General features: G+C 40.0%; 2 protein-coding genes, 2 long non-coding RNA genes and 1 pseudogene across 10 annotated transcripts; 4 read left to right on the forward strand and 1 right to left on the reverse strand.

Annotated features, from left to right (window-relative positions):
• Positions 1-28,615: 28,615 nt before the first annotated feature.
• On the reverse strand, positions 28,616-413,141 carry ITPR1 (inositol 1,4,5-trisphosphate receptor type 1). 5 transcript variants are annotated; one of them, XM_072598618.1, is made up of 62 exons: positions 412,962-413,141; positions 412,045-412,120; positions 388,042-388,149; positions 378,950-379,020; positions 259,906-260,021; positions 252,792-252,878; positions 251,751-251,909; positions 249,091-249,189; positions 246,587-246,670; positions 246,344-246,490; positions 244,406-244,501; positions 242,884-242,928; positions 235,959-236,113; positions 232,236-232,335; positions 231,613-231,773; positions 230,443-230,584; positions 229,487-229,645; positions 226,608-226,780; positions 225,476-225,595; positions 224,425-224,619; positions 221,664-221,915; positions 220,418-220,559; positions 219,473-219,626; positions 218,487-218,674; positions 214,306-214,444; positions 212,721-212,775; positions 211,012-211,177; positions 210,751-210,921; positions 209,973-210,038; positions 208,198-208,335; positions 205,249-205,374; positions 203,424-203,624; positions 202,541-202,792; positions 201,716-201,841; positions 199,690-199,818; positions 195,765-195,885; positions 192,292-192,476; positions 189,781-189,929; positions 188,356-188,467; positions 184,106-184,138; positions 173,588-173,623; positions 172,342-172,392; positions 163,710-163,842; positions 162,001-162,191; positions 121,614-121,794; positions 118,423-118,679; positions 112,161-112,361; positions 109,905-110,015; positions 107,540-107,635; positions 104,804-104,926; positions 103,471-103,575; positions 101,066-101,258; positions 92,420-92,542; positions 88,705-88,880; positions 81,950-82,114; positions 73,639-73,834; positions 72,644-72,736; positions 71,647-71,786; positions 70,907-71,072; positions 69,106-69,266; positions 42,234-42,395; positions 28,616-30,032 (listed from the first exon to the last, which is right to left on the reverse strand). In XM_072598618.1, exons 3-62 carry the CDS (start codon positions 388,131-388,133, stop codon positions 29,946-29,948), a joined length of 8,253 nt encoding a protein of 2,750 aa, XP_072454719.1. In that variant the 5' UTR covers positions 388,134-388,149; positions 412,045-412,120; positions 412,962-413,141; the 3' UTR covers positions 28,616-29,945. The 5 variants fall into 5 exon arrangements, with proteins under 5 accessions (XP_072454719.1, XP_072454715.1, XP_072454717.1 ...); XM_072598614.1 differs by lacking the exons at positions 173,588-173,623; positions 184,106-184,138; XM_072598616.1 differs by lacking the exons at positions 173,588-173,623; positions 184,106-184,138; positions 242,884-242,928.
• Positions 390,082-393,654, forward strand: LOC140497538 (uncharacterized). Its single transcript, XR_011964721.1, has 3 exons — positions 390,082-390,170; positions 391,162-391,194; positions 393,576-393,654. It is a non-coding gene; the product is annotated as an uncharacterized lncRNA (long non-coding RNA).
• Positions 413,142-438,292: 25,151 nt separating the features above from the next.
• On the forward strand, positions 438,293-442,293 carry LOC140532275 (cyclin-dependent kinase 1-like; annotated as a pseudogene).
• A 7-nt stretch (positions 442,294-442,300) lies between these two features.
• SUMF1 (sulfatase modifying factor 1) lies at positions 442,301-556,374 on the forward strand. Of its 3 annotated transcripts, XM_072598620.1 has the most exons (9): positions 442,301-442,591; positions 450,669-450,842; positions 452,553-452,627; positions 489,167-489,249; positions 494,787-494,909; positions 495,689-495,803; positions 499,114-499,227; positions 535,120-535,179; positions 555,412-556,374. In XM_072598620.1, the coding sequence occupies exons 1-9, from the start codon at positions 442,325-442,327 to the stop codon at positions 555,517-555,519; spliced, it is 1,119 nt and encodes a 372-aa protein (XP_072454721.1). In that variant the 5' UTR covers positions 442,301-442,324; the 3' UTR covers positions 555,520-556,374. The 3 variants fall into 3 exon arrangements, with proteins under 3 accessions (XP_072454721.1, XP_072454723.1, XP_072454722.1); XM_072598622.1 differs by lacking the exon at positions 494,787-494,909 and having other exon boundaries at positions 442,302-442,591; XM_072598621.1 differs by lacking the exon at positions 452,553-452,627 and having other exon boundaries at positions 442,303-442,591.
• LOC140497540 (uncharacterized) lies at positions 470,054-470,937 on the forward strand. The gene is made up of 2 exons (XR_011964722.1): positions 470,054-470,375; positions 470,814-470,937. It is a non-coding gene; the product is annotated as an uncharacterized lncRNA (long non-coding RNA).
• Positions 556,375-576,716: the final 20,342 nt, after the last annotated feature.

The following is a 576,716-nucleotide window of genomic DNA, read 5'->3' on the forward strand; positions in this document are numbered from 1 at the left end:
ATCTTGGGCATCCCTGCCTCATAATAGATGGGATAACAGCAACAACATCAAGGATGATGATGATGATGATGATGATGATGATGATGATGATGATGATGATGATGATAGTTTTTTTGGTTTGTTTACTCATTTTTTCAGTCTTCCCAAATTGCTCCTTTATGTCAGTGTTAAGTTCTCCATATTTCTGGAGGTAAAACCTGGGCCTGATTTGGTCTTGGTTTGTATTTTTTAGGGTCTTGCTATTATATCTTCAGATACAGTGCCATGCTCTTTCCTCGACTCCAGGGTAATTCAACTCTAGGATCTGCAAATTTTCAGTGTACTCAAAGCAGCCTCATTTAGAGTGCTCTGGCCACTGATCTCTTGGTCTGAGCTTTTTGAGCTCCTGCTCTAGGTTTGGGTCTGGGTGACACAGTTGTACACTTGCCCCTAGTTAGAGCTCTAGTAGGCAGCTTCTTTTTCCAGTTCTTGTCAGCTGGCTGGAAGGCTCTGTAGATTTAGAACTGCAGGTTTCCTCTTGATCTGAGCTTTTTGCCCTTCTTACTCAATAGAGACTTCAGACTGAGCTGGAAACTAAACACACAGTCCTGCTCTGAGGCACCTAGCTGTTGCTCTGTTCTGTTTCTGTTATTTGCTCAGTATACAGCCTCAGAACCACAACTGCTCCAGTTTCTAGGTGCAAGTCTCTTCCCCAAGCCACACTGGATCTGCAGCCCAGTTCTGGGTCAGAGCAACAAGGCTGCCAGGTGGCCCCTATTCCTGTTCCTTGAACAGTCACATGTCTATCCCTGCTGGATCCAGGACTATTTCTTCCCCTAGTATTTCGTTGTAGGGCTCAATTCAGTCCCATTGATGTAAAGTTTTGTGTAGCTGTTTTCCTAGCAAGACCATGTCCCTAGAACTCTATTTCCATTTGCTGCCCTAGGCTGAAAAAATAACCTACTCTGAATTTTCCTTGAGTTTTCCAGTTACAACTTAGTCTGGCACTCTTTCTGGGTCTTTGTTGGAGTAGTTGTTATTCAGAGCAAAGCTCCATTACTTTTTCCTACTCTGCCATCTTTACTGGTCTTGCATGCAGGTTTTGGAAAAGTCACTTAATATTTCAAAAGAGGCATTCGAATTTATGTGGGTTTTTTGTTTTGTTTTATTTTTAATTGCTCTAATGACTTCTTCCCCTTTGGGGCAGTGTTTGAGACAGCCAGGAAAGAGAGGGTATCAGCACAGAGGAAGGTAGAGGACAGAATTAGGTAAGAAACAAATAGTGTTATAAAGGATAGACCAGCTACCAATTCAGAGAAAAGTTGTCAGTGTAAAACAGGGGACTGGGAGGGAATAATCTATCAAAGGAAATGAAGGAAAAGTGATATGGTGGAATGGCATATCATATGGTGACATGATAAAGAAAAGGAGGATATGGTGGAATAGCAGTTCAGTATATTTGAAAGGAAAATAAAGCCTAGCAGTAGTGTGATGGGACCACAATCCTTTACCAGCCGTATGCCTGTTGTAACTTACTTTAATCAATGTACCTTTGTGTAGAGCAGTTTATCTTAATGTATAAAGGATATAATGAATATATACTTGAAGTGGCCCTGAGAACCTTTGATTAGATTCTTTCTATAACCAGACTTCTTTAAAGATTTCTGCCTTCACTACATTTACGCCTTTTGCATCTTGTGATTGTGATTTCTCATCTTAGTTCTTGCCTTTGTAGCCAACAATCAAGAGAATTATATAATTCAAAACATAGTAACATATGCTCTGGACTGTCAGCTTCCAATGACAGTCTTTTCAATTAAAAAAAATTCTTATTCCACACATTTAAAGTTCAACCTTATGCTTTCTACTAACATTTCTACCTTTATTTAAACAGTCCATCTAAAGTCCAAGGTACACATGTGTCAAGGAATATATTGACCATTTACTCCAGCCCCAGAATGGAAATTTGCCTGAATTAATACACAATTTATTCCTCACAAATAAATCTTCCATAAAGTCACTCTATGCAACTACTGAACTCCCCCCTTCCCCTTCTACATCTGGGTCTTCTAAGAATAAGTGGCTTTAGGATGTTAGAAAATGTCGCATCTCAGGATGGCTGCCAAGTCTTACCTGTCTCAAGTTTTCATTGCTCACAACCCATTTTATTTGATTTTTATCTAGTGGGGGGGTCTGTGAACATGTGACAACTCATCCACTGTAACAAATGCCTATGTAGTATGTAAATGGTATAAAGATGTGTCACTCTTCCTTCCAAGAAACTCCTCATTCCCTTTCTTCTTTTGCCTTCCTTACTTCCATCTTTGCTTTGGTTACAGTGGCTAGAATAATTATAATTCAGAAAGACACCAGAAAATCAAACTAGGTCTTAAATTAAGACTGGGTCTAAAACTGGTAGCAGAACTGTACAATATAGTCAAGTCAGTTCACCACAATCTTTCTCTGGGGTGGAGCCATCTAACAGGGAACATGAAACACTTGTTTCACCACTCCCATGTGGTTGAGTGAACTTCTAGAGAACTGAATACCCCATTTGGATTATCCAGTTATGTAGCCCAATTTGAGGTCAATCTTAATAGGTCACCATTCGAATATTCCTTCACTGTTTGGCCACAAGTCAATCTTACTAATTAATCCCAGTTCCTGTGGTATTTCTAGAAGAAAACTAGTTACTTCTTATTATTCTTGTTACTTTGGAGTCATTACAGACCCTTCTTAGGGCCCACTTCCCTTGTATTCACTGGCTTTGTCACAAATAGATACATATACAGGGCACAATGTACCATGGGATAATGCACTTCCTTTATTTGTCCCATACAATAGTCTGCATATTTGGACACAGAACTCCTTTTAAAAAGCTGTTCTAAAAGCAAGTCCCTCTTCTGTGACACAGACCTACTTCATGATATGAAGTTTGATATGTTCTGATAGACTAAAGGTTGTAATTGCTCCTCCTCCTCAGCATTTTCAGTTCGCTCTTAAAATTTAGCAAATTATTTTAAAATAAATCACTTATTTTCTATATTAAATTAGTACAACACCCCAGGATCATGGCTCTAAAGCTAAAAGAAACCCTAAAGAAAATCTAGTCCAACTTGTTCATTTTACAGATTAGAAAGGTGAGGCTCCAAAAGATTAAATGCTTTACCCAAAGTCTCACAGCAAGTAAATGGCAAAGTTGGGCTATAAACCCAGGTCAATGGCTCCAATTCTGGCACCTTATTCTATAACTATATATTTACAGGTGTTTCCTTGTCTTGATACAGAATGTAAAAATCAAAATTAGATGTCCTAAACAGGTAAATGAAAAGGCAATCATTTTTATCATGATATGATTCTTTCCACTTATTTAGAGGTTCCTTTAAAGAGTGGTTCCTCTTGCACATTCAGGTATTTGGCTTACAGGCAAAACATGTTAGGAGACATTGGCCAACCAATCAATCAAAACTTTGTGTTAATTAGGAAAAGGAATAGACATATAAAAATTTAACTTACAAAATATGGTAGAAACGTGTAAATTCGAGTACTCTTATAGGAAGAAGCTACACTGTAGCTTTCAGAAAGGCAATGTAGGGTAGCAAGAAAGAAGATAACTGTACATTCAAAATGAGAAGACCCAGGTTCTAATCCTGTCTTTTACTAAACAGCTGTGTAAACTTGGACAAGTCACTTAACTGCTGAAGACCTCAGTTTCCTCATCTGAAAATTAGGAGGATAGGACTAAAAACTTCAGTGGTGCCTTTCAGATCTAAAATTGTATGAATCCCTAAGATTGTTAGTAATGATCTAAAAAGTTAACAATACAGAATTAAAATCATCAGTTCTAGATCATGATGAATGAAGATGCAAGTAAAGGGAAAGGTCTTAAAAACTTAAAAGGAAAAAGGCATCAAATGGAAAATTATTGAACAGTGACAACTAACCAATAAAGCACTTTGTATATTTCTTACGGATTTCAGGCCTGTTTTCTTCTGGCCCTGATCTGTAATTTCAATGGCCTCTACTGATTTGGTTCAGTAGCTCAGTCTCTGTTTTTAAGTCTTGGAGTGTTTCTTGGGAGTACTGAGGGGTTAACTGATTTGTCCACAGTCACACCACTAGTATCTGAGATAACTTGATAACTTTAACAGTGAACCTTAGTAAATGAGAACAAAAACTTACCAAAAACCAAACTCACAGAGGTAAAGAAGTTATTCCCCAATCATTACATGTCCTGGGGCACGTTTTCAAGAACAGAAAATGTTTGCCTTCCTATTCTCACTAAACTGCAATATGACTAATTATATTCTCTCTACATAATATAATTCCTGTTAGGATTAAGATTACACACAACATAAATTTGACTTCTTGTCCTCCAACATACTATCTTAATTGAAGGGAGATCTGTATCTACACGGATATGGAGCTATATGTAAGTTTTCTTGGAGTAAAAGTTATGAATAAGAGATTGTTAAAAACTTATCCTAGAAAATACTCAGTTAATTTCTTTTTTAAAAATTATTTTATTTGTTTTTAGTGTTCTACAATCACTTCCATATATATTAGATTTTTTTCCCTCCCTCCCCTCCTTCCCTCCTGCTTCCCTACTCCCTCCCTGAGACAGCATAAAATTTTATAGGTTCTACATATACATTCCTATTAAATACATTTTCACCTTAGTCATGTCACATAGAAGAATTAAAATGATAAGAGAAATCATAAAACAAAACAAAACATAATACAAAAGAAAATGGTCTGCTTCATTCTGTGATTGAATTCCATAGTTCTTTCTCTGGATGTGGAAGACATTTTGCCTCAAGAGATCATTGGGAATTTTTTAAGTCCTTGCATTGCAATGAAGTACTAAGTCTACCAGAAAAATTTCTCGCACTCTGTGGTTGTTGCTGTGTACAAAGTTCTTCTGGTTCTGCTCCTTTCACTCAACATCAGTTCATATAAGTCTTTCCAGGCCTCTCTGAAGTCTTTCTCTTCATCATTTCTTACAGTACAATAGTATTCCATTATATTCATATACCACAATTTTTTCAGCCATTCCCCAAGTGATGGGCATCCCCTTGATTTCCAGTTTTTGGCCACCATAAAGAGAGCTGCTGTAAATATTTTTGAACATGTGGGACCCTTTCCCATTTTTATGATCTCTTGGGGATACAATCTGAGAAGCAGTATTGCAAGGTCAAAGGGTATGCACATTTCTGTAACCCTTTGAATATAGTTCCAAATTGCTCTCCAGAATGGTTGGATTAGCTCACAGCTCCACCAACAATGAATTAGTGTTCCAACTCTCCCACATCTTCTTGCACATCTATCATCTTCCTGTTTTGTCATGTTAGCCAATCTGATAGGTGTGATGGGGTATCTCAGAGTTGTTTTGATTTGCGTCTCTCTAATCAATAGTGATCTAGAGCATTTTTTTATTTGACTATATATAGTTTTAATTTCTTCCTTTGAAAACTGCCAGTTCATATCCTTTGACCATTTATCAATTGGGAAATGACTTGTATTCTTGTACATTTGACTCAATTCTCTATATATTTTAGAAATGAGGTCTTTATCTCAAACGCTAGTTGCAAACATTCTTTCCCAGTTTTCTGCTTCCCTCCTAATGTTGGTTGCATTAGGTTTGTTTGTGCAAAAACTTTTCAATTTAATGTAATCAAAATTATCTGTTTTGCACTTCATAATGTTTTCTATCTCGTTTAGTCAAAAAATTTTCCATTCTCCATAAATCTGACAAATACACTATTCCTTGCTCCACTAATTTGTTTATAGTATCAATCTTTATACTTAGATCATGTACCCATTTGGACTTTATTCTTATGTATGGTGTCAGGCATTGGCCTTTGCCCAGTTTCCACCACATTGTTGTCCAGTTTTCTCAGCAATTTTTGTCAGTGAGTTCTTATCCCAGAAGCTGGGGTCCTTGGGTTTATCAAACAGTAGATCGTTATATTCATTGACTACTGTGTCTTGAGTACCTAACCTATTCCACTGGTCTAGCCCTCTGTTTCTTAGCCAGTACCAAGTGGTTTTGATAATTGCTGCTTTATAATACAATTTGAGATCTGGTAGAGATAGACCACCTTCTCTAGCATTTCTTTTCATTAGTTTCCTTGATATTCTGGACTTTTTGTTCTTCCAGATGAATTTTGATGTTATTTTTTTCTAGCTCTAGAGAATAATTATCTGATAGTTTGATTGCTATGGCACTGAATAAGTAAATTAATTTAGGTAGAATTGTCATTATATTGACTCGGCCTACCCATGAACAATTGATGTTCTCCCACTTACTTAGATTTTATTTGTGCAAAAAGTGTTTTGTAATTGTGTTCATATAGTCCCTGGGTTTGTTTTGGCAGGTAGACTCCCAAATATTTTATAGTGTCTACCGTAGCTTTAAATTGGATTTCTCTATTTCTTGCTATTAGTAACATATAGAAATGCAGAAGATTTGTGTGGGTTTATTTTGTAACCTGCAACTTTGCCAAAGTTGTTTATTATTTCAAGTAGTTTTTTACTTACCTCTCTGGGATTTTCTAAGTATATCATCATATCATCTGCAAAGAGTGAAAACTTAGTTTCTCCTTTTTTTCTAATTTATTCTAATTCCTTCAATTTCTTTTTCTTCTCTTATTGTTACATCTAACATTTCTAGTACCATATTGAATAATAGTGGTGATAATGGACATCCTTGTTTCACCCCTGATCTTATTGGAAGTGCATCTAGCTTATCCCCATTGCATATAATGCTTGCTGAAGGTTTTAGGTAGATACTGCTTATTACTTTTATGGAAAGTTCCATTTATTCCTATGCTTTCCAGCGTTTTCAATAGGAATGGGTGTTACACAGTTAATTTCTTTTAAAAGATGTTATTGCCAGAACCAGGTTAAATACATAACTCCTCTAGTATAGTGTGAATACTATATTTGTTTAAACTGTAACCTGCAAGACTTTTATTAAGTATAAAGTGTTGCACAACTTCAACAATGGTAGGTTATTCATGGTCTTTTTTCTATTTCCAATTCAGTTCCCCAGGGGATAAATTGTAACCTGAAAGGCTAAGTGATTGATCATAAGGGAATTACATTTCTGCTTAGAAAAAGTGTTGCAATTAGAAATAATACAAGCATCAAAAGATAAAATCTAAGCAGTTTCATAATAATTTATTTTTCCATCAAATACCTATCACCTAATATTAATTATATATGCAGCATTTGGGAGGTGGGATTTCAAAGGGAAATAATTTAATACCTAATAACAAGAATAGGTCAATATTCTTAACATGGAGAGGTAGCCTGATGCAGTGATCAAAGTATCAGGCTTTGAGTCAAGGGACATAGTTTTGACTCTGGGCTCTGACATGGACTATCCATATGAATCTGAGTAAGTCACTTAACTGCTATGTGTATCAGTTTCCTCAGATTGTAAAAAGGGGATAATAATGATCTGTACTTTATAAGAGATGAGAAAAACATGATGTAAACTATCATTATTATTGCAGAATGGGAAGTAAGCACATTAATAACCTATGTTCCTATTTACACATCTATTTCCAAAGCTAATTATTTATTTGAACAAAAGGTCTTGCCTTGATTGAAGTTGTTAAAAAGTAGAAGTGTTGGATGTTAACAAAATGAAGTACAGGTTCTAAATGTGAAGAATGATCTGATGAACTGAAATACAGTTTAATTCTCTGATTAAAAATACAAAGTAGCCTACAATCCTGTACATCCTTCTTCAGCTTTCCAAGTGATGACAATAAGAATTACAACTTTTAGATAATATATAAATATTAATTCATTTGCTGATTGTGTGAATCAAAATTTGATGGTAATCATCAAATAAGAATTCACAACCACCCTAGAGATTGCCCAGACAATTCATACAGGTAGATCCAAATGTACCCAAAAATGTCTGTCATCCAGACTATGACACAAGTTGGGCTGTTTATTGAGTTTATTCATCAGTACCTATACTTTGGACAGATACTGCAATTAAGTAATTAGCTGTCCCTGTAATAAGAAAATAGGAAGATAGTAGGCTGCATTGCATGTGAAAACCTGCTTAACACTTTTCAATAATCCCAAACTGTCCCTGTAATAAAACATCATGTTTTTTATCTCAGTATTTTCCCAGTGATTCTGGGACACCACCAGCATCATAGACTACCACACATTCCAAAAAAAATCAAATTATAGTTGGCCCAAAGGACAATGGAGAAACACATGGTGAACAGGTTGCTGCATAAAATAAATGATGACTTATGTACAAGAAAGAATATAAGGGAGAAGATTTGGTAAAATGTATGAACTAAAAAGAGTAAGCTGGTCATATTGTAAGAGCAAGGGAAACGAAGAGGAAGTTTAAATGACACACTCATTGCTGCCCCCAAAATGTTAAAAGACCAAAGAAAGTCCTCTAGTGATTTCAATGGATGCTTTTTGGAGGGCATTGACAAGAATCACAAACAATGCTGGATTCTGTGTATTTATTTTGAGCTTTCTTTTTCAATTGTTCAATAGGAATGCAGTGGGAAGGAGAAATGATGATGATTAAAAAGGGAGGAAGGTCTGAGTATGTTGTGTGGATGTCCTTGGAAATTATGGAAGGACATGGACAAGGTGTGGATAGGGTAGGCAGGCCTGGATGGGTTGTTGCCTTTATTATTGGAGGGCACACCCACATTCATGAGATCTCAGACCCAATGGAGAGCTAGACTATTTAAACACTAGTGCTATACACAAGGTTCAAAGAGCTCAGCTGATCCGGATCCATTCCCTAGTTGATAGAAGAGGAGATGGCAAAGGTTTATAGTCATAATTTGTGATTTTTAAAAATCTTCACAACAAAAGATGAAGATTATTATGATAATATTACATAAATCAAGATTGGTTACTTTCTTTTTAAAAGGAAAAATTTTATTGATATCTTTATCTTCCCTCCTCACTCCCAGAGCCATCCCATGTAACAATGAATAATATTTTTAAAAAGAGAAAAAACAATCAGCAAAAGCAATCTATACACCAAAAAAAAAAACCACTCTGAAAGTATACATACATACATATATATATAAAATGTTCACACCTATGGACCTTCCACCTGATTATTTTACAGCTGTTTCCATGTACTTTGCTGTTGTCTGACCACCTTCTTTCATCCTTCAGGGGCTGCTCTTCTTTTCCTAATATTTTAGTTAGTTGACTCCACAATTTTAAGCCCTTTCTCCTAATTATTCTTCTTTCCTCCTGTCTTCCCAAACCTTCATTTTAGTTTTACCTTGTCTTTCCTTTTCAGTTCTTCATTCTCTGTTGCTTCTGCCAAAGTCCTATTTTAGACAAATTGGGGCCAATTTCTTGCAAGGCTATTATCTGCAATGTCAAACAAGTCAATGCATGACTTAATCAGGCTGCTAGCACAGTGTATCTCACCTAACCATGTTTCAGAAACCCTCCACTGACTGCTGGGGCTGAGATAAAGCATCATCAAGGTACAAATAAAGTGTCTAGAAACTAAAAAAGCAACTGTTCATTTCAGGTGTTAAGTGAGCACTGCCCCTCCCTCTCCCTTCCATATCCATTAGTCTAGGACCTTGGGACCCTGGCATTACATTCAATGAAGAAAGCTTCAGAATTTTAAATGGGGTATTTTAATCAGACTTCAGAGACTGGCTCTGCCAGTCATTGTGTGAAGCAGGTCACTCCTCTGGGCTTCTTTTTTCCCATCTGCAAAATGAGAAAGGTGGCTTAGATGACCTCTAGGAGTGCTTATAGCTCTATGCTCTATATTTCTAGGCCTTCAGGTTCTTTAGCCATCGATTTGAAGGGCAGTCATGTGCACGTAAAGGATGAGAAAGAGCTAGAGGAGTGGTTTTTCTCTTAGAACATTTCATCACCCATCTCCCATCTCCATGCCTTTGCCAGGCTGCCTGGAATGTACTACCCCTTAAATTTCCTTTTAGAGTCCCTAGTTTTCTTCAAAGCTCAGCTCATGAGCCAGTGTTCTACAGGAAGCTTTTCCTGCTGGTGCCTCCCCAAGGAACTCATAATTTAATTGTGACAGTTAAGCAAACAAATATGTACAAAAAGAAACACAACAATCAAACAAATACGTACAAAAAAGCTATAAACAGAATAAACAGGAAATAATTAACAGCACAAGGCACAAGAATTAGGAGGGAGTGCAAAAGGTTTCCTGTAGAAATGGGCTTTCTGCTGGAACTTAAAAGAAGCTAGTTGACAGAGATGGGGAGGGAGAACATTCTAAGCACGGGGACAGTCAGAAAAAATGTCTGGAGCCCAGAGATGGAGCGTCTTGTTCCTGGCACAGCCAGGAGGCCAGCTGCACTGGATTGAGGGGTACCTGTCAGAGAGTAAGGAGTCCGAGGACTGAGATGGAAAGAACTAGGCTATGAAGGGCTTTGAAGGCCAAAGGGAGCATTTTATATTTGTTCCTGGAGACAATAGGGAACCACTGTAGTTTACTGAGTGGGGGGTGATGACAGTCATCTGCACTTTTAGAAAAATCACTTTAGTGGCTGGAGGATCAATTGGAGTGGGAGACTACAGGGATTCAATTAGAAATAATTATTAAGTGCCTACTGTATGGTAGATAGAAGTGAGGTTGGTGACCTTGCACAGCCCTCCCTCCCTCCAATCAAAGTCAACTGCAAGTCACGTCATCATCTTGACGTCACCGTCCTCTTCCAGAACTAAGGACAAACACAACAAGGTACTGTGCTAAGCACCTGGAGACACAAAGAAAAAAATTAAAATTCCTTTCAATCCTCTCCCCCTCAAGGACCTTACATTCTATAAATGAAGCCAGTATGTACACAGATACATCCAAACTACCCCAAAGACACACAAGTTTCCTGGCGGGGAGGAGGGACCAGGAGAGCCCTCGTGCAGGAGGAGGCCCTTGAACCATCCACCTTTGTCATGGCCTTCCTAACATTTCCTGCCGATCTAGGGGTTCTTCCTTCAGCAGGGTCTCGTGAAGCCAGTGGACGCCTCTGCAGTGTTTCTAAAAGCACCAAACAAAATCCATAGGACCCGAAAGAAACAAACTATTTGGAATCAGTTATTTTGAAATAATTGTTACAAAGTGACAAAAGTCCGGGTCCTGGAGGGCGGGCGCTTAGCGGTGCCTGGTAACATTGTAACCACCTCACATGCTCCGTGGCTGCCACGACTTGCCCAAAGTTACAGCAAAAGAACAGCGTTTGTTTCCCCAGGGCAGCTCCGCCGCGCGCAGCTCTGCACGGGGTGGGCGCTTCCTAACTGCCTGCATCAGGTGCGAACCCAGGCCTTCGGCCTCCCACTCCGCCCGGCGCCTCGTGCCCCGGCTCTCTGGAGCTGCAATTCCAGCGGCAGCCCTGGACCCCTAGCAATCCCTTCCCCCCTTTCCCGGGCCGGTTCCCGGAGAGCACGCGCACAACCGCCCCAGCCTAGCCCAGACTCCAACGTGGAGAACCACGTGCAGCCCGAGGTGCCGAGGTGGGAGGGGGAGAAGAGGACCGGGAGCTCACCCGAAGAGTTTGCTGCGCGAGGCCCGGGAGGAGAGGGGGGCGGGGCGGATGCGAGGCGAAGGGGTAGCGGAGCGGGGCGGGGACACACGGAGGGAGAGGAGGCGGAGCCTCCAGGAGACCCCTCCTCGCCATTGGCTGAGACCCTCCAAGCGGAGGCCAACGTGACCGTGGTGGGGGGCCGCGGCGGTGCGGCCTCCCCCGCTTCTCCATCCCTCCTGCTGGGAAGTAGGCCGAAGGACCCCAACATCCCTGACACTCACAGCCGGAGGGGCCTCACAGGCCCCTTAGTCCAACCCCTCATTTTACAGACCCGGTGAGCCAAAGCGACTCGCCCAGGGTCACCCAGATCCTAAGTGGGTCCGAGGCGCAGAGCCGGGAGGGCCCCGGCATCCATGGAGGCTCACCCTCTTTGCGTGATGAGGATATCGAGGCCCGGGTCGCCGAGCCGGCCGCGGGGGGCGGCCAGGGAGGGCATCCTCATCCTGGCCTTGGAAGCCTCGGGCTTCCCAGCCCATTCCCAGCACTCCCTCTGCCCCTGCTTTGCAAAGGGCCAGAGAAAGACCGACAGGGACGCTGATCCGCACCCCCCGCCCTATTGTCTTGTAGGTTTTCTTCCAAAGCCCAGAAGGAAGGCCCGATGGGGTTCGAAGTGCCCTGTCCATTCCTTAGTCTCATCCATGGCCAGACTTCTCCTTAAATAAGCTCAGGACAAGGATGTACTTCACTGAAGGAGACGCCTCATTGAGACATGTAGGTAATAACTTCGGACCCCAAGGTGCCCCCCACGAAGCATCCCTGCCGCCCCTCTATTTTCGACCCCATGTCTCCTGGCCCCCCCAGTCTTCCCCCTACAGAGTTGAGAGAGGACTTTTCACACGAATCTAATTTGACCTCAGTCTCACCTTTTTCCTACCAGTAACTACTTTAAGATCCTGTTGCTACAGGAGTTCAGGGAAAAAAAATCCATTTGTAATATTAGTTAGAAGTGCCTGACCACACCCTGACTCCCACAGTGTTGTGTAAATCAGATTACTGTTCTGTCTGGGGAAAAAAAAAAACCAAAACCCTGCGACTAAAACTGGGAAAGAGGAAGGGGGGGGAGACACCAGCTGGGCTCTTTTTAGGAGTGCAAGTGACAGTTCTGTTTATGATCTGTTTATTAAACAACATTTATATTACTAGGATGTGATTAGCTTTTGTAATGATATCACTGTTTTACAGTGTCTGTGCTGTCTTGCATCTGTAATAGGTACACATAATTAAATTCGGGCCCCTAGGATAAAGTGGCAGATTTATAAACTCAGGAATATTTTCTTGAAGAATGATGAGATTAAAGCAAAATGATGGGGTGTTTTTTTTTTTTAATTCACTGTTATTTTAAATTGTTTAAAATTTGTAAAGAGGAATACCCGGGTATGATGTTTTATAGGGACACCTTTTAATTTTAAGGGTAGATGTATTATTATAATATAAGCATATATATATGTATGTGTAATAGTTAGACTTAATATAGCATTAAAATTCCAGTTTCTTGAATAAGGATCCAACAAAGTAGAGAGGGTCAGGATGTCATTAAGCGCACTATTTCAAACTCAACAACTATGTGTCAGTCACTATTATGTGTCCTAACTTTTTTTCTCTAGAGGCGTAAGCCTTACAGCATGTGTTCCCCCTGAAATATGTAAATCCACTAGTTCATTTTTTAAATTCTATTTTTATTTTATTTTTCTCTATTACCTGTAAACAAAAACTTTTTAACATTCATTTTTAAAATTTTTGAGTTCCAGATTCTCTCCCTTTCAATCCTCCCCCACTCCTTGAGAAGGCAAGCAATTTGATACAGGTCATGCATGTGTAGACATGCCAACATCCTTTGTAATTTCTAATATTCTAATTTCTAATATTTATTTCAAATGATAGAACCAATTTTTAGGATGTTTTGAGTAGTGGCCAAAACTGATGGTTCCTTAAAATGTGCTGTCATAAGTAAGAGAAAGAAAGAAAAGTTCAAAGATAATAGATATTCTTGAGTCTTTTCTTATAAAGTTGATGTTGTGTAATGAGTACTTTTAAAATTCCACAATAGACATTAGGAAAATAAAATCAAATGTGTGTGTATAGATAAATATATATTTGTATACATATTGCATATATATCTATATTGGACATATATTCTCATATATATGGATATATATGTATATACATAAACATATATATGTGTATATATATATATATATATATACACATAACTTGTTTTAAGTAAAAGTCATCTAATAATAGTGAAGTAAGTAATTATGGGAAAAAGAATGGACCAGTGATTTCAGGTAACACTTGAACCCCAGGCTCTGAGACCAGCTCAAGTCACCATGCCATAGTCTAAGGAAATCATTCCTGGACAAAAACAAAATCCTAATACTGTGCTTCAGGTAAAGTGACTCTATGTCCTTTGCCTTGCATAATGATTGCATGATAAATATCCTTTGTTTCCTATGGACGTTAAATATGAGCAGGTGATTTGAGTTTTGTGATATAAAAATAGAATTTGTAGGTCTATCCTTGGGAAGTCACTTAACTTTTAGAACTCAGTTTCCTCATTTACAAAGTGAAAGAAAATGGATGCTCTCTAAAGATGATCTTCTGGGCATAAAACTCTAACTTGAAATTCAGTTAAATTTGACCACTTTCTATTTTGTCAAATGATGTAATTTCCAATTGACTGACATGAACATCAATGGATCATTGGCATCCTGGAAGGAAGTCTTTACTGGAGTACTACACAGCTTTATCCTGGATCTTATTCTGTTAAGCATCTTTATCAGTAACTTGGGTAAAAGTATAGTTGGAATGCTAATCAGATTTGCAGATGACATGAAGCTGTGAGGGATAGCGTGTTGGATGGTAAAATTGGCTTCCCAAAAGACTTCACCAGCTTAGGAAGATGAGCCAAAAATAATGTGAAATTTAATTGAAATATATGTAAACTTGTATGCAGTTTTTTTTTTAAATAGCATATACAAATACAGAATGGAGGAGATAAGGCTAGAAGTTTTGTGCAAAAAAGACCTGGGGGTTTTAGTGTGTTGCAGACACGGCATGAGTTAGTAGTATATCACGGCAGCTCAGAAATCTCATGTGATCTTAGGCTGCCTTGAAGCCTTCACTAACCATTTATGGGCTTAGGGCTGGAGACCTTGAGGCTGCTCCTGGAGAAGGTTGGCCAGAGCCAACAGGACCTCACCTGGGCTATTGCCAAGGAGGTGAAGAAGAAAGCTATTTTCCCGTTTTAATTATTTTTCCTAACAAGGTTCCAGGTTGTTTCAATTGTTAATAACCACTGAAAAACAAATATTGTTAGTGCCTTCTAAATTATAGTGTCTAGGGGAGAGCTCTGGATGTCCTACCACAGATACTGCTTTACCATTAGGAGCTGTTTAGGGGCCACATCAGGAGACCTTCTGGACCCTCTTCCATTCTGACTTCATCAGATCTTACCAGGAGTATTGTATCCAGTTCTGGGCATCACATTTTAGAAAGTGCATTGACAAGCTGGATCACTTAGAGAAAGGTAATCAGAGTAGTGAGGGAACTTTACAGCAAACCAAAGATGGAGAAGAGTTTTAAAAATGTAGGGTTGTCATATGGAAGATGGATCAGATTTCATCTTGCCCAAAGGGCAGAACTAGGACTCACTTATTATGGAATTGTTACTGGTAGAGGTTACGTGGAGGCAGACTTTAGCAGCATAAAAAAAAAACCCAACAGATTTCAAAACAATTAGGATTATAGAGTCATAGATTTCAAACTAGAAAGAACTTTGGAGCCACTGCTTCTTTCATTTTACAGATGAAGAACCTGAATCTGAGCCTAGTCCAGAGTCATCCAGCTTGCGGTTGTATACAAAATGGGATGGATTACCTTAGGGGGTATTGAGTTTCCTGTTGTTGGAGATGAGAGGTTGGAAATGGTTGTTTATTGGAGATACTATAGATGACAAAGCATATAACCAGGTGACAATTTATTTTGAAATATATACATCAGAGACAGAATATGGGAAAGGTTATAATCATAACAAACCCTAAGCTTTTTGCCTTAATTTTACCTTGATGAATCAATCAAGTATGTAAGTGCCTGGCATTGTGCTAGGCCCAGGGGATTCACATACAAAGAATGAAACAGTCCCCACTCATAAAGACTCATTTTTAACACATTAACCCTAATTCCTGAGAGGTCACCCCTTTATTTTCATTCCTTTGATTCTCAGATATTCATTTCATTTGTATTTTTTTACATGCTGCTTTCTAAGTGCATTTTAATTAAGATGTGTATGATACATATCAACAAAAATAAATTCTGAAGAGACGAGTGACTTCATGTCTTTATGATTTTCCCGTATTGCATGAACAGTACAGAACGGAGTGGATATCACTATTTTGAAGTGACATCACAGTCTTGTGATTAAAGGACTGAGAGTCAGGAGATCTGGGTCCTAGCCCCTATTCTAGCACTGACTCAGTTAATAAAATGGGGATATTATTACTTGAATCTACTTGGCTGTCTAGGGATGATATGAAGAAAGGTGAAATATGTAAAAATATTGATTTTCTTTTGGAGAAAGGTGTTACTGTATTGTAATTTTATATTAATTCATGGAAATACTACAGTATTTAAATGAGTCTCCAAAGATTGCCCAGTATATAAATGTACCAGTAATGATAGTCAGAAATTTTGAGTAGATAGGGTCTGGAGATCACTTTTGCCAGCATCCACAGTTTTCAGAGAAGGAAATAGGCCCCAGAGAATTTGTGACTTGCTTCGGGTGGCACTGCTAGTTAGTGGAAAAACTGGAACTAGAACTTTGGTCTCTTGACTTGAGTATTCCAGCATGGGACTCTTAGCAAGTCTGATGCTTAAATACTACTTGAGAGTTGCTTAGACACTGAGAGAATCTGCTTATTTATTTAAAGTACACACCTAAACTCTTAAAGTGCTCACAGTCAAGTTTTAGTTACTTCTCTCATGGTAACAGGAACAGATCTGGGAAGTATGAAGTCTCTTTGTTACATTCAGTCTGAGACCATTATTATAAGACAGTGATTTATGGTGTTAATTCCCTTGTCTGTAGGAATTGGAAAAAGTTTTAAAATTATGGTTATCTAATAAGGCTTCATATCAATGTTAGGTATTGTAAAGACTTTAGTATGATAAATGACTGGGGCAGGGGAAAGACTTTGTTGAAAACTAGTGTAGTTTACATGGATGTTTTCCATCTTTGTTATAAAAATTAGGAGAGGCATCATGGTGTGTGTATATGTATGTGTGTCTGTGTGTCTGTGTCTGTGTCTGTGTCTCTGTGTGTGTGTCCTTCGTTGCTGAAGATCATGCCATCAGAGAAATAATGAGATGACTTGCAGTTAATACTAAGATGGAACAGTGGAAAACTGTTGAATTTGGAGTCAGAAAACCTTGCTTTAAATCCTAGTTTTAGTCAAATCATTTATAGAACCCAGGGCATGTCACTTATCCTTTAAGGCTCAGTTTACTCACGTACAAAATAAAGGGAGTGAACTGCATTACTTATGGGGTTCCATCCGTCCATAAAGCTGTGATCCTATGGCCCAAGGTATTTTTGGAATCTGTTTTCTATTCTCTGGCACATAAAAATGTGGGATGCAAACTAGATCTACACGTTGTTAATAAAGTTCTGGCAGAATCAGGAAATTATTTTTATATTTTAGGCTAAAAGAATGCTCTGGAAGAAGAAAAAGGTTTTGCTAACCTCTCTCCCCACCTTAAAAATTTTTATGTTGTACAGCTCAGGTTTATGGGATAGGTACTCAACTCCGTATCCCCAGCTTCAGAAACAAGGCCAGGAGCTCACACTTTGAGTAAGATTTGAAAACCGCACCTGTCCTCTGCACCTTTCCATTACTGTCCAATGTAAAATGGACATATAGCTTTACACATAGCACCTACCTCTGTCGTGGGCCATGGCAAGCAGGATTTCTAAGCATTAAAAATGAGAATTTAAAAACATTAAAATCAAGAACGATTTTTCACCCTTGTGGGTTGTACTCCAGGCAATTGCCTACCTTGTCTATCCCAAGTCCTATCTCTAGTTAACTTACTGGACTACTAGTTAGAAAAATGTTGACTACATTTTAAAGAACTCTGTCAGTTATGTTTACCAGTGTTGAATCAGCGATATATTTAAAACAACAATCTGAATAGAAAATTCAGAATGGTTTAAACATGCAAACATGTTGCAGCGTTTCTGTGTTGTATGTATCTCACCTAAGTAACAGAAAATTGAAAGAGAAAAAGGACCTTTAGAAGATGTAAAGATTGGGATTGGGAGCTGGCAGATGGAGCAATCCTTAGAGACGAAGAATGTTTGGAGCAGAGTTGTCCAAGCATGATCTAAGCAGGGGCTTAACTCTTGAAAGGAAAAAAAAAGTAATGTCATTAAACTATGCTATTGCATATCTGATTTGAATGGGAAGAGAGGGAGGTCACATTCTCTCAAGCTCCAAAAAAACCGGGCTGAACAGGTCAGGGCATCAACATGATTAGAGAATAATAAGACTAGGAAAAATTTCTGACAAACTAATTCCTCCCCCTTAATTTAAGCCAAATCATTTTCATCATTAAATAGAAACAACAAAAAAGTAATGTGCTGCCTTTTGACAAATGCATGTTGGGTATGCTTCGGATTAAAGGGATCCTTTCAGGTGTTACCAAGGAGAATCGGCGTCTTCTCAAGAAATAGATGTGTCAAACCCTGTTTTGAAAAGTGTGACTATAAGTTAAGCTTTATGTTCAGTTGACATTGACATGCTTATCTGTTTTTATCACAGTACTTATTGTACATTTTACTTTTTCTGGGATGGTCTGTAAATTATCACAGTGCCTAAAGGCAGCCAGGGTAGATGAGCACATACCTGTAACTGTAAATCAATCAAGTATTTGTTGAGCCTACATTATTTGCTTAGCACATGTTGTCCTTAGGAAGGGGGAGAAGGACAAGAGAAAGTGGTAGAGAAATATGGGTAGACTCTACCTTTAGAGAACTTTTGATTCTTTCATGGAGGCACAATTAATATTCAAAATAATTGGAGAACAATTAAGGTATATTAAATTATAAAGACCATAAATGCAATTGGAGTTCACATTAGTGTCAGTAGAGAAGTATGGGCTGGAGAAGCTGGTGCTGTCATTTAAAAACAGGCTGGACATCTCTTAGAGAAGGAGAGGCCTGAGTCTTACTCATTTTCTCCCTATTACTCTTGGCTGGTCACCTGACCTTCACCTAGTGTTTGCAGCTCATTAGAGAGAAATTAGGAGAATGGCTGTCCATTAAAACTGCATTAAGATTTTTGGGACCCCTGTGTTACCTCCAACTGGAAAGAACATGTGTTTGTCAGGGCTGTCCTCCCTCTGGGAATCCTTGACAGTCTTTTGAAAGTTGAGAAAGTCTTTGTTCATTAATTTATTCATTAAACATGTATTAAAGGCACAGTATATGAAGTGTTAGCAGTTAGGTGGTACAGTGGATAGAACACCAAGTCTGGAATCCGAAAGATCTGAGCTGGAATCTGGCCTCAGACATTTGGTAGCTGTATCACCCTGAGTGAGTCATTTAATGCCTATTTGCCTCAGTTCCTCATCTGTAAAATGGAGATACACTGGAGAAAGATATGGCAAACTACTGCAGTAACTTTGACAAGAAAATCCCATGGACTTGGTCAGAGTTGAGAACAACTGTGAATGACTGAACGAGAAATATAAAACTCACTGGGTTAGGTACTGAAGTGCAAGGCAAAACAAGCCCTGCTCCCTACTTTCACTGAGGAAAGGCTTAAATAATGATGGTAAAATGTCAGAAGTTGAAAGCAAAACTCTTTACGAGTAAGTAGCCTTTGAGTCCATTATATTTTATACTTCAGATTTTATCAACAATTTTACTTCGCTGTGAACTGTAAGAGTAAGTATGTGAACTGTGACTTTCTACACTGTTACTGTGTGAACCATTGTACTTACTGGAAAGCCCACAGAGTTTTTCAAAGTAGGATCAAAGGATCCTATATTTAGAGCAGAAAGGAACCATTCCTCTTATTCTACAGATGAGAGAACTGAGGCACGGAGAAGTGTTGAGATGTGCCTAAGATTACACAGGTGCCAAATAGAGAAGCCATGGGTCAAATTCAGGTGTCTTCTGACTCAAGACTGAGCATTCTTTCTATTTCCCTATGCTGAATGGAAACAAGCCTTTTCAAAAACCAGGATTTCCCTAAGCACAGTAGTAACAGGGACAGAGGAAGTAGCCTTCAGAAGCAAGGGCATTGTCTGTGTGGAGCTTCAATATAGGGACCTGATTTGATTTGCTACTGTTTTTCTGTTCTAATCTAGTTCTTTACAGTAAATGTTTCAAAGCTTTTCTTTCTTACCTCCCCTGCCTCCAACCACATCTCTTTGACATACACTTAAGAGAGGATGGCCTGAGGCTAGCTGAGGTAGGCTCCATCAGCTCCCTGCCTGCATTTTTCATAACACCTTAGCATCATCACCTACTTTTACTTTTCTTTTGATCAGAGGTCTCTCTAATTTCTGATCTATAGTCCTTTATTAAGCATCTGACATATGCCAGGCACTGTGGTAGGTATTGAGAATACATAGACAAAAGTGAGTCTCTGCTTACAACATAATCAAAGGAAAGAACATTGACATGTGTATGTTATGCCTGGCATTCAGTAAGTGCTTAATAAATGCTCATTGACATGCATGTGTGTGTATGTGTATAAAATAGAGACAAGGTGATTTGTAGGAGGGAGAGGCGCTAATAGCTAGGGAGATCAGAAAAGGCTTCATGTGGAGTGGTGCTTGAGCTGAACCTTGATGGAAATTAGGAATTCTGACAGTCAGAGGAAAGGAAGGAGGGAGCACATTCCAGGCAAGAGGGTCTGCTTTGGGATTAGGAATCAGATGAGTCCAATGGAGCACTGTATATGAAGAGAAGGAAGGTCAGTTTGGCTAAACTGTAGTGTGCTAGGAGGAGAATAGTTCGGGTCTGGAAAGGTAAGTTGGCACCAGGTGGTGAAGGGCTTCCAGTTCTCCAGAGAGGACTTTACATTTGATTTTCAAGGAGTATATTGAATGAATAGATGAGTAATATGGTTAAGCTTGCATTTTGGGACAATCACTTTAGCTGCTGCATAGAAGAGGGATTGGAATGAAGCTAAATTTAGGCAGGGAGGACAGCCTGGAAGTTACTGCAGTAGTCACGAGAGAGGTGAGGAGCTCCTAAACGTAGGGTGGCTATGTGAATGGAGAGAAGGGGCCTGAGGTGAGAGTTATTGTGTATGTGGAAGTGATAAGATTTGGCAGCGGGTTGTGTGGGGTGAGAGAAGAGGCACAGATGATTCAGAGGTCTGATCCCTCCTGTTGTGTTCTTGATGTCATTCTGATCATCCACTGTGACTGACTGTCCAGTCCTTTTTGGTCTTTGCATTTCTGATACTATTGACCATCCACTCCGACTGGACATTCTCCATCCCCCTTGGATCCAGAGACAGCACGTTTAGTCCCCTTCTCTTGTTCAATCAACCCTCTCCCTGCTAGACACTATCTCTTCTCTGATTCTCCTTCTACCTGACTGTTCCTTCTCAGTTCCCTTTATTGGATCATGATCTTCCTGACCACTAATTGGTACTGTTCCCCAAGATTCTGTCTTGGGTCATCACTTCTCTCTCTGCACTGTCTCCCTTGATGATTTCATGATTTCCTAGAGGCTCATTTTTCATCTTTATGTACATAACTTCCAAATCCATCTATCCAGACCTATTTTCTCACAGGAACGTTAGCCATGCATTATAATAACAAATGCTTGCAGAACATCTCCCCTTGGAGGTTCCATAGGAGTCTCAAACTCAACATGTCCAAAATAGAATTTCTATTGCCCCATTCCCAAAGAAACTCATCCTGCAAATTACCTGTTGAGGATACCACCATCCTTCAAATCACCCAGGTTTCCAACCTCAGAGTTATCCTTGATTTCTGTTTTCTCTTTCAACCTCTCATGCCCTAACACTTGCCAAGTCTTATCCATTCTAAGTCTACAACATCCTTCAGGGCAGTCTCCATCTCTCCAATAATATAGAGTCTACCCTAGTTCAAGGACTTCATCTTTTCCACTATCAATCAGCCCTTTTCCAATAACTTTCTAATTGATTAAGCCTAGCTGAGTCTACTTGTTTTTAAAAAAATTTTGATAACTGTATTCGAATAAAATTGCTTTCCTTGGTAATCCTATGTATTTTATGCATGTAAAAGCATTATTCCGAGAAGAGCTTTTTAGGTTTCACCGTAACACACGCCAAAAGGCTAATCAATTACTTCTCTCCTAAACCGAACTACTTCCTTTTCACTCTCCTAAATTTGCTGCTTTTCTGACTATGACTTACTGCCTGGCTGCTTATGATTGCAACTTTGGAATTACCCTTGATTCTTTCCTCTCCCTCCCTCTCAGTTAGAGTTTATTCAGTAGTCTTCATCTTACCTGGAAAATATCCTTTAATTTTATCTCCTCTCTATTCCTAGTGCCACCAGCCTAGTTCAGACCATTATTTTCATCCATTTGAACTACTGTGAAGGCTTTCTTTTGTTTTTTTCTCTCTACTTTTTGACTTTTTTGCATTTTTCATCATTTTTCTAGAATAATTTTCATTATGTGTAGTCAGTGAATCAAAAAACACAGACTGAGTCATGTCATTCTGTGCTCAGACTCTTCAGTGGCTCCCTATTATCCACAAAAATAAAGTTTAAATTCCTGTGTTGGGAATCCAGGCACTTTAACTGACTATAGCACCATCTTACCCTTCCAGTCTAATTTCATATTGTTCTTTCAATGAAGTACTGTATGCTGTAGCTAGACTAGAGGTGCAATGAATAGAGTGACAGGTTTGGAGTTAGGAAAACTCATCTTCCTGAGTTCAATTCTGGCCTCAGACACTTAATAGTTGTGTGACCCTGGGCAAGTCACTGTCTGCCTCAGTTTGGAAATGAAGATGTTGCTCATTTCTGAGATACGCTAATGACAAGCATCTGGAAAATGAGCAGGAGAAGGAAATGGCAAACCACTCCAGGTGCTGAGGTCAGGGAGAGCCAGACCAGACTGAACAATGGCAGTAGAGGGCTAAATCTGCTCCGAGCTCTCCTCTCTCCATGTCTTTGCTCACGCTCTTCCCTATTTCTCCTCACTTTTCATCTGTTGAATTCCTAGCCATTCTTTGAATGTAACTCAAATGTCATTTCTCCTACGAAGTCTTCCTTGATTCTTTGGGTCCATAGTAGTCATCGCCATCAGACTTCATGAAGCCCTTTGTTTTTGAACTTAATAATAATGGATAACACAGATATGTTGGAGTCTTATATCCCTGATGTACTGTATGTTCCATGAGAGCAGTACTCAGGTCTTTTGTAAACTATATTCCCTCACCCCTGCAAACCCTGCCCCCCACCTAGCATAGTAATCTGTATGTAATAAATGACTGTTCCTTTATTTTAACCTAATAGATATAAAGAATTGGGGGAGGGGCGGATGTGTTTGAGAGACAGACATGAATTGTATGGTTTCTTCTCTAAATGCAATTGATAATTATCTAAATGTAATTTGGATGTTTTAATTTAAAATAGAGTATTTGGGATATAGCCCTTAACATTTTATGTTCACATAAAAGGACTTCAGCTAAACTGAGAAATTTGTTAGGCCTTGATCCTATTGGTAAAAACCTTCTCCTATCACCCTATTTTTTTAAACTATGAAGGTTTAGTAGAATATAAGCTTTAGGAGGACAGGGACTGTTTTATTTGCCTTTGTAGCTTCAGAACCTTGCAAATAGGTGCTTTACAAATTTCCATAAATTTTTATAAAATGCTTTGATATAGTGCAATTGAAAAAATAGTGAAAGATCTCTCTAGACATTTGCTTGATGTGAGGGGCAGTGGACTGAGCAACATCTTCAGACCTCCCTTTAAAGGCACAGAGATTTGAGGTTGTAAGTCATTCCTGTCTCCAGCCTTTTTAGAAGGTGGTCTCTTCCAAGTGAGAAGAGTGCTGTCTTCTCCATCTTCCTTCTTTCTGGGTCTGGGTGAGGGGGAGGTGGGTCCTGCATAAACATTCACCTGCCTTTCAGCTCTCTGTCACTCAGGTCGGAGCCCCTTCCCTGTCACTGGAATCAAGCTGGACTTCCTATCTATTGTTCATCCATATAAACATTACATTTTGGCCCCTACCCTGTGTTTATTCCTGAGAAAACTAAATCTTAAAGACATGAAGTTATTTAAGTTGTTCCACTAGTAGACAGAAAAACTAAGATACTCAGTTGATGAAAAATTAAAAGATAGAAACCTAAGGGGGTTTGAAGGCAAGACAGTGAGGGAGGAAAGTGTTGAGAGCTCTGGTTTCAATTTAAGAATGTGGCATGGTCACAGCAAGCTTGTCATTAACATATCTGAGAACTTGTCACCTAGACAGTCTCATTTTGTTCACATCCAGTGTTCCATTCTGAGTTTTTTCCCCCTCCCAGAGAACCGTCATAAAAAGTGCCTTGTAAGTCTTCAACATTCATTCCAAGTTGATCTGGTTTTCATATCCATCTTATCGACTTGGAAGTTAACGTATAACACAGTTTAAATGGTTGTATGAAAAGTGGCCAGGCCAGAGCTGTAGTATCTCTTTTAGTGCCAAATAATGCCCACAGGATCACTTGTAATATTTTCAGTGTAAAATGTGGGGAGCTATTTACAAGCTCTGAACCCTCATTTCCGCATACTGTATGCATAGCCTGTGTTTGGGGACTCTTCTCCAAAATCATCATAGGGGTTTTCTTAACCTTTACATTATTTTTGAGTGGCTTTTATCTTGTTTTCCTTCCAGCCAGCAGAGATGAGGCAGTTTCACTTCTGGGTGTTAGAATCCTCTTGTTCATGCTAGTTTGTCATGACCTTAAAACAAACAACTTGCAATTTCAGTGCTCAATCTCTGGTAATGATTTTAAATACAACAATGAGTAAAACCTTTGTCTTGGGAGGTAAAGCTCATGTAGATACTGCTGAAGAATTTACCTGATTACTTTCCTTGGCCATATTTGGAAACCTAGTGGGAACAGCTTCTCTGTTTTTTTCTGACTTCATCCCTAGCATATAGTCGCAGTCTCGAAACTTTGAGAATGTTTTTAGGCACCTGTGGCCCAATGCATGGTGAGCTGATCATATGGCGAGAATGCCAGGGGTGGAAAGATATTTGTTACACTTGTTATATTTATAGATGTCATTCTAGATCTCCCCTGTCAGATAACTGGTGAGTCCTAATAGTCATTCTGAGAGATAACCACCCACAAAAACCACATTCATGGCACTTTACTCAAACCTTTACTTTAACCACTACTTTGTGATGCAAAACTAGTGGAATTTTGGGTACTTTTTGTAAAATCGAAATCTTCACAGGGGTTTTCCATCATTCTTGTTGGTTGCTGACAAATTACCATTATAAAGAGCAACAGCAAAGTCAAGTTTACTAATAAAAACATCTGACTGCTCAAGATAAAGTCTGAGTCTCAGCATATGCATATTTTCACTATAGAAAACCACATTATATGAAGTTGAAAAGGGACTAATTCCTTTCTGAAAAGTATTAGGTGACAAATGCTTATTGGGTCGTTAGAGATGACAGAGATTCCATCTCTTGCTGAGATCATTGACTACTGGCCACATGAAAGTCCCATCAGCATCTCAAACTCATGTCCCAAAAGGAACTCCTTATCATTTCCCCTGAATCTGTCCCTCTGTTGAGGGTACCACCATTCTTTCACCTTCCTGAATGCACAACCTCTAAGTCACCTTCCATCTTCCCTCACCTGTACCACCAATACTAGAGGCATGCTCATCCCTTCTCATCTGGATGATTCCAGTAGTTTTTAAACTCGTCTTCCTTCTCTCAGTCTCCCCTCAGTATATCTTCCAAGAGTATATCTCACAAAACAGCATAAAGCACAGGTATAACCACATCACTCCTTTACTCAAGAATCTTTTCTAGCTTTCCTATTTCCTTTGGACAAAAACACTAACTGCTCTTTGGCTCCAGTCTACTCTTCCTGACATTCCAAATTACTCCCTTTCACATAGTCTTTCATCCAAACTGACCTTGCCGTTTTCTAAAATCAGCATTCCATCTTCCTCAGAATCCTTGTTTCTTTCCAGGCTTAGCTCAGAGGTCACCTTCTATGGGAACCCTTTCATGTTGATAACTTTAAGTACCTAGAGTAGTGCCTTGCACATAACAGTCCCTTAATAAATGCTTGATATTTTGCATAGAACTTAACCAGTCTTAAATGCTAGAACTGAAAATAGCTCAGTGCCTTATAATTTGCAGATCCCCTTGAATGCTTGAAAAGAAAACACGGCATAAATAAGCAAAATATTAACTAACTAAACTAACAAAAATGTTAAATATCTTTCCTATTTCTATAAGAAGATGGGTGGGATTATAAGATTGAACCACATGATTTCGTTATCATTTAGACCCTGCTCTGGCAAGGAGGCCACATAGCACAGTGAAGCAAGTTGTATTCTGGGATTCAGGACACTTAGATTCTTAACTTGGTACTTAAAGCAATGGGCTAGCTAGGCCTCAGTTCCCTGTCTATTAAATGAAGGGACTAGATTATACGATTGTTAAAAAGAGCTCCTAATTCCAGCTCCTAATTGACCTTTGGATGACTTGAATTGTGTTATTGTTCAGTGTACTCTATGGGATTTGATGTCCTTATGTTGACTGCTGATCTAAACCATTCATAATAGAAGGCTGTGGAAATCTAGAATTCTGAGTTTAAAGTGTACATTTCCTTACATTTTGGATAGATTATGAAAATTTCCCCACTGGTTCAGGAACATGGTTTTGTTCAGTTTGCTACAGTGAGGAGTAACTTGTTGGCTGATTTCCACAAATAAAGAATGCTTCTTTTCTGCTTTAGCAAATGTGTTAATGTTCACTTGAGCAGAGTAAAATGTCCAAGCCTTACATGTGTCGTGGGAGTCAAATTCATCAGCAGCCCATTTTCAGAAAGTACAACTAAAAGAAGCAACATGTTGAAAGGAACCATGAGAACAATGAATGAGGAACAGGAACCTGGAAGCCAACCAAACCAGTTGAATCAAATTGTGAAAGAATGGGAATAAAGGAAGTTAACCGGGGGAAAAGCACAGTTCTAGGAAAAAGTGAAGTGTCCCTAAAACAGGATGGAATATCAATGAGTGCAGCAGGATTTGAACAAATGGATGGAAACTTTATTGGCAGGAAGAAGGAAAAGGCTAAGTAAGTAACTCAAGAGGCAGTGTTAGGGAAAAATTAGAAAAGCAGTGGTATCTAACATGGATATTAGGAAAATATAAATGGATTTCCAGAGGTGAATGAGAGTTATCAGGAAACCTACGTGAGTTCTCAGGGATTTGTGCTAGTGAAAGATTGATGGCTGTTACCAGTAGTAACTAGTCTACTAGGATAGTACGGTATACTATTTGGTAATATACTATAAATAGTAATAGTATATTGTATACACTGTATACTTCAAGTAGCTAATAGTAACTAATGGTTAAGTTGTATTCATCTAAAATTAAGCAAGAAGCTGAAAAATGGAAAAATACTGGCCTGGCTCACAGGCTAAGAAAATGTTATCTTAAAAGTACTGAAATATAAGTTTAGTTCTAGAATATAGCCCTTGGAGATTAATCCACTTTACAGCACTACTTTTTGACCTGGTGAGCTGGCTCTGATTGTGACCTGGCCTCTGACCTGTGAAGAAGCAGCAGTGCTGAGCTCTCAGATGGTTGGTGGGTCCGTATAAGCCTTTGGTAATCAGCTATACCCCAAAAGGTTACAGTGTGTTTTTCAGACTTGTTTGCCAGATACATATTGGGCTTCAGTGTTCACTCCCAAGCTGAACCACTGCACATAGGGTGGAGGGACATTCCTATTCCGTGTCAGTTTTGCTGAGGCTGGCAAACTGAACCAAGATCTGTATCTTAAGTGACAGGATTCAGATGAAACATGACAAACCCATAGGTGCTATAACCCGAACATGTCAATGCAGAACTTTCCAGTGAACACGATGGAACTTGGGAAAGGAGCTGCACATGCCACAGATTTATATTGTACTGGACAACCTGAGAGAGAAAGGGGAAAAACTGGCCAAAGGTTGCAAAGATTGTGTTTGCTTGTCTCAGAGGTTTTAGCAATAATGTCATTTATTTCTTTGTTTCTAGATACACACCTTCAAATATCTTGGTTGACTTAATGTGGAAAGAATACTTTAACAATGGACTTACTGGTGAACTAATAATAATTTATTACCATGCGCTCCCCCCCAATGTATTAAATATTACAAAAAAGCAATTGCAATGAAAACTGCTGATTTAATTGGGAATGTTTTATATGACCTATTTCTCAACTTTAGGTGACAATTATTCTTATTTATCAGAGCATACAGGAAAGCGGGGTCAGAAGGGCACTTGGCAAAAGTCTCCTTTCTCTGCAGGAGAGTGAGTGGGTTCTCTGGCCATATTTCAGTCAAAACTCTGCCTACTAAAAAACTCTTGCCACAGCTCTGTCATCTGGAGTTTACCACTGCTGTCAGGGACACTCCTGGATTACAGATAGCAAGCCAGATTGATTGCCCAATGAATCCAAGGCAGAGAAACAGGCAAACACGCCTAGCTTTGTGTTGTGACACATAACAGGTTGTCATGACAGCCTACTTGACAATCACTGTGGTGGAAGAATGAATGAATATTGTATTAAATATGAACCAGTATTGGTTCTCAGAGGTAGCATGTTCTCAGCCGAATTAGGGGGAGCAGAGTATTCCTTTATACTCCACACTCAGTCAGGCAATCAGTGTTTCAGTTTATCTGTATCCAAACTCTTTGGATTTCTGCTTATTGAAATGTAGTTTAATAGAAAATTTATATGGAGTGCCTAACTGTGGAAAAAGAAACAGTGAATTCTGCCAAACAAACACCATCAGTCTATGACCAGGTAGTAGTATTCTGCATCATTTATTTAAATATCTATTTTTATTTATGCATTTACAAAGTTTAGTAGTACTCATTTTGTAACTCTGCTTTCAGTACATTTTAAAACTATTTGCAGAGAAATCATCTTTTTTAAAATGAGGTCCATGTACAAAACTAGGCAACAGATATAAAAAATGTTTCCTTTCATTCTTTTTCAGCCTTCAAGAAAAATAAATCAAGTGACGACAACAAAACCAAAATACTGTGGCTCGTTCACAAGTATTACATGTCAGTGCTCAGCTACAAGTTCTAATGGGATATAGTTTATATTTCAGTTGGTATAATGCATGTCTGTTTAAAACTTCTAATTGGTACAGCATGTTGCACGTGATGAAATAAGAAAACTCAATCCTGCATTTGGATTGGTGAATCTAGAAACCATCATTTATTCATTCCTTTACAGCATAGTACAACCCCACCCCAGGAGAAGACACTGATTGGCCAGCAGTGTGCATTCATCCTCAACTTGGCACAAAAAGTTCCCTTTAAGAAATTCATTAACTTCTTCACAAGTTTTTGCCTTAGCCTCTACTTTGGCCCTTTGCTTTTAAACAAATCATCAGTCTGATCAATAATAATTTAGAAGCGTAAACCAAAATGACTTTTTTAAAGAATTTTTTTTCTGTTGATACCAATTCAAGAGCACATAGCTTTCCAGCAACATCCCTGAAAGATGGAGGCACTGATGCCACCAGCAACAAGAAAGTGGCATCGTCACAGGATCGTTATGTAGTACAAAATGCCCAGGGGCCTGAAACTTGCTACGAATACAATTTGGCAGCTGCCTTCTTTGCCTGATATTTAACCATTCATTAGAGAGTATTAACACACCAGCTTCAAAGATGTGTACTCCTTTTTGGACACTCAGGAGTTACAAACATGTTGTGATTGCATAATTCATATTGCACAATTGTATAAAAACATAAATACTGGCTATTCTAGTTTTTTTTAAATACAAAATACAGGTCACATACTTTTAAATCTATAATCCTGTTCAAGTGCAATTCAGGTGCTTTCTTTAGTCCTTCCAAAAAAAGGCATTTTTGATAAGTTTTTTGGCACAAATGAAACCTCACTGTGCCAACACTTCTAATTACAATACATATACCCAAACCTTTGTAGTAGCAATCATATACATACAGTATAAAACTGGGTATTTACAAATGTACTAAACACACAGACGTAGCCTTAGTGGTTGAATCTGAACCTCTGGTTAGCATTATTCACGCTAATAATAATAATAACATTAATAATGATAATAATCGTGGTTAAATACGACCCCTCCATGTCACTGACTTATGCCGGCTGCTGTGGGTTGGCGTTCATGTGAGGAGGATGTCCTAGAAGGCCGATTCTCTGTTTCTGCTTCCTTTGTTCTGTCATCTGGAAAGTTAAAAAGTTTTCTCATTAGACCCAGACACTTCCTGTGCATCAAATCTTATAATGAACCAGAGATGTACCTCTGTGGTTATGGTTTACACTGAAAGCCACTTTCTACAAATAATGCACTTCCACTCCACTCAACACACAGAACATCAAAAAGAGCATCTCCCCGGGGCACAATGGGGAATTCCGTGAACCTCCTCATGCACCATGACATTCAAGTATGCTGCCTCATTCCTGTTTCACAAGGAAAAAAAAAACAGCCCCAGAGCGTAGGGAAGAGCATAGGCAGTAAATGTCTGCTGAACGAACAGGCCCCTGCATGATTTTACCCAAACTAAGCCCTTTTCAAAATGAGTGAAGACCACTGGAAAAATGGCTCTTATGTAGCATGTCTCTAAGGACAATACTTAGAGAAATCTTGTCCACTACAGGACTAATTAGATAACATTTCTTTAGGGGACAATTAGAGGGTCACAAACCCAGAGAACCACAGATTTATACCTAAAGGAATCTTAGAGGACAAAGACTCCAACCTCCTCATTTTTCAGACATGGAAACTAAGGAAACTGAGATGGGTTAAGTGACTTTCCCAGGATGCTATGACTATAAAACATCTGAGGCAGGGTTTGAACTCAGGTCCTCCTACCTCCAATCCTCACATTTTATCCATGAAGCTATATAACTGCCATTTTCTTCCAAGACTCACCTGGATAGTGCTCAAGGAAATTGAACCCCTGTCCATAAAAGTACAGACATTTCAAAACAGCTGTGTTTTCACTGGCGATGGCATTCCCTCCATCAGCAAATCTCAAAGCCCATCTATGTCTTAGTTGACAGTTTTTACTATCTGCCATGGCTAGATCAGTCATCATAGCCAACAAGCTATACATCCCTATACTGTTAGGTATTTTCTATGTGTTATATGGGGAAGGGGACAGAGTAAGATTGAAAAATCATTTTTTGCTCAGAATCAATAACAAAGTCACAGATATTGAAGGGAATATTGCAGACATGGACAGGGGGCTTGGTATAGTGGAAAGAGTTATGGACTGGGAGTTTGAATTCTACCTTCATGCACCTGACCATGTCATTCTCCTGCTCAATAAGCAGCTGTGGCTCCCTGCTGCATCTGGGATAAAATACAAATGCTTCAGGTTTGTCATTTAAAGCCCTTTTCAGTCTGGCTTCAACCTCTCTTTCCAGACTATCTCCAAATCTCTCTCTCACATACTTGACATTTCAGCCTAAATGGCTGACTTGATCTCTTCCTGCACATGTACCCCTTTGTCTGGAATATGCCCCCTTCCCCCTTCTGCCTCATGGAATTCCTGGCCACCTTTAAGGCTTGGCCCAGTGGCTGCTTTATCCATGATATCTTCCCTGATCCCCCAGTTGGCGGTGCTTCCCCCTGAAATTGCTTTCCATTTTATACTGATTTATGTGGATACATGCTCTTTCCTCATAGCAGAATATCACCTTTTTCAGAGTAGGGGGCAAGGCTGTTTTCCTAAGTCTGTATCCCCAGCACCTAGCCCAGTGTCTGGCATGAAGTATGTACTCAACATAAGTGGAACTGAAGTGACTTGAAAGGGAGATCTATGCTCATCCTAGGCTATCTGACTTTTTTTTTTTTATCACCGGCTTGTATGAAGGCAGAAGCAGCATGTTCATCAAATCTGCAGGTGACCCCAAGTTGGCAAAGTTGGAGGAAGGGAGGGCTAATACACTGGGTAATCAAGGCAGGATCCCAAAACAACTTGACAGATCACAACATGGGACTGAGTTGAGAAAGATTAAATGTAATTGGGGTAAATGTAAAGTTATACTTGGGCTCAAGAAATCAACATCACAGCACCAGTTGTGGGAGATTTTAATGGATTACAAATTCCACTGGAGTTAACAGTGGGGGACACAGAAGCTAAGAATATGAATGTGACCTTGGGCTACATTAAGAAAAGCAGAGCTTCCAGGAAGGAGGAGGTAAGAGACCAGCTGTTCTCTTTCCTCCTTAGAATACACCTGGAGTGTCGTGTCTTATTCTGATCTTATCCTTGGAAGGACACCGATAAACAGCAAATTGTCCAGAGAAGGGTCAACCAGGATGGGTAAGGGCCTTAAGCCAGCACCCCATGAATCCTGTCTGAACCACATGTTGGGGTGTTACATGACAACTGTCTTAAAGTACTTAAAAGGATATTCTGTGGAAGGATAGATTAGTTTTAGCCTCAAGAGCAGGGAGAAGTTCCAAAGTAGCAAATTTAGTCTTGATACAAGGAAAAACTTCCTTTTAATTCAAGCTTTTAAGTGGAGTGGGCTCTTGGTAGGCAGTGGGTTCCTCTTCACTGGAGCTCTCTAAGCAAGGGCTGCATAGCCACTTGTCTGGTATGGCCTAATGTCAGCTGCCACTGAGGACCCTTCCACCACTTGACATTTTATGATTCCAAGAAGACTTCAAGTGCTACAGAAATGTCAACTTCCTATAAAACATCACCTGGACAGTTTATAGCATATAGCATCCCATGCAAAAAATACTGACATGCACAAAGTCCTAGTCAAGGAAGAAGTGGGCTTCTACTAATGTGGAAAAATTATAGAATGCCTAGGAAAAAGAAATTAACTCTATTTTTTTTTTACCTAACCATGATTCAGAACCTTTGAATCACCTGTGCTCCAGACACTAATAAGTAGCAAGTATTAGGTATATGGATACAAAGAGTGAAACCAACCTTACAAAACCATTCCCTTACCCAGTAGCTCCCGTGGAGGCGGGGGGTCACTTTCCTAACTCTTTACGGTTTAGAATCCAGTTGTCTAGAAGTCTGGTTTGACTGAAAAATTTCTCTAAGAAGTTTTCAATTCAACATTTATTTAGCACCTGCTATATTCTGGATCTGTGTTATATGCTAGAAATATAAAGCTAAACAAGTCCTTCAAAGAGCTTATAACCTATAAAAGAGTTTAAGCAGCTAACACAAATATAACTGAAATAGAGCGTCAAACTGCCTGAGAAAGGTATAGGGTGTCATGATCAGAAAGAGACTGATACTGTCATCCTGTTATATTTACTGGTAGCTGAACCATATGGCCTGGATGTGGCAGACTGACTTTATACTTTGCTTAACAAATCGCTGATTAACAAATCATATTCTTATAGAACCTATATGTGTTTTGTTTGTCAGTGGCCTACATAAAATAAAGTTGCATCAAATTTTCACCGTATTAGAGAAAATCTTAAAGTCATACTTATGGATTTTGGCCTAAGGTGTACTGATTTAATGTTTCCTAAAATGTCAAGTGTTCTAGGGGACTTAAAAATTGTATATCTAAGTGTGATTTTTTTTAAAAAGCATGTAAAACATCTCCACTATCACGAAACATAGTTAAGAGTTCCTTTTAGCCTTTGTTGGAGCAAGATGCCATTTCTTGACTATTCCATAAGCAATGTGAATTCTTCCTTTCTAGGAAGAATTTCAGAAAGTCTTCAATTTTAATGAAGACCTAGTACAGCCCTGTTAACCTACTTAACAGCCTCAGCTGGAGTTGGGAACCCTAAGGTGAGAAATGCAGGGAAACACCAAGCTCCAGAAAGTACATGTTTTTCAAGGAAGGCTTGAACCAACACTCTTAGTTACAGAATAAATCCTCATTTACAGTGAACATGGCACTCTCGTCCCTTGTTTGATCTCCTCATCCAGCACTGAGCTTGGATCTATTACCTTTCTCTGTGGCTGGTGGCCTTCCATGGAATTCAGAATCCTGCTGTTCTTATTCACTTCTTGCAGTCTAATGGACTCTGATTCAGTGCTTTGTGGTAAATTTATCTGGATGAGTCTCAAAAGATAATTCTAATGAATTGAGGATTTCCAGGGCTTTCAATTCCATCCAGTAAAGGATATCTTAAATTATCCAAGAGTAATCAGACTTTTTTAATGAGAGTTCCCTAATATTGCTCATCTTTCAAAGTCTTTTAATTCTCTGCACTTTGCCTTCAGGGATAACCCCCTCTGTATCTGAGAGCCTTTTAAACTTGTTTATGCTGACCAATGTACTTCAAACCACTCAGCCACTCTTTCTGTCAATGAAACCATGATTTTTCTAGTTATCTAGGTGCAAAGCCTTAGAGTCATCTTTAGCTCATCCAATTAGTTTCCAAGTCTACCAGTTGTTCCTTCTATGTATCTCAAACCCATTTATTCCTTTCCATTTAAACTACTCTTGTATTATAGGTCTTCTGCAAAACTTCCCAGAGCAGCTTTCCTAACACTAGTTTCTCTTCTTTATAACCCTCCTGACAGAAGAAATCATCAGTCTTTCTAAAAACACCATTTTCATCACTGCCCTATCTTGTTCCTGCCTTTCACTGTCAAACTTCTAGAAATAGTAGTCAATAGTCATCTTATCATCCAGTACCTTACCACCTACTCACCTTTCAGCCTTTGTAATCTGGCTTCTGACTTCCTCACTTGACTGAAATTACTTTCTTAGGTTGCAAACAGTTAAAAAAAAACCTTTGTAAACCTTGTGCCCTTTACTATGTATGTCTCCATTCTCCTTGACCTCTCTGGAGCTTTTGACATAAATGGGTTGCTCTACCGCTCATTTTTCTTCTCGACTTCCATGACACTTTCTTCTGCCTCATTATCTTCTCAAAATATGAGTGTCTCCCAAAGGCTCTGTTTTTCTATCTCATGTTTAGCACAATGCTTGGTACACAGTAGGCACTTAATAAATGCATACTGACTGACTCTTCTGTTTGCTCTATTTTCCCATGGTGATCTCACTCATCCTTGGGTTGAATTATGATCTCTGTACCAATGACTACCAAATTTACTAAAGTATTAAAATATGCAGCCTCAATTTTTCTCCTGAACTGTCCTACTTCTTGAATTGTCTGCTGGGTATCTCCACTTGGATGTGGCCTTGATATCTCAAAACCAGCATGTCCACGATGGAATTGATTTTCCTGCCTCCAAACTTCTCTATTTCTTTTGAAGCTAACTCCATCTTCTCAGTCACTCAGCTTATAACCTCAGAACCACTTCAGCTTTTCCTTCTCATCTCCCTGCTTCTTTCCTCTATCCAAATCACACACCAAATTCTGCTGGTTCTACTTTCATAACATCTTTCACATTCATCCCCTTCTTCCTCTTCAAATAGCCACCATTCTGGTGTAGTCTACTGTAGTGACTTGCTAAGTGATATATCCTTGACCCTAGGTTCTCTCATCTCCATTTCTAAAACAAAACAAAACAAAAAAAAAACCCCAAAAAACACAAACCCTAAAATAAAGAATAAAAACAAAAGATACAAAACAATTTTTTTAAAGCACAGATCTATTTATGTTCCTCTCCTCAGGAATACCCACCACCTTTGGTATCTCCCTATTGTCTCTAGAATCAAATACAGACTAGTAGTCTGGCATTCAAGGTGTACAGTCTGATCCCAACCTGCCTTTTTACCTGCATTCACCTCACTTTCCCATTCTTGTTATGGCTGGGTTGACACAATAGTTGTTACCCAACCCTCCACCTCTCTTCACACTGTAGTGCTGCCTACCTGTATCGTCTCCTGCTCCTTCCATGGAGCCTTCCTTGATTCACTTCACTGACTAGTGTCCTCTCCCTCCTCCAAGTACCTTGTCTGTATACATCTTTGTTCATTTTCTTTATTCCTATGTCTTACATCCTTGTGTATCTTCATTGCTACCCACCCTATTCATGCACATCCTCCCCCCTAAAAGAGTATGATTGTCTACAACATTCAAATGGAAAGAGCTTTGATATCAGTCTGTGTTGGAATTCTAGCTTTCCTATCTATGGAATCTTAACTTGGTCATGACTCAGTCATAGCTTTAGTTTCCTCCAGAAAGCTAGCTGGAGGCAGCCAGATAGCTCAGTGGCTAGAGCACTGGACATGGAGTCAGGAAGACTTGAGTACCATCTCACCTCAGGCACTTACTTAAGGGTGGCTTAAGATAGGGAAGATATCATGTATGAATTCATATTTTGTGTTTGAGTATGGATTATGTATGTAGCTGTATGATCCTGGATGACTCATTTCACCCCTATCTTCCTCAGTTTCTTTGACTGTAGAATGGGGATGCTCATAGGACCTACTTCCCAAGGTGGTTGTGAGAATGAAATGAGGTAACATTTGTAAATTGGTTGGCACATAGTAGGCACTTAGTAAATGTTTGTTCCCATCCATTCTTGCTTCTTTCCTTTATCCTTTCTCCCTTCTTCTATAAAATGGAGATGGACTAGATGAGGTCTCTTCCTACACTAAATCTATGAGGGCACAGGCTGTTATTTTCATCTTTGTGATATGAAGGTGTGCTGGTAAATGTTTAACAGTTGACTCTGAAAAACATTTTCTGATTTCTGTAAATGCTCACCCTGAAAATTTAACAAGGGGCTTTCCCAAGTCAGATTAGAGTTGGCTCCAGTAAACCCCTGCATATCCTTAGTGCCCAGTATGGTACTTTACTTTTAATACATTTGTAAAATTAACTGAATCATTTCACTCTTCTGTTATAAAACACTGGGGCAAGTTCTAAACTCCTTAACTTTGGTTTACAAGGTCCTGAGCTCTTCATCACTGACAACTGTTCATTTTCCTCTTATTCTTGTCCGAAGTGAATGCTCTCATTTTATCTGTCTCTCTTTGCTCTCAGATGAATCATGGCGGCCCCAGTCTTCATGCCTGAAATAACCCACCTCATCTTCCCTATTCATCTAAATGCTAGTCATTCTTCAGAGTCCCCTGTGAAGCCTTCCTTGACCACTACTCTTATCCCATGTTGATCTTCCTTCACAGAGTACGCAAAGCAGAAGTCATTACAGAATGTAAACTCAAGGGCTAACAAGGCCTAACTGGTAATATTGCCCCTACCTGCTTTGGGTTGCTTAAGATAGGGAAGATATTATGTATAAATTCATATTTTGTGTCTGAGTATGGATTATGTATCATAAGTCACTATTAAATGTTTTAGATGTGTATGTAGAGCTGTAACTAGGATAAGGCAGTCAGGACATTGCCCCAGGATACCAAATTGTCAGCAAGAAGAAAAATAAAACTGAGTTTAGCACTTAATTAAAAGAATAACTATTCTGAATGGACACACCTCCAAGGGAGCAGAGTGGTTTGGGTACTCTATCTCCTCTGAATAAAGTCTTGTTTCTGGAGGACTGAGGTCTCTTTTAGAGGTTATCCTTTTACAACTCAGTATGTTCTTGTTCTGCTGTATTTTGTGGTGCTAGGCATGGTGTGATATACAGATCTTGTCTTCCCATTTAGTTTGTAAGGTACTAGATAGCAAAGGCCATGCCTTTTATTTCTTTTGTGACCCCTCAAACTGAGCACATAGTATGTACTCAAAATATGTCAAATCAGTGAATATCCAGCTTAGGGACTTCCTTAAAAAAAAAAAAAACAAACAACCAACAACAAACATATAGATAATTTCTCAAGGTTCTGAATGACTGGTTTGTAGACTGGTATTTAAGTGGCTACCATAAATGAAGAGAATTAAGGCAGTTGCCTAGAGAGCTTAATACTCAGCCCTCCTGGCAAATCGTCATCAATTATTTCAATTAAAAGGAAACTTTGGGGGTGGGGAGAAGCAGCAGCAATAAAAACAAAAACAGACCAATATGATTCACAGAGAAGCAAGTCTGGCCCTGGAAGAGCCAGGGGTCAAGATTTATGTATGACAGTATATTATACATAGGAGGTGTCAATGGCCAGAAACAGGCCTGCTAGATTCTAGTCTATATTCTCAAATTATTTTCCCTGCCTGCTAGCCTAATTTCATGCCTCATACATAATCCAATAACCATGAGCATGTTCCACAGCATAATTACCAAAACCAGGATCCAAGCTTACTCTGCCCCTCCAAGGTTATTTCTTTCCTTGGCTCTGGATATCTGAACTATTATTGACCTTTGTTTATTAAAAAGAAGACTGAGGTCAAGCCCTTAGTATTGAAAAATACATGAAGAGGATTGTTCAGTCAGAAAGTTTAAAGAAAGTAAAAGGATGAATGTCAATAAAAGTTTCCCACTTAAAAAAAAAAGACCGAAAAGGACATTCCAGTATCTTAATGGCAGCATCGTATTCCCAGCTCTGCAAAAAGAGAGATATTTTACTTGCAGGAATAAGAAAACCCCACTCACAAGCTGCAAGTGTTTTCTATTTCAATACCCTTGTGATTGTGGCAGCGTAAACTCCCTCCATCAATGCAGATCACGGTAAATCCTGGGGAGTTGGATAAGGCACATGGAGGTTAAAGGACCTGTCCAAGGTTACACAGTTAATCACGGCCTTGAACTCAGGTTACCCTAACTCCAAGCTTTACACTCTGTCCACTATTTTGTATGATTTCTGTCTAAACAGTTTTTATGTCTTGACACTTATTTTTCTCCTTCTGAACTGAGGACAAACATTCTGAAGTGATGTTTTTTCTATCTGTCTACTTTTATCACTCAGTGTGTTCTGACATCATTGACCCAGACAAGAAGTAACAACAGGACAAGAAAGTATATTGTGGCTTTTAAAATCAGAGACAGCAAAGTGTCTGAAAATATCTTCATAAAAATCCATACGATGGAGACAAAGAGTAAATTCCAGTTTTCTAATATCAAGCACTAAATAGTTTATAAGGGGAAATGGAGGCTGCACAGGAAGGAAGAAGTGTCATAACCCCGCTGAGATGCCACAGTTTGCCCATAATGGGACTCTACAGTTTTACTTTCTAAGGAGGCTTTCCTGATGTAGGAAACGCTTGCTTATTCAGAAAACAAAAAACCCCTGAAAACTCAACTCAACTTATAGCCCTGTGCAATAATTCCTATAATGACCGTGAAGTACTGAAAGGTTCTGAAGAGCCTTCTAAATAAAAGATTACAGTTCCATATATTTGAATTCTTTGAGGAATAGGTAGAGAGTAAATCTGTTAACTCTTTATTATGCAGAATATTCAATAAACTAGAATGTCCATTTAGTAACCATTCTGGGTCCCTGCTTGTTGACTCTACTGTTTTTGCAGTATTTTCCAACCAATATTAACTTTGGTAAGAAAGAATTTCTCAAATGCTCTAAGCTTTTAGTACAGTCTAGGTTCTCAGACCCTGCTAGAATGCCCAGTATGGCACTATAACAAATGAGGGCTATGATTCTACATGAAAGATGGGAGCAAACTTAGAATAAAGACCTTGGCATCAAAAATACACATTCTTACAGTAACTCCTTAAACACTACTTTGAAGAGAAACTCAAATGATCTTTTTTAGTTCTTAGAAAAAAACTCAAAACAGTCAGTTTTAACTAAAGCACTGGACCATTTGTTTTGAAATTGGAACTTTAAAGTTAGAGTGTCAAAATATTGTATAAAGGCCAACACCAAAATCACACAAATTTAAAGTGATTTGTTGCCCCATGATAATAGTCGGGGGACCACCACACATCTAAAAGACAATGAAGCCCAGTTGTCCACTGCAGGATCCATACCCCTGAAATTGCAGCCTTTTAAAGCTTGTGGCTTTAATAACTATCACATGTGTTTCCTGCTCACTATTTTCCAGCAATTTTTAAAAATTCAAAGTTTTTTTTCAAAGTGATAAAACTGCAAGAATTCTCAACAATTAATATTTCAGAAAATGTGTATTGTGCTAAATCCCCAGATTTAAGTATAATTTTTTTTAAAAAGTAGATTTGAGAGACTCTTTAAAATTGATTTCTTAAATCTGACATCATCATTGCCTAAGACTCATGCAACAAGTTTTGATTTCCAAACCAAGTACAGAAAAAGGTTTATCAGTTGCATACTCAAAAGCATCTTTGTGCTAATACCAAGTTAGAAGAAAATCTAATTCCATAAGAGAGGAGATATGCTGTGTTTACCACATAACTGCACTATCTTACCACTTAAGGAGAGTCATCAAGTGTGTGTGCAAGGGATCTTGTAAGAGCAGTCCCATGAATAAACCTGGCTTCTCATCTGCCTTTGGAGATCAGGTTTCTAAGAACAGTTAGTGTAGTTTCTTCCCTCATTCACAGCGAGAGAATCTTTTATCTCCTGCATCCAGTTACCATAAAGCAAATACTTTATGGAAAGGTTAATACGTGGCCAGAACGAAAGAGTTAGTCATTTAATGACGATGAAAGCCTGTCTACAATTACAACTTTTGCTTTGTTCAGGGCAGGGATATATTTGCTGCATTTAAAGCTCTAGTTTTAGGAAGAAAATGTTAACTTGGATTAACATTTACCAATAATACTAACTTAGGAATGATAAAATTTACTAATAAAAAAATGAAAGATAATACATCTACCAGACTCCTTCTTCAAGTGAACGTGATTTTCTTATTCTTCAACAACAAAGGGGGAGCTAGTCTGAGGACAACCAGCACACACCACTATCAAGCTCACTTCTCCAAGAGTAAAATGTATTTGGCATAGGCTGGCTGTCCAGTTGTGAAATGTAAATTCTACAGAACAGGTTTTGCTCAATGATATGCCATGGACCAACTAACAAGTACAACATGAGCTAAGCACCTGAGGACAATGTGATCCCACAGAAATGCACTGAACTCTCCTCTGAATAGAAAAAGTGCTTGGATTGGCAGACGCATGCTCCAGAGGGCCTCCAGTTGTGCTGCTGAGAAATTACAATGAATGGGCTGGGTTTTGGTCAGACTAACCACTGATTGCTAGAATAGTAGAGAAGCTGCCTTTCTGGAACTTCTGTCACGGGCATAGACAGAAGTCTGGTTGGCCAGGATTTGCATATTTTGAAAATGGTATTAGGCCTCAACAAGGGATGAAGGATTCTTATGCTTGGCCATTCTGGACTGAAACGTTACCCACAGGATTTTTAATACCTTTTTAAAAAATCTAAGTAAACTGAACTTTCTCTAGGAATAGATCACTCAAAAGGGAGAAGGTAACTGCATCATCAGTAGATGTTACATGAAGTTTGCTTCTCTCTTCATGGAGCAGAAGAGAAGCAGTTGCAACAGACCTGCCTTCATAACCTGGCGAAGCAGATGTGTCATATGGGAGCAAAGGTTGGGAGCAAAGGTTGATAAAACAATAAGCACAGTAATCTCATTACATCTTCATTAGTTTTCCTTATCTAGTTATTTCCCATTTTAGGTGGCTATCAAGCTCTGAGCTTAGGACAGACTTCCTAAATAAGGATTTCTCCCTTTCTCAATAGACTTTATTTTCATCTTAGTAAATTAGACCTCATGCTGTCCAGGGTGAGGGCTTGGCTTAATTTTGTTGTAAAATAGAGAAATCCAGAATAGGGTCAATAATACATTGTCATCTGTGTCCAAAAAGGATCTTGGAGACACTTCAGGTGTGTGTATGTGTGTGTGCGTATGTGTGCGTGTGCAATGATATATGCATATGTGGGTATATATACACATTTATATATGTAGTAAATCGCTGTGGTTACATCTTGCATGGTACCTGCATATAGAAACATTTCTTATGCAAAATGAGTAATCTTGCTAGGAAGTGGATTAAAGTGATTTTAGTTGTATATCTGAGACATGCCAAGACAAATGTCTCAGGCTGTTGGAGTGAGGTGCTAAAAGTCACAAGCTCTGTCAGCCCAGGTCCCTGATTGCTTTCTCCATCTATCCCATCGCACACAATTCCACCACAACCTCACTCTTCATTAGCACACTGTTTGTAAACCACATGCTCTTGGCATCAAGGGGGATCTGTGTAAACCTGTGCCCACTAGTGCCTAAGGCAGTATATGTCCTACTAATGATGGGGAAGGAGCATCATCTTTGCATTCAGAGGTCAGACAGGGGTGGTACTGAAAGAGTGATGCTGGTCTGTCATTGGATACATGTGTTCTGTATAGACCTGGTAGGTCCTATGTTTCCCATCTCTGGTATTGCAACCTGGAGCCACAGGAGTTTTCATTTTTACATTCATATTCCTCACTTTTGTGCTGCATGTGGCAGTGGCTGTGACCACTGAGATCCACAGTGAGGGAGACTGACAAGCCGTGTGGTTTGCTAACTTGGCATCTGAAGCCTAGTCTGTTGTTCTGATATTGTGAAATTGCTGAAGACTTTTAAATATCTGAATTTATTTATCTTAGAGCACTGAGTCTTTCTCATAAAATTCTGGGGACTGGGGTAGATCATGGGGAAAGTGAAGGGACGTCTTCTCTTACCTGGTCCTTTAATTCTGACAGCTGACCGGAGAGGTTGGTAACGAGCTTCATGGTGGACTCCAGCTTCTCCTGCAGGTTCCTCAGCTCATTCTGCTCTCCTTCAGAATCACTGCTGACCAGGGACATGGCTCGCATCCTAGGGAACCAGTCCAGATTTCTTTCCTGGAATTCACATTAGGAGGGAAGAAAAAGAAAACATTTTTCGAGGGTGACATAAGAAACAGCAGTAAGCAAATCAAGCAAGTGAAGAGTTGGATGGCCTGCGTTCAAATCCTGACAGTGACACTTCTAACCTCCCTTGGTCTCCATTTCATCATCAGTTAAATGACAAGTTTAGAGGAGGTGGTCTTTAAGAAGCCTTCTGTCTCTAAAGCTATGTTTGTTTTAATAGTCCTGAAACCTTAGAAGTAATGAGATTTTAAAGGCACAAGCATTGATCATACTTGAGATGATTGAGCTTGTGTTATGGAGAGAAAAGAAGTTGTTCATGTTTATAGAACACTTTAAGAATTACAGTTTAAAAAAAACAAAACAGTCTTATGAAGTTGGTGGTGCAACTATTATCCCCATTTTTCAACAAGGAAACAGAGGCTTGGAAAGGTCACACTGGTAGGTCATGCCAGAGCTGGAATTCAAATTGAGGTCTCGTGATTCCCGGACCAGAGTTTCTTCTTCATCTCCCCTAGGGCATCTTAGTAGGACAGCTGGGTGGAGCAGCCGGTAGAGCACCTGGCCTGGAGCCAGGAAGACCTGAGTTCAAATTCAACTTCAGACACTTACTAGCTGTGTGACCCTGGGCAGATCGTGTAACTGTGTGTGCCTGAGCTTCCTAATCTGTCAGATGAACTGGAGAAGAAAATGACAAAACACCCCAGGATCTTTGCCAAGGAAACCTCAAATGGGGTCATGAAGAACTGGACGTGACCAAACAATAAGATCATCTTAGGAGTGCTGCCTGCTGTTGTCTTACACATCTTTCATTCCCCTTTCCCCAATTCTTCAGTTTTATGAAGCTGTGAAACAGAACACCACAAAGGAAGAAAAGAGAGGACATCCACAGCAGGCGGTATTGGAGTCCCTCTCAAGGTAAGCTTCCCTCCCTCCACAGAGTGCCCAACAGCTGCTCAGACTAGAGGTGAGAGGACAAGATGGCGATGCTGACTTCATCCACTTCCTTCCTCCTCTTCGCCTCACCCCTCACTACAGACCCTGAGTTCTGTGGCCTCTTCTTGATTACCGGTGAATAAAAAGGGACAGGTCTTCATACTTGCGTCTCCCAATTCCCCTTTCCTGTTGCTCTTCTGCCAGACAGCAGGCAAAGCTTTAGTAAACAAGCTGTGTACAAGGGGTCAAGAGTAAACATTCTGACAGGATTTAATCAATTGTAGAAATGAGCTAAAAAACCAAGGCATCCGAAGTTCATTTATCTTCCATCTTCCCCTGACTATCTTGACCTCTAAGGGATGAATTCTAACAGCCTCTAAATCCAGAAGAGCTTTTTTGAATCCCAATGTGCTCTTCTAAAGAAACCAGGAACTCTTTACTCTTGCCATTGCTGGTTTCTTCCAAAAGATATACATGAGCAAGTATATATATACCATATCTTGAATGAAAGCAGGCAGCTACTACAGAAACTGCAAAAAATTTCAAAGCGACCCAAGTGACAGTTTGAATCCCTGAGATCCTCATGAGCATAAATGCTTAGTTCAGGGGATGGGAATAAACCATAGCCAGAGCAATCTGTTGTGCAGTCAAACCTGATCCTTAGTTTTACTAGTGCTTGGATGGCGATGGTGGCTCAGGCCTACCCTGGAACGTTTGCAGTAAGGTCATGATTAAAAAAAATGTGAAAACTGCAGCTGTCTTGATTTACATGCATCAAACCCCCTGAGACAAAGGGCTAAAATTGTTATCCCATCTTCATCTTTGTCAAATGTAACATCAGTTCACCACCAGTTACTAGGAATTCAACAGAACCATATTTCAGAATAGTCTGTTGGTTTTCAAAAGGTAGATACAGACTAAGTGTTAAGAAGTGGTCTTTCTTCATTTGTCACCTGGGTTTTCTGCGACAAAATGCCCCAAACCGAGGACTGTGGGTGGACTGTGGAAGCATCTACATATAATAGATACACAGTTTTCAAGTTAACATATAACCTGTCACTACCAAGCGTTTTGAGTATATAAACTCTACCTGAGAAGAATTTGTCCAAGCCCCAGCACTTCCAATTCTCTCTCTCTCTCTCTCTCTCATTTGGCTTCTTCCCTAAAGTCTTAATCCTCCCTCTCTCAATCATCCCACCTCCTTTAAACCCTTGGCAATCACTCTATTCTACTCACAGCTGTTATTGACTGGCAATCTCTCTAGTTGGTAGAATTCAGTGGTCTGAAAAGTAAATATTCATTAGTCTTGAAGGAAGCATGGTACAGGGGAGGGAGAGCATGGCATGAGGGGAAGGGAGCACAGTATGGGGAGAGGGAGTATGGCATGGGGGGGGCATTGATTTTGGACTTAGAGGATCTTAATTAAAATTCTACCTCTTTGATGCTCACCTGTGTGACACTGGCAAAGTAATTTAATCACCCTGGACCTTCATTCCACACCATGGAATGAGGGAGTTGGACTGGCTGTCACTTCTACCTCCAGAACTATGATTCTGTGACTCCCCTGGATGAAATCTACCTTACATAGATTCTTATCTCCCCATTGAGGAAATATATAGGATTAGGGTTTCATTGCCTTGTTCTGAAAAATGGGAATTATTCTTCTCTTACAAAGGGCACTTGGAAGAATCCAGGATTGTTAAGTGTTCTCAATCATAAGTAAGCAAAATTTAGGTGGCTGACAATTTACATGATGCTTGAGGGTTATAAATGAGGATAACCACTCCCTACATTTCTGTAGCATTTTGTGGCTCACAAAGTGTTTTCCTCACCCCAATCCTCTAAGGTTGGCAGAGCAAGTATTATTATCCCCATCTTAGAGATGAAGAAACTGAGAGATTAAATGCCTTGTCTGAGGTCACGGCAAATAAATGGCACATTCAGTATTCAAAACCCAGGTCTTCCAAGTGCAAAGTCAGGGTTCTTTTCTCTTGGCCACAGTGCCTTCAAAATCAATATTCCTTTTGATGTTAATCTAAAACAATTTAATATTTTCATATTAAGAAGAAAGACACTTGAAAAGTTTAATCAAATAACAGAAATGCCCAGTGGAAAAAAGCTTAAACATAAAGGGAAGAGAGGTGATATAAGTATTCAAGGAACAATGAGAGGCAGTCAACTCAAATGCACACATTACAAAATATTTTTTTAAAATGCAGTTTGAGGACTTAAAAATAAACAGTAATTCCATTGCTACATGTACAACCATTGTCAATTAATACATATTAACTGTCTTATGTGTAGAACAGACATTCAGCAAAGTAGTACATTCGAGGAGGAAAAAAATGGAACTTAACCAATGTTTCTGATGCGCATTTGTGCCAGACCCTAGACTGAGTTTTGGGGGTCCAGAATTTGGAATGATGCCTCTCTCTCCCCAAACTTAGCTCTTTTCCAGCCTCCCTGTTTATTCTGAAGGTAAGATAATTCTTTCATTTTCCTAGTCTCAGGTCCTTCATCATGTCATTATCCTCACTCTCCCTCATCCTACAGGGGAGGGGCAGGGAGAGAGGAGGTGACAGCTGGACCATCAGCTCAAACCCCAGCTGATTGATTGTTAAATTTTCACTCTAAGCATTTCCACCTCAGAAACTGGCTTACCACAAATCAGGGCTTGATTATTGCTTTGTTGATTGTCTAGATTTAAGAATGCTTTGGAGAAAATGTTAATGATACAGATTAAACTTATAAGTGTGGCTTGCTTATTGGCTGCCCCCCCGCCCTGGGAACTGGTTTTTAACCATTGCCTAGCACCCCACTACCCCATATCTCACCATTTCTACCTCCGAAACATCCCTCATATCCACTTTCTTCTCCACTTCCAGGGCCAACTCCTTCGTCCAAGACCTCATCACCTCTCACCTAAGTTGTGGTGATAGCCTCCTAATTAGCTTCCTCACCTCAACTCTCCTTCTCTACAATCCATCCTACACACTGCTATCAAAGTCATTTTCCTTAAGCACAGATCTGACCGTGTCACTGTCTATTAGACCAACTTCACTCATTTTCTCTTGCTTCTAGGATCAAATAGAAACTTTTTGTCTAGTTGAATGCCCTTCACAACCTGCCCCCAAGTTGTTTTTCAGTCTCATTGGCCATTCCTTCTCTCCTGGCAGCCTCCACATACGCTGATCCTGGTTCTATTCCGTGATCCAGTCAAGCTGACCTCTCTGTTCCTCACCTGTAACCCCCTGCTGGGGGGCCTGCTCCCATGCACTAGCCTTTCCTCATACCTGGAATGTACTCCCTTCTTCTCTTTGCTTCATAGAAGCCCTTTCTTCCCTCTCAATGCAACTCAAGCATCAGCTTCTGTATGAAGCCTTTTCCAAACTCCCTTAACTGCTTTTACCCTCGTTGTTTCCCTTGTATTGGTTGTATTGTGTATTATTGATTTGTAGTTATTACTATTGATTTGTATTAATTATTTATCTTTTAATTTATTTCATCTATACTTATATATGTACATGGGGCAGCTAGGTGGTGCTGCAGTGGATAGAATGCCAGGCCTGGAGTCAGGAAGACTCATCTTCCTGAGTTCAAATTTGGCCACAGACAACTTACTAGCTGTGTGACCCTGGGCATGTCAATTCGCCCTGTTTGCCTCAGTTTTCTCATTTGTAAAAATGAGTTGGAGAAGGAAATGGCAAACCACTCCAATAGCTTTACCAAGAAAATCCCAAATGGAGTCATAAAGAGTTGGACACAACAGAAAAATGACTAAACAACATATATGTACTTGCTGTCTTCTCTTTTAGAAGACTGTTGAGAGGAGGAACTGTTTTTCTATTTGTTTTTGTATCCCAGCCTCTTTTAACCTAATTCCCTTGGAAAAACCCCCTAACTATGGGATGGGAAGAAGCAGATCTACACAATTCATCTAGAGGCAGGAGAATTTGGACATTTTCACTAAACAAAGTACAAGAAAATGTGAGGGAGGAGTTGCTCTCGTGTGTGTGTGTGTGTGTGTGTGTGTGTGTGCGTGTGTGTGTGTGTGTGTGTGTGTGTGTGTGTGTGTGTGTGTGTGTGTGTGTAGAGGGAGATATCAAGGAAGGCTTCCTGGAAGCATGGAGAGATTGGATGCTTGAGCTGGGTGTAAAAGAGAAGAGTTTCTATGAGAAGAGAGTGCATTCTAGAGACTGGAGGAGGGAGGGGTGGGTTTATGCTAAAAATTGAGAGAATGCAGGATAAGATCAGGGAAGAGTTCAATTTAGTTGATAAAATTAGCCTAAGGTCTGATTGTGGAAAGCCTAAAATGCCAGGCTAAAAAATTTAATTCAAACCATCAAGGTTTCTGAGCAAGAGAATGGCCTGGTCAGGTCAGTGACTTAGGGAGATGATTTGGGGAACCATGTAAAGGTTGGATTTGAGAAGGTGGAAGGTAGGTTATTCCAATAGAAAAGTAGTTCAAGACATGTCCTTGAAGGTCTGGTAATCTAACTGGAGACACAAGTCACCCCAATATATAAAAACAAAAGCACCATAAAATGGGATGAATTAAGTATCAAATGAGTGGTATGAATAGCAAGTGCTAAAATGATTGAGAAGAGAGAATGATCCAAAGGATGAGAAAGGCGAGGAAGGCCTTATTGTGGAAGTGGATCTTAAGGGAAGGACAAAAATCCAACAGCTAATGGGGGTGGGGGAGTTGGAGGGAGGAGGAAGCACAGTCGAGGCATAGGGAACAGCTTGAGCAAAAGGTCCGTAGGCAGAGATGGGCATGGTCCGTTTAAGGAACAGTAAGTGGGTCAATTTGACGAGAGGTCAAGATTTGTCAGGAATTTGAACTTTACAGGCAAGAGGGAGCCACTGAAGGTTACAGATCTGTGTTTCAAGGAAGATGACTCTTGTAATTGTATGTAGGACTGACTGGATCACAGACAGCCTCACCGAAGAGACCTCTGAGGTTACATGTATTTTTTTGCAGAACCTTTAGTGATAAGAAACCTACTACAGTTTCTTAGGTAGAACATTCTACTTTTGGACAACTGTAATTATTACAAAAAAGAACCTGAGAACAAATTAAGATCTGCATCCTAGGCAACATCTATCCATTGTTTTCAATTCTGATTTCTAAAGCCAAGCAAAACAAGCTTCTCCCTTCTTCTGCATCACAGTTCCTCAGATGCTAAAGTTGGCTATCATGTTTTCCCTCTAAGCCTTTTCACCATTCAGGATAAATGCCCCTAGTTTCTTCACAATTGATCCTTATACAGGTTGATCTCAAGACCATTCATCATCCTTTCCACTTTCCTAAAGTTTGGTGTCTGGAACCGAACACAGCAGTTTCTGTGTGGTCTGATCAGGGCAAAGTCCAGTGGGCCCATCACCGGATAGTGTTCTGGACACTATGCCTGCATTAACGGATCATGAGGGGGTTTTTTTGGGGGGGGGAGGGGGTTGCCATATCACACCATTGACTCATACTGAATTTTTGTCCACCAAAATGCCCTGATCTTTTTCACATACCTCCCCCATCTTGTCCTTGTAAAGCTTACTACTGTAACTCAAGAGGAAGGCTTAATCAGTTGTGGTCTTCTAGGGAATGGAAAGAAAGGGATGAACACGGAAATCACTAGAAAGTAGTAAGTGATGGGACTTTTTTGTAACTGAATTGGGGAAAGGGAGGGATCAAGCATGACTAGACTGATCCAACTCATCTGTAATTGTCTTATTAACTGTTGGTATGCAAACAATTTGAAACTAAATTGCTTGAAAAAACTTTTATCTTTTACACTGGTTACCACAGTTTCCATGTAGTCTTTAATTTTGTTAGTTTGCCTAACGAACTCAGTCTTTATCAACTAGACAAATTTCCACTTAATAGAATACAAAAATGAAAGGATACTGCTGAAAGGTTCCAAATAAATGTATAAACCCAGCAACATTTAGGTCAACACACACCTTAATGCACAAGGAAAGGGCATTCTCAGGGCAGCTGGTTAAATGGCCACAGACAGAAGGGATTTAATAGCCCTGTGCCTCCACAGGCAACTTTCTCCTCTTTCCCAGGGGCCCCAAAGCAAAGATAGCAGAGAGAGTTTTCTTGTCTTTGGTTAACTGCGAAACAAACATGTCCAGCCCAGGGGGTTCTGTCCAATGATGGTTGCCTCTGTAATATGGTGGTGGTTTGGATGGCATTGATATTGATGCCACCCACCAAAAGAGCAGTTCGGAAAAGATAACTGGGATATCTTTTATAATCCTAACATCCTTTGTGCTATACATTTCACTTTCCTGACAACTATAAATATTCCTTCTCTCCTCTCTTACGTTTACTCCCCACCACTTTTCCTTCTCTGGCTCTTAATCTAAAAAAAATACCCAGAGTGTCCAGGATCAAAGTAAGGTCTATAAAACATGCCATGAAACATAACATCCAGCTTGTTTTTCTACGGGCAGTTGAGACCCCATGATCTGAGAGCATGAATGCTATGGGCCCTCTCATTTACTTTGATCAAGTCTGTGAGGAGAACTGAGTGATCAGGCCTTACTCTTGCATTTATGGCCAGATTGATTTTTTGGTTTACACAGTGAATTTCCACTCTAGTGCTGGAGGACTGAATCTTCCATGGATGTGAATCCCTTTGAAATAATTTCTCTCTACCTAGGGAGAGAGAAGAGTTTTTTTGTTTTGATCATCAACCCAAAGAGTACGTTGTCTCCATTTCTGTTTAGCCCAGCCTGTCCAACAGAACTTTACTGCAGACTTCCCAGGAACAGACAACTGCTGCATTACTGTGTCACCTGACCTGCTCACACACAGATCTCTAGCCAGTTACAGATTCCAAAGCTCTATCAATTTGCTAGAAATCTACTTTTAATGTCTCTTCAAGGTCAAATACCATGTGTCTGTGGCTCAGCTTCAACTCAACTTTTTGTGTGAAAATCATTTTAATTAGAGGAGGTTTGATTTCAAAGTTGAGTTCATCATTTGGTGTGTGTGAGGCTTACAGATGCACTAAGTGGCTGCCAGCTTTATGTGCTCCTCTGGGAGTCTGCCTTTCTCCTTCCCCCTCCCCTCGCTGCTGGCATCTCACATACCAATGGCATTATGCACTGTCTGCCCTGGTCCTCCTACAAGCTGAGGCATCATGATCCAGCCTGTGCAGTTAACTCCCTCTTCCCGTCACAGTGAGAGCTTCCTCTGTCAGAGCAGACAAACGGACCAAAGCCACAGGCGGAAACAGGCTAACCACAGGGGCTGGGGTTCTGGTGAGTTCTTTTCTAGGTAAAGTTGGAAAAGTCCCTGTAAACGCCAACACTGAAGTTGCAGACATGGGGGCGGCACTGACCAGCCTCTCAAAATGTCCATGATTGGAAGGGGGGGAGGAGAAAGGGTGGAGAAAAAAGGAAGTTGTATTGTGTGATGCAAATATTATTCATTCTGAGAAGTGTTCACTCTCCCTGGGTTCAACTGAAGAGGCTATTCTGAGAAAGAACCATGACTGAGGTAACCTCCTCCTTAGAAAAACTCACGCTTTAGTGTAGGAATTTATTTACAATCTTAAGAGTATAGAAAAATAAGAGAAAATTTTAAATGCTGCACCCACGGCTACAGGACTGTGCAGATAAGGCTGGGATGTTTAGGTTAGGAAGGTGTTTTGTTTGTTTGTTTACTTCGGTTTTTAGTAGTTCAGGGGAACCCAAGAGGTCATGAAATGAAGACTTGCTAGGGGGTGGGAGGAGAAACAGATGATTTGTTTCTCTGTCTCTCCTTTTTTCTTTCTCTCTGTCTCTGTGTCTCTGTGTCTCGCCATCTTTCTTTCTCTGCCTCTGTCTCTCTCTTCTCTCTACCCTGTCCTTTCCTCTCACCCTTTCCTGGAAGATTCCACTGAAGCTAAACTAAGAGTGGCCTTTCATCCAAGTGCCAAATGCCACTTCTGCATTTAAGTTACTTCAAGCTAAAAACACATATTTTGTATACCAAGTGAGAAGACCATCCACATTCTCCATTTGGATTTTTACTGTGGCCCAGTTAATATTTTAGTTTATAGGAAGGACTAAAGAAGCCCCAGTGAACAAATCCTACCTTCTCTCAATTAACAGATATCTTCAGAAGGTGCCCAGAGGTTAAGCAGGTTTTAAGTTTAAATATTACTATGGTGGCATTTATCCTGGTTAGTGGGGAAATCACAAAACACCTACAGATTTACAGCCCTCATCCTTCACTGCAAGCTGGTGAAGTAAGCAGTTCCTAGGGCTGAGGAAAAGTAATCAATTCTGGAGCTCACTTCTTTAAAACTGTAGCTAGCATTTGCTTCGCTAGGTAGGGGATATTAATAAGTATCCAAAAAATGCTAAATGACTCAGAAATGACCATTTACAATAATGCTGCCAAACACTGATTGGTATTCATGTAACAGGGTTGTAGGGTCAGCCTTCCTTATTTGTAGCCTAGGTGGGGTGATAACCACTATGTGCTACTGGTTCATTTTCCTTATTCTCGTCCCTAGGTCAATCAAGGAATAAGTATTTTTCTTTATTAATTACTAAAACTGATTAGTTTTAGATCAATTAGTTCTGTGTCCTCTATCCCAGGTTACTAAATATTATTTATTTGATAAACTAGAGAAAACTTTTCCAATAAGTTTTACTCACCTTTCTTTTCATATAAACCCCAGACTTAAATAAACATCAAAATTTCTGGCTATGCTATCTATTAGCAGTGTGATCAACAATAAAACAAAGACAGAGATACATTATCAGCTATGAGAAAGAACTCAGTCAAAGTCACCTTTACCTGTTACTAAAAGGGTGGACTTCTCAATTCTAGAGGCACAGTCCCACCATTCAATTCCCTCAGGGTAAACATGCAGTCTTTTCTGAATTTTTTTTGTGTGTTTCTTTGTAAGACAATGGTTAAACTTTTATTTTTCAGCAAATAAGCGTCCTTATTCCTTTTCCCTTTTCCCTCTCCTCAAATGCCGAAGTTTTCAGTTTCTCCAGAATGACAGTTAAAACTATTCTCACAGATTTCTCAAAGAATGACAGTTAAATGGTGGCTATCCAACATTTTACTGCCTAAACATACAATAACTTTAGCTACAGTCTCTGTGGAGAAGACCACTGAAACTGGGGTTACATTAGCATTCTGTGCTCCAGACAAACAGGCCTACTTTCTGTTAATGACAAATATCCCATCTCTCATCTCTGTGCATGTACACAGGCAGGGCCCTATTCCAGGCATGCAATCCCCTCATCAATTCCAATTCTTAGAATCTTTGTCTTTCTTCAAGGATTAGCTCAGGTATTACCTTCTACACAACAGGCCTTTCTCATCCTCACTTCTGGTTGTCTAGGGTAGCTAGGTGGTGCAGTGGATAGAGCACCAGTGCAGGAGTCAGGAGGACCTGAGTTCAGATCTGACCTCAGACACTTGACACTCACTAGTTGTGTGACCTTGGGCACACTTAACCCCAGTTGTCTCATCCTGGGTCATCTCCAGTCATCCTGATGAATATCTGGTCACTGGATCCAGATGGCTCTGGAGGAGAAGTGAGGCTGGTGACCTGCACAGCCCTCCCTCATTCAAAAACAAAGTTAAGTGCAAGTCGTGTCATTATTTCTCTGATAGCATGGTCTTCTTTGACAACGAAGGACGAACACACACATCTAGTTGTCAGCCACCTTTTCCCTCTGATATTATCTTCTATGTACACATGAGGACATTATCCCCTCACATGTATGTATAGGCATGCACGCACATATCTCTATGCATATATGTGTTTATGTATATAAATATAAAATCTGTGTATATTTTGTTTTTCCCCTATAGGAATATGAACTCCCTGAAGGTAGAGGCAATTCCATTTTCGTCCTTATATCCTTAGTACCCCAAACAGGGCCTGACACAGGTGTTGGCACCTAATCAGATGCCTGTTGAATGGACAGTGCTTAATATTTTCAAAACTGCTTTCACATATATACTCACTGATTTCCTTCCTTTACCTTAGTCTAGGCAGTAGAAATATAGGGATTATTTCCAATTTACAAATGAAAAAATTGAAGCATACACAAGTGGCTTGGTCCAAGTCAAGTTAGGTAGGACCTGGAGCTAGTGACAGAAGCTAGAAGGAGAATCTAGTGATCTTCACTCCCAGCATAATGTTCAATCTACTACTGGTACGTTTATTTACTTTTTGGGAAGGGGGACGGTGAAAATTTAAGTTTCACAAAATAAGCAGATATGTAAAGGTTGCTGGCTCTCTTCACAAATTTAGGTGTCAATCTGTTTCTATTTCTTCAGCTCTGAGTGGCACTACTAAAACAGGACATGTTATATAATCAACAGCTGGGCTGCAGTTCCTAATTACCAGCCCCCAATTTGGTTAATGGTTCTTCTTGGAACAGCTAGTGTGGTACAGATAGGGCAGTGACTGTCAACAGTAATGAACCACACCCATCTCTTACGAAATCCTGAGGAAAATGAAACACCATTGTTTTCCGCAGTTGTTTCAGGGTCACAGGTGAAGGAAGGGGCTGGCCCCTGTGTCAGATTGCTGGAGAGGAAGTAGGTACCAAAGGAGAAAAGCTGGGGTGGACTAATGTCTTGGCCCGGAGGCCCCGGCCAGTCAGGACCTTCAGTCACACAGTATCTGCTCACCGAACAACCACCGCCCCAAGAGTTTGTCCACCCACCACGGGGAAGTGAGCTTTTTAAACCAGGCCAGTTCCAAGCCATGTAAATTATATTCTGCTCATATAATTTGGTGTGTAGTTTCAATGAGGTGTTCTCTTCTCCTCTTCTTCCTAGTTCAACTATCATGCTGCCTTTACTAGTCGGTAGCAGCCCTTAAATGAAGGGCTTTGCAAACCTCATGGAACTATACTTGGACCATATGTCCTGGAGCTGCTGCATAATTTAGATGGATTAATTTAGGGAATGGAGAGTTTGACAAGGTGCTTTAAGATCCTTCAAGAGAAAGGAATTTGTATGTCTTAGAGATGTGCGTACATACATACATACATACATACAGGGTGTCTCACAATGTGATACTGTTTGATAGAGAACAGAAAGAAGGCAGGGTAATTTTAGACCTAAGAAGTAGATTTCAGGCTCTATGAGGGAAATGATCATGACATTTTAATGGGTATCCTCCCATGGTGAGAGTGTACCCTAGTGGAGAGAGCCAAGCCACTTAGTCAAGATGACCTGGGTTCAGTTCGCCTCAGATTCCTGCTGGTTGTACTGCCTTGGAGAAGATATTTAATTTTTCACTAACTCCAGAAATTCTCTTGGAAGACTTCAAGATACAGAACACCACACCAGTGACATTATAGATCCTGACCCTCTCAAAAAAAAAATTCCCCAATCCCTCTATGCCCTTGAACAGAATTCTTTCACCATAAAAGATGCTCTGTAAATGCAGAATTAATTACAGGGTGGGCCTGCAGGAGGTATCTAGAAGAAAGTGTGGTAGTGCCACGTTAATGACTTCTGCAGGTCATAGACCCCTTCTGGAATCTAGTAAACATTCTATCCAGCTACTCAGAATCATGTTTTTAAATGCATAAAATAAAATACTTAAGACTACAACAGGAACCAATCATTTGGAAACAGAGTCAAAATACTTTGGGTTAAGAACTTCTGCTCTACACCATCAAAAAATGATTTAAGATTGGACTATGGAAGAATTCTGGAGAAAGGTACCGTAAACTCTTTTACTCTCAAGCTTGCAGATCAATTTGCCAAACTCTTTACCTCCAGGAGCATGCCTTCACTGCTTCCTATCTCCCATTCACTCAACTTTGTGCCTGCTCCTTACACTGTCCCTACCTAAGCCCCTGGTCATCTAGTTGGTGACCTTCTCATGCCCAGAGTCTACCTCTCTCCTTTCAAGATTCCATGAAATATATGACCTGTTCTTTGCCTTAACTCCTCCTTAGAATTTGAGGGTTGAAAAGTAGCTTTTGTATCATCACAGATGTGGACCCACCCTAATGTCTCAAAAAAAAAAAAAAATTGTATTTTGTGTCTCATTTTAAAAGTTTGGCCTTTAAGCAAGGTTTAGCTGTTAATTTAAAAGTTAGGTTTAGATTTAGGTTCAGTTAGTCTGATGAGTAAAACTTATGTCCTCTATGACTGAGTATTCAATAATCATCTTTCAAAAGTAAAAACTAAAATTGCTTGGGAGCACAGTGATAAAATGTGCTGGGCACATATAACAATCAGCTAATTCAATCTGCTATCTTTAAAGATGAGTAAATAGGCCCAAAGAGGTGGCAACTCACCCCATCACCAAGGGGCAAAGCCTGGGCTAACATCTCCATCTGCTGCTTTTCCAACACAGGTGGCTATGACTGCCATGCAGACCCCAACATATCCACATGTCTTTTTGGAAGCAGGAAGAACAGTGCTGATTTGGGGTCTTAGTTTTCTAGCACTTCATGCCTTGCACAGAGATGGCATTGTAACCAATGTTAGTTACACTTTGAATTTGGGAGATTGATATTGGAAATAAAAATTAATTTTAAAATGTTCTTGGTCATTCTAACAAACTTTCTCATGCATGCACACACATACAAACATATATATATGTATACACATACATATATATTCTTTATTTTAAGCTAATTCATTTAACAAAATTTTGAATACTACAGATTCACAAAGGAGGTTAGTGATGCCTCCTGTGGAAGGCATTTTCAGGCTGGCAAACTTGCCAGTAAATTTAATGCCCAGAGAATAGCACAGTCCAACTTCCTTAGTAGTTGTAGTTCCCCAGGGGAAGATCAAAGGACCAAAGACCTCTGGATTGGAAGAGACCTCAGAAGCCACCTAGTCTTAACCCTCTCATTTTTTAGATAAAACTGAGATCTAGGAGTTATGTGATCTATCCAGGGTCACACAGATTGCATCACTGGGGTTGAGATTGAGGTCCTCTGGCTTCAAATTCAGGATTCTCCCCTCGGACTCTGTTACCTCTTTATTGCAAGAAGATGGGCAGCACAGACAAATTACACATGATGAAATGGAATCTCAGAGAAGTGAAATAATTTGCCCAGTGTCACATGGCTAGTAAGGGGCAGAGATAAAACAAATCCTGGTCTTCCAGGATTGTGGATTGTCTTCCCCCTGCTCCCATCTCTTTCCCTAGCGGATATTTCTCTGTACACCTGACTCACCCCATTTTAGCACATGGGTTCTTCCAGGGCAGCTGATGGGTGTAACCTATGGACAACAAATGCCTGGCAACCCTCCACATGGGTTAGGATGAAAGGGCTGAGAAGAAGGGCGGGGAATCTATGGGAGAGGATGAGTGGGGGAAGGTGCTGGGGATGGAAGCTCAATTCCATGTGGACAGTCTCGGGCGGGTAAAGGTGGGAACTTCTAAATCTTAGAGTTCTCACGAGGACCCCCCAGGAAACGACTGGGAATCGAGGTGAACCGAGCTATCTCGTGTATTTCCGCCTCTTCCTGTGAGAAATGTGATGGGAGAGAGCTCTCCCCGCCCTCGAGATTGTCCCGGATCTGGGCACACCTAACAGCACGGTATTCAGATGCAAACTATGCGGCTGGAGAGCTTAAGTAGGATCAGGAAAGCCTGAAAGTTCTCTTGGGCGGAGGGGCCACGTGTGAGGACAACAAGGCTCCGCTTTTTCTCTCTCCTCTCTCCCCTCCCCCTCTCTCCCCACTTATACTTCTACTTCCAATCTCTTATTGTAAGATCTTTGCCTCCTTGGGAGATTCTTCGCTCCCTCCTAAGGAAGAATTCCCCTGCACTTGTAACTAGACCCTGAAATAAAGCTCAACCCTTGTTCGACTCTGGAACGTCCTTTCTCTCATACGAGCATCCGGTTTGGCCAGCCGAAGACCTCCGATAGAGGTAAGGGAAGATTCGGGTAGCCCACAGGCCTCTAGGCCTGGCAGGAAGGGCCATGCACTCTAATGAAGGAAAGGGAAGGGTTTCGGCACATGGCAGTGAGGCATGGCGATGACATCATACCTTCTGGAGGACAGAATGGATTCTAAATCTGGGTGGGGAAGCTTCAACTCTGCCACCTCTGATAGGAGCCCAGCCTCGAGCTTGCTGCCCCGCTCCCCACCTCCTTACAAAGCAGCGGCCAATGATGCTGACACTGTTTCCAGCAGCCAAGAAGCTGATGCCAGATCCTTCTCCCTCTGATATTAACTTGGCTATGGTGCCATCTCATTTCAGAAAACTTTCTGGGACTGGGAGTTCTATGGAAGCATATGCCACACTCTCACACACAGTAAGGTACTTTTATATGGAAGAAGAAGAAGATGGTATTTTAGCTAGCCCAGGTCTCAAGCTGTCAAATGCAGCAACCACCCACCCTCAAATAGCAGCTTCTCAGGAATCTCACACAAGGCACTCCCTCCCTCCCGGATCGTCAGAGGAATTCCAGGGTAAAAGTTTCAACACTATTCTACATCTGCACATAAGCACAAGAATTGACAATTTCCTGGATCCTTTCCCCACTGCCAGGATTCTCTTTCCCTTTTCCTGAACAACTAAGTATACTCATCGTGCTCTTCATCCATAACCTAATGAAAGCAAACACACCTTCCCATGTAAGGCCACAGGGCAGTCCCACAGTTCAGTTTAAACTTTGATGAAAACTTATCCCGTAGGGCTGTTGCCAGTTTTGTTTTGGTTTTTTTTTTTTGGGGGGGGGGGAAAGGTCAGGGATCCTCACGAGAGATGAAATGATTTGTCTTGTTTCCTTCTCCTCTCGTACTCTCTAGACGATACTACTGCTCTTTGCGCAGTTCTATCAGCTGCAATCTCCAGAGGCCTGCTTTTCATCTCACATTACATAAATCAACCAGACATCTGTCTCTGTTTCGGCCACCTCGGCTCATCTACCCACCTTCGCCTCTTGCCTCTTCTTATCTCTACCAAAGAGCTCAATCATTCTTTCTTACACTGAAAACAGCTGGGTGGCACAATAGAAGGATGCTGGGCTTGGTGACCTGAGTTCAAATCCTGCCTCAGAGACTGTGTGACCTTAGGCAAGTCATTTAAACTGTCCAGGTCTTCGTTTCTCCTCCTCTATGAGGTGAAATGCTTGGACCGGGGATGTGTTGGGGCCAGCTTGTACCAGCTTGTGAGAACCGATTGTTAAACTTTCAACGTGAGCGTTTATACCTCAGAAATTGGCAAATGCTACAGATCCGGGCTAGATTTATTGTTTTGTTGATTGTTGAGGCTTAAGAAAGTGGGTGGAGAAAATGTTGAAAATGCAGAGTAAACATAAAAATGTGTCTAGTTCACACGTTTTTGTTTGTAGAGCTGGCTGTTAGACATTGACCAGTGCACCAGATTGACTCCTCTTCCACTTCCACCTACTGCTCCTTGTTATCTTCTCTGGGGCCAAGAAAAAACCAAATCCCTCTTGCATGGCACAGCCCTGCAAATATTTGCGGACAGGTATCATGCATAGTTCCCCACCCATCCTCCCTTTCTCCAGCGTTTTCTATTCCTCTCCACTCTTCCCATTCACTAGCTATAGTCCTCTGCACCTGGAAGATGTCCACTCTTGGTTAGAAGATGCTGAAATATGCTCACTCCTCCCTCCCTCCCCTACCACCCTGAGTTTCTTTCAAGGCTGAAGTCCAGACAATGCCAATGCTATCTGTGATTACTCTATGCATGTTATCTAGGATTGCATGAATGGGTATTTCTACACTCTTAGAACTATCCCGATTATACAGGTGCAATGCAAAGACCCTGCTACCATATTTGAGCCTTGCATTCCCTGCCCCACCCCTATGGTTACACTATTTTTCCTTTTTCAAGCCTGTTGGTTTGGTTATTTATCTGTAGAATATTTTTGACCTAAGTGAATTCAGTGTATCATGAATAAATTCCCCATGGAGGGGAAATGCTAAAGAAGGTAGGTGCCCAAAGCAGCAGCAGAAGTACCTAAGGGAAAGGCCATCCTGTGAGAAAAAGCTGCACTGGCTTGGAAGGGTCACAGATCAGCCATTCTAATGTTTTAATTATTAGGGAGTTGTACCCAATTCCGATTAGTCATCTGGGTGTGGGAGTCGGTGTCTGGCTGTGGTTTAAGTGAATCCATCCTTCCCCTTTTATTTACTTAAGACACATACACCCCTGTCACCTGATTTTTCCGGGTGACTATCAAGCAATTCAAGTCGACCATTAAATTCTGTTAGAGGAAAAGGTAAGAACAATTCAGCTCTCAAATGTTTAAAGCTTATAATTAATGCACTTCCCAGAAAACACTGGAAGAGAGAGCCCCGGTCTTTGCTAAACTTGGGCCGTCTGAATGAGCATCTGCAATTGCACATGAGTAGCAACCTTGGCAGCAACTCTGAGAATTAAAACCCATTGAATACATTAAGTTTCTTTCTTGCTGATTTACGGCCACTTCTAGATTAGACAGTGACTGTCTCTCAAGAGATTCCTTCAACCACCCACCCCCTCTACCCGCAGTCTTTTTTTCCCTCCCTTTTGGGGAGTTGCTGCTTTCTTTGCAATGGCTAACCCAGCACTGCTGAGGAGGTGAAAAAGCCAGGGAGGAACAGGAGCCTGGGAGATGTGCCAACCTGAATCTGGGAAACCAGATGTGGCCAGAAGAAGAGCAAAGTCAACAGACTGAGTCCAGCCATGGAAGTTCTCAGCGTGCACGTGTGTCTGAGGGCATGCCTACGTCTGTTTGCCTTGCCCTATCTGTCTTCTTTACAGGCACAGGTCATGTTTCCTATATGCCCACCCCGAGCACTCCATACCCTATTGCTCTTTTAACAATTCTGATGTATTCATGGAAATTCCAATCAACTTGGGGAGGCAGCACTGCAGATGTATTATTGCCACATGAACTACATCAAGCTAGGACAAAATGGAGAGATAATTAATTTACTATGCCGGAGGAAAGGACAAAGGTTTCCAAGGAGAAGAGCAGACCCTCTGGGTCATTAACAGCTTGGGAGGATAAGATTTTCCACTGAAAAAAATGAGTGGACAACATTATGTCTAACTTTGTCCTTCAATACACAAGTCCCCCACTTCCCCAAAAAATTCCTCAAAAATCAAAGCTTTAGCAAATAAATAAGAATCTCAATCTCAAGAGCGAGTAGAAGGCTAGAATCCATATTAAATAAACAATTATGTTAGATTTCAGTTTCTATCCTGTCTTCCTCAAAAACAGAAAAACTCTGGAATAGTAGCAAAACATTGGATCCAAAGGTCCAAAATTTGAGTCTTTGGGTCTGGGGCCTGAGCCATACTACATACCAACTGTATGACCATAAGCAAACCTTTTAACCATTTTGAGCCTCAGTTTCCTTATCTGTAAAAAGAAATAGTAATACTTGCTATATACTTCACAAGATTGGGAAGAGGTAGGCATTTTTAAAACCATATAGCTGTGTATGTCAGCTTGTATTATTCACCATATGACCTCTTGAACTTCTAGCTGACTGAGGGAATGTGGTAACTGAAGGTAGGCTTATCTCTTACATTTGCCTGACAGGCAGTCACTTAAATATGGAGAAACCTGATGGACTGAGTCTTTGTTACACTTCACAGATTTGATCTTAAGGCTACAATGCTACAGTGCTACTAGTGACTTGGAAAAATTTGAGAAGATGCTCCTTCCTTCCTCCTTTGAGAGGTGGAGGATCATGGGTGTGGAACATGCCATCTGCTGTCTGATGTAGCTGATAGCTATTGTTTAACAGGTTTCTTTTCTTTCTTTTTCAATTTTACTACAAGGGATGATTCATTAGATATGGTTATAAATATATATATGTAAAATATATACACATATAAAATGTATGATGCATAATATACATATATAATATATAGTTATAAATGAAGGTGATATTAAAACAAGAAAAGGCCATCATTTAAAAATAAGACAAAATAAGAAAATGGGAAAATGTTAAAATAATTGCTTCAGGCTCTATTCAATGTGTTACCCTGAGAGGGAAGTAAAATATAGTGGAGCATGGACTTTTGAAATCATTCTCATAGTAGTTGATGCAAACCTCCTTACAATTAGCAATAACTATGGCAATGGATCTGTAATCTTATCAAATGTGAGGATCAAATGAGATAAAACTTACATAAAGTGCTGTGTAAATATGCATGACATGTTTATATACATATTAACTATTATTATTTGGAAAATGGTTTCATGACGCAGACTGCAGTCCATTCATGCCATTGTCCTCAGCAAATCTTTGCCCATGTCTTCCCATAAATCTCCCAAAGGGAACCTACCCATTTTCTGGGGGCCTTCTAGTTCTCTTAATCAGTTTTTACCCTTTTTGGGGGTGGGAGGTAACATTTGGTACCTGAACTATTTTAAAAGTAAATGTTTAATATTAATGAATAAAGCTATACTTAAGTTTCATACTCTTCTAAGACAGTTCACTGAAAAGCATCTAAATAGTGGGAGAGGAAATGCTAGGGTTTTTTTCCACCTTCTGCTCACAGAGAACTCTAAGAAGTCATTCTTCAGTCACATGGTGCCACGCACAAAGTGAACCTTTCTTTCTTCACAGAATGAAGCTGTGGATGGATGCACACTACAATGGGATGATCCACTGCAAACACTGAAAGGGAAAATGTCCCTGCCCTGGCTGGTGAAAGTTCTACCTCTAGACCATTTGGAAGGGAAAAAAAGCAAGCAGAATCTGCCAGTAAGTTAGTGGGGTTCCTGTAGATTGTAATCTAAAGTGTACCCCAACATATAACCTCATGGTAACTACCAAATCCATTTCTGCTTTGAAAGGAATGGTGATATATCACAATGTGCAGGGTACTAAAGAAGGCTAGTGATAGGAACTTTGCCATTGTCTCAGAGAATTCTTTCTTTTGAGTTCGATTTCATGTACCTACCCTTTGCGCATTTGACTTGATAGCCAAACAGAACTCCTTTCCACCCCACACTATTGTCCCGATCTCTCCCACCTCCATGTTGAGCTGGCTTAAAGACCTGCCTTTCTCCCACCCCTATGCCTCCCTCAAGTTTCCTTCTTCCTTCAAGGACCAGTTTACATCTTCTCATGGCTGAAAATGATCTCTCTCTCCCCTCAAATATTCTAGACCATTTTATCTAGACCTCTCCATAACACTTGCCCTAATCTCTCTTTTCTGTCATCATTATTTCTTTATCTGCTACATTCCAGCTAGGTGGCCCAGTGACTAGAACATTGGTCATGGAATCTGGAAGACCTGAGCTCAACTCTGGCCTCATAAATGTACTAGCTGTGTGACCTTGGGCAAGGCATTTAACTTTATCCTGCCTCAGGCAAAGTAAAGTAAGGATGATAATAGTGCCTACCCACCAGGGTTGTAGTCAGGACCAAATGAGATCATATTTGTAGAGCGCTTAGTGCAGTGCCTGGCACACAGTAAGTGCTTAATAAATGCTTGTTCCCTTTCTCTTGTGTCCCAGCTGTTAGACTGTAAGCTCTTTGAGGCTTCTTCTGCCCTCTCTCTGTTTGCATCTGCAGAATTGTACACAGGAGGTGCTTAATAAAATGTTCACTGAATTTAATTGATTGAATGAGCACAATCACATCCATTTTTCTGCTGGGAGGACTTCTAAATTGCCATTGGCTTAGATTCCAACATTTGGTCAAGTGAGCTGTCCCTTTGGAAGAGGGTAATCTAGAGTAGCACAGTCCAGAATAGCCCTGGAACCAGAAACCACATTTCCTACCAGTCTTCCCTCCCATTCTACTTCCTAGATGGCTATACTATGCAGTCCGCACATTAGTGGATCTCTGCCCTCCCTGTATGGGCATTCCCTCCAGTGATGCAAACCCCACCAATGCATGCTGGTACATCCTGAGGGATTTTCCTCTATGTGCTCCTGGAAATCCATCACAGGAGGTCCAACCACTTCTAGAGACCTTCCTGGCATTTTCCTGACATTTGATAGATACCAGTAGAACATGGAGGCTGTTTACTGGTTATCACTTACACCTACCACATGACTATCCCATAATTTCCTCCTGCTACTGTTGATTTCTCAAGTGATCTCCTTGATGCTGTTTCTCTCATGTTTCCCTCCTCATTTGTCACATGAAACAGCCTGGCTGTACCCACTCTTCACTCTTGTTCTTCATCCTTCTGAGACTAGTATGACAAGGTATGACATGACTTGGAGTCACACCTCACCACTAGAAAGAATACTGGTGTTAAAATATGGACCTGTGTTTCCATAAGAAGCTGGATGTGTGTGTATGTGTGTGTGTGTGTGTGTGGGGGGGGTATCATCCTCCAAACCGCAGTTACTCAAAGGCAATCAGCCTTCTCTTCTCCTGTTCACCTTTATGCCCATCTCATCATCCATTTTCTGTGTCCCAAGTTGTTTATACAACTACACATTATAACACGGAGGCAGCAAGGGAGTTGGGGGTAGTGGGCTGACCCCACTAGTCAAAAGACCTGAGTTCAAATCCTGTCTCAAATACTTATATGTGTGATCCTGGGCAAATCCCTCAACCTTTCTCAGTCTCTTATTCCTCATCTGTAAAATAAGGATAATAATAGAATAATGTCTACCACAGTGTTGTTGTGAGGATCAGATAAGAGATAGGATGTATGGAAAGCAATTTGCAAACCATGAAGAGCTATCTCAGTGTCAGATCATTATCTGAAGCACTGTGATTCTGTTAGGACCCTAGGCACCAGTGGTCAAGCTCAGTATAACCCTGGCTTGGCAACTCCAGCCCAGTGCCCTCAGGGCAGAGAAGAGTGAGAGATCAGCCAAAAGGAGGGGAGAGTGGAACACATATGACAAATCCTCTCCTACACTGAAACCAGGATCAGGACTTGGCATAATCGAACTGTCAGCATTGCCAGGACACATGATTTCTTCCAATGCTGCCTCTCCTCTACTGGGCCCTCAGGAAGTGGTCAGAGCCCTTCTAGCACCATTAAACTCTGGGGCTTCCATGGACACTGACCACTTCACAATATACAGCTGTGCCAAACTGGAACAGTGCACACCAAGAGCCAATTAACAAAGAAACGCTGCAGAGCTCTGGGCAGGCTTATAGCACAGCTGCGAAAGGAACCCTGAACATAAGGAAAAACTAGTGAAGAAGCCCAGAGAGGAAGAGATTTGGTTTACTGGATTTAGCCTCAATCAAAGATTCTTACCTGGGGTCTAGGAACTTGAAAAAAAAAACAAAACAAACACCACTTGATAACTACATTAGAATAGAATTGATTTCCCTGGTAATCCTGTTTTATTTTATGCATTTAAGTACATTATTCTGAGAAGGGGTCTTCAGGCATCATCAGACTGCTGAAGGGACTCAAGACCCCCCCCAGAACGTCAAGAACCCCTACTCTGTGCCATCCTTTCCACAAATGTAGTATGTACTTGCAGTGTTTCCTTAGTGCATCTCTACTACTACAAAGAATTATTAACTATGATGTCAGTCCATTAACTGGGTGATTTTTCTCATGCAGAACTGGTTTTGAAGATGTTTGGCAGACATAGATATTCTCATATGTTCAGAGGCATCTGGACTCCAGTCTTTACAACAATCCTATTAACCACCAGACAGAAGTAGGCCAACACAGGATGGGGCACTTCCTAGCACTCTGCCTTAAAAGTCACTTTCTGTAGAGAGATAAGAGGTCAGTCAGTTCCTGTGAAGTGGCTTGGAGGGCTTATGGGGACCATTTTTCTTTAAAGAGCAGAGGTAGGGATGCTAACAGTAGGTCTTCAATCACAGCAGTTCTTTAAAAGATCTTCTTTCCATCCTTGGGATCACTCATTTGCCCACCCTTTGTCACCAAACCAACATTAAAATAGTTCTGGCCTAGCTGGGGGCTAGCGGGGCTTTCTGAAAATTTATCTGGCTTTCCTCTGGGTGGTGAGAGGTATCTTGTTTGCTCAACCTCTTCCAAAGACTCATGGGGTATAGCTCATGGTATTTTTGTTACAGCTGCTCTCCACACCCTTACCCCCCAGCATTTTGTGACTAAGGCTTAACAGCCCTGAAATGGCTCCAGGGAACTGGTGCTCAGTTCTCTTCTCCTTTAGCTGGCTTCCTTTACTTCCCTTCCAGGTGACCCAGGGTAGCACTGAGAGCTTTGTTAGCAGCCTCCACCTGAGTTGGGTGGTTGGCATGAGCTTTCCATGCTTTGTGTTAAGAGATCCACTACATTTTAGCTTCCCCTTGTAACCCCCACCTGCTGCACAACACACAGTTTCCGTAAATTCATGTTTAAGATCTTTCTGATGCTATGTTTTTATGATGTGGAGATTTCTTCAGTCAAAGAATGGCAGAAATAGTGAAAGCAAATCTGCCCAGAAGCTGGCATTCTCAGAGCACTGTCAGTGTGGCAGGCTATAAAAACCATGCAGTCCATTTGAGTCATTCTGGAGCCAGGGGTGGTGGTGGTGTTCTCAGGCCACTAATCCCCTATCAGGTGATAGCTCACAAGACTCCTGTGAGTCCTCATTACTGAGGCAGAAAGCCGGCACTCAGCCAGAGGTTTCAGTGACCCCAAAGTAATATGGTTAGCAGTTAACTTCACAATCAACTTCCAGAAGATTTGTAGACTAAGATATGGGGAGTGAATATTGTCTTAGAGAGGAAAATGAAAAGAACTTTTCATAACATACCGTAAACACCTATGACAAAGATGAAAAACCAAGGATTCTTCTTCCATGTGCTATAACATAGATCAAGAAACATATAATACCCCTATATGACAGGCAGAGAGGACTTGAGCTAGCCTTGGAGTCAGCTGGAGTCACCCACAGCCTCCTGGCTGACCACCCTGCTACTTGATCTCTTTCTGTTACAAATCTACCATGTTAACGTGTGCCTACATGACTTCCATTTTCTAAAGTAGTTTCTTTTTATAATGAGGTTGTCATTGTACAAAATGTTCTCTTGGTTTTGCTCACTTCACACAAATTTTCTCATGTTTCCCATTTCCCTTTTGGTCATTTCTTATGGCACAATAATCTTACATTCATATATTATAATTTGTTCAGCCATTCAGCAGTAGATGACCATCTCCTTTAGTTTTCATTTGTTTGCCATCATAAAAAAAGCTGCCATAAAAGTTGTTTGTACATATCACTTTTTTCTATTTCATGGGTGTAGGCCTCAATGGTAGTATTACTGGATCAAAGGGTACACACAGTTTAGTAACTTTGGGGGCATAGTTCTAAATTGCTTTCCAGAATGGTTTGATCAGTTTATAGCTTTACTAGCAGAACATTAATGAGCCTGTTTTCCTCTTGCCCCTCTAACATAGACAATTTTCCTTTTTTTGTCATCCTTACCAATCTGATAAGTATGATTTTGAGGCTGAACCTCAGAGCTGCTTTAATGTGCACTGACAAATTATTAATGGTTTGAAGCATATTTTTATATGCAGTTGACAGTTTGGATTTCTTTTTCCTTTTGAAAACTACTTATTCATGTTTGGTGACCATTTGTTAATTTGGGAATGGCTCTTACATCTAAAATATGGAATCATTTTCTTATGTCTGGAAAATGAGAATTTCATCACAGAAACTTGATGCAAAGATTTTTCCCCAGTTAATTGTTCCTCTCCTCATTTTAGCTGCAATGGTTTTCTTTGTGCAAAACATTTTAAATTTATAATCAGAATCTTTTGTAATTCTCCTTATCCTTTGTTTGTTCATGAACGCTTGTCCTGTCCACAGATTTGAAAGGTAATTTTTTTCCTTGTTCCTTTAATTTGTTTATGATATAACTTTTTATATCTAGTTCATGTATTTATAGCTTATCTTGGCATATAGTATAATATGTTGGTCTAAATCTATTTTTTGGGTGAGGCAGTCAGGGTTAAGTGACTTGCCCAGGCTCACAAGGCTAGTGTCAAGTGTCAGAGGCTGGATTTGAAAACAGGTCCTCCTGACTCCAGAGCCAGTGCTCTCTCCAGTTCACCACCTAACTGCCATGAGATGATCTAAATCAAATTTCTGCTAGATTGACCTTGCAGCAGTTTTCATCAAATAGCCAGCCAGTTTTTACCCAGTCGCTGGGGTAATCCCATATTTCAAGGTCAATTTTCATCTGCTTTATAGATCTTTTGCTATTGGTCTCTAAATCACTTAGTTTACACCACATAATTAAATAATTACCATCTCCTGCCATGCTCTGGTCTTCAATCATTTCCTATTTATCTTAACTCCCCAGTAAAATCGTAAACTCCTCAAGGATAGGGCTGCTTCATTCTTCTTGGCTGGCCTACGCACTGCTCAGCACAGTATGAACACACCATGATGTACACTTGTTTCTTTGATCCTAACGCTTCCTGTGACAATGATGAAAATCATCTCTTTCACAAATCATTGGCACTGCTTATGCTTAGAAACCTACAATGCTTTCCCATCACCTAGCATGACCAAGCCTCCTCCTGGCCTTCTAGGCCTTCACTTGGCTGCTGTCCAGCTTCTTTCTGCCCAAGAGAGATTCCCTAAGTCAGTCAAACAATCCTGCTTGCCAGTCACCTGGGCCTTTGTGTTCTCCCTTCTCTCTACTAATCCATGCCTTCCTTTGGCAGGAAGTCGCTCCGAGCTGCCTTCAGGAATCCTTCCCTGACTTAAGAGTTTCTGCTGTTGTTCAGTCATGTCTGACTCTGGGACCCCATCTGGGGTTTTCTTGGCACAGATACTGAACTGGTTTGCCATTGCCTTCTCCAGCTCATTTCACTGATGAGGAAACTGAGGCAAACAGTTAAGCAGCCTGCCGAAGATCACACAGCTAGTAAATGTCTGAGGCCAGATTCAAACTCAGGTCTTTCTGACTCCATGCCTGGCACTCTATCCACTTTGCTACCTAACTGCCTGATTTAAGAGTACCCAAATGATTTATTCCTTTACTCTCCTCTACACTTAACATTTGGTTTGCATTATAATAACTTGGACTGCTTTGTACAACACTCGAAATTTGACAGTTTTTTTTATGACTTTTATGCTCCATATCCTAAACCAAGTTGTAAGCCACTTATGGACAAGCAATGACTTCTTGTTCTTCTTGGGGCTAGGGTAGCTCTCTGAGGCACTCAACACAGGAGTGCTCCAAATCTGTTGCCAATAAACAGCCAGGAAGCAAATGTATCTGAACTGAAAGCCTGCCACCTACAAAAGAAGAGCTGACTCTGAGCTTGTTTATATATGTTTTTATAATCACAGATTAAAAAGGGGGAGGTAGGGTCATTTAGAATAATGCATTCTCAGTCAACATGTATAAGTCTCCAGTACCCTGAGGGGAAGCTACCCTGTCCCTTCTCAGAACAGATGAGTTTAAACCACAAAGAATATCTAAGTTTTATAGCTTGTGCCTACTCCTTCTGCCATCTTCCCTCCTGCTCCCAAGCATCTTAATGAGGTTTAGACCACAGGTATGAAAGAGCATCTGGCTTGGTGACTTCCATAGCACAAATTCCGATCCCCCCCCAAGGCTCTGCAAAAGCTTTGTTCACTGAAGACTCAAAAAGCCTGCCTCCTTTTCTAAGTATCTATCAATGTTTCCAATCACTGAGAAAAGTAATATGGGATTCAAATACCTCTCTTCACGTAACCCTATCTGTTAGCACATCTACCTGAAAGGCTCTCCACAGGCCAGTTGAAAATGTTATCAGGCTAAATGGTTCTATTCTATTCAGACGCTAATTCATGGGAGGCAGACCTAACCATGCATGCCTCAAGAGCTAGAACCAAAAGGCAAATATGTCTTGAAGTGCTTTTCTGTACTCACCTTGATCATTTCCGCCACGTAACTTTCTGGCCCTGTGTACTCAGTAGAATCCTTCACCTTGACCAAGACAATGAAGCACAAATAATGCCACATGTTGTGTTCCTCTTTAATATGCTCTTCAAAAGTGACCGTCTTGTTATCAAACTTGTCTCTTTCTAAGCCTAAAAGAAGAGAAAACGAAACCTCTCTTTAGCACCCAAATAAGTTCTGTTTGCCCTATAAATTCCATCTAAAAATGTGGATCTACTGGGCTTTCCAGTGAACCAGTTATATATTTGTACATACAGCTAAACATAAGAATATCCCAGACATGCAGATTAAAGGACCTTTGAGATCAGTTTGGTTTAATCACTTTTTTTTTTTAAAGATGAAGAAACTGAGAAGTTATGTGTTTTGTCCCAAATGACAAAAGAAATAAATAATAGAACTAGGATATGAATTGATAGTCTCTGCCTCCCAAACCAGTGGCCTGCTCACTTTCCTGCTGACCAAAGACTGAACCCGTTAAGTGAAAACTGCTCATGCCATACTAATTATAGCACACAAACCACCCGTAGATTTTGTAAAAGCATGTCTCATCTTGAAATTCATTAACTGAAGCCTTTATGAAGCATCCACTACATATAACTCACTGCGCTAGGAAATGGAGAGACAAAACTAGCTCTTAGGACATGGCCCTTGTCAGACAGCTTACAGTCTGGCAGCCATGATGACATCTCAGAAGATCAACCTACAATACATCTAACTAGATTGTCCTGATTCAGTTCCAATTCCCTTATGAATCTGAATCATGTTCTGTGTTCTTGTATCTTCCCCACTCCTCCCTCTCTGTGCTAACCACAATAGTGGGCAGATACTTCATAAATGGTGTTCGATTCGACACTCCATCTCTCGGCTTCTGGCATGTTCTTCTGACTGTCCCTTGTGTCTGGAATGCCCTCCTTCCTCCACTCTGCCTTCTGACTTCTCTGGCTTCCTTTAAATCCTAATGAAAAGTCCTTCTTTTACTAGAAGCCTCCTCCATCCCCTCTCTTAATTTGAGGACCTTCCCTCTGTGAATTATTTTCCTACTTATCTTGTACATAGCTCACTCTGTCTATGTTTCTTTCCTTTTTGTTGCCTCCGTTAGATGGTAAACTCTTTGAGGCCAGGGGCTGGTTTTTTGGCCACTTTTTGTATCCCCAGTGTTCAGCACAGGGCTTGGCACATAGTTGGCATTTAATAAATGCTTACTGATTGACTGATTGATGGTGGAGGGGAATGATCCATACTTTTCCTGAGGATCTCTTTTGTGAAATAATTATTTTGCTATTACATAACAAAATATAGGTTAAGGTCTGAATACTTTCTTCCAGAAAATTTCTGAGAGGTTAGACCTACATGCATGTCTTCTTCCCTTTGAATCTGTTTAAGAGGAAGAGCATGAAAACAGAAGGTCTGAGTTCAGGGAACAACCACAAGGTTGGGGCACATGATGCCAGGGCAGAACCCTCAATCTTTGCTCCTTAGAACCAGTCTGCTCTAAGAAATGTAGTGGTGTTGAAAGCACTGCTCAGGGTAAGTTAGAAAAGGCACTGGGTTTCATCCAAGAATAGTCTTTCCTCCGAGGACAGATAGTAAAGAAATAAAGAGTACAATCAGAGCATTCCATGCCTAGGGAATGCAGGCCTCACCGCCTAGCATGTCTTCAAGGTTCAGATTTCCCCAGGGCTCCTCCATCTTAGCATATGGGGCTCCAGGCTGAGCTGGGCCTTCCCTCTCTTGGTGGCTTGAAGGGAGACCTTCCCAAATAAAGACCTACCACAAATAAAGCAGGTGGTCTTTAAGATCTCTTCTTTCTTCTGCTTTTCACTCCTCAGGTCGGCAAAGGTATCAATGATGACCCCAAAAATCAGGTTAAGAACAATGATGATCACCATGAAGAAGAACAAGAGGTCATAAATCACTCGAGCAGCAAAGAGAGGTTCCTGGGAGAAAACACCATCCTCATTAACTCCAGCCATCAGCTTCATCGTTCTAGTCTGGACAGCGCTGGCAAAACAGCATTAAGAAACCTCTAACAGGCTTAAGCCAGCCACTTCTACCATCAGCTGTCAGGGCGAAGGGAAACTTCTAGAGCTAGAAATAAGTGAAAGCTGAGGAGACTGGGCTGAGTTCTACAACCGTTTCTTTTTTGATCTATCTTTATTACAAATCATTAGCTCTTCTTTGTACTACTTGATAGGCTATAAACCAACTTTTGGGAGCCAAGATCTTTGGGAAATGAACCTCAGGCCTGTGAACCTGATGACCAGCATAAATGTTACAACTGTTTATACATACATACATACATGTACAGACACACACACACATAAATAACAAAAGTCATCCCTCTAGAAATTGCAAACTTCCAGCTATGACTTTAACAGGATATACTAGAACAGGTGTTTTTTGGAGAGAGCCACTGGCTCCCTCCTCTTCTCTTCAGTATACATTAATCTCATTTACTGTGCAATATCACCCACCCACACCTCTCTTCCTTCCCCTTCCACATGAATTTACCTCTTTGGAAGGCTTCCTGAGCACATCTCCTACTCCACCCCCACTTCTCAGTCCATGACTCAGCACAGTAACAATACACATCAGTAATGTCTCACACGTATGTTCCTTATCTTCTTCAATTTGTTCTGCTGGAGTCAGCTCTGTTAACATAGAAAGTAATAATAGGTTTAAAGTGTAAGAAAACATATACCGTGATTTTGATATTATATTTCTTGAATGTCATTTCACTAGCTGACAGGCATGAAAGGAAAATAAATTCAGAAACCAAGGGCAAAAGATCCAAACATTTCCGTTCAAAATGCGTAGCTATCAATAGCAGCATTTCATATTTTCAGCGACTGTGGCATTAACCATGAGTAACTTTCTTTGTTCTGTACCAATGATATCCTTTATTTGGTGACACTTAAAAATATTCCCCACCTTTTGAAATCTATAGGATTCTCATCTCAGTCCCAATATTGCCTCACTGTTCAACCTTAGGCAAGCTGCTTAATGCCTCGGAACCCATGTGTCCACTGAGCGTGTACTACTTATTATTGCGAAGTTGAAATGGGACATCTATGAAAGCATATACTGTTAAGGTGTCTGTAAATATAACATGGGCCTTCTGATATTAAGAGATCATTTTCATCCTTATTTTCCTAATGAACAAAGAGACAGTATTATATCGATAGATCACCTGACACCCTCACAATATTCCTGCCCTTTCCTCAGCTCTCCTCTCTAAAACACTGCCCACCCCCCTACTAACATTTGTGACATTTGCTAGCATTTTCTTTTTTAAGCCGAGAATCTACTCTAATCTGAACCTATCTGGGCCTCAATTTCCTTACATGTAAAAGGGGGAAGGGGGAGTAAGCTGGTCTCGATGGTTCCTTCCAGCTCTACCATTTTATGAGCCTGTAAGTCTTACCTAGCCTTAGATGTGGGATCAAAGCCTTTGAAGAAAATCAGATTCAAGATGAGGTTTAGAAGCTAATCAGTTCAAAGTGCCTACCTTCGGTGGGTACAGGAGAAGAACAGTTTTCCCCAGCCCCCAAACGACACACATCAGAATACAGGAACTCTCCCGCCAAACTTTCACTAGCGTCTGTAAAGACAAGGTTTATAGTGAACAGTCTGAACACATCTTGCCAAAATGCTTCAAGTCATTAATTCATACCCCATTAAATAATACTCTACAAAGAAAAGCCATGTAACTGAACTATAATTAAAACGTAAGAATTGTAACATACATACTCCTTTGAAAAATGCTGTCTCTCGATGAAATACACAAGCCAGAGGATGTGAATTTCTGTATAGCTCTTGAGAAATACTGTACTCAGTAGCCCGCCTATTCTGCTTTCAAGAAGCTCCCAGATGAACATGCATTGTGCCAAGCAAGAACTATCAAAATTCTGCACCTTGAAGTAACTGATGTTCTAAGCTATCTCAATCCCAGAACGACTGACTTCAGATTTTCATGTTGGTCAAGAGGCGAAATGAAGTTAGCTTCAACTGATGTGATGAGAGTGTGTACCCACAGATGAATAATCTTTAAGATGTTAAAGTTTAAAGAGAGGAAACCAAAACTGTATGCAAAAGTGGGCCAAAACATTGTGTGCATTTCTTGTGTCGGGGGCTACTGTAAAATCTACAAAAAATATTAGTATTTCACCAAGCACTGTGGTGTAAGCAAATTGTGGCAGTAAAGAACTTGACCCTCACTTACATCCATGAGCTCTGTGAACCTGCTAAATGAAGGTTCAAAATCATAATCAGCCTTGGAACGTGAGTTCCAACATGCTAAAAGATTTACTTTTAAATTCTATTCTCTAGGTCTTCAGAAGGCATGGTAACCTTAATTGTGTCACAATTTTGTTGAAAATAAAACCCCATAATTTATATTTACATAGTAACATAATTTACACTTTTATCCTTCTCCCCCGCCCCTCTTTCTTTATCCCACTCTCTCCCAGGCTAGATAAAAGGATTGAAGCATTTAAAACAGACCTGGAAGTGAAGTTTCATTGGGCAGCCTATCTACTTCTAAGATAAAATCATCTTTGAAGAAAAGGTAGCCCACAATGGAGAACAGGTAAACCAGGATGAGGGCAAGAACAGCAGTCAGGATGATGGAGCGTCCATTGCGAGTAACACTCTTAATGACATTAAGCAGAGTCTCTTCTCTGTACACTAAGTCAAAAAGCTTTAAAAAAAAAAAAAAGGTATATTTTCAGAAATTTGTCTCAAATTTTTATCAGCAATTCTGTAAGGATTTACATGATTCCAATCCAGTGAGGTCTCCCCCAGATCCCTGCTCCCCTTACCTGCTAGTGCCTTCCTTTTTGAGACTGTCTTCCATCTACTTTTCATATATTACCTGGTTATTTACATTTCCACACCCACTGAATACGGACTTCTTGAGGGGAAAGGCTGTTTTTGCCTTTCTTTTCATTCTCAGTGTGCAGCCCATAGTAAGTGATTAATAAATGCTTGTTGATTGCCAACCGACTGATATGATAGTTAACACTTGCATAGCACTTTAAGGTTGGCAAAATATTTGCATATATTAGTTGATTTGACCCTCCCAACATGCCTAGTGGTGGGAAAGACCATCTGACATTCATTGTTTCTTACCACAACTAGATCCAAGCTTTCTCACTGTTTGGAGGGTTGGGGTGAAGGGAGACTTCTCTTTAAGTGGAGTTGGCTCTTTGGAAAATGAACGATTCATTTGAATGAGCATTTATTAAGAGCCTACTACCTTCCTGACATGCTAAAGTTCTGGGTTAAAAACACAAAACCAAAAGTCCTTGTCCTCATTGAGCTTACGTTCTTGATACCATGTACAAAGCTAAGGAAATACAGAACTTGCATAATGTTACTCAGGGGAGGGAATGCACTTGGAACTGTGCAGATGAGGACAGACCTCCTGAAGAAGGCATTTGAACTAAACTTTAAAGGAAACTGAAGAAAGTAAGAAGTGAAGATGAGGGGGGAGTGGGTTTCAGGCATAGGGAGTAATCTGTGTAAAAAGATGGAAACAGGAGATGGAATGTCATCTATTAAGGATAATTCACATAAATGGCCCAGAGCCCCTTTAGCCTGGGTGTATACTGCAATCTTGGGATGGGAAGAAGGGGCAAGGTATGACCTTGCACAAATCACTTTACTTTGAGGGGCCTTAGTATTGAATGAATCAGTTGGACTTGACTAATAAGATCTCTTTCAGCTGTAATAATCTAAGCCAGGATGCTCTGACAGCCTACAGTCATTTGGACACTCTTGGATCATATAACTTGGTTTTAGAGGGCCCTTATTTTGACTCAGTGTGGGTCTCTTACTCCACACACCTCCATTTGATGTGTGACCTTTAAGTGGCATACTAGACAAAAGTAGTAATCCAAGTGTCTGGAGCCTAAAGCTCTGGTCTCAACTCTATATTAATAAGCTGCGCAATCTTGGACAAATTCTGAACCTCTGCTTCTTCATCCATACAATCAGGGGGCTGGCCTAGCTGAACTTGAATGTCTTTTATCCCTTTCTGTTATTTCTGTTCATTTTATGGCCTGTCAGAGAGGTCCAACTGGCTTGTCCACCTCCAGTTAGTGTCCTGAGACTGACCGTGAGTGAGACACAATGCTTAGGCTAAAAACATTAAAGGTACTAGGGAAATTAAACATCACCCCATTCACACTCAAAGTTCTGTGATCTGTGATTTGGAAGCTTCCTCCAAGGAGACAGATTGGAAGTTAATGCAAGCCCTTCTTGAGGAACTCTCATCTATCTATCTCCTAAAAGCTTGGCACATGAGGGCTGCCCAGTACTCTGGAAATGTACCTCACTTCTCAGTGTTATGATGGTACTAGTGAAACAAGCACTTTGGCCATCCAACTGTCATTCCCTCACTCTCCCAATGGGACCTGCCTATCTTCTTTTTCTGTCATATAATTCTTCAATGACTGCCTTTATTCTTATTTTTCTTTGGGATGGCTTGTTGGTTATAACTTGCAGCCTGTTCATACCCACTATGGACCCTTCCATCCCTCTCTGTAGGATGCTGATCTTTAGTTCTTCAATGATAGTGGTGTTCCAGGTCTCTCTGTCACACAACTTTATTGCCAAACAGCAAATATCTGTATTGAAAAAATGATCCTTTGCTACTAGGGGAATCGCAGGGTCTATAAAAATGCTTTGCAGTTTTCCAAACTAGCCCACTCTCTTCCTCCTCTCAAACTGAACCTAAACCATTATCTGTCTGCGTTTTGTCCTTTTGGGCATTCATTGGCCAAGCTGTAATAGGGTGACCATTTAGATGCATGTTGACATTTGGGCAATAGTCTTCATTCATTTGGTCTTTGCTGCATGTATGGACAGGTCAAATACCTTTGAGTGATTACGAATTACACACACTTGTCTTGGGGCTTGGTGAAATCAGTGCAATGTTATCTATACATGAGAGCATCTGGAGAACCGTGCTGTACACAGGGAATAGCTTCTCAATTTGGACTCTACACTGGGTCCCCCATCACTCCTCTTAACAACTTTTGTCAAGCATACATCTCCCTGTTTTCTGCCTCATTTGATGCTTGTTATCAGTTCATTGGACAATGGCATTTCTGTTGTTATATCTTACAAGGAATCTTAAATAATATCTCTCTGTGGGTATATATATGTAGACATAATATACATATGTAGAAATAATATATTTACATGTAGACATATGTACATTTGGGAGACAATCTGTTGTATATAAGGTGGCACTTTTGTTCAACCCATTCAAATGCTTCTTCATAATCAACAAACAATGAACGCAAATGAGGTCTTATGTTGTCTACATCAGTCAACTGTAAGATGGTAAGGTGTTTTTCATGACTGAATATTATTTGAGAAAACCAACTTATTCCCTACTAATATCTTTACTGAAGATATTTTCAGTTCATGTATGGAATACTCTCATAGAGATTTTGTATAGATGGGAAAGGAGATATAGAGGTCAGTGGTGGTTTTCTTAGTCACTTTTTAAAAAAGATCAATAAGGTTTTAGATTTTTTCTATTCGTTTGACAACAAACTTCCCCTCTTTCCTCTTCCTTTGAATGAAGCCCTCAATGCTAACACAACTGTATCATCTCTAGTGTGGATCTCCTCTAGGTATGCTGATCCAATACAGATGCTTTTCTTGTCTTTGTTCTCTTTAGAATATTTTTTACTTCCTGCTTAAGCATGCCAGGCACTCTGTTATTAGGTCCAATTGTGGTGGTTCCACTATCCTTGATGAAGAAAATAGTTTTGTTGTAACAACTTCTGGAAGTCTTTTCCATTTTTAACTCTGCAGTCCTCTTTAGGTTTTTATCCTTGAATGCCCTTGAGATGACTGCTTAGTTGAGTATCTTGCCAAGCTTTCTTTAAACTGGGTTCACCCTCTACTGCTTCTCTCTGATTTGTGGATGACACTGCTCATAATCATCCATCATCCTTCTTTGTAAGATTTTACAGATGAGTTTATATTCTAACATAGTTTTGCCTTTGGCAGCCATCTCTTCATTCTGAAGAGTAAGTCACAATGTTTGCTAACTAAGGGGCTTTCTAGGCTCTTTTCAGTCTCCTTGTCATAGGAAGAAATTTATGCTGGTTTAATTTCTTAGTGAATTATAATAGTTGATATCAATGTCATTTTTGTTGTCCACTTCCCATTTTTTATTTTCAAAAGTTTCTTTAATAATTCAGAATTAAATCTTAATTACACTCCATCTGTTTTTTTCTTTACTATTATTTGTTAATCTTTTTTTTTCTACATACTCTTATGTGACAGAGTATATAATATACTCCGCCAGTCTGATCACCTGACTGCCTTGGGACTAACTCCCACATCATAATAAGGCTCTTATTTCCCGTTAAAATATAGCCAGTGTCATTGTCTGTGATGGTGCCTGATGTTTACGTGTCCAGCAGAAAGTAATTCCTTTTTGAAGAAATGGTATCATCTATACATTTGGGCCTCTGTCATTCATTTCTCCTAAGCCTCACTTTTCAATACAGTTCTCATTCTCATTCTCCCCTTTTATGTTCGTTTGATTTGAAGGGTCTTATCAATTGCTTTGTGCTGGGGCATAAACCGCACTAATTTTCATGGTGATCTTCTTCTAAAGGCTTAAGTATTGCAATATGTGATGGCCAAATGTCACATGAAATAACATTTGTGTAGCTTTGGGGCATATGAGAAAACCCAGTCAGTCAGCTCTGCTCTTTGTGAGCCACCCTTTCTTCTGCAACTTCCTTCTTTTTCCTAGTTTTGTTTGTAGCAAAAATGTTGAGACTGAGATGGTTCCATTCTCACAGTGACAGGTCCATTCACTGGGTCACTGGACAAGGATTTCACCCATAAAGTATCACCAGGCAAACTAAACCTGTTGATGGTTTTACAACTGTGTGATTCTAAACACCTTCTGCTGCCTTTCCCATCCCTCTGGCATCTTCCCTGCAGATGCAGTAAAGGGGCCACCCAGGACTGAAAGTCATTTTGAAATTTTCTGTGTTTCATGGGTTGCCACAGTCAAAAAAGTTTCATCACTAGGCTACCTATCTCATAGGTAGGTAGGCTCCTCTCAGCAATCAGCTAGGCTGATCCTTGGAAAGTAGACATCCTTTGTCCCCAGCATGGCTGACCCTTCCAGAGATTGTCTGTCATTCACTGTTGTAGCCTCTGAGATCCAGGGACCACCTCCATATTATGTTGAGGCATTCGAGTAGGAATTTATAGAGGAGTTCATCTAGGCAGCTGGTAGCACATTAGACAGAAGGCCAGGCCTGGAGTCAGAAAGGCCTGAGTTGGAAATTTGATTTCAGATGCTAGCTGTATGTCCCTGGCAGAGCAAGTGTCTGAAATCTGTCTGCCTCAGTTTCTTCAACTGGAAAATGGGAACAATAATAGCACCAGACTCAGAGGATTATTGTGAGAATAAATGAGGTAACAGTTGTGAAAAGCACTTCGCACAGTGCCTGCCTGGCACACAGTAGGCACAACATAAATGCTTATTCCCTTCCTTCCTTCCCCATTCATAAAGTGTGAAATTTAGCACTGCTCAAATTGACCAAACATTTTTTTCATTACTATAGAATACATGGTAGAGAGTAGCAGCACCTTTTTATAATTAACCTACCAAATCCTTATTTCACTGCAGGCATTCTTAACCTAGGGTCTACTAACTCATATTTTTAAATGTTTTGATAACTATATTTCAATCTAATTGGTTTCCTTTGTAATTTGATATATTTTACTTTATTACTATAATAATAGCTAGCATTTATATGGCTCCTTAAGGTTTGCAAAGAGCCATGTGTATGTTATCTCAGTTGATCATCACAACAGCCCTGGGAGGTAGGTGCTAATATTATCTCTATTTTAGAGATGAGGGAAATTAAGCCTGAGAGAAGTAAAGTGACTTGTCTCGAATCACACAACTAGTGCATGTCTGAGGCAGAACTTGAAGTCAGGTCTTCCTGACTTAGCAGCTATGCCACACACAGTATATACTTAAAAGCATTATTAACACTGAGAGGGTCCACAGGCTTCACCAGATTGCCCCTGGACCAAGACATGAAAAGGTTAAGCACCCCTGTGTTACTGTATCAAGCTAGGTTTCCTTATAATCCTAATTTCAAAAGCATTTTTACATTTTCACTAAATTTCTACCAGCTGCTGCCCTAGCCATCAGTGTCCCAGCAATGAAGCATTCGACAGCACTGTGATTTCATATCCTGAAAAAGGACAATCCTCAGTAGTGTGTGTCAGGGTCACTTATTAGCTGTGTGATCCTGCACAAGTCACTGAATCTCTCTCAGCCTGTTTCCTCATCTATAAAATGGGAATAATTGTACCCATCTTCCAGGATTCTTGGATCAAGGGAGATAAAATATGAGCAACACTTCATAAACTTTAAAGCACTTTATAAAAGCTAATTACTGTTATTATTATGTGGTATGACGAGTATTTATTAATAACCTTGTTACCAGTCTGGAACGGTATTTTCTGGTGACTTCTAGGACCAACTCAAGTTCTTACAGGCTTGGATCCTATGCTACTGTGTGTGTCTTAAAACTTGATTTCAGTATGTGGCTGCAGTTCCTGAATACATAAATATTGCCCTGCCACTAAAATGTTTCAATCTATGGAGATCACAGACCCAGAAAATACTTAGGACAGTGTGAGAGTCAGACTACAAGCAAGCCATAGTCCTGTTAAACTCTCTTGAGAGAGAACCAAACTTGGGTAAAGTTTCTCCAAGTTGTGAGCTGCTCTTAGATTATAGATTGGAAAAATTTAAAAGCAAGTTGTATTATGAGTTACAAGGTTCACTGAAGCAATGAGCCTTTCACATCTGCTAATGAAAGGGGTAATGGGAACTGATAAAGAAGAACCTGCTGTCCTTGGCTAGGGGCAAGGCCAAGATCCCATGCATGCCACATGCATGTCAGGACCCCTCATTTTCAGAAAGGACTCTTTACAGTGTTTTGATCTGGACTCCTCTACACAGGGAGGAGAGGACCACAAGACCTTGTGCAGTTATATGACATAACCATGATCTAAAGCAGAGGCCCAAATACAAGCCAGCATCCTGGCTAATCACAAAACTGAGGCCACTTCCCAAAGTCTAGCCTCTTGCCAATTCAAACGACACCTGCATGCAAAACATACTCTGTGCTACAGATCAATGTTTCCTGGGTGACAGTGGCCTTTTCACCCCCACAGTCAGGTCAAAGGTCTGAAGTCTTCCTGCCCACAAACAACCATCACCCAAGGGGAAAGAAAAAGAGCTAATCTTAGTAATGTGTCACCTCTGAAGTATGGTAACATGCAAAAAATTGGATGTATCTCAAAACTACTTTGTCAATAAGGGATTCTGGGAGTGGACACGTCACAGCCCTTGTTAGTCTAACCTGTCAGGCTAACCCTTTTGATCTTAAGGAGTTTATACTTTCATATCCTAAGGCCAGTAATCAGTTCTCTGTCAAAATACTCACAGATTAGTAAAACTTTATACTTTCTCTAATTTTATGCAGGAGAAAAGAAGAAATTCAATTTTTATGCCAAGGGTTTGTATTTCTGTATAAAAAAAAAAAGGAGTGAACAGTTAATTGATTCTGTAATTCAAAACTCAACTATAAGGAAAGGGGGCTGAACAAACTCAATTCACATAGACTACAATGACATTAACTGCTTGAAGTAGATCAGAATTAAATGACTTGTTTTGAAAGATGTTCTATCTCAGTAGCTACACCAAGCTCATCACCCAAACTTTTCGATGCAGAAATAATTCCTAGTCACATGTCTGGACTGAGCAACACTTTACCCTAGACAGTCTGGGTCCTGACAATCAGATATAGCTTTCTGGGCAACGGAGGGCCAGATTAGAAAGGACAGGGCTCTCGGGGAGGATGGGAACCTTTCTTTCAAGTGTTAAGATCATTGTTTTATGAATGAGAAGCAGAAAAGTTAACTTGCAGAAAGTTACACAGAAGACTGTATATAATTAAGTATCCTCAGACCTTTTAACATCAGGCCTGCTTTCTGTGTACTTCTCTGCCTATTCCCCAATTACTGTACACAGATGAGGTGCTGCCTAATTATTATCACAATATGTATAATTTCCTTTATCATAATTAAAAACAACAGTCTCATCTTGCAAATGAGATGTTTTATCAGATGGAGACTTTCAGAGGCAACACTGTCAAGAGAGATGGAGTATAATGTGGTAGCTGGAGCTCTCAGGTTTGGATCCAGTCACTTCACTACTCTAAGGCTCAGTTTCTTCGTTTGCAAAATAGGAATAAAGCCATCTGCCTGGACTACTTTTCACTGGCCATCCCCATGCCTGGAGGACTTGCCTTCTCTACCTTCTGGCTTAGTTCAAACAAAGCTGACTTTGTGCAGGAGACAGTCCTTCAGGGCCTCCCCTCTGACACTGCCTTTCTTCTATTCCTCCTCCTCCTTGTGTAAACACACAGAGTTGTGGAATTATTGGTATGTGGTCCCCCCCTTCCCCTTAAAATGGGACCTTTGTGAGGGCAGAGACTGTGCTCTTGCTTTTCTCTATATTCTCCATGCTTAGCACAATGCCTAGCACTTTATTGGTGCTTAATAAATGCTTGCTGCTCACAAGGAGGTTGGCAGGAGCAAAGGACATACACTAAGCAAAATCCTTTTCAAAGTGATAAAGTATTTATGTCAGGTATCATCAGCTCCTAGCCCAGAGTCTTAGAGAAAATGGTCAAGAAGCATTTTTGACGTGAATGACTGAACTTGAGAGTCAATTACCTACCAAGAGACTGTAGAAGAATTCATGAACGAAGAGTCCCATGGCACAGATAAGGAGATATAACAGATGATAAAGGAATTCTACATCCAGGATCATTGCTCGGTATCCTCTTGTGAAGGTCCCACAGTTACCAACAAAGCTCATCAGGAAGATGATTTTATTACAGACCTAAGCACAGTGACAGGAAAGGTTAGACAGCAAACCGTCCTCAAATTAGAGAGAACTGTAAGAGCTAATGGTAACCTGCGTCTCTCTCCCCCCTAATCCCAACCACCCTCTTCTCCCACCATTCCAATGACCATTGTTTAAAACATGGACCCAAATCCAAGCTGGAATACTGGACTACTTTTGGCCCAGGAGTACATGCTCCAATAATAAAACAGGGAATATCCTAAAGGAAGTTTTGCTGACCTAGTCAACTGATTACTTTGCTTTTCAGGTGTAATACAAATTGTATAAGAAATAGGAGAATGCTTCACGTTCGTCAGATCTGTTGTTTCTCACCAAAACACACACCCGTGCACATGCATACAATACAGATAAGGATTTTCAAAATGAATCATTTCTAACCTCCTTGCTTGAGTATGCCAGAAAAAGAATTTATCTTAAGTCAATAACCTTAAACTAATCATGATTAAAAACATGTTAATTTCTACTCCACCCTAAGAGCTATGAAGGCACAGGTCAGTGAGATTCTCCAGCTATGTCTCTGAGGAGTTGACAGTCCTTTTATTAAATTGCTTTTATTGTTTTTTAAATTAAATTCTATTTTCATGAAGAACAACCTTTTCTACCTTCTACTTTCTGAAAAATAGAAAAACTAAAAGTCTGTTGCAAACGTATATAATCAAGAAAAACAAATGTCCACATTGACCATATTTTTTAAATGCCTCAGTATGCATCCAGAGTCCATTGCCTCTCTGTTGTAAAGTAGGTAAGCACATTTCATCATGAGTGTTCTGGAATTGCAGTTGGTCGTTATGTCACTAAGTTTCTAAATTTTCCAAGTTGTTTGTCTTTATGATTTGTTCTTATTGTATATATTGTTCTGGTTCTGCTTGCTTCATTCTGCATCAGTTCATACAAGTCTCCCAGGGTTTCTCTGAAACCATTCTTTTCATAATTTCTTATGGCATAGTGGGTATTTTATCTCATTCATACACCATAACTTGTTCAGCCATTCCTCAATTGATGGGCACCCCACTCCCCATCCCCTGGTTCTAATACTATGCAACTATAAAAAAAAGGTGCCATCTATATTTTTGTTTATACGGATCCTTTCCTCTTAGATACATAGATCTAGTAGAGGTATTACTGGGTCAAAGGGCAGATACAATTCAGTAGCTTTTGAGGCATCGTTCCAAATTGCTTTCCAAAATGGCTGGACCAGTTCATGAATCTACCAACAGTTCATTGATGTACCCGTTTTCCCATAATCCCTATAGCAGTTACTGATTCCCTCCATTTTTGTTAGTTTTGTCAATCTGATGAGTATGGATTATTTTAATTTGCATTTCTCTTGTTACTAGTGATTTAGAGAATTTTTTAGTATGGCTATTGAGAACCTGCATTTCTTCTTCTGAACCTGCCTATTCATATCTTTTGATATTAATTTATCAAATGGGAAATAGCTTTTAGTCTTATAAATCTGAATCAGTTCTCCATTAATCTGAGAATGAGACCTTTATCAAAGAAACTGGCTACAGTTTCCCATATGCCTGTTTCTTTTCTAACTTTACTTGCACTGGTTTTGCTTGTGCAAAAACTTGTTAATTTTGTGTAATCAAAATTCTCCATTTTACCTTCTGTGATCCTTTCTATTTCATTTGGTCATCAACTCTTCCTCTATAACCACAGATCTGACAAGCAACTTTTTCCTTGCTCCTCTCATTTATGATTTCACCAATTATGTCTAAATCATGTTACCTATTTGGAGCTTATCTTGGTATGCAGGATGAGATGTTGGTTGATATTTCTGTCAGATTAATTTCCAAGTTTTCCCAACAGTTTTTGTCAAATAGCGAGTTCTTGCCTCAATACCTGGGATGTTTGGGCTTATCGAACACTAGTCTACTGTGCTATGCTCCTTTGCTTCTGTATATTGTACAGCTAAATCTGCTTCACTGATCAACCTCTCTATTTCTTATCCAGTACCAAATTTTGCTTCATTGATTGCTGCTTTATAATATGGCTTGATATCTTGATTCTTGACCTTTTCTTCATCCAGATGAATTTTGTTATTGTTTCTTCCAGCTTTAAAAAAATAATCTTTTTGTAGTTTGATGGAATGATACTGAATTTTTATTCAATTGACTTGATCTACCCATGAGCAATTAATATTTCTCCATTTAGATCTGGAATTACTTATGTAAAGAGTTTTTTGTAATTGTGTTCATATATAGTTCCTGTGTGTATCTTCGGTAGGTAGAACTTTATGCTTTCTGTAGTTATTTTAAATGGAATTTCTTCCTGTCTCTTCATGGATTTGTTATAAACAGATAAAAATGCTGATGATTTATGTGGCTTTAATTTATATCTTGCAATGCTGCTCAGATTAACAGTTTTAATTAGTTTTTTAGTTGACTTTCTAGGATGAGGAGCTGATACTCTAAATAAGGGATGAGAATCTTTCTTTGGAAGAGATAACTCAGGAGTTTCCATGGGGTTACCCTCATGTCAACTTGCCCACTCCTTCAAGAGAAAATTCAGCTCTAGCTTTGAAATTCAGCTCTAGCAAAGCACATTGAGGAGAAATGGGCATCCGCTAAATCCTGGAGAGGAATCAAATGAGTTGAACGACTCCTCTACTGTCGTTATTGACATCTTGGCCCTGGGTACTGGCAACGTGCTGCCCTTTCACCTGGTTGGTAAGAGCAACTGAACTTCTCAAGAATCAGATAAGCACGAGAGCACAGGCATCTAGCCCTTCAAAATGCCCTAGGCTTGCTCAGAATAGGAATGCTCTAACATCTAAATGGGGACTTTCCAATATACTACCTGATGGCATAGCAGAACCTTCACATGGTGGAAAAATGCTCATTCTAGCTTTAGCTTGTCGGTGACAACAGTGGAGCAGCTTAGGTTCAATACAATCCAAGAAGGACTTTATTTGTTGTTGTTCAGTCATTTTGTTTTTTTCATTTTTGTCGGACTCTTTGTGATCCCACTTGGGATTTTTTTTTTGAGGCAGCTGAGGTTAAGTGATTTGCCCAAGGTCACATAGCTAGTAAATGTCTGAGTCCAGATTTAACCTCAGGTCCTTCTGACTCAAGGGGCAGAGCTCTAGCCACTGTGCCACTTAGCTGGTCCCATTTGGGATTTTCTTGGCAAAAATAGTGGAGTGCTTTGCCATTTCCTTATACAGCTCATTCTGCAGATGAGGAAACTGAGGCAAACAGGGTTAAGTGACTTGCCCAGAGTTACTCATCTAGTAAGTGTCTGAGGCCAGATTTGAACTCAGGAGATGAGTCTTCCTGACTCCAGGCCCAGAACTCTTTGCACCGCCTAGCTGTTCCTGAACTCAATTAAGTCCAATGAACTGTGTGAGAAGCTTGGGATACAAAGACAAAACTGAAACAATTCCTGATCTCCAGAAATTTATATTTTGTTGGGACAAAAAGCATATCCATTCCTTCCCTAGCTGAAATGACAGTGTTTTTAGAGGCTATAAATCTTTCCATAGTTAGCAAACAACAACCAAACTCCACTCTTTGGATCCTCTTGCTATCATTCCATTTCTACCCCTTTTCTGTAGCCAGTCTTCATAGTGAAGTTGTTCTTAACCTTGTAGCTCTGGCTTCTGCCCTTTCTACTCATTTTAGGCTACTCTTTCAAAACTCACCAATCAGCCTTCCTTTTTCTTCACCTATGGCCTGCCTTTGGCAATACTGAGTGCTGCCTTGAAATGACTTCTTCCTGTGGCTTCTAGGCTGTGAAACTATCTTAATTTTCCTGCTAGCTCTGACTCTTCCTCTTTCGTTTCCTAGGAATCTTTCCTTCCTTTTCCCATTCCCCCAGGTTTAGTCTTCAGCTCTTCTTTCTATATTCCTGGCCTTCCCCATTAACTCCTTCCGTAGGAATGGAGGATGTTCCAGGCTCTTAACTATGCCTGCCTCCTATGCCCCAGAGTGGAGTGAGTGCCCTGTATCACCTCAAACTTGGTATGTATGAAGCTCAGTTTCTATCCTTCCCAAAGCATCTTCTATGGTCTTTCTGAATTTCACTAGCCATTCTTCTAATCACTCAAGGTTCAAAAGCTGAGCCATTGTTTAAAAATCCAGTGAGAAGAGTAACGTGTTGCTTTCTTAATAATAGCTGGTCGTATCCAATGAAATATCAGAGAGGTTGGAGGTTTTATTTTTACAGCTGATGAAACAAGCCCAGAGCACTGATTACACTTGAGCAGTCACACCCTGAAGAATCAGAGACAGAATCGGAACACAAAGCTGCCTCTGAGTCTTGTTCCCTATCCACTGCTTGAGACTCCTTCCAGATCTAAGATCTATGAGTCAAATTCTCCTTTTCTCAATACTCATCAGTCAGAAATGCCCTTTCCAATCCATTTTCACTGTTCTCACTTGGGCCTTTACCATCTCATTCCAGGACTCCTCCAACAAACAGCCTTCAAACTTATTAATAGTATTTATAAAGCACTTAGCACATAGTACCCAACACAAGTAGGCACCTAATGAAGTTTGTTCCCACCATTCCTCCCCTCCTTCTTCCAGCCTCTCTGTTCTCTAATACTTCCAAGCATACCACTGACAGATTAATCTTCATCAAATTATCCTATACACATTATTCCTCCTGCTGAAAAATCATCAAGGGCTCCCTAGTGCCTATGGAAAGAAAAAAAATATAGTTTTCTTGCATTCAAACCCCCTGTAATCTGGCTATAAGCCTTATCTCTCACCACACCTTTCCATGATACTTCATTTTAGCCAAAGTGATCTATTTATCATCTCCAGGATATACTTTGCAATTTCCCACTTTCTTGCTTTTTTTCACCTTCTTCTAGCTGACTAGGATTTCATCCCCTTCTTTTCCTCTTGCTTAACGGCTACCCAGTTGACCTCCTCCATGAAACCTTTCTGACCATAATACCCTTTACCATTTACTCTGCGGCTCTACCCTCCCAACCACTGGACCTCTAGAGGCCACTCCCTGGGGAGTACTTGGGAACTCCTATCCTTGGGTCACACTCTCCTGATTTGTGAGTGAATAAGTAAAAATTCCCAAAGGCCAGTAGATCTGATCCAGCCTGAGTCCATGCTTCACAACCCTTTATACCATGTATCCCAGTATTTCTCTTGAAGTCCATCCAGCCCAACTGCCTTTCCCTCCCTCTCGCTTGAGGTGGGAATTGTAATCCAACCCATATTACCACTGCTCCTTTGAAAAGGCTGTCAGTCAATTCCTCTAGCTCTCCATTCCCTTCTGAGGCCACCATTCTGCTATGTTCACCTTCCCTTATTAAAATATAAGCTCCTTTAGAGCAGGGATTGTCTCCCTTTTGTATCTGTATCCCTATTGCTTTGCACAGGGCCTGGCACATAGGAAGTACTTAATAAAGAAAGCTCTTCACTCACTCACTCAAGTGACCTCTCTCCACTATGAGCTTGTCATCATTGTTCACTCATGTCTCAATTAATTACGTTCTGCCTCATGACACCTCTAGTTGTCGTCCCCAATTACTAGTGAAATCTTGTGCTATTTTATGGGTGTGTCTGATAATATTAACTAGGACATAAGCTTCTCGTACCTTGGAAATATTTGTTGGTTTGATACAGCTATGAAATATTATCGGATTTGCATTTTACTCCTTCCTCCAGTCCTCCCCCCATCCATCCCTGACTGGTTTCTGAGGAAGATGCTGAACAACAGTGAAATGGCTCAGAATTGACATGGAGAAGAGGAGAAACAAAGCCTAGGAATTATCAAGGGATATTTCATAAATGCAAACATCAGTCCCTGAAATGCTCAGTTCAGTAGACTATCTGCTTACCCTGCACAGAGCACCATGCTAGGAGCCGAGGGAGTCACAAAAGTTTGATCAGGTCAGGGTCCCCACTCTCACGGAGCTTACATTCCTTCTAATAGGATACAGGGAATATAACCAGGAACTATGGTACAAAATCCATGGGTAGGAAAGGTATCAATCCATGTATAATCCATGAGGAACAGCTATTACTAACTAGGAGGGGCTCAGGGGAAACCTCCTGGAAGGAAGAGTGTTTGAGGTCAGTGTTAAAGGAGGCATGGAATCCAAAAGGCCCAGAGTATTCAGAAACAAAAGCAAAGAGATAGGAATGCATGATGTTGGCCAGCAGTCCAGTGTGGCTGCAGAGCAGAGGACAGGAAGACACTGAAGGGGTTTTTTGTGGAGGGGGGCTGACATGAACAGTTCAGAGCATAAGGAGGCTGTATGAAGCAGGGGAGAGAGTGGAGGTGAAAAATTCTATTAAGAGGCTATCAGAATTGTCCAGCCAAGTGATAATGGCAGCCTGTGTTAGGGTGGTGGCAGTGAAACTAGAGAGGAGGGGAGGGAGAAATAATCATGGGCTGACTATACTGGGAGAGTCACTCCACTGGTCACAGGGCTGATACCATCTGAAAGGGACTGGACTTTCCACTACAACGACACCTCATCCACGGTTTTCTGCTTTTCAGATTCAGAGAGAAAACATGCCTAGGGGACAGAAAGGCAGTTCTACTGCAAGGTGAAGTGCTAGAAAACAATGAAATCATTTCATACTTACATTGAAAGCACCCAGAAGGAACAACGTGGGCTGCAAGCCGACTGAGAAGATCAGGCGGAGAATGGTGGAAGCAATTAGTGCTCGGATCCCATGGGGCTTAGGGAGAGCAATGACTATGGCCAAGGAGATCAGCATGGCCGTCCACAGCAGTCCTGACAAGTGGGGCTCCAGGGTACCTGGGAGAACAAAGGAGGGGCCAGGCCTTTTTCACATCAATGTTTTCCGATTCATGCTGGTGACAGACAGATTCTGGGAGCTGTTTTCCTTAATTACATCTCTCCACACATGTGCAGCTGAAATATCTCCACTTCACACTTTGAGCAGGTGGAGTGGAAGGCTAAACTTCTAAATGAGCCTTTAATTTAATTAAGAGAATGAAATGGAGAAAAAAAAAGTGAAGAGGAACAGTTCATTCCCTCATTGCGCAGATCAGATTTCTCAAAGGGAAGGAGGTCGACAACACTGGTATCTTTAGAACCTTACTCTGGTTATGCTGCTCTCTCCATCAAAGAACTTCCACTAGCTTTTGTCATCTTTGGCTATTTCAAGTCCTATTTCAGGTGTCCCACGAGATGGTCTGCTTATATAATATGAACTGCCATGGCTAAAAATATTCCTCTCTTAACCTCCCCTCACAACAAGAGTGCTTTAAATGTTGTCTAATTTTGAGGTTCCTTCCAATGCAAACAAGCAGTATCACAAAGTAAAGGCTGCTTATATAAAAAGGAGATTTGCATCTTTACAACTGAGATTCTCGTTGCGGCATAATCCACGGGATACTGAGAAGAATGCTTGACAGCCTAGGTGGTGGATCATCATCCACTGGCACCAAGCATCCCAATTCACTGAACATGTGACCACAAAGAGACAGAGTGTCTTTTTAAGTTATTTGTTCTCCCCCCACACCTACCACAGATCTTTCTTTCAAGGCCTAGAAAAAGCCAACTTGTTTGGGGCTGAACACGAGAAAGCACTCCCAACTAGCAGAGAGATGTGTTTTGAGAATTGCAACGAGGTCCAGGGTGAATATCCCTGATGGCTGACGTCATGTAAACTCCCCCATGCATACCACAGCCCAAAGAAACAAGTGAAGGTAGAATGGATGCACCCAAATTCTCAAGAAAGAGATATACAATTACTTAACATGTACAGGAGGAAAGAATTTAGTGAGTTGCCTTCTGATCACCTCTTTAATGATGTTTTAACCTGCTGCCTTTCTACTTGGGGAGGGGGAACCCTGTAAAAAATAGGACTACACTTTCTTTAATCATCACAGCAGGCCCACAAGTTCAGCTGAAAATCAAAAGAAATCTGTAGTCACCTAAGGTTCGTGCTTTTGAAAGATCACGCTGTAGGTTACTCATCAGCATTCAAATAAACGGAAAGAAATGCCACTTTAGAAAGGAGCTTTTAAGGCCAACTCAGCAGTCGAGCTGGGTCTTGTTCCATTGCCCAACAGGGGTGGGAAACCAAACAACATCAGGGCAGGTAACAAGGTCACTTTATATGCCCTGGACAGAGTGGAGCACTTGGGAAGCTATGTATGGAGGCAATGGAGTGAGAGCCTAGAGCCTAAAGGAATGACTTGTAGGCCAGGCTACCAAGGAAACTTCATTTTAGGCAGCATTCATTTACCTGAGTCTGGAGGAGAGCTAACAGTCATGCAGCTCCTAAGAAATAGGTATGAGAGAATACCTTTAAGACTCTCACAAAAGAGGGAATGAATGGTTGTTGCTGTTTTCAAACAATCTATTTTGCATAACCCCTGCTGAAATCTTGATACTGCACACCCTTAGTGGGTTATTACTCCCTGATGTCAGATCACGTGTTCCCTCAAAGACAGTCTCATCACATCTTGCAGTTGAGTCAGTCCAAGAGAAAACCTCTAAAAAGTCAGACTTTTAGAAACAACAGAGCTGTTCCTTAAAGTCTTTTATTCTCACAAATCAAAATATTAAATATATATTTTTAAAAAATTTAAACTGTGGCTACCCAAAGGTCAAGTCATGGCATTGTTTCTCATCCTGACTACCACAGCGAGCTCTTCACTAATTAACTGACAAAATGGACCATCCCTTCATCCCATTAACAGGTAAGCTGATTAGTCCTTTTAGAGGAAATTTTGGAGCTGTATGTTCTTGCCAAGATTTGTGACTGGGACTTTGCTATTCCTACAGTATAACTTTAGAAAAATGATTTGCCTGTGTACTGATAATTAAGCAGTCATTTTAAAAAATGGAGTTTTCTATGCAATTTAAGCTCAAATTCCTAAGTTGTTTTTAATTTTTAATTCCTGAAGAAAGCATCAGCTCCTTAACTATAGGAAATAATGTTTTCTCATCGCCTTTAACTCACATCTATCAGGCACATAAGATATTATGATTAAATGCCCTCATATGTGAAGCTGCCAAGCTTAAGGGATGGTTCTGTCAACAAGATAAGATGGGTTTCCAGCCTTTTCCTATGTTTGTTGTGCCATCTGTTTGGGCCTTTACTGCATAATACACAACATAAATGGGTAGACTGACATTATTCCTGAGGGTCTTCATCACCATACCTGGGTGCAAGTTAAACTGAAAAGAACACATCCCTATAAGCTGTAGTTGATATGGAAAAGAGGGAGCTGAAATATCTCTACTTACAATATTAGCCACCTGAAATCCACAAATGTAAAGCATTAAGCAAATTAAGGAGCCCCAAAGTGAAGACTGAAATGTAAAAGGGCCAAATGTATTGCTTGCCTTTTTTCTAATGAGTACTGTTCGGGAGAGGCAGTGAGACATAATGAATAGAGAGCTGGACTAAGGATTAGGTAGATCTGAGTTCAAGTCATGCTTTGGCCACATTGGCAGTATATGCTGAGGCAAGTCATTAAACCCCTCAGCAACGTTCTGAGACTATAAGCTGCAGATCCAATGCCAATCTGCATTAGTAGATGGAGTTTCTCCCTGGGATCTCCTTACACTGCTGAGATAACAGATTCAGAGAAAAAGGCATAAAGAATTTGGAGGTATAAATTCATTAAAAATGGGCAGGTCTACATCACTCACGGACTGAGCCAAAGACAAAATATTCTAGATGTCTTCAACTCTTCAGCCTCAAGTGACTAACATCTCTGGGGTGGCAGTAAGAATGCTGGAGGGAGAACCTTGGGGACTTCAGTACTGGTCCTGGTCCTATGGCTGCCATTAACCAGGGGGATGGCCTTCACCAAGTAACTTCTTCTCTGATCATGGCATCCTCTGTAAATTGAGGTATTGGAGCTGAACGTCCCTGCGTGCTCTCACCTTCTATCTTCCCTTCTCTCTAAACAAGGGCTCTGCTCTGTGGACTTCTTTTTTCATTATTTTGATAACTATGTTTCAGTACAGTTCCCTTTGTAATCCTATGTATTTTATTCTGTGCATTTATAATCATTATTCTGAGAAAGAGTCCACAGGCTTCACCAGACAAAAGGGTCCAGGGAACACAAAAATAGTCGAGAACCCCCTGCTCTTGCTAATGAATAATCATGTAAATCTCCTCCCCCCCATCCCAACCTACAAATTACAACTGTACTTTACACTAAGGTACATTTTAATAAATGTTGCTAATAAAATTCCTAATTTCATCTGCCCAAAGATGATCAAAGCATGGGAAAATTGAATTCAAACCCCAGGTTATGTGCTTTCTAGCTGGTTCCAATGTTTTGCTTCCCAGTAAAAAAGGTTGCTACCTCCTCGGACTCCTTTAAATGGGTAGAAAAATGCAACCAGCAGATTCATCAGGACGGCCAGGTTAAAGGAAATGCTGCTCCAGAAGGACATATTCCGAGAACACCAGTACAGCACTGGCTGGGCTGTGGAGACAAAAAGAAGGCTGCCATCAGGTGTGAATGTTCCCTCAGAAAGCCAGGTGCTCCGTGAAAGCCCTTCACCTCCTGCTATCCCTCACATAGATGAGACCTTTTTTGGTTTTCATCTTTGACCCTGGAAAATGATCACTTGTTTTTTATTTCTTAACTTGACTCAGGAAAATAAACTAATCATATATTGCTATCTAAAACCTTATGAGAATGGGGAAGGTGTTATATGTGTGGTTGGAAGGTGAGGTGGGGTGAGATGAGTGGAGGGGGTGGGAGGAGGGGATGAAAAGAAGCAGAGTTTGAGTGTCCAAAAAGGTACTGGATTCTCTTCAGCAGGAAGATCTGAGAAGCCTTCAGTTGAAATCGAGGGCTGCTTAGTGTACTGGGATGTAGGTGGAACCCAATCAAACCAAACCAACCCAAGAAATAAACTAATCTAGCAACCTGGGAGCCCAGAGATGGGCTTGGCTAGTCTAGTCTCAGACTGAGAAGCTGAGCTTTTAGACACTCCCTTGTCTGGAACTCATGCATGACTAGGCCCTATGGTTTTCTTGAAGGGGAGCATTATACTTTAAAGTATGTTCACTTGGCCAATTTTTTTAACTATGTTTAACAAAGAAACCTCATATGGACTACTTAAACATTTGATAATCAACCCTAACTAAAGTAGCTAGTTAGTAGCAGAAGAAGGAGCATCTTATTCTGGTGGGGTTTTTTTCCTCCCTTGAAAAGGGTAGGTTCTAGAAACCACAGACCACTAAACTTTACACCTGTCTTTGGACAATTTTGAGAATAGATTAATCAACATTTCCTGAGAATTTAGAAAACATCAATTTGTTAAGCTAAGTTCAATTTGTTAACAAATAAGTCATTCCCAAATTAACTTCATTTCCTATTCTGGGAGAGTTAACTATATTGATAGGCTGGTAAAATGGTAAACATAGACTGTATCTGGATTTTAGCAAAACACTGTACAGTCTTTTGTGCCATCTTTGTTACTCAGGAGACAGTGAAAAGTGGACTGGATAGCAGTGTGACACACACTGGCTGTTAGCTGAATAATTGTGATAAGAAATAATACTAGAACTCAGGGTCAACAGAAGAGGTCTTTAGTGGAGCGCCAGTGATCTCAGTATTTGGCTCTATCCTGTTTAAAGTTGATATCCATTACCTGAATGAAGCTACAGAAGGGATGTCAATGGATTAGATATTCATCCTGGATGACAGAATCCAGATTCAAAATAGGCAAAAGGCTGGAATTATGGGCCCAAATCAACAAAGTGAAATTGAACTGAGATAACCCGAAATGTATATTTTTTAAAAGTTCCACAAGTTTAGAGTAAGGGAAGCCTTATCTGGCAGAAATTAACCTGAAAAATTATGTGGGGGGGAGGGGGGTCACAGCTTAGTAGAGTATAATGAACAATATGAAACAACTGTTTTAACAATGGAAAAAAAATCCAAATGTCTCTAGCCATATTAACAGAAATACACTGCCTATAATAAATAACCAGCATTTACAAAGAACTTGAAGATTTGTGAAGCACTTTGCACAAATTATCCCATTTAATCCTCACAAGCACCTGGGGAGGTAGGTACTACTATTTTCCCCCTTTTACAGAAGAGGAAACTAAGGCTGAGAGATGAAATGACCTGCCAAAGGTCACACAGCTAGTAAGCATTTGAGGCAGGACTGGAATCCAGGTCGCCAATAAGTTCAGCCCTCTATCCACAATGTCACCTCACTGCCATGACCACTGCTGTACTATATCCTAAGCTGCTTAGACCATTTCTAGAATAGCTGTTGAATCTCAGCGGCTTCTTTTCAAGGGGCAAACCTGAATAAGTCCAATGGAGGGAGAACAAAGGGGTGAGGTACTTCAGACATGTGAAGGCTGTCATGTTGATAGATGAAGGAAAAGATTTGTTCTGTGTTGCTTCCAAAAGAAGTCCATGACTAATGGACATTATAGAGAGATGGATTTCAATTCAATGCAAGAAAGAGTTTTCATGTAACCAGTTGCTGTTCATGAATGGAACAGACTGTCATGAGAAGGGATGAGTTCCCTACATCACTAGAAGTATCCAAGCAGAAGATAGATGATTGTTTGTCTGGGTGGCTGTAGAAACAATTCCCACCTGAGGAGAAAGTGCTGAACATTGACAACCTAAAGTCCTAAGACTCAGAGTTTCTCAAATGCCCAGCCAATTGAGGAGTCACTCCATTGCCCTGTGATTATCTTGTAACCTGGATTGGTCCATGGAAGATAGAGTGAGATGTAGTGTTTTCTTCCACATGGCATACAAAGGCAGATTGTGGGTTTGGGATGAATTTCATTATGTATGGCTCCTAATGAAAAAAAGCTTGATTTTTTTTCAAGTTAAGCTCTGAGACACTGATTTGCTGCCTGCAAAATAAGCTGTATTGAGGGAAAATCTGACTATTTCAGAAGATGTTTCCTGCTCCCTTCAGCACTTTAATTAAGAAACCATGAGGCACAAGGGATAAAAGGTTGGATTTGGAGCCAGGAGACCTGGGGAAGCATACCACTTCAGCTTAGCTGGGTGCTCCTGGGGCAAGTCTCATAACCTTATAGAGCCTCAGTTTTCTCATTTGAAAAAAATGTGCCTAATGATAATTTGTGCTGCCTATCTCACAAGGCTGTATTTTTTTTTTATTAGTGATCGACAGACCTTGATATCCTAGAGAAATGTGAGCCAGCCCAGAACTGTAATTGCATCCATGGAGAGAACTTTTCAAGCAGAAAGCCTCTACTCAGGCGGCAACAGGGTTAAGGCCAAAACAGACCTAACAGGTTACCTGATCCAAGCTACTTATTTTAAAGATGAGGAAATTGAGGCACAGTACAGTCAGCACCAGAACCCAGGTCTTTGGCCTCTAAACCTAGTGCTTCTTCCATTTTCTTTTGCTGCTTTTCTGAATACATCTTTAATCACAATACCCTCACCTATTTTCTTTAGGGATATTCCATTTAAATGGTGTTAAATGGTGCTTTGTTTAGATTGTTACATAAAAACTTGGTAGGAAGAACTTCAGTCTCTCTGGTGATGCCAGAAGCAAAATTTCCAAAATACATTCCTATTCATTTTCCCTCTCCTCTGTATATGGGTGTAAGATATATGGAAGCAGATCTCACTCATATTTTTCTTCAATGGAATGATCGTTTAGTTTAGAATAGCAGCCAGGAACAAATCAAATGGCCTGCTAATCAGCCCAGAGTAAAAAGGCCATGTCTTCCAAGCTTCCTCCCAATAATGAAGTTATATCATAATTAAACACAGTCAGAGGCAGTTTAAAAATCTGCTGGCTTTTTCACTTGTGCTGAAAAATGTTCAGGGCCTTCCAAAGGAGGGGCAGATCACATTTTCTACGAAGGCCAAGAGTTCAGATGAGACCAGTGCTTGGAGATAGTGACAAGCTATTAGTCACCATCAAACATAAAGAGCGGACGTGCTAGACAGGCATCCTTCCCTTAACTATGCCAAGCTCAAGTTAAAGATTGACTCTATCAATTCTGTTCAAGATGTTTAAATTTACTGCTGCTGGGGCATGAGGGTAAGGGAAGATTTTAAAAGAAGGCATTATTTGCCCTGGCATTGCTGATGGCACTTTGCCCTAGAACAAGAAAACATATCTCATCCAGCCACAACCGCAGTGGCAGGGAGAGAGAAGGGAAGGTGTAAAGTGTTAAATCAGAATCTGTTTTTTGTTTTTGCTTCTAAAGTACAACATGAGATTTTCTGCTTCTCTCAAATGCTAATCTACCACTGATTTCTTAGCAGGTTTTCAGCCTCAGACGATGATGGAAGTACAGGTAACAAATTGTGCTTGTGGGGTACTGGACAACTGATAAACCTGGTAACAAATGTCATTATTTCAGATGATCAGCAATAGGTTGTTGGTTTTGGGGGGTTTATTTTTGCTCTGGCATTTCAGTTGTGATTTAGCTATCTCCTGGGCACTTAGTGAACTTGGAAGAGTTGGTTTGTGTTTCTAGAACCTGCTGCTGTGAGCCTAAAAGACACAATGATTTTAGGGTTATGGATTAACTGTTTAAAATGGAAAATGTGGTCAAATGTATCTCCTCCATAGCAAGTTAGGGTTATTTATCTTATGCATTTAATAATTTTCTAGCTAGTATAATTGTTCTGTACAAACGTCTCATCCCCTGTTCGACCATAAACTCAATGAGGACACTGTCATATTTGTCTTTATCTCTCTTATAATAATAGCAGCCCACGTTTCTCTGGTGTTTACCATGTGCCAGGTACCAAGCTAACTGCTTTACAAACATGATCTCATTTGATCCTCATAATAACCCTGGGAGGTAGGTGTTATTATAATCCCCATCTACATTGCTTTGTACAGAGCAGTCACTTAATAAATTCAAACCAACAAATATTTATCAATGTTTGCTAAGCTGAATACAACTCATAAATAAAATTACCCTATCTCTATTTCAAATTGTGCAATAATTCTGGACTCAGAGTTGGTGGCAGGAGGTATTGATAATAGTAGGATCAAAAAGGGATGAAGGGGGAGATTTTTCAAAATTCCAAGAGAAACTATTGCATGATTCTGTATTTTTAAGGATCTATTATATGCAAGGACATGTCAGATGCTGGGGATACAAAGATAAGGAATGCTCATGGAGTTGATAAGCACATAGGGAGATGAGATTGAAGGCAGCCTGCGACAGCAGAAAGAATACTGGGATTGGAGGAAGTGGCTAGGCTACATTTCAATCCCAGCTCTGCCTCTTCATACCTATATGACCTGCCCCCTAACCCCTCCATACCTCCATTTCCTCATCTGTAAAATAAAGAGGTTGGACTAATTCCCCTCTAAGGTCTCTTCCAGCCCTAACACTATGAGCCTATGAAATAAGCATGATGCAAGTTAGAAGACTCTAAAGTGTATGTATGAGAGTGGTCAAAATAGCCAGGGAAAACTTCCACCAGGCAGTCTCCTGCATCTGAGTCCAACAGTTATAATCAGCAAGCCAAATCCAGTGCCAGTCTGGTGTCACCTTCAGGAAAACTGTTACATAAATGAGCCAGGAGTAAGTTTTCCACAAGTTTATTATTAGGAAAAGTGGCTACTGATGGAAATACAATTATAATGAAAAGATTTTTTTCCCAATGAATAGATTTCTTCCCTCCCCACACAAACATGCAAATTCATGTTTAATTCAAAGTCATTAATCATAATTTTCCTTTTTCTCACCAGGGTATAGTCTTGAAGCCAATTAAAATCATGCAGTTGGCAACCAGTAGCTGTGCTGAAGTACAAAGGAAACTCGCTTTTTTTTTCTTCTCCAAAAAAAACTGAAAAAGGACAATGTCAGGAGCAAGCATTTGGCCAGAGTGCGGTGGGAGACACAGGACCACAAGATTTCAAATGGCCAAGGAGCACCAACAGACAGACTCCTTTCCTTTCCTTTCCCGGGAAGGTAACTGAGGCTGAGGGCAGGTAAGCCCAGAGTTACCACGCAAGTATATGAGACAGGATTTGAACTCCCAATCTAGCACTCTCTCCACTGACACTGAGCTGCCACATTCAGAAATATTTCATGAATGACTGATGAAGACACCAGTATTTGCAGCGATTACCTCATAAGATTGTTGTGACAATCAAAAGAGATGATGTACAACCATGGTAACTCACAAATGACTTAATAAGCAAATAGGTGATCAAATCATAATAGGTTATTAGAGGAAAGAGACATTTATTAGTAATAGTAACAATAGCTAGCATTTATATAGCATGGTAAGGTTTGCATACTCTTTTTACAAATATCTCATTTGATCTCCATAACAATGCTGATAGATGGGTGCTATTACTATCCCCATTTTACAGATGAGGAAGCTGAGGCAGAGGTCAAGTGATTGGCCCAGGGTGACACAACCAGTGTGTGTGGTGGGGCCAAGCTTAGGTTTTCCTGACTCCCAATCCAAGGCTCTAACCCTCACTCCCCACCTGCCTCTTTTTGCAGGACATTCCTGTCCTACTGAGGCTGACATCACAGAGGACAACCATGACTCCTCAAAAAGGAATTTTGATGCCTTCATTAGAGACAGAATATACCGATAATAAAAAACTATTAGGTCAAAGAGATTTTAAGGTTACAAAGTACTTTATCTCATGTGAGCTTCACAGCAGCCCTATGAAATAGGTACCATAGGGACATATCTATAGGACCACAGGAGGAAACAGAGATTTGTAGCAGACCTGACTCAGGCTAACATTTAATGAGATGGAATGTTATGTGATGGAAAGGGAGCTGGATCTGGAATCATTAGAAATGGCACTAGATTGGTGACAACGGGCAAGTCATTGAACTTCCCTGTGCTTCAGTTTCCTCACCTGAAAAATGGAATAATAATCCTCCTCCTCCCTACCTACCACAGGATTGTTGTGAACCTTAAAGACCCATGTAAGTGTCTGCTATTACTACCAGGTTCTTGGGATGAGTCGAGGGTCACTGGAGGGATACACAGTGGGCATAAGTAGGCCTCAGCATAAGGTGGATGATGACTTGTGGTCAAGAAGTGGTATAAGTGGTCGGGGGGAGGCAGGGCAGCCATAGAGAGAGGATGAGACATAACTCATATCCAGAAGATGTTAATAGACCTGGAGGCAGGCATTCAAAGCATCTGACACATCCTCTGGAGAAGACATAGAGGAGACTGCAGAGGGTGAAAAGGCTGGGATGGGATGTAATTTGAAACCCTGGAAGGAACATGGATGTTAATTGGGCCACAGATCTCTTCAAGTATTACGTTAATATACTATAAGAGACAAAGGCCAGTAATGAGGCAGGAAGATGAGTCTAATGGTTCTGCCTCATCTATCTGTTGCTCAGGGGAAGGAGGAAGGAATTGAATGACGGAAGGAGGTAGAAAGAGGGACCCTGATACACAAGAAAGAGCACTGAACTTGAAGTTATCAGGTTCAAATCCCAGCTCTGCCACTTAAACCTCTGTGACCCTGGGACTGACACTTTATCTCTGAGCCTCAGTTCCCTCATCTGTAAAATGAGGGGACTGGACTAAATAAGAGAGGGTTGGACTAAAACCTCTAGTTCCAGCCCTAAATCTATGATCCAAGGACAGGTATTTGGGGATGAATATGGTGGGACAGTAGATGTCCCACCTCAGACTTGAGGAGATTCAGTTCAGTATTGAGTTGAATATTTTGAATGAATGATTATTGAATGAATATTCATATTCATGTAAATAAGAAATTTCTGCCATGTGCCAGGTACTATGACTACAATAACAAAGGTTGTGCCCTTAAAGAGCTTACGTGGGGTGGACCACACACGTAGAGAGAAGTAAATATAAACTGTCTACAAACTGAATACAAAGGAGGGGAGGGTGAAGGGTGAGGCCTAACATGGGAACACTGGGAAAGGCCCCTTGCAGGAGGAGGTGGCATGTGAACTGAGCTTAGAAGAGAGCCCAAACCAAAAAACATGGCTCTCTCTTTCACGCAAATTCTCCCCTGGACCAGTAGAAAGGAGCAAAACCAGAAGAACCTAAAGACAAAAAACCAAAGCAAACCAAAAATCTCAAACTGAGTTTTCCAATAAAAACTCAGTTGTAGACTAAGAGATACAAACACAGACTAATCCTTTCAAGTCTGTCGCATCAGTTGGTGCCAAGTGCTCAGTCAATGCTCAAGGTCCACATTAAAAAACTAATGAAAACCACGAGCTGAGCAGCCCTCTGGGAAAGCCCTTATAAAAGTGTTTTAAACATGTAATTTTCATCTGATAGTCAGGCGTTTCAAACGGGACTCACTCATTAGCTCTGACACATCTAATGTGGCAAACAATTCCACGGCCTATAAAACGACACAATTAAGGAGTCCAACAGCCCAGGAGGCCTGCGAGGGGGAGATGCCCAAATCTCCTTAGCAGGTGTGCTAGGGAATGAGAAATGAAAGCGTCTAACTTTCTTGTCTTGTGAATCCAAGGGCCTAGTTTCTGTTTGTACCTGGTGGCTGCTTTAATTTTCAAAAGCAAGATATTCATGCCCCAACAGGGACTGTTCAACCAAATTTCACCAAACAGAAGGTAATGATGATGACTCCAGAACATTCTGACCAGGATTCTGGACACAGAGTTCTCAGTGAGGGAACTCCAAGGTAAGTATGAACGTGCTCACAGGTGAACCACAAACCTTCTGCCCTAGGGAATAAACATGCTTTCAAGTCTAGCTTCACCCTCTGGAACATCAAAACTAAATGCACCGGGTGACCTCTCTGACTACTAAAGCAGCCCACTAGAGGCAAGAGGACTGGACCTGGGATTCGGGAGACCTGGGTCCGAATTCTGTCTCTGACATTTCCATGTCTGTGGGTAAGTCATGCTACTACTGGGATGGTTTGCTTCCTCATCAGTAAAATGGGCATGATACTATATTAATGACCCCACAGGACTATTGTTGGTTATTAGTGTAAACACATTTGTATAAATGTTTCTAACCCACCTCTCAGCTTCTTCTGCCAATTCATTTCATTGAAGAGGTCTTCAGATCTCAAGAAAAAGTCATTTATTTTACTCCCCTGCTCATCCCTCTCGGTGGTGTAATATATCCGTAGTTTGGACTCCTTGGTAAGGAATTCACATATACTGGGCACAGGGAAGACTATTTGCTCCATTGTACGATCTAACCTGACAATCTGGAAGAGATGCATGAGATCAAATGATTAACTTGGTATCATAAGAAGGCATTTGTCAAGCACTCCTTTATTTCTAACCTTGGATTAAGTGCTATGGAAGGCAGAGAGAAAGGATCCTAATGCTTAAAGGGTTTAATACCTAAGGCCATTCTGAGTCCTAGAAGGGTTGAAATAAAGATATTTCTGGATAATCCATAAGATTATTATTATATAAATCTCAAACCTTCAGACTTGATAACTAGTATTTTATCCTGATTTAATTTAAGAGGTTCCTTTTGCATTCATATTCAAATGAGCCTGATAAACCAAAAGTTCAAGAGGCATAATACCTGAAGTCAAAGAATCCTAGAAGCTCAGAGATGAAAGGCACTTTAGCACTATGGAGTTCAAATTATATCTGAATCACAGATGCTCCTCCAGACTCCATTTGAAGACTGCAAGTGATGGAGAACTCACTATGTTCCAAAGGAGTTTATTCCATTTTTGGAAAGTATTGATAACTAGGATATTTTCTTTATATTAAGTCAAAAATCTGATCCTGCAACTTCCACTCACAGTTCTTTCCTAGAACACAAACCAAGGAAATCTAATTGCCTTTAGATATTTGAAGACAGTTATAACTTCCTGCCACCCGACCAAATCTTTTCTAGGCTAAAAAGCTCCACTTCCTTATCCATCATTGTTTCTAGTCTTTTCACCATCCTAGGCGCCTACAACCAGACATTCTTCATCAATGTCCTTCCTAAAATGTGAGGGGCAGAACAGTCTAACCAGGAGAAAGTGCCAAGGGATTGTCATCAGGCCAACAACTCTGTGCCAGGCCCTGTGCAGGGTGCTGGGGATACAAAGAAAAAAAGGAAATAATCCTGCCCTCAGGGAGCTCGCATTCACCTCCTTTGTGGAAACCTCACCAAGGATCAAATTCTTTCAGAGAGAAATAGAGCATTTATTAAGTGCTTACTGTGTGCCATGGACTGGGCTTAATGCTGGTGATACAAATACAAGCAACCAAAACCATCCCTGCCCTCAGAGAGGTTATGACCTAAAATAGGCTGAGGGGTAGAAAGGAGCAATATATAAAGGGAAGACAGAAAGGGAGGTTGGGATACACCAAAGGAGGTGCAGTATGGCGGTAGTCAACCTGGGCAAGATAATAGCAGAAACTCACTTAGGAGAGCCCAGGTGGTTCTACAATCAGAGTCCAAGGATACCTTGTAATACCTTATGGATTTCATGTGTGAAATATCACATGGATAATTTATGTAATATTCCTAGCTCTGATCCTTAATACTAGATCAACCACTGTAGTTTAAAATGTATTTTCAAATTCAAGCACATATACTTAGAAGTCAGAAGAACACAATGAACAAAATGCCTGCCCATTTTGACTCTCTATAATAATGCATTTCTTCAACTGGGGTTTCTGTGACAGAGTGGTTCAGTGGCAAGAGTACATGCATCTTGGGCGAGTCCTTTTTCTTGTTAGGGTCTTGGCATTTTCATCTCTGAAAGGAAGGGGCTGGGCAGGATGATCTGTCTCTAAGGTCCTTTCGAACTCAAACAGCTGAGGACTCTATTGTGTTCCAGAGGATTAGGCCCAATGAAGACAGCTTCCAGGCACAGGCTCATATGATCATCATTCTAAAGATAATTTAACAGCCATTTAACACAGGATTGATTTGACCAGTCAACATGGCTACAAGGGACTGGTGAGTCAACAGAATTAGTCAATTTGAGAAGATGGCCCAGAGATTTAAAATATCACCTAAGGATATTTTTGACATTGGCTTTGACCATTGGCTGGTTCAATATTTGCTCCAACAGTGAGAGGGTATTTTTTCTAAGTTCTCTGGTTCTCTTCTCTCATGCTCAAAGACTGACTAATAATTCTTTGACTTGATAGGGAAGCAGTTGGCTTTTAAAAGACCCCTGAGATGAATGGTACAGTGAGGGGAAGACCACATGGCCAAGATTCAGAAGACCTGGGTTTGATTCCTATTAACAAGTTGTCTGACTCTGACTTTAGTTTCCTCATCTATAAAAAATAAAGGGAGGGACCATCTGATCTCTAGATCTCTTTCTAGCACAATCTATGGTTTAACAATGAATGGATTTTCAGGTTTCTCTGAAGGAATGCCTCTGAAATTAAAGGTTCCTCCTTTAATTAAAACCACTTTGAGCTCACTATCCTTTTTTTTTTTTTTAAATTTACCTCAATTTGTGCTGTGTGTTTGGCATAGAATTCTAGAGCTTCATCTCCTTCTACTTGACCTCCGGGTTTCAACATGTTCTGAAGTTCTTTGTTATGCCGAGCCAACTGGAATACAAGAATGGGGGTGAGGGGAAGGAACAGGAAAGACCCAATTTCTCTTTATAACAAGAACACACATACTCATTTCAAATCTTGGTATGAAGAATACATAATAACCAGCAAATTTGTTAGCAGGAGGGCAAAGGTGATGGGAGACTTGTTATATTCCAAGTAGGTGCTATGTACACAAAGTTTATTTTGGGAATCAATCAGAACAGAGTACAGAACACTTTTGCCCACACTGAGGCCTGCTTTGCCCTGGTCTTATTTCGCCAGGCAGAGGAGAGAATTTTCAGCACAATCTCTTGGATTTTCTTCTAATCTAAACATTTTGAAAGCTCCCTTGGATGGCTAGATGCTGGTAAACAAGGAGGTGGGGGAGAAATGGTGTTAAAGAAATGCCATTTTATAATGGTGGTGACACCGTCTGGCTCCCTGAGGGATACCCATATTTTCAATTCCATTTAAAAAGCAGAATACTGATTATCTGTTATTCACCTCCAGCAATATGCAAAAAAAAAAATTCCCACTGTAAATATTCCTATCACTTAAGGGGCTGGCAGCAGCCTGCACAATGCCGTTATCTTATATACTAGGAACAACAAGTAGTGCCAATACCTAGGGATAACAAGTCTAATTGGATTACTCAGGTGAAAGGGAAGGGAAAAGTAATCATCCAACAGGCACACTTGTGGGTGATGCTCACCAGAGATGGAGAAAGTGCTTCAGAACAAAACACAGATATGCCAACACTTGGGAAGGCTGTCTTAAAATCAAAACAAACCTGGGAGCACAGCTGGGAAATTGACCTCCTTGTTGCTGAGGCATAGAGTACTATATACTACTAAAACCTCTGCAGAGTCAAAAGTCTGAAGGCCAAGGAGCTCCAAAGACAAACAATTAGAGTTTATTTCTTTAGATAATTAAGAAATGATCACTTCAGTACTTTTATAAAACCTTTCAACTCTCAAGCTAAAAGATCACTGAGAATAAAGGGGAAAAGGAGGCCTCTTGGTGTTAAATGTCTTTAAGAAGGGGATGCCATACTACAGTTGAAAAGGGGAAGGAGAATTCTAAATCTCAGAAGTCAGCAAGTTTAGTCAACTTGCAACTTGCTAAAATGGATTCAAAGGACAGGCTCCCAGCAATACAGTGAAGCAAAACAGGGCCTCTTCACAGCCATTTTAATGGAGAGTTGCCCTTGCAAACAAGAAATGCACATGATCCATCCTACCTGATGGGCTAAAATGTAGATGTTGTGGCCCACGTTCCTGGGAGATGCAGCAACATCCTCACCATTTTCTCCATCTTCAAATTCCACTTCACCTTGCATGTATGCTTTCTTAATGACTTCCACCTACAGGTCAGGGCAAAGAAATCAAATTTCTGCTTAGAGGAAATGTGGACCTACCTCACATTGACTATAATGGTAAGTAGACCTTTTGCTACGGTCCGTATTTTAGTCAATTCAATTCAACAAACATTGTCAATCAAATAGCTCCATTTTCAGATGTTCTAGGGGAAAATAAAGTAAATGTCCATTTTCTCCAGCATGTTAAAAAATAGATGTTTTGGTTAAATGAATATGTCACAGGTGTAGTCTTCATGTTCAAATAACTGGAACACAACACAACTAAAACAAAAACTATGCTGAATTATTAATCTTTAATGATTCAGAAGACAGAAGTGCCCTGGTGTCACCACTGTAAGAAAATAATTTCTCTACCCAAACACAGAAGACTGGATATAGAGCATGGAGAATGGGCTGAATTTCTACTGGTCTCAGGACACAGCCTGGGAACCAATTTTTTAAAAATAAATTCACATTATCAACTTGTTTATTAGTTAACTCTGTTTTTCAGTTGTAGTTAGGAGAACATACCCCCAAGGGTTATAAATACTTGAGTCGTCTGGTTACCTGAGTTCTAGATAACTGAGAGTTTAATACAAGGGCCAGATATTCCTTATCTACTATATTCTAGGGACTGGCACTCTCCAACCACAAGGGGGCAACTGGCAACCAGGGGCTCACATACCATACTTTCCACTACGGCATTTTCCTTTCATGATATAACAAATTGGGCGACAACTGCTAGAAGTTCATATGGATGTTCTTTTGGCCCAATGGGAGGCAGGGGTGGGGCAGGCTCCTCTTCTTAAGATGACAAATCTTGTGCTCTGTGCCTTGCCCCATCCCCTCCATCTTGCCATGATAATAGCATTTATATAAATCTCAAGAGCACTTCCTTCAGAGGGTTTATGACATTACACTCTGACCTTAGAGAGCTGGGAGTGATATGGACAGTGGTGGGATATAACTAAAAAAACTGAGCCACACTTTCCAAGATACGGTTTGGTAAGCATGAAGAATAAAGTTCGGGGATGTTGTCATTGGTGTCTTATCAATGTAGACGCAGACGACTTGAGTTTATATCCTGACTCTGCTACTTACTACCTATGTAATCTTGGACATGTCCTTCACTCCTCTGTGGCCTTAGTTTCTTTGTAATTAAATGAGCAGGCTGGCCTAGAGGACACCTCGGAGGTATCTTTCATCTCTGAACCTATTATCTTAGTTTCCGTTTGTAGTTTATTAAGAGATTAGGGCAGGGTTGGGGTGGCAGAAGGCATGTGCAGGTCAGTGAAGATCCAAATCAAAATTCTGTCCTCAACTCAATCCACTGTTCTCTCTGTTGCTAGCCTTACAGTTTCCTACATTAACTCCAAATCTGGGTGAGACCTTTTTTCTCCTTAGAAATCATAGCAAGTAGTTTGCATCACTCCTCAAAATATACCTGTGAACCACGTTCTCTCTATATTAAAGATAACTTATTACTGGCACCAGAGAACTGATGGAGATCACCTCCAATTATATAAACAGTCTGGTATCAGGAGGCTGGAATTTTCAGCACTGTGCAAGGATACGACTACATGTAGTCACAGGCCTAGCTAAGGAAATAGGGAATTATAAAGAAAATGCTTTTAGAGTAGGACTTCCTGAAGAGGACCTAAAGAGAGGTGGCAGACTGCCATCACTACAATGAGAGAGTTTATATTCTTTGCCCAAGACAGTGGACTAAAATATTTCCTCATTTATTTTTTGTGTATGATTCTGATGGCTTCCCTGAAAGTCCAAGGATTTGGATATTTCCACTTAACCTCTTAATGGTATCTTTCCTTAATCAAATTCAAATTCAACACTTACTAAGTGCCTAGGATGTACAAAGCACTGTGCTATAGTAGATACAAAGACTGATGAGACAGAATTTGCAATTAGAAGGGAAGATGAGACACATACACAAATAGATATCATGCCAAATGGAACTATGATGAATGTTTGAGAGAGGAAGAAAGTGCTATGAGACCTCAAAGGAAGGGTCATGTCTGGTTTGGGGATGAGGGGAATCACAGAAGGCTTCATGGAGAAGGGGAGATTGGAATTGGATCTTAAATGATGTGTAGGACCTTTCAAGGTAAAGATTATCCAAAGGGACATTAAGAAGCCTGAATGGGCATGAACAAGCTGTTCTGGGGAACAAGCTTCTCCAGACAGGAGAGCGTAAGGATATCAGCAGAGAAATGTATGATCATGAAAAGATGGGTGCTAAGAACAATTGATGAACTGGGAGTAGGTGCTACTGGTATCCATGCAATGTTATGAATCCTAGAGAAAGTCCCTCAGCATACTGGGTGGTCCACCAGAAAAACACTTCCATGGACACACAGGACAGGCCAGCATGAACAGGTTGCCATCTGCATCATTGGAGGCAGTGCCTATGGATGAGATTTCAGCTCAATCCAAACACTGGAATAAGGCTCTCAGCAGACAGGGAAATGAGCAAAGGTGCAGAGATGGGGAAATGCAAAGCACGTTGAGGTGACAGTGAGTAGACCACCACCAGGGGTTTAAAGGATGAGTGAAGTCAATAGGTAGTATGTGTAGCTCAAGAATAACATGAGCAACGCTTACCAGTTCCTTTGGTCTCATGTTGTACAATATCCTTTCAGCATTTTCACTGTCGTGCCTGCTTTCCATGATGGCCAGGAGCAGTTTAGATGCATTGTTCTAGTTGAAGAAAAAGAAAGAAAATAGGTCAATGGCAGCAGAAAAGGCCACCCTTGGATTTGCATCCCAGGTAAATGGACAGGCATGACACTTTTTTTATCACTCCCCTGAGATGATGCCATGGGCTGAACTTTCTACTACAGGGTTGACCTCTGGGTAAAGATGCTATTCCCCCAGGTTCACATGACTTCTAGTTCACAGGAACACAAGGAGAGCACATACAGGTCAGAACTTTGGGGCCTCATTTCTCACTACCCTGATGTAAGAGTTCCATCTAAGAAGATAATTTTAAAAGTGGATGTGAAGATTACATATCCCTGCTACCACACACTGGGGCACACCACGTATGGAGAACTCCAGCATACCCTTTCCTGTGGGAGCGCTCTCAAGATAGTCCACAAACATTATTCACTTCCTTAAAGCGTTGTCATTAACTCTTCCCGGACCGCCATGCCTGCAGCACCATCCATCCCACAGCATTCCCAGAGGGCTCAAATTTGACAGTGCTTCAAGCCCTATGTAAATAGCTATCATTCTCATTTGTTAATAATCACTAATATTCTGATGATCATCCTACAGTCAGTATCAGCAGGGGAAAGGAGCAGCAGCTGAATCAAGTTTTCCAGTGGCTTTAAAACCATTATTTGCCCACATACTAGATTTCTTATGCCTTGGCCTAATTTCAGAGCCTGGTCCTGCACTAATTTTCATAACTGGTTTTAGCCTCTTAGAATACAGGACCAAAAGCTGTTCTAGTTCAGCAAAAAGTCATTCAAGTTAAACCAATCTGCTATCTTGACAAATGTGACTTTTCTCTTTTGGGGCGGGGGGGGGGGGGAAGGGGGGGGAGAATGTCCCCAGTGTTCTTTAATAAGTAAATTTACTTTGTTATAAGCAAAACCCACTGAAACCTGGCTGGTGGTGCTTTGAATCCTCAATTAATTTTAACTACTAGCAGTTCACACTGCTGATAAATGGCAAACTGGAAGCTGAAGAGTAATAACCTGCTGCTTAATTCAGGCTCATTTTTTTTAATACAATTTGTCTAATTAGGAAGACCAAAAAGCAAAAAGAAAAGTCATTCTAAAATTATATTTTAAAAATTGTCAACTACTTCTTCCAATTATTCTTTTTTAAACACTGAAGGAGAAACAGGCAGGACCTTACCACTCCTAAGGAGTTATCTCAGTGTCAAACCCTTTACTAATGACCTGTCTTTCCTGTGACATATGTCTACGAGACAGGCAGGCCCGTTTCTCTGCTGTGTGTTTCACATGAGTTTCAGAGCTGCTCAAGATAATTAAAAAGTCCTGGGAACCAATGAGGGGAAAACAGGAACAAATTACAACATGCCCTGCATATGGACAAGAATTAAATAGGAAATGTGCCCAAGGAGGATTTTTTTTTAATCCCTAAGATTAAAAAAAAAAACGTCCATTATAAACATCAAGTTGATTTGCAGGTTCGGTTCTTAGAGACACAAAGACATCGCTGGAACACTTCCCCTTTCCTCAGAAAGTCTGACGAGCTACTCAGTATAATATAGAGTCCACTGCTCCTTTCTTAGATACCTAAGAGGTGAGGTGTTAATGCCAACCCTCTAGAGGCATGCCCTCAGCTCACTGGGATCACTTTGCTATATTAGGTGACCAAAATGTTGCTTATAGTCTAAGATCTGCCATTAGTGAAAGCCATTTGTGGCAACTCTAGTGAAGTTGCTTCACAGACCCAAAGGCACATTCCTGGTTATTGTGCTATGACTGCCATGATTTAAGACAACATTTACTAAACACCCACTGTGTGCTCAGGTTTCTGTAAAGTGTTAAAAAAAAAAAAAAAATCCAGATGATTCAGAGCATGTCTTTGCTAACCTGAAGAACCTGCCTCCTCCCCATCCCCCAATAGCCTGATGTAGATTACCCCTCCACTGACCAAGCAAGGGGAAAAATATCAGATACCATCACAAGAATGGAATTTCCATTGTTTTAGATTGATGCTCTCAGAAGCAATGTTTTTGGTTCTGGAATGACATGTAAAATGGGTGTTCTGCTTTACACGGTGAGGCCACATCATGGCACTAAGCAAGGGGTCCAGGAAGAAGATCTTTATGCAGAAGAGAGGGATGGAAATGTTGCATTTTACTGAGAACTCCCATTTTGGTCTCTAATTTAATTCATCCATTTGTTTTCATGGGAGATGACTTCCTTAGTTGAGGCAGAACACAGCATCTTCCCAGCCCTCTCTCTTTAACTGTGCAATTATAACTTGCCTTCAGCTCCAATACAAGATCCATCCTCTTCTTTCCCAAAGGGTTGATGTCATTCAGGATTAAAGCTGTGATTATATCAATGCCATTGGATTCATGAGTAGCTATGCAGTTCTGAGAACACAAGCACACAAAAAGATTATAAATCGAATATAAAAAAGTCAACAAACTTAACTGCTATTTTGACACAATGTTTATTACCACCCCTAACCAAAATGGACAGTCATCATTCCCCCTCCGCCAATAATGTTTCTGGGGGGAGAGTTGCAAATTTTCCGTGAGAAAGTGGTAAAAAAAAAATAAGACAGATGAAAATCTCTAGTTTCAGAATTAACAGTAAACAGTTAAATGATGTACAAAGGAGTCTCAGGAAAGTCCCTTAGTGCTGTAACGATAGAATGGTCATGTCCAACTTCAACAGTTCAGAAAATATTCTTTGTTACTGAAACTGGATTATTGGTCCTTCTCTTTCTTCTACACCTCACCCCCAAAGTATGCTTTAATCTCTCATGAGAACTCGCTTTTCATATATGATAGTTTCTCTTGCTGTTTGTCATTCATTCTTGAAGAGGACCATGACATCAGGGAGGTGATGCCATGACAAGCAAGTGAATTAGATTTAAGTGAGGCAGGGCTGTGCAGAGATACCAGCCTCGTTTCTCTAGAGCCATCTGGGTCCAGTGGTCAGATATGGATCAGAATTGGAGATGGCCCAGGATGCAGTGGGGGATCTTGACCTTTTCAAGCTAAGGTCTTTAACAGGTCTCAGTCTGACTGAGGCAGCCTAGTTTCTCTTAGAGTCTGAAGGAGGTACCAAACATAAACATAAGCCTGCTTTCCAATGACAATATAACATGATTAATAATCTGCTACCAAAAGACTGCTTTCATCCCCTTAGGTAGGCTTTTGCTCTGTTCTGTGCTGTAGAAATGTAATTCTGAAATGACAGTAAAATTCCCTTGGTAGTAGACACATCTCCTTCCTGATCCCAAACCTATACCACTCTGTTTTACTGCATGTTCATTTTAAGTATGTCTCAAAAAGTACTCAGGAATGGAAACCCTTTTTAAACTTTTCCCTTCATTTTCACATTTAATAAAATATACTCTCAAACATAGCAATGAGTGGTTTGGCCTTTGAGTGTTTCCACCCATGTAACTCCATGGAATTCAACTCCCTACTCCATTCCATGTCCAGATTTTCGATTGAGTTTTCGTTTGGCCACTGAGTAGAATTCTTTATAAAAACTTTTTCCTCTTTCCTTTGTGACGGTAATACGGCTATTGTGGCTAGAATCTTGTTAGTCTCTCAAAGAGACCTGAATACTCAGCACAGGGCAGAATCATACAGATTCCTAAGTCTTAAATGGTGCATAACACAGTGAGTTACTACCAGGAAAAGAGCATACTGGGAAAAATGATCAAGGATCCTAACCTAAATTCCATCTTGATACAGAATTCTGCCATGATCTCTGCCTCAGTTCATTTCAAACTGCAGTAATCTTATCCTTTTCAGAATTTTGATAGTACTTTAGTTTATACCATACAACTTCACAGATGACCAGAAGTAATAAGAACAACTGTGTTAAGGGACTGTGTTAAATGTTTTGTAATCATTATCTCTGTTGATTCTTACAACACTGGGAGACAGGTGCTGTTATGATCCTCATTTTATAGATGAGGAAACTGAGGCAGTGGTTAAGTGATTTGCTCAGGGTCCCCCACACTTGAACACGGTTCTTCCTGATTTCAGGTAGACGCTTTATCCACTGTGCCACCCAGCTGCTTCTGAACTCATTCTATTTCATGGGTTTATAAGCACCTCCTAACTCTTCTATGGGATCTGCAGCATCTTTGGGGAGAGGCCACCTTCTGATAGCAATACCACCAATCATAGGACTAGGCCCAGCACAGTTACTTTGAGATCACTGGTACATTGTAAGTTGTTCTGATTTGAATAGCACTTATTTTTACTTACACTTAGGTAAAGGGTCCTTATACTAGCAAAGAGTAGGAAAATTTTTACCAAGTACACTGAGTAAGTTTCCACAGCCTCAGGCTGTCAAAATTTCCAGGAGCAATAGGTCACTGATAATATTTCTCAATTCCTGGAAAAAGGCAGGTTACTCCTCAAGCCAAAAGAGAGATGCCTGTTGGAGTTCTTGCTTGGCCTCTGGAGCAACGTCTGACTCAGTATTAATGCTGCCATTCCTGATTCAAGATGGCCTCATTTTTCTTCTGAGGACAAACACTAGATTACCTGGTTTTCATGGCAAGGTCCCTGACAGTATTCAGTCAGACTTTCCAGGGTCTGGTTGATGAGTGCGACATTCTTCTCATTTATATACAGACCAAGAAGTCCAAGTCCTCCAGTTGTGCTCCCACAAATGCAATCCAGAAACTGCAGCGTCTCACACACCAAGTTGTAGTTGGTCTTATTGTTTTGACAACGAAGGAAGTTCTGGAATTGGATGTTTTCAGTGGAATAGAGAGAGGTGGGGCAAAGGAGGGGGAGAAGAAAGTGGAGACAGGGTATTAAAAAGTTATTATGGTGCCATCTCATTAGGCTCTCTGATATGGTGGTATTCTAGTTGGGACAATCAACCATTCTGAACAATGACTCAGCATGGCGCTAAACAGAGGCCTCCAATAAGTGGCCTATTACGGGTAGTGGCTGTTATGTAATATGAATAGCTTTCAGAAGAGACACTGTTCTCTCAGATGAGGGGGAGAGTAACCTCTCTGGGAGCATTCACTTCACACCCCTACCGCCTCCTTGCATTATCTCATTTCCCAGCCCACTTCTTACCCTCTTGCTTCTGCACCGACACAAACACACACGCTTGCGCGCGTGCACGCACGCGCACACACACACACACACACACACACACACACACACACACACACACACAGAGGATCTACTGATCAAGCTCAGAGGGAGGTGGATTTGATGAGCCAAGTGATGATATAAGCTTAGCTGCTAAGTGACTATTAAGGTCCACTCCCCTTCTAGGGAAGCAGCCCAGGCTCAGTGCTACCCCACACTTACAGAAAAAGCCCAGGAATCTGGCTCCATCTTCTCCTGCTCATGGGAGGTCAGAAAGTGTTGAATTGGGGCAAATTTCCTAGGCTGTGGCTACATGGGAGGCAAGGATCTCCATGTGAGGGGTCTGCTGGCAGACTGTGAATCCCTTCTCAAAATACTGTTGTTGTTGTTGTTGTTTTTAAGTATAAAAGCTTACAAAGGAAACCAATTACAGTGAAATAGTAATGTGATTCTTTTTTCCTCCCTAAGTCTCCTGAAACCTATATATGGATCCTTTGGGGGTCCTTGGATCCTGGGTTAAGAACCCTGCTCTATAATAAGATACTACTGATGGAGAGATCATATTTAATCATAGAAGAAAGAAGAGAATGCCCTTCCTGGGTAACCCACTGCAATGTTCTGCGCTTCACATTAAGCACATTATTTCCCCAATCCCTTGTGCTTCAGCTTTTATACATGACTGAGCAAATCAATCAGAAACAAAATTAAACACTGCCTTCCTTTGTGCCAGGAATTGGTACATAAAGACAGAAATGAAAGAATCCCTGCTCTCAAGGAGATTATATTTTATTAGGGGAGACTTTATGAGAAATCATGAATAAGAAACCTCTCTCTACAGTTGGAGAAAGGTCCCTGGAAGAGTTCTCCAAAGGACTCGAGAGGGTCACAGAGCCAATATGTGTCAGAGGGAGGGTTGAAGCCTAAGTTCCTGGCTTCATGGTCAACGTTCTCTCGACTCAGTCACGATGCCTCTCATAAAGTTCTATACAAAATATAAACATAATAAATACAAGGGAAATCTGGAGGAAAGGCTTCAGGAAAGGTTCCATGTAGCTTGAGCCAAATCTGGAAGGAGATGAAAGATTCTTAGAGGTGGGGGTGAGAGGAATTACACTTCAGGGATAGGAGACGGTGGGTGGAAAGGCAAGGACAGAGAGAGCTGTGTATACATGAAGGGAAGTAATATGTAAGCAGGCTGGAAAGGCAGACTGGGAGGAAACCTGTAAATGCCACAGGAGTTTAATGGAACTGTGATTTCATTACTTTGTGGGAAATGCTAATATAACAATTCCCTTTACCAATGCATATCACCATCCATCTAGGACTTGAAAGGCTTGGAGTATACAAAGGTCAAGTGACTTTTTTCCCCTCACTGACACATGTCAGAAGGAGGATTTGAACCTAGGGTTTCCTGATTACAAGCTCAGTACTCTATGAACCATATGGTATCTTGATAGATTTTACTGCTAGCTACAAAATTGCTACTTTCTGGAAGCATGGCTGTCAATAAGTCATTTGAAAGAATGCAAAATCAGTAATATTAGTCAAAGTCTGATTTTACAAGGGAAACAAATAATTTTATTGTTATGAAAAATTATGAAAATGACAGAAACTCAATTTATAACTGCAATCCCCATAGAATGAATTCTAAAGACTATTTGCTCCTATACTTCCAAAGCTTGTGTCATTTGGCTCCTTCTAAAGAGATTCCTAGCACTTGACTGCTGAACCAACCACAACAAAACAAACTCATATAAAAGAAACCAAAACTGGGTTTCTATAACACTCTGAATCCCTTTTCAAATCCCCAAGTGCCTTGCATGGCTAACTGATTACCTCAAGTGGCTACTTTTTTCCTTTGTGTACAGAGAAAGAGATGCTGCCTCTTATTAAATTTCAACTTGAAGAAAATCACCACTGAGGAGGAGTCTTTGCTTGCAGATCAGTTTCCCTGCATTGACGTATGTTAGATGATTTTCACAAGTATTAACTGAATATAAGAGACGTTCATGGTAAGGAGGGAGATTCCTGGTCCAAAAGAAGCACTATTCAAAGTTCCTGGAATCTCAAGGCTGTTAAGGACTCTGGGAAGTCACCTTGGGTAGTTTTGGAATATCCCTTAATCAACACTAGGAAGTGAGAGGTTATCTATACCACCTTAGAGTTTAATTGTGTTTCCCAGTGTCTAACTTCCATCTTTCCTGCTAAACTGAGGCTTCCACTTCCCTCTCACTTTTTGGCCTTCTTTTCTTAGTCTCAAGTTAATAAGCACAGGCTCTGCCTACTGAACCTCTGATAGCACTTTTGCTTATACTTCCCTAAGATTTGTCATAGGCCATAGGCATACATTGGTTAACTTCAATGAAAAACAATCCATCAGGTATAATTATTAACCTAGAGGAGGGAAAGGGGAAACTGACTTCACAGATGAAGACTCAAAAGAAGTGAAAAATATACCAAGTAATGCAGTTAAATAAAAGTCCTTCCCAAGGAATTCCTGAATATTTCAGGTCAAAGGTGACAAAAGTATTAACAGTTTGGCAAAGTCAGAATTTTTCATTTTGACTGATCCATATCTAAGAAGAATATTCATTACAGAAAAAAAATTGAGAATTAGCCTAATTAAAGTGACAGGGGAAAACTATTTCAAAGATACCACTGTTTTCCTAAGCTAACTGGTAATTTCCTAATGAGCTATCCCGAAGTGAAGTGGGTTGCCGCATTCCATGCTGGAAACCTTCAGGCAAAGGCTAGACCGCTATCTGCCCACATGTATGTAGGGAGAAGTTATTTATTCTCTGAGGATCCATTCAATTTTGAGATATTGTGACACATTTTATTTCTCATGGTAAGTTACATCTCCCAGAATATCTCTTTCTAACAAACTCTAACCCAACAACCAAACTTGTAGTCAGGAATTCCCAAGACAGATCAAAGGGTAGAAGAGTTTTTTTGATCAACAAATATAATCTCACGTTAAAAAAAATTAAGTTCTTAGGGGAAAAAACAAACTGAGTTGGGAAGGAGATGCATATAATGGTACATGCTGTATACCCCTTCAAAGAATAACTTGTATACACCATTTGAACCCTAAATATGAAGGCTCCTCAAAATTCTATGGAAGATACAAACCTCATTCAGACCTTGAAAAGTAAGCTTTTTGGGGATGCCTTCTCAATTCAAGACTTCAGATTCATTCACTTGAGAGCCCTGTGCCAATGTTTAAGCAATTCAAACAGGCTCAGGTGGTAGATAAGCACATTTTCTGCCCCTGCTTAGTTACACACATAAATGAGGATGACATCTAGACAAAGAGAGCTTAGGTTCCAAACTGCAAATAAATCTTTTATTATACCACAACAAAAATTTTTTTTCTAACTAGAACTGTTAATACCACCTTCTGTAGAAGGTCTTCCTGATCCCCCAGCTACGAGTCCCCTTCCTTCTAAGGTTGCCTTCCATCGAGGCTGTATGTATCTGGTATGTAGCTATTTATATACCAGTCTCCTCCATCAAAATGGAAACTCCCTGAGGTCAGTGATTGCTTTTTATTTTCCTTTGTATCCCCAGGATTTGGTGTAATGTCTGGCCCATAGTAAACACTTAATTAAGGCTTGTTGACTGATTGCTTTGTTAGTAATGAGTTCCACATCATTCATGCAATTCAGGGCGAGGCTGATGACCATCTGCTGGGGACAGAGGAAGGGATTCTTGTATTTAGTGGGAGAATGGTCTGAACGTACTTCCTAACTCTAAGATACATGGACTCTTTGATTGAGCTGCAGTGGAACCTTATAAGATGAATATCAATCATAGACAGAAATTTAGAATTCAGTGGTTCCTCCACAGAGCTCACGCAAAACAGGTTAGTTACAGAAGTACCCAACATAAGACAATTTCACCTAAGAGGTAAATTTACTGTAAGGGAAATTTGACTATAAAGACTGACATAATAGTCAAGTTGGCCAAAAATGCCTTATTGAACTTAAAACTTCTTCTTTTAGATATGGCTAGGCTGACATTTGGAGGAAGGTGGGAGGAAGAGAAGAAACAAGGAATGAGAAAACGACAGGGCAAATCAATGAGAGGGACGTCAAGAAGGAACCACAATTAAATGTGCTACTGATTTTAGCCTTTCAGGCTTTCACAGAAAAAGTAAACCACAGGAACTACAGAAAGGCTTTGGTCATCAGCTGAGAATGGGGCTGTCATCATTTCAGTATTATTGCTCTGGGGAACCTGAGGTCAGGGTACAAATGGGAGACCTTGAACAAGGCAGCTAAGTACCTGTTTACTGCTTAGAGCGAACTCAGTTCCAATCAGCCATTAAAATAATGAATCCCATCACTCCATGAAGATGGAACCAAGTGATTAATAATCAAGAGTGCTCGCTCTGGTTTCCCAGTAGAGGGGCAGAGGTGTATTTGCATCCACCATCCTTCCTTTGCACCATTTCCCTTGTGACCAATGGTATTAACACTGTCCTATAACCAACTATCCTAACCAATCACAGGCCACACCTCTCAAAATGAAAAAAAAAACCCCACGTCATTCTGCTGTGCCCCAAAGCCAACCCACATGGAGGCTACAGTTATGTTACTGACCAGAAAAAAGAAGTCTTTTAGGTGCTTTTTAAAAAAGACTTTTTAAGTAACTGCCACTGGCACAAATGTCAAAATTCCAAAGTGGTCTTTCTAATTTACAAATCTGATTTCAAACAATCAATCAGTAATCATTTCTTAAATGTCTTCTATGTACCAGGTATGGTACCAACTGCTGAATGCAGCCTCCTCCCAGCGGCAATCTTCTGTCAATTCCATGTCATTCAAGCAAGATTTCATCGACTGGCTCACAAGTGAACAAGTTACAAGTGGGATGATGGCTTCTTTCCCACCATCATCCCAATGTTGTAATAGAGTGTGCAGATTAGCTAGAAGCAGTTCATGGGCCATTACAATCACGTCAAAAACAGCCACAGAACAATAGATAATATAGCACTGTAAGGTTTGCTAAGTGATGCGCAGATAGTATCTCATCCGTCCTGACAACTCTGTAAGGTAGGCGCTATTATTATCCCTACTCTACAGATGAAAAAACTGAGGTTGAAAGAAGTTAGCTAACTTGTCCAGGGTTTCATAGCTCATAAGTATCATGTCTTCCTGACTCCAAGCCCAGCCTTCTACTCACTGTGCCACCAAGGACAGCACATACGAGAGAAAATCATTAATGCAAAGATTCTAAAAGGATTCTTTTAGGTATTAGAGAAAGGGGCTATGAGGGAATCCCACTGGTCAGGCTGCTTCTCTCTTAAGGAATGATTCACACACACACACACACACACACGCACGCACACACACACGTACACACACTTCACACACACACGCACACACATACTTCACACACATTTCATGCACACGCACACATGCACATGCATACATACACACCACACACACTACACACACACATACACACACCACACAGGCACACAAGCACACACACACACACACACACACACGTTAAGCCTACCTAACAAGGCCTGAAGCCTTCACTTTAGAGAGCTGCTCATGTCCCTAGCTTCTTGGCAAAAGTGACACCAATGGCTGAACCAAGAAGAACCAAAATGAGTCCTAAGAGTTTTAGAGAAAAAGTCCAGATCAGGAATACCAGTGTCATCAGTTACTCACTGCCCTCCTACCTGAAGGTCCCGGTTGTGATTTTCACAGAGGAGCTGTAAGAAACGGAGAATGGGCTGCATGATTGTGATCACGGCACTCATCTCCAAGTCATCTTTGGGCTTGTCGGGTGTTGCCTGGGTTCCACCTTCTCCAGATGGGAAATGGTCTTCAGGATCAGCCTCTCTCCTGTAGGTAGTGAAAGCTTTCCTGGTGGCAGCAGAGGCCTCCAATAACTGGTCTCGGACCTCTTCTGTTATCTGGGTTGAAGGCTCTTTTGCTAGAACACATTTTAAATGACAAATGATATGATCTTAAAAGAGGAACTTCTGGGTTCTAAACTTAACATTTATTGAGCATTGACTATATGTTGGGCCCTAGACTAGATGCTAAGGAAGCGAAGATGAAACAAGGGAGTTTCTCTTCTTAAGAAATTGATGATCCAGGAGGGGAACCCAAACATACGTACATACATACGTACATACATACATACGTGTGTGTGTGTGTGTGTGTGTGTGTAGAAGAGGAGGAGGAAGAGAACTGGAAAGGATAGAAGTATAATTCAAATAAGAAACAAAAACAAACATAAGCTGAGAATTTTGTTCTAATTAATGTAGCAAACCAATATTCAAATGAGAAAGTCACGGGTGGGTCTGAACTCATGTCTTCTTGGTTCCAAATACAGTATTCTATATACTACATCTCCTAAGAGAGGTCGTGTATAGCTTGAAAAATCATGAGGTTTTTATCATCAAAGTCCTCAGAGGAAGAAATACCTGAAAAGGATTTATGTATGTGAAGATTAGAGGGGAAATTTCATTCTAGGGATAACAAATGAATGGAGATGGAAGAGGGAAAGACGAAATTGGGCAATGGGTGGTCGGGTCTTGGCTAGAATATAAACTACATGAAGGGGGAAAACCTGTAGGTTGGCTAGGGGAGTAGGGGGAGTGTTGAATGCCAGGTCAAGGTCATTCAATCACAGAGGTGGAAAGCACCCAAGAGGTCATTATTGCCCAAGTCATAGCTAAACAGGAATTTTCCAGTACTACATTTCCTTAATAAGTGGTCATCCAGTAACCAATTCATAACCTTTTGTGACTGGAAACCCATCAGTTGCCAAAGTAGTCCATTTCAGGTTTAGACAGCTTTAATCGTTAGGAAGTTTATTTCCATCTAGCCAATCTGCCTATCAGTAATTTCTACCCAAGATGCTTAGCTTTTTCTTCTGGGGCAAATAAGATAAGTCTAATTCTTCCTTATACATGTGAATCCTTCAAATACTTGAAGATAGTTATCATGTCTCTTTTCCAAGCTAATCATCTCCAGGTTTCTTTAAATTCTTTTTCTAGGACATTATCTCTTGGCCTTTCACCACCATAGCTGCCCTCTTCAGGACATGCTCTAATTTGCTAATGTGCTTCTTAAAATATAGCTCCTAGCATTAAAATGTCTTTGGAAAGAAATGGGGAGCCCAACATGACAAAACATAAAAATGATAAATGTTGGAAAAGATGTGGAAAACCACTAAACATTGCTGGTGGAGTTGTGAACTGATCTAACTATTCTGGAGAGCAATTTGGAACTATGCCCAAAGGGCTATAAAAATGTGCATTGCTTTTGACCCAGCAAATACCACTTCTAGGTCTCTATCCCAAAGAGATCAAAAAAAGGAAAAAGGACCTATTTGTACAAAAAGTAATTATAGCAGCTCTTTTCACGTTGACCCAGAATTGGAAATTGAGGGGATGCCCATCAACTGGGGAATGACTGAACAAGTTGTAGTATATGAATGTAATGGAATACGATTATTCCATAAGAAATGATGAGCTGGCAGACTTCAGAAAAACCTAGAAAGACCTACATGAACTGATGCTAAGTGAAGTGAGCAGAACCAGAACATTGTAAACAGTAACAGCAACACCGTGTGATGACTGACTTTGATGGCCTTAGCTCTTCTCAGCAATTCAAGGATCTAAGACAACTCCAAAAGACTCATGATGGAAAATACTATGCAAATCCAAAAAAAGAACTGTGGAATCTGAATGCAGATTGAAGCAGATTATTTGCTGTCCCTCTTTTTTTGTTTCTTCTTTCTCGGGTTTCTCCCATTGGTTCTAATTCTTCTATGCGAAAATATGTTTAATATGAATAAATATATACAGCCTATATCAGACTGCATGCCATCTTGGGGAGGAGGCAGGGGTGGGAATGAGAGAAAATTTAGAACTCAAAATCTTATAGAAGTAAATGTTGAAAATTAAATATAAATAAATACATTTTTTTAAAGAAAAGAAATGGGGAGCCCCTGGAAATTTGGAGCTGGAGATTGATATGATTAGAGTTGTGCCTTCAGAAGAAGAGTCTAATAATCACCCAAGTTTGTGTCCTTCCTAGAGAATCATAGAGCTGGAGAAGGGACTGACATTTCCTGATAACTTTAGCTTGGACTGAACCTAAACCCTTTACTTAAATTTAGCAGCTTACAATGAGGTTTCAGAATAGATTTCTTCTCTGTTTCCATCAAAAGATGGCCAAGATACAGAAAAGGTAAATTCTCCAAATCTCCTGTTACTACCAGCCAGGTCCTAACTTTGATCAAGAAATGACTCTTCAAAACTATTCTTTAAATATGTATGACAGAAGCAAAGACGAGTGTTTCAGCAGTGTTGTGTGGGGGAAGTAACAGTGGCTGAGGGGGAAAAAATCTGTCGATAAGGAATTTGAGCAGTTTGGGCTCTGTGGCTGACTAGTAAGTAAGACTTGAGGATTTTTTCATCTGGAATTGGAGGCTGTTGGACTAAATCAAAGGTCCCTTCCAGCATAAATCAATTCAGCAAATATATTAAATCTCTATTATGTGCTCTTAAAGTACTGTACTAATTATTCAAGATATAAAGATGAAAATCAAAATAATCTGGCCTCCCAGCTTAACATTTTATGAATGGTTCTAATCTACTCAATCCAAGGAGGGGAAGTTCCTCAAAACAGCAGGATTTAGCTCAGGTTCCTTTCTTAATTGTTTCTACAAAATAACTAAGGAGCACTAGAAAACTCAAACTACAAAGACATCACTTTCCTAACTTTCCTGTCTGATCACGTCGGATCTTAGAAGCAGTGAAAGCTCATAAAATAAAGAAACTTACTAACATGGAACTTTAGCTCCAAGCCAACAGAATTAAAAGACATACATGCAAAGACATCTTGGCCTTACCTCTTTTACGGGATGGGGCATCTCTGTCTGGGTCATCATCTTTCTTCTTATTCCCCAAATCACTGGTGTTGACAGTGACTGTTGCCTTGATTTCTTGCTGGGCCACTTTCATCCGGTCATAGAAAACCTTAAAGAATTTTTCTGACTTTTTATCCTCGGTCAAACGGCAGAAAAAGGAGTGCTACCAGGGAAGGAAAGCACAGGCTTTTAGTGCAGTGCTCTCAGTCAGATCAGTTAATTTCATCCCTTTCATCATTTCAACAAGGAAAAATGTAATCACCAGTTAAATCAGGAAGAACCTCTTGGAAATTTAGAAATGGCTCCAATAATAACTCCTAAGTTGGAACATCCATTATACATACACTAGACTTAGGAATTCTTTAAGGAAGCAAATACTCTCAACTTTGTGTATTATTATTAATTTAATTTTCAATTCCAAATTCTTTTCTCTTCCATCTCTCCCATCCATTGAGAAAGCAAGAAAAACAAAATTTGTTACAAATATATATAAAATTAAGCAAAACATATTCCCATATTGGTCATATAAAAAATCTGCTTCAAATTGCACTGAGTCCATCAATTCTCTGTCTGGAAATGGACAGAATGTTTCAACACGACTCCTCTGGTACTATGGTTGGTTCCATTGGGTTGATCAAAGTTCCTAAGTCTTTCAAAGCTGTTGGTCTCAGCAATATTGTTGTTATTGTATGCATTGTTTTCGTGGTTCTTTTCACTTCATTCTGTATTAGTTCATAAAAGTCTTCCCTGGCTTCTCTGAAACCATCCCCTTCATAATTTCTTACAGTACAATAGCATTCTATCACATATAGAAGCTATAACTTATTTAGTTATTCTCCAATTGATGGGTACGCCCCAAATTTCCAGCTATTTCTCACACCACAAAAAGCTACCATAGGCATTTCTGTACATATGGGTCCTTTCCCACTTTCTTGGCTTTCTTTAGGGATATATACCTAGTAGTGGTATTCCTAGGTCAAAGGGTATACAGAGTTTAGTAACTTTGGGGACATCTCTCAAATTTATAGGAGTTTATTCATTCCCCAGAAATGTCCTTCCTGGGGTTACCATTTCTCTGTCATACATATTCTAGCAAATACATGTGTATATATACCTCATACATGTATATATAATGTGTATGTGTACAGGAGGAAGGAGAGATGTATAATCCCAATAAGAAACAAAAACATAAATGAAATATTTTGTTCTAAATAGTGTAGCCAAAAGTTTAAAAAGCATCTCCCAAGTATCTAAGAGCTCCTCGGAAGGGCTGAGGGATATATGCATATGGCTAAGGCTGGCCCTACTCTCTGGGAATTTATAATATGGTATTCAATGATTAAAACAAAAGAAAGTACATCTTAAAAATGATGAAGGGGATGATGACAGCTAATAATGATAGTTCATTATCTCATTTATTCCTAGAAAAAAACACAACAACCCAGGAGGTAGGTGCTATTATCTCGATTTTACAGATGAAAAAATTGAAGCTAAGAAAGGTTAAGTGTCTTTTCCAAAGTCACATAGCTACTAAGCATCTGAGGCAGGATTTGAACTCAGGTCTTCTGAAATCCAATCTAGCCCTTTATCCACTCTACTACCTGTATATCTCAGGATAATAAGCACCAGGCATGGCAGAGATTATATAACTTAAATGCTAGAAAACTTCCAAGGATAACAAACTCACTGAGATTGGGGGCGATGAAGGAAGGCCCTGCAGAAGGGATGACGTCAGAATTGGGTTTGAAGTTTGGGGAGGGGTGATATGTGAACAAGTACACAATTTAACTGGCAGCAAAGTCTTGTTTTTAGAAACAGGCAAACCCTGCACAATGATGCTCCAGCTGCCATCATTTCCGTACCCAAGATAATATATTTTAACTCCATAACACTGTGAAACCTGGTGGCTGTTTGGAAACAAATTGGCTGCTTCGTAATGGTGGAATGAAAGTTCCCTTTAGCAATATGTCACCTAATATCATGTTTCTGCAGAACCAATGAATGGCATTAGGTGAGATTTACTTGTATTTGCTTCTGAAAGTACTGCAAACATACAAGTAAAAATCTGTTACATCATGAGAGTAGCGAAAACACTAACTTTCATTTGTATTTGCTTTGGGCTCTTTTATAAGCATATTTTCTTCTAGATTTTTTTTCCCCAAAAATGTATGTGATCATCACATCTAGAGAAATAAAAAAGCTTGAATAACAGATCTACAGCTCTCAATCTGGAATGTCAATTTCAACAATATCACACATTCCTTATCTCGGAGAATGAAGCATCTTTACCAAAAAAGGAAGCTAGAATTGTCATTGTGGGCTTAGAAATGAGCTGAGGTTAGGGCAACTTGTGTGTTATAAATAATATTCTTCTACGAGTCTTGAGTTATAATCTCAGTTTAGTCACTAACTGTGTGATCTTTGGCAAGTCATATCAACTCTCTGAGCCTCAGTCTTCCCACATGTAAGATAAAGTATAGGCTTTGATTGATTATTCCTAACCTGGGGTTCACGGAGCCGAGGGATCTTATGAACTTGGATGGGAAAAAATACATCTTTATTTCAATATCATTGATTTCATCTGTAATCTCCTGTCTTATTTATATAAAAACATTATTCTGGGAAGAGGTCCACAGGCTTTACCAGACTGCTCCCAAAGGGGTTCCAGACACAAAATAGGTTAAAGAAGCACTGGCTTAGAAAACCATTGGGTCATAAGTTTTAGAGCTGAAAGATACTTCACGTATTTAGTCAGACCCTCTTCACCTCACAGGTAAAAACTAAGGTCCAGAGAGATGGAATTTCTTTGCCAAGGCCATGGAAGGAGAGGAGTTTCAGAGACAAGTACACCTGCTCTAATCTCAGAGAACCTGGGCTCAATTTCTGCCTCTGAGAACTCCCAGTACTGTGTGACCTTGGACAAGTCAGTTAACCTCCATGGACCTTTGTTTTCTTATCTGTAAAATCAGGGGTGTTGGCCTAGCGGCCTCTGAACTTTCCAGTTCTAGGTCTATGATCTTATGATCTTGAAGATTATATCTGATTCTGTGGCCCAATGACTTTCTCCAAAGGCCTTCCTTTTATCTCCTATAATCACATGTATCAAGGGCCTTCTATGTACCAGGCAGTGTGCCAAGTGCTAAGGATACAAAGAAAAGCAAAGGACAGTCCCTGCCTTCAAGAAGTTCACAATCTAATGGAGTAGACAACAGGAAACAGTAAACTGAGGGAAGACACTGGAAGGCTTCCTGAAACAGCTGGGCCTTCAAGGAAGCGCCTCTGTAAATAGTGCCATTATCCTTCCTCTGGCTAACCCCAGCTCTGGGTTTTCATGTACCTTCTGGCTAACCTTCAGGACGCATATTCAGGTGACAAAATCTGGTACATCTTCCTACAAAGTCCCTTGGATGATCACTGTCACTATGCTACATGTAGGCAATAAGCCACATGCTGTAGAGACCACAGTGGAACAACAATTCTTTTCCTAGACCTAAAATCTGCTTTACATGCTTTCCCATTTGCTTTATTGTTTTTTGCTGACCACTGTCTAACTCAAGGCCCGAAGAAGTTTCTTTCCTGCATTAGAAACAAGAGCGAGCCTATTTGTTCTATTTTATGCTAAAGGAAAAAGAATCTTAGGGACCATTCTAGTTGTCCTTTATTGGACAGTGTCCAGAGGACAACAACCAGAAGGATGAAAGGCCTTAAATACATGCCATACAAGGCTGGTATGAATTCAAGGAATTGGAAATACTTGACCTGAAGAAGAGATGATTTAAGATTCATGTGATAACTGTCTTCAAGTATCTGAATGATTGCTGTAGTGGCAGATGGATAAAACTGGATCTACTTGGTCCCAGAGGGCAGTGCTAGAAGTTATAAAGAGTAAACTTGTGGAAAACCTTCCCAACGATGACAGAAGTCCTTAAGTGGAATATGCCTCAGGCATGTGCCTCAGGATGTGGTGAGCTCATCTTCTTTAGAGATATTCAGGCTGAGACTAGAAGACCTTTTATCTCCCGTTCTCTCTTATTTCAATTCTTTTCCAGAACTGGGTTGAACTAGATGTCTCTCCCAATTCTCCAGTTCTGGGATTGTGAGATAACAAAAGTCAAGACAGAATCAAAACAAATCTACAGCAATTTGGGGAGGCTGACAAAATAAATGCAAAGAGCCAAAGCTGGAGATTTTAGTGCCTAGCTACTTAATGATCTTTCTCCAGAAAAACAAAGATGGGTACATGCGGAATAGGAAAGAAACTCATATTCACTCAGTTACAGTGAACTAATCTACCACAAAGACAGAACAATATAAGCCTCATTGTAGATAGAGCACTTGGGGAGACTGGTAACTGAACTTGAAGACCCAATCAGAAAACAATTGCTTCACACATTTAACCTGAACAACCCACAAAAGTCTTTTTTTTTTCTTTTTGGACAGAGGAATTTTAAAAAGCATACCGGGGCCAGTCACTGAAGAAAATCAAAGCATTTTAAAAAAAGACTGCCATCAGTCATCTATAAACACATATGAGGCATGCAAATATAATTCGGAAAAACACTACCACTAAAGTATTGCATGAAATATATTATTAAAATGCCCAGGCCAGAGCCTGAGTAGACCATCTACAAAATTTAAAAAAAGCAGGCGTTAGGGAACCTCTAACATTCTCCATCACCTGAAGTTAGGTATTTCCAAAGTGATGCAGACACCACAAGGTAACAGGACAGGATAAACTCTGTTCATCTTTAGAATACTCAGTGTTATCTAGTTTCAGAAAGTCAATCAGACAGAAAGGACCCAAATGTCATTCAAGTAAACTCCAAACCACAGCCCACATTTTTTTCTAGGTTCTTGGGCAGAAAGGTCAGAAGAGGTGATGGTAGAGAAAATTGGCTTCTATAATTCAAGTATCTGGCCACCTCACCTCCTAGCTTTCAGGTACTGTAATATATCTGAGCAGTTCTCAGTTTTGTCATGTTAGAGGGCACAGGAGTTGCCTTTTCTCAACTTCTTCTAAGCAGAGGATTCCCTGGAAAGGAGAGGATTCCAGGTCTAGAGTGGTCAGGAAAAGTACTATGGGAAATTCCCTGAAGAACAGTTCCCTATCACTAGCTCTCAAGTTTACACAGCTCATTTCTTGGCTTCCTGATTTCCTTCCAAGGGAGGGGGTTGGGAAAAATGGATCAGAGACTTTGAACAAGGTCTTTAAGCAGGCTTGCAAGATGGAGCCATGAGAGTCAGGGTTCAAGGCACACTCATTTGACAAGAAGTTGGCCCTATAGCTGACTCAATGACTCAGTTCATTTCAACATAATCACTTCTTCAGCTCAATAGCTCTAAGTCCTCTGGGGTGGGGGGTGGGGGAGAGAGAAACAGACAGATTACACATTCTTGATGAGCTGGCAAGTTTTACCAGCCCTGGGAAAACAGCTGGCTTTGCAAAGAGGTAGGCTGACTAAGTGCCATCCAGCTGATGTGAGTGGGGGGAAAAGGCTAAGACCAGCAAAAGTCATGCTTGGATCTTGTTACAGTAATTAAAGCTTCAAATTTATTTCTGAGAATTCCAGAGGGAAGATAGGCCATAAAACACAGCACAAGCACATATGATGGAAGGCAGTGGAGAGCACTGGATAGCGCTATGTTTCATGTCATGTTAGATTCTGTCCTTTGATACCTACTGACTGTATGATCATGGGCTGTCTCAGTCTCCTTATCTAAATAACAGGAATAATAAAATCATTTGTACCCAACCTCATGGCGGTGCTTCAATGTTTAAGCAAACCTTAGAAAGCGCTAGCAAACAGTAGTGATTTGGTACAACTGAAGATCTCTAGTAACAACGGCCAAAGAGCAAATATACTCGTTCCAGAGGACATCCAAGGGTCATTGCTTTTTTCCCTTGATCTTTTTCAAGATCCACCCTGTGTTTCAGGTTCATATTCCACAGACTAAACCTGGCAAATTCCCATGATGCCAAGCAACAAAACAGGGTTACTTACCAGAGGTAAGAGGTCAGTTTGGATTCACTCACCCCACCAAGAAATCCCCGAGATGAAATGCAAGATGATTATTTGCAATGATGAGCTAGCCTCAACAATCTGTATTTCGCCTTTTCATGGGCATTTTTTGGTTTAATTTTGGGGCTGGTCTCCAGGTTTACCAGCTTAGAAATGAGGAAACAGACTTAGAGAGACAAGTGAGCAGAACTTCAGGGGTTCAGCAGACAAGTGGCGACATTAGAAGTAGAACCTAGGGATCCTTTGTCCAAGGCTCTTCAGAGGTGTCAGACAACAGGGAATCACTACACTGTATGCAGCGATCCTTGGGGGCCACATATTGACTTAAAAAGTCACATCTTAACATCATCTAGGTCTAATGATATGTTTTCTTTTTGTTAAATATTTCCCAGTTACATTTGATTCTGGTTCAGGCTGCACTGGGGAGTGTTGTGTTCATCATGCCTGTCTGATGCTTCTGTACTAGGGCACTGGTTCTTTTGTTCAAGAGGAGAGAGTTAAACTTTCTTTACTTTTATTCAATTAACAAGCTCTCTCTTTCTTCTCCTCATTCCTCACTCCCACTAGGAACAAAAGAAGGAAATTTTGTAAGAAATATTCATAGGTAATCAAAACAAATGCTCATGTTGTCCGTGCCTAAAAGGATTTGTCTCATTTTTGCACGAGTCTTACCATCTCTTTGTCAGGATAACTAAAAACAAAAAAAGAAGTGAAGGAAATGCTCATTTTCATTTAGAAGTTAGTGAAATAAGATATTATTTTTCCCCATCTAAGTTCATGGATCCCAGGTTAAGAAATCCTGTAGTACAGTGTGGCTCCAAAAGTTACGGAAAGGTTTCAGGAGACCCATGACCTCTAGGTAACAGTTTAAAAGACCACATAAGGCGTAGCAAGGCTAAGCGTACACACAGAGAAAAGGACAGGAGCCAATTTTAGGTGGAGCAGGAGAATAAGGTGGGGAAAGAGGAGGAAATGAAAAACGGCTTCAAGGCAGAGAGAGTAATAATCCCAGAGAGGGAAGCGATCAGGTTTGAACTTGGAGGTGAATGTGGTCACAGACAAGGTGAGAAAGTTCCATTTGGCAGTGACCGTCCTGAGCTAGCTGTGGCAGCTGCTAGCAGCCTATGGGCACCCTGGAGAGGAGGTGGCAATGGGGACCTGAGACAATCAGGAAGCAAGGACAGAAATCACGGAAAGCCTCAGCCATGAGAGACTGGTCATGATCAAAATTAAGTCCATTTTACAAAGGAGGAAACTGAGGCCCCTCTATGGAATGGAAGTGACTTGTCTAAGGTCACAGAGGATATTAAGCAGCTGTGCTAGGATAAGAACTCACTCAGGTCTCTTGACTGAAGTCAGTGCTATTTCTACCACACAACCCTGCCTTAAGATCAGCTAGACAGAAAAATGGCCCCCTCAACCTAGTAACAGCAAAAAATAAAAACAAAACCAACAGAGTCCAGATCTCCAATGCAGAAAGGTCCCCTCCTTTCACACCTGGCCCCCTGCAATGCCCAGGCATAGTATGAGCTAATGAGCTTGGGACCTAGAGCTTAAAGTCAGTATTGCAAAGAAATGGCAGAAGCACGCTTATTTGGCTTTAGAAATCCTGCCCCACATTCAAGTCCTACAGAACGCAGGGAGATGATTCATGGCAAACCTTCCTGGCTTGGAAGGGAGTGGAAGACACACCTAAATGTAAGAAAGCTAAATTCGGCTACAGCTTTGCCCACCGAGGCTGGAAGTATGGGCGATCAGTTCTTCATTCACACTGGAGGCAGTTTGGTTTACTATAAGAGGAGCTGGATTCAAATTAGACTGGCTTTGCTATTAAGAGGAGCTGATATTTCTACCACACTTTAATCACTACAATTAATAAGAATAAGCTAGCGTTTAAGTTGCACTTTAAAGTTTACAAAGACTATCCTCACAACAACCTTGTAAAGTATGGGCTACTGTTAACTTCCTATTCAGCGTTAAATGAGTTGCCCACCCATCTGAAGGTGGGAATTGATCCCAGGTCTTTTGGACGTCAGTTCCTGCCTTCTAGACCCAGCACCATGGTGACTCAATACACACTAGCTTACTGATCTTGGGTAAGTTCTTTCTTCACATCTTTGGAATTTATTTCATCAATAAAATGAGATGATCAGTCAAGCATTTATTAAGTGCCTATTGTGTACAAGGCATTCTGCTAAGTGGGGGAAAGAAAAAATGAGACAGCCCCTGCCCTCAAGTAGCTCAGTCTAATGTGTGAGACAATATGTAAATAACTCTGCAACAAGATATATACAGAATAGAAAAGAAATGATCAAAAGAGGGAAGACAGTAGCATTAAGGATGACCGAGAAAGGTTTCATGGAGAAGGTAAGATGTTAGCTGGGACTTGAAGAAAGCCTCAAGTCAGAAATAAGGAAGGAGAGGATTCCAGCCATGGGAGACAGCCCAGTCCAGAGACTCTAGTGTCATCTGTAAGGAGTAACAGCATGGGCCACTGTCACTGGATAGCAGAGTGGGGTGGGAGGGGCGAGGTGAGTAAGGTAGGAGTGGTCCAGGTTCTAAAGGCCTTTGAACATCAAACAGGACTTTATATTTGATCCAGGAGGTGACAAGTTGCCTCTGCAGTTGACTTAATGGAGAGTAACATAGCCATACCTGTGCTTTGGAAAGATTAATTTGATAATTGAGCAGAGGACAAATCAGATTGCAGAGAGACTGGGAAGGAAGAATTATGAAGTGACATATTCCAAGAGTGGAACTGACATAGTCAATTGACATTGGGCTATTGACTGGGCTATTGACATAGTCCAGGAGTGAGGTAATAAAGGCCTACATAAGGATGGCAGCAGTGTCAGAGGTGAGAAAGAGACATATAAAAGAGATGTCATGCAGGCAAAATCTTCAGGACTTGACAATAGACTAGATACAGGGGTTGAGAGGAGGGACGAGCCGAGGATGCCACCTAGGCTGCAAGTCTTGGTGACTGGGAGGATGGTGGAATCTTATATAGTAATAGGAAAGTCTGAAAGAGGAAGAGTTTTGGGGAAACAATAATGAGCTAAGTTTTGGAACAGGCTGAGTTTAAGATGTCTATGGGGCATCCAGTTTTGAGATATAATAAGCATTTAAGGTGTGAGTCTGAAAGTCAGGAGAGCTTAGGGTTGGATAATAGATCTGAGAATCATCAGGCATAGATATAATAGCTGACTCAAAAGGGCAGATGAAATCATCACATGATATAGCATAGATGGAGAAAGTACAAAGCCTGAGGGACCACCAACCATTAGCAGGAGTGATCTGGATGAAGATCTCACAAAGGAGACTGACAAGGAGTGGTCAGCTAGGTAGAAAGAGAAGTAGGAGAGAATGACGTCAAGGAAACCTAGGGAGAAGAAGCATCAAGGAAAAGAGGATGACCAACTATATCAAAGACCGAAGAGAAATCAAGAAGGAAGAGGAATGAGAAAAGGCCATTGGATGTGGGAATGAAAAGATCACTGGTAGAGAGAATTCTGGAGAGAGTGATTTCAGTTGAATGATGAGGTTGGAAGCCAGAATGTAAAAAGTTAAGGAGATGAAAGGAAAGGGAAGTGCTGAGTGTAGATGGCCCTCTTAAGCAGTTTAACTATGAAAGGGAGGAGAGATATGGGACAATAGCTAGTGGGGATGAATGGATCAAGTGAGTTTTTCTGAGGATGGGGAAGACCCATAGGCATGTCTGTGGATAGAAGCTAGTAGATAGGGAGTGGATGAAGATAAGTTAGAGAGGAGGGGATTATAGAAGGAATAATCTGCTAGAGAAGACAGATAGAATGAGATCACTTAAGTATGTAGAGGGAATTGACTTTGTGAGGTAATTCATGTAAGAAAGGTGAAGGAGGGTGATCTCCAAGATCCTCTTCAGCTTAAAAATCCAACCACAATTGTCCAAGGTAAGTGAGAAAAAAGAGAAAAAGGAAAAAGAAAAGAGATGATTCACCCAAAGCTAGTGCACATGTTTTAAAAGTCCTTGGCTGGTAGAGTGAGCAGGGAATCACCCCCCACAAGAGAAGAAAGAGCTGGATCACAGGGTTGCCTCTTAAGAGTTACATAAGAAGTATTCTACCTGGAGTTCAGGTACCTGAGAGATAGAAAAGTACCTTTGTGTTCATAATAGCTTAAACTAACAAATGCCCTTTGATATAGAGAACTAGTCTGAAAGTCACTTCCATATAGACTTTTCCCTGACAAAGACATGGAAGACAATTCTTAAGTAGTTACAACAGGAAGGGAAGGGGAAGTTAGAGAGTGGAGATTCTGCACAGGTTGGAACCTGACAAGGGTGGAGGCAGTATGGGGAGGCAGAAAGACAAGGAAGAAATAGGGCTGGAGCCCTGGGAAAATTCTACACCACGAATCCTACCATGATTCTTTCCAACAGGAAAGAATTTTCATCATAGGGACTTTTCATAACTGCCCCGGGCTCTTATTGGAATATTTACAAGAATACAGTCTATTACTCATAGTTAGAGAATTTTAGACTTAGGAATCCCCTCTATAACATCCCAGACAATGTCAGAAGAAAAAGGACTGTGGTTTTAGAGGAGGAGGATTTGAATTTCAATCCTGGTTTTGCTACATATTATTTGCATGACTTTCAGCAAATAACTTGATATCTTTGGGATTAAATTTCCTTATCTGGAAAATTAAGAGACTGACTCTAAATCAAATCTTAACCTGGGGACCACAGACAACCAAGGAATTCATAAACTTGGGGGGAAATTTTACATCTTTATTTTTTACCAACCCCGATTTGAGATTTAGCATTTCTTTCATTTATGAAAAAATGATCCTGAGATGGGGGGAGGGGCCCATCACCCTCACCAGACTTCCAAAGAAGTCTGTGAAACGTTAAAGGTAAAGAACTTCCACTCTAAATCTGATGAACCTATAAAGGGATAGCCAGCCTCTGCCTGAACCCTTCAAACACGGGACCTCATGAGCCTTCCTCCTCAGGTGGCACCAAAATTTTCTCTGTTGAACTTGACCCCACTGGTCCTACTTGTGTTCTCTGGAGTTGAAGACCAAATCTAACCCCTTCAGACACGTGAAGGCATATGTAATCATGCCCATTAGCCTTCTCTTCTCCAGGATTAATGTCCACATTTCCTCCAACCATTTCTCAGTAAATATGATTTCAAGTCATATTCACATCCTGGCCAAGCTCTTATGAATATAGTTAAGTTGTTTTGATGTTCCTCTTAAAAGGTGACTGGAATGGAATACACAATTCCAGGTATGACTTGACTGGTTCAGGGCAAAATTTTCATGTTATAGACCATTAGTAGGGAACCTGTGGCCTTCAGGTCATATGTGGCTTGAGAGATCCTTAAGTGCGGCCTTTTGACTGAATCCAAATTTTACAGAACAAATCCTTTTTTTAATTTGTTTTCGTCTCTAAAATTCTGTTTTATAAAATTTGCATTCAGTCAAAAGGATACACTTAAAGTTCTAGAAATTCTCAAGGCTGCAGATTCCCCACCCCTGTTCTAGACACTGTACCTTTGGTAATATAATCTAAGGTTACACTTGAGAGATAGTGTGGTATATTGGATATAGAGACAGCCAGAGTCAGCAAGATTTCAATTCAAATCCCAACTCTCTCTCTCTCTCTCTCTCTCTCTCACACACACACACACACATACACATACACACACACACACACACACACACACACACACACACACACACACACCCACCCCTCTGTACCTGGAAGCTAAAGTCTCTTAGATGCAGGGCAAGTGCCAATCACTAAGAACAAATGGCGTTTCCTGAATCAATAAGATCATAGGTCATGAGAAATAACCAATCCTTCAAAAGAATTATGATGTCTTTTTCAAATGTCTTCTCTAACTTGTACATATGCTGTTGATTTTTTTTATGATTTAAGTCCAGAATTCCAAACTCATCCCCATTAACTTTCATCTCCTTCAACAGAGTCCACTGTTACAAGCCTGTATTTGTTTCTATCAGGTTCTGACATCAAAAGTATTCTCCACTAACTTCATGCTCTCCACAAATTTCATAAGCGTGCTAGCTATATCTTAAACCAAAGTGCTGATAAAGGCATTGAACTGGACAGAGGCTGAGGTCAGCCCGTTGCAGGTCACTAATGACTTACCTTCCAGGATAACATGGACCTATTAATCAACATTATGGTAGTATCGTTGTTTAACCAGTTCTAAGTTCTCTGGGTCAGCAATGTATGGGTTGTCATACTATGGTTTCATGGCCAAATTAGTTAAGAAAATTCTGCCTTAAGCCTTCAGGAACCCAAAGCTCATTTTTGATAGTTTACATAGTTGGCTCTACTGAGGGGGCCAGCTCCGGTCATTCTGATACAATTCACTTGCAAGTCATGGCTTTATCTTCTTGGTGTCAGGTCCTCTCCGAGACTGAAGAACAAACAGCAAGTTAGCTGTACTTTCTGCTTCCTTCTTTCTCTGAAGATCGTGATTTAGAATGAGAAGAAGAGATGACACTACCCTGTGTCCCCATATCCTACAATTTCTTGCCAAGGATTTCACAGACTCTGGAGATAGTTTCCAACTTTTCTTCTGATTTGTTCCCAGGAATGAGTAGTCAGTAAGGATAAAGCAGTGATGGCATTTCCTAAGTCTAGTGTAGGCTTTCAGTGCTACCCTGCATGTGCAGGCTGTACACTTCTCTAGTTATGGCAGATGTGTCTTTGGTTATCTTAGTGACCCTCAAATGCATCATCAAAGTCACAAATATCAGGGTCAAAAGAAACTTCAGAATATCATTCAGGCAAATTTATATCCAAAAATGAATCTCTCCTATAACCTTCCTGATATTATTCTGTCTTTGCCCTTCGTTCTCAAAGAGGGCCACGACATCAAGATGATGACATGACTTGCAGTTCACTTTGATTGGAGTGAGGAAGGGCTGTGCGAGGTCACCAACCTCACTTTCTCCTCCTGGGTCCAATGGCCAGATAGTCATCAGGACAATCTTCCTGATATACTTTTACAAGGAGCAGTGACAGTGGTTAGCCAGACTCTACCTGAAGATGCCCACTGAGTAAAAGCACCCGTCATTTAGAATCATTTCTTTGCTGCTCTTATTCTGTCATTTCAGTTGTGCCAGTCTCTTTGTACCTTCGCCTAGGGAGTGGTTAGCCATTCCTCCTTCACTGCCATTTCCTCCTCCAGAGGAGGAAAATGAGGCAAACAGGGTTAAGTGACTTGCTCAGGGTCATCCAGCTAGTGCATGTCTGAGGTGAGATTTGAACTCAGGATGAGTCTCCTTGACTCCAGGTTAGGTATTCTATCTGCCACATCACCTAGCTGCCTGCTTCCTTACTACCCATCTTAATTCTTCCTATTTATATCTTCCACCCACTGCTCCATATTCTATTTCCTGGAGTCAAGTAGGCTAAATCCAAATCCTATTCCATATGACAGAGTTATTCAAATCCTGGAACGTGCACTCATATCTCCAGGCTACATATCCCTAATTCCTTCAATCTATCATTTGATGGTTTGGTTTTGAGTCCTTTCACTACCTTGCTCATCCTTTTGTAGGTGTGCTTCTTATCCATGCCCTTTCTAAACTCCAGCACCCAGGCCTGGTCTCAGTGGGGCACAGGATCAATGCTTTGGATACTCTGATTCTCCAGTCAGTCTAAGAACTCTCATGCCAAAACTACTCATTAAACCATTCACTCTGTTTATTTTTCCATTTATCCACAGTAAAATGAATTTAAAATTATGAATGTTAGACCAAGAACTTGAACACTCCAATATTCAAGGGGATCATTAAATTTGTAAATTTCCTAAATTCCTTGCTTTTTCTCTTCCCTGCTGCCTGACTGTAGGCCATCTCACTACTCAACAGTCCCTCAAAGACCAGACGGCAAGCAGAGGCAGGAGGTGAAATCTCTAGCTAGACAAATCTACTTATTAGCAGCTCTGGTAAAATGCTTGCTGATGTTGGGAGGATAAAATCAGTGGCTCAAAAGATATTCAGCTTATCTTTGCTCTGTTCCCATCAGCACAGATAATTAAGAGCTGACTACAGTTCACAGGAACACTGCCTCCTGGGTGTTAAAACATTGGAGTTTTACATAAATTGAAAAACTTTTTGGTCCTTGATGGTTCCATCTTCCCAAGTCTCTCAGAAGCAAAATTTGGACTTTTCAGTGTATTCTCAGAAGATGTTTGACAGATATTTGGTATGGATGCCCAAAAGCTAATATAACCTTAGGCTTTGTTAATCAGAAGACAATGTCCAGCATAAGGCGAAGCAATGGCATCATTGTTGTTGGCCCTGCTGCACAACAGAAATCTAGAATATTCAGTTCTAAGAGACACAATCTAAAAGAGATGTCAGTGGTGTGGTTGGTACATGCTTGGAGTAGGAACTCCAAAGATGGTGAATAATTTAAATGAATGCTATACAAGAAAGAGTTGAATGAACAAGGGATGATGAATCTGGAAAAGAGAAGAAGGTAGGGGATGTGAACTACCTTCAAATACCTGAAGTGATCATTGTGCTGCCAAGTAGAAGAGACAAACTGTAGAACTTTGGGATTAGTTGGTACAAATCGTTTGATTAATTTAAGAATAAAGGTTTCTAATAAGCCAAATCATTCAATACTATCTTATAATGTCCCTGACACCAGAAATGCTCCAACATAGCCTGGTGTTCTTGTATTGGCTGGGAGCTGAATGACATGATATTGGATGGCCTTCCAACTCTAAGATTTTATATTTCAAAGAAATGATTTCACTTTAAGAAAGTTAAATCAGTAGTTACATGAGATCATTTCTAAGCATGTGCTCTGACATAACTCATTTTCTAGTATTCTTCTGCAATTAGTTTGGTTTACATACCTAAGAAGTCTGTAAGGCTAAAGTTCATAAGTACTGATGACCTGTTTTACTCTTTTTCTTTTTTTAGGACAATCAGTTACTTTAAAATAATAAATACTTGCTAACCAAACCAGCCATGATCCAGATTATAAATACCACCTTCTCGCCTGACCTATTTTTCTGTCCTCATCCTCCTAGAGCCCTTTGTATTATCTGACATTACTGACCACGTTCTCTGATAACCTGTTTTCCTTTGGCTTCTGTAAACCCTATAATTGTCTGGTTCTCTCCTCCTTCCTTTCTGACTCTGCCTTTTCTATCTCTTTTGGTTGCCAATCATTCTCCAATTACTTTCATATGGAAATCATCTAAGGTTCTGTCCTTGGTCCTCTTCTCTCTGTCTGATGGGCTCATCTGGTTCCATTTCTTCAATGATCATCTTTATTCAGTTACCTAAAAAATCTAGACTTCCCCACTGCCAAACTCTTCCAGGGGTTTTGGTGAATATTCTGGTAATTTTCATCTGGATATCTGCTAGCATTCTAAACTCAACATACAATTTCATTAGGCCTCAGTTTCCTCATCTGAAAAATGAGGAAGAGCTGGACAAAATGGCCTCTGAGGTATCTTTTAGTAAAGCGCAGTAAACATGTAATTATTAAACACTTATCACGCACCAAGCAGTGGAATTGCGATGCTATGATCCCATATCCAAAACTGAATTATTCAACTCTACCCTAAAATTTATCCTGTTCCTTAGTCTTCTATTTCTATCCCCTTACCTTTTCACAACAACATGAGCCCAGATAGACTAATTGCTCTCTATGTCTGTTCTCCTGCCCACTGATCATACAGCTTTCTAACAGATCAAACTATTCTGCCATTGAAAGCTTTCATTGGCTTTCCATTACTTAGCAAATAAATCAGAAATTCTAGATCTAGACATTCAGTCTTCTTTATAATCTGGCTCCAACTGGCCTCTCCAGCTTTGCCTTATCCTACTCCCGCACTATGTTTCAGTCAAACAGCGCTAGTCCGCACACTCCATTCATGATGGACTCTCTTCCATCACTATGCCTTTGCTTATATCATCCTTCCATGGCAAGGAGTCCTGCCCCCACAAAAGCCATCTCTCCTCCAGATGTTGCATAGGATTTTACTTGGATGGACCTCTTCACTGCATTTATTCCTCAACCCACTCCCTTATATCACAGCTATTTGTATACATATTCCTTCCCCTTTTCCTACACCAATATTAGAAAGTAAACTCTTTAAGAAAAAATTCTTTGTCTTCTCTGTCTTTGCCAACCCAAGACCAGAATAAATGTTAGTTGAACTGGTATAAGGGAAAGAGTGCAGGACTATGAGTGAGGAGACTTGATGATTCTTTTACCATCCAGTTGTGTAACCTTGAATGAGGCATGCCCTCTACCATTTCAGTTTCTGTATTTGTGTAATGTGAATAATACTACTTGTCCTACCAATACAACAGAGTTACTGAGATCAAATAATCATATGTAAGAGTAGAAAGGTAACATAGTGTGTTCTGAGAGAGAGCCTGTGGTGCACACAGAAGGGCCCTTGATGCAAATCTTTCTTTGAAGACACTTATTCCTTGCTCTGCCCTCCTCTCCTTTTCCAGTCTGAGATGGCTTGTGCATTTGCCTACCTGATGAGAGAGGACTGGGCTCCATGTTCTCTCAGATGCCTCCCAATTCTGATTCTGTAATTCAGTTACAGAGCAGTCCAAATCCGAATAGCAAGTACCACTCCCAGCTTTTCCACAGGCTCACTGCAGGACCTTCTGTGTCCAAACTCTCTCCTTTTAGCTAGGAAGTGAAGACAGGAAGCCTTTTCCACTCAAAAAATAGGGGCTATTACCAGGCTTTAATAAAGTATTTGAAAATGCTCAGGGGAACAAAAGTACTTCCACGAAGGAGTCATCTCTTGCATTCAAGAGCCCCAAAATTTCAGGGAATACAGAAAAAATAACTCCCCATAACAAAGGTACTGATACCATTACAAGGGATGCCAAAACTCAACTATATTCTCATGTTTTTAGTGCTTCCAAAGACCCCTAGAAAGCCAGAAGTGAAGCTTTCTGGGGAAGTATGGGAAGGGGGACAGGGAGAACTGGAGGGCAAAGATTTTATCTGATTTTTACAGAAGACCAAGTTCTCTGCATAGGTGTGTGTATCCTGTGGTCTTAAAAACAAGACTTAGGGACTGAGTATTTCGGTATCAAGCAAACCTTGATGCTCCAATGATCCCACATCTGTCCCCAAAATTTACCTGGCATGAGATTCGTACCATGATGTGAGAAAACTGCCTAAGTACCCACACAGTTCCTGCATTCATGGAAAGAGGGCCAGATGCTCAAATGTACTCACTTCCCAGTGCACACCATAGGGAGCCAGAGGGAAAAAGAGACAAATCTCTGGCAAGGCTATTACCAGGTCCATGAAATGAAACTGGTTCAGCAACTACCTTGCAGCCAGACTGTATTTTATTTCATAATCAAGTTTACTATAAAACCCAAAGAAAAATAATCATGTGCCCCCTACCCCACCTCCTCACTCCCAGCCAGGATACTGGTGTCTCAAATAGGAAAGTCAGGAAAAACAAACAAAAAGGGGAGTCTTCTGACCCCATGAGAAAGCAATGCTTTTCTGAACCAGGACTTGAGGCCCTTTCATTCCTCTAACTCAATTAAGTTGGCTTCTGGGGCCAGAGCCAAGGTCCAGGCCTGAACTTAGCTGTTCTCAGGGCAAAGAAGGCTGCTTAAACCATTTCAAACCTATTGTTTGATATGAGCACAAACCCTGTACCCAAGATCTACAAGGACTTTCTGTCCAGCTCTGTGCAGAGCCTCAGCAGGGAATCTGATGGTGAAAAAGGATGGAGCCAAGTGGGTGAAGATCAGTGGGGTGGCATTACCCAGTGCCCATTTGTGTGGGTGCTTCTCAATGTACCATGACTCAGACATCAGAGGTGGGCTTCTAAGTAATGTAGTCAACTACTAAATCCAACTTTGGGCCCTTTAAAATCAGAGAAACTGGGAGTTGTAAGAGACTTTAGAGTTCTGACCTAAGAGATATCATAGAGCATGGGGTAGAAAGAGACCTAGGTTTGAGACCCAAACTTGTCACTCGTTAACAATTCAATCTCCCATTTTTTCCTTTATCTGTGACTTGGAGATATCTGCACTAATTATCTCACAGGGCTGTAGAGTAGAAAATAGTTTCTAAGGTATTGTATAAACATTAATTATGATTGTTGGTTAGTCCAGCCTCTTCCTTACTCAGTTTGGTAGGTTTTAAACTAATTTACTGAGATAATTTGTACAGATGTCATGAAAAACCTAATACTGAAGAGGGTAAAATTTCAAAAGTTGAAGACAAAGTAGCACATGTTTTAAGAACACGGCACAGTAGGTACAGAGTAAGCCTCAGTCTGAAGTCCTAGGTTTGAATCTCAACTCCGATGTATATCACAGTATATAGTGTATCCATGGGCTAATTATTTAATTTCTCAAAGACTGGGCAACTCTCTTATTTTTGTGATGTGATCACAGACTGTTAACACAATTACTTGCCAATCTGCATCAGATGAGTTTTCACATTTAGAGTTCGCTAGAGCGACAAAATCACAAGTCTGCCTTCCCACCCGATATATGTTTATGTAAGAGTGTGTATGCATACATACATACATATAAAATATATACATGTGTACATATATACACACATAACAAAAGGATGTAGTCACACATTTATATAGGGTAGCTAGGAGGCACAGTAGATAGAGAGGGTTTGGAATTAGGAAGACTTGTCTTCATGAGGTCAAATCTGTCCTCAGACACTGACTAGCTGTATGACCCTGGACAAGTCACTTTACCCTGTTTGCCTAAGTTCCTCATCTGTTAAATGAGCTGGAGAAGGAAATGGCAAATCATTCTCAGACAAGAAATCCTGAATGGAATCTTGAAGAGTCAGACATGACTAAACAAAACATACTTATAAATACATATGTGAGCCTGTGTGCGTATACATATCTCTCTCTCTCTCTCTCTCTATATATATATATGTATACATACACACATATATACACACACAATCTGCATAAACTCAATCCACTTCTTTTAAAATGCCTCTGCTATGGAGGGAACAAGACTGCTGGGACCATCCCAGAGATCTCTGTGGCAACTACCAAAGAAAGAGAGATGCAGTTTGGGAGCCCTTCTGAGGCAGCCCCCATCCCAGAATTCTCAGTGCTGGAATTACTGTTTCCTTACTATGGACCTGATCATAGATCAGATCCATGCACACAGAATGACAGATAATGTGCTATATACACACACTTATCTATCTACATGTATAGTTATATGGAGGGATATAATAATAACAGCTAACATTTATATACCACTTACTACGTGTCAGACACTTTCCAATTACTGTCATTAGACCCTTGCAACAACCCTGGGAGATAGGTGCTGTTATTATCCATTTTACAGTTGAAGAAACTGATGCTGAAGGAGATTAAGTGACTTGCCCAGGGTATCATACAGCTGGTAATTATTAGAGGTCAAATCTGAATTCTGGTCTACCTGGCTAGGTCCAGAGTTCTATATATACCACCATCTAGCTGCCTCTGTGTGTGTGTGCACGTGTGTGTGTAAGTATGTGGGGAAAAAGAGATAGTGGAAGACGAAGAGGGGTGAGAGGAGGCCCTATCCTGGTATGGTGATTAGAGAGCCAGACTGAGGCCAGGACCTGGATTCAGGTACTACCCCTGGGACCCAGGGTCACAGAGCTCCATAAGGCTCTAAAGTGGCTGATTTTCTCAATGCACTAGGCAAGCCTCTAAAAACGAGTTGCGGAGAAAATGCTGACCCACACTGGGAGAGGGAGTTTCCTTATCCTGCAAGTTTTTGGTGAATAAAATCACAAGTTGTGTGTGTGTGTGTGTGTGTGTGTGTGTGTGTGTGTGTGTGTGGGAGGGAGAGGGGGAGAGGGAGAGAGGGGGGGGAGGGAGGGGGAGAGAGAGAGAGAGAGAGAGAGAGAGAGAGAGAGAGAGAGAGAGAGAGAGAGAGAGAGAGAGATTCAATAAACATTTAATAAGCACCTACTAAGTGCCTAAGCTAGGCACCATGCTGAGCACTGGGGAGCAAAGAAAAGCAAAAGGCAGTTCCTGCTTTCAAGGCAGAAATAACAGCAGGTAACATTTTCAAAAGCGTCTTAAAGTCTTTATGTTTCTTGAGGTCACTTTCGGATATTATGATCATCCCCATGTGAAGGTGAGGCACAGAAAGGTATGTAACACGCTCAGACCACACAGATCCTCAGCGTCCAAGGCCACTTCTGAGGCAGCTCTCTCTGCTCTCCAAACTCAGAACTCTTCCCACTGTCCCGTCCTGCTCCCCTGGGAGGTTAAAGAACCTAAAAGGTGGCAGCATCTCTGTGCCAAAGCTTGAGTTGCTGCCAAGCGGGAAACCAGCCCTCCTCCTAGGACGAGCCGGCTTATCAGCCTCTGCTCATGTCTTGGTCTGTGTGGCTCTCGTGGGGCAGTGTCTGTCACTCTAGGAGCTGGGGACACGTCAGTCTAGCCAGTTAGCTGTGCCCTAACCCTGGCCCTACTTGCATTGTTAACCAAGAAACAGGCGAGCTGATCATTCTGTATTTCCCATCCAACAGCTTGGCTTCTTTTCCCAGACTGGCTAATGACAGGCTTCTGGCTTGTAGTCTTGTGTGGAGAGCAGGGTAATAAAAACAGATTTCACAAAAAATTGTCTGGGAGGTCAGCTGAAGCTAACTCTAGTTTTTGAAGGGTGAAAGAAAAGAAAAAGATTTTTAGCTTGACTCCAGAGGAAGGGAGGGATCTGGTATGAGGAATTGTGATCACTTTGGGAACCACACCCCTCTCAGCTTCTTAGACAGCTGGATGAAAAGTTTATAACCCCTTCACTTTAGGGAGGTGGTGGAAACTTCAAGGACTCGCCCGTTACTTTGAATGGAGCAGAAAAATGTGAACCCTGGTCTGGACATTTCTCTGTAAAAAAGCTGCATGAGATAATGTCCAGTGGAAAAAGCCCAGCTCTGGGCACTGACTTTTCTTTAATATGGGAGAATCTGATCCCTCCCTCCTCCCCTCAAAACCCCCACTACTCTGATTTAGTAAGTAACAGCAGCTAGCTCCTAACCAGAAAATATTCTTCACTATGGAGTTGACAATGTTGGAATGTTTCCAAAGGGAAAGTCCCTTAGTTATTCAGAGGGGAAAAAAAAAAGATTACATACTGGGTCTGGAATCTGGGGATATTTTACCCAGATGTCTCCAACAGAAGTTAATAAGGGGAAGTCAGTGGTCTTTGCCTTCGATTATTCCAACAGGCTACTGCTACTAACTAGTGTTTAACTCCTGGGCAAGCATGCCCTTTTCTTTTTCTTTTTTAAGGCCTCTCTAGACTTACCCTTCCCCACAGTTTGACTCCAAGAATATTTCATTACAACTACTACCTACCTACTCGTTTTCAGATGCCTCTGTTGAGGTGAGAACAGGATTGTTGGCACCATCCCAGAGGTCTCTGTGGCAACCACCCAAGCAGCAGGGATGCAGGTGAGCCCTTCTGATGCAGCCCCCCATGTCAGGATTCTCAACGTTGGTATTACAGTTTTTACAGCTTTCCCCTCTGTGGACTTGATCCACACGTCACTTTAGGACCAGCCCCCTGCCCAGAAGCCTTTGGGAAGTGCCAAGAAGGAGCCCTACCTCAATTTTGGAATTACCCTCATGGGTCAAATATGATGGACCTACTCATTGCCCCCACCAACAAGTCTATGGATCTGGAGATTATACAGGATGATTATCAATTCAGAGGGCAATTCAAATAAAGAACTGTTAGCTTCTATCTGCCCACAAGAAAGATGCTAAGAAGAAAAAAAACAAAAGAACATTCCTAACACAGCTAGAAACATACATCTTGTTTTGTGAGAAGGGAGATATTTTGGTTGGGAGCTAGATGGTTTGAATTCTGGACAGACGACATCTCTTTCGTAATGATGAATTAGTAGTATCATTCTAGGGAAAGGGGAAGGCTGTGCTTTAAGACCATCCCTAGGGGTGGGTGGTGGTGTGTGTGTATGTTGGGGGGGGGGGGGAAATGATGCCTTGTAAAACCGTCCTGAGGTCACAATTCCAAGCTGGGATCGGAAGGAACAAACATTCGGCTTCCCTGAAACAACTCAAGAGCCATGAGGAGGTGTGAGAAAGAAGGAAGTTTACAGACTCCAAGAAAAGGGGGGGAGGAAGGGGGGAGAAAAAGGGGGAGACGGAAGGAGAAGGAAAAGAAAAAAAACCAAGTGAGATCTTGGAGAGACAGGGGAATTAAAGAAAACCATAGCAACCACCCAGTCCACCTACCCCTAAGCACCCACCCACAGGCAGATTCATTTGCTGACGCACTTCAGAAGGAGCTGGCTCTTACCAGCTCAGGAAGGTGAGCAAACCCTGAGAGCTCATTAAATCCCCTTCTCAGCTACTCCTGTATGCCTGCAGCTAGTGAGCAAGGAGGATATAAATAGAAGTTATATAACATCTCTGTTGATTCCTGTGCTTACAAAAAAGAAAAAAAATGCAGCATGACCCTGTTTCTTGTGAATAGCCAGCCTCTGCCTGCCTGTTGATGACTTTAATCCAGTTAGGGAGCATCTTAAAAGTTTAAACAGCAGGCTATAGATTTCGAAGCTAAGGGCAGAGATGGTGAGTGGCCAGGCTGAACACTCCCAGGTTCCAGTCTCTCTCCTATAGGGTAAAGCCAAGAGCTGAGGCATGCTAGCTGGCTGCTTTGAAGACATTGGTGGATGTTGGCAAGTCTCACGCTAATCTTTCTTAATGATATCTGAATCGGCAATAGCAATATTTGATAGAAAAAGATGAATATTCATAATCATGCCGCCTTATGCCTTTCGAAAGTTTATTCAAAGAACATACTTAAAGGCAACATGGTACAGCTGACAAGAGGCCTGGATTTGGAGTCAGATAACCTGGGTTCAAATTCTGCCTTGGACACTTCCTACGTGACCACAGCCAACTCCCTTTCATCTCTTCTAGACTCAGTTTCCTGAGTGGATCCTCAGTTTCCTGTAAAATGAGTTGATCAGACTACAAGGCTGCTAAGGCCTCATCCTGCTCTAAGTCTATGACTGTTAGGCACTAAAAAGTGCCTAACATGGATATTTAAATATACAAAGTCATTTCTCAACATCTCTTCTGTTGTTCAGTCATTTTAGTCACGTCCCAACTCTTCCTGACCTTGCTTGGGGTTTTCTTGGCAAAGATACTGGAGTGGTTTGCCATTTCCTTCTCCAGCTCATTTTACAGATGAGGAAACTGAGGCAAATGGGGTTAAGTGACTCACTCAGGGTCACACAGCTAGTAAGTATCTGAGGCCAGATTTGAACTTAGGTCTTCCAGACTCAGGACCAGCATCTCTAGTATATATTTATCAAGGACTTTTTTTTTTAAAAAATCATTTTCAGAATACCTTCTACCTACCCAAACCCTGTGAGGCTGGTAATATAAATAACATTATTACTCCCATTGTGCAGATGAGGACACTAAAGTTAGAGTGACTTACCCAAGGCCACACATCCAGTCAGTGGTAGAGTCAGGATTTGTTTTTTTCCTTCAAAGCTAAGGTTCTTTCCATTGGATCCCACTGCTTCTCTAGAACTAGCCCTTTATTCTTTTCTTATTTTTACAGACAGGGAAGTCAGTTAATAAGCATTTATTAAGCACCTACTCTGTTCTGGGCACTGTGATAAGTGCTAAAGATTCAAGGAAAAGCAAAAGAGGCACAGTGCGAATTAAGGAGCCTCCTCCAAGACCTGTGTCACACCCACAGTACAGAAGAAACGACAGATCATATTCTGATGCTGGTCCAACACCTTATTACACCACCAAGTTCCAGTCCTCCCTGGAACAATGGAGAAGGATTTCCTCCCCTTACTTCCCAGATGCTTTGGCATTGGGACAGGTCAGGGGAGGGGGAAAACAGTGTACTAGGTTACGGGAAGGACTACTAAGCACTTTTGCCTCCCCGTTTTCATGATTAATTTGTATATGCTGAGTTTCTTGTAAACTAGAAAAATACCTTAAACATCCTTTCTGACTTGGCAACATGTATCCCCTGAATGTCAAGGGAATGGTACCCTTTGGGAAATGTTATCAGGGCAGGAAAGACTACAGCTTCAGTTTTGACAGGCCTTCTTGGTGTCTCAGAAAGTCTCCTCCTAAGTGGCCTCCTGCATCCACAAAGGATGCTATAGATGGTATGCCTCAATTGTGCTTTTTCTAGGAGCACCACTTGATGGAAAATGATTAAATCACAAGGGGAGCAGTTTGCAGGTCATTCTTCTCACTTCTTCATGTAATACAGCTGGGTTTGAATTAAGGCAGGGATGCATCTCACAGCATGGAAGAAAGTCTCAGAACCCCAGAATCTCAGTATTCAAAGGGAAAAGGTCAACCTGGTCAACTTAGGACTGAAAAATAATCCTTCCTATGGAACATCTCCAACAACTAATCACCTAACCTCTGACTGAATGGCCCACTCCACTATGAGACAGTACAAGTTCCCAGACCAGGATCTTTCTTCACTGCTTCATCTTAGGATCTCTAGTTTCCTTCAAGGCTAAGCTTCAAGGGCACATTTTACAAGAAGCCTTTCCTGACTCCATGGCTGCTAGTACCTTTGCAGACCCCTCTTCCACTCACAAGTCATCTCCTCATTATTTTGAAAATGCCCCTATATGTAAATGTTGTCTCCCTGGTTAAACTGTGAGTTCCTCAAGGGTAGAAACTCTTTCACTTTTGTCCAGCACCATCTCTGGCAAACAGCAGGAGCTTAATAAATGTGGGCTAATGGATGATGAAGCTTATCCTGACAGGAAATCTAACTTTACCTCTTTTCACCTTCTACTTTCTGCCCTCTGGAGTTCCTGGGTTTTATGCATACAAACCATTATTAGAGACCTGAATGCTTCAGTTATCAAAATATCTTCTATCAAAATAAATGAGGTCTTCCATGTAGTGAGAGCTTCTCAATAGAATGGGAGGTTCTTGAGCATAGAGACTTTCATTTTTAGCTTCATATGACCAGCACCAGGCACACAATAGGCACTTAATAAATTCTGGTTAACTGATTGTCTTACTTTGGGGTTTCACAACATCATGGCATGTTACAGCTTGAAAGAACTGTATTGATGACCTAGTTCAACATATCTCCATTTTACACGAGAGAAAAGTGAAATCCTGAAAAGTTCAAGTGAGTTGCCTAAGGTCATATAGTTGATCCATGGCAGAGCCAGAACTACAGAAAGCCAGGTCTTCTGACTCTCCATCTTGTAGCCCTGTATCTAAACTTTGGTTCTTTATGTCTTTCACATTCCAGTCTCTTAACTCTGAATCCCTTTATAGAGAAAGTAAGAACTATTTTCTATAACTCTGAACAGTGAAGATCTAGTAGGAGTTAATAATTCCCTGTGTCCCAATGCAACCATGTTGCCAGGTAACAAATGTAGAAATATACTCAGAAAACTGTATGTGAAAATATACAACCTCCGCTCCCTAGCTGATGACTGAGGGAGTGTTGAAACATCATGTTCTCTTAACACTTGGACTTTGAGTGTGAAAATAAAATTAAACTAGATACTTCCTCTTGTAAATAGAAGACATACATACAACCCATACAACAATCTACTAACCGGAATTCATAGCAGGGTTCACAGATACCTTGGCGGGGAGGGGAGGGGGGTCAAGGCAAGCCTAACATCTCCTTCCCTTTCTAGCCATAGTTTTAAGGAATCCAAATAAAATTCTAAGACGGGGATGGTTCCTGAGGAAAACAATGCCCAAGAATCTCAGGGCAGAGGTGTGTTGTTTACTATCAGTTTTATAGACTCATGGAAGGTTTTGTCTTACCTGAAAGGATCAGATAAAGCTATGAATTTTTAAAAATAACGTTTACATAGTGATCTAAAGCAAGGGTGTCAAACTCATTTTGCAAAACTCCCTAGTACCCAGTATGGGCCAAACCAGATTAAAATGTAATTGGGAAATGTGTAATAAGATAAATAAAAACATAATACCACCAAAAAAATAATAATAATGTTAATTTGTGGTTTTATTAGTCCATACAGGGCTGCCCTGTTTCCAGCTGACATTACTGCTTGAGTGACATTACTGCAAAGTGCTGAGCATGCGCTATTTCACTTGGTCCTCAATAATCATCCTGTGAGCTAGGTGCTATTATTATCCCCACTTCACAGATGAGGAAACTGAACACCAAAAGTTCAAGCGTCTTGCCCAAGGTCACATAACTAATAAGGATCTGAGGCATTTTCTTTTATTATAAGGATCTGTGATATGGGCACTACTGATGATAAGGCATTTTCTTTCCTTTCAAGGAAGGGGCTGTGTCGGCCTGTTTGTGTGTTATAGACTGGGTGGGAACTCCCTCCATCAAAGAGATGAATATGGAAAGGGCTTTGTAACATTAAATTGCTAGGTAAATATTAGCTGCTGTGACTACTAGAGAAGCAACAGACTGCAGGACTTGGAGCCATGACACCCTGCCTATAAGATTGCATGTTGCAGAGAAGGTGCCAACGTACATTGCACAAGAGATTTTCCTCACTTAAGAGTTCCCCATATTAACGAAATCATGTCTAGTCCCAATCCATCATCATCATCTCCATCTCCAGCACCATCATCATCATCGTCAGCACCAGCATCATCACCATTACCACCACCATTGTTGTCGTCGTCATTGTCATCATCATCTATGACTTAGATAAACTGAGGCACAGTTTTATCAACACGCACTGAACTAAGGTCTTCCTGACTCCAAGCACTGTTATCTGTACCCTGCACTGCTTTTCTTCTAACATGATGGGAACATTATTACGGTGGCTTAACAAGTCTGCCCTAAAAAAACAAAAACAAAATTAAAAGATAATGAAGCACAGTCTTGACCAGAGTGGGAACATGTGCCCACCAAAAGCATCTGTGCCCCCTCTCTTCCCTTATATAAATAAATGAATAACTAAGCAATGTTTGGATTCACTGGACACAGGTACATAAAATGGTGTCCTCCTTTGACCAATAACAAACCCCTTCACCTAACCTGGGACCAGCATGAAGAAGAATGAGGCTTCAGCAGCTAAGCTCTGGGTGAGAAACTGGGAGCAGCCAGGACTTTGAAAGATGCCAACATAAGAACATTTTTATGCCTCTTTACAATCCATAATACACTACGCAACAGAACATATGTTTCTCTTAACTGAAGAGAAAAACTGTTAGTAGTATAATCTAACTTTTTATAAAAGCCCTAATTAAAGGAACTGACCTCTGTCTCCATGGAGAGATAGTTATGTAAGGGAGTTGACTCTCCATTAACTTTTCCCAGACATGGGAAACCTGAAACTCTGGAGATATGAAACAGTATATATGGGCCCATGTAATTTTTACTTAACAAATAAGACTCCAGGACTAAAGGAAGAGTTTTTTATGACTTTCTCCTGTCACTCACTGATTGTGGTGACAAGGAGCCAATGCAAACACAGAACAATGAGGTCTGTACACTCCAAACAAACACATTGCCTTCTCCTCCTTGTAGAAAGAAGAATGTCCTCAGATATAAGGTCATCTATCAAACGTCTGAAAAATGAGATAAAATGACACACTCAAAAGACCCTCACCCCAAACCACTATAAGAATCACATTCTGTGCAATAAGGGAAGAAAACCAGGAACAGATTTAACAAACATTAAGGCAAGGTCTTTGAAGGACATAAGCGAAGCATTTTCTAAGCAAGAGCCTAGACTGAGAGCTGAAAGAGCCCCTGAAGGTCATTTAGTCCAAAACCCATCACTTTTCACATAAGGAAACCAAGGCCTAGAAAGATTAAGTGCCTTACCCAAGGTTCTACATCTAGTCAAGACAGAGCCAAGTTAAAATCCAGGTTTTGGGGATCCAAATCCAACACTTTCCCCAATACACTACACTTCCTATTCCTCTGTGGTACCTGCGGTCGTTACAATATTAGATACGATTCTGACCTTTTCTCCTGCTCACATTCTATTGAAGTAGAATACTGATAAGGTATTGATAAAGTGTTTTATCAGATCGAGGACTGAAATAGTAATAAAAAAATCCCCAAACTAGGAGGGTAAGCCCTGAATTTTTACATAATTCCTGCCCTGTGTTATATATAAAAAGGCCATTTCTTAAAAACCCTCATTCTCTAGTGAGTCTTTAACGTCTCATACTGCTAAATAATTAAGAATGCTGTATCATCCAATCGTAGCATTGGAAGAGAACTCCTCAGCCCCTGAACCATTGTGTTGCCTTGCCTACTGCATGGCCATGAGGCAAAATAGAATGAGTGTTGGACTTGGCATGGGGTAGATGAGTTCGGATTCCAGATCCATGCTTTACTCTTGTACCCTGGAAAGTTCACTCTCTGGCCCCCAGTTTCCTCACATTAGAGGTCAGAATACTGAGGTCCAAGAAGCTTAACTGACCTGCCCAAGGTCACACATCACAAGCATCAGAGGTGAGATTTGAGCTCAGAGGCTCAGAGGCATTTACTGCTGTTCCACTCAGGAAGACCAATGCCACCGTTCTGAGCCAGTCATTTAGTACTAACCCCAAGGTTCTGGTTTTCAAGGTTTACCTCCCTGCTCTGAGATGTCTATCTCACTCAAACGAAATGTATCTAAAACCATTTCTTCTCTGGGGCCTTAGTTTCCTCACTCACAGAATGAAGAGTTCTCTTCCAACGCTATGAATGGATAATAAAGTGTTCTCAGTTATTTAGTAGTTTGGGACATTAAAGCACAACTCATCACAGAATGGCTATGTAGCTCAATGAATAGTGTTGGGCTTGGCTTTAGGAAGATCTGAGGTCAAATTTCTGTTTCAGACATTTATATGACCCTGGGCAAGACATTTAAACCCTTAGTGCCTCCAGGCAAGAGTTCCATAGCTTCTTTAGGTTAGAGAAGATTATAAGTCTTCTTACAAAAGATTTGTTCATTTGCATCAGGGGAGGAAATGTCCACATTGGGAGTCCTCTACAGATTCAGGACCAGCCCCCTCTTCCCCCCAAAAAAGATTAACTGTCCACATCTTGAGAATCTTACACTTATCCTAGGAAATCCTGCTTTATAGGAGACACAGAAATAGCACAAGGTTCAGCCCCTAGCAAAGATTGGAATATAACAGTTCACAATGCCCCTGGGTACGGCTGCCTGAAATATGCTTTCAGACCAGAAGCCTGGAGTGGAATGCCTACACTCCCCTGGAGTTGAAGGTGTGAGCCAGAGAGGTATAACTCCTAAGAAAAGAGTGACTATCTTACTCATCCTTCCAAATTAGACAAATAGAGCACTTGGAACTTTGGAGGGGGAGTGGAATTGGAGGGGATCATGAAGGAAAACGACGAAATGAAGAAAAAAGCCTCTGGGAAGACAGAGACCTTCTCAGAACTGGGCGCACATATTTAAAAATAATCACACATTCTCTTTTCCTTAGTCCCTAATCTCCCAGCTAAGGAAGATGGTTCACATCTGGCTAAAACTTCTGGGGACTAATAAAATCCTCTAACTGGCAATTAACTTTCTCTCTTCCATCCGTCAAGTACCTGCATCCAACTCTCCCTTTCTCTAGCTTTGTCCTCTCTCCCCCACCCTACCTCCTCCAATCCTAACACTGTCAGGTGCTAGGGGGAATTTTAAAAGTTTCATCCCTGTCCTCAAGGAGCTTACAATCAAGTAGAAGGATAATAGAAGACAAATATCCAGCAAAGGAGAATAAAGCAACATGACCAGCTGCCAATAAGGACAATTAGGAATTCAGAAAAGAAAGGTGTGTGAACTGGAGCAGTTTGGCAACATTTTATGGAAGAGTCATGACTTGTGCAGGATCCTGAAAGTTGGGGTGGTAATAATGGAAATCTGAAACTGCATCTTAAGATGGAAAGAAACGATAACGAAGGTTTAATCTGCACATAATTTCAAGTCACTCGTAGAACTTTGGTATTTTCCCCAAAGGCCTCCAGTCATCTATGGAAAACCAAGTTCTGCTTTATAGGTAGCTCACTTACTCAAAATGCATATTGTTCCCTCCAGTGGAATACAGGCTCCTTGAGGTCAGGGATTGTTCTGTTTGGCCTTTGTGCTCCCAGCAGAGTTCCTTACACAAAAGAAGCCCTAAATGAATGCTTGTTGCACTGGGTTGAACCCCTTCAAAATGCCTTTCTCATGGCACTCCATACTGAAATATAGAAAACTAGACATGGGGAGTTCACAGAGTTCTGTTTAAATGGGTATGCTTTGATGCTCAGAAAAGCAAAAGGAAAACTGGGGGTAGGGTGTGGAGGGGGAAAGACTGTAACATAAACTTCCCCATCTTCTCACCTTCTAGGACCTCACATTTCTTGATCTGATTTAGATTACCTTGGTTACCAAATATTTTCTCAGTGCTAACAGCTTGGATTTCATGTGCGACCATTCACACCTTTCCTTCTAGGCCCTCGGAACAAATATTCAAATCATCTGGGTAGAAACTGTAATCATATGGAGGAAAAAAATTGCCAAGAAAATTAGCGACCTCTAGCTCACCTGACATTTCTTACTACGATTCCCTGACATTAAGTCCTCAACTGAGGGCTGAGGGCCCATCCTTCCCACCACTAGAAGATGCTCAGAACATGCCAGTGTGAGCTACGTCATCTCCCCTTGAGAGGGGAATGAAGAAGGGAGGTGATTCCCCAATTCCTGGCTTTCACCCAACAGTACTCCATGGTCATGAGGGCATAGGAGATCCATCCTTGAAGACACTCATATAAACTCATGGGCAAGATCTAAATATCTAATAATATAACAATTATTATACAATAATATAACAATATCTAAAATGAATAAGTTATTGACCTGAACTTTTGTTCTTTAACTTATCTGTAATGAGTGTTAGTGCCTCCTGGTTTCCTTCAAGTGGCAGCTAAAATCCCAACTTCTATGACAAACCTTTCCTGATCCCCCTTAATGCTAGAATTTTCTTTCTGAGACTATCCCCATTTTTTAACATAGGTCGTTTGTACATAGTTGTTTGCAAGCTGTCTCCCCCAATTTTGTATTAGCACATGGTAGGTACTAAAGAAATGTTTACTGACTGACTCGCTGATGGCACCAGGAATCAGAAACAAGTAGCGAATCCAATTTCTTGTTCTGTTTTAGTTCTGAACTCACTTCAAGGATACACAGAAGTAGAGGAGTTTGGGTCAATAAACACTGGCAAGAATGAATGAGGAAAAAGGCAAACAACATGGTCCCTTTGATGGGAGGAAGAAAGAAAGAAGTTTATATCAGTTTTAAGAATGAAAACTATTCTTTTTCACCTTAAGATATTTTATTATAACACATTGTCTGAATAAATTTCGTGCACAAGAGGATCAGGACAACTGAAATCAGGCTATATATGATTAAGATCTATAAAACAAGGGACTAGAATCCAGAATTAGAGTTCTGAACCTCTTTGTGAAATAAGCCTATTTGACCTAGCCTGGTGAAGCTTAGGAACCTCTTTTCAGAATAATGTTTTAAAATGTGTAAAATAAAATATATAGGATCACAAGGTAACCAATTATAATGAAATAGCTATCAAAATGGTTTTGAAACTAAGTTTACAGATCCTCCATTAAACACCCTTGGACTAGATGCTCTCTGTCAGTTCCTTTGAGGTCTAACATTCTGGGCTTCCAACAAAAGCTGCCTGCCAAAGAAGACTTGCTTTCTAAATCTCTACCAGAACTAAACCGGAACTACGGGGTTCCAGCTATTGTTGCCTGAACATATGGATCTAGTCTCCAGCTAATATGCTTGGGTGTTGCCCAGGAGATTCGAAATTATTCTAATGGGAGCTTCTCAAACAAATCCCGGCAATGTCAACAAGAAAAATGGACTTCTTAGTTCACCGCTGGCTAAATTCATTTCCCACATGGATGAAACCTGAGGTTAGAAAACACCACTCAGAGATGACTCATTTCAGGATCCTCTGCCAACAAAATAAAACAAAACAAATCAAAACCAAAAACCCCATCCCTTGGTGTCATGTGCCCCCGCACCACTCGTTCACCCATTCTGGAGGTGACTGCCACATCGACTGAAGGTTGATCGTCCACACAAGCTGTTCTTGTCTCTGCTGCCAAGTCAAATTCAACTTTCCGTTAAGACCTACACCTATGGGCCAAATGGCACCATAATTCCCTCTGGTCATTTATTCAGTGGTTTAGTTTACAAGTCCGAGAGGGAGAGGTGGGATAGGCAAGAAACCAATCCCCTTCATTTCTCATCTGATTTCCTTAAGCAGTTTTCAGAAGTAAGAGGGCTCTGGGGCAAGGATCCTTAAGTTAGGAATCTTCCCAAATGAGCTAGCTGGACTTGTAAGTCAGTTTTTTTTTCTTCCTTCTATTTTCCATTTCTAGATATGTATGTGAGGGAAAGACTTTGTTCTTGGGTGTGTCTACAGCCCTGTGGTCAGCATAATACTAGTTTTAGAAAGCAGAGAACCATTTCATATATAAGACCTCGGTGTACTCCTGGAACTAGAAACAATTAGTCAGAACTTAAAAAAAAAAATCCACCCCCTTAAGTTGATAAATGAAGTTATGTTAACACACACATATACATCTAACATCCGTTGAAAATACTGGGTCCCTTCAAGTTGTCTGTCCCCCCCATCCCCAGGTAAGGGCTCCTCTGATACTACCCTCTGAGAAAGGAAAAAATGGGGAATGAAAGGATCTATTCCAGTTTGTTGGAAGCACCAACTTAAAAGGGAAAGAACACAAGAAGTTGGCTACGATGCATGGGACGGATATGAAAGTGCCATGAGGTTTGCTAAACTAGCTGTATGCCAGAAATTAATTCATAAGCAAATGCTTATTTTACAGTTTCCCACTCACTGCAAAACGTCAAATGGAAACTAAAGATTTCTTTTGGGGGTTGGCAGGAGGGGGCAGGGAGGAGTTGGCTGGAGGAAGTTTTATATTTCAAGAAAACAAAGGAAAGAAACTTAAGCTCCATTTAGGGATCAGATAATTTGTCAAGTTCCTACCTAACCTGGAGATCAGTAAGAGCCATAACCACCACCCCCTTTTGTGTTTTGGGGGATGAATCACAGTACCAACAACTGTTCAGATCCAGAGAGCACCCAAATCTACAAGGTCACATGGGTGTGCAATCCACTCTCATTTATTGTGACGATTTTGAAAGCTAGGGTTGGGCCAGAGTAGCCAGGAACATCGTTAAGGTGAGTGAGAAAGCACACATTGCCAATGAGGAAAAGTAATCCAAATTCCCCTAGATCGTCAGGCATGATCTGAGAGCTGAGACATTATGAAAATGAGTGGGTACATTCCCTTTGTCAAGCTTCTTGGGTTGCCAAATTCTATGTTGCATCACATATGCATTTCCATAAATGGAAGACTTCATGGCCAGGCAGTGGAATCTTAGTGAGAAGCCTGGCTCGGATGACCACATCCTTGTTTAAATGATTCAGTGGAGAGAGAAAAAGGATGTGATCCAAACCTCTGGTAGGAAAGCATCCCCCTTTAAGAAAAGAGGCACCCGATACTTACTCTGCCCATCTTTCATCTCCTCCGTGGACCTGTTCTGACCTGAACATTCCCTTCAGAGACTATACTTTTCTGTTCAAGAACACAATCACACCTAGCCCATTTACAAAGAATTGCTTGATTTTCCACCCCTTCTTCCAGAGCTCTCCCTATGCTTTCTCAAATCTTTTTAACCTCCCACATAACTGACCTGACTACTAGCTAAGGAAAAACCTGGGAGTGTGACGATGGAAGAATTACTCCAACTATTATTGCCTCTTAAGTAACTGAAGATATGCAACATGTTGTCTAGTCTGGAGACTCCTAGAAGGCCTGGAGTGGGTCAGTTTTTATCTTTGTATCTCCCAGGCATTCCATAATGTTCCTGGAAAGCAAGGATTGGCTTTCATTTTCTTCATACTGTATCCCTGGCACACAGTACGTGCTTAATAAATGCCTGTTTATTGAAATGGAGTGCCCAAAGTAGGTGGTTAATAATTGTGAACTGAATGAATGTCTTAAACTCTGTGGGGTAAGACTCGACTGTAGCATAAATATGATTTGAAAAGGGATCTCCTTAAATAAGAAGAGCTCTCCATTCAGAGACAACATGTAGGTCAGCAGTCTTTGGACTTGTGTGCTTTTTTTTATCATTTATTATATAAGCAACCTGCAACTCCACGAAGGTCCACGTGGCCACAAATAGATCTCCCTTCCTGTGGCAGTAATGTGTGTCATGTTGATGGGAAAGAGATAATGGGGTAGTGAGTTATTGATAAAACTCATGCTTACCTGCTGGTCTGAATGAATTGCAGAACTGAAGTCCTCAGCACTTGTCACAATTGTGGTTTTTAACCCAAGTCAAACAGCAACTTTGCTGTGTTCAATTCACACGTGGTGTTCTCTTACTTACAGTGAGGAAACCAGGTTAATCCCAGAAAGCTACACTACCATCCTGGTGCTCCTAGTTCTTCTCTTACCTGTGGGAACATTCCTTCTCAGCATCCCTTGCAAGATCATCATCCCTATCATGTTCCCTTTTCCCATCCATCCCTTTATTTTCTTGCCATATTTGCTCTTAATATGCACATTAACTTTTACAAGTTCAGTGATCATTTTGATGCAGATGACTTAGAAATAAATCTATATACTGAGCTGAATCTCTCCTGATTTCCAGTCCCACATAACCAATAGCCTGCTATGTATCTCTACAATATTGCCTAATGGCATCTCAAACCCAACATACCCAAATGGTATGTCTTTTCCTCCAAGACACCCCTCTTCATAACTACCCTATTGCTTTCCAAGGCACCACTCTCCTTGGAGTTACCTAGATTCATAAGCCTGGAATCATCCTTGATTTCACTTTTGCTTACCTCCCATTCTAACCAGTTGCTAAGTCTTGTAGACTCTACCTCCAGAAACACCACTCACATCAACCCCCTCCTATCCATTCATGTGGCTGCCATTACCACCTCTCTTCTGGACTACTGCAAAAGCCTTTAAGTAGGCCCCCCACCCAATGCCTGCTTCTCCCCCCTCTAATTTATGAGTGCCATGCTGATATTCCCAAGCACATATCTGACTAGGTCACCACCTCCATAAAGAAACTGAAGAGGCTTTCTATCCCTTCCTCCACTCAGCATTTAAAAGTGCTTTGTAATTTGGCGCCAACCTATCCTTCTGGTCTGATTCTACCTTCCTCCCCCTCACATGTTCTATGTTCTAGTCAGACCAGCCTTCTTGGACATAATATTCTCTCTCCTGCCTTCATGCCTTTGCACAGGTCACCTCTTGCTCATTCTCTACCTCTTAAAACACCTAGCTTCCCTCAATGATCAGCTCAAGCATTCCCTTCCACATTAGCCCAATAGGACTTTCTAGATCACCCTAGGGATTAGTTTTCTCCATCCTGCCTCACTGTATCTACCTTACATAGTAATTATGTATATATTGATCTGTGAATGTGTTGTTTTCCCTAGTGGAGTTTAAGCTCCTTGAGGGCAGAGGCTGTTTTATTTTTGCTTGCACAGTGCCAGATGTATTGTAGGTGTTTAAAAAATGCTTGTTGAACTGAACTAATGGGGAATGAATAGAAGGAAGACCATTCCAGGCCTTAGTGAACAAAGTGAGGTAGCACATGGCAGGTGAGTTTAGGGAATACCAGTAGTTCGGTTTAGCTCCTGGAATATGGAGTGTGTGAAGGGGAGGATTACACTGAAAGGGCTGAAGCCAGATTAAAGTGCTTTAAGTATCAGGTTGAAGAGATAGTGCTCTATCTTACAGGCAGCAAGGAGTGGGAAGTGGAACCCAAGTGCCAATGGTATGGCTTCAGGGTCCCAAAAAACCAGATGGATTTCAGTGATGTCTGGACCTGTGCACATCTGGTGATTCAACAGCCTACCCTGAAGAGCCTGGCCCATGAAACAGAATACTTTCATCTTCTCTAAGAATAATAATTGATGTAAATCAAACCTGGCATTTTGTTTCAAACTGAAGCATGTGGATATGAGTAAGAAATGTGTGAAAACATGAAGCTAATATTCATAATTACTTAAAATGATAAAAAAAAAAAAACTTGGGGGAAAAAAACAGCTTTAGTACGCCACATGATCACCAACCAACTGTGAAAAAACATACTCCAAATCATTATTTGTACAGTGCCTAATGTACCCAGAGTGAAAGCATGTGGCTCATTAGTTATGAAGTAGTCTATATCCTACATGTGTTCCATGAAACACATGAATCAAGGCTTCCTGAGCACAACAGTCACGTGATACTTTTTAATATGTACTGATGATCACCAGGCATCACACATCAAGTTAGTTACTCTTTGGTAAAGGCTCCTTCCTGGCCACATTCATCATTAGACTTCACACACCTTGGCAATATGAATGTGCATTTCATAAAATTGTGTTTTTATCTAGAAGAGACCTCAGGGTCTCTTATTTTAAAGAAATTTAAAAAGAAAACTGAGGCTCCAGAGAGGTACAGGGACAAGTCCACACAGGGAATAAGGGAGCAGGGACTCCAACCCAAGTCCAACTTTCTTACAACAAATAACAATAATCTTACCACTGCACCATCCTTGGTTCTTCATGATAATTCCCACAAGTACCATACTTGAGAGAATGTGATCTCAGAGGCTAATTACCACAACTCCCACCCAATCTGTGAGTGCTTCAATATTGAGATTTTTTTTTTTTTAAAACCACAGTGCCTAGCTCTGTATGGTGGGGAAATGTCCTTCAAAAGTGGCAAACTGTAGCAAACCTTGTTAATTCACACTGTACACTTAGGAATTTGTAATAACGTGAACAGGGCCTTAGAACAGATTCCTGATCTAAGTCAATTTTCTCTAAATTAAATAGTGGCAAGATTATGGGGAGGTGGCAATATTCAAAACACTTGAAAATAAAGTACCATTTATATGCAAATAATTGACATGCTAATTAGATCTCACATCTACACAACTATTCATTAAAATAGGTTGACTGGGGACCAGCCAAGAAGTCAGCTAACAAGTAACCTCTGCTCCCTCCACTGCTCTGTATTCTCTCAGGCTATCAGCCAGGTTTTGGCTTTCCTGGATTTGCTTGCCTTTTTGCCCCTACAGTTAGCCATTCTCATTTCTGAATCCACTGTCCTCCCCCATCCTGCAATCCTCAGCTCTGGGTCACCCCCATCAGCCATCTCTGCTTCTACTCCTAAGCCGCACTAGGAAGTCATGACACCGCAATGACTCAGTCTACAACAAGCCCATGCCAACCTTCACCGGGTCCTCACTGTTGAGAGCCGTCCTTGCATTCATCTTGATCCACTCTGGCTCATACTTTCCCCCACAGTGGTTCCAAATTCTTTCCCTTCAAATTCCCTCCTCCCTGCTCATCCTTTCCCTGTTCCCCTAGCCCCACCAAAGACAAGGACTTTATGTCCTGCCACCACCTCAGACTCTGCAGGTCAAAGTGGAACTCCTCATTCTACTTTCCTGGAAAGACTGAGATCACCACCTCCTCCACACTCCAATAATTCCTTGCCCTCACCCACCCATTCACTCTTTCCCTCTGGTCTCAAAGGACACCAGAGCCCTCATTTTTTTGTAGTTTTCATCCTATTCCCTCCTACCTCATCTGGCATTTGCCATATTAATCACACCTTCTGCCCCCCTTATCTTTAATCCCGATTTACTGACTTAAGTATTCTCTTGCCACTGGACCCCAATGATTGCAGGAAAGACCCCTTTGCAAAGCTTTGCTTCCTTCGATCCAATTGACCAGCAAGTCAAGTCATCGCCCTAGTGATGCCACTGGTCTTCGACAAAGAAGGACGAACAACATCTGCATGCCAGCATGCTCAGGTCTCTCCTAACCTTAAAACAGCAGCTAGCATTTATATAAATATTTACGTATTTATACAGGTTTGCATTGCTTTAAGGTTTTCAAAATGCTACATATAGATTATTAGAGGAAATTTGGTGTCATAGTAGGCAAAGAGCTGTATTCCGGGGCAGAAAGACCAGAGTTCAAATCTCACCTCAGAACTTACTAGTTGTGTGATCCTGGTCAAATCACTAAACCTCTGTCAGTCTCAATTTCTTCATCTGTAAAATGGGGATAATAATAGCACCTCCTTACCAGGGCTCTTGTGACCATCAGCTGAGGTAAGACATAGAGTGCTTTGAAAACTTTAAAGGGCAATATAAATTCTAGCTATCATAATTTAATAGTCATTATTCTTAAGCTTCACAACAACCCTGTGAGGTAGGTGCCATTATTCTCTCCATTTTACAGATGAGGCCACTGTGGCTGAGGAAGGTTAAATACTTGCCCAGGGTCATACAGCTAGGAAGTATCTGAGGCAGGATTTGTATTCAGTTCTTCCTGATTCCAAAACCAAAACTTTACCTACTGAGTCAGAGTTCTTTTATGCCTACCACCCCCTTAAGTTATCATCTATTTCTCCTTTACATTTCTACTAAATTTCCTTTTCTTTTAGCCCTTTTTTTAAAGCATATCTTTATTTACTTTGTGAACTATTTCTCAATTGCATGCAAAAAGTCTTTTTAATACTCGTTACTATTAAATTTCTAGAAAGAGAATTCTGTAGTCACTGCCTCCAATTAATCACCCGGCTGAAAGCTAGTTTCATCCCTGTCATTATACTAAAATGGCTTTCTCAAAGGCTTAAGGTCACCCCTTTTCTCAGTATTCCTTGACCATTTTTCCCCATCACGTGCCAGTGCTGACCAGCCCTGCTTGGCTCCTGCCTTCATCTCTCAGCATCTATTCTCCTCCTAATTATCTGACCCTCCTTCTCAATTTTATTTATCCTTTCTTCCATTCTCTGGCCTCCCAGAAAACTTGATTTTTCTGCTCTCTCCTCTATTTTTCCTTGGCAAACACATCCATTCCCATACCCTCTATAAAGATGACTTTCAAATCTACCTATGGAAGCCCAACCTTTACCCTCCCAGTCAAGTCCATGTTTCCAGTGCCTGCTAGATGCCTCTGTGGGCCCAGTCATCTTTTCAGGGGGACTCCTCACCCCTCTCAAAGCTGCCTCTCCTCACAACTTCTCAGTCTCTTGATAGCTCCATCAGTCTCCCAATTACTTTATTTTCAAATTTTATTCAGAACTTAAGAAATAAAACAAGCATTTCTATAACATAGTAGAATAGGGAGGAAAAAAAAGCCTGGTATTTAGGAACCTCTATAACTTGGATCCATCTACCGCTCCAGCCTTGTTTCAGACAACTCCCCTCCTCAAATTTGACATTCCATCCACTCCAGACTGTTATTGACACAGTCTCCTTCTGTGGTGCTGCTCTGTACCTGGAAGGGTCTTTCTCCTCATCTCTGAGAATCCTTATTTTCCTGCAAGGGAAAAATTCAATGCCCTTCCCTCTAGGAAGCTTTCCCTGATACTTCTACATGTTTCTGCTCTCTCTTCTTCCTGGATTTTCCTTCTAATATGTATGTGTGTGCACATGCACATATACATGCATGTATATTATGCACATATGTGATATACACACACATATACATGTATGCATATGTCTATAATGTACTATACATGTTCTCCTTAGTAAAACATGTATGTTCCTTGGGTGCAAGTGACTATTTAGTTTTGGCCTTTAGCACAGGGCTTTGCATACAACAGGCACTTAAATTCTTGTTGACTTGAATCCTCAATTAGTCCAAACTGGTAAAGTTTCATTCATTTTGAAATTAAAAGGATCTGCATTAATTTCAGCAACAACCCCAGGAAATGAAGCTAATCTGGTATATATATACACACACATACTCACACACACACATACATATAGGATGATCTTTTTTAAATGAGGAAAAAAAAGAAACCTAAATTACAAAGACTTTTTTTGGTTCCTGACTTTTTTTGGTCACTTAGCGATGAGTTCATCTGAATGCCAGGGACATTTTCTTTCAGAACAAATTTCCTTTTCAAATCAGATTAACATCTATTTTCTAACGCCATCCTTGTTTCAGAGCAAATTCTGAAATACAAAAGTATCAATTATAGGAAAGCAGTGCACATGAAAGAGAAGAGTGTGAAATAACACCGGAAAAGTAGATGCCAGGTAGAATGTAGGGGTGGGCAACCGAGTATTGCCCAAACTGTCCTGAATCGGATCTTTTTTTAAAGATTACACAATTTTATACCCAAAATAAGCTGGGTATGATGAGCACTACACTTTCAGAATGACACATCTGTTGTTTAAGCAGAGTTATTAATACACTTGATCAAGTGCCTTACCAGCCCCACTGCTGAACGCCTTCTCCTACCTGTATGGTGGTGTTGCCGCCTTCCAGGAGTGCGATGGCAAGCAGAATACTTTCGTGAAAAACTCGGTCACTGGATGCATTCATGATGAGATCGATGACGAGATTGGAAGCCCCTTCTTTGTCCAGATGGCACTGAACATCTGCCAAACTCATCTCGCCTCTGCTCATGGTACTAGATCCTGAACTTCCCCCTGGAAAGGTGGAGCACAATGGGGGTACTGAGGCACTGAACCAGTGCCCAAATCCATTCAACAAAAAATCAGTTTCTTAATATTTGGGACATTTGCTGATATAACAACTACATAAGTGAACTAGACATGAGCTTTTGCAGCAGAAGGGAGCTTTAGAGATCATCTCGATCTAGAGGTCAACCTCTTCTTGTTTCTTTTGTTTTGTTTTGTTTTTTTACAGAGGAGGAAACAGAGGCTTGCCCAAAAAGCTGCCTAGGCATTAGTAGCAGAGTAGGATTTAAAATCACGTGTTCTGACTCCCAAACAAGTATATTTTTCACTGAACCTCTTGTCCCAGGTGACAAAGCATATCTTATAGAGGCATTTACCTGTCAATTGTTTTAATAAGGGGTGTGCTGGAGCTAGCTCCCCACCAGCTGAACAGACTAGATTGTTAAATTTTCAATGTGAGCATTTACACCTTGGACATCAGCAAATGTTACTCTGAGCGTGTCACTTAATCTCTCAGTTTCCCCATCTGTAAAAAGAGGATAATAGTAATGCCTACTAAGGGGATCAAATGAGATCACATATGTACGATGCTATGTAAAATTTAAAAGACAATATATATATGCAAGCTGTCATCATCATCTCAAAGGAACAAGTCATTTTCCTTCTCTGGGCCCCGGTTTCTTCATCTGTAGAATGGGGAGGTTAGACTAGATGATTATGCTTACTTTTATACATATATATTTAATTTTATATGCTATAATACATACATAACTATAAGACATAATTTTATGTGTTATATATATTTACTAATACAAATACACATATTGTTTCACTTAATATGCCAATGTTAGCTCTTTGAGGGCAGGGACTCTTCCTTTTTTGTTACATCCCCAGTGTCTATTATCATGTCTGGCATGCAGTACAGCTTAATAAACGTTGGTCAGATGAGTGATTTCTGAGATCAGGTATAGCTCCAAAATCTGTGATTCAAAAGTGACTCAAGGTCACCATAAAATACTTAAAAATTATTTCTTCTTAAGGAAAGCAAGTGTGTGTGTATAGGTCTGAGTATTGTAGATCCCATGATAATTCTTCATAGATAATTATTTGTTTAATTCTACTGGGTAACAGGAAGGCTTCTTGATGGTGACTGAGAATGTAGTCAAGTCAAGTTGACCAGATTATTCAAATGTCACATGGGAAAGGAACGTAATCGATTAAAGTAAAAGCAATAAACATTTAGTAAATTTTGTTGAACTTATGAGTTTTCTCATTCCATTAGAGAAGAAAAGAGGGCCTTCTTTTGCATGAAGATATTTATAGGCTTTTTTCTTTCTTGACAGGATGTATGCTAAGGAAATAATGAGCTGCTTTAAAAACAAAAAAACAAAAAAACAACCCTTCCCCATATCCCCACACAGCCCAAATTCACCTGTTAAATATTCAATTTGTTATGCAGAAACATGCAGATACAACATGGCAATCCAGAGTCACACATAGCACTAATTAGCCTACCGAACAGCCTACCTCCTCCCCCAGCTTTGCTAGGTCCTCCTGGAGATAGCGGGCCATTGCCAAAGCTTGTAAGGCTCTCTCTTCTTCCTGCAGGTCTGATGTTTCCATAGTAACGGTTGACCAAAATTTGCCTGAGTGCCTCACCCTTAATTCAAACAGGATAATGAAATCAGGTCCTGAATTTAATGTATCACTGAGCAACTAATATTCAAAAGACACAGAGGTACTCAGTCATAACTGGCCTAGTTTTACCAGGCGAAAACATCTCAGGAGCACTTGCAAACTTTCAGGTTAGCTTGTTCGAGATTTTCCAAGCGACAAGACCATATAACCTAAGCAGCAACTTCGGACATTTCCTTTTCCTAATGCTCTTATCAAATAGTACAAAAGACAAAGGCTAAAATTAAAGGTTCATTTACATATAACATTTTTTGGTATGTAGAATGTCATCATTCTTACGTGCTTAAGTGACTTTTAAAGAAAATCTAATGAACATTAAACATCGTTGACATCACTCTAAATTCTCCTCTAATCTTTACCAGCGTACAGAGATATTTCACACCGACATATGCAATGGCTTCCAGAGGTATCGCTATCAGTACACGTCATCAGCATAGGCCACACCTGAGTCCTTTGTCATGGTTTAGGAGGATTCCATCACTTCAACCTACCATAATTTATTTAGCCGTTCTCCTCCTGTTGTGGGCATTCAGGCTGCCTCCAATTTCACACTATTATAAATAGTGCTGTGAACATCATGGTACAAATTATTCTCTCCTGTGGGTTATTTCCTTGGAACATATTCCCCAAAGTGGAAATACCAGGTCAAAGGGTATGAACAATTTTATAGCTTGTTACGTATTGCACAATTGCTTTCCAAAAAGACTGAACCAATTTACTGGGCCACCAGCATTGTAACACAGTGCCTGTTTTAGAGTTCCATCTAACCGCAACTAGAAAAAAATCCCATTTTTAAAGCTGTTCATGCGGTATATTTTCCTGGGGCGGGTGTGTGTGTGTGTGTGTGTGTGTGTGTGTGTGTGTGTGTGTGTGTGTGTGTGTGTGTGTGAATTGAGGTCTCCGATTTCACTGGTATAGGGTACCAATGAGGAAACTCTCTCTACCAAATGTAGATTGACAACTGCTCTGCATCTGGCTCATAGGATAAGTCACTGACATTTAGATAGGTCCAAAATGCAACAAATTGGCTTCCATGTGGAACATGTAAAAATATTGCTCTAGCCAAAGTGGATATTCTCAATGTGTTAACAAGAAGACAGACTATTAAAAAAATGGGGGTTCATGCCTAAACATGTTGGAAGGTGGACACTACATCTTTCTTACAATAGTCTTGTCTTTCAAATATAAGGGAATTACAAACAAAAAACCCCACAACTATAATGAAGTTCTTTGGACGTAAGAATGCCAAAGACACTCCAATCATGGAACATTAACTCTTGCCTCCATCCCTAGTTTAGTAGAGACTTCTTGATTGCCCACTGCTGTTGGCTAAGCCTCCTACTTTAAGCTTACTGACTCCCTACCTCATTTTCCCTATTTCTCTCTTTCCTCCAGTTGCCAATGGTATCCATCGAACTTAAAGTTGGTGAGTTAGCCCGTATTTCAGAGAAGACCGAATCAGTGCCCTCTCCAGAACCTCACAGCCATCTTTTCCAAATATATCAGCAACATTCCCCTCCTTCTTACTCTTTTTACTCAGGGCAAGAAATTTGTTCCACTATTCTACTTATGACCTGTAACCTAAAACTCCATTTCTCTCATGCATCTTCATTATCCCATCTCCACTGGTTCCTTTGCAACTACTGAGGTGTATCTAATCCTAATAAAGACTTCTCTTTACCCTATCCAGCTACTACTCCCTATTCCATCTTTCCCCTCTCCCTTACCGCCAGAGTTCTTGAAAAACACATCAACACATGAATGGCACCATAATCTTATCTTTTTCAAGCCCTTGCAATCTAGTTTATATCCATATCACTCTGAAAAATTTTTAAAAGTTCACCAATATATAATATTCACCAATTATAATAAATATCCAATCCAATAGTCCTTTTTTGACCCTTTCCTTTTCTGAATTGCATATAGGAGGCATTTAGTAACTGTCCACTGCATTGAGTCAACTCAGCAGCATTTGATAAAGCTGACTTCTAAAGATGCCCCTCATCCTAACCTCCATGCCTCTATCAAAAGTGCGAACATCCTCCTAGCCACCCAGAGTTCTGATCTTGACAACCTCTTTGACTCTTTCCTATCCCTATTAATCTAACAAGTTACTGGTGGTTTCTACTTCTTGGGGGGTGGGTGTCAAACTCCACTCTCTCTTCTCCATTCCCAATGTAACCATCTCAGTTTGGGTTCTTGTCTTCTCTCACCTGAAGTCTTTCCTTTACTTCAAATCCCAAATCACGTGCCACTTTCTCTATGATGCCTTCCCCGATCCCCAAGGTGACATTTCTTCCTTCTCAAATGTAAGTATTTTGCCTTGCTCTCCTTTGAGCCAATCAATCCTAGCCTACCACATACCATAATTATGTGTGCTTAATGTCATAATCTCTCTTCCTCTCCCCCTGCCTAAATATACTCCTTGAGGCAAGGAATGGACCCTTTTTTTCATTTTTGCATCTTTACTGCCTAGGAGACACAGCATCTTAAATATTATCGTACCTAATACATGTCTGTTGAATTGGCTGGCCCCTCTTTTTGTGTATTTTCTTCCTCACTGACTTTGAAGGCTTCACATTTTCTAGGTTCTCCCTTGGCTGGCTTCTCATTCTATCCAGACTCTGCAATGTGGATCTCCCCTGAGGTTTTGCCCTTGACCCTCTTTTCTCCTTTGTACACTGATAACCTCCTGCCCCCTTACTGTTTCAACTATCAAGCCTTTATACAGATAACATCTAACTTTTTATTTCCTGCACTGTTTTATTCCCTTAGCTTAAAACTTACATCTCCAACTTTCTATAAGGTTTGAAAAACACAGCAGTACTTTAAGCCTATGTCCAAATGGTGTTTATCATTGTTATCTCTAAATCTGCTTCTCTTTTCTCCGTTTCTTATTTGTTAGTAGGGCTGCATGGAGTATTCGGGGGACTAGCATCTGTGGAGTGAGGGCTTACTGAATCCTTTGTAGGATGCCTCATCCATCGTTAACGTGCAGCTTCACCCAGCTCTCACCTGCGGCTCCGAGAAGTTGCATGTGCAGTAGCTATACCCTGGTAAACCATCTTGACAGAATGGGCTAAACCAGGTTGAGGGTAACTGACACGCTTCAAACCCAAGGGTGAGTTAGGGGAAGGTCTACCCCAAACATGTGACGACTTTCCCTGGCAGAATGACTGGCTTAGAACAATCTGTTCCAATGGCCATGAAGGCAGTGGAAACAGGTATTGTGGAGGCTTAGAGCTCATGGAGGCATCGAAAAGGCCAAGGTCATCCACTTCATCCTTGGCCATTGACAGTCCTCTTGACATTTGTTCTGCCACTGGACTTTGATGACTCAGGAAGAGAAAGTGCGACTGACGACTTTGTGCAACTGTCTCACTTAAATCCAGTTTAGAAGCAAGTCAAGGCAGCGCCCATGATGTCAGAGATACTCTTCAAAAATTAAAGACCAACGTAACCAACTCCCAAGTCCTGTCAAAAGATCTCTGTTTTTATCCTTCCTTTTCTTTTTCCTCACTACCTCTACCCTAACACTGGCACCTCATTACCATTTCACTGTAATATTGCAATACCTTCCTAATAAGTTTTCCAGGCTGCCCTCTCCTCCCTTACCCCCAAACCGTCTTTTACCCAGCTGCCAGACTTCCTGGTGTTCACTGCTTTCTTTGCTCAAAAACCTAATTGGTTCTTCACTAACTACACCATCTTTGCTGTTCTAATGATTTCCCCAACTCTTCTGCCTGGTATTTAGAACTTGCCACAAGTTGGCAGCACCCCATGTTCTCAACCTTGTCTCCTTGCCTCATCCTCTGCCCTCTAGCCAACCAAACCACTGGCCATTTTGTCTCCTGCTGCACTCTTATTCATACTAGGTCTAGGTCTATTGATCTGCATTTTGAAATTCCATCCATATTTTAAAGCCCAGCTTACAACACTTCCTTCCAGGGGCCTTCCTTCACCTCCCAACCAAGCAAGTAAGGATTTTTCCATCCCTTAAACTTCATAAGCCATTTTTTCTTTCTCACCTATAATGCAGTTATTTGGTACTAGAATTGGCTGCATCACATCCCCGCTCCTACATTTCACTCCATGAGGATAGGGTTGTGTCTCATGTACACTGTTCATCTCCCTAGACTCTAGTACAGTGTGCTGCTGTGTATACCCAATAAGAGAAATATTTCTTGAATCACTGTTTTGACAAATCAGCGTGGGATAAGATGCCAGATATCCTTGCATCACACTTTCAATAATGCTGGGCCCTCCAACACTTCTTGCATGTGTCAGGCCCCCCAATCTAAGGGCCATAGTGTATTGTACAGAACTATTTTGGGGCAAGGGAGTAGTATGGCATGAAGTTACCTCTGACAGATCATCAAGAGAGCTAAGTGAGAAGTCTAGCAAGGCAGGAGAGGTGCTGGAAACAGAGTAGGGCCAGAAATAGAACCCCAAGAGTTCTTCTGAAGAGACCTGCAACTGTAACATGACTCAGTAGAATTTCAAGTGACATGTTAACAAGCCCTGAGAAGAAGCCTGGAGATGTGAAGGCAAATATTTGGGAAAATAAAGGGGGTGGACCTGACTTGCCAAGGTTTTCTTAAGCCTTAGGGCTACTTGTGAAAAGTTCACCTGCTGCGCGATTACATGTTGTTATGGCAGAAACTCCACAGGGACGGGCAGGATTTGGAGAGGGGAAAGGAGGTTAGTTTGAATATTTCTGGATCTGTTAAATAAAAGTAAATTCAAGGACTTAAGTCCCCACCTCTCCCCTCCTTCAAAGAAAACTTTCAAGAGTCTGCTAAGAAGCAGCAGACTCCTCTGGGCGGTAAGCAGTGGGGATCAGTAAGCGCATTGTTCTCTAGGAACAAAGAGGCAGCTGCACACTTGCCACCAACACAACGTGTTTCCGGAGTTGTTTTCACAGAAGTGGTGATAGGCAGCATCGATCCATTCTGGCATCTAACTTGGGGACCTAATAGTACTCATTGGTGAGATTACTGGCAAAGTTAGGGATTCCGCCTTTGGCTATGGAACAGGGCTAGGCTTACTTGTCCACATGAGGAATCAATCTATGATCTGGAACTCATTAAGAATTCTCAACTACCCTCTTACCTTCTAAATTAATCGGCTACAAACAACACAAGGAGATTACAAAGGAAGGAAGGAAGGAAGGAAGGAAGGAAGGAAGGAAGGAAGGAAGGAAGGAAGGAAGGAAGGAAGGAAGGAAGGAAGGAAGGGAGGGAGGGAGGGAGGGAGGGAGGAAGGAAGGGAGGGAGGGAGGGAGGGAGGGAGGGAGGGAAGGAGGGAGAGAAGAAGTGTGGGAGACAGATAGACACCAGAACCAGGCCCATGACTACTCAAAAAGAAATACCACATCTTTCTAGTAAATTAGTGCATTAAAGAGAAAGAAAAGGTTTGTTTGTTTGTTTGTTTTTTAGCAACAAAGCACCACTAGGAACCTGAGTTCTAATTCTGTTCTGTGACTACTTGGTTGTATGACCTTGGATAAATCACTTTTTTTTCCTTGGACTCAACTCACCTGAGAAATAAGAGGGATGGGATTAATGATCTCTTAGATCTCTCCCAGGTTTGATTTTCTCTGCTATCTAGGGGACAGTAACCTGAGTTTCAGCTACTCTCAGTTTTGGGGGTAAATGATATATCATGCAAATAGCCTCAAATGAGGTAAAAGGTGGAGAAGGGGGGAGCACATGCCATCTTTCAATACATGTACTCATTAAATGCCAACTTAACATTTATGCATCCTGTATGCCAAACTTAAGTTATAGTGGGATTTCACATTACCATTTTCCCTTCTCTTTTACCGAAAAACCTAGCTAGCTGTTACCATAGCAACTGACGCATCAAATGGTATGTTTTTCCCCCCTATATGAGAATAACGTGAAATGCACTCATTATGAAAACATGTTCCCCCACAACTTTTATTTTCTCCTGGGCTCTTTTTAATTAATGCTCTCTGGCTCCTTCGTGGGTTTTTGTTTTTTCTCTTCCAACTCTGAATGTGAAAGTTGAATTGTCACAATCTGCTGGGGGGAAAAGTATAAGTGGGATGTTGAGATGGGGGACAAGGCCCAGAGCCTTCAAGGAGTAAGGAACAAGTTGTAGAAATTTTCCTTAAAAGGTGATAGCAATAAAAAGCAGCTCCCACACTCTCCTGTACCCCACAGGTCAGGTGAATTCCTATTGTAAGAACTTGGGCCCAGTGAGAGACACTGGTTCTTCAGAGTTCTTTGTTTCCACAGTCAACAGTTTACCTCGAGGGTCTTTAAATGCTTCATAATTGCTTTGATATGAATTACTCAACAACCCTGAGTTGCTCACAGTACACTAGACTGAGCCATCTGATGGCAGAGCAGGAAAAAAAATGACTCCCCAAATAACGTCATTTCTTCAGCTTTAACAGTTGGCTGTGAAACACTTCTTTAAAAATAATGCTAGTATTTTCCAGCAGTTTAACACCTACAGTATGCAAACAAATATCAGATGTTTCACTGCAGTGAGGAATACAACACACATTACCTAGAAGAAAGAAAGTTCGACAACAGTCAGTTTCATTTGTATTAAGTGTCAAGTAAGAATATGGGTAAAGAGTAATCAGTGTCATGAGGAAAAACATTCAGGTATAGTCATGTATCTGTCAAGAATAGAGATTCTTCCACTTATCCCTACTCAAGTGGCATCCATCCAACCTCGAGGGTCATCTGTACAGGCAGAGAAATGGCACTAGGAGATGAACAGAACCCCTAAGAGCCCAGCCAGCCAATGCCTACTTTGCCTCTTTGACCTACGAGCTTCTATGGAAGTCCTAATCAATGAATACCAACCAAGAAACATTTATTAATCATCTACTAAGTGTTAGGCACTGTGCTTAGCTTTTCCTAATTAAAGAAAGAAACAACAGGCTTTGAGTATTCTCAGGAATAGCATTTCTCTCTCAGGATGTACTTGCCAGGGGACCTTGGGCAATAGTTTTGTCTCCAAAATTCCCAAATTTTGCCCCTTCCACCAGAGGCAAGGGATACTTTCTAATCTATGGGAATGAGAAGGATAAGGGCATGATCTTAAAGAAAAAATGGGATAAGAGAGACCTGTTCAAATCCCAGCTAACAACTACCTATATGACCATGGGCCATTAGTCACATTTTCTTAACTCAGAAATGGGGAGTTTGGAGCAGATGGTTTCTGTCTAAAGTTCCTCCCAGCTCTAAATCCTAGGAGTACACATTAAGGAGGGAAAGGATGAATGCCAAAACCCAATTTCTAAAATATAAGAATACTTATTGAAAGGGAAAGCAAAGTGTGGGAAAGGGTGTGAATATATGGGAAGCCTGGACAATGAAACAACTTAGAATCCTGATAGAGCAACTGACTGTTGTTTGAGAAGCAGCACTGAGGTACACTGGGAAGTACACTAGTTTTAGAGGTTCTAGGACCAGAGCTCAAATCCCAATTTGATTGCTTACTACTGGTATCACCCTGGACAAGTGATGTAACTTCCCTAGGTCTCAGTTTCTTTATCTGTAGAATGAGAGGACTGGACTAGATAGCTTCTGAGGATTCTTTCAGCTCTAGTTCCATGATCCTATGATGCTAGGACTGTTGGAAGGGGAATGGCTGTACCTTATTCTCATTTTCTTGGGGCTCTCCTCCCTATCATGGAAGCTTTTCTGTGGAGATAAAGGAATCAGTCTAGTCCACTCCTTCCTGGCTCCCCATTGCTAACAGAGGACACAAGTCACCCCCCACTCCTCTGATGATGGGATGGTTTTAGGGGAGGTGGGTGATGGCAGTGGTGAGTTGGGAGGGTCTTAGCTGGATAGGAGAAACAACTGTACATGCATTCCCTGTTCCAATGCCATACCCATATTCTCTACAGTCAGCAGCTCGTACCCCACATAGTTGGCATTTGAAGATGTCTGAAAATTCTGCTAAGGATAAAGCTTTACACAGACTAATTACAACCAAAAGATTTTGGATTTAGAGCTTGGAGAGACCACAGAGTTCCTCTTGTCCAACTCCTTCATTTTATAGTTGAGGAAACCAAGGGATAGATGACTCTCCCAGAGTCACACAGGTAATTAGCAAAAGAGCTAAAATTCGAACCCTGGTCCTCTGGCTCCACGTTCAGCTCTCTTTCCATGGCAATGCACTTCATGTTGCTTCTCAAAAACAAATCATCTCATTGGAAGAGTTAAACAGAAAGAAATAGTGAGTGCTAGCATCTTCTTGTCATTCTTATGAGATGGCTTTGTTAGAAATGTTTTCCAGTGTGCTAAATCAAAGGTGATTTTCCAGTTAATCTGTCTCACTGACATTAGCGCTACGAATAGCTGTCATCAAATAAATACTTAATAATACTTTTTATTCTTACTTTCAATTACAGTGAAAGATGGACAGAGACATTACAAGGATTAGCTCCAAATATTTGGGACCACATACATACCCTTTTATGGTCCTCCAGTTGCCTCAGTGGTAGACTTTGATCAACCTCCTGCTGAGCATGCAGAAATGCCATTTTAAGTATGATACTAAAGAAACACTTAACCTTTAGCATCAATAAGTAATAAAATCATCTAGAGCAAATCATACAGCCAAGACAAGGGCAAGGCAAAAGATACAGAAACCACCAGATCAAACAAGAGGAGCACTCATTTACTTTGGACAATGCTTAACTAGGTTAGCCTGCTCAGATAGCATCTTTAAAATAAGTGGTGAACCATGTGCTTGGTTGGTTGGTTGGTTTTGCCAGAGTTCAAAGGGAACTTCTACATGGGTTCCTCATATAATGTAATAGTCATTTCTAATGAAAAATTGAAAAAAGAAGAGGGGGCGGATCCTTGGTGATTTGTACATGCGTTATTTGATAATACATGCATAAAGACACACGCACGTGCATACAGACACGCGTGCACACCCACAGATGTCATAATGAGCAAAGTGCAGTTATTTAATTATAATTCATCCTCATTAACAGGGCTTGCTCTGAAATGAAAAAAAACCAATTAACATTAAATACACAAACTAGAAGGACCTTCATGCTTTTAACTTTTTTTAAAACAAGGTCTTTGGTAAGTTGCAAACTCCTTAGTTGCATTATTAGCAGATTTGGGAAAAAAATTCTAAATCTACTAATAAGGGAAGAAAAATGTTTTCTGAAGACCTCAAGTACTTAAATGACTTCTAAGTCCTTATTCAATACATTTCTTTAGATACAGGAAGAAGAGAGAGCACAAAGCCAGTGGGGTTAGTTTGCATGTGTAACTGTTTCCATCAACTGTTTCTATGCTGTACCATTGATACACTTAGGAACTGCACTTTTCTCCACATGCACCCAGAATTCTCTTAAAACAAGGGAGAATTTCCATAACACATCTATGGAAAACAATTTCTAGGTTAAAAACATTGTGACGCTACATTACATCAGAGACAAAGAGTTTTATATTAAAGTCCTAGAAGTCACATGCCCCCTGCTAGGACTGAAGGGATTCTTTGGCCAAGGAAGCCATCTCTACACCAAGAGATCAATGGGATTTACAGGAACCATCAACTCCTCCAACCAAACTACAGATTTCCCTCAAGTTCACAAAATACAGGGACACAGATTTTGCTAAAACGAGTAAGACACTCAACCAAGAAAACTTAGAAACACCCATATTTGTCGGCATAACAAGCATAGGTGAGCAACACACCTCTACCGAGTTCTCCGTTTCTGGAGGCTGTGGCAGCTAGTTGAAAATAAAATGTATAATGTTAGTTTAGAGTACCATGTCTCTAACATTCACAAAGAAGGCTTAATACTCAACCCTTAATGCACAGCAGTGGCAGTGAGATCATAGATTCTGTGGATTAGCTCTATTTTCCTCACCAAAGTAGAGAGCAGAGAGACCAAGATGGGAACACTTTGCATTATAATTATAAATTTATCTAACTATAACTGCCCCAGATAACACTGCATACGAAGTGAGAGGCTCTGCATAAAACAAGGAGCCTATAGGACAAGATATTGTAAGATTACTTAGGGAAAAAGTCAATAATACATTCCCACTCTAAAAGGATTTTTTAAAAAAGCCTACCTCTAGCAGGAACCAATGCCTTCTGCGTACCTAGCAGACACTTAATTCAACTCAGCAAACATACAGCATGTTCCAAAGGGGGGTAGAACATAAGCTCCTTGGTGGCAGAGACTGTTTTTAATCTAAACTTTGTATCCATAGTGCCAGGCACATAGTAGGTGCTTAACAAATACTTGGTGGATTAGAAAAGAATGGAAAGCTCCAGTGAAGGAACATCCATCTAACATCTCTTGAGCAGTTAACACTCAAAGGTAACAAAAAGGAAACCAGGGTATGCAGAGATACACAGAGTATGATCAGAACATACAATGAGTCTGTCAACAAACATGTGTTAAATACTTACTACATGCCAGGCACTGTGCTAAGCCCAAGGGATACAAAGAAAGGCAAAAACAACCCTTATCCTCAAGGAGCTCATACTCTAGGTGAGATAACATGCAAGCAATGAGAATGATAACATAAGTATACACACACATGCACACATATATACATAAATCTAGAAAATACAGGTAGACATAGATGATATAGATATATAGAGAAAATATAGGTAGATATAAATGTAAATGGATGGTAATCTCAGAGGAAAGGTTCTAGTTTCTAGGGAATGGGGGTGGGGCAGGAAAGGCCTCCCATAGGAACTGAAATCTGAGTTCAGTCTTGAAGCAAGGAGTGAAACTAGGAGTTGGAGGTATAGCAAACACATAGAACAGTTAGAAGACACAATGTCTTGAATGAGGAAGAGAAAGTAGTACAGCATAACTGAATCATAGAATCTGTAGAGGGGAAAATTACCAAGGGGTCAGGCTGTGAAGGACTTTTAGATGCCAAATGGATAATTTTAGCAATAATAAGTGGGAACCACTGGAGTTTTTTTAAGTACAGAGTGAGAGGGAAGGGGTGCTACATGGTCAGATTTGACCTTTGGGAAAACCATGTTAGCAGCTGAGTAGAGGAAAGGTTAAAATGAGGAGAGACTTGAGGGAGGGAGACTGATTAGAAAGCTACTATGATAGCTCTGCCAAAAAGTGAGGAGGCCCTGTGCTGAGGTAATCTGTGACAGTGAAGAGAAGGGGACATATTCGAAAAGAGAGCTTTTTATATTTTAGACCATATAGGTTCTTATCCTTTTCTCCTAATCATCTCTGGAAACAAACCTAGTCACAGTATTGCTGGGTCAAAGGTGGGGAACCCGCAGCCTCCAGGCTACAAGTAGCCTTCTAGGTCCTTGGGAGTGACCTTTTGACTGAGTACAAGTTTTACAAAACAAAGCCTTTTATTAAGGGGATTTCTTCTGTGAAGTTTGGATTCAATCAAAGGGCTGCCCTTGAGGACCTAGAGGACCACATGTGACCCAAAAGCTACAGGTTCCCTACTCTTGGTACAGACAGGTTAATAACTCTTTGGGTATGATTCCAGATTATATTCAAGAGGGTGTAAGAAAGGGCAAGGTTTGACAACAGATATGAAATGTGGATAAGTGTGAGGCATCAAGGATGTAACTAGAGCTGATTGGGAAACTGGTCTACGTTATTTAGAATGTCTGGCTCCTAAACTTTTGACAAGCTCCAAAGACTTTTGAAAATCCACTAACTCGTGGCATCCCCTCCCACTGTCCCCATGAAAGAGGAAGATTTTCCAAGCTACTGACCACTTTTTAACCAGCTTCAGAAATGATCAGATCACTACCTCAGGTTGGAGTTCTGTAGAGAAGAAAGGTGACAGAAGAGGTAAAAGAAGATGTCTGAGATGAGTATGAAGAAGGGATGCTAGTGTTGACGAGAACTGTCAGCATGTAAATGAAGATGCTGATTAATTAACTGAATATTCATTTTGTTATTTTTCCAGGAGCATCAGATTACAGTTGACCCAATCATCGGTACATCTCACCCTATCTCCTTCTGACCAAAGTCATGCAACTATGACTTGGCTGTTTGTGTGCTCAGGGGCACAGTCTACAACTGGGGCACAATGCCAAGGCAGATGACCCACATTAGAACTAGACTCATGACCTTGGCCTCATTAGCATAGTGCATCAACAACTAAGCTAACTTGGAATGGCCTTTTTTTCCCCTGAAACCAGGATACACACTTGTAACTTGGTCTACCAAAGCAATACTCCCCCATTTTGGTCTGCCATGGAATGTAGTTCATGAAAAGTGGTTGTACAATGAGGATGTCCTCTGAGACAACCATCCACTCCCATAAATATTTAGAGCTAAAAGAGACTGTAGAGAGCATCTGGTTCAATGCTTTTAATTGACAGATGAGGTAACAGACTTTCAGAAAAGGTGGGTCACTTGCCCAAGGTCATGCAAGGCAGTAAATGGCCCAGCTCAGATTTGCCAGGACCAAAAACCCTTTTTTTGTTAAAAGATGCACTTTTAAAAATTTAAGTTATTTGCATTATATGTGTATATTTGGAGGGGTTTCCTTTGTTTTTGTTGAGACTGCTAGACTTCACTACAAATTCTAAAAACAAAATTAAACGAAAACCACATTTGTGTGGTTTTCAGAGAGGAAAAGCTAATTTCTGAACTATCTGTTGACAACTAATTTGTTAATTATAGGTCTACCTTGGTTAAGGGCGTAATGACTTGACTTTCAATTTGCAGATGGCTTTAGATTTCATAGGCTGGACAGGTCACATAGATTCAAAGTCAAATATCTGTTGATCTCAGCATTCAAGATCTAGAACTAGCCAAAATAATTTTCCTAAAGCACAAGTTTATCCATGGTACTTCCTTGCTATATAGAAGTTTGAGTAGATCTTCATTCATTCATTACCTTAGGACAAAATAAAAACTCCTGTTTTCTAGACTCCAACACCCACCAAACTCTCCTGATACTTTCTACCTCTTCCTAAGAGGCAAACAGATCTACTTGCTATCCCAGAAATCCCATTTTTGTGCCTTTGTACAAGCTACCATCATCTACACCTAGCATTCTTTCCTCACTTCCACTTTTTTGGGACCTTTAGCTCCCTTTTAGGTTCAACTCAGGGACCATCTCATCCAAGAAGTCTTAGCTGATACCCTAGTTATTACGTTCTCTTTCCTTAATGTTATTACACCAGTAAAAAGTGAACTCCATGAAGTTAAAGATAGTTTTATTTGTCTTTGTTTTCTCAGTACCTAGGACAACCTTGTAAATTTCTAGTGCTTAATAATGTTTGTTGAATTGAAATCAACTCTAAAATGTGACACTTAATTTCTTCTGTTTTGATCTCCAGAGTCTATATGACAACTCAACTTCTACCTACTCTTTGGAACAGAAATCTAGCAGTGATCTTTGACCAAAAGCAATAAAATCTGTCATTTAGATGAAGAAAAAAAACATAAGCCATTAACTTTAAAAAAGAAGTGCAAGGAGAATTGTAATTCATTAAATTAAGGCCCCTTAATGATGGCTAGAAGGCACAGCAGATAGAGCTCGGGGACAGGAATTAAGATTTCCATTCAAATCCATCCTCAGACATTAGACTGCATGATCCTTAAGGACAGCAATTATATTTTGCTTCTGTTTGTATTTTAGCACAATGCCTGGCACACAATAGGCTCTTAATAAATGCTTAGTGGTTGACACAACTAATAGTGTGAATCTGATAAGTCACCTAAATGCAATTTGCCTCAGTTTCCTTAACTATAGAATGGAGATCATAATGCTACCTACCTCCTAGGGTCATTGTGAAGATCAAATGAGATATTTTTAAAGATAATGCCTGGCACATAGTAGACATTATATAGAGACGGATTCCTTTCCCCTTTCAAATCTAATATTCTGAATCTAAATTGCTATATGTATTATCTGTAGTGATAGCATAATTTATGCTGGACCTGTGATTACGCAGCTTAAGTGAATGTTCTATGAAGGAACTCCCTCCCTCTATGAATTCAAATCAGTACCTTCTTTGCAATCTAGAATCTTAGTTGCCTGTCATGTTGAGTGGCTAAGTGACTTGCCCAAGATCTCAGCATCAGTATGTGTCAGGAGCATGGACTTGAGTACAGGTCTTCCCATCTCCTTGTCTTCTAGACCATCTCTCCATCCACTAGAGAGGCAACTAGGTGACCAAGTTGGACCTTAAGTCAGAAGGACCTGCGTTAAAATCCTGTGTGAGACTGGGCAAATCGCTTAAGCTCTGTCTGCCTCCATTTCCTCATCTGTAAAATGGGGCTAATAATAGCACCTATTTCCTAGCGTAGTGGTGAGGATTATATGAGATAATATATGTAAAGTGCTACATAAATGTTAACCAGTATTAGCTATCATGAAGAACTACAGTGCTAACACATCCTGATGCATTACTATCTCCATGCATTCCCATAGGCATACAAGTAGAATGCAGAAAAAACACTGTCAAGATAGTTATTCTGACCACCAAGTGGGCAAGTTGGTAGTCCTTCTTTAAGAAAAACTAAATAGGAGGCCACAGATTTTGTAGAATTTCTGCTTCCAGTCCTAGCATAGCAGCAATGAGAAGCTTGAATTTTCTCCTCTTGTTGCCAATCAACCTCTGTCTTCACCTCCCTAGGATTTTCCTGACAGACAACCACAATCCCCAAAGAGCCCTAAATTCCATTGAGTTAGGGCAATGCCATTTTTCTAGCTGCTCATCATGAACGTGTCACTAAAGGAGTTCACTGTGCCAATCCCTTTGAATCCATTTTTCAGTTCCTCTTTCACCCACTCATAACTTCAAATAGAAGGCTGGAGGGGTGGTGGTGGGTGGGGGGAGATACTGAATGGTTTTGCAGATACCTTTTCCTGTGTCTTGCTATTCATCAGCCATGGAAAGCCCACATAAATGGAACAGAAAGCTTATTCTTTTTCTTTAAAAAAAAATGGACTAAAATTGATGTAGTATGGCATTTCACTGAAAACAGACTGAGATCTCCCTGTCTACTAACAGAATTGTTTGCTAACTACGTTCTGGTTAGGGCAGAAGGTAAGACACATAAGCATTAATGACAGGAAAAAAAGAGAAAGGGGAGAGCCTCAAACTACTCAGAAACAACTCTGGAGAAAATTAGCGATGCCTTCAATAGAATAAAGAGCACTGCTTTGCCGGATTGTCTTCTGTTTTATAGATCAGCAATAGTTTCACTGGAATTCAGTTATGAAGTGCAGAATCAACAAAACCTTAACTTCACTAAATTATATGCATTCAGTCACTGTGGAACACTCTCAGCCTTCTAAAGCAACCAACCAACCAATCAACAATCTCCACCAGGCAACTATTCCCATGCCCTCTTAGTGCCATCTTCTCTGTGGCTGTCGGTATCTAACAGTAAACAGCTCTACTCCATTTATTGGCAATTATTGCTGAAGGTCACACATCAGCAGTGAGCCTAAATTCCAGGAAAAAAAGGCAGCTCTTATGTAAGACCTGCCTGAATGTTGGCAAATGCCCAAGAGAACAGTCCGCTGCAACGTAAAAAAGTAGGACATCTCTGCCTTATGTTGAGCGTCCTGAGAACTCCCCCTGAAGGAGAAGGCGTTTAATGCTTCTTTCTCTTTCCTTCTGACCCTCCTTGAGCAACATTCCTTCCCAACTCTGGATGGCTCCCTCTCATTTCTTTTTCTGGGATTTACAAACCTCACCTTCAGTCTCATGACTTTCCCTGCAGCACAGACAGGATGCTGGGAATTCAGAATCTCTCAGCACCAGAAACAGGCAGGGGGGAATCAGGGTCGGTTACAGGCCAAGAGCAGCTGTGGATGGTGATGGATTTAGTTTTCCTTCTCTAACATGAGGAGCTAATTTAGCTGCTAGTTCAGGGCTAGGGAGCCAGAGAGATGATACCACGCTAACTGAGAACAAATGATGATTCATCACGTTTTAGGGTGGACACTGATAAATTGGAAAAAAGGATCCATAGGAAGGCTGCTAGGAGCGGGCAATTCCTCCTTCAATTCATACCATCTGAAGATAAGATGAAGGAACTGGAAATATCAAGCTGACAGATGAGAAGTTTTATGGGGGTATGATTGCTCTCTGCAAGTACAGAAAGGGGCATTTCATGGAAGAGAGAAGAGACTTAATGCCCTCTAAGGTCCCTCACAGCTTGAACTGATTCTATGATCCCAAGACTTGTACTAATTGGTCCCAGGGGAAGAACTAGGAACACTGAGGGGAAATTGCAGAGAAGCAAATTTTGGCTGGATGGAAGGAAAATCTTCCCCATGATCTGAACTCTCCCAAAGTGGGATGGGCTACCTCCAAAGCTGGATTGGCTACTTTTCAGTAGATCACATAGAAAAGATGCTTGTTCAGGTATGGTTGGAGTGGATGGTGTCAGATGGCCCTTCAAATGAGAAAATTCGATGATTCTGTGGCTCTGGAAAAGTCCTCCTTTTTCCCATCTGCCTCTTGGAACCTTGAGCTCTCTTCCAGGCTCAGGTCAAGTATCATTTCCTAGAAGAGGCCTTCCCTGATTTCCCCCTCTCCATACACACTCACTGTTTGCTCTACCATGATCCTCTATATATTTTGCATTTATTTATCTGTATAGATGCTGTTTTCCTGCATTAGAACATAAGCTCCTTGAGGGTGGGTTCTAATTCATCATCTTTATCTTTTCATTTCTGGCACTAAGCATAGTCCTTATTGTTGAACGGAACTACATTATTTCCAAGACAGATGAATGGATGCATAGTGTGATAACATATATATATATATACTTGGAATACATCACTCATCTACTTCCTACACACCCTTTTGCTTGGTTTCCAAGCAAAGGAACAATACATGGAAACCAGGCTTGAGTTAAAGGAGCTTTTATTTCCCCTTGCGCTCACCTGAAGTCACCTATCAGTTCATACTATCAATATGACCATAACTTACTGCTTTACAGATGACAAAGTACTTTCACGCTTATTTGCTAAAGATTTCTATTTATTGCTCTGGAATGGGCTCCAATGCCAGAAAATGATTTTTTTCAGGTAAAGAATACTGAAATAAGTTCACTTTAAAAAATAAAACAACCCCCCCCATCTTCTCCCCAAGAAATATTTTTTGAGTTAAATGTCCTTAGTGACAAAAACATGGTACAACAAAAAAGGGAAACACTGAAAAAAAATTTATTATTTCCCAAGTTTCCTAATGATGCTTTTGGCCAGACTCTAGGGGCCATAGTTCTGTCCCATTTTCCAGTATTTCACTGGGTCACAGGAGGTTAACTCTAGTCCAAAATGTGATGGCTCCAGCTGAGGCCATAAAGGCCAAGGAATTTTCCTTCTGAAGAGAAAACTGCATGAACTTTTCAGCTGAAGCTTGGAAGAACACTTCAAATGAGTTACCCATCTCTCTACTGACACAACAGGCTCCACAGAAAAGTCATGTTCAGTGGTTTTCTCTTTCTCTTCTTTTCTTTTGAAGGTGACAGTAAGAATAGGGGAGATACACCCATCCCTTCTTTTATTTGAGAAACCTATTTTGGTTGGGTTTAAAAGAAGCTTTATTCTGGTACACAGTTGAAAAGGCCCTCCAACATGCACTTTTGTTGTAGAAAATCTATTACCCTGTCCTCAGTTCACCTTGTTATTGCAAAAGCACTCAAAATTGCTTGGAATGGAATATGATTTTCCAAGTCATTCAGGGCCTCTCTATCTCTTCTAGCTATCCCAGCTTGAGACAAGGGGATGGTAGTGCTTACTCAGACAATTTCTAATGGCAATTATTTTGGTCACCAGCAAGAAGAATACACTCACTGTTGTCGAAGAGTTGTTATCCTTGTTGATTTTTTCCCTTTTATTATTTAATCTGAGTTTGGCACATTTCTTTACAATTCAAGGTTGGGTCATTGATTCCATCCCATGACAGGATGAACTCAACACAAACCTCAGCTCGGTCAGGTGAACCCAGCACTGTATGCCTGGCCCTCTTCTTCCTCTCTAAAGGAGGAGGAAGAAACCCACAGATACTATGATCATCTTCAAAACAGACAAAGATGGTCAATGCCAACCAGACACGTTGATGCATAGCCAACAGACATTGCAAAGGCCTAAAGAAGGGACCTTGTTTTCTATGCCTTACCAGGCTCTGACAGTTGCTAGTGGTAACAATGAAAAGGGAACCACCACTGCTTCCTCTGGGAATTTACAAAGAATTCAAAGCCTTGCCAGATTATGCTCTTTTCATAAACAGACAGTATTCCATTTCCTACTGTGTATTTATAGACACACCTGCTACAGCCATGGAATTGTTCCATGAAGGAGTCATAAAGTCCCAGCCGCAGACCATGTTCTATATTGAGTGATCCCATACTTCAGCTGATCTGCTCTGGTCCACAGCAGGGCATTACAGGCTAAGACTGGTGAAAGTTCTCATTTTATGGACTCATTTGCAATTCAAAACAGAGCCTGAACTTTCAAGAGATAAATTAAACTCACCAAGGTTCTTATACTCTTTAGACAAAGATGGAACCAAAGGTCACCAACATTTCAGATTACCAGTGCTGGATTTGGTTGCTGTTGGAGACCATTCTCCACCCTCACTGTAACACCCCCCCCCCCCCCCCAAAAGGGAAGGTAAACTAGAAAAATGCCAACAAATTCAAGGAAATAAACTGAAATCACTTCAGGACTCTTTCCCTCCCCACTCTGAATTTTCCATGTCTCTCCATGCTCAGAAGATGTGACGCCTGGATCAAATTTACATAAAATTAGAAATTAAGGCTATTAATGAATATTGTACAGCAGAAAGAGAAATGGATTTGGAATATGGAGACCTTGACTCTGCTACTAATAAGATATATGACCTAGGGTAAATCATGATCCATCTCTGGCCCTTGATTTTCTCACATGCAATACAAAAGGAGGAGATTGGCTTTTATCCTAAAACTCAGTCTAACTCGAAAATTCTGTAATCCTAAATGTCATTCTCCTTAAAATGGCCTGGTCATTTCTTATCACTTCTGATTTCTGAGGAAGTAGATATTAGAGCACCAGTGAAGAAAATATCCCAATCTATTTTGGGGCAGGGGTGAGAGGAGTAGATCCTAATTCAAATTATATTTTAATTATTTTCTAATTAAAAGAGACAGCTATCTTTCTATAACTTTCTATTAGTTTTCTGGACCACTAAAAAATTTCCAGTAAAAATCCATTTTTAGCTTTTCCAATCTCACTCTTTGCAAATATATACTAATTTTAAAATAACCCAGAAGACATTTTTTCTGGGATAAATAACATACATTTGTACCATCTGATTAATCTAAAAAATAATATTCCCCCAAATATTCAAAAGATTTTTTTTGTTTTTTTAAGTGTTGGTCCATGAATCCAATCCATATTCAAAATTCTGTCCAAAATTAACTACCTTTCTCCAATATCGCTCTGCCATGACAATGTGAGTTAATTCAAATCTTCAGGAATTTGGGAGGAATTTCAGGAATCTATGTCTAGAAATCTGTAGATAATGTGTTTTCTAAGAACTGAGGCCATTTCAGTTCCATGGAAAAAGCCTCAACTATAAACCATCTACTTCTAAACCTCACACCGAGATTTGTGTTCCACTATTTAGAGACAAAGCAGGAGTAACTCTCAGCTAATGTCTGTTCCTTCAGTGCCCTTTTCCATACAATGTTGTAATACCACTCCTCTCTCTTGGTTAATTATTCTTTCTCAAGAAAGTGAGGATCAAATGATATAAGAATTGTAAAATGCTTAGCATAGTGCCGAATGCTATCCATCCTTATTATTATTGCTTTCACTCTGAACCTCAGACTAAGTCCAAGAACATTTACAGAATTTTATGTTTATTGTTTTACATAAACATAAAGTCATTTCATTTCAATGTTGTTCTCAAAATTGAAGATTTTCTTCTGCAAGTGCATGGCCAGTATCACAAAGAAATTTAGCCTCGAGTTTGAGCAGTAAAGAAAACAATGGCCCAACTTCACAAAGCTTTCTCCATACTGAAACAAACACTATTTTCCTACAGATGGCACACAAGCCGGGCATGAGAAATGCCAATGAAGAAGACACGTGATACACTAGGACTCACTCCCATGGGAAAAGCAGACAAAATAAAATGTTAAACACAAGAGAGACTGCAAGACAGACAGGTCATGGGGCAACTTGGAAAAGGGCATGGAAACACCACTACGGGACATTTAAAAGAGAAAAGAGGACCTCAGTATTATCCGATTCATCAATGGAAATCAGCTGAAAAAGAAAAAAAAAGAGAGGGGGAGGAAAATAAACATTAGGAATATTAAGTATAAGCCAATTCAAGTTCTAGGCACTATTAGAGATTGTCATAGATTAAAACACAGTGCTGTAAAATTGTTATAATTGTCATGAAAGCCCCAACCAGGTTCACAATACTGTCACCCTACTCGATGACATCAGCTCTGCCAGAAACATTCTACCAGGGAACAAAACAGACAGGATGCAGTCATGCTTTGTTCACATGCCGAGTGTCAAACCACATCGATAGCCCAACCAAGTTCTAAGAACTCCACCCTGTGGCTTTCGAGTTGGCTAAAATGTGTACAAACTGTGGGCCAGGGAGAATTCCCCAATTAATAACGTCATCTTTTCAGATGGCAGTGGGAAAGAACGGGAGCCGAAAGGCAGACCATGCACGTCAACTTTGGAGGAGGAGAACCTCTCAGTTTCAATCCTAACAAGACCCAGAGATTCCAAATTCAACTCAATTACCGTGTTTAAGAGGAAAAGATTGTTCAAGTTAAAATCTAATGATACTGTTGAGATAGTAAAGAGTTAAGGGGATTAAAAAAATAAAAAGGAAGTAGATTCCTTCCATTCATCAGCTCTTACACCAGTGAATTCTGTTTAAAGAATAAATGGAAGAGACCTGACAGCAGTGGTCTTCATTAAAAATTCTAAAAAGATTTTATGTCAACAGTTTCCATGTTAACTTTTGACACATGAAGTAAACTTTTAAGTTCCTAACAGAGACCTGGGAAGCTAGAAATACAAATGTCTTATTCAAAGGGGGGAATAAATGGAAGATTTAGTAATCACTGTAATTTGGGCACATGGGAACCCCACAGCTTCCTGTATACAACAGCTAAAGCTATTCAGGGAAAAAATGTACTTTACATGAATTCCATAATACTCAGATACACTGATTTTTCTTTCAATTTTTTTTTAGCACCAATTTAGGCACCTGCTATCATGTAACTTTTACAATACTGGCTATGTTAAATAGGATCATACTTTATAACAACTAGGTTGCCTCTTAGGATGCTGTTATCAGCCCTGAACGTTCCCTATTGATTACAAAGATAGAAATTGTCTCCAGCAGAATGTAGGCTCCTTGAGGTCAGGGAAGGTTCTCATTTTTTGTTTTTGTATCCCCAGCACCCAGGACGGTGTCAGACGCATACCAGGCAATTAAGAAATGTGTGCTGAATTGACCTTACTTGGAGACATTTGGTTATAAAAGATTCTTTTCTTTCAGGCATCATTTTAAATCATGGACATGGTGAGGCATAATCCATATCAGGGGGAGGTCACACGACAGGAAGTGAAGCAGCCCAGCCTTTCTGCCTTGTTCCCTTAATAAAGTGAATATGATGGGAAAAGTAAAATTTTCCAACTGCTAAAATGTCTCTGTTACCTTTATAGGGGACAAGAAATGCTATTATCTGTTTGTTATTGGTATTAGAGGTAATAGCTGCCATTACCTCCTAGAATGTCTTCCGTGGCACTGAGGTCTTTTCATCTACTTCTCTGAGATGATTTAATTTCAATAAAAAAGATGTCTTAGCAATGGTGACCCCACCAGCATCAAAGAGAATGCAATTTCTACTCTTATGGAAGCCAAGAAAAATCAGGTGGGCACAATAATTCCTTTTCTACTGTCCCTAAATTGTACTAGATGATCTTTTATCTCATAAGATCACCCCTTTTGGCACTGAACTTCAGTACATGGAAGCAATGTGGGCCAAGAGCCTCTCCTTTTTCAGTTAGCTGTGCCTTTTCTACCTCCTCCTCTGTCAGGCATGAAAATGGGCAAGATCTTTTCACATAGCATATTTGTCACCTATTTCTGGATGGATACAAATGGCAACCCTTTCTAATTAATGGAATTAGTGGGAAAAGAGAGTAAGTTGCCATCTTCTACATGAGCACAAAAGCCTTGTATTAATGCTGATGGAGAGAAAGAGATATGGAATCCAGGAGTTCTACTTTCCAGGTTCTAAAAAATTCAGTCATTTAATAAATACAATGTTGTATTAATAAGCTATTTTGCAAAATGCAGAACGATGGACTTGGAAGTCAGGAAGAATTAAGTGCTAATGCTGCCTCAGCCACCAGCTGTGTGAACCTGGGCAAATCACTTAACTTTTCTCAGACTCAGTTTCCTGCTCATATATAAAATGGGGATATTAATAACATTCAAGGTCATCTTCAAAGAACTTCCCATCAGGAAGTTTACTTTAAATGAGGTTGCTCAGCCATGTTCTGACTCTCCTGGACCCCATTTGGGATTAGAGGCCACCGATGCCTACCCTCTCCTTTCAAATGTTGAGGAGCCTGAGAGTAAAGAAAGGGAGAACCTTTCCAAAGGTCACACAGGTAGTGAGGACCAGAGGGAAGATGGGAACCTGGGTCATCTGATTCCAAAGGCTGTCCTCTAGCTATCAAAGCACGTTGCCTCTCTAGTAATCTGACTGATTTGCCAGTTGACAGAAACAATCTATAATGTAAAGGACTCAATGTCTGACATACATTAAGCATTTAATAAATGCCTGTTGATTGACTGAAACGCAGAAAATGGCCCTTTATTCTAAAACAGACTCCTCTGATAGGTTCAATTTTAAAGAGCATAAGGGTCATTTATTATTAAATGTACGTATTAATATGAACATCCTAGATTCCTCACTTTATAAGGTAGGTCCATTCCTGAGAAATTTCCTGTAAAATTCATCAGATCTTAAATTCATTGGAGCAGCTTGAATTAAAAAAAAAAAACTTTTGAATTTTTAGGTAAGGCATGCAATTATTAATGAATGTGAACTCCATATTTTCTTAGGTCAGCCTATCTTAAGTAAAGGCAAATCTGTGTTGTATGCATGTATGCTCACGAACTGGTTAGATATCCTTTCTCACAAGGGTGTTAAATGTTTCTTAAAAGGCTCCTGTGTGACTAAGCATTTCAAAGGGCCTTCCATGAGTTCCCTTTCATGATACTAGTTTTCATCTTGCCACTTTATTTGTATTCTTTTTGTCATTTTGTGTGAAATATTTAAAAATCTTCTTTTGGCTCTGGTAGTCCTAAACTATGCAAAGTTATAAAGGGTAAAAGTGTCAATGAATTCCCCTGTCCTTCTATAAACTTAGGGAATATTTCTGAAAGTTGCTTGGCTTTTCTGTTCATCTGAGGCCTCCCTTTCAATAACAATAAGCACTGAAACTTTAAAAAAAGTGCAGTAAAAGTTCAGTTGTATCTGATGCCATTTATTTTGACAAGCACACCTCAGATTCAAGTCTTATGACATCAGGACTCCACTAAATAAATGAGTTGTAGGATATTTTGGTAAAGTATAATGATCCCTATTAATTTGTCAAAATGGGGCTGAAACAATGAATAAGAACTGCAGTTCCCAGGGAGGACAAGGAGTGAAGTTTTAGTCCTGTTCTGTTATTGTACCAAGAATTTTTTTTCGGGGGGGGGGGGGGGGGAGGAAGGTGTGGGGTGGGAGAATACAAGCCTCACTTGGTTTTGTTTTCTGTGGAGATGGGCAGGAGGTGAACAGTTCCCAGGATACTCAGGGTATTTAGTCAATATCAAGGACTCTGGATGGTCTTGTTGCACTTACAGTCAGACTAAATGGTCAAGGTGTCTTTAAAATCAGTTTTTAAATCAGAGGCTTTTTGATAATCAGAAATACATGTAGCAACTCACCAATAAGAAATAGAAGTTCTCTATCTGGAAACTAACATGCATGCATACACACACATGCATATATACACATATACATTTCTCATGTCTCTCCCACCTTCATACACACACACACACTCACTTTTTCATTTGGAATTTAACTATAAGCTAAAAGCAAGGCATGCAACGTTTTGATAATTTACCCTGAAAAGAACAAGATATGACGTGAACAGCCTATGAGAAGAGGGGTCTGAGTGTAATTAGGTTATTAAAGGCTCACACAAGATAAAATCATATTCTGGAAAGCATACTGGCAAGCTGGTGGTTTAGTTCAAACCAAAAATTAGAGACTTGGAAAGTTATTTCCCCTAATACATTTTAGGGGAAAATTCTGTTTATTTTTTTTTAAACAGTCAATAATTGCAATCTAGGATAAGGTGGAATTCCCTTTCTCCCTCCCCTCCCCCTTTCACGTTCCCTTAATTTAATGCTTAAATGCTACTGAATGAAAATAAATGGCAAGTACCTTTTCTCCATAACCTCTGTCTTTGGTCATCATTTCCCTGAGTGTTTGTAACACTTTGATACAAAGTTTCTCTTCATTCTCCTCGAGCAGCTGTTTAGTATGTTTAATTAATCTGAAAAGGGCAAGAAAAGTAATGCTGTGATTTGCTGACACAGTCTTTCAAGTACAATGACTTCTCAGCATCTCAGGAAAACTGGACCCAGGGCCAGGCAGCCTGGACCAATCGCCTGCACTCAGCAGGAGGTCCCAGAAGCCAGCTGACTGGCTGGCCCACCAGCTCATCTGCATCTCAAAAGTGACACCTGCTGGTGGATGGGGAGAAACACTAGCTAAGGCTCCAGGGGCATCCTAAGCCAAGTCTGAATGTTTACATTCTCTAGTGTTTATGATGTGCCTGCTGTATACAGTACTGCTCCAGGTGCTGATCGTTTTCTCTACAATGGTAAAGAAGGTCTTTTTGCTTAAAGCAGTTAACAATATACATTTTATAAGCAGGAAACTCAATCTGCTAAAATCATTTAAACAAGATGATTTAGAGGACATGACTAGCCAAATGCTGCGGAGTGCTGTTTGAATTAAACAAGTAAAGTAAGGAATCACACGAAGAGGATCTGTGTACTTATTGAGGTGCTCTTCCATTTCTGTCTTTGTATTTCCAGAGCCCAAGATCCGGGAGGCGATGTGGAATGGTGGATCTTGCCTTAGAGTTAAGAAAATATGGTCATTCAGGTGTGGTTTGTGACCTTGGACCTTGGACAAGTCACTTAAGTCCTGAGTACCCCAGGCAACTCTCCTCTAAGACTATGACTTGCAGTGGCCAATCTGGAAATGATGAAGAAAGTTTTTCACCAATAACTCCCTATACCACTGAAATCCACTGAAATCATGGTTCCAGTACAAAAAAAAGTTCCCAGAGTCTAGCCCAATGCCTGGTACACATATGGCAGATGATAAATGTTTGTTGCTTGACTGACTGTGGAGAACGTACACTTGTCCCTCATCCAAAATCTTATCTTCCTTTTAAGGAGGTGGAAATGAGTTGGAGGAGAAGCATTTAGTGAGCACAAAGATCTCGATATTAGTGTTCACATTCCTAGGATTCTCCTACAGCTTACGTCTGTGACAAATAGATACTAAAAAATAACATGAGAACAGGGAGGTACAATGAGCAAGCAAAAGTTTGCCACTAAAATTAGGAGCAAATTGCCCCACATGATTTCAACCAATAGGGCTTTCCTTAACTCCCCATTCAGTTCTCCCAATCTTGTTTTAAGGTGACCACAGTTAAAAGCTGTCACCTTCTTTCCATGGTATGTTTCTAGGGCTCTTGAATTAGACTCTCTCCACACCAGGCCCCCGTGGCATTCTTGACGGGTCTCACAGGAGACTAGCACTCACACTGTCCCTGAAACACAAGCAACTTACTTGCAGATAAAGCCTCCACTTTCACATTTTCTTCGGGCGTCTGTGTTCTCTGGGAAAAGCAGTTCTGGTCGATGGAGCACGTCCACGAGCACAGATAATTCTGCCTGGACAAGGGGCCGCAAACGGTCTTCTAATGCGGACACTATATCCTGAAAGGTACCGGCAAGTCGTGTTAATGGTAGAAGGTGGTGGCTAAGCTTTGGCATCCTCAGAAGGTGGGTCCATCCATAAGCAGTGTGGCATACTATGACTCTGCACCATCAACTCACTCATGGATCACACTTCTAAAGTGACCGTTTCTTCCCCACCCTCCATTCTCATGGGAAGCGCTAGTCTTGGAGTGCAAACTTCCCACCACCCATCCTTTCAAGGACACGGAGTCTTTTAGGCCAACAAAGCATTCCATGTTACAGTTACATGAAAACACAAACGAATGAACATGCTGTATCAACATGCTAAATAGATGTACCCTGATAGCATGATGGTCTTCAAATACAAAACACACTGCTGTAGGAAAGGAAAACAGAGAAAAATGTGAAAGGGCAGCTAAGTCAAACACTGCAAAGAATATGTGAAAGGCAAATAGCAGAGAACAGATGAAGGGATGCGCTCCACCAGTGGGCGTGTCTCTTACAGGATGGCGACTTAGGACCAACCTAAAGCCAGGATGGCTAAGACGAGTACACACTGTACTGAACAGAAAACAGACTCTAGGCTTAGTCTTTGTAAGAGAGGAAAACCCTTAGGCATCCCTTCCTGAGGAAAACACACACATAGAGTTTTCTATGTATTTAATCCAAAGTCATATCAAATCTGTTTACTTAGCTATGAAGTTTTTCCAGAGGCTACGAGGCATGGTGTTTAGACTGTAGTACTTGGAACTCAGGAAGACCTGAAGTCAAATCCTACCTTTGACCTGAGCTTAGGTGGCACCATAGTACACAGACCACTGGGCCTGGAGTCAGGAAGACTAATCATCCTGAGTTCAAATCTGGCCTCAGACCCTTAGGAGCTGTGTGACCCTGGGCAAGTCACTTAACCCTGTTTGCCTCAGTTTCCTTATGAGCTGGAGAAGGAAATGGCAAACCACTCCAGTATCTCTGCCAAGAAAACCCCAAACTGGGATCACAAAGAGTCAGACAAGACTGAACAGCAATAGCAAAAGGTGTGATGTAATCTCTCTGAGCCTGTTTTATTCAATGGAAAAATGAGTAGAACAGTCTTTGCCATACCTACCCTCATGAGGCTGTTGTGAAGCCTAATCAGGTACTGCATGTAAAGGGCTTTACAAACTTTAAGGAATAATATTATTATTTCATTTGGACAAGCCAAACAACCTATGTGGTCACTCAATTGTAACAGAAAGTCAGTTCAGTGACTACACAGACACTGTCTAATGATGCTCAACAGAACCCAGTGACTTCCATCCAGAATTCCTCCAGACCTCTGCGGATCTAGGAGAATCCTTGAAGGAACCCAGATGATGTTGACCCCAACAGCACATCCTCCAAAACATAATAATGGAGAGCAAATACCTTATAAAACAATTTGAAATCTACTTCTCAACATACATAATATTAAATAGTACTTCCTAACCCAACCAGATCCATGGAGGACTTCTATCTCATTGTCAATGGAGATTCCTCAAGAAGTTGCTATGATAATCTACTGAGTAATGTACCCAATCATAGTTTAGGAGCTGAAAGCTAGTCTGACCAACTGCCATTTAATCCATGATGAAATTGAGAATGGAAAGGGGACGTGACTTGTTCAAAGCAACCCAAGTAGTGAAGAGCTTGGCCACCCTAAAGATGCCATCTGGAGTCCCAAAAGGTAAGTTTCTTATATGAGAGCCTCAGGTTGGGAAGGAGTTAACAGATCTTCTGAAAGAGCCTAGTTAACAACCCAGGAGTTAGCAAATCACTAGGAGCATCTGTCTCCTCTCAATGCCAGACTCACTCATGATGCACATGTGGGTACTGCTGGGAAAATAAGACAGCCTTCTCAGGGTGACAAAAGCAAGAGCCCCATACCCTGGTTACTAGCACTACGCTTCCTGACAAGAAGTGGTTCATACTCTCCACAAGGCTAACTAATCCTCTGAAACAAGGATTCTTCATCTGGACTCCTCTAGAAGCCTGATAAAGCTTATGAACCCCTTCTCGGATCATGTTTATGGCCTACTTTCATAATGGAGGGAAATGCTGATTTTCAGTTAGAGGTTAGTCAAAATAAAGATGTTATATTTTCCCCATCCAGGTTCGTGGAGTCCCCTGAAATCTATCTATGGATTACTCTAATTTGCAGTTAAGAACCTTTAAAGCAATCAGTACCTTCACATGACTTCCTCAAGTCAAGGTTGTCTTTTCCTAAATAAATGATTTCCTACTCTTCTCTCAATATGCTACTTTATCTCCAAAGCCCACAAGTTTGAAATTCCTTTATTTTAGTTTGGATTGATCCCACATGCTTGGTCAAACCCAGAGTGCAAATTTGGGACAAGACCATCACCTGCAATCTTTCGATGATGTTCCTGTAATCACGGGAAGCGGCGAGCACGGAGTCCCGGCGAGCGGCATTTCTTGCCGACAGCCGCCAGTTCATGGCAGTTTTCTGCACAATGTTGTGTGACTTCAGGAACAGGTTGTTGACCTGGCTGTCCAAGTCCACAGGTATGGCGATTGCTCGGCTTTTAGCTGGAAAAGAAGAAGGTAGGTTCAGAGCGTTGCATTACTTGGTGAGTTGTCTATCCGTCTGCTATCTGTCTATCCATCTATCCTTATCCATCCATCTAGGTAGCTATCATCTATTTTTCTACAACCTATGATCTATAAATTTTCTATGATCTATAAAAATAATTTTTCTGTCATCTACCACAAGAAAGATTGAAGATAGTCTCTCACATAAATATATTTATAGATATAGATATATACACACATCTATATATATATCTACATATCTCTCTGTCTATACACATACACATATATGCATATAAACATTTGCTGCAGCTAGGTTCTGATTATTATGAATAATGAATTCCTCTGAAGTGACTGCATTATTTGAAGTCAACTTGCAAATTTTCATTGGGCTGGAACCAATGACCATATTTTACATCATTGTAACTTCAAAAAGTGAAAATAAAGAAATCAATGAATAAATGAATCTCAAATAAGTGAGATCACGTCACAGTGTTCCTCATTTGCACTAATTAGAACTTGGCGTAGACGTTAGAGTGAGTTAGGAACACCTGAGTTTAAATCTGACCTCAGACGCTAGCTGGTCTTAATCTGTTTCCTCAGACTGACTTCATCTCTTTGCCTCGGTTTTCTCAACTATAAAATGAAGATAATAACGCACCCAGCTCCCAGGGTTATTGTGAGGATCAAATGAGATAATATTTATAAAACACTTAGCACATCTTAAAGAGCTATATAAATGCTAGCTTTATCTATTTTTCTATTTTATATGTATGTAAAGGTAAAGAAACTCCATTATTGATGGCAGATATTTAATATCATGTTTTCTTGTCCATTATTCTGTTATCAAGTCATGTGTAGCAGTCAGAAGATGCTACAGGGGCAGAAAGGAACCTTCGAGGGCCCCTAATCTAATCTCATTTTACTGAAAAAAAAAAGGCAGAATAGAGGTGACTTGCCCAAGTTCACAAAGATAGGTGAATGATAATTATAAAAACTGACATTCATATGAGATTTTAAGTTTTGCAAAGCACTTCCTGTGTTATCTCATTTAATCCTCAAAACAACCCTCTGAGATACATACTACAGGTATTACTATGCCCATCTTAAAGAAAAAGACTCAGAGAGGTTAAGGTTCAAAAAGCTAAAAAAAAATTAGAGGCAAGATTCCAACCTACATCTCTCTCACCTGCCTCAGAACTAGGATTTGAACCCAAGACTTCTGATGCTAGATCCAGAGTTCCTTCCACTACATTATCCTGATTCTCAAAGGCCCAAACAAATCATAACTGGGAAGGTAAACCTTTGGTGAACTAAAAATAATCATTTCCTTTTACTCTCTGAAAGGGCAGATTATTTTTAGATGGCATGCTATTCTGCATCCTCTCATCAGCATGGATAATTGAGACTGCACATGGATTAAGAAAAAGAAAAGAAATCCTTACAAACTCTGGGCTTTCCATAGTGTAAAACTGTTAGACTAAAACTACAAAGACCAAAGGTGAACAAGATCTCTGTAAGCACATAGTGCCCGAAATGTTTACAGACCCTCTAAGTCTCTAAGGAAGTTAGAGAGGTCCATGTACAGTTACTTCCAAAGCTGGATTTCTCACTTTAAAAGAGAACAGACAAGAAAAATTTAGCCTTCTGATGGCATGGGTCAATGGATAGAATAGGATTAGCAGCCATTTCACATTGCTCTGAAAAAGTTAATGCAAAAAAATAGATTTGGGATATAGGCGGGGGGAGGACAGAGGGGAAAAAAAACAGGAGTCCCTCAACCCCAGAGGGTTCTCTTTCAACATGTGCTTGTTCCACTTTGCTGCCCAGGCCAACACAGACAGTATGTGTCAGACTTGAGGCTTGAGCTGATGTCTTCCTGATTCTGAGACTAGTACACACTCCATTTACATTACATACATATTACACACATACACACACACACTCACATGAAGCCTTCATCATCTTTTGCTACGTTTAAAAACGTATTTTGGAAGCGGAGGCAAGCTTTCACCTTCTAAAGTACTTGCAGAGTATACTCATTAGACAACTGGCTTAATTCAAAACCGACTTGAAAATGATTCATTAAACATCAACTACTGAGTTTCACAGAGTCACAGAATTCCAACACTGGAAAGGACCTCAATAGCCATCCAATCCAGTCTCCAGTATATAACTGATAAGTAGTCACCCACACTCTGCTTGAAAACCTCCAACAAGGTGGAAGCCACCATGTTCTAAAACAGCCCTTTCCAATTAACCAAATGGCTAAGAAGTTTTTCTGAACATTAAGACTTAAATTTCCTTCTCTGTCACTTCTACAGTACAACTAAATCTGGACCGTTGGGTTAAAACAGAGTAAGTCTAATGTCTGTTCCTGGAGAGAGTCATCAAGTACTTAAAGACAGTTAACATGTCTCACACTTCTTATAGAGGCTGCTTATGTCTCAGCAAATATGTCTTTTTATGAGAGGATATTAGCAATATTATCGAGGCCTCGCCCAGAGGGACTCTGCAAGTCAGGGGGTTCTTTTCTCTCTTTGTAAGTATGTTTCTGCAGGTACTTTCCAAGTTGGATTTCTTGCTTTTAAAGGAGATGAAAATCAAGATGCACAGATCTAGGCCCAAAGGAAAAAGAACCATCTAGTAAAAAGAAAAAAAAGCATAGAGGCAGCAGATTCAAATGAAGATTTCATGGATTCTCCCCTAGCACTGTCAAAAAGGACCCACCTACCTTCCTTGCTAATCTTTCCTGACTAGACTTGCATGAGGTACTTTGACTGTGGGTAGATTATCAATTTCTCTTAGCCTGGACAGGGAGTACAAGCAGAAAGCTGATATATATGCAGCACTTGGGACAAAATAAGTGAGGCTCCTATAAATTTTACAGGCAAATGGAGGAAGAGGGACAGAGATTTCTGTGATCTGTTTTAAAGAGCACAATACTGGGGGGGTTGAGAAAAGAAGAGAAGAAGTAATTCAATCACAACAGTTCCACGTTATGGTCTGCAAAGTACTTTCTCACGGTAGACAGCATAGTTACTATTTTTTTAAACCAATGAAGAAATTCAGGATCGGTGAGATGAAATGATTTATTTGCCCATGTTCACACAGCTAGTAAACGTTTAAAGCAGGATTCCAACCTAGATTAACTATTTGCACTTCTGATACTTTACAGACTAGGCTATAGGGGCTTTCCACCCATTCATGTCACCCATCCATGCCTTTTTTCTACATAAAACACACTTTGATTACATTAGAAACAAAGTCAACTGTCAGGTTTCTTACCTACATCAGAGAGCACCCTTATACAACTCTCCACGGAGGCTTTCTGGCTCGGCATCAGCCAGTTGCAGTGATAAACCCTGAACACTCCCTGTAGCAGCTGTACAAAGACTGGCTGACGAGTCTAAAAGGGAAAAAAAGAGGAAAAAGATCATGGAAAGCTGTGTTTCACTCCCTCAAACAAAGAGGCCCAGTTGGGTTTTCAAGAAGAGAGCTCTTCATTCGCAGTCCAAATAATTAGTATTCCGGGGCAAAAGTGGGGAGAGATCAGATAAAAAGGGAGATCAGCAAACATTTTTAGGAATCATTTGAAACAGTAAGGAAGAAAAGCAAATAATTATCTTAATCCAAAGCACAAAACTGAAGTTATCTGCCTAGGGTTGCCCACAAGAACACCCTCTGGGAAATGAAAGAGAAGCAAGGTTTAGTTGGGAGACTGGGCAGTGTTAAAAAAACAAAACAAAACCTGGGTCTTAGATGATTTTCTAGAAATGCCCTAGCTCCCAACCCCTCGCCATCCAATCCCAAGAAATATACTATAATATAGTATGCAAAGACAGCAGAGGTAATGAACCGATGTTTCAATATTGTCTACTAATGATACTGATTTCCCCTAACAAGTTGGCAAAAGACCAATCACATCCTACACTAGAAAAGTGCAAGCCTTCACTTGAACAATTCACCTCTAAGGATATGGGGATCTTACATCTTCAAAGGGCAAATCTACTTTAGGTCTTGAAATCTGTACTAGAACGCTTCACTTCATCGGAGGAGGGATATACGCTCAACTGAATGTTCTCTGTTCACACGATTAAAAAGCTAATCAGCTTAATAAAAATTACCAACCAAATGATCTGTAAGGCATTTGGAAGGGGAAAAGAGCCGAATCAGGCAACTGAGCAAATACCCTATAAAAATTATAATAAAATACCGACTAAAATAATATCCATTTATTTATTTATAAAATAAATACTTAAAAAAACAATACCTATTTATTTTTTTATAAGATAAAATACCTAAAAAAATGATGTCTGTTGAAAGAAAACAGAAGTTAGTCTCTTCATAAAGCACTTATCATATAATTAAATTCTTCTTGTTTGCCCTCATCATTGTCAGGGACATAAGTGACGGGAGTCCAAGGATTTGAAGAAATCTCCAATGAGAATCAACAGCAGCGACAAGAGGCACCATTTATTCAGTGCTCTTTTCTCATCTGATCCTCACAACTGCACTAAGAGGTAGTCACTATGATTATCGTCCTTTTCTTGGATGAGAAAACTCAGGAAGACAGAGAAGTTAAGTGACCTGCCCAGGGTCACACAGCTCATAAGTATCTAAAGCTGGATTTGAACTGGAGTCTTCCAGACACAAGGTCCTATGCTCTATCCACTGTGCCACCAGCTGCTCCCTTAGCGTCTTTCAACTGCTCAGAAGCTAAATACTTAATATAAAAAGAAATGTGTATCAAGTGCCTTCTAGGTAGCTCTCTGGAGGAGATAGCTCTTGCTCTCCTGGGATTTAAAATTCAGTAGGGGAGATTAGTCATATACACAAAACATAATACATAAAGTAAGACTGTACTGGCTTAAGTAACAGACCAGAAGTACTATACAAATTGCAGAGATCACCATTTTCAAAAATGCTATGTTTATACACCTGCATATAAAATTCATCTTCACAGCTTTTGAGGTATTTGTAAAGCACTAAGCAAAATGCCTGCAGACATTCAGAGCTATATAAATGCATATTCCCTTTCCTTTACTATAGTTTTTCAGTTACATTTTTCAGATGAGAAAACTAAGTCTCTGAGAGGTTAAAGATAATTAAAACATAATACAAGTGATGGATAAAACACTGATTAAACATTAAAGGCCTTGACAGAAAGATCTGCTAAAGGTTCACTCATTTAGCTAGTAAATATAAGAGTTGGGATTTGAACCCAGTTCCTGTTGACCCCAAGACCAGGCCTCTTTTCATGATTCCATTTGGCCCAGGTCTATTCCTTTCCTGTTAAAAGAGCTACTTTTATAGGATGCTCCATCTGCCTGACTAAAGGGCTGTACTGGAGGACCTAGAGGGCCACATGTGGCCTCAAGCCTGCAGGTTCCCCACCCCTGTCTAGTACATTCTAAGGTTTCTACAAAGTAGAGATAGACAGACTGGTGACTAAGAGGTAAGAATGCCCAAACAAATGTAATAAAGCAGTCATGTATGTTGATAGTTTTCTAAAAGAGTCCAATAGAATGATCTGTTTTACAATACATTCCACAGTTTACATGGATACTGGCACTGCCATGGTGAACTGTCCCTTTCAATCACAAGCAAAACACCCGAAACATTTCTGCTAAAAAGTAATTTTTAGAGTTGGCCACTCAGGAGAATAGTCCTTTATTGGGTGGGACAAGTCTGGCCTTTAACGGCATGTACAATCCTAGCCTTGGAGGTTGCTTTCGTCAAGTTACCACTTTCATTAGAGACTTGTAAATCATGTTGCTGACCTGCTGCATTTCCCAAGCATTCCTGAGCTAAATCAAAAGCTATGTCTATTTCTTTGAAATAAGCAAGCTGCTTAAAATTTCCAGAAAAAAGTGACAGGAAACATTTTTGCCACATGTTGGGTCTGATTCTCACTACCAGAGGGAAAATGGTATAAACTCATCCCACTGAAGGTGGTCCTAAGAGTCATTTCTCCTGTTCAGGATTTCTGGGCTGCTGCCTTTATTAAAGGAAGGTAACACTTGAACTCATCCTCTTTTCCCCAATAATTGCTGTCTTTTCTGTGAGCACAGAGTCTAGCACAAAGTTATAAGTTTGTCCTTCCTTTTCAAAGGGGTCCAGTGACATCATGGGGTGACGTCTTGACTTGCATCTGAACTGAATTTAAGATAGAGTTGAACAAAGTCACCAGTCTCATTTTTTATTCCTGAGTTTCTGAAGTCCAGTGGCAAGAAAAAAGTTAGGATGACTGGGGATGCCTGGAATGCAGTGGATGACCTTGGCGTCTTTGGTACCTGACCAAGCTCTAAGCACTCCATAGAGCCTGGAACTAATTGTTCTCATCTCCCCATTCTGCTGGGAGGAAGTCTGCTCATGCTTGAACGTAGACACCCTCTAACTTACCAAGGCATCTGAGGCCTATCTGTTGAGATGGTTTGGTGGGGTGTGGCCACTGAACATGCTACAGCTTCTTGGAGCTACAGGTGAGAGTTGAGGGCCAGGCAGACACCAAAGGTGGACAGGCAGCCCTGAAGCCGCAGTAAACATCCAATAAATGCTCACTGTTTGACTTGCTGTAACTCCCAGATAATGTAAAGCTAACTGTACCTTTTTAATCCCCACAGTGGAATGCAAACTCCTTGATGTCAGACTTCCATTTTTATTTGTGCATTCTCAGAGCAGAACCTCCAACATTCTCTCTCACACACACACACACACACACACACACACACACATACACACACACATATACACACACACACACACACACACACACACACACACACACACACTCTGCTGATTTCACTGTGGCCAAGAATGTACACTGAGGTACCGCTCTAAAAAAGGCAGATCTGCAACTTCTGCTCTTAATGAGTCGCTCCAAGTCATGATTATAAGCTGCTCTGCACAGCTTGGTAGGTACTTAAGAAAACCCTGCCGAACTGGATTGAATGGCAGATCCAAGGGAAAGATGAATAAAAGGCTACAAGCCACACCAAAAGGGAGGAAATGTTCCCCAGTCACGATTTGGATTACAAGGCTCTGGATGTTCCCTGTGTACCCTGGCAACTCAGCAGGGTTTCATCTTCACCCTTTTCCCTGGGGCTATTCTAGTCCTACCTCCTGCTAGCCTGCCAGGTGCCCTTAGTTAGGGTCACCCTCTCCTCTCTGAGGACATTAAGAGCCAACTCTATTTGGGCACTTTTCTTACCTGCAAAGTTGTGCTTTGGTCGGAGAAGGGGGAGCTAAAGAAAGTCGTCACAATGCTCATGACGATCTCAGTCACATATTTCTCCAAGATCGAGTCGGCGTGTTTCCTGTCACTGGTGTTGTTACACGCCTAAGAAAAGAATTTGAGAGCTTTAGAGACAGTATTAAAGCCTGAAAATTAATTGTAAAGCTGAGGACTCACTACTACTTCTCTCCTGATGATTTTCAGGACTGATCATAATAACATTTAGGTAAATAATTTACCTATAAAATGACAACTGACTGGGGCCAACCTGCTTCTAGTTCTAGAAATTCTATAACTTGCTTCTGTTCTTGTTGTCACGGTGGACCTCAAGGGGGTGTCCAAATTCTCTCATTAAGCTGAAATCTCATTTTGTCAAATACAGCTCAAAAGAAAAGCCTTGACTTAGAAATCTTTCTGCACATATAGGCAACATGATGCGGTAGAGAAGATGGTGGCTTTGGAGTCAGAAGTCCTAGGTTTGAATCCTGTCTCTCAACACTGGGCATCTCAAAACAGGTCTGTGGGCCTCAGTTTCCTCATCGAGACCTGGAAGGAAACCTCATCCCTCTGAAATTTTACAGATAACGAAGCTATGACCCAGAGAGACTAAACAATTTTACCAAGGTCACAGCAGTAAGCATCAAATCTGGGATGTGACTCCAGGACCTCTGATGCCACATCTAGAGCTCCTTCCACAACACCATTTTCATTCTTTTGCCTCTTAGTATCTCCAGTGCTTAGCACAGTGCCTGGCACATAGCAGGCCCTTAATAAATGTTTATTGGATTGAATTGACACCACGCTGCCTCCAATCTTTAAGGCTCCTTCTAAATCCATGACATGCCATCTCCTTAAGGAAATTTACCTTGTATTTAATTTGGTTATTTTGAGGACAGCCAAAGTGAGGCTATAATCACAAGCGTAGGACAGAACTGAGTCAAGGTAGTAGTGATTGGTGTACGTGCTAGGTTTTTGGCACTGTGAGGGCTATAAAGGGTTTGAGAGGGAACTAATTAAATACGAACAGCTGATAGTGATGGGCTCACCATCTCTCCAATTCTCACAACCACCCTGTGAAGATGTCAGTCTAAGTATCCTGGTGTCAGCTGCATGGAGGGGACTCAGGGAGGCAAGTGACTTGAGTAAGAAGCCAAATCTTCAAAGTACAGGACTCTCCACACTACCCTATCCTTCCTCTGAACAATTCAGGAATTGAACTGTTCCACCCTGAAGGCCCTAGGCTAGTTTGGGAAAAGGCCAAGGGGAACTGGTAGGAGTTGAAAAGTCAAAGCCTGAAAGGTTTCTGACATTTGCTGCCGAGTGCTATTAAATGAAGGTCTCTGGCACATGGCAAAGTAAGCTAGTACTCTAAGTGCTTTCCAGGCTCTGGCCCTAATATTTCTGTCTGCACATCTGACACCAGACAGTAAATATTCTCGGCATTTGACATGCTTACTACACCTGATGCACAAAACCAAAAAGGATATAGGAAAATCTATTATGTGCTGAGTTAGAAAAGAAACATTAAAAGATGAGATATGCCACAGGTTCCCACACAAAGAAAAGTCACAAAAATAAATGGCCAAGTCCAGGAACATTTTCCTATAGGGCTGAATTTTGTGACTATTAATGAGGTGGGGAGATCCCCACAAACCTTGCCTACATCATCATGACAGATACTATCTTAGAAAACAAGTCGTGGCTAAAAAAAGAAAATAGACAAATTTCTTTCCAGAATATAACTAGTAAAATCCACAATCAGCAAAAAGCAAAAGGTAAGAGGGCAAAAGTAAACAGACAAGGAGACTTCCATGCACAGGCTCACAGATTTAGCCATGGGAGGGACTCTCGAGATGTAGCTCTCTTTTTACAGAGGCCAAAAGAAGTCTGACCTCAAAGGCCTGGGTGTTTTCTCTGATAACAGGCTGTTAAAGAATATGGTCAGCAACCAAAGCCAGAATCACCAGGACAGACTTCATCTTCGATTTCGAAATGTTCTTACCCTGCAGATGTCTACAAGAAAATTCTCAAACAACTTCCACATATGGTTACTGGTGTAAATCTCCTTCATTTCTACCTCAGTGTCCACATAGCAATGGTTCAGGAAGTTGATGTAGGCAATTTTAACCTGGAAGGATAAAAAAAAGGTGGTAAGAAGACAAATTGTTGTGCAGGCTAGAAGCTAACGCCCACGTCATAAAATGTGTAAAACAAAAGGATTGCACTAGACAATTTCTAAGTTACTTTCTAATTCTAAGTAAGAACCTGTGAGTTAATAATAACAACAGTTCATTTTACATAGCATTGTGAGGCTTTAAAAGTGTTCTACACATAGTAATTCACCGATGTTATAACAATTCTATGAGGCAGGCGCTGTGACTATCTGTATTTTATAAATGTGGTAACTGTCTTAGGAGTCAGAGGGCCAGGGTTCAAATCCTACCTCCAACACTTAGTACATGTATGACCTTGGGCAATTTACAATAACCTCTCTTGGCTGGAGTTTCCACATCTGTAGACTAAGAGGGTTGGACTGCATGGCCTCCACCTCATACCCTTCCAGCTTCAAGTCTATGATCCTAATGACTACAAAAGTCCATCTACTTCTCTTATGAAGGCAAGACTGAAGACTAATTCTTCCTGGCACAGGATGATAAGCCTATTTTTGATACTTAAGTTAAAAAAAAGGATATGATAGAATTTTTTTCTGGGCTAGGAAGGTATAACTCTTCATTCCAAGAAACCAGAATTAAAAACTGTGAATCTCAACTCCAAACACACTGAGAAGATTAGACGTTACACTGCAGCCCTGCTGAACCTCACTCACCTCAGGGATGCAATCCTCATGGGTCACTACTCGGACAATGTCATCTAAGGGAAGGAGGGAGTTACACTTGATCTCTGTGTAGACATTTTTACCCTCCGTGCAGACTGCTAAGAGTTCTACCAAGTGGATATGGTACATCAGAGGGCTGTTTTCATCCATTCGGTCCCTCTCTGATCTCATCATCTGGATGAGCGTCTGGAAGGAGGCCCTGTCATTGTAGAACACAAGGACGTCTTCTCCTGAATTGACCAACTACAAAAAGGAAGAAAAACCATGTTTATCAAAAGCTTGAAAGGAAATAAAACGCTACAGAAATCTTTTTATTGAGATAAAAAAAAGAAAGGTTCTATCACTGGCCTTCCAGTGCTAAACTTCCAAATGATAACACAGAAGATATAACAGCTCATTTATACTCTGCTGGTTTTATCCCCTTTCCCAAATTAAGCATTGTTTATACCCCACTTCTATCCCAAGGATATAGAAAATACATATGACCTGAGTGCAAAACTAATTGCAAGAAAATAACTGGCTTTGGAGGGAAATCCTCTACAAAAGAGGAACTTCATACTGTGTTAGGTTTGACAATTATAATCAGGATAAGGATAGGACCTGTGATTTTCTTTGTCACATGGAGATCCTGGATATGGAAATTCTCTCTACCAGATAGGCAACTGCTCCAGCGACCATTTGTACTGAGAAGGTAAGGGACCTGCCCAGGGTGACATAGCCAGGGTAGAGGCCCGACTCAGACCAAGGGCTTCCTAAGTCTGTGGCCAACTCTCTAGCCCCTACACTCAAAGGCTTTTTCAGCTGACAATGTCCAATGGAAAATTCCTACCTCACCCCGGCAGTGACTATACAGAAGCTAGCAGCTCTCGCTCACCTCAGCCATGACCATATCTTGGCACTTCTTAATAAATTTCCCTTCGGCCTTGACAATTGTTTGCAGGAATTTGATGTACTGAACATTCCTGCCGTGTGTTTCAATACAGTGAACAAAGTGCTGGACGACTCTCTCGTTGATCTCACTGCAAAGCTGGAAGTTATTCATGAAAATGTGTTGCATTGTCACTGCCTCCAGGATCTAACATGGGAAGGAAAGTCTCAGTTTAAGGAAACTGAATAAAAAGGATGTCTAAGTATTCAGGAAGTGTGAGGATGAGTAACATGTATAGCTCATGCAAATGATTTGTGACTTCATTAGCTTGGGAAATTGCTGGGACGGTAAGAGATGGCTGCCACCATCCCCAAACTATCACATGTTGCTGACTTGGTTTTCACACACATGTGAAGTGACAGTAGCAGAGATGTACAGGCATGAACCAGACCTGGGTCATTATTCAGATAGCAATTCCCAGGTGAAAAAAGTCCTTTCCACTACAAACCAGTCCTTTCTCTGCACAGGAGTAATCAACAGAGAGAAGGGACTGAGGCTCAGGAAAGGCTTTTTGTAGAATGTAGAAGGTGGGGTTTGATCTGGGACTTGAAAGAAGACTGGGGAGCCAGAAGACACAGATGAGAAGGGAGGGCATTCCAGCTGTGGGTAACGGCCAGTTAAAATTCTAAGAGTGGGGAGACAAAGTCACACAAGGGAAGGAGTGGGCAGCTTTAGAGTGGGATGCTTGGGCTGGGGGAGGAGTGAAAAGTGTGAAATTGAGAACTGGGTTTGAATAATGAGAGAGTGACCTCAAGAGGGATGGGGTAACCAGGTGGGAGTTTGTTTGTTAATCACTAAGCAATGAATTCAGGTGGGTTGACAGCCACTCTGCCAAAATGCAAAGACTGATGGCTTTGTAAATAAATTCTGAGACACACAGGCTAAGTGACTTGTCCAGGATTACAGAGTTAGCAGGTATCACAGGCAGGGTTTGATCCAGGCCTTTTTTCAGCCTGGCTCTCTATTTACTACCTCATCCTACCCTGCAGAGTGACCTAGTAGAGAAGTTCTGAGATACTGAGATTAACTGACTTGACTCAGGTTACATAGCTTATAAAAACCAAGGGTAGGATTTGAACCTAGGCCTTTTCCTTTGTTACAAGTATAGACTTGATTCCAGGTGGGTGTTGTTCAATTTAAAAATAACTAATTAGAAAAGAAGAGATTAATAATAATAATATTTATATATTGCCTGCTATGTGCCAAGCACTGTGCTATGTGTTTTATAATTATTATCTCAATTCATCCTCATAACAACCCTGGGAAGCAGATGCTATTATTATCCCCATTTTATTTTTATTTTTTTTACAGATGAGAAAACTGAGGCAAATAGGGATGCAGTGACTTGTGCAGGGTCACACAACTAGTACGTGTCTGGCTGCATCTGAGTTCAGGTCTTTGTGACTTCAGATCCAGCATATCCACCATGCCACCTCACTGCCCTGACTCAATTAAAACCTTTTTTTTTAGGGTGGAAGGAGAAGGGGGAGGGTGGGAGGCAGGTGATACTTTAGAAAAATCAAAACTAGTGTCTTTAATCAAACCCCACCCCCCATACTTCTCAACTCATCCTGCCCTTTATACATTTTTGGTTACCATTCTCCTTTTGTGGTACACCAGGCAACATTCACAGCTTCTGAACGGGATTCCAGGGTACCCATCTGGACCAGTCTGGTTCCAGACCCAAGAAGAACAAAATTTCACAAGACAAGCCATCCTTCTTGCCTCATGCCCTTTTTCTCTACGGCTCCAAGTGGTCACTGATCCTTACCCCAGGATTCAGAAAGAGGTTTATGTGCTTGTGGAGGAGAGCCTGGTTCTGCTGATTACCAGCGCAGAAGTTCTGTAAAAACTCATGAGCCAGCTTCATGATCTCCTGCATCCGTGTATCTTCAGCCTGGGTGGAATAATTAGGAAGATCCAGGGTTAAGAGGGTGAACAGGAATGGGGGAGTGGAAAGGAAAGAATACTGAACTGCAAGGTGGAAGATGTGGACTCCTATGACATCTATTTCACTAGCTAGCTGTGTGAGGCAGTCACTCCGTATTTATTGGGTGTAAGACACTGAGACGGTGTGCATGATCTTTGTCAAGTCACTATCTGAGCCTCAATTCACTCACTTATAAAATAAGGGTATTGGGTTAGATGCTCTCTAAATAACCTTCCAGCTCTGTAATCTATACATAGTAGAATTCAAAGGTCTTTATGAACTAAGCCTTTTGGACAAACTGAAAACTTTGATGATGAAATGGTGTTCTGCAGATATGCCACTTTGGCATCCATTGGTCCAGAGGAAACCATTTGTTTTTAGGAACAGAGAGATGTGGCATGGCCAAATAGAGAGACTGGCTAGCCTCAGAACTAGGAAGATAAGCGTTCATGTCCTGACTCCAAAATAGACTTTCTCATGAAGAGCACATGGGGAAGTCATTTAAAATCTCAGTGTCCCAAGCAATCCTCTAATGCTTAAATGAGTTAATTTTCACACCCAGAGGATCTCCACACCAATGATCTCAGGTCTGGTCCCCAAAAATAAATAAATAAAGCAACATACATCCCAACAAAATGGTTTAACTACTTGAATCAAAACATTTTAATTCCTGATTTTATGCTACAAGTTGGCACAGAGAAAATGACAACTTATAAAAAGTCTTCCCCAATTCAAATTCATTCATTCATGTGGATTATGGATACAAGGCCACTCGAGCCCCCTGAAGGTAAGTCACTGTCATTTTTTTCTCTGTTATTGAAAATACACTGTCATGCACCCATCTCTTAGGTTTGCCTTTCAAGTTATCTCTGCCAAGTCAACCACCTGCATAGTAAAATGGTATGGGTGGTATCTTTTGATTCATGTATAAAGTAGATTTTAGTGAGGCAGAGGAAGTCATCGAGCCTCACTGTCTCTTCTAGAGTTGTCACAGTCCTGTTGGCAGGACAGAGTCAAGATGACTGATGATGACTCAAGATGTAGTAGATAACCTTGGTGTCTCTTTTAGCTAAGCTCTAAAAGCTCTCCACAACTTCAGCTGTAGTAGCCTCTATGTTGGAACAAATTGTTCCTACCCATTCCACCAAGAGAAGTTGGCATATGCTTGAGGTAGACACACCCTCTCCCCCAATCACCAAAGGTTACCCTTGACCTAGTTTAGCCCATCTGCGCAGACTACACCAGATTCAGAGAATCTCAGGGTGGGAAGTGATCTGAGAGGCCATCCCAGTCGATGTACCTGAACAACAAACCTATCTGCATTGTATCTGAAAAAGTGGTTCCTGGAGACCTAGAATGAGGGGAAACCAGCTCCTTTCCAAGGCAACTCATTCGACTTTTGTATTTCTCTAACTGGTAAGAAGTTTATTCTAACTATCATGCTCAAATTTACCTTTTAGTAACTTCTACCCAAGTATTCTAGGTCTGCCTTTTGGGGCAACTGAAACATCCAAATCCCTCCCCATCATGTTCCACATCTGTTTGGAGAAATTTTACCCAATTTTGAGTAAGGAAAGAGGAATCTGATAGGGAAAGTAATGAGCATCCCTTGAAACAGAGTAAAACACAATTCCATCATATTCATACAGGACTTCTTTTGCTCCCAAGGCACTTTTATAGATCTCATCCCAAAGGATTCTCAAAACCCCCCTTTGAGGGAGAGGAAGCAGAGGCCTCATGTTTGCTTTATGAAAGAATCTTAGCTATGTGTTTTGACAATAGATAGAGGGCAGTGGAAGGTTTAAAGAATTTTCAAAGTCTAAGCATGATCTGGCAAGGCCATGAATTGAGGGGAACACAGTATACTTTTTCGCATTTCTTTGTAAACCTAGCCCTTAGCATCATTCCTAGAATATAACAAGCACTTGGGAAATGCTTGTTGCCTGAAAGCTTCACCATGAGGGTGTTCCTTAACAAAGACACATCTCTGGCTCATGGCCATCATTTTAAATGCTTCTACACAATTTTATCCTTACCTAAAAATTTCTACCAGATAGACTGTGAGTTAGTTGAATATCTTTTCCTTATGAAAAGGAATCCAAAAAGGTAACCAGCATTAATAGTAATCTGTCATTGAGATGACCCATTTTCAGATCAATCCTGGACCACAGGTTCTTAACCTAGGATCCATAATTAGAGTTTGGGGTCTGTTAACTTGGATGAGAAAAATGAAATCTTTACTTTCACTTATCTTTGGTTACTTCTATAATCCTCTCTATGCCCTCAGCTGGGCCAGGTCTCTGACTTGGCATTCTTGGTTAAGACTGACCAGAATGTGTGTTCCATTGATACAATCTTTGACAACTGAGCATAGCCATTATATCACAGGAAGGAAGCACCTGACAGAGAATGTTCTACCTTCTGTCTATAAGTCATGTTTACAAACTATATCTAAAAGATGACATTTTCCATTTCCAGGTAACTCAACTTCTGGTATCTTTAGTTAAGAAAAAAGGTCCTTGGCCTAAAGCATTACCCAATGGGTCTGAAAATCGAGCCTATTAACATCTGCTTCCAAAGGCTTCTCAGTGACTAACTGCTCCCCCCAACTCCACCCCACACCACATACTTTCCCCCTCCATCATTTTGGTAAGCTCTCTTTTTTGTGCTCAAAATGTTCAAACATTAACAGTATCTTCATTCATGAGAGTCTGAGAAGAGGAGGAAATCAAGGGATAAGAATGCAAGACTGATTCTGTGATAGATGTCTTTGCTGTGTGCCTCACTTACCTTCTCATAGGGGATTTGTAGGAGCTCCAGGACCACAGCATGGGCTCCCATGTTTCGCAATAGTCGCTGTTGCTGTTTTCTGCTCTTCCGGACAGAGGCACTCTCTTGGACACACAGTTTGCTAAGTCTAATTAAAATCTGGAAGAAAGCAATAGGTCTGCTTAATCGGTCTTCTCAGAAGTACTAGAGTTCTCTGAATATGAATTGTATTAAGAAGAGAGGGGAAGATAGCTAAGTGGCAAAAATAGGTGGGAAGCACCTCCATTGCTAATAACCCTACTGAACAGAAAGTAGGTTCCAGAGAGAACCAGACAAGGCTTGTTTATAAACAGGTGCTGAAGACAGTTATTGTAAAAGTCAAACGTATTGGTTATTGGTTGCTATACAGACAGCCTGGTTGGAGGCTCCAGTCTTCAGAATGGTGGGTTTTTTGATATTCAATTCAATTCAAAATATTTATACTACAACACTGTAAATAGGGGGGAACCAATCCCAAAACAGCTGAAGATAAATGTTACCAAATTACACAAAACAAGCCTGCCCCCAAAGAAGAGATGTAAGAAGACACTTCTCCATCTCTCCATTCTGCAGAGATGACAAGTTCCCCATGTGAAATACTACGTAGGATGTCAATTTCTTTTTGATGCAATGATCAACATTGTGGATTGTCTGATTTCTCTTAATCCTCTTTCTTTGTTGTTGTTGTTAAGAAATATTCTGTATTATATAATATGGCTCTTGGGGAGGGGAAGGGAAAGGGAAATGGGGAAAATTTAGGCACTAGGAAAACAAAAATATCCATAAAAATCATTTTAAAATATTTATTAAATGCTCAGGGCAAATAAAAACCAAAACACAAGTCCTTTCTCTCAAATCTCTAAGCTAGAGTACACAGGCAGGCAAATGCAAAATAACGTCAAGTGGAAGAGAATGCTGCAACTGTGGGGATTAGGAAAATGCTTCCCATAGCAGAGAGCACCAAAGCCTAGAAAGAAGGGAACCATTCTAAGGGAAAGGGAAAGATGCAATGTATTCCAGCCACAGACTACTGTATGTGTAAATGCATGGAGGCAAGAGATGAAAGGCTGATTTGGGAGAATGGGCCAACTGGGGGGAATCTGAATTGTATAAAAGGAAGTAATGAGAGATAAGGTTAGAATGGTGACCTGGAGCCAGGTTGTGAAGGGCTTAAAATTGCAGACTGGGAAATCTAAATCCAAGAGGCAATGGGGAGTTAAAGAAAATTTTTGAAAAGATGAATTCTTCGGATACATAGCCATAGACCGCAAAGCCTGAGAAAGATAAATTCTTGTGGAAAATATCGCTGTTGCTAAAGCCTTCTCATTTTGGATGGCCCAAAGCTAGGGGTCTTAACCTGGGATCTATGAACTTTTTTTAAAAAATATTTTGATAACACTATTACAATATAATTGTTTTCCTTTGTCTGTGTGTTACTTACTGCATTTAATAATATTCTGAATTTGGAACTCAAAGTTTTAAAAATCAGTGTTAAAAATTGTTTGTATATGTAATTGGAAAAAAAGAAAAAGAAAATACTAAAAAAAATCATTCTGAGAAGAGGTCCATAAGTTTCATGAGAATGCCAAAAGGTCCCTAGATACACAAAAAGCTAAGAACCCATGCTCTAAAGCTAAGGGCTGATTTCTACAGAGAAAGAAGCTAAGATATTCAGGGTGCCAGTTGACCTAGAGCACTGGTGTAGTTTACCATGAGAAAGGAAAAAAGAAAAAGGGGAGGGGGGGTTGGAATCTTACCTCTTTTACCACTCGGTAGTTGTAGCTGCTGGTACTTTCATGCTTTTGCGACTTGTTGCTCCCTTCCTAGTAAACAAAACATACATATTTCCTGTTACTGCATAATTCAGATGTGACTATACATTTTTTAGTATCATATGTAAAGTGGATGACTAAATCAGCATAAAGCCTGGAAATCATTTTCTAGTAGCAGAGACGGGGACTGTGTCAGATCGGCACCATGTTTCTGTCCGATACCAGGCTGGAGCTAGCAGTGCAGTCTCAGCGTATTTAGCAGCTATTGTCAGTGAAGTTAGCTAATCCATTCTGTGAGTCTGGATTCCATGTCTAACCAATGTAATTAATTAATGCATTCAAACAAAAGCTAATACGCTGGCGAAAGAGAATGGTTGGAGGCAAAATGAGGGGACTGTGGCTGCTTTTCACACTTTGAGAAGCAAATTATATTTTGGACTTGTAGTTAAAAGTTTAGTCCCTTTAGGGAGAAATTATTTACCTAGATTATGAGGGAGCACATAGTATAAGGGATAGAGGAACAGAGTTGGAAAGACCTCGGTTCTAGTCTATACATACTAGCTACGTGATGACAGGCAAATCCTTTACCCTCACCATGCCCCCAGGCAGTTCTCTAAGATGACAATGTCAAGACCACAACTGGTCTTTAACAGCAGTAACAGATTCTACACTGGGACATTCTGATGCCACTGACATGACAAGTTTGAATGATTTACCTGGATTTGCAATATAGCTTCATCAGGAATGACTTAAGATTCCTCACCTCTGTTTTCTTGTGTTCATTTTCACCAGATACTCCATCCATTGTCTCATCGGGTCCCTGCCCTTTATACACCCAAAGTTCTGACTTTTCCACTATGGATCTCAGTTGGTCTAAGTCTTGTTTGATCTGTTTGTAGTTGTCAACATCTTGGCTGGTAACAAGCAGTTGAACCTTACATAAATATAATCCATTAGTTGAACACAACACATTTCTGAAGGACAAAAACTACAGTGGAAACAGCTGAGACCCACAAAAAGCTACCTGTTTGAATGCTTGAAGAACTTCTTGCCTCTGACTGAAGTGTCTAAAGAGAAGCTGAAGAGCCCCTGACACAAGGGGTGGATAGTCATGCATGGTCAAATGGAGCAAGACTCGGAGAAATGTTCTGCCTCCATGATCGTCCAAGTCCAATGGTGTGTTCTCTTCACTACAAACGTGGGGAAGGGGAGAAAAGGGTAAATTTACTGTAAACTTTCCCACCTCGCCCATGAAGCACCACTTGGCAGAAAGGGCCCAGAGCCCTGGGTTTGGGTCTCAAGTCTGATACTAACAAGGTGTGTCTAACTGTGGACAAAGGACTTCAGCTCTCTGAACCTTGTTCCCTAATCTATCAAACAGAGAGAATACATGTTATATCATGTATTTTATCATGTATGTTTGCCATTAGAACTCCATCTTGGTGAGTCTGGATTCCTCTGTCATTTTCTTTTAATATCTAAAGAACATCTGAAGTCTGTATCCTTCAGACTGAAAAAAAATCAGTAATTCAGTAGTTAGCACACCCATATATACAACTCTCTCTTTCTCTGTTCCTCTTTCAATTTTCATCAGTTCTCTCTAAGACACACATATTCATAAACAAACACATATTAATCAGACCTGGGATGTCATTCAGGTAGGTGGCTCACAGAAAGGACTTTCCATTCCTAAAATAGAGGCACCTGCTCTGTAACTTATAATCTTAGAGAGTTGTCTGGGACCCTGAGAAGAGATACTAGGTAACTTGTCCAGAGTCACAGAGCTAGTTATGTGTCAGAAGGATGATATGATTAAAATTTAATAATAATGGTATTGATAACATTGATATCATCCCCTTTTTCTCCTTCAATAAAACCAAAAAAGATAGGGATTAGGGATGATAAGGATGTCACAATAATCATCGTTTATTTTAGAGAACCATTGAGTGACTTGCCTAAGGTTAAATAGCTAGTAACAGACAAGACTGAGCTGTGAGGTCTCAACAGCTCTAAAGATTCTAGCTGATGTGGTGACCAATCAGAACTTCAGATGGATGGTGCTGAAAGTAGGTCACCCCTTCCCAGCAGAGCAGTTATGGATGCCCAGTGGGGTCATGCTGACTGGACAGAGCTGATTCTATCTAGCTGGCCCTTGCCACCTGACCAAGTGTTCCTTTTTCCACGCTCTTAAATTCAGTCCCCCTCACCTTCATTTTTCACCTCTTACTCTGAGAACAGGAATCATATCAATATTACCATTATTTTTAGAAAGTGCATTCATCTGCCCCATAGCTCTGCTGATCATCCCTATGATTTCACCCTTCCCTGTCAATTATCTCCCTATCTGTGTCTATACTAGAAAGGAAGCCTTTCAGTAGATACAGAAGGACTACTTGTCGGGCATATTATGGTGGAGATCACTGGTGTATGTGTGGGACTAGGTGGCTGTTTCCAGCTCTCAAATTCTGTGACTCTGTGACGCTTGCAGGCAGAAACTCTCTTTTGTATATGTATCCCCAGTGCTTAGCACAGACAACAGCACTTAATAAATACTTTGTCATTCATTCATTAATTCATGTAGACATCTCTTCTAGCTACCTTGAGTATTCAGAATTCCAAGGAACCAACTAAGTAAATTTAGCCTGAAAAAAGCCTGTATTTCCTTTGACTGCAAGAAATAAAGGCCAAGGGACAGACAGAAACAGATGCCATATAATATTGAAATATACTTTCCTTCCTCCAAAGATTCCCTCAGCTTGCTCCTCAATATGTTCAAAGTCAAGAGCTCCTGAAAAATGAGGAATATATACATTCATTTCATTTGAGAACACTAACATACATGACCTCAGCATTTGGAAATGTTTTGCCAGAAAACGCTAACTGAAATTTATCATCAAAAAACAGTTTAGATTTAAGTCCCCTGACATTTTCTAATGGTGTTCCATTCTCCTTTAATAAAATTATCATCACTTTTAAGAGAAAAAAGAAAACAAATTATGACCACACATCATCCCTAGGCTCCTACTCCCCCCCTCCATTCATTCCTAAGTTATAACACAGATAGCTGCCTCACTGAGTGGGTGTTTCCTGGGGAGTGAGGGATTCATTAATCTTCAGGAAATACCCGGGGCCCTCAACTGCTAAAGAAGTATTAGGCAGCTAACCAACTCCTTGATGTCCGGAATCATTTGCTCTTATCCCCGAGCACTTACCAAAAATACCTGTGCCCTTACCACATGGGAGCCAGAATTAGAAATAGTAAGTTAGGAAGCAAGCTTTCTCTTACCCATGTCATGAAATGCTTGTGTTGAGGTTTATGTGACTGCTGTTCTCCATATCACTTTCCCCTTGAAATCTAACCCTTCCTTAAGATAAAGTCATTGCCTTCACCATGCCTGGTTTCAGGAGGTTTAGGGCTAAAAGGAAGCATCTTTTTATCCACGGATGCCTTTTACTTTGGGCAGGCATATCTACCCTAATAGTCCATTCCTAGGGAAGTGAACACAATTTCTCTATGACCAGAAGTTCCTCTGAGTGGATCCTGGTTTCGGGAGCTACACGGAACACTGTCCAAGTGCAGTAACCCCAAAGAGCACTGACTGCAACCTTTAGGGCAACTGCTGCCCATTCTGTTCCAATGGAGGCCAGGAAAATGCCCCATGTATCTGTAGAGGAACTCTAGCTGGTGGGTACAAAGCTCATGGACACAAACACAAAGGTCAAAGAGGCCACTGTTACTGGTCATGCAGTAGGAGGACAGAGGGAGAGTCTAAATGTTTCTGGAAGGCTAATGGGGAGAGTTCACAAAGAAGTCTGATCAGGAGTGTGGCACTCTGAATTTTCTGGTAATGAAAAGGCCTGCTTTGCAAAAAATGTCAGTTGCCAGGAAGCCCCCAGGACTTGTGGTAGAGCTGCTGACTGATTCTGAAGAAACCACTAAAATAAATATACTTATCTTACTATCTAAAAGCAAAAAAAAAAAAAAGAAAAGAATGAAGGAAACCTAATCTTCCTCATAATGGAACATGGGCTTTTCCCTGCGGGATTGGGCATAGAAACACAATGAAAATACTTGAGATCAAAGTCAGAGCAGATCTTCAGTAGGAAAAGAAAAAGGAAATGGAAAAAAGGACAGAAGAAAAATAGCGATACATTTTTTCATCCTATTTTCAAGTACAGATGCAAACATTTTATGTTAAAAACCCAATAAGGTTCACCACATCTAAAAACATGAAAACCAAGGTAGTACACATCTGACTTTCTCTATCCACTGCGGACCCCACTCCATCTTTGCAGACCCATTGTTGGAATAACTGACCTGGTACGTTACTTGGTCCCTCTTGACTGCTGCTTCCTGAGGATGTCTCAGAAGTCTGTGAATTGCTTTCATCAAACTCCCGTTTAAATATACACAGGAGGCATGAGATCCTATAATCCAATCTCACATTCAAAATAAACTGGAGATTCAAGTGGAAATGGAAACAGATAGGTTACATTCACTTACTGCCTTTAATACATCTCCCCCACCCACCCTAACTGTGGCACTTGACCTGGGTCTGGTTTCAGCCATACCAGATGCTCTGAAAACTTAGTAAATCAAATATTTAGCTGATTTGTAAACAGTCAGGTTAAATAGAAATGTGCTTGGATACAGAGTATTAAATCATCCCTTATCCCCTTAACTTCTTATGGAGTCTTCATTACTATAGCCACAGGTATAAATGGTTAATGGTAAATCAATACTAAAAATGCTATTTTGAAATTCAATCATATTCAATAGTTGTTAAGGGCCTTTCAGTAGAAAGGATAAAATGGGATGCTGAGAAAAACTAGGAGAACAGAGAAAAAAAATCCATTTTTTATTAATAAACCATTAGTAAGGTATGGTACTGTTAAAATATAATTGTTCCTTCTCCTTCTATGTACTGTTTAGCCAGTTTTTTTCTCCTTTTTCCTCTCTTTCTTAAAAAACAATCCCCTGATATAAAGGATGGTACTTTTAGACATGGAAGGAGGAAGGATATGAAGTAAAATCTAAGTGATATAAAAACAATAGATGTAAATTTTTTAAAAATCTATTTTTCACAAAATGATATATATTCATAGAATTTGACTCATCCTCCCTCCCTCTCTCCATCCACCTGTTTCATCTAAGATCATATCTTCTCACAAAGCTATCCTTACCCTACTCCTAACTAGCCTTCCTGCCTATAATCTCTCCCCTTTTGAGTATATCTTTTACATAGCTTCCAAAATAATCTTCCAAAGGCACAAGCCTGATGATTTGTTACTCCTTTCCCTGGTTAGCCTAAAACCTTCAGTGGGTCTTTTACTGACTATAGTTTAGAATATAAATTCCCTAGCCAGGCATTCGAAGTCTACAGTTTTGCTGCTTGTGAACATCTAGACCTATTTCCCATCATTCCTTTGCCCATCCTCTACATTCTAAATGTTTCCTAGTCTCATGACCATGCATTCACAAAGGCCAGCTCATCCAAACATTCTTCTTTCTCCTTAAAAGTGAAACTCAAATGCTACCTCCCCCATTTCTTAATCCTTCATCATAGGATCACAAATTTAGAACTGGAAGTGACCTTAGGGTCATTTATTAGAGAATCACAGGGAGAGAGCTAGAAGAGACCTCAGAGACCTTTTATTCCAGACCCCCCATCTCAGAGATGAGGAATGTGTAGTCAAGTGACTTGCCTACACTCATTTTGGGCAGTAAGTCAGAAAGTTGGTATCTGACTCCAGGTCTTTTGGCTCTAAATTCAGAACTTTTCCCACGAGACAACCAGCTTAAAAAAAAAGTTTTCCCTTCCTCCTTGTATTTTCCTTGAGCATTTGCTCTGTATTTCTCTTTTATCTTTAACATACTCTCCCTTTTCTTATATTTATTTGTTTACATGTTATATTCCTCCTCTGAGTCCCATACTCCTACCATCAACAGACTGAAGACAGGAATTCAACCAGTTTTCATTTTAATATCCCTTACTGCTGAGCACAGGGTCTCACACACATCGCTTCCATACTTGAGGATCTGTGCCGCTGTCAGTTGAGGCACTCTCCTCCCTGTTGCCAAGTATAATCTTTTCTCTCATTTATTACATATTCCTTGAGAGCTGATGTGCTCAAAAAGTTCATCCTGCAATCAACCTACACATACTGTTCTTTGAATGAAAGATATCTTATCCATCACTACGTCCATACACAAAGTCACTGCAACTAGGATTTTTCTAAGTAATCCCATCATCCTATCTCTAAGTAGAGATAGCCACCTCATACTTGCCAACGTTTACACCTTTCTGTTCTCATTTTACTGCAGCAGCTAGCACTTTTAGAGTGATGTCAAATAATAGTGGAGAGAGAGGGCATTCGTGCTTTATATCCAATTTTGTACTAGTGTTTCTCCAAAGCAAAAAAAAAAGTTAGTTCCTTGGTTTAAAATATATTCTTTTGACCATATTAAATAAAGAAGAGTCCTTTTAAGCTTATGCTTTTTAGGATTTTTAACATAAATCAGTGCTCTGTTTTCTTAAAAGCTTCTTCAGCATCTGTTGTGGTTGTGTTAGGATTCTCTCTTATGTTCCAATTTTTGGTTCCTATCAAAAAAAAAAACCCTACTTCCATAATTTTTTGGACATATAAGTCCTCTTTCTTTGATCTCTTTGGGGTATGGGTCCAGTAGTGGTATAGCCAGGTCAAAGAGTAAAGTACAGTTGAGGAATTTGGGGCGGAGCATGCTTTCCAGAATGGCTGCATTAATTCACCACCCCACTGACCTGCACAGTCCTTGAACCCTCCAACATTTGTCATTTTCCTCTGCTGCCATCTTTGTCAGTCTGATGGGTATGAGGGGGAACTTTAAACTTAATTACATTTCTCTAATTATTAGGAATTTAAAACATTTAAAAAATATAATTGTTGATTGGCTTTCTGCCTTTGAAAACTGTTGGTTAATATCCTTTGGCCATCTATGTATTAGGGAATGACTCTTAGTTTTAGAAATTTGAATCCGTTCCTTTTTATCTTCAATATGAGAGCTTTATCAGAGTAACTGGCTGCAAAGCTTTTTCCCCCCATTTGTCTGTTTCTATTCTAATTTTAAATATAGCAAATGGAGAATCCAAAAATGAAAAAAGGTTCATCTAATGTTTGGTCCCCAAACTTTTTAGAAAGACTCTGAAAAAAAGGAGCTAATAAAAAAAGTATGGTTAAAAGTACACTGTATCATGCTTTCAGTCGACTGATGGTAAAGCAGACTTCCTGTCTTGGCAGAAAAAGTGGTGAAATACAGGAGCAGAAAGCAGCATATGTTGTCAGCCATGGACAATGTGTTGATGTTTTATTTAACTCAATTTTTTTTGTTACAAGGGAGGGTTCTATTGGGTGGCAGTGGAGAAGCCACCCAGGGATGATAGTAAGGGGAGAGAATGCACAAAAATTCTTAAACAAAGTGAAACTTTGTTTAAGTATTTTACTTTAAAAATAAATCTGAAAATAGAAGAATTCTTCACTCTTTTTGGAGAAATTTTGAACCAGAAAACTCAAAGGGATTTTCCATGAGGAAAGTAGTTGCTGAAGTGGGCCAATAATATCCCCTCCATATTTTCCTAACGTATAAATAAAGATCTAACAAAGCCAAGGGGACACCTCAGCAGAGACCACGGAAGTACTAGCGAGGTTAGAACTCCAGGTTAGGGTCATGTTCTGAAACTGCTTCTCATAAAAGAAGCTGTGGGATGAAGCAGATGGAGCACCGCATTTGCAGTCAGGAAACCTTGGTTCAAATTCCTCCTTGGACACTTACTAATTACATAATACCTCTCTTGACTCCAGTTTCCTCATCTGTAAAACAGAGATAATAATAGGCTTCACCTTCATTGGGTTGTTATGAGGATCCAATGAGATACTGTATGTAGAGCCCTCAGCAAACCTTAAAGTGCTATATGTTAACTATTATTATTATGAAAAATAATGATAATGATAAAGCAGAGGAGAAAATACAACTGAAGAGGTTTTTATTGAAAAGAAAGCATAATTTGAGGATAATCTGGATTTAGATCCTAGTTCTGTTGCCTACGTGAGCTTGGGCAATAACAATGGACACAAAGCACTTAGAATAGAAGCAACTGGAGGGCAGGGACTCTTCCACTTCTTTGTGTCCCTAGCACTTGTCACAGCACCAGGCACTAGTAATTAAAAATGCTTACGAGTTGAATAACTACATTATCCCCTTTGACCATGAACAAAGTCGCTTAAATCTTCTGAATTTGAACTTCCTCATTTGTAAAATGAGAGAAGTGAACAAGATGCTCTCTAAGTTAACTTTTGGCTCTTAATCAATGATCTCATCAATTATCATTCAAGGAAACATCAGATTAACTCTAAGCCCTTTGACCCTACCCAAGCAAGAGTACTACAGCTCCCCATGATGGAAGAGATGCCATTTTTAAAATGCTCTTCTGCCCCTGGGGTCACCCATTGACTAGAAGGTACCTGAAGAATTTCAATGATCTTCAATTTGGTATCCATGACCATGATATCTTCTTTCTCAGGCTCTGTCTGTTTCACATTTCCTTCAGGGGCAGCTGCCATAGGAGTCATGGGCAAAAACCCTCCTCCTCTAAGAACAACCTGAGTCATCAGTTCTCCAACTCCATGGATGGACCTCATCACATTACTCCCTAGGAAATGGAAAGGACAATCTTAAAGTTATGACCTCATCTCTACAGGTTATCCCTCAGAGGGCTGAGGTTGGGCATCTGCCTTTACAAGTGGGAACCCAACTTTATCTTTTAACTGTTTTCTCTCTATGTTGGCAAGTTTCATATTGAAAAAGAGGGTCCCTGGCTCTGAGATCATCAATATACAACTGCTCTAGGATACTAACTAAATCCAAGTAACATGAAAGGTAGTCATCCTGAGCCCCACAGAGTTGATTTACTTTAATGACAGCAGGATTCCAAATAGAAATACTTCCCTTCAAACTACAGAGTGCCAACCCTGGAGAGACACCATAGGACCCACCTTTCCTCCTACCTCCCATGCCCCACCTCCTCCAGTCCAAATGCAGTATAATACATGACATTAGACTACAAGGATTTTATAATCTAATCTAGTTGAGGAAACAAGACATAATTTGAATAAGATAGTATCATGTATAATGTCATTATATATTCATATGATAAAGTAAAAGCTAACACTTGTACAATATATACAGTTTGAGAGAAGTATATGATAAAAGGCAGCTAAGACTGAAGTTCAGAAGGAATAGGAATTTTTTATGATGACAATACCATAATCAAATAATCTTCTTCCTCATTTTTTAACATTCATTTTTTAGAAATTTTGAGTTTTGAATTCTTTCCCTCCCTTCAATCCTTCCCCCAACATTGTGAAAGTAAGCAGTCTGGTATTAATTATATTATTGCAATCATTGCAAAACACACTCCCATATTAGCCATCCAACACTTATTTCTAACCTTTATTTTCTTCTCCTTTCGCCATTTTGCTAATAGGGAATATGGTGGTCACATGTACACAATCTAAGATAGCCAGTAGGATCTTGGTTAATCGTAAGAGGTCAGAGAAGTTGTAGAAACCAAAATAGATAAGATTTCTGGCCAAGTTTACAACCTATATTTTAAAAAAAGAATTAAATACTCTTAGAAAGAATATAAAACAGAGTTCTTCTTCCTGCCTTACTTTAAGTCTGACTTCTGGTTCATAATGACAAGTTTGCAAAAATTCTCGATGTTGTGATAACAGAAGAAACTCTATTCAATTTACTTTATACAAACTTTTATGAAATGAATAAGCTGGTTAGAAATCTCTAATGAAGAAAACTGCCAAGTTATTCATTTTATTTTACTCTGTTATATTTGATAAGAGGAGGAAAAATGCTGACTTATTCATTTGACCTACATGATTCCCTTAATATAGTTTGACACAGTACCTTTTGATTCCAAATTTTCTAGAATCTTCTCACACAGATGCTTTCCAAAAAGCTAAAGATCAACACTAGACCTGGAAACATAGCTTTAAATACCAAATAAACTACTGACTAATCTAATGGTAAGTTCACAAGAAGAAAGAAAAACGTAATATAAAAGGTAACCTTCTTGAAGTGATTAAGGAAGAATATTTCACTTACTGTTAAGGCCAGGGTACATTTTCATCTCTGCCATTTTGTATGCTTCAATTCAGAATCTACATTTGGCTCTTTTATTATACTATTGGACAAAGCTGTGCTTTTTTTTTTAAAGACTGCTCTCTGTTTTGATTCAGGAGCAAATCTAAACTAGCATCTCTATACTACAAAGACTAGGGCTTCAATGTAAAAGCACACATACAAATGTGTATATTTTCCAATTCACCTATTACTAAAATGTCCATTTAAGATCTAGTATTTTAAATTTTCACCTTACCTCAAATGTGAGCTTATTTTTCTCTTTATCAGAAAAAGGAAATCTCTGACAAACCACATCTCTTAAATATTCCTCCACAAATTCCATAGTCTGAGCAAACCTCTCTTTAATTTCATCTTTGGAAGTTCCACTGCTATCATAGCTGGAAGAAGAAATAAAATTTAAGACTTTGGGCTGAAACTCAACAGATATATATATAAATATATACATATTATCGTGCCTCTTTTTAAATAACTGAGATGAGGAATAGAATTTTACCCAACTCTGCAAAACATTTCACAAATACAATTTTTCAAAAACTAACATTCTTTAAATTACATATTTCAAGAAGGTTGAACATGGAAATCAGACAGTACTTTGAGGAACCATTACAATGAAAAGTGACATGTCAAGACGACAAAGTTAAATATTCTTTTAAAACTTAAATAACATTTAACCTCCACCATAATAGGCACCTTAGAGCAATGACAGGTATAACGTAGTAGGGGAAGATGGCAATCCTAAAATTTACTAGTTTGGTTTCCATAATCTCACTTACAGACTCTAGTTTATTATAACCAGCATTAAAGTTAGTTTTCAAATGATTCCTTTTTTAAAAATATATATGCCAAGTTCTGACAAACATTTAAAAATAAAAACCAACTACAAATCCTAATTTATGAATATTTTCTGGAATTACATGTTTAGAAACCTTCAAAAATGGCATTTGAAAAATATAGTCTTTCAGTGACTGCCTGCAAAATGTTAATGGTACCTATTAAAAATGTTCTAATGTAAATATGAGAATGTTATTCTAATGATGGTACAAAATTTGCTTTGATTTATTTCCCAGTTTAGATCTAAAAGTCCTATACACTTGCAACAAAAATTTTTATGGAATGATGAAATTTTGCAGGCTCACCATTTAAAGCCAAACTACCTTGTATTTAACTTTTATGCATTTTCTTCCTTCATATTTATTCTCTATGTAGCTATATATGTATATGTTGTCTCCCTCTTTAGAAAATAAGCTACTTGTGAATTGGGATTATTACATTTTACGAACTTATATCTCCAGCACCTAGGATAGTGTCTGCCTGAAATACAACAGGTCATTGATAAATGCTAATTGACAAACTGCTTTTTAAATTTAAAGCCTTCTTCCCACAAATGATCTGAACTTGTAAAGCGTGCCTGTCATTTCTGCTCAGAATATAAGAGAATAAAAACATGCAATGGGTTTGATGGGAAAAGAAAGTCAGCTTACTCATCAATTGCTATTTCCGAGGGAATCTCTGACCACAAGCGGGCATACTTCACAGGAGTAACCTGTTCTTGAGGGTCTCTGTCAACATGCATATGGAGCATAAGTCTACAGAACGATGCTCTCAGATCATAGGGCAAGTTCTCATCAGACATGCATCGAAGAATGAGGTCTACATCAAGTTGGCCAGATATTTCATTGATGGCCAGATACTGCCGATCCAAACACATTCTAGCAAACAGGTTCAGCTGATACCTAGTGAAAAAGAGAAGAACTTTCTTAAAAGCCCTACAAGCCAATGACCCATCGAAATGTAGTAAGTATGGCACCAGACGGCACAGTGGATAGAGTGTTGGGCCTGGTGTCAGGAAGACCTAAGTTCACATTTGGCCTCAGACACTTACTAGATGTTTGTGACCTTGGGCAAGTCATTTAACCTCTGCCTAGCAGGCAGGTAGGAGACTCATTAGATACAGGGCAGAGCTTGGCGTCAGAAAGACCTGAGTTCCTCAGACACTTCCTAAGCGTGTGACTCTGGATGAGTAACTTAATCTGTCTGCCTCAGCTTCTTCAACTGTAAAATGGGAATAATTATAGCACCTATCTCACAGGATTGTGAGGATCACATAAGATATTTGTAAAAAGCACTTGACCCAGAGCCTGGCACACAGCAGGTACTATGGAAATATCATTAGCAATTATCATTTTTAAAAAAGATACAGAATTATATGTATTCATACCTTCATGCACAAGTTTTTACATCTCACACCTTCTTTTCAAACAACTTAAAATCCATTTCATGGCTCCCCTCCCCAACAAAGATGCTCTCACCTGAGCTGTCATTTATTAGGAAGGCCCTTTCTTATTATCTTTGGAGTAAATTAACTCATCAGATGATGGCTGCAACTTGAGAAAACCATAAGCTTCAAAGATCATTGGCAGAGATCTTCCAAATGAGAAAATCATTTTATTTCACAAAACCCATTTTCTCATCAACTCTACCCTCCTTGTCTTCTTTTGCAGCACTAGATGGAAGTAATTTCAACCTCCAATCCTTCGCACATATCTCCATTGTCTACGTTCTCCAGTGTGGATTTATGGACTAAGTTTTATGTTCTTTTTTGTTGTTTGTGTTGGACTCTGGGGCTTTTGTTAATTCCCCAAATTTGAAAAATATTCAATTGCTACTAATATCCTGTACTAAATTTCTGTCCTAAAGTTTCACTGAGATGTACAAGTGAGCTTGGAGTGCTGAAAGCTAGGCCAGAGGAATGAAAACTCTGACGGTCCTCTGTCAAGTTGTAAAGGACTTCTGCTATGAGACCAATGATGGATTCCATAACAATAACTACCGTATATATACAGTGCCTACTATATGCCAGACATCGTGCTAAGTGCTTTACAGTTATTCTCTCATTTGATCCTCACAACTCTGGGAGGGGGGGCTATTAATTATTATTAAGCACAGTTATAATAACTAGTCTTACATTCTATTTCTATCATCTCCAGACCTACTTAGTTGATCTGTAGATGATACAGATCAGAGCAGAGAAGCTTATTCCCAGATAGTCCCCAAGAATCTCTTGTCCTATCCAACTCTAGAAGACTATTTACTAAAATTGACTATCCAGTTCTAGAAGGGGTGGTGATCTGTATTACTAGAGGGAGTAAAAGTGCACGAAGACCTTGTTAAGTTCTTGAGTAGGACTAGCCTAGCTCTTACATCTTGAGTGATGGTCTGAGGTTGGTGGAAATTTCTAGTTGACCTGAGAGGCATGTATTGACTAGAACTGTTACGATCTAGCTAAGTCTAACTCAACAATAATCCAAATCTGTGACCATACTGCTAGTGAGTACCACAGGTGGAATGTGGAACCAAGTACTCTGAATCTGAACAAATGCTCCACTCGAGCCAGGCTAAGCTGCTATCCCTGGGATGATGATAATATCAGACATTTATAGAGCTAGCACATTAAGGCTTACGAAATGCCTTACGCATATCTTCCACACATCGCCTAGAAGGCAGTATAATTCAAATGAAAACAAAATCTGGCCCTAGGCCAAGGGTTTTTAACATTTCTTTTGTGTCACAATCTCCTCCTCAGAATACCATTTTCAAACAGTTGAAAGAAAAGATTAGTTCCAGTTAGAAGTTAGTGAAAATAAAGATTTCATTTTTCCTACCCAGGTTCAAAGGGCCTCTGAAATAAATTCGTGGACCATCTATGGAGCCCAGGTCAAGGACCTCTGCTCTAGGGGTGATGCTTACTATCTATGTGAACTTGGGCAACACATGTGACTGAGCTCTGCTCAGTTTCCTCATCTGTGAAATGACCAGATTTGGATGGGGTAGATGGACTCAGGGGTCCCTTCTAGCCCATGACTACTTTTCTCCAAACAACTGCATGAAGGTGGCAGAAAAGGTATTATTATCTCTTTGGAAGAGAGGGGGACACAGACTCAGAGAGATATAATATCTTCTCCATTGTCACAGGTAGTAAGTATGAAGGATGCAAGTCCAACCTGGGTCTCACCTGACTGCAAGGCCAAAGCTCTTTCCCCTATGCTCCATTGCCTCTCCTATACTGAATTGATTCCTAAGCCCTGAGATAATCAACACCACACTTGCTTTGTTATTCATCATATGACTGGCAGATAACTTTGTGCCTTGACAGCAAGTGAAACCAGTGAGCACGTGAGCATTCCTGATTCCCTAGCACCTGGGATTCCCATGTCAGAGTCAAACCCCAGGTGTTCTGATCACCTGTAGTAGCTGAGGACATCCCGGTCTTCTTTCTGCCCTTCTTTAGCATCCTGGGCCAGCTCCCGGACACTCTTACTACGGATCTCCTTGTTGCTGTCTCTCCAAAATAACCAGACCTCCTCCTCATCTTCTCCAGCTTCCAGAGCATTTTCACCAGAGGACACTCCTTCAAACTCAAAACGAGAAAGAACCAACCTGGATAATGAGGAGATGAAGAACCAGTATCATTCATTTGAGTTCTTATGGAAGCCACTTGGGCTCTGGAGATATTACAAACCCCACACCTGGTGATAAAACAGGCCTGTGGCTCTAGGAGTTCAGCCCAGTAGATGATCTAGGCACTTGAAACTCAGATATAACTTCACACTACAAATGCCCAGGGCCTATAACAAATTAGGCCTAGAAACATGTGAATAACCTAGAGCCAATGACAAATTAGATTGTGCTTGGTAGATATAAACATCCCACAAACAAAGATCTCAACAGCATGTTTAGAGTTAAAAGTTAAGAATATAACCCCTATCCTATCTATGATGAAATGCTTTTTTCAGAACAGACCTCTTTCATATAGAGCAGCTATCACTATTGCTGTCAGTTTTTTCCACCCAAATAAAAAAATGTCAGGATGACATTTCAGGAATCTCTCAGTATAGTACAGTCACAGCAAATAAAAATTACTTCCTTCCAGACCTAAAGATGCTTAACATTTTTGCACAATTGTAAATATTTCACATTACGTTGAGTGGCTAAAAAGAAACGCTCACATTTTAATTGGTATCTCAGCTAAGCCTAGCCAAATGAAAGCAGTGGAACCATCTTGAAGAAGAGATTAACATGAATGCTCTGCATGCAAATTAATAAGATAGCACTTTCCAAAAGAAATACATAATACCATCCTATTTTGGATAATTATACCTCCTACCAACTATGATTCCTTCGGTGGTTTGGATTCACCTGGCAACATACATTGGCTGGAATCTTCTAGCACTTTCAATGCCTAAACAAACTCCCATCTCTCCAATAGCCTTAAAATCATCAGATTGCCACTCACTTAGTCTCAATCAGGATGTCAGCATTGGTTGGGTTCAGCACGGCTTTACAGATCAGTTCTTGGGTCACCGGAATTGATTTGTTCATGGACACACACAGGTCAGAGAGGTAATCTAAGAATCTATTGGAAAGTAGAAAACACAAAAAAATGGGTATTCTCTTCAGATAAAAGAAATTCTTTCCATCTAAGACCCACAGGTTAAGATGCCCTGAAAATAGCTAATGATATAATAATGAAAATAGCTCATATTTGCATGGTGCTTTAAGATTTGCCAAATGAAGCAATGATTGAAAAGTGGGTTCATCTACACAGCAGACTCTGAGAAGGAGCATAAATGCTGAGTGTCCTAAGTATCCCCACTGCCAATTAATATTACTGGAAACCCAAAATCTGGGCACAGAAAGGAAGATTTTAAAGGAGATAAGGGAAAGAAAAATGGAAGACAAGGAAGAACTCAGAAAGGAGTAGAAGGAGAGAGAGAGAAAAGAGGTATATGTTGTCCTAGATTTTAGGACTAGAAGGGACCCTAGCTATCCATCGCATTTTAGAGATAAGGAAAATGAGGCCTAGAGAGAGAAAACTATTTACAGAGGCAGAATCAAAGTCTTGATTTGCTCTTAAGAGTCCTACTTCCAAACAGTTCTCTTTGTGCCACTGCTCCCACATATAGTAGCAGAGTGCCACAATCCACCCTTTTGCTTGCCCTCAGTAACTACACCAATGTCACTGGCTGTCTACCTCTGATCCAGTCAATGTCAATATAGGAGGCCTTGAAGTAAATTTAAAGGAATAAAAACAGCCTGTGTACATTTAGTATCATTTAGTAACTTCTGTGTTGACATGTGAACCAGTCAAGTAACAATTCACTCTGGCCACAGCGATATCACCTTCTGGCAAGATTCTAGGTCAGCAAGGAATGATGAGTCCCTCTGCCTTCCTAAGGGTAAGAATCTGACAAGTGACTTGGAAAAAATTCAAAAGGAAATGATTAGCTTCATCGAGACCAAGTCCTGGTAACCTCAAGGAAATATAACCTAAGAGACCTGAGTTCACCTTCTCCAGGTGAGTTCCCTAGCCTAAAAGGCTGGGTATGCACCCCCTGGTTGTCCCCACAACTTTGGGTCCACCTCACCTGGGCTCCCGGTTTTTTCTCACGAGGCTGACAAAGGTGTCGATCTCTGCAGCAGTAATGTGCTTCTCCAGGAGTTTCCGATTGTTGTGGAGCAGAGCTGTGATTGTGTCTTCCGCCAGAACATCATAGCCAATTTGCTTCTGCATGAAGCCAAACTGCTTGGCAATGTACTCCTTTGGGAGAGTGGGATTGGGGGGAACAAAAGGCATTTGTAATCACGTTGAGAATTAAAGGAAAGGACACAGATTCACTGATCAGAGTCAAAATTTATATGGAAACTGAAGTTACTACCTCTAGAATTTTACTTTGGGAATAATATGACCCCCCAAAGTGAAAGCTAAAATGTTCTCATACCCCATATTTTACTAAATCCGCTAACTGAATACAATTGAGCAAAGCATCACATAATTCTTTCAGGTAGGGGTGTTTCATTAAGTACACAGTTTGAATTTTAAACCAGTGGCAATTTTCAAAGGTCAGACTTTGTTTATTAGCTCTGAATTTATTACTAATTTAAGAGGATCTAACTGGTGCTCTCTGCTCTGTTCATGCCAAGCAGCTGCATGTCAATTCCTATCTGAACCCTTTTGAATGGTTTCATCCCAATTTTTCCCTCTCCAAGATCCATGTGAATTGAAATAAATCCCTGTGATCATCTCTCTTTTATAGTAATAGTCACAAAAAACCTGCTTGCAAAATATCAGAACATCCTTATTACAATTAGGTACTACAAGTACTAGTAAAATCCACTTTATAAATGTGGAAACTGAGGCTCAGAGAGGCTCAAAGACTCGCCTGGAATCATATATTTAGTAAATGACAGAGCCACACTTTGAACTCAGGTCTGTCCTGATTTTTCTACTACACAATGATCTTCCCTGATGTTCTAGGGCAGGTGTTCTCAACGTTGAATCCATGATCTTGGTTTTTTAAGTATTGTGACAAGAATATTTCAAAATAATTGGCTTCTTTTGTAAACCTAGAAGATTACAGTGAAGGGTAGCTAGGTGGCAAAATGAGTAGAGTGTTTGACCTAGAGTCAGGAAGACCTGAGTTCAAATCCAACCTGAGACATTAACTCACTATGTGACCTTGGACAAATCATTTGCTTGTTAGCCTCAGTTTCCTCATCTGTAAAACAGATAATAATAGTGCCTATCACCCAGGATGTCGTGAGGATCAAATGATACTTACTAGCATTAGTCCAATTTCTAAAACATAGTAAGCACTACAAAAATGTAAGCTATCACCATCATCATCATTCTGTGTTTTACATTCATCCTATTTTATGCATTCAAAAACATAGGATTTATCAGGCTGCCAAAGGCATCCATGACACAAAAATGTTTAAAAATCTCTGTTCTAGGGGAACATTCCTAAAAGCAAGGCTTTACCTATACTGAGGGAGTGCCCAAGTGTACCACTCATTTGGAGACTTGAATAGGGCAGATAATTATCCTTCCAGGACAGTGTGGATATAGACTTCCTCTATCTAATTCTGTGGTCTATTATTCTACTGAGCTATAATGTGTCAGTTGGACATACACCTTGGAAACTGACATCGTCATCCATCATGGCACAGAAATGACCTTGAATTCTTGAAGGCTATACCCACAGAATGAAAGCTCAGGAAGATCCTCCAAACTTGGAAGGAATCAGAGGAAAAATCAGTGATGGACAGAATAGCCACCATTTGAAGAACATGCTCAGCTATGTTTGTAGATTCATCCTCTGCACTTACAGGACATACTTCTGATGGAAGGGTCAAGTGAGATAAAACATAGAAAGTACTCTACAAGCCTTCAAATACTAAAATTAGTTATTATGACCAGGACATGGCACAAACTCAGGTACGAATTTGAGTCTAGCCCTCATTTAAAAAAATTTCCTCATAGCCCACATTCTGGCAAGGGAAATCTAAATTACCAATAACCCAGACAGATGAAATGGAAAGATTCAACAAAATAATGAACAAATTAGACTTGTATGATTTCATATTTGACTTATGAAATTAAGTAGAGATAGGAGCATTCAAAAAGTTCAGCCTACCTAATGATGGAAAAGGAAAAAAATATTGCAGAAGAAAGTCCAAATTTAATTCCAGATATAATGGACCAAAAATTTCATCTCACATGAAAAAATTTATTTCTTAATAAATTTGCTGAATGCCTTGGAATCAGATTTATCAACCCAGAATTCTACCAGACTTGTGCCAGCTTCAAGTTGAAGAGAAATCATAACAGTTGACTGGAAATAGAAGTAAGAAAGATACAAGGCGAGGAAAGAAGCGCTCTCGTGTAGTAAAAGGTAGAGTGAAAGCTATCCAGAGTTCAGAACACCTACGTTCAAGTCTCGACACATGGTCCAAGTGATGTTTAATGTCTGTTTGAACCTGAGCACATGAATTGATCTCTTGGTGACCTAGGCAATTCTCTAAGACTACGAATCTGCAGAGCAGGAGCTGATCGGCATTGGGAGAAAGAATTTCCTCACCAAGAATTCCTGATACCAGTGAAATATCAAGTTGGGAAACAGACAAAAAATCCAAAAGTTTGAGTACACGAGGGTATTTTTCTTCCAATAAGAGAAGACACCATGAATACAATGGAAAGTTCCATAAGAAATCAGGACGAAATCAAGTAAGATAAAATAATAGCTTTCATGGAACTTTTGTCAGGGTCCCTGGCTAAAATGGCTCTCTGGTGCCTGAAAAAAAGTCAGCATCTCTCTAATCAGCATCTCAATTTCCACCCTATCCATTAAGGGAAAAATCTATGTGGTACATTAATTTGACTAGTGACAACTTCATTTAGGAAGTCACATTTAATTAACAAACTCTACCATCATTCAACTACTCATCAGATTAGCCCATTCCACACCTGGTTCTTTCTGTAGTCCTGTTGTGAATGTCTTAACACCCTGTAGCACAGCCGGCAGATGTGTCGGAAGGGAGCATGCCGCTGGTCCCCCAGTTCCTCCAAACGGAGCATCGGTCCATCTCCACAGTCTGTAAATGGGGCCTGCAGTAGCTTGAAAATCTGTAAGATGTTTTAGCAAGTGAAAATGGAAAATAGCACTGTCACCCTGCTTATCATTTGTTGGCCCCTAAGCAAACATCAGGATTTAGTGAGTCAAAAGCAACTGAGCACCTACTAAGTATAATATACTCTATACTCTGTAACTAAATCATACATATTTCATTTGTGCATTCATTGAACAAGTACTTATTCAGCTTGCTGACTGACTGTTGAAAAAGGAGCTTTAAATCTGAAATCAACAAAAATTTAGCATGTGTAAAGGACTTAGTTAAACACTAGGGAAAGAGCAAAGTTAAAATGGCATACATGGTCTCTGTCTTCACATAGCTGATAATGCAGAGTACAATATAATGGATTTTTGTTCCCCAATATCCCATTTACTAATTGCAAGAAATCAACATTTTCTAAAGGATACAATTCCTCTTTAAGAATTCCCTAAAATCATCACCCATAACAATCCATCAGTTCCCACTTTAACCAACGGGGGCATAACTGAGCAAAAGTCAGAATTTATAATGGTGGGATATCTTGTGGACTGGGGGTTATTAGAGGAGAAAGAGAGGAAGGGAGATTCATGAAGCAATCGTGAGGAAAAGGACTGAGAATGGAATATCTAACGTTCTACTTCTTGTCAATCTAGTAACTCCTTCAATTTATTTGGAAACCTTAGCCCCAGGAATCAGATGCCCTTAGGCCTGAATAAGTCTCTTCTGGGGGAATCACAGAAGGAACTCTACAGGAAGAAAGATTTCCATTCATTCTTTACAACCTTTCCCGTGTCATGGAGCCCAGCTGACCTGCTTGAGAATATTCTGTTCTCTCATCAGTTTCTGGCGCTCTCTGTTAGGTTTGGAAAATACTACTTCAAGCACATCTTGACCTGAATTGGTTCCACCAGTGACAAAGTAAACTAGATCTTCAAGCAGCTTGGTCACAGATCTAGAAAAGAAACCAGAATCACACACTCTCAGAGTTGGAAGGAACCCAAGAAGACATTTCCTCAAACTCATATCTGAGCAGGAATCCCCTCCACATTCTCTCTGATGCATGGTCATCTAGACCATTCCAGCCTCCAAGGAAGCCCTCTTTATCTGAGCAAAGCTCTAAGGGTTAGGACCTTTTCCTTTATGTTAAGCCTCAATCTTTCTCTCTGGCATTTCCAAACAGTCCTTCTAATTCTGTCCTCTGGGGCCAAGCAGAACAAGCTAAGACTTCTTCAACATAACAGATGTATTCAACTACCTTTGGCACCTTTGTTTTGTCAGACTAGAACTTCCTCCAGGAAGCCAAAGACAATTATAACTACTGCAAATGTTTAAGGAATATTTGACTTATCTTCTGCCTTCTTCTCCCAAGTCTTCCTCAGTCTAAACATCCTTAATTCCTTTGTTTGCTAGAGACCTTCAATAGCAAATATATTATATACTGAAGAGAGTGAAACCAAAAAGCATTAAACAAGATGTTGGGTGTGTGTGTGTGTGTGTGTGTGTGTGTGTAAAATAGATATCTAGATATAGATATGAGAAAATGCTAATCTCCTTAGTCAACAATTTAGTAACCAAGTTCCTTATCAATAAATCTTCCCCAAATTAGAAGTCTTTCATAATTGAGGGCAGAAACAAAAAAGTTACAGAATTATAGATTTCAAGTTGAAAGGGACTTCAGATGACACATAAGTCCAACTACCTCATTTTACAGATGGGGAAACTTTCATTACTGAAAACTAAAAGTTGAAATCATCAGTGCTTTTTAAGATTACAAGGATCTGGTAAGGAAGTCAGTGATCCAATCCAAGAGGAATGAGTAAAAGCCTCTGCTCCGTTTACAAATGGTTGCAAGATTCTAAAGTGGCTCATGAGAAGAGGTCACTAGTGCACCCTGATTGCGTGTTCTAGCCCACTACCAAGACAAGTAATTATATGCCCGGTGGAAAGGAGAAAATGCATTTCACTTGCTGGTCCCGTTACCTTCTTTCATTCTGTGTGATAGTCCCCTTTTCCAGCTTGCCAGCAATGGATCCCAAAACCTTGCTTGCATCATTGGCAAAGTCCAAATCCCGAACCTCGGCAGGAGACACTGGAACTATGGCAAAAGCTTCCTTGTCCTCCTTCACGGGAGATGTGCCAATCTGAAAAATACAAGAAAATCCAAGAAACAAAAGGGTTAAGAGGCCAGGAAGTGGAACTTCTATTGGGCTTAACTATATAAGGTAATGGAAAGGGCACATTTTTTCACGGTGCTTTATATTTAAATATCAATTGAAAATTTAATGGCCTTCAAGTTTATAAGTCAAAACATTGTTAGCAGCCAAAACTGTTCTTAAGATAGGCATGAAAATCCAGGTAATTGCATAATCTTAAAGACAAGAAGCTAAACTAAATGGTCTCATTATTTCTACAGCTCTGAGCTTGCTTCACTTCAGGTCTTTCTGTGGAGAATTCTTTGGGAGAACTCTAGCTTGGCCATGTTCAAGTTGGTCATGAATCAACAAAACTTGACATGTTGGTATGTTTCCCTTCTGGACACAATGAAACCCTTTCACTGGGGATCAACCAAAGACTCAAGTCAGCAGCCAAGTTCCCAGACTTACTTTAAGCATCACCGGTTTTTCTTCTTCCTTGTCAATGGGGATATTTGTGCTGTGAACCCAGGTATTAGTGCACAGGTGTCTGAGTCTGACGTAGGAGTTCCTTTTAAAAGCAAACAAGAATTTATCTAGGGCATTTCAGGTCATTTTTTTAGGTAATTTCAGTAATCAGCATGTTTCCAAACATTCCAACTGCCCCCTCCCACAAAGTAAATGTACAGAAGATAATTGGTGAGTTTTGTTTTCGGTATTTTTTTTTTTTGTGATTGTTTTTTGGTTGTGGTTCTTTCTGCCATATATACTGCAATGCATATTTTTTAAAGTACCTACTAGCACCAAGTGCTAGTAGGTGCTTAATGCCTATCAATTTATGATAATAAATTTCTTTGGCCTGGCTCATAATCTTTTCAAATTCTCAGATCTGGCATATTAAAGTGGTCATACCCATGACAAGTATCCTAGCATCAACTTCTTAAATCCTGTGACTTTTTATGGGCAACACTATATCCTCCCCCGTTCTGGCCTCCAATTAAACTACTATTTATTGAGGGTCTGATATGTTAACCACACATTTGAATGCAGGATACAGAAATACTAAAAAATAAATAGTCTCCACCTTTAAGTAGCCTGAGTTAGCTGCACTAATAAGTAACAATAAATAACACAAGATGACAACAAGAATCTGTTACCCAGGGAAATTTTCTTTAAATATTTAAATGCATCTGTGGCCTTATTGATTCAGGAATGAGGCCAATTCCACCCCAGCCATGTGTGCCTAGTCTCATGCACATTACCAAAACCTGACCAACCTTTCTCATCAGGAAAGCATCAGTGTAGTACTAAATCCATCTCCTACTCTTGCCATAGCACCCAGTCCTTAAATTCTCACTGTAACACAATTCCTTCATGAAATTCTTTGCTTTTTTGGGGGGGCAGAGGAGAGAATCCTTTATATATAATCCTAATATGTTGTCGTATGCTCTCACCCACCATGGAGCTTTCCTCTATGTAACATTCATATTTAGCTGTTTGGAAGCAGTGGCATTCTGTGTCTCACTTTCACTGCACAACACTACACAAATGAAAAGATGATTCTTTGTTTTTATGGGAGGCTACACAGGATCAGTAAAAGTGTTTTGCAATTTTCTGAAAATGTAGTCACCTCTCCTCCCTTTCAACCCTAGGTCCAAATTACTGTCCGTATTTTGTCTGTCTCCGATATACATAGTATTCAACAAGCTCTACTGGCTATCTGCTTAGATACATGTTAAAATATGGGTGATGCATTCTGCATTCATTTGGTCTTCTCCTGTGTGAATGGACACATCTGCAAATATGGGAGTGCTAAATAACCACATTCTGCAGGAATTCAGCAAAGAAGGAAATAAACTGAGGACCAGAGATTTCAGAAAGGCCTCATAGAGGGGGTGGAAATGGAGCTGGGCTTTGAAGGATGGATTGCATCTGGAGAGGCGAAGGGAAGGCATCCAGGAAAGAAGAATAACACCTGTCGTGTTATAACACAGCAGAGTGACATGGTAAGGCTCCTTTAACACCCTGTTAACAAATCTTCCCTTTCTTTATAGAAATATGGAACTCTGGGCATGAATACTGAATATGATGGCCAACTTTTCTGATATGCTGAACTGGCTTTTTTTTTTCAGGGAAGCTTACACAAGAGGGGACTAGTTAAGGATATGCTAGGAAATATGGCAAAATGTCAATATCCTTAAAAAGAATATTACCCATAATATAATACAAATCAATATTTAGGTATCATAAAAACTATATTTCAACTGCATGTTGCCAATGATAATTTGCATGTAAGAAATAATATAGCCCCAAATTCTTCATCTCTAGACCCATATTTCCAAAGGTCTATTGGACATCTTAATACTGATGTACCATAAGGACTTCAAACTCATCATATCCAAAACCAACCAGTAGTACCTGTCACTCCTCTCCAAACTGACTCCGGTTTTCCCTATTTTGAAAATTAATTTAATTCCTAAAAATCCTCCCTCTGAGTAAAGATCATCTGTGTGCCCCTATTCTTTAGACCCTTTATCTAATCAGCTGCCAGGTTTTGCTGATGCTTTCCCTACACATTCTCCCTCATTAGGCTCTTCTTTTCTTTTCCTGCCACCAACATCATTGGTCAAGTCCTCGTCACCTCTGAACCAGATTAGAGCGATCCCCTCCTAACCAATCCCTTCCCACTCCCAGTCTCTCCTTTGTTCTACTGATTGATGAGTCTTCCTGGTGCCCAGACCTGATCATTTTCTACCTCTGCTCAAAAAGTTCCTTCAGTTTCCCTCTACCTGACAAATAAAAAGCCTGACATCCAGGGCCCTTCTATAATTTTATTTCAATTTCTCCTTTCAGCTTTATTTTCCATCACTCTCCACAATAGAGCCCATGCTCCAGATAAACTGAAGAAAGAATTTTTTTTCATTCTGGGCCTCTATTCATTCTACTACTGATGCCTGAAACATCTGCTTGTAACCACGCTGACCTACTGAGGTTCTATTCATTTTTCAAGGTCCATATGAAAAGCCATATTCTCCAAGAAGCCTTGATTCCCCATTTTTGTCAAAAGTGATTGATCACTCTTTGGAATTCTCTTATCACTTTGTACATGGATCACTGGCAGTCCTCACCATTAGACTGTCAGGTTCTTGAGGGCAGACACGTATTTACCTTCGCATTGCCTTCAATGCCTAAATACATTTGTTCGGTACATAGCCAGCATTTACTAAAACTTTACTGAATGAACGTTTGATGCAAATAGATCCATAATATACCACATTCCCTCAAAAGTACAACAAAACTAAACTCTTATCTTATAACATTAGCACCCTTACTACCATCCACGGAGCCATCCAACATTTCCAATATACCATTACCAACATTTTTTCTTTCCTATTATTTCTTCATTTGGTCAACAGCACCCAATCAGGAAGGGGAAAGGAAACTACAAATACTAAGACTATTCAACTTAAATTACTTTCATGTGTCTTCCTGACCATGGCACATCCTAACTGGGCCCTTTAGACTCTTACTTGATAATATGTTTCAGGTATGACTCCTGAACAATTAGATGAAGGTGGAGAGGATAGAGTGTTGGACTTGCAATTGGAGAAAATAAGTTTCAAATCCTACCTCCACCATTATTTCCTATCTGACCTCAGGCAGGTCACTTTCCCTGTCTAGCACTTGGTTTTGTAAAAGAAGGAGATTGCATTAGGAAACTATCCATGTCCCTTCTGGCTCTAAATCTATGGTCCTTTTTTCCAATGGACAAAGGGTTCCAGAGGTCAACTGCTCCAAACGTTGGCTAGTTAATACAATACTGGCCTTCCTCAGGAAAACCTGGATGTACAACTTTTTTTTCTACAATAGTGGTCGGTTTGAGATGACAAAGCAATGCAGCTGCTCGAGCACTGGAACTAGACACGAGAGATCTGTACTCTTGATCTTTAGCCACTTGATATTGGTCAGATCACAACTTTTCCATGCCTCAATTCCCTCATCTATAAAAAGAGAAATGAGATTATCTGCCCTGCCTTCCTCAAAGGGCTGTTGAGAAATTTCAAATGAGACGATATCCATGGAAGCAGTATGTAGATTTGGAAGTGCTATGCCAACCTACATCAAAAGGCATCACCATGAAGTCAGGTTCCAAACACTGAGTGACTCCTAAAGGGGACTGCTTTTCTGTCGTACCTTGGAACAAGGCTATCACCCCCTCGCAAAGTGGTAGGATCTAGCTCAAAGATGGAGGAGATGTCATTTCCTTCAGGCACAGAGACCAGAGAGTATGCCATCTTTTCCTGGGCATTTCGTAGTCTGCTTCTTGATGCATCCTGATCTGAGTCCATCTGAGGAAGAAAATTCATCGACAAGTCAGAGAAGTGGTTTGCCAAATGCCACATGTACTAACATCATCTTTTAAGCCACAGGTACCAAGAAGAATGACTCTGAATGCCAGGAGTTGGCAAGAAACTACACCTCTGTTTCAGAAAGGTCATAAAAATCGACAATTTGCACTTTGGCCAAAAAAAATTATGCAACCTGCCTCCCACAGCAATGCCTTTTAAATTAACCTTGGGTAACAGTCCTGGTCTTCCATGCAAACAGTTCCACTGGTGATAAAAGGGATCAGCCAGAAACCTAAAAGCCTCTAAGTCCAATTCATCTGAGGACTTTGCTCTAAGTGGTGGTCTACACTGATCATATTAAAGGAACAATCCATTTTTCAAGGAAGAAATGGCCGATTTCAATCCAAGAGCAGCCGCAGTATGTCTAGGACAAATGTTTTTACAAGAAGTTTCAGATCTGAGCTCATTCACTCACAGTACATGTTACCTGGGGCGACTCATTTATTAACCTTTCTAGGCTTGAGTTATTTCATCTGCAAGATGAGGGGGGTGAATTCAATGGCTTCTAAAATATCCTTCTATATGCTGGCCGACAGTATAGGTTATATAATCAGATGGGTCCAGTTCATTCATCCAGAATTGAATAGGAAAGTATGTCTTAAATAACTTAAGGGTAAAATTATACTGAAATATCAGAAACCTGAGTTAGCAAGAAGCCCAAAATTACTGAGAACAAGGCCTACTGAACAACCTGCGCTTTCTGGAGAGACTGTAAAATCTCCTCTTAAGGAAGTTCTTTCAAAAATAGGTCAGATGCCCATCCGCCTGAGATATTTTGAATTTTAAAGTAAATCCTAACAAGACGCTTGGGTTTTCAAGGTCCTTTTTATCCCTGTGCATCTCAATGGGCTTTAATTCTCCCTGCCAGTGAGGCATAAGAAAAATGCCTTAACAGTCAGCAGAACTTCAGATATTTGGTAACAAACTGCAACTAGGTATAGCAGGTTTTCCAGCTCTCCCAACCAGCTTCTCTTGGACAGAACCTTTGTTTTCCAACAGCAAAGAAAGTAAAGTCCATGACAGAGAAGAGGCAAGTTAAAGATATCCACGGCCAAAGAGGAGACGGAGTCCTCCTTTGAAGTTTGGGACAGGGTCCCCAAGGTTTTGCCTTTTTTCATTAACCATTTGTCTAAGTATTTTCCTTCCATCACCTCCTCTGAAAAAACTCAATATCCAGAACTTGCCACATCTTCCTTGTTTTCTCCTTCATACCTTTTAGCGGCCCACTGAACTGAACCTCGGTCGGCCCATGTTTGGTAACTATACACAATCTGGGCCCACAACACAGCATGAAAATTGCAGTCAGGCAGAACTGATTCTGACCGGATGGAGTCTGCTATACCTCACAAAACTTGCAAAGAATTCCACATACCCTTTCAGATCTAAACAGCAATGGCCACTAAACAGAAGACTATGACCAAGCTGTGACCTGGTGACTAAAACTTCAGAGAAACATGAGAAGGTCAAAGAGAACCCAAGGCTACAAAAAGGCAGCTTTGGCCAGATCTGCCCAGAAGCTCCTTACTTCCTGACATCTCAGTCCAAGGTAAGGCTAACCAAATCATAGCCATTCAAAGTGCAGGCTACTTTTGCCATCTAGTGGGCAAATAGTATAAATCCAGAGGACCAAGTCTAAAACCTGAACATTTTTCCATTTCTTCTTTTTAAATGGAGGCCTGAAAGGCACTACTAAGTAGACAGCATCAACCACTGAGGGAAACACAATGCATTCAATAAGAAACGTAGAGGGGGAAAAGTTATGAGCAAAAGTAGAAGAGAAAGAAATACTCTTAAACCTATCATTTTCCAACTTTTCTACTCTTCCACTAATGGCACCCAATCTACCAGAAAAGTGGGCTACAGTTAAAGTATACTATCAATGAAGGTAACTTCCTGAGGCAGGAAGAGCTAGGTGCCTCATGGTAGTGGCAGTGAGTTACAGCTCTCTCAAAGCCCTCATGGTATCTTTATCACATCAGAACCACAGTTTTGAGTAATATCCAGAGTAACGAAACTGTGTGTCCTACACCATTGTCATGGACACTGTGCCCTCATTCTAGCCCTGCCAAGGAGAAGTTAATTCTCAATAACTCAAGGTAGATTTTTCTTCCTCAGATAAGTTACCCCCATAATTATATCTCTGGCTAAAACTAAAACAATCTGCACATGTGATCATGAAACCAGTTAGTAATATTTTATAAAATCATAGTGAATGGGCAAATGTCAAGATTTTCAAAAAGAAAAATTAAGTATATTTTAAAGGAAAGACCAGTAAACCTGATACTGATTCCAGAAAAATTCTAAAAATAAATCAGTAAACATAGTTGCCAATCACTTAGATAGGGAAAAGGTGATCACCAGGAATCTGCATCATATCATCTACATATATTTGGAAAAGAATGTATGCGTGTGTGTGTGTGTGTGAGAATTTATTTAGTCTGCATAAAATATGTCTGCTTACTTATTAGACTGAGTCACGTTGCATATTCTGTGGGACCTAAAGATCACATTAGTAATGCTTAGTGTACATACTGACTCATGGACCTTTGAACCAATAACTTGTCCTCTACTTAACTCACCTTAGGGTTCTACAATTGACAGGTTAGAAATCATCAGCAAAGAAAGAAAATCAAGGGATTTTAGTTAACTACAAGCTTAATGAATAAACAGTGTTACAGCTTTTTGTTTTTTTAAAAGGTAATGGAAATATAATGCTCAGATCAAGAGAGTGGATAGCCCTACTATGTGCTGTCCTGATCATACTACGTCAAGAATGGTATTTGTAGCTCTAGGAATCAATATTCAGGAAAGGCAATGACAAACTAAAGAACATGCCAAGGAAGGCAACTGGGATGGTGAGAGGTTTACAAATCACACCACAGAAATAATGGCTGAAATTACTAGAGCTATCCAAAGCAGAATAAGAAAAAACGTAGGGGATACATAATAATTGTTGTCATATGTATTTGAAGGGTTGTCATATGCAGGAAGCAATAAATCATATGTATAGCTACACAGGGAAGAATTGGTACTAATGCCTGGGAGGTTAAAGGTACAGAATTTAGTTCAACCTAAAGGAGAGCATTCTAACAGCAGGATATAGTATCACACAGAGTAGTGAGCTCTTTACTCTCTGAAAATGTGCAGATCAAGGATGAATAATGGCTAAAGGGGTTTCTACAATGGGAAGGAAGGGAAACTGAGTGGCATCTAAAGTACCTTCAAGGGCTGAGAATTGCCAATCCTATCAAGACATACATGGGAAGTCAAATTTGCTGCCATCATAAAATGCTTTCTAAACATCAAACAATTTTTGGGTTGTCTATATCAACATTCTTTACCATTACTGCAGATATTCAAATATTACTATTTCCAAACTGCTGCTGAATAACACATATAAAATTATTTGCTACTGTCAAGCCCTCTACTATGTCCTAGTTTGGTGCTTCATCCTAGTGTGAAAGGCAATACCAGTAAAGCATATTCTAGGTAGGTCCTGTCATGCTGGGAAGATTCTGAATACGATCCTAGTGACAGATGGAATCTGCTCTCCAAGGTTCAGTCACACTAAGAACCAAGATTCCATAATCAGTACAATGGCAATGAGGTGATAAATTCTTGGTCAACAACAAGGTCATTTAAATGTGGAAAAATTCGAAAAATGGCTCCCAGTCCTGTGAAACTCCTTATACTATGGCAGTGATGGTGGTAGAGCTGCAAAAAGGGAGGATACAGATGTTAAGAATGAAATAACTTTTAACCCACCTATAAACTTTAACTTAATCATAAGCATATTAAATGTGAAAAATTTTGTCCAGTGACAAATGGACTTCCATACTACTGGAAAAAATGAACTACATCAATGTCCATATTCTCACAATAAATTAAGTAAGATAAAAGGGAGATTCCTCTAATAGAAGGATGACTTATAGGTACTTTAGAGAAGCAAATGAGGCAAACTGGCACTTTATTATACAGTAAATACAAAATCAACAAGAAACATCATTTCATGGCATACTGTCATACCATCTTACCAGTATTCAAGATAAGCATAAGCAAAGAAAAAAAACACTATAAAGATAACTGAAGTATATGTACCAACTCTGTGAAAGTGATTGAAGAGGCAGAGGTACATTCTATGGAAAACATTTTATGAAGAACTTGGCAGTATCTTTCATTTCAAATAAACATATATCTTGATGATCAGTGACTTTAGTGTAAAGATGGGCACAGTACAGGATGGTGAAAAGTGTGTTGGAAAACATGACTTATGTTTGAGAACTCAAGAGTCTAAATGCTTGTGAACTGTTCAAAATCTTCATGCCTCTTTATATTCAACATCTCCTTCCAAAACAGGGATGATAAGCACTGGATATGCCAAACACCAGAAGGAATAAAAAAAAACTGACTCAGTTTTCATAGGCAATAAACAACTGATCAATGATATGAAAATCACAGTAGAATCTGCTGTTTGTAGTTAAGTTCATCAGAATCTTTATAAAAAGATATTGTGAACAATTACAACAGCTTTAAACTGACTTATTCAAACCGATCATCAATGTTGAAAAAAATAAGAAATGGAAAAAAGATAGAGATATTGACCCTGATTATCATGTGGCTGGTGAGAAAATGGTTCGAAAGTTAGGGAAATCTGGTCGGAGCAATACTCTGATGCAGTAGGTAACCGGAGTCAGTCAAGACAGCAGTGCCCCAGAGTGGAAGTTAGGGAGGGGGAGGAGAGAGTTAAGTTCTCCAGGGCATGATTTATGGTTAAATGTTAAGGCATTTCTCAAGCAGATGGAAGGGAAATGAAGCACAGGTGTAGCCAGATCTAGATACAGAAGGGGACGCAAACCAATCAGAACAGTAGGGACCCAGAGTCAGCTACAGTGATCAAAAGGAGACGTCTTCCAGGGTTCCTAATCAAGACAGCAAAGCGAGTGCCTAGCAGATGTCCAGGAAATGAAAGGCATCAGACCTAGACAAAAATAAATAAACTGAATTCTCTTTAATGAGATCTACGGTTACCCAGAAGAGTTTCGCTATCCACTCATGAAAAACAAAGTGGATTAAAAAAATGCCTTTTTGTCCAAATGCTGACATGTAGCGAAATGATCAGGACGTGAAATCATTATAGATCAGTTCATCTGCCTGAGAGAGGTACAACGGGTGGACAATGATAGACAGTAAGATGGGATACATTAGAATGAGCTGAACTGTATCTGGGAAACTGGGTAATGCTTTTAATGATCCTGAACTTGTCTCCCAACCGATCTTTTTAACACAAATGTTCCACCAATAATGCTGCATGGTTATAAATTATGCAATATTTGCTCTCCAAATAATCAGTGTTATAGGTGACCCAAGGCATGATGGCAGGTGCATGCAAAAGTCAGCAAACATATTTGCAATTATAACCCTTGCACGAGAAGCAGCATAAAAGATATCAAAGAGGAAATGATGACTGGAGAAGTTGGTGAGTCAGTCACATGGAGAGTGAGGAATGACAGATGGGTATCCCTAATATTGCCATAACTATCTTTTTCACAGAATAAGATGTAGAGGAAAACCTTCAGCATATTAGATCTTCCTTGTAGGACCAATGAGAGCACATGAAAAGGATACCACAAGATGATAAGAGAAGGCATGGGTGGGTTTCAAACTCCATTGACAAAGGGAGCATCTGTATCATTGAGTTCACTGATTCAGTAAAGTATGGTATAGTTGGAATATCACTGTGAGAATTCCTTTCCTTTAAGAGTTGAGCTAGATGATTCTTAGATTCCTTAAATTCCATGATTCCAAGAAGTAGGAAAGCATCCATAAAGTGCTACAGAAAGAGAAGTTATTGCTGTTTTCTAAGAAACCCTAAAAAATGTTCATCACCATTTCCCATGCTATTAGACTATAATGTGGGCACAACTTGTCCAAGTAACGTTTTTCTCTCCCTCAAAGTTATGAGGAGCAAAATCCAACTTTCACAGACCCCTTCCAAGAGAAAGACTTTACATTCCTTATCACTTAATACTTTCCAATGTCCCTTTTCAATACCTCTTTAGCAAACAATACTTAATGGCTATTTGAAGTAATTGTACCTAAACACCACCATCAACTGGAAATATATTCTATACTAGAGACATGTCATCAGTTTGCAACAATATGACAAAACCAAAACAAAGAACAAGGATAGTTATCCATTACCTGGCAACAAAGAACAGAGTAGGATGCAAATGGGCATGCTATGTCTAATACAACAACTTTACAGGCAAAAGAACGCTAATTACAATACATTGTGTTCTTTCCATGAAAACTGCAATCAGAACCAGTGGTAGGTACCTTGCCATATAATCACTCAGTCTCCATTTCCTTATCTATATAATGAGGACATTAGATTCAAGCTATGAAATATGTGACCAGTCTCTTCCAAAAGAACTAATGACTTTTCTTTTCGAGGAGAGGTAACAAGATACCTTGATTAGCAAGACTGAAAGAAAATCATGAGCAATAACATCCTATATGAGTTGGCTTTTTGGAGTATACTAAAGCTACCCGGGGACAGACAACAGATCCAAACTTTCTCTTTCATTCAAATCCAGATTGTCCATTTTCTGGACTCACAGCCTGCAGATACAGAAAACCTAATTCAGTTCCAGAGCCTATGGTCATGCCCTCCTAGATGAAGACAAGAAGTGGCTCTTGCCCATACTTACTGAGGATTGAAACTCCAGGCACTCTTCCTCATAGTCAGGGTCTACCTGATGAAAAAGAATCATTAGGAAGTTTAAAAATCCATTGCTTTCTCAGGTTTATGGTCCCACTTTTACAAGGCTTGAAGGCCTGCAAACAATGTTAAAAAAAGGGGAACCTCTTTCTTCCCTTCTACAAAACCAGCATGCCACAACTACAACACACACAAGTACACGAGCACAACACACACATTACAATTGACCTCTTGCCAAGTACTTGGCTCTCAAGTCTGGACAGAGGGAATGGGATTGAACGACTATCACAGTGATAGTCTGGCTCAGATCAAAGTCTGGTAGAAATCAAATCAAGTCTACAGAAAGGAATGCTAAGAAATCCTTTTTACTAGAATTTAAGATATAATACCTTCCAGCAAGAGCTATCTTTATCGTGATAGAAAAGAGGTAAGATAACTAACACTTATCTTGGCAAACCATTGTAATCAAAATTCTACACAGCCAGTTAGAAATTCCTTAGAGTCATATTTGAAATTTCAAAGTAGGCTTTTTATCCTCAACTCTTAAATATTTGTTTAAAGAGAAAAAGAGTCATAGAATAAATCACTCAAGGATCAGTTCTCCTAAAGAGCTTGGAACGTTTAAGCTCCACATTCTTCAGGTGAGTAGAAGCAGAATGCTGATTCACCCACTTATCAATAACCTTGAAGATCCATGATAAATAACACCAATGCACAAGACAACAGAAGTCTTCTGACATACTTCTATGTCAGAATATGACTATGAATAAATCTCAACATCTGCCACACTGCAGGAAGTCTCCTTAATTTAATGTATAAATTAAAAAGCAAATTCCTTCTGTCCTTCACTATTAAGTCTTGCCTTTAAAACTCTTTGCCTTTAAAATGCCATTTGAGAGGCAATTATTTTCCTTAAATTTGACTTTTGCTTTAATAAAAGAGATTGGCCCCATCTCTGTACTCACAATGCACCAAATGACCAGGTTTCTTTACTGGAAGCTAAAAAAATTTAGAAGGCACTTTCAAAGGTTTTCTTCTTGCAGAAAACTTTATCAAAATTATACTTGCTCTCACACCCTAATATATATTTACAAATTTTCTATTCCTTCACATTTCTTGCATATTCATATCATGTATCTGTCTATAAGTAAACTCATAACTACTCCCAAACTAGAGTGTGGAATATGGTTGAATTTGACAAGATAGATAAAAGAAATTCATTGATAGTCATAAAATATCATCTGAAGGTTAGTTTCTAAACTTCTTTTTCATCAAATCTTAATCAAGGTACCAACAACTAAACAAAATGAAAGCATTTTACTACCTTTGTTGCTATGTCTTCTGTAGAGGTATTAATAAGCAGTCATAGGAAAAGGTTAAGGAGGAAACGTGAGTTGTTAATTCACAAAATAAGATAGCATGGAATGATACTGAATTGCCTTAATGGCTGTATGATGAAAAGGAGGTGATAAAACAAGGAGAGATAAACCAAGACCCTGGTTGCACCTTACCTCTGCTGCTAAGTAATGCCCAGTAGCAAGATGTTTGAAACGAAAGAGACTATTCCAGTATCCTGCTCCACCACGGCATGGGTCATGTTGTACCACCTAGCGAGAGACATACCATGTTAAAAGAAAATGTAATGCATTTAGAAAGTCATAAACAATTCGACATATTTAAATGGACAAGAGATTAGTAAGATCATCTTAATCATCTTTCAACAAGTCTTTTGTAGCTCCAAACTTATAGGAAAAGGTAAATAATGTTTTTTCAGGGTACAAGGTGAATTTACTGATTAACAGGATAAAATTAATATAAAAACCTTAATTATTCACATTCAGATTAACTTGAATTTCTTGAGATAAAAATAGATTTTTGGAATTCATCTGCTCCCATAAGAAGATCTACAGGCTAACTGTGTGAGTATCAAAACATCAATTGACAAACACATGGTTTACTGTTGGTTGAAGAATCTAGACAATTTACTATATAACAAAGATGGGTTCTTTTCACCTCTTTAGTTTAGAATACACAAACACAAAGTTTTCTGAATTTCCCAAAGTAACAAGACATGATATCATTTCAGAGGCCTGATATTTTTGTGGAGCATTCAGGCAAAATAAATTGGCCCTAGATTTTCCAATCAAGGAAGAAAATTTAAGCAACATTCTTCAGATGCAAGAGTGAAAGTTCCTGCAAACTGGGTTGATATATGACAGCTAATCAAATCAATAATTCAAATTCAGAAATAATACATTTCTACCACCAAAAAATTGCTTTGAGTTAGTTTACCTATATGATTTCTTAAATATGGTAACCATAAGAGGGTATTCTGATAGGTTATAACCAAATTCATCCCAAATGAAAATATGATCTTGAACTTCCTTTTTTCTTTTACGTAGCAAATGGAAAAATTTCACCTACATTAGATTCAATTCATCATGGAAAATATGAAGTATTTCCATAGATTGGCAAATATATATTAACTTAGAATCAAAAAGACTTGAGTTCAAATCTTACTTCAGACACTGACTAGCTGAGGGAAATAATTTAATTTTTGACCATCTCAATTCACTCATTTGTAAAACGGTGATAATGACAGCACTTTCCTTACAAGCTTGTTGTGAATATCAAATGAGATATTTGTAAAATGCATTGCAGACCTAACCAGTGCTATAGAAATGCTATTTGTTATTACTATTTAGTTATTTTTCCTAATGTTAATAGTGGAAAAGGATGGAGAGACAGAGACAAAGCAAAACAGAAGACAGAGGCACTAATTCAAGGGGTGAATAAATGAACAAATTATGGCACATGAAAGAACCTGATGGAACACTGTTTAATCATAAAAAGCAACAAATATGTGGAATACAGAGAAATATGGGAACATGCAGAATCAGAATCAGGAAAAGTATCATACACAATGACTGTAATAATGCAAGTGAAAAACTATACTAAATGGCAGCTCAACTCAGATTAACAGCAACGCCTTAGACAATCAACCAACCAAATATGTGCCAACCACTATGTTGTATATTGGGGATATATATATATACATATACATATACATATACATATATGTAAAAGAGAAATAATCTCTGCCTTCAAGGATCTTCTATTCTATTATGAGGATACAACATGTTGCTACTACATTAGTCACAGAAAACAGATGATGAAACACATCTCTCTCTAGTCCCTCATGAGAAGTGGGAGCTTACAAGGGCAGAATGGTACATCTGCTGTGTCCATGGGTTTTCCTTAACTCTTTAACTGTCTTTCTTACCTCATTGGGGTGACATACGTGTACATATCAAAAAAATATTGATATGTAAAATAAATGACATCAATAAAACTTTTTTTTAAGGAGAGGATACAGAGATTTAGAGTGAAGACTATTCTTAGAAATTCACATGTTTGCTTCTGCCCTCCTCCCACTCCTTCCAGCTTACCTCCACCTCCCACAGCGCTTTGGAGCTGGTTGCAGAAGTGGCTGATTGCCTCCCCGTGGTCCTCAAGAAGACATGTTGCTTCTTTCTGTGCTCATCACAGGTCAGAAACTTCTCCTGCTCTGCATGGAACAATCTGACCACGTCACCCTAATGATGAACACGCACGAGATGAAGGAAGCTCTCACTCAGGTGACACAAGATGATGAAAATATAAGCCAATCTCATCAGACAGTTTGAACCTACCCCTTTCAATATGTCATCTTTGTTGTCGCTCCATTTCATGAAGAGGACGATTTTCCAGCTGGTGTTGCAGTTGACAGAATTGACCTGGAAAGCATATGATTAGGCTGACAGAAGGTCCGTCAAGTAGGTCAACCACCACCCACCTTTTCTCAGGCTCATTAAATCCTCATCATGGCACAGCAAATAAAACTGAGGCCAGGGGAAGAACTCTGCTAAGACATCAACTACCCAAATACCTGAAGAGTCAAGGTGTGGCTACACTGCTAATTAGAGCAATGCCATTCTGTGGGAAGGAGAACAACATTCCAAGGAGAGACCTAGTACTACAATTCCTTGATGGAACTGACTCAGTTGTGGCTCCCAGGACAAAGTCTCTTCATCTTGAAACTGTTACTTGATCTTCTAAATATCTCTCATTAACATGAAGTGAGCAGAACATCTTAGAGAGAAAAAGCAATACTATAAAGATGCCCAACTATGAAAGACTTGGCTGCTCTGGTCAAGACCATGATCTAAGGCAATCCAAAGGATCCATGATGAAGAGTGCTAACCCTCTTCAGAGAGAGAACTGGTGAATTCTGAATGCAGACTGAAGACTATTTTTTTCATTTTCTTCTTCTTGCATTTTTGTGGAATTTTTTTGCAACATGGCTAATATGGAATTGTATTTTGCCAGAAATCACATGTATAATCAATATGATATTGCTTGCATTCTCAGGGGTGAGGGAGGGGTGGGAAGGAAGGAAAGGATTTGGAACTCAAAATTTTTTTAAATAAATGGTTATTTTTTGAAAAAATACAATTGGGAAGTTTACTCTCATCACAATCCACTAAAGGAAGGAATAAAATGCACACTCATTTTGGTATGAAAACCTATCTTACAATACAGGAAAGTGGGGGATAAGGGGATAAACAGGGTGGGGGGGACGATGGAAGGGAGGGCATGGGGAGGAGGGTACAATTTGAGGTCAACACTCACAGGGAGGGACAGGATCAAAAGAGAGAATAGAAGTAATTGGAACCAGGATAGGAAGGAGGGAAATATAGTTAGTCTTATATAACACGACTTTTATGGAAGTCATTTGCAAAACTACACAGATTTGGCCGATATTGAATTGCTTGCCTTCCAAAGGGAGGGGGAGGGGAGGGAGGGAGGAAAAGAAGTTGCAACTCAGAGTTTTAGGAATAACTGTCAAGTACTGTTCTTGCCGCTAGGAAATAAGAAATACAGGTAAAGGGGTATAGAAAATTATTTGGCCCAACAGGACAGAGGAGAGGATGGAGACAAGGGCAGAGAGGAATGATGAAGAGAGCGGAGTGGAGATGGGGGCAATTAGAATGCTCGGTGTTTTGGGGTGGGGGGAGGGGACAAGGGGGGAGAAAATTTGGAGCCCAAAAATTCTGTGAAAATGAATGTTAAAAGTGAAATAAATAAAAATTAAAAAAAATTAAAAAATACAATTGGGAAATATTTACTAAAATAAATAAAAATATAATTAAAAAACAAAGTTATGAACCAAAAAAAGCTATCTCTTGCTAGCAACTCTACCAAACCTCTTACTCATGAGCCAGAAAGGAAAGGAGGAGAAAGAAAAGAAAGGAATAAGCATTTCGACAGTATCTATTATGTACCAGCACTGTGCGAAGAGCTTTTTTTAAAAGAAATATTAGCTCATTTGCTCCTCACAACAGCCCTGAGAGGTAGGTACTATTGTTATCATCATTTTACAGTTGGGAAACTGAGGCAAACAGAGGATAACTGATTTGCCCAGGGTCACCCAGCCAGTACAAATGTCTGCAGGCAAATTTGAACTCAAGTCTTCCTGACCCCAGGTCCAGCATTTTATCTACTGAGTCACCAAGCTGCCTCCAGCACAAGCCCAAGACCCAAAACTTCTTCTATTCTAAGAGAATACGGGCTAAATTTGGCACCTTTGTAACTCGATTAACATGACGACTAAGAGGCCAACTCTCTTCCATCTAAGTCTCTTTGAGACTTTCAACAAGAACAGTTCTCTCAGGCTCAGTTTTCTTGTCTGTCAAATAAAACCAACACCTACGTGGTAGAGCTGTTGTGAAGCTCAAAGACACAGAAGATAGAGAGGCAGACTAGGAGTCAGGAAGACTTGAGCTCACACGCAAGTGCCTCGGACACTGAGGAGCTGTTGCACAAGACTCTCTGTGCCTCAGTTTCTCCATTTTTATAATGAGAATGTTAGACTCAGTTCCAGCTCCAGCTCTACTGTAAAGTGGACTTTAAACCTTACAGTGCTATATAAAAGGTACTTATTATCATTGTTATCATTATCAATTATTATTCTACGGTATTACAATTATTACCACGTGTTTATCTCCTGGGCTTCAATTTCCTCCTTTGCACAATGAGAGGGACAGACTTGATCTCTGTCTGAGGTTCCTTCCAACACTAATATTCTCTGATCCACAGTAAGTCTATGGACCTGTTGCAGGATCACAGTTCAGTGTTTTACATTTATTTCTCCTACCTCATTGCAGCCCGGGTTGTCCACTAGCTGGTGACTGCTGGCATGAAGTGGCTGTCCAGCATTGACGGGATTCAGAACCACCTTATCCCCAATGACAACCTAGAAAGAAAGTACATGTCCTCAGAAGGATGGAGGTGAGAGGGAAAGTTATAGATTCTTCGCTCCCAGGTGTAAAGAGGTCCGAGTACAAACACAAACAAACATTCCATTATGTAGAGTTCACAGTACAAGGTCCAAGATGGCCACTGGACAGGTCAACATACTGAAAACCTGCCTATCCCAAACCTCCATTGAGGAGGAAAGGGGAGTATTTAATGGAGCAAAAGATATTTGACCCAGCGTAGGCACACTTTTCTCTATTAATTTCTAAGATTCATGCAATGTGAGGATTGGCTGAAGGAATTTGACCTGTTTAACCTTGGGAAGACAGGATTTGGTAGAAGGACAGGGAGAAGAAATCATGCTGTCTTGAGTATTTGACGGCTCAGCATATGGAAAGGGAATTAGCTTTGTTCTTGGTCCCAAAAGGCAGAAGTCAGAGCAATGACTAGAAGCCAAAGAGAGGAAAATTTAAGCTGGACACAGGAAAACACTTCCTAGCCTACTAAAACAGAATAGGTTGCTTTAGAAAGCCGTGGGTTCCCCTTCACCAGAGGTTTTCAAGCAGAGGCCAAATGACCGCTATGCATCACAGGATTCCTTCTTCAAGTGTGGCTTCGATAAGATGGCCAGCAGGGTCTCTTTTAGTTCCCAAGTTCTAAGGCTATTCTGAGGGTTCCAGCATTTAATGTATGCATGGGTCTAAGATTTTAAAGAAATAGTAGATTCCAACATAAGTTGTTAAAACTCATAGAACCATATATTTCAAGCTGAAAGGAACCTTAGAGGCCTTCTAAGTCTGGCTCCTTTCATTTACCATTGGGGTATTTGTGCCCCAGAGAAGTTAGGTAAACTGCCCAAGGTCACTCAGCTAGTAGGTAGCAGAGCTAGAATTCAAACCCAGGTCTCCTAACTCCAAATGTAGCATCTCTGCTGCCTCTCTAATATCTTTTAAGATAGTAAACGTTAATGACTAAATGCTTGCCTGGCCACTTAAACTGACAAGTTTAAGATAGTTCTTACATAGAGGTAATCATGGGATGCCATATCATTTACCCAGTTAGGAAGAGAGGCAAAGAATATAGTCAGTGCTTTAAAAGTTTTAAAATAGATAGCCTACACCAATTGGCCAGAGCTAGGAAGCACTTCCCTATGTTGAGCTTACATTTTCCTCTCTCCAGCTTCCAGTCATGGCTCTTACTTTGGCCCTTTGGGGCCAAAAATAAGATCAACTCCTTTACCATATGCCAGTCGTTCAAATGGTTTTCAAAATACTTCAAGTCCCTTCTCTGTCCCCCTATGAAATCCTCTCATTGCTTTCACTGCTGGCAAAGATAGATTAATGTGAATCTATTGTGGATAAGCAAGACAAAATTTTCCAGTTGGATCATTATTCTCAGCAACACTCATATGTACATATATTTCTCAAAGAGCAGCCGGGACCACTTAGATATCTCTTCTCCCCTTGACAATGCTGAGTTGGGATAACTCTACCCAAAGTCCCCAATAGAATTTCAAGGGGCTGGATGGAGGCTGTTTCCCAAGAAAAGGCTTTTGCTTTGCTCCTCTCCTAGAAGAACAACGACAAACTTTCTTTCTAAAAGAGATGCTTCTTTGTCCAGATTTTTAGGAGTCTGACCAAGACAGTGACCAAGACAGTAACCAAAGGTCTTTGATAAGTTTGGGGGAATGGATTAAAGGGAGGGAAGCACCTAGGAGGAAGAGTTCAAATCAAAGCAAAGGCATTATCAAGGAACAATTAAATTTGTGGTATAGTGGATAGTGAACTTGGAGTCAGGAAGAGCTGGGTTGAAATTCTATCTCTGATACTTAATGATGGTGTGACCCAGGACAAGTCACTTAACCTCTCAGGGCCTTAGTTTCCTTGTCTGTAAAATGAAGAGGCTGAACTGTGCCCTCTAAGGTTCCTTCCAGCCCTAGATCTATGATGCTATGAAATTCCATATTCCAAGAAACTCCTGTTTTTATCTTCAAAGGCTCCTTTTTGAATGTCAAGAGAGGGTTCTATGGTGATTTTTTTTCATTGTTAGTTTAAGTGGCCAGGCAAACATTTAGTCATTAATGTTTAAAGAGCATCAGCTTGGCTAGAACGGAACTCATACATGATTTTTGAGGTCTGGGCCTATGACATCACAGCCTGGCAAAGATATTCTCTTTGAGGACTTGCCTCTGAGTCAGAAAGACCCAGGTTCAGGTCTGACCCCTTCTGGTTGCGTGCCCAGGACAAGACACAATCCCTCAGTGTCCCAGGCAATTCTCTAAGATGCTAAGTATAAAACAGTTGCTGATTTGCATAGACTGAGGAAGTTTTCTCACCAGGCATGGCTCAACCTGGTGCAGGACAAGAATATAGCTGCAACTTCATATCAATAATTCAACAAATACTTGTTAAGCGCCCAAATGCTGCATGCACCAGCATCTACCAGGTGCTGGGTGAAGATTATTTCCACATCTCCAGTTCTCTGAGAGGAGAACTGAAGCTATAAACTGAAGGTGTAGCATGAATTATAAAGCATCTTCTAACAGGGATCTGTACTTACACTGTCTCCTATGGACCGGAGCTTGTAGAATGGCTGGATGTAAAACCAAGAGCCTTCATTCCCAGCCTCATCCAAAGTCACCCTCATTGCATTCTTCTCCAGGAGAGCTGGAAGCCTCTTATTCACTGTTAGGTATTTGTTACTTTTCAAATGCAGGAGCTAAAACCCACAAAGAGAAGATGGAAATCCATGAGGGACATTCTTTCCTTAGGATAGCTCAGTCTTATGCAATTGTATATAAAACACCTTTTCTCCTACTATACTTATTCAAGAAGTTGAACCTAGTCTAATATTTAATTGAAAATGAGTTTGATTGAGTGATTCCAAAGAGAGTTCTCATGGAAATAAAACTGAGAAGTTTTGACTCGACAGACCATGAGGAGACACAGAAAAGAAAGTCCTTAGAGGAGAGGTGAGATTCCTCTTACAGAAGGCAGGGCCAAGGACAGAATCCCACTGCACTCCATTCTGCAGCATCTGCTGTGTTAAGAGTTTCTAATAAGAGCTACCAGACTAATAGTTAGCCCCTTAAGAATATGAAAACAGACTCAAGGCCGTTTTGGAAGCAAACTGGCCTTCTCACAGAGGTCAGAGAGGATAGATAGCTATTCTTTCTCATTCATTCTAGTCCATGCCTGAGGCAAGAAAGACAAGCAAGCACGCAAGGAGATCAGAGGCCAAGGAGTGAACTCAGAAATGTGGGATCTCTCCAACAATGCTTTCTCTATTTACATAAGGTGATGATTAATCTAAATCCTACAGTCCTATCCAGGCCTTGAGTTTAGCAGGGGGTGAAGGGTAGGAAGAAGAAGAAACTTGAACTGTAATGACTACCTGACCACCACCATTATTCCTTATCAAATTTCCTCCATCTTTCACCCCAGAAAAAGGATTCACTTGGCAAGATGTGGCATTCGAATGGAAATCTCAGATCTTTAAATCTCTTTAAACTTTGCTGGGCTGGCTTGACCACAAGGAGTTATTCTTTGTTCAAACACACTTTGGAACTGCAGAAGTGTGGAGTCAGCCATCCCCACCTACCTGGATGACGTTGCCGTACTGGATGACAGTTCCCAATAGCTTCCTGTTTTCTGTCTCATTCTGCTTTTTCTCCAGATCTGCGGCATGCTAGAAAGAAAGAAGGGATTGCCAATGAAGGGGCAGTTTTCTTCTGTTGCCCAGTGTGATGGCCCTTTCATAACTTACAGCAAAGCACGCAAAATGAATGGGTGCATGTGGACAGTCAGAAACTGGGTGAAATCAGGTGGAGGACCTCACAGAAAATTCCATGAACTCTGCAATGAACTCTGCAGTTCTTTGGCTTTCTCATGCTCTCCTCCACCTTTCCGCCCCCTTCCCCTGCCCTCCTTCCCCTCCCTTGGCTCTGCACTAGAGGCAGAGGTTTGACTGAACCTACTAGAGGTAGGGTAGAGATTTGACTGAATCTACTAGAGGTAGGGTAGAGGTTTGACTGAACCTACTAGAGGTAGGGTAGAGGTTTGACTGAACCTACTAGAGGTAGGGTAGAGGTTTGACTGAACCTATTAGAGGTAGGGTAGAGGTTTGACTGAAATCTATGCTAATGCAAGAGTACAGTATCAGCTTTTCTTGCATCTCTCCAAGGGGTGTGACAGAAGGAAGCATAGGGGAAAAGAAGACCGCCTTAGTAAACATGGAGAGGTCAGTCAACGCTGGGCAGGCTAACAAAGATGTCTGGAGACTTCTGGGCTTGTTTGAAAGGCTGTTTTCATAAGTAGGCATTTCTCACTATTTTATTTGCACAATATTTATTCATTTATTATTTGGTGCTTACAATGTTCTAAGCCAGGGATGGGGAACCTATAGCCTCAAGGTCACCTGTGGCCCTCTAGGTCCTCAAGTGTAGCCCTTTGACTGAGTCCAAACTTCTCAGAACAAATCCTCTTAATAAAAGGATTTGTTCTGTAAAACTTGGACTCAGTCAAAAGGCTGCACCCAAGGACCTAGAAGGCCACAGGTGGCCTTGAGGCTCCAAGTTCCCCGCCCCTGTTCTAGGCTCTGGGCAACAGGATGTGCTCTAAGAGATTAAGTGACTTGCTACTGTGCATACTGCCTGAAAGTGTTAAAGGCTGGACATGAACTCAGGTCTCTCCTGATTCCATATTCGTCTGTCTTTCCATGGAAATCTATCACAACTCTGAAAGGTGAGTTGCTATACTTCAAGTGTACCACATCTCCTTCTCCCAGTTCTGAACAGGTGTGTACTGAAAAGGAGGATGTGGGAAGAAACCTAGCATCTAATCTGGTCAACAAGTATGCCAGGGCTTCCCACACTATATTCTCCAAAGACTCCCACAGTCTTCCCTTACATCAAATACTCTCAGAAGGTGGCCAGAAATAGACCGTACTTAACTTCCTGTACATGATTTCTCACTGCTCTGACCAAGGTCAACAATGCACGCTAGAGAAAACAATGTATATAAAGTATTCCCTAACTATAAAGAGCCATGTTCAGTTAGACATTTACTGAACATTTAATCCATTTTTACAACATTATCTTTTGCGGTACTGCCAATTACAATCCAATATTAGTTATGCACAGACTGTCTAACTTCCACAATATTTTGATCTCCAAAAGGCTCCCGTTTCTCCCTCAGTCTTCTAATGCCAGGAAGCTTCTCCTGATATCAGGTAAAGAAATTTTCATACTGACCTCTTTAAAGTATCAGAGTCAGCCTTGGTAAAATTTTAAAGGAGGAGGTAATAATGTAGTAGGAAAATCGCTGAACCAGAAAGATAATAGTTCAAATCCTGCCTCAGGTATTTATGAGTTGTGCAAATCACTTACTAACTTCAGTCTCCTCATCTGAGCAAGGAACGATGGCTGTACTACTTACCTCAAAGCCACCAATAATGTATGGGAAGTGCTTCAAATAAATTTAAAGTGCTAATGCCAGTTACTCTGCCCCTCCTCCTTTTCTTCCTCCTGTTACTACAATGTGTGTGAACTCAAGCAAGGCCCAATTTCTCTGGGCCTCAGTTTCCTCTCCTGGAAAACGAGCAAATTGGTCAGGGTGGCTCAAAGGACAAAGCACTGTCTCCACAGTCAGAGACCTTGGGTTCAAATCCCATCTCCAAGGGTTATGACCTTGGGCCAAGTCACTTAACTTAATGGCAAGAGCTAACATTTTGAGAGAGCTTTGAGGTTGATAGATCACTTGCTCCACCAGTTTCCTCATCTGTAAAGTAAGAGAGATGGGTTCAAGGGGCTTCCAAGATTTCTTCCAGCCCCACAGCTGTGATCTCTTGACTGGTCTCAAAGGTTTCCTTTAATTCTGGATGGAAGATGGCTCCTTTTCCTGTAGTCTTGATTCAACCCCAAACTCTCTAACTGAAATATCTCTGTCTGGCCTCCCTGTAGACCACTTCTCAAAGACTCATGGAATAAGAAAACCTAGGCTAAGGTGAATAACACATGAAAAGCTGATACCCATTTAAAGTCCAAAAAGAAAAGTCTTCAGCCCATTGGGAGACTTCTTTTTCATGTAAGGGTACAAGTCAGAGTTACCTAGAATGAGAAGGTATGAATGGGCTGCAATTTGGCTTCCTTTAAGCCTTGATTAAAATCCAATTTATTATAGGAAGCCTTTTCTGACTCCTCTTAATTCTACTTCCTTCACTCTGTTAATTATTTCCTATTTATCCTATCATGTGTGTGTGTGTGTGTGTGTGTGTGTGTGTGTATGGTTTCCCCATTAGACTATGAGTACCTTGAAGGCAGAGGACTGTCTTTTACCTTTTTTTAATATCCCTAGCAGAGTGCCTAGCACACATTTAATAAATGTTTACTGACCAACTGATTAATTTAACCTACTGGAAGGAATGGAGAACATGAAGAAGGGTTTCAGTTCATCTATCAATGTAAACTAAGAAAGAGTTACTGGATATTCATAGATTATTTCTCCAAGGTAACATAGCAGCATTTTAGCTATGCCCTCTTCATCAAGTCAAAGGACCATTTCAGATATCACAGAAAGCCAGCTGGGGAATTATGTGAGGGCAGAAGATCTTCAGGTGCTCATGAATCACATTGTTTAGGCAGTTTACTATTCCATCTACATATAAACCTCCTCTAAGTCAAGATTTAAAAGCTTAAATCTGATGGGAAAAGATAAACTAGATGGTGAACTGATAGTCTATAAGAACTACATGAGATTGTCCCTTCGCTGATGCAAACAATAAAGAGTTTATTCTCACTCTAGCAGATCTTTAAGATAAAATTTCATTCACGTTTCTCTATTTATATTGGCTTAGATATACTGTCTGATGAATCTGAACTGAGAAAATTTCAATGGATTAAGATGTAAATCTCCACAGACAAGATGCGAACAGGAAAAGCAGTGACAGCCATTATGGGTAGCCCTTCATTTATCTCTCTCTCTCTCTCTCTTACACACTCACAGTTCTATCTTCTCTCCCTCCTTTTCTCTATTTCTTTTCCCTCTCTTCTCCTTTCCCTTCTTATCTTTTTAAGCCTTTATGCCCACTGGAATCTCTAGGCACAGGAGACCTAATGAGGATATTGATCCTTTATGACAGCCTTGCTCTCCATTTATTATTTAGAAAGAAATGTTTACACCAACCATCGAGCTATTGGATCTTCCAGTTAATGTTTCATTTTGCTTTGAAAATGGTTTTCTAAGTGAAACTTTTGGAAAGATGTCACCAAACAAATCAAAAATAGAAATGGTATCTTGAGAAGGCAATGGAGTTAAGTAAAACAAGAACCACATTTACTGCCCAGGAATATTATTTTTTTCCACTTACAAAATCATTACACTAAAAGACTATTCTTTGTTTAATCAATCTATCTATAAGCAATTATTAAGCTCCTACTCTATGAAGAGTACCGTAGTAGAGCACAAAAAGTTGTTTTAAAATTCCTACTTCTCAAGAAGCTTTATATTTCTCTTTCGTATCCATTAAAGTCTTATTCCAAAGCCTCATTGTGTGATGTGGAGGTGACCTTGGTTTCTTGAAGGCTATTCCAGGAGAGCACTCATTCCAGCAGGTTCTGCCAAGTTGGCAAGACTTGCGCAAAAATGCAGTACATCTGTTGTCTGCGGACCAGCCTACCTAAGTGTAAATAAGGGTCATAGACCACAAAGTACAAGACCAAAGCTTTATAATTTGAAACATTCATGGACATGGTTTATGAGAGTGCCTCATTTTACAGGTAAGGTAAGTGAGGACCTGGAGAAATGAAGTGACTTGTCCAAAGTCACACAGCTCTGTATAAATCAAGGGAGTTTCCCACACTGATCAACTTATAGCTCTCTGACATATTAGCATATTAGCATATGGAACCCTGAATTGTAGTTCAGACAGCCAAGAAATGGGGGCCAACACACCTAAACACAAATTTGGAAGCAATGTATTCATCACTGAAGATTTTAATTGAACATCAGTGACTTAGGAATAAATACCAAAGATGAAGCTGGAATTTCCATCTAAATGAGTTAACCTATCACAGTTAAATTAAAAACCAGCAAAAAGGAGTGATAACTCAAAATTAATCACCCCTATAGCTTTATTAGGAAGATAATATGTACAACAAGGCTCACAATTGAGCCTACCTGCCTTTCCAGAATGGAGCATTAAACCCAGAGGTTAAATTTATTATTATTTTCTTAGGTATCTTCTTTTTCTTCATGGAGGGGGAAGGGGAAAAAAAAGCCTAGTATTTATTCTTCATTAAATTTATCGATATCTAACATTTTCCTTTAGATTCATAACGCAGCACTGAGAGAGCCACTCACAACGGATATTGGCTTCTAGACAACAGCAATTACCATGTTGTTTTAGGTTAAACAAGGGAAGTTATGTGTAGAAAACAAGACAGGCAAGTGAGGATAATAGACAATGATTTCCTAATGAATGGACTTAAATTTGCCAATGAATCACCAAAACTGTTTCTAATAAAGTTAGGGCTTCTTTCTTCAAAAGCGCTGAATCAAATGCTGAATTTGCACATGATACTGTCTACAGATCTATCTCCTAGTTTCCTCTCTATCCAACATAATGTTACAACTTTATCTCTAAACTGAGGGCATACCACCTGCTCCTCTTCCCCTTGTAGGACCAGCTGAAGAGCAATTCAAAGTTTCATAGTAATAACTATGATTATTAATCAGTAATATTACCAAGTTCCTTAAGAAAAACCAAGATCAACTTTCTTTACCATTGCCTGGGCTGCTATTTGCTTTGCTGCTGACACTGCAAAGACCTGATTAAATGACTGCAAAAAAGGTCACTGGGACAGTAGGAAAATGCCCTCTCTCATCCCCTCTTTTTAAGGTCAACAAGCTCCAAATACATCATGGGATATTATATTAGGCTTCTGGAAACAGGTAATGAAGGACTTCAGTCTGAACAGACAATAATGACCTGTCACCATCTCGGTTCCTCTTATTCTGTCGAAGCTTAAGGCTCCTCTTAAGAACTGGTCATTTCTGAGAACCAAACAATGTAAGAGCCTGTTTCAACGGAACAGGTAAATCATTGTCAGGAAACAGTCAAGACCTTTAAAATGAATGCCAGTGGGGGAGGGTGGAAAAGAATCAAGGAACCAGGAGATATATGAGAATGGTTAGAGGCCATGGAAAAAAAGCCTAGACTAAACCTTTCATGTATGGATTTGGCTTGATGGCTCCTGGGGTCTCTTCCAATTTGAAATTCAGTGATTCTGTAAACACTAAAGACCACTAGATGTCAGCCTTCTTAAATCACTGTGGATTCTTGAAAGCAGGCAAAGGAAGTGAGGTGACCCAAGTTTCTATCCCTTATATGGTGTTAATTTAAAATAATCCAGACTTTATCATGGGGGCTATAGACTCATAGCCTAAAAGAAAGAAATACATTTGAAAAGAACCAGCGACACGAAAACATACAAGAGAAATTAATCTACTGATGTCTCACTGGATATTTGAAATTCATCCATGTATCTCAATGTCCTGGAAAAGATACCACAAAAATTAAAATACTCAAGAAGTCAACTATTTATTTCTACAGTTAGGGAGACTGAAAGTTCACATATCTGGTCCTATTTTAGAGGAAAAAACGAGAATGGGTATTTTTTTCTATGGACTGAGGTTAACATGAGTTCTGAAAATATTTCATTTGATTTTTTTTTTTTAAATGAGATTGAAAGATGGCAGCCTGACATTGATTGGGATACAGTAGAGGCCTGGCAGGTAAAAGAAATATTTGGGAATTGAGAAATGCTCACAAGACTATATGGACTTTACATCATAGAAGGAAAGGACAACAGAATGAATTTGGGTCTGCTGAATACATTGTTTACATACCAGATACTGGCCCAACCAATTGGGCATCTGCTTTAAACTGTTTATATTTGTGGTGATGGATTTGGGCTGATCTCTTCCCTCCCTCCTCCCCCCATTTAGAACCAACAGCACACATTAGAGAGACTGCTGTCCAGGGTTAAAAGTGCAGTCTCTGGATAGAGAACAAATGGCAAGGGTAACTAATCCTTGCAGAGACTGAGTCCTTGATTTTGATGGGTCACCTCTTTCACTAAACAACGGAGCCTATTCAATAATCCTGAGCATCACCACCAAGCCCCAAATGGCAATAATAGTATAATACCTTGGATTTAGAGCGGTGTCTTTCTTCAGAAGAGCCTTCCTGGGAGGTGGGAGGGGCAAATATTACCATCACAATTTTACAGATGGAGAAACTCAGGTTCAGATTAGTTAAGCAACTTAAGCAACTTGCCCAGGGTCACACAGCAAGTCAGGGCTAGAAGCTGGAGGTCTCCCGATTCTCAGTCCAGTGACAATCAATACAAGTACTGTGCCCTCAAAGTTTGAAGCCCCATGCTGTATCAGAAAGGACAATTCCACAGTTTCTCTGAAGGAAGGTACTAGCTCTTATGAAACCTGTTAACCACCTTCCTTTGAGGGGTGGGGAGCAGACAGGGTAAAAAACCTTCACCATTTGATTAAATGATGTACAATAAAAGAGCGCCCCAAGGCAGGGTTTGGACAGATTCAACCCTACCATCACCAAATACCAATCAAATGCAAAATGAACGAGACCAGATGGGGAAACATGAGGGTATCACAAACTACAGTTCCTTGTCTTCGATACATACATGCAATTTATTGAGTAGGACTGCATCTGTTGTACTGTTAGCACCAGGCTTTGCGGCTTTCCAAAACTGCTTCTGTGCAGAGTATCGATTCATAGGACACAGCTTAAAGAGGCAATCTAGAAGGAAAGGGGGAGCAAGAAAAGAGAAAAATTTGGAGAAGATGGAAAAATGCCATTTGCAAAATTTTTTTAACCACTTCCAACTTCTAAATATTTACAACATCCTCACTTTGCACAACAGACTACACATGTACTTGGACATTCATAAAACATCCCATTTTAAAGAAAGGTCAAGGAGTATGACGTTTAAAAGAAACCAAGTTGAGGAGCTTTTTGGTCAAGTCTCTGAAAACTTTAAAATCTTGGAAAAGAGGATCTTTTATACATCCAAAGAAGGGAATGCTCAATTATTTTGGAATCCACTCACTTTGGGTTTCAGATCACTTAGACAAGGCTCATCTAATTAAAGGTCATATTGTATAAAAAATAGAAATCTGCTAAGGAAATTACCAGTATAACTATGATTGCAGGAGACTGGTAAAAACACAAAAAAACAAAGTTTTTGCTCAAGACACACTTTAGCAAAATGATTAATAACAATAATACGAGGAATCGCTAGTATTAATATAATGCTTTCAGGTTTTGAAAAGTGTTTCACATATACTCACTTACCTGATCTTCATAACAATCCTGTGAGATATATGCTATCATCCCTATTTTACATATGAGGAAACTGAGGCTCCAAGAGCTTAACTGACTTATTAGAGAGAAGATTTAAATACAGGTCTTTCGGCTGCTGAGTTATTAATGGCACAGTAGAAAGTGCTGACCTGGAGTCAGGAAGACCCAAATTAAAATCTAGCCTCAGTGACTTATTAGTTCCATGACTCTGGGCAAGTGACTTCACCTTAGCCTGCCTCAGTTTCCTCATCTGTATAAGGGAGGTAATACCAGCACCTACCTTATGGGGCTGTTGGTAGGATCGAATAAGAATATATTTGGAAAGCACTTGGCAAACCTTAAAATGCTACATGAATGTCAGCTTTTATTATCGCCTATACCATGCTACCCATCTGCCTCATATCAAATAGATGGAGCATATAAAGTGATTTTTAATTATAACTTCTTTTAAATCTATTCTTTAAGCAAGTCTCCTATAGATAGCTCAAGAGAACAGTGTTAGCCTTTAGGCTAATTACTGTATATCTTTAAAAGTAAAAAAAAAAGTCTCATACTCCATAGACCTGCATAAAGAGCTTTGATTTTGTTGGTGTAAAAACTCTCCTTCCCAGGGAATGCGTCCTAACTATAATTTGTAGTCTTAGAGAGATATCTGGAGTTCCAAGAAGATCAATGACTTCTATGTGGTTTAGAGCCGCACAGAGAGCCTCAGATCAAGATGTCCATGATTCAACACATAACGATGCTTCACAGGCATTTCTGGTAGAGTATTTTAATATTCAGAATTTTTAATAATTAGGATTGACCTCTCCCACTGTGAGCTGAAACCAGTGAGCTTTTATGATATGTGGCATATTGGCAAAATTCTAATATTCAATAGTTCAGAAAAAAGAATCTAAACTGTTTTTTTAATTCCATCAGCACCACGCTATCTAAAGATTTCTATCTGACCATATTTTCATATTATGAAAAGTGAAATCAAGACCCATCAAGAAAGCTACTACCAAAGAAAGCGATCATTCATTCAGACATTTTAACCAGTCCTGCAGATGAATGACAGCCCATAAGATGTATCAAAACAAAGAAAGTGAACCAAGAGACCTGAAATCCCAGTCTGACTCTGCCCTTGTAAACTATGAGGGAGCTGTCCCTCATAAATAGTGATGATGCACTGGTAGCCATACCCATCAGTCACAGCCTCATCTTTGCCACAGATGCCCTGATACTGATGCCAATAAGATGCTTTTCTTTGTCCTCCAGCAGTAAAGACTTTACATTCATCTCTGCAGCCCTTTGGGCCTAATACCCCTTGTGCCAAGAGCACATACCAATCAGGTAGACAACCAGAGTGTCAAGGCTTTGGTCAGAAAATCTAGGAGATGTAAAAACACAGGATATTAATACAAATCTATTTCTTTTTTTTTTTTTTATAAAGTTAACTGATCCAAGTAGGTAGAAAGGAACTCTGTGGTTTTCATCTCATTAGTACTATCCTTTAACTCAACTGCCTCCAGACCTATCATTTATTTTAATTAGTCAAAAAATTGAATACATTATTCCCAATATGCATTTATTTACTTTTTATAAATTATACATTTGAATAACTGTATTATACACATTGTACAACTTACACAAAAATGCAAATTTTAAAATGATGAGAAAAGGATTAAATCATATTTGATCTTGGGGTCAACAGAAAGCCACAAGAGTTTATTGAGCAGAGAAGTGATGTGGTCAGACTTGCCCTGGCCATGTGCAAAGCACAATTAGAAGCTTGCAGCAATGGTCCAAGAGAAACAGTCAATAAGGACCTGAACAAGGCGGGAGGCCACATGAACAGAGAGAAAGGGATGAATTCAAGAAAAGTAAAAAGGTGTAACAAGATTTAGCAGCGGATTTGGGGAAATATGATGAGGTGAGAAAGAGGGAGGAGTTAAATAGGACACTGAGGCTGAATCTGTGAGTGAAAGGAAGGTTTGGTGGTACCCTCAAAAGAAACAGGCAAGTTCTAAAGGAGAGCAGGGTTTGAGGGAAAAGAGAAAATCATAAAACTTGGGATGCATATTGCAAAGTATTCCATCTGCTCAACCTGTTACGATTCAAAAAGAAAATGAGATTTGGGGTTCAGCTCATCAGTTACTTGCTTGGGGCCAGAGGCTTCCCTGCCATAAGCATGAGGTGACCTCCTTCACTCTGTAGGACACTGAGGTTGCAAGTCTGAGGGACTGGGAAATCCTCCTGTCAGGTTCATGCTCTTCATGTCTACCAACCAATCAAAGCCCTACACAGAACCAGGTCAACTTCCTTCCTTCCTCAATGACTTCAGTATATGGCTCACAATTTTTCTCTCCTCCTCAGCTCCTGCTCTCATACTAGAGGACTTCAACATACAGATGGATTTCCCTTCAACTCCCCTAACAACTCAGTTCCTCAATCTATTCACTTCTCATGATCTCCTTCACCCCACAAGATGGTCAGACCCTTCATCTTGCCATCATCCACAAATGTATATCACTTCCACATTTGCAAATTCTGAAATCCTCTTATCTGACCATAACCTTTTTTATCTTTCCCTCTGCCTTCCCTAACAAAACCCTACTGTGTGTCCACACTGTGACCTCTGATAGCCTTGATTCTTCAGTTCTCTCCCAGCTCATGTCCCCTGCACTTGCCACTTTCTTTTCCCCATAGAGACCCAATTTAACTCTGCACTGTCCTCCTCTCTTGAATCCCTAGCTTCCTTATCATTTCACCCATCACATGCAGCCAAGTCTCAGTCTTTTATCACTCCCACCATTTACTGCCTTCACCCATATCCCTCGAGGTTCTGTCCTGGACCCTCTCTTCTCCCTCTATATTATTTCAGGTGATCTCATCCACTCCCATGGATTTAATTACCCATCTCTATGCTAAGGATTCTCAGATCTACCTATCCTGCCCAAACTTCACTGCTGACCTCCACTTTCACATCTCCAACTGGATCTCCAGTAGACATCTGAAACTCACTAAGTCCAAAACAGAATTCTGTCCTTCCCCTGTAACTCCTACCCACCTTTCAACTTTTCTATTACTGTCAAGGGCAAAACCCTCTTCTCAGTTCTTCAGGCTTACAGCCTCAGTGTCATCCTCAACTCCTACTTCTCTCTCTCTCTCTCTCTCTCTCTCTCTCTCTCTCTCTCTCTCTCTCTCTCTCTCTCTCTCTCTCTCTCTCTCTCTCCCTCTCCCTCTCTCTCTCTCTCTCTCTCTCTCTCTCTCACACACACACACACACACACACACACACACGTTGCCAAGGTCTATTTCATTTCACCTTTGCAACATTTCTTACCCTCTTCTCATCACCTCCTGCCTGAAGTATTTTAATAGTCTGCTGGTGCGTCTACCTTTCTCAAGTCTCTCCCCATTCCAGTCCATCCTGTATTCAGCCATTAAAGTGATTTTTCTTAAAGTGCAAGCCTAACCATGTTGCTCCTTACTCAGTAAACTCCAGTGACTCCCTATCCTCTCCAGGATCAAATACAAAATCCTCTATTTGGCATTCAAAGCCCTTCATAACCTAGATCTTTCCAGTCTTCTCATACCTCATTCCTCACCACATCCTCTTTGACCCAGTGACATTGGTCTACGGATTCCAGGAATAAGACACTCTATCTTTCAATCCTAGGCATTTTCTTTGGATGTGCTCCATGGCTGGAACCCCTTGCCCCTCCTCAACTCTACCTATTGGCTTCTCTAGCTTCCTTTAAGTTCCAACTAAAATCTCATCTTGTACAGGAAGCCTTTACCAGCCCTTCTTAACTCCAGTGGCTTCCCTCTGTTAATTATTTCCTATTTATTCCACATATAGATTGTTTGTATATATTTCTTTGGATGTTGTCTGCCCCATTAGGTTATGAGTTCTTTGATGGCAGGGACTGCTTTTTGTCCTTTTTTTAGCCCCAGCACTTAGCACAGTGCCTGGAACATTGGAGGTATTTAATACATTTTCACTGATTGATAGATGGAGGGAGGAAAGGAGGGATGAGGCTTGCATATGCAGCACTTGGAGAAGATTTCTCCTAGGCACCTGGCACAGAGGGTACACGTGGTACTTAGGAGGCACTTAGGTTATCAGTGTCCTAGGATTGGGATACCTATTACATAAAGGGAAAGGGAAAGCATTGGGAATTTGAGAAGAAAAAGGAAGGAGGAGTCTGAGCAACTACTGCCAAGTAAGGGTAGATACAGATGTGGTTCTGCTGGAGATGGCTCCCACAACTGGCTGTCATGGAAAGCGGGGGATGCAACTCATCATCTCCCTCCTTTTGGGGCTGATCAAACCCCATACTGAGGGCCAGGGCCCCCAAGAAGTCCCCAGCTCCAATTTAGACACTACTACTATAAACAACTGATTAAATCCATATAGTAGATATCAAGAATATCTTCCCAAAAAGTCAGGAAGGGGAAAAAGCAAGCCAGAGGACATACACAAAATGAAGCCCTTCTGCTAATGATACTATTTTATAAAACTGACTGGAACCCTGGAATCTCAGTGTAAACTCTCTCATTTTAGAGATGAGCAAATGAGCCATACCAGCTGCATATTCAAGATCCCAAACTTAGAATTGCTAGTCCATTGTCCTTCATTAAGATCATACTGCCTCAGGCCCATGGAAGGAGTGCTAGATTTAGAAACTGAGGCCCTGAACAAATTCTTCTTCTACCAATTAATACCTTGATGACTCCTGACAAAACACTTCCCTCTCTTGGACCTCTACTTCCCCATTTGTAAAATGAGGGGATTGAACTAGATGACCTCTCAGGTTCTTCCAGTTTGATCAGTGACCCTTCAACCAGATCAAGTCTTTAGGCTAACCTCAAGCAAAAGCATGCAAAAAAAAAAGAAAACAAAATAAACTGGAAGAAACCCAGTTTCTCCTTTAAGAAGGAAACAGTGAGTCTACTAACAATGCCAAGAAACACAAATGGTAACTAGCTCCAAAGCTGAAGTCCTTTCCCTCAAAGTCTCAAATTTCTAATCTGTAAATTAAGGAGGTAGAATCAGACGATCTCTTCCAAGTTCTAACTGAATGATCCCATGATTCCTTCCATCTCTAAGGTGGTGTGGCATCTGTCAGTGTACTTTCCTTTATTGCTACTCAAGTGGAAATATAAATATTTCTATCTGCTTGAGAAAACATGAGACATGACTGTTGAACTTTTTCTAAATCATCAAGTGCTCACAGAGGAACCAAAAAATAATCTTACATTTGAATGACAACTTAAAGTTTTCAAAATACATCTCCTGAATCATCTTCTTTGATCCTCCCTCAAACTATGAGGGTGTGAGAAGCTGAGTAAGCATCATCACGTCCATTTTGGAGCTCAGGAAGTCGAATCCCGGAGTAATAAATGTGATGACCAAAGTCTCCCATTAGCCAGCTAACCCTGGATAAGTCATAACCTTTCTGGGCCTCAATTTCTTTATCTGTAAAATGAGGAGAGGGAGGCCAGAAAGGAGAAAAGAACATATCTTCCCAGATAATACTGACGACTGCACCAAGGAGAGCACAGATTATTAACTTAGGATCCACAGACCTCCCTCAAGAAGTTCACGAACTTGAAGAAGAAAAAATACATCTTTATTTTCACTAACTGTTGGCTTTCTTTGCCATCCCAGGTATTTTACATTTTTAAAAGCATGATTGTGTTCACAGGCCTCACCAGGCTGCCAAAGGGATCCATGACAACACCAAACACATTAAGAACAACTGACATGACAAAGTGCTCAGGAAACATTTGTCATCAATTGAGCTCTGAGGTAGGGGCAAGGGGATCAGTTCATCTATACAGGTAAACAACAGGAGATATAAATGAAACATGATTAAAATGTTCACATTACACAATATCTGTCTTCATATAACAATTGAACAAGGTGAATGAAATACTGGCTTACAACTTTAACTCAGTAACTTTATACTTAGCAAAAGTGAGTGCAAACTTAAAAAGACACACCATGTTAGTCCCTACCCCATTCACAGTCTATACTCTGAAGATGCTCCTTGAAGTTAAACTGAGTATGAGTTACTTAAACTATTGCAATCCAAGGTCTATGTAAATAGATGAGAAGCTAATTTATTTGTAACAGAACCAAATGAACTGCAATGTCCTGTCTCCACAGTTGCTTAGTAACTGACATCAAGGCAAAAAAAATCAATTAAAGAAATCATACTCAACCTAGCCTTCAGAAATACTACAAAACAGCAGTTCTTTACTGTCCCTTGTCATCTGGGTATAAATGAAGTGCAAGATTAAAGTTTGGACAGGTCACAATATTATACAATATTATGTACATAATAGCTATGTATGCTATATGTAGACATGCAACAGTTAAAAAACTCCATGTCCTTCTTCAACAGCCTCCACAAAGAAGAGCTTGTGTGACAAGTGTTATTACTGTAGTCCTTTAAGAAAGAAAATAAACTAAGCTTTCCAAAAAAATTTACTTGGGGATCTTCTTAAACCCCAGTATATGCCACATTTAAATAGCATAAAAGCTTTTAACTGAATAGAGGGGTTTTGTTATGTGTTAATGGAAGTATGGGCTGGGAACCAGACAAAATAGCAGAGTAGGCAGATGTTCCAAACTGCTCTTCAGAACTTGGATGGAACATGACAAGGTAACATGCCAAATGATCAGCACTTACTGAGCATCCAGTGTGTTCAAACATCTACCAGATGAAGACTTAAGGTATATCTGTGGAAGGGGGAAACGGGAAAAGAACGGATCATTCTTTAGCACCAATACCTGACCTGTCCTCCAAGCTACCTGATCCAACTCTTTCATCTCGAGGGTACTGGGGGCAAGGGGAGTGAAAGGGGGAGAATCAGAAGTACAGAGTCAGTCATAACAATGAATGAGCCTGGGAGTCGGATGCATCCCTCTCTCTCTCTCTCTCTCTCTCTCTCTGTCTGAACCTTCTCTGCCTCCTGCATTTCAAGTATTTTATCCAACACAAAACAGCTGCTGGGCAGCAGATTTATGGTCCAAATATAAAAGAGTCATCAACACGAAGTGGTAAGGTCAACAGGAGACCAAGAAAGTCAGTAGGAAAGCACACTTGCCATCTGGCCAGCCTGATTTTCTATATGGCATCTATCAGAGTTTAGAGAAAATATTAATTTGAGACTTTAAAAATGAAACAATTTTATCAATTTAATTTTTCTTAATTCACTTTTATAATGGGGCACTGGTTTTTATTGGAGAAAAACATTGAATACATTTTTAATTGTACATTTTTTTAAACCTCCCTAAAGAGAGGGGCTGGCCAGAATTCATTTTGGGCAGATGTTTGTGCTTCGAGTAAAGAGAATCTACGTTCAATGACCATTACATCGATGTTGTGCCTAATTGAACAGATGTAGCATTTTAAGGTTCAATAAAGTCAAAGTACCAATAAGGCTTATTATATACCTGTGACATTCCAGGCATCGTGCTTGATGCTGGAGATACAAGGGCAAAAATAATAAACAATCCATGTCCTCAAGGACCTTACGTTGTGTTAAAGGAGAAACATCTCCTCATATATATATATATATATATATATATATATATATATATATATATATATATATATATATATATATATATATATATATATATATATATATATATATATATATATATATATATATATATATATATATATATATATAATATTAAGGTAGTTTAGAACAAAGTAAGGGAAGGAGGACACTAGCAGGGGAACTAGGCTCTGCTTCAGGTAGAAGGTGGTGCTTGAGTTATGTCTTGAAGGCAGTAAAAGATTCTGAGATGGAAATGAAGAAAAAGTGAATTCCAAGCATGACTGACCAAGGCATAAAGACATTAAAGGCACAATAGAGTGCCCTGTGACACTAACAGAGAGAAGGCCACTTGGGCTGTGTCACTGAATTATGGGAAAGGGATGAAGGTATCATGAAGCTGGCAAAAAAAATAAAGTTGGAGACAAGTTGTAAAGAGCTTAAAAGCCAAATTAGGGAATTTCTATTTTTATCTTACAGTCCATGGGGAGCCACTGGAGTTTATTGAACAAAGAGGTAACAATATCAGATCTATACTTAAAGGAAAATCACATTGGCAGATGTGAGGAGGATGGATTGGAACAGGCAGAAATTCAGGTGAACAAATTAGGAGGTTATTAAAAAGTCCAGTTGGGAAGTGAAAAGATCTTGAACCAAGTAGAATGAGAGAGAAGGGCTGGGTGAAAGATTTCGTGAAAGCAAAAATAACAAGATTTAACAACTGACTGATGTGCAGGGTGAGGGGGAACGTGGAGTTGAGGTTATGAACCTGGGAGACTGGAATAGTAGTGGAAACAAGGAAATTTAGTAGAGGGAAAAGAATGTAGGTAAAAGATAACTAATTCTGTTTGGAACATGATGAGTTTGACATTCCATTGGAAATGTCCAAGAGGCAAGAGGAGATACAGGACTGGAACTCAGAAGGAAAATTTTAGCTAGATATATAGAGCTGTGAGTCATTTCCATGGAAATGATCATTAAAGCCAAGGAAATGATGAGGTCACCAAAACAGAAGGTCCCATGATAGAATGAAAGCTGAGGATGGAGCCTTGGGGTACAATCACAGTTAAAGGATATGACAGGGATAATGATCCAGCAAAGGAGACTGAGAAAGAGTGATCAGAAAGGCAGGAAGAGAACCAGCAGCAAATAGTAAGACAAAAACCCAGAAAAGAGAAGACCCAGGAGGAAGCAGGCAAAGAAGTGAAGCATGGTGAGGTCTGAGAAGGGACCATCCAATTTGGCAATTAAGAGACCATGGGTAATTTGGAGACAGCAAAGTCAGTTGAGTGACAAAATTGGAATCCAGATATGAATGGGTTAAGGAGTCATTTTATAGGGAATAAAAACAAGGAGTAAAGATAGCTTTTTTGAAGTTTAGCTGAGAAAGTGAGGAAAGATGTAGCCCAACAGCCTGAGGGGATGGCAGGGTCTAGCGATAGCATAAAGATCTACAAAACTTGGGCATGTCTGAAGATAGCAGAGAGGGAACCAGTAGACAAGGAGAGAATTAAGATTAGAGAGTGGGGGAATGATTGTAGAGCCAATCTACTGGAGAAGACAGAAGGGTACGGAATCAAAAGCAAAGGCATCAGGACTAGCTTTGGCAAGGAGAAAGGCCTTTTCATTATCACAAAATGTCAAGGAGACAGTGAGGGCTGTTATGGCGTCAAAGCATCCTGAGATGAAGAGGGGACAAAATGAGTTCACAGCATGTATTTTGTCCATACAGTATGAGAAGTGAAACTAAAAGTTTTAGCCTCAGGAAACTTGAAATCATAGGCTATACAATGAAACACCAGGGTGAAAAATTATATAGACTTTACCAAAAAGTATTAAGTTCTACATACAGACAAGGGGGTAAGAGAGAATTCACATTTTTAGACAGAGAGGGACTAAAAAGAGATACATTTCCCCCACTTTTGGAGTAAAAGTGCAGAAAGTTTTTAAAACACCAACTGAGAGACATGGAGGAGGAAGAGTGGTGAAAGGAGTACTGAAGACACCAGTTATGATGAACAGAAATAAAATTCAATTCTGAGACAGTTTTGGGCTTGCAGAAGAAAGGCGATAATATGGCATTAACAGAAAGACAGTCCTTCATAGCAAGAGCCCTGGGTTTCAGTCCCAGATCCATCACTGACTAGGTAAATGGCTTGGAATAAAATCTTAATGCTTCTCTGGGCCACAGACTTCCCAACTGGAAAATGATGGGGTACAACTAGATGCTACCTTTCTGAGGGAGGCCCTTTCTAATTCTAATATTCCTACATTCTATGAATTTCATTAGTTCAGGAACACTCAAGTGGTTATTAGGGAAATTAAGACCTGTAATTAGGTATGATATAAGGCTCTGGATTTATTAAGGACACGTTGGATGGCTGTGACTACCAGCTCATATCCCTATGCTTTTAAAAATATTCTTTACTAATGCTTTCTCTTTTTTTATTACAGTAATTTCTGAAGAGGAAAAAACCCTTCCTCTGCCGCCACCTCCTCCTCCTCTGAAGATTAAATTCTTCCCTGTAAAAAAGAAAAACAACTCAGCAGAAGCACCAGATATGGTATAAACATATCTGAAACTTAGACAACATTTTAATTAAGTAGTCCCAATGTTGTTGTTTGTCCTTCATTTTCTAAGAGGACAAATGACATCACAGGCTATATCTCCACTCATGTGTGAGTTGGATTTAAGTGAGGCAGAGTTGCAAAGTCATCAGCCATACTCTCTCTTCCTGAGTCATCAAAGCCCAATGGAAGGGCAGAAGTCAAGATGACTGGTGATGGGTCTTGACACAATGGATGACCTTGAGTCTCTGATGTCTGACCAAGCTCTAAGTCTTCCCCAGTGCTTGCTTCAGCTGCCTTCATAGCTGCTAGAACAATTGCTCTCATCTATCCATCCCACCAGAGAAAGTCTTCATGTGCTTGGGGTAGACATCCCCCTAACTCACCAACAAGTTTGGAGCCTGTCTGTTACCCTCAACTTGGTTTAGTCTGTCTGCTGAGACAGTTTACCAAAGTATGGCCTCTGTGCATTCCCATGTTGGAAGGAGGAAGGGGAGGAGGAGGAAGAGGAAAGTTTGTTTCACTGAATTTTCAATCATTCAAGCCTGATCTTTAAACGTATGTGATTGTGGTCCATGCAAACACTGTTCTCTTGGAGATCCTTATTTCATCCTTCACCAATGCATACAATGGTCCTCATGTTTCTCCAACTTCTCCAACATTCATCCTTACTGAGCAGTAATGCTTTACTACATTAACATAACACAGGTTTTTCAAGAATTTCTCAGTGGATGGTCACCCCCTATTTCCAGTACTTTGTTACCACAAAGAGCATTATTGTGAATATTTTATTATGTTTTGAACCTTTGTATCTATCTTTGATCTCCATAGGATATATGTCCAAAAATGGAATTGAAGAGTCAATGAGTATGGACAGTTTAGTCTCTTTTCTCGCATAATCCCAATTCACAGGCCAACAGCATATTAGACTGCTTATCTCCCCAGAGCTTCTCTAATAGACTTTCTGATCTTTTGTCATTTTTGCCAATTTATGGTGTAACTTCAGAAGTACTTTGATTTGCATTTTTCTTACCAGTGATGATTTAGAACATGTTTTCAAATGATGAGGTATACCTTGGAATTCTTCTGTGATATTTGTTTACATCTTTGACCACTGATGTACTGGAGATATTTCTTGGTGTTAGGTATTTATGTCAATTTCCTATAAATCTTAGACATCAGACTTATCAGTGATTCATGCCAACAAGCACTTATTAAGCATTTACCTATAACAAGTGTTGGGAATACAAAGGAAAACAAAAAACCCTAGTCCTTGTTCTCAAGGAACACACAGTTTAATGAGAGGAACAACATGCAGTGAGGTAGATGACTACATACAAACAAGATAAAAACAGGATAAATCACTGAAGGAAAGCACTGGAACTAAGTTTTGGGAAAGGCTTCTCTCAATAGGGGAGTTTTAATTGGGAACTGAAGGAACATGAAGTCAGGAAGGAGAAACGAAGAGGCAGAGATTTCTTGGCATACAGGACAGTTGGTGAAAATACTGGAAAATGGAGTGTTATGTGCAAGGAACAGCAAAGATGTCACTGGATCTCAGAATAAGTTGAACGGAATAAGATATAACAAGACTAGAAAATTAGGAAGGGGCCAGGTCAATAAGGGCTTTGAACGCCAAACGGAGGATTTTATATTTGATATTTTATATCAGTGATACTTGATGCGATCGATTACTTTCCCTACTGAAAGAATTCTCATGTTATTCTATTTTTATTTATTTTATTACACAAAAGATTTTTAATTTAATATAATCTAAATTGTATATTTTAAATTCTACGTTCTCTTCTATCCCTTGTTTGGTTACTGGTTCTCCCCTAGAAAAAGTTTGAAGATTTACAAACATGCCCACATCAACTCTGTGGAGTGGGGAGTGGAAGAATCATTAGATGTGTTTTACAGATGAGGAAAATGAGGACCAGAAAGGTAATGCTTTATTTGCCCAATCTTGCTACTAAGTGGCAAAGCCAGCATGCAAATTCAGGTCTCCTGATTCCATGACTGCGATTCTTTCCAGCAAACTTATTAATCACCTGCTATTTGCTAAGCACTGGGGAAAAGGGAAAGGGCTAGCTCTGGGACAAAAACAAGAAAGCACTTGTCCCACCTGTCCAAGAACTTACAGATTCACAGATTCGCAGGAGGATCTACAAGGCACAGCAGGCAGCAGAGGGATTGTTCTGGCTCAATCCTCATGGTGGCATTTTTAAGTGAAGTGGAATTTTCAGGGTCAAGCTGCCAACCAAACCTTCCATGGGCCTATTTACATGCCATGAAAGTTTTTATTTCAGAAGCCAAGGTCAAGGATGGGGAGTGATGTGGGAGGGGAGAGGAGTTGGGAAACAATTTTACATAATCGCTCCATCCTTTGCCTCGTCTAGAAAAACAAAACAAAAACCTGAATGAACACTTATTTTATCTACTTTATCTCACTCCATTTTTTAAAATTTCACTTTTTCAAAAAAACTGTGAAAAGTGGTATAAATAAGTAGATTCATGTCACAACTGTATTCGTATCTCTCCATTCAATATGGGTCACAAATAACCCAGAGGAATCACAACATAAATGAGAATTTCTGAGGTAAAGTCAAAGACAGAATCAACAGGTGCCTAGAATCACAGGCTTCTGATTTAGAAAAAACAACAAGTGCTCATTACATATTCACAAAGGAGGCTGATCTCAGAATCCGGAAGACCTGGGTTCGAGTTCTGTCCTATATTGGCTGTGTAACGATGGGTAAGCTAGGTTATGCCCACCAACTGTAGCTGTCCTCAAAATCTTTGTCCTAAATCATCTTCTTTTCTCCCTCTATACCAGAGGTTCTTAACTTTTTTGTGTGACATGGATGACCCTTTGGCAATCTAGTGAAGTCTATGGACCCCTTATATGAACAACATTTTGAAATTCAAAAAATAAATTACATACGATTACAAAAGGAAATCAATAATTTTGAAGTAAAGATTAAATTTTTCCCATTCAAGTTTCCAAAATCTAAAATCTACCCCAGCACACTCCACATTAAGAGTCCCTACTCTATACTATCTCACTTCCTGAACTCATCAGCTCCCAAGGGTTCAACTACAATCTTTATGCAGATGATCTCCTATCTGTACATCCAGTCTTAATTTCTCTCCTGAGCTACAGACATATATTGTCATTTCCCTAAAACACTTCCTTCTTCTCAACTTTTCTGTTACTACTAAAAATATGCACCATCTTCCCAGTCACGGCTCACAACTTCAGGATCATTCCTAACTCCTCCCTTACACTCATCACACATCCAATGTGCTGCCCAGTCTTGTCCTTCCTATCTTCACAAAATCTTTTAAGATTGATTTCTCTCCATGAGCAAAGTCACCACTCTAGTACAGCCCCTCATCACTCCTCCCCTAGACTATTACAGTAATCTTCTAATTGGTGTCCATGCCTCAGTTTCTCTCTACTCCAATCCATTCTCCATTCAATTGCTAAATGAATTTTCTCAAGGGCAGGTTGGCTCATATTCCTCTTCCCCGCACTCAATAAATTCCAGTGGCTCCCTATTCCTACCAGAATCAAATATAAAATCCTCAGTTTGGCAGCTGTTCATGTCTGGCCCCTTCTTACCTTTCCAGTCTTCTTGCATTTTCTTCCCCTCTCCACACAATCTATGAACAAGCTACAATGATTCACGAGCTGCTCCTCCAACATAGTACTTCATGTCTCTAATCCATACATCTGCACTACCTGTGTCATATGACTTACATGCTCTCCCCTGCTTACCTCTGACTCCCAGCTTCCCTGGCTTTCTTCAAGACTCAACTCAAATCCTACTTTCTGCAGGAAACCATGGAAGCTAATGAGGTCACCAAGAAAGAATGGAGGAAGAAAAAAAGAACCCAGAGTGTCCTCAAATGGAACATTGGATTTTAAAGTTGAAAGAACCTATGGACTTTCTAGTTCAACCCCTTCTTTTTACAGGTGAGGAAAATGAAAAGGAGAAACGTTAAGTGACTTGCTTGAGTAAGGGCACACAGGTAATAAGCAGCAAGAGCCAAGGTTTGAATCCTGGTCTTCTAACTACAAAAATCCAATGTTCCTTCCATTACATCATTCAATCACAAAGCACTCCCTGTGTGCAAAGTATTGTGTGCCAGATACACAGAAAGGCAAAAACATAGCCTCTGCCCTCACGGAGCTTACTGTCTAATGGACATAACAAGTAAATAACCATGTTCATTCAGTGTAAATCTAAATTCCTCCACTACAGAGGGAATGTCAACTAGGAAAGGCCTCCTGAAGAAAGGGGGATTTAAATCAAAGGTGAAGAGGGGAAACATCCCAGATTCCCACAGAAGCAGTACCAAGAAGACCCCTGTGGTTTATGGTTTTTTCCACATTGGTCACACTCCTGTTTGGCCTTCTTTACTGAATGACCTCAAGGGAGGTTTCCAGGCTTACAGCCTAATCTCCATAAAACTTGTTCCACATCTAGGCCTGAAGAAAGTCAGCTTGGCAATGGGGGTAGGGGAGGTGGCAGGCAGAGGAGGAGGAAAGAAAAACACACGTGAATCTGTCTAGTTAAAAAAATTATTTTTAACATTAGTCTTACACTTAATATTTAAAACATGATAGATATTGAAAAGTTCTAAAATAGGACCACTGACTAAAAAAGAGGTACCACTTAGACCTGAAAAATGTTTTCCATACTTAAAAAGTACCTTCACAAATGCTGTCTTCTTAGATCTTGACAACAGTCCTTTCAGGCAGGTAAGGTGGGCAGATATGCCCATTTTACAGATAAGCCAAGCAAAGCTCATAAAAGTTATATGGCCAATAAGTGGTGAAGTAATCTTTTAATTCAATAAATATTTTTAAGTCAACTTTTTTAACGGTTCAGAAATCTTTTTTTTTAAAAGATAATCGTTAAAATAGGGAAGAAAAAAAAGGCACCTCCCAATCTGCATAAAACCAACCTATTTAAGGAAGGTGGGGTTAGATGGATAGATGTAGCCAGCCAACAGAAAGCACATCAAAGAAAGCCACAGTAAAATGAGAAAGAGGAGCTCCAAGACAAAGTTATGCTGAGTGAATTCTGCACAGAACTTTACTCTTAAAAAGCTTCAGTAAGCAAAGTGCTAAAGGCCTCAAAAGTAGAAACCTTTCATGTTCAAAGTAAATGGAATTGAGTTTTTCAGAGCTAGATACTTCAAAAGTCACACAGCATTTCAGTCTCTGATCATACTTTAGACACTAACTAAAAAGACCTTCTGTAGGCTTCAATATCCTCGTCTGAAAAGGTTATGTAACCTTTTTGTTAGTATTCTAGCTGTCTGTCCAGGATCCTCATGGAAAAATACTTTTGCCATTAGGAATTTTTGCTACGCTAAGGAAAAACATGGTTTTCTCTTGAAAAATTCCAGCTCCAGCTGACAATCAACTTAATTTCTTAGAGACTGGCCTGGAGTTCCTGACATCCCTCTAGACTCCAGAATTCAGATTCTCAAATCTGGGGGGAGACCAGCATGCTTTGGTCTCCAAGAACAAAAGACACAAGAGAAAGTATTTACTACGCTTGATGAAGGTCAAGATGATCTGGTAAAAATTATGCCTCCCTTGGGTCATAGGCAATTTCATCTTTGCCATGTTCTTAGAGTATCCTAGAGCCATAAAAATATTTATGCCACTTAATAAAAAAGATCATTTCTTAAGATATTTTCTCCTTACTGAGCACATTATTTAATGTTAAATAAATTTCAATTAAAGTAACATTTTAAAATTTTAAATTAAATTAATTTAAATAAAAATAAATTTAAATTTAAATAAATTAAATTCTTCCCTCCCTGAAAACATACATCTATTATGCTATGACCAATCATCTTATGACCCATATTTTTGTGGCATTATCACTCTAAGCACCTATGTGCCAAGCTCTCCGCCCTGGAGATACAAAACTCTTACTTCTCAAAGAACTCATATTCTAGAGGAAGATAAAATTAGTAAAATACAAATACAAATGGAGGAGGGAGAAATCTCAAGAGACAGAAAGTACTAACAATGACTTAGGAAGGATCAGGAAAGGCTGCTTTTTAAAGACAGCCAGGAATTCAACAAAGCAGCACCAAGGAGACCACATATTCTAGGCACAGAGAAATTTGGGCCTAAAGATGAAGGTGATGCGTTTTTGAGGGAGTTCAGGGACCCCTAAAAAACTGAAGCATAGGACAGGGTCGCCTAGGAAGAATTCAAGGACTTAAGCAAAGTTTAAGTCAAGTTGGCAATGGTTTACTATTATACTATTCTGTGGGCAAAAGATTTTAAGGAACCTGTGACCGTAAGAGGAGCACAGTAAAGTTTACATGGGAAAAACTAGAGTAAAACATGTGCCAAGTATCTTAATTGGGTGCTTCAGGGCTGGATTAGGGAGTGGTTAAGGAGTGGGCAGTTCTTAAAGGAATGTAGACTTTATATCCAGGGTTCACCAGAAAAAGGGTGGGGGTCACAGAGAGGTGTGTTTTTAGTTCTGCTACATCACTAAGTTAACTAGTAGTCAGGGTCAACTGAGTATCGTCAAGTTTGCCACGGATCCATTTCTTGTTTGACAAGATGGATGTAGGGAGTGTACATATGTCTTAGATCTAGGATACACATAATGAGGAGTCCAGGATGTATATAATGAGGTAAGGAGTTTGTATAGATAGTCCAGTTGGTACCGATTATCTCTATGAGCCAGTACAAAGTCAGTTCAAACCAATAATTCCTGCAGGTGGAGTTTGTTGCTGTACGAGGGAGAGAGATAGGTGTTCCACCTAAGCTCATTCAAGAGTAATTGCTAATCATAGTGTCCTTGGGCTGGGGAGAAGCTGCCAGAGATAATGTCTTTGAGGCTAGAGGGAAATATGGTCTTGGAATTGGGGTCTGAAGAGAGGCACCCTAATCCAAACACAAGCACCCAAGCACCCCATCAGAGGCAGAAGATGGTACATCTACTTGTTGGATTCCCACATATATGTGGGATTCCTCTTGAGTATGAATTGAACGTGATGCCCTCGAAAATTCCTTCCTATTCTGAGCTTTCATGATTCTTCTTTTGCTCTCATATTCTGCAACTCAGTGGTCTTTTTAAGCCAAAACAACTTAAATAAGATGTGAGCTAGACCCCTAAAGAACAAAGAAAAAGGTTAGCTCTGCCTCTGTTGTTACCTTGCAATGGTCCACTGCAGCACCTCTTAAACTGTGGGTCATGGCTCCATAGGACATTTAAGAAGTAGCCAGCAAAAAATGTTTAAGAAGCCCTGGGAAAGGGTGCTTCTACTTCCAGCATGGAACAGGGGTCCAAGCAGGGGAGCAAAGGAGATCAATAGATTTCTAGATCCTCCTAAATCAGGACTTCAATGTGGCTTCTTAATTTTATTTAGATAAAATCTGATTCTATTTTTATTGCCAAGATCATAATTAATGAGGTAGCTTGGCCATAAAAGAGGCAGCCTAGCTTGGATAGAAACTTAACTCTGAACCCAAGTAGACCTTGGTCCAAGTTCTCAATCACACATACTGATCATGTGGCCCTGGGAAAGTCACTGAAATTCTTCGTGCTCCTAGAAAATTTTCTAACCCTTTAAATTGAAAAAAGGTGTCAACTTGCACTGGTAAAGTGAATATTCTTATCCAAGAATTCCCTCTACCAATGAAATCACATCACAGGTCCAGTCTCTACTGTCCTTGGCTATGAAAAATACAAAATTCCTTCAGGGTTTACCCCTTTAAGAGCAAAAAACTTACTCTGCATCTCTGCAAAAAAAAGGTACAGTGGCCTCTGTGTCTTCTCTGATCCCCTGACAACATGAGATCAATATAAATTCATCTATCTATAACTTGTTAAACTATGTAGGAAAGCCTTCACTTAAAATGAAGTTCATTTGGAAGAGCAAAGTCAGCCTTCCCAGCTGTCTGAAATACAAAGAGCTTGCTCTCAGATGCCTCTGTTTGGGTATTTGCTATTTCTTGAAATGTAGCCTGGTTTAAAAAAAATGTGGCCAAGTTGAGTTCTCAATGACTTATCAGGGAATGGACTTGCCACCATATTTGGTCAGGTTGGCACTGCCCAACTTCTCTTTCCCAGAATAAATACAGCTTGTTAACACCAGTTTGTTGGAGCACTGAATGAATTTCTCTGAAAACCACAGAGTTGTGGGGTGGGTGTTTTATGTATATCATTTTAGGGTTTTTGGAGTGGGATAGAGGGAGAGGGAGAGGGAAACAGAGGGAGAGAGGGAGAGAGAGAGAAAAAGAGAGAGAGAAAGAGGGAGGGAAGGAGGGAGGAAAAGTGTGTGTGTATGTGTGTGTGTGTGCGTGTGTGCGTGCACACGTGCATGTGTGTGTTTAAAGCTACAGTTCCCAAGCACAAAATTAACTCGAGGTCCTATTTTTATTTTGCTCATTCCTTTGTTATGATGACTGCTAGCTACTGTGGGCCTGGCCTTGAGGGACTCAGTCATGTACCATGATGGCCACAGAAGTTAGTGTGTTGGTGGAAATCTTGATATTCATCCAGGGAACCCATCTGCCACCATTAACTCCACATTCCCAGAATGCCAGACCACATGCAACCAACTCTACACATCACATTTAAAACAGACACACATCGGCAGGATACGTGGCGCACACTCAGACATCTACGTTTGATAAACACCAACACCACGCTCTCAGATTACTCTGACCTGGGGGGACGGGGGAGTTACATACTGCTATCTGGATTTTTCCTTATCTCCCCTTCTCATCAACAACTGTAGAAACACAATTGTGTCAGCTCTTCCAGAATCACTCACAAACAAGGAGTTCCTCCTGCAACCAAGTCCTCAAACTAGTAAACATGATGGTATCATTCTGGAATCAAAGGATCAGTGAGTTGGAAGGTGTCTCTGAAGTCACTTCAACCCCATCCCCAAAAGGAACCCCCTCTACACACAGTCCAACCAAAGTGTCTTACCAGACACTGCTCAATGCCTTTCAATGAGATGGAACTTACCACTCACTTCTTGAGGCCGCCTGCCCCTCTTCTGGAGAACTCTATTTAAGAGCTATTTTATTTTTCCTGATATCACACCTAAATCTTCCCATGTTTCAACAGTCATCCATTGCTCCAAGTTTTACCCTCTGGGACCAAATGGAGCAATGCTAACCTTTCTCCCACACATCAATCCTTCAAATATTTAAAGAAAGTTATCATGTCTCATACCTCCCACCTCTTGAGTCTTCTATTCTTCAGGAGAAATATTTCTAGTTCTGTTAACTGACCCTCATATGACTTAATGTCAGTTGGTCAGTCAACAAGCATTTATTAAGTACCTCGGGGGAAATGACATGTGACCAGTTATGTACAAATAAAATATATACAAGATAAGGGGGGAAATCAAGAAAAGGAAGGTACTCATATTAAAGGGGAATCAGAAAAGGTTTCTGTAGAAGGTGGGATTTTAGCTGAGACTGAAGACAGGTCATGGAAATTAAGAGTTGAAGATAAGGTGGGGGAGACAATTTCAGGTATATGAAAATGCCCACAGCCTGAAGCTGGAATATCTCCAGTTCCAGGAGCAAGAAAGCCAGTGCCATGGAGGTGTAATAAGTAAGAAGCCCAGAATGGTAGGAAGGGACCAGACTATGAAGGAGGAGTGTTAAGAGCCAAATAGAGCATTTGATGGTCTACATTGGAGATGATATGTGTTTGTCCTTCGTTGCCAAAGAAGACCATGCCATCAGAGAAATAATGACATGACTTGCACTTGACTTTGTTTTGAGTGAGGGAGGGCTGTGCAGGTCATCAGACTCACTTCTCCTCCACAGCCATCTGAATCCAGTGACCAGATATTCATCAGGATGACTGGAGATGACCCAGGATAGGCAATTGGGGTTAAGTGACTTGTCCAAGGTCACACAGCTAGTGAGTGTCAAGTGTCTGAGGTGAATGACTCCTGCACTGGGGCTCTATCCACTGCACCACCTAGCTGCCCCACTTTGGAGGTGATAAGGAACCACTGGAGTTGACTAAATAAGGGAGTAACCTGGAGTATCTATTTGACAGCTGGATGGACAGAAGTAGGAAAAGATGAGACAGGCAGACCCACCAGCAGTCTACTACAATAGTTCAGGCATGAGGTGATGAGGGCCTGTGCCAGGAATGTGGCAATATCTGAGAGAAACATTCAAGATATGCTACAAAGAAAGAATTGACTGGATTGGGCAACTGATTGGACAGGGGGGCGGGAGTGAGAAAGAATGAAGAGTCCACAATGACACGTGGATTGCAAGACCAGTTGACTAGGAGAACATAATAGGGAAGAGAGAAAGAGGGGAAAGTTTGGGGGGAAAGGATAACAAGTTCAGTTTTAGAGGTAAGGCCCTTTACCTTCCTGGATGTCCTCTTCTGGATACACTCCAGCTTATCCCTGACCCAGAAGAGCTTCCCCATGGGCTCAGGACAGAGCCCACAGTCACTCAAATGCAACGACAAATGAAAATGTTAATACATGTAGCCTAGCCAATTAAAGATCAAGTCAATAATCATTTACTAAGCTCTGATCTCCAAGCTACAAGGAATGAAAAGCTTTCAAAACATAGAGACCTAGAAGAAAAGATCAAAATCATGTGGGGACTAGACAAGGTGCTCATCATTCTTATTCTCTTGTCTGCCAAATGAGTTATACTACAGGTGCTTTCAATGAGCCAAAAGGTAATGACCTCACATCTTACTACTTTAAGTCAACTACTAAAATTTATTATTTTATTTGATGGTGCAACAGTCCATAGAACGTTATATAAGAAAAAGTAATAGCAGGATAACAACACAGCACAGAGAAAAAGATGAGTTTGAGATAATAGCATCTACATTTTAAAGCAGTTGTGAGATCCAAATGGGACACTATGTAAAATGGTATGCCAACTTTGATTTTCTATATAAATGTGAGCTGCTCTGCTGCTACTAGAACAACTACCACTACCACCACCACCACTACTATTGCTATGCACAGGATCACTGGGAGTGGCCAACCCCTCAGTTCTCAGATTACTGATTCTGCTTCTAGTCCAGCCTTCAAAGCCATCATCAGGGAAGTAACAATCTTGAAGAAGTCAGCCCATCCCCATACACTGGAAACCAGCTGCCACCCATGGATTACACAAGCCTGACTAGCTAAGACAGTGAGGCATCCTGGGGGAAGAAGAAGGAGGCAATATTTTCCAGAAAAGTCAAACCACCACCACCCTGATCACCATTTCTCCTCAGACCCTGATGGAGACAGCACAAGACCCTGGGCACAAGAGCCTTGTGAACAGCCATCACCCTGGGAAGCAACCTCAGGGACAAAGAGGCAGCCTGGAAACTGTCCATGCCGGTCCTATGACTACAGATGCTAAAGACCCCAAAAAGCAAGATCTTGCCCCCAAAGTCCTTGGCCCTGTCAAATAATTGGTTCAACATCCAAAACTGAGGTAAGAAAGAAGAATTACCATCTGTTTTACCATTGTACCTAAGGACCATGGGAATTCCTTCCATGTGTTGTCTTCCCCATTAGAATGGGGGCTCCTGGAGGACAGGGAGTGTCTTACCTTTCTATTTGCATCCCCAGGAAGTAGCACTTAGTAAGTGTGTAAAAAAAAATACCTTTCATTCACTCATCAAAAATAATATCATATCATAATAATCGCCAAACATCTTCAGTAGTTATCTACACAGATCACATACTGGGTGACACAAAGGGCAGACCAACATCATCTCTATCTTTTAAGACAGTAGTGAGCACACACTCAATGCATGGTATAAAATTACATGATCTGAAGTAATACAATGGATATATCCAAATGAATAAAATTTTCTTGAATGGCTCAAAATGACTCTAATTGTATTAAGAAACTGTGTGAATACCCCTCCCCCCCCCACACATGATTGATGGAAAATTTACTGAAAGAACCCTATAATTTCCCAAGGTAATTACTTTGAAGGAGCATGCTCATTGGGCAGTGTATGTTCCTATCCTATACCCTTATTTTGGCATTCAAGGCTTTATACTATGTGGGGGCAACTTGCCATTAGAGACTGCATGAATTAATCATCAAGCAAAACTCAACACATTGGGCACACTTCTCTAAACATACCTTGCAGATTTCTTTGGCACCTTCAAACTTCCAATTCCCTCTAGGTGGAACACCCTCTCCTCCACTACCCCATTCCAGTCTGTTCTTCAAGATCCAATTCCATCTTGATCATTAAGTAGAGCTGGAAGGATCTTTGGAAGTTACCTAGTCCAACCTTCTCGTTTTAAGAAGGAAAATGAGGCCCAGGAAAGTGAAGGGGAGGAAATGAGCACTTACACCTGCCAGGCACTGTGTGAGAGTGTTATACAAATATCACCTCATCTGATCCTCACAACAATCCTGAGAGGTGGATGCTATTATTATCCTCATTCTCCAGTTCAGGAAACTAAGGCAAAACAAAGTTCAGTAACTTACCCAGAATCACACAGTAAGTAAGTGCCTGAGTTCGGATTTGAACTTGGGTCTTCCTTACTCTAGCCACCATACCATCTACCCACCAATGCAGTTTTGAATCTGATGATTTTCAAATCTATGCATTGAGTCCTGGCCTCTCTTCTGATCTCGTCTCACATCTCCAACTGCCTACTGGGCACTTTAACCAGATTTCTTATATAGTCATCTTAAACTCATGTCCAAGGTTGACTACATCATCTTTCTTCCCACACCTTTTCCCCTTCTAAACTTCTCTATGACCATCAAGGACACCACCATCCTCTCAGACTCCCAACTTAGGCATCATGCTCTCACCATCTCCCCCTCCTCTCATATCTAATTTGCTGCCAAAGCCTAACGATTTTGCTTTCTTAACATCTCTCAACTGTGCTCCCTTCTCTTCTCTGACACTGCCACACTCAGTGCAGGCCTGGACTAGGGCAGTGGGCCTTCAGAAGAAGGGGTGGGTCTGAGCACAAGCCTCTCCCCACTCTAGACCATCCTCTACTTGGGTGTGTCATCCTTCCTTAACACTCCAGCTCCAGTGGCTCCCATCACCTTCCAGATCAAATATAAAACCTCAGCACATGGTGACACCAGCCGGCATGATGCTCTGGTATACCAGACACTCCCATCACCCAACTCCTCACACTTTCACTGGCTGTTCTTCAGGTCTGGCATGATCTCCCTCTTCATCTCTGCCTGTTGGCTGCTTCATGTTCAAACACACCTTCTAAAGGAAGCTCTTCCCAATCCCTCTTCATTCTTGAGCCTGCCTTCAGCTCACTATTTCTGCTTTCTCCTGCCCACAGCTTATAGCACACAATTGTTTAAAAAGCTGTCTCCCCATTAGATGATGAGCTCCTTGAGGGGAGGGACAGACTTTGGCCTTTGTTTGTATCACCAGCTTTTACCACAGCCTGGAACAAAGAAGGTGCTTAATAAATGCTTAATGACTGAATGACTGGCAGAGCTTTGAACAAGCAATATTTTAAAAATGTCTGACTTCCCCAACTGGAGGGTTGTGCCTCCTTCCTTCAAACTCCACTAGCTGATGACTTTTCTAGAGCGCACGTATCACATCCTGCTTGTATTACTTGCTATTTTGCTGTTAGTGTATTAGTTATTCATGTACAATAAATATTTGAATGGTATGTTGTTATACTTTTAAGCCAGTCTCTTTTCTTTAGTGGTATTCCTTGTACCTGAATCAAATGAAGAAAATGAAACTGCCAACACCTCCAGGCATAACAATACAGAGGTCCCTCAGACAGTTACATAGGACAAGGCCAACATCCCTGAACATTTACATATAGATTAATAATCAAAAAAAACCCCCAAAAACTGAAAAACATGTTTTCTTTGAACCTCAGGTATAAACATAACACATTTAATATTGTTCTTCACCAGGATAGCCTTACTCTGTTTAGATATCTACAATGAAGACGCATTCATGTGCTAATACAGCAATTAAGGGCTAGGCCTCAGTTTTATCATCAACCATAAAATGAAGTGGATAGTTAGGTAACAAAATGGATAGAGTACCAGACTTGGAGTCAGAAGACTCTTCTTCCTTAGTTCAAATCTGGCCTCAGACACTTCCTAGCTGTGTGACCCTAGGCAAGTCATTTCACTCTGTTTGCTTCAGTTTCCTCATCTGTAAAATGATCTGGAGGAGGAAATGGCAAACCACTCTATTATCTCTGCCAGGAAAACCCCAGTCGGGGTCACAAAGAGTAAAACAGAACTGGAAACCACTGAATAATGAGTAGATCAAGAAGTAGTTGGACCAGGAGGCTTCTGAAGTTGTTTTCACTTCTAAAATGCTCTCATCTGAAGTGGAAACAGCTCACTTGGGACTGGCTACAAGAGGAAGCTCTGAGAAGACTTCCTTGTGATCCCAGGAAAAAGTTCCAGATGTGGTGGCACAAGGTTGAGTCTACCCCACAGGTAGGAGGGGGTTGGCAGGGCTACAGTCCTTTGACTAGAACCTAAATCAGAGGGTCACATCCCACTACTTCCTTTTCAGTTCAATGTTAAGTAGTTTCAAAGGCAAAAGTGATCGGGTTCATTGGGTTTTGCACCCAAGTGGAAAACCCAAGGACTTGCAGGCCAACTCCTTGCCAACATGCCAAATCCTTGTGAGATGATCACTGAGTTGCAACATTTCATTTCCCTCACCTACAAATGAAATAGAACAGGCTGGCACTAATACTCAAAGGTTCAGCAGAGTGACTAAAAATGTAGTAAACTGATCGTCTTTCAATCCAGAATACATGATAAGTTAATTCTGAGAATGCTCAATGACTATTAATAAACCTTACATTTAAGAGTAGGGAAATAAATTCTGTAGAAGGTTATTTGGTCACTTGTTTTAAGTGAATGCCCGTGATAGGTATTATCTCCTCATTCTCAATCTTATACAATAAGCATCACAGACTGTGAGTTGAATTTTATTTTCAATATACCTCTCTTGTGTATACACCTGCTTCCTTCTCTCCTCTGATAATGCCACCACCCTGGTACAGGGCCTCATCATCTCAGGTCTTGACTATTATACTAGCCTTCTGGGGTGGGGGTGGGGGGTCTACCAGCCTCAATCTCTCCTCATCGAGTCCACCCTCCATTTAGCTGTCGAACTGTTGTTCCTATAGCATAGGCCTGACCATGGCACCCCACCCTATTCAATGATCTCCAGTGGCTACCCATGATGGTCAGTATCTAGTATACTAGATGCTGGTGTTGAAAGTTTCTTATAACTGAGCCCTTTCTTACATGTCTAATCTTTCCATATCTTCCTCTCCTCTGCATACTCTGTGATTCAATGACGTTGCCCTCTCCTCTTCCACCCACAAGATCTTTCATATGCCTGCTGCATGCATTTTCCCTGGCAGACCCCCATATCTGGACTCCTTTTCCTCCTCTTCTCTGACTCTGGGTCTCCCCGTCTTGCTTCAAGTCCCAGATCAAATTTCACCTTCTGCAGGAAGTCTTTCCTGATTTTCTTTTAAAGTTACTCTCTTTCCTTTAAGATTATCACCAACGTATCCTGTACATAGCTGGTTGCATAGTGGTTTGACTGTGAGATCCTTATGAATGGAGGACATTTTTATTGCTTTTTTTGGCCAGTGTGTGTGGGGGGGGGGGGGGGGGGCTGATTTTTGCATGTCTTTCATCCCCAGTACTAAGGACAGTACCTTGTATATAGTAAGCAATTAACAGATGCTTTGGTTTCACTTAACCTCGGTGACCATTGATTCCAAACTGTCTCCCTTAATTCTAAGTGAATAGTCAAATTAGCTTTTTCTTGGTACAAGAATTTCACTATATTGCCTATTATTTTTATCAAACTTGTAGGCCAAATCAACCTAGCTGGTTTTCTATATACAGCAAGTTTTCATAAAGATAAGCTATGCCTCTAGCTTTGAATTATATTACATCTTGCAATTTTTTCTTCTCTCTCTTTTTTTTTTAGAATAAGCTTTTTATATTTCAGTCATTTCTAGATGTAGCACCACTCTCTACCCCTGGCACTGTACCTTCTCTTCTAAGAAACCCAGTTAAGCTAAACTGTGACTGCATCTGCTAGTGAATGTGGCACTTTGCACCCATGGCTCTCCCACACATCTGTCTCCCCCCGACTATTCACTGACACTTCCATGCTCCAAAACAAAAGCCTTCTAACAAGAGCAGCAGCGACAGCTACGGGAGTGAGCATTTAACGTCTGCTGCTGAGTCATTTCAGTCATGTCCGACTCCTTGTGATCCCTTTTGGGGGTTTCTTGGTAAAGATCCTGGAGTGGTTTGCCATTTCCTCCTCCAGCTCCTTTTATAGATGAGAAAACTGAGGCAATCAGGGTTAACTGACTTACCTGGAGTCACTTTTACATATGTTATATCATTTGATCCTCATAACCACCCTGTGAAGTAGGTGTGATGATCCCTATTTTTACAGAAGAGAAAACTGAGGCTCAAAGAGTTTGAGTGACTTGCCTAGGATCACACAGCTAGTAAATAATTGAGAAAGGATTTGAATTCGGAGCTTCCTGAATCCAAGGCCATAGCAGCCCTAAACACCAGCTAACATTATGAAATAGTAGCAGCATAGGAAATGCTGAGACAGGGACACAGAAGTAAACAGGCCAGTCTTGCCTCTACGTGGTTAAAGTGGATAGTGACTAAGAATCATAATGGGTCAAACACTAAATAGGAGTTTCATCCAGCATTTGAGAGGTCTTGCTTATCAATCTGAAAGTTTGTCTACGTTGGTGGTTTCTAAGTTTATTCTCAGGAACGAGAAATTCCTCTAGTAGAAAGAAATTCAATTCAATAAAAATGTATTAAGGGCCTACTATGTTCCAGGCACTGCTGTACTAGGCACTGGAGATACAAAAAAACCAAAACAAAACAAAAAAACCCCACCAAACTCACAACCTTCAAATATCCCTGATTTCAAGGAACTAACATTATTGGAGGGTGGGGGGTGAATGAGAGGAGGAAGGATTTCTGCCCTCCCCTCTTTCTCTCTTTCTCCCCCGCCCCCCATAAGGGAAGGAGAGAAAGATATATTTCTATGGTACATATCTACTACTACTCCCTTACCTCTCTACCACATACTTTATCCTGTATGTAGCTTGTTTGTACATACATGTAGCTTTGTACCCCCAGGGCTTAGTACAGGAGCATAATTAATTTTTCCTGATTGACTGAATATACTAATAAGTATAATATAAAATAGAGACAGGAAGGAGATAGACCTGACCACTGAGAGATGGGGGGTGGGGATGGAAATCAGGAAAGCCCTAGGGTTAAAAAAAAAATTATTCTAGAACTAAACTCTGAAGGAAAATAATGATTCTGGGAGGCAGTGATAAGATAGTGCCGGAGTTCTTAGGGCTGCCCATACACTAATCACTTTCTGACTTCACCCTTACCCACAGGGTGCCCAATAACTTCATCAACTGCTATATGGTTCGGTTTCCCCACTAACAAGATAAGGATAAGATCTGACATCACCTACCTCATGGGAATGTTCTGACCATAAAATAACAAAGACAAATTCAACTGAAACCATGTTCATTACTTCCTTCGCTCTTTCCTAAGAGTCAGTAGACCTGGTTCCTAAGTCTCAGCTTTTAAACTAGGTGGTCTTAAGGATTGCAATGACCATCTCTAGGTCTCAGGTTTCCAATTGTAAAATAAGATGAAACTAGAAATGGTCTCTGAGATCTCCAACTCTAACCATCAATAATTTTATAATAAAAATTTCTCCAACATTTAGGAATAAATGAGGTCATATTAGCTTAAAATATAGCATTGTTTGAATTTGGAATTTTGAGGAGCCCTGGTTTCAATTAATGATTTTTATTAACTTTCACATTTTCCTCTTTTATCCTTGACTTTATGCATATAGTCTGTTTCTGGCCTTTGAAGTCTCCACAGTGGCTAAAACAAGAAAATAGGGCTTATAAAATTAGAAAGAGGCACACTGATACACCGTTGGTAGAGCAGTGAATTAGCCATTATGTGAAGTAGAATGGCTAAGTGTCCATAATCTTTAGGGCAAGGATAGAAAAGAAGAACTTACATTTATCAAAATATTTACAGCATTACTTTATGCATTAGCTAAAAACTGCAAACAAAAGGGACGGCCAAGACACCTTCTTATCTCTCCTTCCAGTCTTCTAACACGTTTACCTCCCTACACATTGTCCACAAGTCTGCAGTGCTGACCTTACTGTTCTTTACCTACAACATTCAATCCTTCATGCTTTTGTACTGGCTATCCCTCATACTTGGCATAGTCTCCCTCCTTGTCTCCTATGCATGGCATTCTTGGCTTGCCTAAATTGTACCTTCTACTGAAGGTCTTTCTGGGTCCACTTCTACACACTCACATGCAGGAACATCCACCCACCATTACATTACTAGTACCTTCCCTCTGAGATTATTTTCCATTTAGACTGTATGTATCTACTATGTTCAACTTTTTCTGTGTGTAAACTCCTTGAGGACAGAAACTACATTTTTGTCTTTCTTTGTATCCCTGCCACTTACCCACAGTGCCTGATATACAGTAATTCTTTAATAAATGCTTAATGACTCACAGTGATACATTAATATAACGAACTATTACTGTAAGAAATGATAAATATGATGAATACATAGAAGCATGGACTTTCATGAACTGATACAAACTGATACAAAGTGAAAGAAGCAGCTGTAAGAAATAAACAGATATGACTACAACAACATAAATGCTGTAAAATTATAAAAATAAAAAACCAAGCTTGGCTCCAAATCAGAAATATAAGAAAAAATGTCCCCCCCCCCCTTCTCTATGGGTAAGAGGTCCATGGGGGTGGCACTCTGAATAAAAGGTGAGATTTTTTTCCATACACTGATTTTATTTAATTTTTTTCTTTAAGAAAAAACACACCATTCTTTGTTATAATAATGGCTCTCTGAAATGGAGGTGAAGAGGAATGAGTGGGCAAATAGGCAGTGTAAAACAAAATTAAAATCTGATTTTTTTTAAATGAACAAAAAAGCACTCTCCACTGAAGCCCTGCTTCCAAGCCTCATCTTGGCAAGATGATGATTCCAGGTTCTCAAAGATTCTGCCTGGGCCTCATAGGCCTGGCAAGGCCTACCAAGCTAATAAAACTATTAGCATAGATCTCTCAGAGGATGTTACATGTCAGAAAAGCTCAGCAGCAGCCTGGGCAAAAATGATGAATTTTCAGGGACAAAAATTTTTATAGCCTCTCTACCAAGGCATTGAGGAGTGGTAATCTGCATCAGTGGAAGGAATACCCACTGTAATGAAAATAAATCATCCTTCAATCCTTGAAGGTTCCAAATTCGGTTTTAATTGCTACACAGACTCTCTTTTCCTCTCCTACTCCTTACCTCTTTTTTTAGTTAGAGAATTCCTCAAATTTGGTACTGAATTTCCTCCCCCACATAGCAAGTCCTGAATCAACCATCTGTGGGAAAATGAGTGTGGGGACAAGAAAAGATGGGAAGAAATGATACTCATTTTGCAAAGTTAAGAGACTGAAAACTGCTACTTCTTCTAGAATCTTTTTAAAAAAGTCTTATTATGTAATACGACCACCCTAGACTGATCTAAATGGGAATGAGAGCTAGAGTCTAAAGGAAGAATGAAAAGGGTCGTTTTATGAAATTTCATGAACCCAAAGGGCAGCAAGGTGGCACAATGGATAGAGTGCCAGGGCTGGAATCCAGTCTCAGATATGTACTAGCCTTAGACATATGTGACCTTGGGCAAGTCACTTCACTCTGTTTGTCTCAGTTTCCTCATCTGTCAAATGAGCTGGAGAAGGAAATGGCAAAAGATTTCAGTCTCTTTGCCAAGGAAATCCCAAATGGGATCATAAAGAACTAGATATGACTGAAATGGCTGACAGCAAAAGGTGGGATTCCACTGAAAAGGGAATCAATTGGTTCAAGTCCAGGATAGTTTTTTATTAGCTGAGTGACCATAGACAAGCTGTGTCTGTTTCATCTTCTATAAAATTAAAAGTTCAGACAAGATGGCCTCTGTGGTTCCTTGTATCTCTGACATTCTGTAATTCTGACATACATCCCAACCAAACCAAAACCATGATAATCAGAGACCTCAAAACCCAGACATGGGCCACCCTCATTTTAGCATTGAGATCATAAATGTATGTGCACACACACACACACACACACACACACACACACACACACACTGCTCTAATCCTTGAAGTGATTGGGTCAGGGACATGCCCTGGCCACAAAGCAAGGCAGGAGGAAGGTCAAAGAGACAGACAAGTGAGTGACAGATTGCAGCAGTGAGAAAGAAATAAAGGGGCAGCCAACAATTTCTCTTAATGCCTGAGCCTGTCCTTGACTCCACTCAATCACTCCATTAGAAATGAACAGGTGGCACAAAGCCAACTGGGGTCCTTTATAATCTATCAATATTTAGCAAGAGTCAGAGGGCAGATTGGAGGTCCCAGCGAGTAAAAGACTATTTTGTGAATAAAAACAGCCAGAAGAGAAATCAGTTTCTGGTGTCTAGTACTCCCTCAACTGATGGCGCTCTCCAGGAGGCAATGGGTAGAACAGTACTGAAGAGGGCTGCTATGTCCTGGGGGGAATGGCTGATGGGGAGGTCCCAGCATTTAAATTCTGTCCCTAGAACTCCTCAGTTGGGGCATCTCTACTATGGTTAAAGGTTGCCTGAGTCTAAGAAGAGCCACACAAATGTAGCTACATAGCTCAACTGGTAGTTGTCTTAATGTATTTGATTTTATTGCTTTGGCTTCTATGAGTACAGTAAGGAACTGAACACAGCAAACCATGCTTAAGTGGTCTGTTTCATTACATGAAAAGAAGAAAGGGGAGTTTTTCTCACTTGGGGGGTAGGGTGTTAAACTAAGAAACTAACTGTCTAAATCTGGTTAAATCCACATAGACCAAATCCCTTGGACTAATGTGATCATCAATGCCAACCACAAAAGAGGAAGAGATGAGAAAGGTAGGAAGCTCTCTGAAAACCAGAGAATTTGGTATCCCCTAAAAGCTGACTCTGCTGTTGGGTAGACTGCAGTGCTTCTTAAACTGTGGGTTGCTACCCCATACAGGGTTGTGAAAAATTTGGCAACAGTCAAAGGTTTCTGAACAAACAACGACCAAAAATTAATTAAAAATCAAACACGTAATGAATTGGAGGTGTTTCTGGCAATTGTTTCTTGCCAGTGTTACATCATGTAACTTCACTGTAGCCTTCGTTCCAATCATACTGTGTAAGCCCTCAGGCCACATAACAATAACAAAAAACAAAGAGTCACAAGTGGAAAAAAGGTTAAGAAGCCCTGGGGTACAGTACGTTTGCTGAGTGAACTTGAGGTTGTTAGTGCCTGGTTCTTATTTCTAAATAGCATCAGGTAAGTGGCCAGCAGCATCTTCTGGTGACAAAATTAACAATGCTTGGAAGAACACCTGAAAATTTCAAAGATCTGTGATTTCTTCAGTGTGGGTCTTCCCTCCACAGGAGTAAAATGCAATTTCTCTACAACTTTGTAGACAGTCTTCAAGACTGACACTAATTATTCATCACCTTATGGTCATCCTGAAGATAAACTTCCCAGAACTGAACAGGGTTGGTTCTTGGAAGAGAGATGCACAGTTCAGGACTGGGTCCACACTCAGAGTGTCCTCAACCTTGGTCATGTGATCTTAAGATATCACCACAAAGATATTACAGTAAAAACAGGTTACCTTGTTCCATTTTCTTTACACAAACTTCTATTCTGAGGAGCATCTAAGTTAAATTCTACAAACATTTCCTAAGTTCAGCAGAGATAACCTGATGTACTGGATAAACAGATGGTCGCAGAACCATGAAGAGCTAGATTCAGGTCCTATCCACGAACCATACAGATCATGTGACTCATGGAATGACTATCTAAGATTAATAGTCTGGAGTGCGGCTGCCCACTTTCATTAGTAGAGTGAGGTTCCTTAAGGGCAGGTACCACCTCTTTTTGTCTTCATATTTCCATATTCCCCCTGGCACATAGTAAACAATATATATATGTTGACTGGCCGGAGGGTTTTCCTCACCAGCAAATTCAGTATGCTGATGAAAATACAGGACGAGAACAAGAAATCTGATAATAAAAATGGCAATAATGATAGTAGTAGTAGCAGCAGCAGTAATAATAATCATAGCATTCACCTAGCACGTTTAGGTTTGCAAAGAGCTTTACAAATATCATCTCATTTGATTATCACATCAATCCTTGGGAAGTAGGTATTACTATCTTCATTTTATAGATGAGAAAACTGAGTCAGAAAAAGGAAAAGTGACTTGCTTAGCGTCATAGAAGTAGTATATTTGAGGCTGGATCTGAGCTCAAGTCTTTCTGACTCCAAGTCCAGCACTTTATGCCAAACCACAGATGTGTCCAGCATTTTGCTACGTCTGAGATCAAAGATGTCAAACGCAGGGTGCCAGGCCACATACAGCCCAAAACATTCCTGAATAGTCCAAATCAGATTAAGATGTAACTGGGAAATAGTTAACAAAATGAATTTTGGAAATAATAAAACACAGAAAACATTAATATGTATTTGTCTAAGTCAATATGTGGTCCCCAGGAATTCTTCTGTATGGCTCAGTGGCTCCCATTTCCATATGAGTTGGACATCAACATTCTAGATAATATTAGCTGCCATTTATATATTCCTCTAAAGTTTGCAAAGTGTTTTATATAGTGGATTCCTTCATTTAAGCTTTACAACAAACAGGTAAGTTAAATACCACTGGTATCATCCCCATTTTGCAGATGAGGGAATTGATGCTCAGAGAAGTTAGCCAAAATGTGGTGCCTGAACTGGAGGAAACAAAAAGGAATCTGGGGTGACTTTTACTAGAGAGTAAACTTTTTCATGCCTCAAGAGCAAAGCTTACAAGGAAGAACCAAAGCAAATCAAAGATGCTAAGCCTGACAGTTGATATGTGCTTAGGAAGATTCTCACTAGTACTATTTCGAACTTGAACAATATTTAACAGTGTCAGACAAAAGATGTTAAAAGATCTATTGCTATAAACTGTCACTGTTCAAGAAAAAAAATCACATACTGTGTCATGCGGGGCTTACTGCAAAAGATCAGATGCTCAATTTTCAACTAAGAATGCCTGCCTGATAACTAATGTTTCCCAAATGGAGAGAGTTTATCTGTCACACCATTCCTGTCTTGTCCATTTGTAACCTAGAATTACCTACTTAGATTTCAGAAGACATAAATTAGCATAGCTAAGTAAAAACTGCTTGAGAGATGACAACAATTTGGAAAAAAGAAAAAGAGGCCATGATGAGAATCAGCTCAGGTAACTTGTAACACATCTATTTTTCTAAATATCATGAACTGAACCTTAATGGACGAAGGAGGTTTTATTGGTTTGTTGTCGTTGTTGTTTTAATTTTTTTTGGCTTAGATATGTGATTTCATTAAGCTTAGGAATCCTATGAAAGGAGACTCTTTCCATTGAGGTAGACTGGCAATTGTTCTGCAATTTATAATCTTAAGAGTTTCCTGAGGCTTTGAGAGGTTAAATGATTTGCCCACGGACAAGCATCCAGGATGTATCACATGCAGCATGTGAACCAAAGTCTTCTTAATTTCAAGGACAGTTGTCTAGCTATATACCATAATGCTTCTCAATTAGAAGAGACACAAGAAACCCTTGGACAGAATATAGCACTGTATTTATGCTGGATTTTTTTAAAAGGAAAAGAATAAAAGGACTACTGCATAACATGCTCAAAGTATTTATCTAAAACCAAAAGTTAGCATTATTAAAATATAACAGAGAAACACTAGAAGCTTTATCACTAATATCAGGGGTAAAAGCAAGGATATCTGCTATCTCCATTATCATTTGATATGATGCTACCAGCTAAATATTAGTTACAGAAATAAGAGCAAAGAAATAAAGAAAAAACTGAGAAGATAAGGAAAGATGAAGGAAAATTGTCTCTATTTGGTAACATGATAGTTTACTTAGAGAAGCCCAAAAATTGAACAAAAACTTAACTGAAATAATTAATGGTTTCAGTAGCAGCATATAATAAATTTAATTCACAAAAATTGTTAGTCTTTTTGTACATGTCCCTTTTAGGAACAAGAAAAAAAGAAATTACTATGAAAAGCATTAAACTATCATGCATTAAGCTACCAAGATATATCTATATTTATCTATCTATCTATCTATCTATATATGTGATTTATCTAAATACAACTGAAAAATATTCTTTCCAGCAATATGGGAACATTTAATAATTGGAGAAATATTCATTAGTCTTGACTTGAACATGCTAATAGAATAAAAATGATACTATAAAAAGTTAGCAAACTGCCAATCAAAATACGAAGGTACCACTTTGTAGTATATTAACAAAATTCTTTTTGGAGGAACCAAGGGTCTAGAATCCAAAGGGAAATTATGCAAAAAATAATAAAGAAAGAATGAATTACTAGATCTTAAACTATAACTCGGTAATCATTAAAATCATTTGGTAATAGTTTTTTTAAAAAATATCAGAAAAGTAGATCAATGGAACAAACTAGAGAGACAAGACCATAGTTACCCCAGTGTTTAATAAATAAATTTAATAAACTTTAATACATTCAAAAACCACTAGAAAAGGACTCTTTATTCAACAAAAACAGTTGCTGAATATTGTAAAGTTTGGAAGAAATTAGGTTTGGACCAGCATCTTATATCATATAGTGATAATAAAAAGTGTAACAACAGAATACTGCATGATAAAAGTATTACTATAAAAATATACTGAAATACTTATGGAGCTTTGCTCGGATCCAGTTATCAGGAAGGCTAAAGTTGGTAGATATCTTGAGCTCAGAGGTTCTGAGCTACAGTGGGCTAAGCTCTTCAGATGTGTTCATCCTAAGTTTAACATTGATATGTAAGGACTTAGGAGGACAGAAAAAGGCACCAGGATGCCTAATGCAGCACAAAGTAGCCCACTCTGGAAAGTTACGGCACAATCAGAATGGGACCAGGCTTGTAAGTAACCCCTGTACTTCTCAGTATGTGCAATAAAAGGAAATCCAGTTTTTTTAATGGGGGGGGAAGGGGGAATTTTGGAGTCCCTCTTCACTACGCAATGCTATGGCTCACATAGGTACACAACACTAGGAGTGTCAGATGTAAATAAAAATAGTTTGCCTTGGATGAAGATGATGAAATAGCTAAAATCCAAAGGTGAAATCAAACGATGACACATCCATTTGCAACATCCCCATGAACTCACAATGTCAACAAGAAAGTATATAAAAATGTCTGAATTATTCAGATTTGCTTCAGAGATGAAAGCATTTGTAACAATTCTGGACTAGGTCATTGTCACCAGAAATTACACAAAGGTTATCCTTTAGGAACTCAAATTTATTGAACAATACAGATTATTCAAGAAAACACAGAAATGGTAGAGTATATCACTGCAAGTGACAAATAACTGAGGCACCTACCAGAAAGGTCCAATCCAATAAATGGCCAGAAGCTTATAATCCCTGTTAAAGTCCTACCCTAAATGCAGATCCTAAATTACCCATGAAAATTTAACACAAATTGTACTGGAACATGGGTATTTTCGTGGACAAAATTGTTGTTCATAGTTTGCCTGAGAGAATATCAATCCACACCGTTCTCAGAAGGATGTTTCTAATAAATTTTACCACACTGAATACTCATAATCTCCAAATTAGGCAGAATGAATTAGCAGAAGAAATCAAAACCATGTGGGATGAGGTACATCTCATCCCCATCATGTTGTCTGAGGCTGAAGATGTCCTGGAAATACTCCAGTGTTCCTACACAAGAGAAATTTACATAGCAAAACTTTTACTCGATTATAAAAAAGTAGTCATTGCCATAATTCATTGGAAACTGAATATAATAGAATAATATCAGGACAGCTGCTTGAGATCTCTTTCTATTCAGTATTGAAAAAAATGAGAATGAAATAATAAGTTAATTACATAACTGCTCCCATTCATATGGCACTAAGGTTTGTGAAGTACTTCAGACACAATGCCTTCATTAAATACAACTCTGAGAAGTGGATGCTATTATCATATCTATTATACAGATGAGGAAACTGAGGTTCAGAGCAATTAAGTGACCTGATCAGGGTCACACAGCTAGCACCTGTTTGAGGCAGGATTTGAACTCCAATCTTCCTGACTTCATGTTCAGTTTGCTTGCCACTATACCGAATTGCCTCTCCTAATAAGAAACTCCGAAAGAGTTTCCAAACATGAGAAGTCCAAAGAGATGCACAACCCCAATATAAAAGGTTCACACGCACATGTTATAGAATGCTTGAAGATATCCTTCAAAAACACAGCTACAACCAGTCAAGGCATGGAGAGGATCGCAAAAGATAACGGATTACTTATGCTACCTAAAATTAAAAAGTGTTTGAACAAAAAAATAAATATGGCTAAAATAAAAGAAACTGCCATTCGGGGAAAAAATATATTTTGTAAAACATACCGGAAACTCAGAGTAATAAAACTGCTTGTTATATGTTGTTGTCCTATTGCTTTCAGTCATGTCCAACTCTCTGTGACCCCTTTAGGATTTTCTTTAGATACCGGAGTGTTTTGCATTTTCTTCTGCTGCTCATTTTACAGATGAGGTAAACAGGGTTAAGTGACTTGCCCAGAGTCACACAGCTAGTCAGTGTCTGAGGCTAGAGCTGAACTCAGGAAAATAGTCTACCTGACTTCCAGGTCCAGCACTTCTTCCATTGTGACATCTAGCTGCCCCGTATATAAAACAATTGTAAATATAACTATTATACAATAAAATGATAACTAGCATTTATATGGTGCTTTATACATATTACTTTAATTGATTCTCCTAATAATTCTGAGAGGTAGGTGCTATTTTCCCTATTTTACAGACAAGGAAACTGAGGCAGCCAGAGGATAAATGACTTGCCCAAGGTCACATTTAGTACATAAGGCTCAATCTGAACTTTGATCTTCCTGACTCCAGGTTTGGACACCTCGCAGCTTAGAAAAGTGATCCAACTCTATAAACAGTTTTTGGAAGAAGAAATACAAATGATCAACAAAAGCCCATGAAAAAATGACCCAAATTACTAATAATAATAGAGATGCAGACTGAAATCATTCTGCAGTTTTGTCCTCACTCATCAAATTTGCAAAGCTGACAAAAGTTAGAAATAGTTGATGCAGAATGAGTGATGGAGACAGGGACGTACTAATAATACCCTGCTGGTAAAGCTAAAACTTAGCCCAATAATTCTGGGAAACAATCTGGAATTGTGGAAGGAAAGACACTAAACTGTTCTATACCCTTCGATCGTGGGATCATATTATTGGGACCCTGGAGAGGTCGCTGAAACTAATGATCCCATGTTTTACAAAATATTTTTAACTGCATTGTTTTGGTAGCAAAGAACTGGAAAGGAAGTGGGTGCCCATCACTTGGTAAAAATAATTGTGCCTCAAAAAAAGACAAAACTGAGGAATTCAGAGAAACATGGCAAGACTTGAATAAGTAATGTAGAGCAAAGAAAACAGAAGTAAGGGAACAAGTCGGCTGTCACGTTCACAAGGTCCTATTTAAAATTCACTGGGAACCAGGATCCACTGCTGGTACTTCCCAAATGGGTCCCTGAAATAGCTGTTAACAGTTAAGAAAAATGAGCTCAGAACTTAAGCAATTAACGGAATAGTTTGATGTCAGTTTTTAGAAAACAGAACGTCTCAAACCAGAAAGATTCTATAGCACGCGATGGCCACAGAAATACAAAAGAAAACAGCATAAAGTCAATGGTACCTGAATTAATTGCAATCAACAATCTTGGGTCTGGAAAAAAAAGAATGAAACACTTACCCATGGCCCTCCCCTACCCCTCACCTGCTGTAGTCAGTAAAGAAATGGGGGCCTCTAGATGTGGAATCTTGCTTATTTTATGAGGAAAGATTCACATGTGTATGGGTACATTACGAAAGGACTATGATGAGGAGGTGGGGAAAGCAAAAAAAATTTTAAAATAAACAAAAATTATAACCAAGTATCCATTCAAATCTCTATAAAACTAGTTATCAAAGAACGGGAAAAAATATAAAAATGAGAGAATCTGGGATGTCTGAGAGTGGGGCATTATCACTCCAAGAGACTAAGAAAAAAAGGTAAATATTAAATTGGAAATTATACAGCTCAACAATGTTGATCTATGATTTGTGCTCTGACAATCATTCAATTGTTTTTAATCTAGTCCTTCAGAAAAAACAGACTCTTCTCCTCCCCCATAAAAATTTGGAGAGCACAAATACTGTGTTCATTTGTCTTCTGGATGATTTAAGGTGCGAGAGCCGTGGCTTGTAAGGAAGACCTCATAAGGGAAGGAAAGAGACCGTAAAAAAGCCGGCAAGAGCCAGGGAAAGGGAGAGGTGACAGGGCAGAATCTGTTTTGACCCCCGATGAATGAAAATGAAAGTGGCCTCTTGGAGCTTTGGACTGCTATATGTTGGGAGGAGAAACTCTCACAGCCCCTTCTCCTCTGGGCCCCTCATAAAACTCAGCTTCCTTCCATCTAAAAACCACTCTCTTGGCAAACAGTGACGGAAAGCTTCCTTTCCATGTCTCCTGTTAGATTCTTTTTTGGGGGGGCAGGGGAGAGGGCTGGGGGAAGAATGTAACAGGGAAGCATGATTACCTTCCCTGCAACTGAGCATCAAACCCACAACTCAAGTGCAAGGAAGTAGCTCACCCCTCCCTTTGCCTCACCCTGACTTTGACATAACAATTTAAAAGTGATGTCCTAGGTAAACCAGGCAAAATCATATTGGCATTAGAACCCATTTTATGAAGGGGTCTGGGATGGAGGGTGGGAGAGGTACAAAAATTCAGCTTAAGGAGAAATCATCCGACTAATAATGGGGTGTGGTTTCATGGAAGGGGTGCTTACATTATGCATAATGTACACTGGCACAGGGCCGGAAATGTACCCTTCCTGAACAAGAGAAAAATTGTCTCCTCCAAGGGGCAGGAGGAGGTCAGAGAAGCAGCAGCCCTCTCAGAGATAATGAAGTGCAAAGGGAAACAGAATGGGGCAGGTCCACCATGTCTGATACATAAGACAAAGAAGACGAGATGGGATCTGACTCACAGGTTTGCATTTCCCAAATGTATCAACAAGTGATTTAGGCTATGTAAATGTGTACACATACACTCAGAGATCTAAGCACCTCCTTACCAACATGCATGGGGCATGCAGCCAACAACAAAAGGACTTCGTCTCTGCCCTCGGAATCACTAACCCCTATAGTTCTGAGCAATGAAACAGTGAATTTAGAAGTTAACACCAGAGCTGCCAACAAACTCTGGTCCCCTGGCTTATACACCAGACTTGGGGGGAAACAGACCATGAAACTAGTTAAACAGCCCTTTCCAGGAACAGGGAACAGCACAGCTTTACCAAATATGGCAAATGAAAGTGAAAAGCCAAGGGGAGAGCAGGCTCCGGCTGCATCCTTCCCCAAACTAGCCAGCTGGATGAGAGAAATAGGAACACTCCAGTTTTACTAGCACAAACCACAGATGCAAAGAGAAAACACTAAGAAATTCTCATCAGAAGAAAGGCTGACCAAGTAGTCTCCTGAAATGAATTTATCCCAGGCCTCAATGGTCCACAGAAAGTGTCTATGCTTTAGAAAGGGATGCCTGTAAAATACACAATATATTCTGAAATAAAACGATGTGCATTACGCTCTTGATGCACTGAAGGCACACATTAGGCTATCTATGCTTGGAGAATACTTAATTCAGTATTCTTACACAGCATATATGCTGTTGAGATTAAAACTTCTAAAAAAAATTTTTGACCTAGAAAGGACTGCTTTTCAAAGTTATTCTGCTTCTAAGGACTTGGTTTCTATCCTTTAAAGGAAGGGCTAGCCACCATTCCATTTCCTGTTGTAGTACAATCTCTCCTAAAAGATCATAGGATCATAAGATTTGAGTGGGAAGAAACATTCAAAGTCACCCAATTTAACCTTTCATATCACAGATGGGAAAATGGAGCTCAAAAAGTTTAAATGACTTGCCCAAGGTTATGTCAGTGAGCGATGGAGGCAGGCTTTGAGCGTTGGTTTTCTCACTCCAAAAGCTGTTTAATTTCCATGGTATCATATAGTCTGCAATAATTTTATTTTCCTTTTATTTTCTGTATAGTTTTTTTAGTAAAGTCTAAGACTTTACTAGACTTTTAGCAAAGTCTAAATGTGGCCTTCTAGGTCCTTGGGTGCAGCCTTTGGATTGAATCCAAGTTTTACAGAACAAATCTTTTTATTAAGGAGATCGGTTCTGTGAAGTTCTGATTCAGTCCAAGGGCCAAACTTGAACACCTAGAGGGCCACATGTGGCCTTGAGGCCACAAGCTCCCCACTCCTCTGTAACCTGATTTTATGATAAAACAGACTTTCAACAAGGCCAAAAGCTTCTGCTTTTGGCTTTTCTATCTTCTGTAAGGTTCAAGAACCAGATCCACATCAAAAAATTTGACCATTTTTCAGAACTAAGCAATCAAAACTATTTACTGAGAATAAAGGAGATAAAGCATTCACAGAATATTTCAAGGTCAGATACAGTATTAATTGTGATGCCAAGAACCTCCCCCCAATAAATCATGTCACAAAAAAGATTTCTCTAACAGATAAAACTTCTTAAAACTTAAAAAAAAAAAAAAAGAACACATTCAAGGGTTAAGAAACCAAGAGATGGAATGACTTTTTTCTAGCTCTGTTCAGCCGTAGACAGTGGCTGAAGTACATGCCTTTTGAGACTGCATGGCCATATGACAACATCCTATCACATCTTATGACTCAAAATACACTCACGATGGTAGGATACAAACACCCAAGTCTCATCTGGTTAGAACAATATGTGCTGAAAGGCTGGGAGGGGGGTGGCCAAGAAGACACTGGAGAATATTGCCCATTCCACAAGACATTAAGAATTGGGTCAACTTGTCCACTGTGGATCTATTAAAGCTGGGGAGATGATTTTCCTATGGAAGTAGCTAGAACACGGTCTTCAGACATTAAATTAAGCAGCTGTTCTCTTGGCTTCCTCCAGCATCTCTAGATCAGAACTTATTCCTAGAGGGGAAAATGATTTCTTGATGAAAATAGGATCTTTTCAACCTTAGAGAACTCAAAGCTTGAACTTTTATGCATTTAGACAATATTAGAAATACATTTCATAGCTGAAAGACCAAAGTCTTACAAGAAGATAATCTGATAATTACATTTCATGCTTGAGATATCTCATAGAACAATCAAGAGACACGGCTAAGTCACAGGTTAGAAGACCTGATGACAAAGCAGGTACATTCTATGTTTGCTTCCTTTTTTTATAAACCAAACCCTGTAACAAGTCACAAATGCCCCGATACACTCAAATCCGATTGATTTCTTCTGGGCAACCATGACAATAACAACAAAAAACAGCCCTGTCTCAATTATTTTAAGTTTATGTGGGCAGGATGGCATTTCAAGTCCACAAGGATGACTGTTGGCTACTCAAGCACCAGAAAAATCCTGATACTGACCTGGCTCCACTATTTTAGGGAAAAATTTCTGGCCTTTAAATAGCTGACTTGTAAGATGAAAGGTTCCCCATGAGCTACAGTGTCTCACCATGACCAGAGTACAACAAAACAGTTCCCTATAGCCATTTTTACATCACAAATGGTTTCTGAGCATTTGGTTATTTTTAGCCTTTCACACAGTGCAGTCAGCACAAAGCAGAAATAGATGTTTATTGCATATAAAGCTTCTATAGAGTGGGAGTTCCTTGCTTTTACCCCATATCCATTCCATGTTTTATAGAAATGGCTCCTAATAATAGCCTCACTACCACCCTCAAATTTTCCTTAAATAGGTTTATGTAAAATATAACAAGCAAGGAAAATTTACATAAAACTGTAGAATAGAAATGGAGATTTTCATTTGGGTTTGTTTTTTTTCTGGGGAGGGGTGGTTCAAACTTCTGATTTCATCAGTGTAGGGAACTTCTGGTGGGAATTTCCCTCCACCAATGAAGAACTGCCTTGAAGAGGCTAAATGACCTGCCTGTTTTCCCAGCCACTGGACGTGTCAGACAGGTCTTTAACGCAGGTCATCCTGACTCTGAGGCAGAGGTTTTTAACTTGAGATCCATGAAATTGTTGGGTTTTTAAAAATATTTTTATAACTATTTCATATAATTCATTTCCTTTGTAATCCTATGTATTTTATTTTATTCAGTTAATGACATTATTCTGAGAAATCCATGAAGTCTGTAACCCAAAATAGGTTAAGAACCCCTCTCCAAAGGACAGCCATCTCTCGTTGTGGCACACTGTCTCTAACAAATGTATTTAAGGAACAAAAATTCGATGCGTCATTCTTCCCCTAGTTTAACTTGACAACAGTGGCAGTGGTGACAGAGCGTCAGTGTTACAAAAAATGTCCTTTGGTACAGAATTTGATGACTTTTTTAGAGATGAAGAGACCCCGCTGTTTGGCAGCCTTCCTATGCCCTGCTAGTGCTGACTCAGCAAGCATGCTGCCAGTGAGGTTTAGCACCTCTCCAGATGGGCTGTGAGAACAGAGGCTGTAACAGCTTCTGGGAGTGCCTTGCAGAGATGACATGAAAAAATCTTTCTGTCAGAGCCCAGAACAGAAAAGATTCTCCTTGTTCTATCTACATTCTTAAATTGATCATGGCAGGAGAAAGTGGGGAAAGGAAAAGACAAGAGCCAGTGAAGATCAGATCAGAGTGGCAACTTACAGAGGAATTTCATGGGTTGGAGTAACAGCTCAGACGAACTGCTTACTTACTACCGGTAGTGACAGAGGTACCGGATGGCAGCTCTCATGTGGCCACTTGTCACCTTTATCTCTGCTCACAATCTTTTTGTAAAAGTGATACTGATGTATTTTGTTCTTATATTACATTTACAGATTAAATTTCTAATCAAAGTAAAACAACTAAGTAAAATTATCAATATAGCAGCCTCATCTGAAAGTGCATGCAACGCTCCATACATCTGGAGCACCTGCCCCACCTCTTCTTTTTAAAAATATTAACAGAAATCTATGTTCCTCTTTCTCCCTTCCATTAGAAAAGAAAAACAAGTAACTGTTAACAAATTAGCATAGTCAAACAAAACAAATTCTCTCAATGTCTGTATGCAAAATCTATATATACATGCGTACATGTGTATGCATACATACATACACATATAAATGTACTGATGATAAAATCCTATCATCTGCCACAGAGAGAGATGTATCAAAACTCATTCAGTAATTCCTCAATTAATGGGCATCCCTTCAGTCTCTAGTTTTTTACCATCACAAAAAAGAACTACTATAAATTTTGTTTTGTAAACACGTCCTTTCTTCTTTCCTTGACTTTTTTTGAGTAGAAGCCTAGCAATGACAAAACTGAGCCAAAGTACATAGGCTATTTAGTAATTTGTGTATGTGTGTGTGTGTGTGTGTGTGTGTGTGTGTGTGTGTGTGTGTGTGTGTGTGTGTGTGTAATTCCAATTTTTTCCCCAGAATGACTATATCTATGCACACAGGTCTATCATCAATGTGCCAGTTTTCCCATTTCCCATCATTTTTCATTTTCCTTTTCTCAATAATCTTTGCCAATCTGATGGGTGTGCAGCAGAATTTTAGGCTTGCTTTAATTTGCACTTGTCTAATTAATAGTAATTTGGAGCATTTTTTTATATGACTGTAGATAGCCTGAATTCCCTTAAGAATTTGTCTGTTTACATCCTTAGCCCATTTAGCAGCTCAAGGAATAGCTCTTATTTTATTTTTTAAGTAATATTTTATATTTCCCCCAATTACATATAAAAACAATTTTTTACATTTTAAAAAAGTTTTTGAGTTTCAAATTCTATCCCTCTCCCCCAGTCCTCCATCCTGCCTGATATGGTAAGCAATCCGATATAGGTTACATATGTACAATTATGTAAAACATTTCCATACTAGTCATTCTGTGCAAGAAAATTAAACAAAAAAAATAAAAAATAGTATGTTTTGGTCTGCATTCAAATGACAGCTCTTTCTTTGGAGGCAGACAGCATTTTTCATCATGAGTCCTTTGGGATAGTCTTAGATCACTGTACTTCTGAGAACAGCTGAGTCATTCACAGTTATTGCTGTTACTGTGTACAATGTTCCTGTTACTGTGCACAATGTTCTTCTGGTTATGCTCACTTGTCTTTGAATCAGTTCATGTGAGTCTTTTTAGGTTTTTCTGAAATCACCCTGCTTGTCATTTCTTATGGCACAATGATATTCCATTACAATCACATAGCACAATTTGCTCAACTACTTCCTAACTGAAAGGCATCCCCTTGATTTCCAATTTTTAGAAACCATAAAAAGAATAGCTCTTATTCTTACATATTATAATTGATTCCTTGTATATCTTGGAGATGAGACCTTTATCAGAGAAACTTGACTGTAAAAAAAAAATTCCACAATTAAATGTTTTCTTTATTGGATTTGTTTGCACAATCAAAATTATCCATTCTATCTTCTGTGATTCTATCTAAGGCCATGAATTTTTCCCTCCCACAGATCTGACATAATTTTTTCCATGTTTCTCTAATTCGTCTGTAAAGTCATATTTAAGTCACACTCCATTTGGAGCTTAACCTGGTATAAGTGTGAAGAGTTGTTCTAATTCAAATTTCTTCCATACCGCTGCCCAATTTTCCCAGCAATTTTTGTCAGATAGTGATTTTTTATCCCTGTAGTTGGGGTCTTTGTACTTGTCAAATATTAGGCTACTAGACTGAAGCAGCTAGATAGTGGATAGAGTGTTGGACCTAGAGTCAGGGAAGACCTGAGTTCAAATCTGACCCCAGACACTTATTAGCTGTGTGACCCTAGGCAAATCATTTCACTTTTGTTTGCCTTCATCCATCGAAGAAAGAAAATGGCAAAACAAACAAACGAACAAGCAAAAACCTACCAGTATTTTGCCAAGAAAACCCATGTGAGCCATGGAGTCAAAAAGAGTCAGACACAACTGAACAACAGGGTACTAGATACATTTCCTTCCATATCTTATAGACTTAATCTGCTCCATTTGTTAACCTCTCTTTTTTCTAAACAACACCAAATTGTTTTGAGAACGAATGCTTTGGAGTACTGTTTGAGACACGATACTGCTAGTCTCCCTTTGTTTCCATTTCTTTCCATTTTTTCCCTTGAGATACCTGACCTTTTTTTGCCTTCATATGATTTTCATTATTTTTCCAGTTTTGTAAAATACTTCCTTGATAGTCTAATTGGCATAACAATGCATAATTATGACACAAATGCCATAAATATGCAATGCATATTAAGTAGTATTCTCATTTTTATTATATTGCTTCATCCTACCCATGAGCTATTAATATTTTTCCAATGTTTTAGGTCTGTCTTTATTTCTGTAAACAGTGGTTTATAATTGTATTTATATAATTCTTTTGTGTATCTTGGTAGGTAATCTCAAGCATTTTACATATTCTGTAGCAATTATAAATGGAAATTCTCTATCTCCTGCTAGTAGGTTTTACTGGTATTATACAAAAATGCCAATGATTTGTGTAGATTTATTTCATATCCTGCAAGTTTGTTCAAGTTGTAGTTTCAATTAAATTTTAATTGACTCTTGAGGGGTTAGCACATTATGAAATTATCTGGAAAAAAGTGATACTTTTGTTCTTCTTCCTCATTGTTGTTGTTCAGTCATGTTCAACTCTTTGTGACCCCATCCGGGGTTTTCTTGGGAAAAATACTGGAGTGGTTTGTCATTTTCTTCTCCAGTTCATTTTACAGATGAGGAAACTGAAGCACACAGGGTTAAGTCTCTTGCCCAGGGTTACACAGCGAGTAAGTGTCTTGAGGCCAGATTTGAACTGAGAAAAATGTGTCTTCTGAACTTCAGGCCAGGTCTCTCTCCAGTATGCCACCTAGCTGACCAAAGGTCATGAATTTTCTTTATTTTACTTACACTTATTCTCTCCACTTCTTATTCTTATCTTATCGCTCATGTCGATCACTTCCAATATTATGCCAACAAAAGTGATGACGATAGACATCCTTGTTTGACCCTTGATTTTACTGCTATTTCTTCCAATAATATCTGGGAGGAGACTAGAGATATGTCAACTGGTTTAGTGGGGTCAGGAATATAAAAATGGGGGTTGGTGAGATATGAGATGATGACAATCTTCAGATGAGAAAGTTTCAGAACCAACGTTCTCTATTAACATAAGCAAGGAGTTATCATATTCTTGGAGGGCGGGCCTGCTTCATGTTTTTCTTTGTATCTGCAATGCCTGTGGCAGTGTCCAGTATGTAACTGACACTTAACAGAACCGTAAATAATAACTCTAAAGATAGAAGAGATCTTAGAATTAATCCTTACCAAAATAAATGCTTTTCTTTTAATTTCAAGTAACTCCTATCTTAAATCCCTCAACCCCTAATTCCTAATAACACTGACAAGATTAGCTCCCAGTTGGAACTGAAACCATTCTAGATCTTTAAAAAGGAGTTAACTGGTTTTGTTATCCCAAAAAAGAACAGTTCCATCTAATTAGGTTAACTATACACAATTTTTGTCAAATCTTCAGAAGAAAAAAATTTCCTGGAAGGAACAGAAAGAAAATAATCCCAAACCATGTATGGTCATGAATTTTAACCTGCAGTCAGTCACAGAGCCAGCTGAGAAAACATCAGGGTCTGCATATATCCTGATGAGTATTTCTTACATGCCTACTGCAGATTCACCAGAAGTGAATTAGTGATAAGGAATTCTCTATGTCATCGGAGACTTGGCAGATTTCAGTTCTCTACCATGAAACAAATAATCCTGGCATGGTGACAACCAGAACATTCAATGCCCCCATCTGAGGTTAGCTATCCTGCAGTGCAAGGGTCAAGAGATAATGATCACATTTCTATTTAGAGCAAAAAGGTCAGGCATAGAAAACATAATGCTTGAATGACACTTTATTCCATATACCTCATTAGCACCTTCAAAGCTACTTTACTCATGAGACGGATGAAAACAAATTTCCATTAAAAAGTTATTTCAGACCTCTCTAAAAAAAAAAAACCCCAAAACTGGAAACCTTTCAGAAGTTCTTTCTCATGCTACACCTAAGCCATAATGATGTTAAGTCTACAGAGAATAATGGTGAACACAATGTTTATTGATGATGGAATATATGGGATTAGGTAGCATGTTTATAAAAAATAAACCCCAGACGCTGGCTTCGTGTTAGGATGTCAGGTCAGGATTAATGTACAACCATGCAGCTATAGTGACCCAAGCAGTTCCTCTGCAAATTGATTTTAAAATTAAATACTAAAACCAATACTGAACCTCCTCCCTGCATCCCACCAAAAAAATTAATTTGATTCTCTGTGGTGGGAAGCAAATGGCCATTTCTGCATTATAAAAAATACATCAAGACTGGAGTGAAGGAGTTTGGCATTGGGAACTAGCCCTAAACAATGATTTGCCAAATATTATAGACATAACACCACCCACAGTAAATAATTTAACTGATGGAGGGTGGGAGGTGGTGATTCTTTGTCCTTTTTGAGCCTAAATTAGCTGTCAAAGTTCAGTGGTATCACAAAGACAGTGAACTGTCTCAGGACCAATTCTATCTAAACTCCACAGGAAAAGATGAGAATGAAATTAGTAGTAGCAGTCATTAATAATAACAATGATAATAACAGATTATTGTCATCCTGTAAATATTATTTGTCCACCATGCTTGGAATGTCCTTCCTTCTCACCTCAGCCTTTTACATATAATCTCTAGTTTCCTTTGAAGACCAACTCAAGCATCACCTCCCACATAAAGTCCTTCCTGTGTCCCCCAGTTGATACCACCCACCCAAAAGATCTTTTGCTTATCTTTAATCTACTTTATATGTTTATTATCTGTGTACCTATCTTTTGCCAGCTTTCTGAGGGCAAAGACTAATTCTTCTCTTTTCATTCCCAGCCTCCAACTTGTTAATCCTGGCTTTTTTCTTCACTGCGGTCTTGCTCACCCCCTCTGCTGCTTCCCAGGAAGCTGTCTCATATGGGTCAACAAACTACAACTGCCTCTTTCATATGAATCCATTTATTTCTCTTTTAATCTCCATGCATGAAATTTTCCAATCTGTATAAGATCTCTTTTCAGATGTCCTACATGCACCTCCAATTCAATATGTCCATAAAATATACAGTGTTCCCTGCTAAAACGTTCTTCTAGATTTCTCAGTTTCTACTGAGGGCATGACCCAAGTCCCCCAAGTTCACCACCTCGAAGTCAGACTTCGCCAACATTGTTGAGCGTCTTGCCACATTCCTCCCACCATTTCATTCACAGGGCCACCATTCTACATTAGGTCATCACCTTTGGTCTGAATTATCCCAATAGCCCCAAATGTCCCTGCTTCCAGCTTCTCCCACTCCAACACATCGTCCACACCACTGCCAAAATAATCTTCTTAAGGCACAAGTCTGGTCACATTTCTCCCTTTTCAATGGTTCTTCCTTTTTTTGTGGGCTAATATAGAAACTTATTAGGGAATCTGTATATCAGCTCGCTGAAGGCCCTCCACAATCTGGTTCCCTATTTTTTAAATACTATTCTCATTCATTTGTGGGAAAACTGGACTATGAACTGTTTTTCAGATTAGACATTTCATCTCCGACTTCCATACATCTGCATAAGCCTGGAACTTAATAAATATTAATAATAATCATAAACATTAAACATTAAACTGAACTGAATTTATTAAAACTTGTAGTAAGGATCCTAGAAACCAACTGAGAAAGGGAAATAGTCTTCTTGATGGCTACAGGTTAGATTTAAGTAAGAAGACTTTGAGCAAAGATAGTCTACCTCCAAACTTATCTTCATAATGAATTATCACTGGACTTTCTAGTGGGACAAAGAAAATCTAAATAAACGACCCCTACTAATTCTCCCAACTGTAGAATCTCAATGGGTGTTTGAATATTTTTTCATCTTTTGAGGAAAGGGTAGTAAAGGGGATAGTGGTAGCTAGAAGTGTGTTAGTCAACAGCTCTGACTGAGGTTCCTATTCACAGAGCCTGAATATCAATGAGGGTTATGGATAGAGCATCAAATTTGAACTCAGAAAGACCTGGGTTTGAATTTCATCTTAAATACTTAAAATCTGTGTAACTCTGGGGAAGTCTCACTTTCCTCATCTGTAAAATGTCGTATTTCTATCTAACACATTTATTGTGAGTATTAATGAGATAGCATGTGTAAAGGGGCAATTAGGTAGCTAGTAGATAAAATATTAGGCTTAGAGTCATGAAGATGGGAGTTGAGATCCTGCTTCAGGTAATTACTACCTCTTGCCCTTGGTAAGCTATTTAACCTCTCAGTCTCAGTTTCCTTATCTGTAGCACTTGCCTCACACTGTTGTTGTGAGAATAAAATGAGATAATATATGTAAAGAACTTTGCAAATCATATTATTAAACTATTAAAGGAATATTTTGCATAACTAGAAATAATAAAAGTTTATGAAATGGAACAAAAGTTCTAGAACAGAAGGGGGAGAAAAATTAAAAAGGTCAAATAAAAGCATTTTCAGACCTCAAACTATATTAGTACATAGCAATCATCAAAATAATTTGGTACTACTTAAAAAATAGGAGAGCAGACCAATGAAACAGACTAGACAGGGAAGTAGAAATAATTTAATTCAATACCACCAGTCTGGAAGAAAACTGAAAACATAAATTATTGAGGAAAGAACTTGCTATTTCATAAGAACTGCTGAGAAAACTTTAAAGCAGTCTGGCAAAAATTAGATCAACACTTTATACTATATTCTATAATAAATTCAAAACGGTCATGAAACCTGAATATTAATGATTATACCACAAGAAAATTAAAGGAGAAGCGGATTACAGACTTTGCAGTTATGAGCAAGAGATGAATTCTTCACCAAATGATCTAGAAATAAATACAAAAGATAAAATAGATAATTTTGATTATATGAAATTGAAAGTTTTACCAAACTGAATTAGTACATCTAGGATAAAAAGGAAAGGTATCAGAGAAAAATCTTTGCATCATATTTCATTGGTAAGTATTTGGAATCCATCATAGACAACTAATGGAAAAATATGAGAGCAAAAGTCATTCCTCAAGAGACACTTATCAAAAGAAGAACTATATAAAATGGATAATTTCTATACATTAAATTAAAAGGGTTTTGCACAAACAAAATCAATGCAGCCAAGATTAAAAGGAAAGCAGGAAACTGGGGAAGGGGAAATTTTACAACAAGTTTTTTCTGATAAAGGCCTCATTTCTCAAAAACATAGAGAAATGAGTTTAATTTCTAAGAATATTGGTCATTCCCCAATTGATAAATGGTTAAAGAATATAAATAGGCAGTTTTCAGAAGAAGAAATCAAAGCTATCTATAGTCATACAAAAAACTGTTCTAAATCACTATTGACAAAGGAAATGCAAATAAAACAACGCTGGGTTACCACCTCACACCTATCAGATTGGCTAAGATGACAGAAAAGGAAAGTGACAAATGTTGGAGGGGATGTGGGAAAAACTGCACTTTTGGTGGAGTTGTAAACTGATCCAGACCTTTTGGAGAACAATTTGGAACTATGCCTACCTAAACAGCTATAAAACTGTGGATACCCTTTGACCCAGCAATACCACTCCTAGGTCTATATCCCAAAGAGATATTTTTTTAATGGAAAAGGTCTAACTGGAACAAAAATATTTACAGCAGCTCTTTTCATGGCATCAAAAAATTGGGAATTAAAAGCATTCCCATCAATGGGGGAACAACTGAACAAGTTATATGTATATGATAGTGAGGGAATATTATTGTGCTATAAAATATGAAAAGGAAAATGTTTTCAGAAAAACATGGGAAGACTTGTATGAACTGATGCAAAGTGAAGTCAGCAAAGTGAGATCAATGTACACAGTAACAACAATTATTGTACGATGATCAACCATGAATTACTTAGCAATTCAAAGATCCAAGACAATTCCAAAGGACATAAGATGAAAAATGCAATCCATTTCCAGAGGAAAATAATGATGGCATTTGAATGCAGATTAAAGGATACTTTTTAAACTTTTATTTGGGTTCTTTGTGGGGGGCAGGGGGTCTGTATTTTCTTTTGTAACATGCCTCACATGGAAATATGTTTTTCACAACTGCACATATATAATCTATACATGTATAATCTATACAAAGATGGACAAAGACTGCACATATATAATCTATACAAAGTGCTCACCTTCTCAACAATAGGAAGGAAAGGAAGTGGGGGAGGGAATTTAGAACTCGAAAATTATAAAAAATGAATGTTAAAAATTATTTTACGTGTAATTGAGAAAAAATCAAATATGAACAATATGAAAAAAGTTACAATTGAAAAATAAATTCAAATAACATAGGCCTGAAGTTTCACTGCCCTCCCTACCCTGCCCAGCAATTTGGCAAAGTTGAGAAAAGATGAATGATAAAAATGGTTGATTCTCTATAGACAGGAACACTAATGCACTGTCGGTGAAGTTATGAATTGGTACAATTATTCTGAGAAGTAATTTGGAATTACAAAATAATAAATATGGTTATAATATTCACATCTGTTGACCCATAAATGCTATTACTGGGCATATACCTCACAAAGAAGAAAGGTTCCAAGTATACCAAAATATTTATAGTACTAATTTTCATGGTAGCGATGAACTAGCCCACAAGTGGGGAAGGCTTAATGAATTATGGTACAGGAATGCAATGTAATACATCACTGTATTTTAAGAAACAATGAACATGATGAATACAGAGAAAAATGGAAAGGTATATGAACTGATGCAGAGTGAAGCACTTCACTGCTTTGAAAAACAAACTTGGTCCCAAAGGAAAAATACAGGGAAATACCTTCTCCTGCTCTTTCTCAAGAGGTTGAAGTTTAGAGGTGGAACATATGTGAAACATGTACATGTCCAAGTTATATGTGGATTTTTACATGTGATATGTGGAATATCACATCAGATATTTTTAAATGTGTCTACTTTTCTTAAGTGTTTTTCTTAAAAAAATTCTTATTTGGGATAGCTCTCTGGGAGGGGATAGGAGGAAAGGAAGAGAAGAAATCTGGGTGATGAAAAAACAAATCACATCAATAAAAATCTATCAAAATTTTAAAATGAAAAAGCATATAAAAGAATTACCAAAAGTAGGGATATTTCATGTACCACAAACCACATGGACAAGCATGTTCTGTAGCCCAAGCACTAGACTGGCTTTCAAAAGACTAAAGTTGGACTCCTAGCTTTGCCTCTGACAAGGTGCCCTGCCTTGGGTACATCACTTCATTTCTCTGAACCTTGGTTTCTCTATCTGTAATATTCAATGACTACTCTCTAAGGTCCATTCCTATGTTAGTATTATGGGGCAAGATTATTAACTGATAAATGAGCTTGATAAAATAAAATTTTAAAAATGAAGACTGCCATCCTCTTGTCCTTAAGCCATACTTAAGTTCCAGGTTGGGCTCTGGATATTCTGGGGAGCAAGAACAATGGAGTAAAATATAGTGAGAAATCTGATCCAAATTGCTCCTTCCCACGATGTCCCTATTCTGAACACAGATGACTTGATATTCCCCAGTGCTGTCACTCAAAAGACTAAAAATCACTTAAGAAACCCCCAAAAAAGTAGCAGAGAAAAATCTGTTTTCTACGCAATCTTATGTAATTAAGTCTTTAACCTCATATCAAATAATTTTTTAAAAGAACATGCCTACGCAATAGCTGCATTTATCCACTTATGACCTTTGTAAAAGCACAACAGTGTTAAGAATTGGCAATCTCAAAGTAATTCTTCTCATACTCTTGCTTGTTATAAACAAAATATGAAACTTAAGTAAAAAAGGCCAACATTTTATTATCTAATTTTAATTGTCCTGCCAAGCTTGGCCCCAAAAGAAGAGATCAGAAAACATATCTCCATCTTTCTTTGCGGAACTGGGGACAATCGGTTTGAAATACTCCATATTACTGCCAGGCTCAGTGGATGTCTTGGTTACTTTGGCTAACCTTTTTTTTCTTTACAATAGATGACTCACTGGATAGGAGGACAAGGAAGTATACATCTAGAAATGAAATGATGTGAAAACAAAGGGCATCAATAAAATTGCTTTTAAAAACTGTAATGATCCTGGTCACTTACTTCATGATAAGCCTGTTACCACAAAATTACTGTTCCTATTTTTTGTATTAAAGCAGAGACAATGGATCCATCTTTCAAAGCCTAACTCGAATATAATTCCCTGTCATGTCCCTTCTTGGTAACAAATTTTAAGTTCTCAAATTCATTTATTAACCAGTCCACAAACATATATGGTGAATTATGAGAATTCAATGAACAAACATGTTGTGAATTAGGAGAAACAGTAATGAATAGAGAACTGACCTTGGTCAGGATCAACTGGGTTCCATGTCCAGTCTGTAACATACCAGTGTTACTTTGTATTAGTAGAGGGAGTTTCCTTACTGGGAAATCCTTACACTCACAAAATCACCGATCTTGAAAAAAGAAAAATTGTGCTACATAGTCATCTGGTTTTGTATCTTCATCATTCTACTAAAATGGTATCTCCTTGAAGACAGATGTCATGTGTTTCTAAACTGTGCATCCAAATAAGGCATACTGAATAAAAGTCTGTTGAATAAAGCAGTATTTCACACAGCCAACAAAAGAGATAAAGATAAAGGGATGATAGCATCAGTAAGAATTAGAGCCATCCTAAGAATCAGAGCTTTCTAATGTATTTCCCTCCTAGTACAGACCACCTTATTGTAGTCATTCTGGTTTCTGGACCTTTCATCTACTCTGTATATGGACCTAGCTACATGTCATCTCTCTGAGTATAGGCACAATTTTTGCCTTTCCATGTGTCTCCCAGAACTTAGTAAAGTACCTAGCACACAGCAGGCACCTACTAAATGCCTAACTGAATGAGTATTTTGCGACTAGATGCAGCCATAATTTCTTTCACTACTTCTCATGACAGAAGCAGTTCCCCCATGGCTCTGTCTCAAGAGGTGGTTAGTAGAGGGTTGGTCCTAGAGCCAGGAAGACCTCTGTTCAAGTACTGCCTTTAACACGTACTAGAGATATGACCATGGGCATGTCACTTAAATTCACAGTGACCTCAGGTAATGTTCTAAGACTCCTAAATTGCAGATGAGTTGACATTTTGCATCAGTGGATGGAGTTTCCTCATTAGAATTCTTATACCAATGAAATCACAAGTCTAGATTCTCCACCTCTAACTTCCTGGAAAGAAAAGTCTTGTAGTCTTATGGTATCCCATACTATGCCTCTATCTTCATTTTCTGCTCTAGGGTCATCCTAGATACTTCACTGAAGAGAATTTCACAGTCTCGGAGGTGGTAGGGACCTCCTTCTAGCAGAGGCCAGTTGGTCTGATTCATAGCCAAGGAGTCCTTGCTAGAATATACTCAATAAGTGATCATCCAGTCTCTGCCTAAAGATCTTTAAGGAGGATGAACATCCAAGTCTTCCAAGGCAGTCCATTTCACCTTGGAAAATCTCTAATTATTAGGAAGCTTTTCCTGACATCAAGCCCAAGGTTATATTTGCCTTTTTACAACTCCCACAGATTGACTCAGGCTCCACTCTCTGAAACCAAGCAGAACAAGTCTAATCCTTCTTCAACAGGACATCAAATACTCAAAGACAGATAAACAGTTAACTCTTCTTTTGCAACATTTCAGCATTTGACTGTAGAGTGTTTTCTTTTATTGGCTTATTATTTCATGTCATGGTCTAATTGGAAGGGACAAAAATCAGACGTTTCTTGCAGGCAGGGCCTATGTCAAACATTTTTATGTATTCCCTACAGCAGTTTCCAGAGTTCTGGAATTCTAGAAGGCTCTTGACAAAAGCTATGTTTATTCAAAGTATTGGCTGCACCCAAATACAACAAATCCAGTATTTTAATTAAATTTCATACTGTCATATTAACTCCTATCTCTGTTCCTAGAGGAGGAACATAGCACAACACATCACAGGGTCCAGACAAATATTTACACAAGATGAGAAACACAAGAAAAAAACAGAGAAATCATTTTTAAACCAAACATACTATGCTTGGGTTCATGAAAACACAAAGCAACAAACCTCTTCATTTAAAATCATCCTGCTTGTCAAGAGAGAGACATATACCTCATCATTTGTGACACAACAGAAAAGTAGAAGCAAGAGCATGCAAAAGCTACAGGAAGGGGTGAGGGGGGCAACAAAAATGAGACTCTTCTCCAGCTGGCTTCACTCTGACTGATGCCTGTCTGCTTTGATGCACATCAGTGGATGAGCAGCTTTTTTCTACAGAGGAAGAGGACCACTTAAGGCGGCATGGGAAACCAGAACACAATAACGCCTTAAGGTGAGCTGAGTGCTGAAATTGGGATAACTTTTCTAGAGTCTTGACCCCATGAGAACAGAGTCCTTTATACATGAACCTAGTACTGAAGACCCCAACGTAGGTGAGGTCAAATATGACCTTGCTGAGAACACCTTATACAGATGGGCAAGAAAAGCCCATTGTTTCTGGAATTTAGGCTTCTCTCACAAAGCAGAGATTCCACTATACAAGTGATGGAGTAATAGTCTACATGCAGGAATTTCTGGTGTGGCAATCCCAAAATAGCCTTCATTTCATTCCCGAATGGGCACTGCATTCAGGTTTAAAAGGAGAACCCAAACAAGAGTGGCAGGCACTCAAGTCCTTTGGATGAGGATGTGGGGGCTGTGGAGACTGTGGATAGACTAAATGCAGGTAAGACCACAACTTGCTATAAGTGTCTTTCATTCACCAAGAAAAAAATTACTTTTTATCTGTCATTAAAAGGATCTTTGTATTGAGGTGTTTTGCCAGCAATGACTGGTGGTATGATGTCGATGGGCTTCTTCAGATCCCAAGTATCACTTCAAGCAACTTAGGAGATGATTGGAGTAAGAGCTGTGGCCACAGAACAAAGAGAAGGTAACCAATGGTCACAACAATCAAACCAGGAAATGTATGCACTCCCCAAAAAATCCAAAGCAAAAATGAATCCCAAGTTCTCTCCATAAGGAAGATGCTGATGATGGAGCCCCAACAAAGGCAACAGGAATGACAGAACCTCAAGGACCTCATGGGTCGGGTCAAGTCCAATCTATCCCTGACCAAATATCCCTTCCATGAGATACCTAACAAGAAGCGAACCAGAAGCTCCGTTCAAAGACCTCAAGGGAGTGGGAGTCTACTAACCTTCCAAGCAATCCACCCTATACTCAGGCCACTCTAACTGTGATGAGATGGTTCCTGACCAATCTAAGCCTGCCTCTCCACAGCTGCTGGCCACTGCTACTGGTTCTGCCTCTGAGGTCAAACATTTTCTTCATGAGAGCCATTTTCAGATACTTCAAATACTTGAGGACAGCTGCTTTATTACTTTAAATCAAAATCAAACAATACATAAATATTAAGTGTCTACTACATACCAGACAAAAGTCAAAAGTTCAATGGTCCCAGTCCTTACACAGTGTCATCTAAAGTCCCTCACGATCTGGTCTCCCTCCTCTGGATGTGTACTAGTATGATAAAAAACATTCTTAAGATGTGCCACATAGGATTGAACACAACACCCAAGACATGGTCAGAGCAGGGCAGAGTGCAACAGCATTACCAAGCCCACTTTTCTAGACACTATGCCACTTAATAAAGCCCACAATTGCCTCTGCTTTTATTGGTTGTCATGTCATGCTGTTCAAGCTCCTAAAAGAGAAACAAAGGGCCTGAATCATCTGCCCCTGCTCACTGGAGGCCTGGCTATATTTAAAGTTTACTGACATTTTTCAAAATAAACAGTTTACTCATTCAAAATATTCCCATTCCCTGAGTTACTATGTAGATAGGAAAACAAAGCAGATAAACTTCCTTTAATACTTTTTCAGCATAAAAGTATTTATTTAAACAGCTTGATGGTACAGTATACAACGTGCCAGATCTAGAGTTGAGAAGATTTGGATTCAAATCTGACCTCAAATACTTACTAGCTGTGTGACCCAAGGCAAGTCACTTGCCTTGTCAGCCTCAGTGTCCTCATCTCTAAAATAGGGACAATAAGAATGTCTGACTCCCAGGGTTGTTGTAAGGACAAAATGATATAATATTTGTAAATGCATTTTACAATTTTCAAGTACTACATAGGTCCTAGATATCATTATCATCTTTTGCTTTCAAGGAGTAGATGTATTCAAGATCACTTTATGGACACTGTGAGTCAGTATGCATTTATTTCTAGTATTCCTTGATGGAAAGGTCACCGTGATGGACACCTGTATATGCACACTGCAGCACATTCATACAACTAGTTTTATGGCAGCTAAGTCTTTTGAATATCTGGTTGGCTTTTGCTCTTAGAGGTTCAAAAAAGTAAACTGTCAATGAATTTAAAATGTTTTAATGGCCTATATTTCACATATAATATCTCAGTAGGGCAGAATGGGAGAAGTGTTGGATTTGGACTGAGAAGACATTGATTAGAGACATTTACTGACAGTGTGACCTTGGGAAAGCCATAGTCAATCAATAAATATTTGTTAAACACCTACTATTTGTCAGGCACTGTACTAACCTCTGAGTTTCACTCTGCTTATCTACAAAAAGGGAAATGAGTGTTTGCCACTACCTCTCACAAGGCTATTGTGAGGACCAAAAAAAAAAATAATGTACCCAAGATACTTTGTAAATGATAAAAACCAACACATGCCAATGCTTCAAGCCACCATGATTTCTCTCTCCAACAATATCAACTGTGATCCCTCTATAACTTATTACTGCAGATGAGATGCTGCAGCCAAGATTCATCTTTTGAATGGCTGACCTGAAGAACCTCTCCTAATTCACACTGTGCATCCATTATCTGAGGACTAGCTCTGCTGGCAGAGTCCCCATTTCCTAACCTGGAAGGACCTGTCAGAACCTGTGCTCTGCTGGCACTGAAAAAAATTGCTGATCAACTGTATTTTAATACATTAAAACCTCCAATATATTCCCAATTCAATTCTATACAATGTTCACTGATCTCACACAATTCAAGCAAAACAACATAAAAGAACCATTTCAATGAATAAGACTTTGCAACCTTGTTTTTTATTAGAGAAAAGGACAAAATGACACTAGGTCAGACAATGAACATTTCCTTCCAATACTCATGGCTACCTCTACGTCACAAGAGGACATCAGAGTGAGACTGGAATCCAGGAAAACACTGTAAAAACCAATGAGAAGCAACATGATGAAATAGCCAGAGTGCTGAGCTTGGAGTCAGAAAGAACTGAGTTCAAATCCAAACTCAGATATTTACTAGCTGACTCCTGAGCAAGTCCCTTAACCTCTCTCATCCTCAGTTTTCTCATCTGTAAAAGGAGAATAGTAACAGTATCCACCTCACAGGGTTGGTTATCTTGAGATTCAAATGACAAAATTTATATAAAGCATTTTGCAAACTTGGTAAGCTATTATATTTATATATACATATATATAAAGAGGGAGGAGAGGGAGAGGGATTCTGTTTTTCCCATCGAAACAATGTACCCAAATGGTGGCTGGGTTGGCAGGCCAACCTCACAAAACATTTTTTTAACTTGTAATACAGACAGAAATAAAGGAAAACAGGGAAGTTGCAATGTTAGTAATTAGAGAAGCAAAGCCACAAAATAAAAGTTGTTTTAAAAATTTATCTTGAAATCTGGTGCTAAAGGAAAATTAGGCTTAATTTCAGTGAATCTTGAATGGGATTTCTGAGCACTTCAAAGGATTGTTTTAAAGCTCTATAGCCCTGGCATTTTTTAATGTCTCCTCTCACTCCAAAGTTCATAGCTTTCCTTTTTCTTGACTAATCACCATCAGCCCCCATCTCAGTCAGGAAGCCCCACACCCACTAGCAGTGGGAGCAGAACACCATCAGAGATGAGGGAGCTGGTGGAAACTTCCTGCACCAATGCTCCAAAACACCTGAATTGAATGCTTCATAGAACTTTGTCCTGGGCCAACTCTTGGATTTCTTGTATTGTTTAAATTCTGCTGACTCAATGATCTCTGGCCCTACCCCCACCCCATACTTGTCAACCAGTCAACTGCTGCAGTCAACATCTCATTTTCTTGGTTCTCTAATTCCTATCATCCAGCCTTATGACCTTAGAGACAAGTTGTATCTATTTGCTCTTCCTGAACCTTTCCCTCCTTATCTGGATCTATCCTACTCTTCCTCATGGCTACCATAAACCAGGTCATCCATTTCCTAGTCCATTCCATTATACCCTCTAGAACCCTGGCTCTAAAATCAAATTTAAGCAGCATGGTGGACTACCATGGACTGGGAGTTAGGAAAACCTAGATTTGAAATCCACCTCAGACACTTATTTGTATCTCTTAGACTCTCTAAGCCTCAATTTCCTCATCTGTAAAATTAGAGGGCTGGACTTAGAGCCTCTGAAGGTCTCTTCCAGCTATAAGACTGTATGCCTATGATCTAGTTAGATGCTGAATTTCCAACCCCGTTCCACCTCTTCTCTTGAATGGAAATCTAATTTCCCCCTGATGGACACCATATCCTTTGCAACCTTCTTTTGAATATCATTCCTCCTACTCTTCCTAATTTCTAGGGCCACGAAAGGCTTTGGAATATTCCTGCTACCCACTGTCATTATAGACCAAACATTTGACTTCATCCTCCAACCCTTAACCTTCATTAAACTTTCCTCTTTTTCTATTTTTCCTTCCTTCTTGTGGTAATTTACTGAACTCTAGGCCAGTGTTGTCAAAATCAACTAAAAGCAGATTTCTTGGGCCACAGATGGAGTTTGAAAACCACAAATTAATATTATCTGTGTTATACTGTACTTCTATGTATTTTGTTAAAGAATTCCCAATTACAATTCAATCTGATTTGATAGCACTCAGGAGTTTTCTGGGCCCCAGGGAGTTTAACACATTGACTTCCAATTTCCCCAATGACATCAACTCACTATCTTCCTCTTTATTTCATCCTTCACTGTTGTTCTCAGAAATGCCATTATATATACTAACACCCCTCCTAGAGCCCATGCCACACAATCTTCAGCATCCTCACCTCTGTGGCCTCTATGCAAAAAGTAGATAAAGACTGCCCCCCTCCTAAATGAACCTCAGAGACTGACCAGGAGGTATCCTCAGGTAGAGAGCTCCCAGTGAATAACCTCTCATTGCCTTTGTCTTACTATCCCATGCTAAAGCACGGTAACCTGTGCCAAAGCCCCCTGGTATTGTACCATGCATTTCCCTCATCTGTTTGCGTAACACAAAGAGTCCACATTCACTCCTGTACTTGGAAACAGTCCTATTTCAAACCATACTGAGTTCAGCTATTTTATTGTAAGTGAGCTGAAGGACACTGGTCATTGCTACTGTATCCTTTAATGTCTCATTCTCACCTCTTAGCCAAACTGAAAGTGGAGGACTCCAGAGTTCTAGGAAACTTCTCCTCCCTGTCTGGTCCAACAGGCTGATTTCTTTTATTTAGCTGAGACCAGCTATATTTGGACAATAAATCCCTTATCTATCTCTTGAAGCTAAGAATATACATTTTTATCCCACAAACATACTATCCTTTTTGTATAAACCACCTGTGTTTTTCTTTGTTTCACATAATGTTACTTTAAATAATGTTTAGTTTATGAATGTTGATCTAATATACGGATGCTTTTTTGTGAAGCTCAGGGCAGATTGCCTTCAACCCACAATCTGCTTCCGCCAACCAGAATAAATGCCTACTTGCTTCCTTCTTACTAGACTCTTTACCTCTATTATATGTCCTCTATCTCAAGAACCCAGATTGATGAGTAATGACTCTCTTGGGTCCCTAAAAAATAATCCACTACACTTTCTTCAATCCAATTTTAGCTGCACAACAATATGGTCATATCTCAGGCTTTACCAATTCACAGAAGTAAACCACCTCCAAAATAGGAAACTTCAAAATTCTACCTTTGATGACAAACTTCTGCCTCTCCTGTGTCCTAATGAAATCTGTTCTTGGTATTCATCTAAAACCCCAGTCCCTTGAATTCTAAGCCATCTCTCCTAGCCTCCATACCTACCTAGGCTTTACCTCACAATTTAACTAATTCATGATTCGCTGTCCTCTCCCACATCCACATAACATCTATCACTTCTTTGGTGATCTTTAGCAACTGATTTCTCTGCTCCAGCTTCTAAAGAGGATGTGATATATTGTTGGACAATTAAAGAAATGGAGTGAATTCATGAAGAACCTTCCTTCACAACTTTTATTCAATCACCATTTCATTTATTCCATAAATTTAAAATAATTTTTAATTAAAAACAAAAAATCAGCCTATCTCACTACCATTGAACCTAACCTTTCCTGCTTTCTCCAGGACTTTGCTCCTGTAATCATTCCCACTCTCAACTTTTCTCTGCATCCCAGTTCCTTTTCTATATGCCTACAAACATGTTCAGGTCTCCCCAACTCTCCGGTTTTCCTGCCCCCCACATAGTTACTATCCTGTCTCCTTCTCGTTGGGCTCACTCCCTGACAAACTTCTGGAAAAAAGTCATCTATTACACCTAATGCTTCCATTTTTTTCACAGCCTACTCTCTTCAATCCCTTTCAATCTGGCTTCCACCCCCACCACGCTACTGAAATTGCTCTTTCAAAAGTCAGGAATAACCTAACAGCCAAATCTAATATCTTTTTTCCCCATTCCTCAACCTTCTCGACCTTTTTGGAGTACTTAACAGAGATGGCCCTTTCTGCTTACTATTGAACTCTCATTTTTCTCTCTTAGGAGTTACCACAGTCTCTTGTTTCTCCTCCAAACTTGGTAACTTCCTTTTCCATCTCCATTCCTGACTTCTTCTCTCCCTGACCCTTTTACATGGGTGTTTCACAAAGTTCCATACTTGACCTCTCTGTAGACATTCTCATTCACCCCAATAGCATCGATGAAGATAACTTAGAAAACTCTCTAGCCCTAAGTATTCTTTTGGGCACCTGAACTACATCTCCAACCACCTTCGGGTCAAATTCAATTGGACATACCATTGATACCTCAAGCTCAAACTCAGTACAGCACAATCTGGTAGACACAGTATGGGATTTGTTATTAAGAGAGATCTAGGTTTGAATCCTATTTAACTAAAGAACTATGGGCAAGTTGCTTAATACATGTCTCAGTTTCCTCCTATGGAAAAGCAGAGAACGATATGTGTAGTGCCTACTTCAGAGAGTTGCAAGCATCAAATGGCATAATATGTGTAACGTATACTAGAAATCTTAAAGCCATATATGTCAACTATTATTAACCTAAATGACAGTGTCTAGAGCAAGACAATCAAGATAAAGGATTTTGAATTTATGCCATATGAGGATCTAGGGATTGAAGGGACCAGGGATTGAAGAGACTAGGGATGTTTGCCTAAAGAAGACTTCCAAAGCCCATAATAGCTTTCTTTTTTTTAATTGTTTTTCCTATCAGCAAAAGTTTACTTTGCTTCTTCCCACCCCAAACTTGCTAATGGAAAACAAAAGAAAAACGAAAGCCATACTACATGCATGCAAAACAAATTTTCCCATCAAGCATGTCTTTAAAAAAAAGATGCTATCCTGAACTTTTAGGATCTTTCATCGCTCTATTGGGGGGCAAATAGAATGTTTCATCATGAGTCCTCTGGAATCATGGTTAGTCATTACACTGATGAGAGCTGTTCATTCTTCCAAAATTGTTTATCTTTGCCATATTGTTGTCATTGTATAAACTGTTCTCCTGGTTCTGTTCACTTCACTCTGCATCATTTCATATAATTTTTCCCAGATTTCTCTGAAACCATCCCCATCATAATTTGTTATAGCACCATTTAACTCAAGTCTATGGTGGCTTTCTCTAGTACAAGGTGGGGAGGGATAGAAGGAAGGAAGGAAGGAAGAAAACAGTGCAGAACTTAAGATGTGATAAACAATAAATGTAATTTAATAAAAAAAAAAAACTTGCACAGATTCGAAAAGAAAAACTCCTAGGAATGCTGTAGCCAAATTTCAGAGTTCCCAGGTCAAGGAGAAAATATTTCAAGCAGCCAGAAAGAAACAATTCAAGTATTGTGGAAATGCAATCAGGGTAACACAGGATCTGGCAGTTTCTACTTTAAGGGATCGAAGGGCTTGGAATATGATATTCCAGAAGTCAAAGGAACTAGTACTAAAACCAAGAATCACCTATTCAAAACTGAATATAATACTTCAAGGGAAAAAATGGTCATTCAGTGAAATAGAGGACTTTCAAGCATTCTTGATGAAAAGACCAGAACTGAATAGAAAATCTGACTTTCAAACACAAGAATCAAGAGAAGCATGAAAAGGTGTTCTCCAGTTTGTCCATATCCTCCCTAAATGAAAGTGCTCAGGACTGAATGCAATTCTAACATAGTCTGATAAACCCATCTCTACCACCATCACCATTCTGGACACTAGGTCTCTATTAACGGCAACCTAAGATTGCGTTCGTATTTTTGAGTTTCAGGATGTATTTCATGTTAATAAAATATTGCACCATGTATAAAAAAAAACTTGCTCAGTAATTCCCCACTTTATGGGCAGTCCCTCAGATTTGCCTTCTTTGCTGCCTCAAAAAGAACCATAAATATTTTGTATATCATCAGTCTGTTTTGCTTAGAATTAATCCTTCTCTTTATCTGCTCTCCCTCTCATCTCCCTTCTTCCCTTTCCTTCTTATTTCCCAGTTGAATGGAATGGATTTCTGTGCTCAGTTATGTATGCATTCTTCCCTCTTCTGGTTGCTTCAGATGAGAGTGAGATTCGAGTGTCATGCCCTTTCCTCCCTCTTTTCCTCATTTGTATAGATGACTACTTGTATACCTTGATTCCCAGGTTATGCCTCTGCCCCTCTCTTTATATTCTTCTTTAAGAGCATCAAGCCATAACAAAACCACTCACAGGTCTTATCTAATTAGACTCTATAACCACTGATGATGATAGAGTTCACAGCACATACACACATTATCTCCCCAAATTTGAACATAAGCAGTTCATCCTAAACAATACCTTTTCATATTTTTCTTCTGCCATATTTGAACTTCAAAGTTTCTATATAGCTCTGGTCTTTTCAACAGGAATGCTTAGAAATCTTCTATTTCGTTAAAGATCCATTTTTACCCCACAGAATTATACACTCTGTTTCAGAGGGTATGTTATTCTTGGTGATAAGTTTATATCCTTTGCCTTCTGGAATATCATTATTTCAAGTTGTCTGTTTCTTGAGAGTGAAGACTGCTACATCATGTGTGATTCTGATGGTGGCATCTTGAATTCTTTATTTCTGGCTTCTTGCAGTATTTTTTATTTGACCTAGAAGTGCAAGATTTTGCATATAAGTTCTTTCAAGAGGCCGCCAGTGGGTTCTTTCTCTTTTCTCTTTGCCCTCTGGCTCTATGAGAACTAGGCAATTTTCTTCTAAGATTTCTTGAAATATGCTTGTTTTTCTCATAGTGTTCAAGTCACCCAATGATTCTTTTTTCTTCTCTCAATCTCTTTTTTTGGGTCAGTTGTTTTTGCTATGAGATACTCCACATTTCTTCTTTTTCAGTCTTTTGACTTCGTTTTCATATTTCCTGTCTCATGGAGTAATTGATTTGTGTTTGGTACACTCTGATTTTCAGGGATTTTGTTACCTGGGCAAGGTTTTGTCTTGTACTAGGCTGTTAATTCTCTCTCCAATTCTTTCCTCTATAACTTTAATTTCATTAAAAAAAATTTTTAACTCTTGCTCAATCTCTTCCAGGAATTCCAGTTGAATGTGTACCCAAACTGTGCATTCTCTGAGGCCTGACTTACAGATATTTTGGAGTCACTGTCAATTTTTTCTGAATTTGTGCCTTGAAAATCCTTGTCATCATGATAGCTTTTTATGATGGGATTATTTTTTGTTGTTCATTTGTTCAGCCTGCTTCCTCACTTTGGACTTGATGTCAGAACTAGCCTCTGTAGCACTTCTGAAAAGTCTGGGCTGGTTTTCTGCTGCTTTCCTGGGTTATTTAACATTGTGTTACTCAAGGATCTCAGGGAGAGCACAGGCTGGGAATCTAAAAGCTTTTAGTGCTCGTAAAGTGATCTGATTCAGGGCAAAGTCTGATTGCTACCCCTCCCTCCTCCGGTCTGAGCCTTGCCACTTCCTAGAATGATTTTGGGTCCAAGCAACAGAAGAATGCTAATACACTCAGTTCATATTAGCCATCTGGGAAACTCTGGTGGTTCAGAGTTACAGAACTGAGAGCTTCCCTTTGGCCTGGAAATCTTGCCCTGGTTATTCCTCAACAGATTCCAGACTGAATTAGAAGCTAGAATAGAGACCCCACTCTATCCTACTTAATTTTGAACTTGCTCCTTTTCATGTCACTGCCCAAGACCTTCCACCAGAATGCTAACCCTGGATGAAGGTCCCCTCAGTCCTCCTTGGATCTGTGACCCAGAACTGGGTAGTGTGTGGCAAAGTTGTCAGCTAACCCTTGTTCCCTTCCTTCTGGTATGGATCTGGGATGTCCTCTTGCTCCAAAGCGTAGCCTTTCCTCTGAGCATTGAAGTGTTCCAAGGAACATGCTTTTACCATCCTCAGTGTCTGCAGAACTACATCTCTATGCCAACCTAGGCTAGAAAAATGACTGCATGTGATTTTTTTTCTTAGATTTCCCCATCGATTCAGTCTGGTGCAACGTCTACGTCTATTTGGAGGAGTGTTGGTGGGGAGTTCACGGTACTTCCTGTTATTCAACCACCTTGGCTCCTCCTCCTGATAACTTTCTTCAAGAAGCTAAAGAGCTGACACATAGGAAGGAATTTAAACTATTCTTGGCTCTAGGAAACAGAAAGGGGAACAATGAGTGAAAGCTGTCAAGACAAAATGAGGAAGGTTTTTCTTAGTCCAAGCTTGACAAGTGTTGCTGTCCAAGGTTAGAATGAGCTTCTTCAGCAGGGAATAACTGTCTATCATTTGAGGTCTTTAAGCAAAGCCTAGTGACTGCTTGGAAAGCACATAAAGTAAAGGGGATGCTTTTTCAGGTAGGTGTTAGACTAGATGGATCCTGAGGTCCTTCCAACTCTGAAATTTAGTGACTCTTTGAAAATGACTCATAATGGCAACTGTTTTGACACTGTTATAAACATTCATCTCCTCTCCAAAGACTGCTTTGGACTCCTTCTCTCTCTTCTGTCATAGCCCCTCAGTTACCCAATTCCTGCTCATTTCACCATCATCATTTCTCTCACATCCATTCCCTGTTTTCCAATCTCAACTCCATTATCTTAGTATGAACACTTTGTACCAACTGTCCAGCCCACTTTAAGAGTTTCCGAATGGGTCTTTGTACTTGCACTCCCTCTCCCATCTCCCTTCCATACTTTACAGCTTGGAGTGTAATTCTTCTTATAAAACAGTATAGTCATTTGATTCCCCTTCTAAAGCCCTCCACTGGTTCCAATGCCTATTGAGTTAAGGTCAAATTCCTCTGCCTGACATTCAAGGCTCTACAGTACGCTGGACTGTGAACTCCTTGAGAGCACAGATTATTTTATTTTGTCTTTGTATCTCCCATTACTGGGCACAGTATCTGGATTTAATAGATGCCTAACAAATGCCTATTTCATATTTCTGTTCTCTATACATGCTACACTCTGGCTAAACTAGACTATTCAGTGCATGACACACAGTAGGCATTTAACAAATGTTTACTGACTGAATATAGCCTGTACTTAACCACCTCCAGTGCCTAGGCTTATTGATCCAAATGCCTTGCATGACTTCTCTTTTCCTAATTACCTAACAAATTCTTATGCAACCTTTAAAGTCCAACTCAAATTCCACAATCTCCATCAATTTTTCTGATTCTTCCATCAGAAATGATAATCTCCCCCTACTTTAGTGTAGTTTTAAGTTTTAATAACTTCTGAAGTGAACATGCAACAAACTTACCCAAATGGTTCAAATTATTTTAAAATACTGATGGGTTCTTCTTAAAAATTCAACGTAACTATCAACTTGTGCAATACAATGCACTAGTTGATTTTATAACTTTGTAAAAATTTTCAGCAGCTGCTGCTCAATGTTCAAAAAGGTTGTGTTTATAACCCTAGCCTTATGATCATCCAAAGGATGAAGCTCTGATGCATACAGGACATTTTTATATGGCCCCACAAGAAAAATTCCCCTAGAGATATATTAGTTGACCAAGGCAACCAAGCAAGAGGATCTCCTCTAACAAGCCACTGTCCAGGAAAGCATCATCCAAGACATAAGGCATAATGACAAGGTGTTCCATCTCATCAAAGTCAGTATTTAAAATTTATTATTCAAAATTCACAATGCTTAGTAAGTAAAAAAGAAACTTACTCTTTCAAATTATGTTTTTATAAGTTTAAACCATTCATACATCTAACATTATCAGAAAACTAATACTTTTGGTACACCTCATATTATAGCTTCCCGTACATGTGCTATGCAATAATAGCTGACATTTATGTAGAGACTTTTTTAGATAAGACATTTGATTTCACTGGCATAGGGAATGCTGTCATTAAAAAAGTTGGAGCACTTTCAGGCTAGAAGGACTATGTTGCAATGAGGTCACCACTAACTGGCCCACAGGAGCTATCGGAGGGATTCTTATTCAGATATCAGTAGAATTAGATACCTGTGAGATTCCTTCTCATTCTGAGGTTCTATGATCATGAAGGAAACTTTCAAAAGACTTTTCTTGGGTAAGACAGCATGACATAGAGGAAAGAGCACTAATGACAAGAGAGATGATGGCCTAAACATGTTATATGGTTGGTGATATATGTTTGGACATGGTCAAAGATGGAATTTGTTTTGTTTGGTTATGCGTATTTGTTAAAAGTGTTTTCTTTTCTTTTTTTCAATAGGATAGGGAAGGGAATCCTGGAAAAAATAAATGCTTATTAGTTGCAAAAGTAAAATAAAAGACAAGCACAACATCTCCAAAGACAACAATTTAAAGTTGGAGGGCAAGGATTCCTACCACAATATGTGGATCCTGATAGCACCAAGGAACAATTACAAAAGGTGTTGCTGCAGACACAATAATTCCACCAGCTCCACAAGGACTTTTGAGATCTCAAAATTGGATTTTTTTCCTAAGTGCACCATTCCCCGCCCCCCTTTCCCAATTTGATGAAGACGCATTTGAGACTGCAATAAAGGGTACTAGTCCAATGATTTTTGGCAGGTACAATGGGTGGGTGCAGCAGCCTCCACTCAAACCCCATCCTAATGCATCAATTTGACATGGAAGTCACCTAGAGTTCTTAAAGGCTGTGCTAGTGTCATAAACACCGGCTGGAAGAAAGTCTTTGCCCATGGGCCCAGGGTGGGACTTCCCACAGGTCTTTTTTCTGAAGATTAATCTAGCTAAGTTTTGAGAGGTTCATCAAGCCCCCAGGCAATTAACAACTCCTATTAAATACTTCCCACATGCAAGCACTGTGTAAGGTTCTAGAGATAAAAAAAAGACAAAGAAAGGGGAGAGAGTCCCTACTTTCAGGGAACTTAGAGTCTACCAGAATTCCCACAATGGCTACAAAGTGATTTATCTTTCCAGCAATGATAGCTCTCAAGAATCATCTACTCAACTTCAGAGGAGTCATGATCTGCATCGGCAGAGAGAAAACTCAACTACAAGTGGCGAGGGGGAATATAATACACCACTCCTTCAACAGCAAGACTTTTTTTTCTTTAACTTTCCAGCAGAAACCCAACCCACCATTCCAAATGAAAATAAAGAATGAACCAACCTCACTTCTCTGAAGGCTAAAACATGATGAGTTGGGTCAGAGGGCTCCTTCATCTGACCTGAGACTCTCATTTCAAAGTGCTTTGATGTTGTACCCCAACCTTCTAGTTTCAGGTTCAACCACTTACTTGAATTTAATTGTCTAAGAAGTGAAACCTAAATTCTGAATTGATATCAATCTCATTTCTATTTAGCAGGGAGTCAACTATTCAATAATGTGCAAAATCCAATCTAGTTCAGTACAGGGGTGGTATCCACTCACACTGGTCCCTTGTGGGTGGGTGATAAATATAACCTGCTCATGGTGGTGAATACAGTAAATGCCATACTGCTGCTACAGAAAGGTTCTGACCATGAGCAGCACAGAGTTTATTTCTTGGCACCAGGAGACAAATTTTAATTTTCCTGAGCGTTCACACAGTGCTTTTCATCTTCAAAGTGCTTTACGAATATTAACTAATTAATCTTCACAACTCTGCTGAGTCAGGGATATATTATCAGACCTTTTCAGAATAAAGATTACGATGGGCAACAAGCTCTCACAATGTCAGTAGCTCCCTTGGCTTAGAACTGCCATCAACAAATTACAGTGGATGTTAATGCATCCATGAGAATGTCACCAAGCTACTCACCATTTTGCTCTCTGTCTAGATCGTGGTACAAAAAAAATACTCTCAAAATTTAAAAAAAAAATTGGGGGGGGGCCCTCAAGAAAAATGATACTAAAAACACCAGTCCCTTTTAAATGGGGAGGGAATAGTCATAACATTCAAAGTATTGAAGCTGAAAAACGGATGACAGCACTCGTCTTAGGTATTTTGTAGAAGCAAGCCATTTTTTTCCCACTTGGAAAAAAGCCTGGTTTTGACTAAATTCGGAGCATCTTTGAATAAAACCAATCACATTTGATGAATTGCCAAGCATCGGCCTCATTCCAGCCATGAGCAAATTGGCCTCAGTCTAATACAAATTCCTTCTGCTCCTCTACTCAAAGGGGATCTGATGAACAGGTAAGAATGAACTACTGAAATTGGTCATTTTGCTGGCAAGACTGGGGGAAAGAATGCCTTTCCCTTGAGAACATTTACTGACCTTTCATTTTTTAGGGCGTTCAGACACATTGTCTTACGTAATCTGTCTCAGTGCCTACATTTCACAGCTATTCCAAATAGTTACCATTCGAATGTTCTGAGCTGCACTCTGTATAGTATTTAGGAGTACTGTCTCATTGATTAGCACTCAAGACTAATGAATTGTGGGGCACTCAACTAGAATGAAGGAAGATGTGTACCTTGAAAGTGAAAATGCCCTAGCTAGAGTCATTATTAAAATCTGAAAAAACTATCATTTCCCTTTTGGGAAAATCTAAAATACTAACAAAGTATATGAAATAAGCAATGGCACAGTTTGTTGAATGCAACATAATAAAAACAATAATAGCTAGCATCTGTCTAACACTTTTAAGGTTTACAAAGTGTTTTACATATACTACTCCGTTTGATCCTCATAACAACCCTGTCAGGCAGATGCTATTATTATCCCCATTTTACAGATGAGGAAACTGAGGCCCAGAGAGATTGAGCAATTTGCCCAGTGTCACACAAGTAGTAATTGTCTGGGGAGGGATTTAATTCCTAACTCCAAATCCAGGGCTCTGTTACATTGTCTAGCTGCCTCCTACGTAAATAGGCCAGCCCGTTCTTCTCCCATGTTTATGCTCTTTAAGTATAAATGCTTCTCTCACATAGTCTTTTTGGTACACATTAATACAGAATACTCATAGATAACATAAAACAAAATTTCATGAGGCCAAAACCTACCACAAAAAAATAATATTTCACTGGCAGCTTTGAGCACAAAGTCTAATACATAATAGGTCCTTAATAAATGCTTTGGTCTGGTCAATCTCACCTTAATTTTTCTGCTATCTTAAGTGTTTCTATGGAATTGGAAAAATGGACAGCCAGGTGGTACAATGGATAGAGCGCCAGGTCTGGAGTCAGAAAGACCAAGTTCAAATCTGGCCTCAGACATTTCCTAGCTGTGTGACCCTGGGCAAGTCACTTGACCTCTGATTGCCTCGGTTTCCTCATCTGTAAAATGAGCTGGAGAAGGAAGTGGCAAACAACTCTAGCATCTCTGCCAAGAAAACCCCAAACTGGGTCATGAAGAGTCAGACATGACTGAAACAACAACATGGGAATGGAAAATTCCAAATAGAAACAGAACAGTTTCATGAAGAGTCAGTCACAACTGAACAACAACAACAAATGAGAGTCGCAATAGTTTGGTGAGGGCAATCAGTGAGTCTATTTAATTTCAGGCTACTTTCCTTCACACAGAACCATCTTCCAGCCAAACTGGACAACCTGCTGTTCCCAGAAATCAGCATTCTATCTTTCTATCTCCAATGCTTAGAATGAGCTCTCTCCTATTCACTTAATCATTTTAAGAGTCCTTGACTTGCCTGAAGGCATAGTTCATGTACCAGTTCCCAGGGACTGGACTGACCTGGATGTTCCACTTTCCTCCAGCTATTAACACGCTCTACTTGCTTATATTATTTCTTCATACTTATTACTTTACATGTTGTATCTCCTCCACCCTCTCCTAACATGTAAGCTTCTCAAGGGAAGACTTAGCATTTTTTCACATTTGTAATCTCAGTTTTTAGCATAGAGTAGGCAATCACATACAAGGTAGGCAATCAATAAATATTGTTTAATTGAATTTCTTAGTATACACAGTAAGAAGCTGAATAAGGCAAAAATGGTGATTGAGTAAGCACAGAACACTTAGTAGATATTTGTGACTTTTCAAAATCTCTCTAAGAATAGTCATCTTAGGAACCCCAAATTCAAGCCTAGATGTGACCTTCATAGCAAAAACAGATAGCATCAGTTTAGACTTACTGACATTGTTGCTACCAACTCAGATGCATATTACACTGTCACCCCAAACTTCTCAGATTTCTATGCTAAAAGATGAACGTTGCACACAAGTCAATCCCAGAATAAAGGCTGTACAATTAAGCTTCCTGGGCAATCCTTAAACCGACCCTGAATTAAAGTTGAACAACTCAAAGATGTCATTTTCATCTCCTGTCATTTGAGATAGCACTTCTATATTTATCTCTCCATCAGAAATCTGCTTTGATCAACGGCAGCCTTTGGAATGATCATAGAATACCCCCCAAAAAGTGAACATATGTGAGGATGTGAATAAATTCAATGCAATTCAACAAGCTTTTTACTCTGAAGGCAGTATCATGCTAGGTGCAAGGGACACAGCCAAGCAGCTCTTCACCCCAAATAGTTTGCATTCTACCAGAGATACAGTATACATTCAGTTAAATAAAAAATATATGATTTGAAGAGAATTAGAGCATTAAAACTTGGGGGAGGGGATCAGGAAAGGGTTTACCTAGAAAATAGTAGCAAAGCTAAGTCCTCATGAAGCTAAGCACTCTTAGTTAGAAATGTAGAGGGAATACATTTCAGGCATGAGAGGAACCATGTGAAGGACTGGAGGCAGGATTTGGAATGTCAAGTTTAGGGCATTCCTTGGCCAGTCTGATCCACACTTAAAGTATGCAAGAAGGAATGATATGTAACAAGCCTGGAATGATGGCAAAACTCCAAGTATCCCTCATGAATCACTTGAAAACACGTGTACCCTTCATATACCACTCAGAGAATTCCCACCCTGCAGACCCCAGGATAGGCTAGCTATCATAGATGGTAGATTCAGCACAATGTCTTTCATAAGATAAATTTGTTGAGAATGACTACAGCTCCATTTACTCTCTGGCACTGTATGGTTTCTTCATGTACCCAAGAGAGATGAATGATCAACAATACACAGAACTGGCTAAGGGCGGAATTTTGATCATCGCTCAAAGTACCTCCATGTTTTTAACATCCATTGGAAGCTTCCATGACTTCTTGCCTCCATACCTCAAACTTCCTCACTGTCTTCACCCAATCCCTCTCCTTTCTTTCCTCTCTTACAAGAAAAGGCAGATAAACTCATCATGTCTAAGTCCTCCACCTGTGCCTTTAATATTGCCCCTTCTAACCTCTTCCAAGATTCCATCTGATTCAACTCAGTAAATATTAATTAAATAAAATGCTTATTATGTGCAAATCATTGTGCTAGGCATTGCTGATATAAGAAAAAAATGAAAAACAGTCCCCACCCTCCAAAAGTTTCTATTGGGAAGATACAACATTAGAATAGATAAGTAAAGATAAGGTGAGCTTAGTGTCCTAACAATTAAGGGGAAAGAGGGGGCATATGAGCTGACCCTTAAATGGAGGGAGAGATTTTCTCTATATAAAGATCTTAAATCTTTCCCATGTTTAAGAATATTCAAATAATCTACATCTACTCCAGTTCAAAATCTTTCAGCTGGAATTCGAAGATGTCCAACATCTCTGGTGCCTCCCTACCCTTCCAGACTTACTTCATACTATACTACTTGCATGTACCCAATTAGATGTACTTGCTATCTCCCATCCTAATTTTTTAGTATTTCCCACTATTCTGTATTTTCTCATGTTATTCCCTTCATCTAGAATGCCCTCCCCTTTCCAGCTTCACTTTTTTTTAAATCTCTAGTCATCTTTCCGTATCATCACCTCCTTCAAAACAACTTCACTTATTTATCCCCTTCCAGGCGAAGTCTCTCCCTCTTCAGTCCTTATCCTCTTAATTCTGTCTCTCCTCCAACATGTAACACAGTGCTCTGAATACTGCAAACAATAAATATTATGCAGTTATATGCTGTTGATTGTAGTCATTTCATGGGTATCATATAAAACTGCTTATCTGTATATTTATTTTGTCATTGTTACTAGATTATAAACTTTAGGAGGCCATGACCCTGTTTTAAATATCTTTGTATCTTCCCAATAATGAGCTGCATAAAATGGATGCTTACTAAATGATTGTTGAAGGAAAAATCATCAATTAATCCACAATACATCACCTACAAGGTCAGGTGGCACACTTTGCCTTATGTCCCAACTGAAATCTTAGAACAATTTCCTTGGGTCTTTCCTTGACTTGTCTCCAGTCTCTTGGACAGCTCCAAACCACACCATTAATCTTCCTAATATCACTACTCTAATCACTGCTGCCCTCTTATTCAAAAGTCACAAGGGCTCTCCACTGATAATGAACCAAAGTCCAAGCCTCTTCAGAGAGGGCTCTCCACAAGCTGACCCTGATCTTTCAAATGTTCTCCTCCTTCCTGACACCCTCTCACACCCTCTCCCTATGTTCCAAACATGGTTTGCCTTCTTCCCATTTTTGTCCCTTTGCTCCTACTCTCATTCAGCCACATACTTCCCATCCTTTCAAACCCAGTTGGTCTTCCTCTTATCCCCAAAAGTCTTTCCAGAAGACTCTATGGTCAAAAGAGATCTCCCCCTCCACCAAACTTATCTGAGGGTTCTACGTGGCCCAGTGGATATTGCTAGACCTGGAGTCAGGAAGACTTGAGTTCAAATTCTGTCTCAGATACTTACTAGCTATTTAAGATACTGAGCAACTCACTCAATCCTGGTTAACCTCAGTTCACTCCTTTGCAAAACTGAAATAACAATAGCACCTATTGCAAAGCATTATTGTGAAGATCAAATGAGATAATATATGTAAAAAGCCTTTTCAAAACTTAAAGCACTATACACTTGCTATGTATATTATTCTCCACTACATGCTCTAGGTGGTGAGGAGGTCCATAGAAGACCCAAGATCAAATCTGGCTTTAGATACTTACTTACTAACCCTATGATCCTGGGCAAGTCACTTAGCCTCTTTCTGCAGAGTTTCCTCATCTGTAAAATAAAGATAATGGTAGCACCTACCTCCCAGGGTGCTTATAAGGATAAAATGAGATGATATTTGTAAAGTGCTTTGAAAACCTTAAAGCATTATCTGAATGCTAGCAATGTTGCCTCTACATAATAGGTACTTAATAAATATTTGTTCAATTAATTAGATACTGGATGCTTCAATTTTCTCAAGTATGTTCTGGATCAAAGTCAGCTACCTCCTTGACAAGGATTTGGTGAATGTTCCAGTGGTACCTGGAAGAATGTACAATACCCAGGAGTTACAAATTATAAATGTCATTTCCATGGGGGTGGAGTAGTGAAGGAAAAGGGGAAGTGGGCAGGGGGCAGGGAGAGACAGAGAGAGAGAATAAACATTTATTAGCATTTTTTGTGCCAGGCATTAGGAATACAAACAAAAAAGACATCCCCTATTCTCCAGGATTCTAATGGCAAAAGATAATACATATAGGACAGGCAGATGACTGGGGTTGGGAGCTGGGGAGGGCAGCTTCAGATGCTTGTCACCATGAGAGCTAGAAAAAAGGCTTTAGAGAGTCCAGGTGAAGCCTGTTTGGAGGCCTTCCTAAAATGGTGGTCCCAGGGAGAGGGTCATCAATCAGAGCATGGATAGCAGTGAAGAGGTTTCTCAAGTGAGATTGAGAATGAGCAGTCATGAAGCTGGAAAGTTTTCTAATTCAGCATCAGTTCAACACAAGTGGGAAAAGATTTGAGAGTCAGTAAGTCCAAAGCCGTGTCTTCTTCCTTTCTCTGCTGCCCCTGTCTTGATGAGGTAAAATCACAGCCCTGATTAATAACTTGGTCATAATAAAGCTTAACTGAAGAGGTCTTCATCAATTACCTACCCAGGCAGTTTCTCATTAGTGTGATCCACTGCCACCCCTTTCCTGGCTCGCCCCTCTTTGGGTTGCCTTTGTAAATTACAAACCTCAAGAGTTAAGAATTGATAGAATTCTAGTTATTCTACAATGCTTAAATACCCCACAACAGAATGTTCCCAGTGATAACAAGCCAACCCAAATTCATGCAGATAAATTTAAAAGAACCTCTCAAATACAGCTCTCATTCTGAATGAAAATTACCCTGTTAGAGGTCTTTATTCTTCCTAACAAGACACAGGATTTTAGTAGCAGCAAAAAGAAAGCAAATAAAATTGGAGATTCAAGTGGAGAAAAAGCTCAGTACATATTGTGATATGCAGATGCTGTAATGACCGAGCACCAAGCTGGACTTAGAGGGCAAGCCAGGGACTGTATGTCAGTATGTACCTAAGACCATTCTAACTAAATTCCAAAAAACCCATCACCAGATGAACTTCAAGGTAATGGATTTTTCAGTAACATAATTCATGAACACAGGCTACAAAAGCAGAGAGAAGTAGCTGTGTGTTCTACTTTGGTGGAAAGAGAGACCACAGGAATGAAAGCAGAGACAGCTGGGTAGAGCAGTAGATGGAGTGCTACACCTGGAGTCAGGAAAGACTCAAGTTCAAATCCTGTCTCCAACACTTAACAGCTGTATGACCCTGGGAAAGTCATTTAATCTCTGCATACCTCAGTTTCCCCAATTATAAAATGGAAATTTTTGTGCCTAGCATATACTAAGTGCTTAATAAATACCTGTTTCCTTCCCTTCTTTAAGGAATTTGGTCTGAGGTCCCCTGCAGGATAAAAAAGAGTCTGGGGCCTAATTCTTTTATTAAAGAAAGGATTCACTGACTAGCCTGAAGGAAAATAGAAAAGACATTACAAAGAGAGAGTTGGAGAATACCAGAAGTACAGACTGTGGGAAATGGGGCAAAGGAGAAGAACTTTAAAATTATTGTTAGAGATGGAAAGGAAAGTGATCTAGAGACTTGAAAGCTAGAATTTTTGTTAAGGCTTTGGGTTTCTTTTTTAATTTCTGAACATCAAATTCCAACTTAGCTGTAAAAGCCTGTAGAAAAAAGAAAAATAAGGCTTTAAAGAACACCACTTCTCAAAGGTGAGTCATTTCTTCTGCTAGAGATCAAGTCAGACTATCTGCCCAAATGCAGCCCACAAAGATGGAACCTGCCTAAGCAAAGAGAGAAAATCAAATTTAGGGCTTAACAAAAACAGCCCAAAAATTTGAAACCATAGGTACTGCATTTCATTATAATAAAACTGTTCTATGGCCTTCTTTTTTCAAATAAAAACAAAATGGTTTTATAATTAAGCTTCATTTCTTAAAATCTTAAGATTCTCTCTGCTCAGGCATGTTGAGTCTGCCAAATCACATAGAAGCCGGCCAGATGGTTCTTGGGAAAATATTCTCACTTGGACTGTATTGCATACATCTGTATAAAAATCTATCTCTGAATTCAATTTCAAAACTGAAGGCATTGACCAGTAAAAAGGAAAGCAAAAAATAAGTAAAAGGAAAGCAAAAAATAAGTTTTTAAAGATACTAAAAGGAAACTTCTCAAAAATATACATATATACACATAGAACATACTAGAAAAACAAGGAATGAAAGGAATGAAACACTGTAGTCCAGTGTTTAATAAATCCAATAACACAGACCGCTGGAGGAAAAGACTATTCAGCAAGAACTGGGAAAAGTGGAAAGCAGACTAGCAGCAACTGGTTTAGAACAGTACACTGCACCATATAACATATGCTCCAAAGGGATATTAAACTTGAGTATCAAAGATCAGATCATTAAACAAAAAATTTGGAAAATAAAAAAGAAGTACTTTACAACTATGGCTAGGGGGAAAAGTCAAACAAGGGATAGAGATCATCATGTAACCAAAAACATCATTTTGATTACATAAAATTTAAAAGGTTTTCAATAGACAAAATAGATATTATCTAGAAAAAGAAAAAACTCAAGCGGAGAAAGATATTTGCTTCTAACTCTGATATCTAAGATGTATAAGGAATTGACAAGTATCTAAAACTGAGTCATTCCCCAGTAGTGGTCAAAAACAATAAATGGTTTTCAAAAGAAGAATTCCAACTATCTATCAATAATCAAGAGTGCTCTAAATAATTAAAAGAAATGAAATTTCATTTCACACCTTTCAATAATGCAAAGATGATAAGAGACTATAAGAGGCAATACTGAAAATGCTTCAGGAAGACAGACTCCCTAACACACTGTCAGTGAAACTGTGAAACTCATCCCATGCTTCTGGAAAACAATTTGGATTTATATAACAAAAATCACTAAGCTATTCATACCCTTTGACCCAGCAAAACCAATATTGTATTGGGTGTATACTATAAAGTGATTAAAGACAAAAATTACCATTAGGCACAAATAGGTGTATGTGTGTGTGTACATATCTAAAATTATTCTATACATATTTCTATTTATCAGTTCTTTCTCTGGATGCAGATAGTGGGGCAGAGAGAGAAGAAAAAAATGAGGAAAAAAGAAAAAAAGATATTTATAATATATAAATTTATCACATATGTAAATGGAATAACAAGTTATACTAACAGATTTTCAGTTTCATGTGCAATCATTTTTATTATTCTATGTTATGGAAAATTGTTTTATTTCATAAATTAAAAATAAACTTTTTTTAAAAGACAAAAACTAAAAGATACACGTATACACACACAGAGTACCCCATAAGTCTCAGTAAAGTTTTAAGTTTTAATACTATTAAGCTGCACTAAAATTTTTACATGTATATACATATTTATGAGTGCGTTTACACATAAACATACATATAACAAGATATTCACAATACCATTTTTTGAGGTGGTAGCAAAAAATTGGGAACAAGGAGACTGCTCATCCATTGGGGACTAGCTGAACAAATTATGCTAGGTAGACAGAAATAGATGTTACTCCACTGTAGGAAACAACGAACATAAGGAATTGAGAGCAAAGTGAAGAAACTTAGCATCTAACACAAAGTGAAGTTAGCGGCACTAAGAGAACACAATCCACAATGACTAAAAAATGTATCCAAACATAGCACTAACGATGGCCAAACTCTGATCAAAGAGAGGAGAGAATATGAAAGAGGCACACGACCAGAAGAACTGTGTATGGCAGCCATGCTCATTCCTTCAGTCTATTCTACTTAAATTGATTTTCTTCTTTAAAGGAAGGAGTCTAAGTGGGGCAGGGGCAAAATATTGGAATTAAATCAAAAGGCTTAAAACTGAACAAAAAAATGTTTTTAAACAGGCAAGGAGTCTTATGTACCTAAATATAATTCTCTTTAAATCTGGAAGAGATCAAGATGAGTAATTCTTGACCAAAATGAAAGTGCACTGTGTACTAAAATTACAGACATAATTTTTTAAATAAAAATTAATAACTGGTATCTAAACAAGTCTCCTTGATAGGGCTGCTGGATATAAACAAAGCTTGCATGTTCAAGCAGTTCCCATAATATTATAGGTTATGCTATATCATAACTCTAAACCAGGAAAACAGTGCTGATCTCAAAAGGGGATTAGTAAAGAGGGAACTCTCCCCCAACTTAATTCCCATTTAATATGTCAAAGGAACCTAAGCAATGTTATGAAGCAGTGCACCACAGATCAAGACTCAAAAATTGTCTTTTAAAAGTCTAAAGCTGTAACTAAAATAACCCAACTAAATGTTTTATATTTATTTTTAATTAATTTAATTCATATTAATTAATTTTAATTTAATCAATTAATTGTATTTATATTTATTTGTTTGTTGATGTTGTTTCAGTGTTATCCACCTCTTCATGACCCCATTTGTGCTTTTCTTGGCAAAGACACTGGAGCAGTTGGCCATTTCCTTCTCCAGCTCCAGGAAACTGAGGCAAATAGGGGTAAGTGACTTGCCATGGGTCACACAACTAGTAAAGTGCCTGAGGCTGGATTTGAACTAAAGTCTTCCTGACTCCAGGCCTAGCACTCTATCCACTGGGCCACCTGACTACTGTTTTTACACTGTCTAAAAATCTCCCAGTATTCTTTCCTGTTCACTCTCCTAGAGAATCATCTCATATAAGTGTCTTTTCTTTCTTTAAGGAAAAAGAGAATAACCAGCAAAACACATCAATACACCAAAAAAGCCCGAAAACATAAGCAATATTCTATACCTGTAAACTTCCTACTTCAGCCTTAGAGGGAGGTTTCTCTTCTTTGGGGTCATGCTTATACTTTGTAATTCTATAATGCTCACTTTCCATTATTTTGTGGTTGTTCTCGTTTACACTGTTGCTGTCATTGTATATTTCTTTTTTGTGGCTCTATTTAACTGTTCATCTTTTCTTTGAAGTCTTTCCATGCTCCTCTGTATTCATCGTAGTCATTTCTCATAGTAATAGTCTATTTCACTCATGTAACACAATTTGTCCATACCCACTCAACAGGATGCTTCCCATTTGTGACAGGCAATGGTCAGTCAACAAGTCAAATTTAAGCATATTTTCAAAATACCTTCATAAACATGGACATAGATATTGAGTAGTTCGCATAGTAAAGTAGAAAGGAATCCTGGGCTTTGAGTCAAAAGGACATGGTTAGAATCCTGCTCTGCTGGCCTGGGAGAACTCTAATAAAATACTTTCCCTCTCTGGGCCTCAGTTGCCCTGTTTGTAAAAAGAGGAAATTGAACTAAATGGCCAAAGTCTCTTCCAGATCTAACATTCTGAAAATTAGATTGGGAACTCAATATAGATTTCCATTATCCCATTCTTTCTTTTGCCACACATAACAGAGATAACACTCCTATGTAGTATTCCAAATAACTGGTATCTAAATATTCCAAATAAATGGTATCTAAATGACTTTTTCATGCCTCCAAAAAGGGGGAAAACTAAACACAAGTAAAATGCATGAAAATCATAACCCTACAAAATATTTATGAGAAATACTATGGAACATAGTGCATTTTTCAAAAGCTGTCCTAATGCCAGGTGGAAAACATTCCAATTGAGAACAATTCAACTCCAGATCACTGTAATCTTCCTTTTATTCAGTTGCTTGCCCAACTCCCATATGGGTACCATTTGTTATCTCAGAAGATTGTTGTTTGATACATTTATCTGTAAGCAAGTATATCTGCTACCATTCTTAATTCTCACACTTCAATAGTCCGTACACACACACACACACACACACACACACACACACACACACACACACACACACACACCCCTTCATAATTACACCAACAGGGCTTTAGCTAAACACTGATCCATCCGCTATCTCCCATGCCCACAACCAAAGGTTCACAGTGAAGAAGGGATCCACCAAAGTTCAGTGGGTATCTAAGGAATGAAATGAATCGAACTGTTACTTTTATCAGTTCCAAGCCAGATAATTTCATTTCAGGGGCCCTAACCACTGAAGATATTCTTACACACTTGAAGGACAATTTTCCAGCTCACCTCAAGTAAGCTAGCTCTTGCCACATCAAAAAATGATAACAGCTGCTGTCATTTCTATACTTACTTTCATATGTAAGAAATTGTTTCAGTTTATTGTCTCATCTGAGTCTCATGACAACTCTGTGAGGCAGACACCACAGGCAGCATTCTTACCCTCATTTTAGGAGGAAACAAGTTCAGCAAGGTTAAATGGCAGACATCTAGAAAGTGTCAGGTGCAGGATTCAAAACCAAGTCATTCTGACCCCAAGTGCAACACTCCGCCCATTTCACCATGCTGCCTCTGCGCAACAATGACCCTTTCAATAGGGTAGCTTCATGGATCCTTTATTTCAACACCAATCCATGACTCTCCACTTCAATCTACTTCTACCACCTACCAGTAACTGAACTTAATCCCCACCCTTGGAAATGCTTAGTTTTCAGGAACAGGAGACCTCTAAGTCTCTAAGCACAACCTCCCATCCTTCTCACACACACACACACACACACACGCGTGCGCGCTCGCACACACATCTCTTATCTCCTTTTCAACTTGTTCCTTGCTCTTATCAATACCTTTAGTCCTTTATTTCCTCCCTATTGCACCAGACCAACATCTTAATTCATTCTGGTTTAATTCCTCTCCATTTCATTTCCCATCACGGTGATCATTTTCCTAGTACCCTTTACGCTTCCATTGTCCTTGCCTTATCAATCCCAAAACTTAAGTAAAATCTAGAATTCTCTTTTTTCTTCTTCTGCTCCTAGGCTGATGAATATCAGTGAAGGCAGTCAGGAAACCCCACTGACTCTATGAGCCTTCAGTGATGTTCTCAAGATAGCTTCACAATTCTTATACTCTCCTCCAGCAGAGTGTTTTCTAAGGCATTCCCCACAGTGGCTGTTTCTGAAAAAATAATGAGTTCTCTGCAAATAAACTTGCCCACTTCACTGAGGAAATGAAGACATCAGTTGTGAGTGTTCTCAACTTCCTTCCTCTTCACCTCAAAAGAGTAGTTACTGCTTCTACCATTCATTCTTCAAGTCCTTTTAATTTGGTTTCAGTTCCCTTTGGATATGACCATTAGGAAGTCGCCAATGACCCACGCTTCCAAATGTCTACTAGCTACCACCACACACAAGTCCTCTTGCTGGCCTCCCGTACTGTACACATCCACATCTATATGCTGACTGTCCTATTTCTATCAACAGCATCGCTATTCTACAGGAACACCCAAATTCTAAACTGTATGGCCAGCTTTGCCTCTTCTCTTTTCATTACCCCCAAACCCCTCCCAATTAGCTGCCAGGTCCTGTCATTACATGCGAAAGGCACTTTACAATGGCCCATGTGGAACAAGGAATATAATGAATCAACAACTGTCTGTTGTGTGCCAGGCGCTGTGGTTACAAGTAAAAAGAATGACACAAAATTTACTTGTAACAAGCTGAAATTCTAATGTGGAAGTCAAGCACATATAAAACTACATATGGCATGTTATTTTTGTTGCTGCTTAGTAGTTTCAGTTGTGTCTGACTCTTCGTGACCCCATTTGGTGTACTTTTGGCAAAGATACTGGAGTATCTCTACCATTTCCTTTTCCAGCTGATTTTACAAATAGGAACTAAGGCAAACAGGGCTAAGTGACTTGCCCTGGGTCACACAGCTAATAAGTGTCAGAAGGCTACATTTGAACTCGGATCTTTCAAACTCCAGGTCTGATGCTCTATCCACTGCACCACGTCGCTGCCAAATTAAATGAATAAATACAAATACATACAAAGTAGCTAAATACAAATTAGTTTGGGATGGAGGATACTAGAAGTTGGAGAAAATCGAGAAAAGCTTCGTGCAGAAGAAGGTGATGCTTGAGCTGGGTCTTAAAGAAAGAGCAGAACTTAATGAGAAAGAGGTAAGGAGCTAGGGCACTCCAGGCATGGGGCACTACCAGTGAGGCGTATCATAGATGAGACCAGAGAGAAGGTTAGTTTGATGGGATCAAAGAGTACTATGGGTGAGTAATTGTAAGGCCAAGCAAAATAGGATCTTTTGCTGTTTGTGTTTTACTAAAAGTGCCTCTGAATAATGTGATTAAGAAGAATCTTTCCCACCCATTGTCCAACCTGGGAAGATTCGCAGAAGGTCCACTACTTTTTGTTAATGAGGCACTGGTTCTCAAGGGATGTGATGCCCTCCGGCTCTAAAAGTGTCGAAAGACTTTGAGGTGAAGTTTTATTTTGGGGGCTTAGTTTTTGGAAGTGTTTGTTTGGCCAGACAAGGACTCTGGGAAGGCGTTAAGGAGCCCCCAACTTTGAAAACCCAGATGTAGGTGCTTCTCTCTCTGATAACTATGGTCAGACAGTTGAACCTGTCTGTTGAATTGTGATGTATGTACTGATTATGATCAGGCAAAGGAAGCCATGTCTGCTGATCTTTGATCTCTCTGTAATTTCTTTGAAGTTCGGGGTGCTAACTCCCCTGAACTAGGTGAACGATATATGTGCTTGATTAAAGTGATTGTTAACCCCTCAAAACTTGTCTTTCCTTTTTTGAATGCAGATTTAAGAACCTGTGATACCAGGCCACCCTGCGTATGCTGGGGTGCTTACTGATACAATAATATCTTCTGCAAATAAAAATATAAGACGGGGTCAAGTTGTAAAGGGCTTTAGAAGCCAAAGAGAAGAGAGCACAAGTAACTAACTCGGGGTCCATCAAAAGATTTCAGAAGTCCATGACCTAGGATGGGAAAAAGATTACATCTGTATTTTCACTAACCTCTAATGGAAATTTATCAATTCTCTTTATTATGAAAGGGTTTTTTTAAATCCCATTATTCTGAAATGGAATCAGCAGACTTAACCACGCTTGTCAAAGGAGTCCATAACAAAACAAAACAAAAACAAAAGTGAAGAGTGCCTGTCCTAGAGACACTAGAAAGTCAGAGGAAGGAGTTCACATATAAGGGTTGCCTTGGCAAAGAGAAGGGGCACCACAGGGTGCCACAGGGTAAAAGCAGAAGACAGTGGAAGATGATGCTAAGGTATTTTGACAGGAAGAGAAGGGTCATATCAAACAGTCTGTTTTCTCAGCAAAATCGAAGTCAAACTCCTCAGCTGAGAGAGACAGAGAGAGAGAGAAAGAGAGAAAGAAGAGAGAAAGAAGAGAGGAAGAGAGAGGAAGAGAGAGAGAGAGAGACAGAGAGAGAGAGATAGAAAGATCAGATTTCAATTTATCAAAAATCCTTGACTCTAACAGGAGAGATCTGAGTGAGAATCCCACCTTTCATTCTTAATAGTCATGTGACCATGGCCAAGTCATTTAGAGACTCTGAGCCTCAGTTTCCTCATCTTCCAAGCTGACCACAAAGCCTGGAGCACTCACCTCTGAGGGCTGTTGTGAGGACGACATGACAGAAGGAATTACACCACTTGGCAAACCTTAAACTACTCTATGAACACCAACAATTATTATTCATTGAACTAGATCTCCACTTTGGCAATCTATCTTGCATCTTTCCCCTTCTCTCCACTTCAACTGCCAGCAGTCAGGTTCAGGTTCTCGTTACTGCCATGTAAATCAAGGGTTTTCAACTTTGTCTGGTAGTCTGGTGAAACCTCACAACCCCTCCTTAGACTCATTGTTTTAAATGCATAAAATCAGATACACAAGATTATGGGGAAAACCAATTATATTGAAATATAGCTATCGAAAATGTACACACATGCACACTCATGTGTGCACACATACATATATTTAAAACCAAGTTTATGGACTCCATGTTAAGAACCCTTGCTGTAGATAATGAGCAGTTCTATAAATGCAAAAATATACTGGTCCAGTTCTACCAGGATCTCCCCCTTATTTTTCATTTCAAAACTCCAGATGGCCCTTTTCACACTGAGGCCAGGAGCAAAATTACACCAACAAAGCACATGTCATAAAAATGTTTTTTTCTCTGCAAGCGTCACTTGCGCCCCCATACCCCCAGTAAGAGACTCCAGCTGTCATATCCCCTTCCAAGTCACCTCCTCTCCCCTGACATACATCCACATACATACAATTATTTTAAAAGAGCTAGTTTTAACAGCAGCTAGTTTAGCAACTGCTCCCAAAATGCCTCCCAAAGGGACTTCCAGAATGTTAGTCTTCTCCTGGCTGACCGCTCCTTCTGTATTCCTTTCTAGCCCACATGGCATTATTTTCATCTCTACCAAACAGTCATTTAGCACTTCTCTAGACCTGTGTGGCAGCTTGCAAGTAAGATCTCCTTACAGCATGGCTGAAATGTAATTAAAAAATAATTGGTCTTAATTAAGTTATAAGAGATAACTTCAAATGGCAATAAATGAACAATCCCATAATGGATTGCTTTGTGCATGTGCCAAGTTGTCAGCAGATTCAATGACAGGTGAAAGTTATATCTATAAAAGTGACTGAAATTCACAGGAAATGCTTAAGACATGGATTGCCTCAACAAATATGTTCTTCCAAAGAAAACACAGGCATTAATGAATCTCTTTTTAAAAAGAAAATCTCCCCTTTATATCTTGACAGTCAGCTCTTGACTTTGATTGCTTATTGTGGTACAGAGGTGACCCCTGGGTTCCTGAGGGCTATGCCAGCACAGCACAAACTCCAGCAGCAGATACTATGCTAGAGAGGCTTCAAGGAGAAGATTCAGGCCATAGACCCTGTTTGCTATCCAGAGACAAGCCTAGTCAGATGCTACAAAAAAATCTCCATGAGGTGAGCCACTATTGCTGAGAAATTCTTTCACACAAAAAAACAATAAAATCTTCAGCCAATGAATTAGACATATGTCTTCACTCTCCTCAATGGTAATCTTTTCCTCTCCCTTTTTAGGCTTTCTAAATTATCTGGATATTTCACAACAGATAATCATCCTCAGAGAAAACCAGCAACAGTAAAGTGTCTAAAGAGTAGATTACAGAATTAAGAAGGCCTGAGTTCAAGTCCCACCCTCTGCCATGCAGTGGCTATATCCTTGAGCAAACTACTTAATTTGTCAGTGCCTCCAAACAGCCCCCTAAATTTACAAGTTATAGAGAGGGTTGAGAACTGCAGTGCTAAAGGGAGTTCCCTCAACTGGAGTTTCCTCATTGATATCAGAAGTCTAGTCTCTCCCATCCTCCAAGAAAATCACCCCACTAAAGGAAAGACAAAAACTGTAAGGGTGGAACTTTAATTGGTTAACTAGCTTAGACAAAGAAGGCACAGAAGAAGGCATTGATTTGCTTGATATTGGAAATGATCCTGTCTCCTCCTTTGCCATAAACAACAGAGGTAATTCTTCTCCTAAAGCTATGTACTCCAATATCTCACATCATGATGTGAGATGACCCTGTGTTCTCAGTGGCTCTGCCAGTGGGAGACAAACTCCAAGACACAACAACGCTAGAGAACCTTTAAGGGTTCATCTTCCGCTTTAAGGGCCAGTCTAATTGGAGAGTCTCATTATCAAAAATCATAAAAAATGGGGCAAAGTGGGGAGAGAAGCAGTTCAGGAGGGACTATGGTTGCAAATCCCAGCATACCACCATCTTTGGGCAGCTAGGTGGTGCAGAGGATAGAGCACCAGTGCAGGAATCATCTCAGACACTTGACACTCACTAGTTGTGTGACCTTGGACAAGTCACTTAACCCCAATTGCCTCACCCTGAGTCATCTCCAGTCATCCTGGTGAATATCTGGTCACTGCATTCGGATGGCTCTGGAGGAGAAGTGAGGCTGGTAACCTGCACAGCCCTCCCTCACTCCAAACAAAGTCAAGTACAAGTCATGTCATCATTTCTCTGATGGCATGGCTTCTTCGGCAACGAAGGACGAACACACACCACCATCTTTGAAGAATCAAAGTTGCAGATGATCCAAAGAACAATCATGGGTACAAGTAGGGTCTGACTTATTTCTACAAGAAATAAGGGTACTATAAAGGGTATCATTCAGAAAATGTGTGTTAAAAAAGGAAGTGGGACCATCATGTGAGGAGAATCACCAATCACAACAGATGGCTAGCCGAAGTGACCCACTGGTACCGATGCAATGTAAGAAGGGAACAATGGCTTCAGAATGCCAGGCAGATTCAGTCTGGGGGAGCTGCAGGAGAACACACACGTTTCTCTTATCACTTTTCTCTACAACAGTCACTTGCACACCCCCATACCCTCAGTAAGAGAGACTAAAGCTCTCTTATTCCCTTTCAAGTCACCTCCTCCACCCAAAATATAGACAGATATATGCAGCAATTGCTTAAAAATAGCTGTGTTTCCACTATAAATAGTTTAGTACCTAATCCAAAAAAACTAAAAGGACTTTACAGAACATTACTCTTCTTCTAGATAACCTCTCATTCAACGTTTGTTTCTGTCCTACAAGACATCATTTCCATCTTGACCAAATGGATACTGAGTACTTCTTTAGACCTGTGTGGCAGCGTGGCAAAGGCTACTTTCTTACAATATGGCATGGATAGGCTGCAGTTCCTACCCATGGAGAACACCATCTCCTAAGGAACAAAGGGGTTGAGCGTGGTCTTGATGAAGGAAGTAGCCACCTGAGAAAATCACAGATGTTCTTCAGTATATCCCTCCCCAAAAAATAGGGTAGGTCATTTAGAAGATTTTTGCAGCCCCAATTTTTTTTTAATAATTATTTTTTTTGTTTGTTTTCAGTGTTCTATAATCACCTCCATATATCTTAGATTTTTTCCCTTCCCTTCTCCTTTTTCCCCCTTCCCTCCCCAATCCCTCCCTGAGACGGGTTGCAATCTTATATAGGTTCTACACATACATTTCTATTAAATACAATTTCACCATAGTCTTGTTGAATAGAAGAATTAAAATGAATGGGAAAAACCATAAAACAAATCAAAACAAAACATAACAGAAGAAAATGGTCTGCTTCTTTCTGTGATCAAATTCCATAGTTCTTTCTCTGGATGTGTAAAGACTTTTGCCTCAAAAGTCCACTGGGAATTTGTTAGGTCCTTGCATTGCTGGGAAGGGCTAAGTCTACCAGAAAAATTCCTTACACAATGTAGTTATTGCTGTGTACAAAGTTCTCCTGATTCTGCTTTTTTCACTCAGCATCAGTTCATGTAAGTCTTTCCAGGCCTCTCTGAAGTCTTCCTGTTCATCATTTCTTATAGCACAATAGTATTCCAGTACATTCATATACCACAACTTGTTCAGCCATTCCTCAGTTGATGGACATCCCTTTGATTTCCAGTTTTGAGACACCACAAAAAGAGCTGCTATAAATATTTTTGTACATGTGGGACCCATTCCCATTTTTATGATCTCTTAGGGATACAGTCCTAGAAGCGCTATTGCTGAGTCAAAAGGTATGTACATTTTTGTAGCCCTTTGGTCATAGTTCCAAATTGCTCTCCACAATGGGTGGATCAACTCACAGCTCCACCAACAATGAATTAGTGTTTCAACTCTCCCACATCTTCCCCAACATTTATCATCTTCCTGTTTTGTCATGCTAGCCAATCTGATAGGTGTGATGTGGTATCTCAGAGTTGTTTTGATTTGCATCTCTCTAATCAATAGTGATTTAGAGCATTTTTTCATATGACTATAGATAGCTTTGATTTCTTCCTCTGAAAACTGCCTATTCATATCCTTTGACCATTTATCAATTGGGGAATGACTTGTATTCTTGTACCTTTGACTCAGTTCTCTATATATTTTAGAAGTGAGGCCTTTATCACAGACACTGGTTGCAAAAAATCTTTTCCAGTTTTCTGCGTACCTCTGAATCTTGGTTGCATTGGGATTTGTTTATGCAAAAAATTTTCAATTTAATGTAATCAAAATTATTCATTTTGTACTTCAGAATGTTTTCTATCTCTTGTTTAGTCAAAAATTTCTCCATTCTCTATAAATCTGACAAATACACTATTCCTTGCTCCCCTAATTTGTTTATAGCATCAATCTTTATACCTAGGTCATGTATCCATTTGGACTTTATTCTTGTGTATGGTGTCAGGCATTGGGTCAGGTTCCACCACACTGTTATCCAGTTTTCCCAGCAATTTTTGTCAAACAGTGAGTTCTTATCCCAGAAGCTGGGTCCTTGGGTTTATCAAACAATAAATTGCTATATTCATTGACTGCTGTGTCTTGTATACCTAACCTATTCCACTGGTCTACCCCTCTGTTTCTTAAACAGTACCAAGTGGTTTTGATGATTGCTGCTTTGTAATACAATCTGAGATCTGGTAGGGCTAGGCTACCCTCCCTAGCATTTCTTTTCATTAGTTCCCTTGATATTCCGGACCTTTTGTTCTTCCAGATGAATTTTGATATTTTTTCTAGCTCTCGGAAAGAATTATCTGATAGTTTGATTAGTATGCTGCAGCCCCAATTTTTAAAGAAAGAGAAAAGCATTTACATTTTTGGTGGGGGTAAATTCATCTGTTCAGTCTTGAAAATGTAACAGATGAAAAATAAAAAAGATTTCCAACTTCACAACACATGTCTAGCCAAGGAAAACACATGACAAAATACTACATACACTTACAAAGACTGAGGATGGTCCTCTATTGTTTGAGATCATCACACTATTCCAAAATGTAAAAAGACACATAAAAGGTTTTTAGGACATGACTCTCCAAAGTGCCACCCAGAGTTTAAAAGCTTAGATAACACTTTTGAAAGGAAAAATGAATAAAATTTCCCTGAATTGAAGCTGTTTCCAATTGCTCTAAGTTAGCTCTATAATAAAGAACTACAGATAATTTACTTTTTTTGTCTTAAAGGCAAATAATAAGAACCACAAAATAGAGAAGATTGTGGTTATTAGCTATCTGAAATCCTTTCAGTCTTTGTTCATGGTAAAAAATAAATGTGCTAAAATTAACTATCAAGATGCTTTACATAATTACCTAGGTAGAAAAAACCCAGCACTGAACTTGGGAGTCAGGAGTCTGGATTCAAATCCTTCCTCAATTATTTTCTAGAATCATATCAACAAGGGAAAATCAGAGTCTGACTCACATGATAAACAAGTAGGAAGTGTGTAAAGTCAATCACCACCTCTTGGGCCTTGAATTTCCTTACCCATAAAAAGGAGATAATGATATATACATTCCTTCCCAGAGCTGCTGTGAGGAAGGCACTTTGCAAACCCTAAAGTGAGTCAATAAGCATTTATCAATGCCGATTATGTGCCAGGCACCTTGCTAAGCATTGGGGATACAAAAAGAAGCAAAAAACAGTCCCTGTCCTCAAGGAGATCATGACCTAATGAGGAAGATAACAAGCAAACAAATCTGTACAAACAAGCTACATACAAACAAGATAAATAGGAAATAAGAGAGCACTATATGATAGAGTAGCAGCTAGGTGGCTCTGGGCTTGGAATCCAGAAGATTCCCTCTTCATGAGTTCAAATCCGGCCTCAGACACTTCCTAGCTGTGTGACTCTGGGCAAGTCACTTAACCCTGTTTGCCTCAGTTTCCTCATCTGTAAAATGAGCTAGAGAACACCCCAAGTGGAGTCACAAAGAATCAGACCTGTCTGAAAGGAATGAGCAACAACAACAAATATGAAGGAGTAATTATTCCCAAATACTTCATTATTTTTATATCCTTAAACAACTGTTGAAAATTGACTAAATTTTTTTTAAATGCCAAGACAACATAAGTCCAGTATTTTGTTCTTTGTACTCTGAGACACAGAAGAAAAACCAGTTGTACTATCATGGGTAACCATGCCTTAGTAACCCAAGACTTCACTTCAGACTCTGATAGGACATTTTTGCTGAGAAGGGAGATTTCACTACCTAGATTGGGCTAACAGAGTTTATGATGTGGTAGAATTCAATCATTTCTCCAGAGGTGAAACATTAACACTTGCGGAAAGCTTTCTGATACCCATGTTAGAGGATGTCAAAGGTCCATTTCTAAATGGACCACCAGGACCACCAGACTTAAAGGCACTGACTGGAAATTTGGGTTCTTGCATTTAAGACCTGAGTTGGATTCCCAGATAAAATGCCTTTCGTTTCACCTTGAAAGACCAAGATGACAAGAGAAACTGTGTTGGCGAAACTCCAAGTAAACAGGACAAAGAATTCATTCATTGCTACCTGTACATCTTAGAGGCAAGCATAGGGGCTTTAGAAAAAGATGCTGAGATCTACTTTCTGCATGGGGGAACTCAAGCTGCTGCTAAATTTAACAAAGTAAATTTAAAAAGTGAAATGCAACCTGAGAAGTGGCAAATATCTGAATGCATATTTACTAGAAAAAAGGAATACCTTTTTTTTTCTTTTTGACATGTTACAGATTTTCAAAACAATGCAAAATGTCCTAGAATGATGAGACTGTAAAAGTAGACTACAAAAGAGTTGGAGAGAAATGCATTCGTGAGTTATAGCTAACACAACCCTAGAGTTTTCATGGAGAGAGGACAAAAATGGAGAACTGGAAATGACTGGCAATGCCAGACCTAGCATATGAGCAAAATACAAACTCCACATTAATGAGCTTAAATTCAATTCCACTGGTTTAATTCTGAGGCAGCAATTTAATCTTGGCAGACAGTTTTACATTAAAGAAACAGTCAAGGCTCAAGTCTTACTAAACTTATGTACAACTGGAGTCAAACTTGGGAGATACTGGAGAGAAGACCCAGTTGGAAGAATTGCTAATAATGTCTTTTCTTGGGCAGCACGCCTACAATCACCCTACAAAGAGACTGAAGCAGGACTGGAAGTTTGAGTGAGAAATGGCCTAATTTTATATGGAGAAAATGAGGAAATGTGACGTTGTAGTTCTTGCTGTTTTTTCACATGCCCATGTTCAACACAAGCTGACTTGCAATGAATTCCTTCTATAGGAATATAAAAAACAAAATTTTGTGGGAGTTTTTTTTTATGATTAATTACAATTTTAAAGGCATCAAGATGGTTAGCTTCTGGACGTTTTAAAAGAAAATAAGCCCACGTCCTTAGCACCACAAAAAATTGGACTTTTTCTCCATAAGTAATCTTCCTAAACCCCTTTAATTTGGTTGTTTTCTATACTGGGTATGAGGATGGGGGGAAACTCCTGCAGTTTCTCTGAACAAAGTCTCTTCCCACTCTAAATCTATAATCTTATTATGCTAAATGAGATGATCCTTTGTCATTCCAAGAAGGTCAAAGACAGTTAAGTCAGTCAACAAGTATTTAACTATTAAGTACCTACTTTATGCCAGGCTAAACTCAGGTGCTAAGCCCTGGGAATACAAAGAAAAGACAAGAAACTGCCCCTGGTCTCAAGGGGCTTACATTCTAATGATAGAAAGAAAGACCGCAAATACACGAAACTATTTATAGACCAAGAAAACCAACCAGGATAAAGACCATCAAAACAGAATGGGAATAGGAAAAGAAGTCAGAGAGAAAAGAGCGTGAGGAGGAGAGAGAAACCACGACAGTCCTCTTTGAAACCACGGGAAGAAACAACTTCTGGGAGAAAGGGAAGCCTATGATGCCAAACACTGCAGAGGTGGAAGTGGGTACAGGTTGAAAAAAGGTACATGGAAATGGCTTTTAGGAAGGTATTCTTGACTTTTCAGAAAGTAATTTCAATAGTCCGAGAGGACATAGAAGCCTGATTATAAGGGATTAAAGAATAAACAAGTGCTAAGGAATTGAGACACAGACAGCTATGGTAATTTGTCTAGACATACAATGCAAATTTATATTGCTACACATCTATAAGTTTGTTTTACTGGTACATATTTCACCTTCGTTTTCTAGACTCTGCTAAAACACTCAGCAAAGAAGAAAAAGCACTTGCTTTGGAGTCAGAGCACCTGAGTTCAAAACCGACTCCATCACCACCTGGGTGCCTGGTTGAGTTATTTCACTTCATTGGGCCTCAGTTTCCTTATCTGTAAAAGGAAAAGGGGGAGAGGGAAGAGTGTTGTACCATATGGTCTCTAAGATCATTGTACAGAGTGCTGAACCTGGAGTCAGTAAGACCAGAGTTCAAACCTGGCCTGAGGTTTAGGGCTGCTGGGGGGTCCCCGAAATACTGACACATTGGGTCCTGCCCGAATGAATTCGATATAAGCCTTCTTAAAGCCAAAGAAAAACACAGTTTATTAAAGATTCACCACCTTGGGTTGACTCTTAAGGAGCCTGACCATTTGAAACGCTCATTGACAAGCAGACTGGATAGACTCTCAGCTAGAAAGAGTCTGTGCTAGATTAAACCTGAGCACCTTCATGGAGGTAAGATGGACCTTCAATACAGAAAAAGACTGAGGGAAGAATCCAGGTGCCGCCAAGTAGTCTGGGGTCCCAGGGATGCTCTTGATAGGGGAGGTCAACCTGGAATGTCCAGAGGAACTGATAGGAATGACCAGTACACTGGGGTGAATACAGATCGAAGCTAAGGTAGATCTTGATGGGAGTGGTTAGCAGCCTGGGGAATGCAATTTAGGTAAGATCAAGGGTGGGGAGTGCAACCAAGCTGCAGGGAAAACCCCATGGGCCTCTGGGGTCTACTGGATCACATGGGAAGATTCAAGGAGGTTCCAAGAGTCTGTACCCCATCAGCCTCAGACACTAGCTATGTCAGCAAGTCTTCCTCAGTTTCCTCAACTGTAAAATGGGGATTATAAGAGTATCTATCCCCCCCAGGATTGTTGTGAGTTTCAAATGTGATACTATTTGTAAAGCATTTAAACACCGTATGAGGCACAAAGCGGGTGCTATATCAGTGCTTATTCCCTTTGTCCTCCCCTTTTAGGAATTCTATTAAGTCTATTCTGCAGGTGCAGGAAAATGAGTGGTAGGAAAGAGTACCTGGGCAAACTAGCTCCTGGGGCCAAATCAATGTGTCAGCTGAGGGCCTGGATACCTTCCAGGCCTTTTCATAAGCTACCCAAATAAGCTGCTCAGAATTTTATATTCTGTATTTATAAGGTGAAAATGCAGTCTAAATGGGATATGCTCTTCACAATAATACTATTAACTGTTATATAGTCAATCTCCTGGATGTTAGAGAGACAATATTCACAGTTTCATAAAATCCATAAAGCTGAAAAGTACCTTAGGAATCACCTATCAGGGGTGGGGAACCTACGGCCTCAAGGCCACATGGAGTCCTTGCCTTCAAGGAGCTCCCAGTCTGAGGAGGGAGGCAACAAGCAAATAAATATGTAAAAACAAGCTATGTAAAGAATAAACAGGAAATAATCTAAAGAAGGAAGGCACTAGAATTAGAAGGGATTGAGAAAGGCTTCCTGTAGAAGGCAGGATTTTAGGGGGTACCTGAAGGAAGCCAGGAGGCAGAAATGAGGGAGAGCATTCCAGGAATGGGACGGGACAGCTAGAGAGAATACCCAGCGCTTAGAGATGGGAGTGTTGTTCTGGGAACAGCAAAAAGTCAGAGCCACTGGGCTAAAGAGTGAATGGAGCAAGAAGGGACAAAGAGCACAAGGAGGTCATGGTATAAGACAGGTGGGGGGGAATAAAAATTGAACAGCCCCTCCCTTAAGGAGTCTATATTCCATTAGACATAACATGTACATATATAAAGGCATACAAAAAAAGAAAAGTTCAGTGCAATGTCCCAAAGAAAAACTCTTCTAGTACATAAATCTTCTAATGTTAGCTAGCTCACTAGATAAATGGATGACAGATAGATAGGCATTTAGATAAAAGGATAGATGAAGATGGATGGAGTGAGCACTACAGCCAGGCATTAAGAAAAATTGGGAATGTCTAACTAACACGGAGGATGGGTGGGAGGCAGTATTTGAAGGACGGTCAAGTGAAAGTTGACTTAAATTTGTTCCACTTGGCACCAGAGAGTACACTAGAAGGAATGGGTATAAGTTGCAAATAGAATGACTTAGGATTACTATAAGAACCGAAACAACTACCAATTGGAGCTGTCCCAAAGTAGAATGGGATGCAGATGGGGTCCCCATCAGGGGAAGTCTTCATACATTGTAGAAGACAAGATTCCTGTTCAGAGATGAGTTGGGTTAGATGTTTGCTAGCTCCCTTCCAACTGAAATTCTGTGATTTGTTTGGGCCCTAGTCACACCAGAGAAAAGCACTAGTGTAAATAACATCCAAGATCACTGCCAATGGAGAGGCTGTGGCCTTTCCTGTTAGGTCTACAGGAAAACAGCTAGACACCATCATCACATTCCTTGAAATGTGTTTATTTATTGGATCTGATTTATTTATCAGGGCTGAGGACCTCAGGATTCAGACCAAAGCAGCAGCCCATCAGTTTTTGTACCTATATAATATGAGAAAATATATGTAAAGGAATTGATTAACCTTAAAATGCTATATAAATGTGAGCTATTATTATTTCTGTGGATGGGTATGAGATAATGCACATCTCAATAATAATAAGGAGACTCATTTAAGACTTAATTCAAACTTGTAAACAATGGCAAACAAAACATCTTTGCAAAAAAAAAAAACAAACCTCCCTCCCCCGCCAAAAAACAAGGATCTTGCAAAAAGAGCCCCCTTTCTCCTCAGAGAGCAAGACCATGAACAAAGATACACAAATTTTACTCCAGGCCCTTCTACCAAGTAGTCATATGATCTTGGGCAAGTCATTTTCCCCCCTGGGTATCAGTTTCCTCATCTTAAATACCTTCCTTCTAACTCCAACACTATATTTTTCTGCAGAAAAGGAAAACATTTTTTCCCACCTGAACAGCAGGTCATAAAGACAGAAAGTGAAATATATTTGTATGCAACAGATCACAGTACACAGGAAGTACTTTCTGACTGTGTTCCAGGGAAAGGTACTTCCCCTGAAAGGTTTAAAAGGAAAAGGAAAAATATCACCCTTGAACTAAAAATAGATCTTTTAATTCATTTTGGGCCTTTCTAGGTGCTTGACCTCTTTGAGGATGAAAATAATGAACCCAACTTTGTTGGCTGAATGTAAGCTTTTTGGCCTTAAAGATGTTTCCAATGAAATTAAAACCTAAGGGCAAGCTACTAAGATGACTTCCTGACATAGCCTTCACATAAGATTGATGAATGATGGAGATAACATCTATTCTTGTCCATTTATCTTCACAGAACTGACCCTGTTTTTCTGAAAGGACTTAGCCCAGTATTTCCCAGCCTCTCCTCATTACAGGCACAGCTGGATATTAATAATGCCCTCTTAGCCCTATTGATTTAGGTACCAAGAAGGCACAAATAAAAAGCCCTAGGAACACTTCTCATACACATTCAAATACAAAATTAAGTGCCTAGCATTTATTAGATTACCCACTGTTAGGAACAGCCATATTAGTAATGATGGGAATTAACATCCAGGAACAGGCATGTGTTGCTTCCTCTACTTAAAGAACTCACTTTTCTTTGGTAGGTTCAAACTGGAGAAAACTGCTTTGCCTAACAGGACTGGTGATATGTGTTATACCGAGAAAAGCTGGATTCACCAAAACGGAGTTTGGAGGGACAGTGGAATGAGCACTGAGCAAGAGTTTTAACTTGGGCTCCATAAACTAATTATCTATCTATTGATGGACAAATGTGTTTCAATATAATTAGTTTCCTTCATAATTCTAAGTATTTTATGTAATTAAAAACATGATTCTAAAAAGGGATCCATCCACAACTTCCCCAGACAGCCAAAGGCTTCTCTCTCTCTCTCTCTCTCTCTCTCTCTCTCTCTCTCTCTCACACACACACACACACACACACACACACACACACACACACACACACCCCAAAACAACAACATTTAATTTAGGATCTTGGGTTCCAATTCTACCTCTGATACTTACTACCTGTGAAACCCAGGACAAGCCACTTAGCCTCCAAGGGTCTTAGTTTCCTTCTCTGTGAGGGGGTTAGACTACTTACATTAATGTCTCTAGATCTTAAACTAGATGGCTAACCATGGATGGTTATTACACCTTATAATAATAACAACTCATGTAGAGCTTTCAAGTTTGGAAACAGTGTTTTCCTTATAATAACTCTGTGATGTAAGAATTGCAGGCACACTTTACAGATGAGGAAACTAAGGCAAAATAAAAGGTTTGGTGACTTGCCCTAGGTCACACAAATCTTAAGTGTCAGATCTGGCTTTTAAGCTTATACTTTTCTTGCCCCCCAGTCCAATTCATTGCCCACTATGCCAAGCTGCTTCTACAACTCGACAAAATAGCGATACAATATATGTTATTCTTTCCTTCTCGATTATATCCACCCATTCTCCAACCAGCAGTAGAAATCTGACCCTCCCCCTCATCCTTGATACAGTTTCACTACTGTAATCAACTTTCATATCATCCATGCTCATGGAAAGGGATGTGGTGGAAGATTTAAAACCAAATTATCAAGGATGACTTCTATTTTGGTATTTAGATGCATTCTGTGACTTCTGTGCAGCAGCTTTTCTAATTATATTTTTTCTCAGGCTAATATTAAAATGAATTTGGATTCTGAGTACACTGTGACTAGGTGGTGGGTGGAGTATGCTCAGCAGCAGAGGAAAAGCAAGTCTGGGATTAAAAAGTCTCCATGAATAATCCACCAAGAAATTCTCTCTTATCTCTTATAAGACTGCAAACACCCCTTCAAGACAGAGGTCTTTTCTAGGTTTTAACGTGTAATTTTGTAGATGGTCAAGAGCATCTAAAGTTTTTCTTAAATATTTTGATCACTGTATTTCAGTATAATTATTTTGTATATAAAATTATTTTGTATATAAAAGGTTTAGAACCCCAGGTCAAGAGACTTTTGTAAACCAAGGATGCCAAGGGTAGTGCCACAGAGTGTCTTATGACAAATGACAAATAGCTTGACAAGCAAGTCAATGGTCATGACAGTAAAGTGATTCTGATGAGGAAATCCCCAACACCTTAAAAACTTGGAAGTAGGGAAGTTTAAATATACCTGTATAAGGAAATGAGAACTGCAGAAACCAAGCTGGAGGTGGTGGTAGAGAGAAGGGTAAAGAGTTAGAAAGAGAGGGAAAAGAAAGGGGGAAGGAGAGGAGGGAAGGAGAGAGGGAATCCAACCAAGATGTTGTCTCTCTTCATTTATAAAAAGATGTAAACAAGAGGAATGTACAGATGACACTATGTCAATTTACAGTGAATTTCAGACAATAATTCCAATAAAATTTAGCCTAGATTTGTGATAAACACAGTTATAGTAATAAAATGCCATACAAACTGAGGGGGTAGCATGGTGCAGAAGAGGACTGGCTCCTGTATCTGAGGTCCTGGGTTCAAATCCCATCTCTGACACTCATTAGATGCATGACCTTAGTTAAGTCATATAACTTCACTGGGTCTAATTTTCTCATGGAAATATGGAAAGCAAAGGGATTAGTTTAATAAGCTCTAAGGTCATCCTCAGCTGTAAATCTATGTTCCTATGATCTAACAGACAATGGAGATAATTAACCATTCAAATTTTTAGAGCAATTAAAGATTTACAGAGAGCTTTATGAATGTGTTAAGTTAACCACATGATCAAACAGCACCTTTGTACACATGTCAACTGGTGAGCAGAGCAAAAGAAAAAGCTACCAGAAGTCTCAGCCTGACAGGATCAGAGATAACTCGGAGAAGATCTGAAAGCTACCAAATGGAGCACAGCTTTCTAAGGACGATGCGAGGTAGATCATAGAACATTCTGCAATTAGGCAGTGACCGAGCATGGGAATCCGCTTTCCACCACAGAAGAGAAAATCTATCACACAATTAATTTAAGGGGGGAAAACCTCCACAGCAAATTTCTCTGACAAATCTCTAATATTCAAGGTATATGTAAAAATAGACACAAATATAGAAGAATAAGAGCCATTGCCCAGTGGTAAAAGGATATAAGGAAGGGATTCTCAAATGAAGACGTGCAAGGTTATCAACCGCCATATGAAAAAAAATCCTCAGTAATGTGAAAAACGTACGTCAAAACAACTCTGAGGCTTCATTTCACACCCTTGAAGTTGGCAAAGATGACCACAAAGGGAAACGAGCAATTGTTGGAGATGATGTGGGAACATAAGAGTATTGCTGGTCCAACACTTCTGAAAAACAATTAGAAACTCTACCCCAAAGTTACTAAACTATATATACCTTTTTCTTTTTTAACAAGAAATGCTACTAATGCACATGTACTCCCTCCCCACCCCCCCACTAAAAAATAGAAAGGAACTCTATGAACAAGAATTTTTATAGGAGAACTTATTGTTACAGCAAAGAACGAGAAAACAAAATAGACATTCATCAATTGGGAAATGGCTAAACAAACTCTGATACATGAATGTAATGGAACTGTACTGAGTCATAAGAAATAAGGAATATGATTGATCAGTGAAATATGGAGAGATCTGTACGAAATGACATAAGATTAGCAGAAGGGACACAATTTACATATCGATGACCACAACAAGAATCTGAGGGCAAACAACTCTGAAAGACCTCAGAACTCTGATCAAGCAGTAACCAATCATAACCTCAAAATACTAATGAAATATATCTTCCAGCCCTTGGCAACAAGGTAGTGGACTCGAAGTACAGAACTGGACATGCATTTGCATCCCTGCAAAATCAATGAGTTGATTTGTTTTTCCTGACTGTACGTATTTGCTATGAAAGAATTCATTTGGGGGGGGGGGGGGGCCAGAAGATGGAGAGAGAAGGAAGGTGAATGTAAGGGTTATGCTATCTTATTCATTAAAAGTAGATTAACTACAAATGATTATAAACAAGTATTGGCTGTTGTACTGATGTTCAATATTAAGCTTTCAAAAAAACATTTATTTTTTAAATCCTTATACTCGGGTCATAAGCTCCCCGCTGCATTTATATAACAAAATTTGTTCAGCTATTTCCTAATTGGCAAATATCTATTTTGTTTCTTAGCTAATCACACGCTTAGGCATCCAAGGGATTAAGAGTCTACAAAAAACTGTGTTGTTAATTGTTTAGATTTTCAACCTTGAAATTTTAGCTGTGAAGTTAATTCCCCAATGCATCTCATTAATGATATTCTACTTCACTTTTAAGCCTTCCCTGTTGGCCTACCTCCTAAGGAGGAGCTCTTCAAAGTAATGCATTCCTTTCGGCAGCTTTCTGATCATGTCTCACCTATTCCTTCTTCCAAGGAAAAAAGACATCTGAAAATAAAGTCCAGTTACTAAAAAGAAAACAAAAGCTCTCAAGAGTTTGCAAAATGTCCAGGAATGGAGCATCATGGTTGTTTTTTTTCTCTCTCAATCATCAAGGCATTTCATTCCCTTGGGTTCCCATAACTAAGTATAATATTTAATTAAATATCCTGCTCTTGCTGGCTTATGTACTAGGGAACACTAATTTTAGAAAACAGATTAGCTAGTACTTTCTAACTGGATGTTATTGTAGCTAAGGTCAGATTTTTCACTGAAACTATGGCAACCAAACTACCGCATTCTTGTCTACAAGGCCAAAGCTAAGTTTCTTACAAGGCATATCATTCCACTTGATGGGTAAACTTATGCAGGGTAATTTCATTCTCAAACACACCTGAAATATTATCCTGGGGAGGGCAGGAGAGTGGGGGATCTGAAGGGGAAGAGAATTTGGTACCACAGATAATTCCAAGTCAGCTGATAGGCCAAGTGTCAGCACAATATTTTTAAGAGTAATGATAAGGATGGGGATGATAGCATTTGTATAATACTTTAAGGTTTGCAAAGTATTTTATAGACGTTATCTCATTTGACCTTCACAACAACCCTGGGAGGTGGGTGCTAATAGTATTCCCATTTTACAGATGAGGAAAATGTGACAAGGTTATTAAATGACTTGCCCAGAGTCATGTAACTAATAAATATCTGGGGCTTGATTTGAACTCATCCTTTTAATTCCAGGTCCAGATGCCACCTAGCTGTCTCTCCCATACAATTTTAGTAACCAAAAAACTTCAAACTACTCAGAAAAATACAAATTTGAGCTCAAATGTGGCAGGAAAATACCAGCAGAAACAGGAAAAATTTCTCCCATCATCTGCTCGATAAATTGGGGCTACCTAAAATGATCTCTTTCTTCCTTTGACCTCCATTTACATGAGGCTGTGCAGAGCAGTGAATAAGAGTGTTGGCCTTAGAATCAGGAAAAGCAGGGGAACTCATTTGCACTTGGGTTCAAATCTCCCTTACTAGGGAGCCTTACTAGCTGTGGGTGAGCATGTGACAATCACTGAATCTTTCTGAGCCTCAAACAACACTGCAACTAAGAGTCATGGATCTCCCCACCTGTAAAATCGGATGTCCTTGGCTGATAACAGTCTCATTCTAAAAGCAAAGATTTAACTTCTGAAGAGATGCACACCCACATTTCTTATCATTCCTGTGCCCTACACACCAATATCCCAGTCCTCATGACTTAATAAGCATTCCTTTCAATAGTGTCATAGCTATCCTTCCACTCTAAGGAGAAGAGGCCACCATTCTGCTCAACAGGACACAGGAAGTGACCACTGGGCTTCCTTCCAAATTTATCGCTCAACTCCCCAGAAGCACTAAGGACAAAATGTCACTTCCAGTTATCAGTGTTATCAAAATATGAGAGGGAGACAGAGAGACAACAGACAGACAAAGACAGAGAGACATGGACAAGGGGGAGGGAGGGAGAAAAAGGAAAGGAGAAGAGAAAGATTGAAATTCTCTTTTGGCAAAAATCAGCTCAAAATGCTATTTCACTCCCTTTGTGATACTACATCTGAAATATCTTCTGCATGAGTTCAGATGAAAACTATCCCTTTTCATGAGGTTCTGCAAGTCCAGACAGAAAGTTGGGTTGAAATTTTCAGTAAAGGGCCATTAACCACAAGGAGTCCTGAACACTGAGTATGCAAATAAAGGAAAGAACAGTTAATTTCAAAGGTCTACAATTCTAGTACTTCAGAGCAAACAGAAAACAATCCTGATCAATTAAGAATCTATGGCAATTCAGGTTGAGCTGGGTTTAATCTCTACACTCGCAATGGAGGAAGGATATGCCAAGCAAAGCAAGAACATGATGAAGGCTGAAAGAAGCATGTAGTCACCAACTTTTAAAAAAAGCATATCCGTTTTTAACGTAAAATTGTCCTGCTAAGTATAAATCCTCCTTCTCTGTTCATTAAAGTAAGCTTTAGCAGGACCTCTAATTAAAAATACTTCGGAGGGACAGGAGTTTAAGAACAATACAAACATATGTATGTTGTATATTTACACACATACATATATAATACATACACACACATATACACGTAATATATAAATATATACACACATGTATTACATGCATATATAAACACATGCATATATATATAGTAAGTATACACACGTAAATATTATATATATACACACACTTGAAAACAATCAAGTTAAATATCTGATAGACTTCTATAATTAAGACTTTGCTCTAATCCATTATGACCTTTCCACCAATAAGGTTGAATCGGAGAGGTTTTCCTAGGAAGGCACACATTGGAAGAGATAAACCTGTTCCAATTTCCAATGTACACTGGTCAGTGCTTCAACAGGAAGCAAAACCAGCAGGAGCCACTCCATCGTTTTATGGGAAAACACAGAATCATGAGATCTTAGCGACGGAGATGACCTTAAGAGGTCACTCAGCCCAACTTTCCAATCATTGTAAAAAACTGCTCTCCAAGCATCCCTAGAAGATGGTCATAATACAGTTTTTGCTTGAACACTTCCAGTGATTACAATCTCACTGCTTTGCATTCTCTACAAAAGAGGTGTCAAAACATTCAGCCAGCAGCCATCATGTGGCCCATCGTACTCCCAAGGGCAGCCTGAGCCAGAAAAAAAATTGGGAAATATTTGACAAAATAAATAGAAATACATTAAAAGACTGATAGTGTTACTGTGTGGCTCTCTAAGTCAGGGTGTGGCATAACACTGGAAGTGTTCAAGCAAAAACTCTATGTAAAGGAAATATATGATGCATAGGTCATGCAAATTTTCCTCATATGGCATGGTTTCAAGCTCTCAGTCACTATCCTATGAAGGAACTCTAGCTTGTTAATGGTTTTTGTAAAAATGCAGTCTATACAACTGAACAAATATTCCAGATGTGTTCTAACACAAAGTCTGGTCTGATCATTATTTCCTTATACCTAGAAGGTGCTGGAGTGGGTATAGTCAGTAGACAAAGAATCACAGGTTCCTAAGATCAGTGCCCAGAAGAAGGGTAGGAAAAGGATAAGAAACTGAGATCAGAGAACTGATGCTCAGATAATGCCACTAATGTGATATAAGACATGATGAAAGAGGAGGAGCTAGGTGGTACAGTGGATAGAGCACCAGCCCTGGAGTCCGGAGGACCTGAGATCAAACACAACCTCAGATATTTACTAGCTATGAGACCCTGAGCAAGTCACTTAACTCTGATTGCCTCAAAAAAAAAATTATGAAAGAGACAGCTTTAGAGGAACTTGTATGAAACGTCAGAAAGACTTCTATGAACTGATGCGGAGTGAAGTAAACAGAACCAAGATAACAATATATAATATAACATCATAAAAAGGAACAATTTCAGAAGGCTGAAAGGATTGAGATCAACACAATGATCAACCATGATCCCAGAGGACTGATGATGAAGATTATTTCCCACCTCTTGAAAGGCAGTTAAGAGACTAACTATACAAAATGAGACACATTTTTGGAAGTTACTAATATAGGAACTCTTTGTATTTAACTATGTATATTTGTTAGGAGGATTTTGTTTTTCCCACCCCCCACTTTGCTGTCTTTCACTGAGAGGGAGAAAAAAAATAAGATATTTGAGGATATTAAAAGTACATCTCCACAGGCAATTTACCTAAATACAACCAATGAAATTTTGTAGTACACTATAAAACATGGTGGAAATTTTAAAGTAAGTTACCTGGCAATGACTTACAAACAGACTGTCTGGTTCCTGAAAATTGGCCAAGGAAAGGAGATGAGATATCTGTCACTGACAAGAACAGTACATTCTTTCGTAGCAGAATAGGGAGACTTGATCAGATTATAACTCTGCTTGGCTGAAAAATTCCTTAGAGTGTGCTCAGATTTCCTGTTCATCAAGCAACTTCCTCATACCTCATTGGGTTTCCTAGGTAGTCTGGTACCAAGGAAGGTGAGTGAAAATGATTGTTCTAGACACCAGAGGAAACTGCTGTCCTACAAATAAACATGTAAACCATGCTGTAAATATATTGTAATCCAATTTCTTTTCTGGAATACATCAGTAGAAGCAGCTAGATGGCTTGGCATCAGCAAGACCTGAGTTCAAATCCTGTCTCAGATACTTATTAGCTGTGTGACTCTGTTAACCTCTCTCAATCTCAGTTTCCTCCTCTGTAAAATGGACATAAGAATATAGTACTTACATCTCAAGGTTGTTGAAAAGATAAAATGAGATAATGTATGTAAAATGCTGTGCAAGCTTTAAAATGGTACGTAAATGTTAGTTATTAAGTCATATCTTCATTATTAATGGTAATAAGTTCTGAAATTAATCAATGAGCCAGCATCTACTGAAGAGGCACTCTGCTAGGTACCAGGGATACAAAGTCAAAGAATGAAATGATCCCTTCTCTAAAGGAGCTGATATAATGGGGAGATAAGCAGTAAGTAGCTCTGATGGGTAAATTTTTAGGATGAGCATTTACACCTTGGAAATCAGCAAAACTATACATCAGAGCTTTATTTGTTATTGTATTGATTCCAGATTTAAAAGAACATGTTCATAATGTAGATTGAACTTCAAAGTGTGTCATGTGAGTATATGTTTCTTCGCCCCAGGGAGTTGGTCATTAAATATTTATCAGCACACCCCTGGGAGATACATCCAGGAAGAACCTAAAAAGGGAGTACACTGAGCACATTATTTCATCTGGGGTCTCATGTGAGGCAGGGAAACTCATATGATAATGATTATTAGTCCCAACTTCCAGATGAGAAAACTGAGGCTTGAGAAGGTGAAATCACTTGCATGTGGTCACACAGTGAGAAGCATCAGAGCAGGGGATCAGGTCTTCTTGATTTCAAGTTGTGAACACCGCACCACACCACCTATAGGTCAGGTAGTCTTAACCTAAGCCTGTCCAGATATTTCAGGGAGTTCATGAACTTTAATGGGAAAGAAAATTTTATCTTTATTTTGACTAACCCCCAACTGAAATTTAGCATTTTCCTCAACTCTTTCTAAGGAGAGGTCCACAGGCTTCAGCAGACTGCCAAAGTGGCCCATCACAGAAAGAAAGGTGAAGGTCTGTTCTCAAATATGTGAGCCATTTCTCATAGGGCTCAGTCCCCCCAGAGCACAGGGTGCTGAACGATAAGGTTCCAGACCTAAAGATCCTAAAATGCCAGCCTCAGGCTATGGAGGTCCCAAGGTTGAAGATCCCCTGAGGCTATGAACAAGGCCAAACCATGGAATTAGTGCAGTGATAACTCCTTTCAATTCCAAACTCACTTCAGGGAGGCCAAGAATGGTCCCAGAATCCTCCAGGAGACACACAGCAGTTCTGGTGACTGAAGAAGCCTGACAAAGGCCTAGCCACTGCATCACATACCAGGACTTAAAAATGGTGACATTCGCCCACTGGTCCTATAGACACCAGCACTGACAAGCGAAGGCAACAGAGAAAAGACCACCTTACATGAATCAGTCAGTTGGTCAATAAGTATTTATTAAAACATCTACTATGGGCCAGGCACTAGCAACCCAGAAGTGGTCAGGCCTTGTTGTTATGTTTCCTGGGGAAACCCCCAGTGATCCCCCATCTGAAATGCCCTTCCTATCTACACTCAGAAAGGCACAATGCCAGAGATGAATTCTGCCGTACATGTTAGTTCATCATTACATTTACTACATGTACCAATATTTATCTAGCACAAGAAAGTGTGGTTGGAAACTCTGGGCCAGAAACCAGGGTACCTGCTTTGGACTATTCTGATATCAGAGAAAATTCAGTCAGTAATGAGAGTCTGCTTGGTGAACATGGATGAGAGTCTGCTTGGTGAACATGGATGAGAGTCTGCTTGGTGAACATGGGTTCGGAACAAAGAGAATTGATTTGAACTGAGGGATTACTCAATGTGGATAATAACTAGATTTGGGACCTTGGATAATAGTAAAGAACTGGTATTTATCTAGCACTTTATATACACTATCAGTAAAACCTGGTGAGGAAGGCACCATAGATTTTGTATTTATTGTCCCACTTTATAGATGAGGAACTAGCAGCCTGCAGAGTTTGCTAAGTGGCCAGCCCCAGGTCAGTGAGTGTCCAAGGAGGCGCGTTCATCTGGGCCTTCCTAACTTGCAGTCCAGGATCTGGATCCCCCTACAGGCCACACTGCCTCAAGCGCAATCTGACCTCTCTGTGCTCTGACTTCCTTATCAATAAAACAAGGGGTCAACTCCAAGGGATTCAGTTCAATCCACTTCAGTATTTATTAAGAGCCCACTCTGTGCTCCCAGCATTGTGACGGCTTCTAGGAGAAACCTGAAATTGAGATCAAGCACAGTCCCTAGCTTTGCTTCCTACCAGCTGCATTTAGATTCCACTCTACCATCATCAGGCTCCCCTAGAAAAACTCCTAAACAGGAGACTCATCATCACAACAGAGGACGATTTTGCTTTGGCACTTGCCTATCGTCAGAACCCTAATTAGTCTCTGTCCCCCTGAAAAGAAGGCTGGAGACAAGCAAAAACCTCCTCCCAGAGCCTCCAGGGAAAGAGGACTCAGAAAACCAACAAACTCTTCACTGCGCATCGGCTGCACTCAGGATTCACTCCGCCATAATCGTGCCCCCACTGGGTACCTTCCCTTCTGCCTCCCCACCTTTTAACTTCCTTTTGGGCACTGTCTTCCCCCATTACATAGTAAACTCCTTGAGGACTGACGGTTTTTTTTTATTTGTATGCCAGGAGCTTAGCAGAGTACCTGGCACATAGTAAATGTTTCATAAATGATCATTGTCTTGTAAATGTTTATTGTTTTCATTGACCTTACGCAGCCTACTGGGGGAGTTGGGGACTTGCAAAGCTGGGGCCTAGGAAGAGGTCTGAGGTGCCATTCAAGGTGTAGAGAGGCAAAGAAGGAAGGAAGGAAATAAAAAGAGACTTCATAGAAGAAGTAGCATCTGACTTGGGCTGTAAAGGATGGGTAGGAATTTAATTGGCAGGGAAATGAAGGAGGGCATTACTGCCACTGAGAGGAGGAGGATCAAAGACAGAGGCATGTCAAAGCCCAGCACACGCAGAGAGGCAGGGAGCAGTCAGCCCAGGTTGGCTGGGAAACAGAACGCTAGCAAGGGAGCCATATGAGAAGGCTGAAAATGGGGAACGGCCTTTCATAACTGACTAAAGGGGAGAAGCATCATGAACTAACAGGAGCCACTGGAAGGTTTCCATCACGGCATGGCCTGATCTGTACAGAACAGACACTAGTTTGCATTTCTCACCCAGGTGCACTCCCAAGGCCCCAAAGAACTTCTTGGGTCACTTTATCTCCACCACATTCCTCCCCACCCTTGCTTTTCAGTTCCCTTTTACTTGTAGCCTTCTCCCATTAGACTATAATCTCCTTGAAGGCAGGAACTCTCTCTTTCTGTGAGTATTGTCTTACTAGAACTTAGCCCAGTGCCTGGCATATAGGAAGGACATAATAAATTGCTGCTGACTGGACAGTCTGGCAGAGATGTGAAGGATAGGTGGGAAAACACAAGAGTGTGGAGGCCTCTGGACCTATTAGGAGGTCTGGGTACTTTTTCCAAAGAATCACAAATCACCAAGACTTGATGTTCTGACTGAATAACTGTTTGTGTGGCATTGACGTTGTGCAAATAGCATAAAGCAGTCTGTATTTTAAAAGTACCATCATGGAATGGTCAAAATATAGGGAACTACCATTCTAAAATCTATACTCGATTTAAAGTTAAACTGGGTAGCTAGGTGGTGAAGTGGATAGAGTGTGGGCCTTGGAGTCAGAAAGACCTGAGTTTAAATCTTCCTTCATACACTTACTAGCTGTGTGACCCCAGGTAAGTCAGTTAATCCCTTCTGCATCAGTTTCCCCACCTGTAAAATGAGGTGGAGAAGGAAATGGAAAATAACTCCAGCATCTTTACCAAGAAAACCCTAAACAGGGTCATGAAAAGTTGAAAATGACTGAAAAAAAGACTACCTAACAAAATAAGCTACACTGGGCCCCAATTCAACACACACTTATTTAAACACTAACTATGCAGTAGAAACACATTTAAACTAGAGAGACCACTGGCTTTGGAGTCTGAAGACCTGGATTCCAAATACTTCTCTGGCCCCAGTTTTTGTCACCTAGAAAGTGAGTGGGTGGGACCAGAGGACCTCTAAGGCCCCTCTCTACCAGGTCTAAAAGTGTGATCCTGGGATTCTCAGACTCTGTACTTGTGGGTGTGTGGGGAAGCTGAAATATAACATACAAGACAAGAAGATTATAGACAACGCATTCTGAGAAAACATGATTAGCTGGGAGGAAAGGGGAATCAGGCAAGGGTGCTGAGTTGTTGTGATACCTACAAGGGAGGGGAAGGAATACCAGCCTTGAAGGAAGGGGGGACATCCCAGAAGCCAAGAAGACACAGAGAGCCAGAGTTCCCAACTGGAGTGTTGAGTTTGGTAAATGGCAAAAAGCCTAATCAGGCTCTACAGTTTAGGAAGGGCAGTAATGTGAAATAAAGTTTGAACAGGGAACAGGGAGCATCTTAAATGTCAGTCCAAAAATAAAATGTATCTTTGACATAGGGTAACAGGAAGCAATGAAGATCTCTGAGCAGGAGAGTGAGACCATTTAACCTGTGCCTGAGGAAGACTGCTTTGGTAGCTCTTTCAAGGATGGCATGGCAGGCTGGGGTGGAAGCTAAGGGAATACAAAGGGCAAGAGGTAATGTGGCCCTTGACCTAGGGCTGGGGAGGAAGGGGGAGTAGAAAGAAAAGGCTGAACACTGTGGAGGTAAAACCAACAACACTTGGAGAGACCAATTATATCAGGAGGGGGTGAGGAAAAGGAAAAAAGATCTTTTTAAAACTTGAGGGCTTAATTCCACAAACTTGTAGCATTGGCAGTTTTAATGCAAAGAAGCTGCTTGAGATTTTTCCTGTAGCCACAGAAAATTTAAAAAGTCCATGCGTATCAAAAGCAGCCTTAGGCAAGGCTTTCATGTGAAATTATCATGAGTACATCCAGCACTTGGGTGACCCAGATCTTATAGGAGAAAGCCACCCTAGGCATCAAAGCACCCACAGCCCCCAATCAGGAAGCCCCAAGCCTTCTTCTGCCTCTCCACCTTCAGAGCAGGGGTGCAGGGGCACAGCTGGCGACACATTCCTCTGTGTGGGAACACAGCATAATCACACCACATGCACCAACTCAGTGGTTGCATAACGCACTGCGAATGGTATATGTTGCCCAGGGAATTGATTTAAATTACAGTTTTTGTTCTCTTTAAATGGAGTCTGTTGGTGCAAGGCTGAGGTTGGCTGGTAAATGTGAAATGAAGATTATAAGCAACCCACTAATCTTTTTATTAAATTTGAAGTGATTTTAGTGAACAGAGAACATACTGGGAGAGGCTTCATCCAGAGTCTGTATTTGCAACCAAATATACGTGTATGTGTGTGTATATGTGTATACACACATACATACACATATATAAATATATTTACACATAAACACACATATATATATACAAATATCAATAAATAGACACAAATATAATAAACAGCCCTTTTTACTTTGCTCCAAGGCTCACATTCCAAATAAAATTTAACTCAACCCAGATTTTACACATTTAACTTCTATGTGTCTAGCTAAATAAATGCTCATATCCAATATCACTAAAAAAAAATTAGGTTATTGATTATGATCAAAAGAACAGTCAAAATGTCACCTATCCTCCTTTTCTCTTCTCCATGTGGGTATTTTAAAATCTAAATAAGATATGGGTTCATTTCTGCAATGCCTTGCCAAAATGAAAGAAGGGGAGAAGGATATTGTTGCTCAGCAACTGCTAAAACAATGTTCAGTTGCTGAAGGAGGGCGGTTGGTGACAAAAGTTAACCCAGTAAGTGCAGTCACTGTTAATCATCTGTCACAGAACCCTTGGGCCACAGCCATGGTCCCACGTCAAACCCAGACGTCACCTGGTCTTTCTAAGCCTGTTAGACCTACATCCCCAGGACTGTCCTATTTTGGGAAAGCATCACTTTAATCACTGTGTGCCTTGCTCTGGCCAGCTTCAGGGGCTATCTAAAAAGAGCTATAGTTCTGGCAATTTTAGACCTCTTTGCTCCCCAGGGTGAACCATTCCCCAGGACTTTACAATATACCTGACTAGCATGTCAACTTGTTACATTTAGTAGGTCCTTCCTATGTTTAGCCTCCACTAACACCTTAGCCTGATGTCTCATTATTGTATGAGAGGTAGAGAGGTAGAGGGAAACATGCTGAATTTGGAGTCAGAGGACCTGAGTTCAGATCTCAACTCTGCTACTTCTTACTATGGTCATTTAATATCCTTGGAACTCAGTTTCCTAATCTAGAAAGTGAGGAAGAAAAAAAAAAAAAGTGCGAGTGCACTGGAAGCCACCCAAGAGTCCTTTTTGCTCCAGAGCTACTAATCCTCTGACCTAACTTAACTCGCACGTATTAAAGATTTGCAAAGTGCTTTTCTGACAACGACCCTTGCAGATTATTAATGGCCCCAGGTTGGTGATGGAGGGGAGCAGAAGTCATTCCAGCAGAGCACAAACTCTGGCAGGTCCTAGTCAGGAAGGTTTTGAGTGCAGACCCAACCACAGGCTGTGACTATTAACAAAAGACCAATCTAGAAAAGTCTGGAAAGGCTTAGCAACAGAACTAGCCAGTGGATTACACATTTCCTTGGCCACCAAAACCTATGAAAAAGGTCTACTGAGGCACAGCAGGCTCGTGATGTAAAAGTCACTGAGAGAAAGAAAGGACACTCCACACTAATCGCTCAGATCTTTGAAGCACTGTTGCTGTCATTAGAATTATTATTATCATTCTCTATATTTCCTATAATAATATATCTCCATTATTCCCTATAATTCCCTACTAATAATAATAAAGTTTGGTAACACTTTACCTATATTATCTCATTTGATACTTAGAACAACCCAATGAAGTGGGTGCTATTACCATTCCCACTTTACACATGACTTGCCCAGGACCACACAACTAATAGCTAAGAGCAGATTTGAAGCCTGGTCTGCCTGCCTTCAAGTCAAAAGGCCACCACGGATAGAGTACCAGACTTGGAGTTAGGAAGACCTGCGTTTGAATCCTGCCTCACATGTATTAAACTGTGAAACCCTAGACAGGTCAATTAACTTCTCTCAGTCTCCGTTTCCTCAGCTGCAAAACAAGGATAAAAACAGCATCTACTGCACGAGGCTGTTGGGGGGATCTGGTGAGAGAACATTTGTCAAGCATTCGGCATGCTTTAAAATGCTGTCTAAATGTGCTATCAGCCACTAAGACTTGTTATTATCTCTCATTATCATGGTGTGTCACTGAGATGACAGAAGCCCTCAACTGGTAGAGTCCTTAGTCCAGTCTTCAGTCTCTGGAAGCACCCTGAAGACTCGCTATGACTTTCCAAAAGCAGTAGAGTGAAGGGATACATCTTGGGGTCCCAATACCCAAACTGAAGTCCTTGCCACTTACTAGCAATGCAACCTTGGCCAAGTCACTTTGCCTCAACTTTCTGAGGCAAAATAGAGAGACTACTTGAATGGTCTCTCTGCCCTAGAGTTGGTAAAGTGATCCACTGAGATAATAGACAGGAGGCCCCATGAAATATTTGTATGCTCCATGAATGAGATCCTACAGTACTTTTTTGCGTCTCCAACAGTACACTTAAGACTTCGTGCCGCATCAGGTACCAAACATTGCTCTAATGAGAAAAACTGCAACTGGAAAGCATCACACCTTATCTCTGCCTCTAAAATAGGGCACAGAGTAGATATTTAATGAAAACTTGTTGAACTAGACTGGATTTTGAGAACTGCTTTTACTTTCAAAGCATCTTCCATTCGGTTATCAGATCTTGTGCTTGAGCCATCCCTCTGAGGCAGGGCAGACAGGGAGGCACCATTAACTCCATTTTACAGTTGGGGACATGGATGTCCACAGAGATTAGAGAGCAAGTGACACAGTCGAGGACATACACTTCACTAGCCATGAAACTAGAGGTCACTTCGGACTCAGCAGACCACAGTGCTGATATAGTTCTATATCCATCCTAAGGGTAACTATTTAAAAAACAAAAAATCCAACCCAGGACCTGAACCATAAGTGAAAAAAAGTCTCTGAGCCTGCTCTAGAAAATGCCTACTCTGGATCAAATAAACTGAACTACAAAAAGCTAAGGAAGGCAGAATGGTATCATAGACAAGTGGCTTTGGAATCTGGGAGACCAGGGCTCAAGTCTAACTTCTGACCCATACTGGTTCTAAGACTCTATTGAAGAAGAGTCCTTTATTAATACAGGGAGTTCCCTACATCAATGCAAATCATAGGTCCAGTTCAAAAGGGGAAGGTAAGAATCACCTATCCAGAATTTTCAATATTTCATTATCACCATCTCCCCAATTAATGTGAATTCTCATTATTCATCTTCCTTTTCACCAAAATTTTCCCATAGTCTGACCATAAGTTCCCTCCCATGCATCCTACCTTCAAGTAGCTTCTCCTCCTAAACTGGGAAGTTCTGGTAGGGTCATGAACCCCACGCAGGCAAACATGTTCCTCAGTCACACTGGCATGCTTACATCTGGCCTCAGTTAAGGGTTTGGCCCTACAGCTCCTGCCCATCTAAGAGGCCCCACAAACGGCATTTGTTCTGAACCACAGATCAGGGAGTAGAAGGAGAGCCTCACTTCTGCTCCAATGTAATTAAGGAAATTCTACAGTGACTATCATGTTCTTAACACAACAGCATGGACTTATTCCTGGGCCTCTATCTAACGTTTCAGTGAAAGCCAAGCAAACCTGTGGATTACAGTTAGAAAGAAAGACTCCTGAAATCAAAAGTCTTCCTGGTTTTAAAATCACTTCTCTTGGGAGGTCATCCTTTTACTGGAGATGCACGGGAGGGAAAAGGGAAGAGGAGGAGAAACATGCCAGAATAGGTTTGTTGCACCCAGTTTCAAGTTGGGCTTCCCTTTCTCTATTCCAGACTGTTGCCCCAAAGACAATCAGATAAAAGAGAAAAGGGCTGTCATGCATACTCTTCAATGAAGATTTACACTTAGAAACATGGTCACATCCAAGCAGGAATAACAGTATGGAATTACTAAGATGTCCCAGTTCTTCTAAAATACCGGAAAGAAAATGTTATTATGCAAAGTTAATTCAGATTACGCAAAGGATTTGGCTGACGTGCAACAGATGTGAAGCCAATGTTATCTTCCTCCTACAAATGTAATCTAGACAGGAATATATTCTAACAACATAAAATAGTCATTCATCTAAAGATTTACTTTTGCCCATCACAGGAAAGCAAATGATCTCTTGGGTATCAATGATTGGGGCCAAGATAAAAAATCTGGGTTCTGTACCTGGATACTGAAAACTATTCTTGAAGACATTCACCACAGCTGTGCTCTGTTAACAAGAACACATCAGAATGCTGGAAGATACACAGGCGTCAAAGTGAAGGTAGCAAATATTTAAATATAGAAAGCACTGTCAATAAGATATCCTCAAAATCCTTAGTTCAAGGCACACTTCACACCCACATGTTCATGATTCCAAAGCCATGATATGCAGCCATTGAGAGAAGGACCACATAGCACCAACAAGGCTCGATTTCCCCTTCCCCAGCAATAGGTAACAATACTCAGGATAGAGAAGAGCTTGGCAAGTAAACAATGATGGAGAAGAGCAAAATGACTAAGCAGAACTCTGCTGACTGCTCACATGAAGGCCCCATCATCACATTCAGAGATTCCCCAACTCATTCATTTCCCATCTGTCAATGTTAACCTTGGGTGGGCAATGGTGTCACTGAAGAATAGGTGTGAATGAATTGCAACTACAGAACTGAAGCGTGCACACTTAAACCGTACATCACAGCCAGTATTCATTAAGTGCCTATTATGTTAAAGGCATTGTACTATACACTAGAGATAGAGACAAAAGCCAAACACATCCTGCCCTTGAGAAGCTTATATTCTACCAGAGGCAGTGAAGGAGAGAGACAAGAGGGGGGATATGAAACACGATGGAGGCAAGGAGACATGCAGAGATCAAAGACAAAATCCAAAGTACACTAGAGAGGATGAGGAGGCAGAAAAAACTGTCAGTCAAGAGAATATGAGAAAACTTCAGGAAGAAGTAAAGTAGCCCCCATCTGAAACATGCTGACAATCCAAGAGTCTCTTTCCAGTCTATGGGCACATAAGGTCTGAGGACCAAACTATACTTCCCTCTGATGGGAATATGGAATGCAAGAAGAGAAGCAAAGAGAAATAAGGCTGAAGAGACAAACTGGAGCTGCATTTTATAAATGCCCATCAGCATCAGATTGAGGAAGTCATACTTTATCCAAGGGGCAATTGGGAGCAATTGAATTTTCTGGAGCATGAGGGTGACATGGTTTAGGAAAATGACTTTGGTAACTAAGAGGGAGGATGGATCAAAAAGTAGAGATCCTGTCAGCAGGGAAACCAATTATGAGGCTTTTACAACATCCCAAAAGAAGAATGATGATGGCTTGGGAATAAAGTCACGGAAATAAAGGAGCAGAGGATCTGGGTTTTAGAGCTGGACATGAACCTTGGAAGCCACTGAGTCCAACCTCCTCCTTTCAGGTGAGGGAAGAGAGGCACTGCCAGGTGGAATAACTTTCCCAGGGTCACCCTGCTAAGAGGCAGGATTTCAATTTACATATTTCTGACTCCAAATCTAGTGACATCTCAACTATGCCATGCTACCCCACAAAACTAGTCAGAATGCATAGTTATGTGAAGAAAGAGGAGACATATTCAAGAGCTGTTCTGGGGGCGGAATCCAAAGGACTTTACAAATAACCAGATGTGGGAGTGAGGGGGAGAGAGGAGTCCAAGATAACTCTGAAGCTTCAAACCTAAGGGATTAGAAGACTGGTGGCATTATCTGAAAAGGAGATTTGGTTTATGTGGTGGGGGAGGCAGGGAGATCAAGAGCTGAGTTTGAAGAGTCTATGGATCCTCCAGAGCCAGCTGGAGACAAGGGACTGGACTGGATTCATGGTTTTCCCTCTTAGTGAAATCGCTGGGCAGGTATCTTTTGCATGCCAATAATGCTAATTTCAACTGAAATATGCACATAGATCCCTTTGGAAAGAGAAGATTTTTAAGTTAGTCTTTCTCAAAAAGCATTGTTTGCTCACCCTAAGAAAATGCATTCTGCCTCGTCACGAATGCAGTCTTTGAGAATGCTTTGGAAATGGTTAACACTTGTCAACATTCATGGCCTTCCCCAAGAGCATGCACGCCCCAGCTACCAAAGGAAAGCTGATTTTGCCTAGCCATCCCTTTGCAGGAGCCAAGTCTGCAGACAGGTTTTAAGTAGTAACTGACCTACATTTGCAGAGGTTTAATAAGCAGAGCCCATTGGAAACCAGATTTTTCCACAAAACTAAAGCAGCTTACTTTAGAACACGAACAATTCCCAGAGATATGCAAACCATGTGACCCCAGGATGGGCAGGCTGGACAGCATACACTGCTGAGTTTTCTCCTTGTGCAATACAGCAGTCCCTCTGGAATCACTCCTTATTCAACCAGAAAGATCTTCCCTAAGTCAAAGGTACCTGTACAATGAGACTACCTGTACAATGGAGTTACAGCTCACTTAGGTAACTTCCTCCACACTAGGACACTGACAAGGGCTTCCCCTCCCCAAACTCCTACCCCCACCACTTTTAAATGTTCCTAATTTGAGTTAAGTTGATGCCAACTCATTTCACGTGGTATTTACTCCACAGGACTTAGAATTGGAGCGGGCCCTACAGGTCCGCTGGTCCAACACCCTCATCTTACAAAAGAGAAAACTGAGGTTAGCAAGGACCTATTGCTGATAAATCAGAGACCCAGAATTTGAATGGAGGGCTTCTAACTCCAAATTCAGTTCTAGACCACACTATTTACTTAATGTCATAATACACTTGATTATCCATATCCAAATGAAGATTAGCTGTGCCAGTTATAACAGTGTCCCTGGCCCACCCTGTCAGAGTTCCTTTTAGATTAATTAAATGAATAAGCATCTCATCAGCCTAATAAGGCTGTGAGCACCATGAGGCCAAGGACCCTCAGACTCAAGATCCAGTGCTCTTTCTACTACAAGTGTGGTCTACACCACATTGCCTCTTTATTTAATGTCTGGAAGTTCCAAAATCTCTCTCACCTTGGCTCCTTCCGTCCCTAAGATGCCCAGCTCGAGCAGTGGCAGATAAGGTTATTTCAATATTGTGAGATCTCCCACTAGACAATTACTTCAGCTATTTGTGCAGACTTCATAGTCCCCCTATTTGTGAAACTCATGGAGCTAGGGGTGGTGCCGTCCTGACCTCCTCAGTGGCCCTGGCACCTAGTACAGTGCTCTGCTTGCAGAAAGCTCCTACTAAGCATGAGTCCAACTGCTCATTGGACTCAGCATTGCCCAGGGCTCTTTTCCTGTAGCCTTTGACTCAAAAGTTGAAATGTGCCAATACAAGCCAAGTGTGCAGCTAAGGTATACACAATGAAAGTGATCCTAAGGCCAGCTATGTTGTGGTTCACTTAACTATATTTTGAGTTTCTATTACATTAAAGATAAAAACAGAGAGAGGTGTGATTAAAAATAGCAAAGGAGAAAAGTCCTATAGCTACTTCACCAATTCCAGAGTCTACAACAGAACGAACAAAACTGGTATCTGGCCTTGGATGAAAATCCTCTCCTAGTCACTTGATACCAGTTGGTTGAAGTGTGGTGCCAAAAGCCTTGGCTTTTCTCCAGTCTGATTATATACTTACTACCTTTTCTTCTAGGCTCTCCAGCTTTTGCCCAAAAAGTAAAAGAAGTTCTAATACACCAAACAGTCAGCACTACTAAATAAGGGGACATAATATGCAAATACAAACCTTGCTCTCCCCTTCAAACAGAAACCAGAAATGAATAAATTCCTGGAAGCACAACAAAAAAGATGCAGAATACTCTTCATTCATGTCATGGCCTGATGCACTTTAAAGGACAACTATTAAGAGTTACAAAAATGTCTAAGGAAAGCTCCAAAATGAAGAAGAAGAAAAAGGAATCCCCACCCAAGATAGTTCATGGAGTTCCCCTGCTTCCTCCAGCTTCACTCAAAACATCAAACTACAGAAAGCAACACTGTCAAAGAGCTTTCTTTCCCAAGTTTAGGAGACTGAAATCTCCAAAGAAAGAGCAAACAATGCTGAAGATGAATGTTCCACATGATCAGGTCCATAAATTCTACCCCTTTAAAGAAATAAATGCAATCAGACAAAGCTTGAAACCTAATTAGCACTTAGTAAAATTTATTTAGTAGTTCAATTCAGACAGTCCAGGCCTTCATAAAAGCAATCCACTCATTCTGACTTGCCAGATGTTTCTATTTTATTTAGGGAGAGATTATTTGTGCAAGGCTCTATCAATATTTCAATTTGACATTGCCATTTTAAAATGAGATAACAGGCAAGCACCAAGAGGGAGCACACACTTAAAAAGTTTTTTTTTTTTAGCTTCCAAAATTGTTCAAGGCATACTTAAGATCCCCACGACAATAGCGTCATCTCTATGTCATTTGTCTATCTTACCTCGGAATTTCTTGGGTGGATTGTTCAGATCCCCTGCTTCTGGCTGCACGACACATCGATCATCCACCAGACTGCAAAAGGCAGAAAGCATCCATTAAACTTTGAGGATATGCTAATGTAAAAGAAAACAAGTCATTCTTAATCCACAGAATATGGATAAACTGCATCAACTACCAGGAAGTAGTACACGACTGTGTGTAACTGCGCTCTGTGAACCAAGCAAGGAAGCAGCCCAGAACTCAGTCTTCAGAAAAAATACTGGAAGACAATGGTCCTCTGAGATTTCTTTTATCCATCACAAACCTAATGAGCTACCCCAGAACTGAGCCTGCCCTAGTCAAAAACCAGAAACATTTTATAAATAACGAGTGGACATCTACATGTCCTATAGGGAATTTCATGTCTGGAATCAGGACAATGCCTTGACACATCCACTATAGTAGCAAAGGTCTTTAAATGTGCAAACAAATCAGAATAACAGCATGATGGCATCAAAAGGAATTGTAGAGACCCCCTAGTCTGGCAGGGTTTAACTTGGGATCAGAGAAACTGTTTTTTTTAAAAAATACTTTGGTAACTGTATCTTTAAAAATTGATTTCTTTTTTAATCCTATGTATTTTGTTTTATTCACTTGAAAACATTATTCCGAGAAGGGATCAGTAGTCTTTACCAGACTGCCAAAGGATTCTGGTAAACACAGAGGGTTAACCTCTGCTCTAGTTTAGATGAAATGAACAATTTCAGAGAAAACTTGGAAGACCTTTATGAACTGATACAGAGTGGAGTGAGCAGAACTAGGAGGACAACTATACAACATCAACGTAAATAAAAACAACTTTAATGACTTTAGAATTCTGATCAACATAATGATAAACCATGAGTCCAAAAGAATAAAGATGAGACATGCCATTTTACTGCCTGCCAAAGAAGTGATGAACTTAAAATGCTGAAAGAGACAAATGTGGACATTTGTTTTGTCAGACTACATAGACATGTACTGAGGGATTTGTTTTTATTTTTTTAAGTTGCTCAATGGCAGTGGGAAGTTAGTTTAAAGGGGTAGATTAGTTTAAAAATTAGTTTAAAAGTACTTAAGTGAAAAATAAAAATAATAAAATATTTTTAACTTTAAACATATTATTAAAATCTTTTTAAATAAAAAAGTTATTCTGAGGAGTCATAGGCTTTACCAAAGGGGTCAAAAACAATTACAAACCCCTGTTCAAGCCCAAACCTCTCATTTCATACAACAGGAAACAAAGACTCAGAGATTACCAAAATTACCCATCAAGTCAATGATAGACGTGGGGTTAGAACCCAGGCCTTCCACTCCCAGGAAATGCGCTGTATGAAAGATGTCTCACTGGTAAAATGATTACAGCTGCATGCACGTCTTCCAACTCATCACAACCTCTTCCTTGAGTCTATGACAGCAACACAATTACTGGTTCCCATTTGATGATGAAGAATTTAGTCACTTAAAAATATAGCTTTATGTTCACTGTCATCTTCCCACCATTCTTTAGGGATTTATATGATGACAGAGTTAAAGATACAAAGGACCAAGAGGTCCTCAAGTTCAATTCCCCTATTTTACAGATGAGGAAACTGAGAGTTAAAAAGAGGAGGTGACATTCCCAGGGTCATACAGCTAGTACATGTACGAAGTAGGATTCAAACTCAGTTCTTCCTGACTCAAAAGCCAACACATCATCTAATAGGCTACACTGCCTGCTATCTATCATCACACCTTTTCTTTCCAGGAAAGTACCACACTTATCACCCCCTCTGAGTGTTGGTGGATGCTGCTTTCCTCTCATAGCCCCCAAATCCTGCCTATCCATCATTCCAGGTCCAGTTAGAGTGCCGCACTTTCTCCACGATGCATTCCTTGGCTACTTCAGTTAACGTGGATCATGATGAAGATCATGGACAGGATGCAGAACTGAAAGAGGCCTTTACACATTCTCTAATTCAAATCCCATTTTATAAATGAAAAATCTTGGGCCCCCCCAGGAAGTGGTGGAGCCAAGGTTCAAACTCTGACTCCCATTCCCATCCTCTTTCCTCTGTATCACTGCTGTCTCTCTGCCATACAATAGAGACAAAAAGCCACCAGAAAATGCTTCTGGAGGTGACCAATCTATCTCCTTTGAGAATATGCATGATCTCAGAACATAGAAGAAATCTGTCTTGGTCAAAATGTACCCCTGAGCTCCTGGGTATGCAGAGTATCTAGGAGAATGTGGAGATACCACATGGAGAGGACCAAAAACAGCATCCGGAACAAAATCAGTCCAGAAACTCCAGTGGTTTGCCAGAGGTTCATCTGAAGGCACAGCAGTGCAGAGTAGTAGATAGAGCGGAGGACCTGAAATCAACAAGGTCAGACCCTTGCTACATGTGTGACAAGACACAATCTCCAGTATCCTCATTTATAAAATGGGTCTGATAATAGTATCTGTAACACTTCACCAGGGCTGTAAGAATCAAGTCAATGGATACAAAGTGCTTGCTAAGTAAATGTTAGATTGTTATCTTCACAGTCCTTGTAAAGGTACATGGACTTAAGTGAAGTATTTCTTTAATTTGTAGACATACATTAATATATATATGATTGCAATGACATTCCAAATTTTAAGTTCATGCTTAATTTTCAAATGGTTATGCTTACATATCAGTTAAAAGCCCTCCAAAATAAAAAAAAAAGCAGAAACATCTCAAGAACTAAAACTAATAAATACAATATGTAGCAAAACTCAAAATAAAATCATAATAGAAATCTTTTCACTAAGTTTCTCCAATAAAGGTCTCATAACAAAGAGACAGAAGATACTGATTCCAATTTACAAGACTCAGAGCCATTCCTCAAAAGGTCAAAGAACATGGACAGGAAGCTTTCAAAAAAGAGATCCAAGCTATTGAGCCTCAACGAAAAAATACTCCAAATTGCCAATAATGCAAATTTAAACAACTCTGAGGGAAAAAAGGAAGGAGAAGGAAGATAAGGAGGAGAGAGGTTCATTCTTCAAGTGCCAATACAACTGGCAATGTTCATTTCTCATTATCCTTTCCAAACATTTAGTTGGTCACACTGGATGTGGCATGAGGAGAAGCTTGGATGGGTTTGATGACCCAAACTTAGGCACACTTAACATCTCTGAATTTCAGAAGTAACTTACTCATAACTGCTGAGTTCAAATGAGATAATAATAGGTAAAGTGCTTGGTAAACCTTGAAGCACTAGATACATAGATTATTCACTAGATGGTGTAATAGAGCACTGGGTGTGGAGTCAGGAAGACCTAAGTGCAAATCTCACCTTATTCACTCACTAGTTATGTGACCGCTGGCAAGTTACTCAGTTTGCTCATCTATAAAATTGGGGGTCATGAGCATTACCTACCTCACAGGCTGTTTTAAGGAACAAATGAGACAGTATCTATAAAGCGCTTAAAACATAGGGCCTGGCACATACTAATGCTTAATAAATACATGTTCCTCTCCCTCTGGCTTTACTGTCTCCCTCAGTGTGGTGCCCAGATGAAAAAAGCTCCACCAGGTACCATGGTACCATGGACAGTCCTGTTATGAACTTTTAATTTCCCAAGGTCAAAGATCAAATTAATTCAGAACATGCTAAGTCGCTTATTAAGGATCATGATGCCCAAATGTAATTTCACTTACAAATCTCCCAATAGTTCTTCTGTTTAAAACCACTGTCCTGCTACAACATGGTACAATGGAAAGAGTTTAACTGAGAAAAAAAGGACCTGAGTTCACATCTATTTTCTTAAAACTTGGTTGACTGGGCAAATCACTCCAGCTCTCTGCCCTTTGTCTGCAGAATGAGAGGGCTAGATTGGATGGACCATATGCTTCCTATAGCTCTATATCTATGGGCAGTCAACTGAATACAATATAGGTGACATAAAGGAGTTTGTACCAGCAAAAAATTGAAGTCATCATTAAAAAATTTTAGAGTCTGACCTTTCCCATAATGCCCAGGCTGCCTCTGCTCACGCCTAATGACTACTCACCATCCAGGACCTAAGAGCTAACCTACTAAGCTACATGAACGCTTAAGAGAAATCAGTGTGTAGCCCAGAAGCATGAACAGCAGAGGGAACTTTTAAAAACTGTTTTTTCAAAAGAAAAATAAGACCAAAGGGTCAATGCTAAACACCAAAATGACTCTCCTTCCCTAGATACTCATTCCTAAAGAGCCAAAGGTTAATGATGTAATGTCTAGGACAAACTCCTGGATGTTTAAATGACAGTCAGGAAATGACATCTTCAGAAATGACCTGACAAAGTCAAGTACACTTTCAATAGACAAGAATGAAAGGAAGCATGAAGCTGCCACCAGGATTGGATCGTAGGAGAGAACTATGCTTTCAGAATAGTTACCATCAGGAAGCAACAGAGCCCAGGCTCATGCCTTTACACACACAAAGAAACTAAGGGCAGTCCTAGATTATCCAGGGAATACTTACTTAACTGGCTGGTCGCTTGCTTCGAGTATCTAATTAGTCTCTTGTTTCTCTAGTCTACTGTCACCTTCCTTTGGGAAATTACAGAGGACTCAAGGGTACATCCAGGGAGGAGACAACTGGGGGCAAGTTGAAATTCTAATATCATAAAACCACAACTTGGAATAATAAGGGGTAGCCACTATGAAGTCATGGGACAAGTTGGAATTCCTGGACAGCTTTAAAGACATGCAGTATTGCTGCTTTGAAATACAACTAAGAGAGACTTCTCATCAGCAGGAGGGGAGAGCAAGAAGCTTCTTTCAGAGCTCCAAGCCACAGGGGAAGTCACCAACATCTGATCCATCCCAAGAGGCACACCAGGCCCTGCTGCTGCTGTCCTCCCCAAGGAAGGAAACTGGATTTTCCCAAGTGGCACTGAAACCTGCTTCCAAATAAGACATCCTGTGGCAAGATACCATTATGAAAGACTGTTGATTAATGATCACAGAGGAACTGGAGATATTGGAAATCAGAAGTTTGGTCAGCCTGGGCCACTTAGCCACTGAACTAAAGAAAAGAGAGAACTGAAGCAGGGTACCAGTGTATGGAGTGGTACACCAGGCCAGAAGGAAAGGAGACTAGGATCTAGCTGCACTCACTGACATCACTTGGTGTAGGGATTAAGGCTAGTGAAAAGTGAATTTCTCAATATGGTGTGGGAAGAGGCAGAGACACCTTTGAATTTCAACCTTTCATCAAAAGAAAAAGAATCAGAAACTGAATGATAGACAAATAAAAAAGACTGAAGTTATCAAAGATCCCAGAAGAAAACTGCTTAAAAAGTTGAATGTATACAGGTAAATCAACAGGACAGCTATTAATATCAGAAGGGAAGTTGGCACCTAAACAAACCCAGAAATTTCTGAGTAAATATAACAACACAAAGAAAAATGAAGCAATACATGATGATTCCCAAAAGAGCACAAACTTTGGATTCCCAACAGAGTACAGAATCACAGCAGGATGTTTCTGAATGGTACAAGAGAGAAATAAGAATCTTCAAAGCAGAGTGTAGGGCCTCCGCAGGAGAAGTGATTGGCAGAACCAAAAAACTTGAATCTGCTTTGGCAAATCTCTCCAAAGAAGAAAAAGAGAAAAAGTTTTAATTCTATGAGGAACACAAGACTAAAGAAGAAATAAACATGTATAAAGACCAGAGAACTAGTGAAGATAACAAAGAAATCCTTTTTTAGAAAAAGACACAGAATATTTAAAAACTAACAAAATAAGTTAAAGAAGAGGAAGGGAGGATTTTAATCAACTAATGGAGAAAGAAAAAAGAGAGGGAATATTAAATTATGTAAAAGGAAAAAGGAAAAAAACCTAATAAGTAAACTCCAAAAGCAGGGGAAAGGATGACAAACAGAGGGGATAGGGAGGATGGAAGAATATTTACTTTTCTATTTATTTGTAGCATTTCTTTTTTTTAAGTTTTAAGTTCCTGATTCTCTCTCTCCCCCACCCATTCAGAAGGCAAGCAAGATGATACCCAATATGCCTGTGAAGTCACTCAAAACATTTCTGTACTAGCCATACTGGGAGGGAAAAGGCAAAAAAAAAAGAAAATGAAAAAGAGTATTCTTTGATCTGCACTCAGTTCGATCAGTTCTCTCTCCAGAGGGAAATAACATTTTTCATCATGAGTCCTTTGCAATTACCTTGGACCATCATATTGACCAGAGTAGCTAAGTCTTTCATAACTGACCATCATTGCAGCATTGCTATTTCTGTGTATAATGTTCTGCTGGCTCTATTCATTGACTTTGTATAATATGCATATATCTTCCCAGATTTTCCTGAAACTGTCCTACTCCTCAATCTTATAGCACAGCAGCATTCCATCATAATCATATACCTTGTTCAGCCATATAGCTTGTTCAGCCATTCCACAATTGACGGGCATCCCTTCAATTTCCAATTCTTGGTTACCACAAAAAGAGCTGCTATAAATATTTTTGTATATATGTGTCCTTTTTCTTTGATCTCTTTGGGATGCAGACCTAGTAGGTGGTATTGCAAAGAGGGTGCACAACAAGTATACCCTTTGGGCATAATTCTAAATTCTTCTCCAGAATGGCTGGACCAAAGTAAAACTCCACCAGCAATACCCTAGTGCCCCTATATTTCCACATCCCCTGCAGCATTTGTCCTTTTTCTTTTCTCTCCCATTAGCCAATATAATAAGTGTGAGGTGATCCCTCAGAATTGTTTCAATTTGCATTTCTCTAATCAGTAGTGATTTAGAGTATTTTTTCATCTGATAGCTTTGATTTTTTCTGAGAACTGCCTCTTCATATCCTTTAACCATTTATCAGTTGGGGAGCAGAGGGAGGAATTTAAGGGTAAATTCCTTAAACAGTTTCCTTAAAATAGATTATGCAAAAATAACTTAAGAAACATCAATCCTTTAAACAAAACAAAAAAATCCTTTAAACAAAACTCCTTTAAAGAGGATGAATTTTTTTAAAATTACAATTCAGAAAAAAAAACATATTAGAGACAAGGATAATAATATAAACCTAACTTTTAACTTTATGTATGAATGGGTCAAATAATCCAATAAAATAAAAGTTACAAATTGAAATAAGGAAATAAACTCCCCCAATACATTGCTTATTGGTTTTAAGAGTCTTTTTTTCTCTTTATTCTTTTTTTCTTTTAGAAAACAGTCTTTGTTATATGGAGGGGCTCTCCTGAAGGGAGGGGGTACTAGAAGAAATTAGGCAATGGAACAACAAATTATATCGATAAAAATTTTAAAAGAAATAAAGAAACACAGCTAAGACAGAAATGCAAAGAGGTTCAAGTTTAACCTATGGATGAGTCCTTTCTAATTGGCAGCTGGGGCCTCTATTCCTACTGTAGCTACTGTATTTATTGGTGTATAATTAAAAACACCTCAGGTGCCCGAAAACAGCTTGTTCTGCTAAGCAGGTAAATATTCACCCTGGCTCTTTCTTCATTATTGGCTTAGTAAGTTTTTCCCACAGACAGAAAGTAAACTTCAGCCACATTCTAGTTCAAATTATAATACATTTCTAATCAAGATTACAGAATCTCAGAGATGGTAGTGATCTCAGAGGTCATCTGGACCAACCAGAGGGCAGCTGAGAACACTCTGAAACATCACTGACAAAGGTCATCCCACCTTCACTTGGAGTGTAACAATAGAGAGGAATCCACCAATCCCTAAGGAAGCCCATTGGATGGCTCTAATTTATTAGAAAGCTTTTGCTCACACCAAGCCAAAAGGTGCCACCCTACAGCTCTACCCACTGTTCCTTGGGGCAAAGCTGAACAAATACTAAACAAATTATGGCATAAGAATTTATTGGAATATTACTATATAAGAAGAAAGAATGGATGTGATTAATTTTAGAGAAATGTGGGAAGATTTACAGGAACCGGTGCAAAGCAGAACCAGGAAAACAATACATACGAAAACCATAAGAATACATCGAAAGAACCAAATCAGCATCAAAACTGAATGTTGTAAGTCATAATGGGCAAGCTTGACTCCAAAGAAGAAATAAGAGAATGAGTCTTTCCTTCCTGCTTTGAAGAGATTATATACTATGGGTAAGGAACACTCACTGCATATTATGTCAGAAGCAGGAGATGTGTTAAAGTAATTTTGCTGAACTCTACTCATCTCTTTTTTTATAGATATAAGAAAGGTGAAATTCCCTCTCTCTAGGAGGACAAAGAGGAATAGGATACATTAGGGAAAAGTAAATGATACTTTAAAAAAAATCAAAGATACTCATTTTTCTAAGTCAGTCAACAAGCTAACAAGACTGTTCCCTCTTCCCCATGACAACCCTTCAAACACCTAAATATAACTATCATGTCACACCACCCTCCATCCCTGCCCAGGTCTTCCTGTTCTCTAAACTATCCATCCCCAAGCCTGCCAAGGAATCTCTATCTATATGAAGATATAGATATAGATATAGATATATGACGGTCTCCAGTCATCTCCTTCTGGACAAGCTTGAATCACTCAGAAGTGAAGACAACATTGCATAAGTGGTTTTACCAGAAAAGACGTGGTGCTATGAGCTCCCTTTTCTGGACCCTGTCTATCCATGGAGACTAAAATAATATAAGCCCAGGGGGCAGGGGATGAAGGGGATGTGTCATATACTATGAGCTCACTAAGCTTCAGTCCACTGAAAATTCCAGAGCTTTTTCAGATGAAGTGCTGTCTAGCTACAACCTCCTCCTCTCTTGTACTTGTGAGGTTTTACTCTTTCTAAATTCATGTTGTATTCTATTTCAGAAAAGCTTTTTGTGAGATTTTTTTTTAAAAAACATGACCAAAATGAAGTTTGAAATTAGCTAGAGATTTCAATGGGGGAAGAGTAAGGGGGAAAAAAAAGAAATTAGCTCTACATTTCACCTGTCCCACTATTTATACTATCATACTTGTTACAACCCAGTAAAAAAAAGTGATCACAGTCATACAAAATCCTTCCATAGGAACTTTAAACTTAGGTTACTAAAATAAAGATTTTTTTTTAAAGCCTGTCCCATAAGCCATCAGCTGCTCTTACCCCAAGGTGCTGATAAATCCATTCGTCGATCCCTCTGCGTAAAGGGAACAAATGTCTCCAATATGCAGGAAACTGGACATCTTGTCAGACATGTTTCACTTGAGGATCCTAGACAAAGGGAAAACATTCAATGGTTAGAAAGCTAGAAATGGTTTTAAAGGAAAAAGCCAAGGTGGTGCTACCTCGGTTTTCCCCAAAAGGCTTATTTCTAAGTCTCAATAAACCGTTGAAAGGCAAGAAGTTCATTAAGGGGTTAAGTAAGACACATGCGGCAAACACAGTTTCTAAAATTAAATTCATTTTCAGGACTCTCCAACAGTGAAGTGGTTCTCTGACAAAAGTCACACCTGAAGCATGCAATTTGAGATATAGTAGATATAAAGAGCCTACAAGAAACTCAGCTAAGACCTAGGGGTGATTAAGGAGTCAGAGCACTGACTTATGAAATATATTAACATATTCAGCTCACCTCAGGGAATATTCAGTGAGAAGGGAAAGCCTGGAAGAAAAATCATGTACTGCATTTCAAGGATACATAGTCCCAGGTAGAAAATAAAATGGATGAAGGGAAAGGAGAGATAGAAAATTTCTCTTGAAAGCTCTTCCTGTAAATTAAATCCCTGTCCAGGGATGAGTCAGAGAGCCTGGGTTCAAATCTCACCTCTAATGATTACTAACTGAGTGACTTTGGGCAAAACACAATCTCCTTACACCCCAGTTTTCACATCTGTAAAATACTTAAAACTGATGGCTTCCTGCAAGACTCAGGTCAAATACTGCCTTCTCCCAGCCCAACCCTTAGCTGCTAGTACCTCCTCCTCCTGAGTTATTTTTACTATATACTTTGCACACTAGATATTTTCTGTATATATCTTGAATATACATATTTATGGACATATCATTTCCCTCATCAAAATATAAGCTTCTGGAGGGCTTGTACTGTTTTGCTTTTTTGCCCCTGTGATCAGCACAATGTCTGGAACACAGTAATTTCCACATGTTTAAAAGGCTTCTGACAGCACTTCTAGCCCCGGTTCTAAGGTTCCATGACAAGGACCTTGCTGAATAAGCAAATCAAAAGTTTCCTCCAGACCCCATTGTCCCCATTGAAAATATGAAAATATTCCCATCTCCAAGGACCCTACACACACACACACACACACACACACACACACACACATATAAACAGAAATATTGGCATGATTCATCATAACAGCTTTCATCAGAAGGGTAAATATTTAGATGCAGTGGTTGTGTTATAAGGGTCATATTCTGTTTTTAAAAACAGAATTGTGTGTGGGAAGCCAGTGCAGCACAAGCAGGTGAGGCCTGTGGCCAATCACCAAATATTACCCAAGGTGTTCGGAATGACTAAGGACTTCTCATCTTTCCTGATCTAGTTTCCTGACTTCAAATTCATTTTTCCATCTATTTATGAGCACCTTCTGGAAACCAGAAATAATTTACCACACCAAATTTATAAAAGGCCAAGATGGTTGTAATGGAGTATAAAAATATTTTTACTCTAAGCTAGCTTCCTACATGCCAAGTTTTCTTTGGAGCGTAATTACTTCACTGTGAAGAAACCCCAGAAAGAATAGAGGCCGACCTCTCCTATTTCCAGAAAAATACTAAAAATCAGTTGCTGAAGTATTCCTACTCTTGTTAGTGAAGGAAGGAAGGAAGGAAGGAAGGAAGGAAGGAAGGAAGGAAGGAAGGAAGGAAGGAAGGAGGGAGGGAGGGAGGGAGGGAAGGAAGGAGGGAGGGAGGGAGGGAGGAGGGAAAGAGGAAAGGAGGGGAAGATGGAGAGAAGGAAGGAGGAAAGGAGGGAGGGAAGGAGGGAAGGAAGGAGGAAAAAAGCTATTTATTCCAAAAATTCAATCCTGCCACTGCAAGAGGAATAAACAGCATTTCATCAGGCATGAACTTGTTTACAGAGAGAAGTAGCAACCAAGAATACATAACAAGACTTTAAACAACAGAGCCAGAGTTTATGGACACTTAGGAAACGAGGACAGATATACAAGTAATGGACAGAAACGACAATCCACCAAATATTCATGGCTATAAGGAGAATGCCTTACTCCGTGTGTTTTTATCCTCCATAACTGTATTTTTATGAGCTGAAGGTAAGCCAATTTGTTTAAGCAACATTATTAGTATATTTCCCCTTTCTGGTAATGTATTCAGAATAAAGTCATTTCCTATCTTAGTATGAATTTGGTGTTTATTTGTTTATTTTGAAAGGTTTAGGGCTCATTCATCCATAGATAGATAATCAGTATGCTTCTAGGTCCATTTATTAGATAAAATTTCTGAGGAAAATTCAAATTGCTTTTACATTTTTCAAACTGTATAAAAGACCATCAAGAGTTGTTGAATGTGAGGACAGAGCCCAAAAAACCACAGAACTGGAAGGGACCACAAGGCTACTTAGTAAAACCAGAAGCTAAACCAGATCCCTTAATTCAGCTTTTGTGGCAAAGCTGCCAATGGAGGGGACAGGGAATAGGGTATTCTACTTCCTCCCAAGACAAGAGTTCTAATTAATAGGAAATTATTCCTTACACTCAACCTACATGTACCTCTTCTCAGCTTCCACTCATTGCTCTTAACTCTGCTTCTGGGGGCCCAAGAAGAGGCTTTTCTCTGAGAACTCCTCCCAGAGACAGATCAGTACAAATCTTAATTTAAAAACTGACCACTGGACCCCTGTGCCTCTCTTCCTCTCAGAGTAGCTCATGAAAATTCCTGTCAAGTCCACAAGGACAATGAGCAGGGGCAGAGTCAAGCTAGTTGTTTCCCCTCAGAATGGTCATCACCACCAAGTGAGCAGAGCCAAAATCCTATTGTTCTCTGCAGAAGGAGAAATTGACTAGAAAGATCTGTTTCTGACCAACCTGAATGTCAACACTCAGAGACGCTCTGCTGCACAAACTGGGATCCAACACCATCCTTCCCAAGCATCCCTCAGAGGACATGGTATCTCTTTTGTTTGCAGGTGAAAGGTTGTCATCAAAAGGTTTCTTAGTTACAAATTGCTGCTATTATTCATTTAGGTGTAGGCAATAAATGTCACTTATTTCCTTTTTTTTTCTTTTTCATTTTTCCTAAAACTAGAGAGACTGGTCCACCGACTACAGCTTATGATGGGTGAGTAGCCTGCTAGGAAATTTGCCAGGGGCCACAGTTTAAAAAAAAAAAAAGACACCTACACAAAACAGTTGTGGTTTGGAGGTTGGGGTTTTTTATTTTGCTTTGTTTCGAAATCCAACTTTTCCCAGGGGTCTCTAACAACAATTATTACACTAACAAAGGATTAGGTTAAAGGTTTCCTGGTACTACTGGAAGCTTCCAATGGCTTCCCCATTAATTAAGCATTACCAACCTGGAGAATGCCTTACTCCAGCATTCCCCTGGAAGGAAACAAAGCTCTGTAAAGTCAACAAACAGGGAGGGCATCCAGGGCCAAGAAGGGTGGGGGAGAAGGAAAGTCCATGAGTGATGGGCCTAACAGACCAGTCATCTGGAAAGTTTCCTGTTGTTAAGAGGACTTGGGAGAGCCTGCTTTTTTATCTGATCCAGTACCATTTGTGCCTGCAGACAGTCTTCCGGCCAGTCTGACACCATGCTCCTGTTTTAATCCACTCACAGACAAGTAATGCTGGGGGACCCCCAAGAGGAAAACCAGATGTGCTAAATTGCTGAGGCAGCAGTTAAGATGAACTCTTGTCACTCTCTGGGCTTTAAAACCCACCTGGGATAGCTGGACACCCAAGGGCTCCAGCGGCTTGTGGAAAATAGGAGAATGCCATTTTTTCCTCTTAGATGTTCACTTTTCCTAGAATATCAAATAGGCCTGTGGGAGATTCCAGTGCTTCAGAATTTATATTCACTAAGGCAAAGAGTTCAACGATTAAAAGCCAGTTGAATATCACAGCAAGTAAACTGAGGAATGAGCCTGGCAATATTATTTCATAGACAATAGCTATTTTCCTCATGCAAGAGAAAGGCTAATTTAAATTTCAGGATGATTCAAATACTCAAATACATTTGTGATCTCATTGATCTTGAGAACTCTAACCAATAATGCAGATCATAACTCATCCTGCATTTCTCATTCACGTTTTCCCACAAGCAGTCGACTCAACATAACAGAGGTCTTCCTTTTTTTTGCCCAATATTGTGAGGGCACCAATGAAACGCTCTATTCTGGATGAACACTAGTCATCCCTTCCTCTTGCCACCTGACCAGTCTATCTTCTCTTTCTGGTGCACAATTAAGTCTTGAATGCCATCTTTTAAGCCTGTTCATCACAAAGTTCCTTGTTGATTTATGTTGCAGCCTGCTCACAGCTACCATGTGCCCTTTCATAGTCCTCTGGGTGATGTTCATCTCTAGTTCATCAAAGGCAATGGTGTCCCAGGTCTCACTGCGATACAGCAACACCAGTAAAATGTCTGCTTTGAAAAGATGGGTCTTTATTGTTATGGAAAGCTTGGGCTCAGTAAAAGAGTTCTGTCATCTCTTAAAATCAATCCAGCCCACTCTCCTATTTCTTTTCAACTCAAGGCCCAGCTTACCATTGATCAGTATTATCTGTTCCAGATATACATACTGTTGTAAAATTCTGTAGAGTATTCATTCAGATGAATGTTGAATATAGACAATAAATATTCTGCTTCATTCAGTCGGTCTTTCCCGTGTAGATGAACAAGTCAAAGTCTTCTGAGTAGTTACAGGACTTTTCTATGAGGCTCTCTAATGTCTTGGGGCTAGATGCAATCAATACAATGTCATCTGCAAATAGATGAACATTTAGAGGACCTCATCATTCTTCTCAATCTAAACCTCATGCCTGATCTCCTAAAATAGTGGTGAATAGTTTTGGTGAGTATGCATCTCCCTGTTTTATGCCTCAGCTGCTGTTTAGGTCATCGAACAGATGTTGTGACATCTTCCAAGGAGTCTTGAACTACTTTGATGGGAATCAATTTGTGGTAAAGGAATCTGTAAGGCAACTTCTGTTCTACCTGGTATAACGCTTTTTCTATAATCAACAAGTAATAGAGAGACCATGGCTTCTTTAATTTTTCTACATGTTTCCATCAACTTTGATATGGTACCTATATAGTCAATTCTTGAGTATCATTTCAAAAGCTAGCTTGTTCACTTCTAAGACTCTCATCTAGTATGCCCTCAATTTATGTATATTAATGATTTTGTAGAAATGAAATATAGGTAGAGAGACTGGCAGTCATTTTCTTGCTCATTTGTTATTATAAGGTCCAAGGTGGTTTTTCCCCCTGTGTTCAGTATCTCCTTCTCCTTTAGAGAATTGCCCTGACAATTGTATTCCTCCAATACTGACTTCCTTTATATATGTTTGATCCAGGTCAGATGTTTTTCCCATCTTTATTTTCTCTAATACTTTTTCTTATATTCTAACTGAGCTGGTATGGTCCAAGAGTGGTGAAAACTGATTTGTTGTCATGGTGTTTGCAATCTTTTTCCTTTTTTCTTCCGTTTGCAGGCTTCCTTCCATTTTCATCGGTGAATGTCCTTAAGTTATCTTGGATATCTTGTCAACCTTTATTTGGACTGGTTTTGCCCTCCACTCATCTTTCTGCTTATGTGAGGCAACACTTCTCAAAGTCTGCCATCATCCCTTTCCCCAAACATTTATATTCTAACATGGCACTTCTTTTGGCAGCCACCTTTCTCCATTTAGTGAGTAAATCAAATGTTTGTTGATTAAAGAGTTTTTTGGACTTCTTTGATCTTCCTGTTGTAGCAATTAATTTACATTAGTTTGACTGTTGGATTAAAATATTATAGTCAATGTAATTTCTATTATCCTTGCCATATGTGATTTATAATGATTTCTTTAATAAAATTCAGGGTTGAATCTTAATAATTACATAACAATACAACTTTTCCATCTTTATTATAAATTCTCATCTTAGCTCTGAGGGGTCAGTAGTCTGACACAGAGCAGATTGCTGACCTATGGCTAATTTACATATTGATAAGTCTTATCTTGTTTATTAAAATGTGATCACTTTCATTTTTTAAAATGTTATTTGTTGCTGGTAAGGTCTGGCCCCTCCTAATCCTTTTCTTAAAACAAAGCATTCATGATATGGAGGATGAAACTTCTAACCATGGTGATGTATTAAGATGATTACTTGAGTAGTAAATGGCAAGTGGAAAAGTCTTTGGTCTTTCTCCTTTTTTTTCTCCTGTACCATATATTCATATTTTTCTCCCCATCCTCCCCTTTTCCCACCTTTGTACTGAAGTCATCATGTGGCAGAGTAAACTTTTTTTGGCTATGGCAATGCATGCCATAAAATTCAGTGATAGTGAGCTGAAAACCAGAAAATTTTCTGACATAAAGCCTGGACCAAGTTAAGCTTCCTACTAGCCAGATCACACAAGTAATCTATGCTAAGCTTATGATCCACTCAAACATTTCGTTCTTTTTCATGTAAACTGTCAAACTGTTAACTTTTGCACTGTATCTATTGATCAACAAAGGAGTCTACTCTTGAGATACCTGTTAAGAATCTAAATGTTTAGAGTCAGTTGGCATGATGCCTGGCATGGGACCTAAGCTACACAAGATGCCTGGGATCAGCAGGGAAGCCAACACCCACTGGCAGCCATCTGCCACCTCCATGATTCCCCATTTATAAACTCATTCCCAAACCTTCCTCTGGTCCTATCCTCCTCTGCCTTCCCTTTGCACTGTGTTCTCTAATTTCCCATTTATCTTAGATCTCTTCCCCTCATATTTCTTCCATCTTTTGGTATTCATTGAAACTTAGCTTCTTCCTGACAGTACCTTAGATCTTGGCATCCACTCTAAAGCTGTAGCTCCTTATTCCAAAACCTCTGTCAAAGAGGGCCAGGAGGAAGAGTTGGCATATTTCTTTCACAACACTGCCATAAAATTTGTATAGTCCTTTTCCAGGATTTTCTTTGTTCTTATCACATTCTTCTTTCTATCATACTTGTGCAAGGCAAACACCTTTCCCTACATCCCTTGAATGCTAGACAATAAGTTGAGGGGAAATATTGCACTATTTTTCATCTTTGTATCTCTATCCCCAACAATTAGCACAGTACCTTGGATACAAAAGGTTATTAATAAACGCTTATTAAGTTCACCCACATTATTGGACATGAGAGATGGAAAAGTGTGATGGAATCCTACACAGATACTCCAAAATATTTCTAAGTAAAACAACGGTACAAATGAATTTATTCCTCACCAACATAACTGGAAAATTCACTAGTTATAGGCTTGTCAGCATGACTAAAGAATGTGAAAAAAACATTCATTTTTTAAAATTAAAAATTGCCTTCAACACAACTAATCTACTTTGGGTGCATTTCAAAATTAAGAATCTGCATTTAAGTACTCAAAAGTTTTCAAAAGGTCTTGCACTTAACTAAAGTTAAGATCTCTCTACTCTATTTTCCTGTCTCCTTCATTCATGCTGCCATAGCTAAAATAGCTGGATAGGTTAAATAAAAGATAACATTTTTTAAAGTCCTCCATAACAAAGGTCTGAAGAATAAGAAAAGGTTGGCATTCCAACAAGAGATAATATTTAAGGCTTTTTCACTCTAGGGTACCCAAACACAATGCCCAAAACAGGTAAACTCAAATATAGCACTCACAGTATTATAGAATTTCAGGGTTGGCAGTGACTTCAGAGGCCATTTAGTACATTCACATCTGGAAAATAATCCCCATTAAGCATGCGAAACCAATGGTCATCCAGCCTTTCCCTGAAAAAGCCCTGAAAAGAAACCCTTTTGTTGTTCAGTTGTTTTAGGCATATCCAACTCTTTGTGACCCCATTTGAGGTTTTCTTGGCAGAGATACTGGAGTAGTTTGCCATTTCCTTCTCCAGCTCATTTTACAGTTGAGGAAATTGAGACAAACAGGGTTAAGTGACTTGCCCATGGTCACACAGTTACTAAGTGTCTGATGCTGGATTTGAACTCATAAAGATGAGTCTTACTGACTCCAGGCTTGCACTCTATCCACTGCACCATCTAGCTGCCCCAATTCATCCTCAAAGCAGCTCACTCCACTTCTAAACAGCTTTGTTGAGAAGTTTTTCCTTATATCAAGCCTATATTTGCCACTTTACAACTTCTATTCATTACCCTACCCCACAAGTTTGAATTCTCTTTCACGTGGCAGCCTTTAAAGTGTCTGAAAACAGCTATTGTCTTCCCTGTCGTCTTTTCTTTTCCAGGGTAAACATTCCCAAGTTCCTTGAATTGATCCTCCCTCATATGGCATGGATTCAAGGGCCTTCACCTTTCTGGCTGCCCTCCTCTAAACATTCTGAAGTTCATTAATTTGTTTCCTAAACTGTGGGGCCCAAACATGAAAATAATACTCCAGATATAGTCTTAAAGGCCAGGGTAACATTACTTCCTTTTACTGCAGCCTGAGATCAAATTAATTTTGGGGCTACTTTATAGCACACCGTTTACCCGTAAGAGTGCAGTCCAATAAAAATCCCAGATTTTTTTCATAGAAACTACTGTTCTGACTATAACTCTTGCCTTGTGCTTGGGAGGTTGATTTTTTAACCCAAGTAAAAAAATTTACATTTATACCTATCAAATTTTGTCTTATTCATGTAGTCTTATGGCTAAAACACAAGATCACAAAGACTTTGGCAGACTTCCAATAACCAGAGACTTTGGCTCTTCTGAGGATCATAGAGACTTTGGGAGACATTGCTAGGAGAGAGAATGCTGGGGCAACACCAATGACAGGCTCCAAGGACAGCTCAGTTTCTTTTGTGTGTGGTTTCTTTGTTTTGTGAGGAAGAGATTTTTGCCCAAGTTTGGGGGTAACATACAGGAGGTAGAGAGGCAAGAGTGAGACACAAATGGGTGAGTGCCTGGCCTTGAGAGCAAAATGGAGTGGATTAGGGGATACCAGCATGAATGGCAGTAGACATTTGAGGTACTGGTGAAAAAAATCCCAGTGAGCAATTTTATTCTTTCACCTCCCATTGAAAGCTACTATATCTTACCTAAATGTTTATTTGTTTGTTCATTTGAAAATGCTAATCAAAACTGTGTGGCAAATTGTTCTCTATATTTATCACATATGGCACTCTACCCCCCATGTCAACGTCTTCGTACTAGGCCTCCCCCTGAAAGCACCCTCTCTTCACTTCCATCTCACAGAATCCTTCTTTTCCTTCAAGATGTAACTCAAGCACCACCTTCCACACAAAGCCTTTTCCTGATCCTCCCAAATGACAGTGCCTGACCTCCCTAACTACATTGTTCTTAACTACCTTTGATTTAATTTGAATCTGATTATATGTGTACATTTTGTCTCCCTTGGCAAAAAGTGCAGGATTATTTCATTCTTTGTCTCTGTACCCCAGCATCTGACACACTGTCTGATACATACTGTTGACTGGTAACAGTCATTAATAGTGAGTTTGGCTAAGCCTAGAAATTCGGGGTTTGAGACTGAGGGAGAAAGTTAGAAAACAAGGAAAAAATATTGCTGATTTTTCTTTGAAGTAGGAGCTGAGTAAATTTTCTGTGGTTTTGGTAATGGACAAGATTATTCCATAACATACCCACTAGACTGCCTTGGAACTTGGAAAAAATAAAGAATTAATAAATAAGGAGACAGTAATATAGAGTAGAATGGTAGTTCATGTGATTGCTCATCAGGGAACCTGAGTGGCATCAAACTCAAATCATTGACTCAAACTCTAATAGAAACAGATCCATGCTGGTCACATACTGACTTAGAAAACCACAAATTAACATTATCTATCATACTGTATTTTCATTTATTCATTTTTATTTTCCAACAACATTTTAATCTGATTCTGGCCTAGCTGGGTGTTTTTCTGGCTGCTTGAGGCCCATACTTAACATATCTGCCCTACATCATATACTTACATCCCAAAAGGTGCTCCATTGTATTTAGCCCAGTGCTTTGACCTGCCAGGATCTTTCTGGATCCCAAATGTGAACCCAGTGCACTGGCTATCCCTCAAAGCTTTGTATCACCTACAAATATGATAAATGTACCAGCTATGCTTTTACAATTAAGTCGTTACTAAAACTATTACACAACATAGGGCCAAGCACAGATATCGGAAGCACTCTTCTAGAGAAGATCTGCCAAGCTGACATCCAAAAACTAATGACTATTCTGATTCCAGTCATTCAACCAAATCTAACTGTATAATTATCTAGCCAAAATCTTTCTACTTTTTCCATAAAAATAAGATGAGGTGCTTATCAAATGCTTTGCTAAAATCTATTATTTAAATATGGCATTATCTTCAATCATTGTTTAATAGTCAAAAAAGGAAGTCAGATTAATCTAACCTAACCTTTTTCTTGATGAACCCAGGACGGCTCTATGATCACTTCCTTTTCTAGAGACTGACTATTGTTTACTGACTTTTCTAAGAATATAAGTTAGATTCACTGGTCTATAGTTTGCAGAGTCTATTTACTCTTCTTTTTCTGAAAATTCAGTCCTTTGAAATTTCAGTCCCTTAGTACTTCTCTCCTTGTCTACCATCTTTAAATTATGACTGACATCATTGTGCAATGATCACTATGATAGACTTAGCTCTTTTCAGCAATCCAATGATCCAAGACCAGTCCAATAGACTTATGATGGAACACTATCCATATCCAGAGAAAGAGCTGATGGACGCTAAATGCAGATTGAAGCATACTATTTTTACTTTCTTAATTTTTTCATGTTTTTTCCTTTGTTCTATTTTTTCTTCCAAAACATGACTAATATGGAAATATGTTTTACATGATTACACATCTATAACCTATATCAAATTGCTCACCACATTAGGGAGGGGGGAAGGAAAGAAGGGGGAAAAAATTTAGACCTCAAAATTTTACTTTAAAAAAAGAACATTAAAAATTTTCTTTACATATAATTGGAAAAAACAAAATACCATTTAGAAAAAAAAAACTTTGACAATGAGTTCAAGCAACTACACCCTCCAGTTCTTTCAGTCCTCAAAAATGTAGGTCATCTGGGCCAAATACCTTGAATGCATCTAGGGCTGCTAGCTGATCTCTTACTAAATGAAATAAAATATGTAAAACACTTGGCAAACTCTGAAGCCCTTATAGAAATGCTAGCCAATGTATTACCATCTCCTTCATTATCTTAAGTAGCAACTTGCTTTTAGCCAATACTGTTCTATGCTTTTTAGTCCAAAGCCATTCTCTTTGATAGAGAAAACAGAAGGAAAATAAGAAATGAGCAGGTCTGTTTTGTCTCCTTTGTCAGCCATCATGGTCCCATGCCCTTCCTGAGCAGCTATCCCATCCCTTCTTTGACCCTCTTCTTTCCCCCAAGAGAGCCAAATACAATTTTTTTCTGTTATCCTTAGCTCTCCCCCAGCCTCTCATTCCAAGCTGTATTACTCTCAACAGTCTTGGGACAGTACTTGCCCTTTTTTCTATCATCCCCAACCTATCTTCGTAAAATCTAAGTGTGAGTCCTCTGTCAGGCAACACCAGTTTCTTCATACAACTCTTTGTTTTTCCTTCTCATGGAAATTTTTTCCTTTTCTTTCTTCAAAATTTAATTCGTTGGCATTTCCTCTCTCTTTCTCCTGGGCTGTTTTCCCCTGAAGAACTTTAGTTCATAAGATCCTCCTCCTAGTGTTATGGAGGTGATTCCTTTAATACAAAAGTTCCCAAACTTATTTGGTCTATCACTCCCTTTTAGGAAAAAATTACTCAATACCACCCTGGAAAATCTACTTTCTTTAACCCTTAAACAGTTTTTTTGAAATTTGCATCATTTCAAAAAATATATATTTTTAATGATGCATCTTAAATTCAATAATTTATTGTAACTTTGTAAGGGATTTTTTTTTCCTGCATTGAAATTTTGATGATGCAATATTGCAGATGTAATCATGTAATCATACAGCACCATATAGTAAACAAGTCATTAGACATACATATACCTGCTGATACACACTGAATTTCCCAACAATTTGAGACACTGTCACTGGCCTGCCAACACTTGCTTGTTAAGACCTGTTGGTGGACTTGACCACTAATTGGTTATAACACATTTTGGGTTTATTGGAAAATAATGTAATCACTACAGCTTTAACTCTGTCACACAACAGATGAAACCATACAGGTTCATATAGATCTATTTTTCAAAATTTTCTTATTTTCTCATCTTTATGCTTCCACTGGCCCTTTATTTTTATTCAATGGCCCCCAATTGCACCTGAAGGTACAACCTCCCCCATCACTCCTGCATCCCCCCCCAAGGGGCACTATAGCTCACTTTGAGAACCTAATTAGCTTTTACAGAAACATTCAGAGAAATGCCAATGGCCTTCTGAATTTCTTCTATTTCAGTAGTGTTAAACTGGGCTAAAGATACAGTAACAAAGTGTTCATTTCATTGCATAGAATGCAATCATTTTTGCAAAAAGCTTTGATAATGGCAAAAAATACACTTATTGTAATTTTTCCCATCTTTATTTCCCAGACACATATTGCACTCATTGCAGTTAGATTAGTTTTTCTAAGATCTCCTCATCCACCTACACAAAATTCAGATTTAAGAAGTTAGCAACCCCAGAAACTAAGGCTAAATTAGAACACTTGAAAATTAACAGGGTTGTCCCAGGATTGCATAAGGACTTGGAGACTGATTCCAAGCAATTCAAGAACCATTTCTAGGGGCTCCAACTATTGTCCCAGGCAATGTGCCAAAGACAGGGTTGGGACCAGTGATTTCCCTGGTGTAGGGGAGTCCCAGGTGAGGAAACTCCCTCTACCAAGATGGGTCAGTCCGTCTCTGCAACCTAGGACAAGAAGAGGTTAAGTGACTTGCCCACATTTCTCAAGCAAGTGTGGGTCAGAGCTAGGCCTTGAATCTAGGTCTTCCTGGCTTCAAGGCCAGCTCCCTAGCCACCACACCTCAGTACTACTAGGGACACAAAGGCAGAAAAGGACAACAGTCCCTGAACTAGAGAAAGAGGACCTATACACAAATCAGTACAAAACATAAGCAAAGTAAATACAAAGGTTCAACTAGAATTAGGAGTTGAGAAATGGGTTTTTTAAATATTTTGAAATATATTCTGGAAAATATACTGAAATACAATATTCCAGTATAATTGGTTTCCTTTGCCATCCTATATCGAATGCATTTAAATACCAAACCCCTTGGTGAAGAACCCCCTGACCTAATAATCTAACCCCTTCAATTTACAGAAAATGAAACTAAAAGTCAAAGATCAAGTAAGTTGCCCAAAGTCCCACAGGAAGTCCAAAGCAGCTCCAGGATTAGGACCCCCATCATTTCACTTTAAATCTCATATTCCCTTCCACAACATGCTTCTGCCCCCTCCCATAAGGATGACAGTGTGATATACTTTGATAACTATCAAGTGACCTTGAATCTCCAATCCCCTGAATTTTTATAAATGCACACAGAAAAGCAAACCATACTTGTTTATTTAAACATGGAACCACCTGGCTGCTCATGCCTGACAGTCTGACTTCCAGTAACCAAGCCACCATAAATACCTTAAAAGTAGGCAAAGCTAATCACAGCTGGCAAGGCCTAAAGATCCGATAGGTACTCCAATAGGTACAACTGCTCAATTCATTCACAACTGGCAATTTCTGGACATCACTCAAGAGAAAGGGGAAAGAAGGTCCTTTCCCAAAGCATCTTCTTGCTATACTCATGTAGTAAAGCTAGTTAAGGTCAAGGCTCTGAGCTCTGCTTTCGTAACTTCTTTGACAAGGATTCCATCACCAGGACTACTCCACTAATAACAGGCATGAAATTTGAAGTCCAACCTAAATCTGTGGTAAAACAAAAATAAATCTTCTGCCAAAAAAAAAAGTAAGGAGAAGATCAAACTTTGCTCAGTCAAACTTTGCTCCTCAGAAAGTCAGAAAGTATCCAGGAAAAAAGGTTATATAACCCTCTAGGGTCCCTAACAATTCTTAATCTATGAGCCTATGGGCCCATAGGGAGCCTTTGAAAGGCCAAGGTCACTCTCTGTATCCCAGGCCATCACCAGTCATCTTGACTTCTGGTTTGCCACAGGACTTCCATGCCTCTAGAGGAGAGAGCCAGACTGTAACTTTGCAAAGCTCTGCCTCACTTAAATCCAATTCACATGCAAGTCAAGACATCACCACTTTATGAAGAAAAATGACAACAAGTCTGTGCTCCTGTAATGGAAAATAGCACTATGTAATTAAATTTAGCAATATTTATCAAGCATCTACATTGTGCAAGGCACAGAGCATACAAAACACAAAAAACAAGCCCATGTCAGTCCTCAAGAAGCTCACCTTCTATGTCATCATATTTCTTTTTAAGGTACAGTTCATTTCTATATTTAAGGGGTTTTACATAGTTTGACCTTCTTTAAAACAGAAACTGAAAAGTATCTTGGAGCATAAATTTCTATACACAAGGGAGTTTGAACATACATCAACATGTACCCATACACACTCATGTGCCTTAACTTTGGTGCACTAGATTCCCAAACCCACAGATGAGCAGCTACATCAAAGTTGTCTCCCCCCATGTCCAAACATTCACTGCTCATTCCAGGAGAATGTAAGCCCCTTGAATGCACACACTGGGTCATTTTTTGCCTGGGTATTTTCCAGCTCCTGGGACAGTTCCAGGAATTTTTCTCTCTTTTTTTATGGTTGCAGCATAAAGGAAACTCCTGATGAGAAAACTACTCTACCAATGTCAATAAGCAACTTCTGCAAGTCCTAGTCTTAAAAAGTCACAGCCAGACACTGTCAGAGACAGGACTCAAACCCATGCTCCTTACTAGCACTGACACTGGCTTTCTAGTCACTGCTCTTCTGGACCTTTCCCACCGTAAGTGCCTGGACACAGTAGGGAAAAAGAAATGCTTACTGAAATAAATTTCATTGAGACATGAGATTCCTGTTCACTGTTCACAGCTATGTAAAGAAGAGACTCTTAGTGTCTGTTTCATTTTGTTTGGGGATGGTGAGTCTTGGACTCATTGCCAGCAGGATGAGGCCTACAGACGGACTCCTTCTCCAAATAACGTTTGTAGATGCAGAAAATAAAATACATAGAATTACAAAGTTAACCAATTATACTGAAATACAGTTATTAAACTTTTTTTCTTAAAATCAGTTCATTGAATGCACATTAAAAGTCCCTAGTATAAAGGATATCCAAAAATTGTCATTATCATGTTAAAGAGAAAAGGAAACCCTGTCTATCTTCTGGCGATGGTCCGGGAGACTCTGGATCCATTTTCTGGAAAGAGAATAGCTCCAGGAGGGGTCAGAGTCCCTGCCATGTTTGTCCACATCTCAATCTCTTTCCAAAGAATGCCCAGGGCTCACACAGTTTGAATAAAGAATTACATGAAGATATGAGACTCATTTGCCTGAACCTCTTAGTACAAGCTGACACTCTCATAAGCCTTCTTCCTCTATTATTTCTAAAAGAGAAAGCAAAAAGTGAAAAGAAAAAAAAAGAAGAGACCCAAAAAGAAATAAAGGAAAGATCAAAGGATCACAGACATAAAACTGAAAGGACTCTGACAAGGCAACTAGTCGAATCCCCCCATTTTACACATGAGAAAAACGAGGCCCACTAAGGTTCAGTGACCTACCCAAGGTCCCAGAGGTAGTAAGTAAGCTTCAGAGGTGGAATTTGAACCCATGTCCTATGACTTTCAAAGCAAAGCCTTGAACAATATAGTCAGAAGACCTGGATTCCAGGTGTGGCCCCGCCACTAACTCATTGTCTGACCTCAAGCAAGTCATTTTCACTTCTCTGGGCCCCAGAAGAGGAACTCTAAAACCAGAGGGCTGGACTCAGGCCCAGTGCAGCTCTGGGAATCTGGGAATCCCCTCCATCCACTGTAGCAAAGTCAGACTTTTCTTAAAAGCCCTACAAGAGTATAAAATAAATCTTCCAATCTAGTTCCCCGTTAGAAAACACAACCAACCACTCACCACTAACAGACCAGCCAGCCTGTAAGTCCATTTCCTCTTGGATTTTATTTTCCAACATTCAGTGAGTGACACAGGTTTGCCAAGTTAGCTAGGCCTGGCTCTATTTCTACTTTCTCTGCAAATGTAATTTTAAAGGGAAGACAATCATCCAGGAGCCACCCTCCAAATCAGGCATTATGGGAGAGGTTTAAAGAGCATCTGTGAGACTAGGAAGCCACAAGGTGGCCAACTCCTCAGAAATCCAGGAAACTTGACTCAAACATTCATGAAGTCCTCCCCGCTCCCTGCTATGCCCGCACTACAAGCTGCTATACAAAAATCAACAGGAAACAGCCTGTGCCCTCCGCTAGCTTACCTCCTATGCAGGGCATGCAACATGCATCCAGATGAGGACCCTAACGGAAGCAATCAGGAAAGGTTTGATGGCAGACATGAGCCTTGAAGGACACTATCAATTTTAAATAATATACTGTGCTAATCACAACACTTACTGAAACTGTGGCTTAAGAGCCTTTAATTTAAGGATAAACAGGGCACTAGAGCATCTATTTAATAGTTGGAGATAAGAGTATGGTAAGGAGAACCACAACATTTAAGGGGGAAAAGCACAGGTAGGCTAGAAAATGAAGCTGAGGCACTACTCTATGTGAGAGGCAATGTGGACCAGCCACACTTGGAGTTTGGCAAGCCCTGCCTCTCATGCTTGCTGATTTTATGGTCCAAGGCATATTGAATTTTCTGGCTAAGTCTCAGTTTCCTCAACTCTAAAATGGGTATAGCAATACCTTTAACATTTAATTCACAGACTGTAACAAGGAACAAATGGAAGGGTATGTTAAGTACTTTAGAAATCCTATGTAAATGTCAATTATTACTCTTGGTAACATCATCATCATCACCGTCCTCGTTCTCATTTTATCAAGCTACAGAGGATCACACAAAAAGTCCCTCTCAGGAAGACAGAGAGGCTTTATTCAAATCTCTCACCCCAAAACACATAGGCTAATCTAACAATAAATAAGATAGTGAATACATAGTATGTCTTTTTTAAATGATCTTTATTCAACCAGTTGACTCTCATTTCACTACAACTCTGGATGTCCCTGGGTAACATTTCAGAACTTCCTTTAAGCAAAGATAATTGAAGATAAAATCTTGAGTTGTGAAATAGTCCTTAGCAAGAAGGCATTTTTGAGTCCCCACCCTCTTTCACTACTGCCAGTTGCTAATCTGATTTTCAATCATCAGTCCATCTTAAGAAACTCAGACTGTGCCCACCACAAGAAACTTTATTTAATTCTGAATAGTAATTCTCTCAAAAAAAAAAAAAACAAAACAATTCTGCTTTCGTTTTTCAAACTGGTCCAAAAGTAAATCATCAAAGCTTGAAGCTTCAGCTTTCTGTAGTCTTCCTAGATGACCCAAGACAGTCAGAAATAGAATGGTTTTAAAACCACACAAATACAGAGTGATTTTCCAATTCCTTCATATAGTTATTATACAGCCTTCAAAAGTCTCTCTCACTTTTATAATGCAATTTTCTATGGGATGCTAGAAAGAATTCTAGAATTGGTGTCAGAGGACCTTGTTTCAGATTCAATAGCTACGTAACCATGGGCAGGGCCCTCAAAATGTCAGGGCCTCAGTTTCCCCATCCAAAAAAAGTACAGGGTGGTATTAAATAACCTCCAAGGTACCGAGATCTATTATCTTATAATTGTTACAATGTGTCCACTAAAAAAAATCCAGTGCTGTATAGCTGACTCAAGATACATTGACATCTACACAGGTGTAATTTTGTATACAATAGAAAAATATTTGTGTCCCTGTCTAGATCTCTCTTGACAGGAGGTAAAGTCCACACGATAGTGTGACTGAAAAAAAAAAACATGAAAGGGGGAAAAAGGCAACCAAGCCAAGGTAGATACTACTGAAGGGGGGTGGGGGGAATCAAGCTTGGACAAGGTTGGCTTTTTTAAAAATCTGGATGTATAATTTCATCAGTGTGAGATAGCCTAATAAAAGGCACACTCCCTGAGGGTGGGCTCTTTTGGCTTTGTATGCTCAGGACGATCACACAGCATCTGGCACACAGCAGAAGCTTTAAGAGATGTTTGTTGACCAACTGGACACATGTTCCATCCACTAACAGTGTTCTAGAGTTGTCTAGAAGCACCAAGAGGTTAAGTCAAGTGTCTCTCTATGGTCACAGGCAGGACCCCACTCAGGTTCTCCTGATCCAATGCCCTTCAGGTCTCCACTACACCACGGGACGAGGCCTTTGCCAATACCAATTAATTAAACTGTGAACACAACAAGCAGTAGATATTTTTATACTCATTCAACAGAAGAGGAAATGAATACGCACAGATGTTACCTGTTTTGCCCACCCAGAGAGGAGTCTACACTCACAGCCCTCCAGAGTTCCCTTCTCTCACTTCAGTAAAGCAGGGCTATTACCAAGAGTAAGGCTCTCACTCCAGAGGCTCTTTATTTGTTATTAGTAACACCAAACAACATTCTCAGATTGTAAAGTCCTCTGAAGAACCAAGTACATCACACATTTTATGGCCACCCTCTGGTTAGAAGTCCATGGTTTCTAAAGTAATTGTTATGATGTGTTAAGCCCACAACATGCAAACACATGTGTGCACATAGATACATACATGTACATACACACATATATGCACTAGAACAAACACGTGGTCAGAATGTTCTAGCTCGAAAGACTCTTGTGGCAATTTTTCAACCATGAAAAAATAAAGGAGGTGAAGCCACAGAAACTCAGCCCTGATTTTTTACAGTCCTGCACCTGGGACTGAATTTACCTCTTCCCCAAACTGATTTTTCTCTCTCTCATAGAAATACTGGGCAGATGTATGAGCCACAAGGCAGAGGTAAAGATAATTTGCAGGTAGCAAGGGGAGTAGACTCTAAGTTCATCAAGGGAAAAGCCTACTTTGGTTCTTCTTTCTGTCTATGGCATGGCCAGAGAATGGTGCAGAGCTGAATAATACAGATCTAGTAATACCAGCAGGAGGATGTGCAGGTTCCCTCTCTGGGACTGCCAACTGCCTGGGACAAAGCATAAAATCTGGATGGAAGCAAACAAATGACTCCAAGCAGGAACAAAAAGACAGACCTCCGTCTCCCCTGCAACTTATTTCTTAACCATTTCTTAGGATCTGTCTCTGCTTTCAAAGCATGGCTCAGGGGCTACCTCATTTATAAGGCCTTTCTTGATCTGGATTGTTAATGCTCCTTTTCTCCTAAAATTGTATATATTTGTACAGGTTTGGGAAATATGAGGAACATGGTCAAAAAAGTACTGAATTTGGAGTCAGAGGAAATGTCTCTTTCCCTATCATTTACTATCTCTATGATCTTGGACAGAGGTCTCTTCACTTTCCTCACCTGAAAATGAAAATATTGGACTAGTTTGCCTTTAAGATCACTTAAGGCTCCCGATCAATCATTCTAGCATAAAATTTATATTAGAAAGGTAGCATGGCATAATGGATAGAGTGTTAGTTTTGGAGTTAGAAAGACCTGGGTTCAAATCCCATCTTGAATGCCCATTAGACATAAGATCCAGGGGCCTTAAACTCTCAACTTCAGCCTCCTCATTTATAAATGGGGGATAATCATGATGGCAGAACCTATCTCACAAGGTTGGTGTGAAGCTTAAAAGACTTCTTCTATAAATATGTATGTGTGAGTAGGGGGAGAGAGTGAAAGAGAGCACCAGCTCTTTGCAAATTTTAAAATACAATGTAAAGTTAATCACTATTGATTTTTTTTGTTATTTGTTTCCATAGCACCCGGCCCTTAGCAGGTGCCTGATAAAAGTTTGTTCATTGACCATGCACCTATCTGCACACGTGTTGACGGGGCTTATCTCCACTGTGTCTTTGTATCCCCAGTACCCACAACAGTGTAGTCGTCATACATGGCAGATGCTGACAGACTGATAAGGAAGCATACAGCTAAAAACTTAGAAATGGAGTCCAACTTTATGAAATCCAGGTTTCTGAAAATAAAACTCATACCTTTGAAATGGTCACACAGTTCAGCGACATTTTTAGTCACAATGAGAAAACATGCAAGAGTTTGGAAAATGTCAAATAAAAGAGACAACAGAGCTCAATTCTACAAGTCAGCAAGAATGTCTTCACCTTAAACCCCATTTCTCATGGCTGTTCCTTTAGCCAAACCGATCTAGGCCCAGTGTATGGGCTGGAGGGATTGTGATATGTTGGCCTCCTGTGGGGAGGGCAAACAGTTTGTGTAGTAGCTTGGCTCTCACACTCAGTCTGGGGGTTCCTTTCTAATTTTTTGTATGCCGTTGACCCCTTTGTTAGTCTGGGGAAAACTATGTGCAAAACAAGAGGCAGAATGTCAGAGTGGGCAAGGGTTCAGCCTTGGATCCAGGTAAACCTAGATTCAAATCCCGAGACATTATTTGTGTAGCCATTGACAAGACACCTTGAGAACCTCCACACAACTCTCTAAAGTGTCTAAAGCTACAGAAGAGGTGCCCACCTGCCTCAGGGGAGGGAGATGGCACACAGGGATTTCCATACACTAATGAAATCACAGCTTGGGACGAAAGACAAAAGTGCCAATAGGACCATGTTAAATGCTGGGGATGGAAGCTCAGAAAAATCTCAAATAGTTCTTGTCCTCCAGGATTTTGTTCTACTATTGCTAAAGACTGCAGACTGCCATGGTAAGCCAGCATTCAATTCCCTTCATTAGTTCTCAAAAGTCAGCCTCTAAGACACTGTCCACTTTCCGAAAACAACAACGATGCTTATGTCCATGCACTAATATTAGTCAGGACAAGCGGCTAATCCTGAGCTCTGCTCTTTAGGGACAGCAAGTCAGCAACATGGAATACAGGACGATAACTAATATCACACATCTAACAGAGATGGCCTATGAATGCAGGAAGTGTGAGTGTATGTGTACATGTGTGTGTTTGTTTTGAACAAAATCAAACCAACAGCAAATAAGGCAAAACATTTGCCGTGTGTAGACTCTGCTTAAACCAGGTCTATCCCAGGGCAGATTGACTCAGAAAAAGAAATCCAAGCCAAATTTAAATTTTATTTTTCTGCTGTCTGTACTCTGGTTTCTTCATAAGCTGCCCATTTAAAAAAAATCACAAACAGATTTCCTATGGAGCCTAGAAAGTCATCTGATAATACTTTCTCAACAATTCTCTGAAAGTGGATAATTTTGTTTACTGACTTTTTTCTTTAGCTTTGTTCTCCTCCCTTTAAATAAGGCAACCGTTTCCAAATCTATCCTACATATTTTCATCTTTTTTTTATTCTATTAATTCATTTATTTTTTCTACTACATGATGCCTCTGTTTAGGTTCTTAAAGAACAAAGAGGGTTATCCTCTTTAAAAACAGAATACCAATGTAGATGATGTCTTGTCTTGTCATGTTTCAAACATATTGCATGAGATCCAACATAGAGGCCAACATAATTCATCTCAGTGCTACAGGATGATAGGCTTCTACCAGAGTTTTGTTAAAAGGGCTTGTAAAGAAAAATCACTAAGGACAGATATTCCATTTGGAACATGCAGAACCTTCCATGGCTGATAAAGGAAAGAAAACCTTGAGAGGCCTTTCAGCTCTGCGTTGGATTAGCCAAAGGGCAGCCTGTACTTCCAAGACAGGGGAAAAAATGTACAATAGGCAACAAAGTAAGCTCGAAGGTTATGCGAAAAGACACCAAAATTACTTCTGCAACTTAAGCTGTAAATTCATTTTATCCAATGTTTCCTGCTATTTCTTTCATTTACACTATACTAAATAAGTCCCCTAAGGACTAAAGTCATACCTTATTATTTTGGGATCTTCCCTGGAGTCTAAAGCAATGCCTTGCACATAAATCAGAATGATAAGACTGTTTCATCAGTTGGAAGAATCCTGAGAGACCATCTAGTCCAGATCTTTTATTTCAAAGACAATCAAGCCAACAAAAGGGACTCGAATTTGTCAAGGTCCTACGGTGAGTTAGAACTGGAACTCACAGTATTTGCAAAATGAACGAATAAATGATGATATGTTCTAGTCTCATGGGAAGCATTCTGCAAACTTTAAAGCACTATAGGATATTAGCCATTTATTATGATGATCACTTGCTTTTGCCTGCAAACACTTAGCAGAAGATGGTATCTCACTTTGAAAGTGGTTCAAAGAATTAAGCTGAAACCAGTTATTATATTCTCAGACTTTTAAATCCAAAACTTCATAGTAAAAGACCCATACTGCTTCCTAACAAGCCCAGTGCTTTCTTCCCAAATCACGCATCTCTTCTTGAGATTGCAACCTGGACAGACCAAGCAGGCCCTAGTGATCCATCCTCTAGGTGACAAATTTTGAAATTCTCCCAGGTTTTCTGATAATAATGTTACACTCAATCTGCATAGGATCACAGGATCACACAGGCATAGAAGAAGAAGAAGCTTCAGGGGTCATTAGTGAAGCCCCTATCCCTGTTTACAGATGAGGATATGGAAGTATAGAGAGCCTATGAGATTTACCTACATAGGCAACAAATAAGAAGCAGAACCAGGATCTGGGGAACCTGAGCCCTTGTAATTCTCCATCCAGCATTCTTTGTCACAACCCCAAGCAACTTCCTTTGATTTCAGAAAGCAAGAAACCATCCCAGAAAATTCTAGTCCCTGAAGAAACCAAAAATATATGGCTCTTATAAACAGGTAGGATATGGAGCATATGATAGAGAGAATTTGTTGGCATGTCCTTATCTCTGACCCAAAAACAGGCATCTGAGAAGCATTGTGGTCCTAGAGGGAGGGCCAATCCGTGGCTATGAAGCTGCTCTGCTCAGTACAGAGCTAACTGGTCAGGAAGGGGATGGAACTCCCAGCTTTAACCTCATTAGCACCACATGAATTAATGGGCCCAGTCTCTCCACAAATACAGATGAATAGATTACAAATGCTTCCCACTCCTTTAGCACTCTGGAGAATTTTATCAACAGGAAACAAAAGCGCTACACCTCTTTAATGAAGTGTCTGATTTTTTTTTTCTTTTCAAATTAGAAAAACCCAAAGACTGTAGCCCAGGGAACAGCTAAATATTTAGACTGTTACATGAGTTACCAAGACCCATCCACCCCCTGTGGCCCTGTTTTTTGACCATTTAAGAAGAAAACTTCAGATGGGCAAGCTTACAGTTGTATGGATGTATGTACACAGTATGAGCCTCCCTCCACTAACGCATCTCAAGCCAATCTGGAAAAGCTGGCGGGCCTGTGTTTATAGCAGAAACCCTGGCCCCAACTCACATCCCACAGCAGGCACTACAACAGCATTAACTTATTGAATCCTTTGACATGTGCTTGGCTTCAGGCCATCTGCTGAGTGCTGATATTTTCCCCTTCATGTCTAGATTTGACATAGTTTTACAATATAAATAAACAAACCCAATCAGCTGTGATTATTTCATTTACCCAAAGACAATCCTTTCTTCCCATCCAATCCTAAACTGACAAGCACATATTCACTTGGTAGAAAGTTATTTTTGAGGCAGTTAATTTTGCTTATATGTTTGGCAGATGAAACACAGTATAACTTTGAAAATTTAAATCACATGCACACCACCTAACAAGTCAGATTTTCTTTTCTTCCTCCATTTAATGCCTTCTACCTTCTTACAGATCTTTGATTTGCCCACTGCAATTGTGACTCTGGGTGCTGGAGTAGTGATTGATTCCCTAAGGCAACTCAACTACCCCATGCCATGAGTGTGCTCCACACAACTGTCAGCAAGGTGAACAGTCAATACCAGCCTAAGCCCCACAGTCTTTTCTCCTCCTTCATCCCATTTCTAACAGCTTTAAGGGCCAGGGGGCAGTTAGGAAGCAAAGCTCATTACTAATTGCACTCACCTGTCACAGTAAGCCAGCAGTATCTACAGAACACCCAACCTGGGGTGGTGCGGCTCCTGCTCCACTGGGTCGGCGCCTGAGTTAAGAAAAAAAAAAAAGGAAGAAAAATGACTCATTACAAGGGCCACAGAATGTCAGTTCTTGCGGTGTCTGTTCAAGACGACACCAAGAAAGATCTCTTAGCTCAGGTGACCTCCGACAAACTTGATTGCTCCGACCCTCCACGATTCCGCTTCAGCCCAGATCTAAAACCTGAAGGGAATTTCTCTGTTCCAGGCACGCACTCCATAAAGGCGACAGATAACACTCTAGGTCTCGCATCTCCGCAATATTCAAACAGTTCAGGGGGAAAAGTGTGAGCAGATCCCCAAGCACTTGTTTGCTGCAGGAGAAGGGGATGGCATCCTTTGCGATGCTGGGCATCCTCCGCCGGCTTCCCAAACACAAACAGGCTACGTTCCCAAACCTCATGTGTTCGGGCCCCCGTTTTCACCTTTCCCAGCCCCCCAACCCGGGCACCACGGGCACCCCACAGACCTGGGTTTTCCCAAAGCGTGCAGCCGGAGGATTTTTTTCCCAAGATTGTTTCCTCAAGGAGATACACTCGCGCATTGCCTTGCCCCCTCCACACTCTCACCCCCGGACCTATTTCCTGCCACTGGTTCCTAGCTCCTAACTTGGGGCTGGGAGAGGGAGCGGGACCGAACCCTCCAGTTGTTCTGGCTAGCGGAGGGGGGACCTATATGCCAAGGGGGTAGGGGGGCAGATCGCTGACAAGGGCACTCCAGCTGTGTGCCAGCAGCCCCGAACCCTGCGGAGCCCCGAGCGCCGGGGAGGGCGGAGCAGAAAAGTTCTGCTCCGTCTCCCTCGGCCACTTCCCTGCACGCTGGCCGCTGTCCCCCGGCCCGAGACCGTACCTCGTCGCCCCCAGGAGAGGTGCCCGCTTCGCTTCGGGAGCCGGGCTCGGAGAGCGTTAGCAGCTACTTTGTCATTCCATGTCCCCGCAGCTGGAGCTCGGTCCCGTTAGGATGGACGCGGGCTCGCCACCCTCCTGCGTCTCGTCCCGTCCCGTCCCGTGCCGTGCCGTCGGGTGCCTCGCCTTTCTCTCGCTCCGTCCACCTCCCCTCTGCTCCTCCTCCGGCCGCTGCTTCTCCTCCTCCCCCTCCTTCTTCTTCTTCTCCTCCGCCACCTCCACCACCACCTCCTCCTCCTCCTCCTCCCACCCCTGTGAGTTGCAGGAAACGGTTCAGCAGAACATCCACATGGTTACTGCACTTGGGCTCCGCTTCGCCGCGGCTTATATACCCCTCGTGGCTCCCTGGGCAATGTAGTCCAAGTCAAGGGTCTCGCAGGCGCCTCCGGCGGTGAAACAAAACTACAATTCCCAGAATGCCTCGGGTTTCCCGGGCTGAGGTTCCAAATAGTCTCCCTGGCTTTGGGGCATCTGGGGAACGGAGAGTTCTGGGGAAGCGAGAGCAGTGGGAGCTTTCTGGCTTGTCGGGGTCCGAGGGAGGGTCGTTTTGTGTGGTCTTCTAGGAACCAGACAGTTTCCCGACCCTGCCCTGGCAGGCTGGGCTGGGAGCCTTAAGGTCCGAGGCGGCGTGCCTCCAATCTCCCGGGCCCCTCCCCACCCCAGACCCTCGAAGGATAGCCTCTTAGGCAGCCTCTGGGCCGGGATTAGACTTATATTTTGGGAAGTTTTTGCTTTGTTTCATTTTAATGGGCTGTCAACTCCAGTTTGGGCCAATACACCCTGGCCAAGAACTTCAAAAATCCACCCAACGCACAAAAATGCCAGTGCAGTCGCTCCCCCGTTAGAAGGCGCGCTCCCCTGGAAAAGAGAACGAGGGGTTGGTTGGGTTGGTTGGTTGGTTTGGGGCGGGGGTCAGTCTTGCTTTTCTCTGTATCCCCAGGGCTTAGTGACTGCTGGATGCCAGCTCCGACTGAAGGATGAAGACCCAAGGTTGCCTTTAACTCCCAAACCCCAGCCCTGGAGTGGCATGTCAGCGATGGGACTTGCATGGGAGGCTGAGGGGGTCATCCGAGGGGGTCTACACGGGACGGACCTCGCGGAAGGGGCGCACATGGGGCACCGGGCACACACTGGCGAGTCCTTGGGGACTCTTCTACCTAGGGGCGGGCGGTATGAAAACTTGATTATCCGGGGCTAACCAATGAACGTTACGATTTGTTAATGAAGAGATTTGGAAGCGAATACACGCACGAGCGCGAACACTAGCATTCCAAACAAAATCAGAACCATCGAGGGCGACATGCAGCCCTGAAAGCACCTAAACTCGAAGCGTCGTTTTAAGTCTCTGACAAAGCAGCAGACTGGAGGGCAGGAGCTTGGAGCCAGAGGACTAATCTTCATTCCTCCTCTTACTTCCTGCCCCCCTCCAAAGCTTCTAAGCAGGGGGCTATAAACTAGCGGCTTGCGGGTTCGCTTTCAGCATTGATAACTGTTAAAACACACATTTGTTTTGTTTTCAAAGCAGGCCATTCTGCCCCAGGGTGATAGCACCCACGAAAGGTGCCCTCTGCCAATCAGTCAACCAACAAGAATCTATTACGTTCCTATCATGTGCGTGGCTCTGCGCTAGACGCTGGGGATTCAAGGACAAAAATGAAATAGCCCTTGTCCTCAAGGAGCTTCCATTCTATGGCGAAGGCAATACATATACAGGTACATAATACCGTGTCCCAAAAGTCTTAGTGCATATCCAAGCTATTAAAGTTTAAAGCTGAACTAAGACTTTTGGGACATACGGTGCAGTAAATAGAAAGCAAGACAATTTGGAGTGAGGCATTAAGGCATTAACTTGGGGGGGGGTGGCGTGGGGAGGGGGTATTGAGAAAAGCCTCTTGTTAAAGGTGGCCCTTGAACTGAGCTTTGAAAGAAGTGAAATTTTAAGAAGCCATGGATGGTAGTACATCCCAGACATGGGAAATAGTCAGTACAAGAATAGAGGGAGGACAGTGCCATGTCTGAAGGACAGAAGGAAGGACAATTTGGTGGCATGATGGAGCATCATGGGGAATAATAAAGAGTAAGACTGGACAGGTAAATGGGAACCAGTTTGTAAAATGTCAGAGGAGTTCTGGAAGGCTTTAAATGCCATCGGAGGACACTATATTGAGCCTTGGACACCTGGTAAATCACTCCAGGTTAAATCAGTTTGTTGGCTTGGTCAAGTCATTTTCTCACTACCTTAGATTAACCAAAGGAAAAACAACAGAAATCTACCCATATTGCATCGTTATAGGGCTTCAATGGAATTCACGTTGGTTTTAGGCATCTGTTTGACACTTCATGACCCCATGGACCATACCCTCTATGGGTTTTTCTTGAAAAAGATGCTTATGTGTCATTTTCTTCCCAGTAGATTAAGGCAAATAGAAGTTAAGTGATTTGCCTAAGATCACGCAGCTAATAAGTGTGTGAAGCTGTATTTGAATTCAAGTGTTCCTGTTTCCAAGCCCAGTACTCTATCCACGTAGCCATCTAGCTCCTCTATGATTTTAACATCACTGCAAATACAAGTAGAAGACCGGGGGAAGGAGAAGCAGCATCACTGACTGACTGTACACTTCATTCATCATTTTTGTAAAAAGCACCTGCTAGCCCACTTTATCGTAGAAAAAACTATAAAGTCCACAAAGTTTGTCATGTTCCTTTCCTTTTTTGTTTTCATTCCCTCCTTCCTTTTGAAACTACCTTCACTCTTTCAACTTTCCCCCTAGTTCCCGGTGCTTCTATGCTCCCCCCCAAGCTACCAGACTCCTTTTCCACCCCCAGTCCTACCTAGATCCCTTCTCCTCTGCAGCCCAAATCAATTCAACAAAAATTTATTAAACACTTATCACATGCACATTATTATATTAGATACTTCCCCTCCTTGGCAGTCCCCAGAGCTTAAATATATCTCATCTTTCTCTTCCCTAGTATCACTTCACCAGGTGAGAATTTGCTTGTCTCATCACCTAAGGTCCTGCTTCTCTATTTTTAAAGGTGGCAATGGTAGGCCACAATAAGAGTTTTATGCATCATCCTTTCCAGGCATTTTAGTAAGGGTTTGGGGGAGAAACATTAACCCAAACAAATTACTCTAATGGCCAGAATTTCAGGCAAGTGGCAGAATGATAGAAGAAATTTCAGGGGTGGGAGAAAGGGGTCAGTTGGTACCTTTCAAGTCACAACCTAAAAGTGATTGGCCCAGTTTGACATCACTAACCCTGGAGTCTGACAGCTACCAAAAAAATTTATCTACCAAGATCGTTCTGATATAATCAGAGTGAGAGTGTTTTGCCCATCCCTAATCTGTGAAGAGAAGGAAGTTTTAGTTTTTGCCAAAGGCCCTCATCTTCCTTGACCTCCTTTGTAGCATCTGACTGCAGCTAACACCTACTTCTGGGTTTCAAAGACCTCTCATTCATCTGACTGGGCTCTTTCTCCCCGCTTTGCTAATTCCTTTACTTTTTAAGATCATTGTTCCCCCAAGGCTCCATCTTTGATCCTCTTCCCTTTTCTCCCTCTACTCTCTCTGTTGGCAATCTTATTCATTCCTAGGGCCTCACTCTGATTCCTATGCAGATGGTTCCTAGCCTGACCCCAGTGATGAACTCCAGACCCACATTTCCAATGACTGGTGGCTCAGCTTTACCTGGATGTTCCACAGCAACTCAAAATCAAATGTGCTACCCAAGAGACAGGGTACAGATGCAGACCTGGCCCAGACCTTGATCCCTAGCCAGAACTGTATGCTCTAACTGCCTATTGAGCACATCTTTTCCTAGATGAGTAATAACCACCTCAAATATAACATGTTCAAAGTCAAGCTAATCTTTCCCTTTAAATTTTCTTTTCCTTCTAATAATGGGCTTGATTACAGATCGAGATGGAAGCAAACTCAAAAGTGATCTAGCTCAACCCCCACATTTTGCAGAATAGGAAAGAGAAGTGAAATGACTTGCCCAAGGTAATACAAATAGTGAATATCAGAGGTAGAGTCTGGATCCAGGTCTTTTGACTCTAGAGACCCAAGATCTTTTCACTGTGCCATACTGTTTACCTGAGGCCAGGAACTCAGCTCAATTATAATGTCAAATCATTCTACAGAACAGAACATAGGCTCAGACATTTAGAGTTGAAAAGGACCCCGCAGGCCATCTAGAGTAATCCCCTTAATTTACAGATGACACAAGTGAGGCCCAGAGAGGTCAAACAACTTGCCCAAGGCTACACAAATCTTCAGTGCCTTTGCTATTTTCATGGTTAGCTGCATCGGATCTCTGCTTGAAAACGTGCTGTCTTTGACTAATTCTTTTTCTTCAATAAACATATCACACTGGTTATGATCAATAAGCATTTATTAAGCACCTACGATATACCAGTTTGTCCTTAAATTTCCTTTCTACTAGTGTATGCAGTACACCTGTCACATATGGTATTTATTGTCTGCATGATCTTGGCAAGAACTTTTTCTCCCTGGACCGTAGTTTCTCCCTCTATAAAATACAAAATGATACATTCTATAGAGGGAGATAACATATGTGTGTGTATGTATGCATACATACATAAACACATATATACTTACTTATATCTACATATATAGAGATATACAACATATATCCTTACATTTATGTATAGGGGATAGGGACCTGTAATTTCCTTGGTATTTCTTTGCTGAATTGAATATAAGAAGGTGAAATCAGAGCACTCTGAGATGTTATTGTTTGTCCTTCCTTTCCAAAGAGGACCAGTGACATTGTGGGACGTTGCCTTGACTTGTGCATGAATTGGATTCAAGTGAAGCCGACTTGCACAAAGTCATCCGCCTCACTCTCTCTTCTAGAGTCATCAAAGTTCAGTGGAAAGACAAAAATCAAGACAACTGGCAGTAGACTGAGAAATACTATCCTATTTATTCCTCACAACAACCTTAGGAAATAGATACCGTTATCATCTCCCTTTTACAGATGAAGAAACTGAGGTACACAAAGGTTCAGTAACTGGCCCACCATCACACAATTAGTAAGTTTCTGAGGCTGGATTTGAACATGCCCAGCCCTCTATCCACTGCTCTACCTAGCAACCTCAAGATAGCTATATAAAAACAACCAACAGAGCTGTACCATGTGGATTTGTTTATAGGAATAGAGTGTTTACGATGGCAATTCAGGTTCTGGTGGCAATTCAGGTTCTGGTCATTGCTCCAGAAGTTATGGTAGGCTTATTTATAAGAAGCTCTGAATGAATGATCAATGTGGATTATACAAAGAAGGGATAAAACTACAGTATGTCAAATCTGCATTAATCACCACCTTGGTTAAAAGTCGACAGTGATTTCCTATTGTCCACTGGATCAAATACAAACTCTTCTGTCTGCCTTTCAAGATCCTCCATAATCCAATCTTGTCTCATCTTGGGACTCACTCTGAGTCAGGAAGACCCAGGTTTAAACAGTCTTTGATTTCACTGGTCGTTTCACCCTGAACAAGTCACTTAAATACCTGAGCCTAAGTTTCCTCACCTTTAAATAGGGATAGAAATAGTACCTGTCTCACAGAGTAGAGCAATAATGTACATAGAAAACCTTCAGGAGTCATAAATGTTAGGTAGTAGTCATGGTATCAATAATATTGAAGTCATGCTTATTCCTGCCTCTTTGTTGTTGCTGAATTTTTTTTTAATAGAGGACTAGCACTTCTGGAATGTGGGCTTGCCGAGCTGTTTTCAGGACTGCTCATCTACTTTTACTGTCCACCTTCACCCAATTCTCACATGTGACTCCAGGACCATATCCTGGTAAAAACCATCTCAGCAGACGGGCTAAACAAGGTAACTGGTAGGCTTCAAACACATTGGTGTGTTTAGGTGGATGTCTACCCCAAGCATGTGAAGACTTTCCCAAGTATGATAGGCAGATGAGAACAATTTGTTCAAGGGTCATGAAGGCAGCTGAAGCAGTTCTGTGGAGCACTTCAAGCTTGGTCAGACATGGAAGGCACCCAGATCATCCACTTCTCTGCAAGACCTAAAGGTGGAGATCAAGGAGGATTTCCTAGGGAAGTGAACTTTATCTCCTGTCTCCATGGCTTTACCTCCAATCCATAGAATCTCTCTTGTCCTTCAATACTCTTCTCAAACAACAACTTTTATAGTTTCCCCTAATCTTCTAAAGTGCTAGAGCCTTCCTTTCCCAACTACCTTGAGTTTATTCTCTGTATATATGACAGATGACTAATCAATTGATAGATAGATGATAGGGATATATAGATGAGTGTTCCAAAAGTCTTAGTGTGAGTTTAAGCTTTAATATATATAACATACATATAATGTAGATGTATAATATGACTACAAATATCTATTATATGTGTGTGTGTCCCTGGTTAAAGGCAGATCCTTGAGAATGGGAGAGAGAGGAGCTATGGTTTTATTGTTCGGATTTGTCTAGCACTGTGCCAGGAATATAACAGGCACGTAAAATATCTATTGTTTGCTAGATTAATTGAATCACCATATACATATTTAAGTATGTACAAAGTCAATATAAGTCATTGGTGAGGGCACTAAAGTTATATGGGGGGTGGGGGGAAGAGGCTCTCAGTGAGAAAAGTGTGCTTAAGCAGACCACTAAATGAAAGGAGGGATTCTGAAAGATTCTAGGAAGCCCTCTTGATTCTACGCTGGCAATGCTTCCTATTCTCCATTCCCACTCCCACCACCCTAATACAAGTCCTTATTACTTGTTTGGACCATGGAGATAGCCTCCTGACAGTTTTTCCCATCTCTTCTCTCTAGCTCTGACAATCCATCTTTTACAGCAGCCAAACTCATCTTTCTCATGTGTAGTTACGTTCATGTCACTCTTCTGATCAAAAATCTCCAGTGGCTGGCTACCAAGTAAAGAGGCAACTCCTTTGCTAGGCCTTGAAGACCCTCCATAATCTGTCTCAATCTTTGCCTTTTCAGCCTTATCTCACATGTTATACTTCTACAAAGTCTGCACTCCAGCCAAACTGAACCACTCCCTGTGCCCTGAACATGCCCTACCCTTTCCTGTTTCTGTGCCTCTGATCATGCAGATCCCTATGCCTGGAATGTTTTCCTTTCACCTTTGCATTTGTTAAATTCCTTCCTATCTCTAAAAACCTCTCAGATTTCACCTTCTATAAGTAAGAATCCATCTCTGATCTTTTCTGATCAGCAATAACCTTATCTCCCTTGATAAGTCACAGAGTCTTTGCTTTCATTTTTCTTTACTCAGTTCAACAAGCGTCTATTAAAAGTCTACATGCAACATACATGTGAGGCACAAGGGGTACAAAAGCAGCTAGAGTGGATAGTAGGTTGAACTGGGAGTCAAGGGCACCTAAGACTAACTCCTACCTCAGACACTTACTAGCTGTGTGATCCTGGACGAGTCACTGAATCTCAATCTGCCTCAGTTTCTTCATATGTAAAATGGAGATAATAGCACACTATATCACAAGGTTGTTGTGAGAATCAAAAGAGCTAACATAGGTAAAGTGCTTTACAAACCTTAAAAGTGCTACATAAATACTATCATCATCATCATCATCATCACCATCATCATGGATTATTGTTGTAGCCATCATTGTTGTGGGCAGTTAGGTGGTAGAGTAGATAGAGTTCAGGGACTGAGTCAGAAAGACTTATCTTTGTGAGATTTAATCTGGCCTTAGATACCTACTATTTGTGTGACCCTGGGCAAACCACTTAATCCTATTTGCCTCAGTTTCCTCATCTGTAAAATGAATTGGAGAAGGAAATGGCAAACCACCCCAGTGGCTATGCCAAGAAAGCCTCAAATGGGGTCATGAAGAGTCAGACAGGACTGAAACTACTGAACATCATCATCATCACAGAGGCAGAAATGGCGTAGTCCCTGTCCTTAAGGAGAAATATTTTACTATTATATTCTCCTGTACTTATATATTATCGTTACTACTTATATGATCATCATAAGTCAGTTCAACTCTCATGCCTCAATTATCCCCAAAACAAGGAACTTAAACTAGATTGTTTCTGAGTTCTCCTCCAGCTCCCAGATCTATCAAGTTGAGAAGCTACAAAGCTCTAAGAGCCTTTCCAGTTTTAAGTGGGACTGTCATTCTGTACTACAGTACGTTATTTGCTTACATATCCAATTTCCCTATTAGTCTCTAAGCTCTATAATGGCAAAAAACATTGTTTCCCCAAACTTAGCATCAGAGATACTGCCTATGCCATAGCACAATCTTCTTTCTTCTTGCCATCAGTATGTCTTAAATGTGTGTTGAATTGAGCTTCAATGACTTGTTGGATTGTGCTGCATTTGGAGTAAGACTTTTTTGTTGTTGAGTTATGGCCATCTCTTTGTGACTCCATTTGGGGTTTTCTTGGCAAAGATACTGGTATGGTTTGCTGTTTCCTTCTCCAGCTGAGAGAAATGATTATTAATAACTAATGATATGGAGAGATTCAGAGTTCCCCCTTTTCTCTATTCTCACTTCAAGACCTCAGTCTGTGCAGATTGAGCTCAATGTCTCCTCTATCCAACCCCACTCAACCTTATAAGGAATCTCTAGTATGAGATGAATTCCATTCAATCAAGCTTGGGTGAAGACAGACCTTTTTGTCTAAATTGCCCAAAGCTGGGGGTGTTTTGGGTATAGAGAAAGTCTCTCTGTCCAAGGATGACATGATGTCAGTCTTGGCCCCTCATTGGAGTAAGCCCACTTCTCTTTGTAAAATCTGCCTCTTGCATCGCCACTCTGGGAAACACCTACTCTTTAAAGGTTATAAAAACTGTGAGCCTGCCACCATGACTGTCTTTGGTCGAAGAGAGGAAAAGGCCAAATAACCATCCTTTTATTAAATGCTGTTATTGTTAATAAAATGACTAAATTATCCAGAAATTATCTTTTGAAACTTCTTAAAACTCACACACCTCATTTTCCAGTGAGGAAACTGAAACACACAGAGTTAAGTGACTTGCCCAGGGTCACAGAGGTAGTAAGTATCTGGATCTGGGTTCAAATCCTATATAACATCAGACAAGTCATTTTATTGCTTGTGGCCTCAGTTATATCATCTGTAAAATGAAGAAGTTGTACAAGATAACCTTTTGGATCCCTCCTAGAGCTAAATCTTTGAATTCGATTAGTAAATTATGTATGTCTGTCCCAAGAGCCCTATGATCTATGGATATTGGTCTTCCTAGCTTTCACACCCTTACTGGGAAATTTGCAGACACAGGATTTCATATTTTGTGATATAATGGAAAGTATGTAGGTCTTGAATTCAGGAGAGCTTAGTCTGAAATACAGTTCAGGTTCTTAATATGTATATGACTTTCAACAAGTCAGAGAACCACTAAGTCTGTTTCCTAATCTGTAAAATGGGAATAATAATACTTGCTCTCTCAACCTCACTGTTGCTGTTAAGCAAATGCCATATATAAGCGGGGTATTGAGGAATAGTAGAAAACATTTTAAATTTAGAGTGATTGAATGTGGGTTCAAATCCCAGTTCTCCCACTTACTACTAATGCAATTTTAAGAGGTTCGGGACCCCTCAAGGAATGAAGTACAGGGAGGGTCATCTGGAATGAATTCATGGACTCAAGCATTTTTTAAGTCAAGTTGGCAAAGGCCACAAAGATTTATTGTAACATTAATATCTTGGCAAATTCCTTAAGGAACTTTGCAACTTAACATAAATGATGCTAAAGCTTACATAGGAAAAGTAGTGAATTATCTGGCAGATATGCTAATTAGGTGATAACATACAATCTTAGTCACTATCATTCACTACTGGAAACCAGGGGAAGAGGAGTTTCTAAGGTGTATGTTTTTGGTTTGTTTTGTCTGTAGCAAGATAGAGTTGATGTCTATAGCTTGACCTCTGGGTTGTTTGTGGTAACTGTAGGAATCAATACATGATAATTCTGTGGTTACAAGATAGTCTTGTTTTTACGAAGGAATTTCTTCAGATGTCAGCTTGTTCTTGTAACAGGGAAAGATAGTCTGTCTTACTGGGGCCCACTCATGACTAATTGAGGGGAAAGATAGTTTGACTTACTATGGCCTACTCATGAGTAATTGCTATACATAGTGTCCTTGGGCTGGGGAGAAAACTGTCAGGAACAGTGTTTTGAAGCCAGGGAAAAATGTATCTTGGAATTGGGGTCCAAGCACAAGCACCCAAGCACCCCATCACTACCATTGTGAACTTTGGCAAAAACAATTTACCTCTCTTGGACTCAGCTCTACCCTCCATAAAATGAAGAGGTTAGACTAGTTGACCTGTAAGGAAGCCTCCAGCTCTGTATTTATGATCCAAAGCTTATTAGTGTGGGAGCAGTGCAATACAGCAGAACAAGCCCTGTATTTATGATGAATAGACATGAACCTTCTTTCTGACATTTAGGATAACACATGTTGTTCAACAAAGTGACCACTTATCTCTTCAGTTCACTTTTCTTATCTGTGTGATGACGATAATAATGCTTGTATTATTCACAGGGTTGATCAAACTAGATCATTTCAAGCTGGGCCATTTTATCATTTGTAAAGCATGTCATGCATGTCAGTTATTTTTATGAGGAGGATTTACAGACAGACAAGTCACACAGGATGGGCAAGCAAAGAGGGATTGCCATCCACATCACTGGAGAGAATTCCTGTCCAAATGGATGGCATCACAGATTCACTGAAGTTCTGGAGTACATTTAGAAGTCTGGAATTGCCTAATGGCAGCATTAGTTGTGGTTCAAATTTCAGCCTATAGTCTTACATAGGAATGTGAATACTTAGATATTTCTCTTTATTTCTGTCTATTTAAAAATATTTCACAGTGGTCTTGTGAGAATTAAAATATTATGTATAAAATTATCATGTTAAGAGACTATCTTTGAAATGAAGGAACAATAAACGGGAAGAAATAAAGGCTGTACATAATCACAGAGTTAATTCTACCATTTGCTAGTGGCTCTTCACAATAAAATTGTATATATTTTGTAACAACTAACCTCTGCACATGTTGCTTTCTCCTATCCTCTCATTCCAGCATGGTAGAACATAAACTCCATTAGGTCAATGATACTTACCCAATGCTTAGCACAGTGCCTTACACATAATAAATGTTTAATAAATGTTTAAAATCATAGGACAACATATCATAGTATTAGAGTTAGAAGGAACCTAAAGGTCATGTAATCCAACTCCCATATTTTGTAGATAAGGAAACTGAGGCCCAAAGTAGTTTTTTTGGATGAAATAAAAAGTTAACTATTGAATATAAACTTTTTAGGTCAAAAACAAAAACCAAAAAAAGAAAAAAACTGTGGTTATATATTTTATAACTTTTTATATTTATGTAACTATGGTTATATATTTTATGAGACATCCCAATTGAGAGATATTCTGAACCAACAAGAATAATAAAGGGATTGATATATCACAATACCAGTGGACAAGGGAAGTAGAATTGACCTCTGAAGTCCCTTCCAAATTGTGATTCCATATGCCTGAGGTTTTATGTATCTGTCTGCTTATTACCTGACTTTAAAAGATGATTAGAGCACTGACTCATTGGACACTACTTAATTCAGGTACTAGAACAACTTACTGTTTTAATTGTATTCCTCTTGGTGTTTTGTCTTTCCCATTAGAATATAACCCTTTGAGGGTAGATATTGTTTGGCACACAGTAAGACCTTAATAAATGTTCTCTCCGTGTATGTATGTATGTAAGTATATATGTGCCTGTCTTACTTTCCTACAATAAATTGCTATCTTGTCAGCTTTACGAGAAGTAAATGACTAACCATTCCTTTTCCATTCCTTTTCTAATGCTCATAGACCTCCTGCTTGGAAATTAGCTAAATTTAGAGATGTTTATCACCCGAAGATTGGCTGCCAGATGATGGTTACCATTTTGAGGCCACAATAATTCATGATTACCATGTACTTAGAGGTAGGGCGTTGGCAGTTTGCATTAGTTGGGGTAATACTTATATCCTTTGAAATCACACATCCCTTAAAGTCCTGAGATAAAAAGAGCTGTGCTCCACAAAGTGACATATCAAAATTCTATGTGTTAGTCCATGGCAGATGGACAGTTGCTTCTTGGGAGCTCTTGCCCATTGCTATGTAAACCTGGGACTGCTGTAGAGAACAATGAGAGCAGTGACTGCAGAAACTCTTCATCTGAAGGAGCATCAGAAGATACTGGCTAGGCAGGTCAACAACATATGGCTTGGTTTATTACATATGTCTACTTATACACCAACTGGCAAGTAATCAATAACTGTTCACCTCATCGTCTTGATACTTGCCCCAGTACTGAATTATTGGACTCCAGACCTTGACTATCACTAGTCCCTCTTCTGAACCTTGTGATGTTTTTTGGTTTCAAATCTATATCTGCTCAACAAATCACCTTCTACCTCTAGTAGTTTCAGTAATACAGCATGTCACCAATTTTCTGACTGTTGTTCATGCTCACTGCATTTCTGACCCTTGGACACAAGGTTCCCAATTAAAGCCCTCAAGAGACCCTGCCTGGAACTAGCAAAAAGTCATCTCTATTTGTTACATTTAGTTTGTCTTTGGGTGTATCTTCCCATCTAGCTACATATGGCATTATAGGAAGAACACTGATGACCTGAAAAAGGCCTAGAGGAGAATGACCAAGGATGCCAAGAAGACTCAATTCATGCCATATGGTTGGTTGAAAAAACTAGGTGTATTAACCTGAAGAAAAGAGACTTAAGGGGAACATGATACAAATTTTCAAGCATATAAAGAACCTCCTAGAGGAATTAGACACATTTTGTTTGATCTCAGAGAGCAGAACTAGGAACGATTAGTAGAACTTGCAAAGAGGCAGATTTAGAATTCACGTCAGGAAAAACTTCCTAATAATTCAAGTTATCCAACTGGCCACCATGAGACAGTGTGGGTGACCCCTCAATTGAGATCTGTAGTAAACAGAAGCTAGATGATCATGTGGAGGCATTGTGCTGGCATGAGTTGGACTAGATTGATGAGTCCCTTTCTGATCTTAAGATTCTGTAATTCTTCCAGAAGTCTCTTGAGCTCAATAGCCCCTGGAATAGCCTTCATTGTTCTCCATGATGACGACCAAGTCCATGTGGGTTCTCTAGTTATCATTAGCTAAGGTCTTCTTTTCTTCCTTTATAATTGCACTGCATATCAGTGGATGAATAAGGAAGGAAGTAGCCTTTCTTTTAAATACATTCTAAACATGATTCAGTGACTTAGAAACCTTGGAAAACCAGAAGTTAAGGGGAAAAAAACCCCACAACTAACTGTCCTTGAAAGATATCACAGCCACTCTCTTAAAATCAATGCTTCCTAGAAAAATATATTCAATTCCACAAACAAACACAAACCCTTCTTTCCAAGTAAGTATTTCTGTTTTCTCTGCAACCTTGAATAAAAACATTGAAATCAGAATCACTAAGAATTATTCCAAAGAGCAAATAGATCAATTCACAAAAAAATTTTTCATATCTGAAAAGGTATTTTTTTAACCGAAACCTTTAATTTTTTTATATTATTTTGCTCAAGAAAATTTAATTGTGAGTCTTATTAAAATAGTTTGTATTTCATGAAGGTCTATCTTACACTGAAAAGTTGTAATTGGTCGGAGGGACTCAAAATAATTCTTGGAGAATGTTTATGTTTTGTATTTAAATTCACTGAATTTATTTTTAAAATTTCACCTGGTCAATATTGATACCATATTTTCATTTCTGTTGACAGACATTTTACTGTTTTTCAGGCAACTATTTTGAAAGGTTTTTGTTGCTATTGTTTGTTTCTTGGTGGTTGCCAGAATTCATCTTTTGTGTGAAAATGAGATGGATGAAAAAAATTTTTAAGTGTATGTGTCTTGATTAGAGATTGACCAATCAAATTCTGGTACAGTGATATAATGGAATTTTACTACACTAAAGAAATGATGAATATGATGGATACAGAGAACCATGGGAAGAAATATAAACTGTTGCAAGATGGAATAAGAAGAACCAACAAAACAATATACAACAAAGAAAATTGAAAGAACAATGACAAAACATTTGAAAATAAATGTCATAAAAATGTAAGGATCACATTTTTTCCCAAAGATGTGATTTATTAGATCACTTCTTTTCCTCCTTTCCAGAGATGGGCTACTATGAGTGTGCTAAACTGTTTATAATGTTGGACTTTAATTAAAGTGTTGAGTCATTTTGTTGAATTATTTTTCCCTCTTTTTTATTCTTTTTCAAAAGGTATGGTTCTCTGGGAGTGGGAAAGAGGAGACACATACTAAGAAATGAAGATGATATAAAAACAAGAGATAAATTTTTTTAAAGGAATGACCATATAAGGTTGTCAGGAACTAGGTTTAAAAATGAAATTTAGCTTCCATTTCTTTTACTCCAATGATTTTCAAAGTAAAGCACAGAGTGAGAAAAAAGCAATTTGAAATGGAGAAGAAGACATGACTTTAAAAATAAACCCAAAGGTATGCTATGTCTTAGATTGATTTCTGAGGGCCAAAGAATGACAGTTGATAGTAAAACAATATCTGTTACAAGTAAGGGGAAGAAAACCTCCTTTTTATTTCAAAAATAGCTGTACATCAATGAGTGACTAAACTTGGGCTAATCACAGTAGTATCATTGTGTTCTCACTTAAGGCATAATAGTCATATCTCAAAAAAAGGAAGGAAAAAACCCACCCTTGATTGACAAGCTACATGGAAAGCATCAATAAAACTTGGGGGCATTAGAATGCCCAGGAAACTGGCTTTCTCCTAAGGTTTTTTCATTGAGACTGTTCAGCAAATTTCAGGAGGGAAAAGCAATTTCCAAGGAGGGGTAACTTGTCTCATTCCTTGTAGTATGGCAAATGTTAACCCCCTCTGGCAAACTTACGGCAGGTCATGGACAGGATGGTAGGAGTGGGTGAGTGAGATCTGGATTGTCAAAGGGAACTAGAATTTGAGGCCAAACGTCCATTTGAGTATTGAAATAATTAGGTACAAGTTAAGAAGCAAGTAGAAAGTTGTCAGGTTTCTGGCAAATCTGGGACATGGAGACAATGTTCAGAATAATTCAGGCCTTTAAATAATTCAGGTCCCAAATTGCCTGAACTTCAACTTCAGAACTTAAAATGGCAAACATTTTCTTCCCTATTCCCTCAACCAATTATCCAGCACAGGAGGACACTGACACCAACTAAAATATTAGAGTTTCTATGTCCCAAATCATCTATTAAATTCAGGAAACATTAAGTACCTCCCATTTACAAGCCCCAGTATGAGTTGCCGATAATTGAGAGTCTCTGCCTTACGGAATTTACAATCTAGTAGAGGGAAAGACATGTATAAAATGTGTAATATGATAAGGACCTCATAGGAAAGGTAAAACAGACTTTCATAACAGGTTTGAGGAGGGAGTGATCACTTCTAACTGGGCAGGATCAAGAAAATCTTCTTGGAGGAGGTGGTATCTGGGTTGGGTCTTGAAGAAAGAAAAGAACGATTTCACCAGGGAGAGATGTGGGGGAAAGTCTAATTCAGACATGGGGAACAGAATACACGAAAGGATGGAAGTAGGAAAGCACTTCAAACAGCAAGTAGTAGAACGTGGTTGGGACTGAAAGAAGCAGAAGAGTCTGACTTAAAGCTATAAAGGGAGAATGGAACGTGATAGTGGAGGGTTTTGAATGCCAGGTTAAGGAGTATTTGGTAGAAAATGGGGAGCTCTAAATGTTTTGAACAGCCAGTTTTCACCAGGCAAGCACCATCTTGCTTTATGGTCCATAGACCCGGACTGAGATAAGAACACAAGAACTTCCTGATTTTCCAACTGACCTAACCTGTTCTTCCTGGTTTACTGTGAACCAGAGAAAAGTTCTTATTGTGAAAGAGGATGGAAATATTCTAGGTGGTGACTTTTCTTCACATGGTGGTGATGCAAATTCCCTTGAAAGGAAAGCTCTTTCCTTAAGAATTTCCCAGTGGAATCAGAATGGCCCAGATCCTTTTTTCTTCCCTTCTCTGCAATTATTTCCAAATTAATTGCTTCTGGCCTAGTTCAGTATTATTCATTTCTGTAGTGATTGCATTATCACCAGAAATGAGTTTCCCCTTCTATTGTTAGAAAAACCTTCACAAAATATTCTTAAAACTTTCTGCTTCCTCTTCATTCTGTTTGGTAGGGAAGCATTTTATTCAATTTCTTTCCTCCTGGGAATCCTCCTGTGTTGTATGACTTTTCTGCAGGGAAATAAAAAGGAGCATTCTTGGAGAAAGTTTTGAATGTTGAAAAGGGGGTTGTGACGGGAAATTTTGTCTGTGTCATTGATTTCTTCCTAGATGTGTACACTTAGTACTTAGAATGCTAAGGCATTTGTCAAATGGCAATTCATCAGAAGCAACAATAAATTAGCTGCATTCTTTTGGGCACGCAGGGAAACTACACCACCTCTACTCCCACTAATCAGAACCCAGGACTCTCCTTTAAGTAGAGATTTATTTGCACTGTGGCTTAATAGCACTTGTTACCTAAGGGTCAAATGCTGTCAAAAGACCAATTTTGAAGTGAGTGACTTCAAACTATAAGTGCAAGGAGTGAGGGGGAAAGGAAAAGTAGGGTGATTTGCATAGTATTTAAAGTGGTAAAATATAAAAATATCAAAGTCCTTTTAGTCTAGACTGCTGAAAAATGTAAGCATGATTTCAGCTCTTACCGGAAAGAAGACAGTGTCCTACCTCATCTCCACTTATTTTGAACATTAATTGAAGATCCAAGATGGAAAAAAGGAATATATGGTTCCTCCTCACTTTTTTCCTCCCCTTTCCTCCCTTCTCTTTCTCCTCTCCTCTCTTCTCCCTGTACTTCTGTCTCACTTACTTATCTTTTTTTGGCCTTTTCTTCATCTTTCAGTCTCTCCACACCAAGTATTATCTTTAGTAGGTACAGACTTCTTGGTTACTCTTCTGAGTTTTCGTGCAGTATGTACAATGGGATGCCTGTCAAAAGCATAGTAGACCAGAGGAGAGATAAATGGGCAGCAGGATTATAGAGAAGTAATAACTCCAGTAAAGTAGCAGGATATAAAGTAAGCCTACAAAAATCATTAGCCTTTCAATATGTTACCAATAAAAGCCAATAGGACAAGATAAAGAAATTCCATTCAAAATAACCATAGAATGTATAAAATAACTGGAAATTCAGATATCCAGACATAGACAGGAAATGCAAGAATACAACTCCAAAAAACTCCATTCCATGGCCATCTCTAGACTATGTAAACTCAATTAATTCTTCATCTCTCCCTCCTCCACATTGGAAGTTTGTATCACACTCCTAGAGCCACCCTGATCTTTGACTAGTGAATTTTACCTTATCATTCTGAGATCCAAGCCTTCGCTTCCTTTATTAGCTATTTCCAAACCATACCAGCAGATTCATACCCCACTTTTCCAGAACCACTTTATGTATTGTCTTCTGCCATCGGACTGTAAGTAAGCTTTATGGGGCAAAAATTATCTTGCTTCCTTACATGTTTGCCCATAGTGCTTAGCAAAGTGCGGGGAGCATAGTGAACATTTAATGAAAGTTCTACCTCTCCGAAGGCTGAATTAACTAATTGGAGATATATTAATTGCTCATGGTTGAACCATGAAAATAGTACCTAAATTAATTTATGGATTTAGTTTCATATCCATCGAACTACCAACAGTTAATTTCAAACAACTAGAAAAATAATAATGAAATTTATTTGGAGGTACAAAAGATCAAAAATCTCAAGAAAAGTTATGAGTGAATAAGTGGAAAGGAAGGAAGTACCGTCTCAAAGCCAGGTTTCAAACAATGTTACCAAGTACTAATCTGCAAAACTATTTGGTACTGTTTTAAAAATACAAAAGTTGATCAATGTTATAGATTAGGTACAAAAGATCCAGAAGCAAACAAATTTAGAAGTATGGTGTTAAATAAACACAAACACCCTAACTACTGGGGTCAGGACCCACTATTAAAAAAACTGCTAGGAAAGCTGGAAAGTGGACTGGCAGAAATTAGATTTATACCAATATGTTATACCCTACACTAGAATAAAATAGATACAGATAAATGACCTAGATATATAAAATTAGAGGAACAGGGAAGGAGACACTTCCTTTGCTTTGATTCTCTTTTTTCTTTTTAAAAACTGACTTTATTTTTTTCAGCAAGTATTTATTTTCTGTCTTCATCCTCCCTACCTATGGTGGAAATAAAAAGGGAAACAAATCTTTGTAACAAATACGCATAGACAAATAAAAAATTTCTACATTGGCCATGTCCAAAAATGTTACATTTCACTATAGTCAATCACCTTTCTGTCGGGAGGTGAGTAGCAATGCTTGCTTACCAGTCTTCTGGAATCATGCTTAGCCAACTCATTGATGAGAGCTCTTTCTATGCTGTTGGATTTTTTTATATAATTAATTTATTTGTTTTCAGTTTTCAACAATCATTTCCCTAAGTTTTAAACTTCCTCCCCCCCCATTCTCTTTTGTAACTCCCTGTTTATAATATGTTATAGACTTTACATACTATAACATACATCTTTCCATTGGCTGTGGATGACACCCATTTTTCAGCTCTTCATAGATTTTACATGTCTTGCAAGCCACATAACACAAGGAGAATATTGATAGCAATCTCAGATTCAACATGTCCAAAGCAGAACTTATTCCTTTCCTCCAAAACTCACCTCTCTCCTGAACTTCTCTATTTCTGTCTAGGGTATCACCATCCTCCTAGTTACACAGGTCTACAACCTTGTGTCATTTTTGACTCCTTGCTATCCGTGTCCATTCCCAATATCCAAGTAGTTTCCAAGTCTTGTTGTTTTCATCTCCACTTTATCTCTTACATCTATCTGCCCCCTTTTTTTTGCTTACCTGACTGCCCTCCTGATTCAGGCACCCATCACCCATGCCCTTAACTATGGCAATGGTTTCTTATTGATTGTCCTGCCTTAAGCCTTTTCCATCTCCAATCCATTCTCCAAACAAGTGCCAAAGCTATATTTTTCAAAGTACAGATATAACTATGGCATTCCCCTGCTCAATTGATGCTGATGGCTCTCTGTTACCTCTAGGATCAAATACAGATTCCACAGCTTTGCATTTAAAATCTTTTAAAACATGGTCTGATCTGCCTTTCCAGCCTGATTAGACAATACTGCCCTTCTGCATTCTTAGTCATGGCCAAAGTGACGTTCCTGGTATTCCTCAGACATGACATTGGAGTGCCTGTCTCCCAGTCTTTGCATAGGCTGTCCCCTCATGTCTGGGGGCATTCTCTCCTCATTCATATATTTTATAATCCCTAGTTTCCTTCCAAGTACAGCTAAAATGCTCCTTCCCATGTCCCCATCCCTGCTAGTGCACCTGCTCTACCAAATCACCTCGCATTTACTTTACATTTTGTTTATACTTATATGTGCATGTATTATCTCTATCAATCACAATCACCATATTTTAAAGCAGGGTTTCCTAAACTTTTTCCACTCATGACCCCTTTTCGAAATTTGGCAGCATTTGTTGCCTTGTATGGCCTGAGGGCATCCTCAGTGTAAAGTGCACATGCTTTGTGTTCAGAACTAAGCCTTCAGTGAAGTTGTGAGATGCAACTGAGGCAAGCACTGCCGAAATACCTTGGACTCATTACGAGTTTGAGTTTGAATTAATTTTTATTCATTGTATGTTCAAAAATCTTTTGTTGTTGCCTAATTTTTCTCTACCTCATATGGGATCAAGACCCACAGTTTAAGAAGCACTGTTTTAAAGCACCTATTGAGACAGGAACTATAGGGATGGTGGGTGTGCAAATACAAAAAAAAAAAAATGAAACAATTCCTACTCTTACAGAGCTTATATTCTAATGCAGGAGAAAGAATATATATAATATAAGTATACATGCACAAAATGGATATAAAGAGAATAAACAAATAAGTACAAATTAGTTAATGCAACTCAAGGTGGGAGGACAGCTGAGGGAATCAGGAAAGGGCTGTAGAAGGCGGTACTTGAGCTGTGTCTTGAAAGAAAAGAGGGATTTGATAAAAAGAAGAGGAGAGAGTACTTTCTAAACATAGGGATGAAAAAGCATTAAGACAGAGACAAAGATTGGAATTCCATGTGAGAAGGTCAAATTGACTTAATCACAAAGTATGGCAGGTACAAGGATACTGAAAGGACAAAATAGTCTCAATTGAATGTAAACTCCTTGAAGACAGAGAATGTTTTATTTTGTTCTTCCTATCCTAAGAACCCACCCAGTGCCTGACACACATTTGGTTCTTAATAAATGCTTGATGATTCAGTCACAGATATTTCAAAAGGGCACATTATCATGCAAAAATCCCTCTGTCAGTAGATCTATCTATAAAATCCCTTTGTAACTCTCTGTTTCCCAAAATATCACATATCAACCAGAAAAGATCATGGGCCAATTAAAGAAAGAATAATAATCTTTTAGAAAGTTCTTCTTTGGAATAACTACCTGGATATTAGATTAATATATAATTTATTAGAATATGTAGCAGTGAATATTAATTGCTATGAGCTGAAGTCATTGTCAATTAAAGTTTCAGGCTTTTAAAAATGACTGTGTATAGGTTGACCCCAATTTACCACTGATTGCATTCCAAATCATTAAAAACTGATTGCATAAGACTTGAAATTCATTATCCCATAGAATGAAAAACATAAATGTGGTTGAGTTTCCAGATGAATCTTTTAAGCCCATTTAATCCATAATAGAAGTACCTTAATCCAAATTCAGTATATTAGAAACAGGGCCTTGGGATTCTGAAGGGAGAAGGAGAAGAACAAAGAAATTTCCTTAGACCAAAATCAGAAATATGTGGAAATAGTTTGTCTTTGACACCCTCCCATTTCTCTTTCTGGGCATCTTCTTTCCAGGTTTACAGTGCTCTCAGGCTGCCTCAGATCTCTTTCCTACCCCACCTCTCATTCAGTTTCTCCCTCTCTCTCTCTTTTTAAAAAATTGATTGACTTTTGACATTTAAAAAAAAATTGAGTTCCAAATTCTCTCCCTGCCTCCTGCCTCTTTTTTCCCAGTGAGGAAAGCAAGCAATGTGATATCACTTATGGATGTGAAGTCATGCAAAACATTACCATATTAGCCATTTTTTTAAATAAAAGTGAAAAAATATATGCTTTAATCTATAACTGGAATTTATCAATTATCTGAAGGAATTTATCAATTCCCTCATTTCTTCACCATATCTGATTTCATTCAACTAGTTGGTAGGAAGAAAACATCTTAATGAAAGAAATTTATATTAATTCGTACACTACAAACATTCCTCAAACCTGGTATATCAGCAATTTTAAGGAGATAAGGCCTTCAGTCAAATAAACTATAAGTGTTATATTAATCGACGTTACAAAGTGAAATGACAAAGTAGTATGAGGAGGGCAGCTACAGCATGGACAAGTCAGTCATGCCTAGGAATCAGTCTGGGGTTAATTCCTGGATTTACTGGGCAGCTAGGTCATGCAGTAGATAGATTGCTGGGCCTGGAATTGGGAAGACTCCTCTGTATCAGTTCAAATCTGGTCTTGAACATTTACTAACTATGTGACCCTGGACAAATCACTTAACCCTGTTTGCCTCAGTTTCCCCATCAGAGCAATGAGTTGGAGAAAGAAATGGCAAACTATTCCGTATCTTTGCCAAGAAAACCCCAAATGGGGTCAAGAAGAGCCAGACACAACTGAAATGACTGAATAAAAACCTGGACTTATGGGAAGTTCCTCTGAGTTCTCAGAGGAAAACTAGTCCGTTTGCCAAGTAGATCATAGATCCTTTCCAAAACATCCCTAACATATTAGTATAGGATGGTGCTTGATTTACTTCAGTGGATCAAGAATTGTTCTGTTTGATGGCAGTGGGCAAATTCAGGAGTCATGGGCAGAAATTGTAAAGAAGAAAATTTAGACTTTGTATCTGGATACATTTCCCAACAGTTAGAATTACTAAAAATGGGATCATCTTTCTAAAGAGGTCAGAGGCTTCTCCCAAAGATCTTTAAGCAGAAGTTGAATGATCACTTATAGATGTATTTTAAGGGAGATTTTTTTTCTATTGAATGACCTCTGAGGTTACTCCCAATAGTAAATACTCTGAGCCATCAGAGCAGTGAAGAATTAGATACTTTCCTTCTCTTGATTCAGCCTCAGATCACGTTAACTATTTTTATTCCCTCATCACATTTTGTTATATTGACTTTGCAATGTAAATCTTTTTTTCATACAATCTGCTTTCTATACAATCACCCATGTGTTGTATTTAGTTTGATTCTTTTTAACCCAGGTATAAGAAGTTACATTTCTCTCTATTCAAATTTCATTTTATTAGATTAGCCATCACTTCAACTGGTTCACAAGTTTTTGGATTTCAGTCCCATCATCTATTGTGTTAGTTTTCTGTTACCCACAGATTTGGTGAACATCATAAATGGGATTTTGTTTTAAGGCAAGAAGGACAAGAAGGACAAGAGGACAAGAAGATGGATGAGGACTTCTGTACGGAGGTGTTGAGGATGTTATGAAGATAAGAGGTAGTAGATAAGATGAAGTAGATTATGTTAAGTATTTCCCTTAAGCTTCCAACTTTTCACAATTTCTTCCCTTATTCCACTTATTATCCAACAGATTCTAGTTCCTCTTTCTCCTATACGCTGGACTCCAGTTCTCCCAAAGTTTCTTTTGGTTTTGGTTCTATCTTCTTCTTTAGCAGATAAAACTGAAGCCATGAAAGGTTATAATTTGCCCAGTGCCAATAGTTGGTAGGTAGCAAAGTCAAGATTCTAAACCAGGTCTTCTGACTCTTGCCTCTATACTGCACTGCTTGCCTAGGACCAGCAGCTTGAGAAGAGAAGTTAATTTTTTTAAATATAGGTCAAGATTTGCCTACATATGTTTTGCATACTAAGAATGAAGGAAGTAAAAATGAAACAAATTAAAATTTTTGAAAAAGAGAAACACATTGTGAAACAGTTTTCTCTTTATCTTGTAGTTACATAAATTGGGAAAATATAAATACCAAATTAGCAATTTTTTAAAAATCGGGTGATTTACCCAGGCAATAATTCTTAGATTATTATAGCAAGGTAGATCTTAAAGGCTAAATTTTTCTATTTTCAATTATTCAAATGCCTTTTTGTTTCTGCGTGGTAAGAAGAAAACACAATCCTTCAAAATTTAGATATCTCATTTTGGAAATGGAGTGAACAAAAAGACCCTTTGAACCAAAGCGGGGGAAACAAGTCTGAAGTATATATGTTCATATATGTAAGTTTCTCCAAACAGTAAACTCCTTGGAGGTAAAGACTTTGTACCTAGAGTCTCCATCCTGAGTAGGCAGAATGGCTGCCTCTCCTTGTAATATGATGGGTTCTGATTTCTGAAAATATCCCTGTTGGCCTATTAGGCACCAAGATTTCCACTAAAAGAGATTCATTCCCTTGGGCCTTGAACAGAGGTAGGATAAGACATTTATATATGTAATACTAGTGTGAATATACTATCCTTCAGAAACCATAAATACTGTAATTGTATTTTAGGAATACCATGTTAGAAGAATGACAGTTCAGTCATCATCTGAAAACTGGAAAATGTAATGATTAAAGAGAGACTGTGAGGTCCACAGAGAAAAAACTAAGAAAACTTTTCTGAGAGATCGAGGAAGTTTATCTTGGACAATTCTTGAGAGATTTTTACTGCTATCCTGGGACAGCTGAATGGTGGGACTATGCTTCCAGATTTGAGAAGTCAGCAGCTATAGCTGGTAGCTAAAGCCAATCTGATCCTAGCAGTGCTTTTAGCACAGTGAGAAACATTTAAATATCTTTATATTGTTTGCTGAACTGTCAATAAACTATATGGATGAAATACTAACATTTAAGCTCATGACTTGTAACAGCAAAGACCCCAGCATACACAGGAGGGCCTGCTATATAGATTCTTAGATTTGCTTTTCTAAAAGGAAAGCAACTTTTGAGGGGTCAACAATCTACTTTTTTCAAGCACATATATCATTCACTTAGTTCAGAGAAAAAAGCCAGCAACCTAAACTTCAGGAAAAATACAAAGAAAGAAATAAGGATCAACAGACGGGGCTTCCAACTGTCTGACCATAAGCAATACATACATCACAGATCAACAGACAGATTTAACTGTTGGACTATTACATATATACATAGTTACCAGAGACAGAAGAACCAACATCTGGATTTTCAAAGCTGGGGACGGGGAGAGAGGGAGAAACTACCCAGAGTCTCCTCTGGCCAAAGAAACACTTCCAATGGATAACAAAACAAAACCTCACCTCAGAGTATTTATATACTTTTCAGAGCTAGAAGGCATGACCCTCTGACCCAGTGCCTCAATGGAAATTAACAAAAGATACTGAGGCCTATTAATGAGTGGGGAAGAGCTTTAACTCTTCCTCCCATCCACTTTTAACTTTAAATTACCATTACATGAGTCTAAGGGGGTTGATACTAAGGGAGACAGAAGTGAAAGACTATAAGAGGAAGAAAGGTTTTTAAAAAAATAAATTTAGGTGGGGATCAAATTTAATTGATTAATTAATAAGACATTGTGCATGTCTACTAATTTAAGAGGAAAAAGTAGACCTATAAAAGTCAGTGTTTATATCCTCAATATATCACAGTGTTGAGCACATCATAGGTGCTAAGTAAATGTTTATTGATTATTGACTAGTGGATATAGAGCAGTCTGTAAAATGAGGAATTATACAATAAAAGCTAACACTTACATGGTGCTTAAAGGTTTGCAAAGCACTTTGCATAAATTACCTCATTTGTATCCAGAAGACCTGCGTTTAAGTATTGTCTCTCACATATACTCCCTGTGTGACCCTGGACAAGATAGCTTCTTAGTACTGTAGTCCAGAGGTATCAAATTTGTAGCCACCAACAACTAGATATTCTGGAGTGGGGCCTGAACCAGATTAAAATGTAATTAGGAAATACCAAACAAAATAAATAAAAATGCAACAAATATAGATAATGCTAATTTGTGGTTTTCTAAGTCAACATGCAGATCCTTACAGGTTTCTATTTGTCTTTGTTGACATCACTGTTCAAGTTAACTCTCTAAGACTCTACGATGCGGAGAAGGTGCCAATCTGAGGGAATTTGCATATCAATGTGTTCTCTACACCAGTGAAAACATGGGTACCACTAACTTTCTGTCCGCCATTTAATAAGTATTCCCTATCAGAACATACTCTTTGATTGCTTTTAGGACCCTGGTTGAGAAATAATAAGATAATAAGTCAAGTAGTAGGTAGAGAGGTGAGGGTTTGCTGTGGTTGTTGACTAATGTAGTACACCACACAGTCCATCTGATCCCACTAAGCTACATATGAGGGTGTTGACCCTAAAATCTTTTACATGTATTTTAGATAGTTTTGGAAATAGTACTACCTCTTTGTTGCTGGTCATGGAGTATTGGTTCCTCCAATCTAATACAATTTAATTTCAGGGGTTTCTATGACTGCAAAAAAAATCATTAATTGGTGGACAATATTTAGAAATGAGCATCTCCATGTTTACACTAATTTGCAGACCATTGAGAAGGGCTGTACCTCACACAGCCTTCAAGAAGCCAGTTACTTTCATACCATAACACAGCAACAAACAAAGACTTTTATGGACTTATTACAAAATAAATATGTAATTGCCATGAAAACTAGAGGGTTTTTTGGCATTAAAAGCGTATATCTAGAGACACTTTAACATATTGAGTTTGAAATTGTCCTCAGAGCATGGGCAGTGGAGAAGCTGTCACCACTGTCCCCTTGGCATCTTATTCAGAATCTCTACCATACTGAGTAGTACAAAGACAGAACAAATTGGGGAAAGTTCCTATGATGTAAATGAAGGTTGACACAAAACTTCTAGTCAGGTAGTAGTTTTGAAGAAAATCAGATTAGAGAGTGAGGGGATCTAAGTACTGCAATTTGAGAAATTTTTCAGTTCTGAAAATGCTTCCTCATTTTAGCAGTCTTCAAGAAATACTTGTGCAAGATGCTAGACTATATCTCATTTTAAAATTCCTTTCTATGGATCTCAAGAAATACTTGGATTCTATCCTTTTTGACCAATATATGGATTCCTCACTTGTTAAAAGTTATTTATACCAAATCTTACAAGTCATTGACTTTTGTCATTTAAGAAGAGTTGTTGGCTTTCTTGAAATGGAAATTTATTGGTATATATTTTGAATCCTCTCTCACATTCTGCTATGCACATGGCAATGCTTTTTTCTTTTCTTCTTTTGTATTATTTCAGTTTCAGCATTTGTTTCTTTCTCCTTTTCTTACTTTGTGTATAAGTTTTAAATTAAAAAATTACCAAAAAAATAGTTGTTCACAGAGATTTCAAATCTTAAAATTTGTTAATATATGATATACTTCTTATATATACGTGAGATAGTAACATTCTGGTACAAATTTACAGACCCCTTGAAATCTGCATGTGTCCATCCTTCATTGCCGAAGAAGATCATGCCATCAGAGAAATGATGACATGACTTGCACTTGACTTTGTTTTGAGTGAGGGAGGACTGTGCATGTCACCAGCCTCACCTCCTCCAGAGCCATCTGAATCCAGTGACTAGATATTCTTCAGGATGACTGGAGATGACCCAGGATGAGGCAATTGGGGTAAGTGACTTGTCCAAGGTCACACAGCTAGTGAGTGTCAAGTGTCTGGGGGGAGATTTGAACTCAAGTCCTCCTGACTCCTGCACTGGTGCTCTATCCACTGCACCACCTAGCTGCCCCATCAGTCAGTCAAAACATTGATTAAACACTATGTGCCAGGCACTGTGATAACAAACCTAACAATGATGGAAAAACCTATTGTGACCTGTGGGAAAACTGACATGCTATTTCGTTGCTGTAGGAGCTGTGAATGATCCTGAAAATAATTTGGAAGTGAATGACCTGGGTTTGAATCCTGATTCCAACACTCACTATCCATGTGACCTTCATCAAGTCACTTAAACCTCTTTGTGTTTCAGTTTCTTCATCTGCCAAATATGGGAATTGGACTATAAGATGTCTGTGGTCCCCATTAACTTTAAAACTATGATCCTATAAAATAAAAGTTACTAAGTTGTTCATATTCTTTGACCCAAAGATCCCATTTCAGAGACTATATACTGAGGAGGTTGGTGATGGCAAGGAAAGACTAATATATATAAAAATGTTCATTAAAACATTATTTGTGATAACAAAATGGTGAAAATAAGAGATGCTCCTGTTATTGGGAACGGGCTTCACAAACTGTTATATGCGTGCAATGGAATGTTCACGCTCTGTAAGGGATGAAGGAGAGGCATCACATGGAAAATTTACCTAAACTTGAATAATATTAGTTTGTAAGATTTTGAGGGCATCACTTGTCTTTTGCCAATGTTTAGCACGGTGCTTGGCACATTTGTTGTTCAATTGTTTCAGACTTCTTGTGACCTCATTTGGGGTTTTCTTGGCAAAATGCTGGAATGGTTTGCCATTTCCTTCTCAAGCTCATTTTACAGATGAGGAAACAGGCAAACAGAGTTAAGTGATTCACCCAGGTTCACTGATCTAGCAAGTATCTATGGCTAGATTTGAACTCAGGAAGACAAGTTCCAGTGCTGTATCCACTTTGCCACCTAACTGCCCTAACATTTCAGTTATAGGTTAATATCCATTTAAAAAAAAAAAATTTTGAGTTCCAAATTCCCTCCCTCCCTTCAGCTCCTCCCTTACCCACTTGAGAAAGCAAGCAATACAATATCTGTTACAATGTAACAACACGCAAAATATTTTTCCACATTTGTCATGTGGAAAAAGAAATAAAGCAAGGGAAAAAAGATGCTTCAATTTGTGTTTGGAATTTATCCATTCTCTCTGGATATGGAAAGCATTTTTCATCATGAGTCCTCTGCAATTGTCTGGATCATTGTATTGATAAGAGTTCCTAAGTCTTTCACAATTGATTATCATTACAATATTGTGTACAATGGTCTCTCGGTTGTGCTTACTTCACTTTCCATATGTTCATATCGGTCTTCCGAGATTTCAGTTAGAGGTTAAAGAAAGTGAAGATATAATTTCCCATCCCCTCCAAATAGCCAGATTTCCCTGAAATCTTTCCATAGATCAGGACCCCAAGAACTCTTGACATAGAAGTTCTGGATTTGAACCCAGGTTTGGCCACTATTTCTGCGACAAGGTCTGTCACTTAATTGCACTTCACTGAGCCCCCATTTCTCCAGTCCATCAGTAAACACTGATTAAGTGCCTGGTATGTGCTAGGCACTGTGCTGAATACTAGGGAAACGGCAAAAAACAGAAACAAAAAACCCAAACCAATCTGTTTCCAAGGAACTAATGACCAGTTGCAAACTGGCCACTTATAAACAAGATACATACAAAATTAACTGGAAATAATCAGGAGAGGAAAGACACTAAAATTAAGAAGGATCAGGAAAGGATTTTTCTAGAAGATGTAATTTTAATCATTTTATGAATTATAAATATTATAAATTATAAATAAATTTAATTTGAAAGAAGTCAGGAGGCAGAGGCGAGAAAGGACAGCATTCCAGGGAAGGGTCCCCGAACCTTCCTAGGTCCCAGTTGTAAAACGGGGGGGGGGGGTTGGGTTGCACTTGACCTTTAAGGTCCCTCCCGGCACCCCAAAGGGCACTGGACTCCAGCTCCCCTACCCCCAGAATTGTGCCTTCTAACTGCAATGTTCCCTCCTTTTCATTGTCTGGCCAGTCACTATGTACATACATACATACATACATACACACACAAACATACATGTAGAAAAACATATTATATATGTTTGCATATATGCAAATATATAAACACAAATAAATATACACAAAACACATAAACACATGAAACAAACATGTACACAGAAATACATAAGAATAAATACATTATATATACACAGATATATATAAATATATAAAAATAAATATACATTATTTTCTGGGCTTCGTCCTAAGCAAGAAGCACTCGCGGAGAAGAGACCTCAAGGGCTGAGAAGCGGTCGCACGCATGCGCCCCAGCGTCCCCCGGAGAGGGCCCCGGGCTCACGTGACCCCGAGCGGTCACATGGCTCTTCAGACAACATGGCTGCGCCCGGCTCGGCGCTGACTCGGCCACGCCGGGTCCCGCCGCCGCTGCTCCCGTTGCGGCTGCTGCTGATCCTCGGGGCGGTGGGGGCGGCCCGAGACCTGGGCGCGGAGGCTGGACCCGCCGCAGCCGACGGGGCCCACGCGGCGGGGACGTGCGGCTGCGGCTCCCCGCAACGCCCCGGGACGGCGGCGCACAAATACTCCCGGGAGGCGAATGTGGCGGAGCCGGCCTCCCCCGAACGGCCGCCGCTGTCCCCGCAGGTGGGCGGCAGGGGGAGGGGCCCTGGGCCCGGGCTGGGGGGCGCTTGCGCCGTAGGAGAGCCGGGAGGACCGCAGGGCTCCGCTCCCCTCCCCCTCCCCCGGGGCTGGGGTCAGGCGGCTTTGGCCCTCTGCTGCTGCGCTCCGAGCGGCCCCGGCCTGGGGAGGGGGAAGGCGCCTGCTCCGAGCGCGAGCGGTGGAGACAGGCCCGGACGTGCAGGCAGAACCTGACCCGAAACCTCCGCTTTGCCTTCCGCTGCCTCCCTAGCGTGGCGGGGGCAGGGTGCTTTTTCTCTGGGCCTCGGTGCGGCCTGCGCCGCCCTCGCTAACCCTCGCCGCCCTCGAGGCCTGATCCCACCCAGCCTGCACGTGGTTTGCTCCTGACTTTCTGCTGACGTCATCCGCTCCGCCGGCCCGATGAGCAGGCGCAGCCGGGATTTCTCTGGTTTTAGGTGGAGGAGGCTTAAGTAGGCTCTTACCTCCACAGGCATTCTGTGGCCCCAGCCCTGGAAAAGTTCACATTCAGGAGCCTAACCAGCCGGGTCACCCTCATCAAGTTGATTAGCCTTTCCGGGCCTCAGTTTCCTTACCTGTAAAATGAGAGATTTCATGGTAGAGATGAAAAAGTGTTGGATTCGGAGTTAGAGGATGAGGGTGAGCCCTTGATGCGTCAAGTCTCATCCAATTCTAAAATACAAGGGAGGGGTCCCAAAAAGTCTTAGTGGAGTTTGAAGTGGAGTTTAGGACGTTTTCAACAGGCCGCTTGCTGTTATTATTTTATAACATGCAAGAGGTCTGCTAAAACGTTTATCTGGATCAGTCATTTCCATAGCAGTCGTGGTCTTTCTTAGGAACCTTGAAAGTAAAAGGGGCCTGTGCCCTTCTGTCCCCTGGCGAGTTGACAAAATATGTTTGCTAATTCCTTTAGGGTATCCTTTGAGTATCCGCCCCAAATGTGCCCTCGGTGCCCAATCTGTGATGGAGCATTGCGAGCTCCTATTGGTCTAATCAGATACAGTGTGACATTCTGAAAGTTGACTATCATGGTGATGTCATTTTGGTCCTCCAGGGCTTTTGTAACAATGTAGACTTCTTAATGTTGGTCATCAGTGAGAAGTAGCATTACGCATTATTAACTTGATAATCTTGAATTTCATTTCCTTAGTGTTTCAATGTGGGAACTGATGACTTTTCAGCCCTTAGGTCTTCAAGGATATCTAACTTACTGGTCTTTGGTAATAGTTGATGTTCCTTAGGGTTTGTGAAATGCTCACCCATCTTTCTTCTGTGAGGTGAACTTTACAGGTATTATCCCCTTTTATAGATGCAGGAATGGAGGTTCAGGGAAGTTAGGCAGCAGCTTGTCTAGGCTATTAAGATGGATTGTTCGAAAGGAAGTACTTGTTTTCCTGTGTTTAAATATCAGTCCATTGTAAAGTGACTGTGGGCTTACTCTGAAATTTGCTCAGCCACCTATTCTGCTTTCGGTAAGTCAGATGTACCTGTCTCAGTGTCCTTGTTAGGTATATCTTTTGTACTAGATCTTCCTCTAAAATTTCTTCCAACTTTAAAAGCTTATGTAATCTGTTTATTCCATGATCCTAACATGCTTTTAATAAAATAACACTAGGGACTTAATGACCTGGAGTCTGCCTTTCCCCTCCCCCCCTCCACCGGGATATATGATTATGATTTTGGGGGTGGTCTATGAACTTGGATAGGAAAAAAAAACTTTATTTTTACTAACCTATACCAAAAATTTAGCAGTTACTTAAAAATCTCTGTGCAAGGGTCCATAAGCTTCACCAGATTGCCAAAGGGATTTATGTCACAAAAAAGGTTAAGAATCCTAGGTCTGAAGAGTGGTACCCTTTTCAGTTTGACTGAATGCTGTACTTGTTTGTGATAAGTGCAATACAAAAATGGAAGATTTATGAGGTGCTGCTGTTGCTCTAAAGGAACCAATACTCTTATTGAAAAGATAAGATGTGAACTTTGATTGATTCCTTCAACAAAAATTCCTACCAGCTGATGGATTTTCATGATATTAATAGGATTGTGCATTAAGATTTGTAGTGAATCATATTCAGGATAAAAGGATGTCTTTTTTTTTTAAATTAAAAAAGTAGATATCTGAGTTTTTCAACTATTTGGAAAGTAAGAATTTGGACAAGATAAAGACTTTTTCATTTGTTCCTTCATTAGTAAAGTTATCAATAGTACTGTCTTAGTCTTTATGACATCTTAAGAGAATACTAGTGAGGAGAAAAGGAAATAAAACTTGAATGGTGGAAAAGTCCTTTGTAACCTGTGAAGTGCCACATATAGGCTAGCTTAGCATGTAGGGAGAGTTCTGGAAGGTAATGCACTGTATATGCTAACTTGGGGCAACTAGGTGTTGCAGTGAATAGAGCCCTGGGCCTGGAGTCAGGAAGACTCCTCTTCCTGAGTTCAAATCTGGCCTCAGACACTTACTATCTTTGTGTCCCTGGGTGAGTTCCTTAACCCTGTCTGCCTAAGTTTCTTCATCTGTAAAAAATGATCTGGAAGAGGAAATGGCAAACCACTCCAGTATCTTTGCCAAGAAAACCCCAGCTTGTGTTTGTCCCCTGTTCTCTAAGAGGACCATGACATCAAGATGATTACATGACTTGCAGTTGACTTTGATTTGAGGGAGGGAGGGCTGTGCAAGGTCACTAGCCTCACTTTCTTCTCCTGAGCCATCTGGGTCCAGGGGCCTGATATTCATCAGGGCGACTGGAGATGGCCCAGGATGCAGTGTGAGACGCTGGTCCTTTCAGGCCAAGGTCTTCTCACATTCTCACTTTGAGGGAGATCCCCATGAAAACCCCAGATGGAGTTCTGAAGAGTCAGGCACAGCTGAGAAACAGCTGAATCACAACAGCACGCCAGCTTGCTTTAAAAGGAAACTTTGGAGGAAAACATCAGTAGGCTAACAGAAAGCTTCATTTCAAGTACGGCTAAAATTCCATCTTGATGGAAGTTTATCGTTGTGAAGATGATCTCAAGTTGACTGTAAATCCTCGTACTTTGAACAAAACAGTCCCCCTTTTGTTATTTCAGCCTTAAGAAATTTTGTAGTATAGCCACTCTATTCAAGGGACAAAATTGGAGGACAATAAAATGATGTGTGTAATCGTACATTTGTGCAGCTTGGAGCACATTTCACAGTCAGTGATCCTGCTCTCTTCCTTACGCATAAAGCTTAAGCTGAAATGAAACTTGCTCTGTGAATCTTCCCTGAACTTTTCCATATTGAGGTACTCTCTCTTGAATTCTTCCAAACTTAAACGTATTTTATTCTAGTTATTTCTATGCATTTTTTTTTTTTAATTTCTCCTAGTAGGCTCAAAGGCTGGGGTAGGGAAACTTCAGCCTTGAGACCACATGTGGCCCTCTAGGTCCTCACGTGTGACCCTTTGACTGAATTTGGGCCACATGTGGCCTCGTGGCTGAAAGTTCCCCACCTGAGTAAGCCCTTCCAGGGTAGGACCTTAGTGTAGCTTAGTGCCTTGCATAAAATACATGTTTGAATGAACAAATGCACTGATAGTTCTCTTTGGTGTTAGGTTTGATGAAAGGCAGGTCTCAGAAACTGACAAGGAAATGAAGTCTCTGTGCTCCCTTTTTTAAGCCATTAAAACCTAGCTCCTGTTTCTAGGCATGTTCACTCTGGTCCTAGGCTAATTGAATTTTTGATTAGTCTGTTTTTAATATTACTGAAGATAGTCTGTACTTTGCAAATCCCTTTAAAGTTTGGACAAGGCAAGGAGAAAGTTAGTGTTAGTTATCTCTGTGTGTGGAGTGGGAATGAGGGAGAGAATGATTAGAGGCTAGCTAGCTGAGCACATTCGTATCATGACTCATTTAAAGTCACGTTTCTCTACTTTTCTTGCTTATACTGAGTATTGTCTGTCCTTCGTTTTCGAACAGGACTAGTGACATCATAGGTGATGTCTTGACTTGTGAGTAAACTGGAATTAGGTGGGGCAGAGTTGCACAAAGTTGTCAGCCTCACTCTCTCTTGCAGAGTCATTCAAGTCTAGGGCAGGACACAAGTCAGGCCTATGCTGCAGTGGATGATCTGGGCATTTTCAATGTCTGACCAAGCTCTAAGTATCCAGAGCACCTGCTTCAGCCACCTTCATGGCCATTGGAACAAATTCTCCCATTCTTCCAGGGGAAGTCTTCACATGCTTGGCGTAGACATCCCTATAACTCACAGATAGGTTTGAGACCTCCTGGTTACCCTCAAGCTGGGTTAGCCCATCTGCTGGCCACTGCACACACTACAATGTTTTGGAGCCACAGGTCAGAGTGGAGTGCCAGATGGACACCAAAGGTGGATGAGTGGCCCTTAAACCAGAACACCCCTGTGAGAGATGAAAGAGGAGAAAAAGGATGAGATTTGTCGAATGTCTGTGCTTTGGGCTGAATCCCAGGTCCCATAATTATCAGGCGTGTGAGACTACGTATCAGTAATCCTTTGAAGTATCCCATTTTAGAGTTGAGGAGACTGAAGGAGATTAAATGACTTGCCCCTACCCAAACTGCTAAGAGATCTGTTGGGATTTGAATCTTGGAGCCTAACCACTGTGCTGTGCTGCCTCTTAAGACCCAACCTTACACTTGGCTGAGCTGTCCTTTCTGTATCTATAGAACGAGCATCACCAGTGCACGTGCAGCTTAGTTTCCAGAGTTGTAGGGAAGCGCTTTGGGAGCTGTTAATATTGTTATCTATGCATCCTTTTTTCTGAGGTCACTGCAAAGCTTGAATGGGAAAACTGGATGATTTCTTCACTTACCTCATTTACCTTCATAAACCTAACTTGAATGAAGGGGGCTGAGGGTAAACAGAGGGAGCTTTCTTCTCATTTGAGTTCTTGGGGGAATATTAGTTCTAACTTGCTGATCCTGGAAGAAAGAATTGAGAGTTCCATGCATTTTTATAGCAGCACTCGGCAAGACTTGGCTGCAGATCTGCCAAAGACGTCTTGTTGTTTGATTGTTCAGTGGAGTCTGACTCTTCGTGACCCCACGGGCCTTGGCCCTCCCAGTCTTTCTCTCCATCTCATCCTCTGCCATCCCCTTTTCCTTTCCCAACATGAGAGTCTTTTCCGTTGAGTCCCATCCTCTCACCATGTAGCCAAAGTATTTAAGCTTCAGCTTCTGCATTTTCATTGAATAGACTGAATTAATTTATTTTTAAGTATTGATTCATTTGGTTTTTCTGGCCAAAGACTACTTGTGGCTTGTCATGTCTGTTCAGAATACTTTTGAAGTTTGTAAGATAGGACAACATTCACTTCATTAGTTCAATTTGAGAAGCATATTTTATTCAGGCTAGAACAGATTATTTTTACCTACAACCTTTAGAATGGAAAATTGTCTTCTGTAGCCTTATTTCCTCAATAAAAGAAAAAAAAAATTAGGACAGGAGTCCACAGTGGAAATCTTTAGAATTGTTAATATTCGCCTTCAGGCGGGAGAAGATAAGGGAACAAAACTAGGTAATTTAAAAAAATCTATTACATTAAATTGGCACAGCTTCCTGTTGATTTCACTTTTGAGCTGAGGAATTGACGTCTATTCTTATAATAGGACCAACATGTCTGTTGGGGGAAGTCTTTTTTTTTTTTTTTCCTCCTTTAAATCCTTTATTGGTTTGTTTTTAAATTAATTTTTAAGCTTTTATATTATGGATAATCTTTTCCCATTTTTTCTCACAGGACAAGTGGGGAAGGAGAGATCAAGCTAATGCCAGAGAAAGCTGAGTTTCTAAGGACTGAGGAGTTTTATAAACATCTGAAGCAATTGTAGGCCTAGTATTTTGTGGCTGGGGCCTCATTATAACACTATTTGGATGTTTACATGAAGCCCTCTAGCATTGGGGATCTGCTGCCTCTAGAGGAGGTCCATTATACTTGGTGCCATTTCTAGCTATTAGCAAGCTTATTTTTAAATCACGGTTAAGTCTGCTTCTTTGCCTTATCTACCCAGTGGTCTTCTCAATGCTCTGTGGCTACGTAAATATTAAATTAGGGGATAGTGTTCCACTGAGGTACTTGGTTGTACTTGGCATTGATAAATTCCTCACTGTGACAGGTCATGGTAGATGAAGATTCTAATGTTGGCTCTAATAACATCTATTTCCTAAAGATCCTAGAATGTCTTACATACAGATGTTTTGGAAAGCTGAAACATATGGAACAGATGAACCCCAAAGTCATATACTTAGAGTCAGTGGAATACTTCTCTGATTTTTCTGTTTCCTTTTCAGAATTATTGATGATGTCTCCCCCCTCATCTCTTTCTTTCTACTTAATCTTTCCTCTTAATTTCCCTGAGTTTCTATCCAGGGTATCACTGTTTTTACAGTAACCTAGGTTCACAACTTAGAAGTCATATGCATCTCTTCACTCACTAAACCCATGAGTCCAATCATTTGCTAAGTTGTCAATGTATTTCCTAAATAGATCACTCATACCAAAACGTTCTAGTTCAGACTCTTATCATTTTTCGCCTAACTCTTGCTGTCACCTCCCTAATGGTCCTACCTGCATCCAGGTTCTCCTTCTCTGGTTCATCTCTCACCTTCCTTCCAAACTGGTATTTCCAAAGCATGGGGTTAAGAAATCTCTGCTTAAGAAATTTCTTTGGCTTCTCATGGCTTCTAGGATCAAATATAAACTCCAGTCTTTGACATTTAAAACCCTTCACAAATCTTTCTTTCTCTCTCTCTCCTTCTCTCCCTCCTTCCCTCCCTCCCTCCCCGCCCTTGCCATCTCTCTCTCCCTATCTCTTCCTTCCTCCCATATTTCCCTGTTTGCTGTTTGTTGAACACTGTTTCCTACATATGTTTCCTACCTCTGCCTCTGTATACTTAGTCTGTTCCCCATATTGGGAATCCTCTCCCTCCTTGCCTGCCTCTTAAGGCCTTCACTTCCTCAAAAGCTCAGCTCAGATGCCACCTCCTTTAAAAAACCTTTCCTGATGTCTTACCCCCTCCTCACAAAACATTTGTTATTTTATTTTGTACCACTTCTATTTAGTCATCTGTGAACATGCTGGGTACTCTCCGCAGAAAGGAAGCTGCTGAGGGTAGGAATTGTTTTTGTTTTTATCTTGGTATCTCCAGGTCCCAGCATAGTGCCTGGTAAATTGGCATTTAATAAAGGCTTTCGATTAATTGATTGTTTGCTGAGTAAGTAGAAGTAGAAAATGGAACTCTTAACAGCTAGTTTATTCCACAAACAAGTCTCCTGCTTTGATTATATCCTTTTAATGTTAATCAATGAGTGTTTTTTGTGTTCTTTGCCCACTTCCTCACCCTGCCCCCCAATCGCTTCTACCCCCAGCTTTCTGAGCAGTGACATTAGGGGACTGAACTAGTTTCAGTAAAGTTCCTTCCTAATTAGGAAGCTTCCAATAATTTAGTTCAACATAGCATTTATTACTTTTCGTGACTCCTTTATTACCCTACAAGATTTTCCATTTGAAATGACTTAGGGACACAGAAATAAAATTGTTTTACTTCTTTTAAGAATATTTTTGAGGAAAAACCTAGCATATCAATGGAAGGGCACATTTTGTATAGATTGAGCAAAAAAAAAAATAGAAAATAAAGGTATAGGTAAAAAAATATGCCTTTTCTAATATCACATTTTTTTGTGTATTGATCTCTTTGGAATAATTCTTATTCTCATTTCAGTGCTTATAGAAAATACGAATGCTTGGAAACATGGAATTGAATGTATTTCTCTAGGAAGCATTGATTTTTAGAGAGTAGCTGAGATAACTTTCAAGGACAGTTGTTTTTCTGATTTGTGGAGTTGAAGATGATATTACTAATCCAAGGAAAGACATTTTATTCTTATTCATAGGGTCATAGAGGTAGAGCTGGAAGCTTTTGATTCTATGGTTGAGGAAATTGAGGCCTAAAGAAGTTCAGGGACTTGAAAGCTCCACAGTCAGGCATTCTGATGATAAATCCAGTCCTCCTTCTCCTGCACAGTGAAGTGACAGCACAACATTTCCCCTCTTTTTTTCTCTTTTCCAGATGGCCCACATCCCTGCGGGTGTGTTTACGATGGGCACAGATGATCCTCAAATAAAGCAGGATGGGGAAGGACCTGCCAGAAGGGTTAGAATTAACTCCTTTTACATGGATTTGTATGAAGTCAGTAATGCTGAGTTTGAGAAATTTGTGAATTCCACGGGTTACGTCACAGAGGTGGGTACCTACTTCCTTTAAAGCGTCTTTTAAAGTGTCTTAGTTCTTTGGAATGGGAAAACCAGACAATGGGACAGCCATCATCCAGCAGTCTTGAGCTGTTTCTGAACCAGTTGAGATTGGATAAAACAAAGATACTTTTCCTGCAAAAGAATGAAGGGCTGAGCGGCTCAGTTTGATGCTGTATCTAGACCTGATAACCTCTCTGGCTTCCAGATGCACATTGTAAAGCTTGAATAGTTGCTTATCAGTTATGAGTTCTAGTCACAATGTTTTGGCAATTCTATTAATTTTTGTAATACTGCTAACAGTAATCATAGCTCACTTCAGAGTTTTCCACAGCACTTTCCTCACAAATGATATCACGAATGTTATTCCATCATCTTTTTAATAGATAGGAAACTTTGGCTCATGCTTACATGCTTAGTTGCCTCAAGTGAGTCAGATAGAAAGTGTTAGAACTGGAACTCAACCTAGGTTGACTTTAAATCTGGCATTCTTTCTCTCCCACCTCCTTTTTAAAAATTAATGCTCCTCTCTTTTTAATATCAGTTACTTCCTGATATACTTTTTCCTTTCTTTCCTGTCAACGCCTAAAGCTAGTTGGCACAAGAGATAGAGTTCTGGACTTGGAAACGGGAAGACCTGAGTTCAAAACCAGTTTCAGATATTTACTGGTTGTGTGACTTTGCACAAGTCACTTGCCTGCTGTTTGCCTCAGTTTCCTTAGCTGTGAAATAGGGATATTAATAATAATAGTACCTCCTAGGGTTGTTATGCAAATCACATGGGATAATATTTGTAAGTTCTTAGCATGGTGCCTGGCACATAGTAGGTGCTTAATAAATACTTGCTTCCTTCCTTTTTCTATTTTTTTGACTATACTTTTCTGATTCCTTGTTCCCTTTCCCCGCCTTAAATATAGATATTCCTCAAGGTTTTGTCCTAGGCTGCCTTCTCTCCTTTCTCTTTCCATTTTCATCTCATCTATCCCTATGGTTTAAATTATCACCTTTGTGTGGATGATTTGCATATCTCTGGCTGACCAACCTTCTTCCATCATGATTCCATCTGTGTGCTTAGTTCCACCAGGAAGGTTTGCCCACAGCTCAGAGACTGTTATATCTATATGTGGTGGGGAGTGGGGGGACGACAATGCTTTCTATTCCCTGTTATCCTACAGATAGAATAATATTAGGTCTTCAAAGTAGTTTTTGGGGCTGCTTGGAAGGTTTTTTGTCCTCAGAGGTGGTGTGTTTGCCAGCTCATCAAGCTTTATTAAGCACTGTGCAGTGCACTTTATTAGGAGGCATTCAGCCAGTTCAGTCTTTGAATTCACTGGTTAAACCAAACAGATGTTAAAGGATTGTCTTGGTCTGTTTCTGTCATCTGGGTAGATATTTTCCAGTGAGTCTTCTGAGGAAATGTGAGGAACTATAAACTTTTTTATTTTAAAGTGTATTATGCTATTAACTCTTTAGAACACATCTATCTGTAAGGTAAGCAAGCAGAGTTTTCATTTTACTAATTAGGAAGTGAAGGCTCAGTGGATGGTCAAAGATTGCATAACTAACTCATAGTAAAACTGGAACTTGAGCCCTGATTTCTTGAGTCCATGTGTAGGCTTCTCCATAATTATTTTGATGGTTGCAAAGAAACCACCAGTGTATTGTAGCTACTTAAAATGTCTATTTTTCTCCTTCATTCTAGGCTGAGAAATTTGGTGATTCCTTTGTCTTCGATAGCATGTTGAGTGATCAGGTGAAGAAGGACATCCATCAGGCAGTAAGAGATGTTTAATTACACCGGGTCCTATGGCTAACCTAATGACAATTGTGGGACAGTTTGAGGGGAGATGAGGGAAGGGGTGTTGATACAAAATGATGTTCCTGATTAATGAGCCCTGGGTCAGTGCATATGAAATTTAACTAAAAATAAATGGATCGAGTTCTACATTGAACTGGGTATTGTAAGACACTGTGGTAAAGGATAAAGAGTATGACAGGGAGTTGGGTCTGGCTCTGCCAATCACTAACGTCATCTTGGGAAGTCGAGATACCAGCTTGGCCCGCCTGTGTCACGGAGTGGTTGTGAAGAAAACTTCAGTAAACTGTAAACCACTATGCAAATCTACATGATTATAATTGTTGATATCATTTGGACTCATTTGTTCACATGAGCAATGCATAATCTCACTTAACAGGCCAGTGGGTTGAGTTTAGATTGGAGCTTCATTGACTACTATCCAAGGTCCTGATAGTTCTCTTTCTGCTTATGATACTGAGTTCAGAGTAGAGGATTCAGACTGTGCCATAGAGAGTTACGTCATGTTCCAGTTTCTTCCACCTGATCATTTCTGACTTTTGGAGAAAAATCTTGTGACACCTGGATTGGTGCTTTATTCCCCTGCCCCCTTCTCCCCAACCAGTTATTTTGTCCCTGGTGGTTTTAAAGATTTTTTTCTTGTTTTTGTATATTTGAAGTTTGTTGGTAAATATGAGCAGTTCTTGAGATTGTGAGAAGTCTTTCTAAAATTTCTTGTGTGATTCACTAAGATACACCAATCAAATTTTTTTCTTCTTTGGTAATTACAGGATTTCAGTAATAGAGATTTTCTTTCCTTCACCCTCCAAGTCGTCTCTTGTGTGTTCATTACATCCCAGGCTTTATCCTGTTGAGCTCTTTTCTGAGCTTGGTATTTAATTTCAGCCTAGTAGCTGCTCTTGTATTAATCTTGTTTTTATTGTATTCACTGGGATTTTCAGATTTCTCTCTGCTTGTTTCCCTTTTGCAGGATTTTTTCATCTTCTGACACGTTTTCCACTGTCTGTCCAGTTCTTCCTTGAATTTTTTCAGTGTGTTTTATTTTGCCTTAAAGCATTTAATGAATATTGCTCTTATCCGATTCAGCTTCTGATACTGCTTTTTGTATTTTTCTTCTGATATTTTCCCACTATCCTCTTTCTCCATAGTATTTTTAATTGTATCAGAGGCCTTCTTTAGTTTACTCGTTAGCTTTTTGGTGAGTTGTTGTTTTCTAGTGGGATTTTCTAGCAATTTCATTTCTTTTCTATGTTTTTGAGGTTATTTTTCATGGGGATCCTGATAAGTCAGGCTCCCTTGCCTTCTAAGCACCAATGTCTGACTGATTTTGGATGATTTTTTTGGGGGGGAGCGGATTTTATTTTTGTTTACAGTCTAGTAGACTTCTTAGAAAGTGGGATGCCTAGTGACAAAAGTAGGAGTCAAGGTACAGAATTTGAGAAGGATAAGGAGCTGAAAAAAAGGAGACAGAAGGAATTGAAGGGGCAGAGAACTAGAATGAGCTGTGATTCAGTTGCCTTTCAAAGTAGAAAAATATAATCCTTATCTTTGTTTTTTAACCAGTGTTTGTTTGAGTCCTGTAAGAAGTGAATATTATTCATGTTACTGTGCTCACTCCTTTAGGACCTATTATGCCAAAAAAATGTAATCTTCCAAGCTGATGTTTCTTTTCTGCTCAGAACAGTGTAGTGAGATATTAACCATTGAAAAACGAATGGAAGGGTGACATGGAGTCTTCAGACTGTTTCTAGGAAAACTGGAAAATTTTATAGACGTGCTTCCTCCATGACAATTTTTTGTTTTTTTTGCAGTATTTATAGATAAGATTTGGCTCCCTCTTCACGAGTTTGTGTTTGGAAGTTAGATTGCACCATAAGTACTTATGTATTTGTGATTTATTTCAGGAGCTAGACATCAGTCAGGGCTGGTAATTTTATGCAGTTTCAACTCAGCATCAGGTGATATTATTTGAAGATACTAGGCTTAGACTGGTAGGCATTTGCAATTATTATTGCAGTTTGCATTTGCAGATATGGCACAAAGCTCCATTAGAGGGAAGGGGAAAGAGATTATCGCCAGGTTCCCGAATGTGCCCAGTGAGTAAACAGTGAAGTCTCTGTGTTCATAACTAGGACAAGGACAAGTAGCTCTTACTGGATTATAGTATTGATCACTCACTTAAATGGCTCCTAATGGAAAAGCAAATGTTTTAAGTGTATTTGGAAAGGGCTGAAGCTAATAAAAGGAATCTGTTTCACTGACGTTTGTGGCCAGTTGATTTTCCTACCATGTTGTTTATTAGGTCCTAAAGGCAGGGGATGAGGAGGAGAAAGATTTAAGATTTAAGTTTGTTTGTTTTTTGTTTATAGAATATCTGGTATTCACTGCAGACTTGTGGTTCCAAAAAAATCATCTGTTTTCATATTCAGGATATTAGCTAAAAAATGCTTGTTCTCCATACTTTTGTTGTTTGTTACTTTGAGGCAAAGGCAATGGTCTTAACTGAAGTAGAGATTTGATAAGAGGTGGGATTGGGACCAGGGTTTTGTATTGTTTGATCTTGGGTGGCTTTCTGTCTCTGGGAAGGGTAATTTAAGGAGACTGTTCTTTGCTTTGGTTTTAATAAAGTGTATTATTAGCATATCTCATAAATCTCTGGCATGAGGAATAAATGTGGGGTAGGTATACAAGAAGATGTGGGTGTTCTGACTGTTGGCAGGCTTCCCAAGTGACCAGTGATTAGCTTCTTGCTTGTGGTTTGGCCTTGTCCAGCTTGTTAACAATTTAGAAAAGCAAATTCCTGAGAAAGTTGTCTCTTGATAAAGGAAGGTGGAATTCTGTTCTGCGATTTTGCTCTGTGATCAAATGAAGAGACTTACTGGTCTTATCTGACATATAGCAAGACATCAAGATTATAAAGAAGTCATGAGTGAAAGAGATCCCAGGACAAAGCCATCTTTCTCAAACAAAGGGTGAGGATTTTGTTGTTTAGACGATGCTGGGGAAGAGTTAAGGTGAGATTTCAGTGTGCCTTGGTCATGTCTTAAACAAAAATGAGTGAATTCTATAGTCTGGGTTAAGAACTGTTAAGTGCTTGGGATTTGATTCAGTTATATAAAAGAGCACAAACTTAATGAGAGCTGCCTTAAGGCCCAACAAAAATCTACTTTCTCTCCAAAAAATGATATAAAAAAATTTCAAGGTTTTAGAAATCTAAGTAAGGTTTAACTGTACAGTAATGCAGGACAGAGTAAGTTTTCAGAATAGTACAAATAAATTAAAATAAGTCCAAACAGGTGCCAGACAGAATCAGTCAGCATTGTATTAAATGCTACCTTATTCACTTTTTTCTTAGTTCAACAAACAGCTCGCTGATAGTCCCATTTAGCTCTGGGGAGGGTCCTCTGTGCCATCACTAAGTATTTTTCTCCCTGAATCAACAGCTGCATCTTATGGATTGGTTTGTCTTGCACCTTCTTCATTTCTCCACACTGCAGTCAGCTTCTCTTTCTGGCCTCTAAGAAAACTGACTTAAATTCAGGCCTTTTTGCTTTATTGAGAGCTTTAGCAGTATCCAGGTGGCCCAGGGGGCAGAGCAGTGCACCGGTAGTCAGGAAGACCTGAGTTCAGATGTGGCCACTCGCTGCTTGCTGTATGCCCCTGCACAAGTTGTTCAACCTCCCTTTCAGTTTCCTCATCTGTAAAATGGAGATAATGATGATGCTTACTTCCCAGGATTGTTATGAGGATAAAATGATATAGTATTTGTAAAGTGTATGGCACACCTTAAGATGCTGTCTAAATGCTAGCTGTTGTTATTTGGTATTTCTGTGCTCAGCTTTGTATCAGCTGCCATTTGTGTTTTGGATTGAGTATTTTTATGGAGAAGCTTTTCTCACTGCAGCAGTGGATGGTACGTGTGTCTTTGGACCCAGAGTAACTGTTTGGACTCACTTGGTTTTGATGCAGCAGCACACACCCATATCTATACCTGTTACCTGCACCCACTGGCTCTTCACATGGGAATATGATATCCTTAGCAGTGGGATAGACTGTCCTTTCCTCCTAACGTGTGAATGAGTTTGCTCTGGTCCTTGTGTGGTATCCTTAGTGACCAAGGTCATACATTTACAGACTGACCAAGGTTAGGAGTATGATTCATTAAACAAAATGAAAACTCTATAGAGGGTTTGAATCCAAGAACTTGACCTCCAAAGCATTGTAGTCTTGTATCCTGTATTTTGGGTCTAATTGTTAATTTTTTTCCAAAAGTGCAGTGATATCCAAGAAGAATTCTTCTGTGCCTTGCATAGTACAGCTATGCTTTTATGGAAATTTGATATAAAATAATACACCTGGTTTACTGGGGGCAATTATTCATCAGAGGACCTCCCTTATGGCATTAAAATATTAATGGCCCCTTACTTTCAGCTTTGGGAATTTCCTGAACTGTGCTTCTGTTTGTAATAGTACTTCCTTCAGGATAGAAATCCCATCCCTCCCCAACTCTTTTTCCTTTTGCATATTGTCTTTCCTCCATTGGATGATAAATTCTTTGAACACCAAGATTGTCTTTTTCTTTCTAATTTTGTCTGCCCCTGGAGCTTAGTACAGTGCCTGGCACAGAGTAGGTGTTAATGAATGTTTATTGACTATTGATCACTGGCCTAGATAGTCCATGTTCCATCTCGCATCCCTGGGCCTTTGTATTGGCTGCCCCTGTTGACTTGAAATGCTCTTCCTTATCCCTCTTAGACTCTCTGGCTTCCTTCCATACCCAAGCATCTCCTTCTGCTGGTGCTTTCTCAGATTCCCCTAGAGGCTAGGAGCTTCTCTAAGGTTACCTTCCATTTAATCTGTGCATGTCTTAGACTTTCCTATTTCCATACATGTTGTCTTCCCTTTTAGATTATTCTAAGTTCCTTGAGGGCAGACACTTTTCACTCCTTTTTTGTGTCCCTAGTGCTTGGTGCTTATTGATTGATTGTTGTATCCATGGTGCCAAAGTCTGCCTTTCAGCATTTAGGACTGGAAACCACCTGAAGCTTATTTAAAGCCCAGATGAGGAAGTAAAAGCAGATTCAGATTAAGCAAATGTCCAAGGGCATCCGGTAAAGCCTAGGAGACAAGACTAGAATCCTGTTGTGCGGGATAATAATGGATAGAATATTAGTTGTGGAGTCAGGAGAGATCTGTGTGACCCTGGACAAGTCACTTAACTTCTCTGTGCCTTAGGTTCTTTGTCTGTAAAATGGGACTAATAATGACACCTACCTCCAAGGGTTGCTGTGAGGATAAAATTTGATGATATTTGTAAAGTGTTTTGTCAACTTTAAATGCTAGAATAGAGCCATCTGATGGGGAAACAACACCTGTACGACCTGCCCCCTAGGAGCAAGGTTATAAGGTTCCAGGGAGATGGAATGTCCAACTTTTTGCAAACTTTAACATACTACATATGTTAGTGTAACTTATGCTCATCTTTATATTTTTAAAAATACAGTTTATTGATATATTTTGACATTTATATCACCTACATTTCCCCCATATTCCCTTCCCTTCAGTCATCTCTTATAACAGAGGATTTTTTTTTTTTAAGGAAAACCCTGCTCAAATAAACAGTACACTGAACCAATTGGATTCTGTGTGCACTGTTGTACACTTGTGGACCTCCTTCCCCCTTTTGCTCTGCAGAGGAGTGAGAGGGGTGGATATGTCTTCTGCCTCTTCTGTGAGGCCAACCTTGTTCTGTGTAGTTCTGTGACATTTTTTGGTGCTTGTTTTGTGATGGTTCTTTCCTTTGACAATGTTTTAGTCATTATGTATGCTGCTTTCTTTCACTTGGCATTATTAGATCATGTTTCCTTTTTTTTTTTGACTTAGTAGATAATAAAGAAAGCTTCTAGTCCTCCCTTGCTTGTGGTCTCACAACTATGTTCCCAAAGATAAAATGCTTTTGTAGTTGATTAAGAGTATTAGGATGTAAGCTTATCTTCTACAGGCTCACTGAAAGCCTCCTTGGTACAATTCCCAGTAGTATATTGGCTAACAGGGATGATAAGTGCCTTATATTTTTCTCACTTGATTTTGATCCTTTTTTACTAGGCTTCTGTATTTTCAAAGCTTTTTTTCTCTGTAGCTTGGAGGTTATGAATAATAGATATGGTGACATCTATTAAAAATATTGTTCTTTGATTTTTATGGATTAGTATTCTATTTGGGCAATCATGGGCAATAGTTCAGTCAGTAATAAAAATGGTCTGATTCCAGTACAGTTTATCAATCAGATTGGTTGGTTTCTGCAGGATATTTTGAGGTCTGTCGGTATGAGGATTTGTCATCTCTTAGTCGAGAAAAATAGTGACCTTTTGATGTATAATTTTAGCCCCCAGGACTTGTATTGCTTGTTATTTTAAAGGTGCCAAATCTTTATGGCTTTCAATACTGTGTTGCACAGTTAACACTGTGTCCCTGCATATTCTGCATTGTTTGGATTCATCATGGAGAATTGTACTGTAATTTCTGATAGCAGAGAGTTGGTCCTGAATTGCCATCATTAAACTCTTGTTTCCATAGACTGTTTCTGCATGACTCAGCCATTTTTTCAATGCTTCTGTGTTAACATACTTGGCTGAGTTCACCTAGATGTTACTGCAAGGCCTTCAATCCCATTCTTGGTTCTTGACCATTTTGTAGGCTTCTTCTGGAGGTAAAGCACTTTTACTTATATTTGACAATCCCAGTGGCATGCAGTGGTTATCAATCTTTACTATTGTTTGGTAAAACAGTTTGCCTGTGCTAAAAGTATTTCTGCAGTTATGACTTGTTTATCCTGTGTTCTAATGATTTCTTTCTCTTTTTTGCCAAGAAAGTGTCAAAGTTTCTGTAGTTCCCTTGGGGGTTTGGTCCTGTGTTTCATTAATATTGTACAATTATTAGGGTGCTTTCTAAATCTATCAGTTGAATTTACGGTACTGAAAGTGTAAGTTAAGACTGATATGTGTAAGTTTTAATTGTTTACTTCCCATTTAGCTTTGGCATTTTGATACCATCAAAGAAAGAGGTGCTGTTGAACGTGTTTTTCTTTTTGCTGGTATCATATAGCTTGATGTTGCCATATGTACTTAAGATAATTAATAAGATTTCTGGGTTCAATATTCTTTTTAATTTGGAGGCGCTAGTTTTGTGCAGAAGATATAATGCATTTCAGGAAAGGAAGAACCATAATGAATTTTCTGTCTTCCTGAAAAGTGCCATGTTTTATTTCAGTTGTATTTTAATGTTGCATTTGTGCTATGTTTTAAGTAGAGAAGGGTTTTCTATGTAGATTTCAGTTATTCTAGTGTTACCCCTCTGCTTAGATCAATTACATGAATAAGTCATGGATATGGAACTGAATCAGTGACTTTGGAATAATCAGCAAAGATAATAGAAATTTATGAAATTATGTCTATAATTAATTGACAGTAGGGATAGAATTCATTTAGTTAAGAAAAGTGCTATCAGGTTTGTATCTGAGAAAAGGATGGTAAAATGCTTTGCAAGTAATTATACATTACTGTGAAGCTTTTGAGCCAGTGATTATGTATCTAATCCATTTCTTTCTTCTCAGTTTTTCAGAAAAGCACTACCTTTTCTCTCTTCTAATGAATTCCAGTGGCCTTGCCTGGCTTTAATTATTGGTCATAGGATGTGTAGACATCTCTCAGTTGGCTGTTTTGTGGCAAATTTATGTTATTTGACATTATATAAAGGCTAAAAATATTGATCTAATTGACAAGGTTTTATTCACACATGGAACTAAAGGGATTGTGAAGCCATTATCTTTGATAATTTTTTGAAAAATGCTATCTAGGCTCTTTTTTTTAATCATGGCTTTTAGGTAGTCCAATTATTCTCAAATTATCTCTCCTGAATTTATTTTCCAAGTCATTTGATTTTCCAGTGACATAATTCACATTTTCTTTTCTTTTTTTCAATATTGTTTTATTATTTCTTGATGTCTTATAAAGTGATTAGCTTTCACTCGCTCCTTTTGAATTTATTTTCTTCATTGAATTTTTGGACCTCCTTTTCCATTTGCCCAATTCTGCATTTTAAGGCATTCTTCTCTTCACTGAATTTTTTTGTGCCTCTTTTACCAATTGGTCTAGTCTGCTTTTTAAGGTGTTATTTTCTTCAGTATTTTTTTATGCTTCTTTTAACAAGCTGTTTCTTGTAATAATAGGAGTTAAAGATTTTCTCACCCATTAATAGGCCTCAGGTGGGGCCCAGTAAGGGATAGAGGCTTGGCCCACACCTTTTGTTAATTGTTAATGAGGCCCTGGATTTAGTGTTGGGATGCCCTCCAGCTCTGAAAAATGTATATAAACTGAGTGAGGTTTTGCTTTGGTGGCTTACTCTTTGGAAGAAGGTTCATGTGCCAGGTGAGACTCTCTCTGCCTTCCCCTACTTTGAAAACCCAGATGTAGGTGCTTCTGTCTCTGGTAACTGTGTATGTTTGTAATGGTCTGACAGTTGGATCTGTCTGTTGATCTGTGAGGCCTGTATTGCTTATGGTCAGACAGAAGCCCTGTTGGCCTTAATTTCTCTGCTTGTATTTTCTCTGTTAGTGTATGTGATTAAAGAAGATTGTAGAAAAGCAGACCTAAGAACCTGTGCTAGCAGCCCCTCCAGGATGTGTCAGGGTACTTGCTGTTAAAACTCTTTTTTTGTGATTTTCCTGTATTGTCTGATTTCTCATCCTGATTTTTCTTCTCTCTCTCACTTGATTTTTAAGATTCTTTTTGAGCGTCTCAGTGGCCTGAGACCAATTTATATTTTTCTTTGAGGCTTTGTATGCAGCAATTTTGACTTTGTTGTGTTCTTCTGAGTTTTTATTTTGCTCTTCTCTTTCACTCTGCTAACTTTTTATAGTCAGGATCTTTTCCTGATGTTTGCTTATTTTTCTAGCCAGTTTCTTGACTTTTAACTCTGCTAAAGTTGGGCTCTGCTGCACAGTTCCAAGCTGCTTCAGGTTTTTTTGTGCAGCTGTTTTTAGAGATAATTCTGGGGACCTTTAAATTTTTGGTTCTTCAGAGGTGGTATGATCTAGAAAGGGGTGTGTTTACTAGTCTCCTGGCCTATGCTCAGGTCTTACCACCCTGGAACTGTGACTAGGGTCTTAGCACTCCTGTAGCAGCAAGCTCTGGTGTGCTAGTACTTCTCCTCACCCTGGGACTGAGAATTGGACTGAATCCCAGGACTGTGATTCAGATCCAAGTAGGGGCAGTGCAACAAGTTTCTGCTCCTGGTGCCAGCAAAGGGACCCCAGTAATCTTCTTACCAGTTGTCTGACCCCCTTATCATCTGTGGACTTGAAGATCAGGAAACTGCCATTGCCACCACTGATTCAGTGACCCCCTGGAAGTTTTTTGGGGGTACAACCTGCACTGGAGTGTGTTTCTCTCTTACCCTGGTATAACAGACCTTTCCTGCTGATCATCTAAATTGTCTTGGGCTGAAAAATTGTTTCATGCCATTTTTTTTGTGGGTTCTGCTACTCCAGAATTTGGGTATTTAAAGTTGTTTGGAGGGGTTTTGGGGAGGGCTCAGGCAACATGCCTTTTCTCTGCCACCTTGGCTCTACTTGCTCCTTAAATGGAGGTATTGTCAATGTAGGATCAAACACAAATGAAGTGTCCTGAAATTGGAATCCAAGTCAGAGGGAAAATGTCTTTTAATTATAGAAGTTCAGCTGACATTTCACGTTTTGCAAGTCTGTCACAGAATCAATCTCTTGGAGTTGGAAGGGACCTCTGAACTGACTGTGTGGTCCATACACAACATTTTACAGAGGAAGAAGTTGAAGAATATCGTTGGGGAAAAATGAACTATATAAGGAAAGAGATAGAGTAGAGGAGGGAGAGAATGACATTGTTATTATGATAATGTTTGTACATTGTTAATATAACAAACAATAGAAGAACAGTGATTTTGAGGCAGATGGAAAATGCTCGCTTTTCTTTCAAGTGCTATGGGGATGTTGAGGAAAGAACACTGACTTTGGTATTGGAGGATCTGGATGCAAATCCTGCTCCTTGGATTTCTTCTTCTCCTCTTCCTCCTCCTCCTCCAATTACATGTAAACATTTTGAACATTTTTTTTTTTTAATTTTGAGTTCCAAATTCTCTTCCTCCCTCTGTTTTCTCCCCCCTCCATGAAATGGCTAGCAATTTGATACAGGTTATACATGTGCAGTCATGCAAAGCATATTTCTCTATTAGTCATGGTGTAAAAGAAAACACAGACCAAGGAAAAAACTGAGGGAAAGAAATAAAGTAAAAAATAGTATACTTTGACCTCTACTCAGACTTCATTAGTTCTTTCTCTGGAGTTGTATAGCATTTTTCATCATAAGCCCTTCGAAATTGTCTTAGGTCATTGCAGAGCTGAGAATAGCTAAGTAATTCACAGTTGATCCTCATATAACATTGCTGTTACAATGTATCGCATTCTCTTGTTCTGTTCACTCCACTTTGCATCCCTTCATGTAAGTCTTTGCAGGTTTTTCTGAAATCATCCTGCTTCCCATTTCTTATAACACAATAGTATTCCATTATAATCGTATACCACAACTTATTCAGCTATTTTCCAGTTGATAGATATCCCCTCAATTTTGAACTTCTTAATGGATACGATTTTGGACAGATCACTCAACTTTCTTGGTTTCTCATCTGTAAAATGATGAGATTGAATCTGGTGGTCTTCAGGACCCCTGCCAGCTCCAGATCTGTGACTCAATGAAATTTAGGTCACAATCTCATATAACTTCAGTTTTCATTCTCTGTAAAATTACATTTGTAATGCTTCAGGACGTGGTTGTAAGAATCAAACAAGAGGTTGTCAAAAATACTTCTGTAGTGCTGCAGTTTTTTGAGTGGGGAATGGATTTAATTTCCTGTGTTATTTTTTGGGTATTTCATACCCAGTCACTATTTTAGGGTTCCTTGAATTCATCTGAAGCCCTTAAATGTTCTATGGCCCAGTTTAGTTTGGAAAGCAGTATTCTGTGTTGAAATGAATTCTTACAGATATAATTTCTGTGGTCCTTTTAATGCTACCCGATACCCCACTGTGACTTTGACATTTTTTAAAATCCCTTTTACTCATCATCTGATGGAGTATCCGGTCTTGAAGAACTGGACCTAGACCTGATGTGACCCTTCTCAGGTTGGAAATCCAGACGTTCTTTAGTAAGAGAAAACAAAGCTAGCTATCAGAGTTGCTAGGTATGTGATAACTAAATTATTCAGGAAGGTAGGTTTGGGTAAGAGTGAATGGATAAGATAAGGGGGGAACAGTTGTTAAACAGCTACCCTTTGTGTCTTTTGAAAAGAGGACTTGTCTGCCTGACCCTAGGAATCAGTGTGCTCTAGAGGTTTTCGAAGCTGAGAGCCAAGTGTGGCAGGATAATGGCACACTTTTTTATCTGTTCCCAAATAAGACATCTAAGCAGAGGTGATCTGTCTGAGGCATTGCCAGGGAGCTAGACTCGATGTTAGCTCTTGTTTGCTGCAGCCTATCTATTTCCTCAGTGCACTGCCTTTGAGTCATTGGAGATCAATCCTAAGTAAGATCAATTGCATGCATGATTCTTCCTGTCATTAAAATATTCTGAGACTCATATCATAAAACTGCCCTGTAGTAATGTAGAGGGGTCATTTGGGAGTTGGCAGATGGATTATGTGTGACCTACCTTAAGAAAACCGTATATACAGAGTCATAGAAGCTTAAAGCTAGAAGGAAATCCTATGTCATCTCTTCCAACACCTTCAGCTTTACAAGTAAGGAAATTAGTCTACAAAGGTTGTGACTTGACCACAGACTCATTTTATCAAAATTGTTGGCAAAACTACAATTCGGACCCAAGTTTCCTCATTTCCAGTTCACTTAATCCAACCTTATTTTACAAATAAATAGACTGAGCACCATAAAGGTTAAATGACTTGCCTGTTATCCCACAGCTGGTAAGATAGTGAGGTTTTTTTTGGATTGTTTTTGTTACAGTATGCTGCTTTAAATAAGTAAACCTCAGAATAGGATTCTGATTTACAAAAGGTTTTGCCACACATGTCATGCTGTATGTACCAAGGATACTCCGATTGACTATATCTAATGACTTAGATATAGAGTGACATCATAAATAAAAGGAGCAAGGAAGAACTTGCCTCTCAAATCTATGGATAGGGAAAGAGTTCAAGACCAAACACGAGAGAGGATCACAGAAAATAAGATGGACAATTTTGATTAGACATGAAATTAAAAAATTTTTTGCACAAGCAAACCAAATGTAAGTTAATGTTGTGGCTGGAACTCTGAATTGGTCCAGCCATTCTGGGAAGCATTAGGAACTATGCCCCAAAAGTTAATAAACTCTTCATACCTTTCAGTCTAGTGGTAACAATATTAGGTCTATACTCTAAAGAAATAAAAGAAAGGGGAAAGGCCCCCTTATGTACAAAAATATTTATGACAGCTTTTTTTTTTTTTTAAAGTGCCAAAGAATAGGAAACTGAGTAGGTGCCCATCAGTTGAGGAATGACTGAATAAGTTATGGCATGCAAATGTGATAGAATACTATTGTTCTATAAGCGATGTTGAGGGACATGTTTTCTTAGAAACCTGGGAAGATTAGAACTGATGCAGAGTGAAGTAAACAGAACCAGGAGAAAAATTTGTACAATAACAACAATGTTGTAAAGAGAAACAACTGTAGAAGACTTTAGGACTCTTATTGACACAGTAACCAACCACAGTTTGAGAGGATGCATGATGAAACATGCTACTCAGCATATGACAGAGAGGCAGTGGACTCAGTGCAGATTGGGCTGTGTATGTTTTTTGGGACATCATGCATGGGAGTATTTGGCTTGTTTGGCTATGCATATTTGTAAAAAGCTTTTTGTTTTTCTTTCTCTATTGGGATGGAAGGGAGAGAAGGCTAATTTTTGTTGATTAAAAAAAATCTCATTTTTAAAAAAAGATCCTCAAAAAGTGCTACTGTAACTGTAGACTTTTTCTAATGCACCATGAATATGATGTAATTAATTAAAAAAGAATATACAGCTTTTCTGAAAATCATTGCTTGCATAAAGTGAATTATAGTTGTAGTAAGATGGTCGTGGTCTGCCAGGATCAATAAGCTGGAATGGAAGGAGTGTTTCCCTAGTAGCCAGGAGCCCTGGCCTCTAGTTCTGCCTCTGTTCTAGACTAGTGATCCTGAGCTCACAGGATTTAGAGGTAGAGGAGTCCTTAGCAAACATCTAGGACAACGACTTCATATTACAGATGAGGAAACTGAGTAATTGTTGGATTTTGTAGTAATTGCTGGAGCTGGAATTTGAACTGAGCTCCCTTGACTGCCAATTCTCTATCCTTGTTTTTTTTTTCTTTTTTTCCCATCTAAGTGCTTATATTCTTTATTAATTCTCTCTTTTCTTTATTTTTCATTTCCACAATGATTTATTGACCAACTACCAAAAAGGAGCTTTAGAAAATAACTGGTCCAACTTCATATTAAAAATGAGGAAACTAAGACCCTAACAAGGGAAGTGATTTGCCATAGATCTCAAAGTGCTTTTAATTTTAATATATCTTTACTTCATGATTATTTCTAACTCCCCATCAGTTCTTTTTTTTATTAAATTATTTTATTTGTTTTCAGTGTTCTGCAGTCACTTCCATATATCTTAGATTTTTTCCCCAATCTCCCCACTCCCTCCCTGAGATGGCATACAATTTTATATAGGTTATACACATACATTCCTATTAAATACATTTTCACCTTAGTCATGTTGCATAGAAGAATTAAAATGAATGGGAGAAATCATAAAACAAAACAAAACATAATACAGAAGAAAATGGTCTGCTTCATTCTGCGATCAAATAGTTCTTTCTCTGGATATGGAAGACATTTTGCCTCTAGAGTCCATTGGGAATTTTTTAAGTCCTTGCATTGCAATGATGTACTAAGTCTACCAGAAAAATTCTTCACACACTGTGGTTGTTGCTGTGTACAAAGTTCTCCTGGTTCTGCTCCTTTCACTCAGCATCAGATCATGTAAGTCTTTCCAGGCCTCTCTGAAGTCTTCTGTTCATCATTTCTTACAGCACAATAGTATTCCATTACATTCATATACCACAGTTTATTCAGCCATGCCCCAGTTGATGGGCATACCCTTGATTTCCAGGTTTTGACCACCACAAAGAGAGCTGCTATAAATATTTTTATACATGTGGGACCCTTCCCCATTTTTATGATCTCTTGGGGATACAGTCCTAGAAGTGATATTTCTGGGTCAAAGAGTATGTACATATTTGTAGTCCTTTGGGCATAGTTCCAAATTGCTCTCCCGAATGGTTGGATCAGCTCACAGCTCCACCAACAATGAATTAGTGTTCCAACTCTCCCACATCTTCTCCAGCATTTATCATCTTCCTGTTTTGTCATGTTAGCTAATCTGATAGGTGTGATGTGGTACCTCAGAGTTGTTTTAATTTGCATCTCTAATCAGTAATGATTTAGAGCATTTTTTCATATGACTATAGATAGCTTTAATTTCTTCCTCTGAAAACTGCCTGTTCATATCCTTTGACTATTTATCAATTGGGGAATGACTTGTATTCTTGTACATTTGACATATATATTTAGAAATGAGGCCTTTATCAGAGAGACTAGTTGCAGAAATTCCCAGTGTTCTGCTTCCCTCCTTATCTTGGTTGCATTGGGTTTGTTTGTGGAAAAACTTTTCAATTTAATGTAATGAAAATTATCCATTTTGTACTTCATAATATTTTGTTTAGTCAAAAATTTCTCCATTCTCCATAAATCTAATACTATTGTTGCTCCCCTAATTTATTTATAGTATCAATCTTTATACCTAGATCATGTACCCATTTGGACTTTATTCTTGTGTATGGTGTTAGGCATTGGTCTATGCTCAGTTTCCACCACACTGTTATCCAGTTTTCCCAGCAATTCTTGTCAAACAGTGAGTTCTTATCCCAGAAGCTGGGGTCCTTGAGTTTATCAAACAATAGATTGCTGTATTCATTGACTACTGTGCCTTGAGTACTTAACCTATTCTACTGGTCTACCCCTCTGTTTCTTAGCCAGTACCAAGTGGTTTTGATGATTGCTGCTTTATAATACAATTTGAGATCTGGTAGGGCTAGGCCAGTTTCCCTAGCATTTCTTTTAATTAGTTCCCTTGATATTCTGGACCTTTTGTTCTTGTTTTCTATCCTAGGCTGCCTGGCAACATCTTCATCATAAAGTTTGTATTTATTGTTTTCTCCTAGGATTTAGCCTGAATCCATCTGGTGCCTTCCTGATCTGATATTCTGACCCTGAGGTCTTATGTATCAAGCTTGTAGCAGGACTGGGAGAGTATATTTAATACCTGAGTGACTTTCACTTGGGAGCTCTCCCTTCTTTGTTTTGTCTTTGCTCTGACAAGCTCTCCCTTTAAAACACAGATCAGCAAACATAAGAAATGCTCGTGGTGTCTACGTCTGCAGAAGGCCAGGAACGCTGGCCCCTGAAGTGCTTCTCTGGAGTGTTGGAGCTATTAAAAACATGCCCAGGTCTTCTGTGTGATGGGCAGCCACCATGAACATGAGTAGCTATATGGATGGTGAGCCTGCAGGATGAAAGGCCATACGAGAGGGAGACTTTTGGCCTGAGGAAGCGACTCGTGGAGATGGTTGCATGTTTATACTGCATGCCTGAGATCTTTGCTATTTCCTACAGCCACAGGCTGAACTGGTATCCTCACTTCAGAGAGGAACAAATTGAGATGGAAGCTAAGCAACCTTTGTTTCTTGTACCTTGAGCCATAATATAACATCCCTGACCCTGTTCCAAAGTTACCCTTAGGTCATCTTTAGAATTGAGGAGCTGCAAAGGCTGCTCTTGCAAAGGCTGCTCACTGCCTTGGCTCTGTCTTCTCTTACTACTAGGACTGTAGCTGTCCTGCCCTCCCTGCTTCCCTTCATTCCTTTAGTTTTTCCTCAGCATTTTTACCTGTTCTTCCACTGAATTTCTATTCTGATGCCTCATTGTGTTGTATAGGTGATCCCAACTTCTTTAAGGCACTGGGCAGGCCCTGGCATTTTCTATCAAGGGGGAAAGTTTTAAGTATGGGCCTGGCAACAGACTGCCTGTTGGTCACCTCAGGACCACATTAACTAAGTCCAAAAACTGATTGAATGTTCCCTGTGAGACAGTCTGAAGAGCTATTGTGACTTTGGCAGCAGGGAGAAAGTCCTCCCTTCCTCCCTCTCTCTCTTCCTTTCTTCCTTCTTCCCTCCCTCAAGTGTGGGTTCCTGCCTCTCAGTGAGGAATAATTGGCAGCATGGCAGTGCTAGATGCCTTGGATAGGGAGCCACCAGAGATGAACTTTGCTTATCTTACATTTTTGCCTCTGACTGGCCTTCCTATCAGACACTCTTCCTAAGCATGATTATGGTCACAAGGGATTACTTGGTCTTTCTCTTTGTGCCTATTTAAAATTACATTTGTCTCCTCAAAGGTAGAAAAAAGAGGTAAGACAGAGGTGGTTTTCCTTTCCCCATTATCTTCTCTTTTCATTTTGGGCCCCTTCTGCCTGGCTTGGCATTGGCAGGCCAGTTTTATGGAGATTCTCAAAATTATGGGGCCTTTCTCCTTAACGAGCTGTGTGACCTGTGCTGATGGTGGCCTTAGCCCTTACTCATTGTCTCATTTGTAGGCAGTCTGCTATTTTCTTTTTTTAAGCATTCACTTATATAAGATTTTGAGTTCCAAAATTTTTTGGCCCTCCCTCCCTGCCCCCCCTCTTCCCCAAGATGATGAGCAGTCTGATATAGGTTATACATATACAATCATGTTAAACATATTTCCTCTGTGCTATTTTCATAACTTTTGTATTAGATAAGAAAATCAATAAACAAACCATTGGCAGTTAAAGGATGCTTATCATCTGTCATGTTCTGTATTTCACAGGCTTTTTTTGTAACTTTATTTTTCTGAGGTATTTTTCATCTCCCTTTGAAGAAACCAAAGTGATTAGACAGCTGTCTGACTCTCTTTTGCTTTTTCATGGCAAACACATTTTTACCACAAGTCTCTGCAGTTCAGACTCTAATCTTAGAACAAGTTCATTTAGAAATGGGCCAGTTCCTCTGCAGATCTGCTCCAGTGCAAAGAGACATTTAATCTCACTGGACCTCAGTATCCTCATTGGTAAAATGAGAAGATTGGATTGGATCCCTTCTACTAAAATTATCTAAACTTTAACTACTGTGATGCCCAACAAAACTTAATTTAGAGACTTTAAAACCAATTTTAAGAAACCAAATGGAGGGGGGAGTCAAGATGGAGAGTAGAAAGACAGACCTGTAGAAGCTCCCCCACATAACCCATAAAATACCTGTAAAAAATGATTCTAAACAAATCCTACAGCAGCAGAAGCCACAAAACAACAGAGTGAAAGAGATTTCCAGCCCACAACAACCTGGAAGGCCAACAGGAAAGGTCTCTTGCACCTGGTGCAGAGCAGAGCGCAGTTCAGCGTGGGCTGAGTGGTGCAGCAGCGACAGGACCCAGAACAGGCTTCAGAGTGCCAGCAACAGCAGCTGCAGTGCCCTGATTGCTCAACCCACAAACACCACAGACAGCTTCAAAGGTCAGTGGGAAGGCTCCTTCACCCAGGAGAAGGGAACACAGTCTGGACCTCTGGCTTCTGCCTAAAGCCTCTGGGGGAATTAAGTGACTGATCTGAATCTCAGCCCTGAATGGCAACCCTGGGGTGAGGAGGAGTAACACTGGTGTGGTGGAGCTGGAGGCAGTTGTGGAGACAGAATTCTACTCTCAGATTCTGGGCAGAAAAGTTTTTAGTTGCTCCCAGACCAGTGTGCAGGCTAGGAGAGGAGTAAACTCCTCTCCCTTGATTGTGCCACCCTCGGAGGAACTGAGAACTTACAGGACCCCAGAGTATACCCTCCTCTTGACAAAGAACTCAAAAGTCAAGTAACTAGCTGGGAAAATGTCCAAAAAAGGGAAAAAAATAAGACCATGGAAGGTTACTTTCTTGGTGAACAGGTATTTTCTTCCATCCTTTCAGATGAGGAAGAACAAGGCATACCATCAGAGGAAGTCAAGGCTTCTAAAACCTCCAAAATAAATATGCAATGGTCTCAGGTCATTGAAGAGCTCAGAAATGATTTTGAAAATCAAGTAAGAGAGGTGGAGGAAAAATTGGAAAGAGAAATGAGAGTGATGCAAGAAAATCATGAAAAGTGAGTCAACAGTTTGCTAAAAGAGATCCAAAAAAATGCTGAAGAAAATATCACGTTCAAAAATAGGCTAACTCAATTGGCAAAGGAGGTCCCAAAAGCCAATGAGGAGAAGAATGCTTTAAAAAGCAGAATTAGTCAAATGGAAAAGGAGGTTCAAAAGCTCACTGAAGAAAATAGTTCTTTAAAAATTAGAATGGAGCAGATGGAAACTAATAACTTTATGAGAAACTAAGAAATTACAAAACAAAACCAAAAGAATGAAAAATAGAAGAAAATGTGAAATATCTCATTGGAAAAACAACTGACCTGGAAAATAGATCCAGGAGAGACAATTTAAAAATTATGGGTCTACCTGAAAGCCATGATCAAAAATATAGCCTAGATATCATCTTTCATGAAACTGTCAAGGAAAACTGCCCTGATATTCTAGAACCAGAGGGCAAAATAAATATTGAAAGAATCTACCAATCGCCTTCTTAGAGTTCCAAAAAGAGAAACTCCTAGGAATATTGTAGCCAAATTTCAGAGTTCCCAGGTCAAGGAGAAAATGCTGTAAGCAGCTGGAAAGGAACAATTGGAGTATTGTGGAAATACAATCAGGATAGCACAAGGCCTAGCAACTTATATATTAAGTGATCAAAGGACTTGGAATATAATATTCCAGAGGTCAAAGGAATTGGGACTAAAACCAAGAATCACCTACCCAGGAAAACTGAGTATAATACTTCAGAGGAACAAATGGTCATTCAATGAAATAGAGGACTTTCAAGCATTCCTGATAAAAAGATCAGAGCTGAATAGAAAATTTGGCTTTCAAGCACAAGAATCAAGAGAAGCATGAAAAGGTAAACAGGAAAGAGATATCATAAGAGACTTTCTAAAGTTGAACTGTTTACATTCCTACATGGAAAGATAATATTTGTAACTCTTGAGATTTTTCTCAGTTATCTGGGTAGTTGGAGGAATTATACACACATACATACACTCACACACACACATATAGACAGAGAGCATAGGGTGAGTTGAATAAGAAGGGATGATATCTAAAAAAATAAGATTAAGGGATGAGAGGAATATATTGAGAGGAGAAAGGGAGAAATGGAATGGGGCAAATTTTCTCTCATAAAAGAGGCAAGAAAAAGCTTTTTCAGTGGAAGAAAGAAGGGAAGAGGTGAGAGGGAAAAAAGCGAAGCTTACTGTCTTCACGTTTGGCTTAAGGAAGGAATAACATGCACACTCAATTTGGTATGAAAATCTATCTTACACTACAGGAAAGTAGGGGAGAAAGGGGCAAGTGGGGTGGGGGGAATGACAGAAGGGAGGGCAAATGGGAGAAGGGAGTAATTAGAAGTAAACACTTTTCGGGAGGGACAAGGTCAGAAGAGAGAATAGAATAAATGAGGGGCAGGATGTGTGTTCATCCTTCATTGCTGAAGAAGACCACGCCATCACAGAAATGATGCCATGACTTGCACTTGACTTTGTTTTGAGTGAGGGACGGCTGTGCAGGTCACCAGCCTCACTTCTCCTCCAGAGCCATCTGAATCCAGTGACCAGATATTCATCAGGATGACTGGAGATGACCCAGGATGAGGCAGTTGGGGTTAAATGACTTGTCCAAGGTCACACAGCTAGTGAGTGTCAAGTGTCTGAGGTAAGATTTGAACTCAGGTCCTCCTGACTCCTGCACTGCTCTATCCATGGCACCACCTAGCGAGGGGCAGTATAGGATGGAGGGAAATATAGTTAGTCTTACACAACATGACTATGATGGAAGTCTTTTGCAAAACTACACATATATAGCCTATATTGAATTGCTTGCCTTCTCAGTGGGGATGGGTGGGGAGGGAGGTAGGGAGAGAAGCTGGAACTCAAAGTATTAGGAACGAATGTTGAGAATTGTTTTTGCATACAACTGAGAAATAAGAAACACAGGTAATGGGGTATAGAAAGTATCTTGCCCTACAAGAAAAGAGAGAAGATGGGTATAAGGGAAGGGAGAGGTGTGATGGAAGGGAGGGCAGATTAGGGGAAGGGGTAATCAGAATGCAAAGTGTTATGGGTTGGGGGAGGGGAGACATTGGGAGAAAATGTGGAACTCAACATTTTGTGGAAATGAATGTTGAAAACTAAAAATAAATAAATAAACATAAAAAAAAAAAAGAAATCAAATGAACCAGCATGTGAAAGTCATTTATTGAGTGAATGTGGTTAAAAAAATTGTGAAGCCTCAGTTTAGGAAGTTTTAAAACCCCACATGTACAAAATTTAAGTGGTTTTTGAATGGGTCATTTTGAACTTTTATTATTAACCTTTATTTTTTCCTTAAAAATTTTAAGCTCCAATCAGACTCTTCTCTTTACTTGATCTTGTTCTAGCTGCCTTTTTGCATTGGCCTTTAACACATATATGGATTAGAGCATGCTTTCCTTCTCATTTATGGAGGTCAGCATGGCCCAGTATTATGATGAATTTAAATAAGAATCCCAAGAAAAATATTCTGAAACCTCAAGCCTGTCTAGAATTTCATTTTGATTTTTGCCAAAATAGAATAAAGGAATATATTCCATTTCCTGCCACTGTCCAGTATATCCTTAAACTGAAATACCTGTTCAGCAGTGTAAGATCCTTGATATAGGACTTACTTGGAAATTAGCCATCAAACTTAATCATCCATTTATTTTTACTGGATTTTTTTCTTTTAATAAAGCAAATTCTTCTTATGATCATATACTTGTTTGGTGCTGAGTGAGGACATTTTATCTGGGTATCTGTGTGTTTAATTCACTTGATATGCAGTACCTGTTGTATGATGCATAGACCTTGAATTTCTATGTTCTGTCCATTTTGCCTGCTGTATGCACCCTTGGCATGTCAGATTTCTCATTCGCTGTTAACATGCCACCTTAAAGACCCTCTTAGGGGCTGTTGTCATGTTTATGCTATTTCAAAGTAAATGACCATCTTTTAAAGTGACTTGTCTAAATGTAATTTGATGGAGACTAGTTATGAAACTGACATTTTTCAGTAGACTTGATTTGCATAATTATAATTTTTTTATTTCCTTTGCAGATTTCCCCCCTCTGAGGTGTTGTATATGTTCAGAAGAGTATAATGAACTCCTCCAAAGAATAAAAATCACCTTTTCTTCTCTCCATGAGCTGTGCTTGGTTAGGCCCCCAGAGAAAGGTTCAGGCAGCCTCTTCTCTCCTCGGCAAAGCCATCTAGTCCAGGCCTGACTCTGCTGCTCACATGGCTAGTATTTACATTGTAATCTGTCTCTTGCTGTCAGGTACAGCTGTTGCAACTTAAACACAAGACAGTTGCTATGGAGATGGTTGGATAGAAATAGGTCAGGTTAAAGGCATTTTTTTTTTTTTTTTGCTATGAGGAGGAGTGTCATAATTCTGGGATTTGTCTTATTTGACTGGGAAGATGTAGGTATACAGAAAAATTTCTTATCAGTTTTTGGGTGAAATTCATCCTAAAACATACTTTGTTTATATATATCATAAATAAACAGACCTAAAGATTATTCTTGGCCCAGGGTATTAAAGAAAAGTTAATAGTGTCACATGTAGCAAGAATGGAATTTTAATCTGAGATCAATTTGTGCTGCTCAAATGTTAGTTGGGTACAAAGTGCTAATGGTTGCTTAGAGAAACACCATGTTTTGATAGAAAGCACTGGACTAGGCATAATGATTCCTCCCCTTGCTGTTGTCTCCAACACTGACTCAGATCAGTTTTCCCATCTGTGAAATGGGGATTATCACATTTCCCCCTAACCCTGACCAGTATGGTGGTGTCTGTGTCCCTTTCTAGAAGGAGGGAGAACTTTGGAGGTTGAGAAAAAGTGGTGCTCAGTATCTTCCTTCTCCGGGTTGCTGTAGCTGAGGGGTTGCCCTGGACAAGTCTATTAAAGTCTTTGGGGTCTGGTTTCCTCACCTACAAAATGAAGGAGTTGAATTAGGCCAGGCCTTTCATGTGCCTGGACCCCTTTGGCAGTCTGGTGAAGCCTATTGACCCCTTCTCAAAATGATGCTTTTAAATGCTTAAAATAAAATACAGAAGATTATAAAGGATACCAATTATATTGAATATAATTATCAAAAATGTGTTTAAAAAATTCATGGCCTGCATATTGAGAGCCCCTATATTAGAAACTTTATAGGAGTCTCTGTGAATTCTGATATTCTCCAATTCTGGGTATGAATCAAATCAGTAAACGCATTTATTTAGTGCTTTTTGTATGCTGAGCTCTGAGGTTATGAAAAACAAGATGAGAAACACTTGAGGTTCCCCAGGACCTCTTTATACAGGTACAGCATCCTCTTACAAAAAGAGATGCTTTTGAACCCTTTGCACAAAATATCCGTGGGGTTAGGATAATGTTGAAATAAATAATCTTCGTGAGAGTCCTTGGGAAGCCTGTGTTTCATATCATTCCTCAGAATGTATTTGTCATGACTCTCATTTGACTTGACAGTTTCTGGGTGTTCAGAATGAGGGTAGTTCAGGGGTAGGGAACCAGTCTCTGGCTTTAAGGCCAAATTTGGCTCTTTGGAGCTCGGTGTGATCCTTGGCGTGTGTGTGTGTGTGTGTGTGTGTGTGTGTGTGTGCGTGTGCGCGTGTGCGTGAAAATATGGGTATAGTTATGTTGATGCTATGATTAGAAAAAGTATTATGTCCTGTGAAAGACCTAAAACGGTCTTACAAACCAGAATACTGGATGAATGTAAACATTTGTTAGTGCTTTTGAGTGTAATAAGTGAAATTCAGAACTTTTGAAAATACATTTATTGTCATTCTTACTGATAAGTCTGAATTTTAGCTTCTACTTTCATTAAGGTTAATAGCCTTTGGGTTCAGCCCTCCCATGTTTTGATTTGTACAGGGCTACATTAGGGGCCCTGTTACAATTATTTGATTTTGATTTTGGGATGTGCACAGATGGCAGTCTTCATTGGAGGAGAATGGTGGGGGTGTTAGTGAAAGAAACTTTCAGAAAGATGAATTCTGGAGAAAGGGAAAATAGGCTGCTACCGAGCTGTATAGAAGAGAATGGAACCCAAAGTCTCAGTGTCATAAGTTCATAGCTTGGAGGGTGGGAGGAACCTCAGAGTTCACCTCGTCCAAACCTCTCATTTTACAGATGAGGAGAAATAAATGATAAGTCCAGTGTGCTTTCTGTCACGTATCATGTTGCCTCTGGTACATGGTTTGTAGTGTTTATATTTTATATGGCATCTGACAGTTTGCCAAATGAAAATGTATTTGGTGTTTTGAGGAGCGTATACTTCATGTATTTCACTTTATCCACTGGTGACATATCCAGAAAGTTAAGTTCAAGCTGAATCCTATTTGAAATGTTTTAGAAAGTAAGCTTGCATTGAAACGTTTTTAAAAGTGAATCATTCCTACTACTTCCAATTTTAATTCATTGTGTGTGTTGGAGGTAGATTTCTGTTTCATTGCAGAATGACTAGGCTACTGGAATTGGAGTTAGGAGGACAAGTTCAGACCCTGCTTCAGACCCTCAGGAGCTGTGTGACTCTGGGCAAAACATTTAACCTGTGCCTCATTTTCTTCATTTGTAAAATTAGAGGGTTGGACTCGATAGCTTCAAAGTTGCCATCGAGGTCTGTGACCCCATAATATAATTGACTTTCTTAAAATGGAGAAAATCTGTACCCAAGTCTCTAGGCTGTAACTGAGCCAAATGCTTGTGAAGGAAATGACCTAAGTGTTATTCTGTTCTCTGCTTGACATCTGATGAATTACCTGCCACTGGCACCTAAACATTGAACTGTCTGGTCAGAAAGTATATCCCAAGATTAAAGTTCTTGCCAAGTCACATTTGTGTGTGCCATTTGAAATGTGCCTTGCAAGCTTTTCTGGTGTCTCTATGAAAGAATACTTTGGTAGTGTCAAGTAAAGCACATAAGATTTTTCTTTTTTATCCTGGGTCTCAAGTTGTAATTGAATTTACACAAATTATACTAAAGTGTGAAGTTTTGGTTCCTTTGTTTTCCTTTTGGTTTGTTTTTTGGTGAGCTAAAAAAGGAGGATTTGATATTTTAGGCTATGTTTAAAAATACATATTTAATATTTTATTTTTTCCAATTACATGTAAAAACAGTGTTTAATATTTGTTTTAATTTTAATTTCTCTAATCGATAATGACTTAGAGCATTTTTTCATATGACTATAGGTAGCTTTGATTACTTCATCTGAAAATTGCCCATTCATATCCTTTGACCACATTTCGGTTTAGGAATAGTTCTCCAGAAATTTGACTTAGGTCTTCTTTGAGAAATAAGGTCTTTATCAGAGAAATTTGCTGTAAAAACATTTTTTCCACAGTTATTACTAAGTATTTCCCTCCATCCTATATATCCCCTGTTTATCTTTCTCCTTTCACCCTGTCCATTCTCAAATGTTTTGCTTCTGACTTTCTTCTCTCCCAATCTACCCTTCCTTCTATCAGCACTTCCCTCTCCTCCCTTCCCCCCATTCTCTTATCTCCTCTCCTACTTTCCTGTAGGGTAAGATAGAGTTCTCTACTCAAATGAGTATGTATGTTATTCCCTCTTGGAGTCTATTCCAATGAGAGTAAGATTCAAACCCATATTTCCCTCCACTGTAAAAATTGTTTTGCTCCTGTTTTATATGATATAATCTACCCCATTCTATGTTTCCCTTTCCCCTTTTCCTAGTGTATTATTCTTTATCACACTTTGATTTTATTTTTTTTTAAGATATCATCCCATCATAGTCAACTCACACCCATAACCCTCTGTCTATGTGTACTCCTTCTAACTGCTTTAAGGATAAAGTTCTTAGGAGTTATGCTTAGCATTTTTCTATGTAGAAATATAAACAGTTTAATCTTCCTTTGAATCTTCTCTTCCTTTTTTACCTTCTTATGCTTCCCTTGTGTCTTGTATTTGAAAGTCAGATTTTCTGTTCTGTCTTTTTGTCAGGGATGCTTGAAAGTCATCTATTTCAGTGAATGTCCATTTTTTTCCCCTGAAGAATTATACTCAGTTTTGCTGGGTAGGTAAATCTTGATTGTAATCCTAACTCCTTTGTCTTCTAAAGTATTATATTCTAAACCCTCTGATTCTTTAATGTAGAAGCTGCTAAATCTTGTATAATCCTGACTGTGGGTTCATGGTATTTGAAATGTTTCTTTCTGACTGCTTGCAGTATTTTCTCCTTGACCTGGGAGTTCTGGAATTTGATTATAATATTCCTAGGGGTTTTCATTTTGGCATCTCTTTCAGGGGGTGATCAGTGGGTTCTTTCATTTTCCATTTTACTCTCTGGTTGTAGAATATTAGGGCAGTTTTCCTTGATAATTTCTTGAAAGATGATGTCTAGGCTCTTGTTTTGATCATGGCTTTTAGGTGGTCTGGTAGTTCTTAAATTATGTCTCCTTGATCCATTTTCCAGGTCAGTTGTTTTTCTAATGAGATATTTTACATTTTTATCTATTTTTCCATCGTTTGATTTTATTGTTTCTTGATGTTTCATAGAGTCATTAACTTCTACTTGCTCAGTTCTAATTTTTTTAGGGTCTTATTTTCTTGTCCAATATGGCACTTTTTTGTTTTATTGGATTGTTTAATCCATTCATATCGAAAGTTTCTTTTTTTTATTTTAGACAAATATTAAAACAAATACATAATAAAAGAAAAAGAAACATATTGTAAACTTAAGTATAAAATAAGAAAAGAAAAAAAACATGTCATGTGCACAGCAGAATGTAGGAGAGGTTTCAGAATATGTAACAATAACTTTCCATTTCAAGAAAGCCTGTATGTTAAATACTGCCCATCTCTTCTCTCTGCCTTGTAAGTTTTCTTTTGTTCTCTGTCGTGCACTTTTCACTTTGTTCTTTTTCTCCCTATCTTCCCTCCCCCCTCCAATTAAGTGTGGGTGTATTTATTTATAGATACTGATATACATATATAAGCATATACTTTCGCTAAGAGATTCTACTTTTAATCTTTGTTTTTATGTTTGTGTATATCTCTTTTTCCCAAATCTCCTAACTTCTCTAGTTCTACCTGCTGTCTTGCCCTCCTGTTACTTAATCTACCCCCCTACAACAATCCCTCCCTTATCCTCCCCTTCCCATAAATCAGAACACCCTTTTGTATACCCCTTTAACCTGTTCCCTCACCATCCCCTCTAAAGATCCTTCCCTTATCCTTCCATTCCCATTGATCTAAATATGCTGCTAGGTCCACCTTTAAAATGATAAGAGTTAAGTTTATACTTTCCTTCATCTGCCTCTGATACTGGGTTTTCTTTCAAAGTATAATTTCTTTTCTCCCTTCCTCTTTAAATACAGTATTATGATCCCTCAGTTACTTTATTTTAATCTTTTTTTAGGATGACTGTTCCTACTGGCTTTATTTCCTCCCTGATTCCCTCCTCTTGTTAGTTATTCCATTCTCTTTGCGGTTTTGCTTATGATTAGTTCCTTTTTTTTCCTCCCACTTTTAACTAGTTTCTTAAATTTCATTTTTTGTACTTCCAAAAAGGACTTCTCTCATTCACTTCATTATTCATCCTTTCATTGTGTCTACTCTAGACTCTGATTCCCTTTACTATATTTATTCCTCATGCAGTTAGACCTTCCAAGGTTTCCATCTAGGCTTGCCCCTCTAGGCACTTTCTGCCACTGTCGTAGGGCTTGCCCAGTAGAGTCCCCTTTTCCTTTGTGCTTCAATCCCAGAACAATGCCGACTATTACAGGTGTCCGAGAGGACATTGCCTCATGGTAGGGCTCTGCCCTCACCACAGGCTTGATGATGTAATCCACATTGATCTATACCTTCTTCTGATTACCTTTTTTCCACATTTGCCTGAAACTCTCCTCCCTGGATCCATGCTCTCCCACTTCCCCAGGTACCTGTTGCCCCCAGAGGTTCTAGGTCCCTTCCATCCCCAGTGTAGGTTTACTAGACTGTTAGGCCAGGCCACATATAGTGTGAGATCTTTATCTCCTTTCACAGACTATCTCTCTTCACCCAGAAAAACATTCATCAGTGGCATCCATCATTAAAATAAAGCCTTTTTCTTTAGTCAGTCCTTCCTCCCTCCTCCTTATCCCTACTCTTGTAGGCTGTAATCTTTCTGAAACCAGAGGTTACCTCCTCTCATAGCATATCACTCATTCCTCTCCATCCTTCCTCTCCCCTATCCCCCCCGCTCCCACCTAGTACTCTCCCACGTTGTAATGTAAGTCCCACAAAAAAATACCGATTCACCTGTAGACAGGGTGTTGCCAGCTTCTGTCCATAATCAACCCCCCACACACTGTTTTACTGTTACCTGCACCCAGATTTCTGTCATCACTCATTTAGGATTATACATTTAGAAGAAAATGTTTCCTCCTAGTCTCTCTGTTGTCACTCTGTTGCAGTTGCTGTCTTTTTTTTTTTTTTTAAACTTTAGCTCTTTATGCATTTCTTGTTTTGGGTGTTTGAGGAACAAATAATCTGATTTTCTTTCTAAATATATTTGAAGTTCTTTATTATTGAATGTCCTTCTCCTCCCTCCACCCCATATATACTTAAGTTCAGATTTGCAGTATAGGACACTCTGGGCTGTATGCTGAGTTACATTGATGTTCAGGACATGTTCCATTCTCAGAACCTCAGCTTCCTTGTATCTAAAGTGAAAAGACTGGATCAGACAATTTTTGAGGTCCCTTACAGTTAAAATTTCAAATTTCAGTTATCAAAAAAAGATGGAAAATAAAGGAACATTTTTGCCATTATGATTTGGATATTTCAAGTGAAAAGTCACAGCTTAGATTACTTGAAATAACGCTTTCACTCTTATATATTTATCTTCATTGGTTATGCACTCTTTCATTTTTGAGACTAGACATTTGGTTTTTTTTCTTTTTTTTTTTTTTTCCCCTATGATTAAAGGGGCCATCCCTTGAGCAACTACTTAAAGAAGCCTATTCTTTGAATGGGTGTATCTCACTTAAAGTGAGGTTGTGATAAGACCTTAACCTGAAAGGGCTAGGGTCTCCCATTGCATCCTGGGGCCAGATGGCTCAGGAGAAGAAAGTGAGGTTGGTGACCTTGCACAGCCCTCCTTCACTCAAATCAGAGTCAACTGCAAGTCATGCCATCATCTTGATGCCATGGTCCTCCTAGAGAATGAAGAAGAAACATAACATTCCATTCCCTCCTGTGTTTTCTAGTGGGGCAGAGTAGTCTTGCGTTGTTTGAATATCCTTTCTTTTGCATTTGAAGGTCTTTTTCCTGAACTTGTTGTTTCTGAATTGAATTGTTAATTTTAACTACTCTGTATCTTGGAGTTTGTAACCTTAGGTTTTTTTCTGGAGGTGATCTGTGAATTCTTTTGATTGGAATTTCAGTTTCTGTGTTCCGAAGTTCTGGGCAGTTTCCTTCTATTGTTTCTCTCATTATGTTGTTAAGGCTTTGTGTCCTCTCATGTTCTTTTGGGAGATCTATGATCCTTAGATTGTTTCTGTGCATGCTGCCTTCAAGATCAATGTTTTGCTTGCCTGGTGAGCAAGTACATTTTCTTTTACTGTTATTATTTTTTGCTTCTCTTCTTGGTTGTCCTTCACATCTGTGTATTTGCATTCCTAATCTAGTGTTTTCTCTTTTTTATCTTTGTTGATGCCTGGCATCATTGCACATTCCAGTTTTTCTATTTTGACTATCATTTTTGCTATTCAGGATATGAATTCTGTTCTCATAATTCTCATTTTTCTTTTTTTTAATTTTTAATTTTTTAACACAGTTTATAATAGGTAAAACAATTTAAACTTTTGGTCAGGTGATGTTTCTTTTTAAAGCATTTACAATATGGACCACAAAAGAAATTTTTTTTTTAAACATTAACCAACTGAGACACAAATAATATTTTAAGTTGCTAACTTCACAAGCTCTTGACCTAATTGTCTCCACAGTCTTGCTAAGAATTAAAGGACCCTAACTTACTGTTGTTGGTCTAAAGTCCTATGCCTAATAGCGTAATTTTAGACTTAACCTCGGATGTTCCCCTACCCATAATCCATAATTGAATAGATCTGGTATTAAGCTTGCAAACCTTTTGACTGTAGGAAATTGCCACCAAGAGTAGGGACATTGCAGGGATACAATGTCTCCCTAACTTCATGTCAGTTCCAGGCAGGATTAGATTATCAACTTGCATTCAGTCAGGCTTAAGGTTTGCCAGGTGTCAGTGGGGAAATTGAGTCAGGAGAATCCCACCTCAGCCCAGGTTGAACAGCCAATCTCCCACCCTTCCCATGAGATCACCTTTTGCAGTTCATACCAGCATCTCACCAGCTTACTGACATCATGGGTTGGAGGCTCAGCTTGCCTTCCTTGCTACCTATATCTGGAGTTAGATTCAGGAGAACAGTCACTTAATAGTCCCATAGCATCTAAAAAATGGCAAGTTCCAATAACCAGGTTTCAAATATGATTATAATTTTCACTTTGGCTAAGGAACATCTTTTGAAGCAAGTCTCAAGTGGCTTGCATGCCTTTCTATATATGTTCTAGTTCCTTATAAATAGCAATCATAAAGTCAAATTTAACTTTTCCATCAATGCCAAATTTTACCCAAGGCTACCATCCTCTAGGAAATTTAGACTGAAATTCTTTTCCTCAAACTAAAGATGCCATTGATTTATTCTCAGTAATTAATTCAGTCAATTGTTTTGATACTAATTGGTTTTACCTCACTTTGTAACATGTCCAATTTTTCTCCCCATCACTCCCCTCCCCCTGCTTCCTAATACCTTGCATTCTGATTACTCCTTCCCTCAATGTACCCTCCCTTCTATCACACCCCACCCTTCCCTTATCCCCATCTTTTCTCTTTTCTTGTAGGGCAAGATAAATTTCTATACCCCATTCCCGGTAGTTCTTATTTCCCGATTATATGCAATAAAAATTCTCAACATTCGTTTCTAATACTTTGAATTCCAACTTCTCTCCCTCCCCCCCCAGCCCCACTGAGAAAGGAAGCAATTCATTACATACTAAATATGTGTTCTTTTTCAAAAGACTTCCATAATAATCATGTTGTGTAATACTAATTATATTGCCCTCTGTCCTATTCTATTCCTCCTTATTTTTTCCTCCACATTGACCTTGTCCCTTCTTGAAAGTGTTTATTTCTAGTGACTCCCTTCTCCCATTTGCCCTCCCTTCTAACAGTCCCCTCACCCCACTTGTCACCTCTTCTCCTTCTTTCCTGTGGTTTGATATAAATTTTCATATCAAATTTAGTGAGCATGTTATTCCCTCCTTCAGCCACATGTGGAGAGAGTAGCTTTATTTTCCCCCCCTCTCCCCTTCTCCCTTATCTCCTCCATTGAATAAGATTTTTCCTATCTCTTTTATGAGTTATAGCCTGCCCCATTCCATTTCTCCCTTTCTCTTCCTGGAATTTTCCTCCTTCACCCCTTAATTTTTTATTTTATTTTATTTTATTTTTTTGTGTGGATATCATCTCTTCTGATATAACACACCCTGTACTCTCTATCTATATATGTGTATGTGTGCGTGTGTGTGTGTGTGTGTGTGTGTATGTACACTCTCTCCATCTACCCAAATACTGAGAAAAGATTCAAGACTTAAAAATATTTTCTTTCCATGTAGTAATGTAAACAGTTCAGCTTTAGAAAGTCTTTTATGATTTTCTTTCCTGTTTACTGTTACATGCTTCTTTTGATTCTTGTCTTGGGAAGTCAAATTTTTCTATACAGATCTGGTCTTTTCCTCAACAAGAATGATTGAAAGTTGTATATATCATTGAATGACCATTTTTTCCCTTGAAGTATTATGCTCAGATTTGCTGGGTAGGTGATTCTTGGCTCCAATCCCAGTTCCTTTCACTTCTGGATTATCCCATTCCAAGCCCTTCGATCCCTTAATGTTGAAGCTGCCAGATCCTGTGTTATCCTGATTGTATTTCCACAGTACACAAATTGTTTCTTTCTAGCTGCTTGCAGTATTTTCTCCTTGATCTGGGAACTCTGAAATTTGACCACAATATTCCTAGGAGTTTCTCTGTTTGGGTTTCTTTCAGGAGGTGATTGATGAATTCTTTCAGTATCCATTTTGCCCTCTGATTCTATAACATCAGGGCAGTTTTCCTTGATAATTTCATGGAAGATAATGTCTAGGCTCTTTTTTATTGATCATGGCTTTCAGGTAGTCCCATAATTATTAAATTATTTCTCCTGGATCTATTTTCCAGGTCATTTGTTTTTCCAGTGAGTTGTTTCACATTATCTTCTATTTTTTCAAAGTTGTGGTTTTGTTTACTAACTTCTTGGTTTAACTCAAAGTCACTCGTTTCCCTGAACTCCACTCTCTTTCAACAAATTATTTTGTTCAGTGAGCTTTTGAACCTTTTCCTCCATTTGGCTAATTCTGCTTTTTAAAACCTCCTCCTCCTCGTTGGCTTTTTGGACCTCTTTTTCCAATCATCTCTTTTTAAAGCTGCTATTTTCCTCAGCGTTTTTTTGGTTCTCCTTTAGTAAGCTGCTAATTTATTTTTTAAGGTCTTCTATTGCCTGAGCCCAGTTCAAGTTCCCTTTGGAGGCAGGGGCCTTGACTTCCTCTGACAGTATGCCTTGTTCTTCCTCATCCAAAAGGATGGGGGGAGACCCCTGTTCCCCAAGAAATGAACCTTTTATGGTCTTATTTTTTTTCCCTTTTTTGGGCGTTTTCCCAGCCAGTTACTTGACTTCTGAGTTTCCTCTGCACAACCATCTTGCCTCCAGTTCCACCAAGCCAGCACTGGGGGCTGAGATTCAGAAGAGCTGCTCCCAAGCCTCAGGGGCTTTCAGCGCTGCTATTCAGTGTGAGATTAAGTTCAGCTGCTCAGGTGGGGGCAGAGCCACCTCAGGGGCTTTCTGATGAGACCTTCAACAATGGATGCAGTCTACTGCCTGCTTTGGGAGCCTTGTCTGCTGCTGCCTCTACTGCTGCCACCTGAGGAGGCCTGAGTTATGGGGACACCTTGCTTCCTTCTCTGCCAGCCAAAAAGACCCTCTCACTGACCTTTGGCGCCTGTGGGTTGAGGGATCTGTGCTGCTGCTGGAGATTCTGTTCCTGAAGCCTGCTCGGATCTGCTCCTCTTGGTGCTGCGTGACCAAGGCAGGGCTGGGCTCTGCGTCCAGTGCACGACAGACCTTTCCCATCAGTCTTTCAGGTCTCTCTGGGACAGAAATCTTCTCCACTCCGTTGTTCTGTGGCTTCTGCTGCTTTAGAATTTGTTGAGAGTTCTTCTTTACAGGTATTTTATGGGTTGTGGGGTAAGAGCTAAGCGTATGTGCTTCTTTCTACTCTGCCATCTTGGCTCCTCCAGCTCATTTTTCTTTTGAACCACTCAGGAACAGTGTGTTTTGGTTGCATGTGCTCCTCAGTTTCCACAGGGTTCTCTGTCCCATCAAGTTGTGATAATTTTCCTTTGTTTCATAGTATTTATTCATATATGTCTGAAATTATTTACTAGATCTGGAAGCCATATTTCTTTCTGTTGTTATTGTTTTCTTATGATTTATTGTATATGTACGGTTTGAGTTTTCTTTTTCCTGAAATCTTTGGTAATTTCAGTTTCTCTCTCTTTCTCTGTCTTTCTCTTTCCCTCTCTCCCTCTCCTTCCCTTCTTTTCCCCTTTTCCCTTTAATTGTCTTTATTACTCATTTTCTGACTTATCTGATTGTAGTTTTCTTGGATGCTGGATCTCAAAGCATCTCAGCCTCCTCATGTGCTGGGCATCTTTACTGGTTGACTGCCCTGCCTAGAGCACCCTCCCTCCTTATCTCAGCCTCCTGGTTTCTCTGGCTTCCTTCAAACCTCAGCTTCTACAGGAAGCTCTTCCCAGCACCACCTTTGTTGGTTTATTTCCTTGTTAACCTCCTTATAGCTTGTTGGTACGTTGTCTTCTGTGTTATATTGTGAGCTCCATGAGGACAGGGACTATCTGTTGCCTATTTTTTCTGTCTCCAGCCCCTAGCACATTGCTTAACACTTAGTAGGTGCTAATAAATGCTTATTGACTGACAGGATATTTAGTCTCTTGAATTGAATGTTGAGTTTAAAAAATGTCCTGTCTTAGAAATACTAAGTAAGGGCAGATCTGAGGCCAGTTTGTCCCTTATTCTTGAAGAGGACTAATGACATCAGGAGGGTGATGTCTTGACTGGCAAGTGAATTGGATTTAAGTGAGGCAGAGTTTGCAGAGTTACCAGCCGCACTCTGTCCTACAGAGTTATCTGGTTCCAGTGTCAAGACATAGATCAGTATGACTGGAGATGACCCCAGGTGCAGTGGGAGACCTTGGCCTTTTTAAGCTTAGATCTTTCCCAGGTCTCAGTTTGTCTGATTCCCATACAGGCTAGGTAAGAAATGAGGCAAAAATGGCCTAGTTTGTGTACTCAAAAAAAAAAAAATCATACTAGGAGAGGAAGACCGGAGAATAGGTAGAAGTGAATGGTTTAGGGAAAATATCATTTCCTCATTATTAAATCAGTACTGTAAGTGGTGGGATAATATACATTTCCTCTGGATAGGAAGTGAAGAGCATGGAAAGAGGGTGCCCAGGTAAAGAGTGGTCATGATTGAAAAGGAAATGTCAGCGAGAAGCTTTCAATTCCTTCCATTAGTCCATCTACCTGTGGGAAACCAAAGAAGGAATTCTGTTTCCACATGATTAAAACTCCTCCTAGCTTTGCGTGATAGCAGCTAATCAGAGTTGTGACCTAGTAGAAACCAGCTCCTGATCAGATAAAAGGTCAGAAAGGTGTATGCATGTTTGATGAGCTGTTTAAGGGGGAGCCTGTCAGAGAGGAGAATGTTTATGGTGGGCTGCCTCTAGCCAATGAATGACTGGGTGGGAGATTCAGCATAAAAAGACTCCCATTGGTCTGAATAATTGTAGCAGTCCCTTAGGAGCTACCCCTTCATTGGGGTGGGGGGAAAGAAAGTAAAGATTAATAAAAGTTTTCCCGATTTCACATGTGTATTCTTTCTTAATGGTGAACATGTTTCTCACAGTTGGGGGCTTGTTTCTCACATACTTTTGGAGTGGTGGGAAAGTATGGATATTACATGGGAAAGGAGATCATAGAAGGAGAGTTAGTCACAGCAAAATAAAGGGAAAAATCTAGCAGCATCACAAAATGACCCAAAAGAGGAAGATCTTGCAATGAGCTTGGTTGGAGTTTGGTTTGGAAATTTCAGGAGATGGGCTTCTACAAAATGGAGTCTTGGTACTAACTCCCACTAAAGGGGAAGAAATAGTTAGGATCCCAGAAATGCATAGTTCAGAGTAAGTTGAACAGGACACCATCGATTCAAAGGCTAGCATGGCATCTAAAGGGATTACTAAGGGAAAAAGTGGCAAAGATCAGGATTTACCACTTCCTTAATACTTGCTGTTATGTCCTCCAGTGAAAATGAATGCTCTTGGGAATGAAACATGAGGTATTCTAGAAGGAAAAAGGAGCCAGAAAGCAGACAGAAGTAAAGTAAAACTTTGGAAAGGGACAATACAAGTTAATGTTATAAAGAATGAATCAGAGCTGAGAAAGGAAAGAACAAAATGAACAAAAGTGATTAACACAAAAAGTAACTGAAAAACTTTGGAATTGGCCAAGGTAGAAAAAGAAGGCAATTTCCTGGGTTGGAGATCAGGCTAAATTTAGTGTTAATGAGAGCATCTGATGAAATGAAATGCTAAACAGAACAGGAAATACATACCACACACACACACACATATTTTAAAGGATAAAAGGCAAAGTTGAAAAGCACAAGCATGAATGTGAATGAATTAAATTCCCTAATAGAACAGAATCAGCCTGGCAAAGTAGAGAATCAGCGGACCTTGGATTCAGATCTTGCTGGTGATGTTTACTGCCTGTGTAACCTTGGGCAAATCACTTGCCTCATCCTCAGTTTCCTCATTTATAATGAAGTTGACTAGATTAGGTGGCCTCTGAAGGCCCTTCTGACAGTGTGTAGAAGTTACAAGTAGTTTGATTTTTCTTTACTGTAAAGAACTTCATTACACAGCTATCTGAACAATAGAATGAAATGCCTCACGAGGTAGTCATTACAGTGTCCAAATATGGACCAGGTTCATAGCTTTGTGATGAAGTTGGGCTAAATGATTTCTCAAGTCCTATCCAATCCTAAGTTGGTTTTTTTTTTTTAATTTTGGAAATGAAAGGTGAAAATCCTTGAGGCTAACAAGCAAAATTTCCTGGACATTTAATGGGAGGGAAGAGAGCTGGTGACCTAGAAGTTAAACAGGTAGGTCAGTGAGACTTGGGGCCCAGCGCTGGATCCGTCATTATTACACAATGCTGGAGCGTCGCATCAGCTTCTGTCATTGACTCTCTTTTTGTAACCTGTACAACATTTTTTTTTATTTCCAACTTAAATACAAAATGACACCCAAAAGAACATTTCCATGTACACAGCACAACATAAAGACGATTCATTATAAAACTATGAATTTTCCTTTGTATCGGTTTGCTTTTAAAAAGCCAACCATGTAATAAATACTAGTGCTCATTTTCAGAGCTATCCTGCTTTTCTGCGATTTTCAGTTTTTTTACTCTCTGCTGTGCGCTTTTTATTTTTTTCTCCCTTGCCACCCTGACCTAGAGAAGGCTATCATTAGATATAAATATGAATATGTGTGTGTGTGAAGCCGTGCTATAAAAGAGTTTGTTGTATTTATTATCTGGAGGTGGATGGCATCTTGGTGACCTGATTCTTTCTGCACCTTTGTTTCCTTATGTACAAACTTGGAATGATTCTACTCATGCCTTACTGGAAGTTTCTGGAAGACTCTTTAAGTTCTATGAATATCTTAGCTATAGGTACCCTGGAAAGGTGTCATTTTAATTTCATCTTTACAGTAGGTTATAAAAAAAGAAACATTTACATACTAAGAATGTATTCCACGCACATTTTTGTTTTGTGATGTTAGGAAAGGGCATGGTTTTCCAAACCGCCACAAAGAACATTACAGATCATGGAGCAGGTACCTGCTACACGCAAATCTTCCTAGTTTTCCAGAGGGTCTCTTAGGGAGTTTAAAACTCATAGTAACATCTTCTCCTTGGCCTCCTTTCCTTTTAGGTTGCAGCTGCTCCATGGTGGTTGCCTGTTAAAGGAGCTAATTGGAGACATCCAGAAGGCCCTGATTCTACTATTCTGCACAGGTAAGTTAGGCTGCTATTTCCCAGGACTGAAGCCTTCTTTCTCACTCTGAAGACTTCATGGTTGTGCTTTTTATAGAATGAATTCAGTGTCTTCAGGTGAACTCCCCAGAATTTGGCAGCCCCAAGGAATTTGTCAAAATCTAATCCTTTGTTCCCATTTTATACCATGACTATTTTTGCATTTCATTGATAGTGGGCTTTTAAAGCCTTTTTGAAATGAAACATAACTTTTAAAGAGGAATGTTCAGTTTATGACATGTTTACTTATATCAGTGTTTACTTATATCAATAATTCTGTTCTGCCAGATGGCCACTACTGAATCTGTGTGCTCAGGGTTAAGAATTTAAACTATTTCCAATTGTGGATTGGCATACTTTTTAAAAGAATTCTGCAGTCACATTATCTGATTGGTGAATCACAAAGCCACTAATTGATCAAGTCTCTAAAGTGTTGGCAAAGTAATTATGTGCTCTTCTGGATGGACCTGATTCTGACTAATGAAGAGGTAATGGTTACTAAATTTAGAAATGACAGGAATCTTGGTGGGGAAACAGCCAGTTCATCTTAGGATTCTTGATCCAGAAGGAAAATGCAGTTGTATGACATACTCTATAAGTTTTTAGGAAAACAGATTTCAAAAAGGTTCAGAGAAAAAGCATATAGAATCTCATAGAATAAAAATCCAGAAGAGAGAAGTCAACCCAGTAAAATGGGGAGTTCTTTGAAATTAATCAGCAGGTTTTTATTAAGTATACCTACTATGTGCCAGGCACTATACCAGGAATACAAACAGTGAATGAAACAATCCCCATTTATAAAGTATCCACATTTCAGTGGGATAAACACAAAGGATGTCTAAATATGTCCAGCATAAATATAAAGGGAACAAATATAAATAAATACACAGTAATTAAATGTAAGATAGTGTGAAAAAGAGGACACTACCATTTGAAGGGACCAGGAAAAGCTTCATGGAGAAGGTGGTACTTGGTCAGCATTGTGAAGGGAGAAAATCATTCTGTGAGCCCTTGGTTGAGGAAGGAGAATATAATAAATATGGGTGATGGCCAGTGCCAAGAGATGGGGGGCTGTGGAAAGGAGCAGCTAAATTTGGCTCAGTTGAAGGGGAGTAACCCCAGTGAGGCTGGGGAAAGGTGGGGAAGGGTTTTAAAAGTAAACAAGAGGAGCTTATCTTTGATCTTTGAGGCAGTAGGGAGCTACTGGAGTTTATTGAGCAGAAGAGTGCCATGGTCAGATAGGCACTTAAAGATAATCACGTAGGTGGCTACCTAGAGGAGGCTCTGAAATGAGAGGAGATTGGACACAAGGAGACCAATTAAGAGGTCATTGTAATCACCTGGGTGAGATATGATAAGGGCTTGAACAAGAGAAGGGAGGGGTCTTTTGTAAGAGTCGTGGAGGTGGGAACAGCACTACTGACTATTGATAGGCTACATGGGATGAGAGAGCTCCAAATTAAAGGTCATGCTAGGCTTACCAGCATGGGGGAATGGACGAATGGACCTTCGGTGGAAATAGGGGAGTTCAGAGGGAGGAGGATTTTGGGGAAAAGATAATTCTGTTTTGGACATTGTGAGTTTGAGATGTCTCTGAGACAGTGAGTTTGAAGCATCCGTTAGGTAGTAGTTATCATGATTTGATTTCAGGAGACCCAAAAAGAAACAGTTCCAATGAGTACAAAAAGGAGTGGTCTGAAGAAATTGATGTGGATGCAAAAGGAGCCCATCACCTTAGATGAAAAAAAAGACATATACAGAAGAAACATTAATAGTGTTTCTAAATGAAAAAAGAGAAGATTGCTTATGTAAGAATAGTGTCAGGATGATTAAGCCTTAGAATGAGCTTATGTTAGTGATGAATGCTAAGAAAAAGAATGAAGATGATGTTAGTATCAGGGGAAAAGGAGGATCAAAGAAGGCTTACGACTGCCCCTTGGGAGGGGATGGACAAGAGAAGGAAAAAGGACACAATTTGAATTTTCCTTTTTTTTTTTTTTTTTTTACCCTTTGTCATGATGAATAATCTTTGAACTGGAAAGAGCAGAGCAAAAATGACTAATAGGTAGGATGTTAATACCCAGATTAAAGAGAAAATAAGAGTGCCTGTTTGCCTCAGAGAGTTCCAGGCACCAGCCTTCAATGAACTTAATTTGTAGGGAGTAAAGTAACTGTCTGATGTGATTTCTGGGCCACTGTCAGTGACCTTTGAACCTCAGGGGGAAGGAGAAAGTGCTGAAGGGCAAATGTCCTCCAGATTTTTGCAGAAGATAAGAGAATAGAATGTGAAGGATAGGCCAGAGTTTGACTTTAATTCCTGGCAGAATCCCAGAACATCTCATTAAAGCAGTGGCTTGTGAAACTTTTCACAGTGAAGTGGTGACCACAAAGGGCAAATGTGTCTTCATCAAGAGCAGATCATGCCACACTTACCTCCTTTCCATTTTTGATAGACTTATTAGTTTGGGATTGACTAAATGACTAAACCCAAAGAATAGCCATTAATGGCTTAGCACTGAATTTGAGGATACAGAGACCTGAACTCAGATGTTGACTCTGGTGCTTTTTGGCTATATGTCCCTGGATAAGTTACTTAAATTTTCTGAACTTCAGTTGCCCCATTTGTAAAATAATACTTATGATACCTAACTTAACATGATTTTTTTTGAGAATTAAAAGAGATTAGTGTATGTAAAGTGCTTTCTTTTTAAAAATATATTTTTTAATATTAAAAATTTATGATTTTTTTGTTTTTACATTACTTGTGATTACTAGTATATCTTTTCTCCTGCCACCTCTTAGAGAAGGATCCCTTATAACACAGAAAAAAAAGAAGGAAAACCAGCTCACCAAGACTAACCAAAACATCAAAATATATTTTAGTGTACATAGGGTATAAGGTGCTTTTCAAACATTAAAGTATTCTATAAATATTTATAAATGTGTTGTTATTAACAAATTGATTCAGTGCAGGAGGTTGCCCTGTGGATCTGTCCTTGTCCCTGTCCTCTTTGACATGTTTTTCAGAGATGCAGACAAAGGCACAGGTGGCATACTTATTGGATTTGTAGTTGACCCAGACTTGGGAGAGATAACTAACACATGGGTTCAGAGAGTCAGGGTCTCCAAATGACTGAGTAGGCTAGAATTAGGGACAAATATAGAATCTGCATTCCACTCAAAAAATCAAGTTATACAGGTATAAGATGAGCAGGATATAGTTAAATAGAAGTAGTTCTGGAAAAGATCTGAGGGATGGAATTAGACTCTTGAAAATTCAGTGTGAGTTATCAGTGTGATATAGCAGACACTCAAGCTATCACCATCTTTGAATGTATTCACAGAGGCCTTGTGTCCAGAGGGAAGGATGGTCATCTGGTCAGTCAGTAAGCATTTATTAAGTGCTTACTGTGTGCCAGGCACTGTGCTAAATGCTGGAGATACAAAAAGAGTCAAATGGCTATTGCCCTCATAGACTTCACAATCTTGGAAAGAGACAACATGCAAATAAATATGTACTGACAAGTTGTATACAGGATAAATGGGAAGTAATTATTAGACGGAATTAAAAGGTATTGGTAAAGACTTCCTATAGAAGATAGTTGGGGCTTAAAGGATGCCATTAGGTGAAGATGAGGAATGAATACATTCCAGGCATGGAGGATAGCCAGGGAAAATGCCCAGATCTGAGAGATGGAGTATCTTGTTCATAGAACAGCCAGGAGACCATTGTTACTGAACTGAAGAGAAGTGGTGGGGAGTAAGGTGTTAGAAGACTGGAAAGGTAGAGGAGTCTAGGTTATGAAGGACTTTGAATGCCAAATAGAGGATTTTCTGTTTGATTCTGGAGGTGATAGGGAGTCATGGGAGTTTACTGAGTAGAGGAGTGATATGATTAGACCTAAACTTTAGGAAAATTACTTTGGTGGCTGAATGGAGAATGGACTGGAGTGGGTAAAGACTTGTGACAGGCAGTACGCCCCCTATCCCCCAGTAGGCTGTTGCAGTAATGCAGATGTGAGGTGATGAGGACATGCACCAGAGTAGTGGTTATATTAGAGGGGAGAAGGGACATACTCAAGAGATTTGACAAAGGTAAAGGCAGCAGACCTTAGCAACAGATTGGATATGGGGGGTGGGAGAGAGTGAGGATTGGAGGATGACTCCAAAGTTGTGAACTTGAGGGACTGAAAGAGTGGTGTTGCCCTCTGTAATAATAGGGAAGGTGGGAATGGTCTTGGGGGAAAGATAATGAGTTTGGTTATAGACAGGTTGAGTTTAAGATGTCTGCTGGACATCTAGTCCAAGATGTCTGGGAGGCAATTGGAGACACAAGATTGGAGGTCAACAGGCACAGGATAGGCAGATTTGAGAATCATCAGTGTAGAGATAGTAATTAAATTCATGGGAGCTGGTGAGATCACCAAGTGAGGGAGTATATTGAGAGAAGAGAAAAGAGCCCAGGATTAACTGGTAAATGTATGGTTAAAGGACATGATCTGGATGAGGATCCAGCAAAGGATACTGAGGAATAATCTGCTAGGTGAAAGAGAGGTTTCCTGAAAACCTAGAGGGGAGAGTGATCAAGTGTCAAAGACTGCAGAGAGATCAAGGAGAAGGAGGACTGAGAAGAGGCTTTTGGGTTTGACAATTGAGAGATCATTAGTAACTTTGGAGGGAGCAGTTTCATTGGAATAATCTGGTAGCACACTGGACTGTGAGGAGTTGAGAGTGAGAGGAGAGGAAGGGGAGGCATCTATTGTAAATGGCCTTTTCAAGGGGGTTAGCTACAAATGGCAGAAGAAATACAGGACCACATAGTTAATGGGGAAGGAAGGATCAAGTGAGGACTTTTTCAGGGTGAGAGAGACTTGGGTATGTTTGTAGACAGGAATGAGCCAGTAGACAGGGAAAGTTTGAAAATAAATAAGAGAGTGAAGATGGTAGTGGGTGCTTTCTGTTGGAGGAGACAAGATAGAATGGGATTGCGTGATCAGGGAGAGAGGTTAACATTGGTAAGGAGTAAGGTCACTTCATCATGAGACAGGAATGAAGGAGGAGAGAGAGCCAGAAGAGAGAAGAATGAGATGAGAAGAGAAGGGAGAGCTCGTGGTGCATGGCCTTATTCAAGGATCAAGGATTTCTGCTGAAAAGGGGGGAGGAGAGGGAACTAGGAGATGTTTGAGGAAGTGTGACAAATTTGGAATAGTGGCTATGGGGATCTTTTCCTAGCTGGAGGCCTTCAAGGAGAGACACTGGTCCAAGATGTTGTAGAAAAGGGTCTGCTTTTGTTATGGGGTTGGCATAGATGAAGTCCCTTCCAGGGCTGACATTGAAGGATTCGGTAATTTGTGGGGTAAAGTACATCTGAACCCTGGACTAACATCTGGGTACGTCTGTTTCAACCATGTGCTAATGCTGCTGGAATGAGTGGGCCTCATTGGAGTAAAGTGAACCATACTGAATGCTAATCTCCTTTGCCATCTTATTTGTGCCCTTTTTCTCTTGTTACTAACCAGACAGGATCACCCAGTTCTCCACGTCTCCTGGAATGATGCGGTTGCATACTGCACTTGGGCTGGAAAGCGGTTACCCACAGAAGCTGAGTGGGAATATAGCTGCAGAGGGGGCCTTGAGAATAGGTACTTGCAGAGTGTAAACCTTTCAAACATTTGCCATTTTTTTAATGTTCAGGAGCTCTTTCAGTGGTCAAGGAAGGTTTGTTGTTTTTTTTTTAATCCTTTCTTATTTTCTTTTCTCATTGTGTTTCATTCATCTCCACAAAGTTACTTGGGTCATATTGACCACTGGGTAACCAGTTAGTGTGTCACCCAAAAGCAAAGACCTGACTGAGCCCTTTCCCTGGTAACATAAAAAGGGTCCTAATCCATCTGCTTTTAAAAGACCCAGAGGTTGTAATGCTGGGGAATTAGAAAGATGCTCATTGCTCTTTATTTCAACTTGGTAAGCTCTCTCCCCAGCAGCATTTTCCTATTTTTCCATGTTGCTAAAACTTGGAATGCTTTGATGCCTGGGTTAAATCTTCTAGGAGAAGGCTACTTAAAATAGTGAAATATTTATAAAAAAGTCCCAGTGTAATGTTGCATGACCAAGCTACCTTATAAGTACATGATGTGGCCTGGATGGTTGCCCTTCTCTCAGGAGGAGCCTCTGTTTCAGTCCTGAATGATCTGGATGGAGACAGAGGGAGCCTTGAGTTTCATAGGATCTGGTCCTGTGGACGTTCCGCATGTCCCCCCACCCTCAATTCTGTCCCATTAAAAATATCCCATTAAATGGAGCTTGGCCTGACTGCAGTACCCACGTTCTTTCTTTTTGTCACATTCCTCTATCTTCTGGATTCTAGTCCAAAGACCTGAGCACATTTGACAGGCTCTTGCCTCTCTGTCTCTTCTGACAGACTTTACCCATGGGGCAACAAGTTGCAGCCAAAAGGTCAGCATTATGCCAACATTTGGCAGGGAGAGTTCCCCGTGAGCAACACTGGTGAAGACGGCTACCGAGGAACAGCACCTGTGAGTACTCAGGCTGGATACAGGCAGAAGGGCCCTCCCTGGGAGCTCTTCTGTTCCCTTGGCATGTGTCTGCTGCCCATGTGGCAGGTACTGCAAGCTATCAGACACTTTAAATGAATCGATATGAGAGAAATTCGCTGGTTGGGAGTAACTACTTTGGGAAGTTGTTAGCTTATTTTTTTAACTTGTCTTTTAAAAATATTCTTTATTTCTGCTTCAAGAAATAAAGGCAAAGAAGATAACTACACCTTTTGATGCAAAAGAAAAGACAGGAAGGGATTTTGCATGTATTTTTAAGATACTGAATGACACTAAGTGGTTTTTAATGGTAAAATGCTGTGAATGTACATGAGAGGATGATAGTTTCCAGAAAATAAAGGTTCATGTCAGAGTTTGCTCTGTAAACTTCTTAAAGACCTGTATAAATGCTGGTTGGTATTATTGTAGAGGCAGCATGACAGAGTACCCTTAGAGTCTGAAGATCTGAGTTCGAACTCTGTCTCTGGCCAGTAGAAGCTATGAGATCTCAAACAAATCACTTGACTACATAGGGACCCAGGCTGCCCTTGGATGTGATAAATGATTCTTGAGATGCCGATGTGTAGCTATGGAGGGAGTTTCTTGCACTTAGTGGAAGCATGTATCTGCTCCTTCTCTCCCCAAACATTGTGCAAACCTGTTGAGCCTTTTTGTTTCAGGTAGTTTTACAGTATGAGATTTCATGCATGGGGCAGCTAGGGGTAATACGGTGGATAGAGTGCTGGGCTTTAGAGTCAGAGTCCAGCCTCAGACATTTGCTAGTGTGACCCTGGGTAGGTCACTTTAACCTCTGCCTGTCTTAGTTTCCTCAGCTGTAAAGTGGGGATAGTAAGGGTACCTACCTTCCTGTGTTGTGAGGATGAAGTGAGATAATATTTGTAAAGTGCTTAACACAGTACCTGGCACATAGTAGGTCAGAGCTATCTAAATGCTAGCTATGAGAATGATGATGTTTGAAATTCTTGCCTAGGTGTTCCAACGGTGTACCACACAGCCTGTTCAAAACAGAATCCTCTCTCTTTCTTCCACAACCTGTTTATTCTTCTGACTTTTCTGTTTCTCAGAACATTTCTTGACTCTGTGTTGTCTTCTCCCTTCCCATGGCTGCCACCCTAATTTAGATCCTGAATTTTACATTTTAACTTTACATTTTAACGGTAACGTCTGTATCCACACACACACACACACACACACACACGCACACACACACGCACGCACACATGTGTGTGAGTCTGTGCATATTGTTGTTTGGTTGTTTCAGTCATGTCTGACTCTTCATGACCCCATGGGTGGGTCACGTACACAGACCTTCTGCCTAAGCTGTTGCTGAATGAGCTGTTCCAGTCACCCTCTGATTATGTTATTCTTTTATTTAAAAAATTTAATTTCTCAGTTTATTTTAGTAGACTGTATATTCCTAAGCCTACCATTCATGCTTGCCTAGGTTGTCTTTTTAGTTTTATCTCCCACTTCTACTCCTCATCTACGTCTGCTCTAGTCTAGCATTTCTCAGACTTTTGGCCTTAGCCTTCCATCGTGCTTTTAAAAATTATTGGGGACCCGGAAGAATTTTTGTCTGTGTGGATTATATCTACCAATAGTTACCGTAATGAAATATAGACCTCTTAATATTATTATGGAAAAAGTTTTGACCTCCCAGAGCCCCTGGTTGGATATAGGGGGGCTCCTGGACCACGTTCTAAGAGCTGCTGCTCTAACCAGCTGAACTCCTCACTCTTCTTTGGACACGATAACCTTTTGTGTCCATCACATGCTTTTATCCATCATCTTCCTTCCCCTATAATGTTGTCTTATGGAAATAACAAGGAATTTGGAACCCAAAGAACCGTGGATTCAGCCCTGCCTCTCTAAGATTCCATTTCATTGATTTCCCAAAGACAACAGGACGATAGTAATGCCTGTCGTGCCCTCCTGCTTCTTGGGGTTGTGGTAAGGACCAAATGCGTGAGAACCTTTATAGAGACCTCAAACAGCAAGAAATATGTCAGCTCCGATTGTCATGCTTGTCCTTTCCCCATTCCGTACCCTTGCCTGCTGATTTGTCACTGTTGGCTTTACTTGGAGATGTCATGGCCCAGTTCCAAGGTGATATCTCCCCTGAAGCATTCCTTGATGCACCAATGTGAAATGATTGTTAAATTCCATCCAAGAAGTACTACACCTATGTGAGCAGCTAAGTAGTGCAACAGATAGAACACCAAGCCTGGAGTCAGTAACACCCAAGTTCAGATCCTCTCTCAGTCACTTGCTAGCTTTGTGACCCTGGGGAAGTCACTTAACTTTCAGTTTGCCTCAGTTTCCTCATCTGTAAAATGTACTAGAGAAGGAAATGGCAAACTAGTCCAGGATCTTTGCCAATGGGGACCTGAATGGGGTCATAAAGAGTCAGACATGGCTGAAACAACTAAACCACTTACACACATGCTCACATATACATATATGTATCTGTGTGAACATACACATATATTCATCTGTATGAACATAGATACCACTTTTAAAATGTTAGTTATTTTTAAATACGTCTTGTGCTAATCACATGTTCTCCCCCCTAACGTTTTGGATCTTTATGAAATTGCATAGGAAACTGTAGTCTACCTTGGAAATGTATTCAAAGTATATTTGTGATTTATCTCAGATGCCTAGGGACTGAGGGTCGTCAGAAGCCCCACAATTATTCCATAATTTGGCAACAGTGCCTGAGAGACATAGGGGCCTTGGCTTTGAAGTTTGCACTCATGATGAGGGTTTGGGGAAGTGGTTAAGGGCCAGGACTTTAGGGCTCAGGAAAGGACACTATCTGTCTGTGCTGTGAGAGCTGACTTTGATATCAAAACCCAGCTCCCATGACTTTTCAGATTACTATATTGGGTCCAATTGAGATCAGAGACGATTCACAGCCTAGTTCATTTTTATGTTTTAGATGGAGCAAACATCCCTCTTCTGCCCTCGTCTGTTAGATGAAATTTTGTTTTATGATCAGCGATAAATTTTTCCTGTTAGAAATAACTTAATCGTATTTTATACCACATAAATATAAACTCTCTGTGGGTTTATAAATTCCCCTTGAGGGCCCCAAACTGAGAAAAGTATCTTTGTTTGCATTCATGTGTTCGGTATATTCTGACAGATGAAAGGGATGTTAATATCCACATGAGAGAGTCAGAACTCTAATTTAGTGCTTTTTTCAGCCAAATGGGTTTATGGAAACAGATGAACATTTTAATTTTAACAAATTCTTTACTTTGTACAGGTTACTGCCTTTCCTCCAAATGGGTATGGTCTGTACAACATAGTGGGGAATGCATGGGAGTGGACCTCGGACTGGTGGAGCGTTCATCATTCTGCTGATGAAACCCTTGATCCTGTAAGTATTCCTTTCTAGAGCTGCATTCCACATCAGAACCTTCTTTCTGAGCTGGCTCTGTTTACTTACTGTAGTGGGGAACACAGCAGAATAATCTGCCTGCTTTGAGAGAGTTTGACCATATTTCTCATGTGCTGAGAAGAGATTTGGTTCATGTTAATGAGACTAGATAACGACCTGTTAGAGTTAAAGTCCTGAGCTAAGATCTGCGGGGTGTACAGAAAGACTTGGTCCCTGTCCTTGAGGAGATGAGATGAGATAAAGACACACAATGATTATACAGTGGAGCATGTGATGAGTATCATAAGAGACCAATCACGTCCTTGGGAACTTAAGAGGTTGGAATGATACCATCTGTTGGGTTGGGGGCAGGATACATAACAGATGACATTTGTTTCATAACAAGTGCTATTTGAACAGGGCTTTGGAATTTGAGTAGAATTTTGACAGGCAGATCTGGGGGGGTGTTAAGGCATTCTGGGGCAAGAGGAGCACTTGAGCAAAGGTAGGAAGACATAGGGTATTTTGGGGGAGCAGTAAGTAACCTAGTTCGGATGGACTAGAGAGTTCTCCGATAGACAATATGATGGAAAGGACAGGTGACCTTGGCTCCAAGGAGACCTGATGTGTAATTTCATCAGGCAGCAGTGGAGAGGAGGGTCCTTCGTGAGATCTCCTCACAGCTGGGAAATTCATTGTCCCTTTCCCCTACGTATTAATACAGGTGAAGGGTGGGAGATAATTCTGGAAAGAAATGAGTCATGTCAGGGAGGGCCTGAAATTTCAGGCTGAGTAATTTGGATTTTAGTCAGATTATAATATGGAGCCATTGAAAATTTTGGAGAAGAGGAGTATGTGAATTTTCATTATTCAGTGGAGGCTTTCCCTAGTAACTTATTCAGTGGAGGCTTTCCCTAGTAACCTTGCGTTTACAAAAGATATGATGGGCAGGCAAAGCAGGTGGCCAGCATTTTTTAAGCCCTTACTGTGTGTCAGGCACTGTGCTGACTGCTGGGGATATAAAGACAATTAGAAAGTTAGACCTTGCCCTCAAGGAGCTTATATTATATCCAGGGAAGATGATACCTACAAGGATTGGAAAAGAGATGGGAGTTAGGAGTGGAGAAGGTGCCTTTGTGGGGGCATGCTGCTGAACTACAGAAAGGCAGAAGCCTAGCAGGAGAGGAGTGAAGTTGTCTGGCCTGGGCCCCTCCCTGAAATGGAGGCACCTAGGAGGAGCACACCACTGGGAGAGTGGGTGGTGGTGGGGAGATGTTACAGGATGAGAAGGCGGCCTACAGACTCAGGTTACTTCTAGGGTGTGATTAAAAGGCAAGCAGAAGGTGGCAACATTCTGGAATATTATGAGGGCATGGAGTACTCTCTAGATGTTGAATTAAGTGCCTCTCCAATTCAGAACATTTGATTAATTGAAAAGTATTTCTTAAGCACTCATTTAAGAAAACTCAGGAATTTTCTAGGCATAGTAAGAAGGGTGATAGAAGTATTATGCGCTGTTTCTGCCTGCAAATGCTTATAATATGGTTGAGGAAGGACATTGAGTGCATCTGATTTACTACCTTGAGTCAGTAAACGTTTATTAGGTGCCTACTGTTTACTGGGCAGTGTGCTGAACCCTGGGGATACTAAGAAAGGCAAAAGACATTCCTGCCCTCAGGGGGCTCACTGTCTGATGGGGGGGAGACAGCACATTTAAAAACCCTTCAGAAGTGGTCAGGGTTGGAGGAGGGAGAGAACAAACCCGCAGGCTGGCATTATGCCGAAGTCTTGTTGGCAGGTGGGAAATGTTGAGGAGCTGCTCTGGGCCCCTTCCTCAAGGTGGGGATCTGGGAGCAAGGGGCCCAAGAGGTGTGAGTTTCAGAGTTGATGTGGTATTGCAAGAAGAAAGGAAGGAGATAAGTAGCAGAATAAATGAAATCTGTGAGTGTTTGTGTGTGTGTGTGTGTGTGTCTGTCTGTGTGGTCTGTGTGTGTGTGTGTGTGTGTGTGCATTAGGGGCAGCTAGGTGGCACAGGGGATAGAGCATTAGACTTGGAGTTAGGAAGACTCCTCACTGTGAGTTCAAATCTGGCCTCAGACCTTACTGTCTGTGTGACCCTATTTGCCTCGGTTTCCTTACCTGTACAATGAGAAGGAAATGGCAAACCACTCCAGTACTTTGCCAAGAAAACCTGAAATGGGGTCATGAAGAGTTGGACATGATGGAAATGACTGAACAACACTGAATGGATACACATTGAAAATTCGTCTTTCACAGGCTGAAAAAGCTTTGGCACGTAGATAGAATGGGATATTATTATGTAGTAAGAAATAAATGTGAAGAATTCAAAAATGCTGATAAGATTTTGATGAGTTTATATAGATTGAAAAACCGTAACAAAAGAACATGCACACTGACTACCACGATGTAAACAATAAGATCATTCCAGAAGAAGCTGAGCTGTGTAATTGAAAAACCACTGGTGGCACTTGCAAAGAAGTAACGAAACCTAACTTCTTCCTTCTACTAGAGAGGTGGGGGACTCCCAGGGCAGAGTGCTGGACGCATCCTCAGGGGAGGTAACCGTCCTTTGTCATTTTTCTTTGTCACAAGGAAAATGTTCTCCATGGACTGGGTGAAGTGAAGAATTGTCTCCCCTCCCCCAGTGACTCTGATGTGGTGACAAAAGACCACAGTAAAGCAGCTTAAAAAGAATATCCCCAAATATATTTTACTGTGTGGACAGATTGAAAAGTCACACACAGAACACCCTTGAAGAAGCCTGGGAATTCCGGCAGCCTCGCTTCAGGCATTTCTATTCCTGCTAAAACTAGCTAAACAGGGACCTGGCCCTATAGAAGCAAGAGAAATCACTGGAAAGGAAGAACTTCTCCAGATTTCCTCACTGGTGGGTGAGCAACTGTCATTTGCCACTCAGGAAATTTTGTAGAGGTCATCATAACTTGGGTTTTTGTGCCCCAGGCATTTCTTGGTGTGATTATAAATTTTGCTTTGTGTTACTTGCCTTTCTCGAGAGTGTAACACATGGGCTCTTTGTGAATATTTCAAGCCTTAGATGTGCTTCACTGGTTAAAGATAAAAAGGCTGAATCCTTCAGGAACTGCAATTCTTTCTTATATTTTGGGGAATAGAGAGGTCAAACATAACTTTCCTGGGAAGAGAAGGTTATGAAATCCTCACTGGGTCTGTAGCGAGGAGACATTACCATCCACTGACAAGAGGTAGGACCAGCAGTTATTTGCAGTCAGACGTGGACGTAGCTTTTTCTTTTTTTCACGGATAAAAAGCATCTGTATGCTTGAAGTGCCTTCTGGCATAGTGGGAATGCATATCTTTGGCCATCTGGTGCCTGACTGAGTGGGCATTAGCTGTCTGTGCGTTTCTTCCAAGGTTGTGAAGATTCAAATATTCTCTGTTAACTACTCACAGACTACTCAGTAACGGATTAGAGGTAGTTTTCTGCCTCAGTGGTTTCAGAACACTTACATTTGCTTCCTGAATTGACTTGTGATGATGCCCCACTAGTTCGGGGCATGAAATTGGAGACCCTAGAGTGAGTGTCTGATAGCTGTTGACAGGCTACTTATGACCTGTGGTCATGAGGTGAGGGAAAAGTAACAGAAACAACTGTGTTGAGATTGAACCTTGTTTAACAAGAAATGTCAGGATAAGAGGCATAAACTGGGTGCTTTGTTTTAGGACCCCAAGCCTGTACGTTGTGACGCACAGTAGTGAAAAGAGGGACTCTCACCGCCTGCAAACAGGGCTGTGCCTTTGGATCTTGGTGTGATTGGATATGTTTTGGGGAGTGGATGGATCTGTTAGGATATGGCACCCAGAAGTGCACATGGTGCTCCAGGTAGGATCCCCGCTGGGGCAGAGTGCAGTGGTCCTGTTGTTAGTGATTTAGGTATCAGACTGATGTAGTGTATAATGGCACAGAGCGCAGGGCCCAGCAGGGCTGTCCATTTTTCAGTCTCATTATTACCTCGATAAAGCTGGTGATCAACTAGGAAGCTACGTTGCCCACCTTGTATTTGTACAGTTGAGGTTTTGAACTTACTAAAATTTGTTATTGTGAAATGTGTACAGCTCTAGATTTGAAAGTTTTTCCAAAATTTGTTTTTTGAAACTTTGATCTATTGCATGGCTTTTCAACCATGACCATTTCCATTTTTTCTCATCTTTGCCAATTTATAAGACTATGAGGGAAAACTTCATTTCTATTAATTTTCATTTTCTATTACTGATTTGGATTCTTTTGATATGTATGTGTGCATGTATGTACACATGCGTGTTTTGTACTTAAAAATAAACTATCCTTTTATCAAAAAGATCAGAACAAAAAAACTAAAACTGAAAGCTACATAATGATAATGACCAAGATTGGCCCCAGCGTGCCAGTCCCCCGTGTAACTTAGCAAAGATAATCTTGGGAAACAAAGGAGGAAAGGAGAGGATTAATGAATTGAGCATAGTTTTTCTAAAAGAGAAACCCAAAATAAACACAGAAGAGATATTTAAAATTAGAAGAGAAATAGATAAATTGGAAATCAAAAGAAGTATTCAAATTTTAAACATAAGGAAAAGCTGATTATTTGACAATACTAACAAAATTGATTAAGCTTAGTTAACCTGATTAAAAAGAAGGCAGGAAATTAGGTTAGCAAAATAACAAATGAGCAAGGAGTAAGTACAAACCACCCAGAAGCAATACAGAGCAAAATATCCAAGCTAACAGAATATGTAATGGAGGTGTCAGTCCAGTCTTTGGAAAAAAAAACATAGAACTAGCTGTAAAGGAATTTGTAAAGGAAAAAAACCTCACAATAAAAAATGCCTGGTTCTGATGGATTCACAGGAGAGTTAGTTCTACAATAATTTTTTTATAGTATTTTTTCCCCAATTATCTATAAAGATAATTTTTAGCGTTCATTTTTACAAGATTGAGTACCACATTTTTCTCCCTCCCCTCTTCTCTTCCTAAAATAGTAAGCCATTTGAAATAGGTTATATATGTGCAATCCTGTAAAACGTATTTCCATATTAGTCACAGTTGTGAAAGAAGAAACAGACCAAAAGGAAAAAAAAACATGAAAAAAATCAAGTCAGTAAAAATAGTATGCTTTGATCTGCATTTAGAGTCCATCAGTTTTTTGTCTGGATGTGGATAGCATTTTCCATCATGAGTCCTTTTTAATTGGCTTGGATCACTTATTGCTGAGAGGAGCTAAGTCATTCATAGTTGGTCATCGCACAGTGTTGCTTTTACTGTGTACAGTGTTTTCCTCATTTCATTTTGAATGAAAATTCAAAATTCATAAATGAATATTAATTTTTAAATGAAATCTTCTTCAACATACTACAATAATTTATCCAAGAATTCAATGATTATAACTAAGTTGGATTTTTACCAGAGTTGCAAAGATGATTCAGCATTAGGAAAACAATCAACCTAATCATATTAAAAACAAAAGCATCCCAAACTACATGATTATATCCGTAGTTGCGGAGAAAAAACATTGACAAAGTCTTAACTCATTTATGCTGAAAGTATACAAAGTATAGGCATGAAGGCTTTCTTTTTTTAATGTCATATAAAGTAGAGAAGGAAGAGAATTACCTCATTCAATCAGTATTATAGACATATGACATTTTTCTTGTCTTCAAATTAGAATATTAATAAGTCTAATAGTTGTTGGCAAAGTTGCTAAAACCAAAATCAAAACTTATATGCAAGAGAGATATGCTAGAAGCTTTCCCAGTAAGTACGGGGGAAAGCAGAGATACCCACTCTCCTTTCTGTTATTTGATACAGTTCTAGAAATTCTAGAAACAAACATAGAAAATGAGAAATGATAGGGGAAAATAAATCCCCATTTTTCTAGATGACAGGAAGATTTAGAAAATCTTAGGGAGCTGGGCATGGTGGCATACATCTGTAATTTCCCAGGACTGGGAGGCTCTCTTGATCTTTGGAGTTCTGAGCTGCAGTACACTGAGCTGGTGTGATGTCTGTACAGAATTTGGGACCCAGTGTGTCATTGCTCATTCAGCATTTGTAGAAATTGAATTATAGGGGGGGCGGAGCCAAGATGGCGAAGTAGAAAGACGCACTTACACATAGCTCCGAACACACAAACCACAGAACGGCTAGAGGGGACCAAGCCAGGGCGAACTCTGCACCCAGAGACCACGGAGTATTGGAGCGAGGGAGATTCCTGCTCCGGAGAGAACTGCGGACCTCTCACGGGGGGTCCTTCGCGCTGCAGACTGGGCGCCGGGTCGGGGAGCAGAGTGTGGCCCTGCCGCGGCCACGACACTGAGGGGAGGAGATCTGAGAGGGCTACGGGGACGGGATCTCCAGCGGCCACGCGGGTCCCCCCACCCACAGAGGGACCTGCAAACCTCTCGCAAAAGGTCCGTCGCGCTGCAGACGCGGAGCCCAGCCTGGACCTGCGGCCGCGGCGGCCACAGCCACGGCTCCGAGAGGCACAGATCTGAGAGGGCTCCAGAGGCGGGATCTTCAGCGGCGGCATGGGCCCCCCCCACCAACAGGTGACTGACGGGGGTGGGTGAGAGAGTCTCTTTGGCGGGTTGAGAGGGGAGTGGGGTGCCCCCAAGGCCCGGGCCCCCCCGGGAGGTGGGGGCTGAGAGGCGGCTGCGGACAGGGGCTCCCCAAACGGGCAGGAGCCTGGATCCATTGTGGAAGGTCTGTGCATAAACCCCCAGAGGGAACTATGCCTGAGAGGCGGCCTTGCCCCTGACCACCTGAACTTAATTCTCACACTGAATAGCAGCCCTGCCCCCGCCAAAAATCCTAAGGCGGGAAGCAGCATTTGAATCTCAGTCCCCAAACGCTGGCTGGGAGGACCAGGAGGCGAGGTGGGTGTGAGGAGAACATTCAGAGGTCAGGCCACTGGTTGGAGAAAAATGCCAAGAAAAGGGAAAAGAAATAAAACTATTGAAGGGTATTTTACCGGAGAAAAGACACTTCCTCCCTTCCTTTCTGATGGGGAGGAACAATGCTTGCCATCAGGCAAAGACACAGAAATCGAGGATTCTGTGTCCCAGCCCACCCAATGGGCTCGGGCCATGGAAGAGCTCAAGAGGAATTTTGAAAATCAAGTTAGAGAGGTGGAGGAAAGACTGGGAAGGGAAATGAGAGGGATGAGGGAGAAGCATGAAAAGCAGATCAGCTCCCTGCTAAAGGAGAACCAAAAAAATCTTGAAGAAATTGGCACCTTGAGAACTAGCCTAACTCAGCTGGCAAGGGAGGTGCAAGGGGCCAGTGAGGAGAAGAATGCTTTCAAAAGCAGAATTAACCAAATGGAAAAGGAGATTCAAAAGCTCACTGAAGAAAATAGATCTTTCAAAACTGGAATGGTACGGATGGACGCTAAGGACTTTTCGAGAAAGATATCTCAGAACATACCGCGCAGATTCGAAAAATGGAAGATAATGTGAAATATCTTATTGGAAAAACAACTGACCTGGAAAATAGAATCAGGAGAGACAATGTAAAAATTCTGGGACTACCTGAAAACCATGATCAAAAGAAGAGCCTAGACATCATCTTCCATGAAATTATCAAGGAAAACTGCCCTGAGATTCTAGAACCAGAAGGCAAAATAAATATTCAAGGAATCCACAGAACACCGCATGAAAGAGATCCAAAAAGAGAAACTCCTAGGAGCATTGTGGCCAAATTCCAGAATTCCCAGGTGAAAGAGAAAATATTGCAAGCAGCTAGAAAGAAACAATTCAAGTATTGTGGAAATACAATCAGGATAGCACAAGATCTGGCACCCTCTACATTGAGGGATAGAAGGGAATGGAATAGGATATTCCAGAAGTCAAAGGAACTAGGACTGAAGCCAAGAATCACCTACCCAGCAAAACTGAGTATAATACTTCAGGAGAAAAAATGGTCTTTCAATGAAATAGAAGACTTTCAAATTTTCCTGATGAAAAGACCGGAGCTGGAAAGAAAATTTGACTTTCTAACACAAGAATGAAGAGAACCATGAAAAGGCGAACAGCAAAGAGAAATCATAAGGGACTTACTAAAGTTGAACTGTTTACATTCCTACATGGAAAGACAATATTTATAACTCTTGAAACATTTCAATATCTGGGCACTGGGTGGGAGTACACACACACACACATGCACGCACGCACACATACATAGAAACAGAGTGCACAGAGTGAATTGAAGAGGATGGGATCATATATTAAAAAAAAAATGAAATCAAGCAGTGAGAGAGAAATATTGGGAGGAGAAAGGGAGAAGTTATATGGGGCAAATTATCTCTCATAAAAGAGGCAAGCAAAAGACTTATTAGTGGTGGGATAAAGAGGGGAGGCAAGAGAAAAACATGAGGTCTACCCTCATCACATTCCACTAAAGGAAAGAATATAATGCACACTCATTTTGATAGGAAAACCTATCTCATAATACAGGAGAGTGGGGGACAGGGGCACAAGCAGGGTGGGGGGGAGGATGGAGGGGAGGGCATGGGGAGGAGAATGCAATATGAGGTCGACACTCATGGGGAGGGAAAGGACCATAAGAAAATAGAAGTAAAGGGGGACAGGATAGGATGGAGGGAAATATAATTAGTCCTATACAACACAACTAGTATGGAAATCATTTGCAAAACTAAACAGATATGGCCTATATTGAATTGCCTGTCTTTCAAGGGGAAGGGGTGGAGAGGGAGGGAGCTAAGGAGGTTAGAACTCAAAGTGTTAGGACCAAATGTAATGTTCTTACCACTGGGTAACAAGAAATACAGGTTAAGGGGTCAAGAAAGCTATCTGGTCCTACAGGACAAAAGAGAAGACGAAGACAAGGGCAGGGAGGGAGGATAGAGGAGAGAGCAGATAGGTCACAGGGGCAATTAGAAAGCTCGGGTTTGGGGGGGGGAGGGGATAAAAGGGGAGAAAATTTGTAACCCAAAATTGTGTGAAAATAAATGTTAAAAATTAATAAAAAAATAAAAAATAAAAAAAAAAAGAAATTGAATTATAAAATGCTCCTTGAAGAAATAAAAAGCAACGTTTATAATTGGAAAAATATTCAGGGCTTTTGTCTCGGGCATGCTAACATAATAAAAATAACATTACTTCCAGACTTAATTTATGGTCTTTGTGCTATATTAATCAGATTACTAAAGGGAAACTTTATAGAACTCGGTAAACTAATAACAAAATTCATTTAGAGGAGGAAAGGATCCACAATATCTTTAAGAATAATGAGAAGAGGTATCAGTGGAAGGAGAATAGCACTTCCAGACCTCATACTATGTTATAAAGCAGGAGTCATCAAAACCATTTGGTGCTAGTTAAAAATAGAAAAGCATGTCAGTGAAATACACTAACCAAGGAAGAATCAGACAAATTGGAACTCAGTAATGCAGTGTCTGACAGAACAGAAAATATAAATTACTTAGGAATGAACTCCTTTGAATGAGAACTTCTAGGAAAATTTGAAAGCTGTTTGGCAGAAATTAGGCTTAGGCCAACCTCTTACACCAGTTTCCACAATAAATTCAAAATGGATCTCTGATTTACATATTAAAGATGACAAAGATATAATCAATTACAAGATGTAAAAGAGGTAATTTTGATTACTTCTTGAAATTGGAAAGCTTTTGCATAAACAGAATGCATCTCGAATAAGAAGAGAAGTCGTTGACTAGGAAAAAATTTTATACCAAGTTTCTAAGATGTGGATTTGATATGTAAGATGTATAAACAACTAATAGAAATATATGACACCAAAAGCCATACTTTAATGGGTAAATGGTCAAAGAACAAACAGTTCTCAAAAGAAAAACGTCAAATCGACACCTTTATGAAAGAATGCTCCAAACAGTCCTCTCTACCCAATACGTTGTTAAAGTTGACTAAAGATGAGAATGGTCAATGTTGGGTAAGTTGTGTAAGGTCAGGCATCCTAATGATTGTTGGTGAACCTGTGAGTTAGTCCAACCATATTGGAAAATAGTTTAGAAATATGCAAATAAAGTAACTAAAATGTCCATACTCTGACCCAGAGATTTCACTGCTAGGCATGTATTCCAAGAAAGTTATTGATAAAAACAAAGCCCCCTTATACACCAAAATATTTCTAGCAGCACTTTAAAAAAAAATCAGAATAGATGTCCGTCAGTTGGGGAATAGGTAAATTGTGGTACATGAATACAACGAAATATTACTTTTTTATAAGAAGCAGTGAATATGGTGAATGCCTGTGAAGTACTCTGTGGACCTTAAAGGAGTATTATATAAGTGCATCTGTTATCATATAGAAAGCATGGAAAGATTTGCATGGACAGTGAAGTCAGCACAGCCAAGAGAGCAATGTACGACATAGTGACTCTGACAGTGTAAATGGAATGAACCACAACTGTAGAACAATCAAAGTGAGAATTGCAAAATTACGAGAAATAAGCCTAGCCCCGAAGGAGAGAGCTGAGACGACATTTTGCAGAGGTGTGTGGGGGGTGGGGGTGGAGGGAAGGTGGGTAGTGATGGTCCACAAGTGTGCAGTATTTATATTATTATTTTTGCTTATTTTTCCCTCTTCTTCCTCCTCCCTCTGTTTTCTTACAAAAAACTTTTTTATTATATGTGATGGCTCCAGTGGAGGGGGGAAGGTGAAGGACTTGGGGAAATTTAGGTGATATAAACCCCCCCCAAAAAATATCAACAAAAATTGATTTTAAAAGAAAAATTAATGTTATTAAATTCCAAACAAGAAGCCAAGGGGATCCAAGGGGAGTTCCTGAGTGTGGAACTTTGTATGTATTGTCAGGTTTTTTGATATTTTGATTGATTTTTTTGACTTTTTTCTTTTCTCTTGAAAAAAGAATTATTTGTTATAAAGTGACCCTCCTGGAGGAAGAGAAGGGATACAAGGGGAAAGCTAGTTATATGATAACAAAAGATATCAATTAAAAATTATTTTCAAAAGAAAGAAAATGCATCCCCTTCCCTTCATTACAGAGATAAAGAACTATGGGTATGGAATGTTAAATATGTCTTTGAAATACTGGTTAATTGTCTTGAACTTTTTTTCCCCTCTGAATGGTTTTTTTTTTTTTTAAATCTTTGGTACCAGGAGTGGTTTACTGGGTAGGAGATGGGGAGGGATATATTCAGAAATGAGTGTGATGTAAAAATAGAAGGATATCAACAAGCATAAGAGCAAAAAAAAAAAACTTCATATACTTTGGCCACTTGTCTATTGAGAAATGGGTCTTGTTACATTTTTGTTTCAATATCCTATATATGTTGATATGCAACGTAAAGGTTTTCCCCACATCATAGTTAATATTTGAGCTATGTTTTATTTTTCCAACTAGATATTACACACTCAAAATTGTCCATTTTGCTTTTTATTTGCTTTATTTTTGAGTATTCACTATCTATAATTGTAGAAGATACCTCCTTTGATTTATCTCTAATTTTTTATGATGTGATCATTTATAGTCATTTCACATATGTTGGACCTCATTATGGTATATTGAAAGATGTTGATCTAAACCAAATTTCTGCCCACTGCCTTTTCCCCATGGTCCTTGTCAAATATGGAGGTCTTTCCCCATTTTTGGGGTTTAGCCCAGGTTGGGGTATGACTTTCTATTGCTTCTAGCTCACGTGTCCCTTCTTTATTCCATCTTGTTGTTTCTAAGTGGTCATGGTTACTATAGTGCATCTGGACTCCCCTCCCCCCCTTTAAAAAAAAGTCACAGCAATGAAAACCTTTTCAAACATATGACTATTTGACAGTAGTTTTTAGGGAGAGATCTTTCTGGGAATACACAAGGAAAATACCAGAGTGAAATCACTGATGTTAATTGGGTTGGACTGGGATTGCTTTGTTAGCAGCAAAGCCCCAGAGCTGTTTCTTATCTCTTTAGAGAATCTGTCATTTCCTCAGTACAGATAACTTTTCTGCTAGTAAGGATTATAAACACTCAGTAACTTGATGTTATTGAAGAAAATTCATTATCTTGTGGCTGGTCTGCTGATAGGTCTCTCTGAATATAACTAAATCATGTTTGGTGGCTAGTTGACACTAGGCCTGTACTTGGGTCTCCCAAGTTTTCTAGGGTTAGGGTAAACGAGTTCTGTGATTTGGCCTGAAGAACCCTGGAGCCTTGCCCTGTGCCTGGGAAGCAATGAAGAGGAACTTTTGGAAAGGACAGATTGTGATTTTACGATCTTCACTTATCTTTAGTGGTTTGCCCAAATACATTATTCTCACTTCTTATGAGAATGGTTTGGTAAATGTGCTAATACTTCCCAATCACATTGTAAAGGTCCAGCTTCAGTAACCTCACTGATGTGATTTTAAAAAGAGAACAACATTTTATAATTGTCAAGTTCCCTGACTGCTTTCAATCACTCAGAACATGTTCTTTCTTTAATAGCAGTTTCTACTTTCTTTTCCAACCTGAATTAGAGGCAGCTAGGTGGGCTGTGTAGAATAGTAGTGGTAAGTATTTATATATCACCCACTGTGTGCTAGCTACAAGTATAATCTCATTTGATCCTCACCACCTTGGGAAGTGCTGTTAATAACCCCATTTAGCAGATGAGGAAACTGAGAGATAGTGATTAAGTGACTTGCCCAGGCTCACATATCTAGTAGGTGTCTGAGGCCTTTTTTGAACACAGTACTTGCTGATCCCAGGAGTTTAAATCTGGCCTCAGTTTGTAAGTATTTGCAAAGTGCTTTGCAAATCTTAATATGCCACATAAATGCTAGCTATTATTACTCTCCTCTGACTTCTGATTCATGCTGAAGATAAACATAAAATTCACAATGAACATTTTGTTTTATTTTTGCAAGTCTGTTTTTTCCATTCCTTCATGAGCCTGGTGTTGAGAGAATTTCTGTTGTATAACTTGATGGGGGGTTTAGTGAGTGACTTGTAAATTGTTCTCCTTACATTGGTTTGTTCAATATAAAGATTTTTGTTAGCTTTTTCAGAGTTTATAGCTGCATAGGGAAAGAACTGCCGCATGCTGCAAGGTTTGGGTCATTTTAGAAACAGAAAACCAGCAAAATGTGCTGGGACAACAGGTGGAGCATTAAATTGAAGACTGAATAATTTACTCCTAATACGAATAGAGTCCATTTTATCTAGTGAGTTATGCTTGTACATATGACATCATTTGACTTTTGTATGCTTGTGATTTGTTTATTTCATGTAAGTATTGTTTCTTTCCCCCACCCCCTTTTGATATATCACCGAACTGAGATTCAAAGAGGTTCCCTTTCTTTTCAAGGTTATATACAACCAAAGTCAGGATCAGAATTCATGCCTCATGATTGTTCCCCCATAACACTGTTTTGTGTTTATCTTGTGATGTAGTTATCTTGACTGACATTGTATCTTGGTCAATAATAAACTGGTAATTAAGTGGGGGAACCAGGAAATCGGTAGATTGTGAATCTCTCTTTCAAAAAATGATTAATATCCTTTGTCTTTACAACATGCCTATTTCTCTCTCTATATATATATATCTTCTTTCTCTTTAACCCAAAAAGCCATTCCAAAAAGAATTTTTAACAAAAGGAGGAAAAGGCAATTTACAAAGCTAACCAACGTGTTACCTGACTCTGATAATGTATGCAGTGTTTCACACTGATGGTTCCCCACTTCTACAAAGGAAGGAGATACATTTTCTCCTTTACTTTGTGACCAAACTTGATCATCATAATTAATATTCATTTATATTTTGTTGATTTGTCCATTTACGTTGTTGAAGTCTATGTATGTATATATAAATGTATATGCACACACGTGTATATGTATGTGTACACATGGACATATTTAATTTTTCTGGTTCTGCTTCACTTTGCATCAGTTCATGTAAGTCTTCTCTTGCTCTTATAATCTTCATATTTATTGTTTCTTGCAGAATAGTATTATACCATTTATGTACCACAAGTGATTTAACCATTCCCCAGGTGATGTTCATCTACCTATTTCTAGACATTTGCTTCTACAAAATTGTTGCTATCAACACCTTGAGACTTTTTCCATGTTTGACCCCTGTGAGGTGTGTGTCTAAGCAGTGGGATCTCTGGGTCAAAGGATATGGCCATTCTCATAATCTTCTCAGCAGAATTCCAAATTGCTTTCCAAAATGGTGGGATCAGATCACAGCTCTGCCACAGTGTGTTAGTGTGTCCCATGTTTATTTCTAGAATGCAGTGAGATCTTGTGTAAACAACTTAACTCTTCTCTGCTTCAGTGCCTTGTCCATGAAACCAGTCTCTGGAGTACAACAAACCAGGTAGCTGCTCCAGGCCTGTATTTCCGTGGAAACCAGGTGGCATGCGGGCAGGGCAGGGCCAGGCAGACAGTCCTGCCAGCTGGTGCCGAAAAGGCAGCAGGAGTTCACAAACATACATTGGACCTGCTTGCATGGAAAGGCCCTGCCCTTTCATACCTCCTCCTCAACTCCCATTGGTGACATCTGAACAGTGACAGGGCCTACTATGTGTAAAACATCTCCTCTTCTCTTTCAGGGCTGTTCTTGGGGATCCTTTTACCCGGGTGAAAATGTGCTTTGGGGTGGATATTAGGGTGCCTAGGATAATTTGACAGATTTCCAGCAGGTGGCTTCACAAACACAGTTGGCCTCCTTTTCCCAAAGACTTTTTGATTAGTCTGTCCCATGCAGTTGTCATTCTTTCTTTTCTCTTTCAATGCTAGACCTGTAAATAACACTAGAAGGCTCAGCACCAACTTGAAAGGTGTATAATGCTCTCCTTTCTTTTGAAGTGCTAGATACTTGTGCGTCATGGCCTCGTTGGCAGTGCTGTGGGGGAGGTAAGACTGAGCACATGTGGCTTGGCCCAGGACCACGAAGTCATTTACAGAGTTAGGTCTAGAACCCATGTTACTAGATGTTGAGATGTGGGCAGCATTGACTAGATTCCATCGTTGGAAATGCTCAACCCAAGTGACTGTTTGTACCAACATAATATTTTACAGTGTGCTGCCTACATCAGAACAAGACTTTAGAGAAAAGCTCCAATGCTGAGCAGGGATTTAGGAGATAGGATCTGTTATTTCATGCTGTAGTTTCTCCTGCATAGATGCATTGAATTACCTGTGAAATGTGATGTAAAGTGGGCTTTAAGATCATGGAAGGTGACATCTAGAGTTCTTCTTTAGTGTCACTATGTTGTTTCTTTCCTTTCTTTACCCACTTAAACTATTTTCAGCACTATTGATTCAGTTGTAAATAGTAATATAATACTACTTTACATGTTTATGGAGTCCTTTTGGTGAACTTTCATAATGTTATTTTCTTTTCTTTTCCCTTCCCTATAATATAAAATAAAGCCATTGGGGAAGGTCATTTTATTGACAGGAAAATGGAAACAGAGCTCTAAGTCTTTTTTTTTTTTTTTTTACTAGACTAGCTTGGTTATTAGATATTTTATTGTTTCTAGAACCACTGGGAATGAATAGACATGCTATGAAATTTGGGTTGTTCAGCAAAGTAATCCATGAAATACGTATGTATATATATATATATATATATATATATATATATATATATATATCTAACATCCATCGTGATTGAGATTCATTATTCAAAAAATATTTCTCAAATGCCTTCTTTGTGCAAGGCACTGGGCTGGGTCTGGAGAAAGATACAAAGGTAATTAAGACACTGACTTGCCTCCTAGTGGAGGGAGGAAGGAGACTCACATTCCCAAATAGACTTTACCTAAATAAACGCTTGCATATTAGACTGTCATCATATAAGAAGAAGGAGCATATAGCATGCCATCAGCGATGCGTATGATTGGAAAAAGCAAGGGTCATGTAGTGAGATTGAGGAATGAACCCTGAATATTTGATGTGCATCGTTAGTCATATGCTATCAGGAATTCCAGAACATCACACCCCCTCACCTGTTATCTTACCCCCACCCAAGAATTATGAGAGGAGGTAGACGCGAGTCACACAGGAGAACATAGCATACATGGACTGAGATTTGTTTCACTGGAGAGAGAATTCACATTGATCAAGGATCCATTGAATTAAGAGTGATAGTGCTTTTTGAATTAAGGAAAGATTACTTCTGTGGGTAGCATGGGAGGAGGGGCATAAATGATGTGCTCAATGGTCTCTTTTTTTGGAAAAGCTTACGAATTCGTTGTTTAGATACATGGCTTTATTTAAAATACCTCTTCCATGACATGGAAATGAAGATAGTCCATCTTGTAGCTACAAATAATTCTTCTTTTCACAGGCCCTATCTTGATGCTCAGGGAAGGAGGTATATAAAAGTTAGTCTCTCCCATGTTGGATAATGTATGTGCTGTGTACATTGTGCTAGCCCTTGGGGATACAAATAACAGAAGAAGACATGGAGCTCTTTGAAGTTTGCAAAGCCTTGACATGTGATCTCACTTGATCCTCATAACAGTCCTGTGAGGTAGCTATTGTGATTATCCACATTTTGACAGATGAGGAAACTGAGGCAGAGAGCATTGAAGTGACTCACCTAGGGTTCTACAATTATTAAGTGCCTTAGGCAAGATTTAAATTCAGTTCCTTCTGACTCCAAGTCTGATGATCTACTATACCACCTATAAAATGTCTCAATAACAAAAATGAAACAGGCTCTATCGTTTTAAAACTTACATTCTATTCTGTTCAGGGAAAATTACTGAGGAACAGCCAATGGCTCATTTAGCCTCCCGACCTTGGTTTTTATTTCCAGCACCTCTCTACTATCAGATATGGGGGAACCACGGGACATACTGAAGAACTTGCCATTTGAGGGTCTTTTTTTTAAAGTTTCACTAAAGATGCAGGTTAGTAAAAGCTTATTGCTTCAGCCTTCTGTAACTTGCTAATGGATAGGAATTGCAGAATGTGGAGACTATAAACCTCAAAAAAATAAGGCTAAATGAAATCTTAGGTAAAACTAAATTGTAGTGTATGATTTCCTTACCAGGCCATTATCATTCCTTTCTCATTTCCCCCATTCCAGCTAAGCTTGGAGACATTTCTAGAATATGTAACACAACCACCCTCATTATTTTGTGACATATAAATCATGGGTTTGTAAAGATCCCTGGAGCACATGTGAGATTCTGCTTATTGTTACAGTTGATACATTGGTTTAGAATAAGGCTGTATTCAGGATACAGCTATGGAGCAAACAGTGATTACTCTCTCATTTCAAACTAATTCACCCCAGTTTGGAGCCCCAGGGCCATTTTTCTTTTGACAGTAAGTTTGCAGGAAAGTGCTCTGAAATTATAAAACATGCTGAATTGTTTGAAATTCCATTTAGAGAGAAAATCACTATCATTTGTAGGAAATGGGAAATGATTCACTTTGTTAAAGGATTCCAGTGTGTGTTCTCTTAATAGCTTCTTCCTATATTACAGTGTGTATGGAATAAAATAGACCAGTTATTAGCAGCCAGATGGGACACAAGCTTATGTTGTGTGAAAACAAACAAAGCTTAATAAGACTGCCAAATGTTGGCTTAGTCATTGCAGACAACTCTTCACCTGAGGTTGACCGGCATTTCTTCCGTTATAGAAATTGTGCTTCGATCTGTTCCCTGGGCTTTGTCGAAAGCAGGCTTCTTCTTCCTTTCAGTTTCTTGGGGTCACTGAGTATTGGATGAAGAGGTCTAAAACAGTTAGACACTCAGGCGGCTTGAGTTGAGACAACCTGAGTTAAAATTCTGCTCCAGAAACATACTTACTACATGACCTTGGCTAGGCAAGTCATTTAAACCTCTTAGCCTCAGGTTCCTCAAATGTAAAATGTCGTGGTTGTCCTCAGTGGCTGGTATGGTCCCTTCTGACTCTACATCTTTGATCCTGTGATGATTCCTGTTCATGTTCACCTAAATACCCTCTAGCTGTAGCAGATCTGGGCATCTTGCTACATTTTCCTTGTTTTTCCCCATGAGTTCGATGACTGTCTTGGGTGAGAGTAACTTAATTCTCCTTCGTTTTTCACACTTTCTCACCATTATCATCAGTTCTCTCCTTCCCTCTGTTCATAGAAGTTCCTCCCTCTTCTAACAAAAGCTAATTTGCTTACCTGAGTCCTTGAATTAATTTTTTTCAATGTCTTCCAGGACTTGAGCAAGCCATCATCTCCTTTCTGTTGTCCAGTTCTCCTAGAGCTCCCTTGACTCCTTTGAATGTATGTCTATGTAAGTGTGGAATTCAGACACATTTTTAAACAAGTGAAATAAAGCCTTTGCAGAAGACTTGAGAGAAATGCTGACTTTTTTTGCTTTAGAGGGAAAAATGGATAGGGGCTGGATTTATGAATTAATTGTTAAGAGGAGCTCTGAGGAAAGTACTTTTAGAGTTTTAGAAGTTGCCTGGGGGCACTGAGGCTTGCTCAGGGTTATTCTGTTAAAATGGGTCAGATCTCCGGGCTTCTAGTTTGACTCTCCATCCCTTATGTAATGGATAGAGCATTGGACTTGGAGGGAAATTCTGAGTTCAAATTTTGCCCCAGACAGGTGAATCTAGGTGAGTCACTTAATATCTCTCAGCCTCAGTTTTCTCATCTGCAAAACTCACATAAGAGCACCTGTTTCACAGGGTTGGGGTAAAGTTCAAATGAGACATGTAGATGCTTTGCAGTGCAAGTTCATTGTTATTGCATGCTGATTCTCAGGATAAAGAAATATACTTCGGAAAAGGCGATAATTGTGTTCCCTCAAAAGTTAAGGAATGTGTTTGTTTTTAAACTGTTGCTCACATTTGGTTTGGGGGTTTTAGCAGTTTTCCATGGTGTATTCAAGAACTGCATGTGGGTTTGTCAGCTATGGATTTCAGGGAGGAGATGAGAGGTCTTAAGTGGGGTACTTTATTGATTACGTGGAAAACACAGGACAGCCAGGAGCCAGCATTGGATGTTAAAGACTTAAGAATGCCAGACATTGGAGAGAAATCCCTTGATCTGGGGTATGCCAAGATGTATTGTCTGTGGGGAAAGGCTGAACTACCTGTCATCTCATTGTTAAGAAAGATAGCAGATTGATGGTGCTTGAGACAGGAGCTCTCTTGGTCGCTTAGTAGTAGTGAAATGTGGAATGTGGAAGAAACGCTGTTTTCTTTTTACTGAAAAGGTAGCCTCCATGCTGGGGTGGGCAGATTTTAAAGAGAGAATCTTGTTTGGCTTGGAAATGGTTCTCATGTTACTCTAGTGCTCTTCCAGAAGTCAGAAACCCTTTCCTGAGGCAACCACAGGAGCCACTGAGTGGTTTGACTGGCACAGTGAAAGAGGCACCTCTTCCCTTTTGTTTTTTCCTTCACCTCAGTCCTGTCGGTCTGTTCTCTAAGCAGGGATGAGATCTGCCTTCCCCCTTTCCCCTTATTCTAGGCTAGCATCTGGGTCTTCTTGCCTTGTGGCCATAGCGATGGGTGCCATCACTTCCTGGAGCTGTATTTGCCCCTCTATCTTCAGGAACAGACGACTTTTCTTTCTTCCTGTTTCAAACCTTGAGCCTTCTGCACTTCCCATGGGGTTCCTGGCCCTGGTCTGAGGAGATACCTCCAGCTCCTTTGTGGGGAAGAGATAATGGCCAGGTGCTGAGCTCCAGGCCTAATTAGGTTTAGCTCAGCAGCTTCCCTCTCCTCTTCCCAGCTTTTCTTTTGTTAGTTCAGGTATTCCCCTGTCTAGAACTTTTGCAATGGCAAAAATACTTTAAGTGGACGATAATGACAGCTTCTACAACCTTCTCCCCCACTGCCCAGTAAGAGAAGGATCTTCTCCTTCTCCCTCGTTTCTTCCTCTTCTTATCTCCCTCCCTTTTCTTCCTTTCTTCCTTCCTCTTCCTTCCCTTTCCTCATTTTTAACAAGGTTCTGCTATGAAACCACAGCAAAATTGCTGTTTTTCCTTTCCCTGAATGCTTCAACTGTAGAGACTATAGCCGTGAGGGATTTGCATGATCTGACAAGTTGAAGGCTTGGCCAGCCTTTGACTACATGTCCCAGTTTGCCTGTACTCTCATGTGGGCAGAGATTATAGTGGGGCCTATAGTGACTTTTCTGACTGTTCTATTTCCCTACACCTTTTAAAGACAAAGCCCAGTTTGGTACACTTAAGGTGGTTTGGGGTTAGTTTGTTTGTTTTGATTTTGCTTGTGGCATTTTGGTGCCTCGGGAAAGACACTTTAAACTTTCTCTGCAGGTCTGTTTGAAGTTCCTCTAAATATATTTCAGAGGAATTTTTGCTGTGTGCTGAACTTGGGTTGAGTAGCCCCCTGTCTGAAGATTAGAAGAACTGTATTTAAAACGTTTTTCAGATGTTCCCAAGATTAAGATTGCTAGGTTTTCTGAGAAATGTTAGAAAGTGAGGTCTGTTTGTTTTGGCAAAACTGAAGTAACTAACTTTGGTCTTTTCTGAAGGTAGCTGTGGAATAGTGGAAGGGCAGCCCAGGGGACAGGCAGGCAGAAGCAACTCAAGGAGAAAGTCCCTCCCTAAATCTTGCAGTTCCTCAAATGGATTGAAAGTCCCTCTGGAAGCAATTTCAGGATAATCCGAGGTGGAAGGTCATCTTTATGTCCTCTCATACCAGCTTCCCTGACTACTTTGACATGACCAAGCTGCTCTGATCTGCTTTGTTAGACAATTGGCTCACAGATGTTGGAAGCACTTAACTTTGTGCCCCAGTACTGTGCTAAATGCTAGCAATACAAAAAGAAAGCCAGAAGCAGTCCAGTTAGGTGTGTATAAGATATATTGGACCCAATGTACATAGGTGATTTCTTCTGGTTTTTTTCTAGCAATATGTGACTAGAAGTAAAGGTTGAGAGTAAGTCAGGGTTAGGGTTTGGTTAGGCACCATTGCCAATACTTCAAAGGATGTAGAGGTAGGGGATAGAGTGGAGTCCAGCTGGTTTGTCAAGAGGTTTATAAGGAAGCCACTGTAGGGGTGTGATGGTCTAGGAGAGAAGTGAGCATAGGAAAGACACTTTGAATTTTCACTGTCGGTCAGTTTGAAGTTCCTCCAAATATATTTTGTTGAAATTCAAATAATGATTACTATGTGCCGAACTTGGCTTGAGTGCCCCCCAGGCTGCCCCCAAAACTGTATTTAAAAGAGTTCCCCAAAGAGTTTATAGGGAAGAGAGGAAAGTGTAGCCAGTACAAGGGTGATGGCCTAGGAAAAAGGTCTGAAGCAGGGAGAAAATGGCAGTCAGAATAAGAACAAAGAATAAGGTTAAGAGTTGTAAGGCATAATAATTAGATAAAGGAATTTTAGAGTTTACAGATATGGAAGTGGAACATTGTGGGTGATGGCAGAGCCAAATATGTGGCTGAGACGAAATAGAGGAGTAGTTTATGGGAATTGAGTGTATTGAGGAACTGGGAACTTTGACTATTTGAGGAAACATCAGCATATACTGATACATGTTGAGATATAGATGTTGAAATCCTCTAGTATGAAGGCAGGAGTGGAATGGGAAGAAAGACTGTGAGCCAGGCACTGAATTCATTGAGGAAGGAGGGACATTGACTTGGAGGTTGGTAAAGATAGGCCACCAGGATCTGGATTGAATGATAAATTTGGATAGCCTCTTGTTCCCTGGCTTGAGGCCTGGCACTGGAAATGGCCCTGGGGTAGTGTTGAAATAAATCTGAAGGATAAGACGGATGCATAGGGTCTGGGTGTTTCACAGTAAAGGTGACATTTCACAAGGACATTGCTTTGAGGGATGTTCTTTGAGAAACTGGGACAGATGGTCACTGTGATGGGTCACTGTAATGTTGGAATTCAGAGACTGTGGCCATCTGGCCTTTGTGGACAGGTGAGGCCTTCGGGGACACTGAGTTATCAAGAGACTGTTGTTTCTTGTTTTCCAAGAGATCATCTTGGAAGATGGTGACTTAGTCCCTTGGATTAATTAATGGAGTTTGAAGATATAAAGTGAGAAAGAATGAGAAAGCAGGTTGAGTATACTTCTGGAAGGGTCAGGTATCAGTTTGCTACTTCTGAGACAATACAGACCTGGAATGGGGGTTGCTTGGTTTTATTTCTTGGAATTTGCAGTACACGTGAAAGCAGCTTTATTCTTGAGACCAACCCTTGACCCTCTTTCTCATATGAATGCTAGGTTTTGTTGGTTTTGTTTTTGAAAATGTAGATACAGTTTATTGCTGTTCCTTCTACTTACTGGGTTCTGTTGGGTTCAGAGGAAGAACAAGGGGAGAAGGATCATGTTTCCAAACCTGGAGGGGGTTCTACCACAGTCCTTGGGTGCTTGCAAGGACCCAGAACACTAAGAAATATTGCTGGAATCAAATAGGTTTCTTTCAAAAGCTGATGGTGGCTTTGAACAGAAATCATTACATTTAAAAAAATGTCATTTGACACAGGTCAAAAACTCTTTGCTTTAATGTTCTAGAGGGAGTATGTTTTACTATATTTAGAGATAGGTTCATTTCTATAATAAAGACTTAATGGAAAGGTAATGGAAATGGTGGTTAATCTTTAATAATGAGAGTTATCTCTTTCTGCCAATGGAACCAAACCATTGTGTTTTGGGCCTTTGTGTGTATACTGGTGCTTTTAAATCCCATTCACACATTCTTTAGAGTTGATGGATTTTTGTCTCATTCTGAGTTCCTGTCTGTCCTTTTTGTTACCTTTCCCAGGGGTCTCTTCTTGTTTTGATGTCAGAGACTTACCACTGGCTAAGTCTCAGAATCCTAATCCTGTGAGGTTTTAGTTACTTAGGCATTTCCATCTGCATGCTAGCATTCCCTTAAACAAGCAAAACTTGCTTCCTCATGGTTTATTTACTTGCACTTTCCATAGCCTTCCTTCTGTTGGAGGCTGTACATTCATGTTGCAAAGTTTTTACGCAGTGTCCCATTTCCTGGTGTTTTGAAATGGATTATGAGTCTCCTCCAGTAACATTGAAAGCTACACTCAGAGCTCCTATCTGTTGTCCTATGCCCCATGGACTCATGATTACATCCCTTTTTTGGAGATCAGACAATTAGCGTTGAGCTCTTTTTATAATAAGGCTATTAGTGGTTTGTGAAGACCTAAGCTCAGGGGAAACAAGACATGGAGAGCGAGAACTAAAATGGCCCTTGGCCAGTCTGGTAATGTAGCAGTGAGGAAACAGACCAGCGGTGAAATGCTATATTTGCAGTTTCTTGGCTCCCAAGTGTCAGATCAAGGGCTGTTTTCTGATTCTCACAAAGTCTTCTCAGAGTTGGACAAGACTCCTGCGGTCATTTAGGTAAACCTGCCCTTCATTGAACAGGCGTGTGGGGTACAGTAGGCACAGCGAGTGGTCATTTAGCTTTATCCCTGAAGATCTTCAGTGAACAGCCCTTCTCCCAGGTAGCTGACATCAGAAAAGCTTGAATTGTTTTTTTGTTGTTTAAATTTTATTTATTTATTTTTGGTTTTCAGCATTCATTTCCACATGATTTTGAGTTCCAAATTTTCTCCCCATTTTTCCCCTCCCCTCACCACAAGACACCATGCATTCTGATTACCCCTTTCCCCAGTCTGCCCTCCCTTATATCACACCCCTCCCTTCCCTTATCCCCATCTTCTCTCTTTTCTTGTAGGGCAAGATAGATAGATTTCTATACCCCATTACCTATATTTTGTATTTCCCAGATGCATGTAAAAACAATTTTTAGCATTCGTTTTGAAAACTTTTGAGTTCCAACTTCTCTCCCTTCCTCCCTCCCCACCCATACCCACTGAGAAGGCAAGCAATTCAATATAGGTTATACATGTGTAGTTATGCAAAAGACTTCCATAAAAGTCATGTTGTGAAAGACTAACTATATTTTCCTCCATCCTATGCTGCCCCCCATTTATTCTGTTCGTTCTTTTGACCTTTTCCCACCCCAAAAGTGTTTACTTTTAATTACTCCCTTCTCCCATTTGCCCTTCTTTCTATCATTATCCCTATACCCCACTTATCCCTTCTCCCCTACTTTCCTGTAGTGTAAGGTAGATTTTTGTACCAAATTGAGTGTGCATGTTATTCCCTCCTTAAGCCAAATGTGATGAGAGTAAGCTTCACTTTTTTCCTCTTACCTCCCCCCTTCTCCCCTCCATTGAAAAAGCTTTTTTTGCCTCTTTTATGACAGAGAATTTGCCTCATTCCATTTGTCTCTTTCTCCTCCCAATATATTCCTCTCTCAGCCCTTATTTTTTTTTTAGATATCATCCCTTCCTATTCAGCTCACCCTGTGCCCTCTCTCTATATGTATATAATTCTTCCAACTACCCAAGTACTGAGAAAAGTCTCAAGAGTTACAAATATTATCTTTCCATATAGGAATGTAAACAATTCAACTTTAGTAAGTCCCTTATGATTTCTCTTTCCTGTTTACCTTTTCATGCTTCTCTTGATTCTGGCATTTGAAAGTCAGATTTTCTATTCAGCTCTGGTCTTTTCATCAAGAATGCTTGAAACTTCTCTATTTCATTGAATGACCACTTTTTCCCCTGAAGTATTATACTCAGTTTTACTGGGTAGGTGATTCTTGGCTTTAATCCTAGCTCCTTTGACTTCTGGAATATCATATTCCAAGCCCTGTGATCCTTTAGTGTAGAAACTGCTAGACCTTGTGTTATCCTGATTGTATTTCCCCAATACTCGAATTGTTTCTTTCTAGCACTTGCAATATTTTCTCCTTGACCTGGGAACTCTGGAATTTGGCTACAATATTCCTAGGAATTTTTTAAAATTAAATTACTTAATTTGTTTTCAGTATTTGACAATCACTTCCATGTATCTTAGATTTTTTTCCCCTCCTTCCCCCTAAATCCCCTCTCCCTCCCTGAGATGGAGTACAATCTTATATAGGTTCTACATATACATTCCTATTAAATACATGTTGCATAGAAGAATTAAAATGTATGAGAGAAACCATAAAACAAAACAAAACAAAGCATAATATAAGAGAAAGTGGTCTGCTTCTATCTGTGATTGAATTCCATAGTTCTTTGTCTGGATGAGGAAGGGGTTTTGCCTCAAGAGTTCATTGGAAATTTTTTAGGTCCTTGCATGGCAATGAAGTACTAAGTCTACCAGAAAAATTCCTCGCACACTGTGGTTGTTGCTGTGTACCAAGTTCTCCTGGTTCTGCTCCTTTCACTCAGCATCAGTCCTTATAAATCTTTCTAGGCCTCTCTGAAGTCTTCCTGTGCATCGTTTCTCATAGCATAATAGTATTCCATTACATTCATATACCACAACTTGTTCACCCATTCCAGAATTGGGCATCCCCTTGATTTCCAGTTTTTGGCTGCCACAAAGAGAACTGCTATAAATATTTTTGTACATGTGGGACCCTTTCCCATTTCTGTTATCTCTTTGGGATAAAGTCCCAGAAGTGATGTTGCTGAGTCAAAGGGTGTGCACATTTTTGTAGCCCTTTGGGCATAGTTCCAAATTGCTCTCCAGAATGGTTGGATCAGCTCACAACTCTACCAACAATGAATTAGTGTTCTAACTCTCCCACATCTTCTCCAATATTTATCATCTTCCTGTTTTGTCATGTTAGCCAATCTGACAAGTATGATGGGGTATCTCAGAGTTGTTTTGATCTGCATCTCTCTAGTCAATAGTGATTTAGAGCATTTTTTCATATGAGTATAATTTCTTCCTCTGAAAACTGCCTGTTCATATCCATTGACCAGTTATCAGTTGGGGAATGACTTGTATTCTTGTAGATTTGACTCAGTTCTCTGTATATTTTAGAAATGAGGCCTTTATCAGAGACACTAGTTGCAAAAATTCTTTCCCAGTTTTCTGCTTCCCTCCTAATCTTGGTTGCATTGGGTTTCTTTGTGCAAAAACTTTTCAATTTAATGTAATCAAAATTATCCATTTTGCACTTCATTATGTTCTCTATCTCTTGTTTGGTCATAAATTTCTCTATAAATCTGACAAATACACTATTCCTTGCTCCCCCAATTTGTTTATAGTATCAATATTTATACCTAGATCATGTATCCATTTGGACTTTATTCTTGTGTCAGGCATTGGTCTATGCCCAGTTTCCACCACACTGTTATCTAGTTTTCTCAGCAATTTTTGTTAAACAGTGAGTTCTTATCCCAGAAGCTGGGATCCTTGAGTTTATCAAAAAGTGAGTGGATTGCTATATTCATTGCCTGCTCTGTCTTGAGTACCTACCCTATTCCACTGGTCTACCTACCCTTCTGTTTCTTAGCCGGTACCAAGTGGTTTTGATGATTGCTGCTTTATAATACAATTTGAGATCTTGTAGGGCTAGGCCCCCTTCCCTAGCATTTCTTTTCATTAGTTCCCTTGATATTCTGAACCTTTTGTTCTTACAGATGAATTTTGATATTATTTTTTCCAGCTCTAGAAAATAATTATCTGATAGTTTGATTGGTATGGCAGTGAATTTAAAAGTAAGTTAATTTAGGTAGAATTGTCATTTTTCTTATATTGGCTTAGCCTTCCCACGAGCAACTGATGTTTTTCCACTTACTTAGATCTGACTTTATTGTGTGAAAAGTGTTTTGTAAATGTGTTCATATAGTCCCTGGGTTTGTTTTGGCAAGTAGACTCCCAGATATTTTATAGTGTCTACCATAGCTCTAAATGGAATTTCTCTTTCTGTGTCTTGCTGTTGGGCTTTGTTGGTAATATACAGAAATGCTGATGATTTATGTAGGTTTTTTTTGTAACCTGCAACTTTCCCAAAGTTTTATTATTTCATGTAGTTTTTTTACCAGATTCTCTATGATTCTCAAAATATATCATCATATCATCTGCAAAGAGTGGTAACTTAATTTCTTCTTTCCCTATTCTAATTCCTTCAATTTCTTTCTCTTCTCTTATTGCTACAGCTAGCATTTCTAATACCATATTGAATAACAGTGGTGATAATGGCCATCTTTGTTTCACCCCTAATCTTACTGGAAATATATCTAGCTTATCCCCATTACATATAATGCTTGCTGAGGGTTTTAGGTAGATAACTGCTTATTATTTTATGGAAAGTTCCATTGATTCCTATGGCTTTCCAGTATTTTCAGTAGGAACGGGAGTTGTATTTTGTCAAAAGCCTTTTCTGCATCTATTGAGATAATCATAATTTCCTCCTCATTGAAGGTGAGTTCACCCTTTTAATTTTTGATATTGGTAATTTGGTTTTCTTCTTTCTCTTAAATCACATTTTTATCATGGCATCATTTACTTTATACCACTCCCTCTATCTATATATATCCCTTTTATAGATTATAATAAATATACAGGTCTCAAGATTAACATGTATCATATTCCCTTATAGGGCTGTAAACAGTTTGCCCATATTGAATAACAAGGTTTTTCCCCTGTTTACCTTTTTATGCCTCTCTTGAGACCTGTGTTTGAAGATCGAATTTTCTATTGAGCTCTGGCCTTTTCATTAGGAAAGACTGGAAATCCCTTATTTCCTTGAATGTCCATTTCCTTGCCTGAAATATTATGCTCAACTTTGCTGTGTAATTGATCCTTGGTTATAGTCCTAGCTCCTTTGCCTTATGGAATATCATATTCCAGTCCCTCTGATCTTTTAATGTACAAGCTGTAAGGTCCTGTGTGATCCTGACTGCAGCTCCTCAATATCTGAATTGTTTCTTTATGGCTGCCTGCAGTATTTTCTCCTTCACTTGATAGTTCTGGAATTTGACAACGATATTCCTTGGTGTTTTTAGTTTGGGATCCCTTTCAGGAGGTGAACAGTGGATTCTTTCAGTGACTATTTTGCACTCTGGATCTAGGACTTCTGGGCAATTTTCCTTGATGATTTCTTGGAAGATATTGTCCAGGCTCTTTTTTTCATCATGGCTTTCTGGTAGACCAATAATCCTTAGCTTTTCTCTCCTGGATCTATTTTCCAGGTCAGTTGTTTTTCCAATTAGATATTTACATTTTTTATTCTTCATTCTTTAGCTTCTGTTTGACTGATCCTTGATGTCTCATAGAATCATTAGCTCCTACTTTTCTGATTCTAATTTTTATCTAATTGTTTTCTTCAGTTAACTTTTGCATCTCCTTTTCCATCTGTCCAGTTGTTCCTTTTAAGGAGTTATTTTCTCCAGTTGGATTTTGTACTTCGTTTTCCATTTGTCCAATTTTCCTTTTAAATTCTTCTGTGATCTTTTTTCATATTTTTAAAATCAGTGGTCAGTTTTTCTTCTCTTTCTCTAATTTGACTTTTAAAATCCTTCCTGAGCTCTTCCATGCATGCTTTTTGTGCTTCAGACCAGTTCATAGTCCCTTCTGAAGTTTCAGATGGGAGCACAGTCTCAATGCTGACCTCTTTGGTATTTGTGTTTTGGTCCTTGTCACCATAGAAAGATTCTATGATCTTTTCTTTTCTGCTTTGCTTCTTACTCATGATGATCACCCTTCTCCTAGCTTTTAAAGTAGAACTTTGCATCTGGGGCACAGGGGGCTCTGTCCCTCAGTTCTTGTGCCTAAAACTTGAGGCTTTGTGTGTTGTGGCCTCCGGTTCTTTCAGCTGCAAGCTAAAATGCTGCAGCTTACCTGATGCTGAGCTGGTTTGTGTTGGAAAGCAGAGGCCAGGTGAAGTCTTTTTGTGTTTTCCTGGAGTTGTTCTGGAGCTACCTGTGTTAAGTGGGGGTGGGAGGGTGGTCTGGTCACAGGAGGTCTCAGGAGCTAGAGCATAGGCAAACCCAGTGGTTGGTGATCCCATCTGTGCTGGTGTCTTCCTGATTCCCCTGGGGTGCTGAGGCACACCTAAGGTCAGCGTCCTGGTGTTGGCAGTTGTCGGCTTCACCCCCCTGGGTCTCAGGATCTTCTCCCAGTTTGCTGAGGTGGGGCAGTCTGGGAGAGCTCTGGTCCTGCATTGGTCCCCTTCAGCCACAGCAAGAGGAACCCTCCTTAGTGATTTTCCTAGCCTCACCTGCTAAGAGATTGTTTACCTCTTCTGCTGCTCCCACTCTTCCAGGATTTTTCCTAGGGAGATAGTCTCTGGGCTCTTCAAGTTCAGCATGGGGAGGGAAATAGCAATTACTGATCACTCCGCCATCTTGGTTCCTGGAAGTCCTTTCCCTAGAAGTTTTTCTTTTTTGATCTCTTTCAGGAGGTTATTGGTGGATTCTTTCAATATTTATTTTATCATCTGGTTGTAGAATATCAGGGCAGTTTTCCTTGATAATTTCATGAAACATGATATCTAGGTCCTTTTTTAGATCATGGCTTTTGGGTAGTCCCACAATTTTTAAGTGTCTCTCCTTGATCTGTTTTCCAGGTCATTTGTTTTTCCAATGAGATATTTCACATTGTCAGCTATTTTTTCATTCCTTTGGTTTTGTTTTATAATTTCCTGATTTTTCTTAAAGTCATTAGGTTCCATCTGCTCCATTCTAATCTTTAAGGAACGATTTTCTTTGGTGAGCTTTTGGATCTCCTTTTCCATCTGGTCAACTCTGCTTTTTAGGGCATTCTTCTCCTCATTGGCTTTTTGAATTTCTTTTGCCATTTGGGTTAGTCTATTTTTAGTGTTATTTTCTTCAGCATTTTTTTGGGTCTCCTTTAATAAGCAGTTGACTCATTTTTCATGATTTTCTTGCACCACTCTCATTTCTGTTCCCAATTTTTGCTTTACTTCTCTTACTTGATTTTCAAAATCCTTTTTGAGCTCTTCCATGACCTGAGACCAATTCATATCTTTGGAGGCTTTGGATGGAGGAGCTTTGACTTTGTTTTCTTTTGTTTGCATATTTTGGTCTTCCTTGTCACCAAAGTAAGATTCTATAGTATGATTCTTTTTCCAGTTTTTGCTTATTTCCCCAGCCGTTTACTTGACTTCTGAGTACTTTTTCAAGGTAGTTCTCTGCTTCCAGTGGGGGTATGGAGTGTCCTGTCAACTGCTTGATCCCCCCACAATCTATAGGACTAGAGCTCCAGAAACAGAGGCTACAGTTGTCCCTGCTGCTGCTGTGGCTGCTGTGGGTTCTTCTGCCCCCTCCCCCCTCTGTCTCCCTAGAGCTGGGGCCAGATCACTCCACTCTCCTACACTGGTCCTACAGGCTTTTCCCACTGACTTTCCAATTTATTCTCAGCATTTTGGCATCATGAAGTCTGGAAGCTACCATAGGTGCGAGAGATTCAGTCTCCCCAAGGCCAGCTCAGTTCTGTATGTACTGGCATGGCCCAGACTGGATTGTGCCCTACCCCCAGTGTGGCGTGATAGACACTTCCTGGTGATCTTCCAGACTATCTTCGGGTGGAGATTTGCTTCACTCTGTCATTCTGTGGGTTCTGCAGCTCCAGAATTTGTTTAGAGCCATTTGTTTACAGATATTTGGCTGGGCTTGGGGGCAGCGCTCTAGAAAGTCTGTGCTGTTACTCCACCATGTTGGCTCCGCCTCCCAAAAAGCTTGAATTGTTTAGAAAAGTTTTGTTTGTTGTTTGTTTTCTAAATGGAATGTACAAACCCTTTCTGCAGCTTGTATCTAGTTCTGTCCTCTGAAGCCAAGCTGAAAATATCTGATCCAGTCTTTCACAAGATAGCCCTGCAGTTACTTGAATATGTTCTCTTCACATTCTTTTTAAATCTTCTCTAGGGCAAACATCACTAGTTCCTTCAAATGATTCATGCACAGAGTCTGGTTGTCATTCTGCCTCTCCTAAAATGTGGTTTCTAGAGCTGAATACAGGGCTCCATGTATACTCCGACCCTGGCAAAATACATTAGAGTTTCAAGCCTTGGTTCAGCTGTTACCCACCCAGGGAGGCCTTCCTCAGTGTCTGCAGGTTACAATAGAACTTTTATAAGGCCGAAAACCATTCTTTTTTTGTCTCTGTTCCCAGTACTTAGTGTAGAGCCTAGCAATCAGAAGATATTAAATAAATGCTTATTAAGATGGATTGATCAACAGCTTTGTCTGCCTTTTTTTTTTTTTTTTTCAAACTCTAACAGACTGACTAATTGCATGTGGTTACATATGGAGAGGGAATATGCAGAGCACATAAGCAGCAGTATTGCTGAGTGTTTGAGTTACATTTGAGTGCAACGTTAAAAATTCACGGCTGTTTCCTTTTTGTTTTGTGTGATTTGTGAAGTCCCAGTGTTCTGTGTTTTCCTTTACTTGAACTTTCTGGGTGAAGGGATGGATCTATCATGTGTCTCTTTGCATAGGCAGAAAGATAAAGTACTTAATGGAATGCATGACAGACAAGTACAGAAGCACTATGTTCTTATAGCCTGCAGAAGCAGCCTTGCTAGTGATAGGCGGCCTTGACAGTGATTTGCCTGCCCTTTCCTTTGCACATCTGAGATGATACTTTTCTTCTTCAGTTATATTTTTTCTTTTTTTCAGCAAAACGACCTGTTAGACATTTGTAATTATTACTTGCCTGTCACATTGTTGCCACTGTTGTTTTATTTGTAAAGCTCTTTGGACCATTAGACTATTAACAAATGTATTGTGATGTGTGATATTGTATGTACACGCATACAGGATGTTCCAAAAGTTTTAGTACAGTTTTACATTATTAAAGCTTTTATATATACACACGTATATATGTAAGCTTTAACATTATGTATTACTGTGGTCCCATTAGGACAGAAAAGTTCATGGTAGAATTCATAGCTATTAATTGACATTTTTGTTGAATTCAAAGTTCAGCTGATATTCTGTCTCTTTCTCTTCATTGCCAGATTTCTAGGAAAAGTAATCCCCACTTAGGGCTTATACTCCTTCATCACCCCCTTATTTGTCAGCTCCCTTACAGCCTAGTTTCTGCTTCCACCATTATAGCGAAACTTCTTTCCAAAGGCCACCAATGACCTCCTTCCTAATGGAGAGATCAGAGGATCACAGAGAGCATATGGAATGACTTGCCCCCAAAACACAAGTGGTACATATTCAGTCGGTTGGCTACAAGTCTCTGTCCTTGGCTCACTTCTCCTCATTTTCTATTTGCTTGCTTTGACATCTCATCTTTGCCTTTGATAGCAGTTTATTCTTTCATTGAATCTGTATCTCTTAGCCTTGATCCTGAACTTCAATCCCATATTTCAGATGAGCATCTTCACTTGGATGTCTCTCAACACTTTGAATTTAGCATGTCATAAACTGAATTTATCACTGCTCTCTCCAGACCTACTCCTCCTAATCTCCTATTTCTTTTCATGGCGCCACCATACCTTGGCTTAAAACATAGGAGTCATTAGTGACTGCTCCCTCCCTTTCTCTCTTATTTAATCATTTGCCAAGTCCTATCAATTTTAGCTCTGACTCATCTCTTGAACCATCCCTCTCCACTCACATAGTTACCATCTTAGTTTGGGCCCTTGTTACCTCTCACCAGAAGTCTCTTACTAACTTCGTAGTCAGTCACCCTGCCTCCAGACTCTTCCATTTTCAAGTCTTTGTTCATGTAGCAGACAAAATAATAGCATAATGCACAGATCTGACCATCTACCCCAAACCCTTCAGTGGCTCCTTCTTGGTTATAGTGTAAAATACAAATTTTGTAGCCTGGTAATCAAAGCCTCTCACATCTTGACTACCTGGTAGGTGCTTAAGAAATGCTTGTCTGTGTGAGTGACTTATAAATCTACATTTTTCTACTCTGACTTCTTTATTGAATTCCAGTTTTTAATTTCTAATGCTTATATCCCCCTACTGGTCATCCCCACCAGGATGTCCCACTAGTAACCAGTTAGTCAACAAACATTTATTAAACATCTGCTCTGACCAAGTGCTGGGGATACACAGAAAGTCAGAAGACAGCCTTTGCTCTCAAGGAGCTCCCAATCTCATGGGGGAAACAACATGTAAACAACTGTGCACAAACAAGCTGTAGGCAGACTAAGTTGGAGGTAGCCAATAGAGGGAAGGCAGCAACATTGAGGGAGATCAGAAAGGCTTCTTATAGAAGGTAGAATTTTAATTGCAGCTTGAAGAAAGCCAGGGAAGCCAGAAGGCTAAGATGAGGATGAAGGGCATTCTGGATATGGGAGACAGGCACTGAAAATGCCCAGAGAGGGAGATACCAAGGTGGGTTTAGTTCATGGAACAGCATAGAAACTGATGTCACTGGATCGCAGATTAACATGGAGGGAAGTAAGATGGAAGAAATGGTCAGAAGAGGCCAGATTATGCAGGACTTTGAATGCCAAGCAGAGGACTTTATATTTGATTCTGGAAGTAAGAGGGAGCCACTGGACTTTATTGAACAGGAGGGTGACATGGTCAGACTTAGGCAATAGGAAAGTTAACCTGAAAGCTGAGTGGAGGACAGACTGGATCAGTGCTTCAAAATCAGAATGTCCAAAATTGGACTTATTATCTCCCCCTAAACCTTGTTCTTCTGATTTCTTTGTTTCTATTTATGATACTAGAAATTGCTTTTCTCAGGTTAGAAAACATGTCATCATCTTTGACTCCCTCCCTGTACACTATGGTCAGTTTGTGAAGTCCTGGCCATTTTACCTCTTTGATATGTCGCATCCGTTTCCTCCTTTTCATCCCTTGTACCTCACACTTGCAAAGTGTTTTTCTCCCTAGAGCACTGTGAGGTTGGTAGGGGAGGTGCTTCTGGAGGCTCAGTGACTCGTTCATGTTACACAGCTGGTAGGTGTCCCTGCCCAGTGTTCTTTCCAGTACACCCCACTACCACCATCCTTTCCGTTCCATTGGCAGCGCCTTGTTAGTCTCCTCACTTCCCTTGTCCAACCTGTCCCATCTGCTGCTACTCAATTTAGTTTTCCTGATACCTGGACTGTGCCTGAGCTAAAATCTCTCCTTCCTTTTGACTTCACGTGTGTCCTTTCAAAGGACTTATTTTGTGTTCTAGCTGCTTTTATAGATGTCCTTTGCATAACTAGTTTATATGTTCCTTGAGTGCAAGGAATGTATGTCTTAATTAGGACAGTGACTTGCACATAGTTAGTGTTCATTAAACATGTGTTTAATTGCACCACATTTAATGTACTTGACTTTGAGTAAGTGTTGTGGTGGAGCTAAGAGGTTATCAATTAGTTTATTGCCACTTCATTGCCAAGGGATTAGAATTATGAACCTTACTCTGCTGATTCTGGTGAAGTTTTTTTTTTCTTTTTTTTAACACATCAGGTATGTTAAGGAAATGCCTGCTCAGTTATTTTTTAAAAATCCCCTATCTGTGAGTGTCTTATATTTGTCTTACCAGGGAGAGACCTGAGAAACAAAATTTGTCCTGAACTAACAAATAGCTCAGCATTAAAGCTTAATTCTTATAATTGATCCTTTGAGGATTTACAGGATTCAATTTGTGATCTTTGATGAAATTCTATTAGTAGCAACATTAAGCAGTGAAGAAAGATTAAAAAACAAAAAACTGGGCCTCACCTGCCACAGGGTGTATGTTATTGCTTGGCATGGGGCAGTTGTCCAGGGGCTGGAAAGGTTTCTGACAGAAATACTTCTTCACCTAAGTAGATCAGCAGAGATTTTCCTAAACCTTTTTCCCGAATTGAAGTTTTCAAAGTCAGTGGCAGCTGTGTCTAAAATAGATGTGGTTCCTTACATTTTTGACTCTTCTAACTCCCTGACAGTATGTGATGGACAAGAGAGGGAAACATCTCCTAAGGAGAATCCAGGCATCTCTTGCTTCTGGTATACAAGTGGGCAGCTGTATGATTCTTTTTGTCATTTCTGGACAAAGATTAGACAGTGACTCTCCACCTGCTTCCCGCTCACCCCATGTAGTGAGCTTGTATGAACTATCTCTTCTCTGTACACTCCTTTGCCACTGGCTCCTCATGTTGGCAACTAAGCCTTTGGGATGTCCACATTCAATGCCTGGTGATGAAGCAGTTATCCTCTGCTCACTGTTCCTAGGAGGAGCAGGCAGGACAGCTGGTTTGACCCCAAAGTATCCACTATGAGATCTGAAAATCTTCTCAGGCAGTTTATCTGCAGTATATCACTGAATGCTGAGTACATACCCTTGCTTGAGAAATAGTCCTTGACCTCTGAGAGCTTACAGCTGGGACAGAAGAGGAGATGAGACATGCATACATGAGGTGTTAAATAACAACCTGGATGACAGTACAAGGCCCAGAGTCTTTCACTTCCTTTATTCCTTAATCCTTGGAATACTCAGGCTGCTTCTAAGATTGTATTATATTTAATGTCTGGAGGCACTGATGAGCTCACTGTGCCTTTGCATAGACTGCCCCCCCCATGCCACAGTTCCCCCACTCTTCACTTCTACCACTTGGAATCCTGGCCCTTCTCCCTCCCTCTCTCCTCCCCACCCCAGATGCTAGTACCTCCCCCTGCCCAACAGTTACTGTGTGTGTGTGTGTGTGTGTGTGTGTGTGTGTGTGTGTGTGAGAGAGAGAGAGCGAGAGCGAGAGCGCATGCATGTATATGTCCATGTTCTCTGCTCAGTTGAGGAAAGGGGAGGGACTTTAATTTTTGCTTTTGTATCCTCAGTGCCTTAGGTACTACCTAGTGTATATAGTAGGTACTTAATATATGTTTGCTGATTTAGTGATTGATATAAAATGACCAGCCTAGTATTAAGTGTTACAGTTAGTGACAGAGAAATTTAGAGACAGGGAGAGTAGGCTGGAGCAATCCAGAAGTTTTGGAAATGGGCACTAGGTTGGGCCTTACAAGATTGATAGGATTTGTGTAGGAGGAGATCAGAGAGGAGGAGGACCAGGAATAACCTGAGCAAAAATTCCATGTGAATGATATGCTTCAGGGAAGCAGAAAGGGAAGGCTGGGCTGGCTTGGCTTCTCTTCACTCAGTGAGGGACAGTCTTGTTTTCTGGCCTGATATCTTGTTCTCTCTCCATCCACAGAAAGGACCCCCCTCGGGGAGTGACCGAGTGAAGAAAGGAGGATCATACATGTGCCATAAGGTAAAAGTCACTTGGGAAAATGCACGTCTTTCATGACAGGCTTGTGGAGTCGCCAGGGCAGACTCTCGTATTGGAACAATGTCCCAGCCTTAGCTCTCCCACCGCTCACACACACCGACCTGGCTCAGTTGTGGCCAGGAGGATGTGACAATACACAAGGGGAGGTCCCAAGAGCCTAATAAAGAGGAACAGAGAAGATAAGCAGTACAGAAGCTTGCCCATATGAATGCCAGCTACTGTTTCTCTTATATTCGTTTTGTGTGGAGACAGTTCTGTTTCTGAGACTCTATAAATAATGTGGACAATGCTAGTGGTTTATGTACTCCAGGGCTTAACTAGCTGAATCACCCTGGGAAAGTCATCTAGCCCCTTTTCATCTGCAAAGAAAGAATTGCAATGCTTAGACTGCCTCCCTTCTGTCATATATCTGAGAGCCAGTGTGGCTTCAGAAAGGGCCACACAACACTCGCTATGGTGTTTGCTGCCCAACAACTCCAGGAGAAGTGCCATGAGCAGAACAGAGTTCTGTACACAATACTTGTAGATTTGACCAAGGCCTTTGACACTGTTAGTCATGAGGGCTTATTTTTTGTTTTTTTTGGAAGCTAAGCATTTTCTGTTTATTTTTTCTTTGACATTTTATTTTTTTAAATTTATTTTCAGTGTTCTACAATCACTACCATATAACTTAGATTTTTTATTCCACTCCCTTTCCCTTACATCCCCCCTCCCTCCCCAAGGCAGCATACAATTTTATATAGGTTCTACACAGACATTCCTATTAAATACATTTTCACCATACTCATGTTGTGTATAAGAATTAAAATGAATGGGAGAAATCATATAACAAACCAAAACATAACACAAAAGAAAATGATTCTGAATTCCATAGTTCTTTCTCTGGATGTGGAAGGTATTTTGCCTTAAAAGACCATTGGGAATTTTTTAAGTCCTTGTGCTGCAATGAGTTCCAAGTCTACCAGAAAAAAGTCTCACACACTGTGGTCATTGCTATGCACGAAGTTCTCCTGGTTCTGCTCCTTTCACTCAGCATCAGATCATATAAGTCTTTCCAGGCCTCTCTGAAGTCTTCCTGTTCATCATTTCTTATAGCGCAATAGTATTCCATTACATTCATATACCATAATTTATTCAGCCATTCGCCAATTGATGGGTATCCCCTTGATTTCCAGATTTTGGCCACCACAAAGAGAACTGCTATAAATATTTTTATACATGTGGGACCCTTTCCCATTTTTATGATCTCTTGGGGATACAGTCCTAGAAGCAGTATTCCTGGGTCAAAGGGTATGCACATTTTTGTAGCCCTTTGGGCATAGTTCCAGTTTGCTCTCCAAAATGGCTGGTTCAGCTCACAGCTCTACCAACAATGAATTAGTGTTCCAGCTGTCCTACATCTTCTCCAGCATTTATCATCTTCCTGTTTTGTCATGTTAGCTAGTCTGATAGGTGTGATGTATTGTCTCAGAGTTGTTTTGATTTGCATCTCTCTAGTCAATAGTGATTTAGAGCATGTTTTTCATATGAATATAGATATCTTTAATTTCTTCCTCTGAAAACTGCCTGTTTATATCCTTTGACCATTTATCAATTGGGGAATGACTTGTATTCTTGTACATTTGACTCAGTTCTCTATATATTTTAGAAATGAGGCCTTTATCAGAGACACTAGTTGCAAAAATTCTTTCTCAGTTTTCTGCGTACCTCTGAATCTTGGTTGCATTGGGTTTGATTGTGCAAAAACTTTTCAGTTTGATTTAATCAAAATTATCCATTTTGCACTTCATAATGCTTTCTATCTCTTCTTTAGTCAAAAATGCTTCCCTTCTCCATAAATCTGATAAATACACTATTTCTTGCTCCACTGATTTGTTTATAGTATCAATATTTATACCTAGATCATGTACCCATTTGGACTTTATTCTTGTGTATGGTGTCAGGCATTGGTCTATGCCTAGTTTCCACCACACTGTTTTCCAATTTTCCCAGCAATTTTTGTCAGACAGTGAGTTCTGCACCCAGAAGCTGAGTCCTTGGGTTTATCAGATAGTAGATTGTTATATTCATTGCCTTCTGTGTCTTGAGTACCTACTCTATTCCACTTGTCTACCCTTCTGTTTCTTAGGCAGTACCAAGTGGTTTTGATAATTGCTGCTTTATAATACAGTTTGAGATCTGGTAGAAGGCCACCTTCCCTAGCATTTCTTTGCATTAGTCCCTTTGATATTCTGAACCTTTTCTTCTTACAGATGAATTTTGATATTATTTTTACAACTCTGGAAAATAATTATCTGATAGTTTGATTGACATGGTACTAAATAAGTAAATTAATTTAGGTAGAATTGTCATTTTTCTTATCTTGGCTCAGCCTACCCACAAGCAACTGATGTTTCTCCGCTTACTTAGATCAGAATTTATTTGTGTGAGAAGTGTTTTGTAAATGTGTTCGTATAGTCCCTGGGCTTCTTTTGGCAGGTAAATTACCAAATATTTTATAGTGTCTACCCTAACTTTAAATGGCATTTCTCTTTCTGTCTCTTGCTGTTGGGCTTTGTTACTAATATATGGAAATGCAGAAGATTTGTGTCGGAGTCATGATGGCTTATGGAAAATTATGTCAAAATTTGGTTGCCCAGTGAAGTTCATCAGTATTGTATGTCAATTTCATGATGGCATGTTTGCCCTGGTTCTGAATAGTGGACAATGCTCTTGTGCTTTCCCAGTCACCAATGAAGTGAAACAGGGCTGTGTGCTTACTCCCATGCTTTGTAGCATGATGTTTTCAGCCATGTTGTCAAATGTTTTCAATGAGGAAGAGCAAGGCATCAAGGTCAACTACTATACTAATGGCAAGTTCTTCAGTTTGAAAAGGCTACAAGCCAAGACCAAAGTGGAGGGAGTGTTGGTATATGATTTTCTCTTTGCAGATGATTATGCACTCAAATGCAATCTCTGAAGCTGAGATGCAACGAAGTATGGATCGATCAGTTCTCTGCTGCCTGTGCTAATTTTGGCCTAACAACACCAAGAAAACCCAGGTGCTCCATCAGCCACCACCTCACCGTAAATCATCGTTTACAACAAATGGAGAAGTTTTGAATGCTGTGGATAAGTTCACTTACCTTGGTAGTATACCTTTCAGGGACATACACAGTGACAATGAAGTTGATGCAGGCATTGCCAGAGCTAGCTCAGTGTTTGGGAAGCTCTGAAGAAAAGTTTGGGAGAGAAGAGGTATTAGACTGACTTCCAGACTGAAGGTCTACAGAGCCGTTGTGCTTACCTCATTGTTGTATGTCTGTGAAACATGGACAGTATACCAGGGCCATGCCAGGAAACTGAATTGCTTCCTTTTGAACTGTCTTTGGAAGATTCTGAAGATCATCTGGCAGAATAAGATAGCAGACACTGAGGTCCTTGTTCAAACTAAACTGCCAAGCATTCAAACTATGCTTCAGAGAGTGCAACTCTGATGGGCTGGCTACGTTGTTTGAATCCAAAATGTACACTTACCAAAAAGACTATTTTATGGAGAACTCGCATGGTGCAGGCGATCACATGGTAGTCAAAATAAATGATACAAGGACACTCTCAAGGTCTCTCAAAAATTTTGGATTTTATTGTGGGACATGGGAGACACTGCTGGCACAGGACATAGCATGGTGTTCCACATCAGAAAGGGTCTGTGCTCTACGAGCAAAGCAGAATTGAAAGAGCACAGAGGAAATGTAGGATGCACACATTTGAAGTAACCACCCCAAATGTTCACACGGACTATCTGTGCCCAATCTGTGGTAGAGCATTCTGAGCTTGTATTGGTCTAATCAGCCACAGTTGTACACACCGAAACTTCACTTTATCATGGTGATGTCATTTTTGATCCAAGAGGACCAAATTCTCAAGAGAGAATGAAGGACAACAGCCAAAGAGTGCTTTGTAAATCTTAAAACTCTGTAAATGTGGGCTATTACTGGTACTTCTACTACTTGAGTATTACTACCTCTACCACCATCAATACTACTACCCCTACTACTATTCCTACCACCAGCACCACCACCACCAATACTCCTGCTACTACCACCATTATCGCTTCCCCTACCACCACCACCATCATCACTGCTACTACTTACTACAACTATCACCACTCCCACCACCACTCCCACCATGACTAATACTACTACTATTACCACCACTACCACTACCATTACTACCACCATCACCATAGAAGTTATGGTTGGTTTCCCTGAATAGGACCAGTAGACTGTATTTGTTTACTACGTTCTAGTGACTCTACTGAAATCTTTGGGATTAGACAAAATTTAACCAAAAAAATATAGGTAGAAGACTTTGGAAACCCTCATTACCTTAACTTTTAAAAGAATTCTAGGTATAAAATATGTGCCATGTGAAACCTAGGTGGTTTGTGGTAGGTTTCTATTTGCACCTTGGTTTTCTGCTTTCCTTTTTTTTTAACCTTGTCAATGACAGGGCTACTCCTTTGTAGGAATAACTTGTGGCTCATGTGCCATAAGCAGAAGGAATTTGAACATGACTTGACCTGAAGTAATGCCAGCCCACATTTAGTACTTCACTGTTTGCAAAAGTAGTGTCTTCACAGCACCACTTGTAGGTAAATAATGTAAGTATTATTATAGATGAGGATAGTGAAACTCAGTGAAGGTAAGTGACATGAACAGTCACAGAGCTATGTTTTTGCAGATCCATGACTCCAATCCAGTGCTTTTTTCATTTTACCACAGGGTCTCTCCTGGGCTTCCCCTGTAATCTGTGTATTTTTAACGACCCAGGCCCTTCTTTTCTTCATGCAAAGACAGGACTCTTTGCAAATGATGTTTTTGAGATGCTTCTTTTATTAATTCACTTAATTTAGATGATCCAAGGCTCATGAGAAACCTGGAATGGCCCCATTATTTTGCTAGTTAGGGAGAGACATTTGTAGAGTTCAGTAGAAAAGAAGATAAGCCTAATTTCCTTCAACTGCCTACAGAAATCTCTTTCCATTTTATTTCCACATATAGGCTTGGTGCTTATGCATGGAGGAATACTGTATATCTTCTAGTTCTGGCAGTGTTCATTGGGTCACAGGTTTAGAGCTCAAAAAGATCTTATAAGTTTTTTAGTCCAGATTTCTCATTTTTCAGATGAGGAAAGTAAGATCCAGAATAGGAAAATTATTACACATTGAGCTTTCTATCCATTCTTTAGGCTCCCGGTCTAACACTCTTTCCACTGTACCATACTGTCTGATAATAAAACCATGGTGACCCATGGCTCTGAATCCCTCATATCTCAGGGCTTATACAGATAGGGTCAGACCCACCCTAAAGGATCTCTTTTTCCTTTGCTTCCACTCTAGAGTTTATTCCAAGGATATCTCCAAAATAAAACTTTTAGTTATAGCTCTGTCTAGATTTTCCAAATGTGAATAAGAGGATGCACCAGCACCCGCAAGAGCACTCTAAGAACTAGAGGCATCTCAAGTAGGGCAGCCATTAATAAACTGCACAGAAAATGCAGAAGATGGAGAGGGCTTGCAAGAGCCAATTAAACAAGTTCAGAAAATACAGAAAGTACTCAAGTAACTCACAAGGCCCCTCAGAGGGTAACAAAACTTAGAGTCAACATTGGGCCAACACTTTGACATTTTGTTGAGCTCCTCTTTGTTATAGGGTCTTATATATTTTCCCCAAGACTTATACTCATCTGCTGTGGTTTAGATTCCCACCAAAAAGTAAATATACTCTGGAGGCTGTTGAACAAGTAATTCCCTCTCCATTTACTCATTTGGGTGGAAGTTTATAGAGTGTGTCATTGAGTTATTTCTCTGTTTGTATGATGGGGCAGTAGCCAACATACTTTATGTTGAATATCCATTGTTGTGATTTTGAATCATAAAACCATTTTCCCAAATTCTACCCACATATGATTTTCTTTCTTTTCTTCCCCACTTGCAAAGTTCTCTACTGCTTTTGGATTCCTCAGTTAGAAGTTATGTGTACATATGTACTTAGACTGATTTGGTGGGAATCCAGATGGGTTTCTGTGAAGTATGGGGTGCCTAGGTATGCCTTAGAGGAGGAACAAAATATGAACTTAACCTTTCCCTGAGCAAGGTAAGCTCTTTGAAAGAGCATGAATTCACTTTCTTTCCTGAAATTTATGAAGAAATGCATAGTGAAATAATTGAATTGGGGAAACAATGAGGAACAAAGAGTTGGCACCATATTGATATGGAGGTTCATACATTTGAGTTGGCTCTAGGGCAGAACCTTTAAAGGGGTCAGGAGTTCTCACTAGAAAAAGAAATACGGGGAGGAGAGCAAAAAATAATCCCTTTATCCCAAAGAGAGAGGAAGAAAAGCCAACACCTTCCCATGGAGTGCCACTTAGGGGTGAAGAGAGAGACAGAGCTGCAGAAACAGAAACACACTCACCTACAGGGGAGAAACACAGATCAGTCCACCAAGAGCAGAGGCACTGAGTCAGAACATCTAGGAGCACCCACTATATTTGACAGATCCTTATTCTAATGCAAAAGATTTCATTGGAGTCTCTGGAAACAGAAAACAATCTACTTGTCCCATTCAGGAGAAGCTAATCATAACTTTTGTAGTAGTAGCAGTAGCGATGCTGGTGGTAGTGGTAGTAATAGTGGTAGTGGTAATTCCTGGGAGACAGATATACAAATCCACATAGCCCTGTAGGAGGGGAGACAATGCTTGAAAAAGAAGCTATTTAGTTATATTCTTTCAGTAGTACTGAGAGTCACGTAAACTTTGTAGGACCCATTTAAGCATTGTGTTTGACTATCTATGGACTCAGCTGTGAGTACTTTGAATCTTCTGTCAGGTTAAATAAAAGGTCCTCTGTTAAGCCTTCCCATCTCTGTTGCCCATTGTTTGACCATTAACTGATTTTTTTTTAATTTTTTAAAATTTTTTTATTTTTAATTAATTTATTTGTTTTGTTTTCAACATTCATTTCCACAAAATTTTGAGTTCCAAATTTTTACCCCATCTCTCTCCTCCCCCACCCCAAAACTCTGAGCATTCTAATTACCCTTATCACCAATCTGCCCTCCCTTCTAACATCCTTCCCTTCCCTTATCCCCATCTTCTCTTTTGTCCTGTAGGGCAAGATAAATTTCTATACCCCATTATCTGTATTTCTTATTTCCCAGTTGTATGCAAGAACAGTACTCAACAGTTGTTCCTAAAACTTTGAGTTCCAACTTCTCTTCCTTCCTCCTTCTCCACCGGCATCCCTATTGGGAAGGTGAGCAATTCAGTACAGGCCATATATGTATAATTTTGCAAATGACTTCCATAATGGTCGTGTTGTGTAAGACTAACTATATTTCCCTCCATCCTATCCTGCCCCCCATTACTTCTATACTCTTTTTTTTACCTTGTCCCTCCCCAAGAGTGCTGACTTCTAATTACTCCCTCCTCCCATTGCCCTCCCTTCCATCATCTCCCCTACCCTGCTTATCCCCTTCTCCCCCACTTCCCTGTATTGTAAGATAGGTTTTCATACCAAAATGAGTGTGCATTTTATTCCTTCCTTGAGTCAAATGTGATGAGAGTGAGCTTCACGTTTTCTCTCTCACCTCCCCACTTTTTCCCTCCATTGTAAAGTCTTTTACTTCTTTTATGAGAGGTAATTTGCCCCATTCCATTTCTCCTTTTCTCCTCCCAAAATATTCCTCTGTCACCCCTTAATTTCATTTTTTTAGATATATCCCATCCTATTCAACTCACCGTTCTGTCTGTCTGTCTGTCTGTCTCTCTCTCTCTCTATGTGTGTGTGTGTGTATGTATGTGTGTGCGCGCATGCATGCATAATCCCACCAACTACCCAGATAGTGAAAAAAGTTTCAAGAGTTACAAATATTGTCTTTCCATGTAGGAATGTAAACAGTTCATCTTTAGTAAGTCCCTTATGATTTCTCTTTCCTATTTACCTTTTCATGCTTCTCTTGATTCTTGTGTTTGAAAGTCACATTTTCTTTTCAGCTCTGATCTTTTCATCAAGAATGCTTGAAAGTCCTCTATTTCATTCATTGACCTCTATTTCATTTTTTCCCCTGAAGTATTATACTGAGTTTTGCTGGGTAGGTGATTCTTGGTTTTAGTCCTAGTTTCTTTGACTTCTGGAATATCATATTCCAGGCCCTTCTATACCTTAATGTAGAAGCTGCTAGATCTTGTGTTATCCTGATTGTATTTCCACAATACTCCAATTGTTTCTTTCTAGCTGCTTGCAATATTTTCTCCTTGACCTGGGAACTCTGGAGTTTGACTACAATGCTCCTAAGAGTTGCTTATTTTGGATCTCTTTCAGGAGGGGATCAGTGGATTCTTTCAGTATTTATTTTGGCCCCTGGTTCTAGAATATCAGGGCAGTTTTCCTTGATAATTTCATGAGAGATGATATCTAGGCTATTTTTTGGCCATGGCTTTCAGGTAGACCCATAATTTTTAAATTGTCTCTCCTGGATTTATTTTCCAGGTCAATTGTTTTTGCAGTGAGATATTTCACATTACCTTCTGTTTTTTCATTCTTTTGGTTTTGTTTTGTAATTTCTTGGTTTCTCATAAAGTCATTAATTTCCATCTGCTCCATTCTAATTTTGAAAGAACTATTTTCTTCAGTGAGCTTTTGAACCTCCTTTTCCATTTGACTAATTCTGCTTTTTAAAGCATTCTTCTCCTCATTGGCTTTTGGGACCTCCTTTGCCAATTGAGTTAGCATTTTTTTGGATCTCCTTTAGCAAACTGTTGACTCACTTTTCATGATTTTCTTGCATCGCTCTCATTTCTCTTGCCAGTTTTTCCTCCACCTCTCTTACTTGATTTTCAAAATCATTTTGAGCTCTTCAATGACCTGAGACCTTTGCATATTTATTTTGGAGGTTTTAGAAGCCCTTGACTTCCTCTGATGGTATGCCTTGTTCTTCCTCATCTGAAAGGATGGAAGAAAATACCTGTTCACCAAGAAAGTCACCTGCTATGGTCTTATTTTTTTTCCCCTTTTTTGGTCATTTTCCCAACCACTTACTTGACTTTTGAGTCCTTTGTCAAGAGTAGGGAATACTCTGGGTATCTGTAAGATCTCAGTTCCTCCAATCAAGCATGTATACTGGTCTGGGAACAACCAGAAATTTTTGTGCCTAGAATCTGAGTAGTAGAGTTTCCTCTCCACAGCCACCTGGCCTCCAGTTCCATCAAGCCAGCACTGGAGGCTGAGATTCAGATAAGCTGAAGGGGGGCAGGGCCACCATTCAAGGTGAGATAAAGATCAGCTGCTCAAATCCCCCAGGAGCATTAGGTGAGGGCAGGGCAGCTACACAGGGCTGAGGTAAGAATAAGCTGCTCAGTGTCCCCAGGGGTTTTACGATCCAACTATGGATGTTGGCTGCTGTGGAAGCTGCTGCTGCCTGCCTGATGTGGTGGCCGGAGCTATGGGAAGGCCCTTCTCTTTTCTGGGCCAGTTGAAAAAACCCTTTCACTGACCTTTGGCTCCTGTGGGTTGAGGGATCTGGGAACCATTGCTACTGCAGCAGGGGATTCCACCCCTGAGGCCTCCTCATGCCCTCCTTGGTGCCCTGCTGCCCGGCCAAGGCTGGGCTGGGCTGGGCTCCACTTGGTGTCCGGTGTGACAGACCTTTCCTATTGGCCTTTCAGGTCACCTTGGGCTCGAAATCTCCTCCACTATGTTGTTCTGTGGCTTCTGCTGCTCTAGAATTTGTTGAGAGTTTTTCTTGACACATATTTTATGGGCTGTGGCTGAGGAGCTAGTGTATATTTGTCTTTCTACTCCTCCCTCTTGACTCCGCCGCCCCCCCCCCCCCATTAACTGATTCTTTAAAGACTGATATTCCATGAATAATACCACTTACAGCATCAGGGGAAGACTATTGTCATCTTATTATACTAAAAAGGTGGACCTTTGCTTTGCATAGAAGCTTAGTGTCTTTGAAAGTACTGGTAAGTTTCTAAAAGCAATTCAGTCAGTTCTCCCCTCCCAGTTGAGTTCACTGCCTCATTCATTGGCACTGCCTCGTGTCTGGACAAGCCACACATGCTAATGGTAGAATTGTCAAGTTTCGCTGTCTAGCTACATTGCCATCCTTCTTTGACTTGGGTGTTCCATAGTCAACAAACCAAATTCTTCTGAGTGATTATTGATTTTATTGATTATTGATCTGAGTGATTATTATTTAGCAGGTTTTTTAATGTTCTGGGGCATGATCAGTCAGTGTAATGTCATCCATTAACAGGCGTATCTGGGAGACCTTACCATCCTTAGGGACTGTCTCTGCCCCTTCCATTTGGCTTTGTAAACTAAAGATTATTCATCTTTGTAAATAACCCATCCCGATGAGTAATCATTGATGAAGAGATGGGAGAATAAGCTTGTTGTCTTCTCTGAGCCCTCCAACTGTTAATGTTCTTTGTTTCCTTAAAATATTTTAAATTTACTTCTTTGCTTACATATTATATCACCCAAGAGAATAAAAACTCCTTTAGGTCAGGAATTTATTTTTGATCTTTGTATCAACAGCATATAGGACAGTACCTGGCACATGGAAAGCACTTAATGTTGTAGAATTGAACTGAGTAAATCCCTGTGATGATGTTTAACTCTAACGTCAGTCAGTGTAAACTCTTTTGTATCTCATGCTACTTTCTGACCAATATTTCTATACCACGTTGTCTGGTCAAAGGATACAGATTTTGTGTAAGGAGTCAGCAGTGTGTGTCGTGTTCCGTTCTTGTTGTCCTGATAATTCCTCCATCGTGGAAGCCTTTTTCATAAAAATGAGGCTGAGTGTGTGTTGTTCTCCCTCACTTCTGAGCCCTGCTGTTGGTAGAGCTTCTCATCGTTAGATTGCTTCCATCTGAGATCACGTTTTCAGCCCAGTATCTGGCTCAGGTGAAATCAATGTCACACATTAATTAACTATTTTGATTAAATTTATGCTGGAATGAATTTCTCTCCTTTTTCATGATTAATAAAATGACCCAATTTTAAGGTGTACCCAAAGACCTTTCGTCCTAAAGAATCATTTCTTGTGCTAAAAGTGGATATTAAAAAAAAAACAAACCCATATACACTCATAAACTTACAATGGGAACATTCAGAATTAGGCCATGTAACTGTTTAATTACTTGTTCCATTAGTTATCAAAGATTAGAATTTCAAGTGAACCACTGATCTCTAGAAAATGGATTTATGGTGTCACTTGCCAGTTAGGATGACAGGGAGAAGGGGAGGATACTAATACTCTTGTGATGACTGACAGGAATTAGTGGCAAGATTTTCTTCCCTCATTTATAATTTGAGTTCATGATCTTTTAGGGTAAAGCAAAAACTGAAGAGAGGGGAAGGGAGGGGTCTTAGCGACTGATCTGATCCCATGTAGGATCAGTCATTGAAATGCTTTCTGTAGCCATGGATTGGTTCTTCCCACCCTGGTCACATCACATCTAGAGCCTCATGTTAGCCCCAGCAGCTGCATTTCTTAAAGGACGTTGATAATGGAGCATGGCCAGAGGAGAGCAGTCAGGATGTTAGGGATCTTGACTCTGTATGGTATGAGAATCACTTGAAGGAGCTAGAGAAGTTTAGATTGGTGAAATGAAGACTGGGGTGGGGCCATGGTGGGGGGTAGGGTGTGTGTGTGGGGGGTAGGGATGGCTGTATTCAAGTACTGTATTTGAAGACTGTCACATGGAAGAGGGAGTAGGCTTACCCTGTTTGACCTCAAAGGGCAGAATTCGAAATAATGCATAGAAATTGCAAAAAAGCCAAATTGAGTCCTGACATCAATAATATTCCTAAATTGGGCTGGGCCATATCAGCAAGAAGTGTGTTTCCCGCCCTTGAAAGTCTTCAAGCAGAAGCCAGATAGCTGTTTGCTGGGTTTATTATAGTGGAATTCTTTTTGGAGGTATACATTGGACTCAATGGATGGCTCCTAAGGACCCTTCCATCCCTTCCATCCTGCTATTCTGTGGGTGTTTAAAGATCATATTATGCTATTGAATGTAAGTGTAAGTGAAGGGTAGTATTTCACTGGTGTAGTAAACAGAGAATGTGCATTCTCTGCCTTGTTACACAGGACCTCAAAATGGTGACAGAAAAATAAGCAAAACTGGATTGGAAAATGTGTGCTGATTTAGAAGAGAGGCAGCATGGAGCAGTAGAAAGAGCCATAGCTCTAGGGCCAGAAGACCCTGATTCAGATACTTCCCTGAGCAAGTCAGTGAACTTTTCTGAGCCTCAGTCTATCTCCTCATCTATAAAATAAGGAGGTTGGACTCTAGAGCTGTGGTGGTCATTGTGTTCATCCTTCATTACTGAAGACGACCATGCCATCAGAGAAATGATGATGTGACTTGCACTTGACTTTGTTTTGATTGAGGGAGGGCTATGCAGGTCACCAGCCTTACTCTGTCTTCCAGAGCCATCTGGATCCAGTGACCAGATATTCATCAGGATGCACTGGGAGACCTTGGCCCTTTTAGATCAAGGTCTATTCAGGTACTCACTTAGAGTGAGGTAATGCCCATTTATTGAATAGGCCTGTGTAAGAAGGGGATGGCCCCTTTAAATGAGGCAAAGAAAAACAAAGATATCAGGCTGGAAGGGAAACAGCAACGGTTACTATTGATAGTTAAGCCAGGTGATAACTGTAGTAGTAAATTTCCTATTAAATGACTTGTTTGAGACTCATAAAAGGGAGTATGAGGCAGGATTTGAAGCCAAATCTCCTCAGTTCCAAGCCCAGTAACCTTCACTACATTATTCAGTCTTTAAACTTCTAAAACTGTATGCATTAGGACATCTGGGAGAGGCATAAGAAAATTGTCTTAAGTATGTTTTAAGCCCGTATGATGGGCCTACCCGAAAAATAAAAAAAGTCATCTAGAAGCTGAGGGTGGTAAAAACTATTGACTTACTGTGAAAGTTATTTTGAGAAGTGGTTTGCATTTAGAAGGCTGCGAGTTCATCATGGAAAGCCTTCCTCCTCTAGGTTCCTGTAGACTTTGTCTTCTAGGGTAGAGCTCTCTTCTCTGGATTTGGTTGTGCCCATAATAAAATTGTGGCATCTCATGGCCTTTTCCTTAGCCTGAAGTTTCAAGAAAAGCCTTCTCCAGCCCTGGCTTTAAGCATCTTTTATAATAGCAGCTTAGTAAAGGAGCTTTGCATTTAGGCAGGTACCTGAAACACCATAAGTAACTCATTAGAATCAAAGGGAAGTCTGGGAAAGGAGCCATGATGTCGGCTTAGGTGGCCAACAGGCTTAGGAGGCTTTCAAATCCTGCCTGTACCTGAATAGGAATCCTTTTTACACCATCTATGAGATGTACTTTTCTAGTTTTACTTGAATATTTCTAGAAAGGGGAATTCTATCGGACATATTCGTTTTCTTACTTCAAGCTGAATTCTGCATTTTTACCTTTTCCCTGTTGCTTTAGGTTCTGGTCTTTTGGGTTGAGCATTAAAAAATCTGATTATTCTTGCACATGACAGGCCTTCACACACTTGGAAACCACTGTCACTGTTCCCTGTTGAGTGTTCTGTCTTGCAGGTTAAACATGACCCATTCCTTCCACTGATCATTGTATTCAATGTCCTCTCACCAGCCAGGTCACTTTCATCTGGATGTGTTCCATCTTGTCAGCATTGCCTCACAAGTCTTCTGGGTTTTCATGAATGTATAATTATAGCAAAGATGGGGAGAAGCAGTTTGAATTGGGAAAATTAACTGTTCATCTTGGGAAGTGGGTCACGTGAGGTAGGATATCTCCATATACATAATTTTACAGGAACATTGTAATAAAATAGTACGTTAACTTTCCTGCCTAATAAATTGTTGTATCACTAAATATTTCTTCATTTTATAGGATAATAGATTTAGAGTGAAAGAGACCTTAGAAGTCATCTAGACCAGCACTTCATAGGAGTCTCGACCCACAGTTTGAGACATGCTGAAGGAGTCCTGAGGGGAACAAGTTTAAGAAACCCTGATATTGACCATCCCCAATTTTACAGATAAGGAAACTTAGACTCGTGGAGGATAAATGTTTTGCCTAAAGTCAAACAGATGGTAAATGTATGGGATGGCAAGATCCCCTACTTAAATTAACTTCTCAGAGGCCTCTCAAAGAGGTGACAGAAAGTTTATTTATTCGATTCTTGAGAAACGGGGCAATCCCTCCACCAGGTGGTCTGGAGCAGGGAAAGCTGAAGACAAAGGAAAAGCAGTGATATATATATAGACCCTAACTCAAAACCCACCTTCCACCACTGACCATTATTGCCATTAGCTGAGAAATATGGTCTTACGTTCTAGACACAAAATCTAGCCAATCCCCTTTGAAATGAAGGCATTGAAAAGTTATGTAAGTTTTATCCTATCATTGAGACCCTAATGCACTGCATAGTCTATATCCTTATATGGGAATTATTCTACTCTGAAGGCATTGTAACCTGAGCCTCTCCGTCTCCTTTACCTCTGGGAGAAGAATTACAATCTGAGAAGTCTTCACTGAATCTATTCCACTCATAAATGACAGAGCCAGAATTTGAACTTAGGTCTTCTGACTCCAAATCTAAGACTCTTTTCCCTCCGTGCCATATTCTTTTAATGTTCCCTGCTCGTTACTGTAATGAGTCCATATGTCCCTCTTGGTTTTCACGGCTTTCATAGCCTGCCCTGCTTTTCACAGAAGGAACAGAATAACTCCCCACATTCCTGTAGAGCTTTAAGATTCACAGAGTTTTTTGTTTCCTTTTTTTGTAACAACTCCATGATATAGGGGCTACGGCTGCTATTATTTCTGTTTTGCAAATGAGGAAACTGAGGCTAAGAGAAATCAAGTGATCTGTCCAGCATCACACAGCTAGTCTGTATAAGATCCACGATTTAAAATCTGGGCTCTCTTGACTCCAGGTCTAGTGCTTTTCCTGCCATGTAATACTGCCTACCACATCTCTCTGAAAGTCCCTGAGAACCTTCTGAGAGCAGCGCAGTGAGGCTTCCATTGGACTTAGATATATGCATACCCTTTATTATCAGGAGCGGACTCCTGGCTCATTAGGACCCGTATTTTCCTTGAAATATATCCTCTAGGTCTGATTGTTTCAGACATGTTTTCTCTTCATTCTCCTTGTGCTAGCTAGAGTATTACTAGCATTGCACTCCTCATCCACAGGACAGATGTAAAAACAAATTTGGATTGTGTGGTTCCAGTAACCCATTGTGTGTGGGTGTGGGGGTGTGTGGGGGTGTGTGTATGGGTGGGGGAAATGTACCTACCCTAGAGAATTTCTGTGTCAACCTCCGCGCTAATTTCTCTGAATAGTAGGAATGTGCTACTTTTGTGAGAGAAGTTGTTAAACTTGTACACTTGGCCTATTTTCCACAAATCACAAATTATCTTTTTCCAGTTCCAAGGTTAATGTCCTTATAGCTCCTCTGTGCAGTATCATATGGTGTTCGTAACCTCTTGTTTAAGAGAGAGCCAAGTTCATCGTTAAGATATTTTTGGTGCACGAGAAAAATGATTTATTACCAAACTCAGGGATTTTAGCTGAAAAGGCAATAAATATCAGATGAGATAATATATGTAAAGTGCTTTGCAAACCTTCAAGGGCTGTACAAATGTCAGTTATTATTATTTAGGTTGTGGGAGGCTTGGGAGATGGAGTTCATGAAAGTATGAGGTATCTGGAAGCTTTTGAAATGTTCTGTTTGCAAAGAATTTACTATGTGCTCAGCACAGTGGTAGGTGATAAAGAAGAGGCCTGAGATGTGATCCCTGCCTCCAGGCAGCCTTATAGTTTTGTTAAGGAGCTATTAACTTGAAACAGTAGTAACTGGCTGCTATGGATTTTAAGTGCCTCTGTTAATTTGTGACACAGTCCTTCCTCACTTAAATCCAATTGACTTGCAAGTCATGGGCTTACCTTCCTGATGCCATGGTCCTCTTTGAGAACAAAGGACAACCACAACAACATATCTAGAGGAGGGTTATCCCTATTTTTTTTTAATAGAATTCTAGGTTTCTCTTAATAAACACCACCATATGCTTAATTCCTCTTTCTTAAAAACAGCAACAAAACCCCTTTATCCATTTTCTCATGTGATCTTGCCAACTATGTGCAAGGTAGGTGAGATGTTTTATTATTACCATTTCACAGATGGGGAAATGGAGGATCAGAGGGGGCCTGTAGGAGTTGTCTGCTGTCCCAGAGTAGAAAAGTCATGACTTAAACACTGGTCATCAGATTCCAAGTTGTGTTTGTTTTCTCCTGGGGTAACAGTGCCTCTCTGATCACTGTGACAGCCATGGGTGGAAGGTTGAGATTGGGACCTGTCATCCTGGCATTTTCTGTTCCCTCTCCTGTTCTTTGGCACACCTCTGAACGGTGCCCTGCCTTCTATTTGTGCTTTGAATTATTACTCAAAACTGCTAAAGATCGTGAAGAGAAAAAAATAAATATCCTTTGGGGATTACAAAAACTTTACACGTGTGATCTTTATACCTCTAAACAGCCTTGTGAAATAGTGGGAATATTTCTCAGATGAGAAAACTGAGGGGCACAAAGACACGATTTACCTCAGATTCAATCATCAACCTGTGACAATCAGGTTTTAAACTCAAGTTCTGACTCTGTTGTACCCTTGGTGTCTGGTGTTGTTGCCTTCTTCCCTTGTAGTAGGTTCCTCACCAGGCCCCAGCTGGCTGCCTCCTTGGGCAGCCCTTCTTGTCACCAGGCTCTCCCTGTGTTACCTGCACTAGATTCCTAGCTCTCAAATGCTAAACTGCCATAGGGGTGGCCTGGCCAGCATGGACAGGAAGTGGGTGGTGGGGGTAGGGTGGAGGTGACTTTCTTTGAGGCCTGCTGCTTTTCTTTGGGCTATTGCCAGTTCCAGAAAATGCCTGACGGATGGTAAAGAGGGTCAAAGCCAGGAGGGAGAGCAATTGTAGCTTTTCCTTTTTTTTGTAAATTAATTTATTTATTTTTGGTTTTCAACAATCATTTCCATATGTTTTAAATTTTCTCCCCCTCCCTTCCTGCTTCCTCCCCAAGATGGTATGCAGTCTTATATGGTTTCTACACATTAAACGTGTTTTCACATTAGTCACGTTACATAGGAGAATTAAAACAAATGGGATAAACCATGAGAAAAACCAGAACAGAACAGAACACAAGAGAAAACAATCTGCTTCATTCTGTATTCCGATTCTATAGTTCTTTCTCTGGATGAGGATGGCATTTTGCATCAAGAGTCCTTTGGAAGTGTTTTAGGTCCTTGCATTGATGTGAAGGACTCAGTCTATCAGAAACAGTCCTCAAACACTGGCTGTTACTGTATATGGTGTTTGCCTGGTTCTGCTCCTTTCACTCAGCATCAGTTCACTAAGTCTTTCCAGGTTTTTCTGAAGTCTCTCTGTCATTTCTTAGAGCACAGTAGTACCAACAACTTGTTCAGCCGTTCCCCAATTGATGGACATCCTCTCGATTTCCAGTTCTTGGCTACCACATAGCTTTTCCTTTTGATACATTGAGTGATTACCCTTTGTAGCCATGTTATTTTCAGAGATCTCAATGTTTTTTCTCTTGACCTCATCTGAATGCTAGCTGTGACTTTAATAGCTAGGACAGTGTCCATTTTGCTCTCTTTACCTCTATGGGAACATCTCTTCTCATTACTGTATAAGTTCTGGCACATTCCATTTGGTGAGGCCTCATGGCCTCTGTCCTGAGGTGGCTCAGTAAATACAGAACTAGGAAAACCTGGGGCGGGGCAGTGTATGTGTGCGTGTCTCTGTGTCTCTGTGTCTGTGTCTGTGTCTGTCTATGGGCAAGCCATTCTAACCTCTGTCTGCCTCACTTTCCTCATCTTTACAATGAGACACCGCTACCACCACCCACCCTTACCGTGGTTGTGAGGATACAGGCAAATGTTTGTGAAGTGCCATGTAAATGCTAGCTACTGGCCTGCTCTGTGCCTTAAAGCTCCAGTTCAATTCATCAGACATTTGCTCTGTGCATGCCACTGTACTAAACTTTGAGGATACAAAAGCAAACGTTATCTACTTCCTGTCCTCAAAGAGATTATATTCTACTGGGATGGATACAGCCTGTGCACAGATAAGCAAATGCAGAATATATACAAGTAAGGGGGTGATGATAGGATGGACGACAGGGGAAGAGTCTGCAGGACAGAATCTCAAGATTATATTTGCATCCGTGTGTTTTGCTCTCCTGATGCAAATTTTTAGGAGCTTTCTACTTTGGGACAACAGGCAAAATGAAATTAGAAGCTTGACCTATAAAGAGCATCGAGACACAGGATCTGAATCCTGTACTTAACTTCTCAGCATGTGGTGGAAGGGTGGTGTTCTTGGCATCCCCAACTGGAACATTTTTAGCACAGGAAGGAACTTTAAATCTACTCAGAAGCCCAAAATGTGTATACGTCAAGAGGTCACCAGTCACTCCCAATTTTGTAGTTGAAAAAAACAAATGTATTGGTTACATAAAGGGAGGGTTATTTTGGGTGTTGACCAGAAAAAAGAGTCAGAGGGGTAGGAAGTTGGTGGAGATGTCATGAATTCAGAGTGAAGGGAAGAAATAGACATATAATATTGCCTTACCTGCATTTAGTAAATGTTTTGGTTTTTAGTGTCAAATAGTTTTTAAAAAATTATTGGTTTGGACCTATGATTTCATTCTTATGGAGAACTTCTGGTGTAGAAACTCACTCCGCTGATACAAGTAGCTACCTTGTCTATAAGTTTTAAAGAGTTACCTGGGATACTGAGACTTTGCCTATGTTCACATAGCTACCTCTGTGTCAGAGGCGGGACGTGGACCCCCGTGTCCCTGATGGAAGACGAACCTCTCTCCTGGATGCCTGCTACTGGGGCCTCTGTTAAACGGTGTTTTTTTTTCTTTCCCCTCTCCAGGGAAGATGCCACCAGCTTTATCACATTAGCATGGTGACCCTGGGCATGTCACCATGCTTTCAGGCCTAGTTTCCCCTTCTTTGTCAAATGGTGATAATAATATATTACCATCGTGTAACAGCAAGCACCCTGACACATCCAGGATGGCCTGTTATCACAGGTCCTTAGATCTGCTTTTCTAAAAGGAAAGCAGCTTTTGAGGGGTCATCAATCGTCTTTAGTCACATATACCAACAGAGAAAATACAAGCAGAGAAATAAAGACCAACAGACAAGGCTTCTAACTGTCTGACCATCAGCAATACATACATCACAGGTCGACAGACAGATCCAACTGTGTGACCATTACATACATACGTAGTTGCCAGGGAGAGAAGCCCCAACATCAGCGTTTTCAAAGGGGGTGGGGGTGCTATTTCGACTACCCAAAGTCTCATGTGGCACATGTGTGTTTGTCCTTTGTTGCTAAAGAAGACCATGCCATCAGAGAAATAATGACATGACTTTTATTTGACTTTGTTTTGAGTGAGGGAGGGCTCTGTGGCACTGAAACTTCTTTCAAAGAGTAAGCCCCCAAAGCAAAACCTCACCTTGGAGTATATATACATTTTTCAGATTCAGAGGCCATCACAACCCTCATGACCCAGTGCCTCATTAGAAATTACAAAAGGTGTGGACCTTCCTATAAAACAAGCCTCCCCTAATCAAGCTTTCCCTTAATGGGCTCCACCTGAGGTCTATTAATTGGCAGGGAAGAAACTCTTACATGTCCCCAGAGGGCTGTGATGAAGAAAACTCTAAGCTTTAAAGTGTGCGATGTGTCTGAATTATCAAGAAGGCATTGATTTGACATTTGGAAAGAGCTGGGTTTCCTGGCTTTTCTCCATACTAGCCAGAAAGCTTTAGCCAGTCTGGTGGAAAAGCTGTGAACCTCACTGGCTTTCAATCCCAGGAAAAACTGGGCTAACTGTCTTCTTCTGGCCCTAAAGTGCGTGATTCCTACATATGATGGAGGGCATGATCAGTTTAAAAATTTTTATATATTTGGTGAAGATCAGAGAGAGAAAGTTTTCATGTTAAAAGTATTTTTTAATCTAAAAACAAAGTATTTGTGCTGTTTTTTTTATTGAGTCTGCTTTGACCAATCTAGAGCCTTTCAAAGAGAGTAAATATGAACTTTCTTCTTTTTCTGTGCTCAGTCCTATTGTTACAGGTACCGCTGTGCTGCCCGCAGCCAGAACACACCAGACAGCTCAGCTTCAAACCTTGGGTTCCGCTGTGCCGCCAGCCGTCTCCCGGATACATGATAAAACCCAAGGAGGGGAGGAGGCCCCGTGTGCCAACCAGCAGAAGAATGATGTCCAGCCTGCACTGGACTTCCAGGATAGCTTTGATGTGACCAATCTCTTTTCTAATGAAATTGCCCAACTTTTGGAAGTTTCTGCACCCACTAAGCTGCCAGCCAAAGCACCCTCCCTTCCCTGCGAGACCCAATCACTGACACAAGAGTGTTAATAGCCAATGTTTTATTATTGTGGTGTGTCTTTGGAGAGACCTGCAATTTTATTGTTATTTTGGGGGGTAGTCTTTAAAGAGAAGACTTATGATTTCAGAAGAAGAATCTATGATAGATTTATTTTTTAGCTAAGATGTTTTTACATGCGTGAGCCTTGTGGGATATTAATCATGTAAATCAGAGTTGTCTTATGTCAGGCTTCATTCAGAGGGAGGCGGGACATAGTACTTGGTATTCATTAGCACTTTTTCCTTCTTCAAGGAAATCCAAGAAGGGTATATTGTGATGTGCCTCCCACTTGGGAGAATGGGACAGTAGGCTCCCATTTAGCTCAGTGTCTGGAATGCCTGGGGAGGGGTGATTCTGTAGTGCTGTATCTTTTAAACATTAAGTGCCTTTAGTTTGGAGGGGTAGCTGTGTACTCAAGCTCCATTTTTCCTTTTGCCAGTCTTTGGTGAATGTGACATTTGAGGTCTGTAGTCAGTTCTTGTTCATTCTAAATATGGGAATGTTGGTGAATGGCCTTGAATGAACCAAGTTCAGACGGTCCAGTATTCTTAATCAAAGAATAAGAGGACATCTCTAGTAGGCTTTGGAATAATACTTTGAATTGTGCACTATTTTGAATAAATCATTGTAGTCCTAATGAGGCTTTAATTGGATCAGTTTCTTTTCTAGGTCTCACTGTGTTTGCCTCTGAAGATGAGAAAGATTCCTTACGTGATATTAATCACATAAATAAGAGTTGTCTTATGTCAGGCTTCATTCAGAGGGAGGAGGCACATAGCACTTTGTATTCATTCACACTTTTTTCTTCTTCAGGGAAATCCAAGGACCACATGTTGTTGTGATGACTCCCATCTGGGAGAATGGAACAGTGGGCTCACCATTAGCCAGTCCAGTGTCAGACCACCATCACTGAGATTGGTTTGTTTTTGGTCAGAGCTTACATGTCAGAGGTTGGCAAGTTGTTCCCTTGGGCATTTGAGAGATCCAGTGAGATCTATGCACTCAAGTGAGAGGCAGTATCACGTAGTGGATAGGAAGGTGTCCTTGGAGTCAGAAGACCTGAGTTCAAGTCCTGTCTCTAAAACATCCTTGCTTGTTTAACCCTGGAGGAGTCACTTCACTTTTGAAAGCCCCCAGGCAACTTTCTTCCACTCTCAGTTAAAGAACATTTGCCTATTAGTGTTGGTAGAAGGAGATTCCTACACCAATGAAATTGTAGCCCTGGACCCAAAATAGGATATCTGTAATTTTAGCCAGTGAAGATGACTGAGCAGAAGGCCTCTGATGCTAGCTTTTCTCCCTGGCAGCAGCTGATGACCTCCTGAAAAGGCAAGTGATTGGCATCCTGGACATCCTGACATCTGCTGGGAAGAAAAGTACTTCCTTCTTTTCATCTGGCCCCAACCTTTGCATGAAGCCCCAGCATCACTGGGGTGTTCCTTTCCTTCTAGAAGCATGGTGCCAGCCTTTGATAGGTTCTGGGGACCAAATACATAGTTGTTTTGGGTTTTTTTTGCCATAAACTTTGGCAAGTTTTTGACCTTTAGAAGAAAATTATTCTGCAATTTAGACTGGAGACCATGAGTCTGGGAGAGTAACCTGTGTGAAACTGAAATGACCCAGGTGCTCCCACATTTACAGCTGGCCTTGTGACACATGACCAAGGAGGGGTCAGTGATAGTGTTGAGAAGCAGGAGGGTAGAATGGCAAAGGGGTCAGAGTTCAAGGCCTGCCTTTGACACATGCTGACTGTGTGACCGTGGGCAAGTCACTTAACCTCTTACTGCAGCGGGTGACTGTCCAAGACTCCAGATTGAAAACATCTGCCAGTCTGTATGGCTAGACAGAATTTCTTCCCTGGGGGCTCCCTCCACCAATAAAATCACAGATCCCAACAAAACTCACATAACTACTTTGATTTTGTTTTGTTTGAGGCCTTACAAGCCTTGTGCTCCATGATTAGGATTTCCATGTTAGAAACACTGCTCTTGTGTCCTTCCTTTTATAGATCTTTGGAAGGAAAAAGAAAAATGCTTCTAATAGATGGAGCACAGGACAGAAAGTTAGCATTCTGATTTCTAGGTCAAGCCCCGTACTTATTATGACTGACCTTGTGCAAGTTCCCAAGTCCCTAAAGATGAAGGCAAGATAAGCCAAATCAATCGGAATCTGTGAAGAATCTGTCCACCCCATTCGCCAGCAGATCATCAACAACGTTCATTGGAATTGTATAGTACTTGGGGGAAAGAGGCACTACCTTGGCAGAAGAGCAGGTTAATATGGGTGAGGCTCAGATGGCTATTAAACTAATCAACACTTTATTCTTTGGAGTTTAATTTTATGCTTATTCTGTATCCCATTTTATTTCTTACGGCTTAAGATTAGACTGTGAGATTCTTGAGGGCAGGAACAGTCAGACTTAGTACAGTGCCCAGCACATGTGGGCTTTTAATAGATGTTTGCCAATTGGAAGGTCCTACTCTTGGTCTGAAGGTAAGTGGTGTTGGAAAGAAGTGGGGAAATAATGACGTCTTGTGCTTTCTGGTCAAAAACTCCCAGAGTAAAACTTTTTTCTTTCTACCCATGTGTTTATCTTTGTGTGATGTTTTTTATTTAAAAATAAAAGTTGCCAAAGAATGGACCTGTCCAAACTTGTTTGTGATGAATAGAAATTCCTGTTCACTATTTTTCCTTTTCTTTTAAAAATTTTCCATAATACTTTAATTTTAATAATATTTCATTTTCCCCCAATTACAATTAAATTACAATTAAAAGTTTTTTTAAAAATAAAAATGTTTTGATCTGTATTCAGATATCATCAGTTCTTTTTCTGGGGATGGATAGCAATTTTCATCCTAAGTTCTTCAGAGTTTTCTTGGATCATCGTATTGCTGAGAATAACTGTTGCTATTTTCTTACATGCTTAAAACTCCTTGGAAGTGGTAGACACAAAGAGCCTCAGATGAAGAGCTGACAACAGGCCTGAAGAATCGTGGGCTCTTGGCCTTGTACTTGTGAGTGAGAAAGGCTTTGATTAATTTCTTAGTTAAAAATAGGAGGTCATTGCAAACTATTTTCAGGTAGGTTGAGAAGTTAGATGTATTCATTTCAAAGGCATACCCTGTTGGGATAGGAAAGTTGATGGGAACTAGGAAGGAGTTATTTTCTTGCTTGAGGTTAGTCATGAGTTTTAATCTGTTCCAAAATGGTAAGGACCCAAAGTAATTACTATATGAAAGCTGGTCAGGGGCCTTTGTGAAGTAGCCCTACAAGGGATAGAATTGAGTCCCTTCAGGAATATTGCAGGCGGGATGACTCTCCTGAGGAATTCAGGTGTGGGCTCTGTGTTTCATTAGTTTGTCGTAGTTCTACTACTTAACATTTTTACAAAGCCCTTGTTTTTGTGCTTTGTCTCATTTGAATCTTACAACAAGCCAGTGAGGTAATCAGGGCAGGATTTATTATTTCCATTTTACAGATAGGGAAATGGAGACCTAGAGTGTTTGAACCCTAGAATTGGAGTCAGAGAATATGGGTTCAGATCCTAACCTTGCCACTTATAAACTCTGACCTTGAGCAAATGTGGGCCTTAGTTTACTCATCTGTAAAATGAAAGGTTTGGACTCTAGATTTTGTAGATCTAGTGGGCTTGTGAGTGAAGGTGGAAGGAACAACTTCCCCTTTTGGCCTCTCAGGCTTCTACCCAAGTAGGGTAATAGTGCTCAGTGCTATGAAGCAAAACATCAGGGAAAGTGAGATGAACTAACGGAAAATCAAGAGGGAAAGATGCCGTGTGTTGTCAGGTGGCACCAATAAGAGATTCACCCACATTCTTTCATTTGGTGCTGATAGAGGAAATTAGTTTGTTTTTTTTAAAGAGATTCAATTTTACAACCCCCTCTAATGCAGCATTCTGAAAGTCTAGAATTTTCACTCTTGAAAAAAATTGCAAAGTGTCTTATTTTTAATTCTTTCAAAAAATTTGAAAGGCGAGAATATGATGGGAGTCCTCCAAAGAGCAGCCTCACAAGGAGAGGAGCACAGACTGCTTCTGTGGCATGCCTGCTCTGGATTTCAGACTCCTGGACCGTCCAAGGACAGAAAACACTGGTGGGAAGGGGTCCTGCCAGAAGGGAACAGGCTGTGTTTGAAAAGTCAGTGTGAATCTTGTGGCCCATCTCGACCATGCAAAGCTACAGCTAGAATGATTATCATTCATGGCCAAGGATGTGTTTCATAAACTCCTCCACTGCATTGTCCTGAAACTGTTCATTAAGGAGGAACGTTGAGTAAGATGTGGCTGGCAGCTTCCCTTTTGAATGTTGCTCATCTGAGGAAATTCAGGAGGCCCTGATACTCAGGGGAAGAGACTGCCCCCCTGAAGGTTCCTTACAAACAAAGTGAACCCCCAGGACCACTTTGCTGCTGCCTAGATGCCCACAAAGTACGTGCCAGCCCATCTAGCTTTCTGTTACCCTCTCTGCTTGCCTGGGTTAGGGGTTAATTCTTTAACGGAATATTTTGTGGTGTTCCTTTAAAACCTTCTAGTTAAATCACTTGAAGAATTATTAGTTTATTATTTTAGGCAGTATCCTGTTTGGGACTTCATAATTTGAGAGGCAAAAAATCTGGATGGTGTCCAGGTGAGAAAGTTTTTAATGGCTTAGTAAATAAACTCCGTGAGAGGCTTAGTGCTTTTTATCCAGGAGCAAGGGAAGTTCTAGGAGGGGAAGACGATGACCTGCCATTCTCTCTGAAGGCAGAGAAGAGGAATTGCATGAACTATGTCCTCTGATAGAGAACAATCTTTTGACCTGGAGTCATTGTGGCATACCTTGTCCTCGAATGTAGTAGCCTTATGGCCTTGGGCAAGCCATCGAATCTTGTAGAGCATTCATTTCCTCACCTATAAAAATGGGGATAAAAAACCCTTAAATGGCCTCTTGAGAGAGTTGTTTTGGGGATAATAACAGATCTACAACAAACGAGATATTTGTAAAGTACTCCGCACAGAGCTTGGCACATTTAATTAATGATTGTTCTGTTTCCCCAGTTGAGGAAACTGGTGCAGACGGCCACTGGATGATTTACCCAGAGCCACACAGCTAGTAAGTATCTGAGGCTGTATTTGAACTCAGGTTTCCCTGACTCTTAACCCAGCACTATCCCCTGTACTGCCTCATTGTGACTGGTCATTTTTGTACTTCTTAGTTGGATCCAAATAAGAAGAGAAACCTGTTAACTTGTGTGGGATGGAAAGTTGGGCCAGTTTGTCAGCCTCTAGGTCAGGGGTGGGGAACCTGCAGCCTCGAGGCCACATATGGCCTTCTAGGCCCTTGGGTGCAGCCTTCTGACTGAGTCCAAGTTTTACAGAACAAATCCTTTTATTAAGGGGATTTGTTCTGTGAAGTTTGGATTCAAAGGGCTGCACTTGAGGACCAAAAGGGTACGTGTGGCCTTGAGAATGTAGGTTCCCCACCCCTGCCTAGGTGAAGCCTACCTTGATGCAGCAAAAAATGGAATTCAGTGACCCAGGCCCATTTGAACCTTGTAACCCTGTATTGTCATACGCTTCCCTAGGTGGTTCAGGACAAGGTAGGCCCAGACTATGTATTCTCTAGACTATATGGAGCCAGTGCCTACCGTGACCTGTTCCATCCTCTGCACTGAAGAGGACATCCCCCACCTTTCTCTGGGGATCCGAAAGTTGTGCTCAAAGGGAGACCATGATGTGGCAGGAGTGGATGGAGTCAGAGGTCTATAGTAAAGGGATGGTTGAGCCTTGAAGACTTTGAAGGAGGCTAGAAGACAAGGTCAGAAGCTAGTTATCAGCAAGGTGCTAAGGATACAAATATAGCAAATGAAATGGCTCCTACAGGCAAGGAGCTTATATTCTTTTTGTTTGTTTAGTCCACTTGTTAAATGTCCCCCCCAATAGTATTTTATTTTTCCAATTATATATAAAGATAATTTTCAACATTTACTTTTATAAGATTTTGAGTTCCAAAATTTTTTCTCCCTCCCCTCTTACCTCCCCCATGATGGCAAGCAATCTGATATGGGAGCTCCCTTCCATGGGATGAAAAGGCAATGGGAGAGGGACAGGCACTGGGATCCCAATAGGGAAGGGGGAAAATGGTTTCTAGTGGTACTCTGTGAGAGTGAGGAATTCTTAGTATATGGGAGGTGGGACTTGCCTGTCATCTGCTTTACTGTGCTGTTTAAATGTTTTTCTGCTTTGTACTAACATGTCTTCTGATTGGTCAGGTTAAAAAAAAAACATTGGGGGCTTGTGAGCTGTGGTCTAGAGTAGATGTCAAGCATGCCTTGAATCTGGTGTTGAAGGGGCCTTGCAATCAAGAGGGGAGATAGAGATGTATAGCAATCAAGCACCATGTTTTCTAAGAGATTTTCTCCAGCAACTGTCCTAAGCAGCCATGTAGTTAAAATAACTCTTGTCCTGTTGAAAGGCTGCCTCTCTGGGACCTTGCAGATGTTTGGTACATAGAGCATCAGGCCTTTGCCTAGTGTATTACACCTCCCATGGTGACACACTTCATCTGGAAAACCTTGGAATTGGAGATGTTACAGGTGTTGCTACCCACTCAGGTTGTTGCTGATTTTTAAAGGCCTTGAAAATGTGCCCCTTCTTCTTAAATAGAATACATTAAGTTAGTTTGACTTCTCTACCTATTGATTGGCTAGTTGGAGTTCTGCCATTATCCACAACTCACTTTGTGAATTGTAAATTATGATTCATTCAATCTCAGGTTTGTGAGCCTGAGTAAGTCAACTTCTTTGGGCCACATTTTCCTTAATGATAAAATGAGAAGGTTGATTCTGGAGTAGATAGAGTCCTGGATTGGAAGGTAGAGGTTCTGCATTCAAAACCTGGCCTTGCTAGGGACTACTTGTGTGACCTTGCACAAGTCACCTGGGGGGCTTCAGTTTCCTCACCTTTAGAACGAGTAGCTAAAACTAGATGATGTTCCCGTGATAGGCCAAGGCTCCTATTTTGTTGTTGGAAAAAATTGTTACCGGAAGTAGAGATTCAATTCCACAACAGTCCCCATTCACTGTGGTCCTACTAATGGAAAGCATGACTGAAAAGTTAAAAAACAACAAAGCAGTCCCTAGCTCAAGAAGTGAATGTTCTGCTGGAGAAAACAACGTAAGTAAAAATAAGATAATCTGAGGAGGAAAAGAGCGCTAGCAAATGGTGGATCAGGAGAGGCTTCCTGGTGGGGACTAAAGGTTGCCAAGATGAAAAAAGAAAGATTCTAAGAGGCTGAGGTTAAGGGAGGGAGGATGTGAATAGGTACAAGGACCTAACCCAGGGGTGGGGAATCTGCAGCCTTGAGGCCCCATGTGGCCTTCTAGGCCCTCAAGTACAGCCCTTTGACTAAATCCAAATTTCATAGAACAAACCTTAATAAAAGGATTTGTTCCTTGAACCCTGTCAAAAGGCCACACCCAAGGACCTAGAGGACCCCATGTGACCTTGAAGCCATAGGTTCCCCACCCCTGCCCTAATCAAAACAATGCCAGATGAGCTAGAAAGCTTAAAATGTGAGTTGGGGACTCCTAGAGCAGAGAAAGCAAGGTGACAGAACTTTAGAAACCATCTCTGCCAACCCCTAGATGAACAAGGTGAACCTCTGCAGCGCTCTGGACGGGTGATCCTCCAGCCTCTGCTTGAAGATGAGGAAAACCAGGGCCTCTTGAAGGGACCCATGCCACGCCAGGCCTACATTGTGCTCTTTGTAACTTTCACCCACTGCCCTTAGTTTTGTCCTCAGTTAGTGAACAAGGGCACCAACATGTACTGAGGCATGTCTGGGCTGGGCTGTGGGGCAGTTTATGCCTGACAGGCCTTAGAATCAAAGGCCCTAGTTCTGATCCTGGCCCTCCTGGTTCCACCCAGGTGACCTTGGGTAAATTACTGCTTTGGGACTTGGGTTCATCAGCTGTAAAAAGAGAGTTTGGACTGGAAGTTCTTTAAGGTCCTCTCTATCTTGAAATCAGTGATTTTATGATCCTGTGCACAGATTCCACTGCTCTGCGTACAGTTTGTTAAAAGCCGTTGCTCGCCACATTGAAAAGGAGTCATCTGTAAGAAATTAAGAGGCTGCTTGGATGTTGAGGCCCCAGTTGGAAGCATGTCAGTTGCAGAGACTGTACCAGGTCGACCTATTATTTGTTTTTCAAATGTAGGCCAATTTTCATTTTTAAAGATCAGAGTGACTGAGGAAAAACACTTTAAGAGTTTACTGTGGGGGAGGGAAGGAGAGGGGAGAGAATAGCGTAGCATAGGACATACGTGCATGTACTTTCCGTATTTTGCTCAAAGGAAATCCTGTATTTTAAACTGTCCAGGCCACAGCAATTCAGTAATGTTCCAGTGATCACTGGTCTGAGCACAGCAGTCAGGCTAGCCTTAGTGAGATACCCAAGGTTAGGATCACACATCCCCATAGGCCAGTGTTTCCCTCTCCTCCCCTTTCTTCCAAAGAATGTGACCTCTGTGTTTGCAAAGTGATTACTTTCTGGCAAAACAGGTGTCTCTCTCCCTCCCCCTCTCCCTCTCCCTCTCCCTCTCCCTCTCCCTCTCCCTCTCCTCCCCCTCCCCCTCTCCCTCCACCTCCTTCCCTTTCCCTTTCCCTTTCTCTCTCCCCCTCCCTCCCTCCCTCCCTCCCTCTCTCTCTCTCTCTCTCTCTCTCTCTCTCTCTCTCTCTCTCTCTCTCTCTCACCCTCCCCCCCCTTCCCATCTTCCCTTTCCCTTTTCCTTTCCCTCTCATATGCTGGAAATCATGAAGATCCAAAGGTGAATTATCAGTTCCACTACTAGGCCTTTAGATAAAGGGGAAAGGAGAGATGTGGAAAGAATGTAAAGGAAACTGCTTTGCTGGGTTAGGCCTGTTAAAGCACAACTTGGCAAAAGGTCATGGTAGAAGGGCCTTGATTAGATTAAGCTTTCCTTTGGCTGGGCTTTGTGAAAGGGGGATAATGTTTCCTATCCTCCACACTCACTGTTCTTCATGTTAACACATGAAAGTTGATTCATAAGACCTAGTTCCAGGGTTATGTTGATTGAGAATCCAGCCGAACTTTAGCATTTCTTCCCTAACCCTCCTCCACTCCTGAACGAAAGTCAGGCCTTTGTGAAAGCTCCCACTTTGGGGATGGGGAAGGGGCGGGCGCCATGTTTGTTTATTTCATTCCCAGCCCATGGACACTCACTTATGCAAGCGCAGGATGGGTGTTACAGTGCTGTCATGATGTGCCCTGTTGTTACTAAGCCCTGCTTACTAAAGCCCCTTAATGAAGCCCATAACTTTTGTATCCATCCACAGGATGGAACTACTTATTCCTCTTTCAGATTGAGGTTAAGCATAATTGCACGTGTGCTCCCCCTAGTGGCCACTTTGTAGTTTTTGAAGAATTTGCATATGATCAGAGAAAGCCCATGGACTTCAACCCCTTCAGTTGCACTGATGGTAAAAATAAAGCATGGGTGGTCAGCGGCTGCTCTGGGGTTGGAGCTGAGGTCCTCTAACTTCAGATTTCCTTTCCCCTTCCATTATATTCTCTTATCAAGAATTCACATTTCTCTAGTGTTTTACAATCAATCAGTAAGCATGTTAAGCATATGTTATGTATCAGCTGCTGGGGACACCACGACAAAGATGAAACAGCCTCTGTCCTTAAGGAGTGCACACTCAAATCAACTGACCAAACCCCCCTCAAGCTGCTTTGGGAGGTAGGTACAGTACAATATTATCATCTCCGATTTCGATGGGAACCCAAGGCTCAGAGTGCCTAAGTGTCTTAACTGGGGTCATGCCTCTAGCGGGTGGCAGCCAGGACTGGCAACTCTTTAGGAACCTCTTTAGGAACCAATTTTCTCAAGAGCTGTCTTTTTTGGAAAAGTTTACAGCACCACAGAACTCAGGGGTAAGCTGGGCCAACCTCTGTCTAAACAGAAACCAATCCCTGCTATGACATCTTGACATATAATCAGCTTCCAGCAAGAGATGGATGGAGGACGGGCATCCTGTATGTAATCGAAGTCTAAGACTAGAAGTGTTTCATAAATCTGCGAAATCCACTGGGAATATTACTGCAATAACCTAACCCTGATTTTCTTCAGTGGAGCAAATGCCACTTCCTCATTCCATATCATGGTGACCCATTGTCCTCTTGGTCTGTGTTGGCTTCCATTGCAGAAATCATGCTAGCGTTCATATAGTGTTCTTAAAGTTTCCAGGAGTGCCACAGCCCTATAGAGTATATACTATTAACATTATTTTAAAGATGAGGAAACTGTTGGAGGAAAGTTTCAAACTCTGAAGCTTAGCACTCCATCCACTCTTCTATGATTCTGAGGGACCAAGTACCATGTAAAGCATATAACAGCTTTATTAAAACAAACAATGATAATAAGCATGCAGATTTAGCAACATGATATGATTCTCCCATCGTCATGTTAAGTGGGTTGTATGTTTCAATTGCCATTTGCACATACAGAAGGACTATGGAATATAGTATTGATTCAGTGTTTAAGGCACAAAATGCCAAGACAGATTCGGTGACCTGATAACCTCAATTTTGACAAAAGAAATGTGCTCGCCCATAGCGGTTGTCAGTGTCATAGAACTGCCCTACACAGAGTGCAAGTAGAAGACGTATTCCATACTGATGGCACAGTCTTCCAAATACTTCTTTTAGCTGACATCTATACTAACTAAATCAAGTCTCCAAATTCCATAAAGGCTCCTTGATGAGAGGAGCCTTTAAATGCATAGTCATTTGGATGTATAGCCATTTGAAAGAGATCAGCCTAGCTGTCCATGATGAAGAAAAGTTAAGTGGATGGAGGTCCAATTCGGACCAATAAACATGAATCCCCTACTATGCCCGGTGCCCAGATGATGTGTAGTTGGATGGGCAATCTATAGAGTATATATGTCTTGAACAGTTTTTATAGACAGACTCTCTAGATCGGTCCACAGCTGAATAAGGATCATGTTGAACAGTTCCTGGAAAATTACATTATTTCCAGTGGTCCTAAGCTACTTGCTTACCACAAGAGTCCTTTTCAACATCAGCATTTTACCAGTGATACTATAGGGCTATGAATCAGGGAACATCAACAATCTTAGAAGAATCAAAATTATAGGAGACACAAAAGTTTAGAACTGACTGAGGACACAACTCTGTTGTGTGGATGACATTTCAAAATGAGTCAATTCTTTCCTATGGCCTTTTAAAGATGGAGGAGAGGTTCAGGGAAGACAAAGCAAAAACTAAGAATGGAGAAAGAAGTGAGAGGCTCCGAAGAGTCTGAAGTTAATAAATTCAAACCATGCTATATGATCTCCTCCTTCTGGGACTTAGTTTTCACATCTAAGATTGGGGTTGGAATAAAAGTCTAAGGGACCTTCCAGCTGTAGCATTCAGTGAATCTATGAAGTCTTTTCACCGACCTTTGTTATTATAATGATCTCATTAAACATAATTCATAGTTCTTGGTCTGTTATTTTGGCCTTAAGCCCCTGGAAACTCTTGTCCTAGAGTAGCCACAACAACCCCAAGCTCTAGTAACCATAATCTTTAACTTGGAGCCTGAATGAAACCAAGTTGGAGTCTAGAGTTAGCTAAGAGGAAGCAACCTTTCTCAATGGCAGTGTTGATTACTTCCAGTGGCTTTAGAGTTAAAAACCTCTTCATTTACTAGCCTAATATCACAAAGGGTTTTTTTTAACATTCTATTTTCAAAAAAAATTAATTTTAACTAATCTTGTTTTATGTGTACAAATGCTTGATCTGAACCATCCCACAGAAAACTGAGGACACCATAGAGTTATGGTGTGGTTTTTTTTAACACATTTTCTTAATTTTTTTCTTACATCAAGTTCATTTCTGAATCTATTACTCTCTCCACCCTTCCCCACTCATCGAGTCTTGTAACAAAGATTCAAAAAGAAAAAAAACTTCAGCAAAACCAAATGATACTAACATCTAACTATATACAATATTCTACACCTGTAGCCCTCATTCCTTCTCTCCTCACATGCCTCCCCTCCCCCCCTCCAATTTGGTAGAAAGGAAAGCAGTAGCATATTTTCAAACCATGAACTTTCCTCTAACACATCTCACTATGTCATAGGTGGCCTCTTAAAGATATTGATGCTGATGAGATGAGTCACAGATGAGAAGACAGGAGTTGGCAACAGTGAACCTTATGAGGGGAAGCCTTCTTCCAACTGAACTTTTGCAGAGTGACAAGAAAATATACATGGCCTTGTAATAGTGATGCGATACAGTGGTGAGCAGGGATGTTTACTTGAATCTTGTATTCACCCAACACAGAAATGTGCTCATTGCCTAGATGAGTTTCCCTGTAAAAACATTCCTTCTCTGCTCTAAAAATTTGTAATGAGAGGATCTATAGTATTTTTCATTTTCTAGCTCAGAGCCCCCAGTTGTAGACATTGTTCTGACAAAACAGCTGTTTTCATTCTTTTCCACTTCTGGGATGATCTCTTTTAATTCCCTCTTTCAGAGGACACCCCCAGGCAGCAAATGCCTGTGGTTAATGATGTTTATAAACACAAAGTGCATTTTTTTAATCTCACTAAGGCTGGAAGTGCAGTGATCATTCTTAGGCCAGATCTCATTATCTATCAGCACAGAAGCTTGAACCTTCTGCCTTTTTGTTACCTAGGCCATTTGCCCCTCATTAGGCAGCCTGGTGGCCTTCTGCTCCCAGGGACTCACTGTATTGGTGCTACCCCTACTGCAGCTTCAGCCCCCATTTACAGGGATTACACATGTGCCACCTGGTCAAAGTAAACAAAGCAAAACAAAGAAAGGCACATTTTTAAGAAACCTTTTTCCTGTGCTCAGAGGAAGAAGATTCAGATACCCACGAGGGAGTCCTAGGGGACAATGGGATACAGAATAATTGACTTGGGGGGATGGTGTATGGTAGGTTGCGGAGGGGGTGGTTTCAGTAGCACGGCATCTGTTTCCATATGGTTTGTGCAGGATTAGCCCACACAACTTTGCTCTCAGAGTCCTGGCATCATTCCTCGCACCAGCTACCTCGGACTGTTCTTCTGCCTTTCTAGCTCTGCGTGGCTTCTTAGCACTTCCCGTTCTTTAGCTCCATGAGGAGGTGGGCTCCTGCCTGGTCTCCCTTGAAATGAATGTTCAGCTCTCTTTTAGGGGAACTCTGGAGCAGATTCCATCACTGTCCAGCTGCATAGGCAGGCCTCCTTTTTAATTCAGTCAAGGAACATGTTTTTATTTCATAAAGGAATCACCAGGTGTGGCCCCATCTTTTCAGTTTAGGACCTTATGGCTGGCTGACCCCTTACTTTCTGGAATGAGTTATGATGCTGGGGATTGGGACCAAATAACTCCTCTACAACAATTATAAAAAATGAAAATGGAAAAAACGAAACCAAAATGCTGTGTAACCGTGATGATCAAAGCACAGAGAAAAGATGAGAAAATGTACCTTCTTTCATGGGTTTGGGAAATTGTATATACTGTGAAATTTGGTTGATGTGTTTTGCTGCACTTTTTCCCCCTCCTCCCTTTTTAATATTTTGTTACATGGGATGGACCAGTGATTGGAGGAAGCAGGGCAAGGGATGGCTATGTTTGGAGTTGAAGGCAATATAAAAACAGAAGATACCAATATATTTTTTAAAATTCCTGTATTTCCATCTTCTTTACTTTCTTCTTTATAAAACACATCCAGGTATGTAAATCAGAAATATGTAAGTATGTGGAACTGTGATAGGTTTTCTAGAATTTCTCTGGTGTTTCCCATATACCTGTCTTTCCTGGCAGTGAGGTATAGTAAGTATTCTGGACTAGAAATGCACAGGTGGATCTCCAGGCTTAGTTCTGCTACTAACTAGTGACCCCTTGATTCACTTAGCCACATAGATCCCATTAGTTAGTTTATAAAATGAAGGAACTGATTTAAAACATGGGTCCCTCACTATTTTGAAGTGTGTTGTGGAACAGCTCTGGGGAAGAACTCTCAAGGGATGCATAAAATATAGGAAAATTCCAACTGCAAGAAAAACTGTGATCAAGGTGCAGCTAAAGAAGTGGACCGAGAGCTCCCAATATTCTAACTGTACTGACTTCCAAAGAGCTCCTCCTGTCAGACATGCTTTGAGGTTGCAGGGAAAGTAAGAGCTAATGGCCTGTGGCCATACATGACTCCTCTCCAGCCCACAGACATTGCAGATCCTCATTTCAACCCTTTTCCTGTTACTTGAGGATACTTTAGGCTGGTATTTAAGATGCCAGAGAGGCCCAGAAAAGAAGGCATGTCTAGAAGGCAGTGGCTCCATGTTGGACCAGATTGAGTTCCAGCCAACCATCTGCTGTGAATCTCTGGAATAGATTCCTGCCAAATGAAATTCTATGAGTAAAAACACACATGTACATACATGTAAGATATACATATATGCACATTTGTATTACATAAATTATATATTAGCATATGATAAACATACATTAAGTGTCTCCTATGTGCCAGGCATTGTGCAAATAAGAAAAAGCAATACAGTCCCTTTCCTAAAGGACCTTACAATCCAATAGGGGGAGGCCAAAAGGGGATGGGGACACCAGAAGGAACCTAGTGTGGGGGCTCAATGGGTGGCACATGAATAGATGGCTGCCATTTTGAGCTCTCTAGCAAGGGAGGCTATGGGAGGAATTTTTTTGCTCTGCCCTCCAGTCCTCCAGTCAGAGAGGCAGAAGCAACCGACACATGTATGTATGTATGAATAACATTTCAGTCAGCCAATAAACATTTATTAATCAATTACTACTGATCAAGCACTCGGGATGGTAAAAGAGACAAAAGACAGCCCCTGCTCTCAGGAAACTCACAATCGGATGGAGGCGCAAGCAAACAAATATGTCCAAACAAGCTATAGGCAGGATAAATAGGAAATACTTCGCAGAAGGAAGGCACTGGAGTTAAGAGGGATGAGGAAAGGCTTCCTGTAGAAGATGAGGCTTTATCTGGGAGATGAAGGAAGCCAGGGAAACTGGGAGACAGAGAGGAGGAGGGCTCCAGGCATGGGGAACAGGCAGAGAAGATACCTGGAGCCAAGAAATGGAGACAGGTGTAAGGCAATTGGAAGGGTAGGTAAGAGGGGGCTAACTTATGAAGGGCTTTGAACGTCGAACAGGATTCTGCATTTAGTGGAGACAACAGGGAGCCCCTGGAGTTTACTGAGTAGAGGAGTGATGTGGTCACACACACACTTTAGGCAAATCACTGAATGCAGGATGGAGTGGAGGAGGGGGAGATTGGAGGCAGGCAGCCCTACCCGTAGGCTATTACAGTAGTGGAGGCATGAGGTGATGAGAGTCTGTAGTGGAGTGGTGGCAGTGTCAGAGGAGAGAAGGGGTATTCAAGAGAGATTGCAGTGAAATTAACTAGATTGGAGTCCTTGGGGATTTGGCCCAGAGGGTCAGAATCTAGAAGTCACTGATGGATTCCTTCATCGTGTAGAAACAGCTGAGCTTAGCAAGTATATGGGGAGACTAAGTAGAAGCTATCAGGGGGTCCACAATATCTAGCTACAAAAATCTGCTCTTTGCCCAGATTCCACAGACTTACCTTTAAACACTGATTTGTATCTTTCCTGCACCTTCCCTGGGTATATGCTTATGGCTGTAGAGATGGAAAAGGCCCCTGTGACCAGAGTCTAACTCACTTTACCTGAGGACATTTGGACCCAGAGAGGCCAAGTGACCTGCCCAAGGTCACACAGCAATTCAGGGGAAGACCTGGGGTTCATAACATGGTTCCTGGCTGACTCTAGTGCCATCCATGGCTTTGCCAGTCTGATTGGCACACATTTCCCTACCTGCTTCTCTCCCGTTCTTGTTCTGGGGCTTCTCTAGCACCCTCCCCTTGTTCTGTTCCTGCTTCTCACCTTGGCCAAGGTCTAGCCTAGGACAGGCTTTAAAGTGGCAAGGGTAAAGGTGGCAACCCCAAGCCCATTCCTGGCCATCCCTGCCTCAATGCTGTTGACTCCTTCAGTATTACTCTGGCCTTATCAACAATGTCCTTAGCTCTCTCCTGTCCTTCATCCTCTACCTAGAGATTTGTCCTACGTAGGAGCCCATCTTGCTCTTACTCAGAACCGATGCCTCTGATCCTATAGTGAAATGTCCAGTATGGCCCATTTGTCCTCTGAAATGTACATGAGTTTAATGCAGTTATTTGTGTAGAGAGCTACCATTAACACCTAAGTGTAATGGTATCTAATAGTAACAGCTAGCATTTATATAATAGCAATTTACAAATATCTCATTCAGTCTTCAACAACCCTGAGAGATAGGTAATTTCTCCATTTTAGAGATGGGGAAATTGAGGCAGACTGAAGTTAAGTAACTTGCCCAAGATCACACAGCTGGTAAGTGTCTGAGGTCATATTTGAACTCAGGTCTTCCTGACTCCAGGTCCACTGCTTTATCCACTAGACCACTAAGTCTCTCTTATCTTTCCTTACAATTTCTGAAAAAAGAGAAAAGAGTTAGTGAGGAATACGAGGGTGTCACTCCCTGGTTTTCTTCCTGCTTTCCCTGCCCCCGGTCAAGAATAATTCATAAGAAAATTTTAAAAGGTCATGGAGAAGATAGCGTTCTTGTCTTAGGTAGACCAGGGAGAAAGAGAGACACTGGCTGGAAGCAAACAGAGAGCAATATTAGAAAGGGAATGAGGAGGAGGGGGAGAGACAGGACAATTATTTGGACCTGAAGAAGAATGCCCATAACCTGTTAATTGTTTGCAATAAGAGGTATACCTGGGGATCATACGCCACAAGGATGGTCATTAATGTCTTTTTAATTTTAAATTAAATTTTTTAATTCAAATTTTGAGATTTAACAATTTTAATTAAAAATATTTTATTTGTTTTAATCAGCCAAGATCATCTTTTCACCCTGCTACTTGAATCCCCTGCCCACAATTGAGAACACAAGAAAAGCAATGTATACATGTATAATCATTCATAACGAATTACCCAAAATGGTCATGTCTAAAAAGAATCTGTCTTTTTCTGCATTGAGTTCTTCACCTGTCTATTAGGAGGTGAGTAACCTGTTTCTTCACTGATCCCCTAGCATCCTGGTTGGTCCTTATGCTGATAAGGGTTCAGGACAGTAGTCTCCCATCACTTGTTTGTCCCTTCCCCAATTTATGGGTACTCCCTCAGATTCTCATTCTTTGCTACCTCAAAAAGAGCCCAGTGTTTTCGTGCATCTTCAAAATTGTTTTGCCTTAGGAATCGCTTCCCCTTAATCCTTGAATCACCTCCCGTTTCTCCCTTTCCCTCCAAATTCTCTGTTGAATGGAATGCATCTCTGTACCCAGCTGTGGGTGTATTCTTTTCCTTTTGGCCAGTTCAGATGTGAGTGGGGTTCCACTGTCAGCTGCTCTCCGACTTCTTCACTGTACAGCTGTTGACTTGTGCATCCTCATTATGTGAGAAAATTTCCCCTAATCTTTTTTCCCCTTCCCCACTCAGTGTATAAGTCTTCCCCTCTCTTGGTATTCTGACGATAATCAAGACAAAACAGAACCACTCCTAGGCTTTATTTAATTGGCTTTCCCCCAGGAGCCCTGATGTTGATTCGGTTCAGAGGGCATGTGTATTGACTTCCCATATTTGAATGTAAGCATTTTATCTTTCTGTAATCCTTTGTCATTGTGCCTTCACGTTTACATTTCAATGTCTCCCTTCATTCTTATGCTTGAACTTTAGAGTTTATTCATAGCTCTGGGCTTTTCATCAGGAATGCTTGGAAGTCTTGTATTTTATTAAAAACCCATTCCCCCTCCCAGCCCCCTGTAGTATTATACTCAACTTTTCTGAGTTGTTCTGGGCTGGAACTCCATGTTCTCCTGGAATGTAGTGTTCCAGATTGTTTTCTCCTTTTCAGCGGTACCTGCTAAATTGTGTGTGAACCTGACTGTGGCTCCTTGTACTTGAATTCTTTCTTTCTGGCTATTCCCAATATTTTTTCTTTGACCCGGAAGTTCTGGTATGCTATTACTGGGAATTTTCATTTTTGTATTTCTTTCAGGAAGTGAGCAGTGGATTCTTTCTTTTCCCATTTTGTCTTCTGGTTCTAAGAGTTCTGGGCAGTTTTCTTTATAAAATTTCTCGAAATACGATGTTGAGGCATTTTTTGGGGGGCGGATCATGGTGTTCAGATAGTTTAATGAATCTTTCCTCCTTTTTTCCTCAATCTCTCAATCTTCCAAGTAATTTTTTTATTACGTGATACTTTACATTTTCTTCTATTTTTTTCCAGCCTTTTGACTTGGTTTTAATATTTTTTGTTGTCTTATTGAATCACTGGCTTCTATTTTATCTAATTGTTGCTTGGACAAGGTTTTGTATATTTTGAGCCAAGCTGTTAATTCCATTTCCAATAATTTCTTCCACAGTTCTCATTTCTTTTTCACTTTTTCTCCTCAAGAGCTCTCACTCCATTTATAAAAAATTTGAAACCTTTTTTTAAAATTCTTGCTTCATCTCTTCCAGGAATTCGAATTGAGCTTGTTCCCAAGCTGTGTTTTCCTCTGAGCTAATGCTTGTAAATGTTACAGAGTCATTCTCTTCTTTATTTCTGTGTTGAGCATTCCTGACTCAGTAGCTCATGATGATGGGGTTTTTTTGGTTCCCAATCTTTCAGCTTGCTTCCTGACTTTGGACTTGACGTTAGGGCTAGGCTCTGTCACACTTCGGGAGGGATATCCTGCTGCTGCTGCTTTCTTGGGGGTGTTGAATGTTGTCTTATTCCACAATCTCAGGGATAGGCTGAGGTCCTGCATACCTTTTGTGTTCCCAAAGTGGACTGACTCAGGGCAAAGTATGAATGCTTCCCTGCCACCTCCAGAACTCTCTGACTTGGATTTGATTCTGCACAAAAGTAGACTGCAGATGGACTCTACCCCTATACGCTGGCTGGAAGGCTCTGTTGGTTCAGAGTAGAAGAATTGTAGGCTTCCCTTTGGTCTGGGATTCCTGCCCTCTGCAGGCCAGGCTAGATGCTAAAAGTAAGGAAATTGGGTTCCAGAGAGGAAAAATGACTTGCTTTAGATCAGACAATAGTAAATGCAGAGTTGGGATCTGGACCCTGGTCCTTGGATAATTCCAAACTTTTACAGAATGATTGAACCAATTCCTATCTCCATCAAAAGTATATTATTGTGTCAGTCTTCCTGGAGCCCTTCCAACATGAACAATTTCTGTTTTTTTAACCATATTTTTCAGGTGTTAATAGTTTGCATATCTTCCTCTGAAAACTTTTCATGACTTTCGACCAACTGAAGAATGACTCAGTTTTAATAAATTTATGCCAATTCCCCATAGATTTGAGATGTCATACTTTTATCAGATATTTGATGCAAACATCAAAATGCTTCATCAAATTTACCATCCAATTAAATTTGATATTAATAATTTTCTTTAATTCATTTAAATACTTCTTATTCTATCTAGCTCCTGAAGCCATCTTCTATGGAGACCTTGCTTACCACACAATGCAGACACCAAGGCTGAGAACTTTTGTGAATATACATGTGTACACACATACGTGTATCCACGTAGACAGACATATACACACTTGCTTCATTTTTAAAGGTTAAATAATTTCATATTGCCCTGGACTTCCACTGGGTGGCACTACTTGAAAAGAAATAAGGTCAATTTTGGCCTTGCAAGTTTTTAACAATCTAAATGATGCCAGTTTTAAAGCTATCTAAAAACTATTGGAAAGACTAGTATTGCTATCCAGCTGGCTATAACTTGGCACAGTTCTTTTGGAAACCAGTATGGCAGTATACAACCAGAGTCACAGATTTATTCGTGTTTTTTGACACAGTGATGCTAGGGCACCATGCTAATTAAGGATGTTATTGACAAAAAATAAAAACAACATGGTACAACTAAAAGTGGAAAGCCAAGAACCCTAGAAAGTTGGGTCTGGGCCAGTAAGGAGGAGCCCAGTGGCCATCTGGTAGCTTCCTAGTTTCACTCTTCTCACCAGCCAGGTGTTTTGATGCTCCTGGAGGACTCTGTGTGCTATTGAGGTCCTCTCCATTCAATGCCAGAGGAGCATGGTTTTGAGCTTCCCAACCCAATTAAGTCTCTGTTCACCATGAAGCTCCCACCCAGTTCTAATTCTATGATCCTTTGAATTCAACTGCACAAAAATAGCGGCTCTATTTATAATTGGAAAAAAAAAACTGGGAGGGAAGAAAGGGGAGAAAATTTTGCCCAATTACTGACAGAAATGGAATCCAAACCTAAAGAATAATGGTTTCTTTCAGGTCATCCTGTCTTCAGTAACCTTCCTAATTCACTGTTCTTATTTCCTGTCTGTTTCTCCCTCTCCCTGTCTCTGCCTATCTCTTGGTCTCCTTTTCTCTTATGCTCAGACACTTTCAGGGCTTTCCCATGGGTGAAAGATAAAATGCAGGCTGCTTAGCTTGGCATTCAAGGTGCTCCATGATCTGACTGATCTCTCTTTCCAACTTTATCACTTACTACTTGGGCCTGTTGCAAACACTTAACAGGTGCTTGTTGACTGACTTCATTGGGCCTCCACTGGCTTTTGAAAGATTATTTCTTATCTTTCCCCTTCACTAATATGGCTATTATTTATTTGAAATAAGAAATTAAGAATTCATATGAAGGAGAAATATTTTTTAAAAAAAGATGTAAGAAGGGGCTACCCATTGTCAACATTTCTTTTTGACACAGTTTATAAATATTAGCCATGAGGTAAGACATTAAAAAGGAACAAAATAAATTAACTTCACCAATATGGAAATTAATATTTCTCTTTGCAGGATATGATTTCGCATGGAATTCTTTTTACTGGATCTGTGATTTCATATGTATAGGGAGATCCCAGGGA

Source organism: Notamacropus eugenii, chromosome 3 (assembly GCF_028372415.1).
Source record: "Notamacropus eugenii isolate mMacEug1 chromosome 3, mMacEug1.pri_v2, whole genome shotgun sequence".
NCBI classification, from domain to species: Eukaryota; Metazoa; Chordata; class Mammalia; order Diprotodontia; family Macropodidae; genus Notamacropus; species Notamacropus eugenii.

What these genes read in the sequence shown, in the direction of transcription:
- SUMF1 (XM_072598620.1), top strand. Translation starts at nt 442,325, where the DNA reads ATGGCTGCGCCCGGCTCGGCGCTGACTCGGCCACGCCGGGTCCCGCCG. An exon ending in CCACGGGTTACGTCACAGAG is followed by an intron (nt 450,843 to 452,552) that starts GTGGGTACCTAC and finishes CCTTCATTCTAG; the next exon opens with GCTGAGAAATTTGGTGATTC. An exon ending in AGAGGGGGCCTTGAGAATAG is followed by an intron (nt 494,910 to 495,688) that starts GTACTTGCAGAG and finishes CTCTTCTGACAG; the next exon opens with ACTTTACCCATGGGGCAACA.
- ITPR1 (XM_072598618.1), bottom strand. Translation starts at nt 388,133, where the DNA reads ATGTCTGACAAGATGTCCAGTTTCCTGCATATTGGAGACATTTGTTCC. An exon ending in AACTGGAGGACCATAAAAGG is followed by an intron (nt 163,843 to 172,341) that starts GTATGTATGTGG and finishes GTTTGAATTAAG; the next exon opens with GGTGAGGCACTCAGGCAAAT. An exon ending in GCGGCAACACCACCATACAG is followed by an intron (nt 121,795 to 162,000) that starts GTAGGAGAAGGC and finishes CTTCCCTGGTAG; the next exon opens with CACTCCTTTTTCTGCCGTTT.